We start from the raw sequence: 547,386 nt of genomic DNA, 5'->3' as shown, positions 1-547,386 counted from the left end.
TAAAAATGTAGGTTGTTTTGGCTAAAAATCAGATAAATAATATACATGTGCACGTGAGCGATCTATCCACTGATGCCTCAAGGTTTCCCGTGGTCTTTGATTAACTACTTTAAACAACTGTGGTGACCCAAGATGTCCCACTAGTATTTGGTTGGGTTTGAATTGGGCAGTTGTGAAGACCGTTCCCAAAGGAATACCTGTGGAACCCTGGTTGTGGTAGGAGGGGCAACAGTGTCTGCCAGGTTACACTAATGCTGGAAGGAGGACAGGTCAAGAACGTTTTCCATATATTGTTTAGCAGTGTGAATTCCTGTCCAACAGCTTGTTCCGATTAGAAATGGACATTCATTGCAATCCACTGATTTATGTCTCTGTCACCAAAATCTTTTTCAAAAGCACACTTCTGTGCAAAGACTCCCTCTAGAATTAATAGACAGAGCTGAAAATCAGCAAAACTGTTAAATACTAAATATCATTTAGTAAAACTCACTTTATCAGAAAAAAACAAGTTCATGTCTTTTCTGACAAAGGTTACCTCAATCTTTTACCCAACACTGTCATTCAGGGCTCCATTGATACTGAACATGATGTAGAAGGTGGAATAGCTGCCTTGTCACCTGGTAGGTCTGATCGTCTCAAGTATAGAATGAATTGATTGCAAATCCAAGTGATGGACTTGTTAAAGAGATGTTTCAGGAAGAGATCAAATTGTAATCTTTCACTTTGACTGTCTTGCATATAACTGTTTGCTTGCAGTGCACATCTTTGCATCCACCTTTTCTAGGACTGCATTTCAATCACTCCTGTGCCTCTCTTACCCTTATCATCTGCTCAAGCTTATTAGCCTTTCAACTTGGTGAACTGACCAGCATTCCCCTCCTTCAAGCCATCCACACCAACCAACCACTAACTAACATCAACCACTTTACAGAAAACAAAACTGGTTTCCTTTACCCGCCACAACATCTGCTCTTTGTCTTCCTCTTCCCACAATATCTCCTCTTCTCTCTCTTCCCACACCCTCTCTTTATCATATTCCCCTCTCTCTACACTCTCTCCCCCACTTTCTCAGCATTTCTGGTCGAATGTCCAACCTTCTGCACCTGCAGCCCCAGCCTGTCTTCACTGTATTGTTTCTCTCCCTCTTCCCCAGTCCTCTTTTTTGCTGTCTCGGAAGGAGCCTCTCCAGTCACTAAAGCTCACTCCATCCCAGGTCTGTGAACACATGGCCTCAGTTTGCACTTGGTAAGAGCTTCTTGTTCACAGGCCTCTCCCTACCCGGTGTCAGTGCCCCAGGAAGCCATGGCAATGGGATTCTTTCACCTTTACCCCACTTCCACTGGGGTCCAACTGGTGTGGTGTTGACCCTCACCCTCCAGAAGCTGTGACCTGCAGCCTGTAGCCTTCCTTCACTCACTAAAACATTCCTGAAGCATTTATTTTTCATTCAAATCGGTGAAAAAATTGAACTCAGGGTTTGTCAATTTCCCTTAAGAAAACATAATTGTACATTGTATCGAAATTGTTTTTATGGGGTATTTTTTTTAAATTGACAGCCTCAAAACATGCATTTCTGTAAAGGATTAATTTGGAATTTTTAATTAGCCCCTTGCAGTGTCTTATTTATACTTTTCCTTACTCATGACATGCTATAAAGAGGAAACTGTGGTAAATGTTTTGGAAAATGAACATTAATCTGTCTTTTTACAGTTTGAAAGGAAGGAACTATTTTGTGAAAAGTCTTGGGTAAGATATGATGAAAATGAGAAGATTATGAGCAAAGTATTTATTCCCAAAATGCTGTGATATGAAAAATTGGATATATTTTAGCCTTAGGCTTAGATTTATCTCCAACCCAAGCCATAGTCTTAACCTCACCAAGATTTATCACAGCAATAACTAATGTTGCAAGATATTCTCATTCAAATAATCACGTCATATGTTTTTTATATGTTCTGTTTTTATATCCTGACCATAATTAAATTTGTCAACACGTTATTTATTGCTATTTTACCTTTGTCTGTACAATCAGGAGTTTATCAATATATGTTTGTAATAAGGGATCATATTTGTCTTTTTTTCTACCTTATACTCTGCATTCTTATTATAGTGACTGTGTCCAAATGCTTATTATCACTTGAAACCACAGGGTTGTATTTTTTGTTCTGATATGATCAGATATAGTATGTGCTGGAGTTACCTCAAATAAAAAATAAATTTCATTGTATTTATTTATCATTTGTATTAATTTCATGATCTCACATACAAAAACGGTTGACTACAAAGCAAAAATAATAGTTTTGACTTTGCTGTTCTAATATGTTTGGGGAGCACTTTACATACTGAATCTCATTTACATTAAACCCCATTTCCTGGAATAGGCGGTCTTTTTGGCTTTTTTAAGAAGGTTTACTGAATATGACCAAATTCGTTTTTTTGGTCCTACCACAAGCTATAATCTTATCAATTTCTCCCTAGGTTTCTCCCTAGGTTTTTATTTATTTGTCATGGAAACAGTTTGCAACTTTATTTAGGTTTTCTGCTATCTAACTGATAAAGTTCATGGGTAAGTATTTTAATGCTTGTTATTTTATACTTTAACTGTATATTAAAATGAGTAGGGCTAATGTAGACTAACATATATTTTTTATATTTTGTAACTTTCTGGTTTAAAATCATTGTTCATGTCATGCTAATATGTTTGTTTCTGAATAGACATAAAATAAACACAATAATAAGAATATAGCATACGGCATGTTATTTCTTACAAAAGATGTTAAAAAACAACAGGTTTTGGTTCTAGAGAGTCCCCAAAATGGGAAAACTTACAATAAGAGACACCTTTTAATAACAATTGCTGATGGTTTATTGATTATTCTGATGCAGATGATAAAATCTTCCAAACTCCTCAGAGAGAAACACCTTTTAGCTCTAACCATTTTCAGCGTTGCTTTATCATTCTTTTTCACTTCTATTCACATTCGTATAACAAACCTGTGTCTAATATGAATTTCAAGGAAGTCGCATTACAGAGATAATATTTCCTGAGGTAATTGTATGATTTTATGACCACCATGTACACTGTAGCTTGATCATTCTGTACATTTTGTAATTTACACACCAATAGCATAACATACATTAATTCACATCAATTTTCATTTTGCATCTCTGTGTATGCAGACTTCTTTCTTGTTATATTTATTTTAAATGGTAGAAGTTGGGATCATCCTGTGTGGTTGTATATAAATCATAAAGGGTTGGGCAGCACTCCACAAATATTCATGCTTCCACAGAGCAAGAATGGCGCACCTTTGTTAATAAAAATAAAATGTAATTTTATGCATGTGTTTCACGTTGGGTGCTTTGCTTTCAATCCCAAGTCATTGAAACTTACATAAATTGTGAAGCCTGCTATAGACATGATAGAAGTTCACCATGTGTACATACTGGAATCATTACATTTATTTATTTCTTCTGACGCAGACTGTTGAAAAGTAATGGTCAAACTGGTAGTATATATACTGTAAAAGACTTTTAGATTGTCATTGGTAACATACAGTGATGGCCACATTGTTGAATTTGTGGTCAACTCGACATTCACAGATGTAGTCTCGGGTTTACCAACTTCATCACCAATCTTTCTGTAGCGTAGTACTGTAATCTAGTAATCAAAGCCCCTCCATCTGTATACTTACAGATTCATTGGAGCAATGTGGTGCAGTCTGTAATAGAAAAGCAATGCAACCTCTTGATTTCACTGGCCATCTCTGCATTCCTTTCTCATCCTTATAATCTTCATTCCTCTATAACCTGTTTGCAATTATTCTTAGCAGCTTTAAAATTTCAAAAGTCAAGTTCTGCAGCTGCAAGAGAGACGTCAGAAAGCACTGTGTCGAGGCCACTTGTTTTCAGAAAGTGCTGGCTCACATCTCAAATGTTGAAAGTGCCTACAAGACAATATCAGGTCCTTGAGACATATCTGTGGGAAACTGAACAGCAGACACTTGTTTGTGCCCATTCCAGAAGGTCATTTATTACACGTAAATGTGAGGTCATTATGCAACCGTGTGGCTTGTGACGCTATAAAAGGAATTGAGCGCTGAGCATGTTTCTATTCTTTCTTCAGCATGAAGGGGCTGCTGTTGCTCGCTGCTCTTTTTGTGGCTGTTTTCAGCCAGAAGCTGTTTGTGGGGTACGTTCCTAGACCTTTAGAGGCTTTGAAAAACAAATGTGCAGCTGACATCTAATGAAATACCTGAAGTTAGAAATTGAATTGTTTTACGGCATGTCTTCATGAAAAACTTTATCATTTACTTTACAAGACCTGATACTGATGGAATGAATGTGATGTGGAAGAAGAGCAAATCACAATGATTTGCGATGCTCATTTGTTATCTTTTATAACTAATCATTTGCAGATTGAATACAGATTCACACAAGAAAAAGTGTTTTAGAATGTCTGAAACATTTGGAGGCTCCTAGCTTTCAGAGACCTTGTGTGGAAGAAATGGATAGCTAGTGGGAAAGATTGCCCTATTTTGTCCGGAACAAGTACTAGAGCTGCCAGGAATGTTCTTAAATGTAATTTTTTTTAAATGTTGAATTCTAACACCTTTATGCTGTGGTTGCAGAGATCAGGTGCTGCGGGTAACAGCCAAAGATGAAGATCAGATCACCCTGTTACAGGAACTCTCGGACCTTGAAGACTTGCAGGTACAGCTGTGTGTAAAAAGTGGCAGAGGAGGAAGAAATAGTGTTGTATCTGAAAACAAATCTGCTCACCGCCATTGTTACTAAGCCATGAATAATAATAATAATAATAATACAACTGTTCTAAGTGTCAGAGGGTAAACTTTTAATATTATTATATTTTAATATTCACAACATCAGCACTGTTCAGATGTAGACATGTGAGTGACCTCTTCTGGTGAAAAAAAGAATGGGGCCTACTGTAAATGCATTTCCGTTCATTGCAAGGTCACAGAATGGACAATTTACAATAACCAACCAGATTTCAGCAGCATATCTTTGGGCAGTGGGAGGAAATCAGAGCACCTGGAGAAAAAGCCATGAGAACTCCCCAGCTGGGAATCGAACCCGGATCTCAAAAAACTGTGAGACAGAAACATTTACAGCCATGCCGCCCTAAATTAATACATATTATTTAAATGAATTACAAATGTATGGCTGCAAAAGATTAAAGAAGACAGACCAGAGATAAATAGTAACCATATTACAACACCAATGCAATCCTGTCTGTCAGGTTGATTACAATTTCTGTGAATTTGAACAATGTCCTTTCATATGCCTCTATCTGTATATGTATACATCTTCCTTTCTTTTAAGGTCAGTAACTAATTTATCTGGGTGGTGCTTTTATCCAACGTTACTTGCATTAGGACACATTTACACAGCTGGGTGTTTTTACTGGACCAAATGGGATGGGATTTGAATCCCTCAGACTTTTAGTAATAAATCTAGAAGGTTGACCACTCCTGCCCTCTCATCTAGTGTGCTAGACATTTAGATTACAAAAGAATGACTTCAGTATACATTGACAGTGAACAAAAGTTCCAATTTGCTCAATACAGATAGTTAAAGCTGTTTCGTTTTATTGTGAAAGAGTTTGATGTGCAGTGTGACACATAAAAAAAAGTCTTTTTTTTTTCCTAGTTGGAATTCTGGAAGGAGCCAAGACATCCCGATCTCCCTATTGATGTTCATGTTCCATTTGCCAGCCTCCAAGCCGTCAAAGTGTTCTTAGAGTCCAACAGCATCTCCTACACTGTCATGGTTAAAGACCTGCAGGTACTATCGACAGGACTTGTGTGTCTGGGAAAGTTACCAGATTCCAAGCTTTTTCCACACCTGTCTTCCAAAATATACCAATATTCATCCAGTGTTATTTCTTAATGCATATCGAGCAATTTTTAACCATAACAATTCGGTTCAAAATTCAGACTAAAAAAACAATACTCTCCATGATGTACAAAGACGTAGTTATTGCTGAAAAAATAACGCCAATTCATTATTACCAATTCATGATTAATGATTTAATTCTCTGTTTACTGCACCAGGCACTGCTGGATGAAGAGCAACATCAGATGAAGAGATTTCGTTCAATGCCGCAAGACCACAACACTGACAGCTTTGTCTATTCCACCTACCACACTCTGGATGAGGTCAGAGAACGCTAAATGATAAGTTTGCACAATCAGGAGTCCAAATTTCTAGTCAGCTAGTAATGAATGCATTAACTAGTATTGTTTGGAGGAGAGGCAAAGAGGTGTTTTTAACAAACATAAGGAAGGTTACCAACATGAAGAGGCCATTCGCCTCATCAGCTCATTTTGTAGCTACTGTAGTATCTTACTGTCCCAAGGATCTTGAAAGAAGCCAGAGAAAATGAATTCATCAAAATGGAAAAGTAGCTTGTTCCAAACTCCTACAACCCTGAGTAAAGATGCGTCTCTTGTTGCTGGTTTTAAATACACGTCCACGTAGACTTGTGTCCTCCAGTTCAGATTTTACTGTTCATTCTGAAGAAATTGGTTGACTTTGTCAGCGCCTTTATAAGAAATTATGATTTTACTTTCACCACTGATCTGTACTCTGTTTTCTGTTAACCAGTTCTCATTCCGATCACTCTTTCCCTGAATGCCTTTAGCCTGCAATTAGAGAATTAATCTTTTTACCACAAGTCTGCTGAAATTTACATACAGTAAAGGAACAAGTAAAAGTTTATTCCATGCTGAAAAGGGAAGAAAAGAAACACAATGTTTTGGCTGTGGAGACTTCTTCTATATCATACAGTATGCTCTGTGTCAATTCATTGCTACTGTTGGCTGTTCAAAGAACGGATAAGATGGTTAAACATGGCCTGCCTTTTCTAAATCCATTTTGACTATTACCTAGGTTATCATTTACTGTACATATAGATGATGCATTACCTTACATGTTATAGAAGTCAGACTTACTAGTCTTGTTTCAGCTTTCTTACACTTTTAAGGGACAGGCACCACATTAACAATTCACCAGTTCCTGGGTACTGGTTAAAGACTGCCCTGTTTTGAGGAATTGTTGGAAGAGTTGTGTGAATGGCTTCTGAATAACAAGTTGTATTCCTTGTTTTCTTTTAGTGCCATCTCGATACCTGATTTATACAGTACCACCCTATCCTGATTTATCCTGTCCAGTATAGAATTTTCCCCTTCAATTGGTTTCTTTTTAAACAAAACAGCTGGATGAGATTCTTGCATTAATTAGTTAGTAACTACCAAGTAAATAAATGGGCTACAATGGCTGAATTATCTTATTAGTGAACGTCGGAGTTAAATACGACAGCCATTTCTCTTGCATTTACTCACTTTTGAGATAATAGCTTTAAGCCGTATTTTCTGCTGATTTCATGTCTGTCCTTTTCTAAGAGTTTGCTTTTGTTTGTTCTTAGATTTATGGATGGATGGATATACTGGTTTCTGAGCACCCCAACCTGGTCAGCAAGATCCAAATTGGACAAAGTTTTGAGGGTCGTCCTTTATATGTGCTTCAGGTAAACAGTTAACCAAAGGTTTTGAAAACAATGTGATGGTCTCATTATTCAGTGACAAAATATGCATTTCTTCTAAAGCACTGAAGTTTGTGCTCAATTAATACACTATAAATATGATCTCTGGCATGTGTTGCCAATTGGTAATGATGATGAATCACTATGGAATCTGCAAAACATTTAACAAAAGCTCTGCACTCTAAGTTGTTTTTCAATTGCCCTGCAAATTCTCTTCTCCACAGTTCAGCACTGGTGGAGCTGATCGTCCTTCAATTTGGATTGACACAGGCATCCACTCCAGAGAATGGGTCACCCAGGCCAGTGGAGTGTGGTTTGCAAAGAAGGTGCCTTGTGTTACTTCTCTGTTTCCAGTATGGATAGACTACAAGATGTGTGGTGCCAGCACCCTCAAAAAAAAAAAAAGATTCTAGAAATTTACTAAAGGAAAAAAAATAGAATTCCTTCTAGGGATCTGTTATGGTTTTATACTGTCAGGTCACAATAAAAAATTAACATTCAGAACATCAGCATCAGGGATGATATAATTCACTACTTTCTGTCAACAGAAAGTTAAACTCATTTGGAATTATAAAGGTCTAATGTAGCCAAAATCCATGCTACGTTTTAGCATAATTCTTTCTTGCTGTGTACATTCAGGATTGTGTCACTGCTTTCATAACTACATTGTGTAATACATGTTTCAGATCGCAACAGACTACGGACGTGATGCTTCCCTTACCTCAATCCTCAACAAAATGGACATCTTCCTTGAGATTGTCACTAACCCAGATGGCTATTATTTTACACACACATCCGTAAGTGAGATCCAATTCATATGTTCACCTAGCGTACCTCAGTGTTTCAAAGCCAAGGATCTTCATGCAATCTTTCTTACTGTCCTTTTGTGGCACAGAACCGTATGTGGCGTAAAACTCGATCTACAAACCCAGGATCATCCTGTAGGGGAGTAGACCCAAACAGAAACTGGGATGCTGGCTTTGGAGGTACAGTAATTGTTATATCTTCTGGTATAGTTTACTAGGCTTGTAATACATGTTAACTGCTCCCCTTGCTGAGTTTTTGATGCTGAGATTGCTAAACATGACAATGCTGGTAAGAAGAAATACCAAGAAAGAGATTAGAAAAAACTCAAGAACATTTAATGGCTGGACTAAATGTTGCTCCCAGCAGCAAAATTCAATGTATAAATATGTATTGTATGTTGAAAATAATTTGTAAATTTATTCCATTAACATTTTGGTGCAGCATTAAAGTTAAAAATATTTGAGTTTAGATCTTAAATGTTCAGTTTAAACAGTCTTTATTATATTTAAAATCCTTTAATTTTCCTGTTACTGTACAGCTCCATGACACGTTTGTTACACTAAGATCTGAATGTCTATTGAAACCTTTTAGAGTCACTTTGTTTGAAGTTACATTAATGTCCTTGGTTTTTGGGAATAAAGGACTTAGGAAACCACCTTATCTTAAATCAGTATTGTTTTAGTTTGCACAAACCTGCTATTAATAGTTAAAGCAAAACACATCCTTCTGTCTCCTTCTGCACATTGACAGAGAACAGATACAGATTTACAAACCAAATACGATCTTTGAGTTCAAGATGGAGAGTCTCAAAATACAATTTCCAAAAACTGACCATATGAACTTAATATTTTTTCATTATTAAGTGGCCAAAGTTATGTTTATCCATAAACTATATTTGTGACCCTCCTGTTTATTTCTAGGCCGCTTTTATGGTACATTTAGTACAGTGAATACAATACATGTTTATATTCTTGGAGGAATTTATTTCTTCTAAAGGGATTTTTGTTTTGATTCTAAATTCCTCAGATCATAGCGTTATAAATGCCTTGGTTTTCTGCACCCTCTTCCACTTTAGTGATGCTTAATGGTAGGCTGCAGAGACTTTGAAACATTAGAAACAATAAAGTCTTCTGTCAGTCAGAAACATCAGTTCCTAAGTGTACATATTGTCAAGTGTCTATGATTCGGCCCTCTGGTTTCTCCAGTTGGACTTCTTTGATAACATCTTTTGACTCTTCTAACGGCAGGGGCTGGTGCCAGCAGTAACCCTTGCTCCGAGACCTACCGTGGGCCGTATGCTCATTCCGAGTCGGAAGTGAAATCCATCGTGGACTTTGTGCAGAGTCACGGCAACTTCAAGGCCTTCGTCTCCATTCACAGTTACTCCCAGATGCTTCTTTATCCTTATGGATACACTAGAACTCCTGCCCGAGATCAAGAGGAACTGGTAGGTCAAAACTTTTCCACAAAATTTCAAATCTGTAAAAAAAAGAAACGGAAAAAGTGCTGGACCCAGTCAAAACCCTGAAGCTGTTTTGGGGATGAACTTCTGCATCACAGTAGTTACCACCAAGTAGTGATTACAAACTAATTTTTTCAGTAACAATGATACTGTAGCAAACGTCTGTTGGCAGGACACTTACAGTAGATATGGATAATTACAGCACCATTACCACTTTCTACTGATCTGATCATGTCCCATAACCTTTGACTTACTACTGTAATTGATACTGATGGACCAGTCGATGGCCTTAAAAAAACAATGTCCCAGTATACTGATCAGGGACGCTGTGCTGCAGAAAGTGCTGTGATTTTGATGTCATTAAAACAAGGTCTTGGCCCTCACTGCTCTGTTGTCCTGGTCCTGGCACTGTAAGACTATAGATGTTAACCTCATCATACTAAATTGAGGTCTGGGCTTGGACAATCTAGCCTACCTAACGATTCAACAAAATTGAATTGGTGAGCCACATTTTCTCTTTGTCTGATCCATTGCTTTTTGATGTTGTTGGTGCATAATAGCTGCCTCTATGCCACCTAAATGGGTGCTACACTTCAGTGGGCAAAGCGGGTCTCTTCCTACATGGAAAACACTATGTTAAAAAGGGGAAATAGACTTTCCTTAGATAATTTTATTTTTTAATAAGCTGAAACTTAAAGTGACAACAGACAGGATCAAGGCATGTTTATTTCATGTATATCCTCTTTATTTACAGCATAACGTTGCAACAAAAGCTGTTACTGCTTTGTCCTCACTGTATCAAACCAACTACAGATATGGAAGTATTATCACTACCATCTGTAAGTAATACATGTTTACAACATTCTTGTTTTAAATACATGGCATGGGCAACTGAAAAGCATTTTTATGATCAATATATTTTTGTCTCTTTTATACCTGTGTGATTAAATTATTCATTTTGAGAAATCTTGCTAATATATTCATATTTCTTTTAAAACATTGGCACTTCATTAAATAATCTAGTTTTCTAGAAAATCAAGAATTAATGCTAGATAAATGTCTGAAAGCATATGGCTTAGTATTTGGAAAGTAAAGTTCTTGCATACAAGTGCAATGAAAAAACAGTTATTTGAAAGTCATGCCATTCTTTTTTTTTAACCAACTAGACCAGGCCAGTGGTGGCACTATTGACTGGACCTACAACCAAGGCATCAAATATTCCTTCACCTTTGAACTGAGGGACAGTGGTCGTTATGGCTTCCTGCTGCCAGCCAACCAAATCATTCCAACTGCACAGGAGACCTGGCTGGCTCTCATGGCCATCATGGAGCATGCCCGAGATAACCCTTACTAACTCCTACGTTTGTGCTGGTGTAAATGTTCATCTGTGTATTACAGCAACTGTGACCCCTCTCCAACTATGTATATCAACCAATTAACTTGGCAGAACAGGACTTTTTTGCTTACAAAAATACAAATAAAATTCCTTCTAGCAGAAACATACAAATGGTTAAGTCTAAATTATTTCACATACAGTTTAATCCTGTAATTCTTTTAATTTTATCACTTTACTTCTATACTCTTCATACGTTTTCTATAATACATTTACTTTGGCTTTTAAGTCAGAGAAAGCTTTACACTCAATTTCAAAATTATTTAAACATTTTATACTAATGAACACATTATTTGTCGTGTGGTTAAGGTCACAATGTAAAACAACCTAAGCCCAACCCAATCAAACACATTGAATTGCACAAATCAACACAGATGTTTTAAAAGAAAACAAAATCCACCACTAAGCACTTTATTAAACACTAAAAGATTTTAAAATATATGCAATAAAGACAAAGGTAAAAATACAAGAATATTACATTTTGAAGTCAAAGAGTAACAAAAGGAATATACAAAATTATGCCAAAATAAGACCATTTTCAGAAGCTGTGAATACGAACGTTCAGAAATCTGATTATTTCATGGCTAATAAATAAAATTATATTAGAATTACTGCATTTAAGTCAACTGTACCACAAATGTCACTGCTTTGTAGCCATGTTAAAATTTCAATTCTTCAATTAAAATTTTTTACACATCTTGCAGTTTATAAGTAGTGTACTTTCAGAATCATTCACACTTTCACTTGCACCAAACTTTTCAACTGTTTTTCATTTTCTTAAGAGAAATTCTTAAAAATGCTCATCACTGCATTTACTGTATTAGAATTTACACATGCATAACATCAAAATAAAAAGCATATCTCCTGCTAATATTAATTTTCAGGAATTTATCATATACTTTTTTCTAAAAGATCATGGAATTAAAATGTAGGTTTTACAGTACATGTAATGGATCTAATCTTGAACATAACACCTAGCTATACATATTGTATTGTAGTTGATCACCTTATACCATAAATATTCAAACCACATTGTCTGTAATTTAATAAAAAATACTTCCACCATACTGTTTTAAAAACTTGAATAACACACTTGATATTAATAATAGAATCATTTTTTGTTAACCAGTGTTACAGACATTTAACCTGTATGTCGATTGCTTTATTTCTCATATTGACTACTAGCATGATCATAGTATTAATAGGCACTGTTCATTTCTTCCTTGTTGCTAATATTATGAATGACATGGATTTCCATAACAGACTATTTCTATAAAAATAGATTTGTTTCTTAGTTCACTATTTTTTAGGTATGGCTTGCATTTAATAAAATAGAAAGAAACACTGCTTGAAGTTATTCAGAAACACATGCTCTTGATTAAATTAAACAGTCCTACAGTATGTTGTGCAGGTATATCCCATAGAACAAAAGGTGGTGTAACTTAATTCCTTAACAATTTGTCTTTGACTATACCCCTTGCAAGTACTGCGCTGACAGTCTGGTTAGTATTTCTGTGACCGATACTGAGTATGCATTTTGTAGCAAATTAATACTTTAAAAAGCAACACAACTGCTAACAAGGCAAATTAGCATGGTGGAAATTTAAGGTTCTGCGTTACTTCATTACAAAACATTACTACAGTGACCCAAAATTAAGACATTTACATCTTGAGTGTTTATACATTTTCCTCCATAGTTGCATAACGCAAATATTTTTGGCATTTCCATAAACCCACAATTTACAAAACTTAAGTAACAGCTTGTTATTAAATCATTTTAAGAAGTCGCTCAAGGAATAAAGCCTAACTTTAAATGTAAGATTAATCATTAACTCTAAAATACAAACACAGTCATTGCAATCATGTGAATATTGTTCAACATCACAGTTTAAACAAGAAAAAATGATTACATTCTACTCTCATGTTGCTCAGTTATAAACTGGATGCACCAATGCTGTGAATGCAGGATGTCTAGACCTCTAGACCTTTTATGATGTCATTCATAAAAGAAAATTAGGCTTCTTTGTTTCAAAATATGTCTCAATGTTTCTTTGGATTTTAATGAAAGGACGGTTTTGATAAAATTGGCTGATAATTATCATTGTTTACATGAACAGGTGCAATATGACATTGAATGAAATCATGTTTTGTGGATTCTATTGCAGTTATAAAGAAAATGCCAGAGAATCTTTATTAAATTTTAAAATATCAGGTACTATCACATGATTTCTTGTGAAAAAGATGCTCTAATTAAACACAAATTAATTGTCTCTACATAGCTCAATACAGAAAAGCACACCAGATGATTAGGATTATTTATGACGATTAATTCCTGACTATTTTTATTCACACCAGTGAAAATAATACCTTAAAAACACGTGGAAGAAAGATCTCCTGCAAACAATTTTGTGAAAAGACCTTCAATCTTCAATTCCTTTATAAGAATTCTTGCTTGACAGTAATGTGTTTAAATTGAATCAATTACAAATAAGACAAGCAGTAAGTATTAAAGGCAATATGGGCAGCTTAAAACTACAGCCATAAGACTAAAGCATACTGAAGGTAGATCACAAATGTACAAAAAAGATACACAAATGTATATCTTCACAGAACTATACTGTTAACCTCTAATCAGAATATTTTTATTAGCAATTTATTTCCATGGCCGGCTGCTTTGAGACCTGGCACTGCCTGACCCAGCTACTGAGGGAGTTTGGCGACTTCTAGCACTTGAGCAGAATGTCTTGGCAGAGGAACTTCCACTTGATAGGCGACTCAGACGGCCTGGAAAACACAAACATATTTCATTATTAAAAGGTAACAAAAAAACATGCATTTCCTACACTGTTACATTAATTAACTGTTAATTATGGTATAGTTTAAAGGGAATTAATCTGGACTATCATTCGACTCACTTTATGAATAGATGCATAAATTGAAAAAACAAACAAGGCAAAATTTCTTAACTTACATCTTAAATTTCACTTACAACTTAAAAAACTAAAATATAATAGGTAATATATATTTATATTTACAATAAGTTTTTATTTTAATTTTTAAGATATTCTCACTGTTTGTATCTGCAGGAATGAGCATCTCCTCCAAATAAAACTGCATTTTGTTCAGGTCTTCTGCAGTGAATCGCCATTTATCTTCTGCTGGATATGATGGCTGTCTTGGAGCTGAGCGCTTCCGTCCTGATGTGGGGGGACCGGACTGTAGACACTGTGCTGGAAAAGAACCAGTTGTCATTCCCTCTGGGAACTTCTGGGCGATCACCTTCAGCCCTGCAAGAGAGAACACAATCAATCTTATCAATAGATAAAACTGAAATAACAAAGAAATGTTTTCACAACTGTTCTGTGCTCAAAGAGTGGACTTACTTCAGGGATTCCAAATTGGTTTTTACTTCTATAATTAGAGCTCACCTCCTGAAAGCATGAACAGGTTCTCAAATCCTCTCTCACACATTGTGGTTGCTGCCTGACTGGCAATCCTCTCATCTTCATCATAAAGGATAATGATTTTACCTGAAGCATTTTTCTACATTGATTGGTTAAGATACATAGCATCCATTATACGTGCTAAAAAAGAAAACACTTATAAAAGTTCAATAGGCTATTTGGCCGAACTAGCTCATTTGGTGGTTAACTGATGAAAATACTTTCTTTATACTGTATGTACATATTCCTAGATTCTATGCAACTAAGTACAATTTGTTTTTATTCATGTACCCTGAATCATAAATCAACTTCAGGAGCTTACTGAATCAGATCAAGAATATTTTCTAGTATGGACTTTTATATGATATCAAAACCTGAATGCTCAAACTGGACACTTTGGATGAAACAAGTTAAATGTCACCAAAAACTCCAAAAAGGATCAAAAACTAAAATATGCTGGAGTGGATAAGTATTGACCCCTGATTCAATATCTGATGGAAGCCCTTTTGGCAATAATTAGATACGTACACTTTTGTATAAGTCTCTTCCACTTTGCACAGCAAGTGTAAAGTGCAATCTTTACGCATTCTAATTTTTGCAAACTTGCTCAAGATTTTTCCAGCTAGTTGGGGATCACTGATGGACAGTAATTTTGAAGTCTTGCCATAGATCTTCTATTGGATTAAAATCAGGAGATTGTACCTCTCAAGGACATTCATTTTCTCTTGTTGTTAGATTACTTCAAGCATGTCTTTGCTGTTGTGCTTTGGATCGTTATCCTTCTGACTTTTGTCAGTTCTGGGACAGTCCAAACTGATGAGAAGGTGTGCAGTAATGCAATGCTGCCACAACCATATTTGACAGTAAGAATATAAGTGACTGGGTGATGTGTTGTGTTGGGATTGCATCAGATAAAATGGGATACCTTTGGCTTATGGACATTTTCTCTAATCACTGCCACTGAACTCTGCTATTTGCCTCATGATGTCATCCCTTCCATGCTTAGTCACTTTAGAGGGAGACTGTAATTTACATAATTTTAGGTAAACTTACTGTGCTTCAGACCTACAATTGGGACAAAAACTCACCTTTCAGAAGGACAATAATCCAAAGTACAAGGTCAAAGCTACACATTTACTTTAAATATCTTAGTCCTCGGACATTCAGGTTTTGAATAAGTTTTTGCAAGGCACTATAATCAACTTATTTTAATTTTTCATTTTAACCTAAATTTGTAACCTATAATTGCTAAAGTTCAAAAAGTACATTCAGAAATGTGTAGTGCACTTTTGTCAGAAGTTATATGTATAAAGTTTTTCATGCTTTTTTACTGTACAGATAACATGGTAATAACATCATTTTTAATAAAATACATTCACAAAATATTACAGATTTTTTCACTATATGAAAGGAGATAATGATGTTAATATTGAAATATGAGACTTAGTTATTTTTATAGGATTGTTGACTGACAAGTGTAAGCCAAATGGCTCCATTAGTATCATAAAGGATACATATTCCAGCACTTCCTTGGTATATGGGTTCATTGTCCTGGACAGAGTTGCAATGGGGTAACTGTAAGCTGCAAAATAAAGTTCCACTACTTATTAGTCATGAAACATTTTATAATGGATAATGCTAACCTAACATTTGGTAGAATATGGATCTGTGCAGTTAATACTAAAATAAGGTTTCAATTATAATCCTAGATTACTATTATGTTTATACATAATATTATTAATCTATTGAAAAAAATCAAAGATGATCACAAGCAGTCATTAAATCTAATTCTTACCACCAATAACATGGCACCGATCGTAATCATCTCTGTCTCGTACGTCTAGCAATAAGTATGGACAGTCTGGGTATGGTTTGTCTGTCATCATTGGACTTGAAGGCTTCTGGTGTACATTCTTCTGTGCAGTCTTATCTAGGTCCATCTCTCCAACACCACTTATTACACTATAAAATGATAACATTAACAACACATTTTTGTTTGGTCCACAAAACAAATTATTTCATTTTTACCCCCTGTACTTTTTCAAAATCAACTATAATTACGTCCTAGTCCCTACAGTGTACAGACTTTCACCCTTTGTTTAGATCATTTACAGCTTAGTTGATGCCAATGCAATTCAATATCCAAATACGCTTATAAAGCAACAAAGGTACAAAAAAAAAAAGACAAAAGATCTGTGGAAAGATGGATCTGTTCAGAAGCTCCAGAATGTGTGCAGTAATGCTATAACTCATTTTGTCTCTTCTCAATTACTTTACCTTTGAAGTGTTGACCTTGGTGAAATCCCTGTATCACCCACTTCATTATTGTTGTCTATAAACTGAACTGGCGTTGTTTCTGGGGTTCCATTTGTCCGTTCTGACAGAAGCTCTGCATCGGTCTCGGACATCACTGAAATATTATCTAGATTGCAGAGAAAGCACTCAATACCACATTTACTGTAATTTAAGTAATGGACAGTTTATTACATAATAAATAGAAACATGTATTAATGTTTTTCTAGTAATTTTACTTACAACATTCCTACACATTCTGACAGCTGTGTAATCAAATCAGTGATCTATAAAAACACATTAAAAGCTGTCAAGCTGTTTGTACCCAGTAATTTTACATGTTACTGGAAGTTATTACTAAAAGCAGTGCAATCATCTCTGATTATACTTTCCTGGAGATGACACAGGAAAAATCAGCTAGTAAATGTAGAACATTTGAAATTAAACAAGAAAGCCTTACCATCTAGACTATGCACATCTTTGTCATTTTCATCATCGTGATCTGATACAGAAGCAACCTGAATGACCTTTTAAGGAAAGAACAAACTGTGTGAAGATCTGAATAGAAAAATCAGAAAATAATTTCTTCTAATCATAATTAATTAATAATCTCAATAATTACTCTGACATCTGCTACAAATAGAGAAAATTGGCAACCCTCCTTAGGCATACAAACAATTAATTGTGTTTTCCATTGATTTATAAGATTTTCATTTATTCTGCCTGAATTGAAACCAACAATTAAAACTTGAGCTGTAAATCTAACTGATCTATTTTAAAGTAAAATATTTTCTCAAGTGATATGGATGTGAGTAGTACTATTTTAAGTAAAAGAAAAAATAATTTTACTATTCAATACAACATCCACACTGTGCAAACTACCACACTGTAAAAGCATTTATAACATTATTCACATTAAAATTTAACTTACCAGCTGAGCAAATGTCGCCACTTTAAGCCTTTTGAAAAGTTCATCCTTTCGATATCTGTAATCTTAAAAAAATAGGCCTCATATAAATAATAATGTATGAAATACATATAAAAATATATTTCAAAGAAAGACAAAAAACCATAACTGTCAAAAGAGATGTATTTTAAATGTAAGCAACTCTTGGAATTAACAGAAACTGAATTAGAGCACATCGTACACTTCGCTTTCTTCGGCGTTATGCAGATTTTCATGGTACACAACTTACCTGGGTCATGACTGTCAGTGGTTTGAGATTCATCTTGATCTCCTAACATATTGGTGCAATTTGCTCTTAGAATATCCCTTTATATGTGCTTGAGAATTCTCACTTGGTCTTTGGTTATCACAGTTTGCCTACACACAGGTGTGCAAAGTTTCCAGGTTTTCTTTTTAAAATCCTGCTTGAGGTAGTTATAACCCAGCCTCTTGTATGTCATTCCAAAAATTATCACTGCCACAAAAAACCTTCATTTAACCCTCCTATTACAAGGCAGACAGAGAAATTATTGTAATGGACAAAATAATCCCATTCTTAGAGAAGGGATCACTGTTTCTTATCCATGAGAAATCAGAACAAACTTACAAAAAGCCTTTACAAACAATGTAGTTATTCTGCCAGATACCAAAGAGAACAGTCCATTAAATATCAGAGCAACAGGACAGCTTGTGTGTAAAAAGGCCATTTTATCTGAAAAATGAGAAGTTAAAATGCTTCTAAGCTAAACCCCTTTACCTGAGTAAAAACAGCATTACAATAAAAACAATAGTGAACGGTAATAGTCATGAAAATTCACACTATTGGTTGGACAACACCAAAGCTCTTCTTCTTACAGAACAATTCTCAAGAGAAACTTATATTTTAAATAATGCATGCCCCTTCTCTAAAAAGCCCATTAGGAATGTTACTCACTTTTTTTTATCTCTTCCAGTCTTTCCATGTACTTTGTCAAACTGCATCCTATTAAATAAAAGATAACGTGTTAAAGATCCCTGTGACATACAAGAAAGAGCTTTGTAAGTTATTGCTAAAAAGTAAGAAATGCTGTTAAAGTTAAATTAACAAGACTGAAATTTGCTTGCAAAGTGACAGGTAATTGAACTTGAGGATAGATTAAGATGGAACAACAACAAAACTTTTTGAAGGAAAAGGCAAGAAGCTTCACAAGAAGGTATCAATACTGTGGTTCTATTCCAATTACAGGCCAACGAAAACTAGCACTCCTGACTTGGCAGGAGTAAGGAAATCACAGTGAGAAGTTCACCATAAGGGATAATTGTGTTATCAAGGATTAAATACAAGAAAAAACACTTTTTCTTCTCTTTTCACTTTTTATGGATGATTCGTAATGAACAATGTTAAGATATTCTTGTTGTTAGACTGGCACAGGTGAGATTACTGGAAGATCCTTCACAGATAAATTCCACATTTTGCATACTTTGGTCTATTTCTAACTTTAAGTCTGATCAGAAAAAATGCAGGAAGTTCCTCCCAATTTCTTCATTAACCTTTTTTCCTGGAATGGAATGATGCTAAAAGGAGTTCTGTCAAATGGAAATTTGTCAGGCATTGATGGCATTCTTCAACAATTCTATCTGATATTTTTGCCCAGATTAAATGCTCTTTTGCCTGACATGACACATATGGACATGTATAGCGGGATTTTATATCTCTGCTGTTAGAACAAATATGTAAAAATCCCACACTTTATGCTAGCTATAGGCCCATCTCACCGATATTGCCAAGCTTTATGCTCAGGTGTCATCATCCCAGCTAGAGGTCTCTATGTTCTTTCATTAGATGCAGAGAATGTGTTTCACCACTTTGAGTGAGAATACCTCTGTTCAGTTCCTTGACTATATGGGATTGGGAACAGGTTTTATTAGTACAGTATGTCAAAATGTACAAAAGATGCTAACAATTCAGCAAGTATGAACAGAAAATACATGATCTTCACAGTTTGCTATTTCCAGAAGCACTTGTCCAGGATGCCCACGTTCTGGAGGAGGCCTGACTGACAATTTTTTTAGTTTAAACTGTACACTTCTCTGTTTAGCTGAACACTGGTACTCTTTTTTCCAGTGTCCAGTTGAAAAGAAATTTCGTTTCACCCCTTTGGATTACATTTAGCCCCATTATTAAGACTTGGTGTTCAACAGAAAGACTCAAAAGATTATCAAAATACATGACAGACATTCACACGGTCCTATTCTTTAACACTTTTAAACACCTTAAATGCAATTCTCATTTCTCTGTTTTACACTGTAGTGACAAGGAAATTCACATTCTTACAGATCTTTTTAATGAATTAATACAGGTTTCTAGACTTTTCTATAATGAGGTCTCCCTTTTGCAACTCTTGCCTATGATATCTCCAGGAGATGAGGTTGTCTGTACACTCGGGGTGTAATCTGCTTGATGCCAAAATAAACCACACTTGAAGGGCATCAGATTTGTTTCATTAAACAAAGGGAATAACGTATTCTGATGTCTTCTTATTACAGACTTCATATAAACCATTGGCAGTGGTTACGGTTTGGAATACAGACTTGAATTCTGACAAAGATGTAATGGGACAATATTTGGCATAATAAAACATCTGCCTCCACAAATCCTACTCACTGAATGAGCCACTTAACTTGCCTCACTAAATACTCACTAAATAAAGTTGCATCACACGGTACATCTGAACCCTTACAGATGAACATAGTACCTACCTCCTACTGATCTGGAAGTACTGTGGGAACATATTTACCTGCCTGCCCATTGTTCTTAACAGGAACATTGACTAATCTAGGCCTCTTACTGAGGCCAAAATGGATTTGGCAGGCTGGTCTGCCTGCAGCCAAAAAACTGGGATGTTGTAATTAACAGAGTACCACAGCAATCTGTACTAGAACCACTACTCTTCTTAAAGTATGTCAATGATGTAGATTCTATATAACTAGTAAACCAGTCTTGTTTGATCTCACCTTAACAGAGATATTAGTAAATACAGAAGCAGCAATTTAAATTAAAAAGGTCAAATAAAATACAGGACTGGGCATACACCTGCAAATATGCCGTTTAATGAAGACAATTGCAGGACTACGGTTGCACAGTGGCATTGTGGTTAGCATTGCTACTTTCCAGAGCTGGGGCCCTGGGTTCAATTCTGTATCTGGGGTACTATATGAGAGGAGTTTGTATGCTGTCTCTGCGTTCATGAGGGTTTTGCTGTGTGCTCCTGTTTCCTCCCATAGTCCAAAGACATACTAGTAGGTGAAGTGACTTCTGGAAAAACTGGTCCTGCTGTGAGTATATGCCCTGAGATAGACTGGCGCCCCATCCAGTATGTACCCAGCTTTGCACCCATTACTTACTGGGACAGGCTTCAGGTCCCCTGCAACAATGAATTGTATGAACAGTTAGAAAAACTATAGAAAATGGAAAACATAAATCTAGAAGAGGCCACATATTAAAAAGACTTAGGTGTTTGTGTTGACATTTACACCTACTGTAGATTTACATGTAGATAATTTGGGGAAGCAATAAAAAGGCAAACAGAATGTTAGGATATTTAGTCAAGAGTGTAGAATTCAAATCTAGGCATTTCATGTTAAAATTATATAATGTGCTAGTATGGCCTTATTTAGAATATGCCCAATTTTGGTCACCACGTTATAGAAAATACTGTATATTGTTGCTGTGGAACCAGTCCAGGGAAGAGCAACCAAAAACATTCCGGTGCTAAGAGAATATCTCACACTGACAGGCTGAAATGACGTAACCTTAGTCTTGAACAGAGAGGACTATGAGGGACCCTTAAACAAAAGTATTCAAATTCCTTAAAGGCACAGAATCAATCTAATAAATGTCTTCAAAATCAACAGTTAAACACAAACCAGAGGACACAAGACGAAAGTATGAGAGAGCGCATTTTTAAACTGACAATACAAGGGACCTCTTTAAGTAAAGCGTTTTGAGAGTCTGAAATAAGCTAATCAACCGTGTTTTTTAAGCTCATGCCCTGGCTTTCTTCGAGAAACACCTGATCCAAGGATCTCATTCAATTTGTCACCAGCTACTGAAAAGGCTATGCATGTCAAATGACCTCCTCTTGTCTGTAATGTTTGACATTGTATCCTGGATTAACTTTAAATTATTTAGAACTCTGGACTGCTACAATCTGTGTTCACAATGGAGAGAGTCAGCTTTAAAACCAGTCCAATTTTAATTAGACCCTTAAATGAATTATTCTGTTGACACAAAATCACATTGCTGTGCTCAAAATTTAATATACATTAGTTTGGGAGTATACTTTCAAGGAAAATAAGCATTTTAAACTGTATGCCATAGCAAAGTATAAAGACGACCAGTAGGATATATCCTACAGTGACTTATAAAAACAACAGAGTTTTCTGATGCCATGTTACCTGTATCCAGTCTCGACTTGACATGCTGGTATTTGGGATTCTGTGGTATTTTCTTTTGCAAGTACTGTAAGAAATTAAAGCATAATGAATATTTTACATCAAAGTTCTATTATTATTTGCAGTTTTGAAAGTCAGTTGAAAAGAATACTAAAAACAAAACGATTATAAGACTCCTTTCATATAAAGTTCCTACTGTTTTGTTTAAAGCTGTCACTTTGTATTTGTTAGCCTCTGTTGTCAAAGACAATATCATTAAAGAAAATTAAAGTTTTTTTTTCTCAATTAATCGAGCTAGAAGGGTTGACCAATTATTTTTAAACAATGACACCAAGGTAACATCGGGTCTATACACAGATTACCCTATGATTTCTCAGAGTTGTGTGCTAGTATTAATCATTGCTGCCTTTAACGCTTCACATACAGCAAACTGTTTCAACGTTATTAAACACAAGACACTAAGTAATATCCAGATTTTTTTTTTCAATTCACTCTCACTCCAAACTAGATATGTACATGTATATGGAAAACCAACAATGAGACAATTCGGTCTGACAAAGCAATCAAGAATTATTTAAAATGAAGCAAACCCCACGTTTCCCTTTAGATAATATTCAACGCTTTTATTGTAAACTCAGATTATATAACACAATTAGGTCTTACTTAACGGGAAACATGTTACATTTAACATATCATGTCTAGTTATAGTAACTCATCAGAATGTTGATGGTAAAGTGGCTCAAAAAAGCTTAAGGGATTTCGTAATTTATAACCCCTGACGCTCATTTTCAGCATCCCTTGATTAAGGAACATAGTTCCGATATATAATCTTACTGTAGTTCAGCAGGTTGCCGTTGTGTTTCAATCATGTAGTATGTACTTTCAGAGGTCTAGCAACTGCACTAAGTACTATTACTAAATGTCAGCCTGGGATACGTATTTTGAACTCGGACACTACAGTTAACCAGAGACAGAAATGGGATATCAATTTTTAGTGAAATTTTCAAAAACAGCATTGCTTTGCTGCAGTGTGAATACTTCCAGGTAAATACTGCATTGGATACGACACCGGCAATAAACACAAAGACAGCCTAACCCAGACAGTGTAACTAATGGACCAACTCAGTCACTACACACTTTCATTTCAGTTTGGGTTTACATAAAACTAAAGCAACCCCTTGAAGGTAGTCGAAAATACGTAAGAAATATGCTCTTTTTAATAAAAGAAACAGCATATTCAGCTCACCTCAGAATTGCCAAAGCCTCTCCGGGCAGACATGTTTTCAAATGTTAAAATCTCACCGTTAGACGTTCCTACAAGCCTCTCTTCGGTTGGCTGAAACTTTGACGAAAACCAATCATCGCCACCGACATTACCAGGTCGGCAATTCGCGTCTACCGTGCGCAGTTGCTAGGAAACGCCAGACGCGAACTCTCTCCTACCGCTGCTGTATCCCGCCGCCTCTTTCTGATTACCACACATTCCACATCAGCATGTGCGCATGTTACTCTTCATACATATATGTTTAGAAATACCTGAATATCGCATATTAGTATATTTTGGAAGTATTCGGGTCGGGTCTAAATTTACAGATTGTAATTCCCTGAAGGGATGGAGGTGTGGACTAGCGTTTGGACAGGAGCTAGTTCCTCAGCGTGAAACATCTTAGAAGTCAAAGTACCACACATAACACATATATGTATCGAACGCCCACCCTTACTTGGGTTATTCATTTTCCACATCCTCTGAAACCAGAGTGATATGTATGGCGTTCTGATTCTTGTGTTGGCATCAGCTGGTGCTCAACAGCGTGGATGTTGTGATCTGCTGTTAGTTCTCCTTTCCCACAGAGGGCACTTTCCTGCGATGAGCTGTTTCCTGATTACGGCAAGGTGTAATCCTTAATGCGCTCTTCGCATGCCCCACTCTTCCTATCGTCCCCGCACAAGTTGACACGGGCAACAGCGGTAACATCAGAGAATGGTTCTCCTGCTCAACGTAGGTATATCCGTCAAAAAATTAGCTCCTAGTCCCTCCGCGTTGAATAATCAATGGAGCAAAACGCTGTTTTGAATTGTGCATGAAAGTGAAAGAACGCAGTTCTCTGTAGTTTTTTTTTGTCGTGCACCACAGAGTGAAACTGATTACTAACGTGTACATTAGAGTACACAGTGACAGATTGAAGTCACCATGCGACACAGTTAAGCCTGATATTCAGCCGTTTTACGCAGGCAACGTTAGCAAGGTGTCAAAGTCAAAACGTAATGTCAGTGTATGTGTGTTTAGTTTAAACATTTGGAAAAAATAGCCGTTCCCAGTGAATCTAGTTGAACGTAGTAAGTTATTGATGGACTAACTTTGCTGAAAAGAATTTAATCTGTCTTGACCAGGCAGTGCATTTACACCGTAGATTTTAATGTGTGTTTCTTTTTTTCACTTATCTTGCTCGTAGATAAATAAGTTGCATGGTCAAATTTATATCATGGGCAACCTTAGTCTGGTATGTTAAGGTATCTTGACAAAACTTTCAGCCGGGACTTTAAGAAGGTGATACTGTAAGTGAGAGGAGGCCATTCTCGTTTTGTTGCTAGAAATTAACCAAGGTCTCGTCTTTAGGGCAGCATGGTGTCGCAGTGGTCAGCATTGTTCTGGACATGAGGGGCTATCTGTTCTCCCTGTGTTCGTGTGGATTTTCCCTGGGCGCTCATTTTCTTCCACAGTCCAAAAACATACTGGTAGGTTAATTGGCTTCTGGGGAAAATTGGCCCAAGCTGTGAATGCGTGCGTGTCTGCTCTGTGGTATACTGACATTTGGGTATATCCTGCCTTGTGCCCGCTGCTTGCCCGCAACTCTGAATTGGAATAAACAGAAAATGGATGGATGATCTGGTCTTTACTTTCTTGAAAGAAGCCATGGTATTAGCTTTGACACACCACAAACCAATGTGTAACAAATAAAACTACCTCCTCTTTTCAGTTTTGAATGTGGTGTCCCTGTGGTGTCCCCTGGTTGTTTCTCTGTTGAAACTGAAGACGTCTGTAGAGCTGACTTTGTTGATGTTTTTAGGATTTCAAATACTTGAATCAAGTCCCCTCAGTCTTCTCTGTTGGAGACTAAACGTATTGAGTGATTTTAGCCTGTCAGAGTAAGACATTACTTTGAGATTAGGGGTGTAACTGGTCCCTTTTTTCTTGACTGATTCTAAGACAAGAAGATATTTTTTTCCTGAAGTGGTGACCAACGTTGTACATTATATTATAAATGGGTTTTCTTAGCGAATTGCACAATTATAACACCCCTTTACCGGGCTCTACAGTATATGTAAGCATTCTGTTTGCCTTTCTATTGCTTCCCCACCTTGTAGAAGATAAAGTCTTAAGCAGCATTTATAATATGTTACTGGCATGTAGCACTATTGGGTTGTATATTTTGAATAACATCTGCTAGCTGTTTACTCAGTCACAGATTCCATCTCACTGACTTTGAATTTTCTTTGCAGCTTCTACGGTATGGGCTCTTCTATAGCCCAGAAAACTAGAATCATATTCTGACCTCTGCTATTGGCCGAGAAAGTAGACTTTCTTCAGAGCGCAGTTTCTAACGCTTTAGTAATATGCAACATTTTTTTTCTTGTTTTGTCCAGAAGTCCCTTCATTAGGATGAGGGAGTGGTGGATCCAGGTTGGGCTGCTGACTGTGCCCCTCATTGCGGTGTATCTCCATATACCCCTGCCTCACCTCTCCCCAGCCCTGCATGCCTGGAGGGAAGCAGGAACATTCTTCACGTTTAAGGAAAATAAAATTTTTTACAGGGGTAGGTTGAAAGATTCTTAAAATATACAGGCTTGTAGGTATAAAGCTCACCATGTTTAGCATCTGTAGCAGCCATTGATGTTCTTTGGTGAGCTGGATTCTGATCACTGAAAAGGGGAGTCTAAGCAGTCAGGAGAGTTGAATGATGCGACTTGCTGACAACCTGACAGCTTTTCAACAAATTTGAACATACTGTGGCTGTCCTAGTGCTGTTTATTCTCTTCTTTTTCTTTAGTTCTCCTGATTATCTTACTTAAATCTTATGTTACTTTTTGGAGCACTGGTACTATTTTTAAACCGAGGCAAAATCCCCAAAACATGGTATAAATACATTCCGCAGTGCACACCCACAATACTGGAAGGACAATCATTATAAAAGATGGTTTGTTGACTGTAATAAAAGTTATTAAAGGGGAACTGCAACGCTGTTTTTATATTTCGGGTCTAGAAAGAATCAGCATTGATGACTGCCTTTCGAACCACATTCATAATAAAAGTTCATTTAATAAAAGTTAAATGAACACAGTAAAACCTCCAATTTACATCACAAAATAGACTAAATTTCCAGGTATGTGCAATAGCATATTCTGTGATTCAGAACTAGGCAACGTAACTTCTGGTGATTTGAAATCTTGTTACATTATAAAGAAGCAGGCTTATGAATACATCTCTTTTAATTCAATAGAAGTATTTCTTTTGATTTTGAGATGCTTTTGCTGACACATACAGTACTACTTACTTGTTAACTCTGCGTGCAGATCACATTGGAAGATTTCCTCATTGAAATGTCTTCTACACAGCCTGTACTTATTTGCTTGTAGATCACATGACATTACTCATTACAATGACTGGTGAGCAGGAAGGGCCACTCCATGTCGCAATTCGTGGGAACTCTCGCTTGTTTTGTGGCGAGACCAGGGGTTTGCGACAACATGGTGACTTACAGTCCTTTCACAAAGTTCGCGATTGTGTGCTTTATCCCAAATTTGTCAAATTTCTCTATACCATGAATCAATTAATTATGTTACCAAGGTTTAATAAATGGTCTGAGAAATTGGGATTGCAGTTCCCCTTTAATATCCTTGTAAATCAAGTTATAGTAACATATATATTTTCTTTGAAAGATTCCAGCGGTGCTGTTGGAAGTTCTGATGTGCTCATACTTTTACATGGGTTTCCAACTTCAAGTTATGACTGGTACAAGGTGGGCTTGTTGCAGGCATTTTTATTCATTGTTTTCAGTCTCAGTATGTGTTTGCCAGTGTCTTTAGAAAGTTGTTCAGCAGCTGTTAGCTTGTTCTATGAAATCATTTATTTTATGATTAAATGAGACCATATAATAAGTACAAGTTAAATGTTTGGCTGTTTGATATTACTATTACTGTCTGTTGAATTATTTTGCTGTAAAAATAAATGTTACTGTATGTATAAATGCAGTTGAATATAGTCCAAACAGATCTAAAAAACTGCTACCTGACACAAAATATGGTTCAAATGTATGGAAACACAATGTCCCAAGAGCGTGGGCTGGAAAATAATGTTTTATTCTTCACTGTAATCCTTTAATCTTTACTGATATTCTTTTACTCTCTTCTACAATCTGCTTCTCATGCAAGGGTATTTGCAGCCCATTATGTGCTCTTTAGGACAGCTGAAGAGGGTTTGTGTTGCCTGATAAATCAACTTAGGATACTTGCGTGTTGTAGTCGTTTTTCTTTCTGTTATTATTATTGCCCGGATTTACAGAGAAACTGAGGAATTTCATTATCATCCCTGCAATACTGATATCTCTGTTGCCTTGAACAGAAAATTCCCCTCTTCAATCTATTACAATTTGACAAGGACGTTGCCTCATTGTATACAGAACTGCATGTACTGCAACCACTGCTGTCTTAGGTGTAGAGGCAGGTCAATATGCTCTTGTTACAATATGAAAGCTATACAACTGATAAGTGATTAAATGATGGTTACCTTCAGAACTAGATTATAATAGAGTAAGCAATAGAAGAGGGGGAATGTATCCTTTCAGGGAATGAATCAGTGAATTTGGGGATTACACCAAAGAAAAATTAACAATATTCTCTTCCCAGCTTCTCCATACTTGGTGTTTCCAATGTTTTGTGTGGTATGTGTTGTTCCATGATTTTCTAGATATGGGATGGGCTGAATCAGAGGTTCAACCGGGTGATTGCACTGGACTTCCTAGGGTTTGGTTTCAGTGACAAACCTGTAAGTGCATGGTTATTTTAGTAAGCTATTATATAGAAACAGCTAATATAGACACATCATGCCTTGCATGATAATTGTTTGGGGTGTTGTGTATTTCTGTAACTGTAAGTTTAACTTGGAAATCTAAAATAGAATTGTTTCAGATATTTGTAAGTATGAATTGAATAATATACACAGATCAAATGGTGTCTTGTAGATATAGAGAGATAGGTGTTTATATATGTGCTCTTTCTGGGCTCTATCAGGTATTTAATATTATTTCTTCTCTTAACACTGTATGTTGACTGTGGACAGTGTCAACATTCTGTATAATGCCAGTTGTACAGTAAGCAGTTAAATGTCAGTGTATTATTTTTAAGTCTATTTCCAAACTCTTGCTTTACTTGGGAGTAGACACAAAACGAATTGTGGGTTTTTTTTAAATTGGAGTAGAAAATTTAGCCACGCTAGTGTAATTACATTTCAATTCAATTTATTTTGATATAGCACCTTTCACAACATGGTTGCCCCAAGGTAATAAAGATGTACATATTTTAATTGACAGTATCATGGTATCACAGTATCATTAATTGAGTCTTTCATTTCAGAGGCCTTATCGGTACTCCATATTTGAACAGGCCAACATTGTGGAAGGACTGGTGGCTCATCTGGGTCTGAGAGGTCAGAAAATCAACATCCTTTCTCATGATTATGGAGATACTGTGGCTCTGGAGCTACTGTACAGGTAAAAACAGATCTTTCTGCAGACCATTGTTATAGAGTCTGGAAAATTGATTAGAGTCTAGTATGGTTAGTAAACTGGTCAAGTTTGCAGGGTAAGCAAACACTGTAGAGGCAGCCAATGAAACTCAAAAAGATATAGATAAAATTCAAGCCTGGGGAATGACATTTAATGGAGACAAGTGCATTGTTTTGCATGTGGGTACAACATGGGAAAAACCTAGTTAGAAGAGGTTACTTATGAAAAAGACTTTTATGTTGACATTTACATTGTTTATACATGGGGAAGCGATAAAAAAGCAACATTTTACTATAGAATGCATCAGTAATATTTCCAGTGGTCCACTTTATTTAGTGGCATGATTCATGTTTACTTTCTTTAGGAGTGAACATAACAGAACTGGGCATTTAACGATCAACAGTCTCTGTCTGTCCAATGGAGGTGAGTGTGATACCATGCACATTGTTTGCCTTAAAGATTCTGACATTAATTTGTTTCCTGTCTGAATGAGTTTTCTTAATTGAACAATTAGTTACCTATACATGCTTTTACAATTACAGGTATCTTTCCAGAAACCCACTATCCGAGATTTCTACAGAAGGTATGTTGTGCTATTACTCAAATGCTTGCTTATATTGTCCAGAATAATACAACAGGAAGACAACACAAAAACTCATCTCTTCATAATATGATTTTGGAGAACAAGATAAGTAAAATAACACAAAGTTATTTTGTTATTGTTAAAGGCAGTGTAACTTTACATCTTAAGGGTTTACTGTTTTTCTTTTTGGGTATATTTAAATGCTTTTTGTGCAAATTAACGATTAAGTCTACTTAAAAATGCTTCTTTACGATACTCAAACTTTTCTTCTGCTTTATTATGCAGCTGCTCAAGGATAGCGGATTCCTTTCTTCAATACTGACCCGACTCATGAACTTTATGTTCTTCTCAAAAGGGCAAGTTGAGTTGGTTTTGATCTGAAGTTTTCTTTAAAACACCTTAGCTTTTATGAGGCAGATTGGGGGCAGAAACTAGAACACCGTGAGTGTTATTAATAAAACCTACCATCTGTTTTACCATAATGGTAAAGACTGTTACTGTCTCCTAGTGTCTTTTTATTAACTCAGAAAAGGAATTTACTGACATGGTTGTGTTACCACGACAGAAGGCAATGCTGTCAAAGTGCATACTCTGAAATCGTAAAGTGCCAATCACTGTGTATTAAACTATAAACTTCAGAGTTCACTCTGTGGAAGAAGAGTGTGACAGTTTCAGAGGTATAATCATGGCCTGGCCATGCATGGCTGCTTCTGTAACTGGCCCACTGGAAGTGTGAGCAGACAAAGATAATAAGAACCTTGATATTAATACCTGTTCCACTCATGTTTTTCAGGTAATAGGAATTTTGCAAGCTGCTTCCACAGTTCACTTTCCTGTCAGCACAGCGGTCAGGCGCTCTTTTCATATGGACATCTGTTCTTTGCTTTTACACTTGCATCCAACTGTCCTTCCATTTTACCCGGATGTCGTTTTCAAGAGTGCAGTAAAAAAAGCTATCATATCTTAATGTGCTGATGTATAAACGTACCATGTACTGTATAAGTTTAATTTTTTGGTAATTATTGTTAAAAAAGTGTCACGTTTACCTAAGCTTAGCTAGAAGCCTAGGGGAAATGTCCCATTTCCCCCCCCCCATTTTCTAAGGGAAAGTATTACCATAATGTGATTTTATAGTTGATTTGAGTATTTATGCTTAATAATACAGATTAGTTTTTAGGCAACAAAATGATCTAAACAGGGGAACTTTTTTCATTCCCCTTCTTCAGTGGCTAAATACATTGCTTTTGAATTGAGATCTGGAGAAAACCACCCTGAACTGTAACTGTAATGCTGCTGAGAGATTTCTCCATGGTTTCAGTCTTCTTATTCCATTTTAAACACAATTTAATATGCAATAAGTCCTAATAAAGGCTTTTACAAAAGTTAGATACATATTCCAGAATTGGTGAAAATAGTGGAATTCTAACTACAACTATTATTTTTTAATATAAATCATGTAGAATAGGAGCTGTGTTTGGGCCATACACTCAGCCAACAGACAGTGAATACTGGGACATGTGGACTGGGATCCGGTATAATGATGGAAACCTGGTCATGGACAGGTAAAGTATCACCTTTTTTAAGTGAGGCTTTGTTATAAATTTGACCGCAAATAAATAGACCTGTATGTACTTAAAGAGTAAGACTCTGTCCATTCAATATGAAGTATTATTTAGAATTCAGTTATTCAGAAAGCAGCTATTCCACTAAATCTACAGCTTTTACTATAATGTTTAGTTTCCCATTGTGCTGGTCATATGACAGTGAACATTGTGTTGAGAAGCAACGATATGTCTATTACATTATACGAACATACAAAAGCAAACAGACATGGGCCGTGAACGTATTTAAGACATTGGATTTGGAATAAATTTGAGTAGGAATAAATCAGATAAAGAGGGCTTTGTATTACTTCATATTGACTTTTTCGTATTGTAATGCACTCTGATGTTTTTTAAAGAACGGAATAAATAATGCCAAAAAAAAACGTTTTCAGTATTTTGCAGTACATTAATCAGAGATTGAAGCATAGAGATCGCTGGGTTGGAGCTCTGACTACCACCACCATTCCTTGTAAGTATGAGCAGCAGTAGAACACTATTTCACAAGCCCTTTTCCACAGCACCTTTTTTATATGAGCTTGCTTAAAGGTCACATTCCTGTACAGCTCATACTGGATATTTCTGACTGTATGGTATAGATTTATGACCATACACAATTGAGACCAACATGAACGCTAAACAATAAAATACTAATTGTTAACCATTCTAGTAATTGTATCATGTGGCTCTATGCATTGTGTCTGCAGGTATGTGGACTGTGTAAATTTCCATTTGTTTTCTACCGCACAAGAGTAATAGAAAAGATTAATGAGAACTGTATTACAGTTTTGTAATATGGCTCCCGTAACAATCTACAGATTTCACAAAATATCAATAAATGGTCAAGTCCAAGTGCAAACTGTTAAAGCTGAAAAAAATAAATAAATGAAAGACCATTGAAATGTTATTTTTTTCCTGTACACCATAAACACAAAACTATTTTTCCTTTTACTAGTTGTTTGTGATATCTATACGTATCTAAGGTATTTCAGGAGATTAATACGTCTGGAGTTTAATGTAAATCTCATTGGTCATGTGTTTTTGATTATTAGGGAATATTTAATTCTGCATATTCTAAGAAATGTAAATAAAATGTGTGTACATAGAAAATAAATTGTGACTTTTATCAAGAGCAAAACAACAAGATAAGAAATCTGTATTTTTCCTATAAATCTTCCTAATGAATGACTGAAGGACATATATGGCAGTGTAACTTCTGCTAATCTTTTAAGTATGTTTATTCCTAAAGTAGCTTATTCCATCTGCAGGAATAATCCTTTTGGTTGGAGAAAAAAAAAGCAGTATGTACTTTTGCCAGTTGAGCACAAGCATGTTGTAAGTGATTTTAGAAACGAGCACTAATAATGAAGGTAATGTTTCTTGTCGTTCTGTAGCCCTGTTTAAAATGTTTTATGCTTCAAAGAAATCTGAATCATTAAAGCATCTGAGCATTGAGCCTACACAGTTCTTGACCATTAACGGAATCTCTGACTTGTGTTAGCTTGGCAGTAACTGTAACATGTGCTAATGTTATAGGAATCTTAAAACAAGAGTCTGCTTGCTTACGCATTAGCACTGCAAGACTAATATCAAAAACTTCTAACTGCTTAATGTTACTGTACAGTGTTACCAATAAGTAAATGTTTCAAAAGCCAAAACTAGCAAGACACTTTTTTTCAAAATCTAGGGATCAATATGCCTTAAGAATAAAGATCGGAACATTTCCTCTCTGTCTTGAGTCCAGAGGTATTTTAAATATCTCATTTTCATCCATTGAATGGAAGTGTTATGGGTGCATTCCAAAAATAAAAGGGAAACAAATGCATAAATTATGAATTTTGTAAACCTTATATATAATATAAAAGTTTTCATGTACTACTATTCAACTTTTAACATTTCAGTTTTGTATTACATTACATACCTGCTACTACATAACTGAGGGGTATTTTTATGGTAAAAACACTGACTTTGCAGTTCAGTGCTATCTATGACGTTACTGCAAAACCTTAATTTCTTATGTAAGTGAAATATGAGGGTGGGAAACAATCCTAGACGCACAATATTTTAACAATCCATTAATTGATATATTAATTAAACAATAGGTATTCATTTTCACAATTCATTCCAGACTCATGATTAGCTACATTTACTTGTAAACCCTGACTTTTAACATGCTGTGATATTTTTTAGTGCATATGATTTACGGTCCACTAGACCCAGTGAACCCTCATCCACAATTTATCAACTTATACAAGTAAGTGGGAAATTGTAATATTTTTTTCTGATTATAGTATGATTTTATCAAATAGAAATTTGAAATGATTTGCCCCTTTCCATTTTCAAGGCATCTGGTTAAGCGGTCCACAGTGTCGATTCTTGATGACCATATCAGCCACTATCCACAACTGGAAGACCCTACTGGCTTCCTGAATGCATATCTGAACTTCATCAACTCCTTCTGATGAAGGATGATGCTGCTGCCGCTGTGTTTACAATCAGTTTAGCTTCCTGGAATAAACCAGTCCTCTTCTCTCTACACAGTGTATCCAGCTTACATTTGCTAAGATCAGGGAAATAATATTTTTAACAAAGCCAGTATTCTTATGTTTTTGTTTTTAACACATATTAGGAAATATTAAATGTAATATTTAATATGACAAAATTAAATAAATAATCTGTATTGAGAGAATAGTATTTATTATAAACCCCAAACCCTGTCATCATGATTGACTATTAATTATAGGAAATGTTTCAATAGTGATCTGGAAAATTGGAAAATCCTGTTATTTGCAGTATTGTGGTGGGTAGTGTAATAAATTTAAGGGAATTAATGTACCATCAGACAGATTGTAAACAGCTCTTCAGTTCAATGTTTGACTTGGCTGAAGATGTCTGATAGCCGTTAGAGAAGTGTTTCTCTGGCCTTGTCCTGGAGAAACAGTGTCGTTCCAGCTGAGCACTAATCACCAGGTGTATTTAATAACCTATTAAATTGATCTACTTCCGTGTTCAGATGTTCAACTTGTTTTTTCAGTCAGTCCTGAGTGGCAAAAGAAACAACTACTTCCTGGATCCATTTCCAATAGCCTCAGCATGCAGAATTTCACACGCTTAATTAGAGGACTCTGATGTAATGGACTGTCCTGAAGTAACAAAACGTTTTTTGAAAGGCACACACACAATATGCCAGTATGTCTGAGTTCATGAACTCTGAGGTGTCTTTTGGCTCTGCAACAGCAGCTTTACCATTTTTCTGGTTGATCTTATCAAATCTTAGAAGCTACTGTATAACGAGAACGTGGTTGCTGATGTTTTTTTCTGGTTAGTGAACCAGTTTTAATAACTGCTTTGTCATTAAAAATCCCATGACATTGTTCACAAAAAAATGAATGTAAACTAAAACCCCTTCATTTGGTTTGTTAAGTAATTTATCTCTCCTTTACCTGCTCTGATGTGTGGCAGGAATTGCTGGTGACTGATGGCTGCTTTATGGCACCCAAGTGGATACAGTAAACTTTTGGATATGTTGGAATGAATAGCACTGTATAATTTCAATTATTAACCTTTGTTCTAAAGCCTTTGAAGAACTAAACCATTAAGCATATTACACTGCTGTGTTTAACCAGTACACTGTATCAAAAAGCGATATTGAATGTAATATTCTCCAAGTACATTGTCCAGACTGAAGTAATTGAATTTGCTTTGGAGAAGCTGCCTATGAAGTATATTTTACAATTTTACAATATTTTATATTTTACAGTCTTGTGAAATGAATAGTTAAGAAATGATAGAGTGCTTTCAGAAGGTGGAAGAAACCAAAATAGCAATCAACTAGAATAAACTCACAGCAAGAAGAAGCGTTTAGTATTGGACCAAAGAAACATGGACCTAAGCAAGTAAAATCATCAAACAGATTAAATTAAGAAATTGGTGGGTGCACTCTGCATTTCATCAATGAAAGATTGAAAAAAAATTAATAGATCACTTTGAGGCATAGAATATAACAACATTGATGACATGGCATTTTTTGTCAGTGTACAACAGTAGTTAATGTCCAGTTAATACATCTGTTATTCTTCACGTTTTTCTAGTCCATTTTAATTTGTGGCCAAGTGAGATTGTATTGCCGTTCCACCATTGGACTACCATTGAGAGATATCTACGTCTTCAGTAAACCATGGCACGTTTTCAGTGTGATTGAACAAAAATGAGAACCTTCCAAAAGCCTTGAGTGTCAATACATGTATCCTAGAACTTTAAAAATGTAATGTTGTCTAGATTTTTTATAGTCTATAATGTAGCCTTTTTATTTGGCTGACACATTTGTGTCCTGTAATGTTGTGTGCAGCAGGCTTACTCAGATTCCAGTTACTTTTTTCCTGCATTTTTGACAACTGCCAAAAAGCGGTCTTAAGGTTTTGGGACTGCAATCTTTGTGGATTTAAAATTGCTTAACTTGTTGTCCATACATAACAATGGTACCAATCTAAATATTAATGATCATAAACAGGAGTGTGTCATTCATTTGTTTGTTTTGGTTTGCTTAATGTCATCTGTAAAACAAACCCTACTCAATGTATCTGAATATAAACAAACTATAAAATACAATATAATCAGGGATAAACTTGTATCTAGATAATAGTTTCAACAGAAATAAACAAATATACGGTTCTAGCCACTCGATTTGATTAAACACCAGAGACAGATAGTCTCAATTGCTGAATGTTGTCAATGTCAAACTTGGTGAAAATGTAAGGTTCCAGTATTTGTGTACACTACTTCAAGCCAAATAATTTCAGTTTAATCTGAACTGTACTGTATTATTGACAAACAGAGCAACTGAACAAATGCTAAAAGAAGCATTATTTTCTGCAAATAAAATTATTTTAAAAAATTGTACTGTGATTTGTCTCAACTGGTTAACTGCATATATGAATAGGTTTACTCTTATATTATGTATACAAGTGGGAAATGAGTGTGGAGAAAAGGACTGTGCTGCAAGAAATTGGTTAAAGCATTTCATATAAAAGTCAAGTAAGTTAGATTTGTGCCATGTGTAACCATGTGCCAACATGGGCGCCTTTTCACGTGTTCAATGTTTGAATATCATTTAGACCAAAACTGATTACTTTTAGAAGAGCATTTTTTTAAATTACAGTGTCCATAGAAAGTCTACAAGCCTTTCAAAATGAACACATTTTGTGGCCTAAGAGCATGAAAATCAAGACATTAAATCATGATTTATTTTACCTTTATACATTGTAACACAACCTCCAAGTAAAAAAAAAGATGCTTAAACATTCTGAAAATGCTGCAAATGAAAAACAAGAAAAATGGGTTGGATAAGCACACACAACCCTTAGTAACAGCAATTTTAAATTGGCACTAATGTAACCAAATGCTTTCCAAATCACACAAGCTAATTAGCCCCCTCCTGTGTTCACTGTAGTGATTCGAATTATTTCAGAATAAATTCAGCTGTACCTACAGGTTTCCTCTGCTGGATAGTCAACTACTGGCAACAAGTCTTCTGGGATAAAGTTGTGGAAAGTCATAGAGCAGGAGATGGATATGGAAATATTTTAAAAGCGTCAAGTATTCCTTGGACCATGGTCAAGGCGATTATTAAGTAGTGGAAGGTGTAGTACACAACTACAGTCCTGCCTAAATCAGGATGCCCATTCAACCTGGATGACCAATCAAGAAGTAGACTAATCAAAGAGGCAAATGGCAAAAATCTCATCAGAGACTGAAACACTAGTCAGGATAGAAGGGAAAAATAGATCGAGCAAAGTATAGAAAGCCCTTGAGGAAAACCTGGTGCCTTCCGCAAGAAAACTGAACCTGGGACGGACTTTCACCTTCCACAATGAGCTGAAACACACCCAAAGCCACAGTGGAGTTGATGAACAACAAAAAGGTAAACTTTCTCGAGTGCTCAGAGCCCTGACATCAAACCAATTGAAAACCTGTGGAATTACTTGGAAGGTTGTACAGTAGTTCACCAGCGGCCGCCTTGCACTTTGACTTAGCTTGAACAGTTCTGTAAGGAGGAATGGGCAAACATTGACAGATCTAGGTGTGCTATGTTGAAACAGACCTAGCCAAACGGCATTGTGGCTATAATTCAAGCAAAAGCTGCATCCACCCAGTACTAATTCAGGGGTGTGTAGACTTATCCAACCCTTTTTTCTAGGTTTTCATTTGTAATTACAAAAGCATTTTTCCCCGCTTGGAGGTTGTGTAATACAATGTATAAATGTATAAAGGTAAAATCTGATTTAATGCATCTTGATTTCAGGCCATTAGACAAAATGTTACATGTATTTACATATTTTAAGACATTAAAAAAAAGATGAATAATCCACACATAACTTTATGGTGTTACCCATCCACTATCATGAGACATTACTGCAACAAAGACTTAAGTGGTCCCATATTACAATTTATTAAGAAAAGCAGAGTAAGGACAAATATTTTAGCAAGGAAATTAAAGATCGCCACAGCATTCAACAATTACAGTTTTCATATATAGACAGGAGAAGCTCTCAAGATGATTCTTGAATGCAAACACATTTGTGTAAATGTTCTATTACAGATAAAGATTACACTAATGATAAACATCTGGTCCTTAATAAAAGACCCATTTAAATCTGTAAATATTGTTTTTAGGAAGGTGGCTGGGATGTCAGATTGAGTAGATTTATTATTTGGACTGCTTGTACTTGTACAGATGATAGTTTGTGCTGATGATAGATAATGGTGTTTGTGTTAATCCAAAAAGGCCTCGGCATATTTTAAACATTTTCCTAATGTTCTATCAATTTTAAAGCAAAAGACTTCATATCAATTTGGCCCAAAAGAGTTATTTAATATGCTGTGCAGGTTAACATTCTAGTTGAAACTTGCATTGTAGTCTCTAAAAAACAATTCAGACAAAGGAAAACATGAAAGAAACCATGATTGTTTATTTTAGCATAAGGGCTTGCTTTTCCTTAATGTCTTGGTATTTCTTTTTATCTGAAACGTGCATACTACCCTGTGCCAAAGGGACTTAACCCACAGAAGCTAGAATAACATCAACCGGTGTCTCTTCTTTGCTACGTACTGTAACCTGCATAGTTACACCATCTGCCAGGGCAAGCCTTGAACGCACCAGCAAGTCGTGACCGCCTCTGAAAACGCCTGCAAGGCAAGACAGAGACGTTGTAGAAAGTCCTGTCAATAATACTGAGCTCTAAGTTGCATTCAGTCACTGCAACAATATGTAAAAAATGACAGTTAATACAAAAGCATACTGAAATGTGCAAAATGTTTTAAATCAATTCTGTACTCAACTGTTCAGGCTACAGAAAGCAAGATAGTTGTAGAACCTTTGAGGTAGTCAGAAGTTTTATTTATGGTAATAGTTCCCCTGGAAATCTTACAAACAGAACACTGCATTCAAAAGATTTTCAATGAAGCCACAGCTTAAGACCCTAAAATCATATCTCTTACCTGCCAGGAACAGAACATGTGAGTTTTTGTTCTCAGGAACCTTGTCTGACCTCTCACATGGCTGCATCCCCAGGAAGCTAATGATGTTATTGACAGCCTCTGAAATGCAAGACAGAAAAGTCAACAACGACAAATTTGGATTTGTCTGAACTCCAGTGAGTATTTATTCAGGTTGAATAAGTCACACCTTTTACAAGTCATCACATTTCAGCAGATGCACTGTATATTAAGAGACGGACATCCTTCAGCTTTTTTCAGATTAATCATATGTTTTATAGTTCCTGGGAATACAATGCACACAGGCTGTCACATGTTAAAATCTCCGTTTCTAAATAAAGTAGAAAAGTCAAGTGTGTTAAGGGTTACCTTCAAGGGTTCTGACAGAGGCAAGAGCAAATGTTTCTTCTTTTTCAAAATCATCTCCTACTTCTTCCCAGGCGGCTCCAAAGTTTGGTTTGAGGACTTTTTGAATGTGGTCAGCGACAGTCACTTCCAAGTCTTCCAGCTACCAGCAACAAAAAACATAATCACTTCAGTTCAATTCAATAAATCTGTATTTTGTATCTGGTTTCAAAAGGACAAACAACAGATCTTTCACTCAAGAGCTCTCTGTTTTCATATATTCCCCAACACGAAGTATACTACAAAAAATGAATTAAAATTCAGATGCTTTATGCGCAATAATTTATACTATTATTGTGTAGCACATATATGCTGCATAAGTATTATGCTGGAAAAACAGCAGATAGCAGCCGACACAAAAAGGAGAAATATTTATCTGAACAAAACTAACCCAGCACGGACTTGAGAAATGAGAAATATCACTTACCACATATTCATCGTCATAACCGTCATCATCTGGTTCCCCGGTGTTTGGATCACAGTCTCGTACCAAATACTTCATTGTGCAGCTGAATGTGCAAGAGACTAAAAGATGAAAGAGGACACAAGAAAAAGATTAGAGGAAGAATGTTTTCTCATTTGAATGAGAAAGTGTGAAGTTCAGAAGACTTAAAATTTACAGCATGTAAAAGCTTAAAGCACAATTAAAATATTACCAAAAAAGAAGGCTTATATATCACCGACAGGTTAATTTCTTGTATTAAAATGCACTTTACTGCTGTAGTAGTGTATAGAAGTAGTGCATACAGTAGCAGAAAGTAAGTAAGAAAAAGTAAGAAAAATGTACCCATATCCTTGATAAGAATATTAAGCTCGTACCTGCAGTAGGATCATCATCTGGAAGTCTGACGAGAGTGTAGCACGACCCAGGCTGGCTGTAAGGAAGATTAGGTGCTGGCACGTAATGCACTACTTCATAAGCTTCTGAAGGCTCCATCTGAACCACAACCTTCTGCAGGAGCTGGTCATTCAGAGTGTTTGTGCAATCAAACTTTAAGGAAAAAAACAGCACATGAAAAATTAGGATTCTGAAATATGAAAATTAAAGGCACTACAGACAAAATTTGTATTCAAATACTTTTGATAAATTTGAATACCATTTTTACTTCCCTGACAAACTTGAGTAATAGGGTGGTTAGAGCTAAAGGAAGGTATAATTCTCAGGCAGTGAGACGTTGTTACCATGCTAAATGCGTTAAAACAGATCTGCTTGTGCAAAGCAGCACAGTAAAGTAAGATGGCATCTTTCACTGGGAACGTCAAGCAGTCCAGCCTGTGTACAAGACGGTACTATGATTAACTGGTACTTCAAATAATATTCAAAAATCAGTTCATGCTATACTGTAAAATACTAAAATATATTTCAAATTTAAAACATGACAACAAATTGGAATTATTCAACATAATAATGTGTTGTTTACAGGTGGTGCAGTGGTTATCATTGCTGCCCTGTGTTCTATGCTAGACCTGGGGTGCTATCTGTGTGGAGTTTGTACGTTCTCCACATGTTTGCACGGTTTCCTCCACGTGCTTCAGCTTTCTCCCACACTCTAAAGACGTACTGTACTGGGAGGTTAATTGGCTTCTGGGAAAAAAAGCCCTGGTGTGAAAGTGTGCATGCCTTATGATGGACAGCTGTCTCATGCACGGTGTACAACGCCCTGCACCAGTTGCTTGCTGGTATAGGCTCCGGCTTCCCAACAACCCCGAATTGGATGAAGTGGTTAAAAAACAGATATACTGTTTATGAGCTCTGACTACAGCAGTAACAGTTCAACTGACTGCGAGCACATTTTTTCATATATCTATCTGTGGCCAATGTGCATATTGCTGTTCAACAGATCTGGAAATGACTGGATGAAAAACCATCGGTAGCACTGTACATTACTTAGCAGCATGACAAAGCAGGTTATGTTGAGGCTGCAATGCATGTTCCTTTGTGGTTACCAATATAGTTAATTTTTAAACAATTCATTCACAAGCAAAGAAAAAAAAAATTACATGCTACTTGGAGAACAATGCATCTCCATTCAGTTTGGGAGCGGTGTCTCTGAAGGCACCGGCAGACCCACCTGGAACACCATGTGATTTGTGAAGGTGTGCTTGATGCAGCGAACCACGTATTCCGTCTCGGCCTCCGTCAGCTGAACCGGCTCAGAGGACTTGAACAGAGGACCGAGGCCTTTAAACTCGGGAATAGCGGCCAGTTGTTCTGGGAAACGACAAACACGTAAAACACGATGGTTTCATCAACTAAAATGCCACAAAACATTTTGAGTCTTTGAATTTTAGAAATCTAGCAATGCTCATACCTTGGTATATATCTTGACGGGAAGGAGCCACCTTTTCTGGCAATTTACTGGTAACCACAGGAGCGATTTCTAAAGAAATAATTAAAAAAACAAATGTATGAAAACCAAGGCCTAAACATGAACACCAAGGCCTAAATGAAATTATTCATATTAAAAAGATGCAATAACATAATAGACGAAAATTAAAAGCAAAATACAATTAAGGATACAATGAAATCTAATAGTACCACACTCATAACTACTGACAAATATTATTAGTATGACATGATGTGTTTGTTTCTTCAACAAGAGGAATGTTTCATTTACCTGTTTTCTGTTCAGTGATTGGCGCTGTAGCCAGTGGAACAGTTTTCATGTCAAACGGTTTCTCCGTGGGCTCAAGGGTGTACTGATGAAGGGATTTCTCCAGCCCAGGGATAGATACAGACAAGCCTAGAAACAGATTTCAGACGTACATGTACTACAGAGAGCTGCTCATCCTTTTAATTAGTGAAGACTATGTGTCTTTAAGCCATCCATTCAATTAAACGCTAGAATATTCTCATGATAAAACTCCAAAGCAGTGTGTTTATGGGAAAGAAAAAAACACTGAGCTTAAAACAATACCTTGGATTGTTTTATTACTTGATTTCAGCAGGAACATCAAATGAGAGAATCCCAGGTTTCAACAATTTGCATGACAATTCAACTTAAATTATGTGGCTTTATGCATGTGGGGAAAAAAGTACATATAAAAGGTCAAGAAGCTTCAGAATGGTCTTCTACTTATAGCTTCATTTTAATAGACTGACACTGTACCGACCAGACACTATATATGACAGACATGAAAAAACATTAATGGCAATGAGCACTGTGCTGATGCACTGCAGCCTGGATGAATTTGTAGATGCTAACGCAAGAGTACAAAAAGCCCACTCCACTGCACATAAACACATACAGATAGAATCTGTGGCCAAGGAGAACTGCATTATTCAAGAGCATGTAAATGGCTTTAAACACTTTTTGAAAATGAAAGAATATCAATTTTTGAGTAACATCCATATGCTAAGCATCCTATTACAACACCGTAATAATTACAACAAATGTTTTGGATGTAAACAAAAAATACCTTACCATTGAATATGTACGCAGCATTCAGAGCTTTCTGCTTCTGCTGAAGCACATTCATGTAGAAGGTAGCTCTGTCCCTAACCTCGTCATCACTGTCCATCATACATCTGCAACAGCAAATATTCCATTTAAATACAAATACAAAACTCTGGATGATGAGGCAGACACACATGTTCCTAAAGGAACAAGTACTAGGTTTATTCTATGCTGAAAACAGAACAGAGAAAACACAACGTTTCGGCTGTGATAGGAACATACGATCCTATACTAGTGAGCTGTATCCTCACCTTTGTAATAACACAAGGACACTGGGGAGCAGGTCATCATTCTGAGCACCAAACTTGGCCAAAGCGCTCACGGCAGCTATAACAGGAAAAGGAAGACTGCAGATTAAAACTCAATACACAACTTTACAGAACACGCACAATTAGGTATTAAGAAATGAATGAATGAACTGAAATTAAGAAGATTAAGAAATGAATTGAAACTCAAAACTATTAATGTTTGTCGTGAAGATTCATAATTTAACCCCTATTTATTCTTTATTTGACAGCAGACGTTTTCCAGAACACTGCTTACCTGCGCGTACAGCTTCGCTTTCAAGAACAACTCTGTTAAAGATGAACCGGATGTATTTGGAGGGGGTAGGGGTCCTGGGTCCCTCTTTGCCCAGCAGATGGAGAATCTTGGTCGCCAGGACAGTATGCTCACAGTCCTCTATGAACTCGCACAGGTGAGCCAGACCAGTTTCTTTACTCTCTGGATTCTCCTCAATGATGCTGATGATACAGTCCACAATGGCACGCTTGTAATCAAATCCACCCTGTAAAAAACATACGCAGCACAAATGTTTCTTAAAAAAAGACTTACTGTAACCGGATTACAGAAAATATGGAAGTATCTGCTAATATAGGGCTAGATTAAAAAGAAACCTGAATTAAGTGTGACTTACATCATCTCTCAGCATGTTGGACAGAAAGTTCATCATCACACTGTGCTTCCGTGGATATTTCTGACAGAGCGCGCTAATAGCTTGCACCACTACAACCTAAAAAAAAAAAAACATCGACAGCGTTATTTAATGCCTTGTCAAGTTTCCCTCTGAAATAAAACTGTGAAACAAAATTAAATGAAATCACCTTAAACTCATCGGATATTTCTGACACAAAGGAGGAGATCTGCTTCATGAGCCTATCCACACTGCTCTCACTCCCCGTCTTTAGCAGCGTGGTAATGGCCAGGGTTGCAATGCTGCGGTTCGAGTCAGTGATCAGATTCTCCAAGTCTAAGTTACAGGCAGTGACTGCTGAAGGATGTTTCATTGCAACCTAAAGAAAAAAAAACATATCCATGGGTCACTTTTAAATGATATCTTCATCCCAGATGCCTGCTAAGAAATGTCCTGGGTCCTTCCTAATACCTCTTGGTACCTTCTATGACGGTCACTTATAAAATAGCATGCGCAATACAGTTAAAGCTTTACCACCTAACCTTTTGCTGACCAGCATGTTCTACTAACCGGTTATTCTCTTCATAAACTGTCCTTTATTATCTGTGAATATTTCTGGTTATATCCAGGTTGCATCTTCTGTTGCTGCTGTCTTTCTGTAGCCACAACGCAGATCTAGTGTATCATCTTTGCCTAGTTCTAATTTTAAAATAGTTACATCATTGGCCATGTGTGCATTTTCTGGAATAATTTCTGCTGTATGTTCGGAGTGTTATCCTTTTCGTCAGGTCAGAAAGCGTTCTAGTGATGCTAAAAACCTGTCATCGCTTTTCTTGAACTACAGTTGTATAGTAGAAGAATGTACTGTAGAATACACTGACATTTTAATAATATAATTGTATTATTACATTATTGTAATAATAATAATAATAATAATAATAATGAAGATATCAATTGTAAATGCAAATGTCAAAGTGTGGTATGTTTTGGAAATTTCATCTTGCATTTAGGTTGTGCAAAACAGGTTTACTGGTAATGTGATATGACTTGATGCACTTGATGGATATTGGACATTAAAGCTTTCACAGTAGCAGTGCTGGGGAAAATCATTTTTTAAAGTAATCAGTTACAATTCCAAGCTACTTGTTAATTTTAAAAAAGCAATCCCTTAAACAAGAAGTTGGGAACAAATTTTTAAATTTAAATTTTACACTGACCTATGTAGTATGTTTGTAGTTACTACATTATCTCTTTCAAGCATTTCCCCCCAACTTCTTAACTAAAAGAAATTCTTTAAACAAATGATGTAAGGACTTTTGAAGGTTTCCCCAACACTCTATAAACGCTTGTAAGAGTTGTGAAAATAATACAAGCTTTCAATCAAATAAATTTTCAATGTTAAGTTTCAGGATCATTTAAGATTGATTTAAATATCTATATTGCATAATGTTTTTTGAACAATCGAGAAATCTTTCAAGAACCTTCACATATACAAGCTGTAGAACTGTCAAAGTCAATATTTATGATAAAACTTCAATCATGCTATTCTACAAAGTTGTCTGTTCTCATACCTTATTAAGGGTTCTGACAGCTGCATAGCGCAGAGCAGCTTTGGGAGAACTGCAGAACAGCTGAAGCACTGTTTTAAAAAAATAAATTTAAAAGCATTAAAAGAGAGCCTGTTGAGAAAAATAATTTCTGAAAATCTGAGAAGGCAAGGATTTATTTTTCTATGGCAAATTCAGCACAGGTGACACGAGTTTTAAACCAACAACTCATGTTCAAAAATCTACAACTCTTCAGGCTAGCCCCCAATCTCTCTATCAAGATTTTAGAAAAGTGGATTGATTTTTGCTTTTCATATCCCAGTGAATTTACAACACTGATTTGCAAACTACAAACTCACTTAATCAGTGGCTTGACTGAATCTCATGAATAAAACTGCGGCAAACAGTACAGAAAGATTCAAAATGCAAACAATCTGTCTACCAGCAACGTATTTCTATGATGACAAATATTGTAATAAAACATCCAAGAAATAATGAAGACTAAGCATGCATCCTATAAGAAAAAGGGGTTCCAGCGGGATTTCTGTCTCTACTAAGGCTATAAACAGCTCCTCACCTCAGGTAAGCATTAAATTGATCTAATTAAGGATTAATTAGATCAATCTAGCCCTTTCCACAAGTTCAAGCAGATGTTTTATGGAGGGATCTGATATTTTAAGGGGAAGCAGTGGGGCCCAGCATGCTGGCTAATTACATACGATCATCTCAGAGCTCACCTGAGACGGCCGGAGCAAGCTCTCTGGCAGTGCAGTTGGGCAGGTGCACAATGGCTGAAGCTGCTTCATAAACCACCATTTCGTGCTTGTTCCTCAGGCAGCTCTCGATGAAGTCGAACAAAGGATTGTCGTGCCTTTGAAAGAGGAAATACAGCACGGTACTTTAGGTTGGGGTGAGAAGAAGAGGGCTTTTACAACAATAGAGGAAGATGCTTTAGAAAATATTCACACGAGGTTGGAATGAAAAGAACATAACCTTTTTAGAAATGTTGTTGACAGACTTCAGAGCATCCCCCAAAGGACAAGGCGATAAAATAAAAACCATTATTTGGCAGTTTATTTGTATAGTCTGTGTAAATAACTCTGAAAACATTCCATGATGACTAGTTATAAGGGGTGCTATATAAAAATAAAATTGAACTGGACACATTGACCCAGGTAAAGATAAACTGAAATGCTGCCAGCCCTTTTTAAACTTAAGAACTTTAGATTGACCCAGGCATATGAAAGACCTTGAAGACTGTGGCTACCCTCTTCTGTCCTTCCACTAACTTTCTCTTTTCCCTTCAGTTCTCTCTTTCACACCAGTTTTCCTTTTTTTCTACCCCTTTCTTTCCATTTTATATTACTGTTAGATTTATACAGTTTGTTTAGCTACCAAGTCTGTCATGCCATGATGATGGTTTACATTAGTTCATTCCTTTATTTTTACAAGGAACCATGTAGTATTGTTTGTTTTCCTGAAAAAACAATCAACAAATTGGACATAAATAAAAGCAACACAGAAGGAGCAACTGAACATACAAGAACACTCACCCTCCGTCTGCCTCCTCCAGGAGCCGGCTGGCTATACGGATCAGCATGCAGTAAGCAAATGGGGACTTCAGCCCAGACTTGGTGAATTTGTTCAGCATTTTGGATACAGCAAGACGGTCGTTTTTTCTCAGGTGGTACAAAAGACCTAATGCATGGTACTACATTGAAGAAAATAATTGATTAATCCCCGTTTTCGACTGACAGACATTATCAGCACAATACACGGCTGTCAGGAACCGGTCACAAATGAAAGCACATTCATGGCATACTTTTATTGATTTTAAAGATGTCTCAATGCTCCATATCAAAAAGAAACAACTATTTTAGAACAGTGTGGGACATATGTTTAAGCAAACATGGACATGTTGATGATTAGTATGAACAGGGGTAAAATGTGCCTGTGGGTTCTCCAAGCTGACTGAGATAATTGTGAATTGCATTACAGCCTTCTTCCCCCATAAAATAATCCAAATCAATAATTAATTAAAGAAAAATCTTAACCAAGATCAGCGAAAACAGGAAGCACTACTCTGCTCAGACAAAACCGATTTTAACTTCACCTTCAGCAAGTTGCTCAGAAATCATCTGACAATGAATTACTGATTGATACCTTGCACATTCCTGATTTAAACTCTTAACAGTGTCTTAGAAGCAGACAAACCTGCAATTGCAATAGGCGAATAATACAATAGCCCCCAAAATATGAACTTGTTGCTAAGCTGTCTTTTTCAACCTGCATCAGTCCCATCTGATCTTTGAGAAAAAGGGCTCTGAAATTCAAACTACTATTTACTGAAAAGATACAACATGGAAATGTCTGTATAGTCCCCGAAGTTCAGGTTTTAAAAGACCTCATACCATCCTTACACTTGCATCTTTTCATTCCTATAGCTTATTTTTGGAGTCAGTAGTATAATGCACAATTTAGTCTTATCTTATAAATTACATTACAAGAGTCGAAATTAAAGCAGTCTAAACTGCAGATTACCTGAACCATGATGTTGTCACTAGATGCAGCCTCCTGAGCCTCATTTACCCATCGCTTCACCACATCATAGCTCATCTTCACCATATGCTGCAGGAAAAAACCCCGAAACATTTCACTCAGGCACAAGAGCTGATTAATGCAATGTGTGATTCCAGTCACTACATGCATGAATCCAGTCAAGAAAAACAGTAAAAGTAGAAAATGGAAAAAATAGGAGTGACAGCACACTATAACCATAGGCAAAATCTAACTTTAACAGATAAACATCTCCAAATCGACACTATAAAGTTGTGAAGGCTTGTGCCAATAATTTTAAATACAACAAAGCATGACACATTAAATGTAGTGAAATGCTGAATCTCTTACCAATGAGGACACCAATGCAGAGCTGGAAACGCTGGGAACTTTGTCCACAATGGCCTGTTTCATGTACCTCTCAATTGCCTGTAACATGGTAGTCTGCAAAACACAGCACATGCATACCACTGAAAAACCAACCGCACATCTGCATTATACATATATCAATTTGATACAAAAGGAAAGTTCTGAAGAACCCATTGGAACTAAAGAGCAAAGCAATTACTAACAAAAATCAAGTACAAACCATAAAACAATGTTAACTGAGTGAATAAAAACTATCCTCTGTTCTAGCTTTTATTTGAAGATCAAACGGATCGGATTTAAAAATGGAACTAACGAGAAATTTACTCACATCAGTGATCCGGCACAGAGCCCGGATTGCTGGTCCCCTGTAGACATCTTCCTTTCCAGTCATGTCCTTGGTCAGGCTGGAAGGAAATACAGTTACAGCATCTATACATGTGTAAGAAAGCAGCACAAACACCTCCAAGGAAACCTGACTCAAGGTAATAGAGCCGACTTATCACAAAAACATACAGCTGAGAAGAGGCGATATGGCGCAAACTGCTAAGCCAGGTTTAGTAACAATGATCCTAAAACTCCAACAGAGCTACTCCTGATTTTCTTCAGATTACATAATATTCAATTAGCAGAAGATCTAGTCTGCCAAACATGAGTCAAAGTTACAGAAAAGAAAAAAAGAAATTATCTAAACCACACTGCACCAAAAATATTTTTTTTTGCAAATTTCTGCCCATATGTGTTAAAAATGAAATCAGAAATATAAATGATCGAGGCATGAAAAACATTGTAAAAATCAATTTAATATCACTGAAAAGAAACTTGCTGGTTTTCATGCACCAAAATGCCACATTGATATTCCTAGAATAGGAATAAGAAAATGAAAGTGTGTGCTAAGATCATTTTGGGGGAACAGTGTGAAAGTTTGCATTACGTCTGCTGAAGGTTCCTAGACAAACCTTTCTAAACCCAATATAGTATAATATGAGCAGTGTGGCTTAGTGAGCTAAAACTACAGTGACTATGGCTTGCAACCAAGCGCGATTATTGCTGAAGAAATAAAAACTCTGCCCAGACAAAAATTAAACAGACCTCAGAGGTCATCATTACCTGCTTGTTACAATAATCACATCCTCCGAGATGTTTGCCATCTCTTTAATAGTCAGGTAACACATCCTTCTTAGTGTTTGCTGCGGATGGAAAATGATGGGGATGAAAAAGATACAACAAGCACAGAAACTAAACAAAGAAATAACAGATCATTTTATAATGGTAGTAAAAATAAACTCTTATAAATGTTTCAAGTTACCATAAAAGTGTGCTTTTAATTTCATGTGCACTGACACCTTACACTCGCCATGCCAATTCTGAAACAAAATAATTCAACATAAAAATTTCACTGCATATCTTATTCTCAATTGTAAGATTTTTAACAATGCAGTATGCAATGTACTGTATGTAGTTTATTCATTTCTATACTGGTTGACTGAACAGTACTGTGCGCTATGCACTTTTATCACTACATGCCCCTGTAGATACTGATTGTAAAACAGATTTACATCATTGGACTGGAATAGCCTGGTCATCGCAAAGAAAGCTTCCGTGGCTTCGGTGGTTCCAAAATGTTCCCCCTTAGAAAACACAAAAGAAAATCTCAGATTCAAAGACACCTTTCAGTTGACACTTTTCACATCTTGAATAAAAAGGATAGCAAAGTGCTGTCTCACCTGGTTGAGAAGGTAAATGATCTTGGTGAGGATGTGGAGGCATCTTCTGGGGTTGATCGGGGTCTCGTTAAAAATACGAGCCTATAGACGAAACCACAAATCATACGTCAGAAAAGACTGTACATAGTGACCAAATTGTTTTTATTTTCAAGGGAAAGGGGGAAGAACAGATATCGGCAAAATTCTGTTTTGAGTTCTCTGAAAAGATGTTCACAGCATCAATTGATGTAAACTTACCAACAGCTAATGCATTTTCACTGTTTTAAGATCATTGATAATAAATATAGCACTCAACTGGTTTTCATACACTGAAATGCCCTAATGACATGTTGACATTCAAGCCAAAATAAAAGGCTATAGTCTTTACCATTGATTATACCGGTTAAGTCCCATTCACACATTCTCATGAACACTGACCAAAATCAAAGTATCCTGCTCAGGGGTACAAGAGCAGCACCCCACCTATATATTAAAGCATAACTTTATATATGAAATAAACATATATATACTGTATATATATCCACCCAGCATCTCCCACCCGTAGCCCCTACCACATAAGAAAGGAAAAATATTTATCAGCACCTCCTGTAACACAGCACTCTTCTCCAGATGCTGGAAAGGGTTTGAGCCACTTCCTGTATGAATTATAAGAGATTAAAAGAGTTTAGAATAGTTTAAGGTTAGTACAGCTACTGAGATTTTTTTCTGCTACTAAAAATGGGTTCTACCACTTAAGCGTCAGAAGAAACACGCAGTACTGTTCGCTGCAAAACATCAACTTAACCTCAGAAGAAGCACTCAGAGAAATATTTTCCAAATTAACCCGATTTCGTATTCGCTTTTATTGGAAAAAAAACTATTTTCCTACAACGATTAAATGCGTAGGGTCCTGTACAGTTAATTGAAGTAAAATGTGATTTCAAAATCGAGACTGCCATCAATTAATTAACCCACAATGTCCATCACTTAGTATGCATAAAAGCGTAGTGCTAAACTTCAAAACAATGTCAAAAGAAAACGGCATTTTTAACATGCCAGAGTCTTCACATCGTTATTCCTTACTTCTGCAATCCATTCAGACTTCGATAGCTGAAGAAAAACACCGATACAACAGAATGGAGCCACCATCATACTATTCCTATTTTCAATGTTTTCAAATACTGTCAACTACTTTTGCCCACTCTGGACGTTAAGGATCACAACCACTGCAACACAACAAACTCTGCACGTTAAGCGGAAGATCAATCACTCGCAGGTTACTTTATTTCGTATTTTGACTGACTGAGCAAGCGTTTAGGGTACTTATACTGTCCTGTTCTTATTGAGTATAAAACAGACGTCAGAAGCATAAGACGCGTACAACAAACACGATAGACATTGTACCGTTTGCATGTAACACGAAGTATATGCAGGAAAAACTGCCCACTCAATCTTAGACTTAAAGTCAAAGATTGGGAAAACATAAATAAGAAATCCTGATCGTTTGTCTTGCGGCCTGCTGTTCTCCACCTGAGACATCTTCCTGGAATGTGCTAGTCTTTGCAGCTGTGATAAATTTCCCACAAATCTCACGAGGTCTAAATGCATTCAGAAACAAAACTCACCGGACTCTTCGTCCTTCTTGTCGAATTTCTTTATCATCCCTGTTCTTTCTTTTGGCGATGTCGAAAAGACAACTGCAGTCAACAGCAGGAGTTGAGCTGCCGGAATACAGTTCCACGTCACTCTGCTGGCCAGCCACTCACCCACTCCACGTCGGCGGAAACTGCGTCACGACCACGGCGCGCAGCAGCGACAGAGGAGGGAGGGGGGAGCGACGTGCTGGGCAGCCGAGTGAAAACGGCAAATGCGCTTTTTATTTCAATCCTTATGGAGTGAGGCGTAGCGGATATGTTTAAGGCCTCCTAATTCATAAATTGTGGGTTCAAGTCACTGCTGCAGACGCTACCGTTTTTATCTTGAGCGAAGTACCTAATTGCTCCAGTCCACACTCATTTGAGTAATTTATAAATTTATAAAGAGTGAAGTTCTGTGAGCTTAAATTGTTGGAAAAGAGTACCCGGCTGGAAGTAGGGTATTCTGGAACCCCAGGATTGACTGTAAGATAAATAAAAGTCTAAACAAGCAAGAAGATAAATTAATTCTTCAAACATACTGTAGATTTATTGCGAGGCTGGAGTGAAAACTAGCAGGTAAATACATCGTTACTCCAAGACCAGGCTTAGGAAACACTGTTAAAGCGTTTTGAAGTGCCACGTAGATTTAGCGGTGGCGCCACCTGTTGGACAAAGGTAGATTGCAGCTAGCGACATTAATTTTTGTTAAGGGGTTTGAATGTTTTCAAAGTGGTCACCAACTACTGAACGTTGCTGCTTGGGTCTAAAAATTAAAATGCATGTTCAAATATTTTAGCTTTGTTTCACTAGTTCCCCGTGGATTTCGGAGTAAAATTCAAATTACTGCAGCTCACCTTTAAGGGCTTGCGTGGTTTGGCTCTTGGCCACCCCAGTGAACTGTCAGCTCCCTATACACCTGCACATTTCTGCTCTTTCAACTTCCTTTCAATTCCCAAAACAACACTCCGACAAGTTCTGTTTCTCCGAGGCTGTGGAATAATTTTCCAGCCCATATTGGTCCGCTCTTTCAAAATTTTGTCTTAAACCTCACGTGTAAATACAATAGCTTGTATTTTATTTTTCCAATATGTGAAATGGTATACAGCAATAATTTGTATAAGTATGTACTAGTATTATTACATCTTAAAATACATGTGATGGAATTTAAATTAGTTATATGCATGACCATTGATGCATCAAATCAAATTAAATGCATGAAATACAATTGAGATTGAAAATGTATGACGATATATTTTAAGCACATAAAAAAGTGTAATATTTGTAATAAATGTTTATAACGTGTTAACAGTATATGGTACCTAATGCAATGTGTACTTGGAAATAGTAAGTATTGAATACATAATATACATTGTACGGTAGGATTTAATAAAGTAGATCCTGATGTTCAGACAATTGTTTTTTTACAAGTTTAAAGTAATCTTGTGTATTTTGCTGCCATCTACTGGACATTTGTATGAAGGAGTTGTGGTCTCCCTCAATTTTAGTAAACCGGACGTGAATCGGGCTTTAGTTGTAATGGGTTTGACATTTTAAACCGCTTAGCAAGGGCATGCCCTTTTCTCGTAATGGACACGAGACGCTGTGTTAGTTCATCTGTAATGCATCACCACAACATCCACGAAGCTTTTAATTTTAGTTTGCATTTTCTAGATACCACCCTCAGCTACTGTATGTAAAGAAAACACCTTTCACTGCTTGTGAGATGATAACCTATACAGCACTACATGTGGTATGCTGTCATTTGAGCTCATGCAATGCAGACCTGCTGAAAAGCTACAAACACACCACTGTGTCTATTTAAGGTCAAGGCCAAAGGCAGAGGTGTCCTGCTCTGAGGAGGATAGCTCCAAAAGAATATGATCAGGTACTGGCTGGCACGATTCATGTACAGGGGCTTACAGTAAGCGTGGTGTTCAAGCTCCTTAAAAGCTGGAAATGATTATGATTGTATGAGATTACATAAACCAGTTTTCTCTAGAAATGATAAAAAGTTTAATGGTTTTAGCGTAGCACAAGCTCTTTCTTTTTTCGTGTGTGATTAGTATTTTAATCGAAGAAACAAGTAATAGGTTAATTCCATGCTGAAAAAAGAAGAAAGAAAACACAACGTTTCAGCATGGAATAAACCTATTACTTGTTCCTTTGCAGACTACGCATGCTGACGCAGCTACCCACCTGTACTTTTAATCGAAGAGTTGTTTTGTGGGAAGTATTTAAATCTGGATATTTTAAAAGAAATTCACTTTAACATCCAGTTGAAGTTGAGATTTTTGGTCAAAAACGTGATATGTATGGCATAAGGGAACTATGCCAGATTGAGTAACTCTTAGAATTTGATTAAATCATATTAAGAAGAAATATCCTCTTCATTATATATTTATATTGAATCATTCACATGTGCAGCATACTTATTGCTGTACTTGTTGCTAGATTTGGTAAACCGTGATTTTGTTCCTATGGAAAACAAAGCTGAGAATCTGAGACGGCAGTACATTGCGAATGCTAATACATGCACTGCACGTGGAAAGTTTTAATTGTCCTGTCCAACATTAAACCTCAAATGAATGAGTTGTAACATCTCCAATCACGTACTGTAGGAGAAAAAAGGAGGAAAGCCTAATACAAGACATTGACCTCTAGTTAAGACAATAAAATATTAAAAAATAAAAAAAATATTCAATGTTCTCTTTTATTAAAGGTTGAGCGATGCAAACCTTATAAAAACATTGCTGAAAAGTGTCTTTATTACAGTATGTTAAGTTCAGTTCCCAAAAAGAACTATTCAATTTTTGTATTCCAGGCTCATTCAAGGGTTTAAGGAATGCTGTGTAATGCACATTTTAAAAGTTATCGTCCTTAATGCCTTAACCTTGTTTTCAGTAATTCACAACATTTCATTATAATCCATTTTAAATTTAGTGTCAGTATTTATGGCATTTTAAAAATCTTTTTGCACCTCTCAAAATGTATCTGAGTATTCTGTTAATTTTGCACATACAATGTTTGTTTAGAAGCCATCCAATCATCTCCAGACGTCTGTGCAAGAGTATCCTCAACAGTAAGTTCCTCGTTCCAGTTTTTTCATAACAAATAAACCTTGAGTTGCTCTACCTGCACTGCAGTGACAGTTCTGATAATTTGGCAGGATTGCTTCCTATTCAGTTTGGCTCATGCCAGGTCTACCTAGGCTAAACATAATTGCTGTTTTTCTATGTGGTTAAATAACCTTGACTTCTCACTTATTTTATGTTATTGGACACTACTGAGAGCTTTCGCTCTTTCATTGTTTTTGTCACCACGTTATTTCAAAAGCGAGGGGACACTATCAATACCAGCGAAACAACACTCCAAGATGAGAAGAGCACCGCCGGATACAGTATTGCTCGTCAGAAGCAAATGTTTATTTTTGAAACCTAAGCTCTAACACAACCCAAAATGGCAGAGAGAAAACAATATATAGACTTAAAAAAAAACGTAACAGACTCCACAGAGCTGCTCCGAAATCCCTTCACTTCCTTCGCCCGATCTGAGCCATGAGGCGAGCGTTGGCTGCCGCCTTTGCTCGCAAGTTTTTTGCTTTTGCAATGTTGAAAAGGATGTTCATGATATTGGTGGGCACATCTAGGGACAAGGTGAATTTGGTCCGGCGGTCACTTTTGGCACTGTTCTGGTACATCTTCCCCTTCAGCTGAGTCTGGCGCAGGTATTTGTACTGCGAGGCGGGAAACGTCCTTTTTTCTCTTAATTCTGCAGACGAGAGGTCACCCCCAGGAAGGTAGAGGAACCTCCTTCTTTCAGGTAGGTAGTTGTCCTGGAGGTCGCTTTTCTTTGCCCCTGAAAGGATTTCATTGTTGCAGAGAAAGTTGGATTCACTTTGATAGAGTCTGTAACAGAAGCTGGTGGTTGGCGTGCACAATAGCGTAAACAGAAGCAGGGTTTTGATGTAAGACATCATGGTGTCCTGCTATAAAAATAAAGCAAATGATTCATTAGCCACACTTAAAATCCGAGTTGCACTTTTAAGGCTCAGAAAGAGGAGGCAGGAGTTGGAATACAATCACAGGTTGTGTCCCACGAGAAGTGTTGCCTGTACAACTTCATGCAAAATGATACTTAACTGCTAAATGGACAACTCCTCACATTGACGTGGCATGTAAAACACAATTGTACCCATTATGATTGTAACAGTTTTTTTATTGTTAATACAAAACATCTTGAAGCAGTTTCTTCTAAAAAATTAAAAAGTTAGAAAAGTGGGGGAAAATTATAAAAATAAATTAACGTGGTAAATAAGGACGCATTTGTAACAATATGCGTCTTTATTTACTTGCAGTAATATGTGATAATGCCTTATTTTGTCTAAAGATTTCACATGGCCTTAATGTTTTTATTACCGTCAATTCTTAATCAAAATAACGTTGTCTCTAATGGCATTGATTGAGCGTATAGGTTTAGAAATTTCGATGAATGAGTCACAAGAGATGTAAAATCTGACAAAAATTACAACACTAACCGGTTTTACTGCTTGATTTACTAAATGCAATAAGGAGACGCTACTGTAAAATGCATGAAGATAATAGCTCAGCATACTAAACTGCTTTGTACTGTATGTTTAAGAAAACTACTGAGGCGAAACTTTTTTAAAAAGTGCTTTTGAAATGAGTGCAATTAGTTTTTTTTAGTACATTTAGTTATATGAAGTTGCTCTCTGAATTCTCGTTCCAGATCATGTAATTTTTACAAATTGCAAAAAGAAAGAACCCAACCGAATAGTTCTGTGAATAAAGACGAAGTATACGAGCGAGACCGGACAGGTTTCGTCTGTGGATAATGTTTGGCGTATTTTAGAGTGGTCTATTTGCTATCTTCCCATTTTATTTAATGTCTTTATAATCGACACTTCTTACTTCATGACGACTTTAACCACTCCTCCTAATTTCAGTTGTTGTTTTGTGACCGTCTAGGTCAGCACTATTTTAACGTGAATATTTAACATTATTATGGTTAACAATCAATATAAATCGATATGTTGAATCAATCAGTACAATGTATTGCAAAGTATATGGATGGCAAAGTAGGGAATGTGTGTTGGGTATCAGATGACTGAGTTGTTCATAATTCAATCTAGATCCCTTTTAAACTTCCTTTTGTATAGCTTTTTCCAACGAAATACCTAGCTTTTAAAATATGCTCCTTCAAGTGAATACACATCTTGTTTTTTCGTCCCGTGAATCTTTCAGCTTTCTCTACAGTTTAATCCAATCTTTATTTTAGGCAGCGACAAATCCTATGTAATTAATTATACGTTTAAAATTAATAAGAAACTTCAAATTTACAGTAACATACAGTACATGGCTAGTCTCCTTAACACCTTCAAATGTTGAAGTCTACAGAAACAGATTTCAAAGGGAATAAAATAGCGAATAATTCCAATTTTCTTGCAATCTGCGTAGCCTAAAATAGTCGAAACGCTTAATATTTAAAATACAGAAGTAACACAGAACTGATTTGCTAGTGCAAATTCCCAAATACCAATTCAAACTGAAAAACTGTAACAATGTTTTCAATTTATCACTTCAATCAGATAAAGTACCTTTTCTGTTATGACTTCAAGCATTCACCTAATGACCAATAGCATTTATTTCAAATAAATTACAAGCATATTGATATAGAAAATATATTTTCTTGGATAAAGGTTAAAATCAATAAGAGACTTACCAAATTCCTTAAATTGATGCCAGGGATAAAAGTTTGCAGTTCAATCTGGCTTCGAAAATGATGGGGGTGGGGTTGAGAACAGTCCAAGTTTATAATCCTCTCTTCTTCACTTCGTCTCTGTTCCTCTCCTTCAGGGTCTGCCGCCCCCTACACGATATAAAAGTGCGAGATCACGAGATAGAATCGTAATTCTACGCGAAAGAGATTCATTTAGAATAATTTCATTACAATTCACTCATAAGCTACGGTAACGTCATAGTTCTGAAATGTTGTGTTTTTGCTTAGAGCTTGGAAAGGATGGGCTCTGAGCAAACTAGGAAAACCTGCGCTGCATTCTTCTTAAGTACAGTAGTCTGAAATGCAGCCCATCAGATGCTGCTGCGATTAAGTACCACACACATCACTCGAACTGTTATGTATCTGCCTGCCTGCTGTACAATTAATCTGCCACCAAATGAGTGTCCACGCCTTGTCCTAGCGTTACTTCAATTCTCGTCTAACCGTCCATAACTTTATATTTGTTAGATTATAAGTGCAATGTCCTCGTGTTGCCAACAGTGCTTGGCAAAAGTATTCACTCCCTTCACTCCCAGTGATTTTTCGACTTGTTTACTTACAAATGTTGCAAACACTCTTTGAAAGTGAATAAACTCAAAAACGTGAAGGAATTATATTCCTGCAGATAGAAATTCTGTATTCATAAAAAGTGAGAGCATGAACTTCAGAAACTTTATTATTAACATGGACATACAGTATACTGTACAACAGTTTATGTTTAGCTCATGTTTATACCAGAAAAACAGTTCCACAGTAACTGTACTCCAGTAATACTGCAGTCTATAATTGTTACAGATTAAAAATCTAAAATAAGTTTTTACACATAATAATGTAATCAAACCTATAAATTGTGATTATTTGCAGTGTCTTGCCTTTCCCATTGTCACCTATTTTGTCAAATTATAAAATGATGCATGTGCATTTTTTTTACCTTAAAAATCTTAATGTTCGAACTGAAGACTTCCAAGTCTTACGAAGTCTTACTTACAGTATATGTCAGCAAAATTTAAAAGAGAAGACTGAAATTTGTTGATTTGCTTGGTCGAAGCACCTATAGCAGCAATTGCATCTGCAAGTCTTTGTGGGTCTCTCATACTGTAGCAGGGCTCCGACTAGCTCTGTTGGTAGAGAATGAGATTCATAATCTCAGGGTAGTGGGTTTGTGTCCCACATCGGGCGCAAGGTTCTCTAATAACCCATACTGGGCAGCAGCAGTATGGGGCGGTGTTGGTGGCAGAGGACTATGTTTCCGTGACAACAGCACCAACACTAGCACTATCTTTTTGAAAGACAGGCCTGGCAGTCTACTTCCCTATCTTGACATGAAAACTCTATGGGTAGGTTGCATGGGAATCACTTATGAAAAGTAATTTTTAAGTCCTTTCACAGATTCTCAATCATTCCAGTCAGGAAATTGAATGGACACTACAAGTAGAGGACTTTCCTTTTCTTATTCTTAAACACCTCAACACTTTTGCCTTGTGCTTTACATCATCATCCCGCTGAAAATTGAATTGCTTTAAATCTGTATCAGATTTGCCAGTACTTTGCTCCATCTATGTTCCGATCAGTCTTGATAAGCTTCCTGATCCATTCTGCAGGCAGCTGTATCACCCTGCAACTTGCAACTGGCAACCCACTGAGTTCAGCAGCTGTGAGCCTGGTCAGTACCTCGATGGGAGACCTCCTGGGAAAAACTGAGGTTGCTGTTGGAAGAGGTGTTAGTGGGGCCAGTAGGGGGTGCTCACCCTGCAGTCTGTGTTGGTCCTAATACTCCAGTATAGTGATGGGGACACTATACTGTTAAAAGGCACCTCTCTCATCTCTTGAGATGTAAAACCAAGGTCCAAATTTCAGGGTATTTCTCAAAAAGAGGAAGGATGTTACCTTGGTGTTCTGGCCTTTATCAAGATTGGCCTCCTAATTATCCTCATCTACGAACGGGCTTCATCACTCTGTTCTCCTTCCCACTTATAGCTGGTGTGTGGTGAGTGTACTGGCACACTTTGGCTGCCGTCACATTATTCAGGTGGGGCTGCACATTGGTGCTGGTGGAGGGGAGTCCCCCTTACCTGTAAAACACTGTGCATGGAGTGTCCAGAAAAGTGCTATATAAATGTAAGGAATTGTTATTACGAATAGTCGACATCGATTGAATGCTTAAGAGTCTTCCAAATTATTTTAGAACCTTGTTCTCATCTGCCTTTATACAACTTTATCCCTGAATTGTTTAGAGAGCTCCTTGGTCTACGTGGTTGAATCTTTGTTTAACTACACTACCAGATTGAAGGACCTTACAAAGATAGTGGTATTTATTCTGCAATCATATGAAACAATCTTATTGCACATGGACATAGGCCACTCAACTACTTGTATGACTCATTAAGGTAATTGTATTAATTTAAACTACATTTAGGTGTGCAACTACAAAGGATAGAATACAATCATGATTATTCTATTTTTCTTTCATATTAATTATCACTTTACGTCTTTCTTTTTCATGTTTTGCTTTCAGTGTGTGGAGTAGGTTGTAAATAATAGATATTAATTACTACTTCAAGGCGTCATTACTGCAAGTTCAAAGCAAGGAAATGTTAAAACTGTACACAGTAAACACTTTTGAACTCTTTTACTGTTTTAGTATACAGTACTCTATAAACGGAAGAGTTGAGAATGGAGAGCTTGTTGTTATACTGCATATTTACAGCCTAAATACAGAGTAAATGTCAGAAGTTGTGGTTGCGCTGTAAAAATATGTAATATAATTGTATTATTATATGGAATTTCTTTATCAATTAAATTAAATTAATTGGGGGATTTGTCCTGATTATAGCATCGCAAGGTGGAATTTAGCCAACCCTTTGGGGTTAACTCCCCCATTAGTTCCCACTCTCATGAACAGTGCCATGGGGTTTATAACGACAATTAGTCAGGATCTTGATTTAATGTTTCTTCCTCAGGAGAGCACCTTCTATAGCACAGTCTCCCTGACCACACTAGGGCATTGGTTTACAAGTTGTAGTCTAGAGAGAAGAGTGCCTCCTACTGGCCAACCTACAGCAGCAGACTGGTTTTTATTGGACATGTATCACCCCATTACTGACCTGGCCCAACCGGGCTTTCAGTAATGCATTTAAACTGTACAATAACAGACGTACATGAGCTGCAAAACATTTTAAACATCTTTTGTAGAACCTGACACCTGCGTGGTAGAGGAAAATAGAAACAAATTTAAGTGTATTTCTGTTACATTGTAGCAGGAGAGCAGAGGGTGGACGAGAAGGCCACTATCAAGGTTACTTTCTTGGCTTATTCTGACTCTGAGTGCCATAAGAATCTTCAGTTCAAAATACAAAAAAAAACAACAACAAACAAACACTAGTTATAAAGAAAGGAGGAGAAATTGTTTTTTTTAATTGACACACTACAAGACATTTAATGTTACCAAGGATTTAGTCTTCAAAACCTAGCAACAAAGATGATCAATAATATTATTGATGGAAAACCCAATTAATACGATACTACAGATTTGATTTGTGGAACCAGAGGATGGTTTTCTTGACATTAAAAATAAATGTGAAGAAACTCAACATAAGACACTGCAAATCTTACAATTGAATTAGTATTGGTTGGACATTGAGTTTCTTAGGTGTGTGTTACAGTTTTGCTACAGGAAAAGCCTATTGATCACAAATAGGTTTGTTCTAAGATTGTGAAAGCAGTCTTATTCATTGTATTTTGAGTTATTTTCCTTAGGTAGAGTGCACAGCATAAAGGAAAAAACATTTTCTTTTAACATTTGAAATACAGTTCCAACATTTTTAAGGACTGGGTTCTGCTCAGCATGTGTGTCCTGTTCCTCATCCCAGAGGTGTCCTGTCCAGCTGAGCTCTCTGTTATACTGTACAGTAGTTGGATCTTTAAATGCGTTTTAAAAAACCTCCAACAGATCGGCTTTTTTAGCTACTAAAAAGTGGAACTTTTCCTCTTCTTTCTTCCGCAGTTTCCACAGTTTCTGAAATTAGAAAAAAAATCTAAATTAATTATTTCTCCAGCTGAAGTTTCTTTTAAAAGAGCTCTATTACAATGAAACCTAGCAGCTTCTGATATCCTGTGGGATATGCTTAGCAGGTCTCTTAAGGAGAAGGAATGTTTAAGAATAAGATCTATTGATGACTTCATAGAACAGCGATTTAAAATAGTTCTTTTAGCTGCTCTACAGTGTACTTGTCTAAAACATCTAAAAAACTCAAAGAGCAGAAAGTCTAGGCTGGATTATACTCTACAAAGCCCCCACAAATCTGTGGAGGACTGAGATAGAATTGAAGCTTCCAATATTAGGAGAAAAAAAGGGTCTACATAGTGTAGGTCAGGTTGTACAGTATGTATAAATGCATAATTCCTCATAAAATGGGAATATCTATAGTAAATGTTGTATTCTACTCACTCTATAAAATATTTTTTTCTTTTAGGTATTAAGGGTGCTCAGATCTGCATAGTTGGCTGTTATACTAATAAAATGTGAATGTCTGGCCTTTAGTTGTTCACTGGAGTGAGAATGCACATTGCAGTGTATTCAAAGTTATTTGGTATACATACGGTATGTGAGAAGTTAAGCACTGAAAATAAGATATTGCGTGAAAACATTCCTCCATTCAGGCTACAGTTCACGATTTCAAGGGGGGTTCTAACTTCATGTGGCCCCCCTGAGTAAGATTCAGTCGAAAACAAAGACCAGCAACTCACTTGATCAAATAAGTGCAAGAGACAGAAAGATATGCTCTGTGTATTAGTTTATATAAAAGGTGAAGTGCTCATGGATAGCAATTTTCAATTTGTTTAGTTTATTGACAGCTGAGATTGGAGATAATTACTTTTCTTAATTGGTGCAGGATACAAAGTCACAACACTGGTAGTCCTAGAAGTAGTGTCGGATCTGTTTTTATTGTTTGAGTCACATCCTTTCAAAATATCATTATAAGGCCATCCTGACATATGCATGGTAATTGTAATTAAATTGAGTAATACACAGTGCATAATTGAGATACTCTCTAACAATAAATCAATATATTAACATGCAAATGACAGTGAAAGAGAAAACTCGAGATGAAAGTGCATTAGTCTGAAATGCACTGAGTCTCAGAATCTTAGGATTCCTTCCCTAAAGAAACTACCATTACATAAAAAAGCTACACAGATCAATTGCAGAATGAATACTGAAATCTGTCAGAATACAGAATTAAGCAGGGATTTGTAAGTGAAAAAAGATTCCATATAATCAGATTTGAGAACAACATTAATGTATAAAAAATAATTAGCAAGGCGTCAGATGTGCAGTACAAGTGAGTGAACATACAACAAATTTCAGTGTATTTAGTGAGTTTCACCCATTTGAAGAAAGATGTGAAGACGGGGGTTTGTATTTAATCTTTTCTGTAGGGGGTTTAGACTTCCAAGTCACAAGCAGGGGTTTATGGCAGGAAAGGGGGTTAACTGATAAGGAGTGCAGATGCCAGCTAGGAACCCCCCTGGGTGTAATGTTAAACTGACCATTTGCCCAGAACATCATAAACTGGCCAAATACCATGAACCCCCCTCTTTACCATCAGACCGAGTGACGTCAGAAACGGAGAAGAAAACTGTATATAACCCAAAAGTTTGTAACAATACGGGGAACAATACTTCGGTTTTGTTGTTTCTTGCGGGAAACAAGACTTCGGCTTTATTGTTCCTTGCATGCAATAAACTCATCTGTTTCACTTCATCTCGGGATCAAGAACCTTATTTCTTCTGTTACAACAAATTTGGCGTAGTCGGCAGGATGCTCCAGAAGGCGCAGAACTTCCCATCGGCAGGAGAGACGGTCAGCGCGCACATAACTAAGAGGTAAGGACTCCTCTTTTATTTAAAAGTCCCGACTCTCTCTAACCGATTGGGAAATCTCTGCTCCCTGCGAGAATCGCCCGAGATGACGGAGTAAACGTGAGTTTCTGAATTCCTCTGGCCCGGGGAAGGCACCGGTGTATGTAATGGGTTGTTTGCTGTAAGCCCAGAATTTGGTCTGGCAGGGGTTCCGCGGTATTGTGTACAGGCGTTCGAAGCTGGTGTATGCCTTAATTGCGCGTGGAGTTTTGAACGGGTTTTGGACCCTTACCGTGAAGTCAGAACTGGTGTGGGTCTTAATTGCACCCGGAGTTCTGAAGCTCAGAACTGGTTTGGGTCTTAATTGCACCCGGAGTTCTGAGGCTCTGAATCGGTGTGGGCCTTAATTGCGCCCGGGGTTCTAGAGCAAGTGGTGCATTAAATGCACGTAGTTCAGGACTGGTGTGGGTCTTAGTTGCACCCGGAGTTCTGAAGGTCAGGACTGGTGTGGGTCTTAATTGCACCCGGAGTTCTGTGGCTCGGGATCGGTGTGGGCCTTAATTGCGCCCGGGGTTCTGGAGCTGAGTGGTGCATTAAATGCACGTATAATCCAGGATTGGTGTGGGCTTTAATTACGCCCGGGGTCCTGAGATTAGCTACGCCTTGATCGTGCACAGATTGGCGTGGCGTGGTTTTTTTTTTGTTTTAAAGGAAACAGGAGTAGAAGAGATATATGTATGTATGTTTTTGGTGTTTTCCTTGTTTGTGAAATACATATACACACGCACTACACTAACATAAACACACCTCATAATAAAAGAGCAAAGCATTAAGTAGCAGGATTTAAAGGACGTTGAGACCCGAGAATCGCCCTGATTGAGCTCAGTGCGTAAGTCCACCCCGGGGCAAAAGCAGCGATGCTGGCGTTCTGGGGATGGTGAATTACTGATCAAGAAAGGGGGTTTTCGAGGTCTCGTTTCTTACCTGTGAACAGTGCGGTGTAAATCCTCTCTAAAGTCTCTGAGAGGTATTTAGATCTGGAGGTAACAGACGCCCTTAGCTGAATGAGTGCAGTAATGCACAGGTTTTTCCAAGTGAAAACATCCCCCTACTGAATGAGCTGTTACCTCACACACGACAAAAGTAAATCTTAAAGAAACCAAACATGTGTGCTAATTGGGTGTTTGAGAAAGTGGTGGAAGTATCTGATTACATATCAGAAAAGTGTAAATTGACTGAAAGGGAAGAGAAATATAGGAAGAAGCTGAGTCTGTCAGAAGGAGTTTGGGGCGAAGATGCCTGTAAAAAAGCGTACGAACATTGGAACAAAAACAAAGATTTAGCTGCAGCCCTGGTGATCGGCCGACACCTGAGGTGGCAGATTAGCATGAAGGAGAAATCAGAATGGGATAGAAAAGAGAAGGAGTTCACAGAAAAAATAAAAGCGTTAAATGAGAGGAAAGATAATTTATTCGCGGCAAAAGAGGTACTAGAAAAAAAACTAAAAGAGGCAGTACAGGAGAATGAGAAATTAAAAAAGGAATTAACTCCTGGTCACGCTGCACTGGTTAATGTGCTACAGCCGGCGACTAAGTTATATCCTGCTCTCCCACAGGGGAACAAACAGGCAGGAAACGAAAATAATTGGGATCAATTCCCTCAGTGGCCATATGGAGAAGGGGGGTCTGATTGGGATAACAATTGGTATGAGTGTGATAAAGACGGATCAGGGTCTCCCCTGTTAGAGGGAGGGCGCCCGCAGGTCTGTACTCTCACTCGAAGTGGGAAAGGACTTGATGTAGCAGGGGCTGGTGCCGTTGATGACAGCGCCACTCTAACTCCGTCTCGCACCCCGCCGAGGGGGTCCGTTCTCGCACCTACCTTCCCTGAACCCCCAATACGATCAAATCCAAAACCGGAGGATATTGACCGGTGGGCTAGAGAAGTACCGCACCCAAAATTAGGGATGCAGCGAACCTGGAGTGCGCTTCAGGAATTAAAAGATACTTATGGTATCTCCCCCCTGACTGCCGCTATGATCCTCAGAAGGACAGGGGAAAAGCGTGTAGGAGAACTTAAACAATTGTGTGAGGATAACGGCAGGGGAGGGCGATGGGAATGGGTTTGGCGATGGCTTAAACAAAATTATCCACCAAAGACAGATTGGAAAAAGATATCTGCGTGTCAGCAAAAAGAAAGCGAGGATGTGGCTGACTTCACTGACCGCTTCGTCACACTCTGGCTGGAATGCTCAGGACTGAGTGACGAAGATGATGTGAATAGCGACGCCTCTGCTGTAATTAAACAAATTTATTTGGGCGGTCTTAAGCCTGATATAGCCAAAGCCCTTCAGTTAAAAGAGCCCGAAATAGGGCAAGATACGACTAAACAATTTGAGGAAATAGTTAAAATGGCACGGCAAATCGAGAGAAATATGTATGCTAAGGTGCGGGCAATACAAACAGGGTGGACACCCCCCATACTGAAGGGTGGAGCTGGCCCTGACACCCGACTAAATCCAAAAAGCGAAATTACAACTCGGTGCCATTATTGTAAAAATTTCGGACATTGGCAAAAGAATTGCAAAAAGCGATTAGCCAGTGAGGGCAGGTTTGGAAGATACCGAGATCCCCCTTTCAATCCCTCGAATCGAGAGGGGCAAAAAAACCTGTTGTCACAATTACAGGATCTGAGCGAAGCAGACAAACGCGCTATCAGGGAGCTTTTAAACTAGGACTCCCCCTAGTGGCCTCCCTACGCCTATCTCAGGAACTGAGTGAAAAAGAGCTCAAATTACAATGCACGATTAATGGGATTCAAATGTCACTTTTATGGGACACTGGGGCTCAATTATCGTGTTTATCTGAACAGTCAGCCAAACGGTGTGGTGTCATGTTCACAGGGAAGGAGCTGGAGGCCACTGGTGTAGGGGGTAATAGAATAACACTCAGAGAAACTCAAGAACTCAAGATTAGACTAGGAGATGGGGAGGTAACATTTAATGCTGTCATGTGGGTAGGATCTACCCCAGATCTGTTGGGATGGGATGCTCTGAAATACCTACAAGGGGTTACATTAACCGTACATGAGGAGAGGGTGGAGGTAAACATCTGGTCCCTCCAAAAAGACGAACTAAAAGGGCATCCAATTTGGACTATGGATAAGGACGAATGCGGGCTTCTGGATATGGAACCCGCCACATTTACTGGGAAATCCCCGCCATACACAAAGCCATATAAAATCAACAAAGAGGCGGAGGAAGGGGTTCGACCAGTAATACAAAAACTATTGACTCAAGGCATTGTACGAAAAACACATAGTACAAGCAACAGTCCAATATGGCCCGTAAAGAAAGCCAGCGGAGCATGGCGATTCACAGTTGATTACTCAAAAGCTAATCAACACATCAACCGTCTCACCCCCTTAGTAGCAGACCCCTCTGCTATTTTTCAACTACTGACCCCTGAGCACCAGGTGTTTTCAGTAATTGACATGGCTAATGGGTTCTGGTCTGTTCCTCTACACCCAGAGGTACAAGATTGGTTCGCCTTTGTTGTAGATGGAGAACAATATACTTGGACCAGGTTACCACAGGGGTTTCATAACAGCCCCACCGTGTATCACATGGCACTTCGGAGGCATCTCCGGGAGCTGCCTCAAGTGTCCTCCGTCGTTATCCAATATGTGGATGATATTTTAATCGCGTCTCCTGACGAGGAAACCCACAAGAAGGACCTCCAAATTATTCTCAACCATTTGGTTAAAAAAGGACACAAGGCTAGTTATAGCAAAGCACAGTTATGCCTAGACACCGTAATTTACTTGGGACAAAAGATTAGTCAGGGAAAAAGGGAATTGACAGAAGATCGGGCCCAGGCAATCCGAACACACCCTAGTCCCAATACGGTGAGAGAGCTCCGATCATTTCTGGGTCTATGCAATTTCAATAGAAATTGGGTTGATGCTTTTTCTGAAAGGGCCAAACCACTTACAGACCTATTAAAGGGGGGAGGGAGGTCCCTTGATCCTATTGCTTGGAGTCCTGAAGCTGAACATGCTTTTAATGATTTAAAACAAGCTCTGTTACAGGCTCCTGCATTGGGGTTTCCTCAGACAGATCAACCATTCTACCTCTACGTAAGTGAAAAGAATGGATTTTGGACAGCTGTACTAACACAGGAACATGGGGGTAGGTACCGCCCGGTAGGGTATTACTCTGGATCCTTGGACGAGGTAGCCAGGGGCTGGGGACCATGTCTACGAGCCGTTCAGGCCGTCTGTCTAGCAGTACAGGCAGTCAATAACATAGTGCTAGATCAACAACTGATTGTTCGATGCCCACATGCGGTACTCACCCTCATGTCCCTGAATCGGGTCAGTCAGGTTAATGCGATACGATGGAGCAAGTGGCAGGTCTTGTTAGAGGCTCCAAATATTACCATTGAACGTGAAGGAGCTCTTAATCCAGCCACATTGTTACCTGACCCATCAGAAGCCTACATGTTAGAACACAGCTGTGATGTTTGGGCAATGGGAGAAGATGAGGGCATCAAAATAGCCGAGCAACCACTAAGGAATGAAGACCTCATCCTTTTCACTGATGGAACTTCATTCATAAATTCTAGTGGGGAGAGGAAAGCGGGTTGGGCTGTGACTACAGAACATGATATCCAATGTGGGGGAAGATTTGAGGTACCCACGTCAGCACAGCGAGCTGAACTGAAAGCTTTGGTGGAAGCCTGTAAATTAGCAAAAGGCAAGACCACCACAATATACACAGACTCACGATACGCATTTGGAGTATGCCATGATTTTGGAAGGTTATGGAGTAATAGGGATTTTTTAACCTCTGCTGGCACTCCGGTAAAGAATGCAGATCTGGTGTCTGAGCTGCTTGCGGCTCTCCAACTCCCAAAGCAGGTAGCTGTAGTCAAATGTAAGGGCCACAGCAGAGAGGACACTCCCGAGGCCAGGGGCAATAAGCTAGCAGACTGGACAGCACGTCAAGCTGCCCTGGGGCAATGGGAGGAGTGGGCTATAGAAAAACCTCTTCAGATTATTTCAGTTTGCACAGTGAACATACAGGCACTCCGGACGGAACAGCTCAGCGAGCTCCAGGCCCAGGCTCCAAGGATTGAGAAATGGACCTGGATGGAACGCAATGTGGGGCTGCAGAAGGATGGGACCTGGAGGTGCCAGCGTACGGGCAGACCCGCCTGTCCCAAGCAACTAATGCCCTACCTGGCACAACAAATACACTCCACAGGGCACCCAGGCGTTAGCCAAATGACTCGACGCTTTGCTCAGAGCTGGGTTGGCACAGGCTTCACACCCTTCGCAGCTGATGTGGTACAACGCTGTGGAGAGTGCCAAAAAGCCTCTGGAGCACCGCCGGTTCGGGCTCCTAATCTTCGACGTCCTGCACCCGAGGGACCCTTTAGACACTGGCAAATAGACTATTGTTCACTGCCACCCTGTAAAGGGAAAACAGGCCTCCTAGTGATGGTGGACCAGTTTTCTAGATGGGTGGAGGCTGTCCCTGTCAAACGAGAGACTGCGCAGACAACTGCCAAATATCTCGTGACAGAAGTAATTCCCCGATGGGGACTCCCGTGTCGCATAGACTCAGACCAGGGCACACATTTTACTGGAAAAGTGTGTCAGGTGGTGGCAGACCTACTAGGGATCAAATGGGACCTGCATTGCCCTCATCACCCGCAGTCCTCCGGCATGGTGGAACGGGTGAACCGGACTTTGAAAGCTAAATTGACAAAGTACCACTTGGGAGGGATCCCCTGGGTGGATGCATTGCCCGCCGTACTGTGCAGCATCCGGGCTGGGACAAATCGAATAGTGGGGCTGAGCCCGTTTGAGGTGATCACGGGGCGTCCCATGAGACTGAGTGACTCTCCAGGACATGACAGAGTAGGCTTGAGTATACTAACTGATTCTCTGTTACAGTATTGCAAGTTGCTGACAGAGGCCACCCAAGGAGCCCGTGAGCAGGTCCTGGAGGCGTGGGGACCACCACCTGAAGGAGGGCACGACCTCATCCCAGGAGAGTGGGTGTGGATCAGGAAATTTCCTTCACAGGTTCTCCAGCCCAGGTGGGACGGACCCTACCAGATCCTGTTGACAACCGAGTCTGCGGTTCGAGTGGAAGGAAAAGATCGCTGGATCCACGCGTCACACTGCCGACGAGCCTCATCCCCGGACCCAGAATGAAAACATTTCTGTCAATAATGATAATTGTTGCTGTAGAACTATGTTCCGCAGGGATTAATGATCATCTCTCCCACAAAGGAGAACATGGAATTAATTCCTTTTTAGGCCTCTCCTATCTGACAGCTAAGAAAACCAACCAAAGTGCCTGCTGGGTGTGTGCCGCATTACCCAAATATGTACAGGGAGGACTTCCTATGGGGGCCATTCCTTGGCGTCTCGAGGAAGTCATAGGCATGATCATTTGGAGGGATAATTTAGGAGATTTTAATATGACAAACTATGGGGGTTGCCATAACACGACTTTAACCTGCACAACATTACAGTATCTACAGGAGCGAGGCTTAGAGCCCACGAGTTTCACAGGCTCTTACGCTCCTAAATATAACAGAAGCCATACACCACCATACCTGACTCTAAATAAGGAACGTGAGGGAAACATATGCTTTCAGCACACTAATGGTCTGCACTTGGTTGGATGGAGTCGTTGCAACCTTACCATCGCTGCAAATATATCCACCTCTACCTTCCAAATTCCAGGATGGGATCGGCACACCCCACAATTCGGTATAAGTTTCTTATTTTCAGAGGCATGGGGAGCGCCAAACGGAACATATTTCATTTGTGGAAAACGAGCCTACCCATGGTTGCCAGCCCAGTGGTCTGGCTCATGTTATTTAGGATATGTGGTTCCTCATATCCGTGTTCAAACCCACACCCCCTTCGGACCTAACCACAGACCACAAAGAAAATTGGCTGATTGGGAATATTATTTAGGTATAATATTTCCACAAGCCGGCATGAACTTTCTGAGTCGAGAGTTAATTCAAATGGCTTCGACTTTAGAAGAATTAGCAAATTCTACCTCATCTAGTCTGAAGGCTGTTAATGATGAGATGGTAGCCCTCAGAACAGTGGCCATGCAGAACCGACTAGCTTTAGATTATGTACTGGCGGCCCAAGGAGGAACTTGTGCAGTAATTGGCACTGAATGCTGCACATATATCCCTGATAATTCTGAGCACATCTCAGATCTGGCCCAACACATTTACAATGAGGGACAGAAATATCAGGACTATTATACTGAAAATTGGGGAATTGGATCTTGGGTAAAGTCTGTGTTTGGGGCCTGGGGCGGAACTTTTTTACAGTGTTTATTTGTAGGAATAGTATTGTTTATATGTGTAATTGTAATCATCACGTGCACAAAAACATGTATCACATCTTGCCATAACCGTGGAACGAACAATGTCATGGCAATACATACCTGTTCGCCAAGAAAGGAAAGATCTGCCCTGACATTGTATGTATAAAAATAGGCTACACTGACGTATGCCATATTTTATAAGGGGGGAATGAAGAAAGATGTGAAGACGGGGGTTTGTATTTAATCTTTTCTGTAGGGGGTTTAGACTTCCAAGTCACAAGCAGGGGTTTATGGCAGGAAAGGGGGTTAACTGATAAGGAGTGCAGATGCCAGCTAGGAACCCCCCTGGGTGTAATGTTAAACTGACCATTTGCCCAGAACATCATAAACTGGCCAAATACCATGAACCCCCCTCTTTACCATCAGACCGAGTGACGTCAGAAACGGAGAAGAAAACTGTATATAACCCAAAAGTTTGTAACAATACGGGGAACAATACTTCGGTTTTGTTGTTTCTTGCGGGAAACAAGACTTCGGCTTTATTGTTCCTTGCATGCAATAAACTCATCTGTTTCACTTCATCTCGGGATCAAGAACCTTATTTCTTCTGTTACAACACATTGAATGGACTACTTGATTATGACATCCTCCCGAATTACTAAAGCCCAAGTAATACATGATGTTACACTCAGACACAGTAGGTCTCCCTCTGTTAATGGACACGACAGAGAGAACAGAATGAAGAGAAATGCTTCTTCATAGAGCCAGCAGCTCTTTTTTTCTCACGAGTCCAGGATAAGTCAAAAAGTATTCCACAACAGCCATAGTTAATGCAACAGAGTCAACAATTCTCTTTTAACTATCACAATTTGATTGTACATCTCTAAAAATGTTTTAGTGTGTTTGATCATACATGTTTTGATTAATGATCTGTATTTCAGTAGTTCAGTTAGTTCCTAATAAATAGGACAAAATATGTATGAAGCAGCCTAGTTGTGAGGATAAGGCTACCCAGCCCTCCCTTCTCTATCATAAGGAATGAACTAGGGAGCTGCTTGAAGAGTGTAGACAGGGTGTAGACAGGGTGGTGGGAAGGATGCAAGAGTGAGGCATGAAGGGAAATCCTAGGGGCAATACTTAATGTATTTACTGTAGGTGAGCTGAAGTGTATGTGATTTGGATGTAATATTCCTCCCAAATGTCTTCTATAAAGTTAATTAATTATTCTCAGCCGATGGCTGTTTCGCCACTCACACGTCATGTATGGGATTAATAGCAGCTTAATCAGAGCTTAATTCCACTATGAAAAGCTAAAAGAAAGTAAAATACATCCTGTCCTTGGGGGCGATTTCAGGTATGTAAAGAAAAGAGGTGTCTTAGGGAAAGAAAAATAAAAGAAAAGTGAGATTGTTTGGAAGGTCAAGGGGAACAGTGAGAAGAAAACCAGGGACATAAATTCCAAGGGCAGTTATGAAGGCAGCAATCTATATATTTAAAAGTTTTCTAAACAGATCAGTCTATCTCTGGGTGCTGAAGGAATGTGTGAGCCCAGTGTAAGAATTATTTTGGCACCTGTGTATTATGTTAGGTCTATGTTTTATTATATTGATTGTAATTTTTCATATTTCATTTCGGCTCTCTGCACAAAGCACTCATAATTGCTTTTTCCTTGATACATGATAAACTAAGCATTACGAGTTTAAGAGCGTTATTTATAACCGTTATTAACAAATAACGAAATAAACCTTTCTCATTTGATACATCGGTAGTGCTTGTTTTAATTCTATTCCTATGAAAGGTTTGCTCTTTCACAGAAAGAAACATGTGCATGAAGCCTGGTACTGAATTCAAACCTCTATTAAATATCCCCTTTAACTTTTTTAATCTCTCCCTCCTTAACACTAAACCGTTAAGCTAATGCTTTACCGTTTTTGACAACTTCTACTCTTACGTCAGCTAACCTACAGTATACAGTATTTAGCACTTCTGTCTAAAAATGCAGAGAGATGCTAAGATGTATTACTATTTAGACAGATCATTAATGTTCAGTGTTATAATTCAAAGAAACATGCACCATTTCTTGTGACATGCCTAATATGTACATTATATGAGTAATCAGGCGTACCAAATTTCAATTAGTAACTATCACGCTAAGCCTCCTAGCCTTCAGTTAGTCATTATGTCGGTGGGGGCTTCAACAAGTGGTGGTAGTAGGGTAGAATTTATCATCAGTGGATTGCCTACTGGGGTAGATTGGGTTCCAGGTCTGAAGGAAGGCCCCAGGAAATAGATCAAGATCACCATTTCCAAAGTTTTGTTAGAATGTTCCTTATGTGGGAACCAAGACCACTCCATTATTCGGAATTGAAAACGGAGAACACAGTCACAAAGGCATAAATCGGAATGTTTCATTTACTGCAAACAGTAGGCTCTTCCATTATGGGCAAAGCTGCTTGTGCCGATGTCTGTTTCAATTCTTCTGAACTGTCAGCACTTGAAAGTAGCAGCTTCCAGTAACTAATAAAATAACATCTGAAGTTTCATGAAGTGAAGAACAATGGTGCAGGGAAGTGAGTAGTAAATTGAAATTTGTCATCTTTGTGACAGTATATTTCATGGCTTTACTTAATTGCCCCATTATATATCTGCAGGGATTAATTGCCAATAGGATCTCAGCACTAATTAAAAGAGACTTGTTTTCATTATACTGTCTATGAAGTCAGATCAGCTAACAATGTACTAGAAGCAGTTGAGTCCTAATTGTCCAATGTTCTAATTTGACACAGAATATGGGGATGTTTGCTTTTTTATTAGGCTTCATGCTGCATTAAAATTTACTGTACTGGAAATAATGTAGTGTGGCTCATGCCAGATGCTTCTGATTTCACATTTACAAAACATAATAGTACTAAAAAAAATTCTGTGTATCATGCAAAATTATAACAAAGACTTGTTTTATTGATTTTTTTATGAGGTGGTATAAATGAAGGGGGCAGCACGGAGGCACAACAGTTAGCATTGCTACATCACAGCGCTGGGGCCCTGAGTTCAGTTCCAGACCTGGGGTGCTATCCGCATGAAGTTTGTATGCCCTTCTTGTGTTTGCAGGGGTTTTTGCCTGGTTTCCTCCTACATCCCAAAGATATACTGTAGCAGGGTAATAAGGTTCTGGGAAATTTGGTCCTAGTGTGAGTGCGTGCGTGTCTGCATTTGTGTCTGCATGCGTCCTGCGATGGACAAGCATCCCATCCGGGTGTATCTTGCCTTGTGCCCTTCGCTTGTCAGAATAGGCTCCAGCCCCCCTGCAGCCCTGAAGAGGATGAAGCAGTTAAAAATGGATGGGTGTTATAAATGGAAGATGAGGCTAAGCTTCTAGAGTTTTATTTTTGAAATGCTGTATGATTAAATATGTTTGTGAGGCTCTAGTGTGCTGTAACAGAAGTGGTGAATATGCTGAATGTTCGTGAGTGTTCAGGTGTGCACCAGGGCATCTTCAGCTGATAACGTCATTTTCCCACTGCCAGTTTCTTTGCTTATCCAGCTTTCAAATTACAAAAACAATATAGTCGGAGATTTTCAAATGGAGAATTGAAACAATAACGATGTTGTGATTAAACCTAAAACAGTTGGCAGTTTTTAATAACTTCATTTTTAAAACTAGATACAGGAATATGCAATTTACACTGTAAGCAGGTTTAAACTGCAGGTTTAAAAGCATCTGTTTTAATGAGATACTTGGTCTATCAAGGAAAAATATGGATAGGCACTGGGAACCTAACAAGACTTTGCTCATTGCCTTTTTAAATTTTAACTGTAATTTTAACATTTATGGTTTATTTGATAATCTTAATAAATAATTTGAGACAATATTCTTGTTTCCTTCATTCCCCACCTCACCCTGCTCTGTTATCACGGCAAGAGACAAAATGAGTATGCTCGCTACACCAGATTTGAAATCTCTCAGATATAAAACTAAATTAATCCTTGAGCCAGTTTTTCAGACAATGCACTAAAATACCCCTTCCGACAAATGGTCTAAATTAGGGAAAACATTTCTTTTATTATTTTTTACCAATTCTGCAGTACCGCTTATTGATTTTTATCATTTAGTAGGCAATTGACCCAAGGACCTCATCCAGATGATTCTTGAAAGAAGTCAGTTATCAGCTTCAACGGCATGGCTGGGTAACTTGTTCCACACTCCCACAGCCCTCAGATGAAAAGCTAAGGGACAGAACCTCCTCTACATCCATTCTGGGCCGTAAGAGAGCCAGAGCCAGAGCCTGTTCTGGCAAGCAGAAGCAGGGTACATCCTGGACTGGACTCCAGTCCTTCACAGGGCACACACAGACACAAATACACACACGAGCAGACCAAGACAATTTTCCCAGAAGCCAATTTACCTACCAGTACATCTTTGGACTGTGGGCGGAAACCAGAGCACCAGGCGAAAACCCATACGAACACAAGGAGAAGATACAAACTCCACACAGACAGCACCCTAGGAATTGAACCCAGGGGCCTGCTTTATATGCAGAGGAATAATATTTTTTTAATTTTCACGTTTCAGGTCGAGAGCTTGCGAGAGTTTTCGCAGGACAGCTGCTTTAAGCACATCCTGAGTATGGAAAATCTGTGTAAAAAGGAAACTGAAATAATATTGTTTTTAACAGAAATTCCCTTGGATACATTTCTTATTTGTTACGACCACAGGGCAAAAGATAAAGATTACAATACTGTGCAAATAAAAAGTCTTATTAATTTATCAGGGTGCATAGACATTACTGTTATAACACTTTCAGCTGCAGATCAGGTTAAAGAGAACCAGGTTAAAGGGAATTTGTCCACAGTATATTTGAAATTATGTTTTGAATGACTCAGTTTATCTTTAGGTATTTAGTTTATGTGAATATGGTTTTAGTTAGTAAAGAGGAACAGAAGGCTGGGGTGGTGGTGCAGTGGTTAGCAGCGTTGGGGCCCTGAGTTAGATTCCTGGGGTGCTATCAGCACCACAGTTTCTGTGTTCTCACCATCTTGGAAATCTGGTGAGCGTGAGCATGTCTGTAATTGTGTCTGCGTGCGCCCCTGCAGTGGACTGGTGTCCTGTCCAGGATGTATACTTCCTTGTTCTCCTTGCTTGGATAGGCTCTGGCCCCCCATAATCCTGTATTAGATGAAAGTGGATGAGAAAATAAATGCATGGAAGAACAGTGCATAGCCGAAAGATTTCGTTCTAAACTGAGAAATGAATCTTTAGTCTATCCTCTGTTCCTGAAGCACAGACTGATGTAAAAATGTTCATCGCTATGAGAATTTAAGAACGAAACCTTCCTTAAGACTCATTAAAGGTCATTGCAATCTTGCACGTAAAACTTTAAATTAGTTAACATTAATTTATTTAAATTTGTTGTACAAAAGCCTAATTAGGATAAAATGCGAGGGAGGTTAAACACACGTTAGTATCCTTAGAGAAAAGAAACCTGGCCAGTGGAATGTAAATTATGTAGGAGGAATGGTACATGTGTAAACTCAGCTGAGTCCAATGAATCATATTGCAATTAAAAGCAATCATTCAGAGTCTGGTAATAGGCAAAACTGAAATAATGGCGGGTTTTAATGGGAACAAAGAAGAAAGTGTATTTATTTTCTTTTGATTTCTATTTTGAAATCATAATAATAAAAAATGAAATGTCATCTGATACAGTATGTTTTAATAACACTTTAGAAGAAGCGTCTCTTTGTTATTAATTTAAGTTGAATAGGGGAAAAATATTATTCAGTCTTACATATGACTCACAAACATGCATTTCCATCATGAGTACTCAATATCAACTTGTTGGCAAATTGTGTAAACTCATAGATTAACAATGAGATTTCAGGCACTTATTTCTCATTTTCTTAATATCATTGCCCAAAGAAATGATGTGTCTCAATGATTCTATTTAATTCAACAATCCCAGAAGTATCCTCATATCAATAAACACATCTCTGTGCATTCCTGTCAGATATTTAATTACAGTATATGTGTTTTTTGTTTTATTTTGAAAGAAGAATATGAAGCGATAATTATCAGCCAGATTGGCTTTCCATATTTTCACTAAATTTGATTTTCCATCATGTCAGCTTTCAAAATCCACACTTTGTTCTTTCTTCTCTTGTTGGATATTATTGAAATCCATTTGGGGTTAGGAAACAAAGCAGTTGTTATAGTGTTTTGAGGTTGCTGCAGAAGAATGCGAGAGAGACTTTCTTCATAACGAAGCAGTCAAATGGCACTGTGACTACTTTCCTGCTTAAACTACAAGAAAACCCAACCTCACGTAAACAGAATAAAAGAAAATAAAATTACTAAATGACTATAAAAACACACTGAAGGTCTAAAACTATAACATATCTCTTGTCGTTTCCTCCTGGAGGTTTATATCTTTGTGTCTGCACAATTTGTATTTCACAGCAGATAAGAAGCCGACAACCTTTGAAAGGAATACCCTGCTATAAATCATCTCACTTTGTCCTTTGAAATGTACCTGCAATCTCTTGCTGTTCCATCATCTGGACTAAGTCCTTCCCAGCTCTATGTCCTGCTGGTGACACATATGCATCAACAAGTTCCAGAATCAGTGTTTCACTACCAAGAGGAAAAAACTAAATATTCAGTTGCTGGGGCTAGGGTATGATATTCGCTATATGGGTAGTTACATCACTAAATTACACCTAATCCTCTAAAATTTGGAAAGGATTTTAAAAATGTCTCTTATTTAAAAAGAAACAAAATGAATATCAGTATAATATGGACAGAATACAACATGCACAAAAATCATACACACCTATGCAAATTATAAATGCTCAATAGACAAGTAACAATTGGCTGTAGGAGTTATACAGTAAATAGCTAGCCAGTTTTATTTTCTTCCATGCACTAAAGCACAGAATTATCAAAAACGCTATAAAACCACTGATCAAACATAAATGCAGTTAAAGTGCTTCCTGCAAAATCAAGTGGCCCACATTGCTCAAATGCTGCACTGCTAGGAAGGAACAGCAGGTCTGAGTCCCCTCCAGGAGGTGGAGTACAGACAGGACACAGCCAAGGAGAGCAGGTGTTCAGGAGAAAAGCTCAGACATGAAAAAAGCCTGGATTTCAGGGGAAGGATTTGCACAGTCTTGGCAAACCTTTACATACCTCCCCTGACATGAAAATCAACCATTTTACAAAATTACATACTCCAGAAACAGAATGCGAGTCATTTTTGTGAAAATTATTAATTCATAAGTAAGAATGTTTTCAGTAAGATTACATCGCCATTGGAGAACTGTGCATTAAGAAATTTTGTGCACTTCATTGATACCTGGCTTCCACAAAGTTAAACCTTACGTTTTATTAGAATTTACAAAGTAAACAGAATTAAAGTTTTATTTTAATGTCAATCTGTTCAACAGGACTCAGACATTGTTTAAGCTTTAGCATTCCTAACGGGTTCTTCCTTGACACTTCATTCACAGGAACTTCTGTCACTGTCATCAGCATGTTGTTGAAGATAATTTCAGGACTAATAGTGAAAGAAGATTCTGTGGGCATAAGTGAAAACCAAGATGTTGTGCATTTAGACTGGAAAACATTGTAGGGTCCATAAGATATTAGCAACCAAGACAGACCTAATACCCTCCTCTTTTTGTAATCTTACTTTGTGTTCTTAGCACAAAGAAGTTCAAAGGTCCACAAAAACACAGCTTAAATTAAACTAAATGTTAAATTTACTGTTTCTTATGCTTCTCGTCTGTCAGATTCTACAGACCTGTACTTGTGCACAGTATTGGAACATGTACTTTTTCTTTATCATTAAGAAGTAAGAAGGCTAACTTAAATGTATATATTGTACTACTTTTGGCCTTCCTTATTAGATTAATTAATCATGTATTTATAAATGATGTGGTGATAAAATCATATCTCAACAAATCTTTTGGCTCATTAAGCAAAATGGCAGAAAAAAGCCCAGAGGCAATTTACACATAGTATACAAGTGCAGTGACCTTCTACAGAACAGGGAACATCCTTTTTGTTTTATTTTAATGGCAGTGAAAAAGCCGTCAAGTGTACCCCAAGAACGAAATATTTGAAAACAAAAACGTTTCTTAATTTTGAATAAAGAGAATTAGGACTAGGATCTGCTATCCAAATCCAGAGATATTAAAATTTTTTTTGGATTGTCTTTTCATTCTTTTTAGAGAAAAAAGGTTAGTGTCTAGCTGTTTCCTGCTTCCAGGAGCATGATAATGGAAGCTGGAAAATTCTTCCAAAAGCCTACAAGACATGTGGCATATGGGCCAGTCCATTTTGGTAACTCCATCACAGCTGAGAAACTGTTGACAAAAGTCTCTGCACAGAGTGAGCATTATCATTGATGAAATTAGCACTCAGAAAAGCTGAGTGCCTTCTGCTATTGTATACCAGGCAAATGTACTGCATAGAACCTACAACAACATTTATTTATTATTACTTTTAAGTGTATGAAATCTTTAAGTCTAAGAAAGCTCCATTCAGATTTAATGCAGGCTGATTAGTTTTGTATTAAGTCTGAAGCTGATAATATTTTGGTTTTCTTAACTGTCTTGACCTGGGTAAGAGTAGTGAGGGGCCACTGAAAATGTTTAGACTTCTTTTCCTCTTTCACCTTACTGATACAAACATGATTCATTCATAGTCCCTTAACAGAATGGAAAGCTCTCAATAACATATACAAATACAGGCAGACTAGTGAGAGAAAAATATATATTTTTATTTTGGCCTTTTTATATCAAAACTAAAAATAAGTTTAGTTTTTTTGTACAAATAGTACAGTGCTAGAGAAATAACATTCTTTTCACTAAACCTCTTATGATATCTTGCACAATTTACTTGATTAATGACACGATTAACAGGAAACGTATTATTTTAGTTGCCTTTATACACTTTGCATGACAATAATTTGTAATGATGTCGTTTTTATGCTTTTGCTGCACTGATTAAATACAAAATTTAATTATAGCAGTAATGCTGTTGTTATGTGATATGTGATAATGCACCATTACTAAAAAAAAAGGGATACTTCCATTATTTCTTCTTCTTTTCTCTTTATGGTGTACAGGTGACATTTTTTCACCTGGCAGGCTCTGAAAAGAAACGCAAAATTTAAAATGCTGATGCAATCGTCGAACACAAACACTTCCCAATGACAAAATACAAACTTTTATTTGTACGTATTGGAGCCAGTGACACATCATGCAAACACTTTTACATCGAGGGATGGCCAAGTAGTCTTAGTCTGAAAGCACCTTGACCAAACAGAAACACTCCTAAAACTGTGTTCATGCAACATCTGATCTGGCCCTTATGTTTTTAAAATGCTGCTTCTCTGTATTAGTACCGGGGAATTTTGGAACCATTTCTTTGCAACTACTTAGGTTAAATACTGTCCAAATATGTCTAAGTGACACATACAGAGATTGGTGCACAAGTTTGATTTTTTATTTCTGCATTTTCAAGTTTTTTATTCAATTGAAACAAAAAATACAAAAATATAACTAACAATGCAAATGTTCATAAAAATTGTATGTATGGCAGCACCATTGACATTTCATGACTATCAGTGGTAAGTAAAGAGTGGTTAATAGTGGCATTCACATTATCTGACTGGCAACAACTCTTAGCATCTCTCAATTTCAATAATATTCTGTCAACCAAGAATATGATTCATTAAGCAGAGAATTACAAAGGTTATTGCACCATTCAGAGTCTTACCTCTTGTTTCCTTCTTACACCTCAGTTCACAGCTTTTCTTGGATGAGAACCTATTGCTGTTCCCTCCACAGCCACCATAAACAAAAGGCCTGCAGTCATTAGACTTTGGGTGGTAATACCAGAGCAGTGTATAATCAGAACATGACCCCTCAGTCATTGGGATGCTGCAGGGGTCAACCTGGTGCTCTGCAAAAAAGATAAAGAAGTCAATGAAAATCTAAAGGTAGCTAGTAATCGCATCACATAGTATGGCAAATTAAAAATCTAATCTTAAATGTTTACATTGTACATATTGTGCACCTGTTGTCATATAGCTTTCAAGGATTTTTGAGCAATAAGATTTTTGTCATTTACTGCAGTATTCAATACAGTAGTGTGCACAGTGCAGTACTAATATTTAATACAAAAAGCCATGAACACTGCAGACCTAATTCTTGGGAATCACAGAACACCCCTGGTTTAACAGTCTAATTGGGGGAAGGTGCATGTGATGAGATTTCGCATTTTCCCTTTAATGTGGGTGAAATTCTGATTTTATAGACAAAAATATAGCTGATTTATTTCCACTAAATCCAAAGTCCATTAAAGCCAAGTCTGTTGAACGTGCTTCAGGGTATATTATACATACAGTGCAGTATATTGATAAAATATTTAAAATGCAGAATGCAGAAAGCTACAAGCTTGTTGGGCAGCAAGAGTCACAAAAAGCCTGGAGTAGTTAAGAGAGTGCTATAGCCCTATAAAGAGTAGGAATACGAAAGATTCTCTGTTTCATGAGCAAAGATGCCTATTTTGTTTAAGAATGACCATGCACAATGACACAGTACTCTTACAGTTTAATATTCCTCCATATTAGGTACACTTATTGGCAAATTATGAGGAAGCCCAGCCACACACAGTATAGTGTTGGACCTCTGGGAGCAGACATTAACAGTACTTGGCAGGATTTCCACAAGGTTTACAAATATTCACAACACTATTTCAACCCATTTTTCTAGCACTTCCTGTACGATTGAGTAGATATTTGAATCTTCAAACAGGAGTCAGCTTCAGCTGTGGTTGTGATAATGGGTCTAATGGGATTTAATGGTATGTTTCATTGTTTTCACCTGTGTTCAAAGGCACTGGGATTTGGAGATCGTTCCAGGCAGGGGAGGTAAGGGTAAGACCCATGTTGTGTGGCACTGAATCTACTGATCAGTGTGCTGATATTAATATTGTGTCCAGTGAGCATAGTGAATGTTTGCTGTTATTTCCTGTAAGCCTTTGTGCTTTTAACTTTAACAGAGATAATTATTTGTCTATTGTTCTATCTTGTCTCCAGATAGATTATGTGATCACAGCTCTTCTCCTGTTCCAAATTGTCATAATACTAAAATATACGAGGTAAAATAATTATATCTTTTTACTAGGTCAGTATACCTGACCTTAATTGATTTGATGAAATTCTAAAATAAATATTTCAGTTAAATGAATGAGATTATCTTATAGGAAGAATAAAAAGGAAGTTTGGAACTATAATTGTTAAACTCAAATTTGCTAATGTACTGAGTAATACCAGTATGCCATAATGCCAGCAACTCACAACTGGCAACCCACTGAAGTTCAGCAGGTGTGAGCCTGGTCAGTACCTGGATGAAAGACCTCCTAAGAAAAACTAAAGTTGCTGCTGGAAGAGGTGTTAATGGGGCCAGCAGGGAGTGCTCACCCTGCGGTCCATGTGGGTCCTAATGCCCCAGTATAGTGATGGGGGACACTATACTATAAACATGAGCTGTCCTCTGGATGAGACGTAAAATGGAGGTCCTGACTCTTTGTGGTCATTAAAAATCCCAGGGTGTCTCTCGAAAAGAGTAGGGGTGTTACCCCGGCATCCTGGCCAAATTTCCCATTGGCCCTTACTAATCATGGCCTCCTAATATTCCCCATCTATGAATTGGCTTCATTACTCTGCTCTACTCCCCACTGATAACTGATGTGTGGTGAGCGTTCTGGCACACTATGGGTGCCGTCGCATCATGCAGGTGGATGCTGCACATTGGTGGTGATGGATGGGAGTCCCCATTATCTGTAAAGCGCTTTGAGTGGAGTGTCCAGAAAAGCACTATATAAGTGTAAGCAACTTTTAATTATTATTATTATTATTATTGTTAATAATAATAATAATAATAATAATAATAATAATAATAATAATAATAATAATAATAATAATAATAATAATAATAATAATAAAGCACTGAACTCAGTAATTTAGATGTGTTCTATAATGTTTTGCAGATTTTTGCATATCTAGTCTTGGATTTGAATATTCCAATAATAAAATAAGTTTATCATTGTGCCAAATGAAATATCTCCCTTATTTTGAATAAGATGTTTCGTAAATGATGGCTAATATATGGTACTGTACCTTGTAATGGGATCTGAGCAAGTCGTTTTCTCCTCTGAGATGATTCCATTATGCGGTCATTTTCTGAATCTACAGATAAATGGATTTATTAGTGTTCACAGTGAATCATTTTCAGATATGTCAACACTCTAAATGTTGTCCATTACAGACATATCATGATTCTGTCAACATAACTAGCACTTGATAAATGTCATGAAAATGTGTGCAATGTAGCACTTATGTTTCAGTAATTCTATTATTGTCTTCCGAGCTCCTCTCAAGTGAAGCCAGTTTTAATCTTCACTGTAGAATTGTGTTCACGCAATACATAAGCATCTGAAATGAGGATGTGTGTTGTCATTCTCTTCTCTCCTAAAGGACAGAAAATACTTTTAATGGAATGATTTTCATTTTGCCTCTGATACCACTTTAAATGATCACATTGTCAAATTTGCTACAATTAATAAACACAGATACAATATCTGAAATGAGTTGTAAAGCCCAAATCTATACTGAAAATATATGACAACATATATTTTGCAAGATTTCCTATACAATTGCATATTTGATTTCAATGGTGTAAAAAATTGCATTGTGTAACACAATATTTTATGCTATATTAAATAAAAAATGTCTGTAGCCATAGGCTTTTCCATATTCACAGGTGGAATTGGGCATCACCTTGCATACATATGAAATTATATTTCTTTGGAAACTCAAACAGCACACTACACATAACTCTCATTACATTATTCCACCACATGTTATTCCACAAAATGTTTTGTGCTACACTGATTATGTTCTGTAGGTTTAATAGATCATGGTTCTTTAATTTTATTAGTCTTTGTAAAAATATATATAATACAAACTAAAACTATTAATAGTAAACCATTCATTATGAAGAGCACCATAAGTTAATTATGATTCAGATATAAAATGTCTTTCAGTACAGTACCTTAGTTTCAGACTAACAATCAACATGGCGGATATCAGTTGGTTTTAAATGGTAAATGTTTTTGTTTACGTTAATCTGTTAATCAGTTAATCAGTTTAATGGAAATTGGGTTAAAGACGTGATTTTGTGTAGTGCCTTTGAAATACCTCTTTACATTATTTTTTGTTTTCAATTTGAATTGAACATTTTATGCCATTTTAATGAGTCAGGGGAAAATAAAGTCAATAATATGGAATGTGCTGATGTTGTTCGGTTTTAATCTATGGTTTCACTGCTTCAACAGGGTGCTGTTTGGAATGGAAATGTGTTTTTATTTTATTTTTTCCCTCATTAAACTACAAGATAGAGACTTTTCTTCATTTCATAAAATGTTTGCTTATGAAAGACACATTTTATTAAAACTAAAACAATGACATTGAATTCTACATCCATTCCTCAACAGCGTCTAAGAAATAGAATTTGGTGACAGATGCAAAGTGGTCTGGGATATTAAATGTATCTGTCTTTAAACATATTCTCAAGATGGCAGGCTTTGAAATCACCACATTAAAGCTTACTGTGCATTCCTTTGATCAGTGCAATTGAATCGTTTTTCAATGCAAACACAAATTTACTCAGCAGTTAGAAACTGTGAGTAAAAAGATGTTTTTCTTATGTGTTTATTTCATACCATGTCTTGGTAACGGACTTCATCTTTAGAACCTTGTTACTGTTCTGGGTTCTCAAAATGTATTATTAGTGCAGTCTGTGACAATAACAAGATCCGACTATTAATGGCAGCAATATGCTTTAGCTCTGGAAATGTCTTTCTTATAAAACAGCTATAGTAAAGTGCGTATTTCACAGGCTTTGTGGCCATATTTGTATTGGAAGCAAATCTATGTTAAAATGAAGAATGATTTGTAGAGTTATTTTCATTTACTTGTGAAATTGCTTTCTAGCATCTGCTGCTCCTGTTGCACGGTGCTTTCTTGTCCTTTGGGCCCACCCTCTTCATCGTTTTCATCAAGATCTTCTGAGAGCTCTTCAAGCCCAGCTAGGTCTCCCTCCGGACCCTCCCCAGTGATTATATTATTGTCTTTATCTGGGTCAGCTGAATTCACCACTAACAGAAAGTCTTTGCCTGGAATACACACACAAAAAACAGAAAACCAAAAACCTGAAAGCATACCACACACATGTAATACTCATAACAAACATGCACCTATCATTTTCTGTTATGCAGAAACATGACAGAATTTTCATCATTTTCTGTAATGCACTTTCTGTTTGCTGCAGTACTTCTATGCCTGTAGTGTACTTTAATTCACCTTAATACTGTCCTTGGAGAAGACAAACACTAGTACGAAAGTAATTCAAAAGATGTTGAAACTTGTTTGGCTTGTGATTCTGGAATAAAAAGAATTTTACAGAAAATATTTTCAATTCATTGTCAGGTTCTTAAAGCTAAATCTCAATGAAATTATTTTGATCCCTGAAGCACAAGAATAGTTAAAACAATAATGTATCATTTAATTTCTGCATGCCTTTTTGTTCTATGTCATTTCAAGGTTTAGTGATTGATCCTCTAAAGTACATAAATACATTTTGGAACATCCATCCATCCATCCATTTTCTGACCACTTTATCCAATACAGGGCTGGAGTCTATCACAGCAAGCAATGAGCAGAAGGTAGGCTACACTCCTGACAGGATGCCAGTCTATCACAGGGCACACACAGACACAAACACAAACACGCACGTTCAAACCAGGGCCAATTTTGCCTGAAGCCAATTAACCTTCCAGTAGGTTTTTGGACTGTAGGAGGAAACCAGACCACCCAGAGAACACAAGGAGAACATACAAGCTGATACTGTAGCACCACAGGTCTGGAATTGAACCCAGGGGCCACAGGGCTGAGAGCCTGCAATGCCTACCACAGTGCCACCATCCTTCCCCATTTTTAATCAACTTCAAATAATACTGTGGAATTGTGTGTCTGACCTTAATGTAAATTATATTACACTTTTTATAGGAAACTGTATAACACTAATGTGTATTTTTACAAGAAACAAGAAAAATATTTTTCAGATTCTAGATATGAGGTCAACCATTCTATGGAGCACATACTGTTTCAGATATCGGTACATTTTTAAATATATGTAAGAGATGAAGCTTTGTCTTTGTCACGGATGTCGGAAGGGACAAACCATGGAGAGGCAGGAGAGCAAAAAAGGCCCTGTGCGAGGCGGCGGAACGGGGAGTTAGCCCGGGCTCGTCAGTGCAAAGACTTCAGGAGTGCCGTATAGAAACCTATGCCCTCAGGTAGCAGACGTGGGGCGACCTGGTGCTAGGTGGGTCTCAGGACATCCGAACGTCAATGCCGAGTGAGGCAGAATAAGTGACCCGGAAATATATAGCCCAAGGAAAGAGGGAAACCGGAAGGACAGCAAAGCAGGAAACTAGGGACAGGACAGAGTAGGAGTGCCCTCATGCTGCAGAGGGCGTGACGGTCTTGCCTTTTTGCAGCAGCATATACCTATAGAAGAGGCAGAGGGGGATTTTCTGATTACCTCTTTGGAGATAACACTCAGCAATGACCTGATGGAGGTGGAGGAGGGACTCAAAGTTTAGTAAACATTAATTGCCTAGTGGTCTAGTGGTCACCAGATTGGCTTAATTTAGTAGAACTGTAGTTTATTTCCTGACATATCGATCCCATTTCTAGGAGAATAAACAAAAATAAAAGCTCATAAATTCATTTCCTTTCAGTAATGTCTGATTAAACCCCTGCAACTATACTAGAGAAACCAAATTCTAGTTGAAAGAGTCCAAGATGTCTCACAGCCCAAAAAATGTTAGCATTACATTTTTTGTCTTTGTCCTCTGCATAACTTTCTTAATTCAGTTACAGGTTAGTGAATATCAAAACATAAGCAATAGATTAGATTTGATTAATCACTGATTGTTCATCATTCTGTCACTCCTGCTTCTTAGTTGAATACAGTACGGTACTTTGTGATATAAAAGAACAGATGGCTGAACTAGTAGCTCTTCTTGCTGTCCATTTCAGCATGAATCAAAGCTGAGGACTACAGCAGAAAACATTGGATACACAATTTCAGCCAGCATCAATTAAACAACCAGCTGGAAGGCTCCACAGAAACCACTCTGACTGTGTGTCTAACTAAAAGTATTACAATTATGTAATATCTTCCTATTGTTCTCAACAAAATTATTAGGTTTCCCAAACTCAAAGATGCAATCGCTTCAATTAATAACTGAGCCAGATTTAATGTACTGCTATTAATACAATTTTAATAGTCTTATAAAGTATATAACCTCTTCCCTCATGCAAAGTTAGGCTCTTTTTAGAAAAGCTTGCTGATCTTGGTTATTAGTTAGCTAAGGGAAAAGACTGTGTTTTAAACACATGGGTTTCAGAAGAATATCTTCAAGACATTCATGATCACTACATGATCATCTACAGAAAGAAACTTTTAAAAAACTATTTTAATAAAGTGTTGCTCTGTACTGCATACGTAAATATGTAACATTTATGAAAAAATCTAAATGACTTTGTACATAACATTCTTAAATGCAGTCACACTCTCATTGATACTTTTCTTTACTGTATATGTACACTACAATAAAGTTACTACTTGTGCCCAAGATTGGTGCTGTTTAAGACCTACAATCACTCTATGAAGACTGTCTGAATGGACACATGAATCAAGTCTGCAGTTGCCTTCAGCAATGTTCCAAATACACAGCACATCAACAGCCTTGCCTCCTGTGACATCACCTCCAACCTGTTTTCTCCCAGTGGGTGAGGCTTATTCTGCTTCTACTTCACCGTCTTCAGGAATGATAGGACATACCACATTCTGGGCAGGTCCCACCCTGATGGACAGGAGGACAGATCTCTCTTATGTAACATGCCATCCATCCATTTTCTAACCACTTCATCCAATTTAAGGTCTCGGGGGAGCCGTGGCCTATCCTGGCATTCAACAGGCACAAGGCATGATGCATCTTGGATGGGAAGCCAGTCCATTGCAGAGCACACCAAGACACAAACACAGATATGCACACACTAGGACCAAGCCAGTTAACCTACCAGGATGTCTTTGGACTGCGGGAGGAAACCGGATTACTTGAAGGAAACCCGTGCAAACACAGGGAGAATAAACTCCATGCAGATAACACCCTAGGTTCAGAATAGAACCCAGAGCCCCAGTGCTGTGAGGCAGAAATACTAACCACTGCAGTACTGTGCTATACTATGGAATATTCCACTTCCTCATATTTTTAGGATAGTCTAATATGTGTGTGTACATTTGATAGTATTTATTTAATGAATACTTAGAAGTACATGCTACAAATGTGTTCTACAGAGTTGTAGAATTTTACAACTCAGTGAAACATTTAAATCTCTAACAGTACGCTTGTGCTTTGAGAATCCCTGAGATTTATATCCTTAAAACTATAATTACTGTAATCTTTAAAGCGTATAATCAAGACATATTTGAGGACTAATTCAAACACGTATGTATACAGTAGTAGATCTGTGCTTGGCATTCAATAGTGCCAATTTATTAACACTTTGTACTCTAGTCCTTACCTTACCTCTAGAACCACTTACCACATTTTTCACTCAGCTCTTTTATGATGACCTCTTTAACGTCTTCCACCTAGACCAAAATTGATTCAATATTGTTAGGGATTTTCATATTGTTAGCATCACTATGCATCTTGTTCTAATCATTAGTTTCACAGCATGGCTGTAGTTTTGAACTAAAAAAAACAGTGAATTTCAAAACCTCTTTTCATCTTTTTTTTGTGCTACCCAATAATGTATTCTGGAGATATGGTTGCACTGAGTGTTGCATTTGTGCCATTGGCATGCAGAGTAAAGACATGATGGGCATTATCTTGCTTGTCTTGAGGGACGAGAGTCTGGCCAAGTGGCTCCCCACTGTAAACCAAGTAGAGGAGTGCTTGAATAATGAAGTATCAGGTATATATTGATACAGTATACTGGTAACCAAATGATCACTATTGACTTGGACACAGTTACAGTGGTCTTTCTGCTGACCTTCTGTTATGAATGCAATTAAAAAAAAAATTAAAGTTCAGTACACTAACAGGAGCCATGTCACATTATTTTATAAGAATGGTCTTGCATAACCTCTCCAAAAAAGCAATGAAAAAAATAATAGTGTAAAGAAATGTGATTTAAATAGTTTTAATACTTACTGTTAGTATTAGTAAAATATTTTTTTACCACAGGTTATAAGTCTGTCTTTGTCAAGCGTGGATAAGTACTGTATCATAGAGTAATTTACAAATCTTCGTATAACAAATTAACCTTCACTTCTCTTGTGTTTAACTAAATGTGTTTTGTTATTTGATGTTAGCCTCCTCAGCTATTAATGTGTTGACAGAAAATAGGACTCTTAAAAATGGACAAAGTGAACAGCATGCATTTTTATTTTACACTAATCTTAAGAGACTTAATTGAAATCTCGAAGCCAATTATCCAAACTACTGAATATGATTTGAATGACTATCTCGTAGACTACAGAAAGAAAAGAAAGCCATAGAAAATGAGCAAATATTAAGCATTACTCTTGGAGTACAATATACTGTGGTTTTGTATGCAATCTTTCTTGGCTAATCAACATACACATTCACACATGAATGTGTATTACAACAAAGAATTGATGGTTTCAATCAAAAATGTTGCAGAAGTTATTTCAGTAATGAGGCAGTTTGATTTAGCCAATATATTCTGGTCAACTGGAGACTTCATAACTGCTTCACAAAAGTGTCATCTTAGAATAAGTGTTTGCACATTCTCATAAAATACAAGGACATTATTACATTTATTTCATCTGGTTGTAAAGAAATTCAGGTTGTGTACAAGGGCAGTGAACCTGCCACATGTCATCTAGAGCTGGTGGTTTGAGGGTGCACTTACTGTGAGTCCAGGATCCCCCTTTTCCCCTTTAGATCCCTCTGAGCCCACCTCACCCTGCAAGATATTCAATAAAGATAGCTAGTGGCACAGCAGCCATGAGTAAATACAAAATGTCCTTATCGTATAGTAATTTCTATTTTACACTCTAAGCACTTAACAACTATAGTATATTAGTCATACAAAACAGAAATTACCAGAGGTTTTTTGTTAATTATTCCCACAAACGTTCCCACAGAATCATTCATATTAAGAATAAATGACATAAGAAACCATGAGAATCTGCTAATTGGAACAAAGGTTAATGTGGCTAAAAGGGAATTTTGAGCTTTGTATTAACTTTTAGTCACTTTGTAACAGTGACACAAGTGCTAGCTGTACTTTATGGTCCATACAAGTAGAGGCCAAATCATCTTAGTTATTAGGAATTTAACACATAGTGTATATGTAACCCTACTAGTAAACTAAATATTAAGTGTACAGCTTTATTTTACTTTAGATGCTTTACTGTCCACTGCTGTGGAAATTTGTCTTTGGCTGCTCCCACAGAAGTAAAAAAAGCAAGCAAAACATAGGAGTCACATAAAATCACAACAGTATGTGATACATAAATAGTTGGGTAAATAAATAGGTAGGGGGAGAATACACTTACAAACCTTCATTGAGCAGTTTTTTTTGTCTATTTTCTATTGGTGTTTCCATGGTAAGATTTAAAAAGCTGGATTACATGTGGAATTCATTTTAGGTACACCTTGTTACGGGGAATTAATGCACTGAATTCTTAATAACTCTTCTTGGTCTTACATTTTCTCCATTTTTTCCGGGGGTACCAGGAGGTCCTCGTTGGCAAGGTTTACCTCTTCCTCTTCTGCCTCTCTCACCCTGTATTACACACAAAAGCAAAAGCCTTTTCCAGAAGCGCACATTGTTCCGTACACCGGGAACAATATGGGTGTTGAGTACCTCAAAGATGTTAAACAAGATGTCTTGTTCATTGGGTCAATTCCTACCTGTTGTTACTTTTCTGTTTCCTTAGTTGTGCCACTACTTTATGAGGAGTTAGATATATTGTTACGTATCTTTTTTATTTCTTCACTTTCACCACGTTTGACATTAGAGGTGCGGGTAAAACCGGTACACCGGTAAACTGCGGTTCTTTACTCACGCTGTACGTACCGTGGTACGTTTAAGACCATACCGGTAGGCTCGGCAATTTCCGTCAGCGGTTTTATTTTTTCGATTTTACCGCTGATTTTCTCCAGTTTACATTCATAAAATCAAATTTGACACAAAGAACAAAATTACTGCGATAAAAATGTCGTTAACTTTAAAAGGGTGGGTAAAAAAGGTCACTCTAAAGGTGTTTCCCGCATGTCATTGCCTAGTAAATTTAGAAATATGACGTGATTTCGAAAATCATGCTGAAATAATCTGAACTGGGGAGAATTTGATGATAACACCGGTAATATTTTTCTTATTTCTCCTGAATAACATAAGGTTATTCCTTAGAATTGTCTTGCTGAGGCAATTCTAATTTCTAAGAGCACCCATATTTTTTACGGAGAATCAGAGAAAATTATAATCAAATACTCCTTTACAAATCCATGGGGTAAGGTTGTTGTAATATTATTAAGGATTGTTTACCATTGACCATACTTTATAGTTATAGTTTATAGTTTAAACATACCATATAGTTTACCATACTTATTTTCAATGACCCACTGAACATGTGCTGTTTTTTCTATTTTTTTCTGATTCTACTGTAACTCTAGTCGGGAAGGAAGTCAAGTCTTGATCATGTTTTTAATTCCATTACTACCATTAGACATGCTTTGATTTTTTTCTTGTTTGCAAGTAAGATTGTCTTAAGCTGTTTAAGTCAATACAGAATGTCTTGTCTCAGCAATGTTTTAAACAAGTATTGAGGATTCTTTGAAGTTTTAGATGGAATAGCCAAGCCCAATCAAACATGCTAAACATGTTTCATAAGCTAGTGAATGTCACCTTTCCTCATTATAAAGCAAAAATGTTACAATTTACAAACACCTGTCATATTTTGAATTTGACATTATCTTGCTATGTTAAGCAAAATTAACCTTCATTATCTTGTGATAAAAGATTTAATCATTTAATGACTGACAAACATCTGCATGTTGTTAAACTGTTCTGTTACACTGTTCAGTGTTATTTCTAGTTCTTTGCTTCCAATAAAACAACAAAACAACATGATTTTCATTACTTTATTTTGTATACAACTCAATATGCTCTACTAATCATGAAATCAAACTATGAGAGAGTCTCCATATATAAACATGCAAAATAGTTTGCGGTATACTGCGGTACGTATACCCCAAACTACCCCTAACAGCACGTGTACTGTGGCATACTGCAATAAGTTTTCCATAAGCGGTACCCAAACCCTATTTGACATTCAACATATTAAGTAACTTCATTTCACCTGTTTCAATCACTAGTGAAGTTATTTAGTATTCATACAAGAGTCACCAAAATAATGCCAAAAACCTTTAATATCCAAAAACATACATTCATAAATAGTGTAACATTTCTTTTCATGCTCATTTCATTTGTACTGTATTTTATACACCTTTTATTATGTATTGTAGCGTTTGGCAGGTTCTTTTTCAGAACTAAAGAACAGTGGAGACGCGATTAACCAAGCACTGGCTTTATTTTACAACCACACTAAAACCAAACACAGGATCTACACACACATGAGGAGACTGACGAACACGTACACACATTTAGGGTGGTAATTACCTAACAACACACTCTACTTTTACAGGACTACACAGGGCACTAGAATTACTAGGACATTATTTACACAGGCAGGGTCAGCCGCTGGTCATCGTGCTGACCCTCAGACTCTTCCCGGCTACCACTCCCAGCATGCCCAGCGGTACTACGAGCGCCTAGGGGCGCTTCCTCCTCACCACCAGGCGAGGGCGTTACACTGCCCCCACCTGAAGCGTCTGGCGTCTCGCCGACGTCGAACACCCCCCTCAGGCTGTACTCGTATTCGGCCAACTGCTGCGGAACCCTGCGTGAGCGGCCGCTGCGCCGCGGTGACGGCTGGCGATCCACGGACGCCCCACTATCGGCCGGCTCCGGCCCCGGCTGCTCCTCTGGAGCCTCCCCACACGGCTCCTCCTCCCGGGCCCGGTAGGGGGCCAGGCGGTCTCGGTGCAGGACCACCACTCTCCCCCGTGTTCGCAACCGGACACGGTAGCAGACCTCGCCCACCACCCCGAGTACCTCAGCGGGCCCCTCCCACGACGGCGCCAGCTTAGGACTGAGGCCTTTGCGGCGCCGCGGGTTGTACACCCAAACCGAGTCCCCGGGCTGGAAGGCAGGCCCCCTGCAGCGCAGGTCGTAGTACCGCTTCTGCCGGACCCCCGCCTGTGTCAGGTGGGTCCGTGCAAAGCTGTGCACCCGCTGCATCCGCTGCCGCAGGTCCCACTCGTAGTCCGGACCAGCCGGCGGTGCCGACCCGTCTCCGGGCGGCGGGCCGAAGACCAGGTCCACCGGTGTTCGCATTTCCCGGCCCAGCATGAGCGAGGCCGGGGTGCACCCGGTGGATTCCTGGACCGCGGTCCTGTACGCCCAGAGCGCAAGGGGGAGGTGGCGGTCCCAGTCCCGTTGGTGCCGGGACACCAGGGTGGCCAGCTGGGTGGCGAGCGTCCGATTAAACCGCTCTACCAACCCGTCGCTCTGGGGATGCAGCGGGGTGGTCCGCGTCTTAGTAATCCCCAGGCGCTGGCACACCCTGGCGAAGACCTGGGACTCGAAGTTACGCCCCTGGTCACTGTGTAACTCCTCCGGCACCCCCAGCCTGGCAAACATCCCCTCCAGCAGTGCATCGGCCACCGTGGGGGCACTCTGGTCCGGGAGGGCGTAGGCCTCCGGCCACTTCGTAAAGTAATCCATGGCCACCAAGACGTAGCGGTTCCCGGCCTCGGTGCGCGGAAACGGGCCCAAAACGTCCACTCCCACCCGCTCCATAGGAGCCCCCACCTGGTGTTGTTGGAGGGGGGCCCGAGAGCGCTCGGGGGGACCCTTCTGCGCCACGCACACCGCACACGTTCGGCAGTACCGATCCACGTCCCGGTGGCAAAGACCCCAATAAAAATGGCCTCGGAGACGCTGCAGGGTTTTTTTACCGCCGAAGTGCCCCACACCCGGTTGGCCGTGCACCGCTCGGAGCACCGCCCCGCGGAGCGACCGAGGCACCACCAGCTGCCACCGTACCTCGCCACTGGAGGGTACCCGCCACCCCCGGCGCAGCACCCCGTCCTTTACCTCCAAGGCCTCCCACAGGGCGCAGAGGGCCTTGACGGACTTCGGGTGCGGGGCGAGCTCCTCTCGTGTAGGCCGCACTCCTGCTGCCCTCCAGCGGAGCACCGGGCCCACGTCAGGATCAGCTGCCTGACGCTGCGCCAGGTCTGGCAGGCCCACCCCCAGCGGCCCCTCCCGGGCCGTGGCCGCGGCGCTCACCCCCGCCACGGTGCGGACAGCCTCCTCACGCTGCTCCCGCCGGGCGCAGTGATGGCAGTCCGCGGCCTCGCAGGGGCGTCGCGCGAGAGCGTCGGCATTGAGATGGCGAGACCCCGCACGGTGCACGACAGTGAAGTCGTACTCCTGCAGGATCTCTATCCATCGCGCCATCTGTCCCTCTGGCTCCTTAAAGTGGAGCAGCCAGGTGAGGGACGCATGGTCGGTCCTCAACCGGAACCGGGTCCCGAACAGGTACGGCCTGAAATGGTGGACCGCCGCCATCACCGCCAGCAGCTCGCGACGGGTCACGCAGTAGTTCCGCTCAGGCCTAGTCAGAGCCCGACTGTAGTAAGCCACTACGCGCTCCCCATCCGGCCCCTCCTGCGCCAACACCGCCCCCACCCCCGAGTCACTCGCGTCGGTGTCGAGAATATACGGCAACCGCGGGTCGGGGTAGGCCAGCACGGGGGCCCCCACCAGAGCTTCGCGCAACCGGCCAAAGGCAGTCTCACAGCCCGAGTCCCAGTCAAAACGGCGGCCCTTGTCGGTGAGGCGGTGCAGCGGGGCGGCGATGCTGGCAAAGTCCCGGACGAACCTCCGATAGTACGAGGCCAACCCCAGAAAGCTGCGGAGCTCCGCGACGGTGCGTGGAGTCGGCCAGCCCCTCACTGCAGCGACCTTACCTGGGTCCGTAGCCACCCCTCGCGGTCCAACAACATGTCCCAGGAAGGTCACCTCCCGCCGCAGGAGCTCGCACTTGCGGGGGTTGAGCCTCAGGCCAGCACGGCGGATGCAGGCCAGCACCGCCTGGAGGTTCGTCAAGGCCTGGTCGAAACTCCGTGCATGAACCAGCAGATCGTCCAGATATAACACGCACTGGTTCCGCGGGACCGATGCCAGCACCCTCTCCATCAGCCTCTCGAACGTCGCCGGGGCATTGCACAGGCCAAAAGGCATGACAGTAAACTGCCAGAGGCCCTGGCCGATGGAAAAGGCCGTCTTCGGGCGAGCATCGGGGGCAAGCGGTACCTGCCAGTAGCCGCAGCGGAGGTCCAGGGAGCTGAACCAGGTCGACCCGGTGATGTAGTCCAGGGCGTCATCTATCCTCGGCAGGGGGTAGGAATCTTTCCGGGTGACCTCGTTCAGCTTGCGGTAGTTGACGCAGAACCTCCACGAGCCGTCTTTTTTTTTAACCAGTACGGCTGGCGCCGACCACGGGCTCGCGGAGGGCTCAATCACCCCCGCTGCGGCCATCTCCCGGATCTTTTCCTCGGCGGCGGTCCGCTTGGCGTGGACCATGCGTCCTGGTGGAATGCGGATGGGCCGAGCGTCGCCGGTGTTGATCTCGTGTTGGACCAGGGCAGTGCGGGTGCAGTCCTCATCCCTCGCCGCAAAGAGGTCTTCGTTCTGGGCGAGTAGCTCCCGGAGCCGCTGCCGCTGGTCCTGATCGAGGCCCTCGCAGCTCCGCTGGAAGAGGTCCTCAACGGCACGCTTCGCTTCCACGCAACGCTCGGCCCCCGCCGCCGCCTTGTCTGGCCCCCCGGCCGACTCAGGGGCAGGATCCGGCACGCTCGCTCCCCGGCTCGCAGGCCTGGTCTGCCCCGGCGACTGACGCCGCCGCCGCCGCCGCTGCCTCTTGTTCCCCCGGCTCTGGCAAGCCCGCGTCCCTCGGCCTTCGCCGGACCTGCCCTCCACCAGGTGCAGTCGCTCCCCCTGCCACACCAACTCCTGCCGGTCCAAGTCCAACCTGGCCCCCACTCGCTGCAGTAGGTCCAGCCCCAGAATGCAGTCCTCCTGGATGGGTGCAAGGTAGCAGGGGTGGCGCACCGTCGCTGCACCCAGACGGAAGGCAAGCACCCGTTTCCCCCGGACTGCAGCGAGCTGTCCCGTCACGGTCCTCAGCCGCAGGCTGGAGGCCTCCCATCCTGGGGGGTTGGTGCCCTCGGTGTCGGGGAGAACGCCCGGCCGAAGTAGGGTCACTGATGAACCGGTGTCGAGTAGGGCCAGGCAGGGTTGGTCCTCAATCCGGCAGTGGAGGTACAGGCCCCGGCTACAGCCGACTCGCCCCACGGTGGCGTGAGGGGCGCCGGTTTTTACAGCGCTCTCCGGAGCGGGGGTTGAGGTGTTCAAGGGCGGCCTTCCCCGCGCTGAGCCGCCCCGTTCCCCGACGCCGATCGAGCGAGGTTCGGGTGCCCGGCAGAACCGGGCTCGGTGTCCTCTTTTCCCGCAGCGGTCGCAAATCAGCGTGCGGGGCTGTTCCGCGGCGGTCGCTGCACGGGCTGGCTCCTCTTCCCCCTCGCTGGATTCCTCCGTCGCCGCCTCGGTCAGCCGGCAGGGCGCACTGCGTCTGCTGGCGCTGCCAGTCACCCCGAACACTACCTCAGCCCGTGTAGCAAGGGCCAAGGCCTGCTCCAGCGATGTTGGCGCGGCCAGCTGCACGTGGCGCCGCAGCTCCTCGGGTGAGAGGGCCTTGAGAAAGGCCTGGAGAGCCATCTCCCGCTGCGCCTCCCGGGGGAAAGTTGGGTATCCTCTGCGGGCGAGGAACATGACATCCGCGGCGACCGGGCCCAGTCGCTCTCCTGGTCGGCGCCGCCGCAGGGCCAGCCTCTCCCGCATCAAGTCCGGCGCCTCCTCTACACCGAAGCGCAGCTGGAGGGCTGCTGCCAGCGCCGTGTAGTCGCCTCTGTCCTCCTCCGGGACATCCAGGAGCACCTGGCAGGCCGCTCCTTCCAGCGCCGCCGCCAGGTGGCCGGCCATCTCTGCCCGGCTCCAGCCATTCGTCCGGGCCGCGAGCTGGAACTGCGCCTCATAGGTCTCCCAAGGCGCCTCACCATCGTAGCGACCTGGTCGCACCCGCGCCGATGGGTGTGGGAATCGCTGATCGGCTCCGGCAGGGAGGGCATCCTCTCTCCGGGGCGGCCGCCCCAATTCTACTGGCGGGACCACTACTGGGTAGCCCTGGTAAGGGCTGTGGCCACCTGTCGCACCCAGGAGTTGCTCAGGCTCCCTATGTGCGCCGCCGATGGGTTCTGCGTCTTCCAGCGTCAGCCGGCGCTTTATGGAATCGGGTAGTGTCTGCCACGAGTTGTTCATTCTGCCCGCTTCTGACACCAATGTAGCGTTTGGCAGGTTCTTTTTCAGAACTAAAGAACAGTGGAGACGCGATTAACCAAGCACTGGCTTTATTTTACAACCACACTAAAACCAAACACAGGATCTACACACACATGAGGAGACTGACGAACACGTACACACATTTAGGGTGGTAATTACCTAACAACACACTCTACTTTTACAGGACTACACAGGGCACTAGAATTACTAGGACATTATTTACACAGGCAGGGTCAGCCGCTGGTCATCGTGCTGACCCTCAGACTCTTCCCGGCTACCACTCCCAGCATGCCCAGCGGTACTACGAGCGCCTAGGGGCGCTTCCTCCTCACCACCAGGCGAGGGCGTTACAGTATGCTATCTTACATATTACTTTACATATGTTTAAGAAAAATTTTAATTGAATGTTTGACTCAATATACACTATTATAGCTGAGCAATGTACAGTACTATACACAGTAGACATAAGTCTTTACAAAAAAAGTCATAATATATAGTTTATTTTGATTGCCTCACACAGCTATTTAAACTTACTGTTTACTGTTACTGTTTACACTAGAAAATAAGACAACAATAGTTTGAAAATGCATGAAATGCATAAAAAGGTGGTCAGAAATAACTCCATATTTAGAATAATTCACATTTCATTGTTATTCAAAAAAGATTTAAAGCTCCAAGGCATTATCTGGTTGAATTTTTGATGTATAAAGAAAAGCACATAAATTAGAACTACTTTCTCATTAAAAAATCCATCCAGATTAACATCAAGCAAATTACTATCATGGTTAAAAAGAGAATTAGCACAAAGTCCCTTTTGAATCTGCATATTTCCATCAAATTAGAAATGGATTGCCTTCAGCACATTAACTATTACAGCTGCCTCCTACGCAGTTATATTTAGACCTCTTGTGCTAGGTTTATTATCACTTACCTAGCCTAGCGTAACATGTTTTTGATAAAAAGAGTGGGATCTCCTTAAATTCAAACTTTAATTCACGTTAACTTTTTGTCATAACCCCTTAGTGCAGAGTTGCATATGACAAATGTAAAACAAAAGACAAGCACTCCGAGTGGAAGTAACATACTGTAACACCTATCCTGGCCACAAAAAATAGCCTAGAGCCTAATCTCATCAGATCTTGTTTAAGCAAGGATGGGCTTGCTCGGTATTGGGATGGAAGACCTCTAAGGATATTCAAATTGCTACTGCAAGTGGATTTGGTGGACTGGTGCCATCCTACAGATGAGATGTTAAAACCAAGGTGCTGACTCTTTGGTCATTAAAGATCTCGTGACAGTTTTTAACAAGAGGGCTCTTAATTCTGGTATCCTCTGTGGGTTTACTTAATCTGGTGTATTTAAAGTTCCCCCTTAATTGACCTGACGAAGTAATTTCTCATTTCTCCATCTGGTCTGCTGTGTACTTTGGCTGCTGACACAGAAAGGAAGCCATCACTCAGGTACCCTTGTATTTGTAAAGCCTCTAGGAGACTTTTAAAGATGAAACGATATACTGAATACAAATGCAAGGAATTATTCATTACCTAAAAAGGCTATCCAATAACTCTTATTTAGTTTCATTTAGTACTTTAACTTTTATTCAGTTGAAATGTTCTGAGTGGCTTCTTATCTCGTATAACTACAGATTCAGTGATTGTATTTGAACAGTTTCAGGAAGTAGAAATTGAGATTTGGTAGATTTTATATTACTTCATTGACTTAATTTGTTATTAAAAAGACTAATTCAGATGTGTATTGTAGACTTTTTAATTGACCCTGCCTAGAAGGCAAGAGCTACGAAATGGAAGTAATTGTAAATTCAAAATAAACAGCAACCAGTAGTAAGTTATCACTTGCTGAAGTTTACAATTGGAAATCCCCCATGTTCTTCTTCTTAAAGAAGAAATAAAAATATCAGCAGCATTCTTTAATTGATAATGCTGAAGAAAAACATCGGTTTAGGCAATGACCATGAGGACAAGTAGGAATCTGGTGCACTTAAAAGGCTGCAGACAAAGACTGTAGGAGTGGAGAGGGAGGAGCTGAGGGCCAACACCGTACAGTTGGACATCAGCAGAGGGGGTAAAGGTGGTGAAAACGCATTGCCATGGCTGCCTGGGTTGTGCAAAGGGTTGGATGCTCTACTGGAAATGGAGAAAAGGAGGGGGAAGAGAGCAGAGTTAGTGGGGATTATGGAAAAGGAATGGGGCAGAAGAGGGTGGAATGGGAAACTAAACACCCACAGATGTCCTGGAGTTCTATAAAGGAGTGACAATGTCAGTAGAACTGGAAGACCAGACATTATGGTAAGTGCTGGAAAATGTTTGTTATCTGTGGAGAGGTTGATGCTGCCAAGTACTGTTAATGTCTGCTCCCAGAGGTCCAACACTATACTGTGTGTGGCTGGGCTTCCTCATAATTTGCCAATAAGTTACTTAATATGGAGGAATATTAAACTGTAAGAGTACTGTGTCATTGTGCATGGTCATTCTTAAACAAAATAGGCATCTTTGCTCATGAAACAGAGAATCTTTCATATTCCTACTCTTTATAGGGCTATAGCACTCTCTTAACTAGTCCAGGCTTTTTGTGACTCTTGCTGCCCAACACACTTGTAGCTTTCTGCATTCTGCATTTTAAATATTTTATCAATATACTGCACTGTATGTATAATATTCCCTGAAGCACGTTCAACAGACTTTGCTTTAATGGACTTTGGATTTAGTGGAAATAAATCAGCTATATTTTTGTCTATAAAATTTTACGTCTCATCCGAAGGACGGCGCCTGTTTACAGTATAGTGTCCCCGTCACTATACTGGATCATTAGGACCCACATGGATCGCAGGGTGAGCGCAATGGAGAGATCACCAAGTTTAAAGGCCAGAGATGAGGAAATGAGGAGATGTTGCAATATAATCCTCTTCTGCTTTCTCATCACAAGGTCAAATAAAAGGGTTATTTGATTATTTGCAATGCCTGTGTGGAATATTAAACAGTGGACATGATGTATCCAAGAGTTGCCAGCTCAGAGTGAGTGTTTATTTGTTTGTTTTATTGTCTTAGTGGGAGATATTACTGAACAAAGGAGAACATTTACAGTGGGTACTTGAATACCTTAATTTTGTGGGCTGAACTTTAATGTGGAACTGAGGATAAGTAATGCTTGAGTATTCCCATCACCTTTCCCATATGATACATAATGGACTGGTCAAGTGGAGAATTTTGTACTCTGAACTCATATTTAAACAGGGCTTTGCCACAGTGTTTGTAACAGCAACCTCCTATGTCCTTAAAAACACGTAGGTTTTTGGTTCATTTGTCCAGTTTGGAATAAAGTTAGTAGTTTTGTAAAATTAATTGATGTGCAATATATTGCTCAAGGAACTGGAAAATGCAAATAAACTTTTTTTTCAAACTCCTCTTGTGGGTAAAGTAGCTTTTGCGTTTGATGGAAATCATTTAGTTTCTATTACAGCAGGTAATGTGTAACAAAACCTGTGTACAGTATTGTCACACTGTAAGCTGCTGAAATGTTTACTTTGTCACAGCTGAAAATTTGAGCCCTTTAAATTTAATGTAAACTGTCTAAAAATCTGAAACTATATGACCAATAAATTCCAAATAACCAACAGTTTCTCTTTGTTCTATTTGGTCTTGCTGCTGCTCTACCCACCCAAATTAAACAAACCAAAGACACATTACTTCCTTTTAAATTTCCATCACTAGCATAGATGACCAAGGACACTAGAGGGAGCCATACTTTTGTGTGGTGTTTATTAATTTTTTTTTATTTAGGGGGATGCTGTAAAAACACCACACAATGTCCACTGCCATTTTATTTCAGAAATAATATTTTCACGAGAGTTTCAATGTGTAGTCAAGTTCACCATTTTACACTGGAATGTAAATACAAATACAACATTCTCTCATATATCGGCCCTTTTGTCATCCATTTGTGTACGCACATCCTGACCTACTGTAACTGCGTCATAGAGAAAGTGACATCATAAATATGAACATTATGGTTTTGGGTCCCTATCTGTAATTAAAGAAAAAAAACATTGTTAACTTGAGTGGGATAACTGTTCTTACCTTGGGGCCTGGTTCACCCTTTTCCCCTGGTGGCCCAGAGAGTCCTGTTGCTCCATCTTTTCCAGGCAGGCAAGCAGAGCCTTTGAAACCAGGGAATCCAGGAAACCCTGTGGACCCCTGCATAGAAAGCAAGACAATATCCCATCATTAAATATGCCTTATCTATAAAAGAAAAGAACAACGCATATGTTACCAGACAGGGGTTGAGCTGGCTGTCTTGAAGAGTTGCTGAAATCTGTAATGTACATTTTAACTTACCATAAAAATTTAATTAAATTACCATAATTTACTCAATATTTGCATGACTCCATTCATGCATGTTAGAAAATAATAGGCAAGAATATACTAGAATCAACCGAACACACTCTCTACATTCCAAAACATTTTATTCATTAAGGTTTGTCTATGTTTCGACAAACACAAACCTTAATGTCACCGCCTGTCCTAGAGATGTCGATCTTTTCAGTGCTCACGTGAAGAAAAGGGGAGATGGCATGTTTCACTTCAACAATATGAGCTGCTATTGGATAGTTAAATAAGAAGATTAAATACCCCAAATATCAGATTTTAAATATAATGTAATAATTGCTTTACTGAATTAGGGGGGGCTTTACAAAGGCCTCATTGTGCTGGCTGAGAGTAGCATTACCAAGGACACAGAGGTAATTATCTCTCATAGTGTCCTGGGATCTTTAGTGGCCAAATAGTCAGGACACCTCAGTTTAACATGTCATTCAAAGGACAGCACCTACTACAACAATGTCCCTTGTCACCAAACTGAGCCACTGTTTTTTGACAATTCGGCTTCAGAGAGAAGATTACCATCTCCTGGTCCAACAACAGCACATTAAGCAGAAACCTTTCTTTTGAGGTCACCTTTCCTTAGACGTCAAAAACCCCAGTGCCAACTAGACCCATTCTTTCCGAGCTTCTAAGATCTGACAATATCGTGCTTTAAGGGGGTAATGCTGCTTCCGTCTTATTTTTTAGTTTTTTGGAATTCCAAAATTGTGACTCTTGGAGAATAGTTGATATCTATTTTAGTACAGTTTTAACAGTAACTGTAAATTAATTTCTTAACAAGGGTGTTAAGAAATTGGACTGTTAATAAATAATAATAAAATAATAAAAGTATTTCAGGAAAAGAAAAACAAATAGAAACTAGGGCAGTACAATAAATTAATATAATACAATCAGATAACATAATGCAATACTATCTTCAATAAACCTGTTTTAGAGTTAGCATTTTAAGGACATCCATATGTTAATTCTAAACCAAACTTGATTCTGAAATCTCCAGACAAATATTTATTGATTGTATTGTGTTACTGATTGTGCATAACCTACTCAGAAATCACAGACATAATTACTCTGTCCCTTAACACCAAAAACAATTGGACTACAGTGACAGGAAAAATATTCAGACTTGTTTAGTTTTCACATTTTACCGCTTTAAAGCTTACAGTCATGACACTTTGCAGTTGTAGTCAGTAGTATATAGTATACAGTACAAAAAGAAAGAAAAATGGAAAAGTCATTATTGTAAGTTCTTTTAGGTTGATCCTTAATATCTTTTAAGCATGGTGAAGCCAATCATAAAACTGAAAAAAATATGTCAAATCCTGCATGGGAGTATCAATGAAGCACCTACATGATACTGCAAACATGAAGCTAAAGGCTTTGCAGTCTGGCATGACAAAACTGGAACCTGTTGGTCTAAATGCAAAGCATTACATCTGACGCAAACCTGACAGTTCGTCACCAATTCAACAATTCTCTGCTATCAAGTATGGTGGCAGCAATATTATGTTATAATTCTACTTCTCATCAATAGGGACTTTGAAACTTGCTATACAGAAAATACCCTAGTTCTGAAGAGGAAAACCTGCTGCAGTTTTGTCCTAAAACTGACACAAAAATTTAGTTTACAGCAGGACAAAACATAATGCCAAAGTCTGACTTGAATCAAAGTATGTCCTATTGACATACTGTGGAACTTATAAACTGCTGTTTAGCAAGAAACATGAGAATAAGTGAGCAGATCTGCCACAGTGAACAGGCCAAAATTGCACCAAGCAGGTATGCAAATTTGGTAGAGATTTATCATGAAAGACTTGTGGCTGTATTTGTTGCAAAAGGTGTTTCCGCCGAATATTGAATACGAGTTCATTGGGATACTGTAAATCTTAATGCACTCAACATACAGAATTTCAATTTATTTCTTTATCTTTTGCTCACATTTATTGTTACTAAACTAATAATAATCTTAGCAGTCTTCAGTTTGTACATTAAGGTTTTGAATAAAATAGTAAGCTTACCAATGTGTATGCATTTTTTTTCAATTTACTAAATGAAACACCTTACCATACTGTACCTAATAATGTAAAAAGTTTTTTTCTAAAGATTTTGGCTATTACTCTTCTGAAGGTAGAGAAATGTGTCTATTTAGAGACCTAGTCAAGTTTTCCAGTCTCTTAAATTTGGAAATGAGAAATGTATTCCAAAGCAGAAACCTGTATTTGCAAACCTTTTCCCCTTTCTGTCCTGGAAGTCCTGGGGAGGCATCCAAACCTGCATCTCCATTGCTGCCCTGAAAATCCAAGTTCAAACCGAAAAACTATTTTATTATGAATCGATAGATAAACAGACAATTAACACTCTCATAGAAACAGTTCACAGCAGAGCAGCCAAAATACTTATGGAACGAAATGAAATATCATACACAGATAAGTTAAAGGAACAAAATCTCTTTAGTATTGTTTTCAAGGGGGCATCATTTAATTTTTCACAAACAGGAAAGGTGTTTAGGAATTCTAGCCTAGTGGGCTGCTTTATATACATAAGTAAAAAAAATCATGTGGAACAAGTTTATTTATAAGGAAATCAAACAAAGATTCAGAACAGATCGACACTTTCTACGGAAAAGGTGGTGGGGGGTGAACAAGCTGGTAGACCAATGTTTTGGTCCTAGATCATAGTGACTATTCAACTTATAACTTGATAAGATCCTAAGATCAATGAGCTGCTGTAGCAACCAAACAAACATGATAGGTGGAATAGCCTATCCTAGGGTGTTTGCTTGGAACAGAACTATAGTCAGTTCTGACCACATCTGGATTGTAGCTAATTGTCTTCTATTTGTATGTAGTTAAGGTGGGCAGCTGCATCAGCATGCAAAGGCTGCAAAGGAACAAGTAATAGGTTTATTCCATGCTGAAAAGAGAAGAAAGAAAACACAAGCTTTTGTGAAACCTTGTGTTTTCTTTCTTCTCTTTTCAGCATGGAATAAACCTACTGTTTGTGTGTATATTCTTGTCATGAATTCTTCTGTTTATCTTCAAGGTTTAGATGTTGAAATATGATACAGTTAAGATAATTTTATTATTAACAATGATCTCTTAAACATTGTGGTAGAGAAATCACAACAATAAATGGAGGGAACCATCTGCAAGGTAAAGAAGAGAATGAAATGCTTTGATCATATCCTGCAAATATTGTATGACATAATCAAATCTAATTCAAATACAAAATCCTTTGTAAAACCTGTTAGCATCTCAAATGCAATATATGTACCCATGCAATACAGTCTTGCAGCTGTGCTCTAGGAAATGAAATTGTAATGGATTTTCTCCATAGGACTCAGCACAGAAGTTCCTGAAAGGTCACAGTCCTTCTTTATTACATTATTTTGAAATGTACTATGATTTTTTAAAACCAGCGAATAAAATTTACATTGCTTTAAAATGGATGTTACAGATTAATACAGATAACTACAGTAGGTTTGGCTTGAAGTGCAAGTGGTGACACATCTGTTAGTATTTGTACATATTATGAGAACAGACTAGAAAACTAGCTCTGATTCATGGTAAAAAATGAATCCAAGATGTCATCATTATATGAAGGCCACAGGCACACATTTTTTTGTTGTTGGATTTTACCCATACAAGACAGAGCTTGAAATTAAGGCACCAGATAAAAACAGTAAAATCTTCAACCGGGATATAATGTTTCTATCTATCAATCTGTAGTTACCGATTTAAAATTAATTTCTAAGTTAGAATTGTCTATATTGTAATAATTTGAAAAAGAAAACTAGCATTTTTTTTAAAGTAATAATTTAGCCTATGTACCATTAAAAGACTGAATCCATAATTGCTCATACTTGGTCTTAAACTGTCATCTAATAGTCATCATTTACTGCATCAGGGAAATATTAGACAAAAATGACTGTGTAAAATAAAATTTAAAAATAAAAAGAGATAAAATGCACAGTATATCATATATACGAAGGATGAAATGAAATAGATGGAGCATATATAAATTAATCATGCTGACAAGTTTATTCATCATCTCTAGGGTTGTTCTATGAAAGCCACATGCTAGTAGCATGTGTTACCATCACTCCAAGAAATAAAATCTACAGTATAACTCATGCTTCACAACAGGTTGCACACTGTGGCAGGCCAACAGTAGCTAGCATTTAGTTCCAGTGGACCTGCCTCTAGAAGTCATCAGGACCTCTACTCTTTGTACAGTATGTAGATTTATCTGTGGTGAAGGATAAGATTGGTAATTGGTAAAATTGTTAGATTACAAAGTACCTACAGCTGTTGTAGTTGTAATGAGTTTAATTTAGCCTATGTTTGGTATACGTGTTTGGTAACGAGTGACAAAATGTGGGGTGTGATTGACATGGATATAAAACCTCTCATCAGAGAAGCATTGGATGCTAAGCAACTACAGCTATAGAAACTTTGTAATCTAACAAGCAACAGCTGTGGGCAGTTTTATAATCCAACACTCTACTTCTCTAGAGCAGAAACAGTTAAGGAGTCAGTCTGAGCTAGAGTTAGAGCAGTATAATTGGGCAGGAGGCCGTATCTCCCGTGTTCCATGTAGTGTCTGAGTTATCCATCCAACACACAGGCAAGGAAGAAGACCTAGCCGAGCACAGAGAATGAGGTGAGGCATATGTGTCTGAGACTGAAGGTCTGGGAGAGAGCAGGTTTGTTGATATTTGTGTGAAGCAACAGCATTTGCGGTACTGCACCTGAATGAGTAGGCTCTGTGTGAGTATAGCAGCCTACTCTAACCCTCATGGCTGATCCTCTTTGGCCAGGGAAGCCTCTATTATAACAATTGCCTGTGTCAACTGGGTTTTCTATTTCCATTCTCTGTTCATTCTCCTTGTCTGAGACTGATCAGTTCTGCCTACAGTTACTCAACTGTAGACTCAGAGACTCCGAGACTACAGAGACTCAAAGTGTGCTACCTTGACTCCTCTTTCTGTGTCGTGGGGAGAGGATACACAGCTACCTTGCACTGTTTCTTCAGTGACCAGCACGTCCCATCAGACTTACTCTGGCAAGCCAACCCAGTTCCTTGGAGCACACATGACTGGATGTGGCAGACAAACTCTCTAATGCCGTTTTCCTGTCCAGAACCTGCGACTCCCCTCGGTATAGCTGAAAATGTATCTTCAAGTTTTCCTAGTTCACTGAGTGACGTAGGCCTAAAAACCCTACCAATCAAGCTCTTGCAGGCTGTAGTCAGTCTGAAAGTCTCTTACTTATGCCAGGGGTGTAACTATTTCCATGCAGAACCTATCCTAAGTGCTCCTTTCTCTCATGTGGAATACCACTCTCTCTGAGTACTATAAATTCTCAGAACCTGTGCCTCATTCTATAGCTTTTCCCAATTAACAGGCTCAAGGCCACAACATTGGCCCAGAGCTTACAGCCATAATGGTGTTTTTCTTACTACCTCATGCTTTCTTTCTGTGTTTTATTTGCTTATTTTCCACAGGTCAGATATTCAGCAGGTTAAATTATATCACCACATGCCCATATAACTCTTTCACAGATCGAGTAATTTAGTGATTATGGAACAGTTAAAGTCATTAGTGATTGGTTCATCAGAATGATGCCAAAAATATTTAAGCATTATCCAAAATCTAATGTTTTTTACACAAACATAAAATGGAGGAAAAAGGGAACAGAAGTTGTAAATTAATGAACTTTTACAATGGTTTCTATTTTGAATAACTTACATCACACGGAGATAACTACGTTATTACACCACAGTTTAATATTGCATGACATGGTTAATAAGAAAGCCTAGAAGATACTTCTTGCTGGACAATATGCCTATTCTTTTAAATGACAGCCAATACAAATAAAGAGCTCCAATGCCCTAGCACACTGCGAAGCTCAGTAATTTCGATTGTGCTCAAGCAACTGCATGACAGATGACTGAAAAGGAGAATTAGCAAAATGAACTATTGAAGAGTTTTTCCTCTATACCTTCGAACCTCTCCTAGCTGATTATCTGTCTCCAGTTAGAACAATGTTTAATGAGTTTACTAACCTTTAGCCCTGGAAGTCCATCAGATCCTGGCATTCCGGGGATTCCTGGGGACCCTTTGTCCCCCTACATAAGGAGACAAGCAATGGTTAAATAATGAGCTGTCACTACTGCAAGAGCAAGCCACAAAACATGTTGTTGCTGATGCTGGAAGCAAAGGTCCCTCAGATAGCCTTGTTTTGGAGAAGAAAACAGGGAAAAGTACACGCAAAAAAAGATTAAATATTTAGCTTGAGGTCTTTATCTGGATTTGTACTAGAATAAAAGGGGAGGGATGCTACCTATTGTAACAGCACCAAAAAAGCAAAACCACTGTACAGAATATCTCTTTAAGTTCAAAAGAATATTTTAATACAACAATAAATAAGTGATATATTCTTCTTTTCTTCTACAGAAGAAGTGGTAAAAAATGAATCAAAAGTGGTATATTTAATTCCATTCTGTTTTATATTGCGGGTTTTGTTTTTTTTGTGCTTTTTGTCATGTGGTCAGTGTCTAGACAGCAGGAAAGCAAATGAACAAAAAGGAAAATTAGATTTGATAGAACTGATTGATAGGATGAGCTCCTTACCTTCTCCCCATCGGTACCCGTAGTTCCCATACGGCCTGGGAGCCCTCTGAATCCCTGTAGAAAAAGGTACAGAAGTATCAATTGATCAATTGACCACTCCATCCATCCATCCACCAATAAATCAATCAGTCCGTCAGTCAATCAATCAATTCTAATATACCCCCTTCTAATACTCATAATTCTCAAGGTACTTTACATAAATTGTATAACAAACACAGTATAGCATACAGAATACAATTTAACAAACACGGATATAACTGAGAGAATTAAAAGAAAGAAACAGATTGAGAATTAAAAGCATTAAAGTTTGATGGTCAGACTTAAAAATAACCACAGACGCTACATTTTTAATAGAGTCAGGAAGTGTATTCCAAAGATAAGGCTACCAGTGAAAAGACAAATCCCCTAACATACAATGTAAAGTTACTAGAATGTTAAGGGACCGAGGACCAGCCAAATGCAGTGAGCGAAATGGGACATGTGAGGACAATAACTCCGAGATCTTAAAGCTATGTTGAGGTCACTGTATGTTACAGTCAGAAAATACAACTCAAACATTTTTTGAGATCCTTGCTTATGTCAGTGATTTGTAAAGTATCTAGCTTTACTTCCTCTAAGGACCATGTAGGGAGGTCATTCAAATTCAACCATGGGTTTTTAAGGACAGAATTCATTGCACAAAATTAAACAAACTCTTTGAGAACTCACATTAAGAGAAAATACAGACAAAAAAAAGAAATAAAGACATCGTGACTTTTTTGTTTTTCTCACTTTTTCTCCTTTCTCTCCTGTATCTCCAGGCAGGCCAGGATCTCCTTCGTCACCCTAGAAAAACACAGGATAGCAAATAAATTAATTTCTCCACATGAGAAGATTCTCAGATAAGCATTTAATAGATAATTATAATAATAATAATAATTGCTTACACTTATATAGCGCTTTTCTGGACACTCCACTCAAAGCGCTTTACATGTAATGGGGTCTCCCCTCCACCACCACCAATGATATTAGATATTAGATATTAGATATTAGCTCATTGACTGATAACTGAGAACATAATTTTCTCATATTAAAACATGGGTTACTTACTGATATTGACAAGTTTAATGGTATATATTATTATTAATAAATAATAAATAACTTTTATTTTTTAAAGGTTTTGTGCTGAGCTATAGCACAGACAATTTGCTCCTGTTTTACATTTCATTAGAACACTAGAACATAATTAACTTATGAACTGAGCCTTCAATAATCGCACTACTGTATAAACAAAGCGTTGTCAAACTAGGCATTCTGCCCACCTTGTCACCTTTTTGACCCTGAAGACCGCGATCTCCTTTTGCACCTTTAGCTCCATCCACACCATCTTCTCCATTCCTGCCCTGAAGGGAGAGTCATTTGCTGAAGAATTACCCCATTTCTAAACTTGAAGCTCCAGGAAACAGTACTGTGCTGGTGCATGGTGGCCTTCAAGGTGTCTGTTTGGCTTTACTGTGCAAGTCAATGTGTATTATTTATCCCTCCATAATCTAACTGCTTTAGCCACTACAAAGTCAAAGGAGAAACGAGAACCTACCCCACCAAACAACAAGCACAAGACAGAAAACAACCTGAACAGGACGAAAAGCCCTTGCAGGTCACACACAGACACAAACACACACACTGAATTTTGTAGAAGCCAAACAACCTACCAGGATGTATTTTAGACTGCGGGAGGAAACAGGAGAACCCAGTGAATACCCATATGAACTTGGTGAGATCATACATACTCCACACAGAGAGCTGGAATTAAACCCAGGGCCCCAGCTCTGTGAGGCAACAATGCTAACCACTGCAGCACTGTGCCACCCCTGCAGTATGTGTTATTTAACTAAGGTACTATGATTTTTACTTGCTATCCAATGCCCATCTAACAACACTGCTGTAAATGAATCTTGTTAACAAAATATTTAGTTTTACTTTGCTTCTTCCTCACAAAACACTACTAGATGTACAGTAACTGATGCAGGAAACTATTTCTGACAGGAAAACCTGTGTAAATAGGTGTGTTAGCCAATAGATTAATAGATTAAAGCAGGGGTTCTTGGTCCTGGTCGTGGAGGACTACACACCTGCTGTTTTTTGTTCCAGCTAAGCCATCATTAGCTAAGACAATAAGTATCCAGAATGCCTTTTAACCTAAACCTTTACTTGTAAGAAATGTTTCAAGATCATTCTTATAACCACAATCTTACAGACCAATGCAGGGTTGTCACGGAATTATTTGTCTTGGAAAAAAGAGAGAAAATCACAATTTTGTTACACAGTAATGTCAAATATGTAAACGTACCACTTCTCCATTGATGCCAGCTTCCCCTGGTTCACCCTGTAGAGAAGGATCAACACTAGCTTTCATATGAAAATTATAGAGCACTTACAGTAGTTTTTTTTAATAATATAAAAATATATGCACTTCCTGAGTTTTTGTAAAAGCAAAGATGTTTATTAGCTCAACCAGGATTTGTATTCTGCAAAGGAACAAGTAAAGGTTTATTCCATGCTAAAAAGAGAAGAAAGGAAACAACGTTTTGGCTATGTGTTCTTCAGGTGTGAAAAAGCTCCACAGCTGAAACGTTGTGTTTCCTTTCTTCTCTTGTCCACATGGAATGAACCTTTACTTATTCCTTTGCAGCCTACGCATGCTGATGCAGCTATCTACTTGAACTATGTACTTTGTACCCTGTGGTAATGCTATGGTATTTTTTGTTTAATAACTCAAGAATTATCTGACTAACAACAAACTGTCAATTAATGCTGCGTGGAAAATTAAAATGAACATGGATTTACATGTATTTGTTGTAGCTTGTAAGGAAAACCAAATATACTTTTGCTATTTGATCTCAAATTCCAAGAACTTATTATTCTCAGAGTTTATCCCATTCATGTTAATTTAATTCATTTAGAAATTTTACAGATTGATATTTGTTTCAAACAGAGATCAGAATAATCTCTTTTGGCTCTGCACATCTGCATTTGAGAAGCCACATTCTAAGATTAATTAATTGGTGCTCTCAAAAGATTTTTAGCCATTATGAGTCACTTGCAAATTAATGCTGGAGATCAAAGTCCCTGACATCAGTAGATCAGTGCTGCAAGTTCTTTCTTGTGAATCACTCAAAACTTAACTTCAGAAAGTGAAACGATACAGAGGAATATGGATTCTAGAATGGATATGAGCAAAAATATTTAAAGGTTTTCACACGGGTCACTTTAACACCTTTAAATAATAAATTATTTTCAGTTGTGCTTAAGGAAATGAGAAATGCTATTCATACAGTAGAACCTGAGAAAGAATATTTCAGCTCTTTCTAAGAAACTTAGAATGGGCGTAGTACCCGCAGATTGAAAAATCACAATTGTATTGTCAGTCTACACAAAGCAGGACAGAACTGAGCCAGGTAACTATGTACTATAGAGCCTCACTTCTGTTTCTGGTAAATTCATGTGAAAGTTAGAGCTAAATCAGAATACTTAAAAAAACAAGGACGTTTTAAGAGAGAGCCAACATAGGTTTAGAAGGTGAAGGCCTTGTGTAACTAACTTTCTGGAATTCTTCAAACAACCAACAAGGACAATGGGCAACACTTAAACGTAAGACATTATATATGTAGCTTTACAGAAAGCATATGATAAAGTGTCTTAAAAATGGTTTGTTTACAAATTAAAAGCAGTAGAAGGTACATGGTTCAAGAACCAGTTTAATTAACAGAAACGGCATGTTATTTTAAGAGGTATAACCTCTGTCTGGGCAGATACAGTATGTGTAATGGTGTGCAGCAATTCCAGCAGTGTGGAACGGGTTTTCAGTGTAGTCAGCAAATTAGTCAAATTTTCCTAAAATAGTGGATGTGGCAAACAGAAAGAGTGGAAAGGGAGTTACAGAATAATGGACTGGGCCGACATGTGGCCCTTTGAAATTCAACATTGGTAAGTGCACAGTGATGTATACTAGTATCAGGAACATGTCATACACCTTTCACATTGGTACTTCAGAGTTACAGGAAAAGTGTGGGCGGTGCAGTGGCTCTGTGGCCAAGGATCTGCGCCTGTGGCTGGAAGGTTGCCGGTTCATATCCTGCAGCCAGCAGAGGAAATGGCTGACCCTGTGCTCTGACTCCAAGCTTCTCTCCCTGTCTATGTGTCTCATGGAGAGATACAGTAGTTGGGGTATGTGAAAAGACAAATTCCTAATACAAGAAATTATACAGTATATGGCCAATAAAGTGTTTTTATCTTATGTACTGCAGATTCTTCTAGGTCTCCATCAAGACAATGTGACTAAGTGATAAAAATAGATATTCTAGAAATAGATTTCTAGATATAGAAAAAATGGGGGGAATTTAAATCCAGGAAAGCTATACTTAAGGTCTACAATGCACTTATTAGATTTCATCTAGAATACTGCGGTCAGCTTACTGTAAGTCACCATACCGCAGAGGTTAAAGAAGAAAATGATTCCTACAGTACACATTCCCATGAATCCAATGCAGACCTTCTGTCCGGCTGGTCCCCGGGCACCGAATGGGCCCATGGCTCCTTTGGTCCCTGGTTCCCCTTTGAGGCCCTTCAGCAATAACAGTAAGAGGAATGAGAGGAACACTTCAAACAGAGAAAAATACTTCTTGCTTGAATAACTGGCTGGTTTTAGAACTTGGGAAACACTTGTATACTTCAACAATTGCCGAGATTTGTGTGTGAGGGATTGCCAACCATCTGCCTATGAGAAACAGTTATAGTGTCGTGAACAATAATCACCAATGTATGATGATTGCTATACTGACCCAACATAGTCATCTTCAAAAAACAATGTGTGAGTGCCATTGTTATTAAAAGTAAGTCAGACTTACTTTTAAAGAAAAATGATCTGACTGCCTTAACCCAATTAAAATATCTCCCTAATGTTCCCATGTGTAGTCATAAGTCATCTATTTATTCATTATCCAGATCTATCTGAATTGCACTTGTATTTGGTGCACCAAATCTATTTAGCTAAAGTAAAAATTGTATCCTTAAACCCAGTTGTAAATTGTTGTCTGCTCCCAGCTTGAAGCCTCAAGATCTTGAAAGATACTTTGCAGTGGCATCTGATTTCTTCCACTGTATGAGTAAAAAAGAGAACTTTTTTGATGTCACAGAATACCTTTTCGCCTGAAGGCCCATCTTCTCCCTTTTCTCCTTTATCTCCATCAAAGCCAGGAGGGCCTCTCTCACCCTTACAAAGACAGAATTCATTAATCAAGGAAGTCTTGTGTTGTATTTTTGACAACAACTGACGTAAAGTCCTCATACATAATAAACATTGGCTTTCTTCTTCTTTGTCATGCTGTTTTTTTGTGGTGAAGTTTGTTGTTAATCAAAATGTTGACTACAGAGAAGTTCTCAAATTAGGATAGCTGCTCCATAATGGATTGAGATTGTGTATCCCGTTTGAGAATCCCTGAAAGTTCTGATTATTTTGCCAATTCTAAAAATACTAAACAGAATGTTTTCACTTAAGATTAGCCCGTTGGTCTCATTCCTTGATTTAAAGTACTTGTACATGCCTTGTTTTCTTTCTGACATGTACTGTACTTATTGTGAACATCTGGGTAACAGGGGTCACATACTCCATTTAAAAATTCATTATAACCTGTTGTAGATTAATTGAACAATAGAGTGTTAATAACTACGATTTAGCTGATCCCTGCTACCAGTTAATAAGGCCTATACATAAAACTCACATTATTCTCATACATTAATGCTTTATTAATTGACAATTTAATGTTCTTTTTATTCACCTAGAAAGTATCAGTCGCAATCCCCAAAAATACTCTTATCAGAAATTCTTTGAACTAGAAACCTCACTTTGAGGCTCATTCCCATTCTGAAAACCTTTCTCTTGTTTTTTTTTAAATACAGATTTTTTTTTTCTTTTGGAAGGTAAAAACATCTAATAGCAATTAATAATAAATACCAAAGAATATAAAGAAATTTCAAATTTGTCAGAAGAGACACGACTATAAAGCACTGTTGTGTTATAGCTGATAATAAAATAAAAGATATTGTGTTCTTACTGGATCTCCTTTGTTGCCCTTATACCCCTGAGGTCCCATCAAAGTTAGTGGGCTTCCCTTAAACAAAGCAGGATTAGAAAATCAACATAATAAAAAGCTGGTTTCTTCTATTAAAAGCAAGATGTTAAAATCACAGGCATTAAGAGTACTTCAAACAAAAACAGCAATCTGCATTCTTTAAGATGTGGGATATGTTTTTTTTGTCTTTACCCTTTCTCCTTTGTAGCCTGGAAAACCTCGATCACCCTGTAAAAAGGTATTTTAGAAACATATGAGTTTAACACTAAATGTACATGTTTTCTTTATCAAAGATTATTTATTTATTAAGAGGGCTTACAGACCGACTTTACAATCAGCACTGGGCAAGTGCTAGAAAAAAATACAAAATACTGGATTAATAGAAATTTCATTTGTCTCTTCTAAAAATGGATTGCATGCTCATTTGCCAAATATTTGTCCGCCGTTGGGAATATATTGTGATATACTGCATCTTATCAGAAACCAGATTGCCGATTAACATCATTTGAAAAGTTAAGAAAATAGGTATTGTAGTGATCTGCTCCCCCTGCTCCTCTCTCCCCTTTTATCTCAGTTCACCCTCTCCCTCTATAAAACCGGCGAGTAATACCTACTCCTTCACTTTTTTCTTCTTCTGAGTTGGGAGGAAGTCTGCTTTCTCTCTTCCTTCCTTAATTTACCTGCTCCATGACTAGCCTGCCTCTTGCTGAACAGCAGTTTGGTCAACAATAGGTAGCCTGTCTACTCTGATTTTGCCAGCCACAACATTAATGTGCAGGGGTTATATCCCACTTTAATAAGTGAAAAGACCAAAGGGAGAATTTAAAATAATTAAAATAAAGTCCTTTATGAAACTTTGCTACTGTTACTTGGTAAGAAAGGAAGAGTAATGGTAAAACATCCCAAATATATACTTTAAGATCCAGTAACCTGTCTACATGTACTTAAAATGTTATTACTGGGATTAAATAAGTAAAAGTATTAGTATAATTTCTATCCACAGTTCCTAATCCCTCCACTTTGCCTAACCCTTATCATTTTGTTTCTGCTGCCAAACCATTGTGATTTTACTTTGAAATAACAGACACAAAGTCATGAGAACATCCAGTTGAATACTTCTGGAATATTATCTGAATAACTTCTATATGTTTTCCAAGATCTGTTTTTCCTTATTTTCAATTCGACACTGTAAATGTAATTTCTTCAGACAGGAAGCACAGATCTTTTGCATGAACAGAGCTGTATTCGGGATGAAACAGTGCAAAGCTCAGTGCAACAAAACCAAAAAAGGGGGAGATTTTTATGTGTAGGACAGAGGAAGCAGACAAGTTTCAAGTTTGACCTCTTTCTTAACTTTTGTTTCATGACTCAATTTCCATTTTATTACAAAATCCACAAATGCATGCTGCAGTGTACTTGAAGAAAGACACACAATAAAAGGGTCTTCCAATTCCAAAACAACAAGAAAACAAAGTTTCCCGTTTACCATGTTCTATATCAAACAGTATACATTACAGGAAGTATATATTACAGGCATGTGCTATAAACTCTCAAGATTAATAAACCTCCAGGTCCTAATCCCAGATGGTAACCAGCCAATTGTCCTTTGTAAACATTTAGTAAAACTCTTCCAATAATTGCTTAGCACAGGGATAGTACTGTAGAATGGAGAATATTAGTGCATATCCATAAAAAGGGTGACAAAACATAACCTATTATAGACTGATGAAGTCTGACTTTTGTTAGTCTGTAAGGTTATGGAAAACAAACTTGGGTAATTAAACTAGAAGATTTCTTATATGGAAATGGGGTGTGATTAATTTGCAAAACTTGCTGCAACTCAATAATGAATGAGAGAGTGGATGTATGAGGAGCAACAGAGGTAGCGGAGCTCCTCACTGTAAAATGTGCATAACATGAATGAAATGCACTTTCATCGCATTTCCAATTTTAAAACATCATAATCACATGCTCTTAGGTTTAATCTATTTTTAAAACATTTCTACTCTGATGGACCTTTCTGTTGGGTCTACAGGGGTTCAGTACAGTCGACAGGCCCCTGAAACCTAGACGCTCTTTGGATCTGAGAAGTTCACTGGTGCCTACAGAGTGATGCTATGTTTACTCCAAGGCCACAAGTGATGACTGAATCCTAGCAGAGGCAGAGAAGAGCTACATGTGCTCCTTACTGTATGTACTGTAGCTCATGGGTAACCATACTGATCTTATAACTCCTTCTTAGGACAAAACTGTCACCCTTTAAAAACGATGATTGAGGCATCATAATTACTCACAACTACATCAGTGGCATAGATTACACCTGTTTGCTGCTCTGTCCTTCATTTCTAGTTTATTACAAGACTAGTTCAGATTGATTGGAAATAGTTCTGGTAGTTTTAGTGTGAGATTGTATATATTGTAGATTGGCATCTTGTACTGCATTTGGCCATTTTTTCCACAAACAGGGTTGTAAATCCAATTCAGTTAAAAAAAAGCTTAATCTAAACCATAGAGATTTTAAGGTGATTTTTATATGCATCTGACACCTGCCTGATGCTCTGTTTACAGAGTGTCGTCAGTTCTGAAATCTTCACTGGCAGCCTACTCTGTACAGCTCAGTCCATCAGCAGTACAGCAAAATGGAGAGCTCTGTGTTCTGTTCCATGTTTTACACTCCTATTTTTAAGATATTTTCAAATGTTAATTTTTAGATAGTTTTTCATAAACGATTTATTATTATGTTACAGGTGGCAAGCATTTAGGGAAATTGGGATGCTGTAATTATATCACATTTAACACATCACCGGTGGTACTGCGCTACAGTAGAGTACCACAGGAATCTGTACTGGGACCACTGCTCTTCCTATTTTATATCAATTATCTAGATTCTGGCATACCTGGTATGCTAGTCAATTTTACCGACAATAATGATACGAGAATTAGGAAAAACTAATATGAATTAGTTTAATTACACTACAAAAACTCTGCAACATAAATTAATTCTTAGTTATTATCCATCCATATTCCAGCTCCTTAATCCAATATAGTTTTCAGCAAGCCACAGGCACAAGGCAGGATAATCAGCCTGCAGGGGACACACAGACACAAACACGCACAACTCTCAGTCATTATTTTGTGTGGGCTCAGTAAATACCTTTGTAGGTATTCTGTACATATTTCTGTAGGTATAAAATGTATAATTTATAAATTTATATTTATAAAAAATACCTTTGTATAGAAAAGTCAATTGTAAAATGTGAAGCCAAAGAATGAATTAAGGACTTTAAAGGTTTTCCACAAGCTTGAGACTCCTTTGAGGAATTTGAACTAACTTTTTGAAGTACAGTATATACTGTACTGTATACTTTTTTTTTTACATAGCCAGAATAAAATAATCCAACTTCATCCTGGTTTGACAGCAAGAAACCTCTCAAGAGAAATCAGTTCACAGAAAGGGTCTGAGCAACAGCAATGAAGAGCATTTTAAAAATTCAATGCTACTGTAACTATGCTTCAGTAACATCAGCATCAAAAAGTATTGGAAAGTAAATAAAAATTTAAAATTGTTGCACTGTAAATTACAATAATAATAAAATATTAAAAATCCAGGGTGAAATGAATATACTATTAATAGTATAATATTACATGATATATATATATATTAATATAATATTAATACAATACTAAGAATTAATAACTATATAAAAAAACTGTGCAATTGTACTACATTGAAATGGTAGTCTGACCAAATGCTAGAAACAGTATTTTCTGTGTACGGTTATATTTGTACTTTGACAATGCTGTTTTTTGCCATAATACTGAATATGCAACACAAACACGCACCTTCTCTCCTCTGGCACCTGGTAGTCCTTTGGGACCCTGGTGAGAAATGGGGAAAAAAGCCAAAACCATTACAATAAGAAACACTTTCTGTGTTATAACATTTTAAAACCAGCATGTACAGTAGCTGCTTAAGGAAATGATTAGAACTAAATGGACAAAACAGAGCAGCATTAAACCCTTACAGTTGCTACACAAAAATGTTCAGAGCGCATCATGTGTAGATTTTGTTCCTAACAAAAGGCTGGTGAAAAGGCTAGAGTACAATTCATGAAGAACATTGGAAACAAATTTTTTTTTTATTTGGATTCTTCTTTTTCTACTTAGATTTTAGCAAAACATCCCCTTATACTTTTCTCATAGTTCTGCATTTACACAAGGGATGGCTAACTCTGGTTCTGGAAAGCCCAAATCAATCCATTGGGTCTTGCATGGTCCAGTTTTCATACATTTAAGTATTTAAGTTAATTGATTTAAGTTAGAAGTGTCCAACTATGATTCTTGGGAAGTAACTGAGGTTGTATTTGTATTTTAAATGAACTCGAAAGACTCACCTGCATCAGCAGTGAAGATATAAATCTTTGTGAGTGTTATATGATTGATGATTTAAAGGTAACCAATCAAGCTTGCTGAATTGTGGCTTTCCAGGACTACAGCTGGATCCTCTTGCTGTACAGGTATATAATGTATTTGTACAGTTATTGCTCTCCCCAAGGTTTTGCAGTATTTACTACAAAGACGTGCTACATATTCTTTAACAAGTAAACAGACATGAAAAAATCATTTCAGAGAATCAGTGTTCTTGAAACACTAGCTGTTCACTCACCAGAGGTCCTGCAGGCCCCCGAATGCCAGCAATGCCCTTTTCTCCCTAAATTGGGTTTGAAAACAATAAAGACCTAATCGATAAAATGTTATTGACATGCAATTTTATCACAATATGACTCCTAACTAATCAGATTTATTTTGCTTACTGCTCTTTCCATCTCTGACTAACCTTCACAATATTTTTTTAACAAATCTATGTTTACACACCATGGACATTAGAATTTGACAACTTTGAACTTTACCCATTTTCAGTCTTTAGCATACTCTGTAAAACAGGCTGCATTGTTAAGAGATCAAGAGTGTTTTCAAGTATTTACTTGAACCTAGGAACAGTTAATATGGAAAGGAACAAGTAAAGATGAATTCCGTGCTGAAAAATAGAAAGGATACACCATGCGACTACTGGCTATGGAGCCTTCTTCAGCCTTTGAAGAAGGCATTCTCTTTTACAAAAGACTTTTACTTGTTCTTTTGCAGCAAATGCAAACTATCACAACTGCCCACATAATTAATCTGTAATATTTTATGTTATAATAAAATTGAGTTTATATGTAGTTTTTATCAGATCTTACTTACTGACGCGGGGCTGTGTTTAGTGTGGGGGTGGAGCCCTGGATTAAGGGCGACGCATTGCCTTAGTAACCACACCAGCCTTTTTGCTAATTGGGGACGAGCAGCAGCTGTGGCGGCCCTTTAACACACACTGAGTACCTCCCAGAGGGCCGCGCAGACCGCCGCAAGGGGGAGAACCTTCTACAGAGGGGGCCGCGGTTTCCCTAGTTTTCTTTTTTCCCCCTCTTGTCCCGTCGTTTATCTCTCTCTCCGGGAAAGGTTGAGTTCTTTTTATTTTTGGCCTTGCGCTTTTTAGCCACCAGACTGGATCCCGTTAGATAGGGTAAGTCCAGTCTGGTTACCGCTGTCCCAAGCGGCTCTTTTTGCCCAGGCTGGACACTGTTAAAAAGAAACGGTCCTGCCTGGACGCCACTGTGCAAAGTGACACATTTTTTTCCCCTTGTTTTTCGCTAATCTCACACCGGTGCCTCCGCCCCCTCATACTGGGCGTCGACTTTAACCGGTGTTCTCCGCGGCTCCTCCCACTCCCACACTGTCACATTAGAAACTGACCGTAGAAATTATTGCCCATAGAAATGATAACTTTGTAAAAAATTAGAGTTTATTATGATCTAAATTACATTTAAAATGTCTTGTAAGATGCCTTTTACAAGATAATGCAGTAAAAGAATCATAGGTTTAATGTATAAGATGTAACAGAACTTCATTATATTATTTTAATTATTACATAGATTATAAGAATCCTGTATATATTATTCTTCATTTTCTAAGCTTAGCCTGTTACTAGTTAAAATCATAAAGGCTTTTTTTTCAGAGCTGCCATTTTAAGGATTCCATCTCTTGCTAGAGTTACTGCAAACCTGCAGGCTCTCTACACATCACAGGAGTTGGCATTCCTCTTCCGTTTCTCTGAAAGCTGATAAGATCCTGGCCAAGCAATACCCATTGTCCTTGACAGTGCCCTGCTAATTGTGTGCCATTCACGTTCAGCCAGTGGTATCACCAGGACTTGAATTAGTGGGCATCTTTATTCGCTTCACTTAAGGAAACCCTGTAGCCATCATTTCAGTTATTTATTCCCCAAAAACGTACTTTCTTCCCCTACAATGGCAAATTGTATAAAATAAAAATGGGAAAAATAACACCTTCAAAATGTGGAAAACTAAACCGAGCACACTACAAAGGTTATGCAGACAACAGAAGGAATGTATGTTATAGGACGCACAGCAGCAAAGCAGATCTAACGCTTCATATTAAAGTGAAAGTGTTGTATTTAAAATAGCTATGCATCTAGTTGAGATTTCCGTACTGTCATGGGTGGACTTGCTGCTTAACATTAGGCCAGTTAAGAAATGGCTTTTGATTGGTGGAGGCTGCTTGATTGGTATTTTATAGGACACTAGGAATAATAAAAAAAAACATACGAGTGCAAATTCAGGAAGATATGTACTGTTACTGCCCAGGCTGCCTTTAAGCAGGGAATTGCTGTGACAGTACAGCCATTGTCCGTGTCTAACTGCTGTTAAGGTGTGAAACTCACCCTACGTCCTGGGAGCCCCACAACTCCTCTTTCTCCTGGTTCACCAGGCACTGTGTCACCCTGTTAATTACATAGGTTCCTGGTCAGATCAAATGATGTAGACTGTGAATAATGAAGTTACACAGATTACTGTATGTGTCGACACAAAGGGCTCTGGTGTACACACAACAAATTTTGGGTCATACATGTTCAGAACACAATGGCCATGCAGGCAGTGACTGAGAGTAACTTCCATCCATTCATTTTCTAAACTGCTTTATCCAATACAGAGTCGCAGACAGACCTAACCAGGTAAGCAACAGGCTTGAGGCAGGATAGACCCTGGATGGGATGCCAGTCCATCGAACAGACACATTGTACAGTCACAAACACAGACTCACACCTCACAGCACTCACAAAAGCACTCGCCACAGGGCACATTTTTCCAGATACCAATTAACCTACTAGTATGTCATTGGACTTTGGGAAGAAACCCACATGAAGAGAGCCCATTGGGAGAACATTCAGTAAAAACTCATGCAGATAGCACCCTGGTAATTTACACTTTCAATATTGATTTTAAAGATCCCCAGAGCTGTTAGACAGGAATGCTAACCACGCTGTCACCACTGTGCTGCTTATTTTGGGTTTCAGTTGAATATTTCTTAGTAGCCAAGGCAATGTGTATAGGGACTTTATGAAATGGTTTTGGAATTTGCATGCTGTCCTTTACATGAGTTTGTAAAGTTTTTTATTCTATGTTTGTAAACAGCATTTGAACACTAACTATAGTATTTACATTACAAGATGCATAAATAACCTCAGCACTGTTACAGTACTTACCATTGTGTGTAATGTGCAGAAATACAAAATGATGACACGTCTGTAAGAAGGAACCGTTCTTATGATGGTTAGAAAATAAGAGGTTTCTCTTACCTTGTCACCTTTACTTCCAGGCAAACCTGACAATCCCTAAAATAAAATGACAACATTTTTATTAGTCTTTTATGATTATGTGAGTTTTTAAGACAGTAGAAATTCTGCTATTCAATGTAAACAACACTAAGACCCAGTTCTCATATTTATTCACAAAACAAATTTCACATTGAAAAATAACATTTGCAAAACAATAATATTGATTAACTTGAAGAAACCTACCCTGGAGATCTACAGTATGTGAAATGCTTCCTGCACGTTAGTTACTGTTTACACTTTGCATCAAAGTACACGTCTTTATACACTTTTCATACTGACTCTCACTCTGGCTTTGTTTATTTGCTTGATTTTCTCTAATTCAGCACATCTGTTTAATTACTTGACACCAGACAATTCATTTACTGGCAGGCAGACAAAGAGCTCGTTTAACGGTGGGTTTTTGAATATATTGAGTGATACAATGGCAAAGAGCAAATCATCAGTATGTGTCTGCCATAAAACGTATTATTATTGTTACTAAAATCTAACCACTGAACTTAAGTATATTCCAAAAAAACGGCATGTGAGCAACTGTATGAGAGCAACAGTCCAGCAAGGAAAGTTTTTATGCTGTTCATCCTAATACTGATGCATGCTGTGGATAACAAAATCATTCTAGATTACTGAGTAACAGTGAATATTATCATAAGCATCGCTAATAATATCATTCATTAGCTGTTCAAAGTGTATGCACCCACAGAATAATAAGTGCTGGCAAAGCCAATGCATGACAAAAAACATTGGATAGGAGAGTAGCTTTGACATCTGCTGGTGGCTGGAGAAGAAGTGAAATTCCCTTTCTTCACATCTCCTATCACTAAGGATACACCAACATTGAATTCTGGAGAGAGATAATTCATTAGCTGCTGGTATTTCTATTCTGATTTTCATCACAAAGGACTCCATACTGCTCCACACAGGAGGGGATCCACTTTATCCACTACTGAAGTGCAACATCCACCTGGGTGGTGTGTGGCAGGCATTACGCAACAGAAGACCCGCTACCCAGCAGATCAGGTGGAGAATTTCAAAAATGACTTCACCGATGGAATAAAAGGGAAGATTTGGGGGGGGCAAATGGCCACCTGGATTTAGGGTGGAACTTTAGCCAGGAAACCAGAGATTCTTCTGAACATTGGCTTGTGATCTTTAATGAGTTTGGAACTTGGTCCAATGTCTCATGAGAGGAAGGCACCTCTGAAAGTGTTGTATCCCCAGCTGCCATACTAGGGCACTGCTTTGGAAATTCTGGTCTAGACAGAAGAGTTCCACTTACTGGTCCATCTACACCACTTGGTTTTCATCCCATCGCACTACAGACTAGGCCCATCCTTGGTGAGCTTCTAAGATGTGATGAGATTGGGTTACGGGGTGTAGCGGAGCTAGTTTGGATACAGTGACGTCATCACCCTCCCTGCGGGTAGCAGGGACCTCAGCTGCCTGAGCTGCCTCCTCTAGCTCAATTTTGCATTACACCAGAGGCCACGCTCAGCTATACATCCATTTAACATGGAGAAGTGAAACTGCTCGAACAAGATTTGACACCAGAAAACACTGTAGGGTCATGCTGAAAATGATTCAGGGAAACATAGAATCACTTGCCTTATTCTAATAGAAGACAAGTTTAGGCATGTATATAAATTAATGTGAGGCTACCTAGTTTCATTGAATCCAATCATATCATAATTGGCTAATAATGTACTGTAGTTGGTTCTATTGTTTGTATTTTGTTCCTAATACTGAGAACCATTATTCACGTGAATTGATAAAACATTTTTCTGTATAAAAAAGTCAGATATAAACTGATTGGGGACGTTAACCTATTTTATTGGAGATGGGAACCCTCCAGCTGTTTATATATAATTACTCCCCCTGCCTACAATTAAACAGCTATGACCTTTAGCTCATGATAGCTTTCACAGACTCCTGCAGTGTCTCCTTCTCTAGCGTTTTGTTTTAATTGAATAAATCACATGCTAAATTGATTAAAAGCTTATAGCCTGTGAGTTTTCATAGAAGATTAATTTTACAGCCCACTCAGGTTGGCAGCTACAAGCCATTATAGACTGATTATTATCATTGACCTATAAAATCTGCTCCAGTTTTTGTGACATTTTGTGGTTCTATGCTGTGTTTACAGATTCAATTTGAAGCTTCGATTCTTCAGGACAGGGCAATCCGGGTGGACAGTGGCACTTGAATAGAATACAAGTAGAGTTTAAAGAGTTTACAGCTGAAGATTTTAACATACCTGCTTGCCTGGAGGACCATGGAGACCTGGGCTTCCGGACAAACCATTCTTCCCTCTTTTACCACGATCTCCCTAATTATGAAAAAACACAACATCTCATCTAAACTTTGAGGAAAAAAGAGTGCGACATGTTGACTTTGATAAGTAAAAAAAAATATTCACTCAACTCTTATTTTTAATTTTCTTTGGCATTCATGTACCAGAACAGTAGACAGTTAAGCAAGTTTCAAGGATAAAGTCAAGAGCACTTGTCACTTAGGAATCCTCTGCCATGCATATGAGAGCATTCTCAAACATTATTCACATTAACATGGAATCTTTTGAAAGCATCGCATTTATTTTTTGTCAGGTCTATATGTATTTGGCATTATTCATTAGGTTTTGATTTTGGAAGTTTATTTGCGTTCTTCTTTCCTTCAGTGATCAACGGGTTATCTTGTAAAAGTGTGGGAATGCAGAAATAAGATTATTGTTCGAATGGGGAACCCCATGTAAGGGCATAAAAAATAGATACTATTCAATTCCGAACTATAATCTTTGCCTTTGTTTTTACAGTGATGATGTGTGATTCATTTTTTATCCAATGAGTTTAGTCACATATAATTGCGTCTGATTGGGCCTGATTAACAGCAATTCATTTCTACATACAGTAATTTAGGATGTCGTCACATAATGACATCTGTACTTATGTGAAATTTCACTAATTACCAGGTATGGAGATAAATACATGAATAATTTAAACAGTTTTATAGCTGGTAGAGGAGTATGAAGAAGCAACCATAATTAAACTGGTCTTTGAATTGAATTTAATGCATCATGTGTAAACTGAGTTGCATACATTCGGATTCAATAGGAGCTCGTAAAATGTTGAACTTGAACCTTTAGAATGTGCATGTATCCTGTTATTATTGCAAGGATTGACACATGGATATAACAATTACACCAGTAACATGCTATCTGTTTAAATTCCTTTACTTGGGCATTACTTATACTTTATTTATGAATGTTTTATACTAATACATTGGTAACACTTCAGAGTAGAGCTTTTAAACATTTAATAAATTACATTTTATTTAAAAACTGATATAACTGTGATAACAATCAGCCTCCACTTTGGATTAACTGGATGTTAGTGACAGCACCCTAATCCTGACCCTGGTCAGAGCCGAAGCCATATCCCTTAGTGGTATATAATAATTTTCACTGCTGGTTATAACATCATTAACAACATGTTAATGGTTTGTTTATAGACATTTCAATGGGGACCTTAACTACCATGTGACCACTATATTCGCTGAAACACACCATGGCATTACCTTTTTTACTTCTTAATATTCCCTCTGATATAATAAAATAAATACTATAGAAATAGTAATTACATTGAAGATTCAATAGAATTTTGAAATAATAATTATGGCTGTTTTTTAACATTTTTAAGATCAGTAATGTAAGGGTGATCCTTACGGGTTGCCGTACTGATGATGCAGTACATGAATATGTAAATAGTATATATATAGAGTAGTAGATTGACAGGCATTTGGTTAGGCAGTTATTGAGTTAGTGTTGAATGAGTTAAAGAGCACTGTGTTAATAAAGTGCACGTTCATCACTACAAAGCTGTTAGTAAAGTGGTTAATAACCGCTGATAAGAACACAAATAGAGAATATAACAATTAATTCATTAACATTAGGTGTTTAAGTGATTGGTGTAAATTAAAGACACACACCAACCTAATTTCAATGGGCATTCAAAATGGTTAATGCAAACTGTGCAGGTACATAAACCACAATCCTAATTGGAATGTAAATGGTTATGGAGATAGGGATGTACTAGATTAAGAGATACCAAACTAAATTAAAAAATAAATATGCAGTCATGACACATCAAAGCTAAATAAACCAATGTTTAAAGGGGATTAAGCTGAACCTAGAAAAAAATATCCTCATGACAGACTGATTTACCTTGCATATTTCAATTAGCACCTTGCTCCCTTGCTCCCCAGCCACCACCCTTTTCCTGGGAACCTTTGCTGGTCAAGAAAGCTAAGCACTGAAGGGTTTCTTATTTGGCAAGAGTTTCCACGAGCCAACGAAGCAATATACAAATCGTGACATTTGATAAAACTATAAAAACATCGTATTACCACATGCTCTCCTGACTGAAGTGTAATATAGCCAAAATGGCAGCTGAGTTTTCTGAAACCTTTCTTTTTCCAGTGCTGTGTCCCACGTTACTGTTCTTAATAACAATAATTCCTTACACTTATGCAGTATAAGCGCTGATATAAGTGCTTTTTCTGGACACTCCACTCAACCACCACCAATGTGCAGCATCCACCAGGATGATGCGACGGCAGCCATAGTGCGCCAGAAACCTCACCGCACATCAGCTCTCAGTGTGGAGGAGAACAGAGTGATGAAGCCAATTCACAGAGTGAGATTATTAGGAGGCCATGATTGGTAAGGGCCAAGGGGAGATTTGCCCAGGACGCCGGGGTTCTTGTTTCACTTGCCTCTGGTCCTGGGGGCCCTGGTAGGCCTGGGGGGCCTCTCGGGCCCTGAGTTCCTGGAATTCCAGGATTACCACGGATACCTTGGATACCTTGAGCTCCTGGGGGACCAGGCGCCCCAGGCTCACCCTATTTCAGCAAACAGCAACAGTTAGACCAATTTGAGGAACACGCGGCTTTCACATTGGAGCATTCCGTTCGAAAAAGTGCTGACCTGCTGTAACATGACAGTGTTACTGTACATTTTTTCATCTGATCTGCCTCAGGTGCCACAGTTTGGTTGCATATCAAAACGCGAGTTTCAAAATTTAAAGGGTGACACATATTTCAGTAAAGGCAAATAAAATAAAGAAATGCAAATGGAAGACATTGTTTTTATTGTAATGTGTATGATGAATGGTTTATCTGGTAGTATGTAAGGCTTCTTTAGGAGGTTCTCTTTAGAAGTCCATAACTATGTTTATGTAAACAAAACGTGTAATTAATTTATAATCACATAGTAGCGTCTTCAGCTACATGCTCAGAACATAAGAACTATGCATACACTGACTGAGAGTACCTCCCATCTGTCCTTTTTCTAAATGCTTACAGGGACACAGGGGAGCTGGAGCCTATCCCAGCAAGCAATGGGTCTGAGACAGGATGCCAGTCCATCGCAGGGCAGACAGACACACACACGCATGCAGAAAGTCAGCACCCATAGTCTGGAACTGAACTCAGAGCTCCAGTGCTTCAAGCCAACAATGCTATCCATTGTACCACAGTGCTGCCCTGAAAGTTACCAATTAAGCAACTGAACAGTAAATAGATTTTTATATATTCATATGGCTTAGTCAATAACATGAATCGTACCGTATACACCAAACACTTTAGTTTTAAACTTTAAACAATTGACAGAATCATTTATACTGAAAATATAGGGTTGACAGATTTTCTAAAAATGAAAATAAAGATTTAAAATTGAGTACCTTTTGTCCTGGAGGCCCAGCCTGACCGACTGGGCCTCTGTATCCAATCCCTGGTTCACCCTAGAAAGACAATCAATGGACATTTTACTATTTAGTCTTACCAACTATGCCATGCATAGGAGGACAGGAATCAGCTTCTTAAAGCTATTTCCTTTTCCAGGGAGAATATTTATTAAAAGTTACATTTCAGACAAGTTTCATTTTCAGTCTCATTTATGAAACATCTTTAGGAACTTGAACTTGTTTTGATTTTGTGGAGAAAAGAGATTTTCTGTATGGTGTGTACATATTTACCTTTTGTCCACTTTCTCCGGGTTCCCCTTTGCTCCCCTTGAAATGGAACAAATAAGGACATATTAACTGGACAAAGTGATATTTCTATATCAGAATATTAATAATTGCAGAATCACACAAGAACTGGGAGTAGCCGAACAAGTGAAACTCTTTGAGGATTTCTGAAGCTACAGTATGCTGGTGACAATACAGGGAATTATTTATCTATAGATTGAGATCACCAGTCACTTATGGTGCAATAAAAATAGAAAGCTAAGACTTCAAAGGCAGATGTATGCAGGATCCAGAAAATGTGTCTCGAGTCATACTTTGACATAACAAATCTTAAAAATTCTGAAAGAACTCAAAATCACAAGTTGTTCATCCTCAGTGCCGCAAACCAGATTGAATTTACAGTACAAACAAATGTGTTTGTCTTGATGCATAGGCAAGATTAAAAAAAGCAAAGTGCAAAGATTTAGTTACATTTAATGCTAAGAAACCATCAATATATCAATAAAATAACATTGCTTTATGAAAGCTACACAGCAAGAAAAGTTTTGTTTGCATCAAAAAGCAAAAAGCATCACAGACTCATTTGTTGTCTAATAGTGAATAACTGTGGGTTTATTCTAAAATCATGAACATCATGTGAATCTCCTTATATTGTACACAAAAATGTGATTCTGGCCCTTATTTTTTACTTTACTTTAGCAACCAGATTAAAGAAGAAAAATCTGTATTGTGCAGATCTCTACAACCCTGATTCCATATAACAGTCTTCTTTAAAAAATAAGAAGAACAGTTAAAAATACAGCCAAGATATGTTTCTTAAAAAATATAAAATACATTTCGATATAAAACAATTCTATCAACCTTTTCTCCAGGGATTCCATTTTCACCTGGATCACCCTTTAAAAAAGAAAGAAAAACCACATTAATGCAATGTTACCTTTTTATGTTGTGAGTCGTAATCATTGACTTTAAAGAATAACGATATGATGAATTACATCAGTCAGACAATGAATGTCAGGCAAAGATTTAACTATAAAGAACTTTCAAAACAGCTATGGAACAAAGTTGTATAAGCGTACAAATTAGGAGGAGGGTATAAAAACATTTAACAAGTTCTTAATATATCTTTGAGCATGGTGAAGTCTATCATTAAGAAGTTGAAGACATTCAGATATCCAGATCAGGCTACCTCTCCAAGCTGAGCAGCCAGACAAGGAGGACAATAGTTTAGAAGTGTTGCTGTGATATATCCCAGTCACAACAAAAAAGGACTTGGATGGAACTGAAAATTAACATCTGATTCTGCATGAGATTTGCAGATTTGCAACAAAGCACCTACAGATGATAATGCAAAACAATGGCCAAAAGATTTCTGGTCAGGTAAAACAAAATTGGACACTTGTGGTCGAAAAGCAAAGTGTCACATCTGGCACAAACCCAACACAGTGCATCACTCAGTCATTACCATCCCCAGTGTCAAACATGGTGGTGGCAGCATTAAGTTGCAATCAACTTTTGAATGCTCACAAAACACACAATCAAATAATTGAATCATATAACAGTTCTAATCTAAATATATCATTCTATTGTCTTTAATGGAATCAGCTGTCCTTCTGGCTTGCTTGAAGAAGTCCAGTAACAAGATATGCCCTTTCTAAATTGGATGCCTCTTAAGGATGGCTGTTTTATAAAGGTACAGTAGCAATTTATTGAATCTCTCTCTCACTCTAGCCCCCATAGAACGTCTGTATCAGTTACACTAAAGTATCCAGTACTGGAGGAATCTGTTATGTTATGAAGAGAGGGTTGCAAACAAATCACACTTGTTAAATTAATATTAATGCTATGGACATTATTTAATAAATTTGCTATACAATTCATTAAAACATACATCCAAAAAGAGAAACAAAGTAGAAAATGAGATTTGCAAACCTTAACATTCTTACCTTCACACAGTTAAGTCCTGTCTGCTCCAGATCTCTGTTCTCCTGTTTCTTTTTCTATAAAACACAGAAAATCTTTAAAAACTTTATTTGCTTGATAAAGTACATTGTATAGGTAGTATTATACTGTATGTTTTGTAAAGGTTATAATTGAACCCAAAAACTTACATTTAATCTCTTTTTTCCTCTGGCTCCAGAGCGTGCCTTGAAAAATATATCATATTAATAAATCGTTTAGAACTCCATTCCCCGCATTTAAGTTTCTCATTATTCTCTAATGAATATAGATTTAAAAACTGTCATTAGAGAATGTGTAATTGCTGTATTGTTATTTATTAATAATTAATACATATTAATAAAGAAAAGGCAAACAAATTGTGGTCAGAATTAGCTACCTTTCAAAATATATGGCACATTCATTCATAACAGTCCCAATATTAATGGCAGTAATTTAAATAAATTGTGATTATAATGTATCAAACTAAGAGATGAAAACATTTTATTTTCTACAATGTTCTTGTAATGTAGCTACAGTATCTAATAATGAACAACTTATTAGGTCAGCAGCAGTGCATCTCTTGTTTGTTTGATACTCCTGTGACAGTACATCGGCTGTCAGAAAGAAGAGTCCTGCTGTGCCTCCTATCTCTGTATTCATTCTCTCATTCTTGCTCCTCAGCTCTCATTAATGTTTCAACATGACATTCAATAACGTCATATCCATCCTCTGCCTCATCGTTGCTTTCTGTTTTGTTTTACTTGCTTTCTGGGACTGGCAGTCTGTTTTTAATGTCTGATATCTACTCTATATGATACAGACATTCTTGCCATCTCCTAATTGTGTGTCCTCCCACCCTGTTTTGATTGAAAGCTAGGTAGGTTAGCTCCCCTTTTCAGGCCATGGGGGAACAGGGGGCAAGGGCCACTATTTTTCTCAACCATCCGACACTGGAGGTGGAGGTGATGTGGTCAGCATCACGCTCTTGCCGGCCTGTTACCCCCAGGAGGATTAACTCATTTGGAAAGCAGGCTGAATGGACCTATATGCCAGGTAAAAAAATTAACTTCTGTGCCAGAAAAATTGTTGTCTTTACTTTTTGTCCACCGTGGTAGCGCCTTCCTCCTGAGGTTCCTGGTAAGTATGCCTAAAGGAAAATTAATAAGAGTCTTCATCATATACGTTAATAAACACTGCTGCGCTTTTAAAGTAATTGTAATTTAAATATAGACATACTGTACCTGTTTCAGCAAAAATGTTTTTCTAAACATTAACTTATGCATGCAGTACATAAGCCATAATGTATAAAGACACATTCATTTAAAAAAAGTCGATATTTATTTAATAAATATTTAATAAAGGAAATTATGTTTACAATGACCATAGTTATTCAATGCAGATTACATGGGGCTAATGAAAAACATTTTCTCCTTTATAATTTTGCTTAGAAATATATAATTTAATAAGACTTGAGACTCTAGATGAAGTCTTTGATTTAAACTCTTTAGATCTTAAAATAATTTAAACTATCATTACATAAAGACTGTGAGACTTAATACAAGAGATCACTAGATAAGACTGAGTAGAAGTATCTTGATATTGCTTATCATTTGTAAAGAAATAATTTGAAGAAGAATGTCTGACCAGGGGCAGCGCAGTGCTGCAGTGGTTAGCATTGTTGCCTCACAAAGCTGGGGCCCTGGGTTTAATTCCTGGAGTGCTATCTGCATGGAGTTCATGTGTTCATTGTGTTTGCATGGGTTTACACCAAAACCCACCCAACCTGTAGGCGTTCCAGTTTCCTCCTGCAGTCCAAGGACATGCTGGTAGGTTAATTAGCTCAGAAACTGGCTCTGGTGCGAGTGTGTTTGTCTGTGGTCTGCCCTGCAGTGGACTGGCATCCCATCCAGAGTGTACCCCCCTTTGCCCCTTTTGCTTGTGGGGATATTCTCAAGCTCCCCTGCGACCCCGAATTGGATAAAGCTTTTAAAAAAAATGGATGGACGCATGGATGACATCTTTCAAAGCAGTTTCTAAACGTTTTTTAGAACATTTTATCATATCTGGTTTGTTCACCCTTGCAGGATTTTCTTTCAGAATTGCTTTGTACGTTATGTTAATTACATAAGCCAAGGCTCTGCTTCACTCACCATAGCCATCTCCCACGTGTCTCCTCTTTTCACCCTAATCAGTCCCTCTGCCTCCTCTATGTCAGCCATATTTTCGGATTCCTTTTGAAAGAAGTTTAAGGTAATTTAGATCATGCCTTCACAGCTAAAAAGCTCCATAATAATAATAAAAAAGTGTGGTATGTGCAGTGCCTCATTTCAGTTAACTCACAATGTCTCTCATTAGATCTCCTACAGTATGGAAAGAATTAGACACAGTGGATACTCACAAAAGCAGAGCCGTGTTCTTCATTGAATATCTATGGAGGAAAGTGAAGCAAACCTTTTTATTTTAGTATATCACAGCATCAAATGCATTGATTGGTCCATTTATATTAGGCAGAATCGGCAAGGGTGAGCTTTTAAACAGAAACATTTTTAATGCCAGTTTGAGAAGAAAAATGAGTGTTGAATATCAGTGAGCTGCTGACTTGTGGATCTTCCAGTGTTCTTGAAGTCTTCTATTATGATGCCTATTCCTAAAGATTTCAAAACCTTTGAAAACTGGGGCTAAAAGCACAGAATGTCATTTTAAAACATCCTTTGCTATCATTTGCTCTTGTAATACCCGGTTAATATATCAGGCAACACTAGAGGAAAGTCTTTACCTATAATTCTACAGACCACATATTCACATGATATTTGTTTGAATTCATATTAGTCAGTCAGAAAAATTAAATAATTGTTGCAATTTCCCTGTTATTCTCTTTCATTATGATCCATCTGTAACAATATAATCCCAGAACATGCTTGAAGCTAAGCTGATACACATCTATCTAATATGATCTGCTAAACAGAATGGCTAACTGGGTGGATGTCAGAGAATGATTATTTTAAAGCAGTAAATAATTAAATGTATTTGCATTGAGGGCAAGACATATCTTGAAAAGTACTAGCAGACTCTGAGTAACTGAAGAAAAACTGCATGCATCCTGAGAAAAATAACCTTCACTCTTAAGCATGCTTTTGTTCACTTGTCTGGTGTGTTTCCTTTTGTGAGTGTCAAGTGAAATATTCCTAGTAATATCTTTGTAAATTATAATGAGAACCTACAGGTATGAATTTACTGCATGACATGTTCTGTCTGAAACAGTCTTTGCAGGCCATGACTCAGCAGACAAAATCATTAAATAAGTTCAAGTAGATACAGGTAGCTGTGCAGCATGTGTAGGCTGTAAAGGAACAGGTAAAGGTTTATTCCATGGTGAAAAGAAAACAGACAATGTTTCGGCTGTGGAGCCTTCTTCAGGTGTAATCACCTGAACACTTGTGCACACCTGAAAAGAGCTCCACAACCGAAACATTGTGTCTCTTTTCTTTTCCTTTCAGCTTGGAATAAACCTTTACAATCTCTAAATATCTATGCGTAGGTTTTTTAGAACGCACAACCTTAAAATTCAATCTGTATTTTTACTTGGTATTGTTCAATGAGGAAAACATATCTAATATATGTGAACTGCTATTTGTTTTTGATTTGGTAAAATGCAAGTGAAGCAGAGTGATATTTTAAGTTTTTTTTATTAAACAGGCAAGAGGCAAATTCCTACAACCTCTTCGCTCTTTAAACCATGTGTCCATTCGTCATCTGACATCTTGGTAACTCCAGAGTGTCTTAGAGGAAGCTTAGCACTGATAGTGGGAGCAGCATGTTCCTCAATCAGATCACCACAAACCTGTAGGTTCCAAGGGAAATGTAGGAGACAAGAGAGACCTGTCGAGCTAATCTCAGCCCTAAACCTGGCAGTGCTGGCTGATTTTGGACCACCACTTTGGGAATCCTGGTCATAGTCAGCTAGTGACAACCTAGGCTCTAGCTTTTATGTATTTCAGTTTTTAATCAAATGTGTTGTGGTGTCATTCCATTAATTGATTATTCATGACTGACCTTGATGCTCATGAGACTTTGTTGTATAAGCACTACAGTAAATCAATCACTTCATTAGATACAGATTTGATGAGGCACTGATTACGAGGTTGTTCCACCAGCTGAACATGAAGCCTGGTGAAAATGAAGAAGGCAAAAAGCAGAAAGGAGCCAATGGGACCCATTTATCAAGAGAACACTTTTATGCCATCAGTAAAGTGGAACAACTCATCAAGTGGACTTGCAAGCAGTAAATATCCTCTTTAGTTATTAATTTGGGTTTTCTGTAGACCACCCTGATGAACATCAGTGAGTTCAGCTCAGTTGTACAGCATGATATGGTAGTTGCTATGCATAACAAGCCAATCAATGGGCAGGTACAAATGTATCTAGTTATGAATGATGACAGCCTGACGGTATGGTATTAATAAAATGTCAGTAAATTCTGTAAAACGTCAGGCACCAATGATAGTGAATTCAACCAGCTTCATCTACAGTATGTGGTTCTCATAAGTATCTCTTTGAAAAAATTAAATGAATCTTCAAAATTGGAAAAAAAACTTTTTGACACAGTAAGATTATGTCTTGATTAAGTACCATGCAGTAGAAAATTGACGTACTGTACATTGTATAGAAAAACAAAATAAACTGATAAATGTCCGTGAATCTGCTACAGAAAAAATGTCATTTTCCTAATAGCATTGTAAATTTACTGTAGTTGAAAGGAGCTCTATGGTTAAAGACATTTATTGCTGTCCGGATTTGTATTTTTCTCATCTAAACTATAATGTAGTTTTTTTTTCATTTTTTTATTCTATAGAAATGCCTTCCAACCCCAAACTAAATTTACCAAATGAACACACTGTAGCTATTCTGGCACTGTACAGTACATGGGTGAGTGTTTCTCTTTGACACTAGAAACATCCAGGAGGTGTTTCACTTTTCTTTCTTATCAGGATATTCCTCAGGGAGGAGAACAAGAAGTTCTGTGTACATAGAAGCTTTGGTTCACGTATTCACAGAGCATAAATGACTGGGGTAGGGAGGAGAAAACCTGCAGGATCTCATTCTTCATACGCAGTACTGAGGTTGTTGCTGAAGGATTTGAGAAACAATCAGCAAATCAAAAATAAAGGCAGATTCTAAATGTTTACAATTATATCTGCCACGAGAGGGCTTTAGAAAATACAGAAACCTTTATCATGCTGAAATCAGCAGAGAGTAACAGAATTAAGCACTATCTAAACAGATAATGTAGAAGTGGTTCTGTTAGTGTACAAGTGACAGAGCAGCCAACTTCGTTTTTAAAGGGTAAATTATTTGACCATGTACAACGAATACTAAAAGGGTCCGGGGCACTGTGGATGGGGTGTATTTGCTATAAATGACTTTATTACATTACCTTTTTTGTTCCTTTTTTTATTCAGTATGTGTGCATTGGCTGTTAATTTGTGCAGCAGCTGCCCTGTGAGTCGCTGTTTTTTGCTGGAATGGGGTGTTCCACCTCAATCTGATCTTTTTCTGCAGTTCATTAGATCAACACGTTGCTTCCTCTGAGAACAGTTACTTAGATTTTTAAGTCACCGGAAATCATTCTAGAGCAGCTTAAATCTCATTTTTAATTTACTGTACATCAAATGTATTTATTGTACTTGTTTGAATTAAAAGTAGTTTAGTTAAATTGACCTTTAAAAATGCTAAAGGGATTAAAATAACTTATACAGACTTTAAGTTTTGTAAATTATGTATTTTATTGATATGAAAATTCTACCAAGCCACAAGGTACTTGCCACTTAACAGGCTGTTTATTCTAACATTCATAAGATATTATTACTTATACAGTATGTTTTAATTTAATTATATTCATTTTTGTGATATTAAAAGACAAATTGATTTAGATAATTTTAAATGTCTTTTACAACGAATGGGGTAAAATAAAATGATTAGCCTTCATGTTCAAGGTAAGAATGAATAAAAACACTCAGACTTGTTTAAGAAAGAAATTGAAATATATTTACTCAAATTCCATGCAAATAGGGGTTAATTACAAACAAGTACTTTATGATATTTCACCAGTGAAAACAGGTAATAAAGTGTTAATATAATTAAAATGTAGAGTTTAATAACATTTTAGTTTTATAAAAACAATTTCATCACAAAAGGTGAATGAAACACAATATTTGTATGAGATTGTAATAAATAAAGAAATGTACAGAACTGACATACAGTATATATACCATATACTGCCATAATACAAAAGTGGAAAGTATTCATCTCAAAATAGCAACTGCTGAAAAATCAATATTTTAAATAAGGAAAGAAAAACAAAATATCAGAGCATACTTTTTACTCATGTTTTAATTGAAGTCATTATTTTAGATTGTACTGTACGTCATCATTTTTCATTTGATCATTTTGATACTTTGGAATATTTAACAACACTTGTGTGTAATTTTGCAGTGAAATTAAATCTGAATCACACTTTAGCTTAGAGGTTTTGACGTATCCCCATTTAAACAAGCAAAACCTAAATAGAATTCAGTCTTAAATACATTTTAAACTTAGTCTGTCCCTTGTAGTTGGGACACCTTCACTAAAACACCAAGCAAAAATAAATCTCTGCAATTATTTTCACAATTTTTTGGAGAATCAAAACAGCTTTTTTTCCGTAATTTGTTTTTCTTAAATTAAAACAAGAAACTCCTTTTGAGTAGCATGAACCATAGACAAATAAGAAAGTGCAATCAAAGATTGATCAGATGCAGAGAATAAATCAATGCGTCTTCTATAATATGACTGGATTATCAAAATGCAACTAAAATTAATTATTTCTTTATAATTTGTGAATGAATTAGAATATGGTGCTCAGATATTATCAGCCTGATAAGTTAATAATAGTCCAAAAACTACTATTTCGGCTTTTAAACACCACCATTTTAAATCATGGTCTAATAATAGTGTGTATGGTTCAAAGAAAATGCCAAACTTAAAACCCCAAGAATAAATGAATAAGAACCATCCTGAAAGGAGTCTCCTTAATTTTAAAGCATGGAAGTTATTTTTTTCCCATTCCATTTTGTTCCAGATGGTGTTTCCCAAGGTCTTGGCTAGAGTTTCCATTTTAAATCTGTAATGTTTTATTCAATGGTTTAATATTTAACATTGCTTCATAACATGAATAACATTGTTATTATTCAGTTTGGAAACTTTTATAAATGGTTTATTGCTCACTCATTCAAGGGTTTTTTGATGCATTGCTAATGACTGTGGAATGGTGTTTTAATCACCATTTGTCTTTCCTATTTTGTTGTAGAGGCTTTGATAAACCTCCAAATGGTCCATTTCATGGCAAACAGAAACAAGCTTGGTGTCTGACAGGATAACTGTGATGAAGGACAGCTCTCCATTGTTATACTGGGCAAGTTCCTAAGGTCAGAGATCTGGTGGGCTCCTCCATCCCACACGCTTTAACAACTTCACAGCTTATGTTCGCAGTTCTTTGGGAAGTTATAGCTTGACTTATCCTACATTTTCATTCTGACTGCTTTAAAAGAGCCCCTGTGTAAGTTAGAAAGAAAATGTGTTTAGTTAAATCTGTTTAGGAAAAAATGGGTTTATCATCAGAAGGTCAGAAATGATTTATATGGCATTTACAGTACGTTGAATTTAAAGCACTGTTCCGTGCAGTACATGCACAATAATTTGTTAAAGCGCGAAGCCAAAGTTGAAACGTATGCATGCGCATTCCCATATTTATATCTCTCATGACAAAGGTAGGCGAATGCTGTAGCAAATTACAGCCATACAGTGATTGCAGAAAATGTACTAATGGTCAGTTCAATAAGATAGCATAAAGTATATTACAATTTAATGTTAATCTTACAACTTCATGACACTAATTAAGGACCTGAATGACATGGGGGAGAAAATGACTAAATAATTGTTATTTTCAGATTTAATTTTTAATAATCATCCTAATAACAATAACAAAGATATTCTTTGGAATGATGGCCAGATTTGAAAATGGATAGTGTTTTCATGCCATCACCTGTTTCTAATGTGAAACAAAGTTAAGTTAGTTATTTGTCAATTTAACTTTGTTAGAGAGTTTGCATTGCTCAGTTTGAGGAATATGTAAATTCTGAATAAATCTGTTTTAGGTAGGAATTTAATTCAGTCTCTACATGTTTTTGAACTGTCAATTTGCATTATGCAGTCCTGTTTGCCTCTATACTACTCTTATGCCATCTTAAAGAAACTTTAAAAAGTCAAGTGACAGTAAGATCAGCTTGAGTGTGCTTTTATATAATAGGCAAATTACAGTATGCTGTATTTATTAAAAGGAACAATTTAGGCAAACACATTTACTAGTGCTGTAACATTTCTTGCTCTCTGTTACACAAATGCAATTTGAACAGCACCATTTCAAATTTAAAGTATTTTATTTATAAGTAAATATTTTTTCTTTTTTGTTGACATTGATATGATCAACATTCAACATGAGCTGTCTTCAGATTATTCTTTAGTTTTATTAAACTTGTTGTGTATAACATAGTAGCTACATTGTGTTTGCCTAGAAAACCAAATTTTACACCTGCTACACTTGAAGTAGTAAACAATTAGAAAAATATGTCCAAAGCTACTTGCAGTGGCCTTCAGATTTATTCTTAACTTTACAAAATATGAAAACATCATATACAAGAATAAGTTATGGATTGGATAATGTTTCTTCCTTAAAAAAAATCTAAAAATGTTACACTGTTATCATAATACAGTAATATTGCACAAAATAAAGTAATAATTAGTTAAATTCCAGAAAACACACGGGCCACATTTATTTACACCTCTAGGTATTGCTTTAAACAAAATGCAACAAACAAATCTACAAAAATGTTTTTTGGTAAATGCAATGGAAGCCTCCAGAAATAAGGAGCATTGAAAACATTCAGACCCTTGTTCACATTACAACTGTAACCCTCACATTGAAAGCAAAAAAGAAAAGAAGCAAATAGATAATTGATATTAAAGAAAAATCGAAAAGTCATTAGTTCATAATTCAAGCTCATAAGTATTAAACTTTTCTGTGACAAACCAAAATTAACTAGGTGCACAAAATTAGAAGACAAAATTAATTGAGTGGCCTCTTTCTCTTTGCAAGAATTGTGGATCATTTGAAATTTAGTGTTTGTCTCTGTACTCGCGATTTCAGAATAAAAGCTTTGTTCTCCTTGAGTCTCCTTGGTGAGGTACCAAATTTCAAGTGAAGACAAACATGAAGACAGTGTATTCAAAGAACCTCAGCCATGAAGTCATTGAAAAGCACAGGTTAGCAGTACAAAGTACTGAAGTCTCTAAATATCACTGTGAGCACAGTCTAACCAGTAACCTAGAATTTAAATATATTTGTACCACCCAGACACACTGTCTAGATCACTAGAGACTGGTGAGGAATACCCATATGAGATGCAGAGATCAACGGATGAGAGAAGAGAAACTTTCCAGGAGACAGCAAATATCTTAGTCACTTCTCAAAGCTAGCCTGTAACGCAGTATAGCAAACCCGTCTCAAATTCCATATGCAGTTTTCAACAAAGCATGTGATACCACAAACATGTGGCAGAAGGTTTTGTGGTCAAGACAAAATTGTACCTTTCTGGTGTACCTGCATAGCATTACATCTTACTCTAAATTAAGAACATCCAGTCAACATCATCCTGACATGAGTAAAACTGAGAACCCGAGGAAATACTTGGAAACTGCTCCCCAAACATGAGAGAGCTTGAACAAATCTGCCAAGAAGAATGGCCATGAAAGGCACAAACCCAATTTGAGGGTTATCCATAAAGACTAAAGGTGCAGCTTCCACCAAATATTGAGTTCCAGGGCCTGAATACTCCTGCTCTTAACGTAAGTCTGAATAATTTTGCGTGACAATGTTTTATAAAGACCTCCAAAGGTTCCCTGTTTCCCCAGAGCATCAATGGAAGTAGCACATGAAAGAATTCACTAGTAGAATTTGTCATCATGGTTAAAATTAGAGAGCTCTGTGAAGACTGCAAGCAAGTTTGTGGATGGCTATAAAAAAAATCTACAAAAATCTGAATCCACCACTTTCCACTGTAATGTCCTTTATTAAGAAATTTAAGGCTGGTTGGAATTTGGGTGGTAACTGTAAAATCTGTAAAGGGAGCACACCAACATAAATCTGCACACTCATGATTAAGCAATGTGAAAAAAACTACCCTGCCAGCGGCCTTCATGACCAGGTTACAAGAAAGAAGCCTCTTCTGAGAGCAAACCACAGAGAGGAAAATCAAATTTGCCATTCTACCTCTTTTACTACATATATTTGCCATACTAAATTGACAACTGGAACTGTGTATTACAGTCAGATAAAATGGAAAACTAAATTCATCAGAATTATGTTTGACATAAAAAGTTACAACTGATGTTGTGAAAACAGTGTGCCCACTGAGACATGTTTTTTTTTTTGGGGGGGTTGTTTTGTATCTGCAAGTCCTGGAGCCCCTATTCACTGTATACAGGGGAATCATATTTATGGTATATATTACTTCACTTTGTGCAATGCTGTTAAGATTACAGTATTACATTTTTATGTTATTCAGCAAGACATAAAAGTCAATCCATAAATATTTCTAAGATAATTGTATACCTATTTCATCATAATTAGGGATAAATCTAGAAGAGATTTATTGTTACTGTATGGTTCAGTTATGGTTGAAGATCAAAATTTCCACCATTGTTCTTATTATTTTTTATCAATTTTTCTGAAAATATTACTTTAAGTTCAGTTATAAGTGTATCAATGCCAAAGCTATAAATTATAATTTGTAGAATAACCCGTACAATAATTATCACCTGAACATGAAAAAAATGCTCCACATTTGTATAAAACTTTTGATATAATCTTAAATGTTTTATATATTAAACTTATAAGTTAAAATGTTTACTATATTTGACCACCACAACATAATGAGTCATTGAAAAGCAAATAACTGATTTTGGAGTAAATTGCTGCTGGGCAAAATCTGCTTTTGGTGAAAAATAATTTGACACTGTGTGTGATGTTTTAAATTCCATCACTTGAACGTTTATAAGTTATTTAACATTCTATGTTAATTTTCTATAAAAGCTCTAGATAAACAACTCACATTAGTACTTTCAATTAAATTATGGCCCCATCTGCACTGGTGAAATATACAAAGGGTTAGCAAAAGCACAAGCTCTGAAGCATTTAATATTGATTAGTATATTTAGCTTTAAACACAGAAATACATTCTTTCAAATATAAATAATAAAATTCATTTCAAGTACTGCACTACATTAAAAAAATCATTTTTCTAATTTCTAAAATATTTTTTTATTTATGAGATTATGCTCTAGAAATGCAAAAATGCCTTCTAGACAGTATATTAAGTATACTGTACCTGTATATACAGTCTATAAACAGTCTAGAAGGTATATACAGTATATGGAATATATATTGTAGCTTCTGTCTTGCTATACAGGCCTCCTGAGGGTGTGGCCTTACACAGAATCTCTTGGATTGCATTGCGCAAACTGAAAAAAATCATATGACTGTATGTTACTGTATATACTTCCATTGTTTTACATGTACAGAAATGTGAAAAATATGCTCAAAAGGTATGAACCTCTACACATTCATTCTGACACAGGTAAAGTAATGTTTTGTGCAATAAACGTGGAAAGAATTAGGTTATTTAAAGTAAGCAAAAAACTAGTTTTTCTCTATGGTTTGAGTCAGGAATGGGGCGATTTTCTTTCCAAGAAAGTGAAACAATTTTTTTTTCTTTATCTCACCAGTGTAATAATCATTTCTCTACAAACTAAGTCAGTGAATTGGTCAGATCCTAATAAATGCAATATAGACATGAAAAGTATTAGAGATTGTTTGGGTTAACTTGCCTAGCTGAGGGAACGCCTGCATCACCACAAGGATGAGGCTGCCCAAACCCCTAATTGAGCCCCAAAAGCTCCAAGACTGAATCAGTTTGGATATACAGATATGTGACCTAGAGTTTTTATGGTGGAGACTGGCATTTCACAATGGACTATGAAAGATGCTGTGCCAATCTTAGAAGAGTGTCTGAAAAAGTGATCAGTGCTGAAGCTAGCTTTAGTGAGAACACTGTATGAACTAGCTGATTAACCATGGGTAAGATAGCTGGTTTGAATGAACACAGATAGTAGCAGGAATAAAAAGACTCCTAAGAGCTGATAACAGAATCAGGCTTGAGATCATGAATGTGAACACCTTGACCTGGTTTTTTTAAGGTGGACATTCTCTGATTTTCAGTTTTGGATGGGGTTCAATACTGTAACTCAGTTTATATCTTAGTTCACATTCTATGTTAGTGCACTGACCCAGAAGGAGACAGATGGCACATACTTGCACCCACAGAGCAGAATGATTGTCAGGAATCATGGGGGTTGGTCAGGAGGGGTTCACTGATGGCAGGCAGAGTTCTGGTGTACTAGAAAAAACCTGAGTCTGGGAGCATGGATGACCAGGGCTGTAAGTGTAAGCTTTGAAAGGTGGTGGGGGATGATTTGAGGGCTGACACTGTACTGTTTGGACACCAGTATGAGGGGGGCAGGGCCCTGTATGTGTTGTGATGGGCTGTGAGATGGGCAAGGGAAACAGGGGAATTGAGGGTTCCCCAAGGAGACCCAGACCCAATTTAAACTGACACTGTGTGTTCACATCCTTGGGCAGAGTGAGCATCAGTTACCATGGGGCTCCTATGGGGACAACAGAAAGGAGGATTGGGGAAGGGAAAACAATAAAAATATATAGGAAAGCAGAAGTAAGCAAGATTAGGATCTGACCTTTGTCTTAAATTTCTGTTTAAAGTCCCATATCTGAGGACATACTATAGAGAAGAATACTGTCAAACTTTTTTAGACTCCAAACAAGTCTCCCAGTTGAATTTCATTTTGGGAAGTATCTAGAAGTAGAAGGACTTTTTCAAAACTAGACTTTGACAATTCGCTGTAAAAGAAAATCTAGGGGTGCATTGTACATGACCGTAGAACAGCTGTAGACAGAATTGTAGGCATGTATTAAATTCAACAAATGTCAATTTGAATTAAAATTATACACAATACAAAAGAGTATACTTTGGGATTGAAACAAAAAACCCAACTATAGGCTTAAAAGTCAACAAGGCACCTTTTCAAGCCATCCATGCAAAGATTAGCAGCTTCACATAAACAATTCCTTATAAATAGCATGGCTTTTCATTGGAATTACCGAGCATGCAGTGCAATAAGGAATCAATCTGAAGTTAGTTTAGAAAGCACATCAGCATTGACAGATGCCTTCAAACTTCAATATGCAGGGATATGCAGATCTCTTCAGAATTTATTCTGGTTTTTGCTTGTGATGCTTTACATTTTTCTCCAAAATTAATATAATCTTTAGAACAGACAGGCTTCTTATAATTATGTTCTCTGTACAGTAATTCAAATGTTGAAATATACACAAAAACTTAAATCTTTTAACCTGATTGGCTTTGTGTGACTGACAATGACAATTTTGCCTTCATTAACAAGGGTTCGTAACAGAATGCACTTATTTAAAAAATATTTGAAAAGCAAAAATGAACATCTGCACATCCCTGCTAGCTGACAATTACAGTGTAAACGTTTAGAAAAATATTATTTTCAGACCTGATCCTCTTGTGAGTGCAGAGGGGTCTCTATTCTGATGTTCTCCTAAAGAGATAAAAAAAATAATTAAAATGCCATAGTCCAGAATTGACTTTACCCGCTTTTTCCTGTTAGACCAGCTGATATAATTTCCTCCATGAATGAGTTAGAAGTCATAAACTCTTGGGATTCAAGAAGAGGGCATTCTTAAAAGGAGTATCAATATTTACAGGTAGTTTACAAAGACAGAGTCAATGTGCTTTCCAAAACATTATGTAGCCATTTAAAGTGATAACATAAACAAGATTCTCACATACATTTTCAGCTCTTAAAAACTATTACTATGGCCACCAACATTGCCTGTCAGTGGTGACGTTATAATTAGCAAATTGCAGACACAATACAATTTGTAGATAGAATATTAGCAAATTCGTAGATACAAAAGATTCCTCACTTTCTATATACAAATCCTCACTGTTTTACCTTTAAAAATAGCAACGAGATTAATAATACAGGTATTAATATGCAACTTCTTACAAGATTATATAAAATCCTTTATTTAATCTTCAGGTTTTTAGAATTGTGCAGCAGACTTACTGTATTTCAGATACAGTAGTTACTTACCTGAGATTTCTTAAGTTCCATATCCTCATGCAACACATCCTCCTCCTTAAAGAATTGAATGAATTTAAATTAAATGATAATTAGTTGTGAATTAATATCAAACTGTAAACTCGTATAACAAAAAGAAAATGTAACAGAACTGTAAAGTAAAACAAGCATTTTAGACATTTTATTTTTTGTATTTTACAGTTTAGATGAGAAAATAGCAACAAACTTGTAACTAATATTTCAAGGATGAAAAGCTGCAATTGGGTCTTGCAAATTATGAGCTGGTTTTGTTGACTATCAAAAGGTTGTTATGAATTTATTTAAATGTTTGTATATTTATGGAATATATTTTGCATTATGTTTATTAGCTAATTAGAAAATTATACAGTAAGTATTTAATATAAAATAAGAGTTTACAGTGGAAAGAGTTTAGGATTATTACAACATTATGTATTTTTAAATTAGAATGAATACAGTTATATTTAGGAATAGTTAACATTAATTTTTAATGATATTTTATGAATATTTGATTTCCATTGTGCATGAAAATATACTATTTAGTGTTTTCAGTTCATAATGCAATCACTGTACATCACAAGCTAAATACTGTATATGTAAACTAAACAAATTAAACAAATATACATATATACAACACATATATGTAAAACAAACCTTTTTTGTCTATGGCCAAACCAAACCATTGAAAAACTTTAGTCTAGTGAAATCTAAATAAACATTAATTGTGTTAAATCATATTTAGTTCATGCTTTAACATTTTAAAAGTAACATTTATAATTTGTTTTATTAACAAAAACCACTAAAAGCATAAAATTGCATTCCATTTTAAAAACACGATTTACCATAGTTGATTTGTCTCTTTTATTTCTTCTTGAGTTTCCCTTGCCCTGTTCAGGAATATTAAAGATTATTTAGAATCAAAAAGTTAAAACGATCTAATATATGAATAAACTCAATTTGAGAAACCACACTTAATACATAATAGCACGGAATGTAGGGCATTGTAAGACTATGATGTCCATTAAAATATTTTATGTGCTGGTACCAAGACAATACAGTAAATCAATCATATTCAGAAAAACTTTAATCATGTTATATTTCAGATCAGTAAAAAACAAAGTTCAAATGCCAAAAAATGAACCTGTTGCTTCATCAATGCCTTGCCCAATGCCATAATTTGTGGCTGGCAAATTATATGCTTGTTTTCCAGGTATCTGTTAATCTTTTAAGGAATATCTTTTAACTCAGACACTTGTTTTGTTCTGCTTTGAATTCTAAATTTGCACCTGCAATCAAAATGTAAGGTCTAAAAAGCATCATTTGTTAATGTTATGGTATTTATGAACTTTTTAAAAGTGGCAGTTTTATAACAGTCAAAGAGTATGTTATTTGCTTTACTTTTCAAACGGTGAAAAAGAATTGTAACCAACATTTTTGATTAGCGGAGACTGAAGAGAGAGATATGGTTCATGTTTAGGGTTTGGTAAGGTATACTGATGCACAATGAAATTGTAACATCTGGGGATATTTATAATGTTACGTATCTACAGTATATTTTAAATAGTGAGCGGATAAGTTTGTTGACTGTTGGAGTGATATCCTTGTGATAACAAAATCCTGATCACAAGTTATGAGATTTCATGTCTTTCAGTGATTTGTACTGGAGTTAAGTTAAAAATTGACAAAATGAGTTTATTGAGTCAAAGTTATAAAAAAAATAAAATGCTCCAGTCTACATTTAAACCATTTGGGAAGACCAGGGAATAAGGCTACCACTGCAACAGGTTGTTGCTACAGGTAGGTTGGGCTGGCCAACAAAACTTTTGGACATGGTGGCCTATGCAGCAGTTTGAAGAAAACATAGTGAATGCTGTTCTGAGGTGCATCACAGGTCCTGGACAAGGCAGGTTGCATGAGCACCCTGTTTGTCAGGCGCAACGGCAAAGTATGCTGCCAAGGAACAGGAACAACATTCTGGACAAGGGCTGATGGGAAGAGTTGGCACTTGGAGGAGTGATACACTGCTTAGCAGGGTAGCAGCATATCTTCTCAGCAGAGAAAGCAGAGTGCAGTCTAGACAACTGTCTCTTAACTGTGAAGGGGACAGAAAGCTGAGGAAACAGCAAGCCCACTGCTCAGGGAGATCAGGGGATAAAGAGAATGAGAGAAAGAGAACTGGGCACCACCGAGTAAGTTAAACTCTATGCCTAGTGATGACAATGAGATAGTGAAGAAAGTGAGAGCTACAAGGCAAAGAGTGAATCTTTGAAGAAAATTAGTTCTCCAATGCCAGGTAGTGTAAAATGAGAGAAAGAAAGAGCTGGGTGCATCAAGTTAGTTAGAAGACCAAATGAGTGAGAAAGTGTGGTGAGCTGTAAGAGCTGCGTGTGAGAGAAGAAACAGGAAGTCCACTAAGCCTTCCATAGAAAAAGACCAATGAGAGAGAGAGGTTCCCAGAGGGGTTCTATGAGGTCCCTTCAAGACAGCCTAAACTGTATTTTCTCAAGCACTCCCACAGGCCTGTAAGGCAGCTCAACCAGTTGCTATTGAGAACTCCCTCTGGAGTTACTCCCATACAGGAACCTAGACAGACTGAAGGCCTCGTGGCTTTGCTTCTACACCTTCTAATTAGTCTATTGTCAACTCCTCTATCCCTCTTCCTCATGTAGAATCTTACTCCCCCTGGTTGTCAGTTATTCAACGAGGCTAAGGGTATTTAATTTGACCATCTTTTTCTCCATAATAGGTGGTTTTCTTTCAAAGCTACCACTCCCTCCCTTACAGGGACCAGGAGTAGTAGTTAGAGAAGAATGGCCTCTAAATCATGTGACATGGTGTGACCGATCAGATTCCCTATAAGATGGTAGCTGAGCATAAGGAATCTGTGACATAAACCCCTGGATCATCACTGGAGCATCAGTCAGCATCAGTCAGCCTTTAACCTTATCATCCCTACGAGTGGTAGCAATGGAAACTATTCTGCTTCAATATGAGACTCCAAACACCCTAATTCCCTCTGGTATTGCTGCCGAAACTGGCCCCTCTTCAAGGGTCTTGAACTTTCACTCACTCAGGAGTCTCCCCATAAAAACTGTTTTCTCACGGTCACCCTGACAGTGAGGGTCTAACATAAACCTGAACCGACCACTGTCATAGAGAGCCCTTATTTAAGGGAAGATGTGCACCTAACTGATGATGCCAATTGCATAATAACCTTATGCACTTCATATCCCTGAATCTGAAGTGTCGTGATGTCACCCCATCATGACTTCCCTTAATCCTGACAGTCATGCTGTGGCTGCTCTGTAATGCATGGATAGGTGAGTAATGTACAGTTAGATAGGGCAGCAAGTGGGATAGTTTTGTCACGCTGATACTTTGGAATGTTTTATTTTTATTCAGTGAGTCACATTTCATACTCGAAGCCTATCACAATTCATTGACCTGTATTCTTGTTCGCATTTTTAGAAATTTTGAGATTCAAGACATTTGCTAATTTTCAGCGATGATAAAAACTATTTGAGTAGATCTAATAGACCTGATTCTTTTATTCTTTTGTGCATCAGCATAGTATTTTATTCCTTATTTATAAATCTTATTGATTTCTAATTAACAATAATCTGTCATACAATTCATAAATATTCAGATCAAATATTGTACTTTGTATTATATGACAGATACACTATTAATGTCAATGTGGCATCCATAACCTCTGAGTCTAACCTTTCCCTTTTCTTTGCTTTTCCTCCTCTCAGCAGATACTTTGTTTAAGGAATCTTCCTCTTGACCTTTTAGAGTTTCTCTCATTTCTTCCACAGCTGTTTGGGACCTCTTCTGGCAAAGAAAATAAAAGCATTTTTAAGTATTTTCCTTCTTACCTTACCTAAACAAAACTAAAACCAAACACAGTTAAAGTGTCAATATAACTGTGAGCATAGATTAGTCTCTTGCAATATCCATTTATCATTCCCCTGATTCAAAGGAATGAGTCACGCATGTAATCTTGATCTATTTTACCCAATAAAACTAGATTAGGAATTTGAGATTTATTCTACCTAGATTTTCTTACCAATTTATGGTTTTATACACAGTAATGGTATTAATCTCAGACATCGTCTTGCAGTACAGATGGACACATTTTTAACAATCCATCGATTCAATTTAAGGTCATGAGGGAGCCAGAGCCTATCCCTGCAAGCAATGGGCACAAGGCAGGGTACACCCTGGCTGGGATGCCAGTCCTTCACAGGGCCCATACACACACAAACATGCACACACTCACACCAGAGAAGCCAAATAACCTACAGTTCCATGTAAATGTTTGGGCAAAATTGCCCTGGTCAAATTGCAGGTTTCACTGAATCTCTAAGTGAAAATAACACAGCCTCTGCAGGGTACAAACTTAAACATGCCATATTTCTGGATATTTTAATCCACAATAATTATTTGCTGAATTTAACGGATAGAAAAAATAAAACAGTGAAAGTGGCACGTGCAAAAGTCAGTCGTTACTTAGGAACACCTCCTTTGGCAGACAACTTCTAAATGTTTCTTGTAGCCAGCTAAGACTCTTTCTATTCTTGCTTTAGGAATTTTTAATGGGAATTAATAGGTAAAGAGAATCATCTATCACATAAGCTTTTCAGGTTAAGTTTTATTATTTCATACTAATGAAAGATTTATTCTTACTAATGTAGTCATGTTATTTTGCACCATTCTGCACAACTGGATCACATAGTTTAATCGGGACAAACAGAGGAAAATTACATAGTGCAAAATCCAGTCAGACCAAGTAGTTTTACTGTGATTGCGTGTGGGAATGTGTTGCTACAATTCCATTGGAATTAATGCAATGGAAACACACTATCATCAATACTAAAATAGTTCAAATCATATCTAAGTGTCAGAAATGTGATGATGACAATTTCTGGGACAGGATAATGAATGTACTGTACATGTTTGGAATTTCCTCCCTTTATACATTTTGTTATATCTCTGCAGCAGAACAAAGGAGGAGGCTGGTTCAGGTCTTAAATTGAAGCTAACCCCCTTGGCTTTGTGTGTGAATAGTCAAATTTCCATTTCTTAATGTATCCACTCAGCAGACAAACATATGAAAAAAACAGCAGGCGGAAATTGTTTTGGTCTTCAGAGGTCAGAATGTTCAATTCTAGGCCTGCCAGGTAGCTGAAAATGCTTTGTAGGCCCTGGCCTAGGTGTCTACTAGTTTGGATAAAACTTTGGGACAAATTGATCAATTTGAAAAAATTCTACAGAATGTTTTGTGAAGACTGGATCTGGAATGAAATTTCTCACATCCCAAAATAAATCCATAAAAAATATTAACAGCAATAACAATAAAAACCATTGCAATTGCTATTAAAACCTTTAGACACCGCTAGAGAGCCCTTTTCTGCCATTAAGCTTTGAAAAAAAAACTCAGAGTTGCCTCCTGGTGTGAAAAAAGAACCACTGATAAGAAACTGATTGATAACCCCTTCTGAGCCAATGATTGACAGCTAGAAGGCAGGTGGAATGCAGCCTTAGGCTTCTAGAGGAAGTCTCACCCCCTAAAGGCTCTGAATGGCTGAAAATACAATGAATGACAGCGTTTTTTACCAAGCAGATCACCTTATTCCTGGCGGTCCAGTTTCAAATATCTATTCCAAAGCCAATAATGTTCAGTTTCCTCCAGGTCTGGAGGTGGGTTAGTCTAGCTGTTTGTGGATATATATCGTGCTTCAGAATAAGGTAAAAACATGGGATATTTTTTTTTTGCTGGTTTTTGCTTTTGGGGTCATGTTTTGCTGGCTTATTGATTACCTTATCGATGGAATTTCGAAGCCTCTGTGTTTTTTGGTTCTGAAAACGTTTTTTTAAAGATCTGGTTGTCCTTTTTTGATTGATAACAGGTTTTGTGGTTTTGTTGGTAAAAACGATTAAATATGATGCATGACTCAAAAGTAAATGTTGACTTACGCCATGGTTGCTTGTGACTACGTGGCCCACAAGCACAGTTTGATTAAATTACTGTCATTTATCGGTTCTAAAAACGATTTGTGGTTTTGGTGATGTAAAACGATGAAGTGAGATGCTCCTTTTTTTTCCATTTTTTCTTAGACCGTGGTCGCTTGCAACTACGCTAATAATTCCCCCTATTCATGATGTGCCCTGGAATGGACTGGTTCTACCGATTATCTGCTGTTTTAGGTTCTGGCTCACAAATATTGGTATATTGTGCATGGGTTTAGAATGACTCTGCTTTTGTAGTCTCACCTGCACATGTCTGTACTTACAGGATGTCCAGCAGCTAAAACAGGGGTCACACCTCTACATGCTGTACAGCTCTAAAATAGTTGATACACAAATTCATTTAAACAACAATAAAATGAAAAATGATCAGGGCAACATCAGCAATTTACAATATAATTCCATTTGTACTCACTTCAAACAGTACCTTATCTGCCAAAGACTGTGCTTCTAATGATTCAGGCGTTTGCAGGACATATTCCGGTGGAGAAGTGCCACCAAAGTGGCCTGTAGTCACAGTTTGATCATCTTCCTTCCCATTGTTTATATCTTCTATGAGTTCATTTCCTGCATTGCTATCAGTAAGCGAACCGCGAACGACTACTTTGCTGTCAAAAGCTGTTCCTTCCTTGGTTTCAAAATCAAATGTATCCTATAAAATAAATAATAAAGCCAACAAAGATCTTATATTTAGTTAATTGATAAATAAAAAAAACAGTAATGCAAACATAGTGACATTTGCTCAATATCGTGGATAAAACTAAAAAATGAAAACAAAATTCAATGTGACAACTTATGCCTGACAGTCTGCAGTTATCAGAGTAACTGTTTTGCAAACAGTATCTTCAGCATTTTTCTTTTAAAGCATGTTAACCTACAAATAGCTGCTTCCTACGTTATGTCAAACTGATCTTTTCAGTCTTACTGGTATGATGGGAGCTGGGAGTAATTCCTCTGTCACAGTGTCCACACCTTCCTCAGTCAAGTCCATTTCACTCAGTGGTTTACTGGAAAGATCATATTTTAAAGAACTCTGCAAAGAAGAGCAGTGCAAATTTACTGTACATGCTCATGTTTGTTCTAAGAAGAGACTTAAATTTCAGAATTGGTTTACTGTATATGAAAAAGAAATTGCAACAAATAAAGGCAAATATACTGTATATTTCTACATTAAATTATTCTACCATGACCGTTGGTGAGTCTCATAAATTGAGTCTTTTAAATTGAGCAATATGATACAGAGCCTTTCAGGTCATGACATACAGTATGTTTTTTTTGCATCTGTCTTGTTACATACTGTAGATTAAAAGGGCAAAACAAATGCTAAGAGATTCCCAAGGAGAGAAATATTAGAGAAATACTGCTAAGGTCTTTTGATTTCACAAAGATGTCAGGTGACTTAAAATAATTTCCATTATTTACTATATTCCCCTAATGTATCTGAAAGATACTTTTATATCAACAGGTACATTCTGTATTTGCTTAGCAATCAAAATGGGTTGGCTTCAATGACTGGTGCACATTTAAAGCTCATCCAAATCAAATTGAACAAAGTAGGTCATGCTTTATTTCCAATCTAGAGTTTCTTTAAAAAAATATATTTTCTGTAAATGTGTTTACTCAGGAAAATCAAAGAAAAAAATACTTCAGATTCACAATGGATACTTTATATTAGTTCTGCAATATTTAAGAAGAAAGTAGGGGTGTTAAACCCAGTGTCCTGGACATGCAGTATTTCCCCCTGGCCTTTATCTATCATGACCTCCTTAACATCCCCATCTATGACTTGGCTTCATCACTCTGTGCTCGTTTCTACTGATAGCTGATGTGTGGTGAGCTTACTGGTACACTTTGGCTGCTGTCTCACCTCACATGGGTGCTGCATATTGGTGGTGGTGAAAGGGAGTCCCCACTGTTTGTAAAGCACTTTGAATGGAGTGTCCAGAAAAGCACTATACAGTATATGTGTAAGGATTTTATTTTTTTAAATTATATAATGCCCTTTAGTGAGATGTTCAAACAAGGTTTCTACAACTTGGTCAAGCACTTTGTGCTTGCACATTCTGGCATCACAATACTTCACTCTGAATGTCACTTGTGAAGGCATTTCTTATGTCTCTAGATCTGTTGTGTAGTGAGGCAATTAGTGCATAATGGCTGTTGTGTATCACCCGGATGGATGCCGCACCCCAGTGGTCGATTATGTGGTACAATTATTTGCTATACAAATTCTAGATGTTATCCATTTCCCAATAGTTTTGAACCTGATTACAAATTAATTTTTTCTTAGTAGGCAAGAAACTAAATGATACGGGTAAAATAAAATTAACACCCTGAGCATTTGAATAACCCATCTGAAGTACTATATCTCAACTTGAAGAGAACCCTATTTTCTGGAGCAGGGCAATGAATTCGTAATATGTTTTATTATTTCATGTGCACAAGCCTTACTGACCTTACTTATCTTGAGAAGAACCTACAATGAGAATCCATATGCATACTTACTGTGTAGTCTGTAACGTGGTTGTAGTTAATTCTTTTCTTGTCACCCTTGCTTTTCTTTGAGCTTGTAAGCTGTGGCAGTACCTCGTCTATGCCCTCCTGCACCAGCTTGTCAACAAGAGCCTTCAGCAGGGGCAGCTGGGAAACAGACAAGCCTTTTAGAGCTGCTGGTCTTCACTTTGACAGGCGCAGGGTTTATTTATGAATAAGATCATGGCAAAGTAAGGGGAGAGGATTAACTTTACCTTAATCCCGTAGGATTCAAATAGTGCTTCTAATTCCTGTGTAATGAGAGAGAGGAAATCCTACAATGTTAAAGTGCCACTACTCTTCTAATTAATTTCATTTTTTTTTTAAATGGAGCTGCTTCAAGGTTGAGGATGGAGAGGACAGAGCCAAGCATCCAATGCAAAAGTACACTACAGAACTAGCCTGTGAAATTCTCATTACACTTCCACATCGATAGCAATATTAATCTGCATATTGAATTTACCAATGTCATACATGGTGAATAAAATGGCAGAGAACATTACATAAAAGATATATTATTTATCCTGATTATAACTTTGTGAATGTCTTGCACTTCTAAGTGATGTGTCTTTTGGTGCTTAATATACAGCTAGTGTATCAATAACATAACAGATACATACTGTATGTTCAAAGGGGTAACATGTATTCAACAGAACTATTCAGGCATAGTACTGATGCTGCTAGTGTCCAGTAAGGAATGGATTATGATAAATGAATTGGTTATGAGACAGGATTTACTTACCTTCATTTCAAATAGTTTTCCTGCAGGACCAGGATCACCCTAGAATTAAAAAAATAATATCCAGAAACACCACAGTAATATTGTCTTTAATATAATCCCATGTCTAAGAATACAGTACATTCACACCCTTACATTTTGAACTAAAGACACCACCTCAATTTGTTGGCATTGTCTTGTTGGAGATTGGTATTTATTTTACTTTCTAAAAGTATTCATAAATATTTTTTATACCCAAATTACTTTTTGACACAAATGCCAAAATTACCAGAATACAGTTATACATTTAGCACTAAACCTTTCATCTCATATTATATGGGATCATGTTACCAACAAAAAAGACATTAATGCATACTGGACTTTCTTACAGTAAGTGACAAACAAGTAGTGCCACAGGAAATCCATACTTAATTCTGAAGAAATCACTAACCTTGTCTCCTTTGCTACCTTTGTCTCCTTTCTCTCCCTACAAAAAGGTAGAATTATTCATTATGAGAATACCAAATGGGGTGAATAGGAATTCATCAATACTTTTTTGAAAACAGAATTTGTTCTCACCTTCATGCCTGGAGGACCCTGTTATACAGTACACGCAAAACATAAAAATAAGAATAGATACACTACAGGTATTGAATGTTATTAAATGCAATACTGTTTCTGAATTCTGATATTTCCAAATTTCCCAGTTTTCAAACCTAGCTTAAAAAGCAAATGAAACCATTCTTTGAGAACTAGAAGAGTACACATTTAACCTAATTGTAAATAAGTGAGTGAAATTTTAAAATTTTCATTTCTGTTCTACGTGATACCCACAAATATTCAGCCATTGTCAAAACCGGTTTTGAGACTAGATTAAACAAAATCTTATTTGTATGAGTTTTCAATTGCATAAAGACAAGAGCCTCATATAAACAAACATACAGTAAATACTGATGTATTAATTTGCATCTGTTCATAGTTGAATAGATGTTTTGATGTCATATGATTATAGGATTCATCTCAAACTCTTTTGTGTCTTCCAAACTTCAGTTCGTTTTTTTGTTTCAAGCACATCAAAGGTGTTTTGACACTTTCCCACAAAACTGTAGATTTTGTATCCGTCTTCAGGCTGACGCCTGGGATAATTAACACTAACAAGACTGAGTCCATGAGGAATGAGGGCAGGTGAAGACTGTGTGAAAGCAGAATCATGTATTGAGTTTGTAGAAACCTGGTTTAACCCGCTTGGCTGAGGCCAGCCTTGTGGTCATAGGACAGGGAGGCTAGGACCCATATGCCTGGTGAAAAGGCAATGAGGGGATAGCTGCATAGGTGGATATGGAGTGGAGGAGGGATAAAAAACAAGCAAAGAAGAGGAGCGCGTGACATGTGGTATATACTGTATGGGAATGTGAGAAATTATGTATGGATTAATTATGGGTTGTGGCAGCTGATCTTAGTCCGCCTGCCCTCATGCCTCCCGAACTTTCGTCAGAGCTCCATTACAGAAATGAGTTGCATTACATACAGTGAACAGTAAGCTTAAAATAAAAAAAAACACAAAAGCAATTAATAACATCCAAAGAAGCTTTTGTGCATTTTAAATGAGCAGTTGGACTTTGAAGCAAAATTTTCATTTAACATTGCTCCGCACAAGCAATGTGACAGAGAGGCAGCCAGATCTAGTGTGTTAAGGATTCTAAAGAAAAAAGGGGAAAATATATATATAATATGCGTTATTAACAATTAACATTTATATAAGGGGGTACCATAGGATATAATTTTCCATAAATCCCAAAATGGAACAACAGATCATGACTTACAGCAACTCCAGGAGGACCCATAGGTAGAGGAAACAATGGCTGTCTTGCATTTTCAATTGAGGCACCCTAAAAAATCAACAACAAATGGTCATTTCTGAGGTACCCGAGAAAATCTTTGCTGACACCTCACTTTTTTTTAGAGCTGAGAAAGGAGCAAAGACACAACCAATGGAGCATGATAGTGAAATTAATGAACAGAGACAAAAAAGGAAGCATTCTTAGAATGTGTTCCAGATATAACTGTTACAGCACTGTATATACGATGTTAACACACATGACAAAGTCGCTATGACAGAAAGTGGCCACCCTACCTCCTCTGGTGTGAGGTCTGTAGGGATGTTCAGCAACACAGGAGGACCGGGCAAACCTGGAGCCCCGGGCTCTCCTTTTGCCCCATCTTTCCCCTTCAGGAAAATAAGAGCATTCATTCTCTTATGCAGCAATACCATATGCTATGTCATATTATATCATATTATATTATGGGAAGTCTTTTCATCGCAAGGTTCACATCCGGTTAGATACAAATAGGAACACACTTTCACTAGGGCCAGTTTTCCCAGAAGCCAATCAACCTACCAGAATGTCTTTGGACTGTGGAAGGAAACTGAAGCACCCAGATTAAACCCACACAAGCTTCAAGCAGATACTGTAGCACCCCAGGAGTTAAAATCCAAGCCCCCCCATTACCTGTATGTCCGGTGAAGCAGCAATGCTAACCACTGCACCATCGCGCCACGCTGTACTATACGGTATTTATCACTATCTTGAAAATATGTTACATTCAAGGATAAAGAAAACTTTAACGGGACTATATTTCCTATGGTGAAACACTGGCACCACTGAGAGGGACACGGTCACTTGTTATCCTCCCTTCCCTGCTTGTGGTGGAAGGTGCCTCCTGCACACATCTGCACCATCTCTCTCCTGGTCCTGTAAAACAACGTGCTCCTTCTGCTGAATTGGGGTACCCAATTGCTCCCCATTACTTCTGTCCTGTGTTTTTCTCTTATTTTTACTATGTACTATATATTATCTATTATCTATGTTGTTTTTTATTCCATTTATTTTAATTTTAGTCCGTTTCTTGCCCCGTGAGAACTCCTGGATTTTTTTGTTTCGCTGGGTAACTTGCTACACTCTCTTTTATTTCTTTAATAACTTGCCACTTTGCTGTTTTATAGTGTACACCCCAAACCCTGCCTAGACACTTAGCTTTTCTAATAACAGTTAAGAAATAGGCACGATATGGACTATTGTTTATAAGGATAAAAACAGCTGGACACTGCTAATGTGTAGTGTAGAATATGGCATTATTCTGTTTTTCTTTATTACAGTAGTACTTCTGAAGTTTTCTTGTCTGGTTATTTGTATGGTGTCATCATCTAACTGATCAAAACAGTTTAAATTTTAAATTTGCATACTTTCTTACACTTCTTCTTTTCATAACAGAACATAGTATAACACACAACAAAACTTACAGCACTGCCTGGATCACCCCTTTCACCCTGTGAAAGAACAGATAAGAGATTTGTTTTGCATTAGTGTAAGACAGGCGACAGAGCTTCCTTCCTTCAGCTCTACAGCACCTCAGCTCATCAGTGATTTTCAACCATGAAAGATTACAGCAAGAGGGGTTTAACTTAATTTTAGTCCATAAAGGTATAGTATATATAAATGGACACATACAGTTACACATGTTATGAGTTATTAAACAATAAAGATTAAGTGTCTCTCAAAGTAGAAGAACAAAGAACAAAGAACAATTGTATAGAGCTCTCAAAGGGAAAAATCCTCAACAAATCATTCCTTACATCAGATACTATACTGTATGTCTCAGACCTTGCCTGTCTTATTTGATATTTTTAACTACACAAATGATTTTAATTCCTTCTATTTAGCCACGGTAAATTGAATGGTAATTCAATCATAAATGTTAATTAGCCCATTTCTTGGGAGACTAACAGTGAGTAGACTACTTACAAATATGCTGTAACTAGTCTACTAACAAAGTCCAGTTGATTAGCATAGAAATAAAGGTGCAATACCTTCACTGCATTACAATTACAAACTGGATGTAACCCTGATCAGAGAACAAAGCTGAGGATGTAATATTGAATTACCTCTTCATAATGCACATACTTTAGATCTGACAATGGAAATGTAATATGAAACCTCTGATAAATGTATTCATAGTATTATATATAGACTAAAAATATAATATTATTAACAGATAAAATGCCAAATGTACATTATCTGTTAAGGTTTATTATTGAACCTTATTTTAAAGTGTTACCAGCTAAACTGACATTTAGGGATGTACGGTATTGTTATTCCAGTACCTTTCCTCCCTTTTCTCCTGGAAGTCCAGGTTCTCCCTGAAGAAAATGACAGACTATTGAGCAATTGTTGCACAGTTCTTAATACAAAAAACATTTAATGAAAAGGTTGGAATAGTAACATTTGTATTATAAGCTATTATAATAATGCATGTTTTACTGTTACTCTTCTTGCTACAATCTGCAAGTAGCCTGACATTAAGAAAGTAAACAGCGATTTCAATATTTTATTAACACAGTAACACCAACTATGGTGCCTGCCATCACTGCATTGTTCCAAAGAGAAATTTAAAAAACATGTCGGAAACGGGTCGCAATCAGAAATTTCTCTCACGTCCTTTCCAGTGGCTCCTCGCTTTCCGTCAACACCAGGTTTCCCCTACAAATGTTCAACAGGGCCATGTGTTAGCAGAGCCCCTAATCCACACAGGATATTCTTGCTTAGAGCTGACAAAGGATAAACAGTACAGTACTTACAGGGGTCCCAGGAAGGCCTGGCATTCCAGTTATGCCCATGCGACCGGGCTCTCCTTTCTACAACAGAACGTATTATTATTCCCCCGGCCGTTACCCTCTTGAACAAATACTCCCCATGGCTTTCAAAAGCAGGTTTCATTTGGTATTTTTTGTACTTTTATTTTTTGTGCCATTTATATGTCTTTTTGTACTTTTTCCATGTATTGGGGTATTTGTATGTATGTTCAGAGTACGAAAGCGTTTACTGTGCTGTGCCTTGTTGCGCCTAGAGCAGCAGAAAAGGTTTTAGTGTAAATAAAAACATTCAAGCTTGCCTAACTAATTAGGGCTGTATAAAACTATATATACTTCAAAACAAGACTGGCAAGACTGCCACACAAATGTAAATAGAATAATATTAATATTATTAATATTAATAGTATTAATAAATAATGGCTATAGTGTACAAAGTGCTTATTGTAACCATAATATATACAGTAACAATACTAATGTTAATGGCCAGCAGTGATTCCTAACATGGAACTTTATGGAGCTTCTAACGATGTGTGCAAGCCTATAGTGAGGTATCATACTTATAGCTGTCTTTGTTTGTGCCCTCAAGTAATATAACTTGCATTCTGAGTTTTTGTTTGTAAATCACACGTTTTGATGGTCCTATTTTGTTTCTTAGTTATTTTTAAAAAAGATCTGTTTGATCTGGTTAACGAAATATGAGAAATATGCCAAATTCAATGCACAGTTATTTGCAAAAAAAAGATATATTAAACATATAACCATTCATGATTGCGTGAAAAACTCCTTTTGGAGGAAAGCTGCAGACTGGAATACTTACAGCACTGCCAGGATCTCCCTTCCTTCCTGGTTCACCCTGAATAAAGGAGGTGAAATTGAAGTCATTATGTATGAGAATAATATGAAACTCAAAGGAAAAAATGATACATATAATTGAAAATAACTTTTGTTAAAAAAACATTTGACTTTTGAACGAACTTTCATGTAGAACCTCTTTGAAATAATGCAGTTTTCTGGGATGATCTAGGCACATGCAGAGAGTGTACAGTGAGCCCTTTAAAACGCTGCCTTGAAACATTTTTAAAAGACAATCTGCAAATACCAGAGCCAGCTCACAAGGTGACACCTCACCCCTTTCTGTAAATTGCTTTTGTAGGGTTCACCAAGGCACAAGTCACCCAATTCCATTTTTCTCTAGTGAGGTTGATAATGTCGTCCTTACTGCCATCAATGATCAGTGTGGCACAGACAAAACTGACAGGAATTGTATTTACCTAAAAATATGATTATAGTTTGATGCAATGGGTTGAGGATGAGGATCAAAATACTTCATTCGTATCTCCACAAGTGTGGTTAACAACGGCATCTCTTACCACTGGAAATAAACTAACCTTGGGCCCTGGAGGTCCTGGTTCACCATCCTTGCCATCAACCCCATCCCTGCCTTGAACTGCTGGCCCTCCCTGCAAAACAGCATGTCTCATGCAAAAAACAGTCCATATTTGTCTTCACAGTTTGAGCACACCAGTCTGTAACATGTTCAGTGAGAATATGTGCCTAAGGTCCCTGGAAATGTACCCTATCACCTGTACAGGAATTAAGAATATCTTTCATGGCTCTGATACTTTTATCCCATGTGCTTTTCCTTTGAGATGCTTTCTCTCTTCCTCAATCAGACAGAACAGGTTCCATGCCTCTAAAGTGGTCCAAATTTAGCTTTCACAGATTTCAGTTGAATGAAAGTCCAGAGAGCAGGAAAGCTGCCCTCCTGTTCAAAAGCACAAACATATCAAAATGTTTCCAAAATATGGAATAGTGATATTTTTAGCTGCTACAATTTCTTAGTTACATGATTCCATATTAACATTCCTTCTATCAAGTGGTTTAAATCAGTAGAACAACTTTTGTTTTACAACAATAACAGCAAGGACAGTGTTCTCATGACATTCTTAGAAAAGGTTAAACATTATAGCTTTTTATGAAGTAAATGTAGAAAAAGCATGTCAAAACTTTTCCAAAACATGCACTGTAAGTTACTGAGTTAAAAAAATGTAATGCATAAAAATGTTTATGAAGAAGGTGAAATACTGCCGTGTACTTTGTTTTTTTATGTACATAAGATATACAGTATATTACATTGTACTTCGGTTGTTTTTATTTTCAGCTCCCAACATTTTCCTTTAGCTGTAAAAGTCTATATTAATATTCAATTTTAAGCAGATTTAAACATGCGAGTTGAACAGTAGAAGAAACGGATTAAATGAAGCAAATGTTTCACATCATCATCTAACACAAGTGTTACCTATTGATCATCTTTGGCCAGTGAATTACATAAAGCAACGCTCCACGTTAATGCATGTACCGCATATTCAGAGTGGCTACTTATACTAATACTTATACTTATACTTTACTTATACTTATCCAGTTCCTATTTTTTACACAAGACATGCCTGGAATATTATTATTATATGACTGGCTTTCCTCTGAAGAAAAAGAAGTGTGATTTTTTTTAATTGAGATTTATTATTTATTTTGAGGATTTTTTTTTATTACTCTAAATGGAGGTTCCGTAGAATGTTAATGCTAAAAGTTAATAAAGCACCCACAGATAAACTATAATAACTATAACAGTCTGTGCATGTGAATGTACCCTGAATTTAATGCTCACATAACCTCATTTCATCACTACTGAATATCTTTGGATTTTTGGAAATTCATTAGGTCTTCAATTTATTGTACAGTATATTGATGATGAATATATTATCTATGAAACTTTGGTTCATATAATCTGATATATTTAAATTAATACCATCAGTGTTCATTATGTTTAACAATTCAAGCCTCTAACAAATAAGAAGAGCAATAAATATTGTTCAATCAAAATGCTAGTGAATAGAAATGGAAATACAACATTCAGCATCAGGAACTAAACATAGTTCTATAGTATATAATATAATATACAGTATAATAACAAAAATACATACCAGTCCATTTCCTGGAGGCCCAGGACGCCCTTCTGGCCCCTAATGGAAAATAATTAATGTAGTGTCATTTTTGTGAGCTATGACTGGTGTACTGGGCAGGACAATTGCCCATGAGAGTGTATTTAGGCTATAAACTTACCCTTGGTCCGGGTAGTCCTGGGTCACCTGGCAATCCTGGCTCACCGCTGTCACCCTGGTGCACAGAGGCATGAATATAAGCACGTTCACCTCTTCAGTCACATTCATGAAGCCTCAGAAATTTTACAATTGACCTGATTTTATGATGACGTCTAACCGACACCTTTCTGCTTGGCACAAATTTACGTGGAATTTGGAAAAGCAAAATCATTCAATTCAAAACATGCATACTTCTATTGGTTTTACTCAGTTATTACAAGATGTTCTTTACCTTTTCACCTCTGGTGATGATGCTGTTCTCAGACAGCATAAACTGGAATACAAATGATAAAGACAAAGGAAGATTGTGAGAAAATAGTCTGAGAAAATAAGCTGTGTTTTGCCTTTTAATTTATCAGCTTTATTCTGCAACAAAAATGAATATTAATATGTGCACCTATATGTTTCCTACAAATAGTATTTTTGGTTGGAAAATATATACTTTGAAATCACATTTGAAAGGACACGTATAATTAAGACATGCCTTGGAATTATGCTTACACAGGACAATGATGTTAGCAATAGGAAATAACTGCAAAGTTTTTTGGATTTCTGTAATGTTTTTTAAGTGTTTTTGGAATAGGATTATTTATACAGCCATGTATTTTTATGACTGTATAAATCATATTTGAAAATTATTAGATCTTTTCAACATGAAAGTAAATACACTGCAAAAGAAGAAAAGAAAAGTGAAAAATATAAGTATTCACTTACAGAAGAAGGCCCAGGTGGTCCAGGCTTTCCCTTTGAGAATTGCGGGGAAAAGCATATTGTACAGAAATATTATATTTCTGCAACATACAGTAATACTACAAACTAGTACTGAAAAATAAAGGAGATCTATATATTATTTTAACCATTAAGCAATTATTCTAGCAATTGCAATTAAGACAGTCAAGTCAGAAAAAAATACTGTTTTTAAAGTAGTTTATATTTTAAGTGAAAATGCAAGATATTTGCAATCAGTAAAATCAATAACTGACTATTGCTTCTCTTTTTTAACTTAAATGTTTAAGGAAAGGAACTTGTAGTAATAGGTGAAGCATCAACAATTAAAACAAATGGACATACAGTGTCTCCTTTCTCTCCTTTAGGTCCCTGTACGCCCTGCAACACAAACAGAAACAAAGTCTGATACTGCTGGAAGCAGACAAAGTTCCAGAAACAGAGATGGCAAGACCCATTGTCAGTAGCTTTATTTACACTGATCATCTGACCAATAGTATTGCTACACTGTTGCACAGGAAAATAAAGCAGTTAAAGGAAGAAGAAATCTAACAGTATGTTGCAGCCTTAAAAAGTTTAATCATTCAATTGAAAACACCTTACAAAACAGCAGAGAGAACTGCAATAAATGCTGGAATCAGGATGGTGTTTTCATAACTACAGATCAGCAGCTTAACATACTGTAGATCAGTGAATCATTTCTCTAGTTCAATAAGGTCAACCAATCAAACAGTAATATCATAGAGGTGAGTGCGGCAGAGTTAGTGATCAATGTTATGACAGAGTGATATACAGTACTGTACAGTAAGACGTCATGTTCCAGAATAACTGGAAGCTTTGTAAGCCATTCTGGAAACAATATCATACAGTTAAAGATACTGTATGGAGTAAGGACATTTTACAAAGATTATACCTAAATGAATTTTTGTAAAACAAGATTTATTGTGCTAATGGAAATCTGAATGAACTTAATTTCATATAATTAATAATTTATAATAATTTGTATTGCAGTAATATGGATTTGTATCCTGTACTTATACAGTGCTTGCTAAATTATTCAAACCCCAACGTTCAACCTAAAGTCTTATAAGGGTAAGAAAAGGTGCAGTAAACATCAGCACAAACTAAAGAAAAAAAACTTTAATATTGCATACGTAAACAGACCTACAGTATGAATTCAATATCTGGTGGAAACACCTTTTTTCCAAAGCGCCAGGGGTTATTTCCACCTGGAATGGATGTGCCCTTAAAAATCTTGCATTATCTTGGAAAGTACAGATACAGGCCTTCTTGAGGTCTGGAATTCAAGGTATAACCAGATGACTTCTTGCACAAGTCTCTATAGACTTGGTGCAATTTGGGCTCATTCTTCCCGGCAGGTCGCTTTGGGATTGCTTTTGTCAAGTCTTTCCTGAGATTCTCAGCAGGATTCAACTCAGGATTTTGAGAGGAACTGAAATGACTGACAGACATTTTCTCAGGTGCTAAATGGCATTTGTAAAACAAGATTTATTGTGAGGAAGGAATTTGAATTTCCTTGATTTCAAACTAATTTATAAGTCAGTAACATGCGTTTTTTGTGGTGACATCAATAACTAGGTGCCCCCTTGCCCAGCTGCTCTGTTCAAAGGGACAGAAATATCTAGGCAGTGTCCACTTAATTTTAATTTGTAATATTGGATGAGATGGATGAGACGTAAAACTGAGGTCCTGACTCTCTGTTGTCATTAAAAATCCCAGGGCGTTTCTCGAAAAGAGTAGGGGTGAAACCCTGGCATCCTGGCCAAATTTCCCATTGGCCCTTACCAATCATGGCCTTCTAATAATCCCCATCTATGAATTGGCTGCATTACTCTGCTCTCCTCCCCACTGATAGCTGATGTGTGGTGAGCGTTCTGGTGCACTTTGGCTGCTGTCGCATCATCCAGGTGGATGCTGTACATTGGTGGTGGTGCAGTGGAGTCCCCATTACCTGTAAAGCGCTTTGAGTGGAGTGTCCAGAAAAGTGCTATAAGTGTAAGCAATTATTATTAGTAGTAATTCCCACTTCTTAATGAGCATCTTAGTCTTCACGGTTGAATTTTTGCTTTAAACTACCTGACTGAATAAATTTAACTGATCTTCAAAACACTGAAGGATTGTTTAAAAGGTTAGAAAATGAATAAGTTGTGGCTTTAAGCTGTGCTTACTGGTGCTCCTGCAATCCCAGGTTCTCCTTTTTCCCCAGGATCTCCAGGTCGTCCCAGAAGGCCAAGCGGGCCCTGGAAGAAAAATAACATTTGAAAAAGCCAGTGAAAATACAATAAATAAATGTAATTTCTGTAAATAAGCTGCACCAAAGAAACATTTCCATTTCAGATCATAAGCCATTGTAGTAGTTTTCTGGGGCTTTCAAGTGGTTTTCTGTGGAACACTGAACTACAAACATTCAAGCAAGCAAGGATCCCAATGGCTTCCTCATTTTTAAATTCCTTGTCTTTTTCTGCTCTTGAACTCAGTGAATGTCCTTAATTTGCTAGAGCACTGAACAATGGTTTCTGTTTCAACAAGCCAAACACACTTTCTTCCCCTGCATTCAATTTACTTCCCTTTGCTATACTGTATGCAAGAAAAATGTATGTGCTGATAAAACAGTTTTTGGTTTATTTCTCATCATGAATAACATCTAAATATGACATTATCAAAGAAGTCATCAACAAAGTAAACTGTCACATGTGAAATCTAGTTCTGGCACATTCAGTAACAAATGTTTATTATCTTAAATAGAAGACCCCACCCATCTGCTGTAATGAACGCATTTCTGATGAAAGGAAGGCAAGGGAGATAGCAGTGAGAAAGTCCTGATGAAGCAATGAAAAACAGAAACCTACCCTTACTCCTCTCTCCCCTGGCTCCCCTGCAGGCCCTGGATCACCCTTGAGAACAAATACAAGTACAGGTGGAAGAATGCAGTACACAAGATAGTAGAATATCTGCTATAAAATTCCAAAATAGACTATTCAAATAAGGAGATCTATTCAAATAATGTATGTTAAGGGTAGCTTATATGAAAGAAGGATTCTTCTTGAATTCACTGAGCTCAAAGTGATATGTTTTTCAATTGTCATGGAAAATTGTAATTTTTGGGAAAATTATCAATAACGCCTACGTCAATTGGGACATCAGATGATACCCATTTAGTGAGGATTGTAAGTACAAGCTTGATTATGACCTTCAGCAAAAACGATTTTTTAAAAGAAGAATTTTAAAACTTCAAGTGATTCCCTCTGATGAATGACCTACTGAATATTTCTGGTTCATCAGTTCATTCAGCTAATTCTGTTTGTGGCCAAACAGAACTTAATTTATTTACTTACCCTGGGTCCTGGGTCTGCCTTTGGTCCTGGTTCACCCTGAAAAGAGGTGCATTACCATCCTCCATTTACATAATACAGTACAGAGAGCAACTAATCACCAAAACACTACACAGATTACCACAGTCACCCGGTGTGACAGGAGGCAACATTTCCACAACTTCAAAACAGCAAAAATTCTCTGTTAAGATAAATGTATTTTTATTGTAAATATTGTAAATTATTTAGGCTTTAAAAAGTGTAAATGCTGAACAATAATGTTTTGAAAGCTTTAAAAATTCGTTGGTATTTTTTCACGTTTGAGCACAAGGCCACAAATGAAAAATCAATCTGCCTACGAAGACAGGTAAAAGTGCCACTACAGAAATTGCTACTCAGGATTTACTTACATCTTTACCTCTTAGTCCTGGTAGTCCAGCCTGTCCCGGCTGGCCTGGTTCTCCTTTATCTCCTTTCCCACCATCCTGGCCCTAAGTAGAAACAAATGAAAATTCAGATTCATAAAATAAAATAAATTAATACAAATGTAGAAATTGCACTGTTCTGAAACTGATTTGTTGTTCACAATAAAAGACAAATTATGCGACAGAAAAGTTAGCAATTTTGTGTTTGACATCACTTTTGAACACAATAGTATCACTATGCTTAACAATAGGAATACTACTGAGTGGCAAAGGGCACTGTTGGGATTGCACCCGATGCTTTGCATTTAGATGTGACCAACAAAACTAATTGCAGATGTTTCCATTATCACTTACAATGGGGACCTGAGGTGAGTCTGACTATCTTTGTGGTATGACTCATGAACATCTTCTCCCATGTCAGTCATTGAACTCTCTAAATCTTTCAAAGTCACCATAACCCCCAAAGTCACAAATCTCTTCTTGAGTTTCTGTTTTCTCTTTGCCTGTCTGCTCAGTAATTCTAAACTGATTAATCACATTAGACCTCTAAATTAATGCTCTCAACGTAAACACTTTAAATTTTGGTCCTACCTTTGGTCCAGGCTTTCCAGATAAACCAACATTTCCCTGTAGAGAAGGGAAGAAAACAAAATATTTCCATACTTACATGCAAAAACCTCACAAGAAAGGAAATGCAAATGCTTAGCATTGCTTAGCATTGACAATTTAACAAATGTAGAGTTATTTTCAATAACTGCCCACAAGATGAAGGAAGACACGAGAACTTTAAAATGAAATGGAGGACTAAAAAGTTTAAAAATAAAAATATAAATGAGTGAATAGAAACCTGATGACAAAGATCAATTAATAACCCTTACGCCCTTATAGCCCTTGTTATAGTGCAATTAAAATGATCTTCTGTCATGACAAACACCTACATGTTTGTAATAAAATTATATACGTATTTCGCAATCATCATGTAAATGCTTGCCAGTATTTGTATGAATAAAAACTGATTCTGAGCATGCATCACATTACGTGTATAATAAATCCTAATCAATATGCAATATGTCCACGTAATTAGATAAGAATTTATATTTAAACACATACACAGTAATAAAACAGCATTATAAGGTATTGGAAAAAAAACTCACCCTCTCTCCATTCTCCCCTTTTGGCCCTTGTTGACCGGGTATGCCAAACCCTGGACTGCCCTTCAAATAAAGCACAATTAGTTACTTTCATCATAACCCATGAGTTTTATCTTAATGGGTTTTATCTTAAACATTGCAATAATCTTTACTAACTACAGCAAAATAGACACTACACCAAAATAGGTTTGTAAGCATTCAGGCTGATATGGCTTTAAAAAAAAAGTTTCAACGTTAGTTTTACTATTGATTATATAAAACAGTGAGCTATTTGGAATCATTTAAAATAGAAATGTGCTTATTTTTTTAAATTTAAGGATGCAGACTAGCACTCTTTTAAAACCACATTTATTCTATCATCTGAGTACAGACAAACACCTGTGGTCATCTGGGTATAGTGTGCCAGGATGAGATGAGGGATTTTGAAATGTGTGCATACAGTATGAGTGGGGAAACAATCAAGATCTTTGATCAAATCTCTTGCCATTAAATGAGATTCAATAATGCCATGATACAACTTTTTATCCCACTGTCTCAATTTCAGGATGCCGTTACGTACTGAGCAGTGCACCTCCCCACCCAGGCCCCAGAGAGTTTCTGATAAAAAAAAACATTTTCAGATAGGACTACAAAACCACCCATCCTAAACCTGACTTGGGTCCCAAAATCCAGCGCTGAGCATAGAAATTGTATAAGTAGTGTGTGAATGCTAACCCTAACCCTACCTGGGGTGTTAACCCAAACCTAAAGGTATGAGTGGGAAACAATCAAGACCGTTGATCAAACCTCTTGCAATTAAATGAGATTCAATAATGCTATGTAACAACTTATGATCCCACCATCTCAGTTTCGAGAATTACTGCCTGGTGCACCGCTCCACCCAGGCTCTAGAAAGTTTCTGACATGTTCCCCAAACCAAAAGGTACTGTATGTTGTGTCGTTTCTTGCATGGAGTATGCGCTTTTAATCTGCCACAGTGTTCTATGTCCATATGTGTCTTCTATGTGATTCGCTATCCATGTGTGGAAAGAGAGTTGTGTAGCAGGTGGTGTCAGTACCCACAAGATGACAGAGTGTGTGTAGATTGTGATTATTATTTTCTATGACCTTTTTCCATGAAGCTTTTCTTTGAAGGCCTGTGTAGAGCACTCCCAATACATAAATCATGACTGGGTCATTAACAGAGCCCTAAAGAGTCTAAGGCTACATTACATACAAGTAATAGGTTTATTCCATGCTGAAAAAAATAAGAGAAAAAACGTTTCGGCCGCGGAGCCTTCTTCAGGTGTCAGTACATACAGTTATATACAGTACTGTATATCCTGGGATAAAGCTTAGCTCACTCTTTACTGACAGGGACGTTCTGTAAATTACCAGCAAATTCTATTACATTTAGTGCACTACTTTTCTGGTAATACTTTGAAAAATACAAGCTCTCAAATTAATTGTGATTGCTTTTACCTTTTCTCCCTTGTCTCCCTGATTTCCCTTTTCACCTTGTGGACCAGGTGGACCTAAAGGCCCAATATCACCCTGCAATCAGAAGAAATGTGTTCAGGTCAACCTGTTTTCTGGACTGCATGTCACTGGAGATGGGTACAATACTTGACAATGCTGTTTTCTTCAACTACAGCTAACGTACTATACCTGCAAAGTACAACTAACTTCTACCTTGTAATGGACTGCAAAATGTAAGACTTATTTTTTTCAGCAAACTTCTAAAAGTAAATAAGATTTACAGTTGGGAGTTTAGCATCTCTTCTTTAAGAACATACTGTATAGCAAAACATACTATTAAGTTAATCAATTGTCAGCCTAGTTAATGATTTGTTATCATCTCTTGCAGTTACTGTATGTACGGTGTCTAGCATAAGTAAGAAATGAGTATGCTAATATTTTTGAATAAACTGGAAAATAAATCCCATAATACCCACGAATTATAGAGCAAATTGATTCCAAAATATTTTAAGGGTTACGAGAAAGTAAATTGTAATTGGCCATTTACTTTTTTCCCATTTTTTAGAGCCGAATGGACCGCTGGGAATTTAACTTGGTACTAATGAGATGTGTGAGTGCAATTAACAACTTTTTATTTGTCAGGCTACAAGAAAGATTCTTTGTTTACAGTATGACTGATGTAACAGCTGCAGAAAAAAATATTCTCCAATAAAATGCAAAAATACTGTGGTTATAGTTTTTTTAATTCTATCACAATTTAAAGCACTGCCTCACATCAACAGGAAAATTAATTTAGTAGCAGGTTTCAATTTGGTCTTATACTGTATATAGTAGTACGTGTTGATAATGTTTAACTCAGGCATTAAGATGTGTCCTGATACCAGGCTTTTTGATACAGTTGACAAAGAGACTTATCAATCATATACTGTAATTCACTTAAAATTGAAGGTCAAACAGTAAAACATTGCACCAGTTTAAAAATCAAGCTTAATATTTATTAAACACAATGCAGATGTTTTCAGTTATTCTGAGATAAAAATGGGCTTCCTTCTATTCTGAATTACTCAGAAATAAGCTTACAGTTTGTTAGCACAGCAGCACTATAACTACAAAAGAAATAACTATCTTACCCTAGCACCTTTTTTCCCAGAAGGCCCGATTATCTGTCATGGAGAAAATATCAAAACATCATACTTTTTGTTTCAGTTATTGAGTTAATGTATCTTTTAAATTGGATTGCTTTTCTAAAAGGTACTACCTGTAAAAGCATTTTTTTTAAAAAAAAGGTAAGAAAGACAAAGCTGTAAGATATTATTCAGCTACAGCTTACAGGTTCATATTCATTCTGAGCCTCGCTGCACATGATCATTTTGCTCTAAATATTTTTGTCCACTGTCAAATACAGTAACAAAGTAACAAGTGGACCCATAATTGCTTATAAAAGGGGTAGGCCTTTCTCTTTCATCTCAAATGGTAAAGCCTTTAATTTTAGTGAGGAGTTGACATGCTGTTCTGTTAGCCTATTGGCCAATATTTCTGATAGAACTCCTTTAAATCTCACACTGCTGTTGATGGACCTTATCATTTCCAATTCACGGACCTCTCTGCCTTCCTAGAAAGCTCTTGTTCTTTTTTTGACACCAGACTCTAGTCTCTCAGTGGTCAGATAGATAGATGGATAAATGGATGGATACTTTATTGTCCACTACTGTCGAAATTTGTCTTTGGCTTCTCCCATAAAGGTACAAAACACAACAAGCAAAACATAAAATCACATGAGGTACGTAAAATCACAACAACAGTATGTAATGCATAAATAAATGGAGAAATAAATAGATTGTGGAGTGAGTACATTTACATAACTTCATTGAGCAGTTCTATTGCAGAGGGGGCAAAGGACTTCTCAGAAATGTTTTTATTTGAATTTGGTACCCTATACTGTCTCCCCAGTGGGAGTACGATGAACACAGAATGGAGAGGATGGATGGAATCAGTTGTGATGTTCCTTGCCATTCTGAGAACTATATTATGATATAAATCGCTGAGCTGGGGCTGCATTTTCCCAGTTATTTTTCCTGCTATTTTCACAATCCTGGACAGGTTGGTTTTGCTTTTAAACCCCACATTTCCATACCAAACTGTCATACTAAATGCCAGGATGCTCTCAACAAGGCTTTTATATGCTCTCTATCTCTCTCTTTTTACGTTTACAGGGTATCTCTTTATACATCTCTATCATTCTCTCATTCTTTAGTATTTGAATTAAAAACAGCCTCTGACTTGCTTTCTTAAAAATGTTTATATTCTCAGTGTAACTCAGCCAATATGTGTTCCCAGGTATTTAAAACTCTCCACAACCTCTATAGACTTCCCATTGAGTACTATTGTTAGCAAAGATTGCCCACTGTCAGTTTAAGCATTGAAAAGAAACTTGGTCACATTTATTTCCAATGTGCTGAATTGGCACCAGTTTTCAAGGATACTGATGTGTTCAAAGTGAGTTTGCTCAGTTAGAAGTTGGTCCTTCGAGCAGAGTCCCACAAGAACCATGTCATCTGCATATTTAAATAGACTGGCTGTGCTACTCTGAATCTGTAGCTCATTAGTATATAGAAAACCGAAGAGGTGACAATATACAACCCTGGGGAGCACCTGTATTTAAAAGCAGTTCATGTGAAAATACACTGTGATTGTGTTTTGGCTAATAATCCACATAGTTTAACCTTTGTGAAGGTAACTGTCCTGCATTCACATTTACTTTTGCAGCCTGCAATACATCAAATCTGGGTTGAAAACCTTCCGTTCTGTTGGTGACTTTGCCACCAGATTGACAGCTGGACTTTGTGAACGTCCAGCTGGTGTTGGGAAAGCATGAAAAGGCCTTTAAAGCAAACACATTGTTTGAACAAATAAAAAAAGTCAGTGGCTGAAAAATTCTACAGAGCATGATTAATCTTATTACATAACCTTTTTAATCAAACTAACAACTTGTGGATGAGGTTATTACCCCTTTTGCTGGATCTCCTGGAAGTCCTCGAATTCCCTGTAAAGAAGAAAAACACACAATTTCAGTGATCCTTTATCACAATATTTCCATTTGCAATTTGATCAGACTGAATGGCAAATCAATCACTTACTTCATTTCCTTTTGCTCCCATTGGACCAGGTAGCCCCTAAAGAGCAGAGAAGCGCACCAACTTACTGTAGGTTTCAACTGTTTCATCATTATGTAACAAACTGGCAACTGCTTCTTACAGTACTCATCATTAGTGCTTGTTTTATGTCCTCAGTACAGAAACAAATTTCCTATAAATTAATCTATTTTAGTCATTATCAACGACAGTTTAAATCGGACATTTAAACACATTCAATGAACATGTTTAGGCTTTATCATTTTTATAACAACTTATATACTCAAGACTAAAATTACACACAATGTTACACACATTAAATTGATGTAGCCCCCCCCCCCCCCCCCCGTATAAACACTATAATTAGAGGAAATTTAGTATCTTCCAAAATATTACTTTTATAATGTGAAACTAAAGAAACTAAATTAACATAGATAAAAAGTCTAAATATATGGAGAAGCATTTAAACTTAATAAACGAGTATTGGGACCAACAACAACCATTGATTTTTTACTGCCTCACAATATAAGTATATTTTAGATCTAAACCTCAGCAAGACAGATAAATCTCTGTGGTTTAGGCCAATGAAATAGTGTAGGGAAATTTTCATATTTTAATTTGGCAAAAAAAAACATTGAAAATATATTTTCATAAAAGAGCTTGGGCAGGCATTTACTCTTAAGAGACTAAATGGTTCAAAAATCAATGAAGGTAAACATCACTACACAAAGAAGAATCGCTGCACCAAGTGTTACTTTAAATCAACTTACAGTGTGAACTCTTTGATTTGTTTGACCTCTTATAAGATGTTTTAGTATCTTCGGAGGAGGTGTGCCTTCGGGACTGCTTTAATTCTTTTTATTGTATGTCAATATCAATTAATATTAATTTTCGAAGACATACTTTAAATATTCACGGGTATTCAATCTGGACCTGTAGCTAAATCCAATTACTAGATGGAAAAGAGAACATACAGTAGGCCGATTCAATTCCCCCTGCTCCAGGAAGTTTAATCAAAAGATACTGATTTCCCCAGGGCACCTTTGCAAGGGAGACGGCTCTTTCTTTTGAAACCAGAAAAATAACTTTTCTATTTAATAAGTTATACTATGTATTCTGGTTTTATGTTTAAAAAATCCATTTAGATGTTTTTCTCCTTACTGTAATTCCTTGCGGTCCCATTGGTCCCATTTCGCCACGATCTCCCTGGAAGAAAACCAGAGGAGTTGTAAAATTGGTGCACTATCAAAAGCCACATCAGAGCTCTGTGTGGAAGTGAAAATCATCGGTATAGGATCTGCCTACAGAACAGGAATGAAAAGCGATGCATTTCTAACGGGAGAATTCCAACCAGCAAACTATATTTTAAATAGGAAACTGATAATAACTTTGTCTGATAGAGTACTTCACTGACTTTAACAAAATATATGAAATACAGGAGTGGAAAGACAAATAAAGCAGAACAAAAATAGATACAGTATGTGAAATATACAATATTAATAGAAACCTGAAAATCTTCCAATAACAATTGGAATAGGACTAGACAGCCTTTGTAAAATACAGTATTCCTGTCACTTTTTAGGTAACCTAAACAGAAAGTCACCTTTTCTTTCTAGATTACCCTGTTGTTGTAAACAACTTTGAGATTTGAAATGTCTTTTTTATCACAAGCCTTGTGAGCTGTGTCTCTCTCCTTCCTTCCTTTCATTTCCTTCTGCTAATTAACTTTGTACCCGATCCAACATCTCCTGCTGGACATTTCTAATGCAGTCAAACATACTCAACCGTAATTAGCTCTCATACTGTATATCACATCAAATCACTTCAATTATTGATCAGACACTAATTAGAAGTTTAAAACTACCTTTTGTGCCAAATTAGTATGCATAGGAGATACTGACGTTAAGGCTTGGAATGTTATTATCGATTTTGAGGTAAAAGAGTCTGATACTTTGTGTTTCTTTTTGAAATAGTTCTTGACCTCTGCACCATGTTTCAAATACTCTGGTCTGCTATAGTTCTAATGAGCAGGAAATAGAGATAAGGTAAGGACTGGATTGGACCTACCTTATCCCCTCTGTCCCCTTTCAAGCCCTTTTTCCCCTATATGTTAAAAATAAAACAACATATCACATTTATGTCACTCTGACAAGTCATTAGTAATTATATTAATACTGATATGCAAATATGAGTTAACACATTATCTGAAATTTAGTTTGCCTGCTTATTCAGGACCCATGCTGAGTGACATGAAGTCACAGTGCAGAGCCAAACCACAGGATTCCTTCAACAAAACTGACATGTCATGGAGGAAATCAAACAGCCTACACTGCTGTGAAATCTTCCTCATGCTCTTGTTTCCTTAGGGAAAATGAAAATTCCCTTAAAACTTAGCATCCATTTATTTTTATTAAACCAAAATAGCAAAGCTTGGATTTCAGAATTCGCACTTTGCAGAGAACAGTAGCAATAAGCAACTATTAATTTCTATCTCTATTCCATTTCTAACTCTTGGTACATTTTATAAAATAACGCTCTTACATGCAGTACATATCCTAGGGTGGTCCTTAATCTGAAAAGAATCTAATGACTTTTTTATTTTTTTAACAAACTGAAAATTTCACAAAAAATATATTTTTGGAAAAAAAATTGTACTGCATTAAAAACAAATCCTACACATACTGTATGACCTCAAATTGAAAATGGTGCAAATACTGTATATCTACACTGATGTAACTGTGGAAAATACAAATGACTTAGTACTGAACAACACTGAATTATACGTGGTTCTTACCCTTGGTCCCATGGGTCCCTGAATTCCTTGAATTCCCATCTCACCCTTAAACATTAAAATGTAAACATGACACATCTACAGGTACATTGTTGACAACCTACAGAGGAATATCCTTCGCTAATGCCTGACAAAGTAAGTCACCTTACACATTCCTGAAAATATAAATATATAACATTATTTTATAGCAAAAGACATGAAACAGTTCCATAATCATATTTTAAAAGAAACCTTCCATAATTACATTACTTTCATGGAGGTCAGAATGTATGATCCATCCATCCATTTTCTCACTGCTTTATCCAGTGCAGGCTCAAGGGGGAGCCAGAGCCAGGGCTTATCCTGGCAAGATACCACTATGGCAGGACACCAGTCCACCTCAGGGCACAGACACTCACACACGAGTCAGTTTTCCCAAAAGCCACTTGACCTGGACCATGGGAGGAAACCCACGCAAACATGGGGAGAACATACAAACACAGATTGCACCCCAGGAATTGGGCTCAACTGCTGCACCACCATGCTGCCTGACTATATTATCAACAGGAAAAATAAAATGACTTGCCTTTGGACCAGTAGGACCAGGAGAACCCACATTTCCCTTTTGAAAACATTTAACAAAAACAAAGAGAATACATATTAACCCTCAAGATGAATAAAGAGTGCATAAGTGCACCCAAACGACATGTTCATGCAAATCTTTCAGACCACATTGCCGCAATTAATATATAGAATGACTCTTTATAGGTAAGAAAAGGAAGATTCCCTCTTATTTTTGCCCTGAAGTGCAGCAGCCACATGTGTGAGGTGTGGTGGTCATTCTGCACCGGCAGCCCCACTAAGTTGCTGACCAGAAGGAGAAATGAGAAATGACTTTACCAGTTGAAAGAAAGGGGAATTTATCCAGGACACCTGGATTTGTTTCTTAATTCCCAACAAATTATCTGAGAAATTGATGTAAGTCATATGGCTTTTTAACTGATTTATCTGCTTCTTTTAAACTCAATAAATAGGTAAAACATCATGTCAGACAGTGTGCTAACCAGGATATTTCATGCTTAATAATAATGCACTTTTAATAATCAAAAAATCTATTTTTAATCTAAGTATTTTGTCTGTTTTGTAGTTATTAAGCATTTAACACAGACATATTTTTTGTACTTTATAGCCACCGCCATGCTATTCCAGAAAAAAGTAAACAAAACATACCTTTTCACCTGCCTCCCCTTTTGGACCTTGAACTCCCGGAATTCCAATTCCTTCATTGCCCTGAAAATCCATTTGGAAACTTTCCAGTAAAAGTGGGCATTACAGATATTTTCTTTATCTTTGCTTCATCAGTTATCCAGATCAAAAATTAGTATGGAGAACCAAATTATCATGGCATGGCAAACTGAAATCTTCATTTAATGTGATTTGATGATGTCCAAGATAAATCTTGAAATGTATTTTAAGAATATTCAAATGAACAGGAAGGTGATTCAAGGCAAATGTATTTTAAAATGAACAGGATTCTCACATTACAGAAAGTAAAGTTAAAATGTGTCAAAATAAATGCGATAATGTGGAGACACACAAGAGGACTCTTATAATAATAATGAAATCGTTTACTGACTTTATTTTAAGTGTGATATTTGCTAAAATAAATTTGATTTATCCTAAACTACCTAGAAAATACTGTATTAAGCCTTCAAAAAGTCTGAAGTGTGATTTTGAATAAAAACTCTTTTTAATTTCTAAAAATGAAAAAGCAAGTAGTTTATTACTGAAAAAGTACATTTATTTCTACCCTCTAGGGTCAAATAAATACATTGATTTTCATTTATTTGGATGGAAAAGTATTGGACGATTGGTCAGTGTGTGTTTGTTGTTGGGTAATTAGGTACACTTAAAAGAGCGTTATCTCAACCTGTCTTGCTTTGGCTCCAGTGTTTGGAGGCTGTAGTTGAAACGACTCAAAATGAAAATCAAAGAACTTGCAGTTCAAGAAATGCAGGCAGTTTTGAAGATGTGATTTATGGACAGATAAGACCAAAATATTTTTTTCAAAAGCGAACTGCAGATGGCTGCCTCTTAAATGAGATGGTTCTCTCATGTTTATTGATAATTGAACCAACAAAGGCAGCGGCAGAATTAATTAGCGTAGGAGGAAATGCTTCCATACCTGTTGGGTGGCACTTTACCATGCAGCATGTCAATAACCCAAAACACAGGTCAATGTAACTAAAAGGTTCTTTAAGAGAGGTGGATAATCTTAGACTGGCCAAGTCAATTTCCAGTTTTAAATCCAAGCATCACAAATTATTCCCATTAAATGTAACACATTTCTAACTTTTACACAGTGAATTTTACTTACAGAGAATGTGCTCCACTTTTTATGATCATTTTAAAATATTGAATAAGTACAGAATATGCTGTTATGTAATAGACTATTTTATATATATTTGAAATATGTTAAAGAGAGTGTTGTCTTTAAAAGCATTTCATTAAGAGATGGATTTTCAAAATTATAAACAGGAAATTTTTCAAGTGAAAATTAATACAACATTGTAAAATAACAGGATGTTACTCTGAGATACTGAGGTGAAAATACTGAGGTGAAATTATTAAGATAACAATCGCATCTAAAATATTTGTATAAAACTGTATAATTAGCAAAATTTAGTTTATTGTTTCTTAGAGGAGTTTACATACCATAAAAATATGAACACATCTGTAAGTTAGTAATTGCAGTTACTTTCCGGATTTCTTTTTTCTTTGAATTAGGATTCAAGTCAATAGAACAGAATAGAAGTCACAGAACAAGTGGCCCAGTGGATATGCATTTGAAACTAATATATACAACCTTTATCCTTAGTTTTTATGGTAAGAATTACATTTTTATTTCTAGCAGCACGTTAACAAGGAATGTGAAAGGCAGCATTTTATAATAGATAAAATGTAAATATAGTTGAGGAGCTGACTGTACTTTATCATATACTTTATCCTTCCTGAAGTTTTCATGTAAGCCCTCATTTAGTACTAATGGGAATTATAGTTGGAAGGAAATTTAATTAGCGCATCTTCATCTCTTGGAAAATAATAATTTTGAAACAGCAGTGTACAGATATTACATTAATATAATGTTGTTTCAGTACAGGTAACATTCTTAATTGGATCAATATAAAAAACTGCAAAAGTCGTATTGGTAAATAAACATTTAATGCACTATTTATTATTTCAAATAATTTGACTTGCAAGCTTCTGGAGCAATAAACCCCTGTTTATTGATTTAACCTTTTTGAGTGCATTTAAATGTACAATGATGAACTCCAACAAAGAAAATTACCTTTTCACCTTTTTGCCCTGGAAATCCAGGAACCCCATCAAGCCCAATCGGCCCAGGGAGACCAACTTCACCCTTTAAAGAAGAAATCATAACTCTCAGGAACTTTACAGGAAGAGCTCAGTGATATAGTATACTGTACCTTAAAATCATCTTATAAAAGCACTCTGCCATTTCAAAGGTTCAAATAATATCAAATCACAAGGAACAAATATAAAGAGATCTAAAAAACCTGCAGAAACATAGGCCCTCCATGACTAGGGTTGGAGATCCCTAGTCCATGACTGTGATGGCTCTGAGTGGACCTGGAAAACCTCAAATTAATGTTTTTAGGTAAAGCTAATAACTCATTCCGTTAATATTCAAAAACTTACATTTTTCCCTGGATCACCTATATCTCCTTTTGATCCCTGCTTTCCACGCTGGCCCTGTTGATCCACAAAAATAATTAATATAAAAATTGGAAAAAATATAATACCAAATTGTACTTATTTACAAATTTAGTGCATTTTCCTTTTGTAATGTCTGATAATATCAGGATCTAAGCACCTGGCAAAATGAGTGTTTTGATTTTTTTATAGACCAAGTTCCTCATTTCTGTAAATATAGCACTTGTCCATGTTTTTATGTCAGAGATGCAATTAGACAGCGCAGGGGCAGCCACTTTAGTATGGACATACAGTACAGTAGATTTGAGTGTCATCAGCATAGAAATGACCATTTAGACCATGTAATCTTAATAGCTGACCAAGTGGTAGCATGTCAATCTTTTCTCTTTAAACTACTGTAGTTACTTTCTTCCAGGTATTACTAGTTAATTTCCTCTACGATAGATGACAACTATCAAAGAAGAACATCTTCAGAACATAGCAGGGAGCAAAGTAAAAATTTTCCAAGGGGATTCACAAAAAGGAAGTTCACAATGTGTCAAAAAGTAATACCAAGATGATTGATCTATTTATTGATACTCAGTAGTTTTTTACAACTTTTTCTACAGTAAGAAAAAAAAAACACTTACTTTATTACCTGCTTCTCCCGGCTCCCCCTGTAAAATAGAGAGTATTTGCTTATTTTTCACAACTCCACACTACTCTATGAATCAAAGTCATATTTCACTTTGTTATGCTTGTGTGTATCTTAGGCTTGGACCAAAGGAAGAGGCATACTGTAGTTAAATGTTCCACACACAATGTCTTTGTTTTTAAGTTGAATGTCTGTGTTTTATATTAATGTAATATATAATTTAAGGGAAATGGGCATTTAAGGACATCTAGAAACAAACTGTAAAATAAATATACTGTCCTTGCAAGTGAGGTCAGTATTGCAAACCTGAGGTGAAATCAAGCACAGTAATTCAATTTAAAAAAACATCTAATGTCCTGTGTAATACATAACAGTTTTGGAGATTTGTGAGATATATAGTTCATTTTGTTCAGGACATTTAGGTTAGTTTTCAAAGGTATTTGTATATTGTGTTTTGTGAAGGAATTGAACTGATTTATTTTCAGATTGGTAAGAAAGACAAAAATGTACACCAATTGGTAGTTTTCTATTCCTCTCTATTCCTTTTCAAACCCACAAATATCAGGCCAACAAATCATAAAAACAGAAATCATGAACCTCAATCAAGCTAGGATGCACTTAATCAACTGCAAACCACTATATATAAATTTCCAGTTACATTAAGCTAATTAGCCGGGATTTGTAGAGAAATAGAGTGGATCTGGAATATAGGGTTTAACTAGCATTCTTAATGAGGATGACCTGCAATATTTCCACAGTCTTCCCAAACAGTTTAATCACGTACTGTATAGCATTCCAAAAAGGAATATAGAATTTCTACTAATTCTGTTCTGACCTAAGAAAACAATTATACAGTAGGTTCCCCTTTCCTTTCAAAGAAAATACTTGTTTTTCTAATTTAATTTGAATACTATATTTTTTTCTGAACTTGGCTGAATTTTGTGAACTTCGAAGAGGAAATAGAATTTAAAAATGGTGTACAGTGTATGTGAATCATGATAAGAGATGAACCCAGTGAACAGTTGTCTACCTTGACAGATGTACCTGGGGGACCTTGTGGCCCAGGCTGTCCTGGAAGTCCTGGGGGCCCAGGTACCCCTGGTATTCCAGAATCTCCCTGAGAACCCTGATAGACACATGAATGTAAGACCTTACCAAAATCTCCACACTTCTGTAACTTCATGATCACTGTACTGATAGTTAATTCAGTACTTAGTTCTGTACTATACATATGAGTCTTATACAGGTATAAGTCATATACTGTAAATGGTATCTCAAATAATATAGCAACATTCTCTGTAGGGATAAAATAAGTACTTTTATTTTTTGTACTTTTTCTCCTTATAAAAGACATACATTTCAAAACGTCAATTCGAGTAACAAAAATAGATTTTCCCCAAAAGCTGTATGCTGAATGACCTTTTTCATGATGCACGTTAGATATACAGTAGAAATCATGTCCTGGCTGAATCTTCACTTACTGGTGAGCCTGGTTCTCCTTTCCTCCCTGGAATCACTTCAACGCCTCCTAGCACATAGCCAGGTTCACCCTTAAAAATAAATTGTTTCATTTAAATCATAGGCACATTGTGTCACCAAGGAAAACTCCCGGTCATGTCTCCTATAAGGCCTGTAAAAATGTACATTCCATTTGTTAGACTTTTTATGAATAAGCTCTATGCAGTTTCTGGATGCAATAAGGCTAATATATTTAGGGGAGATTCGAGTGTCTTTATATTTCTGAGTTTTTCTCAGATTTTCTGTTACATGTACTAAAATACAATACCAGTGAGAAGGCACGGTGGTGCACTGGTTATCATTGCTGCATCATTGTGCTGGGGCACTCGGTCAAATTCCTGGGGTGCTACAGTATGTGCATGGAGTTTGTTCAGTATGTTTTCCCCATGTTCACATCGGTATCCTCTCGATGCTCCAGTTTTCTCTCACAGTTCAAGGACAGACACCCAGGGTAATCGCCTTCTGGGAACAAAACTGGCCCTGGTGTAAGTGTGCATAGGTGCTTGAATTGTGTATCTGTTCTGTGATGGACTGTCATCCTGTCCAGGCTGTATCCTACCTCGCGCCTTGTTGCGTGTACAGAGTCCCCTTGGGATCACGTACTGGATAAGTGAATTTGAAAATGTATGGATTTAAAAAAAACTACTTCATGTAAAATTGTACTTAAATACTCTTCTGTTCAAGACTTACCCTTTCTCCTCTTTGACCTTTTAGTCCTGGATGTCCGGGTGGTCCCTTTGGGAAAAAGACTGAATATATTAATATTAGTATCTTACTACTAATCTACAGTTTAAATGTGTTTCTTTCTAGTCTTTCACATTTTCACCATTTATTTTACAGAGTCATACCTCCCTTGAAAATACAATTAGCAGCTTATTCATTATCCTCTTCTATAAAATAAAAGTTATCGTTACTCACAGTTATTTTAAATGTTTGTGTTTATTATCCTTTCTGTTTATTATTACTTTCTGTTGGTGAAAAGAATATTGTCAGGATGTCTCATTCTCAGTTAACTAGTTAAACACATGAAACCCACCACATCTATTTTAGATCCCATTCCCACCACTTTATTTCAGTCTTGTTTCTCTTCTCTCTGTCCCATTGTCCTAAATATTATAAATGAATCCTTGAGCACTTTCCTCAAAACTGCTGCCGTTACTCCTTTGCCAAAAAAGCCGAACATGGCTCTCGACAATCTTAACAATTTTTGCCCCATCTCCAACTTACCCTTTCTTGCAAAAATTCTTGAACGTGCTGTTACATTCCAGGTACAAAACCACCTCATGACAAATAAACTTTTCGAACCCATCCAATCTTGCTTCCGTCAATTTCACAGCACGGAAACTGCCCTGGTCAAAGTCATTAACAATCTTCAATAGCTTCTGATTCTGGTTCTCTTTTTGTATTCATCCTTCTTGATCTCAGTGTTGCTTTTGACACTGTTGACCATGATATCTTGCTTACTCGTCTTGAGACTGTGTTTGGAGTATCTGACACTGCTCTCTAATGGTTTAAGTCTTACGTCACTGATTGCTGTCACTTTGTCTCTCTTAATGGGTATAGGTCTGAAATTGGTCTTGTTAAGTCTGGTGTTCCTCAGGGCTCAAAATTTCCTTCATCTTAACTGTGACAGGACTGAAGTCATGCTTATTGGTACCCCCCATCAACTTCGTAAAGCCAATCCTTTAACCCTATCTGTAGATAGTTTTGTACTTGAGCTTTAGTCTAAATTGAAAAACCTTGGGGTGATATTCGACTCTGGCTTAACATTCGACCCACGTGTGCAGCATATTGTCAAAACATCTTTTTTTCACCTCAGACATATCACTAGACTAGGCCCTATGCTATCACTAACATAATATGATCAACATATTTGTGTTCTCTCGAATTGACTACTGTAATGTTCTACCCACTGGGGTATCTAAATCTACTTTGAACAAACTGCAGTATATCCAAAATTCAGCAGCCAGGATCCTGACCAGGTCTAGTGCAAGTGATCACATTACTCCTATCCTGGAGTCCTTGCACTGGCTTCCTGTCAAATTCCGGACTTTAAAATTCCCATGCTCACCTATAAGGCTCTGCATAGCTTGGTACCTCAGTACCTGTCTGAATTCAGCAGTACCTGTCTGAACCTTACTCCCCACCTCGCAACCTTCGCTCTTCTAATTCTATACCCCTAGCTGTCCCCCAAGCCTGTCTACTTTGTATGGGTGACAGGGCCTTCTCCTGTTATGCCCCGAAGTTCTGGAACTCTCTGCCCAAGGATATCAGAGAGCTACCTTCTCTAAACTCCTTCAAATCCAGACTCAAAAGCTTCTTCTTTAGAAGAGCCTTTACTTAACCGGTTCCATTCTTCACCCCTCTACACCACGGTCTCCTCTGTTTATTGTAATTGTGTTTTATCTTGTGTATTCTTTTTATTTATTGTTGTTCTCATTCTGTAAAGCGCTTTGAGAAGCCAACTTTAAAGGCGATATATATATAAAAATAAAGTTTATTATTATTATTATTATTATTATTATTATTATTATTATTATTATTATTAACAGCTAGTGATTTAAATGTACGGTAAAGCGCGACCCCCTTTGTTTCATGGGTAGCAACTTGGATTTGGAATTGGAATTGACCAAATATCCTTTTAAAGGGATGTACTGTAATATACCATAAAAATGAACACTAAAAACATAAAGGACTTTGAACAAAAATTAAGCAGAAGAACAATTACAGACAAAATTAACAAACTAAAATTGCTGAAGTAATAAAAAGCTGAAAGTATCAAAGATAAGCTACTTTTATATAGTTATAGATGTCTTCTTAGTGTATATACATCTACTGATGCTCTCCTTAGTCAAAAGTTGTATTGACTATTGCTGTTGGCCAGGAATTTATGTAATCACATGGAACCCAGGTTTCATCAGGTGTTTTGACACTTATCTCTAACACTCTGCTGCTGACAGTCCAGCAATGATAGCCATTCACAGCTCATCTCCTCCTGGCCTCCATCTTAACTCCACTCTCCTGTTCAAAGCCAGCATGAGGCTCTCTCTGCTGCCTCTGCCAACAAATGAACTGCTGTCCATCTGTCTCTCCCAGTCATCCCTACAGCTGTCAGCATTCTCCACACTGATTGCACAGGGAATCCACTGCATCCAGTCTCCACTGGGAACAACCACGTCTGCCACCCTTTTCTAGCAGATCTTCATATTTGGCACTTTCCCTCTCCAAGACCTCCTCGCATCCTTCCTCCCACAGCACAGTCAGCTCAATGAGGATGATCTTTCTCACTTCTGGGGACCACATCAACACCTCTGGGATTAGGGATGATAGTACTGCCCCTGGAAACTGCAGTCTTCCTCCAAGGTCCCCTCTCATGTCCCACGATGGAGCTTTATGCAGGATGGAATCATTGAATTTCCCTGACCTTGTCCACTTCTCACCCTGCATGACAAATGGAACTGTCGATCCTCCATGAGCTTGTTGTTTTGTCCATCACTTTTTCTCCAGGATGTCTGCGAGTGTCATCAAAACCTTGCCATGCCTCCCTTGGGAAAGTGTTACTCCGCACCCAGAGAGAATATGTGCCATGGCACCACTCTCTCAAACTGAGCCTGCACAGTGGATCTTCCCTCATACCCCACTTGTAGAGATTTGGTCTACAGTCCCATACAGCTGGTGACCGGAGAGTTTTATAGAATGTCCGCAACAAGTCAGAGATGCGAAAGAGCTCCAACCTCCACAGTTCTGTCCAAGTCAGTCTTCTTATGGGAAGGCTCCACTTTATCAATGCGCCCCATATTCCCAACTCTTCATCTGTATTCCTTCTGATTCCTCACTTCTTCCTGTACCATAGCTCTCCTAACCGTTAATCTGACTTTTTTCTACTGCTTGAAGTGTGTTGCTCCCAAGCATTGCCTGCCGGTACATGGGTTCCCAAGGATGTCCTGAAGTTTTAATGCACTCTTTGCTTGGGTCAAAAGAGTCTGCAGCTGGCCAAATACTTCCTGATCTGGTAATGATTCCTACCTCTCTGTACAGGCTGTCTCTAGACTTTCTGAAGGGCATCTCCACCCTCCATTTCGCCACCTTGAATCCTTCCACAAATGAAGACAGCGGAGTTGCAGCTGTCCTGATTTAATATTGCGCTCCACCAATGTGACACTCGGAGGGATTCCCAGCCACTTTCAGAGGTGCATGTTGATCTTTCCTCTTCTTCCGCCATTGTCATGGGTACCTCATAAACTGTTAGCATTCACAAGAGTCTAGGCAGCAGCCCATGTTGGAAAAGCTATGCCTTAAATAGTGAATAACCATTTACGTTTTTACTTCAAAATGTGTGCTATGCCATTTTACATCTCTATGTTGCATGCTGCATATACTTTATGTGGACCTAATTCAGGATAAAGGAGTTACTGCCAGAAGGACAAACAGATCATTTTTTATTATAACCTAAAATTTGTGGTGAGAAAGAAAGGAGTTAAAGGTTCTTTTATACTTACAGAATCACCTGGCACACCTGGAGGACCCTAAATTAACAAGAGTGGAAAAAAAACAAATGTGGGAGCCATTTTATTTTTACATTTGCTGTAATATTAAGTCAACAGCTTAGTACTGTAGGCTCTGAAAAGCTAGACATTAAAAATGATTCAAAATAAGATTTAACTATTCTTATATGTATTCTTGTTATCATTATGCCCTTTATTATACAGTACATATTGTTAGTATTATTTCACCCTAAGTCCAGCAGATCCCGGAGGCCCAGTGCGGCCTGGTCGCCCTGGCAACCCAGGAACACCATCTGTTCCAGGAAGGCCCTACACAAAATAAAATCATACACCTGTTAGAGGGTGTTATATTTAGAATTAAAAAATGTAAATAGACACCAGAGCTACTGTGAGCATATCACGTCCATGTTAAAATACAATATCATTGACTTTACCACGAAGCCTGATTTATCATCTTAAATATGAGCAACCTAACACAAAGGTTCCTTGAATCCCTGAAAAGGAATGGAGTCATTGCTTTCAGGGAGTACAGAGTTATGCTTTCCTGAAGTTATGTTTCAGTTCCTGAAGTTCAGCTGTGGCAAATAGCAAGCTGAGCTCCAACTGCTCTGCATAACCTTGGAGCAACCTCATGGGTGTCTAGATGGAGTGAGGCTTGATTGAGAGGTATGGAAGAAATGGATGCAGGCTAAATGTTAGATTGATGGAGGCCAGCATGGAGAAATGATGAAGAGATAAGCCGTTAACAAGGAGAGGAGTGAAGTGAGTAAGAGATTTCCTAGTAAGCAACTGTGGAGAAAAAAATGAAATAGCTGTCCATCTTGAGGCAGAGACTCCCATCAAAAATGACTGTCTCCCTGAAGGCAGTTAAAAGGGGCTGGCGAGTTAATGCAAAAACTCGATTTAATGCTACTGTGAGAAAAATGAAAGAAAAGGAGGAACGACTTCCCTTCAAGCAGAGAAAATAAAAGGCAGCCGGAAAAATATGTGCTCCTTCAGAGCTTTGGAAAAACAGGGCTTGAGCACACTTCACGGCCGTGCAGCTGAAACTGTAGCTCACACAATGTTGGAGCAAGGAGCTGAGCACAGAGAAAACCTTAAATAGTCCGCTCCTGGAGCAGATAATTGAATTATCGACCACTGTTTAATGGTTATAAAACAGAGCACATACTTTGTAAAGGCCGAAAGCTCAATTTGGGGTTATTTTTAGCAGGATCACAATAAAGAACACAGGGGTTTATATGCGTATTAGGACCACTACCCTTTTTAGATATCAATCATCTACATTCCAGTATCAGTATCAAACTAGTCACGTTCACAGACTATACCAATATAGGAGCATTATGCAAATGCAAATGCAGAAGCTGCTAAGAGAATTTCAAAGATAATGGAAAAAAATCTAGAGTGATCAAAGATGACATTTCATGCAAACAATTGCAGAGTGTCACATACAAGTATCAAATAAAAACAATAGACACAAAATGAGAAGCAGTGAGGGTGAAGAATCTGCATATGAAAAAGTCTTTGATGTTCATACTGTACAGTATGTTGACACGTTTGCAATTTCTATTTATTGTGGTTAAGCAAATAGGCAAACAAATGCTTATAAAGGTATGGGTTTAAATTCAATTGTTAAGGTAGTCCAATGCTTTAATAACATCTAATTTAGAACACTGAGTACAATTTTCATCACCACATTACAAAAAGAATGTTGCTACTCTGGAATCAACAAGAGCAAGTAGATACTGTACATTCCCAGGACAAAAGCAATGTCCTGTTCTGACAGGACACTTTTTAGTCTTTGGAAAGAGAATACTGTAAACGGACCCAGTTTAAGTATTCGAAGTTCTCAAAGGCATTGACACTGAAGTCAGCCCAATGGAACCAGTGGTATCTCGCTCTCACGCTCAATCTTCCATTATCTCAAGAATGCATGGAAGAGGAGCATTTTTAGCCATTGTGTCCAGTTTTACTGGGTGTGTCTCTGCGGGAGTACTTAAGGCTAATGGCAACACTCCGTCATTGCAAAGAGGTGCAGAAGAGCCTGAAATCTGTAATCTGCATATCCAGTAATTTATGTAGATTCCCAAAGTGAGGCCTTCTATGGTCCTACTAATGGCCTACCCAATGTTGTGTGTGAAATAGAGAAAATAAGTCAAAACCACCCCGATCTCTGGTCAAACCATGGTCCCATTGCAACACCAGCTGGGCATGATAGGCTTTTAGGATGCCATAGATGGGCTGATACAGTAGCTGCATTGCTTATGCAGGCAGACTGATCCCTAATTGTGGGAACAGAAAGCTTTTTGACCTGGATTTTGATATAGTTTTTGTCCTTTTCAGTATGAGTACATTTCTGAATATGAATGTTAATCAACTTATGTGTGGTGATAAGCTCAGCTGATGGCTTCTGGTGCACTATGGCTGCCGTCGCATCATCCAGGTGGATGCTGCACATTGGTGGTGGAGGGGAGTCCCCATTACCTGTAAAGCACTTTGAGTGGAGTGTCCAGAAAAGCGCTACATAAGTGTAAGCAATTATTATTATTATTATTATTATTATTATTATTATTATTATTATTATTATTATTATTATTATTATTAACTTACAGACATAAAGGTTATAAAGAACAGGAGGCCATTCTGCGTAAACTGGAGCTAATTGATCTGAGGACCTCATCGAGCCACTTTTTGAAACACATAAAAAATAACAGTGTACAACTGAGTAAAATAAACATAGAATGTGTTACATTCCAAAGGCTTTGAAATATAACTTCAAGAAATAAAAAATAATTTACACGACAGGGTATAAACAATATCCACTGCATATATTTTTGCCACTGCTTCCCCTGAAAAGGTGCAGACATACTGTAGGTTTCAGAGATAAAATTGATCCTTGCCCATTTACTAATGAAGAACAACTAGCTTTGGATCAGTTAGTAGGGGATAGGTCTGAAGTGGTCAGGTTGGTTGCCAGGGAAAGGCTGCTGGGATATAAAAGGGGTATATGATAAGGTACTCACCCGTTCTCCCTTTTCACCTTTGGTATTTAAATTGAAAAGATCGTAGCCATTGCCTGTTGGTAGCCTCTAAATCCAGAAAATAAAAAGAGATCAGAAAAGCCTGAAATTATTAGTTTTAATTTTGTTGCCTTTTTGTTTTTGTTTTTGTTTTTTTGCAGACAAAAATGTGGTCACATACCAGTCCGCCATGTGAGTTGCTTTCTCCCTGCAAAATAAACGTTTTGGTATGATACTCTACCTGTAAGGATATTTATTTAAAGCAGTATTTTCGATATTGTGGAAAAATAGCACTTACCTTTTCTCCTTTTTGGCCCTGAAAATATTAATGCAGAAAATTAGAGATTATTTACTATTTCAATAAAAGGTATACTGTATACTGTATGACTGAATACTGCATTACCTTCATGCACTGTGAAGGGCAAGGTCCTTGTGGTTTGGTCAGGACACCTAGTCCATTACTAGAATCTATAGGTGAAGGGCTGTCAGGTGATCCTTGGGGCATATCTGCATCTAACAGATCAGACTGTAGGAACAGGTTAGCAGGAACATATTAGATTCTTGTGTTGGATCTGGTGGTTTGTTTGCATTACAATAACTTACTGTATTATTACTGTACTGTATGTCACTACAGCACTTACTGTTCAGGGTCTGACTGGAATAAGATGATACTGAATAAAATACCTTTCTTAAAACTGATTGACTGCTGAATAATCTGAGTCTAAATCATCAAAAGCGTGCTGGTTATTCAAATATGGAAATTTGAGCAAAGGCTAAATAAACCAAGAACATAAGGAATCGAGACGTGACAGGCATAGACTTGTCACTGAGCCGTCTCAAGAGCCCAGAAAATGAGCTTTAGAAATACCGAACTGGATGGAATAATCCGTCCATCGCCTTTGTGAAAAAATGTCCTCCCTATTTTTAGTCCAGAAACTGATTTTGCTTTTAAGCCCTAATCTCATTAAGCCTCATACCTCTCTCTGTTGACTTGTTAGTAAGGCTTCACTGCAAAGATTTTCAATAAATTCCCTTTCGATGGAAGGGAAGTCATCGAAGGTCTGAGCAAAAAAAATGCTTTTGTAGCTTCCCGGCGAGACAATCTTCTTCAGTTCCTCGATGTCAGCGCTTGCGACTCCCACTGCCAGCACTTTAACACCTGAAATAAAAGTCATTCATTTCAGACACAGAACAAATAATAAATGTACATCCCATGTATAGGAAAGAAAATGGAGTAATGACTGACCAAGCACATGTGCAACTCTGGCCGTGGGACCAACGTCGTCTTGGGCTCTTCCATCGGTAACCAAGACAAGCACATGTGGCACATCGTGCCTCATTCCCACAGACTCCTGGAATATCTCCTTCAGTACAAAACCAATGCCACGACCTGTTAGAGGAGCAATCCTGTTATCCTGTGTTGCTTTTCCTGAAACCAAATCCATTTCCCTCCCCCGTGAGGCAGACCCTTTTTAGCGAAGGGGCTGGCCCTCTACCTGTTTTTGTGTTTCCTCCTCCATACCGCACTCCCCGCAATGCTCTCAGCAAAGAGTTCCGGTCCTTGAATTCATTCAGGCGAAACTCTATTCTGGGTTCGTCACTGTAGTGAACCACTGCGATCTGAAAGAAAAAAAATGCTGGATATCAATACAGAATTCCTAGTTGAGTGGTGTGAATAGAACGGAAGTGCGCTGCTGGGATTATATCGTGATTGATCACAAGCTCCCAGCATGCATTGCGCCACTCCCTGAATAGTGCATCATTCCACCAAGCCAAAAGACCAAGTCCTCCGTCTCAGCCGAGTTTTTCACTGTCTAGATTACAGAGGGGGGTGATATCACTCCCGTAACCGGTTCTTTGCGTGAACCTAGTTACAGAAGAAACATTACCACCTTCTAGCCAGATCTTGATAGCCCAACAAAAAGCCTGAGCCCAGTACTGGAATGGGAGACCACCGAGGAAAACCAGGGTACTGTTGCAAATAGTACTAGGGACCAGTAGGCGGTCCTACTGCTCCCTCAGGACAAGAATCTCCAAACCAATGACCCATTACTAGCTGTATATAAAGCTCCTATATGTAAAGTGTGTTGAGATCCTTTGGGATATAAAGTTCTATGTAAATGCAGGGAATTGTTATCATAATATCTTTATGACATGACATATCATAGTGTAAACTTCACACCTAAGGCTTTATTCATTATTTCCCAAAATGCTGTACCTAGTTTTATGAAGTTGTGCTACTCAACTGAGTTGCATAATATTAGCTGATAGACTTTCACTTGCCTGTGTTCCTTTTGGACCTATTATTGGGAAGTAGGTGGCGATTCTGAAGAGGAAATCTTTCAGTTTGACAAAATTATTAGCACCAATGCTCCAGGACTCATCAATAAGGAAGACAATGTCAGCCTTAACTTTTCCACAGACTGAAAAGAAAATCAAAAAACACATCAGATAATAAACTCTCCTCACAGATATGAAAAAAAAACGTCCTAATCACTAGCAGACAAAGTAATGATGACAATATTTCATTAGGTCCTGAGCTATGACACATAATAGAGCAGTGAGGTGTGTCAGCCTGTGAGCTACAAAAGACGAAAGGTGAATTCTGCGCTGAAAAGATATGGTAAACGCACAATGTTTCTGTTGTGGAGCTTTCGTCGGGTGTGTAAAGAAAAGAGGGTGAGGTGGGGAGGGAAGAAAAAGAGATTTTAAGTTGTTTGCTGAAATGTATGAAGAGTCATATTGAGACATTCTCTTTTTCGAAGCACCAGGACTTGTGTAATCACTGTTACTGTGAATACAAGAATATTGAACTATCAAACATAGTTCTTTGAGTACATTTGTGTGAGCTTCTTTCTAAGAAAACACAGAGCATATGATTGTTTTTTTATTTGAAATCTGTGAACCCTGAATAGCTTTCAGCATGGCGCTGTGTATGAAACCTTATTTGTGTTATAAAATGTATAACAGCTTGGGGATTAAAATAAACCAAATGCAACCGAATATATTTATTGTTATCTGGTTTGAATCATCAGTTTGCCGTCTAAAATATGTGCAGTAACACCATACTTGGCCCAGAGCGCAGAGTTGATGCTGTAGTGATGGTTGTGGTGGCTGGAGGTTCTATAGTTGCAGGGGCAGCAGTAGTTGTCATCGTGGTTGTTGTGGTGGGGGTAGCTGATGTTGTCAGAGTCGTTGTGGATTTAGTTGTCTTCACAGTAGGAGTTCGGGTATTCCTTCCTGCAGCCTGAGCCCTGGTGTTGGCCTGTTGAGGTGTCGGAATTAATGCTGGAGTGGAAGTTGCCTCTGTAGTTGACAAAGTCACAGCAGACGCACTCGTTTTGGCTTTTCCCACTGTAATTAACGAAAGAAACCAAACATTGTGCTTTCAAATAAGACAAAATCTTCTTCTGCAAGAAAAAAACAAATTGTGCCAATTGGTAATAATGTAAAAGAACAAGTAAAAGGTTTATTCCATGCTGAAAAGATAAGAAAGGAAACAACGTTTTGGCTGTGGAGCCTTCTTTCCAAAACGAGGTGTTTTCTTTATTCTCTTTTCAGCATGGAATAAACATTTTACTTGTTCCTTTGCAGCCCAAACAAGCTGACAGAGCTAGCTACTTGAGCTTGTTAATAACGTACAGTACAGTACATGTAAAGAATGTATATTCCAGGGTCTTTTGTTTTTTTTCCTGATAAACTATTTTACTCATGACATGACATGAGATGTGAACGTTAGACAATTTATAAACTCAAGGAATTCTAAGATTAATTACATAATAAATGGATGTTAAATATTTAAGGTAATATTAATCCCCTAAGAAGCTGTTTCTTACGAATTCTTTCATTTATTGATGTCACAGGTCCTTCAACTTCTCCATAGAGTGGTCGTATTGTAAAAATATATGTCCTGCCATACAACAGATTTGTGATTTTAAAGGAAGTAAAAACAGGTCCCAGGATTTCAGTTGTGGTTTTCAAATCTGTGAAAAAGAAAGAAAGGTACTGTAAATGTGTTTAGTATCACATGCTCTGAGCACTTCTTCCACAACTACAGGCACAGGAGCGCAATAACGTATTTCTAAAATATACAAAATATAATTAGGCAAAATTAATTTGTTAACCCAAATCATAAAATGAAAATACCAAATGTTTTTTTGTGTGTGTACAAATATTTTGTGTTTTGACTGATTAAGCTCAAGACTAATAGCACACTTCAAGAGGTATCTGTTCAATATAAATCCTACCAGAAGATTTACAAAATACTGACTAGGTGTGAAAAAAATGAGATATGTGTGTTTTCTGAACTTAATTATGACAACTTTGACTTTGCTCAATGCAATGCTCTTAAGATCGCTGTGTAATGATCTTAGAGTTTTTAACGAAAAAACATTATCCAATCCACCGTACATTCTGAGGAATTATTGGGGAATATTACAACATTCTGGGTAATGTCATAAAGTGACAGGCAGAAGGAAATTAAGATTTTAAATTTAAAACAACAGATTTTACAGGAGCCTGAAACAAGTATTCAAAATCCTCGAAGGTGTTAACAAAGTCAACTCAGCAGATTTCTTCAGAATTGACAGTGAACCAGAGTCAGAGGACACACGTACCAGACTATGTGAAAGTGCTTTAAAAACAAAAAAATCTGAACATGAGACTCTTCTTTACTCAAAGCATCGTGGGAGTATGGCACAAGCTACTCAGGTATGGTGTTCAAGAAATATCTGAATGACATCCTTGGATTAATTATGAACTAACTAGCAGACAGACTAAATGTTCCAAATGCCTTCATTTAGTTCGGAATCTTTCTCATGATCTTATGTTCAATCTGCAAACCTTTCTATTACTTGATGTTAATTGTTTTTGTTTCATCAGGGGTATGATTAAATTGGGATAGCACTGTACCTACGTGTCTTTGTATTTTAAACAGTATAAATGCTAGATTCAAATCCCTGGAAAACAAAGATTTACTGTATGAATATAAAATTTATTTCAGATCAGCTTGACTTTTGTTTTTGGGAATTATGAACACTACCCATAAAGATTATATCTTCTTAATTTTATTATTCATAAAATGTTATTAATAATGTTTACCTGTCTATAGAAATTATACAATTTCAGATTTAGACTCTATACTCTTCTAAAATATTTTTTTACAAATCCATTACAAGTGTTTTTCATTAATAAATCATGCTTAATTCCATTTTATCTACTTCTGAACTGAAGGTCAGCAAGATCAATAGAATTTGATTAATTCAGCATGAAAAGTGTATACTTTTGACATGTGCAGAATATAGAATTGTCTCAATTTCTAAGAAAGACTGCAATCTAATAGATCATTATGATCAGTGTCCCTGGTAAAAAGGCCCTTGAGTGTTTAGGTGATTCTTATTTTGCATGAGACAATTTTCAAACTGTGATAGCACAGGGAGTTGCTCAAAGAACACAAATCAAACGGCTGCCAAGTTTCCTCCTGGTGTGGCTAGCTTTTGCTCCTCTGGTCTGCTGGATACTTTCCCAGAGTCTTGGGTTAATTCTCAACCCACACTGCCAGAAGCTTAACTTCAGTTCAGCATGTGGCTTTTCACATGACATAGCCAGGTAAGGTGTTCCATGTCTTGGCACAAGATTTACTGGCATCTTTCTCTGTAAGCAGGCATTTTTTCCCTGCACAGTTCAATTTCTGAGGTAACGCGTAACTTGAATGGTATTTTCAGTGAGGGGCATCGACTTCTATATAGGCAACTGAGATTATGGCACAAACCATTTAATGTTTCTCAGAACTGAGAGGCTCTTTTTTTTTTCCTGGTCATTTGTGAGTTCATTGAATTAATGCTGTTTTTAGATCAAGGTGCAACATTTTTGTTTTGTTGTGGCACTTGGTGCCATGCTTACTTGCAAGGTACTGTATGTAACACGAGAGAGGTTTGATGCGGTAGTGAAATAAATCAAGGCTCTAGAAACTGAAGTCATAGTTGTGCTGACAAATACTGTATGTGAAGAAAATAAAATAAAAAACTGAGTGATTTTAAAGTTGCAAAATAATGATTCATCTGAGTTTTTGACAGAACCTGGTGTCCAATCACCTGAAATAGGCCTCCAAGTTATTATATACCCAGATACTCCAGCGACACTTGTCCAGTTCAACACAGTACTGTTGTCTGTGGTTTCAAGGGCTTTAAACTTTTTCACCTTAGGCAAGTCCACTAGAAATAAAAATAAACAAAACAATGAGAAAACAAAATAAATACATCCTAAAATTTTGAATCAGGGGGTAGAACAAGCATTTCCTCAGTATGTCTCAATTCAGAAAACTTAGTTCAAATGTCATTATAATTATTGATTACTGATAATTAAGGCTACTACTCTTAGATACAGTATACTGTAGCACAGACTGGTATCCAGTTACCAGTGAATACCTAGTCCAACTAATAGCTTGATTAATGGTAAAGGATTCATTTAGTTTGTGTATGGCAGGTCAGCTCAAAGGGGGCTGTGGTGGGGCTGCAGTTGGAGGTGACCTGCCAATAGAGGCCACTGTATGACCGATACCTGTAAATAGCCAAACTAGGGGTGATTTACTTAATTATTTGATAATTGGTAAAGGGTGAGAGATCCTTCCATGAGTACAATTGGGCTTTTGTTTGGTCTACTATATAAAGAATGTGTATGGGAGTGGTGGTAGTTGGAGTTTTTGAGGGCTGTTTTGTTGTGGTGTCTGAAAAGACAAGCATTATAAAGCATCCCTTTGTGGTTGCAGTGGGTTTTGGTTCTGTACATGCAAACCCTTGCAACTACCCTAAGGGTAAAGTCTGTCAAGCTAAAGTGCGTTACCAAGGTTTTGGGGGTACATACAAAGGCAGAAATGTTGGCAGGAAGCTACTGTTTAAAGAAGATTTTTATTTTCTGATTCATTCTTAAATCAGGCATCTGCCAGTAGATCTTCTTTGTGAGGTATTCATATAGAACCAATGTTCTGTGAGAAAATATATAAATCTTTGAGTGTAAACAATTGGTTTTGCATTAAAGACTGGTCTGAAAGAATTTGTCATGGTTAATTCACATTGAATTCCTTAAATGTTTTGTAAACTAGTGATTTGGTACACAGCTGGTAGGTTACTAAGCTATCTACCAATGTTATTCAAACTGATCATTAAAAAAAAGTTCCTATTTTCCTATCTCCAGTGCTACGATCAATCCTACATCCACTGGCTAGACTCACGTGTCCTGGCTGTGAGGAGAACAGGGCTTCCTTCCTGCTGTCCAACCACTGGAGAGACTTGAATCTTGTAGGCAGAACTTTCCTGCAGCCCCGCAATTGTAAAAAATGTTGCAGACATGGAAACAAGTTTGCTCTTTTCAGGACCACCTAATGAGAAACAGTGTGCATTTCTGTGATGGAATGCTTTGTACAACAAAATACTGTACACATTCAATCTTCCCATCTAGGGTTTTTAGTCTTCCAAATGAGTGTTAAAGTATACAGCATTTATATGCATCTCATACTTAAACTCGATAAGTCCATTATGCATTTAGATTTGCAATAGCTTCATCACTGAAACTCATGAGTCTGTTTCTCACAAGAGCAAATGAGATGTTTCTCACAAGAGAAAATACAACTTAACCCCATATTAACCCGAATAATTTTCTATTAGGTGTTGAAATGAAGCCATGTTGTGTGTAACCACATGGTCATGGTAGATAGAAATTGAAACCCAATAACATGCTATTTTTTACATGTACACGTTTTTCCAGCTCATTTAAGAATTTAAGATAAAGTAAAGTATATTGTCTTCTTAAACCTTGTTTTTTTCTATTTTTAATTTAGAAATATATAAAATATATAAAATTAATATATAAAAAATAAACAAATTCACCAATACCTATAAGGTACACATAAACCTGTAGATTGCGAAGAACCTGTAGCTATTAGCCAAAATGTAACCTCCGTTGTGATAAATGACAACTGCGACTGTATTAAATCCTTGAATATCACTTATAAAGTGCACAGAAGCCAAATTATCAAAAATTAAGAGACAATTCAGATAACAATAATACAACTTGAATTATAAACGTACCATTGAAGGGAACCCAGGAGATTTTGTAGCCAGACACTCCAGGAGTTCTTTTCCAGGACAGCTTGAAGCTCTTAACCCCAATATCCACCACTTTCACATCTTTCACAGATTGAATCAACTCAGAGTCTGTCATAGAGGCTGTGTGTAAAACATTTTTAAACAAAGTTATTTCCAATTAAACATTTGTTGAAAAAGCTGCTGCTTTAAGTACCGTATATAAAAAATAGAACATATTGACTGTTTGCCATACTATATGCTTGGTTCAACTTAGATTTATTGAAAATTATTTCAGGTAATAAATCTTTGAGGGAAAAAAAGGTATGAGTTAATATTTAATCAAAAAACTCCTTAGACTATTTCCTTGTCAGCCATACTGTATGTCAATGTGTTATATAAGTGCATAAGCACCAATAAAACTGAAGTTGCACTGCTCAAAACCGTGTTCCTTTGTGTGCTAATTATGTACTGTACTATACATTTTTAAGCTGATGTTGTGCTCATCGTTTCAAATCCCATACTTAAACCCAACTAAAGAACGGTGCTTTCAACAGTCGATAAATGATGATAATAGTAATACGGTAATAGTTTGTATCACTCATTGTGTGAAAGCTGTGGTTAAAAACGTTTGTACAGCTGCAGTGAATGTTAAAGAAGGAAGCACAAACTACTACACTGTCAATCAAGCACTAAAATCAGACATTTGCTAAAACAAAAGGGGTAACCTCTTCTGTTCTAGTTCCTTTGTTGAAATATTCTCCCACAGACTGATATAGACTTGTTTTTCTAATGAAGGGTAGAATGTGAAGAAAAAATACTATACTATACCATAGTCATTAACTTGGACCACAGTTACTAAAAAAGGACTTTCTCCATCACATTATTTACATATTATACTTATGAATGGGCCAGCAGCCATATCACCCTGCAGCTCCGAACTGGCTACCCACTGAAGCTAAGCAGGGTTGAGCCTGGTCAGTACCTGGATGGGAGACCTCCTGGGAAGCTATGTTTGCTGCTGGATGTGGTGATAGTGGGACCAGTGGGGGGTGCACACCCTGCGGTCTGTGTGGGTCTTAATGCCCCAGTATAGTGGCAGGGACACTATACTGTAGTGGGTGCTGTCTTTCGGATGAGACGTTAAACCGAGGTCCTGACTCTCAGTGATCATTAAAGATCCCTGGGCATTTCTTGATAACAGTAGGGAGTTATCCAAGTGTCTGGGCCAAATTTTCCCCCTTGGCCTTTACCGTGGCCTCCAAAATTGACCCCATGTATGATTGACTTGCGATGGACTGCCGCCTCGTCCAGGGTGAATCTTGCGCTCGTTGTTTGCCAGGTAGGCTCCGACTTCCCGCGACACCATATGGTATAAAGTGGTTTGGCAAATGACATGACATGAATGGTTCAGTCTACTTTATTCTACAAAGTTGAGAACCTACAGTATTGTGAGTGAAGACCTTCTGTTGAATAGATACTGACCTGTGTGCTGTGAAAGAGTTATTTCAGGTCCCTCTGTATTGCCATACACAGCATGGATACTGATAGTATAGATAGCCTCGGGAATCAGCCCATCAATACGGTAGTGCAGGACATTGCGCTCCAAGTACTGGCTCTGAGTGGTGCTGCTGTCTGTGCCCAGAGGTAGATTATCTTGTTAATTCCTTGTGTGTGGGCACGGAATGCAGCAATAGGGTGGTTTTACAAGATAGACCATAAAGATTCTTTTTACATAAAGAAATGTCTTTCAAAGTTGTTTTGATTGTCCTATTCTTTAAATTATTTACCTTTTTAGAAATAAATTATTTTAAGGATTTAAAATAGCACGAATGTTTCAAAATACTGTATAATTTCATAAACTATACTATAAATACAGTAGATAGTAGTTACTCTATCAGACCCCTGTCCTCATAATGTAATTTGCATGCATTTACATCATAGCTTTATGGATGCAAAGTTGAGTGCACTACAGAATGTAACATTTATAAAATAGAAAGCAAAAAACATTCAAATGAATTTTTAATGAAATTTCATTTTAAATTGTGAAATGGAATTATTAAATACTGTACATACTTTATATTGTATTGTATTGCTGTAACTACATGTAGTGAACACTTTTACTTCATAAACTCTCTTCACATTGCACTCTTTATTCTAAACACTTAGGTGTTTAAATCCCCATATTATATTGTATATTGCTGATATATAATTGAACTCTACCAGTTTTAGAACAATGGACTTTGACTAGGAAAGCTTCTATGATACAATTCAAGACCAAGCATACTCCTGGCAGTTGCCTTTTAATGAAGTTAAGTGCAGGGTGCTGCATTGTTGCATTGTATCCCAATCTTACTTATGAAAAAGACCTCAAGGTAACACATTGTCTACATCTTCCAGACAATGTGGAGAAGGAATAGAAAAAGCAAACAATTATGCATCACTCAAGGCCTGCTGGAGGTAATAACACATAAGGTTGATATCGTGGCTTTGGATATAGTGTGGAAAAACTGGATAACTGTGTTTTGGAGTGCAAGGGGATGATACTTTAATATGAACTGTGTGCGTAAATAAACATACTAAACTGAGGTTGCATTTACCTTTGCCAGCAGTCCATGTTACTTTATATTCTGTGGCTCCGACAATAGGACTCCACTCCACAGTAATAGAAGTGCTTGTGTAGGATATAACCTTAAAGTTGGAGACATAGCCCAGAGGTGCTGCAACAATAAGGTATAACATCATGAATGAGACAGCAATGTTTTTCCGAGTGACCTAAAATAAAAAGGAACTAGCTCTAGACATTTTGTTTTGTTAAAACGAAAAACTGTGTTGCACTCACATGTTCTGACGGTGGCTGTGATGCCCGGTCCCACAATGGACCCAAACAGCACGTAGAGTGAAAGGACATACTCAGTATCATGGACTAGATTCTTCAGCTGGTACACTGTGGTGGAACTGTTCAGCGCCAGCTGTCTTGGTCTGTCTTTGCCTAAGAACTCTGTCAGGACAATAACATTTATTTGCTGTCAATTACTGTCGAAGGATCCCTTAAACCGCCTCTGTTACGACCCCAAGGGTCTAGGGGCAAAGGGGTGTAACATTTAGGATGGTTTTGGATGCAGGTGGGTTTCTGGTGAGGGACTTGGGAAGCGTGACAACAAGTTTCAGTGCAAAAGTGATTTTAAAGTGAATGGTATGTTATTAGGACACAATAATACACAGGGAAAGGGAACTAGAGAGGAAAGAAAAGAAAATAAACAAAATGTAGCTGGCTAATGAAGTGAGGGAAAGCTAACCTAACTACCAAAACAAAACCCGAAACACTCAGTCTTCGGCATCTTCTAACGCCCTGGCTAACCTTCACTAACTACTCAAAAACCATAAGAGACAAAAGGCACTGACCACTCCTAACTAGCATCACTAATAAAAAGACCAACTATTTGTGCAGAATGTACCTGACAATCTAAACTAACCCTAGACACAAAGGTTCACACAAATACACAAGTGAACTACGAATACCAATAAGGGAAAACAAGAGTAGACAGAAGAAATAGGGTACAAAACAGCACAGAGATTGATATAATACGTCTGGACAAGGTAATGGCGAAATAAAGGATAAACACAAACAAACTAAAGTACAAGGAGACAAACACAAACCAACAAAAGCCGAAGCTATACAAAAACACACGCACACGAAGCGAAATTAACACAAATAGAGAAGCGAAGCCAAAACAAAACACAAGCAAAAGGAAACTGAGCTGAGCAGAACTGAAGTCAAGCAAAAGGCCCTTCATTCTGATAACCTCCAAGTCATATACTGAATAAGGTATATGCTGAATAAGCTGAGTTCTGATTGGTTGGGAGTTAATTGAAGATGACATAATACGGAAACAATGGTATAATGATGGTCCAATGGTGGAGGGAGAACAATCAAAGTCAGGAAGTGTGGAACATAGCAACAAAAACACACATGGACCACACACTGGGATGTAACAGCCTCTGTTTAATGTTAGTGTAATGTTTCAAATGCTCAATTTCTCTACCCAAATCAGGGCTGTTCTTCTAAACGTTACTGAGCAATTAAAGAGCAATGTTTTGGTTCAGCTATTATTTGGTCCGGCTTTGGGTTCATAAGAGGGCAAACAGGAACTAAGCTGAATTGCAATGGTTTTTTTTAAAATATCTATCCAGAAAGAAAGAGACAAAAGTTATCAAAAGATTATATTATCAAGTCATCAGTTTCTTTCAGATTGACTTAGCCACATCAATCAGAATTTGAACGAGCTAATATTTGAATCAAATCCTTTACACAGTTGACTGTTACGACTGCCTTCAAAGGACTTTTTTACCCTTGAAAGCTCTGGTGTGACATCAAAAGGAGAGGCAGTTCACTGCTGTCCTTGCAGCACTATTTTTGACTCAGTGAGTCATAGTTATTGTGGGCTGGCAGGAGGGAAAATCGTATCATACTGGTTATTTAGAGATGTGGATATCTCAGAAAATCCATCACATCTTTCAGTACTTCTTACTAGCAAAGGACGGAGATGTCCTCTCATTTCTTGTCTGTCAGACCAAGACGGTTGAAAATGTTCTTAACATCTTGGCACAATGGAAAGAAAACAGATCCCTAAACAGAAAACTGCCTGAAAACATCACTAAAGTGTAAAATTGCATTGTGTTAATCCTTTGCTTGAAAGCATCGATAATATATTACAGTATTACATACTGCATAAATTGTATTAAATTAGAAAACCGAGTAGAAGGTATACAAACCTTTAATTTCCTAGCATAATGATGACAGCTTTAGAAATGGAACACAACAAAACCAACAACAGAAAATGTCAAATGCATTTCTTATTTCAATTTATTAAACTTGAAGGGTTCATCTTTCACTATGCAAAAAAGCTGATTTTTGCTAAGTCAACAGAGAATGATACAGAAGTATTTCCTGGACAACATGGAGCAATGTAATCTCTTCTTATGTCACCTGCCTGTCAACACATGCCTCTGAAAAGGAAGTCACCGATGCTCAATGATAATAACAGTTGATATGAAGAAAGAAATCTATGACATCAATCACTGCTGGTTGTATGCTTTTCCTAAAAATAACTTTTTTCATGTGCTGTTTAGCTAACTTTATTCAGAATGGATGTGGACATTACCTGTAGTTGGGCCCCATGCCAGTCTGTAACCTGTTGCCCCCGGTACAGCATTCCAGGATATCAAGGCACTATTTGTACTGACTGCAGAAGCTTTTACATTCTGTACTGCACTGCTTTCCACTAAAACAATACAAACCAAAAAAGTTACATTACTAGTAAACAGTAACCTTTCTTGTGTACTAAACAAAATACATGATTCCTACAAGTCATGTTTTCTTTGTGATTAGGCTTTCAAACAAGATATAATGCATTGATTTTATAGTCTTTGTACACAAATGCTGAATCCTCAAAAGCCATTCTATACCACAAAGACCAGCTTTGGGTTCATACATTTGGGTTCATACAATTAAGTTTCACGTTTCATGCATTTTTAATTGGAAGAGTTTGGTGGCAATTTAATGAAAATTAAATTAAATCAGAGATTCTGTCCACACAATGGACGATAATGCAGCTGTGGTTCTCATCTGTTCTTTGCAAGCCCCAGTATTTCCTGTTTAAAATGTCTAAAGCTCAGTGAGAGCTGGTCATCTGTCACAGAACAATTTGTCTGTCACGTACTGTACTTTAGTCTGTGACAAATCATCCCTTTTCCCCCTGAGCTTGCAAAACAAATACATTTTGAATTAAATATTTTTTTATTGGATAATATTGTATGCAATTCACCACGCCACACAATAATATATTGAGAGGCATTCAAAACGCACCACATACAGTACAGTACTATTGGTTCCAATATGCATTTCTTGTGCTTCTAATGTCTCTCATATAAAGAACCAAACACTAATAAAATAAGTTTACAAAGAATAAAAGAAAACTTGAAGGAAACAATTGTTCTCCTCTTTGACTATAAAGAGTCTGTTCTTTCAGGATTTGAAACCAGGCTGGCAACAATTCTTTTTTACTTCAAATAAATACAGTTAAGCTTCTAAGCGCATCAACTTCACTTATTTCCAACTTTCAAGGGAATGTGACTCATTCCTTGGGCTGACTCACACTTCCACTCAGAATACATTCCCATGGTCTCATACCGTACCTGTAGCTAAAGCCATATGTTGTGGAATAAAAGCATTAGAAATAACCAATTACAAAAACCTCTCTGCTTTACATGTGAAGAAGCAAAGGGAAAAAAAAAAGTTGGAATGAATTAATCAAAGGAAGTCAATGCACTTGTACTGTAGTTAAACTGCACTCGTCGTTTTATAAAGTTTTTTTTATACTCTACACCCATAGGTTTATTGTACTGTATTAGCAGTATTATGATTCCCATGATGAAATACTTTGATTTCAATACATAAGCAATGCAGGCAACTGCCAAGGGCATGCAATTTCGTGGCATGATATCTTTATTATCCTGCTGAAGATGCTAACTCTGTGCATTTCTACAGTGCTTTTTATCCAGAAGGATCCTAAAGTGCTTCACAGATGAGTGAGCATCTACTTCACCCACCACTGATGAGTAGCACCTGCCAATGCACCAGCAGCCCCGCTACATAGTTGATTACAATAATAAATCAATAGCTTCAGACAGCAGTGCAATCACAATTAATTCATCTACAGTTCAATGTGCAGTACAACCTTGTATTTCTGAATTTTGTGGGAAAGCAAATCGGTGCAAAGCTGGCTTTGATTTTGATTGGATAAAGGAAAAAATAGGATAGAACCCCAGGAATCCCCACCAGATAGAATGATCCAAGAAGCTGCATGTTTAACGTACACTGTTCAGAGTTTTATGTTGGGTAAATGGAGTAAAGTATACTGTATGTTTTACATCTGGCTTCTCTTGTAATTTGCATGAGAGTTTATGCTACCACAAGCAGTCATTTTATTCACATACTGTAACACATGAGTGACAAACACCTTTTGGGGCATACAGTACTCTTCAAATGTATTCATACCTTTGAAAAAAAAGAGGAACATGATAAAACATTATACAGAAAAATGAGTTACAGATTGGATGATGTGTCTCATTTAAAAAAAAAGTGTAATTTTGTTATATTTCTGTAATAACAGCATTGCACAGAGTGAAATCATATGTGTCATAAATTAATGAATTCCAGAAAACAAGGCGGTCATATTTATTCACACTTCAAACTAGGTAAAATTCAACAAAAACATTTATACCTTAACATTCTGAGTGTTAAGTAGGTAGCTGCATCAGCATGCATAGGCTGCAAAGGAACAGGTAGAGGCTGTGTTCAGGTTCAGGTGTCTTGTGAAGAGGGCTCCACAGCTGAAACCTTTCAGCGTGGAATGAAACCTTTACCTGTTCCATTACAGTATACAGTATACTGTAACACTATATAACTCTGTAGGTTTTCTGTTTCTCTGGGGTATGAAAGAAGGTAGCACGTAGAAAACATTCAGCAAGTAACATGCATCATCATGGCCCTAACTATCACTTTCTGAAGTGTCCATTTAAGAACTTTAAGGCTACTGGTATAATGGCAACCATGCTAGGAATAGAACACATTGATATCTGTGAAACAAATTGTGTTGGGAAGCAACTGAACAGTAAATCCAAAGGCAAAAGATCTACAGTATATACAAAGCAGGAACCTCAGTATACTACATGTAGAAAAATTGTCAACATGAATGTGGCATTCATACCTGAATTGCAAGAAATACTGCAAACTAAAAAGGTCTGTTTGTTACACCTGACAAACAGCATATGAATGACAAATGAAACAACAACATTTGTGATTGTAACTCAAGATGGAATACACAAATGGTAACCAAAAGTGTCTGAAGGATTAAGAACAATTCTACATGAAGGATTTTGCATTAAGTTCCCATCTGAAGTGCCACAGACTCATAGCACACTAAAGTTAGTGTAATCCCTGTCAGAGGAGGATTTACAAAACACTAACTACGGGGATGTGAATAAATGTGACCCTTGAGTTTTTTGGACTTAAATTAATTACAGTATTTATGATAAATACAACTTTTTATTATTACTGTATGCAATGCCATAAAGTCTTACTGTACTGTAACATTTTTAGGATTTCATAAGCAAGAAACACTATTCAATCAGTAATCTTTCTGTTATTTGACGTTTATTGTTCCTGTTTCTATTGCTGGGTATGAATAGATTTGGAGGACACGGCAAGTAATTTTCACACACCTGGGAGATACAATTGACCTTAACAGGGAACATGTTAAGAAGGACAATTCTTAAGTTTCAGCATTGTTTTTTTTTTCTTGTGGAGTTTAGGATACCCCTGGTATTCGGTATTGTGGTAATAATCCCAGCTAACACTGGTACTTTACAGCAGATGGTATCTGATGTTCAGCAACAAGAGAAATAAAATCGAAACATCCAGAATGGAAACAGATCTCTAACCCCAAGCTAATAAAACCTATGAAAGGCACCAGAAATGAACAGAAATGCTGATTACCAAGAAATTCTTTAAATAGGAAGTGAATTACAGTACAATGTACTTTGTATTGAAAAAGAAAACCCCTGTTTTAAAAACACATTTGCATCAAAAATACAGTAAAGGTATATCATCTTACATTAACTGTCTAAGGAAATGGTTTTGACTTACATGTTTTAGCTTTTGCTGTGGTGACAGGTCCTTCAATGTCCACAAAGATGGGGTTGATTGTGACAGTGTACTCTGTCCCTGGTTGAAGCCCCTGGATCATGTAGAAGGTGTAGGTTTCACCCAGGTTAACATTCTCTATATATCCCTCTACAAGTTGAAAACATAACATTAAATAGTTAAATGATATTGCTGTACTTAACTAACATTGAATGGTTTGGGGGGGGGGGTTATTTCTAGAGAACAAAACAAAATGTATTACAGATGTGTGATGTTTGAGCCTGATTTTTCATGTGGGCAAGCCGTGGGCAAATGACTTGTCTATGTAAGTGTATTTCCACTGTAAATGTGAATGCTTCTTAGCCTATCCATGTATAAATGGCTTGTGCCATGAAAATAGTCCCTACCAAAACATACAATGATAAGTTTGATTGATCCAGTTAGCAAATCTCAAATATCAGTAGCAAATATGGAGAGTGGAAGAACATACAACATAGAAACATAGAAACCATATGGGAATAATGAGATGAAAAGGGGTGGACTGCGCCCAAACTGGGCAATGATTTGGACAGTCTCATTTCATCCTCTATATATCTCATTCATCAGCTTAATCATTTTAAATTAATACATAGAAAGTATGCCACACCATACAAACGGTTCATAACAGGACTAAGTACAGGCCCAATATGTACATGATGTTAAACCAACTCTGTAGGCACTCTGTTTCACATGTGTTGGGTCTGTCCCATTATCCACAACCTCTGGACTCACGTCTGTACTATGCTGGGCAAATAAATTGACATGTATTTCGAACCAGATCCTTGCCTGTGCTTGTTGAATAATGATAACTTGGTTACCTTTCCTTTAAATCAGAGAAGACTGCTTTTTGCTGGTTTCATAGCAGTGAGAAAAAACAATTCTACTGATCTGGATAAACCTAGACATTGTACCAGATAATTAATGGATACTCACATTTCAGCATAATGTGAATTCAAAATGTATAAGTTAGAATTAATAAAGTAAATCCTAAAACGATCAAATCTGGAGAAGGGATTTCCACAACTATTAGAAATATGCTTGTTTCTTAAAATAGTAAATACACATAAAGTGTATCCCATATTGAAGTGTACTTAACTAATGTTACATGAAGTAGTTCACGTAGGTAGCTGTGTCAGCTAATTCGGGTGCGAAGAAGGCTCCACAGCCAAAATGTTGTGTTTCCTTTCTTCTCTTTTCAGCATGGAATAAACATTTACTTGTTCTAATGTTACATTAGCTTTGGACAACAATTACTGTATATGACTGTATTGACACTGTAATGTTGATGTTTGGTTTCTGTTTCTTAATTTACTGTATGTTTGAAAATTCAAATGAACAAAAAATAACAAATGGATAATAAAAATATGCTTAAAAACACCTATAACATGAAAGAAAATCACATTGTGGGGAGCAGGTGACAGTTTCTATTTGCGATATACAGTATAAAGGTACCTGAGGAGGACCAGGTAAGTCGATATCCTGAAGCACCTTTGACTGGTGACCATCTGGCCTGTATAGTATCTGTGGTGGCGTTCTGCAGGGTTAGGCTCTTCACAGGAACTAACTTCACTTTTCCAAAAATGATACACAAAACAAAGATAGCCGATTAAACCTTCTGTAGGTGAAACAACTTTGTGAGCAAGATTTATTATTCAGGAGGACCCTATCCCAGGCAACCAAAAAATTCTTTATTGTATTCTGACACCCTGTGGACAAACCTGGGAACAGTTGACTCTCGATGTGCATTTAAGGAGGAAAATTTGAAAGCAAGAAGAAGCAAGAAGCTGTTGACTGTGATACAGTACACATCACCAGAGATAAAGGTTGTAATTGAAAACTTATTTAATCAATACCCATTAATAATACCCATTCATCTCTTATTAAACGTGTTCCTCCACCGACTTGGCTTGGTCTCACAACACTGTAGCCAGTCTGAAAAAGGCACAAGAGTACTTGCACTTTCTGCGGTGATTAAAGAAAAGCTGTATGAACAGCTATCCATGAACTTCTACTACAGCACCATGGAAAGTGTCCACACAAGTGGTTTCACAGTATACAGGAATACTATCATGCATGCCAAAGATGCACTACAAAGGGGTGTGGACTATAGGATGTGATTTACCATCAATCAGTGAGATTCATTCCATCCAGCATATTTATTATGCTGGTTGTTACTGTTATTACAGTATTTACTGTTTTGTAATGTACAGTCTACAATGTGTGGTGTTTTCTGTCGTACTGTGTTGCCTGCTGTACTGTCCAGGAGGCCAGGAGGCCTCCTGGCCAGGAGGCCAGTCCAATGTACTGTACACTATACACACACATGGGGACAATACCGAGACACCAATTAACCAAGACAGCATGTCTTTGAGGGGTGAGAGGTACTTGGAGATTGCCAATGTGGACACAGGGAGAATATTCAAACTCCACTCAGCAGGCTCTGTAGGCTGGATTCAATCCCAGGGAAGCATTTTAAACTCTAAAGTATTCACACCACTTAAATCAAGCCATTTTAAAACACAGACACTTGCTCACATAACCACTTACTGAAGTCAGCTGTTCCTGTCCCTGCTTATATAATGTCCGCATATTGTTTCTTATTCCATGTTTACATCTTTCTTAATTCTTTAAAAAATGCAAGCGGTACAGTGCAGCATATAAAAGGTTACTATGTCTAAAAGAAAAGATTAGATCAAGACCATCTATATTTTAATATTCAAGTGTCTGCTGACTGTCAGATTACCAGTAATATAAACAGCCAATACATTCATTCCACTGTAGCTGAGAGCTACACTAATTCCATCACCGGCTCTTGATTCAAGTAAGGAGACTTACATGTTCTGCCAGTCGCAGATACTGGATCACTTGTGCCCTCAGGGTAAATAGCATAAATACTGATAGTGTATTTCATGTCTTCCTCTAGACTGTCAATGACATGGGATGAAACATCTCCACTAAGCTCCTGCTCATATGTCAGTCCGGGCCGGTTGGCTGAAACGATTAAGACATCAACAAACACCAGAACAAACTCAGTTTTTATGCATTTTGTTTGCGGATTAAGTGTTCTAATACAGTATATACAGTAGAATACACAACACACAGTATCTGTTGAGCATAGTCCCTTAAGAAAAGCACACACAGATAAAGCTTGCATGAGAAAGTGGCTTTGTTCTAGCACAGGGTTCATAAATACTGTATGTACTGTATATGTCTGTATATATATTTATCTTAGAATATTTATAGATATCAGATAATGGTATAAGCGCACCTTAGTATCACCCAGAGGGTTTTTCCTTTTACTATGAGAGTGTATTTAGGCAGTATGTTAGTCCATCAATTTAACTGCTGAGCACAGTGGTGGCCAACGGACCCACATAATCTAGTAGAACTACTTTAGACTAATTTCTTCTTGATCAATAGTTCATGTCAATAAGGGTCCAAACATCTGAAACACAAGCAGGAAGGAAGCTGTATTTTGTGAACAATTTGTAAAAAACTGACATTCCTTGAACAGAACCATTGTTATTAAAATACACAAGAAACTCTTGCTTGCAATTGTAAGTAAACGATTAGCTGAACACTGGTTTCTGTGGTTTAAACAAAACCAGGCTAAGAATGTTTACTTAAAGCAAAATAGATTAGAAGTAATTTTCTTACCTCGAGGAATGAAGATTTTGTAGCCATTTAATCTTCCTAATGGTGGTGTCCATGCCAACCGCAGGCTAAAGAGCCCTTCTTCTATCACTCGGAAATTAGTTACCTGGGGCACTGGCGCTGAAACAAGTGAACAGATCACCATCAGCTTTACACAGGCCAGGAGAGATATTTGGTCCCCCTGTTATCACTGTGGCCATTTGAACCATATTGTACATACTTGTATTTGCTCTGACAATTGTCGAATCCCCTCTGCCACCTGCATAAACGGCGTGGACTGTGAATAAGTACTCTGTGGTGGGTTTGAGATCAGTCACAAGTGCAGTCCTCACATCACCCTTCAAATCAATCTACCAAAACGACAACAATCATGATTATCAGTCATCAGTTAATATAATAACATCACTTTATTAGCCCTATACCATTTCTCACATTAGGAATTCATCTTTTCACATACCCCAGCTTGCTTTCTATGAGACAGACACACAGAGAGGGAGAGAAGCTTGGGGTCAGAGCAGAGGGTTAGCCATTGTACAGCACCCCTGGAGCAGTTGGGGTTAAAGGCCTTGCTCAGGGGCCCAACGGAGTAGGATTTCTCTGCCAGCTGTGGGATTTGAACCGGCAACCTCCCAGCCACAGGCACAGATCCTTAGCCACAGAGCCACCGCTCCAACCATGCCATTACCATCTTAATTGGTACTTAATACTGATTGCTTTTAAAATTATTTACTTACATGCTTAAAGTCCAACTGCAATTTTAAGCCAATTGAATTTTAACACATACAGTAAGAGGTTTTTAAGCAAATGTGTTGTGGAGAGCACAAAACAAAGAAAGGCGCACATACTGTAACATACTGTACTTTTGTTTTCTTTCAAGAAATCATTGCATGATTGTTTTTTGTTCTACTCGATGGTGCTTGTGAATACACATGCGTGCATGTGAACACAAAACATCGTCTGTTTTGTATTTCTAAAAACAATAATAAACTGTTTACTTGAAAGGCGTACATTTGTCCTAAATTCCCAGACCCACGGTTTGAAATTGGAATCCCTTAGTGACTATAGTCAGTTTGCTGAAATGCTTCCAAGAGTAAATTTTCATTCTTAGCAACTGAACACTTAAATCTATTTAGCAACTTATTCACAGCCACTTTATACATTTATTGCTCTCAATTAAATTGTGCTTCAGAGGTAATTAACAAAAACTAATCTTAAAGCCTTCCTTAATTATGGTGGAAGGTGGCAGTACTTCTTTCTTGCTATGTTAATAAAGGCTCACACTACTTACACAAGAGGGTTAGCACCGCTGTAAACTCCACTTTAATTATTTTCCATTTTTTGAGAATTTTTGTGTTTCCCAATTTCTATTCATTGACAAGTTTTCACAATCAGAACAAAACAGCTCCCTCCCAATGCATTCTTGTACCAATGATCTAGGGTACCCCCTTAAACCCCTAGAATTAAGTCAAGACAGCTGTGATAGGTGCACCATGCAATAAAGAATTGACCACATCAGCACCAATAACCAGTAAGATTCCACGCCCAATAGACCCATTCCCACTCTCTCAAGAGGCCAAGATTAGAATGATTGTTTAGCGGGAGAATTAGGTAACAGCAAAGGGTATCCTTGTACAGAAAAGTGGACAAATAAGACAAAACCTTTTTCCAAAAACCTACCTGTGTCTGGAAACCCTTAAAACACATTTAAAAACGGCCGCTCATGAGCATGCCCAAGGAGCTAAGGAGACGTTTCAGATGGTACAGTAGCATCTATGAAGAGTTAAGTACACTCTGTGAACAAACTTTAAGTGAAAGAATGATCAGTGAATTCAATTATTAGGATTTTTGAATGCCATTTTTCTTCTCCCTAAAAATATGACCTATAAATATGGTGTTTCCACCTGTGACTCCCTATCCCAAAGAGTAACAGCTGCTAAAGGTTTGAATGAAGCATTTTAACAGAGTAATAGAAAGCAAAACTGCTATTGTTCTCTTTTGGCATGAATTAATCTTTTGGATATCAATGACAGGGATCCTTTTAAAGAAATGTATAACAAGAAGAGTAGCACTTGCACTTGTCTGAGTGTATGGTGTCACTGTATGTTAATTACAAGGTTGCATTCCCTGTCTGTTCCTTTATTTTCCTACTGGATGTTCTTTAACTGCCAGTCATTGGTGGTTAGGGAAAAAACAAGAACTCAAAAGCACTTTTTCATAGGTTAATTTATTTTGTTAATGGGATACATGTGCTAGGTTATCATTATTGCACATATACTACTGTGGCATTATCTGTTCAATATGTACCATAGCTATGGAGATTCATTTCATACAGTGACATCATATCAAATAAGTTCAGTTATCTCTCACATATGACTAAATAATACTACCCTTCCTGTGATACATAATGTATATGATTGCTGTTCTCAAAATACTTTTCACATTATCGGTGACTGGTACATTTAAAATCAAGGAAAAGGCTGGGGATCATGCTGTAATTAGTAGTTTATCAGCACATTCCTCCTTTTTTTTAGATTTATCTGACAGATTAAATCATAGTTGAAGGAGGGAAAGGAAGTCTGTGCTAACCTTATGAGAAGCCTCTGGTGTTGTGTTATGGGTTGATTTAAAACATGAACCAAGCAGTCAACCAGTGACTATTTCTCCAGTTTTGAGAAAACCCTGATACCCACTTGTTCCTCTTGCCCTGAAAGTGGCTGTCCACTGGCACTGAGAGCACTGATAGTCAGCTGATATCCGGTGACGTCTCCTGTAGCAGGGGTCCACGTCAGTCTCAGAGAGCTGTAACTCAGCTCATTGACAACCAGGTCTTTTGGCCCAATAACTTTGTCTTCCACTTCAGAAAAGAAAGAGTACACTTATCATCAAACAACCAAACAAGAAAAACATGTTGATGGGTACACAGCATGTTCTTCCAATGTATACCATTCATTGTTCACAAATCTGGTCTAAGTGTTTGAAAAAATTACACTTAATTGTCAGAGCATAATTGGTATCTTCTGTCATGCTGAGCTATTACTCTCCATTATCTTGACTACCCAGGCTACATCATAATTTCTGGTAAGACGTCGAATGTTGATGATTGTGAATACCCTGCTTGGTCTGCTTGATAGGTCGTGGAGGTTCTGAGGCTGTAAAGCAAACCCGCCGAGAGATTTTAGGCAAGAGACTGCTAAGACGATTGAAGTCCTCAGCAAACAGAAGATGCTCCTCAAAAGGTTCAGAGACTATTTTCTTCAGCTCTTTCTTGTCTGCCTCTTTAATTCCTGAAACAATAAAATAAACACACCCAAATGCCTCCTTAAATGATCCTAAAATAAGTCAGTCTGTCATTGCATATGAACATGGTGCTTTGCCCATTTTCTGAATAATAAAGTGGTTATGGAAAAGCAAGTAACAAAGAAAGGAATATGATTTTTTTGTATTTTCCACCACTACCACCGATCTGTTTATCACCCTCATAGGAAGCTCTTTGGTTTTGAATTCTGTGTCCAGGAAGGTACGTACTTAATGAATAGTTCAGGTGGGTAGCTGCATCAGCATGTGTAGGCTGCAAAGGAACAAGTGATAGGTTTATTCCATGCTGAAAAGAGAAGAAAGAAAGCACAATGTTTTGGCTGTGGAGCCTTCTTCAGGTGTAAGTTGTAAGTTTTCTTTCTTCTCTTTTTTAGCATGGAATAAACCTATTACTTGTTCCTAAGTGAATAGTGTTATTTTAAATGCTGTAAAGACATGCTTTAACACATTTTATGAAAATAAATATGTTGTAATATTTACAGCACCTTCTGGAAGCTGCCTTAAATAAAGGTGTCAGAAAAAACACAATTGTTAGGCAATTAATGAGTCAGCAATCATGCCCAAGTATGAAAGTATTTCAAATAGTTGATGAGAAATTATAACGATGAAGTGCTCTTTGTCTATTGTGTTGTACTTTTCCCCAACCAGAACTAGCATTAGAATCAGTTTAAGTTTTGAACCAGTTTAATAAACAAAATAGACATGCCAGTGTTATTCTGCTATGCTACATTTCCCCCACTTTTATTTAGCCCATTCAATAAAAACCAGGAGCTTTGGAAACAAACATACCCACTGCAAACACTGTAATTCCATTGTCTGGCAATGCCTTTGCTGGTTCCTCAATCAAATCTGTTGATTTATCATTGATTATTAAAATTACGATCTGCAAAAAAACAACAACGAAGGAAACATCATAATACAGATCTCAGCTATGCTACATTCACTTCTATTCACATCTAGAACATGCATTCTGCTATCACCAAACAATAGACTGAATATTCAGATTAATTGAAATTGGATTGACTATTATATATACAGTATTTCAAAGCAGGGTAACCCATTTTAAGTCTTAATGAACTGTACCAGGGGAATGCAACACGTTTTTAGAGTGTTGCATGTATTTTCAATTCAATCGGGTGGTAACAAAATGATACATTTAAAATTCTCTAAATTACTCAGATATCCCATTTAAACATACTGGACCATTTCAGAAGCTATTTATTGCATAGCGTGAGAATGTCCCAGTTAGATGCAGGGCACTGTACCTTTGGAGCATCATCTCTGATAATGGCAGAGCTGAACACTGAATCCACCAGGAACTCCAGAGCGGCTCCCGTTTTGGGGCTCCCACTTTCATATGGAAGATCACGCACCGCAGACAGCACTTCTTCGACAGTTGAGTAGTCAGTTAGGGCTATTCTCATTCTGGGAAAGAATTTCTTTAAGGATTAGTGAAATTCAATTTACTTCAGATGTTGAAATACGTAATCATTTAGTTATGCCAATGCTCCGCTCGGATGGGATTAACGTTTGTTTTATGCGGTTGTTTGTACTGCGTGGAATCCCATCCTTATCCGATCTCAGATCTTGATCTCAATTCCCGCAGCATTGTACTAATCAGATCGGGGTTGAACCTAAGCTCAGATCTGGTTCAAATTCTGATTTTATTTTCAGGCAGGATCATACCTTAAATATTACTTTTTTTTAGAGATGAGGAATTACGCTTGTCTTCTTGTCCTCACTACGCAGTTTGCGTCGTTAGTTGGGCATTTGTGTTCACTTACATACCTTGGGATGTCGCTGTAGACTGTGACACCAAAGCGGATGCCTTCTTCACCCAGTATGTTATCAGTGAAAGACTTGACGATTCCACTGATAAAATCCTTAATAAGCTGGAAATTGTCTGGTCCAACACCCCATGATTCATCCACCAGAAAAACGATGTCAGCTGTAACTGCCGTGCGGCAGGCTAGAAAAAGAAACATAAAAACCACATTATTTGGCATTCATTTGATATTGTATATGAACAATCAAAATTTTCCTTCCAAATTGCTTTAAATCATTATTAAACTATTGACTTCTGTGAGACATTGGACAAGTATATACTGTATCATGATAACTGACTAATGTTTCCATATTTTTACAATAGTTTCCCATGCTCAATCCATGTTATTTTGTACAAAAACAATTGCAAATAAGAACTCATTTAACCCATTTGGTAGTTATTACTATAGCTAATTGATTCAAGGATCTCATTCAGCCATTTCTAGAAAAAAGCCAGGGTTTCAACTTCAACAACATGAGTGGGTGTCTTGTTCATATCATTTCTACCCATGTCATCTGGTCCATGTTTTCACTGTTTATTATTAATAAATCTACTGGGCACACTTCACTTAAGACTTGGATAAGGACCTTTACAGTAATTTAGTCTTTTTTCCTTGGCATCCCACAGTAAATTGTCATGGAGCCTCCCAGCAGACGAAAGCAACGATTCCCACAATATACAGTACTACAGCAGCCCACTGCAGAAATCCTGTATACTATAAATACTGTATGTAGCCAAAATCTCATTAAGATATCCTGCAGAATATCTTATCCTGCAGAATATCTTCATGTACAGTAGTTCTTTACTTTTCTTGTGGTAGTCAAAACCTACTGCATGATCTTCACTGTGTGATTCCTAAGACAGTTTTGCAGAACTAAGCAAGGATTTTATCCTAAGGGACACTTGTGTAGAAATCCTGCAAGATTTGTGTGGCTGTATAAAGAAAACTAATTAAGCTCATAAATAATTAATAGACCTTCATATTCTGCGAGCCTTTACTACCACTAATGGTGATGTTCATGCATTATAGTCTCCTAACAAACTAACATTCTAAAACATATAGTCTATTTTTCATTGTTATAATCTCTTTAACATGTTTGTAGACATTCATTTTAAAGGACGACCACAAGAACGCAAATGCACAGGAAATGCTTCCAGCAAAAAAAAAAAATGCTTTAAATAGATTTAAATAACATCTAAATGGCTCTGGATTTTCCCACACTCCAAAGACATACATTGGCCCTGGTGCGAGTGTGTACAGTATGCATTTACTGTACTGTATGTCTGTGTGTGTCCGGCAGTGGACTGGCTTCCCATTCAGTGTGTGACTTGTACCCAATGCTTCCTGGGATAGGCTCTAAGCCACTGTGACCTTGAATTGGATAGGCAGTTATTGAAAGTTATGTGATGATGATGTGATAATACCTACAGTGAATGCTCTGATGATATTGGGCTCTGTTCATGAAACGTTTTTTCCACTATGCTTAGTTCCCAACACTTTTTTTCAAGCAGGAATGATTGAGATTGACAACAGGGAACCTTTAATTACTATCTTGACTTATCTGGCATTTAGTAGCTTCACAGCTCTGACTTCTTGGAAAGAAGTAAAAGTGTATACCAAAGATATATTATTCAGGTAGGGAGGTGACAAGTTTGGTCAAGAAATACTTTCCACTAGATGGCAGTATAACGCAAGATATTAGCCTTGGCCCTCTGGAATTTGTATGCGCAAGCGACTGAATTTGTATGCCCTTCCTTTTCTGTGTTCATGGGTGAACTGTTATGGGGTAGAGGTCAGTGTTCCTGGGAAATCATCTGTATTCTGGGCAGTATTCTGAATAGGGCACATGAAAGGAAAATTTAAACAAACCAACAAACAAATCAATTGAACAATCGATCGCATTCAGTGAAATCACCCTGCGCCAAAATGTAAAAGACAGAATAAGTAACTGCAAATTTAATTAAGGGCAGCAGGAAAGAAAACTGTATTGATTAAATTACCATACTGAAGTTAAAAGGCATTTAATGACTTATGACAGGATTAATTGCTGGAAGCGAAATTCCTTTCTTTATGCTCCTGTAACCTGGCTGCAATCCCAGCACTGTATACAGTATCTATTTTGTATGTGTGTGTCAATCAGGCCATCTTTGCATTGCCTCTGTGTTGCTTCCTTTCAGAATAAAAACCTTTAAAACACAAATCTGTCATTAAAATGGTTTGGACCTTTACTGGAAAGAGTTATAGTGAAAGATTTGTATTGTGCCAGAGAAACAGAAACCAAACCCTGTCTCCGGTAAACAAGTAGCATGTCTGTCACAAGGGCAACACGAATCTTATTTCTGCTTTGTGCTTTGTGTAAAAACAACAGCAGTTGCAAGTTATCCTTTCAGACAAAAAATAGCTTGTACCAGCATGGGTGTCATTTTTAATGTTTTTGTGTATCTGATGGACAAACAAACGTGCAGGGAAACTTGTTTCTGGAGGAACGGAGTTGAAATATTACAAACTTTAGTTAGTGGGGTTCATTATTTTTAAAAATGTTTAAATGTGTCTAGCATTTTCTTGCAAATCAGCTCATTTGGATATTATGAAAAAGCGTTTTATTTTGTGTATGTGTAATATTCATAAATGAATATTCATTGTCATGAAGTACTTAAGTTCATTAATTAATTTAAATCCTCTTTTTATTATTATATTTTATTATTATTAAGCTATCAATCTTTGTCAATATCTGGTAAATAAGTTTACTTCCTTAAGGCTGGTGTAGCGCAGCTAGTTCAGACCGGTGACGTCATCACCCTCCCTGTGCTTTAGCTCATGCGACTGGCTCCCTGCTGTGTTACATTAGAGAGCCGGGTTCGATGCTGCAGGACGAAATGGGCGGGGTGGAGCGGCTATACACTATATCTTCACTTTGTATATACTATATACTATACATTTACAGTACAAAACACCAAATTAACAAAAGATACAAAACACAATAAACTGTGATGACTTAATTTAAGACCACATTGCTTCTGTACTGTTATTAATATGGTTTTCCGAACTCATACATCAGAAAGACTAACGAAACCAAACTTATCCTGCAGCTAGGATCACACCTTCCCCCTTCTCTTAACGGCAGACTACTATTCTACTAAATTTTCTCCATTCATTGGAAGTTTCATTTCACACCTTTCTACACCTATCCTGACTTCACACCTCTTGATTGGCCTCTCTTTCTGTCCCCTGCTCCCGCCTCTCACCCCTCCTCCCTCCCAGCCTTTGTTCTCCCACTACATTACCTTTGCCTACTGCCTTGTCTCTCTCACACCTGAAGAAGGCTCCACGGCCGAAACGTTGTGTTTTTTCTCTCTTCTTTTTTTCAGCATGGAATAAACCTATTACTTGTTGCTTTGCAGCCTACGCATACTGACGCAGCTACCCACACTGAACTGTTATTAATATGTCTACTTCTGTTGTGACTGCTGTTACACCTATTGCTAATATTACCACAAGTACTGCTATATATGCTATTAGTGCCACCATTAATAATCTAATAACAGAAGTGTTTTGGTTCCTTTTGTGTGTTGTGTCAGACCCAACATTGAAATTGTGACATGCATGCACTGATATTCACTCCAAATACATTTCAAGTTTATTCATGTGACTGAGACAGGGAAAGTCAATAAGTACCTTCATTGGGGTACAGCAAGCTATTGTCTATACATAGAATCACCTCTGACATAATTTGTCAAACAAAGATTACCTTAAATTGTAAGTATCCCCACTTATCCCTAATGACTATCATTAATTAAATTATTTACTGTAAATATAATATTTTTCCAAATTCTTACTTCTGTCTTGCAGCAGGTAACTTTCTCCTGATCATTGCAAGGACTAGATCAACACACACACTTCCCCTTAATGAATCCATAAAAAACTAGCTAAAAAGTCGATTAACCATAATTTCTCATTTTCATTTCTCATTTCTCATTTTTCATACTTTCCTAATCTATTGTGTGTGAGGGGAAAATGAAATTCTCCAGGAGTACAACATCTCTTTTTGATATATGTGTTACATACTTCAATGTGCAATGAAGCACCTACTGTACATCTGTTGCTGTGTTGGGTGGTCTGTAGCATACTCAACTTCTTAATACTTTATCATTTTTCTTCACCAGTGTGCTGATCCATGTACGTTCTGAGGCATATGTATTCTTCTAGTTCAAGTAATGATTGGCAGAAATATAAAATATAAACTCAACAATTAAAGGTGTGTTGACACACCTGAGGAATGCTTCACTGCTGAAATGTTGTGTCTGTTTTCTTATCCTTTCAGCATGGAATAAACCTTTACCTGTTCCTTTGCAGCCTATGCATGCTGAGGCAGTTACTGTACCTGCTTGAGCTTCTTCAATAAATTAAAGTGTTTGCATATAAATCCAATGTTTGTGTGTTTTAGCCAGGATCAAAGTGATACCATAATCCTGGAGTCAAAGAGAAAAGTCATAATCCAGTCTCCCTAAAACTCTCAATATTCAAAACACAAAAATAATTTTATTTCCTTCATCTCTTTGTGTTATTTAGACCATTTGGAAATCGGATTACAAACTTAGCTTATTTTCTGGAACTTTTCAGCCCATTTTTACAAATCTTGGAAGAAAGACTGCCTTAGCCTTTTTTTTCCACAGACTGTCAACTTTTCCCATTAACCTCCCTAGGACTCAGCTCCTTTCTTGATAGGACTCTGAACAAGACTAGGTAGGCAAAAACAAAATTGGTAAAATGGCTCACAGTCTCATTTTGTTTCAGTGTTCACAAAGAGAGCAATTGCAGTAACACCAGCAACATATACCTCACTTTTCAACCTATCCTAAAAATGCAGAAACTGGGTTAAGCCCCCTTGTTTCTGAAGTATTCATAAAAAGTTTAGAATTAATGACGTTCCAAAATACAGAAAAGTTTGAACATGGTGTTGTGCAGATGGCCACAAGCTGATTTTAAATTCTCTATTTTCCATATTTTTGGTGCAAAACTGCCCTGAACCTCAACTTTCTACAGTGAGTCAGGTGGGATAAAAATATCAACTTGAAACTGCCTGTGACACTTTAAATTAAAAAAAAATACTTACAAACGCTGAAACGTTCGCTTAATATATACTGTATGTAATTATCTTCCAGGGGTACTGAGGATGATTATATGGATTAGTGTTTAGCCACCAAACAGTCTGTCCACCACCTAATTCACTGAAAAATGAATGGCCAATCCATTCAAATCAATAAATCAAACCAATATACAGTATTAGATGTTCTGCGATCATGACACTCTTCTTCCATCGCTGCAGTAAAACCAGTAGATCTGTAAGTGGTACCATCTTTTGTAAGACAGAAGTCCAACCTTATAACAGCCAAAGCAAAACTCTCTGTTGTATTTTGGTGCACTTACAGTATGTGGTGCAGGGAGAATGGTTTGGCATCAATTTAGACAGCAGTTTTGACCTTGATAGGAACTTATATTTTACAAGAATGGCTCTGCCTTCATTAAGATCCTTCCTTAAGTTTTTTTGTCTCATGTAGACACGGTTGGAATCTCCATGAGAGCTGGGTAGCTAAGCCACCCAGCAGCTACCCAGCAGTCAAGTCCCTGAAACTAATCTGTCTTCTTTCAAGAAGAGACTGGATGATCCTTGGATCAATCTAACTTGGTTACATATCCAAACAAACAAAGTGGGCAGGATGGCCTCCTCTCATCTGTAACCTTTCTTATATTCTTACATGATAGTTTATATTATTTACTCCTGGCCAAATTAATTTCTACAATGTTGTAGTAACTATAAGATTAGGTAGCAATTAAGTAGTGATCTTAGAATCATCTTTGAGGCTGTATTGATGTCAAAATAAAACAAACTACAGTTATGAACGTGTACAGGAAATTAGGTTTTATTGACCCTTGTGAGGGTAAGGAATAAAGTGAAATCCAAAAGATATACTGTATAATAATATGTCTCAGCTGGAGTGTACACCAAATCATTTCACTCCAAGTTTGTCCTACACCCCTAGGCATGAATCATATAATCCTTCAAAACAACATCCTTTAGAAATCCATTCAGCAGCCAGATCAGAAAGACATACGGCCCCTAATTTCAATCTGAAAAGAAACCAGAGAATATTTTATTAAATGATATACATCAAGAGCTCCAGAATCACTCACAGGTACCTTTAAATCATTAACTGAGAGGGCGTTAAATTGATACAGTGAGGTAATAAATTACTTCACTTAACAGAGCCACATAAGCAATGCAAATAAGGAGGCTCTCTAGACCTCACTGACTGGAGCTGTGTGTATAAGATATTGTGGAAGATCCCCACTTCAATCAGTCCCCACAGTTCAGAGAAATACTGGTAGGTCAACTGGCTTCGGGGAAATTGGCCCTAGTGTGAGTGTGTGCGTTTGTATCTGTCTGCCCTGCAATGTACTGCCGTTCCACCCTGGGTGTGCCCTGCCTTGCACTGTTGCCTGCTATAATAGGCTCTAGTTTCTCCATGACCCCATGTTGGATAAAGCAGTTTGGAAATGGATGAATGGATGGTCATCAGAACATTGACTTACAGGTGTTAGCTGTTGGATTTAGCATGGCATATTGGATGCAGCATAGTTTTTGGAAATCACTTTTATAGCAATCTCAATTAAAAGATGGTGAACAACTTTATTAAAATGGACTTACTGCAAGAAAATCACAAAAATAATGTTGGACTGTTAATATACCTCATGGTGATGATCCCTGAATATCAAAGATTTAAAATGCAATTTACACATTCAAGCCTTTAAGTTTTCAGGCTACTTTAAAAACCTAGGAATTATTTGGCCAAGTGGGAATTCTATTGGTGTTCATTAAAAAAAAGAAAGAGCTGTGTGAATCTCTCTCTCGGCAAGCTCTCCTTTTTATGCTGTTGCCTATCGTGAATTAAACTTTTACTCTAGCCTTTCCACAAAGAACCAGACTGCATTAATCTTGTGAATGGGTGTTTTGTAATTAGTTTTGATATTTACATTTAAAATGATTAAAATTCTTTGCATATGGATGTTGCTACTGGAGATGACAACCAGCTGCTAAATCTACCAGGGACCTGAAATGATTACAGCAGGAAAGATGCTCTGTTGCTTGAAATTGTAAAAGGTTAATGGAGAATGCATTCAAAAAGTGCCAGTGTACAGCTTCTTTTGGGCACATCTGATTTAGTACATGTCATGAAATTACACTATAACAAGAAGAATCTTGTCATACGGCAGCATTTTAACACAGATTAAGGATTTTGCAATTGTATGAAAATAATGAGCAAATTGGATTTATACAGAAAATCATATAATATTTTTTGCCTCATTACAATATCAAGTTTTTCACCACTGTTGTCTTAACTATTTTGAAATATCATCTACTGTATAAATAACATCGAGGTAAAAGGTCAAAATATGGAACAAGCCATGTTTTTGAAGCTGATACCTTCTTGTTTTAAAAAACAGCTGAATGAGATCTGTGGGATCAATTAGTTACTAACCAAAAAATGAGCTAGATGGGTTGAATACACACCTCTTGTCAGTTAAATGAACAAAGTACATTACACTGTATCCATGCATGTATTAATAATTTCTGTTATATCTAATTTATATTACAAAATAATATTGAAAATTTACAAAAGTGCTACTGTAAATCACATACTTATTTTTTTTTTTTGCCTTTCCTTTCTGTGTAATTTTATGTTGTTAAACTTCTGGGATTGTCTTGCCAAGGGAAACAAACAAAAATACTGAAACATTCTTAGAAAGCTAAACAAGATTAAACGATATGGGTACTTCAGTGTTAGTTGATCTGATTAGCATTACTGTGCTGTATTGTCAGCAAAGAGGAGTGTTTTCAGAAAATACTTTGGCTGGAAGAATTAGCTACAATAGTAAATAAGTATCATAACAGAGACAATAAAACATAATTATGCAGGAAACACATAATGTTGGAGGTTATGTGATTCAGAATACATTCAAATCTTGTAAAAATATTCATCCATCCAACTATCTATTTTTTAACCAATTCAGGGTCACAGGAGAGCTGGAACCTATCCCAGCAAGGTAGGAAACACCCTGGACAGGACAACAGTCTATTGCAGGGCAGACAGACACACAAACACACCTGTTTCAGGACCAGTTTTCCCAGAAGCCAATTAACCTACCACTATGTTATGGGATTGTGAGAGGAAATCCAAGGGCTCATGGGAGAAAATACAAACTCCACACAGACAGGACCTCAAGCCTGGAATGGTACACCTGGGTCTGGTACTGCAAGGCAGCAATGCTAATCATTACCCTCTATTAAAATACATATATTATAAAAGTACTTTTTCCAAATGTATCTGTAGTATTATGAGTGGCATGGCAAGTATTGCTACTGTCTCACAGCCCTTCAGTACCAAGTTCAGTTCGAGACTAGGATGCCCCCCTGTGTGGAGTTTGTCGGTGTCTCAATGTGTATTTTTAGCCAGCTGTTTCACATCCCTCCCAGCTCTCACACATACACAGGTGTGTGTGAGAGTCCTCAAAGTAACTAGCATCCAATGCAGTGCGCAGTACTGCCTTGCGCCCAGTGCTTTCAGACTAGGTCTGTGCTTGTTGAGGTTCGTCACTTGAACAAGTGGCTTTCTGATTGTGGGCAAATTAGTTTTGGTAGATTGCCTTGTGCAGTTAGAAGCCGAGGTACTGTATAATGACTATTAGGGGTCACATCAAAGACTCCTCCAGGAGAGGATTTAATTGTTAATACTTGCATGTTATGTCTCAATGTTCATACACTTTTATTATGACAACCTTATTACTTTCCTCCTACAATTAAGAGAGACATGTCTAGGTTAATTGGTATCTCTAAATAGTGTCCTCTGACATACTGGTGTTCTATCCAGTGTGTATCCTGTCTTACACCTGTTATCTGCCAGTTCAAACTCAAACTCCCTGCAACCCTTTACTGGACAAAAGGGTTATTGAGAAAGTATGATTGTATTTTATGATAGCATCTGCATATACAGTAAAGCTGTATTAGTAATATTAGTATTAATATTTAGTAATATTAATATTAGTAAAGCTGAGGTGTACCGTTCAATTTATGTATTTATGTCTGTTATTTTACAGGTCATTCTGGATGTCATGAAGCATGGAGTCACAATTTCGAAAAGCAGGCATCCAGAGAATCACCTAGTTTTATTTGGAAATCTGATCACTTTCCGAAAGTATATTCCTGAGCAATTCTCCATTATAAAGGGAAAGGCATCCATGCTTCTGAAGCTGATTCTGTGACCTCTATTTTTTCTTACAAAGACCAACAAAACACATTTTTCAACAGTTTTACCCAAATACAAGCCATCTGATGGGAAACTGGGCCATATACAGAGTTGTCTCATCCTGAGGTACAGCAGGCTGTGTACAGTAGGTGAAAACTTCCCATGACCACACATTTCAAAAACAGCACCAAATAAACAAAAACAGCACTTGGCATGTACAAAACTAATAAGCATAACTGTTCTTGGGTGAAAACTTTCACAATCCCTCATTATAATTTTTTTATAATTGGGTTCATTAGAAGTTGAAAATTTGCTGTGCAGTTTGTTTATTTTTCAGGCCCACAGACTATAGCTGTAGCTCTAGACTTGTACAATGGGAATTCGCTCCTGACAGCGATAGAATTTACACCCTGTAGCTGTGCTAATCCTCAAAAAGATAACTGCCGCCGTCTTCACGGAAATCTCAGAGGACGTTGAAGAGCAGAGATTTGCATTATATTAAAGAAAGGTAATAATTTTCAGCATTTCACAATTCTGGCTGAATACATTTGGAAGGATTAGATTTTTCCATTTAAGGCTGAGCTGTCAACTGCAGTGGGGAGCTAACTGCACAGGAGACCATCATCTGTGTGTGGATCGGGCCTTCCACTTTTACAGTACTGTATTTTTTGCACCTTACTCAGAAACACAAGCATGTTTGCTTTCCAAATTACCATAGTTTGCTCCATGTTTTTTTTTTGTAGATCTACAGTATGTAGTAAAAGCAAAACATGCTTTTTGGATATTTAACTATTGGCTAAACTTTTAAAATGAAGTATCATGAATTTAATGTTACTGCAAATGAATTGCATGATAATGAATAAATGTGCATATTAATATATTTTTTTATATTGGTCTTTATTATTTTCATTGTTGAACAGAGTTAGTGTTTTTTAAGACTGATCACTGAGCAGAGATTTCTGACAGTCATTACCTGAGCATTACTAGTTTTAAAGACCTGCACTGAGATTTTACTTAATTAATGTAATGTAATTTAAATTAAAAGTTAATAAAATGAGGACTGATGAAGCATACTGTATATCTAATCTAGGTATTACATCAAATATATGAAGCATCAAATCTACTGAGTATGCATGAACAGCAGAGATTTAAAATGAAAGACTCATACCTTCAGATTCTGCTAGGACTGCGCTCTGTCTAAAAGATAAGGACATCAGAAAAACCCACATGTGCCAGAATTCCATGTTGACGTTTTTTTCCAGTTAAGTGTTCCAATGTGCTGTTCAGTTCTAGTGATATATGTTCCCAAATTATCTGGAAAGAAAACAAACACATGAATAAAAGTATTGTGTGTGCTCTTTCTATATACATATAAATAATCATGGATAAAGTAAAAGTTAATTCCACACTGAAAATACAAAAAGAAATATGAAATTTTGCCTGTTAGGTTTTCTTCATGTGTGAAGAAGATCACACTTAAAAATGGCTCAAAAGGCACAACATGGTGTTTCTGTGCAGCCAGCACAGCCTACTGTACATGAACCACATATACCAAAATAATTCTTTAACATTTTTCTTTAAAAGATTGTAACACTGTACATGACAAAAACAACCAGGATTAAAGATCTAAACAAATTGTATCTAAAAAATGACTCAAGTTCTAAGTAACAACTTTTTATGCTTCTCAAACATTTTATTGAAAAGAGCACTAAGGTCACTAAAAACACTGCTGAATGAAAAGCAGACATTTACTGCTTTATGTCCTATATATTTTTCAACAGTGCATGTGAGGATTATTAAATAGCAAAGACGTGTTACTGAAACAGACATCACACATACTGTACCAACATATTTACAGTCAAATCAGAAGCACAGAAGGCAAAATATTATTTTGTGTTATTATTCTCTACGTTGACATTTGGGACAAAACACCAGAGTATTAGTAATCTTTACATTGAAATGCAACACATTTCACAACATTAACTTCTACATTTTGAATTCCTATGGGTTTCAATTTCGAATTGGCCATTATTCTAATGTAATAAAACAGCCCCAGGGTAAGGCCTCAACAATGCACACTAAACCAGCTGTAAACTCAGAACTACAGGGTTGGAAAGGTAAAATAGCCATTACATAACCTACTCTTCTTAATCCATTCAATACAAAATTATATTCTCCAGAAGTTAATATCATATTGTCCATCTCTTGGCCTTTCCGTCAGCAGCCATATCACCCTGCAACTCACAACTGGCAACCCACTGCTGCTAAGCAGGTGTGAGCCTGGTCAGTACATGGATGGAGACCTCCTGGGAAAAAACAAGGTTGCTGCTGGAAGAGATGTTTGTGGGGCCAGCAGGGAGTGCTCAACCTGAGTGGAGTGTCCAGAAAAGTGCTATATAAGTGTATGCAATTATTATTATTATTACCATTAATTGACTCTTTTATTAAAATGTATTCCTTTCTTTACCCGTACAACCCTATACAGATAGGCTTTTTACAAAACAATCAGACACCTTGTTCATGAAATGTACCATCCAGGTTTTGAACATACAACATTCATTTCAATAAATGCATTTTTTTTAATGTCATTTAAAATATACCACTCCTGCAACTTCTTTAGGTATTTTCTCTTAGCGTCTCCTAAACCAACTATTCTGTAGATATTGTTTGCATAATGACACGGTGTGTAAAAACACATTTCTTATTGATCTGTTAACTTGTTATATTGTTTATATAGTTATGAAGTTATCATTTTGATCAAACATAATCAGACCCCTTTCCCAGAAATTTAGAAATTTCAGATATAATTTAACTAGATTAAGTGATTTCATCTTTAAGTTCCTTTACTCACATTTACAACACTGAAACATACTATTACTGTTTGTGTCATTAATTATTACATATGGTTTCACAGAATAGTTCTTGAATTAGTAAATGGTCTTGCTTTAGGTACTAGGTGCCAATTATTTTGTCTACAACTAGAATAATAAAACAATCACATTAACATTTCATGATTCTTTTTAATAGCCAGTATTTAAGCTTAGATAATCAATATATTTGTCATATTAAAGGCATGAGACACAAAAAGCACTTTTCAACTATCTACAATACTTTTAAAAATACGAAGCATAAAATATCTGTATTGTGAATCTAAAGTAATATGACATTTACTGATACCTACAGTACAAATGTCACAAAAACATGGTTGAAACATATACTGTATACTGCATGAAATTGCAAAGCCTCAGGCACAGTTCAGTCTGTTTCTTGGATATGAAGACATTTAATGTAATAGTGTCTATGTTTCAAAATAAAACGACAACCATATTTTAATTATTAGCAGAATTTATAAGCAGTTTGCTCTTATAATCTCAATATGTACCCACAGAGGAAATATGCAAGTGCTTAAATTGTTGGACTTATGTGGCATAATTTGTCCATCCATCTATTTTATCCATTGTGGATAAATGTGTCAGGTGTGGGGGGCAGGAAGATGCGATGCCGTGGAAACCACACCTGACGTGATTAAGTGAATGAACGGCAGGTGTAGAAGTGGTTTAAAGGGGGAAAGATTCAGCAAGCCCTCAGCTTTGCTGTGACTGTACTGGTGAGAGAATAAATGCGGAGGCTCTGCTGTGAGAGAGCCGGGCAGAAGCATGACAGTAGCGAGTGTGTGACGTTACTAGTCGGTGCGATGTTATAAGGGCGTGCCGCCATGTACACTACTATGAGTGAGCAAAGACTTGATTAGTCGCTGTGGGAACCCCGTGAGGGGGGGTGGAGAAGAACGACAATTCCGGAGTGGATTGTGAGCGGAATAGCCTACGAGGAAAAGTGAAAACGTCAGTCTGTAGGGAGACTGACAGAACAAACTAAGTTTCATGAGATCATCGAAAGATTTAAAGAGACAGCATCCTGCTAGGGAGTGAGAGCAAAGCTGTCGTGTCCGCTGTATGAGTGAGTTGTGATTTGATCAGTAAGTTATTGTGTGTGGACCAGAGTGGGTTGTGTGGTAGAGGGACCCTCCCCCTGGCAATACATTGGTATTGGGGGAGCGAGTGGGGTCTATCTAGCTGCACCATCTGAGAGACAGTGCAGTGGTGGCTGGGCACAGTGAGGTGCGCTGGCAGCTGTGAGTTTACAACCTGAGAGTGTGTGTCTTAGAGAGGGACAGTGTCGGGTCTTGGCACAGTGCGTAGTGCCAAAGAGACTCGGTGATGTAGGTAGTGTGCGTTTTTGTAACCCAACCCGGTGGTGTTGGGGAAGAGGACATGGGGGCTTGAGGCGTACCTGGGAGTCTGAGGCACGAGTTGAGTGTGAAATAGTAACCTAATGAAGTAGGAGAAGGAGGCTCTGTGTTGGGGAGCAGGGGTTTCCTAGCAGTGAGGACAATGGGATGAATAAGGTGAACTTGAGACTCCGAAGGTAAAGGGCCCAGAAGTAACAGAATGTGGAGTCAAGTATCCTGTTACACCAATGATGGGGTCAGTGTGATCACCACTCTTGGAGGAGAGAGCGTGTAAGAAATAAAGGAACATAAAAGAGCTTATAAAGAGGCATGACGGGAGATTGAGAGCCTGTCCACGCCCAATGTGGTGTTAATTACCCCCATGGCACCACACCATCCATCCATTCATCCAATTCAGGGTCACAGGGGACCTGGAGCCCATCCCAGCAAATGGGTACAAAGCAGGGAGAACTCTGGACAAATGCCAGTCCATCACAGGGCATATACTCAAACACTCACACCAGGGCCAGTTTTCCCCACTATAAAATTAACCACCTGTATAGTATGTTTTTGGAAAGAGGGAAAACACTGAAGCTCCCAGAGGAAACGCACACAAACATGGGGAGAACTAAAAGGCAAGGGTGCCATCTAACTTGCTGATTTTCCTCTTTTTTTCCCCACTTCACCCTGCTCTTTAAGATCAGGTCAATTTAATCTGCTGCGTACTAAGGGTAACCATGCCTTCTCCATCTCTGCTCCTTGCTTGTGGATTAGCCTTCATGATCATCTTGTCACGAGCCACACGCCAGCACTTAGACGTCACTGCATACCCACGAGCACCCCTCGCCGTTGATGTTCATGCACATATTAATCGGTTATCATTCCACCCACTCTTCCCTAGTTATACCTTCTCACACCACTCCGTCTCTGCTCACTATGGAGGTTCCCTCTCCCGAGCTCAACCATCCAACCTTTTTGGAAAGACACTTTCATCTGATCGACTTTTTGGCTCTCGAATCTCTTGCACTATCCCTTGACTACGGCTGCGCTTAATGTTTTCGGACTTGGATACTTTTGGTACTAAACAGATCCTTTCCGGAAAAGATCTACAACCCCCTCACATAGGGTCCAAACCAGCCGCTTCACTATGATTCCTGACACACCTCACACAAGCAGTTTCATCTGAGACCTTCAAAAGAAACCACAAAGCCCTTCTCTACTAGCAAGCCTATCAACTGCCAGTACTATACATTGTTTGATTTCCCTTCTAAGTAATTTTTAAGTTTCTTGACTTCTCTTTTAGCCCTTTTTATGTGAAGCACATTGAGATTCCCAGTAATAAAATGTGCTGTATAAAGTAAGTGTAATTATTATAAACATTGAAACTCCACACACCTTGTACCCTGGGCCTAGAATTGAACCCAGGAGTCCTTAATTGAAAGGCAGCACTGCTAATCACTGTACCACCATGCCAGCCATCATTTTGTCACATTGTCTAAAACACATGTACACTATGGATGTTTAAGAATATCACACTTTTAATAAAAAGCTACCTCCTTCCATCTACAGGATTAAGTATCTGTTAGCTGTTTTGAGTGCTTTCAACCTGTTCAATAAACAAAATTCCTCTGCATTGGCACTTTACCACACTAATGTAGCATCTTAAGATATATCTTTCATCACAGCCGAGGAGTTCAGATGCTGGAGCCAAAATATAAACTGTGCAGCAGACCCTGCTGCATGGAACGCAGCATACATTTTGCAAAAGCGCACCACAAAATTGCTAGACCCTGACAACTGCACACCAATGTAATGTAATCTGAAAATTAATCAGGTAATGAGGATTTAAAAAGGCCCAATTCTATTAATCTGCCCTGATGCAAACTTTTAATAATTCATAAGTGTGTTACAGTACATGCTGTTTGTCAAGAATCATTTAGCACACCAGCCAAATGATGAAAAACCACAAGTGTTTTCAGATCCAGCCCACAAATACCTCAAGTGATATTTTGATTTCTTTCCTCCCTGAACTGTTAATCACACATTTCACTTCGTTTTGTTTCTTATTTCGACTAGTTATGACAATTATAAGGGCTCCAACATAGAAAGATATACTGCTGAGAAAGCTAAAATAAAGTATACTGTATTTATTTTTAGCACCACAATAGCAAAAGACAATAAATAAAATGATGCATGGTTTAATAGGAAAGTAGCTCCTACTGTTCAACCAGTTAAATCACTGCAATGTACTGTATATATCAGGGCTTGAATAACTCTAATTCTTTGAAAGACGTGGATGGAAGTGGCAGAAACCAACACAACCAAGAAAAAAATCAATATTAGTCAGAATGTTGCAATGTTTTAGAATGCATGATCACAGAGAGAGTGACCCTTTAATTAATGTAGAAATGATCACCAGGCTAAAAGAGAATGCCGTCGTTCTCCGAGTAATGCTATAATCTTTAATACATTTTAATGCATTATTTAGTCCTCAGGAGTCATTTTTAAACCGGGACTGTCGAAAACGCCTCCAAGCAAGACAAGTAGTTTCATGTTCATTTGTATAAACTCTGGCATGTGCTACAAGCCTCAGCATCAGTGCAGCTCTCTTTCCGTCTCTGTGAGACGCTACTGGTCACAGCAAGAATTTTTTCAAAACGGACACATGTAATGATCAGCCTTCCACTCTGTCACATTTTAAACCTGCCCAGGAGAACAAGGAAATTCTGAATCCTTCCATCCTCCTCCTTTTTAAAGGTAAATTAGATTCAGAATTGCATTGCCTATTATAAGATTGTCTTTATTTTCTGTTAATTTCTGCACTCAGTTTCTTGCTAAAATGACATACAGTACATTATACAATCCTGTATATGTATATTAGGCTGTACTATGGGGATGTATTCTGAAAACATCAAGTCCTACCCTTACTTCACATACAGTACAGTTTCTAAAAGATGGAGTTTAGAATTTCCATATTTTGTTCCAAAGCACAATTAGTTTTTTTATTAAAAAACTTCTCCAACTTAAGAAATCTTCTCAACCCTGGATTGTTGGAAGAATATACCTTTCCTGGACTTCTGAAAAAAATAAACTTCAACCCATCCCTGATGGTGTGTCTGCTTCCTACAGTATTCTCTGCCCTGGAAATGACATTTGTGGTTTCCTCTGCTCAATAAAAAATGTGTTAAAATTACCACCTCAACAGTCAAGACAATGACAGAAGACAAATCTTGTTTTTTTCTTATTTTCTCTTGGTTTTTTGCAGCATCAGTCCTGCAAATGAGGGAATTTCTGTCTGAATCAGTCTCTCCTGTCAGCATTCTGGTGTGGCAGAGAATGGATCCTTTAATTTGTGATGACACTACAATATTCTGAAGAAGAGATTTATAACCCATCGTTGAAAGAATATGATTTTGACCTGACCAGCTTTCAAGTAATACAGGCTAAGCTTAGCATTTCAAGTTGTCTGAAAAGCATGTTAAGTATAGCAGTGGAGTTCAGTAAAAGGAAAAGAGAAGCCCATTCCTTCTGCATCATTTAAAGAGTAAAATAACCCTGACTGCTAAGCAGTAAACACACAGACAATGGGCCAGTTTACATGATTGATTATTCTCACATGAAGAGACAAGGCATTGGCACATTTTGGAGAAAAGCTCTTGAAAAGCTTTTTATGGTTGAAACATCCAGCACTTGAGCAGAATGAGGCGAATTACGCATTTCTACATTAGTTTAAGGGGCAAGACCCGAAATCGATGCCCACTTTCACATGAAAAAAAATCAATATTGAATAACAATATTCACTCAGTTGTACTTTTATCACTCCAATAAATGAGAAACAATGGAATAATTCAATTTTGGTATTGCACCAGTGTGTCTTTTTGCCATGTGTTGTGTAGGCCCATACGGTAGGTACAGTATGTACTGTATTGATAACAAAGGCTTACAAGTTCAGTAACACTATCAATAACATTGTACTGTATTTACTGTTCCAACTCCATACAGCATGGGGACTGATGAGTCACAGATACAGGTATCTGTTCCTTTTGTAGTTGGTCATGCAAGGCTTGAATTCCATTTATGAGCCAATGGTGGTCCATTAGCCAACAAGTAACTGAACTCATCATACTGTGCCTGTGTACCCCAACTGACTAAAACTGGCCTTCACTTTTTGTAATTATCTGTTCCACCACTGAGCACTTCCGGTGTTCTTGTTAAAATCAAGTTTAAATCAATAACCAGTTTTCAACTGAATTCACTCAACTTCTATAATAAACAACAACTATGTCAGAAATCCTGGGGTTACTCAAAACCCAAATGTCACAATCTTGACCTGGAGTACGAAGACATCTTCTGGTTTCAATCTAAATGAGCTGTTAGTGACTTTTAAGTCAAATCAGTTGATTTTATCTGCTTTCTGCAATTAGGATTCACAAATAATCTCCTAAATGTCAAACACTCTGTAACACTCATAATACAGTAAGTCATAATAAGAGTCCAAACTCATAATACGTTTTCTCAGTAGTGCATGGGCACATTGATTAAATATAGTCAAGCTGTTGACATTTGGCATCTGGCAAAAGTTTCATGCTAATTTCATTCCTCTTTCTACAATTTAGAAACTTGTTTCCAAAATAAACATAACAGTAAACAGTTCGATTTAAGATCTTGAGGAGCCAAACTAATAAAGCTCAACTGAAATGAAAACCAGAAGACACAGGGGCTAGGAAACACTGCCCTAAATCATCTGGACAGGTTTAATTACTTTTTTATTTATTGGAAGGATAACTGTCAGCATAGGTGCCCTCCATCATTGACGTTCCACAGAAGCTGTAGTCAGTTCTTCAGCTCATGTCTGTTACAAAATTACTAGTGTAGTCAGAATGTTCTTTGACAGTTTTGAAAATATACTGTATGGGAAAAATAAACTGAATCCCATCAAACTCAGTTTTTATATTGACTGTGCTCTTCATTTGGTAGTACCTCCAGCAACGCACTTGATTAGAAACTCAAATGATCTACTATAAATTAAGACACTAAAACACCATGTCACCATGTTATTGGTTCAACAGAAATGCTCGTGTGAATAGAATACAAGGTAATTCTTACAACAGTATGAAGCTCACAATTTTCTTCTTCCTGTCTGTTTCAAAATATAATGAACAGAACTACAATGAATGGCAAGGGCTTTAGTTTTACTATTTTTACTATTTTACTATTCTAAAACTCCACAATCAGCCAATTGATCCAAGACATTTTAAAAGGGGTTATCACATTAGGCGTGTAATTGTGTACCTAAGGCTGCATGACCAGCCATTACAGATCTCAGTAAAACCAATTTTCTTCTATCCATGCAAGTTAAGCCATTACATCACAGGTGCATCATGTTTTACTTTACTATATCGATACACTTTAAAATAGAAGTGTACTTACATTTTAGGTGCATTTTAGAGTGCACCTTAAGGAAAGTAATAAATAAATCATTTTAATAGATCAATTAATATTGATGTATTAAATGTATTTATTTAATAATATTAATAATTAATGGTTTAATTAATAAAATAAATCAAGTTAAATATATGTGTGTCATTTCATAGGCTAAAACAATGGCTTGTGCTGCATGTTTAACCTCTATAAAATAGTACTTTAAGACTTATATCTCAATTTTATATTTTAGTCTTATTTATATGAAATGCATCAGAGTTTTCAAACGTTATGCCTGGTGACGAACTTTCAATAAAATATATATTTGTGTTTTAAACAATCCAGTCATGCAAGAGAAGTTCGTAGATTTACTGTATACGGTACGTTCTGCAAAATAATTGAAAGCAACAGCTGAATGTTTTCACAATAACAAACATGGCAATCTCTACATAATATTGAATTTAATTAATTATATTGATTAATGGCTTACTGTATTTACACTGTTGTACAATTTTCCAGTACGTGTATACTAGAACAATTTATCTGTCCACAGGTAATTCAATTGAATCAATATTGTCATCTTTGATATTTGTTTTTAAATCTTAAAAGATTTATTATAGTATACAGAAAAAGAAATACAAAATTGAAAAATTATTGCTTCATTTTATGCTACTTTCATTGAGTTAGTTTCTTTCTTTGGCCTTTTTTTATATCTCTGAAAAAATGGAGTAGAATATAACTAGAAAGTAGACATTGGAAGGATTTGTTCTAAAATTACTTTATCAAAAGACAAAACGTGTAAATTCCATTCTGTCTGATTACCTTTCATCATAATAAAAGTGCATAAAAAGAGCAATTGCAATTCTACACCACTCTAGAGCAGTGGCAGCAATAAAGCTAATGAGCTTCTTTTACTGAAAGTAAAGGGTATGACATTTTTCAACAAGGACATTGACAACAAATTGAACTTTGGTTTTTTAACTTTAGCTTCAAAATGTGTTTATCTACAATGTAACCCCAACTTACCTCTCCAAGAAAACTTTCCTAAACATCTTCCTCTTTTTTCCAGATAGTCCTTTATGCAACAAGGAAATACTGTATATAGTATATTTTAGAAAAGCTATTCTTCAGGGGGAAAAAATGTCTTGATTTACAAGATGCCCTTCAGTGTCTGGACAGAGGAGGGATTGGATCCAGAAGAGAGCGTTTGGTATCTGCACAGATTAGAAAAAGGGGAGGACGGTAGGTTTGTGTGAAAGTTACAAGACCTGTAAAAAGCAATAAAGTCTGGAAGGAGGAGCCCCAGCTGCCTCTCACACCAGGAAAGTTTTTATACATTTGCTGGATGACCTTGTCAATGATGTATCTCTGCCTCCTTCAAGACTATTTCACTTATTTTTCTTGCGTTTTTGAGCAGGAATGTGGATTTGCCTTACGGGCCTGATCTTAAAACAAGGGATTTGTCAGCGCAACAGACTGTTTAAAACCCATTTCCTGTACCATTGACACCTGGGAAAATGAGAGAGGTGGGCACCTTGCAATTTATAGAACATGAAAAAAAAGAAAGAAAGAAAAAATCACTGAAAAGCATTTTTGTGTGCAAGTTCTGAAGTACACAGAGAAAAAAAGCTATAAAATGCACACACAAGGAGAAAATAAACATTTGGTACATCCTATAAAACTGAATTAAAGTCAGGTCTGATTTTGCAAAAACTTAAATTAGATTTAAATTGACTTAACAATTCTGTGAAGGTTCAAAAGGTCAGAAGACTTACAGTACACTGTAATTTAAAAATACTCTGGAAATTACACTAATGTCAAATCTGCATATACTGTACTGGTTGCTCACACCCGAAGAAGTCTCCACAGCAGAAATGTAGTGTTTCCTTTCTTCTCTTTTCAGCATGGAATAAACCTTCTACTAGTTCCTATACTGGTAGGTATTTGTTTCTTCATTTTCCAACAGTAATAATTCCACTCATGTACAATTCCTATCCTGAATGTTTACAAAAATGCCTAGGTACCTGAGTTCTGGAACAACCTGGTTTCATATCCCTTAAAGATAAAAACCTGCTTCACTTACTAACACCCACATATTTTCTACTAAGATTACTTTTTCTCAGTGTGACACAATAAAATGTAATAGGGGTCATTTTAATTAATAGCCAGCAGCACATGATTGTTTTGCTAAAGGTATTCATCGCATTCTCACATGGAGGGAGGTAGGAGTTGCAAATTAAATCCAAGACACAAGGCAGTGTATGCCATGATTTGTATTATTGATACAATATCCAAGAAGGGAAGTAATTCAGCCATTTTGCACTACAGTGCAATTTTCAACATTTCAACAAATCAATACTTACCTACTACTTATAAAGATAAAGATAAAAAATAGTATTATATCAGGGCACTAATACCTGTAAGAGGAAGCAGAGACAGTTGAACTCTTCTCTGAACTCTTGGATGCTCTTTGACCTGCAAGTGTCTGGACCAGTGACAATGTGCTGTTTCCAGATGTTTCTTGAAAGGTCAACAGTAGTTACAAAGAGTTGTGTCGGACATAGATCTTACCAGAACAGCACGGGACAACATCGAAGAGTGGGGCTAGTGCAGGCGCGCATGGAATGCTTGACTGAGATGGGGCAGAGAAGATCATACCTGCTTTATATCATGAAATATAAGCATCTGGACGTGAGTCGACCAGAAAACCGAAATAAAAAGAAAAACCTGAACTGTCAATGCAATGCTGGCGGTACAAATGGAGGACACAGACAAGTTCTTTATTTGTATCTTTGATAAGGAATAAATAATGCAAATTTAATTAGTAACTGGATTTAAATTACAATTCATTTAACATGAACATCAGTATCGGGAGGTGCACAGGGAAAGGTTTGAAAAACTACAGGAAAGAAAAAACAGATTTGTTTTGTAAAATATTTCAAATTTCTGGGCATGGGACCTTTCACATATACGTTGAATCGTGACAACATCATGAGCATGGACAATTGCACAAGTGGTACGATATTTTGTTTGCTTTTCTAAAGCTGTCCGGACACGTTCAGAAAATGCTCTCAAGCCTGTGACAAATGGATTGAAATCAATGTTGTTAATATAGGTTAGTACTTCTTTAAAATCATTAATTATGTTAGTAATACTTGTGGAGCATTTCTAGCCTCATTGTTTTAGAAGCTAATTGCAATAAATATTCAATTACAAATATTTGATTAACAAAATCTGATAAACACCTAGAGGCCCTTTACTACAAAAAACTTTGTGAGGTATATTACAGGTATATATCTATTACTTCTTTTATGTTAGTCCAGATCATTTTTGTCACTTCAATGACAGATGTGTAATAAACTTTTACAACAACACATCTGAAATTATAGCCTTACAAAAATAATAAAGCCTCCTTGTGGTGAAAAGACAGCTTATCTATAAGCAAAGTGCATCATTTGTAAAGATACAGATTATAATCTTTACCATATTTATAAATCCTTTGTTAGATCTAAATGTGGATTTCTTGTGAGCTAGTTGATGCTCAGGAAAATATGTCTTTATGTCTTGGGAGATAATATTATTACATCTATCATCATTTGATAGAGGCCTTCTGCCTATTTTTTGTTCCTAAGCCTTTTTCTTTAGTGAGTTTCTGTGTTTACTCTATGTGCTGTATTACTCTGAAAACTGAATATAGCCGTTCTTAGAGTCTGAGTTGCATTAATACCATTAAGGCACTCCTAACAAGGACCCTTCTATAACCTCCTTTGCTGGAATTTACTGTAATTTTCTAATCCTTTAAACCAGATAAGGCAATTGATAAATTCTCATTTGCAGTGATGATCTGAAGAGTTCCCATCACAAGGCATTCATGAGAGTATCTTCAGTAATGTACTGTACTTTGTTCAAAGATGCATTAGGGCTGAATCTCTTTGGATCTGAAGCTGTAATGCTCAGCAGCCAAACTAGCCCTCCACAATGTTGTCCCTGGTGATACCCTGTACCACACACATTGGTTTCAGGTCAGGTTATCCATTGAGAACTTTCATCATTTTCTAATTCTAGTACCTTGGATCATTTGTGTGTTGAAATGCATAGCTACAGCCAACATGGCCATCCTGTCCTAACAAGATGTCATCGTCTTAACAAATGTTGCAAACTAGAGCGTGAACTAATTGTTACAGATCATTTTCTTATTCCATCTGTGTGGGTTTTTGCACTGGAGGGATCTAATAACCCATGTTCTCAGAAAAAATTCCTAAGCAACATTTGTTTTGGAAATCATATGCCTATCATTTATACCAAAATGATAATAATCTGTCATTTAAGTTATAAAAGCAGTCTTGTCTGTCTGTTACACTGTTTAACCTACTGCAGTTTAGGCTCCAGAAAACAACATGTTTTGATGGTTGTGGAGAGGGTGGTATGGCCAATAAGGTCAATTCTTTACCTTTTGATCAAACTAGATTTTTCCATGAACATTTACTGTACATCTGCCGTGTCCTTACCATCAGAGTCAACAGGGATACTTTGTTACTTTAAAGTCTGAGAAATGTGTACTCATCAAGACCATTTTGTGCCAAGCAATTTATGAACTTTGAGACTCAGTTCATACATGTAATAATACTCCTTAAATGTGTCTTTTCTACCTATAGTAAATACCATTTAGATTAAATACACCTATTAGAAGAAAATAGTAAAGAGATTTAAATTGTTTAGTGACAAAAGTAAAATAAAAATTAGAACACTATGCATAGTCATGCTCAAGATTCTTTCCTTACTTACAGTCCTGAAACATGACAAATAAATTGATAATGGTAGACTTTGTTTTGAAATATCATCAACATACATTCTTACATAAAAGCAGCAGGCTAAGAAGTAAAACAGATTGACAAGACCACTTCTATTACTTGAAAGACAGATTATTTTTGCCGCAGGGTATAAAGCATTTGACTTTGGAAAGTGTCAGAAAGAGTAAATAGGGTTAAGTTGATTGACAGGGCCCTAGTTTTCTGTACAAGTACAGATACCACTGCTGAAATCCAACAGTGGTAAAAAAACAACATTCAACAAAGAAAACACAAAATAAATAAATTCCTGCAACAAGCTAACTCAGATTATTTTTTTAATCGACTTTTATTATTTAGTCATTGTCCATTAGCCATTTGTGTCATAATCGGTATTTGACATATTTAAAAGAAAATGGTGCTATAATTAATTACAAAACTTCAGAAAGGAAAAGGATGACTATTATTAATGGGCTGTGTGAAGACATGTTCTCTTTAGAAGCTGAAACTCTGTGTGATCATTTAAACCTCCAGCTACAGTATCTATTCAAAAACATTTGAAATAATGTGTGGACAACCAACTGCAGTTCTAGTCTTGCATGGCCACTGTATCTTCAGGGTTTATTTCCAGTTCAGCTCTTAAAGAGTCAATTGAACTAAGGATTGGCCTAACTGGAAAAAATTAACACACTTCCCAATAGACTCTTGTCATCCTCTGAATTCTAAAAACGGAGATGAGCACCCCTATGTCTTTACTGTGCTTCAGGATTTTCAGCTGATATGTGGTACTATTTGCTGTTATTGCATTGTCGCCTTGTTTTACATTGCAATTATGAAAGTCACACAATCGAGTATTTGTCTATTGAGACTATGTGTTTCTTTTGGAATCCGACAGAAAGGCTGGTAGATTGGTAAGGAGAAAAACCCAAGCATAAGAGCAAAGACTCCGATGATAACTAATGTCGGTTGGGAGACAAGTTGCAGTTAAACAAGCAACATTTATTAGGATCTAAGGAGCAGAGCAGAGCTTGTTAGGATCTGTGAAAGGACAGTGTGAGTCAGCTGAAGTGCACTCTAGAGAAAAAGGGTTATTGGACATACACTCACCGTAAAAACCTTCAAAAAGGTTTACTTGAAGGTTTGCTGATTTCCAACATTTTCTGGGTGGCTGAAGCTGTTTTTCCACTCCCCTAATAGTGTTCAAAACAAAATGTACTTTCACTCCCACATATCATTGCAGTAAATGGGGTAAAAAGGTGAAAACAAAATAATATGAAATAATAAGATGACAAGACCAATATTTTAAGTTGTTATATTGATTTTTATTTATTTCTTTAAAATTCATGGCATAAATACTGTACATACAGTATAGTACTGCAAATTTATCACACATTTCAAACAAAAGATTCATACATGAGTGTTAATTGTGCTACAGAGCAAATCTAATTCTTAATTTGAATATAACGTCTGAGTTTGAGTTTGTTCTTATCCTCATTTGCTTAATCCCATTCTTAACCACAATTCAAATCTTTTATCAGAGTCCCAGAGGAACACAGACATTGAGGAACCAAACCCTCTTGCAAAGAAAACATTTTTACAGCAATCACTATAGTTTGAGGACTTCCTATATCACAAAAAGACCAATCAATTTTGGAAAGGCATATCTGGAAAAAGGGTATGTGTGAGTAATAGATAAACTAATGGTTACTAATGTAATCGGCTTCATTTAAATGAAGAATACTGAATAATTTTGATTTCTTTCTGGGATTTTGTAAATGGCTTACTATAGGATATCCATATACTCCCTTATTAAAGCATCACATACAAGCACAAATCTGGAATGTGTTAAGCAAAGCATGAGCGTCTGCTTTACAGCCCATCACACGGACACGGTCACATGTGTTTCCCTGCTGGTTTGAGCTGCCGTCAGTTTCTGCAGTCCGAAGTCGAAACTGAAGACTTTTCCAGCACTAATGCAGCCATTTGCAACACCTAGAAAAAGCGAGATTAAAAATTGATACCTGACTATCAGCATCACAATTAAGTATTTTGTAACCCATACCCCCTTATCATTCACAAATATTTTGCAAACATGGTAATAAGTGATCCTAGACCTACAGTGTGCTCACTAACCCCCCACCCCACTCCAAAACCAAACCACAGAACGAAATGATCTTATGAGCAGAGTTCAGTCTGGAAACCACTGAGGTGTCTGCCTACTGTACATAGACCCAATCTAATATCTCACATGAAGACATTTCTCTTTCAGAAACAGGATCTAAAACAAAGGATATAGCAAGGGGGGTTTAGTATCTTTATATTTAAAAACATATACCTGGAGAACGTTAATTCAAGTGTGAAAATACAGAGACACACAGAGTAATCATCTCTGTCCCTGCTATATATTAAATGAATTCAAAGATCCACTGCACTTACTGTATGGAAAGTAGTAGACCTTTATGTGGAAAAGCTGATATAGGACTTCCATCATCATTTCTTAACTCCCCGAAAAACAACAGCTTGGTACATACCACTCGTTTTTTAATAATTATCATAATGCATTTCTTTAATCCAGTCTCATATTGCCTTCTAATTAATAAAATGGCCTGTGAATCTCAATTCGCCAGAATATCTTAACATCACAAACAACCTGAAAAAGGCTCCACAGATGAAATGTGTATACGCTGGAGTTTGGGGAAAAAAAATAATTGAAGAATACCTTTGCAACCGTCATCTGTAATTCTGTAACTATCAATGCCTTCCCCCATTAATAACCACTTACACAGGATCCTATCTGGAGATATTGTTTTCAGAGGTGACCGCAATACTATAGTTTATAACCCCCCTACATACATGGAATGTTAAACATTAAAAGTTTAGCAAAAGTTAGCATAGTAAGAGCTCTGCTTATCTATTCAAATTTTCTCTAAAATAAGTAATTATTCCACACTTGCAGCTGTATTTTCTCATTTTCCTTTATAGTGTGGTATTAACCTCAAAGTGCTTATTTGCAGCTCCACACCCCAATATCTATAGAATGATGTTCTGGATTCAGCAATAAAGTTCAATTTAGAAATGGTTGTTCTGTCATTTTCCTGAAAAAGACTGATATTGCATAAATGTATAAAGGAGCATATTCTTTTTTTAATTTTTCAAATATGGGAACCCTAACTTTCATCCATCCATTTTCTAACTGTCTTATCCAATACAGGATTGCAGAAGAGCCAGAGCCTATCCGGGTAAGCAACGGGCACAAAGCAGGATAGAGCCCTGACAGGACACCAGTCAATCACAGGGCACACAGAGACAGACACGCACACACTCACACCAGGGCCAGTTTTTCCAGAAGCCAATTAACTAACCAGTATGTGTTCGGACTGTGGGAGGAAACCAGAGCACCTGGGGGAAGCCCACTCAAATATAGGGCCCCAGTGCTGTGAGGTACAGTAGCAATGCTAAACACTGTGCCAGCGTGCTGCCTGAGCCCCAGCATAAGGAACATTACAATGAAGAGATTGGGGCGGAGAGCTGCATTAATATGCACTGGCTGCAAAGGAACAAGTAAAGATTAATTCCACTCCTGAGAAATACAAAGAAAAAAACACAGCGTTTTGGCTTCTGAGCCTTCTGTAGGTGAGAACAAGGCTAACACCTGAACAACACCCAAAACATTGTGCTTTTTTCCTTCTACTTTTTGGCATGGAAAACATTATGTTACACATTTTGCTAATGAAACAGAGCAACGTTTAATTTCTTCATCGTGCTTCTGCTCCCTGAATTCAACACATTTTTGGGAAAGCAGTAAATCTAAGCTAATGTGTTTATGACTGGGTAAGGCCTGTCTCAGCGAGCGTAATTTCGTTCAGCCTGATTAGCAAGCCTTAAAAAACCTCATACTAAAGAATTATTTATGAGAGGTAAAAAAATGCCATGCACAGCAGTTTACTGTTCATCTGCATATCAGAAGAAAAAATGAGGACTGGAGGGGATATTTCTATACGAATTTCAGAAACAAAGCATTATCTGCTGTCTGACTGGAAATCTACAATACCACATTTGAGGAGGGGTAGACATTTTGTGAGGAATACTGTGCTCACCTGCCCCGGCTCTGGAAATTTGCCCTTACCTTGGCAGATTTACACTTCCATTAGCAGCAGCTAATAGATGCAGAGAAGAGATAGTCACATCCAATTTTCTAAGAAAAGAAGTCGAATAGCATTTACTGAATTAAATTGATTTGTTTATCACACTAAGCAGAGCTAATTAATAATCCCTGAAAAGTTTAGTTTAAAAAAGAAATCGTTCAGTGTATGGTACTGTCTTGCCTTTCATCTAATCTGTATTTATTTTAAAAACATACTTCTAGTGACTCTTTGCCTTACCTGACCTAGGTTTAGGACTAAATTAGATCTATAGAATATACCTGTATGTTCTATGGTTTTGATTTTGTTTATTATAATATATGTTTATTATTATATTATAATTATACATTATTTATATAATTATATATAATAATAATAATAAGAAGAAGAAGAAGAAAATTATTATTATTAATAATAACATCTGTTTTTACTTTTTTACTCTTTTATTTTATGAAGACGACTAACTTCAAGGTCAGTATCCGAAACAGTCAAAAGCTATGGTAACAATTAAAACAACTTTATGGCTTGCCCTTGTTTCAGACAGTGCAAAGTGAAAAAAGGCTTCCTTTATAGTACATTTCCATGAAATATGTGAAAAGCACCTGGAAGCTGTTTTTCAAAACTGAGAGCTAAGCCAAATATCTGAATTTTGATTGATGTGCTTAAGTTTCCTGCCTCTGCAATGACTGTTGAAAGCACCCTATTCATACCTAGATCGAGGCAATACCGGTTGTTTCATAAGCGACGTTGTGCAAAACCTCATTTGTACTGTACAACATCTGTCAAAAGGCTACATCTTTTCAAAAAGAAAAAAGTACATTGATAGACTTTTTATGTAGTAATATGTGCAATCATACCACTTGCTGGACTTGTGTGTAAAGGTGAATTACAGAATTCATTTGTAAAACTGAAATGGACAAATCCCAACTTCTACCAATCATTGTCTCAAAGGCATAAATATGGGACACCAGACTTTCCTTCTCAGAGTTTTTGGTTTTGCTTAAACCCCTACTCTAACCTAATTTCTCTCACTAATGCAAGAACCCTTTGGTTTCTGATAGGTTTGTCCGCAAGGCCAGGTTGTCACCTCTTAAGTCAAGCGTTAAAGCCAAAACATACAGTATTTAATCTTCATTCAAAGGGCACAAACACATTGCTTGTTTGGTGTAGCTGTTATCCCATTAAATTAAAAAAAGCAAAATAATGAAAGGGTTTTTGTGAAGAATATAAAACAACCTCAACATAATGCAGCTTCAGTAACCTACTGTATATACATTATATAAGGTGAGTGAATGTATCTCATATACAGTATATGATATCCGTACAATTTTGAGGCTGATTCAACACTGCATTTAGCTTTGAATTAGCTACAGTATGTGACATTGTCAATAATTTAAAAAATAAGAAGCATTTAATTTTAGCAGATATTAACTCATCTGATCTGGCCTTTTAAATGTAAACTTTTTTCAGGGGGAAAAATGTCTACGCAACACAAGCTACGGTGCCTTGCAAAAGTGTCTACCTCCTTCCAATGTTCTTCCATTTTTTTGAATTACTAATGAGGTCTACACATTTCTCAAGTGAATATCTTTAATCAAAACTCAAACTGAAAACTGATGGGTAATACAGTTGTGTGTTGGCAAGCACTGCCATAAAAAAATCACATTTTATGCACAACGAAACTATATTTTGGAATACGACAAAATAGGACATTATGGGAAGGGGGTGAGATTCTTCTGCTTGTGATAAAAGTGTGCAGTTCTTGGTTAACTCCAGCTGTTTCTAATTTTTTTCTTGCACTATTTTACAGCTTTTACACTTCGGTCCTGGTTCATACTTTTTTGAAATTAGAAGCCACATTAAACCTTAACAAGACACAGTATAAAACGCAGGTCCCAGAGGACTGAAATCTGTGAATGGACTGCTGTGCTAAACTGGAAAGGTAGTTACTGTACACCAGCACATTCCAGTAAATAATGTCTTCAAAGTGATTCAAAACCTTACTTTCATGCTTAGTTCACAATTTAACATACCAAGAAACGCTTCCAGGTGTGGGAATAATAATTATTTTTAACTAAAAATCTCTGTTGCTGAAGGAAATGGATTTTAGAAAAATATATTTTTTGAAAACTAGCATTTTCACCTCTGCAAAATTAAAGACCAAGAAACAAAAAAAAGTCAATTTATTTTTACTGAAACATGCTTTTGAAATCTGATCTACTGTACATACACTTCATGTTTAAAATTTAAATTTAAAAATGACAGCAGAAATAATGAGAGAAAATGATAAGAAAGAGATGAGACTTAAGAACTCATTGCAAAACATTTGACCGCTACAGTTTTTCCTCAACACAATTCCATCCTATATTTTAAGTATGACTATGAAAATATATTTCTTATTTTCTTATGTAATGTAACTCAAAAAGAACAAATGAGAATTTTGACTTAGTGCTACAGTATGTATTTTATTTTATAACAACACTAAAAAGCAATATACAGTACCATTTAGCCAGCACCTGAAGAAAATATCCGCCACAGCGCAATAACTTGTTTGCCTGTGGGCAGGCTAAGATTACTTGTTAGACTTCACATCTTTCTTTTAAAATGAAATAAAAAAAATGACACCAAACAAAGTTTTGCACCTCAGCTCCCTCGTGATTTAAAACTAAATCATGAAACACAAATCTGCAAACTCCTCTTTCACTGAATTTGCACTCTCGCCTGGGAGAAAGGCTGCTGAACAAGATGTATTAGCAAACAGAAAGGCTCTGTTCACTCAGGGTTCTCATTTAAAAAAATGGGCTTAGAAATGAAAATCAAGGTGGAATGTTCATGTACTTTGGGAAGTATTTAAAGGCAGAACATGGCTAGGTTTCAATATTGTGTACCTTCCTGTGTGAGGCCTGCAAAGCAATTGATTCCACAGGAATGTTTTTTCAAATATAGAACATAAACTATTCGGGTTTAACTGGACAGTTAAGTTCTTGGTTCATTCAAAATCATTCCTTCTGATAAAATGAGAGTATCAGATTACAATTTTTTGAAAAGAGGGGATTTGGAAATATTGCTGAATTAGATAGCACTGCAAACTTTACTGCAGAAAAAGACTTTGAACAGTAGTTCCCCTATTAGACAGAAAGTACAATGTTTTTTTCTGGGAGGGGGGTGGGGGTGGTGGAAAATGGACAGACTGGATTTATGACAGAAACAGAAGGTACAGAATGAGAACATGTGGAAAATTATAAGACACAGTAAGCTCAGGAGAAAGTGGCATGTGCAGAAAATGAATCCTGAATACCAGGTACAAAGGTTCAGGGGAAGAAATATGACATGAGAAGCAAAGGGTGGGTGGATGTGAAGCAAGGAAATGCAAAAGGTCAAGGGGCATTCAGCAGACAGGCTTATGGCACAAAAAACTCAGGAGAGGCCTAGAGCAGGAAACACTCCAAACACCCTGTTTTTGAAGAATATCAAGTGTCTGAATTTCAACAACTTTTTTAAAGTATAGAAAGGGAGAAAAAAAACAGGCCCATTTGCACCCCATTAAAAAGGTGACAATAGATTTCAGGTTAAAAAAAAACAAGTTACGACAGCAGGCAAGTTTCAAAACGGCACACAAGCACCCAATCAAATGAACATGTTTCCACTAGATTCTGCAGGGAGCGAGAATGCAACACGGCAGGTTTGCTGATCTCCAACTGCAGTACGTTCAACAAGAGACTTGCAAAGTTAGAAGGAAATCATCTACAAAAAAGTCAATACACAGAGCTGAATTTCTGTCAGATTTCACGAGTGCCTGGAAGTACAGTATCGACTGGATACAGGTTTTGGGTAGACCTAAAACAAACCTGTGGTGTTTCTGTATTGATGGCTGCAGAATGCAGTAATATGATTCACTACACACTGTGCATAGCTACTGTGAAAATAGACACAACAAGCTGCACCTGATATCATACAGTATTGACAGATAGCATCACCACACGTCCAAAGGTTTTGAATAACGATCATCATTTTCTTTAAGGAGGTGTTTTAAACAGTGAGTTTAAACACCCCTGAATGGGAAAGCTCGATATGCAGCACTCTTCATGTAAATAAATGTTTCCTGAACCATTCATGAATCTGCTTTCTGCTTTCTCTTACGACCCAGGGTCTTTGTTACACTGCTGAGTGTGAAACAGTCCTCATTGACCAAACCAGCATTAATTCTTTTTGCTCAGCCTTGAACTTTGAACTTTTTCTAAGGCTAAGGATATTTTTGTTATGATATTGAAAACTGAATACAATCTTCCAATTGACTAGTTACTAAAGTGCTGTAAAGGTTTAACACAATCTTCCTGGATATAAATTTTACTACTGTATATGCCCAAGCATTTGATTTGTTTTATTATTATATCTTCACATTATCTTAATGAGGACATAGAAGAATCTGCATGAACACCCAGATCTTCTCATGCGTAGGTTCCTGCAGCTCAGAATTCCCCACGGCCCTTGTGGGTCACCTTGCACGTGACAATATTAATGTAGTTTGCCAAGTGTCTGCTCAATCCATGATTTCATCAAATTCTTTTTGTCGTTCCTGTTTGCCAGTCCCCTTATTATCTGAAGAATTAACTTTAATCTTATCTGTATCAGAATCTGACTTGTTTACATACAGTAGATGAGAAAGAATGGCATTTAAAACAGATCCCCGTGACACAGCACAGGTTCCACCTGTCTAATTAACGTATGCTGTTGACTGTTGATTGACCAGTTCCTGATTCATGTCCATTCATTACCTTGGATAACTATGACATCCGTTGCTCATCAACCATTGTTCATTTCTCAGTCCATTCTCTTACCATCTCCACATGCACATTCTGCTTAATCAATATGCAAGTCTCTGGTTGTTATAGAATTAAGAAAATAATTCATTATGTTGCTTTTATAAGGACATTTTACTTGATCTCCCATTTCTGTGAGAATCGTGGTTCTAAAGTTCATTTTTCTTCTCAGTAATTGACCTTAATTTTTTCTATCAATATTAAACTAATAAAGCTTATATAAGTTAAGGACAATGCATTTGTGGTAAATTACGCAATATTCTTGATGCCTTTTTCCATACATGATATTGGTTTTTGCAGTGCAGTTTTGTTAAAATTCAATTTACAGTAAGAAAATGTTTTGACCTTTAATATACTGTATATGCCATATTTTACATAGTTTATGCAGAATGGCCATTTACTTTTGTCTATGACATTTAAAAAGATTGGAAAGTCAGCCACTAAACTTTGACCTTTAGGAAAAGTGGAAATTCAGACATTTAACTGAGCTGACGAAAAGATTGATGTTTATTTCCACAATATAATGCCTACAAATGATACAGAAGTTCAGAATCCCTTTGAGTCTGTACAGTTTGTACAAAAATAAACACTCCAGCATCCCACTGCAACAGTTGCTAAGCTCAAATAATGGAATTTCTAATAAAAACACATTTCACACTAACACAAGCCTGTTCTTGCTGTGAGAACTAATAAAAAACTAAGGTGATAATTTGGAGTCTATATTTAGTCATTTCTTACATATTTTGAAAGAAATATGTTAGTGTGGTCAACCAAATGAAATAAACCATGATATTATTTTATTAAGACATACAGTAAAGTGCTTTTTTAATTACTTCATAAAATGTGTAACTCCCATGTCATAGTGCTAACAAAATGACTATTAACTCTTTTGCATTTATGGCAATATTTTTAAATATGCATTTAATTATTATTGTTATTTATAATATTATTAACACGATCATTTTATACACTTAATAATTAATGATATTATACTTATTATATTCTGAATATATGCTCAAATTGGAAACATCAGTTTTACAAACTGACCTGTGACCCTCAGATTCACAACACATTTTTCTGTTAAAATGCCTTGTTACTTATACATACTGTAGTTCACATGACCAGTCTACTAAAGTTAAAAAAGAAGCAGCCATGTTTTTCTGCATACTGTACCATGATCTCGCACTACTTACAAGCTATCTTCAAAACTGAGGGATAGTAACATAATTATTAGCTGATAAGCACTCTATAACGAGCTATAAATAACTACTAACTATATTACTGTAGTATTAGAACATTTAAATTCTATATACTGTGTATAATAAAGGGATTATTATAATACCATTCAGTACTGACTAAATTAGCTGACAAATATGAGGGTAAAGCATATTTAAAGCTTTGGCATTAATTTTCCTGGTTGAGGAAACGACAGTACTGGTCAGAGATCAGCAGGGTCACATCTCTCCTCACTTATGAGGGGACAAGCCAGGGAGAAAGTGCTGTAAAGGAGATCCTGGGGTGGAAAGAGGGGCTGACAGAAAAGATGTGCACATTGCCACCTGCAGCCGGGGGCCTAAGCACCTCCTGTAAGCCATAGGCAACTTCTAATGATGAAACAAACGGACAAATATAAAGGGACAGCGTTGGTCGTCACATACCCCCAAAAGGAACCCCAAAGCACCAACACAGATTTCAAACACTGAGCCGAGAGCAGAAGCGAACCAGAACCAAGCAGAAAGAGAGACAACAGGAGGGAAAAGAGGGGACAAAATTGCCACAGTTGCTCAGAGTCCCTGCAAGGCTTGACAGCATCAGGAAAACTGAAAGGGAAGGCGTTTATTTCCGGTGGAGGTTTGAGGCTGAAGAGGCAAGGCGAGGAGATAAACAACATAACAATGATACACAGAGTGAGAAACATGTCTGTCTGTGAAGAAGCAATTCGTGGAGTGCTAGAAAAAATTGTTTACTCAAAAATGACTGGAGAACAATGAAAAATGATAATGTTTAATACCTTGAAAAAAACTCCACATACTGTATACCCTGTATACACCTTAGGACTACCATAAAGACTGCAGGAGCATTTATTGTTAATTCATCTGAAAAAGCAGTATGAAATAATAATAGATTTTTTTTAGTTTGTTTCAGACCAGAATGGATTTTTTGTAACAAAGTTGAGAGAAATAACAAAACAGGTTAGAACTTGGCCAAAATGCAAATTCTGCATTTAGAGATTTATTTAGTCATCATTTCACAACAATGTGCACTTGATTAGAAACAGACTTTAATGAAGTCAAATTATAATACATACATATACAGTATGTTCACAACAAAAGTACGTATGTATGTATCTATTTATTTATGAAAGGCTTTTTTACAGACAACTGCACCTCTTTTATGACCTAAAGAAAACAGTGGATAAACAATTTAGCACAAGCACTGTCTTGCAGTGAGCAACTGATTCCTGTTCTGAATTAAAAGTCTTTCAGACTAGAAATGAGCAATGTAGGAGAAATATGCCATTCATCACATATAATACAGAGTCAATTCCATAAATTTCCCGTCTTTCCTGACATACAGCTGTTCTGCATTATATTAAAAGTGGACACCTACTTTCTTGTTTAAATAAGGTGAATTTATTTGAGTGGATCCATTTAATGGTCTGATCACAGGCTTATATTTATTTCAGATTTTGTATTAATCATGCATGTTCATGAAAATGTACCTTTGCCTTATTGTATTAGAGATACTCTTACCTCTTCAGGCTTGGTTAAATCACTGAATGGGATTTTTTCTGGTCTTCTTTTGCCATAGTTCCATCTTTCCCAGAATTTAGTAAAAGAATGTTGTTCAATGGCTTCAGGAATCTTTCTGGGATCGATAGAGGAGAAATCCTCAGGGGGTATTGTATCTAAATACCTGGAATTACACAGTTCTTTCATCAGTAAAGTTCAGCTCACTTTTTTTTTGGTGGGGGGGTTACACATATTGCTTCACTTTTAAAAATGATAATCTGGATTTAAAGGGTTTAGTTTCCTCAGAATAAAGATATAGCAAAGATGCGTCAGCTGTAAAATGTGCTTCACAAATATGAATTGTATCGACAGAATACCTTATTGTGAAATTATCTCCAACGAAACAGATGGCAAATAGACCCAAATGAATTTAAAGGTAAAGGTATCTCGAGATATGGACGTGCCCTGCAGGGTTTTCATATTTATATCTGTACACTTATAAACTTTAAATCTATAAGGATGTTATGAGGAACCAAAACAGATCTTATCATTTGTTTTCCCTATGCCTTCTAATATAATGAGTATTTCCTGTTTTCATTACTTAGGATATAAACTAAAATGTTTAATATATTTCCTCAGTTTTTTTTTCAGTTGCGCAGCATAAACATGTTGCTGTTAAATTATCTGAGAAAGACAGAAGTCAATTTGTTAAGATCCCTCTGCGTTTGTGGGCTAACTGGAATGCACAAAGACAAATGAGTGCACTTTTAAATATTGTTATATATCTGAAAAAGGGAAAATCTATCTAAATCTAGATGATTTGAGCCTAGAAAACTGGTAGACAAATTTGTTTCAGGTCAGCATTTAAATGCATGAAGAAGGAAGGATGAAAAAGATGACTCCTAACCATAGTACATCAAATTGCCACAATATTTGCCATATTTCAGAACATAATAACATGTGGTGCTCATGAAACTTTGTACACCACCTTCCAGTTGCGGAATTAGGAGACATTCTAACTGGTTCTTCTCAGCCAGCAAGGTGCCAGCACTGTAGGTTCAGGAGATTATCCCTTCGATTTTAAGCTTTCTAATGATAAATAAAACATTTAGCACAACATTATAGTAGGGGTTATTGCCCTCTCAGAGCAATTTATCACCACAAGCTAAGCTTGTTGTGATAGAATACTGCTGTCTGCTGTAAAAATGGAGCAAAAACGTGTGCTGTTAGCACACACCATGTATCAAGGACTGACCTACAGAAAGTGCCTATAATTTTAAACTTAAGCTTAATTTTAAATTTAAACCCAACAAATCAGATGTGTTCTTTCGAAGGCGGAGTCTTGATTCTGGCCCATCTAGAGCATTTACAGTAGATCTCATCTACAAAGAAGGCAGATACCGCAATCAATCTCAAAATCTCACCATGCCATTTCATGAAAGAAACCAATGTGTCACGATCGTTACTCCTCCTCTTAAGGGCGCTCCAGCCCTTCCTCGTTCTGTCCCATTCCCCACACCTGTTTCTTATTCCACCCCCTCTTTAGTTCCTCCTTTAAAGCCAGACACAGGCGATTGCTCGGGGCTTCTTATTGAATCCCGTTTCGTAAGAGCCCGGGGTCCTGCTGCGTCTGGCTCCATTATGGTTTTAGTTTCCTATTCCTGATTCCCTATCCCGCCGGTCCCGACCCGGTTCTGGTTTTTAGTTACTTTGGATGGATACCCTGGTCTTGGACTTCGCCTCCTGTTTTGGTTTTCCCTTTTTGGATTTATGCTTGGATTGTTTGACCCAGACTCACTTCCCCTGGACACCTGCTCACCTTGGACACGCCCCCCTGTCTCCTGCATGATATTTTTCCCTTTTTATTTCTTCACCTTTCGGATCGTGTCGTCCGCATAGGGACCGGAAAGAACTGTTTCCTGACACAATGTTTCAGCTTCAACAGCTGACTGGGTAGCTTGTGGTCAGAATCCATAAAAAGCTCTCTGATATTTCAGTCTTTGGTATAATGAGATTCAAACATTAAATGTTAATGCAGGTATAATTACCTGATTAAATGTGTTTGAAAGCCATATCTATAGCTACTGTATATTTGGAACTATAGTATAATTTGAGTTTTTCCTCCTGAACTGACCATGAAAGTCATTCTCACAGGAAGAAACCTTCAACCTTTGACATCCAGCAAAGGGTAACCCAAAGCTGATTCTTTAGCAAAATCATATGAAACATTTTTAATTAATCTTCTACGTCTGGAAATATAAAACTTTAAAAACCTTATAATGTTTGCTTTCATAATAAAATGCACTATGAAGTTATTAAAATAATGCCTATTATTTTTTCAGCCAGATATCTTATAAGTATGATTTTTCTTATTTTATTTTCATTCTCTTGCTTCTCATAATTTCTATTTTTTTCTGTTATGAGTGAAGATAATAAAGCTCTTAGAGATTATGCCCATGTACAGTATGTACTGCATACACTACTGTTTCATCTTTTAACTCATGACTATAATAACATTTCATACTAAATTACCATTTTTATGAACATGGATATGTTGTGAGAATCCATCTCCCTTACAAATTGCTTCTTCTTGCCCCCTACTTCGTCATTATTAAATTCCTCCCAGGTGGCACAGGTACTGATTTTGTGTAGAAAGTCAGTGTTCTATTGTCACATATAAGTACAACTGATTTCTGGATGGACATCGTTGACAGTTTACAGTGGTAATATACATTACCTGCAATATCTATCTATTTCCAGTCTCAGACTTTCTTCATACTCCTTTAGCTCTTCATGAAGATTACTGTAATCACAAAATATCAATACAGGTGTGAAAGAAGCACTGTTTCAGTAAGAGTTTCTTCTCTATATCATAATGCTGAAAATGTACATTTCGGGGTAAGGAATAATCATCATTAATGAGTGCATTACAAACCACAATAAAGTAAAATGTAAGCAGTAACTTGTAAAACCTCCAATTTACATCTCAAAATGGACTAAATTTCCAGGTATGCGCAGTGCCATATTCTGCGATTCAGAACGAGGCAACAAAACATCAGGTGAGATGAAACAGTCCTTACATTGTAAACAAGCAGGCTTGGGAATACATCTCTTTTAATGCAACATAGCTCTTGATTTCAGGACAGTTTTGCTGACAAATACTGCTTATTTGTTAAGTCTGCCTGCAGATCCTGTTGGAACATTTCTGTGGTGAAACGTCTGCTGCACAGCCTGTACTTATTCACTTGAACATTACAGTACATTAGTCATTACAGTGACTAGTGAGCAGGAAGGGCTACATCACGTCACAATTCATGGGAACTCTCACTCTCACTCGTAGCGAGACCAGGGGTTTGTGACAACATAGCAACTTACTTTCACAAAGTTCACAATTTTATGCTTAATTTGAAATTGGGGCAGCAGTTTCCCTTTAAGGGTAACACTTTATTTGAATGTTTCCTCATAATGATTTTATAATCCCTTCATAACTGCTACATAACATGTTATAATCACATGTATGATGCTTTATAGGGACATGCGCAACTTATGTAACTTGTGCATAAGAGGTCATGACATTTGTTTTGGCATTATGTCATTTGTGCGTACCCTAGTTACAGTATATACGGATTATAAAGCCATTATGCAGCATTGAAATAAAGCACTACCAATTTAAGGAAACGAAGCCAGACAATGCTTTCAAAGTCTCTCTTGTACTCTACACTGTAATTTATTAAGTAACACAGTCGTAGAGCTCATTCAGAAAGGCAGTTAAGCTGCAATCAAGCAGAAACGTTCAAAGGAGGGCCGGACATTCAAAATAATTTGTTTGGAAAAGGTGGGATATCATTAGATAAGAAAGAATCAAAGTGTTGTTATCATATGAAAAAAGGTTGTAATGCAGCTGCAGAAGATGGAAAGATCAATTCATCAACAGTTTATCAGAAACAAGCTCTACTCACAGGGCCCTGCTATGCAGATAATGAATGGTGCTTTCTACCTCCTGCCTCATCCTCTGCAGTTTGTCACAACAGGCAGCCCTTGCAGCCTCTACAAGCTCTTCCTTAGTCTGTCCTTCTGTAGTATGCTGCAGTACCGTCCATGGCCTGTGCTGCTGAGCCTTCCGAAGATATATGTTGTCTAAGATCTGCACAGAAGTCCTTTCTTTTATCATGGAGGTATAGTGGTTGTCCTTTGCTATCGGATTACCCTTAAAAACAACAAGAATACTTTTTGTTAAGTATTCAGCAGGTTTGCAAGTAGACAGCCTACTAAGGTTTAAATTCTACACATATAGTATAACATGTAATAGATAAGTCTCTGGACTCAAGGCCTGCTGCAGGCACATACTGTAGTGCTGTTGTACCTTGAGTGAGGTACCCTGAGTGCTCCAGTCCACCCAGCTGTATGAATGGATACCAGTGATTACCAGGGTAGGATCTGCAATAGAATGGCTACTGTTCTTTATCTGGTATCACAGAACAGCTTCTCTTACCTTCATTTTCAATTGCTTGAGCCTGAACAGGCCACTCAGAATTTGTGTGGTCTCAGAAAGCAAGCAAATTGCATTTTTGGAGACATCTAGCAAGCACAGGTTGAGGGAACTGGAGAGAGGAAGGAGACTTCTGATCTGGTTATTCTGAACGTATAGTTCCTGTAGTTGAAGAAGGTTCTGAATGCCTTCTAAGGAGTCCAACTGGAAACATAAAAATAGAATTAGAAAACCCTGCATTATATGTTAACAATTAAATTGCAGCAGACTATCTCCTCTACCCTATTTATTCAGACTTCACTTTTGGGGATTAAATTACCTCCGGCTTCTCTAGAATGAGGCAATAAATAATGATTCCCTGCTGTTTAAACAGTTTACAGCTATTTAAATGTACTTATGAATCTTACAAGCTTTGCATATATTTATCTCATTCAAACATTCGGTACTGGGTTCCTGAGAAACCTAGGAACATACAGTATAATGAACTCTGAAGTCCATACAGTATATGGCCAGTTCATCAGGTGGCTGTGATTCCACAAGACCGAGCACCACTGGGATTGGGTGGACATGCGTCAGTCAGGGTTTAGTTTTAAACAACCATCTTTTACTTTTCTTGTCATGTCACAGCTTTCTACACAACAATATCCACTGCGAACTGACTACAACCTGTGCATTTACAGTACTGAGGTGAGAGCTTCGTTTCTTCTCTAAAGGATGAAATGCATGAATAGGATGCATTTTGCTTAAAGAGGTGAGGGGGTTTGAAATAATCAGGATTGTTGTGGAAGCTATCTTGGTTCAGAAAAAGGGTTGGATGAGATTCTTGTTTAGATCAGCTAATAGCAACATAACAAGCTTGTCATCTTTCATACTCTTTTTCATGGTGCTGGCTCCACTATAGGTGCTGCTGGACTTGCAGTGCTCAAAACTGTGAGATGCAAATGGCTCTGACAAGCGTGTATTTCACACTAAAGCAAGCTTTACACTCACACTACCCCACCCTCACCACAAACCAATAAAAGGGTCATGGGGAACCGTGGGGAGTTAATTAATTGAGTAGGAAAAAAAGTTAATTTATAATTAGTAATTAAAAAATTGGAAAGGCATAAAACAAAATACAATGGATGATTTTTTTTCTGAAAATCAAACAAGAAATCTGCAGTACACAAAATGCAGTAACATGTCCCCCATATACTGTAAGTTTTTAATTAAACATCATTTTGTATATTGAAACTTATAATAAAATGTGCATTGAACAATCAGTACCTTTATTATTCACATCACAAAATCAATATTCATTTACAGCCTTCATTCTGCTTTCCCCAATATAGTACAATGTTTGCAATATCAAATAGAAAAGAGTTGTCATTAAACTCAATATCATTTTATATAAAAAGTTAAACAGCACAAAAGAAACCCCAATCATCAGGCAATTTATTTTCCACTCAGGAAACAGAGACATACTGAGACATACAGTAAGTCAGTCTGTTTTTAATTGAGAAAACAAAAAAGGTATTTAGATTAATTGCTATGGTTACCAGTGCTACTTAGTTAATGGAAGAGTGATCTTGATTTCTCAAAGGTTTACATAATTCCAATTTAGCTACTTTTTTGACAGTTATCATTAACACAACTATAACCTCGTGAAAAACAGAGATTGCTCATGAAATCTCAGAATACATAATAAATAAATTGTATATTTAAAGCGCTCTTTCCTCCTCAGTGATTGAGGATTAAGTCAAAAGACTGTCAACACTGCAAATTCAAAATTATTTTTGTTTCAATTTTGAAAAACAAAAAACTGGATTAGAAACAACCAAATAAAACTACAGTAAGTTATTCATGCAGTACCTTGTTAGAATTGATGTGCACCTCCATCAGATTACTGAGCACAGGCATGGCTGTAAGAGTTCGTATCTGATTGTGTGAGACATTTAGAGTTGCTAGCTTCTTGCAGTACTGTAGGCCCCTCACATTGGTAAGGATATTATAACTGAGGTTTAGCACTACCAAGTGAGGTAGCACATTCACTCCAGGAATGCTACAAATTAATAAAAATGATGTAGTTCAGTATTGATCCTGGAAGCCACTACCAGAAAAACAATAAAAAACCTACCATTCATGAAAAATAATTCATCAATCCTTATTAATAATGACTTTTTACTTTTCTGTATTGTCTTCAATATCGTAGAGCAATACATACATAATTCAGCTGAAGTATTGATGGATTTGTCACTAAAGGCTTACATTGTCATACGTTTTTGTTAAAACTTTGGGGGAAACTGAAAATTACTTAAAAATTCCAAATCAATGTAGATATTGCAACTGCAATAAAAATACAACTGATCTTAAATTTCCTATGTGGCATTTTGCCAAAGATCTGTTTAATGTGATATTTTTTCATCACGAAAAGGAATGCACTGGAATCATCATAACATTTGTTCATATGTAAAATGTTTCCTCTCCAAAATCAAGCCCATGTCTACAGAAGGCTTCATAAATGTTACAACTCTGTAAGTATCTTTCTTAAAATTGACTATTTCTGCATTAACAAAACTTCCCCCCCAAAAAACTGTATACACATTATTCAAGGTAACAAAGACACACTTTAATCTTATACAGTATATAATCTTGTATTTTGCAACTCTAAATCATACCTAATAACTCAAAACCAAGTGAACAATTCTGAATACTTGAACATATTAACCATTTCAGAGCACTGACGAAAGATGGAATACTAGGATGATAAATGAGACACAAACAACTGCATTAGGAATGCAATTTCAACACTACATTTCAAATGACTAAGTTGAAGATGAAAGTGGAGAAAAAAGCCCACACAAGGCAATGACAATGTCATTGGAACAAACATCAAAGGGGAAAAATATTGTACAGCACAAAATAAAATGCTAACAATAGTTAAAGATAAAAAGGTCAAAAACATCTGAAATAAAACAAGCTTCGAAAATGTCTTAATGGCTCTACTGGTTATAAAGATGGCACAGTGTGTCTGTAAAATGGACCACTGAAAAAGCAAAAGGTCTGTATAAAAAAGTATGAAATTCAATACAAACGAGGTGCTAATTACCAGAAGGAATCCAAATAAAAGCCAAAGTCAATATGGGATATTGTGGAGCCCACAGAGGAACTAGGACTTTATTGATTCCCCTTATTCGTAAATATTTTGCAGTTAAACAAAAAACACTGTAACCAGTACTGTACCTACCTTTTTAAGGCATTAAGAGATGCATTCAGTTCACAAAGATTCATAAAAGGAAACAGAGCTTCATTCTGCAAATCATCCAATTCATTCAGGGAGACATCGAATTTAAGAATTCTGCCCAGCAATAGATGTAAAAAAACAAAACAAAAATCAATTCACGTCATTTCTAAATTTTGACTTATGTCTATCTGTGAATTCCCCAAAACAGAACTGGTCGTAAGTTCCAAAAGTACCAAAGCCACTCTGCTCAGGTCAGTAGGGTATGCGATGAGATGGGGAGTCCACTTGACTTGCTCATGGGGGAGGTCGTGGTATCCAATCAAACCTGACCGGCGCGTTTGGGAGGTGAAGGAGACCACAGAACCTGGCAACAACCACCAGGACCATGGGGAGAACATCAAAACTCCACACGTAGCTGTAGGGGCAATGGATTCGAACACAGGGGATTGTGAATGACTGCAATGCCACACCCCCGTATCACCCTCAACCCTGGTGGGTGATACTGTATGTAATGCATGTTAACCATAAGAAGCACGCTTTTATGAAAGGGAAACATATTGTTCCATAGTCCACTGGACATCAAAGCAACATGCAAGATGTCATCTGTATGTCATTCAGGTAATGAGATAATATATGATTCTGCTTATGAATGAAAACAAGAACTTAAATATTTCCCTTATGGAAAGAACAGACATTGCGAACGGGCTATCTAAACCTTTTTTATTGTATAGATTTTCAATGGTATGGCTGCCCAAATCATTCATCATCAAGGCATTTCTAAAACATATGTAAATATTGTAGGTATCAGTCACAACACGGCTACATTTAGGACAGATTTCCAACCCCCCCCCCCCCCAAAATATCCCCCCCTTCCTCACCGACAGGAACCTGGGTGATAAATAGTGTGGGTTTAGCATTGACAGGGTGGAGAGAATGGAAGAGCTCCTTAAGTTCCAGAGTTGCATGCAATTAAAGGCTGCTAAGATTCCTACATCCTGCATTTAGCTACCAAAAAGAAGAAGAAACTGCACCACCCGGACAGTTCTTCTTTTGGGCAATCACTGCATCAGAAAGAGAACTCCAGCATGCTGGTGTCCGTGACCAATCGCATCAAGGTCATGTCCTGCCAAGATCTGTATGAAAGCTCATGTACAGCCATAAAACATGTCACTCATGTCACTTTCAGGATCTTGATCATCCCCAGAACATTCTGGGGATAGGGATCAGGGTAGTGATGTCTGCAAGCTCCTAGACATGATCTTGGCATGGAGACAGTTGTTACTCAGTGGCCATCAGGTACTCAGTTTGAGGCAGAAGTGTATTTCAGCAGTGTAACCTCAACTGAGCAGCCTGTTTTTATTATCCACTCTGCTCGCCCCTTTAAGGAAGAGGCCCAGTACAGGTAAACTAAATATTGTATGTTCTGCCTCGTCAACCCTGGTGGGTTAGCAGTAGCAGGAGGGACCACCCTTAGTCAAAAAACACACAAAAAAACAGAATCCCAAAGAACCAACCAACCAAACTGCCATAAGGTTTAGGTTTAGGGTGCAGTAAGATGTCAACAGGCTGCCTTTCACTATAAACTAAATTGTAGAATGGATTCAATTTTCTATAAGTATTTTAGTGGGAGTCAAATCAAGAAACTTAGTTGAACTATATTCATTTTTATAATAGAGATGCTATTCATGTAATAGAGACCCTACCATGTGGTGTGAAATGTAAAAAATACCACCCAAAAAAGTTGTATTTTATTTGGAATTTTAAGCATTTTTTCTCTTTATAAATCAGTTGGAAGTGGGAAGAGATCTTAATGCCCAGATAATGCTGCAGGAAAGGCATAAGAGCTGATTTTGACCAATGTAATTTTAGACCAGAATTTAAGGCTAAAGCGTATATAAATTACACGTGTAGCACTCTGCATGGCCCAGTCCACTCACACTGTGAGTGGTCAATTCGAACAAGTCTTCAGATAGATATACAAGCCAGTTATGAAGTGTCTAGTCATATGAACTACAGTATGAATATCTGCCTACAGATATGAAAGGATGGCTCTGTAAAAGTGCCATAAACCCCATATAATATCTCATCTGTGGAAGCTGAAAATGATTTCATTACAAGGCTTCATCCCCAAGATTCCTGCAAAATTAAACTGCAGTACACCATGAAATTATTAAGTCCTTGGCTCCTTGGTTCATCCTCGTCTCACAGAGGGGCTTTAAAAAACAAGCATTACAATTAAAATGAAGATGTGCAATATTCGGAATTGTGGGGCTCATAGTGGAAACTTCACATTTTTCCTCATATCACTTGTCTACATCCCAGCTGAAAGTACCACCAATGTGCTGGTTTCTTGAAAGTATTCACACCACTTGTACTGGGGGCTTGGTCAAAGTCTGTGCTCAGGAAGAGAATACCCATTGGTAATTGCCAATGCTGTTTTTTTAAACACTAATTCATATAAAGTGCTATTTACCTTTCAGGGTTTCCTGTGACTGGCCACTGCTCTCTGTCAAAAAAAGAAGATTTAGCATATACCCATGTACAGTATGTGCCCAAAAGGAAAATGTCAAATTACTCCTGATTTTCTGCTGCTCTTCATGTCTGCTATGCAAGGGGATTGTGAATATTTTTATTTGTTGAGTGTATAACAATAGAAAAATACAAGGAATATAAAATGAGGAGAGACACGTGGGATTATGTAGTCAACAATACTGAAGATTTATTATCCCAGATTTTCCATTTTCATACTCTTTTAAGAATCCCTCGGAAGTAATGGAGTGGAAAGAGACTTCACAAGCCCTGGAACTGTTCAGACTCGTCTCTCAGATTGACTTCAGCGGGGATTTTAAGCACTGAATGCTCTGTTAATTTTTTTGTAAGCAAAAAGAAATGTGATGAACTTGTGAAATGTCAAAAAAGAAGCCAGGGTGACAGAAGTCATTCTGAATTGAAAGGTGTTGCAGACTCAGTAGGTCACATGTCTGGTTATTTGGTGCATATTTGGTTATTTGGTCTGGGTATTTTTTCAATTGTGCTGGTTTGAGGGAGATGTCTGAGAGATGGTATATAGAGCCCTGTCTGTCAATAAACCGCACATACTGTATGACATAAGTGTATATAATTTATAATAATTGCTTACACTTATATAGTAGCTTTTCTGGACACTCCACTCAAAGTGCTTTACAGGTAATGAGGATCCCCTCCACCACCACCAATGTGCAGCATCCACCTGGATGATGCAACGGCAGCCATAGTGCACCAGAACCCTCACCACACACCAGCTATCAGTGGGGAGGAGAGCAGAGTAATGAAGCCAATTCATAGATGGGGATTATTAGAAGGCCATGATTGGTAAGGGCCAATGGGAAATTGGTTACACCCCTACTCTTTTCGAGAAACTGGGATTTTTAATGACCACAGAGAGTCAGGACCTTGGTTCACATCTCATCCAAAGGACGGCGTCTTTTTACAGTATAGTGTCCCCGTCACTACACTGGGGCATTAGGACCCACGTGGACTGCAGGATGAGCGCCCCCTGCTGGCCCCACAAACACCTCTTCCAGCAGCAACCTCAGTTTTTCCAAGGTGGTCTCCCATCCAGGTACTGACCAGGCTCACACCTGCTGAGCTTCAGTGGGTTGCCAGTTGTGAATTGCAAGGTGATATGGCTGCTGGCATATGGCTATATGTCTCATCATTGTCTATTAGTATTTACCAGATGCAAAACTAAAACTTGAATTGGATGGATTACGTATTTGCAAAAACCATCAATGACATCATGAAAGGTCATATCTCATCTAAGAAATGCATGGTCCAATAGGGAATTTTTCAAGAAAATCTGAGAGTTGTATGGATCTTCCACCAGATTTGAAAAATCATCCTGCCCAAATCACAAGTTTAACGCTTCTCCTCAATCTCAAATTTTGAACTCACCAGTTCTGTCTGCCAAATGCCTCCTCCTTCTACCAGAGGGAAAGTTATCATCAAGCAATGAGTTTGTATTTTGACACTGTCATGAAAGTTGGTGTCAATTGGTACAATTTAAAAAGTTGGATTTATTGGAAGGATCAATATTACTTTTTTATCACATTTAACAATTGTATTATAATGTTCTTGCATTTATGATTTCTATATTTTTCATTAGGTTCACTATTCAGTACAAAGCATTTCTCATTGTAAATTACTTCAATATGTCAGCAGTTGAAACCACTGTACATTACCTTGGTTCCGAGCCGAAGGCAAAATCGAACCTTATTCTTTTGAGACGAGACATCTTCATATTAATATTGAAGTGTGGTCCTTCTGTTTTTATATTCCATGTGAAAGGCAGCATTTCAATGACTGTCCCACGATCCTCAACATACTGACGGGTGAGCCTCTTTTCCATTTCTACTATACTGTGCCTGTCAACATTCAACACACCTACTTAGAACAAACTCACTTAAAACTTGCAAACAATAGTACACAGATTTTTGTCTTGTTTTCCAAGCTTTTTAGATATTGTGTACACAGTGTAGTGTTAGGTAGTTCTGATTCACACTTGCTGTACTTTCTCAGCTAGTAGGTAACGTCTCACACAGCACTGATGGGAAACTGTAAAATGTATTATTTAAAATGGCAGTTTAAGTGAAAATGGCTGTAAGAATATTAGAAACCTTACAAACAAGAGGCATCTATTCAGTCTATATGGTTTTTGAGTATAAGTAGTTAATTTGTCCAAGGATCTTATCCATCAGTTTCTTCAATGGAACCAGAGTATTGGCCTCCACAACATGGCTGGATAGCTTGTTCTCCACAACCCTGTTCTCAGTTTAAAATGCACTTCCAAGTAGTTTCTATTTGTGACCACTGGTTCATATTTCTTTGTTCACTCTGAAGAAATCCACTGGATAGGCTTTTGTTAATGCCTTTGAGAATTTTGAATATTTGTCTTACAGTGAAGGCTCCATGAACCTAAACATAAACTCCAAAACCACACGTTAAATCACTATATTTCCTCTTGCTTTCCTGGTGCAGAAAAGATTGACTGAATGATTGTGGATCAACAATGGCTTGACTGCACTATACAGGTTAAGAATGACTTGATTTGGCTGTTCAGAGTTACCATGATCTAACGGTATACTGTAGATTAACAGTGATTGTGCAGAACAGCAATAGATTAATATGAGAAATAAAAAACACTATTCAGACAACTGACATTACTGATGATTTGTGTAAAAAATGTGCTAAACAATTAATGGAATTAATAACTCAATCAAAGTGTAACGGAAACATTTTGGAGTTATTTTAAGAGTTTCATTAGCTATTTATTCATTGACACACATATTTCAGTGATTAAAAACATATAGCACTGCTGGATTTCAAAAGAATCAACGTAATATCTTGTACTTTTAAAATTAAGTTGGGCTAGTACATTTCTGAAGGAAGACATAATTTGTAGACAATTTCCATTGTAGAAAACCTTAATGATGTTAGCCCAACATTGCTCTTTTGATAAATTTGCTCATTAAAATACTGTGATCATGTAAATATTGCTTTCTTGGGTTAACGTGCGCTGTAAAATAAAAAGGATAAATAACACATTAAGTGATACTGTACTGTACTGATCTCTGTTTATTCTGTGTTTTTCCCTTAGGGCAAATGCTTTTTGGCATTCATCGGATTTACAGTTGACAATATGAAGTTTCTAGTAATCCATAGTTTAGTCAAGGTCAACAGAAACCTACTGACAAAGAAGTAGGCGTCTTTTAATTTAAAACCATTTTACCTGTCTTGGAGATCATGAACGTAGCCCCAGGCTTATTTTTCTATGCTTGTTATCTAGAGAACCTAGTTGCTACAACAGAAATCTCTTTATTTCTCCACTCAGCCAATGAACAGCACTGCATATTTGCTACCCTGTGTAAAGTAATTTGCACGATGTTTGAAAAAGACTACACTTCCCTGAGTGCTCACTAGCAGGCGGAGTCATATTTCGAACAAAGAGGGTGCTTACTGACGTTGCTAGGATTTGTAGTTTATATTTTACGGGCATCGTTTCTGAAATGGTCCAAAAACATACAATCCCCAGTGCTCTTTGCGCTGACCCCGGAAGAGTGTGGTTTTTAGCCGGTGGACGTGTCTTGCACGAACAACGAATTGGTTATTCAGTGTTGTTCATTGTTGCTGTTTGGGTTTAACTAATATACTGTAAATGTATGAAAATAGTCGTAGCTTTTCGTTGATTTCCTTATATACTCTTTAAATTAGCATTTCCTGTTGTTTTCTACACGATGAATACGGTATTTGCTATTGCTTTAGTTTTTATCGGTTGTTGCAGCAATGTGGTGTTTTTGGAACTTTTAGTAAGGTTGGTACCTAATACTGATGCACTCAGTACAACTTCCATTCCTTTCTTGAATTCTCGTCTTGTCAGACTGTCCATATATAATCTATTTTTTTATCTGCAAAACGAAAGGTCTGTTCGTGCTTCATGTTGTTGTCCTTTTCACTTAAGTCATATTAGAACGTGGTTTTTGTGATCCATGCCCATACCTGAGTGTTATTAATAAAACAAAATAGTAAAACGAATACAAATGTAAGACTTGTTAAATGCTTTCGTGTCTTGATAACTGTGTGGTATCGTATTTCTTGGTTTCATGATTTTGGTAGTGTAGGGATTTCAAAATACACGACCCTACTAGAGTAACAGTTCGAATGAACAGTTCATTTTTATACCTCTGTATAACTTATATTAGTGCTTAGGGAAATAATAAAGAAAAGACAAGGACATAAAGAGTACAGTATGTCGTTTAGGAAGCATGAGCTGTTTCTAGTTGTTACTAATGAATAACCTTCCCACTGTCATTTACAGTCTGAATATAGAGCGTATTTATATTTGCTTTTGTGTAAACATTGATATTATATGCCATTTTCCTGAATATTCAGTTCTTTCATATGTTTCATTTTAGGGATTTTCCAGGATGTGGAAACATTGTGACATTTGCACAATTTGCATTCATTGCTTTAGAAGGTTTTATCTTCGAAAATAATTTTGGAAGGAAGAAACCAGCTATCCCAATTAGGTATGATAACTTGGTACTAAAAAAATCTAAAAACGAAATGTTTTAATTTGTATATATATAGACCCTCTTGACAACTGAGTGTTTATACTATAATTATGTGCTTTAGGAATGTTTCACAAATACAGTACAGAAACAGTTCACTATTCTGAATTACAAGAGTAACACAAAAATGTCTTTTTCCAGTGCAGCTTTCCTTGAAAGTACAATTTAAACAGTGTATTAATATTGGGATTGATGTAATATTGTTACATCAAAACATGCCTAATTCAACTGTATAAGAGATTAATTAATAACTGAAATAGATGTGTCTCTAAGACCGTTATCTGAATGATTGCAGCAGAAATACTGTATAAGTATTAAACTATGTGTCCTTCATTTTTCTAGAAACTATATAATAATGGTGACCATGTTCTTCACTGTAAGTGTGATCAATAACTATGCACTTAACTTCAACATCGCAATGCCACTGCACATGATATTCAGATCTGTAAGTACTGTCTTATGTTTTATTTTATTTTTGTTGTTTGCTCAAAATTCCAAGGATTAGAGAACACCAACAATGTGCACTTGATCCTCGTATTTCTTGAGACGAAGAAACATCAGTACATTTGGATATGGAAGCCTGGGTCATGCGAGATTTTTGTCAGTGCTAGTTCTGTCTTACTGTATACCTGAAAAGTAACAAGCTGGATTTCTCATTTTGTTCTGAAGGTATTAGTTACACAAACTATTTAACCAACTTTGTGAAGACTTCATCCTTACATATCAGACAGCTTCATTTGCTACAACATACAATGATGTATCACGGATTGGTGTCGACAGACTGTTTTAAACAGACTTACTGTTTTCATTTTTCAATATTTTAATTAATATTGATACTGTATGTACTTTTCACAGGGATCCCTAATCGCAAATATGATCCTAGGTATTATTATATTGAAGAAAAGGTATGCTTGCATTTTTTGCATTTTTCTAATTGAATTAAACATGGATTAGTTTAAGTTTAAACATTTTTGATCACTTAAATTGTTTTAAAAAGTGACACATTCTGTGTTTATATTTGCATTTATACCTCACTTTAACCAAGGAAGCAGGAGTTCAGTCATGTTGAGTAAATATATTTATGTTATTATTGTGTAGTGTGACATTGTTCAACTGTGATGATATACAAGATCCATTATATTTCGTAATATCTTAAATCTCCAGTTATGTATTGAAATAAATGTTTTATCTTTACAGGTACTCAGTTACTAAATACATCTCTATATCTCTTGTCTCACTGGGGATTTTTATTTGCACTCTCATGTCAGCCAAGCAAGTGGTAAGAAATAATTGAGAAAATCCCAGTTTTCTTAATATTACTGCACTGTCAAACCTTGCTTCTATCGAAAGCTACTGTAGATCCCTAGATCCAGTATCTATTATCAATCAAGCAAACTAGATGGGCTGAATAGCGTTCTCTTGTTTATAACAAGATAAGCTCTTATTTAGAATTTTCTTTTCTAAATGTTAAAAGACTATGTGTGAAAAGTCTGTTTTCAAATCCCTTAAAAAAATCACTGACCGCTTCAAATTTAGCTACCATTTTATTTTAATATTGAGTGATAATTATTTTCAGATATGTATAAATAAGATTTGCAGCACGAATAGTATCTGTTCTCAATTTGATTCTTTTTTTTCATTTTGTTCTGCAGGCTTCACACCCAAACTCCAGTGAAGAGGAGGGTTTCTATGCCTTTCTGCATTGGCTTTTCGGTATGGCGGAACACTTTGTCTCCATTTTGTAATTGTATGTAGAGTAAAAATTAAAATGCGGTTTGTAATCATCTCAAGGGCATGCAGTGCCCTGGCCCTTTAACCCTACACCGTTCCGCGTACCTAAAGGGGAAAAAAAAAGACTCATTTTAAATGCATGAAACTACTTGTGTATCTCTTTCTGTCATTCCGCAGGTATTGCGATGCTGACTTTTGCACTTCTCATGTCTGCTCGAATGGGCATCTTTCAGGAGACTCTTTATAAGCAGTATGGCAAGCACTCCAAAGAAGCGCTGTTTTACAATGTAAGCATTGGATAAACAGTTTAAGCTGTATTACATCACAAAATGTTTGCCATTAGCAAAAAGTATAAGCAAATAATTTGATTTCATGTATTATAGTTACACCTGACTCTTGAATCCTTTTAATTGCCTTTTCAGATTTTTTTTCATCTATTATTTTATGATTAAGCAATTAGAAGCTCACTGAATTGTACACAAAAAAAAATTGAGGTAGAAATTGAGGACTTTGGAGTCTTTGATTTTATGTGAAGTTTTAACTTAATTAGTGGAGGTAACGTAATTTTCTGTGGCAGCAGCAATGCCTTATTTCTGTATGGCAATTTGTTTTTTTACATTCACAGCACTGCCTTCCTCTGCCTGGTTTTCTCCTGCTGGGAGCTAATATCTACAACCATGCTGTGCTGTTCAGCCAAAGCGGTAGGTCAAATTGCAGCATCTAATACTGTTGCGGGAATTAAACAGGTTTATTCCTGGGGCTCGTCCGTCTAAATTCATCAGATGGGAAATTCTACAAATTGACTTGAATTGACAGATGTTTTTTTGTGTCAAGAAAATACCGCAAAGTTTTTCCCAAAAAATGTTTTTCATGCATGAATGAGTTCATGCATTCTGGTCCCTGGATGCAATGCTGATTTCAGGCATTAAATCGATATTAATAGTAAATTGGAGGACTTAATTATTTTTTGTGACCCTTTTTTTAAATTATGTATTTACAAAAAAATGTAAAAAATACAATCCCACCCCAGAACGAATAAGCACCATGTAACCCCTCTGTGGTCTGTGTCAGGGAAGGGAATGTAGGAAGCTTGAATTTATACTTTTCCAAATCCTGTCATAGGAAGGTTCTTCATCTGCAACATTTAAATCTCTTGCTCTAGTTGTAACAGCTGCTAAGGTTATGAAGACACTAACACAAAAGCAGATGAAGAGGAAGCTTCTCACTTTGTTTTGTACCCCAAATCTAGGAGATTGTGCGTATGGTGTGTAAACAGCCTTACCTCCTCGGGGGGGACCCAATAGGCAGCGTGTGTACCGTATTGGAGATATAAGTTTAAAAAAAAAAGAGGACCCTGGAAGTTTGAATTTAAATTGCAAGTCCTGGAATAAGGAAAGAACATTCTAGATACTGTATATGATTCATGATGTAGTCCTGCAACTGGCAACTGGCAACCCACTGTGCTCAGCAGGTGTGAGCCTGGTCAGTACCTGGATGAGATGACCTCCAGGGAAAAACTGAGGTTGCTGCTGGAGGAGGTGTTAGAGGGGCCAGCAGGGTGCTCCCCCTGCGGTCTGTGTGGGTCCTAATGCCCCAGTATAGTGTCTGGGACATTATACTGTAAAAAAGGTGCTATCCTTTGGATGAGACTGAGGTTCTGATTCTCAATGGTCATTAAAAATCCCAGGACATTTCTCTAAAAAAATAGGGTTATTACCCCATATTCTGGATAATGTCTCCTTTGGCCCTTTTCAGTCTTGGCCTCCTAATAATCCCCCATCTATAAATTGGCTTAATCACTCTGTTCACCTCCCCACTGATAGCTGGTGTGTGGTGAGCGTACTGGCACATCATCCAGGTGGGGCTGCACACTGGTGGTGGTGGAGGGGAGTCCCCATTACCTGTAAAGTGCTTTGAGTGGAGTGTCCAGAAAAGTGCTATATAAGTCTAAGGATAAGTGTTATTATTCTCATTAGAAATAGCTGCTTGAATTCCAAACTGAAGCAGAGAAAGGAGAATGAACTTCATGATGATTGATAAATAGGAGTCTGGTCTTCATCACGTAACAAAATAACCACATACTGTAGAATGAGGTCCAGGTGGACCCAGGTGGTTGATGTATATTTCATTTGGTGTTTTTACATTTTTCATTCTAAATTAATAGAAACCAGTTTTGTGTTCTTTTGTATTCTTTACACATTATTTCGACCATTATTTTAACTTTGTGCTTTGTGGTGTAAATTGTTCAAATTGTTTTCTTTCCTTTTTCCCAGCTCCCGTTGAAATCCCTGTGATTGGAATAGTAGCTCCTGTAATGTGGATATATCTTTTAATGAATGTGGTAACACAGTATCCTTTATACTTTTTGGTAACGTTAGGAATGAATTTTTCAAAGGTATTTACTTTATACAGTTTCATCATAGGAGTGATAAAGTTCCATTTTCCATTCTATATCTATAGCTTTTCAACCCGAAACATTACAAGTGCCCTTGTTTACCCAATGTGTAGTATATTCGGTAGCTGTTTGCCCAATCTTGAAACGCATCTAAATATTTTTAATTTCTTTTGCTGTTTCTATAGACTTGTGAATCAACCTATTTTGGTATTTGGTAGTACACATTTCACTACTATTAGTGAAATTAATTAACAGTGCCAGAATCTAGATCAGCGATATAAATTAGTAAGTGTAGTTGTTCTCATACATATCCCTGTGGTACACCGTTAACTACATTGCCCCAATGGGGACATTCATTCCTTATCAGTACTCTGTCTTTGATGAATCAATTTGAAACGGAATTCTACTCGAGAATTAACTTTTATGAGGAACTAAATGAAAATCCATCAGAAAATCTAAATATACCATATCTTTGTCACATAAGCTCTGTGTGCACCAAAAGCTGTTAATTCTTCAAACAATTTTAGCTTTACTATAGAATCCTATTTCGGTATACTCCACATACTCCATATTTCTAATTTTTTTATTTTACATTTTACACAGCTTAGACATTTGATTTGACCTCTTCTCCTGTCTCTTCATTTGTGCTGCAGAGAATAAAGAATGTGGTTCAGGAGATGTAAGGGAATAAAGGACCTGGCACTGATGGCATTTCTTTTGAATTGTTTTTTTTTTTTTACTTTTTGTCCAAAAGCAGTTTTTACTTAGAGTTTGTTTTGTAACTTCCATATTTCTACGTTTATTGAATAATTACTACACTTGAAAAAATGTAATAATATTTGATTCTTTGAATTGAACAATTATCCTACAAATTGTGAGTGCTGGCAATGTACAGTACAAGAAGGGCATCTGAATTTCCTTAACCATTCCCTTCCAGATATATCTGTATTCGAGGTGTATTTATTCTCACGACTGAGTGCACCTCTCTCACAGTCACACTGGTTGTTACCCTCCGTAAATTCATCAGTCTCATCATCTCGATAATATATTTCAGAAATCCATTCACAGCCTGGCACTGGATTGGAACTGTAGTAGTCTTCATTGGGACACTGATGTACACAGAAGTGTGGAACAGTGTCAGGACTCTTCTCCATGGTGAAAAGAAAGACGTGAAAAAGGAATAAGATATTGTGGAATTACTCCCAACTGTAGCATTTCTGTTGTTCTGTGTACTTAAAATACTTTTCTGCTAAGTAAATATACATTTTTAAGTTGAATTTAAGTTGACATGAAATTTTTGATGAAAAATGGAATCACAACCAATACCTTCCTTCCTAGATATGTTTACACTTACATAGTTAAAAGTAAAGTTTTTTCAAATAGGTGACGTTTTTAATTCTGATTTCTTCATTTGAGGATTGCAAGAGGAGCACTGTAATATTTGGTACAAAATAGAAAGGATTGTTTAGGTTGCCCCTCTCTTTATTCTACAGAAGCTAAAAGTAAATGATAAAGATGCCATTGATACCAGGTATGTCTGATAACTTGTTAAGCTTATATCTGGTATTAGGAGTGCTTCTGCACAGAGAATTCCTTTCAAGTTATTGATGACCAGCAAGGGTAAGGAATGGCACCACCAGGTGGACAAGACGGCAGTTCAGCCATTTCAAAGTGCTTGGCCTCTCACTCATTCCTGCTTCCCTCAGGAGCAATGGAGGCCAGTCTGGGGTCATATCTTGTTTTGCTTTCAGCTATAATCCGATCCTTCCCCTTCTCCTGTATTATGCTTGCAAAAGTAAAGCTTTCAGCGTGGAAGTGTGGATGTTGTTGGAATTTACTTTGGTGTTTTTAAACTCCCCCACCCCCCTTTTTTCTGTAGGGGATGGTAAGTGCAGTAATTTATTTCCTAGAGGCAATCTTTCCTTCAGAATCTTTTTTCCCTTTTTCATGTTTTTTTTTGTATTACCCTAAGCCCTCTTTTCGTCTCTGCTTTCCCACATTCTCCATGTTTTGTGTGTGGACTGCTGTTATGTTCTGCTGTCTTTTTTCCTGCTAGTTATAATATCATACCAGTGAGCGACAGTCGCAGTGGAGTTCTGAGGAATGTAGCTCTCACCCTGCAGCACTGGGCTTCCATCCCTTTCAGATGGTCTCCCTTTCTCAGTGCTCAGTTCACCCCGGGTGTCCAGGCGCATTCTAGCTCTATCAGCAAGGGATCACGATGTCCTCCATGTAAGTCAGTGGAGCTGAAAGTATTTTACCCCTCTTTTTTGTTCTGAAGAAGATTAAAGGTTTACTGTCTGTTGTGCAGGTATTAAGCTGCTAGATACAAACAGCCAGACAAGCTGCTTGTGCTGTATGTCAGGAAGTTCAGACCTGAAGCTAACCCTTTTCAAAACAGAGGCTGTTGCATTTGACTGGCCATGCAGTAGTCTGCATTCACATAATGGCTAGCCTCAACTAAATAAGGGAGGTCACTGTCCACTCTGTGGGAGGTCTGACGAAAGAGGGCCCATGATATTGGTTACACCTGTACATCTCTGCACTGTAGTCGATGTAAGGTACGACTGCATACTTTGACAAGGTCCCGCCTCCTGAATGTGTGAAGTTTATTAACTGCCTCTCTTGGTGTTAGTGTCCTCAAGGTTGTATAAGAATTTTATTCTGTTAACTAGCAAGGTTGTTCCTTAACTCTTCACTGTCAAGTATTATTTGCTTTCTTATGTCTTCTGTGGTCCTCTATGACTTTAAAGGAAATGCTAAGCTGTGTAAGTTACCCTGATTCCCTGAAAGATAAGACAACCATTGATGAACATGATGGTTGTGTAGAACAAGGAGACATGACACTGGACGGATACTAAAGAGGGAAGTGGTACAACACATTCTGCCCTGACTAAATTCCACAACATATTTGCACAGTGTAGCCCTGCCTAAATTGCACCCTTAATTCAGCTGTTGAGAACTAACTTCTCTGCCTAATCTACTGTGTGTAGTATGACCGTTGGGTTAAATTGGCAGGTTATGCAACACTAAGGTGGGTGCTGCATATCGGTAGGGGTTTAAGTGGTGCTTCTCCTACATGTGTAGTGTTTTGGGACCCAGAAGTGTCTGATGGGACATATTTAGTGCTCAGCAAATCTAGCCATCTAGTGCAGTACATCACTAAACTGTATGGTCATCTCCTCTTCTGGGTAACCAGGTTTCATGTTTTTAACTTAAATGTTTTACAACAGCTCATACAGATTTGTAATACATTAGAGTCATACATTTGCATTGTTTTCATGCAGATAGTGCCAGCATTTCAAGGAAGCAGTTTGTTCATTCTACTGCCACTTGAGTTATAACTTTTAATGACTTTTAATTTGGACAGTTAAATTACAAAGTGAAAAAGTCAAGCTGTTGTACTTGAAATTGCAGATACAGTATACTATAATCCCTTTTAGAGCTATTTATACTTTACACAGACATTTAGAAATTGACCCTTGATCATATTTCTTAGAACATTATTTTTTATAAGCAATAATTTACTTTTGTAAAGCACTGAAGGATTCTTAGGAGATGTATTGTAATCAAGACATCTTACCTTCCATTTAATTAACTATTGGTAAAATTGTAAAAACAAGAAAAAATGAACTACTACAGGATGTTTTTAAAGTAAGCCACATATTAACCAAGGACTCGAGTGGGGTGGTTTACATTTTTAAAACCTTTATAGAGACCTACACAGATTTTAATTAAAAATAGAAATGTGATTTTTTGTGTTTTTAGTAGAATTTCAGTTCTTATGATGTATTTTCTGATACATCTGTAATTGTCTACTTTTATGAGCCAAGCTTCCTAGACTGTTTTCATAAAACTAGCAATATTTAAGAAAACACTTCATCATAATTTTTTCATACATTATATTCTGCTGCTTTGTTTCTCAAAAATTCACATTTTAGGGGGAATTCTTTTATGTTGGGACTTACGGAATTACAAGGAATTGGTATATGTAGTAAAATGTTGGGCACTTGGGAAAAGAATGCACCATTTTGCCATTTCACTGTGTGGTCTAACTCATTTATGGCAAGATGTTTTTTTACATAATCTAGAGTTCTAAAGAACTTTGCATAGCAGAAAAACACTTCTTGATACTTGTTTTCATCACATTATATAAAATATAATTGCTGATATAAAAATATACTGTAGCTTGGTAGAAAAAATAAAATTGCCACAGCTGGGTTTGCTCTGTGCATTTTGTGAGACAGCAAAGGTGTCTCCCTGTGTGTTTCTGCCCATTTAGTCCATTTCTCGGGAGTATAACAATGCTCTGTTAGTATCTCCCACATAACGTTAGTGAGGTTAAGGGTGAAGGACTGGGGAGGTTTGTGCATGGGTTTTGAAAACCTCTATGTTCTATGGAGACATTCACTAGAATAGTTTTTGTTTTGAGGAATAAAAAAGGCACCAGGAATCATAAAAGATTCTAGAAACATTTCTAGTAAATGTTGAAATTACCCCTAAATAATTACCATCATATATTTTGGGAATTGTTTAATGTATGTTTGCAGAATTCTCATTCCTGCTTAGTGTTTTATATGTGAAGTCTACCTATTATAGATGATGAGAGTATTGGAAAACAGTTACATTATCCTAATACCTAGACCTTGCAACCCTCAAACATGAGATGAGCTAGAGTGTATTTTGGATGTATTTTATACTAGATATAAATACAATTGCTAATAGTTGTGCAGTTATCAAATATATAAGTACAATTATAGGTTTAGAATTGTAGACACTGCTTATCTTTGTGTCTTAGCATTATTTTGTAATTGTAACGCCTATAAATTAAAAACTTTACATAATATATACAGTATGTTATATTAATATAGTGAATTATGTGTTAATATAATTCCAAAGAGCATTTACATGGAATACATTTTACTGACAGTTTCAGTAATTGTGAATGATTATAAAAATTTTTTTTTTAAAAAGCTAATATTCCAAGCACCTACAGAACGATTTACCACAAGGTTGTCCATTCCTAGTTCTGGATTCTTTAGCCAGGAGAGCTGGTGGTTCTCCAGGATTTCATTCTGACCCAGCTCGTAATAACTTAGGTCAGGCCATTACTGCCTCAAGGGGACTAACTTAACAAACTCTTCCATCTCTGTTGGGTGCTGCTACTTTAAAGAGACACTACATATACATTGGTCCTCAGGACCAGGATTGGACAGCCCTGTCTAGAACTTGGTTAGTTCTGTATGCTAAGGTATTTTTTTTAATTCAAGTACACATTTCTGGCATTTGAACATAAATGATGTGATCATTGTTTCATAGGGCTTTTTAGTTATATTTTAGGGCTGATCTCTCAGGAAGCAGGCTGGTTCTGCTACTTGATTAAAGCTCACACTGTATCAAGGGGATACAAAGCTTGCATATGTTTGAGAAATGTGAATTGTCATATGGTCTCAAACTAAATGTGTAATTTATACAGTTTGGTATGTTTGTATTTGTGGTTTTCTTCTTGTTTTAAACTTAATGTACAAATGTATTCATGAAATAGAAGGAAAACCTCTAATTATTAGCTCAGAAATCACAGAATGTGTACAAGATTTAGTGACCTTTAAAAATAAATTTTTAATGCAAAAATAAGTCTAACTTCTCATCTTTCTCTTTAGAGATGCTGTAAGGAATCATTAATTATTATTAACAGAATAATTGAAATTTCTCAGGAAACATTCCCTAAATCACATTAAAATGACCAGCAATGATGTCTGTGGTACTCTTGTCTAAATGGTTAGTAGATTAATTAGTCATTCTTCAAAGTACGTTTCTCCTAGAGGTTGGTGCACCATCATCTAAAATCTTAAGTGAGTTAACCCAACTGCTTCGGTGCAATGCTGGGCCACAACTCCAAATACTTTGCATTATATGGTGATTAATAGTGCAAGAAAGTATTAATGCTTTGTTTTTTCTTTGTACTTTTGTGCTATTTGAACAACTCTACATAAACCAGTAAACCAGCTTGTCACAACCACAACCTTTTGACACCTCATGAAGGCTCCACAGCCGAAATGTCTCTTTTCTTTTGCTTTCAGCATGGAATAAACCTTTACCTGTTCCTTTGGTGCTACCTACAGTACTTAAACTTCATAAACCAGTAAAACTCATTATTTTGTGTTTCTGAAGTTAGTGTAACGGGGCTTATTCAGTACTGAGCCTGAGATGACCAGCTTTTGGATGCAGCTGACTTCTGTCCTGTAGGTGCCTGTGAGCCTGTGCCATCACCTGAATTCACACCAGGGTTGCTGAGAGGATAGAAGGAGTTGAGAGGAGGAGCATATGTTCTGGGGCAAATTGCTGACGAGTGTTTCTAATTACACTATTTTACCATCTTGTAAGTACGGTATTAATTACACTAGAAAATAAAATGCCATTTCTGGATTGGAAAGAAATTAAATTTAATGAAAGACTTAACCTGGCTTATTATTGATATTCTTCCTCAAGTCAGCTCTTTAAAAAAATTATCCTAATTTGCATTTACTCCAGCATTTGAGACAAGAAAATACTAAATTTAGCAAACTATCATTGATCATCTGTAAACCGTTTGAGAGGTACTGTATGTAATTGAAATTTAAAAGAGAAAGCACCTCAGCTGTACTGTGTTTTGGTACACACTTGAATGATTAAGGACAAACTACCTTCTACTCTGTAAACTCAGAACATGTTTAATGTTCAAAGGTTTAAATTAAAAATATGCAAATAGTTATTTAAAAATAGATTTTATTAATGCTGTTACATTTTGTCAGTTCAGATTTGCACATCTCTTGTGATATTAAGCTAGTGACATTTTCAGGACTTGTCAAGACTGTAAGACTAAAAGGAATAGTTATGGTTGTCTTTCACGTGACATCTCAGCTTTTTATTTGTACAGTATAATTAAGGGTTCATTTTTTTTTTTCAAAAACGGGGCTTTATTGCTAGCTACAATTATTTAAAGGTAAAAATAAATTAAATTTATATGATCAGAAAGAGAGAGCCTTGGTGTAGTGATCCTTCTGAAGCAGTTCTGTTAGAATACTAGTTTTTGGTAGAGAAGTGGGTATATATTTAATAAAGCAAAGAGAAAGAATGTTTTTTTTTTACTTTAAAGAAAATAGTAAATCTTATACCTTCAGTTCAGACCAAAAACACGCTAATAAAACAGCCGGAAAGGGAACTGAAAACCTTAAAGGGGCATTAACATAATCCTGAAAATATTTTGGCTGAATTTAACTTAATCATGAGAGGTTGAAAATGTGTTATCTCCAGTATCCTGACTAAATTTTAATCTCTGGACTGCATAATATAAATTTACCCTATAAATGTCCTAATTAATTGAACTGGTGAAGCAACTTACATCTTTCTTTACCTAATCTGTTGTTTAGAGGGGATACTGCCATATACTGTACTGTGCTGTGTGTCACCTGAATGGATACAGCACTGCAGCTGGGAGATGAATTGGGTCCCCTTTGCACAGCAGTTTAGATTGGGAAGGAAAATTCAGAACTGACAGTTTTTAACAATAATTAAAAACTACAGAATCATTGGAACATTAGGTCACAATATTTGAACATGACTAATTATTATCTGTTCTGAGCAGGCAAGAATATGATTTTATAATGATTCTTTTATCTCTGATTGCTGCTGCATAATATAAAAAGTTATGCATGTCAGCATTTTCCCATTATATTCTCCTATGGTAAACGTACTTTTTTGCAAAGCCAAAAGGAATAACTACTTGAAAAGTGGAAAAAAAATACAAAGTAATTATATTAGTAAAAAATAATTAAGCCAGTTTGTAAAATTATTTATATTTTCTCTCTACTTTTCATTGTTTCAAGCTATCAAACTTTTCTCCCCCCAATTCTGCAAAGTGTTCTATTTTTTTTCTAACAATGGGAAATTACTCATTTCCCTCCCACGTGTTCTAACTTTTCACCTAAGCTAGCCTGTAGGGGTCTGGGCCTCTGAGCTCCGGCGTCCTGATGGGATGGGAGGGAGCACAGGTTTGGTGTTGGATCCGGGGCGTGCGAGAAGGAAAGGCACCCCAGGAGAGGGTGACTTTGGATGGACAGATTGCACGTTTGTCAGCTCCCCGCTGGACCCTGGTCTTGGAGTGTCTGGAGTATAACCTGAATTAATTTGATCTGTGGGAACAGAATATGATAGAATTTGTCATTTTTTTGGCTTCTTTCTATATATTCCAGTAAACCCTCAGTTTAACAGACTAATAGAGGGAAGGGGTGTCTGTTAAACCATGATTTTTTCAGCCCACACTATTATATGAGAAATATATAATCCTTTCTGGATCTTTTGACTTTTTTTTATTTTAGCAATTGCTTGTGAATATATTGTATAGAACTGTGTTTGCTAAAACAGGAAATACAGACAACACCCATCATAAACAACTGGCTTACCTCTGTTGGGCACCATTGACAGTCCTGAATTTTAAAGGAATATTTGTACTATTGGTTTAATTATTGTATATTTAAACAAGCTTTTTTTACATATCATTGGCATTTTAGTGTATTTTATAAACTTGTTGCTAAAACATGCAGTATAACCAGCAATACCCATCATGAACAGCTTGGCTCACCCCATACTAGTTGCCCTATACTTTGCCACTTAATGCTGAGAAAGCCCAGTATTTTTGATTTCACAGACAAAATACTCCTCTAGCAGATTTTTGTCAATCAATCACTTTAAATCTATTTAAGTGAAGTCTGTCAAACCGAGGTTTTACTGGAATTAACTGGTCTGTTCATGCAGTACAACTCACATAAAAAAACATCATAGAACTGTGAAAAGTACTAAGAGTGCAAAAGTGCAGTGTTATAAACAAAACCTGTTAATATTAGAGCATGGAAAATTTCATAGGATATCCTATAGGAGATCCATCCTGTTCAAGGTAGTAGGAATAAACCAGCACAAGGTGACTCCCATAATTGCTGAGGACTGTAAAGCAGTAGCAGAAGAAGGCTCTCCAAGAACATAGTTACAAACAAGAGTTTATTATGCCCATTGAGCCCATTTCTTAATTTGTCATTTGATTCAACTGTCTAGCAGTCTTGAAAGAAATCAAAGAATCAGCTTCACCTGTATGGCTGGGTAGTTTCTTACACGTGCCCAAACTCCCTTTCCTTAGTATGCCTTTTTACAGAAAACACTCCTGACTTGGCAAGAGTCATGGTTATTGGTACTGCAAGAAAGAGGCCACAGTTGGTCAGTTTTCTGTGCATTCCATAATGCCTCGAATGACACCAGAAGCAATGGAGAGGACCATTGGCATGCTGCAAGTAGGCATATTATGTACCAGTGTTGCCAGACACTACGGAGTGAGCCGCTCAACTGTGTCCCGACTGCAGAGAAGGTTTCGGCAGACCAGCAGGACAGATTACTGTCCAAGATCCAGTCACACTTGGGTGACCACACCACAGCAGGACCAATTCATCAGACTGGTCAATCTGAGAGATCAGTAGACACGATGCCCACATCAGTGACAGGAGAATGAGGCTCCCTGCTGCTGGCCTTAGAGCAAAGCGACCTGTCAGAAGCCCTCTGCTCACACCTCCTAGACATCACACCCGACTGGCTTGGGCCAGACAGAGGCTGTGATGGACTCGTCAGCAGTGGCATCAGGTCCTCTTCACGGATGAGTCACTCTTCTGCCTGTTCTACGCAGATGGAAGGGCCAGTGTGGAGGAGGTGTTGCATTTCTTTCTTACCCATCAATATATATATCCCAAGTACACAATCTTGTTTGCAAACCTGAATAACTTGAATATTGTGAACAGATTACTCTTTAGATGTCCTTTACTCACAATGTTTACAAAGGCTAGTACTGTACTGTATATAAATACTAAAACTTTTTATTATTTTGTATATATTATTTTTTTTGTTTCTTCTCTAAAGATTGGTAATGAAAACAACTTTTCCAACAGTCCTTTCCAGGGTATACAAATGATTAAAAACCAGTTCTCCAAGTTGGAAAACTATTTGTAGGGAACCAAAGGTTTTGCTGCACTGTCTACCACCACAACTGCACTAGCCGAAAAAACAAACTGCAAATTCCAGGTAGCTTGTGTGGATCACAGTGATTCTGGGAACATGGGGAAGAAAGTATAAATGAGTGATAAGTATAGGTAAGAAATCCTACTATAAAAGTATCATTGCTTTTTTCTAGCTTTTTCAGTTGTTTATGATTTCTGTGCTTGTTCTCTTTCTCATTCTCTGTGTTTCACACAGGGCCAGTTTGCATCTGGGCATGACAGTCTAAGCTGGCGAAGCACACACTTTCAGCTGAGTATGTCATTAACCTTACATGGTAGCCTGTCGACCACTTGGTGGAGTGGAATTTTTTTCAACATTTTCAAATGTTGAGTTTGGTTCTTAGCAGCATTACCAGCCTCAGCAGACAGCAGGTGCTTATTACAGCTTTGAGCAAATAAGATCAAACCACTGAGAGTTTTGTTCTGGCACAGAGAATCGTGCATAGCAAGTGTCCTTATTGAGGTTGGGAATTTATGTTAAAGAGTACTTCTAAAATAATTTCCTTTTTTGAATTCAGATAAAAAAGCAAATCAGATTCTGTATCTGCAGTCCATAACAAAAAAGTAAGAGTCACTATTCAGTCATTGACCTTACATTTCATGCAGTTGCATTTATTATCACATCAAATGTCCAAATATTTTTTTATCTTGAATATCTGGAGACAGATAAGCCAAAAAATGCTACAGAATATTTGAAAACTTCATATACATTTGTACAAAACTAATCTATGAATAAAACTGATTTAACTAATTTACAAGTATTGTGTTTTTTTTAATTTGTAAGGTACCAACTTAATGTTTTTTTTTTACATTAAGAAAAATTATAGTAATTATGGGATTATGAATAGCTATTAGCCCTGGTCATTTTACAACACTAACCAGCAGAATCATTTAAACAGACTTTTAATTCTGTTTCACATATACGTTTTCAAAGTTAGCAGTCACAGAATGCTGTAAAGTGCTTATTAGTTACTGTATGTCAATGTGACATAACTACCCCCTTTTGAATCTATTTAACAAGCAAGAGGTTCCTTAATGCTTAAAATAAAGAAAAAATACTGTTCTGATAGGAAGACTTTCTTCAGAAGTGACTTCCTTGTTCCTTTGCAGTTGCCCACTCCAAACTCTTTCTCCTACTATACCTACAGTAGTATACTTAAGAACCTGAAACATTAATGGGTGAAAATGAACAACTAACAATTTCACTGGAGTGGACATCCAGAGGTTTCAAATAAAAGATCTCAGTAAGTCATTGACATTTGGCCATGAATCCTGCAGGGTGTTAATAATATGATACTGTAAACGGTTAAAGTAATAAGTGGCAGAAGAGAAAAAAAAATTGAATCATTTCAGTATTATTTTATAAATGTATATATATTTTAAATTAGATTTCAGTGCAGGCCTCAGATCAATAACAATAACCATTTCAGACAAAAATATTGAATAACCTTTATAGGAAACAATATTATTCATTTATTTCAATAAATGGTAGGTTATTAATTCACACTGATTGAACATGGATATCTTTTTGAAATGTATTGAACACTGATTCACCCAGAAATGAAATGGCAAAGATTCTAAATGAATTAACCAAGTTCAGGCAGTGGGTAGTTATCCTCATGCTTGCAATTTCTTAGATACGTGTGGAGCTGCAACGTGTAAAATAGCCATCTCACCGCAAGAAAAGTCAAAAGAAACCGTGCAGGGTCCTCATTTCCATTTTAACAGTAAAATGAAAGTAGCAGTGAGATTAGTTGATCAGTTGAAAGCTGGGAGATTATGAAAGTATTAATAATTTCTGGGAAGAATATTCACCTTTCAGGCATTCAAGGCCACTCCCCAGTCTTGATATATCTAGTGGTTCCACAAGAAGTTCTTTCTCCGCACTCAGGCCTTTGGAAGGAGCTAGAGTTTCTTCCAAAGAAAATGCACCAGCTGAAGACAACATGGACAAGCCAGAACTTGCACGGGATTCCTCTGAGCTGAAGCAAGAAAAGGGAAATGCTAACAGTTATATTTAATTATTATGATAAGAATGTACATCTGGCACCTCCCCTAACACTTGACAGTTTCTGAAACAATTCTCCAGTATTCTCTTGATTACTCCATCTTGAAAATATGTTCACCCAGCAAACATGCATAAAAAGCACCTTTTCCAGCATGGTATAAATAAACACTGGAGTGTGACAGTCATTTTGTGCAGTATGATTGTGAAACCCATGAAGCAAAGCTAAATAGTTTGCAATGTGCAAACAGACATCTCTTACACAATATGAGCCTATTTTCACAGGATGCATTATCCTATCACAAATCACAAAAAAGACTTTTACACCCAAATAGGCTTTCAATGAAAATATGTTTTCACTTTTCAGAAAAACAGTCAGCTCATGTGCATTAGTATAAATGGTTTTTGTGATTGCTCTCCTATGTCTGCAGTTTGGGATTGTTTTCTTCACAATTAAGTTATTTCATATTCAATGATAGCTAGATGTTAGTAAGAAGATAATTAATTTTTAACAGCTTAGCTACAGTATATGTACTAAGAAGCACGATATGACACATATCCAGAAGGTAACTTAGATTTTTCTAATGGTATTTTGATTCATTTCACACAGTATAATATAAATAAAAATGTTCTCCCTCAGGTAAGCCTCTTTATAAAGAAACTTTCTAAAAGTCAGTAAACATGCGCTTCTTAGCTGCAGTAATTTAGTTTCTGTCTTCAGGGTATCATGCTCATGAAAAACTGCTCTTTAACAAATTGGAATTTGTTTTGATTATTGCAGTTTCAGCTTTCAGAACACTAATCAAGACTGATGCAGCCTTACACTGACTTTAATTTTGTTAAGTCGTTTTATGTTCTGTGACATACTTTCCTCACAGCAATACCAACTCATAGACTGAAAAGCTGAGAGCCATACCATGAAAAAATATGCTTTTAAAGACGTCCCAGCTCTCTGACATACCAATTCATTTTATGCTATTAGAGAACACATCTCTGTACTGTAAATAAAAACATCATGTGCCATTCTCCATAGAAGGCTATGAATATTATAATTCTAAATAAATATAAAAAATAAATCTTAATCTGTTACAAGTACAAAGCTACACAACGGCATTAAGTCCAATAATAAACAGATTATATTAAAAACTTTACATACGTTCCAAAAAACTAAAATAACAAGCCCGTTCCAAGTAAAATAAACAATTTAAAAGGACACAGAAGAGGATATTATCAGGTTGTGATTAAAAACCTGGCAAATCCTTATACTTTTGCTGTTACACATAGCAAGACCTTAATGTGTAATGATACACCACAGGCCTTTATGGAGACTGACCTGCTGGCCAAACTGCCTGCAGAGAGACTGCGATTCTGTGTGATGTTGCTGGCACTGGGCACCATTGAGGAGCAGGAGGCTGGGTCTACAAGATGCTGTTGTGGTCCTAAAGATGCAGGCGCTGTAAGAGGACATCTAAAGGATGAAAAAATATAACGTATAAACAAAAAAAGTACTAATTTGAATAGAAGAAACACCAACATTGCCTTAACACCAAAATCGGGATGTAAGAACATTAAGAAAGGTTCCAAGTGAGATGAGGCCATTTATTTTCCCCAACCATCCTGCTTGGATTATAGTAGCAAACCTATCTCATCCAGCCATTTACTGAAAGAAGCAATGTCATTGTTTTCGACAATGTGGCCGTTTATAGAAGTGTTTCCTGCTGCACTTCAGTTTAGTTTTCATTGGTGTTGTCTGGTTTGCATTTCAATGTGAGTTAGGAAGATGTCTGTAGGGACAACTCTGTCAGAATCTTTTTGTATACTTGAATTGGGTCCCCTTGTAATCTTCTCTTATTTGTAATCTTTCTTATGGTAAACATGTAACCTTTGTTTTGAAATCTTTGTCATAGCTTCTTTTAAAATTTCATTTAGACTTCTAACTAGCCTTCAGTAGCAATTAAGAGAATTTCTTCTCCTTAGTTCTGGGTTGGAAAATTACATCCCTGTCCAAATTCTCCGGTCTTCTGACAGGTCTCTTTATTTCTACTCTCAACAAGACTACAAACTGTGGGTGACAGCCTTCTCCTAGTGTTCTCCACTTAGGCAGTGTAATACACTTCCCTATGAGATCAGAAATTGTGACTGTTTTCAAATCTCTCTTTGAAACTTAATTGCTGAAACGTGAAGTCCTATAGATTTTACTATACAGTCCGTTTTACATTGAAGTACTGTATTTAGTGCGATACCTTTCTTAGGATAGCTCTGTAGTTCATATTCCATGACACTTACACTGATGCCACTCACATCCCACAAAATATAACACAGCAGCTCTTAAACTCAGAGTTACATTCAGTGATAACTCCCTCATTGTCAGAAATCACAGAATACTGTAAAAGTCTAAGGACAAACTTGAAATGATTAATCAATTCTCATAATGATTTAGCAATTCCCATCAATTCCATCCATCCATCCGTATACCTGTATCTAATAAAGGTTTGCAGGGCAGCTGGAGCCTATGCCAACAACCAAGGTACATACTGTAAGGGACACCAGTCCATTGCAGGGGAGATAGAGACACAAACATGCAAACACTCACACCAATTTTACCAGAAGCCATTTAACCTATCAGTATGTCTTTAGACTGTGGAAGGAAATTAGAGCACCCACAGGGAACATACACGAATATGGACATAGGGAAAACATAAAAACTCTATACAGATAGCACCCCAAGTTTGGACTTGAACCCAGGGATGCTAACCACTGTGCCACTGTACAAATCTTCCTGTCATTGATTAATAATACACATTTATATGTTTATAAGGCCTTATTTTTTAACAAGCCTGAAAATGACCCCCTGCTGAGCACTGTAGGAGAATCCCTCTAATAAAATAGGTGCAAGTTAACCTTCTAATGTAAACATTCAATACATTAAATTTCTATTTAGAGAATGTGAAACAAAATATAGTTTTATTTTAAGAGGAATTTATTTTAGATACTAGGAAGCTGCATGTGTGATTCCAGCCCCTTAGCTAGAAAAACGGTTTCTAATATTATTTTAGGACAGCCTTCCCTGCCTCAGTGGTGAGCTGAGCTGTTTTCACCTGTCTATTGCTACTATATGTACTAGAAACTGATCACAGCTGTCCCCCAAGGCTGTGTTGCACACTTGTTCACATATAATGAATAGTGATGTTTTTTGTAAAAAATGCAACCCAAGGGGAAAAAAAACATAGACATTAAATATCTAGTATCTGACAGATTGCTCCTTTCATCACTTGATCATGGTCAGTACCTAAACACACTATTTATAGTCTATAACATAGTCTACTCTATGTTAGAGAAAATGCAGTTGAGCATACAAATTATAATATAATTGCACATTATAATAAATGCAGGATCAAAAGGATAAATCATGACGCAATCCATTGAGAAGCTACTGAAGTGACTCTGAAGAAAAAAGGCACCCTTTCATATACTGCTAAAACCCCAAACCAAAACTCAAAAACATATCAGGTTAAGTACAGTACCAACACAATGTGATAAGAAGCAAGTTTAAACATATCACAAATTGTAAAATTAATTACCATATGATTTATTTTGCCCCACAGTTTATTGTTATATCCATAGCCAGACAAAACATTTTAAGCATGCAGACATTTGAATCATGTATGGTTCTTAATGTTAACATGCTAAGCCCGAGTGAGCTTTCCTGATTAACACAGCCTCTATGGGAAAGTTTTTTAGAACAGTCATGATACATTCAATGATTTGCTCCCTTTCTTAAAACGTTAGATATGAATTCTGATATCTGGCAAATGTAGTTCACATGCAGGAATAAAGACAGAGAGAGGGGAAATTGTGACAATAGGCTCATGACATCATTGTTTAAACCATCATGATACAACATAGAAGATAAAGATCTGAGTACGTGAAAGAGTCATACTAAAAATCTATTAAACATTGTCAAAATGAGAGGTTTTTATTATGCTTAAGATATTTACATATAATTCCATCTCTTTTATGTAACTATTTTGTTCTCAGTGATTCACAGTAAGCCAAAGCCCACTCTGGCAGTATCTGCAGTATCCAGTGAATGTCTATACAGATGCAGGGTTCACATGGAAATACAATACAATGAAGGAGACAGGCTGTAATCAAACACAGGACCTAATTATAAAGAATGGGTGGGAGGGATTGTTAATTAGTGGGGCTGAAATATTTAAGTCAAAATTATAGTAAATCTTAACACCAGCTTGAATGCCTCATCTTATATCCAATCCTCTCCCATTAGACCTCTAACCTTGACACCCCAATGCACTCAGAAGCGAACATGTCTTCATAATGGTATATTAGACTTTATGAGGGTAGGAACATTTTACAGACTAAATAATCTTCAACAGATGACCCTGCCTTTTAAAATGATTGTAAAAGGACGACAACCTTTAGTTCCTAACAAATGCAACCAAATTAACAAGAGCGACAAACTGGTAGATTTAAAAAGGAAACTTAGTTCCACAAATGTGAAAATACAACTTCCTTCCCGAAACGCAGGTGAAGTCGCCGGAGTTCTGAATACCTGACTGGTATACCTGACTTCAGCATGCTCACTCCTGTCTTATAGATTCGAACTCATACAATTTTCTTGACATACTATATTTCTGTTTCTTGATATCTTTTGCATACTATATTGTGACATTGACTGCTGGTCATTTTCTTGAAAATTCAGTCCTGAAAATTGGTCCAGCCGTTAAGCCTTTACTCAGGTCGGGTTAGGATCTTACTACTGCTACAGTGCAAACATTGGCCCTCACTTTTCCCAGTCATATCAGACAAGTGAGAGAGAAGGAGTTTGTCCTTTTTAAGTTAAGGGATAATCAAATTACTCATTTATTAAGATCTCTTAATAACATTTAATAAAAATCCTTCTCCACACACAGATTACCTTGTGAAGAGCTGAGTGTAAGTACTAGGACTCTTTCTCTGTAGAGCCTCCCTGACCGCCTGCTGTCTTCTCCGAATAGAAGCCTCTTCCTGCATTGAAGTGGGAAAAAAAAACAGAATAATTTGTAAGATTTAAGTTTCACATAAAACCTGCTGGGTTTGTGTGGCGTCTGAAATATCAAATATATTTCAAAAGATTTTGAACTTGCTGTAAATTTCACAAGTTCAGTTAAACACAACACAATAAATAAGACAAGATTTTAAGCAGTGTGAGCCCTTCAACCTCCCTTTGGTAATATGAATCATAATAAATTGTTGCAGGTGTGTGTCAGAATACCAGACAGTCTCATAGCAATTGGTGTTTGGAATGCATTTTTATTCTTCAGATTGCTGCTTTTCCTGTGATAGAAATGATTATGGAATGTCACAATGAAGCTCCACCTAACACACATGTAACAGATGTTTCTTTTCCATACAAAAGCTGTAAAGAGTTTTATCTGTGATAGCATCAGTTTTGAATTTGAATGTCTTTATTTTCTTGGATTTATTTTGAGAAATACATAAACTATCAAGGATTTGTATACATTGTAATATTTCCGTTGCAAAAAAACAGGAAATATTTCAATCTTGTTATGGTGTAAAAAACATCATTTTAATGTTGGACTAACCTGACTGGATACTTACTGCTGGACTTTTCTGAGCTGAGAGCTTAGCCTGCACCTTGACAGAGTAATTCCTGCTGGCTGGGTCAACAAGTTCATTAGCTCCAGTTGAGTGAGCATAATTGCTGACAGTCACGCCACAGGGTGAGTCTCTCATGTTCTCTTGCACTGGAGATTCATGGGGCCAATCTTTCAAAAAACGTTAATATGCTCTTAACATCTACCATTATAGCACAGAGGGTCACATTTTAATGTTTAAGAGTTCTCTCAGAAGACACGTTTTATTTCCAATATGAAAACTATTTTATATTTCTCATGCCTTCAGATTAAGGGGCTTTCCTTCTTATATAAAAATGTGAAATTGCCACATGGGGTTTAGTGGTTGGTATAGGCATAGTATAGTAAAGAGCATAAATTATCAAAAAACAATTGTGTGAGATCAGTAGTAGTGCAGCTGGGTTTTTTCGCAAGCTGTTTTCAGGTGAATAAAAAAATAATTTTAATCTTCAGTCTTATTTACAGCCACTTGTTGACCATGAGGTCCTTTCACTCAATCTCAGTGGAATTACAGTACATTATGAATTGATGAATGGAGCTCTCAAAATACCTCAATGAAAAATGTTATACAGCTAAGTAAAGAACCTTAGAAAACAGTTACTTTCTTTCTGCAATCACATTTGATCCTTACAAAACATGTTTTATGTGGCAGACCAGAAAAGTACAAATATTTCTTAACATTACCATCAATAAAATTAGGATTTATCTGTCAGAAATCTGTACATTTCATGAGTTTTGTTTTTTTCAATTCTTTCTAAACAATTAAGATAACACAAATGAACTGTGGGGGATTTGATTTAAAGACACTGTCTTTTTCAAAATATGTTCACAAATCAGACCAGCTGTGTGAGATTAGACCTGCTGGGCATCAGTTTCACTCCATTTAAAAGAATGCTCACCACTGTAGGCATCCTCCACTGCAGCTTTGGCATTTTCAGTGGTCGTTTGATTTTCCAGACCCAGGTACTCTCTGACTGACTGGCTCAGACTTACGTATGCCTCCACATGATCATCTGAATGAAAATTAATAAAAACGATTGATTCATTTACATTTAAATGCAAAGGTATTTATAAGAACGTAAAGAGCTTACAAGCGAAAGAAGGTCATTCAGCTCATTTAGCCCCTTTGCTAGGTAGCATTAAAAAAGTAATAGGAGTAAGCTGTGGTCATTAAGCTTTATTTATGCTTTATTCTATATTTAAAATAATATAGAATCTATTTTACTTTTAATATAAAAAGACACCTAAATTACCTTAGGTATAGGAGTTTACTCACTTCATCCACCACTAAAGTGCAGCACCAACCTGAGTGACATATGGAAGCCATTATGCTCCAGCAAAATGCTTCACTATTAAATTAAGGGAGGAATTTAGACAGGCCAGATTGTGCAAAATCAGACTGGAATTTAGCCAGGACACCAGGGGTTAACACCTCTTGTTTTATGAAAAGTGTCATTGCATCTTTAGTAACCAAGTAGTCAATACCTTGGTATAAACCTTAAATCTTGTTACTGTATAACTCATTCGAAGGATAAATGCAGCATGCTGTCCCCAGTCACCATCCTGGGGTATTGACTGCTCCACAAACCCAATTTGCAGCAACAGGCTGCTTTTCATTAAAGATTTCCAATCCCACTAATAACCAGGCCCAGCCTTGCTTACCCCAGCTTCGGAAATTTGAAGGAATCAATGCTGCTTTGCATATTAGACATGAAAGTTCATTGTAGGAATTAGCTACACTGTAGATATTGGATTTATTATTTTTATTTATAAAAGTTTATGTGTGTACTTCTTTTATTGTTCACCAAAGTGAAATAAAGTACTCTTAGGGAACAGTCTTGAAAGATATTACTTCTCTACAGCTCATTTCTATGTCTTAAGCAAGCAAAAAAAATATCAAAATCAGGTCTGCAGATACCGTTCCAAAGAACTAATCTCCTATTTTCCTTACAATATTCAAGGGACAGAACATACAGTATGTTCTCAATTGTTGATCTTATATGTTCCATAAAATGTATTTATAATAACAGAAGTTCAGAAGGCAGGTCAGATCCTAATCCCAAACACGTCCTCTCACAGCCAGGACTTCCCTTCTAGGATCTCTCTCGCATTCCCTTTCTACACCCTTGCAGCAGCTCCCTAGCTCAATCCTCACAATGGTGAGGGCAGATTTGTGCAGCCTGTCCTCACAGCTAGGCTGCCATTCCCTTCTCTAGACAAGACATGCCAAATACACTCTATACATTTAGTACTGTAGGTTTATCATATTCATTAGGATCTAACCGAACTACTGAAAATATTAAGTGAAACAAATGCAAATATGCACTACCAAAAAAACTAACATAATTCTTAATTTGTACTTCTTACATCCTTACTACTACTGAAAATGAAAAACAAATTTTAAATAAATAGTAAACCTTACCACATGGAATAACAGTGTCAAAGTATCCAGGATAATCCCTGTTCATTTTGATATAGGTGTCAATTCTGGAAACTGCAATCTCAATCTGGGATCTGCTATACAGTCCTCTCATTCTAAGGCGTCTGGCATATTCCTTCTTATCCAAGGGGATCAGCAAGATGTAACGCGGCTCAAAATAAGTATTCTTTAAACTCCGCACACCCTGTGATAAAAATCAAAGAAAACTTCATTATTGTTACATTGCCAGTATGAATACTTACAAAGACAACTGGTTCACACTGAGTAGACATCATATGGAATGCTGCATCCCAAAAAAAAAGGCAGAAAGGAAATTTCTGTATTTATTTACATTTCATCAATAACAGTCAAGCTGTCAGGCTTACAGTACCTGCTCTTGGAAGTTGTGAATCAGAATTCATTAACTTCAAACCTTTCAGCCAGTAAGGCATCTCAGTGGGTAACAGGATAAACATGTGGCATTCAAAAAGCTCCTGCTGTTTCAGTCTATTTCAGTTAACTAAGAATGAGGACAGTGCACTGGCAGCCCTCTTCCCATGAGTGCTGCACTTTCCTGCTGTCAAACACAAGGATAAAGACACCAGAATGTTGCTGGTGATTGTCTCTTTAGAGACAGACGTATATATATATATTTTTAAAAACTGGATTTATCACCACTTTTATTATTTATGCCCAGCCGATATGGAATCTCCAATCTTGTCAAAAGATCGTTTTACAACTATGGCTTAACAGCCACTCCTTTTACATGTTGCAGGCTCAATAGTGCCTTACAGTTGAATTACTACCTCCCTGACATCGCTGCAAACTCACAGGTACCTGGCATGTCACAGGAGTCGCTGTTTTGCCAAAAGCTAAGGAGACTCTGGCAAGCTAAAGTCCACCCTACCCTAGCAGTACTCTGCCAATATTTCCTCGCTGCTTGAGGCACTCCAATTATAGTTGACTCAAATCCACAGACATCTTAGCTATAGGGCTCAACCTGTGCTCTCAGCAAGAGTTTCTTACTGGTTCCTTTGGGAACCAGTAATTTGGCAGCCCCCTGAAACATATTCTTTTTGTATGTGGATTCTACAATATGAGAACCTGGCGTGGGGTAAACACAAGGAAGAATAAACAATATCAATAATTATATTGATAAAAAACTATTCCATTCTTTACTCCCCTTCCTGTATTAATGTTTTCTGGGTACGTTTTTAAATATGTGATGAGCTTTTTGCCATAGAAGCATTTGTTTGTGCTTTTATAGATTGGCTTAGATTGGCTTAGATTACTGCAGCGGAGAGATTAGTTGAGACTTTACAAAGAGGCTGATGATCTGGGAGCTACTGTTCATCTAGACCAACCTTCTAAAGAGATTATTCTCATTATTTGTTTCTGTTCTGATTACATTCTTTGTCATTTAGATCAGTATTGATTCTTCAGCTATGATTGCCATTACTGCTAGTTGAGAAATTTTACAGGCATCGTCAGTACTACATGCATAGGTTTCTGTCCAACTTATTGGACTTTTTTCCATCCTCAGGGAAAATGTTCCATCAATACACCAGGGACCTGATACCTACAAATATATGTACAATATTACCATGGTCTTGAAAACTTCATCCATGTCGATCTAGAGAATCTAAAACTAACTTAGCAACCAATAGGGCTGTATCTAGAACAAGTGGCCTCATGGTCTCAGAAATGGGGAAATACAACTGCTTTTTAAACTACGCTACCATAGGGTCCAAAGGCACAGGGCAAGACCAGCAATGTGGTTTTTCACTAATGGCTTGCGAATGGCAAAGATTCTAATCTACAGTATCGCTGAATAAAATTCAAACTTTTGAACAGATAGTTCAAAGGTAGGTGGAAGTTCCCAAATGGGCAGCCTGATGAACTTAAAGAAGGTTTACACCATTCAGTGCTAGAGTACCTTCAGTATCTACCACAAAGGATTTCTTATGAAATGACTCAGTGAGTTGGCTCTGTTTGTTTCATCAAGCAGGGTCCTGAAAGAATCCTGAAAGAGAGAACTACTGCTGCAGCTGTTGGGTCCATGGGTGGGAAGCTGGACTAATAGCTTCTGCCCTCTGCAATGATGTAAAAAGCCAGAATTTTGCCTGGTCAAAATTACAAACTAGGCAAGGCAATGGTCGTCCCAGAAGAAGTCAGTGAAAGTGCTCCTGCAACCTACTCAAGCCCACCATGTCTTTCCCCATCAGCAAGGTGTGTTAAGTTTTTAAGTCTGCAACCACATCAATCCCTATCAATAAGTGCCTAGATGTTTGCAGGCATGGGATCAATATTCAGGACGGGGAGCTCAGAGCACCCCATCAGTCACCAGGCACGTCTGCTCACCAAAGAAGAGCATGTCTGTAGGAAAGACTTTGAATACCCAATGGGTGTTATTACTTGGAAAGTAATGAAAATCTTGATTCCTCTGCCTTAGACAAAAAGGCTAGCTTGAACACTGATAGATCATCTACACGTGCTCATATGCATATACAGTAAATATGATCAAACACATTTATATTACACATATTCTCGTTAAAGAGTCCTAGGTTATGCAAATAATTAATTATAAAAGTTAGAACAATTTCTAGGTTAGGATTTAGGATGTGAAGAGGGAGCATAAATGTGAAGAGTTTGACTACATACGAGTATAATTTATGTGATGACCATTATGTGGCTGACAACAATAAAATACTAACTTGGGAAGGTACAGCACATTTCTAGTGATTTTATTACCTCTAGCTCCATGTGGACGCAGCAGGCGAGGCCCTCCCTGGCTGCACTTTCAATGGCTTCCCTGGCCAGCCCATAGTAATGCCCACCATATTTCATAGTCTGAATAAATTTTCCCTGTGGGAACAGGAGCAGAAAGATTAATGGTCTTTTCCGACATTAACAGTTCCAGAATTATAAATAATATGATCACAAAATATACTTTGTTGCTACTGTAATATGTTTTTACAATGACATAGATACATAACACATTTTCACATCATCTGTACTTTAAATTTTCAGTTACAACTTTAATATAACGTTAATGTCTGATTTCCATTCAAAAGTTACACGATGTACTCCTTAACATGACAGGCCTTTATACAGAAATAATTTCCCCCAAATCCAATAAGCAAATATTTGTGCCCAGTCTGCCCTTGTTAGATGTACTGTATACTGGTAGCAATTACTTACACACACATTTGAAGTAATTCAAAGAAATACATGTAGATTGCGTGTTCATATTACTGTGATAAAACACTGCAACATCTTTTTTTTCTCATTTATAAATCACCATCAGGATAAATAACATAACATTTTGTTTATGGCATAAATACAGTAGATGTAAAAATTGTGTGCAAAACAAAACACAAGTCATCAGCATATTTTACAGTAATACAAAGGTATTACCTGTTCCTTATTGTTTCATTTTGTCATTTTGTGATATTGTTATATTTTTAGTTATATACAGTATGTTTTGTAAAAGTAAATATTTATGAAGATACAAATGGCATAAAGCAAATCTTGTATTATTGCTTCTACTTAATTGATTTGAGGATCTCAATCAAACATTTCTTTTAAAAGGCTTTCAGAGCCCTTAGCTTTCAGACACTTTTTGTTTAAAAAGTACGAAGCATTGCCAGAATAGAAGGTAAAGAAAAAATTAATATAGAGGAATTACAAATGGATGTTCTGTGTCAGGGCATGGTTATAGCTCTTCTACACCTATAATAAATTGTTTTATCTGTTGACATGCAGGTTTATATTAGGCATTGATCACATTCAAAGAAATTACAATATTTGCAGTGCCTTGCAAACATAAGCACGCTTTCCATGTTCCATTTTGTAGAATTGTTGAAAATGAAGTAAACACATTTTTAAGTGAGTATTGAATCCACAAACTGAATTACTTCTATGGGTGAAAGAAGTTAAATGCGAGTTAAAAGTGCAAAGAAAAACTCTAAATGAATATACACTAAAACCTTGGTATTCATGAGGATTAGATACCTTGTCTCCCCAAATGGGGATTTTGCGAATTAGGGCTTTTTTTGTGAATGAGGCCAAAACAAGCATTTCCGATGTAACATTTTTGTTATTGTGTTAGCATTTATTGGTAGTAAGTAATTTTGAAAATGAATGCTGAAAGCTTAGTCAAACTGGCAAACTGTTTCCCACCTATAGTTCAAGATATTGCATGTTCACAAAAATTAGATCTCTGTTATGATATTATGGCTTACCCTGTATTAGAATTCATTTTTTTTATTCTTAGTAGAATGCATTTTTTACTTTTTAGATCCTGTTTTTATTGCTATGGTAAATACAGCACTACTGTATGTGTAATTTGTGACAGAACACTAAAGTATTCTGCTGAAAAACTGAGTGGAGTGTTTCTGCATCTCTGTAGACACTGGCACTGTCCCAGCTTTTTGGAAGCACTCTACAGGTTTACCTACTCCTAATAAGAACAGACCTAAAGCTTTCATTGACTTAAGGCCAATAGCTCTGACTCCATCAGTGATGAAGACTCTTGACAAAATAATCAAGTCACAGACAGTGGCTGCAACAGAGTCAGATCCAGTTTGCCTACTGTCCTCGAAGGGGAAATAGTGATGCTACACTTTTTCTACTAGATGTTCTTCATAAACATATACAGCAGAAAAAAATATTAAGCTAGACTCATCAGCCTTTAACACAGTGCAGCCACAAATTTTGGCTGAAACACTTATCAGACATTTTAAATTAGAATATCAACTTATCATGTGGTTGATTAGTTTTCTGACCAAAATCTTCTTTTAAAAAAACTTTTTAATGAGTTGGCATCTGACTCTGTTTATACCTCTACTGGTTCATCACAAGACTATGTTCTTTCTCCCCTGCTTTTCACCTCACATACTGATGACTGTTGGAACAACTGTGAAAAATCGTTATACCATCAAGTTTGCTGATGGCTCTGTATTAGTCTCTTTTTTCTCAGAGCCTGGACAAACACAAAGACATATTCTGGACACATTTGTCAACTGGTGTGATACTTCTTACACCTAGATGAATGTGTCAAAAACAAAAGAAATTATTGTTTGTTAAAAAAAACAAAGCAATATAGTTCCCACAACAGACTGTGGTGGTATAGTTCACAGTTACAAATGCTTGGGCACTGTGCTTGACGATAAACTTAAGTTCACTGAGAAGACTGATGTAATTGTGAACAAAGCCCAGTACCGCTTATATGGTCTGAGAAATTTGAATTCCTTTGGAGTCCAAAAAATAATTCTATTTAATTTTATTTTATTGCTCTTTTATCAAAAGCATTTTAACCTTTTCTTTTATCTGTTGGTTCACTTCACTTGATCAGAAAGACAAATGCTGCCTTCAAAATGTTGTAAACCTCAGCTCTAAAATCATTGGTGAGCCTTTAAGATTCCTGGCACAGTTTTATGTCTGGCAGATCCTGAGGAAGGCCTAGCCATCATTGCAGACCGATCCCATATCAGTCTTTTGAACACTTGCCTTCAGGAAGATGGGTTCGCTCTCCACAGTGCAAGACAAATAAAAAGAAATGTAGCTTTGTTCCAGAGGCCATCAGGCTTGCAAACAATGAATGTAAAGACATTTTGTCACTATGATCTCTACTGGATAGAGCCCATCAACAAAAGTGCATGTACTTTAATATCTTCTTATATATTGCACACTGTTACTTTCATAATCATTTTTATGATCCCTTTGTTGTTGTTCATATATTTTTTCTTAGTAATGTTGTTTTATTTGGATTATTTGCATTGTGTGGTATGTTGCACTACTTGTTGCTTAAATTGCTCCCTTGGGGATCAACAAAGTGTTTTGAATTGAATTCTACTTGGTCTATGCTATTATCACAGCACAGTAATAACAGACAAGAAAGTAAATTAAACATACAGCACACAATACAAGTTGAAATACAGGGGCTTGCATACAGGGGCTGGACATAAAAGTGGGTTTGTTGGCTATTACGGAGAGGAGGTGGGGGTCGAGGATGGAGATTCAGCAGTGTCCACTTACTTCCCACTCAATCAACTCACTCTCCTGCTTCTGCAGTTTGTCTAATTCTTATTCTATTTGTTTTTGTAATCCTTTTCCACAAGAGACACACAACAACTGAGTCTGTGATAACTTAGGGTACCACAGAAGTTTATTTTGTTATTTAACATTTCTTTTAAGTCAACAGAACCTATATATACAGAGGGTTCTCAAGTTATGCAAGGGTTTCATTCCGCAAACCTGTGCATATTGTAAATGTAGCGTAATTTAAATTAATTCTTCCTATTTAAAATAATGGTAAATGCTATAGTTGTGTTCGGCACGCGTACGTTTGACGTTTGACGTTTGAATGATGGGACGTGCCATACACTAAATACAGTACCTTCAATACATCAACTTGTAACATGTATAAAATGAAAACACAGTTCACACAGACATGTATACATAAAAATGAATAAAATACAAAAAAATACCTAAAATACTAGTAAGCATCAGTTATGTTTACTGTAAAGGGAATTTGAGAGTGAGAGAAAATGCGAGAATAAAAAATTCTCAACATCAGCATCACTGTGTACCAGCATTCCTAACACGCCAACGCGACACTCGCGCCATGAGCATCGGGCGGCCAACGGCGTAACTATGCGGCGCGCGTTATTTTGACTCACGCTATGTAATTTAAACAAAAATATACTTAAGGGTATATGGCGTTATTTTAAAAACCCGTATTTCAAACTCGCGGAAATGCGAACCCACTGTAATGCTTTCCTGATGGAAAAACATGTTAACAAAAATATGGCTTTAATACAGAGACTGATGCAAGTTGGGTGAAGTAGATTCACAAGATGAAGATGTGCAAATTGGAGTCTACTTTTAGTCTCCTAATGCTCAACCTTTGAATAGGCAAATGGCCGTACATGTATGCAGAAAAAATCATTAATAATTTGCAAGAAAAGGCGAAATAGGAAATGTAGAACTTGCAGATATGGAGGTGACTGTATGTTAATTGCATAAGTATTCACTCCTTTGCTATGACAGATATAAATTAGTTCAGATGTGCAAAATCACTTTGAAAAGTACTGTGACAGTTTTCTGACTGGCCTCTGTCTAGGTCCAATAATAGTGATTCACATGATCTCAGAATAAATAAACCTGTCTCTGTGAGGTCTCTCAGCCTGGAAGCATATTTCATGTGAATTTCAAGATTTAATCATGAAAACCATCAGGCTTCCTTAACTAACAGGATATTTAAAAAAATCAAAAACACTGAATATCACTTTTAGCATGGTGAAGCAGATCATCAAGAAGTGAAACGGATATCACAACACCCAGACACTGCCTAGATGAGGGTGTCCCTCTAAAATGAGCAAGGAGGAAACTAGCGACTTTGAAGAAGCTACAAATTTAAATTTGATAACAATATGCTGGTGAGTCCACAAATTTGGCCTGCAGAGTGTAGGAATTTAATATTGGAATGAAGCCAACATACAGTAGCATTTAACTGCAAAGGAACAATTAAAGGTTTATTCCATGCAGAAAAAAAAAGAAGAGACAACTTTTCGGCTGTGGAGCCTTCTTCAGGTGTGACAACTGACACCTGACAAAGGCTCCACAGCCGAATCATTGTGTCTCTTTTCTTTTCAGCATGGAAGAAACTTTTACTTTTCGTTTGCAGCCTAAGCATGCTGATGCAACTACCTACTTGAGCTTCTTCATAGCATTTAACTTATATTGCAAACATGAGGCAAAAGGTTTTGTGGTCAGATAAGACAATATTGATCATTTTTGGCCTAAATATTATACATTACGAGTGGTGCGAGCACAATATAGCATATCACCCACTCAGCACCATACAGTATCTACTGTCAAGTATGGTGATGGCAGCATTATGATATGGGTCTGCGTCTCATCAGCTGGCACTGGGAAGCTTGTCAGGACTGAAAGGAAAACCGATGAAAGCATGAGTCAGTCTTCAAAAAACCTAAACCTGGAATGAAACATCGTCCTCCAACAAGACAATCACCCACAGCACAAGGTCAACGCTACACTGGCATGGTCTAAAAAGAAGAGAGTGAGTGTTCTTGATTGACACAATCAATTTCATTATTTGAATCTGGCGTAATTCAAATCTGTGGGAGGAGACTTGAAAATTACTGCATGCCAATAATCAAAAATCAACCCATCTGAAAGAGTTTGAATAAGTCTTTAAAAAAGAATGGTAGAAAATTGCACCATCAAGTGTAAAAATTTTACTGTACTTTTACTGTACATCTTTTGGTAAAGACTTACACAAAATAACTTGTACTGTAGATGTTTTTGTTACCAAAGCGATTTCACAAAATATTGATTCAGGGGTGTGAATCCTTATATAATCAACTTATTTTAGTTTTTTACTTTATTACCAACTTCTCCCACCCTTAAAAGTGTTGTGTTTGAATAGATCAAGATTAGATTAAAATATTCACATTACAAATACAGTGTGTGTACAACTAAGTGGATCAACACTGAAAGGAATTAATATTTTTGGAAGGCACTGTGTATTATCTTACTAAATAAAAATTGCTTCCATATTACAGTGCAATTGTTGGCTACCACGACAACATAGAAAATACATTAAATTAACATAAACAATTTTGATAAAATAATCATTCCAGATATAGAGACTTCGGAGCAAAACAGCATTAAACTTTGTTGACAAGTCTATACTGTTAACCACCCGTTGTTGAGTATGTGGTATTGTCCGTACTGGTAAATAGCAGTTTTGGAATCATTAGTTTTCTAAGGAATCATTTTCAGTATGTAAATGTGGGGAATTAGACGTTTAGATGATATTGCCTTCTGTTAAGGCAACACATCTACCATGTTAGTAAACCCAGTTTATGAATCAGAAATAAGCATTAGACCCAGCTACATTATTGAAATCAGAATCATAGCTTCTTTCAAAAGTAATCAAGCAATCTAGATGCTCAGAATGGTGTCATCCCATTTGTAACTGTTCTTGAACTCTAATGAGATGATAATAGCCTTTGCCACCTTGGTAAAAGATATAGTAGGTGTGATGAATAAATCCCTTTGAGTGATTACTTTTAGCAGACTCACACTGCATTACATAGAATACATAGCTTTCTCTTTCAACGTGGTTATTAGAAAATAATATATATAAACTTTTATGAACTCCTAAATGTATGCAATGTTGTGATTATGTAGGAGTGGCAGACATCTGCAAAGATGAAATATGACATTAATATAACCTTCTTTTCATACTTGGAAAATTCCATCTTGCATGATAGATATTACTTTGATGTGCTAGCTTCCTTTCTTAATTAACTAAAAGGTTATAATTTGAGATCAAAGCCATTAATCTTCTTTATTACTTAGAACATTCTACAAATAAATATCCAGTAGCATGAATACAATCTTTAAACAATAATATTGAGCAAAACTTTAGTATAACAACTGGTGTGCCAGACAATTACCTGTTGCTTCCAAAATATATTAAATACTTATTTTTGCCTAACAATTTCTTCGGTCATGACTATTTAGAAAAAGTATTTTTTTTTCAAAATCACTTATGAGTTATGAAATCTGTTTCCTAGATATCAGTATCATTAAAACTCTAAAACTAAGTTAAAATATTACCATATAATTCTGCAATGTACATTATCTGCATATCACTTAGAATCTTACATTTTCATCGAAAGACAGAAATGTGCAGCAATAAAACCTAATTTAGATCTTGGAAAATCTTTGGTAGACAGTAAAATGTGTATGCTTTATGGTTGAGTAGCCCAAAATGCTTTTTTTTCCCATAACAAAATAATTTAGAAATTCTCTACTACTGGCATTGCAAAATTACTGAACTGATTTGTAAAATCTGGATTTGACTGGCTCTTGAAGAAACATAATGATGAAAAAAATCCCAGTGGGAAAAATTCCCAGTGGGAACTCGTCCATTTTCAGAAGAAAGCTTAATGTGGTCTGTGTGACACCAAATATTATTTCTAAAATCATAATGTTATTTTATATGATCAAAAACCTGACAACAATACACTCTGTTCTACTTCTTCTACTTATTACCAGCTGTGAAAGTCAATAAAATATTCTGTAAAATATTTATTTTGATAAGATTCAGTTTAAAAAAAAATGACATACCATGCAGATCATGTTTTCAAAAATCTCGTCTGAGACAAAGTGATAATCGGCTCCATCTACTTCACCGAAATAAGGACTTCTCGTTGTGTGACAGGCACTAAAAAATATATTAAAAATCATCTAAGCATAAAAATCATATCATTGTATTCCAAATATGGATATGCACATTCCTGTAAATCATTTTTCATTTACTGCACACCAGTAAATTCATTATATTCCTGGTGAAAGATTCAGACAACTCTTTTGAGAATATACCAATACTTGATTCAAATCTGTGTTTAACTTATTGCATTATTTTTCATGCTTGTATGAATGGCATTTCAAATACATAAAAAATCTACATATTAGTACAACAAGCTATACTGTATACAGTACCTATATTATTTAGCAGCATACTCCAGTGTTGGCTTATATCTAAAAATTATTGGTTTTGTTTTTTTTGCAATGCTAAAACTGACATCTTGAAACAGGTGTATCGCATTTATATTGATTGTTATTTATTACTACCTAAAATGTAAAATATTTATGCATTACTCTTTTTAACAGGCAGTGCCAAAGACTGCCTACTAAAATCTGCTACAGATTTCAGATAAGGTAATATATAGTGTTATAGGCAAAAGAATTCTGAGTATGTGAGTTATGGCTAAAGTTCTTCTTCATGGATTCATATTATATCTTTTCTTAAGGTGAAGTAAAACTATTAATTGCTTAACAATCAGTGTGGAACAATATATAATTGTTCTCTGCCAATTACATTTTTGCTATCGTGGTGAATGTTTTAATAAATGTCAAAACATAAAAAAAGCTTTCAATATTTTTGTACTTCTGGGTGGTATAAACATTGTGTACAGTGAATTAAAATGAGGAAAAAAAAACAAAATATAATAATAGCTTATGTAGAGAAGAAGAATAAGAGAAAAATATTTTTGTGTAGGCTTCAAATGGGTTTACAGAAAAATTCAATGTCCTCAAAGGCGTGTACAGGGTCAAAGAATAGCTATCTTTTATTTGACAAAAAAGAGAAAGGGTTTCGCAATGTTACAGTGAAAGAATGGCCCCTCCAGCACCTGGTGGAAATGTGTGCTTTAAAGAAGAGAGGCCCTGACCTGCTTCTGCATATGCTCTGGATTAATGAGATTTAAAGCTGCCTAAAGCCATTTTTTTGCCAGATACTCAAACATTCACATCATTAAAATACTGTCAAATTATTGCTTTAGTACAGCATAGAAATTGGGGTCACTGGGTAATGGGAGATAATTATTATTCTACTATTAAAAACTGATATTCAAACTAATTGCTTTGTATGATACTTGCACTGCAGAAACTCAAAAATGTAAATCACACTAAGAAAAAGTACCAAATATTTTTTTAAAATATGGACATTAAGTTTAGGAGAAACTTTTAACGGAATGTACTACTTTGTAATAAACATTACAGGACACCTTGTCAGCAGTGTAAATTGTAGCCAGATCTTGTCTGAAGCTAAGCATGTCTGGGGCTGGATTGCACTTAATTCGGCCATTGTCTAATGACACTGTTCTAAAGGATGGGGTCTTGGCACTTGTTCTAAAGGAAGGCTAAATTCCACTTTGACCTTAAACAGTAAATCAGACCATAAGAAAGGTAATAAATGAGAGGAGGACCCCTAGCCCATTTGATAGTAGTTAATTGAATGAAGAATCTTATTGAGACATTTCTTGAAAAAGTAGAGGTTGTACTATGCCTTTGCAATTGTGTTTATTAAGTATGTTTTATCTTGGAGACTTCCAAAATGCTTTGCATCCACTAATTAAATATAACTCTCAGCTGGGTGATGTGTGGCAGCTATCATGAACCACAAGGTTTACAGAACTGTTGACAGCATGTTTTAGAGAGTGAAACAACATAATTCATCATCAAAAGGGTGGAAAAAATGCTTTTGCTTTCACTCAGTGGTATTTGCTATTGCATTTAGAAGCCAGTACTTTCACCAGTAACTACCAGAGTATGTGTCTGCAAGTCAACAAATACTGAGTTCTTCATTGACATAGAAATGGATGACAAAAAACTAAAACAGAAAAGAACCAATAGATATCTTTCAAATAGTAAGCTGACAGTGACTTTCAAAGTGATTACCTGGTCTTTAACAGTTAAAATCAAGTCCAGCCTGAGGTATCCAGTATTTTCAGTGAAATAAAAAGGATATACAGTATGATGCAACTACTGTACTATCCTTAGAATGTAACATTAAAGACAACAGAAGTGACAAGAGGTCTGATACAGACATAATGGGTCTACATCTGATTTCAAATTTCTGCCACAAAGCACTTTCTAAACCATTTATCACAGCCTTCAATATTAAGAATTAATTAAGACACCTAATTGGCTTCTGCATAAATTAACTTAACAACAAAAAATATTCTTAAACTTTTTATATCTACTTTTTACATATTATACTTAGAAAATGTCCATGCCTAACTTTCTTTTTTTATTTTCAGTTCCATCTCTAATTTTCTTATGACAGGAATTGCTCTGCATTGTAAGAACACTTTCCATGCTTCTAAACTGACAAATTTAATGAAAACCAAAAACATGGCCATATGGTTTTCAGAACAGTATTAATAGGGGACATGGACTTTTAATGTACTGTAGGAGTAAAAAAGCAGCCCATGTTTTACTGGCTCAAATTTTGAAATAGTTGTAAATTTTCATTAAGATCAAAGTCATACACTTAGACATATCTTTCCCTCCAGATTTATTCATATCCTCAATGAAATAGGACCAAAAATGTGATATAAGAGAATGACTTACAGATTGAAGACTGCCCTTCTTAAAAAATAAAAAACGTACTGTAATCTTAACAGTATTGCACAAAGAAAAGTAAGATTTCTCATAAATTATTAAAGTGCAGAAGCCACAAAGTGTCACATTTACTCACGCCCCATAGCTAATATTTTGTAAATCCATCTCCGATATGGAATGCACTGACAAAACACCTTCTGTATTTTACTTTGAGGTTCTAGCACTTCTGAAAGGGAATACTGTAGGCAGAATTGTTCTAGGTCCTTTAATCTTTTAGTCTCTTTTTTGAATCATCTTGAGTTTGATTCAATCCAAGTCTGGAGGTTGAGATGGCCAACAATTCAAATAATTCTCAAAGTGTCATTATGTTAAACTGTAATACCTTTACATAAAGCAAAGTTATATTTGTCATCCATTATTATCTGAATTCCAGGAAAAAACAAATGTCACATTTGTTCACTCACTTCAAAGTAATCCTTCAAATAAAGTCCAACAGAAATGCAAAGACATTCTGCTCTTTGAAGTGCAATGGAAGCCTGCAGAACTACTGTATGTACTTTAGGAGCCTCTGAAGTTTTCCATTTTCCCTAGGGTAAAAAAGGTGATAACACATTGAAGACATTCAGTAGTAGCATGCACCATGATGGTTAAGGTCAAGGAGCTCTCCGAATACTGCAGGCAAATGGTCTTTGACTTCCACACATAGCTGAGTCTACAACTTTTAATTTTTTTAACTTAAAAATAGTTTAAGGCTACCGAGACAGTGGTCAGGGAGAAGACACAAATGTGACTTGCTACTGTAGGCTGCTGTCATCAGCTTGACCACATTTGCCCACTGTGAAGTAACGCATAAGGTCTATTTTGTATTCTAGGCTTGTTTTATATCTATGAGTCTCACCAACATTCACCATTTTGGTTCCCTCTGCCAAGAAGCTTAAGCTTGGTCAGAAATTGATATTCCAGTATGACAAGGATTTTATTACTAGCATTTCAGATTAAATAAAATAGTTAACTTTGAACTAAATAAATGTTCACTACTGGCCATTTCAATCTCCACACATTAACATAATGGAACAAAGGTCGGAAAGAATCTAGAACAATTTTGGCTAAATAAATGGTCACAAATCCTACCTGAGAATTGTCAGAACAATATGGGTGCTCTCTTGTTCATGAAATGCATGTCTTAGAATTTACAATTACTGACTACAGGGGTGTGAATAAATGTGACACTTTACTGTTTTTTGGAGTTTATGACTATTACTTTGTTCAATGCAATTCTGTTAAGATTGCAGAATGATTTGTTTTCAGCAGGACACAGTATCCAATCATTCTGTTACATGTGTTTTTTTCTCATGTCTTCGGGGTATGAGTAAATCTGGAGGGCACTGTAGTTTTTCAAACAGTACATAACAAAGTCAATTACAAAACAGACATGCTTCACGTATATCCCAGGTGAATCCACTGCTGTTGAACAGATGGCAAAGTCAGACAAAAAGTGTGCAGATTGATGTTGAAGGCACATCACTTTTGCAAGATTGGTTTGTGAGAATTGCAGTGAACAAAATATAGTTTCTATGTTTTATTACAGAATACTATAACTATTATTTTCCCATATATAAGCAGACAAAGAATGAAACACTAGAATGTGCATATTCTTAAATCTCAAAGTTCCTAAAGACTCGGCTTGTGTTTGCACTGTCATTGTGGTTTTCTTGTTCTAAGCTGTATAATTTGATCTATGAGACAGATCACAGTTGGATGCACGTTTTTCAAGGATGCTATCTGTGTGAATTTAGCATCTGTTCTTTCAGCTAATTTAGTACATCATTCTATGCATCTTTATGCAGGGACCAAGCATTGCCAGATGCTCTGACTTACCCATATGCAAAAAAGTCACTGAATTCCCGACACAGTTTATGAGCAAGTTCTCTCTTCCCGCAAGCCTGGGGGCCTGTCAGGACCAACATCGGATAGGGAGCATCTAAGCTGGGCAGGGTGCTAAAAAAATATAACCCTTTACCTTTAATTGCATATTCTTTCAGTAATGTTAAAGCTGCAGTGATTATACAGTTGTAGACTTACTGTAACTAATGTCTCCTTCTATTTAAATTATAAAGACTGTCGAGGATTAATTTAGAAGAAGCATTACTGATAAGGAAGAACAGTTTCATAAGAAATATTTATTATACTAAATTAAATTAATAAATAATCTTAATATAATATACATATACAGTACATACCAATACTGATACACTGTAGGCAGATACAGATGTGGACACATAAGATACTTTGCCTTTCCACTCAATGATTTAGCTAGGCAAATTTTTGTTATGTTTACAACATTAGACATCTAAGGGTATTTTCAACCAGAGCTGTCCTGTAGCCAACATACTTTGGAAATAAACCTTTTAACTCCTGTAAGCTAACAAGTTCTGAATTTTTGACATTTTTTCCCAGGTTACTATACATACAGTAATCAATGGATTAGCAGCTTTGCTTTATTAATACGTATTAAAGGTTGTCTTGAACTGATGGCAATTATGGTAAACTTGTTGGAATAGTCAATGCCTGGCTGCCCCCTACAGTTAAAAACTAACAGATACTGTACTTCTTACCTGTCGTAGATTAACTGTGGCTGCATTATCTGATATACCACATGTGTCATATGATCTCGGGCAGCAATTACTTCAGGAGGTGGGTCATATTTATTGACAGCTGCAACCTGAAATGACATAGACAACTGTCTATAAGGAAACATAACTATAGAACTCTGTTTTCTCTAAATCAGTGTTCATCTTTATTTTATGCAAAGGAACAAGTAATAGGTTTATTCCATGCTGAAAAAAAGAAGAAGAAAGAGAACACAACGTTTCGGCCGTGGAGCCTTCTTCAGGTGTCACCTGAAGAAGGCTCCACGGCCGAAACGTTGTGTTCTCTTTCTTCTTCTTTTTTTCAGCATGGAATAAACCTATTACTTGTTCCTTTGCAGCCTACGCATGCTGACGCAGCTACCCACCTGAACTACAATCTTTATTTTATGTTCACTTGAAATTTTAAAGCCTTTATTATGTGACATTGGAATATGTTTCCACCTGGAAGGTAGGAAGTTACAGGATCATTTTTTATTGTGTAGTGTAGTCTAGCATATACAGTACAATAAAATTAATATATAAGAGCCTTAAATCAAAAGTATTATATACAAAATGTATTCTCTAAAAGAAATACTTGAAATGGCACAGTAACATATATAAAAAAATACTGTGAGAAAATACATTATGTGTATGCAGATTACCTTTTCTTCAGCTTTCACTCTCTCTTGATCCAAGTGGGTCAGTCTTTGTAGTAGAAAGAGCACAGAGAGTCGGTAATCAGGTTGCTCCTAAGAATGACATTATATTGTTAGCTTTTTAACATTAAATGATGTTATTAAAAAAATCAAATGAAAATAAAGCACTTTTTTAACACAAATCTTAAGCTGCTTTTCTTAACAAAAAATGGATATTTAAGATATACAATACTATTTTTTGTTTTTGGTTCCAATTTAAAGAACACACAGAACAGCTGAAATGCATCATCTGTCTAGTTGAAAAATGTTGTGTGCAGAGAAACAACACAACCTTCATAATGAAATTAAAATGGAAATTTAGACAGGTTATACAAGCCCAAAAGCTACCAGTGTTAATCTTATAAACAGCTGTGATGGGAATTTTAATGATTACGTATGTCAGGACTTTAGTTTAATGCCTTCACCAGAGAATTGCACCTCATACAGCATGTCACCATTGGAGCATTGGTTTGGAAATTCAGGTCCAGAGGAAATAATGTCACCTACACATACTCCAGCAGCAACCTGATTTTCCTTAGAAGTCTCCCATCCTAATACTTAATTAGACCTAGCTTTGCTTCTGAGATTGGACAAAAATATTGGGCTTCTAGTTGGTAACACTGCTATTAAATGTTATAAGGTAAAAAGAAGCTTTGATTGATTGTTCTGTTTTCAAGTCCTTCCTTATCCTAAATTGTTACCAGGTATTACACTTGCAATTTTTGTGATTTTAACATTTTCTGCAATGCTGCCTGTCAACTTCATTATAGTTACTAACCTGAATGGGGTTTCTCAGTAGATTAAGGTCCCGAAGTAGAGGAAGATCATGAATGTGTCTGACTTCATCTATTTCACTTATCTGCTTTGTTTTGAAAAAGTTCTGATGAATACCTTGAGACTTGCAAACATTCATTTAAACATATTGCTTAAACCATCAATACATTTCATACTACAAACACAAGGTCAGGTGAAGACTAGGTGAAGGTCAAACATGTCAATTATGTAAACAATAAACTTTTAAGGGGATGTACTTTTTACACTAGCGTTATGTGTGTCTAAATGGAAAATAAAAGGAAATAACATATCATTTGTAATATAAATACATAGGTATCAAGAGAATCTAGCTTCCAACATCAATATGTTCCAGATTTGTTGGTTTCATAAGTATATTTTAATGTATATACAGCATAATATTTAATTTTGTTAGGGAGCTTACATGGTCTTTGGAATTGATAGTCTAAAACTTCCATAGATTCAACAATCTCCTACATATACTGTATAAATCTTATAAATACAAATTTACAAAAAAAAAACAGAAGCATACAACCTGGTTGCTCTCAAGATTGATGGTTTCAAGGAGATCATGATTCTGAAGCCCGCACAGACTCTGGATCTTATTAAAGGACAAGTCCAAAGCTTGCAGATTTTGAAGGTTCTCCAGATTTTCAATTTTCTGTATTTGATTACCCCTCTGTGATTTAACAAACAAAACATGCACTTGATGAAATCAGCAACTGTGCACTGATGAGGCCTTTAAAGTCTGACCGAGTGCCAACTTTAATTCCCAGGTAATCTGATGGATGACAGTTAGGAGCTGGAGTTGTGCCAGTGTGACTTCTCAACATGTTGGTTTACTTGTATTTTGACCCTCTCTGTCACAGGGCTATGAATTTTAATCCCAGCCCCTGTCAGTCAGGCTGTCATTTAAACTCAAGTTCTAGCCAAAGAACTCGCATAATTCTTGACGACGAACAGCAGGGGGCTGGTGACCATCCAGCCCTCAAAACTCTGGAGTTATTTCCTCACTGACGGCCCAAGACTGGACACTGACAGGGGCTGGCTGTGAGAAAGCTTGAATGAACTCCAGGTTTACTTTCCCCAGTAGCAGGTACCAAGGGTGATCGTTAATGAAGCGCTTCCAATATCTGATTTAGAAGAATTATTCCGATAAAGGGCAACCAAAATGTAATTAGAATTGCGAGGTGCTGGATACATGCTGACATGCCATATGGTTGCATTTATCACAGACCCTTGTTTAAAAAAAGAGTTTAGCACTGTGTAAAGTATGCAAAACTTCAAGAAGATGTCATCTTATTTCAACTTACAAATAAACGTGTTTTTTATCTTCAAAAATACAATTCAATACAGTTTTGCATATCAAATATACTGTAGACTCTGTTACTTAGAGTATGATCGACCATGTCTAAAAGAAAATATACAGTACATACAGTTAATATTTCTAATATGTTAATGTAGTGTTAAAATGTAAAGGATTTCTATCTTTCTGGGTGCAGGGACACTGGGGTGGGTTAATGCAAGAATATTTACTGTATTTGGAATAAAAAGAATGTACTAGCTTTTAAAATCTATCAAGTAAAAATGTATCAAGGGCATACTAAAGGAAATGATTAAAGCTTAAGGAAATCTTTGTCAAGCTGTACAAAAAGTAGGAAAACTAGTGATTTCAAGACATAAAGATAATACAATAATCAATATTGTAACCTATTAATATCTGGGATATTAAATCTTCATCTGCGATTAGATTTAAAACATAAGACAATTAATTCTACTGACAAGAGGATGACAACCAGGATTGCATTTACTTATTGTTTAATGCAACCATTTCTCTTATTTAATCAATAACATTATTTTAATTAAAATTTTTAATTAAAATGTCCCATGAAATCTACAAAAATACAGAATCAAATACCTTACCATGAAGAAGAATTGCTGAGGCTTTAGAAATTAGACGACTATCTAAAGAACATATTTAGCTCAGAGTGTAAAGGAAAGTACTTCAGGACTTACCAGCCAGAGTTCTTTAATAGGCAGATTGTCTAATCCATCTATATGTGAAATCCTATTACTTCCCAGACTGAGATGAGTTAGGCTGCTACACTTTTCCAAGCCTTTAATTTCGACAAACTCATTGTCTGTCAGATTTTGAGAAGTGTTAAGAAAAAGATTACAAGTTCCAGGTATGTCAGTGATATTTATTATAAGTCTTGCAAGCGTCTTAAAGTGACTCAGTCTGTCAGCCACTTATTACTGAGAACCATACTGATAATTTCATTGCTTAGAAAGAGTAAAAAATTGACAGTGGTGGAATCCAGTTTACATTTCTAAATAACTGGAACATCAGCCTGTATTTTTATTAATATTACAAGTAAGGAAATACATAAAATTCTAGTTATTAGATAAAAGAGTTAGATAAAAGAAGAATCATTACCATCACACCAAAAATGACAGTACATTTACCAAATATTTGCAAGGTTTCCTTTTGTACTTTATAGAAAAACAAAAATAGATATATGTGCTGTAGCATCTTTTCTTCTAATAAAGGATACAATCCAGAATAAGCTTACTCAGAGATGAGTAAACAGATAAATCCTTCATTTCAGACATCCGGTTGTATGAAAAATCTACTTCCTGTAACAAAAAAATATTAATTAACTCAGTTTTCTTTGGAAACTGCATTGAAAAGGTTATCTATGATCGATGAAAGCATAAAGTCATCCTTTCCTTGCCCTTTTCCTCCAATTAATTAAAAGCAACCATCAAGAACAAAGCAGATACACATAGACTTCTTGAATCAGATCAGTGGTTTCTTGTTGGTAGCTATGGCAACGAAGATACAAGCAAGGGACATTCAAAAACAATGTTCAAAATAAATAGAATATTTTATGAAGACCCAAACTACAAGAGGATTGGATAAAAAGCTAACTGCTTGCTTTCTAAATTCATTTAGATATGCACGACAAAATAAGTGATTAAAAATGACTGCAGATCAAAGACAAACTTTCTCATTTATGAACTGAAAGATGTGAACAAATATACTACCTATGCTGAAGCAGGAGTAAGCTAATGTTTCTGTAACAATATTTACTGATCTACCAGTAGGAGTGCACAGATATTTCTATAAATAAAGATTTTTGCATGTTGCAATACATTGCAAATATTTAAAGTTTATCCTGAGTGTCTTTTTATGAGGTTAATTCCTTGTATAAAGAACTTACCGTGAGATTTTTTGGTGGCTCAAATCCAAAATATTCTTCAAGTTCATTATGAGAAGCATCAAGTTTGATTAGATATGGCATATAGCTAACACAGGATAAATCTAAAAAAAAATCAATATATAGTATATTAGTTATGAGCATTTTACATATTTTATTCTTCAATTCTTTTAGCATTTCTTTACAGATATTACAATATCAGAAATATGAAAGATTGATTTAAGAGTAATCATTGTATTTTTTTAATTTCCCATGTTGAAAACTAAGGATAATTTAAAATTAGAATGTTTTAAACCATACCTTGAATCTTATTGTGTGAAAGTTCAAGCTTTTGTAGATGGACATAATTGCACAAAATAGATATGTCTCGTAGATTTCGCCCCTACAGAAACAAGTAAGAGTTAATTCAAACACATTTACATATGGTTAAAGCATGTTGAAAACACATGCACTATTAATGCACACAGATTTGTGAAGACAAATAAATATTTATTTAATAAAAAAATTATTTCAGTTCTCTCCTCTTGAAGTTTTCTCATAATTTCACAGGAATGAGATTTTCAAATATATTATTTACTATTAATCAGTGTCAGAAGGAGACATTTTAGGAGGTAGTTAATATGTGTGGAGAAAGATATATTTAAATAAAAAATAACAGGCCTCGCTTAAAAGCATTTCTAATAGTTGCAAATGATACCTATGTTAAACATGGTGAAGTAGTCAGTAGGTTAGTGGAAATACAGATTTCTGTCACTTCTGTAAGTGTGTGAAGTCTTTGCCTCTACAATCCTCTAATCCTCCACATGCAGAATGTTTATTTGTTAGCAGTTTGAGACACATACAGGAATTTCTTCAAATTGGTTTTCAGCATTTAAAGCACTCACAAAGGGCCTTAAAGCAGGATACACATTCTATAATTTTGCTCTAAGTTATGAAATACCCATCCACTGTCCGAAAGCTGTTTAGCTGCCCCTGGTAAGGGTCACTGGAAGTACAGGACACAAGGCAGGACTACATCCTGGAAGTGATAAAGGTCACTTGCAAGGCACACACACATTTCAGAGATACCCACTGTCTCTGGAAGGTGAGAGGAAAGTGGAGCACCTTGTGAAAACCCATGTGAACACTGGAGAATGTGCAAACTACACAGAAGGCTACCCAATCTGGAACTGAACACCGGACCCAAGAGCTGTGGGACAGCATTCTACCACCACAGTGATGTAAAAACATCTACTCCTCAGATTGAAGTAATTATTTATGTTTAATTTTGGATGCTTAATATAGGTTTTTATACACAAGACCCTACCATAAAGTAGTAAAGTTTACCCGAGCCACAGTTTTAAACTATAATAAAAAGAAAATCATTAAAATCTTTACACTTTTTAAATTGTACTCATATTGTACTTTGTTAATAACATACTGACTTTCAATGTTTCTTGGAGCTTGATATAATTTGTGTGCATGTTATTGTTACTGTTCAATCTACAGTAAATGAGCTACTGTATTATCACATTCACTTCACTGTACACAACACATACAGTACAAAAGCATCCCCATGCAACACTGACTATCATAAGCATCTGCATTTCCTTCTAAGTACATTCAATTGTGGTTTATTGGTTAAAAACAGATTAATAACTTTCATCAATGGCATGAAACTACACAAATGTATACTTCACTACTCAGTTATAATTATAAGAAAGATGTCTGAGACTCCTCTGCCTCTGCTTTTGAAGCCCTATAAATATCTGCAGTTCTTGTCCTTTCACGTTTACTAAAGCAGCTAGCGTACCTGGCTGTTTGATAACTTAGAAGCTACCATCCTTTGAAAAAAAGCAAATTACAAATAAAAATCTTCTTTTAGGCAGTTTCAATGAAGGAACATAAAATGTTTTCTAAATCTCTAAACCGAACCGTGCTACAGTACAAATCATTTAGGGATCATTCTCTTAAAAGTAATTTATAACTGTAGTAAGCAGAAACATCCCACTTTTTACTTCTGCTTACATAGGCTATATTTTCATGATTACAAGGCATGTAATCAATAAAGAGAAGGGAAGAATGAAGAGAGAGAGAAAGGGTGGAAGAAGATCTACAACTCAGATAATTATGCTCATGCATTAAAATAAAACTTTTTTTTTTTTGCTTTTTGTATTAATGTATTTTCTGTCTTCCCTGTGTATCCCCAATATACAAAATCCTTTACTACTTTTACCTGTGATGCACTCTTAAGGTCACCGATTGAAATTTTGGGTTCAATTGAAAATTAGGTCACTCTTCCGAAAGATACATTCAATCCTAGTGCTCATGCTGGAATACAGACCTAAACATGATTCTAAAAACAAAATAAAGAGCACTGCAAAACCTCAGCTCTAGAGCAAAGTGGAGTGCCAGAAGTCAAATTAGAGCCCTCTGTGTTAGAAATACTATTCCATGAAGACATTAATACCATTTACATGCGAAAGTGTACAGTGTCCTGAAGAGAGTACACCAGGAGTTCCAGGTCAGTTGTTTGTGCAGAATTCGTTAGGCTTTTTACTTTTTACCTATAAAAGCATCCTACTTGCCTTAAACGGAGGCATCAAGGAAGCTTGCAAGTATCTAAGGCTTCTTCCAAAAGTGGCATTTATAGACACTTTTGGTCATCAGAGACAGCCCTGGAAGAAACCTTTAACACATGGGTTTCCAGTCTTTGTCCCAGAGAACCAGTGTGTCTGCAGGTTTTCTAGATCTCTTTAAAGCAACAGCCCCTGTAGGGTTGGGAAAAGCTGCTAAATTGGTCAAATTCAGGCAGTAACCACTAGGGTTAGCTCATTAAGAGCTGAGCTGGAATGAAACCCTGCAGACACACTGGAGCTCCAGGAACAGGTGTAAAACTTTTCATCTGAGATATTCTAAACTCAAACTTTAACTGTTAAACTGTTAAACTGGTAAACCGGTAAAATCAGATTTTGCTTTTATCAACAGCAATATCATATACTGTATACTGCACTTACAGTACATACTGTTTTGCATTGTGATGCAGTATATGTAACCAAAACTTTGTTGTTAACAAAAGCATTTTATTTTATATCTCAGCATAATTGCTGTACTACAATTTATCTTTCATGTCTCTTGCAGTTCATTCCCTACAGAAAGACCATTAGCTTTTCTCTTCTACCATACTAAGGTCCCCTATGACAAAAACTTGATTGTTTCAGCTTATTATCCCAGTCTTTTTTGGCAGAGGACCAAAGCCCCAATACCTTTTGGGGCATATAAAATATAAAAAGAAGACTTTTGTAAAGGAAGTACTGTATGATTGATCACTGTGTCAAAAGACCAGAATATTAAGAAGCAGCCATTATAGAAGCAGCAAAAACTTTAACACGATTTTAGCAGAATTATGTTAGTTTACATTTTACACAACAAGGAGGGCCACGTAAGTCAGTACAGTCCTACAGTAGGAACACATTATAATTGTTAGGCTATGCTACAGTATATGATGAACTGACTCACTGGTAATGAAAGGTGCAGATAGACATGTTCCAGTCCAGATGCAGAATTCCCCAAGCTTGATAACCCGCTAGAAACATCTTCTTCAGTTAATTGAGCAACCTCCTTAAAAACATGTTAAAAAACAGTGATGGGTGAAGCAAGCAAGCAAGCCACTGCTCTAAACAGTTCCTTATGCAGCCGTTTCTTAACCTCATCCTACCCAGGTGTACAGCAGGGGCGATACCTGTGCTTGATAACAGGGTGTGTCTAAACAGGAAGGTATTTTTGGTTATAAATGCTAAATAACTCATAAATACTTATAAAACTACTGAGCACCATAAGCTGCATTCGTGATTACCTATATATACGCAAAGCGTTTATGCGTTATGCATGTTGCCTTATACCAGTTTGGATTTTTACAAAAAAAAACGGACAAACTGAGTTTATAGAATATTTTTTGTTCGTTTCATAGGCATTTGTTGATCTTATATATTACCTCCTTCATGGCTGGCTCTTCTTCCCCAGAGCTGGAGTATTCTGGAGGCTCTCTGAGACTGCGGGGACTCTCGAGTACCTCAGGCGTGTCTGAACGGAGCACAGTGTCTACTTTCTCCTGCATCACCAGAGGCCCCATGGCAATAGCAGTGCCACTAGGAGAAACAGGAGAAAGGCAGGGGCTCCCAAGCCCCACTATGGAATTAGCCGCCGAAACTTGCATTCTAGACGTGTATTTTCAGAATTAATTCTGCTGGCATTATGTTGACGCGGCTCACCCGAGCCAAAAAAGAAACTCTCAAACCGAGTCCCACTGTGTACTATACTGTTGCCAAGCAACAACACAACGATGGGGCTGAGGAAGGCGAACTGAATGCCGGGACTTGTAGTTTCTGGGAATTAAAACAGAGGCGGAAAGCTTGGAAAGGAGTTAGTTTAACGTTGTGACAAGTCCCGTGTAAACATCATGTTGGACGTTTTTCTTTAAGGTGATGTTGTTGTTTTTTCCCACTATGGGGATTACTAAATCACTAAACACTGTAGAACGTTTTATCAATGAATAATAGATTGTATTGTCAAGAGACGTATTTAGTGGTTTATTAGACTTATGCACATTATCTTTAGAAGGAAATATTCGACTTAGAAAAAAAGATTTTATGACGGTACTTTGAAGCATACTGTATACTCGTGGTTAACTAAAGAAAAGTGTTTCTGTGGATACCATTATATGGCAATAAACCAGTAAACAATATTCATTATACAACATATTCATTTTACTTACATTATAAAACCAAATTTAGAGGTGGATCGAAATGTGTTTCAGATACTAGTGTGCTGGCGTGCTTTCCTTGCCTTTAGACCCTTTGTGCTCGCACCAAATTAACAAATGAGACGTACAGTAACACGGCAGGCACGTCCGAAATGAACAGGTGGAACCTGAACCGTTGCCTTGAGAGACGAGCCTAAAATGATTCGTTGAATATCTGTTTTTATCATAATAATAATAATAATAATAATGTAACATAACGGGGGCTCAGGCGGGCGCCCTTGCCGCATCTGGTCGGCCCCATCCCGACTGGAGGCTCGAACCCGGGACTTCCGCGTCTCTCTGCAGCGACCTAGCCCCGTGAGCTAAATAGAGATTTTTCTACAGCTCAGTAGCTGTGGTCCTGCTATCACAGGGAAGGGCGGTGACGTCACCCGGTGACTCTGGTATGCCGGCTCTTACATACAGTGCTTGTCGGCCGTAGGCGTTACACTCTCCCCCGCTTAAAGGGCTATCCCACCCCGCTTCTGACACCAATGTAACGCAACGGGGGCTCAGGCGGGCGCCCTTGCCGCATCTAGTCGGCACCATCCCGACTGGAGGCTCGAACCCGGGACTTCCGCGTCTCTCTGCAGCGACCTAGCCCCGTGAGCTAAAGAGAGCGCCCGCCTGAGCCCCCGTTGCGTTATAATAAGAATAAGAATAAGAATTTCTTACAATTTCTTGACACTCCACTCAAAGCGTTTTACAGGTAATGGGGACTCCCCTCCACCACCAATGTACAGCCCCACCAATGGCAGCCAGTACTCTCACCGTGGGGAGGAAAACAGAGTGAATTTATAGATTTTAAGGAGGCCATGATTGGTAAAGGCCAATGGGAAAAAGGGGTTACACCCCTACTCTTGTCGAGTAATACCCTGGGATTTTTAATGACCACAGAGAGTCAGGACCTTGATTTTACACCTCATCCGAAGGACAGCATCTTTTTACAGTATAGTGTCCCTGTCACTATACAGGGGCATTAGGACCCAAATGGACCGCAGGGTGAGCACCCCCTGCTGGCCCCACTAACACCTCTTCCAGCAGCAACTTTAGTTTTTCCCCAAGAGGTCTCCCATCCAGGTACTGGCCAGGCTCAAATCAGCAGAGCTTCAGTGAGTAGCCAGCTGTGAGTTGCAGGGTGATATGGCTGCTGGCCATGTTTATGGATTTAGAGTACTGCTACAGACGTGCAATATATTTTATTTTTATTCGTTATTCGTTAACGTTGTTCGTTTTATGTTTAATAAAAGTCTTCATCCTGAACGCAACTGCGGGGAAGCAAAAGGTAAAAGTAATCCAGTGAATATTAAGTGTTGGCAGCATTGTGTGTTTGTACGGGGCCTCAGAATGCAGTAATATTAACCCCAGTTAAATCCATGAGAATTCTGGCGTTCTTTGACAGTAAGGTTTATTCAATGAAACGGCGAAGCTAATTTTATTCCCTACGGAAATAACAACTACAGAAATATTAGGTTTCGTCGATGAAAAGACGTGTCTTATACGAACATATATATATATATCACTTAATATGCAAAATCATGTAGCGCATTAAAAATATGATCTATTTAAATAAACAATGCCCTATATGCTAATTAAATCGCGCAAGGTGATTACGTTGCGATCTCAAGCAGAAAAGTTATTATATACACATTATAATGTATAATAATAATGTTTCTTTATTAGCCCTATACAATTTCTTGCATTAGGAATTCGTCTTTTCGCATACCCCAGCTTTTTTCTCCAAGGAGACACAGACAGGGAGAGAAGCTTGGGGTCAGAGCGCAAGGGATTTGCCATTGTACGGCGCCCCTGGAGCAGTTGGGGTTAAGGGACTTGCTCAGGGGCCCAACGGAGTAGGATTCCTCAGCCAGCCATGGGATACAAACCAGCAACCTTCCAGTCACAGGCGCAGATCCTTAGCCAAAGAGCCACCACTCCACCCATATACGTATGTGTAAGGAATAGCAATAATAATAGTTGTTATTATTAATAATAATTATTATTACTGTATATCTTGTACTATTTTAATAAGAATATACTACTTTTGTACAGTAAGGGCATATTGGGCTATACCGTCAAGGGTGGTACAGCAGTTAGCATTGTTGCCTTTTTTCACTGACCTCCCTGGTCCTCAGTTACACCTGGGCAGGCAGCTGTCAGCATCCCCGTTTGGCCCCTAAGGACCAACCCATTCGCACGGGGACTCACCGCATCCAAAACTGCCAGGTGAGCTCCTTACTTTAGATCAGATAAGGTGCAGGCACAGTAAATGGATTAAACAAGGACGATCACCTTTTAAGAACTTTTTTTTTATAAATTAGTAGAGATTTTATGTTTTGTTAGAGTATACACTCATCGTAAGATTAATGTGTATTGTCCAATAAAGTTTATTTTCAATAAAAAAACATACGATAAGATAAGCGATAACAGAGCGGTAGAGTGTCTGAGTGCAGATCAAGAGGCCCCTGGCACAAATGCAGGTGCACCCTCAGTCCTTATCAATCAATTCCTGTTTAGTGCTCCGATTGTTGAGCTAACGCTTGAATTGAAGCGCTACTGTCTTGCTTCATTGCCGCTAGGGCACTGACTAGGCAGGGGATTGTTTTTTTCCTCCTCTTTAATTCACATTGAGCCGGACTTTCTCTCCTCATCAGCACACCCGTCTCAGAAACAAAGGTAAACCTGGCCTTCCCAGAATTCCGGTACCAGCTCCTACAGCTCGGCTCGCCATTCATGCAGCTCAGTCTCTATCCGGCAGGGACCGGATCAGAACAAGAATGTGCTGAATTGCATTTGAAACATGTTTTGTACTTCACAATATAAGGAAAAAAAATATTTCTGCATGTTTTTTAAACTATTTTCAGTGCTTCATTAGAAGTTAGCTTTACTATTAGGTGCAAACCTTAGGACTGTATTAACTGTAAATGAAACGGGGTTAGACTACCATCTGTTCCAGTGTGCAATCGAATCGGAAAAATAGGTGTAAACATCATGTGTACATACTGTATATTTTTGTGTGTTGCTTATTTTTAGTTTGCCTATTGGTTATTCATTATGTACTGTATATATTATGATGTAGATTATGATTAACATCTTTAACAGAAGAAATTCAATGTTCACAGTGCCAACACACATAGTACTAAGGCAAAAAAGGGTTGTCACCAATCAGGTTGACCAAAAAGACATCTTTCAAGACAGCTTCTCTCCATCTGAAAAACATTATATTCAAAAAAGGTAGGAAATGGAGGTTTTGTCTACGATAGCTTTTAATCTATCATGAATGGCGGTGAGACACAATTTTGCCTCATAGCTCTTAGGCCCTGAGTTTTATTCCTACAGGGAATGTTCTGTATGGAGTTTGCATGCCCCCCTCAGTGGTATTTATGTTATGGTCACATCAGTTTAGTGTCTGTCTGTCAGGGCATTGCCAGTACACCAGAATGTTAGCAGCCTGTGTTGTCTATAGGCGTTGGTTTTGCTGGTGGGGTTTATGTTTTCTTTACCACTTTGGTTGCTAACCTTAGTAAAGCCACTGTTCTTGGCCCTTTCAACTGACGTCCAAGTATCAAAGTGTTTTCATGTGCAAAGGGCAACAGTTGGCCAACCTGAAAAGGCGATTTTCCACACGCTTCATGCTGGTATTAGTACACAGCATTTCGAGAGCCACGTACATTTTCTGAAATGTGAGTGAATAACAAAAGAGGCAGTCAACTAAAACCTTTGTGGCAATACTACTTTAAGTCACACAACACTGTATAAAGTATTCTATCGCTATTTAGCAAATTAAAAAAGAATGATAGATTTGAACAAAGAAGCAGTAAAAAACATGAACTTTAAAGATTGCCCTATGAAAGTAAATCTTGAATATTATGGAACGCAAGTTATTCTTCAGAATGCATGGACTTCTGTCTTACCCACTATAATACTGAGCAGCAGTATTAGTAGTTACTGATGTCCATGTGGTATTCAGTGTTTTACCAGCTGAGAGAATTTACCCTATAGAATGAAGAAAAGGAAACAACTTCACATTCCACTACACAATCTGTCTGACGTTTTACACTGAAAAACTTTTTACATATTGTACTGTAACTTGCAAACATTGTATTTTGCTGTGCTTTGGGTATCTGGGTGAACTGTGTGAGTATGGAACAAGCCAGCCATGCTGCTGAAGCCGATTCTTAGAAGAACCAGCTAGATAAGATCCTTGGATAAATGAACTACAAACCCCCAAACAGGCAAGTTGGGCCAAAGAGTTGTCTCATTTGTAACCTGAAATCTGTTTTTACGAATGAATAGAAATAACTTCCAAACACAAGTTCCCATGTTCAGTGTGACTTATTCCTTTCACAGGAATAATGGCTAGAAGTATAAAGCAAAATTATAAATGTGTATGAAACTTGTTTGTATGCCCTTTAGCAAAGCTAAACCTAGTGAATAGTCTTTACTGGGTATCATCATTCAGATTTCATTTTAAATCAGTCTTTTTTCTTCTTCTAGTAAAATAAGACTTTATTGATCCCAAAGGGAATTTCAAGGGAAAGGTTATGAATCATAAAAGTTTGACTGTTAGTAACTTTACGTGAATACGTAAATGGCAGACAATGTGATCTAAAGGTATGTCTTTCATCAGTTTAACACACAAACTAAAATAAATACACACTACGATAAAAATATTGTATAATATAGATATAATTTATTAGATTTTCCTTCATGTTTTAAAAGTGACCCACTTAATGTAATTCTGGGGCAGTGAAAATATTTTTTAATTTAATCTGACCACAGCCCCTGATGCATGTGTGACATTTTAAACAGCTGGACATTACAAGACAGCATCTAGCATTCTAGCATCCAGATATATCCATTGCATGTAGTTTTCAATGATGTTTTTCAGTGCTCTCCAAATATACAGTATCCTCATATGAAATTCTGTTCTGTATATGGTAAGAACAGAAGGTTGTGCACAGTTTAATGTACTGTATAGAAACGGGTACCCAACGCTGAAGGGTTTTAACTCAATCATATCTGCTTGGCTCTCCGGGGGCTGTCATAAACATATTTCCAATTTATGCAGAACTATGCTTGAATGTGATTTCTTGAATCTCTATGATACAAACACACCCATTATACACCTCTGTCCAAGACAGCCTCTTCATGTTCAATCTTTTGTCTCTACAAGCCCCATTAGCAAAACAGCACTGGTCAGCAAACTCAAGCAAGTCTCAGGGGAACACACTTCTGGATTGACAGAAAAAAAATATTACCTAGAATTATTGACTAAATTGTCACTGTGTTTTTAAACTATCATCTGCTGCACGTATTGCAAAAATAAAAGACCAGGACACGCCAATTCCAATACCAGCAACACAGCTTTATTGATTTCAAACTGCACGTAAAACGATACACCTGAATGTATGCTTTTTAAGAACTGCATGGCAAAGTGACACTGCCAGTCTCTATTTCATAAAGAAAGGAATTTATTTCAAACACTATTACTCTAAACATTTTTAAGGAACTATATATGTGGGAACAGAGAACAAGTTTTGAAAAGAAAAGATAGAGAGACATTTTAGAACTATTTTTTGAAAACACACTTATTTACACTTTCAGGTGCACGGTTCATTATTTTACCAGACAAAAGAAATTCCTTTTTTATCCATCTGGCTTTCCATCCCTCATAATAATGTTAGTCATTTATAGTACTAGGATTCATCGTTTACCTTTTTTTGTGATAAAGCAGGACATGATGTAGATTTGCCAAAATGTGTGAAATTAAACTGCCTACTTCAAGATCAGGCACAACCATGATAAACAGTAAAAGAAAAAAAATATATATAAACAAGTTTCCAGTGCTTTTATGTTAAACTCCAGGAGAAAATGCCTTTTAAGTAGGTATAATAGGAATGATGTTTTTATTTTCCAATGATTATCTACATTAAATGATCTTTCATTTTTTATTTTGGGCATAAGTCACTCTTTAGAAGAACTACTGGACACAATATTAAAAGTGATTTTAATTATTTTAAAGTGTGGGCTGGGATTATATTAAAATGAATGAAATATCCTAAAACCATGTACAGTGTTTCCTGAAGATGAGTTGAGCTAAATAACCTTGAGCATCTTGTTTCACACAGATATGTTTTTATACAGGTGCCCGTAAATGTTTAAGAAAAGACAGACTTAAGAGGAACACATTATTCTCCTGGACTCTTACATATTGCAACACCTAGATCTTAGCTATTTGCATGAACAGTTATAAGTACTGTCATTTTCCTTAGTGGTTAATGCAATGATATGTACTGAAAGACAACAGCTGCTGGAGAGAAAGGAATTACACTGTGGTTATTTTCTTGTCCTTGGTAGCCTGTTTAATGGCGGCCTGCTCACAGATGATCTCCTTCAGGCGCTGTAGCCTCATATTCTGCACAGTCTGGTCTCCCACACCCGTCTGGCTGCGATGGAGGAGGCTCAATGCATTGATGTACTCCAGCTCGGTGTATTTTACCCCTTGGTCCACCACCAGGTTCAGCAGTTCATCAGCTGTGTTGTACAGCATCTCGTAGTACTGCCTGCAGGAATACCAACAGTAACGCATTTAGCGGTGTATCGGTACAGAACTGGCAGTACAGTTGTCAGTCCGGTGCTATACTATCAAGAAAAAACTTCACAGAAACAAAACACGGAATAGTATAAAACCTGAAATGTGGTCTAACCGTTTCAAAGTTCTTAGTTTTCTTTTCTATATTTCAATTGTATACTCAACAGCACCATGTGTCCCAGAAAGACAAAAATTGCAGAGCTGAAACTTAATGCTTCTGATTTCCTTTTGCCAACCAAGGTTATTACACCTTTTATTATACTTACTGGAAGAGGGTTCAATTTCCCTCATTTCAAATACTCTTCTGATTGAAGGCAACTGAATTCTTTTTACTTTATCTGCTCAGAAAGGATTATGTCTCCGTCATCAAAACGCTTTGCTATGAAATCTTTACAATCCTGATAGGTACTCTTAACATCTGCTTTATTTCAGTTCCTTCGGCAGTGGGAAAGGTAAAAGAAAAATCTTATGTGCTCTATTTCATAAAAACTGGCATCTTAATCCAAGTATCTTAACTGTTAAGGTTTGTACGCCATCGTGTTGATTTGATCAAAGGAACCTGACTTTTTCTTTCGGACATAAGGATCCATTTTTGGAAAGATAAATAAAAGCTGTTACTGGCATCTAGTATTTGGAAATGCTCATGCACATGGGACTTATCCCTGAAAATACAGACATAGACTAAATAGCTTACATTTTAGAAGTGCTTGCCGAACCATTTTCTAAGACATATACAATAGCAATGAATACAGAATAAGCTTATAAGTCCATTCACCTGAATAATACATTCACCTGAATGTTGGGGTATTATCTGCTCTGCCTTAATTGCTATCCAATTCTTCTTTATTGGTGTTTTATATTGCAGCAGCAAAGGAAACTAAAAGTAATTGCATGAGATATGGAAAGCAATTTAATAAGTTTCCAAAAACACCACAATCACCATCAACACATCTCACTTGGTGATGTTTATGATGGAAATGTTACAATTTGAGAAATGTATCTTATCAAGTTATCCATCTTTAACCATAAGAATTCTGCACTTACATCAGTTGTCTTAGAGTACTCCAAACCCCTAATTGGACGGCATTTTTCCCCAAACATAGTTTGTCATTACAGCTCAGTGATCTTTTAATCTGATTTTCATGGATAAATACACTAGTATTACAGTGTCAATTAATAATAACAGTACATCATTATTTAATACTGGTTGGTAAACACTGTTTTGGATCCACCTGGGAACTTAAGTAAAAAGTATAAATAATTCTAACTTTTTAACAATTCAGCATCTCTAGGGGTCTATTTAGTGTCCACTAAATTGGACACAATTGAAAAGATTCAATTGAGTAAAAGAAAGCGACATTCAATCAAAGCATATACTCAATAACATCTTCTACTATTGAAAAAAAAATGTTTTGCTGAAAACTAAATATAACAATGACTTCCGTTCTAATACAAATTCTCAAATTTGTGAGATTCTATTTGAAAAATATTTTTTGGGTTCCACTATAGTTGGAAGGACAACCTGTACTGCAAAACACAGGTCATGTAAAGTTTTTTTCTTCAGACAGACATTCCTGCGTGTGTATGTGTTTAATTTGTACTTTTTTTGACAAGCATTGCCCTTGGTTATGGCCAATTTGCATACACACAGTATGTCTCTCTGCAGGGTCTGTTAATTTTTAATTCTTCACTTTCAAGGGGTCTATTAATATTGATGAGGGGTCACTAGTGCTTGTACATGCCACAGGGAAATGTGCTGAAATTCTGATGTGCCATTCGTGTGATGTTATCATATAATGAAATATGAAAACTGAATACTTATAGATCTCCCCTATTTTGTTCAACCTGCCTGCTATAATAAATAGTTTTCTTCTAAATGTCCTTTGTATTTGAGAAATCCCACATCCCTTAAGTAAAAAAAAATTAAAACAAAGTTGTGGTATTCTAAATTTATGCACACAATTGGAACAATTCCTTGGGGAAATAATGGAATCTTCCAACTTGTATACCAATTATGAATTTCTATGATTTTAAAATACTCCCTTTTCTGTAGGGGTTTTTGTTGTGTCTGACTTACTGTACCGAAAGATAACTTAAGGAAAAGGACATTCATTTGAGGAAAGTGTTTTTGATACTACTCTCCCTTCATAACAACAGTTGCAGATGATAAGTTCTTCTAACTGAACTTCTAGCTGAAATCTATTTTTATCCATTTTTAAATTATTACTGTTTACTAATTTAGCTGGCGTCTTTATCATATGCAACTTATATTTAAAACACAATACAAAAGAGTATAAAGTGGACACCCATTGCAAGCTTTGTATATTTTATAATCACATACTGTTGCTAAACATACATATTTAGCATAATGATAAATTAACGTATATACTGTAGCATTCAGAAATTCAAGGTACAACAAATATACCAATAATGTAAACGATTACAATACAAAAGACAATTCGAATTTTACTATGATACACACAGGAGAACTAAAAGGCGCACTTGTTAATCAGACTTGTTCAGTAACTATCTAAGTACACTTGCAGCTTGAGTGTATGCAAGATTTTAAAATTAATTTTGTGCACACAGAAAGTCTTAAAGAAATAAAGAAATAAGTACTGTCATAAAAAAAGCAAATTGCAGCACTAAAGGGAGAGTTTCTAGGCACAGTGCACATCTTCAAAATTAAGAAGTAGATGGCTCAAACAAGTTTTAAGTAAATGTATGGTTATGAATACGGCAAACAAAAAGAAAAGGAAACAAAGAAAAATATCAGACAATGTATTTCTCAGTCACGTTATACACTCAGCCATGAATGACATATTTGTTCCAAAGTCCCATTTTATCATTGCAAACCAGAGTACAGAGCTCAAGGAAACAGAAACAATGAAATCAGGCCAGCTGCTGAGACTATTTTACTTTTAAGACACTACACTAACATCTTTATTATGACAGGCTTTTAAAATATTTCAGAACAGTAGAGATGTTAATAAGATTAAAACGTGTACTTATAAACTCTTCAATCTCTCTGATCTTTATTAAAGGAAGATAATGAAAAGCAAGGCTCCACACATCAACAAAAGCACTAGAACTCAATTGATAGATCCTGTGAACACCTGCAAATATTCGCTGTATACCATTAAATTCTAATTAGCCTGTGCACTGCAAGTCTGTATACAAAGAATATTAAGCAAATTTATGAGGCTTACCAAAGAGAAAAGGAAATGAATGTAGCAATAAAGTACAACATTGACAATTCACATACCCTAATTTTGAACTTGTCCAATGTAAAATCCATTTTGACTTTGCCTCTGTCGCAAATGTCATCTTTTCAAATGAAAAATGTCAAAGTAGTTAAGTGATAACAGAACCAAAACAACTTAGATTGTTTGTGCCTGAAATCTGAACAGCTGCAATTGCCTTACAGAGGAAACCCCATTAAGAAATAATTTTGAGAAGATAGTTACTACTTACTGTACCTTGAAAACATTTTATTTGCATACATTGTACTACAACTAAAAATTATTAAAATGTTGTAGTAAGAAGACCTCTCCAATACAGCAAAAACAATTGTTCTCTTTCTTAAACACCTAAAATGTACAAAAATTAACAGCTGGCAATTAATTGTTTTTTTTTTTTTGCATGTTTGTTAATTTGCTTTTACTGTAGCTCTTAAAAGGTCAAATGGGATTTGAAATTGGTGTTAACCCTGTACCAGTTTCTGAGCTGTCTGCATTCAGGTGTGCTGCCTGAAATGTAATCAATGGACAAACAAAAAATGCTCACCGTGCCCATTCATCATATCTTTGTCAACTAATAAGAGCTGTTGGATCAGAAATAACTACAAGTAAGATAAGGAGAGGAGGTTTCAAAATCTATATACTGAAAGTGTTGGAAGCAGTATCCTTGATGTTTCGTATTACCGTATATGACTCTCAGGACTGATCAAAGAATATCGTAAAATAAATGTCTAACAAAACAAGAAGCTGCATTAAGCCATCAATTAGTAGTAGAGATCTAGGGCTCAGCTGGAAAGAAAATCAGCGGGCAGTACTCCAGGGCCAGGGCTGGGGGTCATGGCACTGGGCTCTAGTTTAAATCAGGTGCAACAAGTGGTGACATTTTTTATTGTCTGTTTCTATAGCATTTCAAAATGGTATCTGTATTTCAGAAGCTCCCACCTGAAGTTCGCGCTACATTAATACTCACCACTTTGCTGGTCCTAATGTGACTTACAGTAGTAGACAGAGTTTCAGATCACACACACTGAAATCAGCCTGACTTACAGTACATTCCCTGACATTAGCTGTGCGGCTCTATCAGATGAGTGGCTTCTGGCCCAGATGTTCAACAATACGCTTTAATGAAACACGGATCTCAGAAGCCGAACCCGTTTCTTCATTTGATATTTCATACCGCTATCAAAACATTGCTTTACTCTCGGCTCTAGGAGAATGAGAAGGCAGATTCATATCATGATGAAGAGAGGGAAAAAAGGCATTACAGGATTTACTTCACTTCTACCATTCTTATCTTCTCTGTGCCATACTTTATTTTGATGTACTGTACACTGGTTTCTATGTCAAAACAGTCATTGAATGGAAAGGCGAAAGTCAAACTTCATTAGCATTTCCAACCAAAGTGATTTGCATAAGTGAATTACAGATCCCTGCTGCAGATCGATAACTTTTCTTTTTGCTCTCTTTTTGAAATCTCAATGCGGCTTTTTATTGCTTTCTCTCCCTTTCCTCAGACACTTGCCTGCTCTGTTTAATAGCAATATTCCTGGGGCTGAGGTTATGATAAAGCCATTGATAGGTACACCCTGGGGGCTCAAATGATCTTAGTGACAATGACTCCAGAGCACAACATGAATATTCAATCTCTGCAGTAATGCAATGAGCACTCTTATCTTCTCTCTCCATAGTTCCCCCTCGTTCATCAATTGTCAGCTTTCGCCATCGATTTACCAGCAGAACCCTTTCTTGCAGATTTAATGTGCAAAGACACACTGGATATTAAGGCATTAGTTGCAGTCTGAAAATATTAAAATATGGGAGTAATCTGTTTCATCAGGTACTTAACCTCGTAACTAACTGATTAGGGAGAGAAAAGAAAGAACTCGGATATCCTGTTTGAACCATATTTTGCAATACAGTTCTGATCAAAATGGATTTATTTTTTTCCTTTACTAGGGGTCAAGAACGCCAGAAGAAAAAAAAATAAAAGAAAAGAAAAAAAAAACAATACCCCATTGAAGGAGCATAACGTACAGCTAAAGTATGAAATAACGAACGAAAAGGAAAAGGGAATGTCGGATTATCCTTGGGATCGGAACTGGAATCCAAGGATTTCACACCACTGGATCAATTAGCTATTAACAACCAAATGTGTCAGATGGGCCGAATGGGCTCCTCTCATATCTTTCTTATTTTATGAGGGAAGGCAAGTTGCATTGTCCTTTGGACCGTAGTTGCACTAATAATTTGGTGTGAGGGTGAAATGTAATTAGTTTAGCTTTTTTTGTGATATTATACGCCAATACCTGTATGATGCTCCAGCGTCTTGCAAATAAAATCACACTCCCAATGAAATAGGAACAAAAACATAATATTGTAAATTATGTGGGAGGTGTAGCATCTATTAGGTATTGGGGTTGATTTGTATATGCCAATCCTGGAAGAGGAATCATGAACTGCAACACGTGGACAGTTTGGCCAAAATCCCAATTCCCTCTCCCAAGGAGCTGATTCTCAGCCAAAAATAGACATTTGATCATAACCACGATCAATAATCAGGACTGATCAAAAATCCTCAATGGGAAGTACTAGATCCTTGTGTATGTCAGTGTTATCCCTGCCAGAGGAGGATTTACAAAACACTAACTGTAGGGGTGTGAATAAATGTGACTCTCATGTTTACTGGAATTAAATTATTGACGACAAATGATTCTAGCAGTCACCTGAAGACGGCTCAATAGCCATAACCTAATGTTTCTTTCTGCTTCTCAGAATGGAATTAAGCTCTGCTCGCACCTTTGTGGCCTGCACACTGATGCAGTTCCCTGCTCAAACCCCTTCAAGCATGACTTTGCCTTGTGTACTGCTATTAAGATGACAGGATGACAGTTCTGGCCTTATTCAGCAGGGCAAATGATCTCATCAGTAAATCTATGTTAAATGATGTTTTTGTTCCTATTTCAGTGGAGTTATGAAAGAAAGCCTGGAGGGCAGAGTGTGTTGGCAGTATTTCAGTTTGAGGGGCAAAACACATCCCAAAGTGCTGCTGGAAGCTTTTCCGAAGTGACAGGATCTGTTACTAGATTCAGCCGTTGAGTTAGGGATACATTTTGCAATTCAATAGAATCCTTTTTCTTTCCAGGGAGAGAGAGAAGGAGTAGTTGAGGGCATGGAATCGGGAATCAACAAATGCAATTAAGCCGAGGCCTGGAGATACGAGTATAGTGCAGCCCAAGATAAGAGATACTGTAGTTTACTTGTACACTTTCTCAAAATTCATATTCTGGAGGACAGTGTCAAAACGCATGGATATACCTGCTTAACAGCTTGATGTGCAATGCTGACAGATTCCCGCATCAGTCAGGCTCTTTATGAGCAGTCATTCTATGTACTGTATAATACATTTAGAATTTCGTATCACATTAACTGGGCTGCATCTAGCTGAATTAAAGATGATAGTGCACATTTATTTACAGGAGGTACACTTAAGGTTATTTCAAAACACTGAAAACGACATACATAGTGGAAGCTATGTGGAACTGTTTTTATAATTGAGAACAGGAAGCCCTTCTTTATCAGAGATTGGTGGGAGTGTGGAACAAGCTACCCAGCCTTCTTATAAAAGCTGAGACCTTGGCTTCTTTCAAGAAACAGCTGGATGAGATCTTCGGATCAATTAACTACTAACAAATGGGCTTGGCTGGCCAAATAAGGAATAGTTAAAGGTTCATTCCCCTCTGAAATGTAAGAAACTCTCAGAAGAAGTCTCCACAACCCAAACATAGTGTTTCTTTTACAGTTTATCGTGGAATGAACCTTTTACCTGTTCCTACGCATGCTGACACAGCTACCTAATAGATGGGCCAAATGTCTTCCTCTCATTTGTAACCTTCCTCATGCTTTTGGATTTTGGTAGGTACTCCTATTTTTGGTGAGTATACAGTATAAAATATACAATACATAAATGTCGCATGCTTTTGGTTTTCATCACCTCTCAGCTAGACACATAGTCTAGCACAAAATTGTTTTTGTTTTCTTTGCAGTTTTTGCAGGCATTTAACTTGTTTCCCCCATTAAAAGTGTTCAGGCTGTCATGAAAAACAAACTACTGTATGTACACACCATTTAGGAATTCCACAACATGGAACATCACTGGAAGGGCAGAGGGGGGGAATTTTTGCAAGGCACTGTAAAAGATTATATTTCTCTTGAAATAAAAAAATATATATATGTTTTGTCAAAAAAGAGTCCTAATTGCTTGATGCCTTATTCTTTGCAGTACCCAAATATAAATGGTTTCATTTCTGTAACAACAGCAAGATTATTACACATTGGAGATACAGTCCAGACCATTATTTTATATTGCACTTCATTTGGTTTACACCAGGGCATTAAAGTTTCAGCTACGGTATGTACTTTAATACTACATTTAAGTGATTTTATCTATATGTAAATAGGGTATGTATCCTACATGCTCCGATTGAATCCATCTCAGTTAAGTACCAGAGCTTCTTAACCTCCTTTAGATTTTGGTTTGCATTTTGACATTTACAGTTCTTAGAAACTCTGCTACAATTAATTTAAAACTAAACAAAAAGTCTACACATTCACTGCAAGTACTCTTGCATCAAGATCCAGCATGAGAACACTAATTTTCCACGCCCCTGGAATTGGAAATACAAATTTCCTTTGGTTTCCAGGACCCTCTGAACAGTCTCTGGGGAACCACAGGGGTCCACTGATAAAAATCCCTAATCTGGAGCATTTAAGAGCAACAGCACAGAAGTGACACAGACCATAAGATGTCATACTATAGAAGTAAAGGTTAAATTAATCTGACTAACTGAAACTCAATTACAATAGTAATTGCTTAAATGTCTATGGTGCTCTTCATCCCAAAGCATCTCATAATACTTCAAATATACAGTATGAAGAGACTCCCTTCATGCACTACTGAAGTGCAGTACTAACAGTGATGTCTGGCAGACATTATGCCCCAGCAGACCAGGTGGAGAATTGAGAAACTGTTTCGCCAGTGGAATTAGGAGAGAAATTTATGGAGGGCAGATAGTTCAAAACCATAATGGAATTTAGCCAGGACACCACTGCTCATACCCCTCCTATCATGAACAAGTGGGATCAGTTGATAGCAGTGTGTCGTGTCACTACTGCACTGTATACTGAGGCACAGGTGTAAAACGTCTGGTCCAGAGGGCAGAGTCCCAACTACTCTGTTGCATTTTAAGTTTTAACAGATGTGATTCAAACAACAGTGAGCTCTCAAACTGGAAAGCTCATTAATAAATCTGAAAAAAATCAAAATTTTCCAGCAGCGTAGAGCATAGAGTTGAGAACAAGTCTGCCCGTTTCCGACACATTCCAATTTACAATTCTAGCATTATGTGCACAGCCTTTATGGTGCTGACTGACTTTGGATTTATAGTTTAGTTTTTAATGACTTAAGGACACACATTTATTCTTCGTTTCATCTACAACAACAAATAACATTATGACAAGCAGACATAGTGACATTTGGTCACAGGCAGTCTTCCATTATAGCTTATTAATGTGTTTTCAAATGCCCTTACCATTTCACTCACACAAGTGAGTGCCTGAAGCTATAAAACAATTTATGGCCTGCACAAAATATTCAAAAATATACTATTACAATGGCATTGTGATATTCAGAAACTTATGAGAATAGATCAGCAAAGCACTGCAAGTTTGATAGGTCAATAGCCAGTAGTCTACATTGTTGCATTTCTGTGGAATATTCTATGGTGTTGGTAGCTGTCAATACCAATCCACTGCTACTGGACTCGTAAACAGATCTCTTATAGTTGTATGAAATGCACTGTTGAAGGAGTAAGATCACTCCTTATAAGATACTTTGCCGCATACATTTGGAAGTCCATGAGATTGATTTCTGAAACATTGCACAAGGTAAAAAATCAATGTGAACACTGTTGCTTTGATTAAAAAATGCTCTAGAAGAACACAACAGTTTGTAAAAGGGAATATGAATCTTCACTGGTTTACTCATGCATTAGAAAAGAAAGTCGTCTTCCATTAGATGTTTGTTTAAGTGGGACACTGTAGTGAATGGCTAATATATACTTTTTTAGGAAAAGTGAAACTATCTGCCATTTCTGTTATCCTTTTAGTTAGCTTCACAATATGAAAAAATAACAGGAATATAAAAAGACTTTTAAAAACTATTCCATTGTGAAACCAGTTTTGAAAAGATTTCTATTCAAACATGTCATTAGTTCTAATAAATAGGGCTTTTTCAGGGGCCATGATTGAAGCATTGTGTGGTACTACTACTATAAACCCCAAAGAAAAGAAAAGCCAGGATTTCTCAAACTAACTGGAGAAACTCTTGATACTACTAGATGCTTTGGGAAGAAGGCATATAATACCCATTAAAAGAATACTGCTCCAAAGAAAGAATTCAAGCTGCTTCACAAGTGGACAGCTAAAGTCATAATTTGAAACGCTAGATATGCAACATAAGGTGCCTCGTATCATCCTTTTTCAGGTATTATGTGAAGGGTGCATGGTATTTAATTCTAGAAAATGTTCTTGAGAAACAACTCCTTTTATTAGCAATAACATTCCTTCTATTATTCTGAGAAGCGAAGCAGGAAGATTTTGTTTAGTATTTTATAGACTTTAATAACAAAAAGCATTATTAGCATAAAAGTATGAATTCTACAAAGAAAACAGGGTATATATTTAAAACGTACTGTATAGCTCTTGGTTAAAAATCCACAAATCTTTGAAATTTATAATTTTGTGCCACTGGGTGGCAGCCTTTTGATGTTTTTTTTTCCACATTTAAATTTTTCTGTTCATATTCACAGATGTGGTAATTTCTCCCAGACACATGAGTCAAGCAAAACTAAAATCAATTCTTGATTATTATATTAAAATATTATTTTTCCCTTGTAGGGGTTCTGTGGTGGAATTATTTTATATGTGACACTTTCTGTCCATCTCGCACAAAGGCTTTTCCTTTGCTATATATATACTGTAGTATAAGATTTGATTTTGAAAACGTAGAATACAGAAGTCTTTGGGTACACATGTAAGACAGCAGTGTAACTTACATCAACTTTTTTTAGAACTCTACAGTATGAATGGTTCTATTCTTTCCTAGACAAAAAAAATGATGTTACAGAACTATGAATGAAAATAAAAATGCAATCAAGTGTAGTGTACAATGTATCATTACTAAAACTGGATGGAGGGTTTTCAATAAGATTTCAGTTTCTCAATAGCTATCTGCATGCCTGCAGTTTAATCTTCCAATGATAAGAGGTAATTTTATTTTCCACAGTAGATCATTTAAAACATCTCATACAACAAAGTATGTTACCAAATTAATGAAAAAAGATTAACCCATACAGAACCAATTAATTGACAGTTAAGTTTTTTTAATTAACTTTAACAATACAAAAATATTGTTAAATTTACCTTCCACTTGTAAATTTAATGTTCTTGTTTAATGTTACCTTTATATTTACGGTACTACTGTATACAGTGCTTTGCAAAAGTATTCAGACCCTTGACCAATTTAAAAAAGGTGGGGTATTAATCATTAATTTATTCAGTTCTAATTTATTTTATTCAGCATCTAAGATGTGTGACACTAGTGCAATTGATCGGCATTTACTAACATTGCGCAACTTTTGTCTTCCTAAGTAATGTCTTTCAGACCATTGTGTGCTCCATGCTTTCAGGCAGATTTAAATTGATTGCACCAACTCGTAAAGAAAACAAAGAAAATGCATTCTGAGCATTACAAGTGGAACAAACAGCTTTTGGTGACAAACTGTGGATCTTTTTAACACAACTCTCATACCCAGGACATAAGCCTGTCAATATTACTAAAATCCATACTACTATAAAATAATTTAAAAAAATGTTCTGCTTATGTGATCTGAAGACACTGCCCCACCTCCATACTAGTATTAAGAAATCACGAAGCTTTGAAAACAGCCTTTTCAGTTGGATATTTTTCGAGAGTCAAATCAATCAGTTAAATAACTCCAGACTGGAGTTTATTTAAGACTGGTATTTATAAGATTTATCATGTGATTATACTGCAAAGCTTCAGCCTTTTTGTTATTGTTTTGTGACACTTACTCTATGTCAGTATATCAAATTAATAAAACAGAGTTAAACTTATTATATAATTAGCTCACAGATGAGGAGTTGATTTCAAAGAATAACAAACATCTAAAATAATAAAATATTTTAATAACTATTTTACCCTTTGATTAAGTAAAATCCTGAGGAATAGTAAAAGAAAAAGATACTGGTCACAGATTTTTTACTTAAGAACTCGACTACTCCGAGCTCAACAGCTCGGGAAAATGCATGTAGCCATTCCTCGTTCCATGATTTATAGTCATTTTAACTCACGAGGCTCAACTTGAACTTAAAATAAAAAGGACTCCTAATCTGGCACACGCAGCACATTCTATGTGAAGGCTATCTGGACAAAAACAAGGAAAATCTTGTTTCCTGGCATTCTTATAATGCACAAATATTAGGTAAAGAATGGAAGACTGAAGACCTGGGAGCTGATTCAACTGAGCTATTTGGCCTGTAGGTCCTGGGACGGATTAGGCAATTTGTTGTCTTGCTGCTGTAAAACTGGTTTAAGGCCACAGGGTATTATCATGGCACACTGAGGAATATTTATGCATAGCTTCTTACTCTAAACCTTGCAGCTAGACTAGCCGTGAAATCAACATCCATTTAAACACGGTCCCACAGGCAGACACAAAGGCAGCAAATAATAGAGTTGTTCAGTGATCACATCTACGTTCTCTGAGTGATTGGCGACCATTGATTGCTGAACCCGGGAAAACTGAAATTACTGCTTAATATAAAGTGTAGCTATCAAGTCCCTAGGGCGCTGAAGCCCTGTTATTATTTTTCACCATCCTCAAAAAATAAAATAAAAAATAATGACCTGAATGCCAGTACTCCCAACATAAATGTGCGCAACCAAAAATGCAGACAAAATGCATGAGATGCCTGGATGGCCTGATTATATTTACACAAAGGATACTGGTTCATGCATATTTTAGCATGTCTGGTAATCACAAAAACAATGTGTGACAATCTGTGGCAATTTCAATCAGCCCTGTCCCACTCTCCCACATAATTAACCCATAGGCCAGAAAAGAGAGTAATCGGCAGTTTATTATGATTCTTTTCTAAATACACTCAAAATAAAATAAAGTATCACAATAAAACTGTTCAATGAGATTGATTCGTAGGCTCATATCATGACACTTATATAAATATAAATAAAGAAGTTAGTCAAAATGTCTTTTAGAGACTGAATTGCTGGAGAAAGCTTATTATCAGAGATTTTAGTTGATAGCAGACAGACCACAGTATGCAATCTCTCATGATTCCTGATGTGGAAGGTAATTAACTGGTACATTTCAAGGAAGAGAAGCACAATGTCTCATTTCTAATGTTTTAGCTTTTTTACGTTGTACCCACATACCCAGAATACTGGCTAATCTGAAAATCCTCTACACAGGGCTATGTAATTTTCTTGCTTTTTAAAAACTAAAATTCTGAAGATTTTGAATGTCCCTCTGGTCTGGAGCTGTCCTGACTCGCACTTTGAACTACTAAATCTATCTCCTCCAAATCAATTGGACATACTGTACAGTATATCACCTATAACCAAAGAAGGTGACAGAAAAGCACTCTATTTTTTTTACACATGCAGCATACTCAGACCAAGGTCTCATACTCGGCACACACCCAGCTTGTCAAGGCTAATCACATTTACCAATCCTTAAGGCTAACAGGTGCCCTAGAATGTGACAGGGATGGTCTTCATGACCTTCCTATAATATGAAAGATCACCGCTAGAACACATGGATTGGAAGTCACATTATCGGGATAGTGTAAACTCTGTGAAGAAAACCAGTGGCTGATGCAAAAGCTCAGTATCCATCTCGAAAGACTGTAAAGCACTGTGTCCATATTACTGGCATTTTCTTCCTTTGTTAAAGCTTTGTGCTACTAAGACACCCTGAGTAAGAACCTGACAACCCGACAAATGAGATATGTGCATAACTGAATAAGCTGTCTAGCTAGGCAGACAAGTTGTTGTAAACAGGGACCCTCGGTGAAGGCAGGAATGGTAACATAACTGCAGTACGAAAGAATGTAGAAATATTGATTATGCATATTTAACTTTTAATAAGTACAGGTATTCTGGGAGGGAAACTGCAGGAGAACCCAAAATGCTAGCATCACACATAAAGGGGTTGCTTTATAAATTGTAGAAGCATAAAATACAAATCCAGTTAAAACTAAAATTCTCTGAATCAGAAAGCAGAACAGCAAGTGCCCTGCAGGCCTCCACTGGACCCGAACATTACTGAGATGTTGCAGGACAAGTCTGTCAGAGAAAAAAGAAGCAGCAGTATACATATTCTCTGTAAGAAAGTGAGAACTGGGCAGACAAAACAGACAGTAATATACTGGTATAGCTGTGTGACTGACTGTCTAGACAATGTGCAACTGTGATTGCTAACAAGGAGGGCTTTCTGATGTGAAAAGCATGCTGTAGTTGCAGCCAAAACATACATTATACTCTGGGCCATCTGCTTTAGCATCACATGGCTTAGTAGGGTATGAAGACCTTTGCTTTTCCAGATGAATTTTGACTTAAGGTTTTCACTATCATACAACAGCATTAAAAATTGATAATATTTGAAAAGATGTGCACTAATATTCCACGTTTTTGGAGGTCCCCTATTAGTGGCCAATGCTTTAGCTCTTTCTTGAGATGATCAAAATAACGAATTTGAATCTTTAACTTTTTAACACCAAATGGGTATTTTTAACCAGTCTGGCAGTATGCCTTACGTCTGGCATAAAGGCAAGCACATGATGTCCCAGCCCTTAGAAGCCTTATTAAGCACAGTTTGGAATGAAGGCAAAATAAAGAGAAGTCACATTGCAATGCATCTTTCTGAACAATTCAGATTAATAAGATATCCTCTTAATGTTATTGATTTAAGTACAAAATGTCCACTGATTTCAAATAAAAAACAAGATGACAATCTTGAAAAATAAAGCAATCATTACACGGTTAACATCAATTATTGAGCAGCTCAGAAAATGAATGACAGCATCTGTAATGAAAACATTGATTACAGAAAATTAGGCTGCTCTGTAACCCTTTTTTTGTTTTTAAGTTTGGCTGTAAAACCTGCGAGCTAAATTCCACAACATTGATCTTTGGAAAACTGTCAGGTACAGATAGCACACATCCTATAGGTTTTAAATTGATGACTAAGAGCCAATTATACATGTTTGTCTCAGTACAGCTCAATTTTTACTCAAGCCACGCTCTTTGACTGCTGAATATGGGCATGAAGAACTGACAGTCCTGATTTAAATTCCAAACCATGGCAACCAGCTCTCAGGCAGCAACTTTGTGAAGCTTCTAACACAATATCATTCAATAAGGCAAACTCCCCTCTTGACACAAACACAAAATTAAAGAAAACCACCTATTATTCTAATGGGAATTTTAACATACAAATATTTTTTTTCCCGCTTAGTGTAATTGTTCTACTACAAATTGATACACAAACAGACCCCATTTATTCCTTATAAAGGAGCCCAAAACATATCCATAGTAATACTTTCTTCAAAGATCCATTTTATTCTTTTGACACCTGCTCAATAAGTAACAACCCAATGATGCCTACTTACTGGCAGGAGTTGTTAACGTTAGTTGTTTATTTGATGCAGGAGCCTACAGTGATAATGCAGCTATAGTGGAAGAATATCTGTATTATACATCAGTAAATGTCTGTATTCCTACACATTATAATAAGAACGTTTTTAATGTATGAGTACTTTATAAGAATTTCACAGAAGTGTTCAATAGCATACATAACAAAAAATGAAAATAAAAGTACGGCTAAATATCCACACTAAAAGCTGTAGTAGAAACATCGGTCTGTTGTCCATTCTTTGTAACGTGCTTTTCTGCTGTGTGAGATGTTCAAAATCAGCAGATCTAAGCAAAAAAACTAGACTGTACTCATGTAGTAAATCCTTAATATCATATAGAACTATGCAATTCAGTGTTTTTTACATGAGCAAGAAAATCTTAAAGCTAACTCTAAACTTCACAAAAGCAATTTATAGAGGATGAGAGTTATGTACTGATGCACAGTACTTTTAAGTACAGCATGAATCATTGAATTATGCACAAACTGAAGCCTATTCAGTACCTGAGAATATGACCCAGAAAGTAAGGTATTATAGTAGTAAAAAAAGAGGCATATATCAATATTTCAGAGTAAGACAGGCAGAGTAAATGTACTGAGTACAGAAGTTACCTTTGTGTATGGAAGTAAGATTAGGATACAGGAGACAGTTTGGAAGTTTTCATTAACTGTAGTTATCAACTCAGTTACTTAAAATAAGGAAAAAAGAAGAGATTGTACATCAACATGAGGGAGTTCATACTGCCCAAGTTACCCTACTACTAATACAACTTTGTATTACTATTTAAAAAAATAATCCTTTGAAAACTGCAAGGCATTTTAAGGACTTCCAAGCAACATTCCATCCACTTTCTTTAATAGTATGAGTGAACTGCAAGTAAACAAAGGAGAAACTAGAAAGAAACCTGCCAAGTTTGGAATTCACTGGCCAAACAGGAGCAGTATAATAACATCACTTTATTGACCGTACACAATTTCTTGCATTAGGAATTATCTTTTCGCATACCCCAGCTTGCTTTTCATGAGACACACGGATAGGGAGAGAGTCTGGGGTCAGAGCGCAGGGTCTGCCATTGTACGGCACCCCTGGAGCAGTTGGGGCCTTGCTCAGGAGCCCAACGGAGTAGGATTCCTCTGCCGGCTGCAGGATTTGAACCGGCAACCTTCTAGCAACAGGCGCAGATCCTTAGCCACAGAGCCACCGCTCCACCCCTGTATGTGGAACAGGATGGGAACTGACAAAAGAGCAGAATACCAGCCGGGAGGCCAGCCTGGGACACGGATTGTCTGCGGGAGTCTTGACCAAGCTGTTCAGAATGAATTTGAGTAAATAGAGTGCAAATAGAATGACAGCTATCACATTTGGAGTTAACAGAACAAGGAGCTTGATTATAGGGTGCATTTCATGATCTTCTGTGCACTTAATGATTTTCTGTGGACATATAAACTAATTCTGCAAACTGTGGGGAGCAATTTGGAAGCATGTGTGGATGTGATTCAATCTGCCAAGGTTTCCAGGTGCAGCAGTTTACAACATAAAGGTAGTTGATGTTTTTCAAACGAAATGGCAGTCTGGCCAGTGTAGGTTATACCAGAGGTCCACTTCATCATTTCTTAACTGTATTGCCACTAAAATAATACCAACCATGTTTGGAGTCGTTAGTCAAGTTGACTGTTTATTCATGAGGCAGTTGATGACACATTGTGGATGCAAATCAGAAACAGGTTTCCTTCATGAGCAAACCTGCAAAATCTCAATTCAGTGCTGTGCTTTCAGCTGGGAGAACAGCGTGGAGGTCACATGCAGGTTTGACAATGTCTCAGATGTTAATGATGTGCTCAGTAGAATAATACTGTACTCTGGAGTTAATTGGTCATTTTTTTAAATAGCCAGAGTTAGTGTTACAGGCTTTCTGTTGACAATTAAGAAAGCGAAATGGGAGCCAGGTGGCCATATCAGTATATGCAGGAACCCTATTTTCAAATATTTTCATCCTGTTGGTACTGGAATTATACAGTATCTATAATGTCTGGAGTTAATTAGCCAAGCAGGGATTGTGCACAAGTGGTTTGCTGGATGTACCACGTTTCTCAAGAAGGTTTATGACCTGTTACAAGTGTGAAAATCAAGAGGAATCTTTCAGGTGATTTTTTGAAAGGGTTTTTGAATATATTTCTCAGACTTTAGAACAGCCACACAGGATCCCAGTTTTTACAAGAATATTTATGGCTTATCTGTTCCAACCTACAGTATCTGCCTAGTATGAAGTGTCTAGGCTGACCCATACTGAAATGACAGATGTCATAGGCTTCCAGGACTTGGAATAAAAAATATAACACTAATGTCCCTATGTACTCTTGCCCCTGTGAAGTAGAAAAGTATTTAATTTACCTGGCGAAGTCAAGGTCAGCTTCACGGGACATAGTGATGTTAGTCAGATTCTGCTGTAGGACAAAAATATTTCTGCACATCTTCTTAATCCCAGATTCACTAATCCTCTTGAAATACTGGGCTCCATTGATCAGGATGCAGGAGATCAAATGGCCCAGACCTGAACAGTGAGAGAGTAAACACTTTTACACTCAAACACATAATACATTTCTCATCCAGGCCTCAGCCACAGAAAGCATTTTTCAATTTCTCCTGACAGCAGCGGCTACAACAAATGACTCTGGATGTTTCCTCATCATAATCATGTGGTAGAAAAATAAGACTTTATGGAGCCTATCATTTGTTATTTTGTTTTCTCATATATTACTGAAGTATCTCGCAGTCAGTTTTTGAAGAAAATGAATGTCTGGGCACCTGAACAAGAAGCAGTTTGCTCAGGATGATGTAATTCTAGTTCACGCACTGCGCTGCCTGTCAAGCTATTACCTCATAGTGACCGAAGAATGGCGGCAAGCAATAAGAATTAAAAAATAGACTCAATTGTTTAAATGTTACATTCTAAAATACTGGCGAGATGTAAAGTCATTCTGTAATTTCATGAAAGAATAACTTGTGATACTGTAATGTAAACTACCTATCTTTGCTAGAGATTGACCGTTTAAACAAACATCCTAAGAAAAAACTACACGTGACAAGATACATTTTACAGCCATGTCATTACAGCTGAGATTTTTAAAAAAATACCATACCTTCGAATATATACTGAAACTTGTGTTGCTGAAGACTGGCACTCATGACTTCTTCTATTGCACTGATGTCTTTATTGAGTTTCACCACTAGGGGGTCGTAGTCCATACTTTCCACATTGGCAACTATGGCATAATTCCCCTGCTTTGTGAGAGGGATGAGGTAATGGAAGCAATGAACCCTGTAAAAATTTCAAGTCCAAGGTAAGTCATAGCATAATAAATGCAAGGCTTTAAAAGACATGGTCCTGGTCTAGCCTATAAACTGCATTCATAATTCACAAAGTATTTACTGTTCCTTAATAAATGAAGAATGAATTATAACACTTATATTCTACCTTATTTTGCTTTTTGGAATTCAGAAGTGCATTTTTAATGATTTATAAATATCTTAATGCGCATAAGTGAACAGCTGCACTACAAAATTGCATCATAGCACTAATCTGCAATCTTTACCAGCCTTGATCTCCAGCACTGACTTTTAATTGAGTTATATTTTCGAACTGAACCACTTCTTCCATCAACACCAATAATAAGTGTCTACATTTAATTTGCACATTTTTAAATAAGTTATGTACCTTCATGGGCTGTGCTCTTAATTATAGCTATACTGGATAAATTATGTTTATGCACACAGAAAAAAGACTACTGAAAGAAGAAAAAAACTTCAGTTGATCTAATTATATTAGCTATATACTGTTCTGTTATTGTTAGTTGCTTTCTTTTTTGAAAATGCATATATTTTTATAGGGCATTGCTTCTGAAAAATAAACTGCTTGGGCCTCGGTACTGGACATAAAGGTCAGTGATGTAAGCAGATTTGTGGTAGTGTAGAGAATCATTTGCATATTTATAAGTAATCAAAAACTGTTTTTTTTTATAAAAGCGTTGTGGGATTTTAAAACACATTTGAGACTTAGATACATAAGTTAAAGATTAAGTGGTTGATTTTCAGGTGAGCGTTTGCCTTTTGATTGCATTCACTGTACTTTAAAGGACAGCTGCTTGCTTTAGAAATGAAGTCACTCAGTGCAGAACAATGAGCTGTGAATTAATTTAGCATTTTGATACTTCAAGCACAGAATACAAAATGCAAACCTCTCATTATCAAGAATATTGATACGTGGGCCATACCTGACTTCTAGGTGAAGCACCAGTAAGCAACGATCAGCCATCTCTTGAAATGACCTTGCAAGGTCATTGAGGGTCTGCATGATCTGCTCGCGGGTTCGTGTGTGTTCTGTATTGACCTGGGAATCCGAGCCTGGAGACATGGCTGAAAACAGTACATGTTGCATGTTAACGTACAGGACCTAAAAACACAGTGTCTGACAGTGCTAACTGAATATGTGGATTACAGTTTCTCTGATAAAACAGTAATGAGTAGTCAAAATGTTATCCCTCCACTGAAAAGGAAATCCAATTTTCAGCTTTTGAAAATGCAATATTTGCTTCAAAGCTATACTACCAAATTACCCATGTAACAAAGTGAACACAGGATTTTCACCAAAGAATTGGAACAAACCAATCTAAGCATTGTGAAAGTCTGGAAATAACTGCCCAGCTGTGTTGTCAAAGCAGATACTTAAATAGGTGAATGTGAGCACAGAAGTCTTATCTAATACACGACAAAACTGCAAAAATTGGTATTTTGCTTTTAAAAATAACCTTTTAGAGAACACTCATCAAAGCCGCAATCAAAAGGCTTGCATTTTCTCTCAAATAAATGCCCGTCTTTTTCCTGATCAAAACCACTTTCAACTTTTTTCCATTGCTTGCAGTGACAGTGCAAACTTCCTTTGTGTGTTTCCAAAGCTGTATATACAGTATGATAAGACTGAATCTCTTAAATGTATAGCCCTCATGAATAATGAATGTTTAAATGCAAACTATAAGCTTCATTCATAAGTATTCTCCATCACCTACTAAATTATTAGTAGAATAATAATATCTAAAATGTCTACTGTTTCTGTCTCGCCTATAAGGAAATCCTCACCAGTCCACCCCAGCCTTTGAATTACAGCACATCATTATTCTTCCCACTGTTGCTTAAGTACTCTTTTGTGAACCTCTGTGCTTTGCAATCCATAACAAGTCAGTGTCTTTAGAAAGATTGCTTCGTGTAAATCAATGACAATAAATTAGAAAACATTAAGGAGGAGAAATAAAATAATGTAATACTGTTCAATGTATATAAATCTATATAGCAAACACAGCACTGCAAATACTGTGAAGCTCACTTCACCCTAGACAAAGAAAGGAATGGATTTTAAGAGAAATCCAGTTTACTTGCATGCAGCATCAGACACTTTTATGAACTTTTCTTTCCTTAAACTTCTTGATTATAATTTTTCTAACGGAAACCAACATTATAGTATACATTTATTTAATTTAGAGTGTATGCCTGGTGAGTGTAAGTCACAGGTTTCCTCTCTAATATGGAATGTCTGATTCACTGTCACAGCTCTGTGGTGTCTTGTATGTCCGTGTGGGGGGTTATGACTTCCAATATCCATCTCTTCTCAGATCCTCTTTTCCTTCAACACGTTTCATTATCTACAGTATATTCTGCTACTGAGAAAGTTTGCTTAAAAATGTCTTTTGAATATCCGAACCAGAATAACATAAATTTGTATTTAGGACAAGTCCTAGTTCATAAAAACACCTTTTGGTACAAGAATACTGTAAAATCTGTATTTAAAAAGCTAGTATCACCCAGACATATTTTAAAGTAAATACTTAATAGAATGCATTCTTTAGTTACTTGATAACAGCAATCCAACAGCAATTATGATTACTGTAAGCTCAAGAGGCTATTTCGATTAAAAAATATCTCTGATTCCAACATTCTGTCAAGGAATAAACATAAACATCCGTCCTTCTGATGAGACGTAAAACCGAGGTCCTGAGTCTCTGTGGTCATTAAAAATCCCAGGGCGCTTTTCGAAAAGAGTAGGGGTGTAACCCCGGTGTCTTGGCCAAATTTCCCATTGGAATTTACCAATCATGGCCTCCTAATAATCCCCATCTATGAATTGGCTTCATTACTCTGCTCTCCTCCCCACTGATAGCTGATGTGTGGTGAGCGTTCTGGCGCACTATGGCTGCCTTCGCATTATCCAGGTGGATGCTGCACATTGGTGGTGGAGGGGAGTCCCCATTACCTGTAAAGCGCTTTGAGTGGAGTGTCCAGAAAAGCGCTATATAAGTGTAAGCAATTATTATTATTATTATTATTATTATTGTTATTATTATTATTATTATTATAAGATGTATTCAAGACAGGAGACAGATATGTCCCAAGCCTGATCCAGGAGGAACACTGTCCCTTATCTTTTATGCACCAGCTGAACTTTTAATCACAGGCAAACTGATTTAAGTTTACAATGTGGAGCATATTTGTAAATTTGTTTCAGAATGGCATTCATTTAGGTGTCCTGCCTGGAATCTAACCGATTAAACCTCTGCAGAAGGAAGAAATGCTTATTACGGTGGGAATGACCCTGTACCATAATGAGCATTTCTTTCTTCCCATCTGTGTCTGTTCAGCATCAACTGATCAACTAGTAAGAGCTGTTTAGTCAGAAATAATGGCAAGCAAATGAAGGGGAGGCTGTGAAAAGTTCTGTATGCTGATTTGGTTGGCAACAGTAACCTTGAAGAAACAAGTTGAATTAACGTTAAAACAAGCAGGCACACCAGTTAAGGCATTAATTAGCACTAGGGATATATAAATAATTTGGAATAAAAACAAATATATACAAAGTTACTCCAAAACTAGGACTGGGGACCACTGTCCAAAACCTCTAGCTTTATATTCCTCTGATGTAATTCCTAAGAACTACAGTATATGCACAATCATCAATAAAAGAATCATCACCCATTGCTCATACATACAGTACATGAGAGAGTCTTTATTATCCCCGAGGGGGCAATGTATTTTATAGCAGCAGTGTTGGTGTTCAGACGGACAGAAAACTAAAGCACAACAAGAACAATATACATTCATATTTGCATAGAAAATCAAGTCTTAAGTAATGATATGGCTACAGGTATGAATGAGAACTTAAATCTATTGGTTTTGGACTTGGGGATGATAAGATGGTGGAGGGGCAGGAAGATCAGCACCAATGACCTTCTGACATAGGGGTGTAACCCCGGTGTCCTGGCCAAATTTCCCATTGGCCCTTACCCATCGTGGCCTCCTAATAATCCCCATCTATGAATTGGCTTCATTACTCTACTCTTCTCCCCACTGACAGTGTGTGGTGAGCGTTCTGGCGCACTATGGCTGCCGTCGCATCATCCAGGTGGTTGCTGCACATTGGTGGTGGAGGGGAGTCCCCATTACCTGTAAAGCGCTTTAAGTGGAGTGTCCAGAAAAGCGCTATATAAGTGTAAGCAATTATTATTATTATATTTTCAAAAGACTGCCCAGTTTGTTTTTGCCTCTCTGATTCAGGTGGCCAAACCAGCAGATCAGGGTAAAAGTTAGAACAGATTCAAGGAAGATCAAGTTAAAGGTTAGAACAGATTCAGTGATACTATGGCCTTCCTTTTGGTGACTGGAGGGAATAGGTTGTTCATGGGCATTGTGCTGACGGTTATGGATACAGAAGTAGGCTGGAGGAGGCTTCCAACATACTTGAGTGACAGAATCACCCAAGTGCGGCCTGTTCACAGATTCGTGTTCTTACTCGAGCTGCCATGGGGAGGTTGTACATGAATGTTTATGAATCATATACGTAGGGTGGGCTGTACAACAGTAACTAGATCACACAGCAACAAAGGAATATTTTTAAAAGGGTAACACCAATGTTCTCACATTTATGGAAACCTGTTTCCGCCAGGGAGTAAAAAAGAAAAGCACTATGGTATCTCAGAATTGCGACTTAGCAACTCAGAATTCCGACTTAGCAACTCAGAATTCCGACTTAGCAACTCAGAATTCCGACTTAGTAATTCCGGATGGAATAGTGCACGATGGGCTTTTAAAAAAAGTTTTTATTGAAACACCAGAAATACAAAAACGGAGACAGAATATAAAAATTAGATACAGAAATGGACAGTTCAAATCCAGAGGAATTTAGAATTATAAAAGCTGAAACTTATACTTTTTACACATTTCCATTGTATGTCCTTTTTTACTTAAAAAAGGTCTGCTTTAGCTCAGCTGGCAAGACCTGGGTTCGAGCCCATGCAGTGAGGCACGAAGTAGGGTGAGAGTGGCGAGGGCACAAGCCCTAGAACCCGAATCCGTTGCAATAACAAAAGGACAGACAATGAAATGTGGGCTATTTTGAAAGTCGCAAATGTGAGATAATAAGTCGGAATTCTGAGATACTAAGTCGCAATTCTGAGATACCATAGACATTGATGCTGCATATTGGCAATCAAGCAAAACTGGTATGATCAGTTTGGATGTTTGGAAATTTTACCCAGTCTTTGGGCAGACTGAAAAAATACAGTAAACCCTTCTCCAATGTGTATTTAATTATGGACGGAAAAATCAGACTACCTCAGGTCAAATGCATGTTTTTTGTTTAAAAGTGTTAAGTTACTGCTTTTATATGCCCCCAATATCTCCAAAACTCATGCGCCGTCACACACCATTCTCTCACTCTTGCGTATGCTGTTACCGCGAGAACTGTGGGGGAGTCTTTATGGTGTTTGCCTTTTAAAGGTCATCTTTGGACTCTTTTGGATTTTTTGTTCTGGTTAATACCCTTACAAAGCAGTATGGCATATCGCAAAGCACCTGAAACTGGTAGTGTAGACTGAAAAAAAACTCACAAGGTGACAATATTATCTGAAAAAATAAAGATTCTGGGTAAGTTCTGAAAAGGTATGAGTGTCCTCAGCTTTAAAACTCAAAGTTGAAAGCATTAATTACTTTTTACTTAACATATGTAAATGTTATAAATGTTTTTGCTTTCTTTGTACTACATATATTTTCATTTCACGTAAAGTTCGGTAACATACTGATAGATCAACTGGCTTCTGGGGAAAACTGCCTAGGTGTGTGTGTGTGCCTTGCAATGGGCTGGTGTCCCATCAGGGTGTATCTTACGCCAGTTGCTTGTCCAGTTAGATACCAGCTCTCCTGTGACAAGGCAGTTTGAAACTGATTGGATGGACATTGCACTATAGGTAGGGAACATTAACTGTGTGTAATCATATCCATATATAGGTGACTTTAACCAGCCACATTCATGGATCCCTATTTATGATATAAAGTGTTCAGTTTCTCCAAAGAGGATCTGCCTAACAATCTGCTTTGGAGGAATGTAACCTCTGCATTTAACCAAGGGTCAACTGTATTTGAATGACATAACTTTCGAGTAAATCTGTAAAGACACGAGGCTGGATGCAGATGTAAAAAATAACCCGAAATACAGTAAGCACTATGCAGTAAAACAAAATGGGCGGAGGAACTCAATTATTTACTTTAGAACTCTTACATATTCAGAGAACATTCCCTGACAAACCATCATGTCTTCACTGAGACAAATATCATCAAATCTCATTAGAGTTAGGTTTTTTGATAAGCAGGCAGGGCAGTGAGTCCCATCACTTCAGTAAACAGTAATAATGAAGGGAGAGTCGACTGTCAGTGGTGATGAAGAGATATCTAAACACTCTATTAGTTTTTCATTTTCAGAATTAATGTTTTTTATGGTGTATGTACACTCACTGGTTAATGAACTGTCTCGTTAAGTAAATGGCCAGCAGCACAGCCTGAGGAAAGAAGCATAATTTCAGCAGAACTGGCAGGTAATTTAACCCTATGATTTCAGGTGAAACAGTACTAGGACTGACAGAAGATATTGACAGAGGAAGGCTGGGGATTTAATGAAAAACATACTGTATTTACTGAGGGTTATTTTGTACTCGGTTTTCCATTTATGTCACAAGGCAATGCTTTATATCAAGTTAAGAGATCCTTTTAATTTTTATACAAGCTCTCATACAAGCTCAATTATGTACTGTATATATTTCAACTATTGCAGACATAAACATTAATTAAACCACAAAATCATCATATGTGTTCTTGCATGGGTATTCCAATTGTTACTTTGTATTACTGTAATTGAGGTAACAAATAGAACAGTGACTAAACATCATACAACAGTCCTTTGCCAAAACTTTTCATCTATGATATGAAGTCATGCGAAAAATAAAGTACACCCACTTTCAATTCCATGGTTTTTTATATCAGGACATTAAAAAAAATCATCTAGACCATACCAGGTCCTACAGTTAGGTAAATCTAACCTAAGGTGATACACAACACAGAACAGATTCCACTATGTCATTTTTTATTTAACAATAAATAAGCCAACATTTAGAAGCCGTGTGTGAAAAACTAAGAACACCAGATGATTCAGTAGCTTGTAGAACCGCCTTTAACAGCAATGACTTGAAGTAATCGTTTTCTGTATGAGTTTATCAGTCTCTCACAATGTTTTGGAGGAATTTTGGCCCACTCTTCTTTACAACATTGCTTCAGTTCATTGATGTTTGAGGACATTCGTCTATGCACAGCTCTCTTAAGCCTTAACCTTAAGTTAAGGTCCCGCCACAGCATCTCAATGGGGTTGAAGTCTGGACTTTAACTTGGCCATTCCAAAACATAGATTTTTTTATTTTTCAGCCATTCAGTTGTAGATTTGCTGGTGTGCTTGGGATCACTGTCCTGTTCCATGACCCAATTTCGGCCAAGCTTCAACTGTTGGACAGATGGCCTCACATTTGTCTCTAGAATACTTTGGTCTAAAGAGGACTTTGGTCGACTCGATGACTGCAGGGTGCCCAGATCCTGTGGCTGGGAAACAAGCCCAAATCATCACCCCTCCACTACTGTGCTTGATGGTTGGTACAGTATGAGGTGTTTATTTTGTTACGCTGTGTTTTGTTTTTCAGCAAACATGGTGTTGTGCATAATGACCAAACATCTCCACTTTGGTCTTGTCTGTCAAAAGCACACTGTTCCAGAAATCTTCTTGTTTGTTCAGATGCAACTTTGCAAACCTAAGCCGTGCTGCCATGTTCTTTTTGGAGGGAAGGGGCTTTCCCCTGGCTATCCTTCCATGAAAGCCATACTTGTTCAGTCTTTTTCTGATCGTATTGTCATGAACTTTAACATTTAACATGTTAACCGGGTCTATAGATCCCTAGATGTAACTCTTGGTTTCTTTACAATTTCTCTGAGCATTATATGGTCTGACCTTGGGTTAAATTTGCTGGGATGCCGACTCCTGGGAAGATTGGCAACTGTCTTGAATGTTCTCCATTTGATGAGCAGCAACAATTGGTTCTCTGTACTTAATTTTTCCCACATGGTTTCTGCATTTAAGCTTACTTTTTGTTGAACAAACAACGACATAGTGAAATCTGTTATGTGTTGCCTGTTATCTGAGGATAGATTTGTCTAATTATAGAAGTTGGTGAGGACCAGACAGTTGTTATTAATGCCCTGATATGTAAAACCACTGAATTAAAAGAGAGTGTAGTTTCTTTTTCACATGACTGTATTCTATACCATAACTCACAATACTTTTCAGAGACTGGGGTAAAAAATTACACCTGTAATAACTAAACAGATGATAAAAGATTCCCACCAAATCATAGTTTGACTTGTTTAGAGTCTTATAGCTGGCAGGGTCTTGTTCAAATGGAACTGAAATAGCAGAAAAGCAATGTAGTTAATGGGAGTTTAAAATATAAACAAATATAACAAATTCAGCTCTTCTGTCAGCTTTGACATATTTTTTATAGGAATTAAATTCTGTGGAACTACTGTACAACACACTACCAAACAGTGACCACACTGGCCAAGTAGCCTCCTCTCATTTATAACCTTTATTATGTCCTTGTGGACATAATAAAAGCTCTCATAGTTATTCATTGTTCCACTGGAAGGGGAAAAAAGGAAGAGCTGGATTTTTACCTTTACTGAAAAAAGTCACAGGTACAGTATGTTATTTAAACAACTGTAGAACGGTTCAGAAAAATTGAATCTTTTTTTGAACATGTGCTCTTTGTATGTTGTTTACATGCAAAAGGCATCATTTGTCCCCAATTCAGTTCACATGAAATTATCCTTTACTTCAACAGAAAAAGCACAAACTAGAAAAAAATTGCAGTACAATTTTTTTGCCTACTATAAAAACAGAACATAGTCTAATGAAAATCCAATTTAAAAACTCATTCAGAATTACAGTGCCTTGCGAAAGTATTCGGCCCCCTTGAACTTTTCAACCTTTTGCCACATTTCAGGCTTCAAACATAAAGATATAATTTTTTTATTTTATGTGAAGAATCACCAACAAGTGGGACACAATTGTGAAGTGGAACGAAATCTATTGGATTTTTGAAACTTTTTTAACTAATAAAAAAATGAAAAGTGGGGCGTGCAAAATTATTCGGCCCCTTTACTTTCAGTGCAGCAAACTCACTCCAGAAGTTCAGCGAGGATCTCTGAATGATCCAATGTTGTCCTAAATGACTGATGGTGATAAATAGAATCCACCTGTGTGTAATCAAGTCACTGTATAAATGCACCTGCTCTGTGATAGTCTCAAGGTTCTGTTGAAAGCGCAGAGAGCATCATGAAGACCAAGGAACACACCAGGCAGGTCCGTAATACTGTTGTGGAGAAGTTTAAAGCCGGATTTGGATACAAAAAGATTTCCCAAGCTTCAAACATCCCAAGGAGCACTGTGCAAGCGATCATCTTGAAATGGAAGGAGTATCAGACCACTGCAAATCTACCAAGACCTGGCCGTCCCTCTAAACTTTCAGCTCAGACAAGGAGAAGACTGATCAGAGATGCAGCCAAGAGGCCCATGATCACTCTGGATGAACTGCAGAGAACTACAGCTGAGGTGGGAGAGTCTGTCCATAGGACAACAATCAGTCTTACACTGCACAAATCTGGCCTTTATGGAAGAGTGGCAAGAAGAAAGCCATTTCTCAAAGATATCCATAAAAAGTCTCGTCTAAAGTTTGCCACAAGCCACCTGGGAGACACCCCAAACATGTGGAAGAAGGTGCTCTGGTCAGATGAAACCAAAATCGAACTTTTTGGCCACAATGCAAAACGATATGTTTGGCGTAAAAGCAACACAGCTCATCACCCTCAACACACCATCCCCACTGTCAAACATGGTGGTGGCAGCATCATGGTTTGGGCCTGCTTTTCTTCAGCAGGGACAGGGAAGATGGTTAAAATTGAGGGGAAGATGGATGCAGCCAAATACAGGACCATTCTGGATGAAAACCTGTTGGAGTCTGCAAAAGACCTGAAACTGGGACGGAGATTTATCTTCCAACAAGACAATGATCCCAAACATACAGCAAAATCTACAAAGGAATGGTTCACAAATAAACGTATCCAGGTGTTTGAATGGCCAAGTCAAAGTCCAGACCTGAATCCAATCGAGAATCTGTGGAAAGAGCTGAAAACTGCTGTTCACAAACGCTCTCCATCCAACCTCACTGAGCTCGAGCTGTTTTGCAAGGAAGAATGGGCAAGAATTTCAGTCTCTCGATGTGCAAAACTGATAGAGACATACCCCAAGCGACTTGCAGCTGTAATCACAGCAAAAGGTGGCTCTACAAAGTATTAACGCAAGGGGGCCGAATAATTTTGCACGCCCCACTTTTCATTTTTTTATTAGTTAAAAACGTTTCAAAAATCCAATAGATTTCGTTCCACTTCACAATTGTGTCCCACTTGTTGGTGATTCTTCACATAAAATAAAAAATTTATATCTTTATGTTTGAAGCCTGAAATGTGGCAAAAGGTTGAAAAGTTCAAGGGGGCCGAATACTTTCGCATGGCACTGTATAATTTAGGAGAAAAGTATGTTTTATTAAATTTCTGACACACCCTAAATTCATTATGCGCAACTGAAGAGCTTTGAAAACAAGTAATTTTTAAATAGGCTCTTCTTCTCTATTATTAGATTTATCAGACTGGTTTATTATTGGGTTTTTTTTTGGAAGGTGTACTGACACTCCTGCCTCCTCCACATTTTTGCTAATGAACTGGTATATTGTCAAGTCAAAAAATAAATATTACCAAGACTTTTCAGTAGTATTAATTAAAAAATGAACATAATTGTTTTGTGACCAATTAACCTCTATTTAAGGCAACTTCCTTTATAAAAACAGCTAAAATCTTTAAGAGCAAGAGTTTAACCAACCTCTGTACACTGGGCGTCTTGGCTGATATCTGAGGGCAGAAGGGTCTGTTAACTGTTTATTCTATGTCTTGCTTTGGAGGATCACCAACTTTGATGAAGCGATCAAGATGTTCAAGGCTCTGTGGCTACCAATTTAGATTGCTGAACAGACTGTCTGCGTTGGTATGTAGACTACTTGTGCTGACATCTTTTTTCTTTCACGTTTTTGTGGAGCTTATCCAATTATTTTCTAATCTTATCTCTACAAACCTTCTGTTCATTTCCATCTGTAGAGGGTGAGGGTTGCAAATATAACTAGCAAAAAAAGAAGAAAAGATGAAGTATCACTGGCAGCAAAAAAAGTTGAATCTTTTTCTTCTTCATGTTAAAAAGTTAACTCTATTTCGAACTAACACCAAAAAGTACATTTAAAAGCCAGAAATGCAGACCTATTTCCTTGTGGAATCAAAGTACATTAATAATGCATACTATTGCTAAAACCTTTAATTATTCTGTATATGTAAAGTGAATGACATCTGCACAGGGAGTCTATTGTTGCGGTCTGTTATAACCTTTGACTGCACTTGACAGAAAATGTCTCTTCGGCATTTCCTTTGCTTATAGCCCCAAAGGCAGAATTCAAGGTGGATTTCATAAAGATTATGTAAATTAAGCACTACACTGCTTGAGGTAGTGTACCTACACTGGGGTCAAGGTAAGACTTCAAGTGAAACTTTCATTCCTTTGAATTGGGAATTACAGGGTATGGTATTGTAGTTTTGAGCTACTGTATATGGGAAAAAAATACAATTAAACACAAACTAATTGAGAGAACACCATTCTGTTGCTTATTATTTTACTGTGCACTGTCACAAGGAATTGAGGTTTGCAGTTCAACACCCAGATGGGTGACAATACAAACCGTTTGCCATGCTCTTTATAATGGATATTTTATTTCCAATACGAGACAACTGTGGAAAGGAATTGTGCTGAGATAACTTTCAATCATGCAGTTGTCAAATCAGGTTACTGAAATTGTGACAAAAATGCATTTCACTATTTGAAGAACTAAAACGAAAGATAAGTGTGGCCTCCGATTTACTCATACCCTTGATTGGAACAAAAACAGGAAGATTAGTGTCCTACTGAAAATAAATATTACACTGCAATTTGAACAGCATGGCACAGAGCAAAGACTCGTACTGTATGTCATGAAAGTTGAGTAAATACACGGGTCACATTTATTCACTACCCTTTAGTTAGTATTTTATCATTCATTATGTGGCACAGATACCTTGTGTGATGTGGTTTGAGAACTTCTGTCACTTTTGTAAAGGGATTTATGACAATTGCATATTCAATTGGATTGCAGTCTGGAGATCTAAGACCTAAAGGCAAGAACATTTATTTTGAGTACAGTTAGAAAATTTTGCCAATTTCAATGCATCATTTGGATCACATCATGGTCAAGATTTTGGTTTTTGGTGGAGGGAATTCATGAGGAGTTCATGATTTCCCCTATCTTAACAAAGGCTCCTGAAATATAGTAGACCCTTTAACTTATTTCACAGTGTTTTCTCAACAACACTAAACATATATATATTTCCTTTCACTAAACATAATGCTGATAAGCATTTCCAAAAAGTTGAAGTTTCATTTCATCTGACCTTAAGACAGGCTCTAATTGTCATTCAGATGCAGACTGATAAATTGAAGCTGCCATCTTCTTGTGTTTTGCCCTCAGTAGAGGCTTCTTCCTTGTAATCCAGCCATAAAAAGCCATATTCATGCAGTCAACGTCAAACAGGAAATTCTCCCACTTCATATTCTTAGGATGTCAATTCACATTGGAGATCTCTGACTTGCTTTCGTTTTTTTTTGTCTGCCTTCCAAACTGCCTCTCACAGCCCATGAGAACAAAATCTACTTCCACTCTCTTTCTGGCAGGGTGCCATGATACCAGTTGCCTTAATTTAAAAAAAAAACAGACAGTACAGTAGGATTTTTCTATTGTTATCCTGAAGCTTGTGGACGTCAATTGCAAGCATTCTTCAAAGAGCTCTCTAACGTCAACCATAATGATGTTACTGTACTTCCTTTTCTACCACAGGGAAACAACAAACTCCAGAGACTTCTGGAAGAGCAAAGAACAGAATATTATTGTACATTTGTTGGACTTTATATTATATATTTAATATTTAGAGGTTTGAATAATTGCTACAGTTGTATTTCCTGAAATTCATTTATTTATGATAAAAGTCTTTCTTCTGTGTAATGCTTTTACAATTAGACTTTTTATAAACATTTCATAGTTATTTTAAGCAAGGGTATAATCAAATCTGAATCTGTAACTTCTATAACGGTGTCTGTTATGAGGTGATGCTGTTTTGGGAGTATGAACATAGCTGTAGGGTCTTTAATTTCTCCTTATACAGAAGTTAAAAAATCAACTCTGCCATTAAGCTGCTCTAAGAACATTGTAAGGTATGCGCTACAGAAAGTTTAAATTGTTTTTATCTGTTTAGCTATTACCTGATGTATCAGCTTCTACATTTTGAATTTTGCACATGTTGGATTCTGGGTTAAAATGCAAATGCTTATATTATTGCAACAGAGCTCGCTGTATCACTTGCAAGTACACATCTAACACCACACTCATTCAAGGCCCCTCAGGACAATTCCGGATCACCCAGATGGCATCTTGTACCTCCAGCAACCTTATTTACTGTATCTCTTGCAGTAAATGCCCAGCCACGTACATTGGAGAAACAGGAAGGAGACTCAGAGACCGATACAGAGAACATGATAGGGCTGTGAAGATTAAAGATCTCTCCAAGCCCATTGTTTCTCATTTCACCTCTGACGGCCATGACCACTCTAATCTCTCCGTCTGTGTTCTCAAAGATGGTTTTCCAAACTCATACATCAGAAAGACCACCGAAACCAAAATTATCCTGCAGCTAGGATCACACCTTCCCCCTTCTCTTAGGACAGACTACTTTTCTACTACATTTTCTCCATTCATTGGAGGTTTCATTTCACACTTCTCTTCACCTATCCTGACTTCACACCTCTTGATTGGCCTCTCTTTCTGTCCCCTGCTCCCACCCCTCGCTCCTCCTCTCTCACAGCTTTTGTTCTCCTGCTACATTAACTTTGCTTACTGCCAGTCTTTCTCACACCTGAAGAAGGCTCCATGGCCGAAACGTTGTGTTTTCTTCTCTTTTCAGCATGGAATAAACCTATTACTATATCCTTATATTATGCATGCAAGAGCAAATGTGATGCCACATATTTTACTGAGGTCTCTCAGAGGTGATGAGAATTGAATGTGCTTTTTTTTGCAGCCAGAACACCTTTAAAACATAATCCACTTTAATCTTACAAACAAAACTTTTGAATTAAATCAAACAGAAAAATTAAGACTTGCTTCTGAACTGTAATCCCATAGATTTCTAAAGACCTTGCAAAACACTAAACAGTCACAGCAGTATGAGTTTTTCTTCACAGGAACTTCAAGTGAGTAATGTAGCTGCTATAGTAATACTGTAGCTTGACAGTTAGTCTTTAGTTTTTGTGTCATCATGTATGCAAACCTTTTCCCATGCTGACACTCATTATAGCTGGGGAACACAGAGGCGGTACTCAGTCTCGCTGAATCTCAAGAGTTTTTCTTAATTCAATTAAGATTTTAATTTTAAAAACATTTGGAAAAGAAAGCATTTCCAAAGACATTTTTTTTTCTTTGAAACCAGCCTGGCACTGTGCTCGGCAGGGCAATATTAACATTCTAAAAGGGAAAGAGACCAATCTGAAAAAAATGCACTAACGCAGTCTACTGATTTCAGGATGCGTGTTTAATTTGTAAGGTGATGCAATTTTAATTTTGGGGTTAATTCAACTCTGATAGTGAAAAATCAACATTACCTCATCAGGACGTTTTCCATGAGAATGTTAGTGGGATTTCTAACATTATCATATGGGGTTTCTATTATTTGCATCCCCTTGTAACACAGCATTTAACAGACAGCTTTGGCTAACCAAGACAAATTTCCTTGCCAGTCCTTGTAAGTGGCTCTAAATGTCTCTTTCTTTGCTAAAATACCCACAAAATGAATAACGAGCTCTCATTTTTACCACCAACAGGAAAGGGGTGGAATATTTTATGGCCGTTCCCCAGGCCCTATTTCTTGAGGCGTGTTAGGTTACCCCTCTTAATTGTAAATTAATTATGGTGAAAAACAGAACTGACCTGGGTAACATTTTAATGAAGTGGAAAGGACAACTTGCCATATGAGCAGTAAAATGTCACAAATTGAATTGCAAAATTACATGTTACGTGGAGAAGGGAAATCAGATTTGAACATGATATGAAAAAAACAACTCATATCTCTGCATACATACCCAGAGGGATATAAAACATTCATGCATACCTGGCAGAAAAAATGAATTTTGTCGCCGAGCAGAAACAAATGCCTGTATATTCTAGGTACACTAATGTATTACAATACAGAGATAATTGTATACTTATATTACCTTCAGTCCAATTCCATAGAGCTGACTGAAGGATGCCCTAAGCTTTTACAGTTAATATACAGTACAATTACAGAGACCCTTCTGGGTGAAGTTTGCACGTTTCTCCCACACGTTGCTGTTCTTTCTGGGTGCTCCAGTTTGTACCCCACCTTAAAACAACATGTGGGTTCGACGGATTCGCTTCTCTTTTATGTGAGTGCGCAATAATGGAATGGCATCCTGTTCACTGTGAGTTTCCGCCTTGTGCCCTGTGCTTCTGGAATAGGCTCCAGGGAAAATGTGCCAATTACTAGGAATAAGTAGATTTCAGATAATGGATAAACTCCAACAGCTAATTCCAAGATAGGGGGTTTCATATTTGTTCCAAGTGTTGCTGTCTTGCTGACAATGTAAATGCAAAAACAAAGTTTTAGAAGGAAAAGAAATAGGAGTAAGAAAATAATAGAAAAACATTGAATGGTATCCTACACCAATTAACACTGAGTTTCTAACCAAGACTCAAACCTTAGAGTATCTGTTGTACTGTTAAATTACATATAGTTGAGACCATATGTGTTACAAGCAATGAAGCAGTACACAAAAAAGCCAGTTTTGTATGCCATCTGCGCTGTATTCACAGACCACATGCCGAGAACCACTGGTGAAATATAGGCCTATCAGGAAAAACATTTTGTCCCAAAATACCTCACTAGTGCATGCAAACACAACAATCTTAGCAGAATGAGAAACATTTTAACATTAACTCTCCTGCATATCCGCAAAGAAAGCCATTATCTCCTCCTACACTCCATGCACACAACATTTATCTCTCAAATATGCTGGAAAACATTATATACTGAGGCCTTTCAGGGATTTTATTTTTGCATGTTAAAACGGCTGCTTCAAGGTCGGTTTTAAAAACTTTTTGCAGCGCTGCACTACAAAGATCAGCTACTGGAATAAGCACCCTTAATCTCTGAATATTACACTAGAAGAAATGTGTATTAGTTTGAAAGACAAGAAAGAAGAAAATGACTTGTTCATACCTGACTGCTTCTGTAATATAAAATCCAATTTGGAAAAAGTAAAGATAAGGGGCCGGCTGCAGAAGTCCCATCAGCTTAGCAAACACTAAATAATGAACAATACTGAAGCTGTCCTATGTGATAAAACACTCCATTAATGGCACTGGTTAAATTAATGATAATTATGCCACGTTTTCAGTTCAGAGTTATTGAATTTTTATCTGGTTTAAGAGCAGTCTTGTACAGACATTTGAAAAAATAATAATAAAAGGTCATTTATAGCATAAGCAAACTTTGGAATGTTTCCTGTGAAAGTTCCATAGATAAAGACTTTGAGGTCTCCAGCATGGATGACAAAGAAGCTCTTTTCAAATGACAGTCCAAACAGTTGTCTCACTACAATGCCTTTCTAACAAATGTGTTTCCATTATGCCTTCCAATAAGGCAGAGGCCTACGCATGTCGTTTTTCATTTTGTTTCCTGTTATAAAATTACATTACAAAAAGCATGAACAAAGTAGCTAATGTGGCAGGAGAAAGGAATCCAATTAAAAACTCTAGCAAAGATTTGTGTTGATGATTTTCTCTATTAGCAAAACGGATAAAGAGAAAACTGAGCAGCCACAGTAGATCTACTGTACATCTTTAGTGAGCTTTAACAGTAGACCAATACATTTTAATAATTCTATTCCCTTTCTCTTTCTACAGCCTGGGTACCATTTAACCTAATTGGAAGAACTTGGCGAACAGTGCAGGGCAAAAATGTCTTGCTGAAAAGAAGCTACATCTCAGTCAGATACGAAAGTAAGAATATTTTGGAGGAAATAGTGGCAGATTTTCTTTGGTGAAAAGTGGATAGCAATTCAGATAACTCATCAGCAGGTAAGACAGATAAATCATATCCATGAGAAGTATCATTTGTCATGTCCAGAGAAGAAATCATATCCATGAGAGGTATCACTTCACACTGACATTTCTACAACTGTGAAAATGGTGTTTCTTAAGGGTTTTAATTTAATAGGAATTTCTAATTTTTTTAAAAGTTAGAGTACTTACTCTGTGTTGTTGGTAGGCTGGAGAAAAAGCCCTTAAGCCTCCCTGCTAGCCACTCAAGACTCTCATGGAGGTTTGCCAGGGCTTTCAGATCACTGACATCACGTAGAATTTCATTCTGAGGGATCAGCTTGTCTCCTAGGTTACCAGTGAGCACCTCTGACTCTTTAGCAAAGGCAGCCCTGGAAGGATACAATAAAATCACAAAGGTTTATATTCCGTATTTGGACTTACAAAGCAATAGCACCTGCCTTGAAAAGACCTAGGCACTTGAACACAAAAAATGGCTAACATTAGCAGCCTGTCTTTGATTTCTGCTTCTGTGAGGAGTGGTAAAGTACACACACATCAACAACAAATTTCCATTCAAGAGTTGTGAACTGATAAGTGCCAGTTTTGTAAAAGCTCCAGACACAAACAAAATGACTTCAGTTCTTTACGCTGGTATTGAATCGTAAGAAGGGGACAAATGCTTGAGAAGCTTGAGAAACATCCCAATATCCCCCAAACCAAAATGCATTTGGTCCCTCTGTTTCTACAGCAGTTCATCAACTCTGGGAAAAGAAAAACAAAGCACGTATCGGTAAGGAGACCACCTCCTGCAATGTGAGAGCGTGGAAAGAACAACAAAGGGCCCCAGGTGATGAAATTCAGGATTTCTGTGGATGAAGACATTTTGGCACCCGCATGTTTAAATAAAGGTTGAAAAGCGGCCAAGTGTCCGCATCAATACCAACCGGCATCTCAATGAGGCCTCCCGCATGCCCTTGACACAGGCTTCACATTCATTTCATGCCACTCTCTCCGTTACCTCTGGGAAAATTAGTTCCAATTATCCTGTAAGCAAACTATGAATATGAAAAGGGCTGCAGGGGAGAGAGCCAGGGCAGCGGGGCAGGACAGAGAGCCTGTCAACACAGAGAGCCTGTCCCCCCTGGGGAGTCGGTGACCATTTCCAGTCAGGTGCTCTGGGCATACTGAGAAGAAGACTTCATTTCTCCACACCGCCGGGCACTGCTGGGAGCAGAGTGGTACAACGGGCTCTCAAGCCACTCGTCTTGTTTTCACTGCCAGTGAGTCGTGCAGAAAAATAAATTAAACTGAGGTCTTCGTGTCAGCGCTTAGCTCTACCCCCCCTTCTTATCACGGTACATTGTACTGCAAAAGTACAAATATGGCTAAAAAAATAACAAGCACCCGGTTCTAACAACCAATGGTGCTGATATTACGGCTCACAATGCGAGTTGCTGCACATCAACACCACCTGTATTTTTAATCTGTACGTTGGTTCAACGGTAAACAGTGACTAATGTGATGTGGCCCGTGGTAGACAACCCTATTTTAATATTTCCCTTTTGTAAAAACAAACAGCTGTCAAACTGCAATTCCTTCCATTGTGCCAGCTACTCATTCAGTATACAGCTTCTCCAAAGAATTGTATATTAAAAGAAGCCTGTTCAGTAGAGTATGGATCCACAACACAATGAAAATCTGTATGAGACTTTATTAAGTTTCCTGCAGTTCCTTACACAAAATACTCATCCTTTCAGAGATTAATTCCGGACCAGCCAAAATTAATCAATTATGGACTGAACTCAGTACTAAACAGGCTAGACTGTAACCATTCTCATGTTCTTATCATTACATGTTTCCTTGGAGTCAAGGTAGCTAAGTTACCATTCTCTCTTCCTCTCACTTTTTTGATGCTGTCTGCTTACAGAGATTCTAGAGAGTCAGCTACTCACGCTTCTCTTAAGACAGACAGCAGTCCTCTGAAAGAATTGAAAACCTTCCTACAAAAGATTTCCCAATATCTTGGAAGATGAAATGCCAGTGGAATGTGGATTTTTACTGGAAACAGTTTATAAACCAAGTGAAACATCCTTTTAAACACAAGGATGAAAAAAATGTGTTCCAAAATAAAATAAAAGCTACTTACACAACCATGTACTGTATAGTACTTTTTCTGCAGAAGCAGCAGTTGTACGAACTGTACTGTCGCTGGTCCCCTACTGTACTTCCTTTGCCTTCCTGCAAATTGTTCTCATCAGCTTCCATAACGACTGCATTACTATGGTAGAAGAAGGCTCCACAGCCGAAACGTTGCGTTTTCTTTCTTCTTTTTTTCAGCATGGAATAAACCTATTACTTGTTCCTTTGCAGTCTACGCATTCTGACGCAGCTACCCACTTGAATTACTATGGTAGATGCTTACTGTCCCTCTAGCAGCTTCTAATGATTGTAAAGTGGTGTGCACCTGAGCAATCCACATACTTTTGTGGTTCATTAAAAAAAAAGATTTGTTACTGTTCCACTCATGTGAACTCCTGATTATAATTTCTATAAGACAAGGGTTTATTGCTAGCTTACCTTTTGTAGGAGTGTATAAGATTTACTGGTGTATGCATGATTTCAACTTCCATATGTATCGTAAGTAAAAACATAATGAGAGGAGCTCAAATGCTCCATCTAGCTTATTGGGTTGCTAGTAGCTAAGTTAAGCAGTCTGGGGATTTCCTCCAAGCTTTTCTTTAAGATCCCAGAGTATCAGCTTTGACAACAAGGCTGGGTAGCTTGCTCTAGACTACCACCTGCATCTTGTTCTCATTTTTAAAATGCACTTCCCTGTAGCTTCTGAATAAATCCAATTGTTTGTGTAAAATATTAGATGACAACCCATCAATCCATCCTACTTGGTGTTGGTTTTAGTACCGGTTAATATACAGTATGCGTTTATGACATTAAGCAATGCAGGCTCTCTTTACATTCAATTGTTACCACACAAAATTAAAGCTCTCTCTGTAGCAGCAAAAGGACTTTGTATTACTAACATGATCTGATCTGTTTTCAGCTACACAATGAAAAAGTTCAGTTTGAGGCAATAATACTATTCAGAACAATTCATTTTAGCAGAGCGCTAACTGTTTTCCCTCACTTTGAACAAAAGCAATTTTTTATTGCCTTTTTATGAACTGAGTCTCTAACTCGTACATCATGAATATTGGATTCTCAGCAGTTATTTTCAGTCAGTGCTTCTACTCTTAAGAAATACTGAAAGACCAATCTATTTGCCTTACACAACGTGAATACTGTTCAATACTAGGAATACCAGGAATAAAGTGCTTCATTTTTCATTTCAGCTCTATCTTTCTCACTCAGAATCAGTTCACAGAAACTGGCACTCTAAAATGTCTCTCTCAAAGAGATGAATTTGAATGGCCTCCACTGTTTAAAATATATTGATCTTAAAATTGATTTTCAGAAGTTTTGCCAAAAGCTAAAGCTTTCTACCACTGGCTATTTTATTCAAAACGAGTGCTATCATGAACAATCTTCCTTCTTAACTGTACAAAGACATAACTAGATAGCCAATTTCCTGCTTGAAGCCTTCTTACTCAAAAGAACATTATTTTACTCAGAGGTGAGTATTACTCTTAAGCTGCTCTAAATATTATTTGAAATGGCATCAGCAATGCAGTCCAATGAATTGTCTGTAATTATTCTCCTTAAAATACCTGGCACTTTGTATTGGAAAATATATTACATTAATACTGTCATGTGATCCATCTTGTCTTCATCTTAACCCCTTAAGGCTTCTGAATAACAGTAAATAACAGCGTAATTCTCCTTCTGATCTAAAGGGGACAGCTTTAGCCATCAGTATCTGTCTAGATTTAGCCCAGAACTTCTCCATTAATGGACTTCATTAGGAAAACAGTTCATTTAGAGCCCTATAAAAATGCCCCCGTAAATGGTTATAATTCTTACAGCACACATCAGCTCTCTGCTGCTGAAGAATCTAATTAGCACTGAAGTTCAAGACTGGGTGTGCACAGCAATCAGATCTATGGAAGACTGTTAAATGAAGCGCAGATTTAAAAAGAACAAGCATTCTCTTCTGTGGAAAAGTGTAAAGAGTAAAACAAAAATTGGAATTTTCATTCAAAGAAGATTGATAAAAAAGAGGAGATTGTAAAAAAATAACACAATAAAATCCGTTTTAATTGAACTCTTTTTATTCTTTTATTAGAAAATGTCAAAAAAAAATTTTTGGTTCCACAGTTTGGTGTTTAGATAACTGAATTATGAGGTAACTGTTGAGTTTGTTTTCAGTCAGGAGGTGTTTCATTTATAGAACCCACAAAGAAACAGAAGTTCAAAGATGGTCACTATCATTCTGAATTAATGGCTAAGGTTTACAGATACTGCATTACTTTTTAGCAGCTGCTATTGGAAGTTTCATGCCGTAATGAATTAGTAAATTAGATGAGCATTATCCCCACAAGAAAAATAAGGCCTTGTATCTATATTCAAAGGTAGTGTCTGTAGAATATAGCCTGTTATCAACCTGTGAAGGTCATACACCATATTGTAGGTTACAGGAAAGAAAAGGCAGTGAGTGTTAGAAAGCAAACATGCAGACATTAGTCTCCAAATGAAACCCAATTAGCAAAGATATAGTAAGGAAGCTGCAAGTTTTTATACCAAAAAAGATCTGGGGATTTTTGGATGCCTCCATCTATTGAGTACGATTCCCTATTTTGCTTGCAATCTCAGGTATACAGTATACTGTAGAGGCTGATTTTACATCTCCTTAATAAGATTAAATTAACCATACAGGAAGATGTCTTTTTAAATATTACTTTTTTGGTATTGATTTATTTTCATAACTTAGCCCGGTGAAGTGAATCCATTTTTAACAATAAACCCGACTTACAGGAATTGATCCGTTTTTTAAATCCACATTGACCGATGTACCGTTTTTTGACATTAGTTGATTCTGTTCCCCTCCCTTAAGATTCAATGACAGAATAGGTTGGAAGCCCCTTAATCTTATTTTTAACAAGAAATGCTTCATGACAAAGAAGCACTGATAAAAGGATTTAGGTAGTGACACCACTTCATTTAACCTGCAACCTCTTCGAGAACAGTGCAATGTGACCCACAGCAAGACGTCAAATTAATCATATTTAGCTTTGTTTGTACGGGTACAGCCAAAAGGAATTTCCATTTAGCCGGCTGATGTACAGAGGAATTGAAAAGTCATTCTGAAGGAGATATGTAAGTCATGGGCATTCACATATTTTAAATAAATCATAGTGCTGAAACCTCTTGACAAGCACAGGGGGATTCTTTTCAGATTCATATTTATGCTTAAATAGTTATTATATCCTGTATTCTCCCTTTTATCTGGGAGTGTTTTTAAAGTGATACATAACCTTCAGTAGTTTTATGCTTTACAGGCTATCAAATGTCCAATCAATTTTTATGTTTCTTAATTGAAAGAGATCACCTGTGAGGCCTTTGGATATCAGGGTTTGATTGCCTGAGCTGACACAACCTAGACAAATGGGTGCACTGGGGATGTCTCATAAAAAGCTGCCTGAAATCTAGCCTGAGAGTCACAGAGGACCCAGAGAAAGGAGTTTTATTTTGAAAACTCTTGCTGGACGAAGGCCCTCACAGCTTGAAGGCTCCAGGCAGTAGGATGGAATAAGGGGAAGCTAACCTGCAGTATGATTTCACAGTCCAGGGAAAATGCCAGTGGTCAAGCCTCCAGATAAGTGCCATTTAACATAATCAGGAAGCACAGTCTGAAATCAATCTCTGCTTTAATGATTAATACACATTGGATTATTTTACCAAATCGCACAGTGATGGAATCTCCTGGACTTTTGCCATCATGAGCAGAGAGAGAATGAAGAAATCCCTTGTTGCAAAAAAACTCCCTTTTCAATTAACTCCCGCAACAGCCCATGGGTTTTCTGTTTACTCCTCTCAGTAAGATAAGATCACTTTATTGGCCATACACAATCTATTGTATTAGGAATTTGTCTTTTCACATACACCAACTTACTCTCCATGAGACACACAGACAGGGAGGGAAGCTTGGGGTCAGAGCGCAGGGCCAGCCATTTATACGTGCCCCTGGAGAAGTTGGGGTTAAGGGCCTTGCTCAGGGGCCCAATGGAGTAGGATTCCTCTGCCAGCCATGGAATACGAACCGACAACCTTCCAGCCACAGGCGCAGATCCTCAGCCACAGAGCCACCACACCGCACAAGTACACTCACCTTGTGAAGTCCTCCTCATCCTCCCTCTTCTGTCTCAGCTGTCTAGGCTGTGCCATGCTGGCCCAGTTGGGGAGGGACTGGAGCAGCCTGCTGATGTCCTCATCCTTGGCCCACGACGCACTGATTGTCAGCTTCTCCTCAGACTGAACTATACCCCTGCTTACAAAACAACAAGCAGGAAACCTTATGTCACTGCAATGGAGAGAGGCAGTACAATTCATTTTTCACAGAAGGCGATCACTAGAATACCACTGTTGTTTTAGAAGCTGTGTTAGAATGTTTTGACTGGTGTGCTTATTGTAGATATTGTCTACTAATGGTTGTGAATTACAAGGCATAACACTTCAATTTAACAGATTAGGACTTTGGATAACTGATTAGGACACTACACATTTTATTACATTTTTCTAAACCCATTTTGAAAAAAAGGGAGTTGCCGATGAATCGGCAATGAAGAGTACATTTCAAACCACAATAAAACTACCAAGTACACAATAAGGTGCTCAAGCTCCAAGTTACATCACTAAAGAGGCAAAGTTTCAAAGTATCCATATTGCCACGTCGTTTGTGATTCAGAACGAGATAACAAAACTTCCACTGATACACAGTGGCTCTAATACATTGTAAACACGCTTTTGATCAAGTGAATTTTGCTACTATATTAATAGTAATTATTTTCATGAAAACGACACATACTGTACATGTTTTAAGACATTTTTTCTAAGTATTGTGGAAAAAAAGAGCAAACTGCCAACCAACTAAAATACTCTCATAATAATTGACATTGTTCCGAGACCATGTTTCTCATTCTTTTACAGCAGCTAGTGAGCAGGAAGGGCTGCTTTCATGCCACAAATCACACAAATTCTCACTCTCGTCCGTGGCGAGACCAGTGATTTCTCACCTGTCTGTGACAACATGGCAATCGTAATGTACTTTCACAAAATTCACGATTTTACACTTAATTCCAAATTTGTCAAATTTTGCAATACCGTCAATCAATTTAATTTGTTACTGAGATTTAATAACAGGTCTGAGAAATTAGGACTGCAGTTCCCCTTTAAGTCATTAAAAGCCTCACATCTGCTCACGCCAGTCACTAGATACAGTATGCATGCTTAAAATGTGTGATCTATGCATGACTACTCCCTGTAACACCGCCAGAACAAACTTCATCTCCCGAGACTCACAGACACATGTTCTGCACCAGGAATAAGCTAGAATGATGAGCTAAGTTTTGCTGATTCTAGATTTATTACCACCCTTCATCATAAAAGTGCAATTATATATGTGCATATACTAGTAACATCATCACAAAATTCTTTACTTTTTTGGATTGAAACCGTGATTTAACTCTTTCAATTTCCATCATTAGACATCTCAGCATCCATTTTGGAAACTCATCTGCCCAAAGCAGTTGGCACTCAGCATTCAGTGTCAGCCAGCTGCAACTGGCAACATTAACTGGCATTGTGGCAACAGGCTTTATTGTACCCCGGCCTGATGTTCATACAGTGAACACACAATTATGAATGAAAAACAAATCTCCTTAAAACTTCACTGATGATGTAATCACGTACTGTAGGTTTTGCAAACTTGAAAACTGGCCACGGAGATGCATGTGAATAGGATTCTGATGCTCGAAATACAACATTAATTTTCTAATTTCCTGTCTGCCAACACACAACAAATATCCTTGTTTGTTCGTTGCACTGTTCACAAAGGGGGCATCTGTGAGGCTATTTGCTGAAGGTCTCCTGGGAAGCTGTACATGGGGAGAACACCTGGTCAGGTGACTGTGCACTGGTATGATAAACCCCCTGGCAACAGAAGAGCAGAGGTTCTCCATCTGCACCACCTGCTTTGGAGTAAACAAATGACTTCTTCCTCTCTGTTTTTTTTTGTGGTTCAGTCCTACGGAACAAATGCTGAACCTTTCAAGAAATGAATACCTGCCCCCCTTTCAAGAAATCATTCGCACTTTTCGGCGCAATGCTTACAAATACAAAAGCAAAATCCAAAACAAATTCACAAAAATATTTATAGGCCTCCTCAATCAATCCTTAATGACACTCGGTGGGAAAAATATTGTTTACTAAGACTATAACAAAAGACGCTAGCTGGTAAATTATTTAACATTCCTAGCTCAAAAGCAAGTATTTAGGGTAATTTCAAAGGCAATTAATTCCTGTGGTTACAATTAACTATAGTATAATTTTCAATTTTGTAAATGCAATGGCAACACTGGAAGCAAGAGGAAAAACTAATAGCTTTATACTGTATGTACTTGCAGTGCTCTTTGACTACACAAAATGGGTCAATAAGAGCACCGGTATTAAACATATGATCAAGGAACAAATTGTGTACTTTCAGTACAAAATTTAAACACTGATTATTAGGTTGATGCCTTTATTTCAAGCGACTATCATCTGTACACATGTATACAGCAGGGCTTTTACTGAAGCAATCTAAGTGAAGTCACTTGCTCAAGGGGACAAGATCAGCATCCTAGCTGGGATCTGAACCCAATATCTCCCAGCTGCAAGTGCAGAATCCTGACCACTACTCCATACTGCAGCACTATATAAACTACAGTAAATTTCAGCAATGAGAATTGTGAATTTCTTTCTCTGCAAAAAATAAGGCCCACTGTAATATTTTTTCTCACACTGCCTTAACATTAATTAACAAAGACTAAGAATGAGCATATCAGTCAGGGGGTGTGTATGAGGTGGGAAATGATTATTCTTATGCCCAAAGTGTGCCTAAAGAAATACCATTTTTTTCACAAATCTAAATGAATAGGAAGGCTAAGCATACTGCCGCAAAACATTTACATCTTAATTCTGCCAGGACAAAAGGTACTGTATGCTTACAGGCTCTCCTTATCAACTCAACAAATGTTGATAGTTGATAGTCCAGGAAGTACTCACATTAGTCAGGTTTGCAGTGCTAGGAATGTTTTGCTTCGTCCTAACATTCCTTGTATCCACTCACTTCTTTCCTGATCTGATGGTATAAGGCTAATGCAAGCTTTTGACATGTGCAGGACTGATTATTGTAATGCAGTGCAGTGTGGATTTTCCAAACATTCTTAACAAGCTGCAGCAGGTTCAGAACGCAGCTGCTCAGATGTTAACTAAATTAAACTAAAATGCATGAGCATACTGTATATCGCATGTCTCAGCTTCCTGGCACCTGCTCCCTGTGGATCTATAAAGAAAATCAGAATACTGCAGCTCACCTTTAAGGGCTTGTATGGTTTGGTTCCTGACTACCTGAGTGAACTGTTAACTCCCTACACACCTGCACACTGTTTGTGATCTTCACACTACAATTTCCTTTCAATTCTCAAAACAAGACTCCGACACAGTTTTACTTCTCCGAGGCTGTGGAATGATCTCCCAGGTCTTCTAAGTTGACTGACTCTTTCAAATTCCATCTTATAATACTTTTATACTGCAATTTTCAAATCTGTGAAATGTATATAAACCTAAACCCTTTTGTTCTATTTTAAAGGGCCTTCACATGAAATATCTGTCTAAAATATTACGTAATAAAAAGGGGAAAAATCAGTTTGTCGAGCCTATACGGTAATAAAAACATATAACAGATAATTAAGATATTTAAGGCTTGTGAGGAAAAACAGAGCAAGTGGAGCAGTGTCCGTAAATTCAAGTCATTTATTAAAAAATGGCAATGTGGCATTTTGCATATTACTCTGGCTCAGATGCCGATTTCTACATCTTCTTTAATCAGGTGCAGGTTTACAATGATCATTTCATTTCAAGCAAAGTTAATATTAATCAAAAAAGATCTACTAGACAGCATAACCAGAAGACATTGCTTTACACTCAATTTACACAAGAGTTTGCTCTTCCCTGAATTATGACCACACAGCTCCCAGTATGACACTTAGATACACCCATATTTTGCCCTTAAGGCAAATTTATTAAGGCATGGAGAAATTCTAAAAGCAAATCTTCATCATACATTATATTTGGAGAAGCTGATGTCTAATTTTTGATCAGTTAAATACAGAAGAGTAACTTTAATTAAACATGAGCAAGATTTACCTCAGACTTGGCAAAAGACAATATTTGCATAAGGATGTTAAACTGGCTTTTTTTTATTTCTCGCTTGATCGTTAGTATACAAGTGTAGCCAAATGGAACATTTGCCACAAAAGGAGTCCCTCAAATTAATCTTAAGGCGCAGCTAAGCAAAAGGGTGAAATGAGTGGCGCTGGTTCAAAGAAGACACAGCGCGAGTTCAGATAATGGGAGGTGATGTGGCAGCCATTGTAAGTGGAAAATGGACAGTCCAGAGACTGGCAAAAAAAAGTATCAAGCCAGCGAGGCATTAAAATGAGCCAAAGCATCCATCACAAACCACTATCTTCTGATATTTTATACATTTTTTGTTAGTGGACAGTAAATGTCTCCTGCTACTACTGTCCATAACCTTATGTGGGATTACAGAACTATAACAAAACTCAAGTAAATCTAAGTATCTCGAAATATCTTGCACTGACTTCGAAGTTCCATCCATCCATCCCTTTTCTAACCACTTTATCCAATACAGGGTCACAGAGGAGCCCGAGACTATCCCAGAGAAATTGAGAAATTTCTTGCAGTAAGAACACATAATGGTGTCTTATGCTTATCTACAGCGAGATCAAAAGTATAAGAAAATTCTCTTTTTATTTTTTAGAATTCAAAATATCTTAAAAGCCTGATGAAACTAGTATAATATGCTTTGGGATATCATTTCTGATGACAGCCAAGCAACTGCAGTTCAGTAATATTACCTGTATGCAGTGTTGCAGATCTCCTTGTACTCCTTCAGCTTGTCACACACCATCTCGAGAAACTGGTTGGAGTAAGCACTCAAGTCATGCATCAGATTCATTAAATCCTGGATAGATTTCTCCACTACCACTGTGCTCTGCAAAAAAAGGAAGAACAAAGAAAAACACATGGCATGGAATTAAAAAAAGAACTGTTGAAATCAAAACACATCACAAATAAGCAAGGAGTTCCAGTCCTACAGGTTAACTGCAGGTGGAAGGTACATTTCGAGACACTGAAGTAGTAGATGGATAAATGTAATATCTGTCTTCTTCAAACAATAAGGAACTGATTTGTATTGCATACCGAGGGTCAGCTAAAATCAGAACTCTGGGATTCAAAACATCCATGTCTGTTTTTTTAAGGAAAATATACACTACAGTAGTCATTAAAAAAGCAGCGGGTATCTCAACCAGAGAGGTTATTCCATGCAGAAAAAAGAAAGGTATCATGTGTATCATGTGGACCAGTCTTAAATAATCCACAAAACAATGAGAGAATCTAACCTACGTGCCCTAAACCTTCAACCAGTACACTTAGAGAAGCACTTCTCAGCAAATTACAGTTGTGAGAAAAAGTTTGTGAACTTAATTTATCTGGTTTTCTGCATAAATGGCTCCTAAAATGTGATCTGATCTTCATCTAAGTCATAATAATAAATATAGTCCCATTTAACAAACAACACACACAACATTTTACATTGTCATATCGATATTGAACAAATGGTTTAAACAATCAAGGTAATTGATGGAAAACGTATGTGAACCTCTAGGATATTGACATTTTGAAAAGAGGGTAATTGGAGTCACGTACTCCAATCAATGAGTCAGGTGTTCCAATCAATTCAGGTGTGGGTTTGATCTGCCCTGCCATATAAAAAAAATCACACTATTTTGGTTACCTGCTCTTCACAACAGAATTCTGTTGAAGTGAAATATGGCCCGATCAAAAGAGATTTCAGAGGACCTCAGAAGAAGAGTTGTTAAAGCTCATAAGACTGGAAAGGGTTAAAAAAGGATTTCTAAAGACTTGGGCCTCCATCAGTCCACAGTCAGGCAGATAGTTTACAAATGGAAGAAATTCAGCACTGTTGCTACTCTCCCTAAGAGTGTGCGTCCTACAAAGATCAGTGCAAGGGCAATCCATACAATCCTCATCACAGGTGACAAAGAACCCTAGGGTGACAGCTAAGGATCTGCAGGCATCTCTTGCACTTGATAACGTCTGTGTTCATGAGTCTACCCTAAGAAAAAAACTGAACAAGACTGGTGTTCTTGGGAGGTTACCACAGATGAAACCACTGCTCTCCACAAAGACTTTGCTGCCCATCTCAAGTTTGCTAAAGACAACTTGGATGTTCCACAGCACTACTGGAACAATGTTCTATGGACAGATTAAACAAAAGTTGAACTTTTTGGTTAATGTACACTGCGTTATGTTTGGAGAAAACAAAACACTGCATACTAACACCAAAACCTCATCCCATGGTGGAGGGAATATAATGGTGTGGGGCTGCTTTGCCGCCTCAGGGCCTGGACGGCTTGCAATCCTTGAGGGACCAATGAATTCCAAGTTGTATCAGAAAATTCTACAGCAGAATGTCAGGGTGTCCGTCTCTGATCTAAAACTCAAAAGAAGTTGGGTCATGCAACATGACAATGATCTAAAACAGTGGTTCTCAAACTTTTTGGACCAAGTACCACCCCTAATCCAACCAAAGCATCCAAGTACCACCTACAAGTCATCATCTCATAGGAACCCCAGAAATTCTCAATGACCAACATGAGCGCACGTGCACACACACTCACACATACATATAATAAATATTATAATAATACACTTTTTTTGATATAATGCCTTTAAAGGTGGCTTCTCAAAGTGTTTTACAGAAAAAAAACATTAACAACAACTCATAAAAAAGCACCATTTCAGTGAGAGGGGTGAGCCTGTTTAGTTGAGCAAAGCAGATGTGAATTAATTTTTCGAGCCTTGATACAATTCACAACAGAGTCTAACAGATATTAAATCGTCAGGCATTTTCTTGACGGCAAAGGTCTCGCGGTGGATGTTGTAATGCGTACATTAATTTCTGGAGCAACCTCTCTAATTCGTGCAACTACACCGCTGTGTCGGCTTGTCATTGCTCTAGCACCGTCTGTACAAACTCCGACGCATTTTATCCAGTCGAGGCCATTTTCTTCGATAAATTCATTCAGAAGCTGAAATATGTGCTCTCCTGTAGTTCCTGTTGGTAGAGGTTTGCAGAACAGAAAGTCTTCATGGGACATGCCCTCAAACTCGTATCTAACGTAAACGAGCAAATTGGCCAAATCGACTACAGACTCATCTAATTGCAGTGAAAAACATCTGCTCATCTTAACGCGCTCTATCAGTGTACTTTTGATATAATCCTTCATTTCAATAATTCTATGAATGACTGTGTCTTTCAGGGGGAGGGGGGCAGCAGGTCGAGCTGTTTAGCAGCTTTTTCTCTACACATAATACGTGTCAGCTCTTTTGCCAACGGTAAATAAGGTTCTTCAAAAATAGTGTAGCTTACCTGCTTTAGCAATACGCAAGCTTGCATTTTTCCGCATTTCCGTTTTTTTTTCTGCGCATGGGAGCGAAACACAGAAACGCTCGGTGTATTTTTCTCAAATTAGAACAGTTCTTAAATATTTTTCTGTTATCACACTTTCGTGTCCTCACAAGATTACCTGCATTCGTAGCACGTATTTCTATGCATTCCTGTGTTTAGAACGTTGGCATAGTTCCAAAATCATGCACATTCTCCTTTCTCCCTATTTGCTGGAGATACAGTAGCTTTTTTTAAATACAACTGGTCACTTGCATCCGTAGCACGCATTCCTATAGAGTGGTATAGAATTACAGAGTATCTCTTGTGTCCACTGAACTATTAGCGCGCACTGTATCGTAGTACGTAGGCTGCGTTTTCGACACGTATTAAAATACAAAATATGAAACCCCGTCCCGATTTTTCAGCGCACACGACACAGTTCCAGGGTCATTTGGCGTACCACTTGGCGGCAATCCACGTACCACTGCCGGTACGCGTACCACAGTTTGAGAACCACTGATATAAAACACGGGAGTAAATCAACAACAGAGTGGCTCAAACAGAAGAAATTACATATCTTAGCCAAGTCAGAGTCCTGACCTCAATCCTATTGAAATGCTGTGGCGTGATCTAAAGCAGGCCATTCAACCAAGACATCCAAAAAACATACATGAACTGAAACAGTTTTGTATAGAGGAATGGGCCAAAATACCTCCTATCCGCTGTGCAGGTCTGATCAGCAGCTAAAGAAAGCGTTTGGTTGAGGGGTTCCACTAGTTATTAAATATGGCAATATAGGGGTTCCACTAGTTATTAAATATAAGGGTTCACATACTTTTTCCCCATCAATGACCTTGATTGTTTAAACCATTTGTTCAATAAAGATACTGCAGTGTAAAATGTTGTGTATGTTGTTTGTTAAATAAGACTGCTTTATTACTATGACTTAGATGAAGATCAGATCACATTTTAGGAGAAATTCATGCAGGATAATTCCTAACAGCTCACAAATGTTTTCTCACAGCAGTATATGTGAAACTAAGCTTCCATTTTTTGCTTCCAATGGTGTATTCACATTACATCTTTCTTATGGCAAACAATAAAAGCAAAACATCCTTTTTTAAGGAAGTATGAACCAAAAGGCTGAGCAATTTTGCATTCCCTTCTGGAATTAAAAGAAAAATTGCTGCAAGGAAAAAAAGTGAGAATGCATTAACAACAAACGCTGTTAAAGTTATGTTATTGAGACTAAACCATTTCCATGTGGGATTAGGAAATTGAGTGTAACCCCGTAATGATGACAAATCAAGATCTAGGTTGGCTTGGAACACCTTCTGTGAACAATATATCTTCTCACAACCCACTGTGTCATGTGCAATACTTGCATGAGAAAATAGCTTTTCAGATGATAGCCTTTATATTTTTTATTACTCAACAGAGATGCTGATGTCTGTTATTGAGCTGCTCAGACATGATCCACCTACATTCAATTTTAAGTCTACTTATCACTGGGTTCTTAACATCTATCACCAGTATAGAAGACATGCTACAATGGGTGACCCATAGTTTTAACTCTAAATCAGAGCTCTGTTCCCTTATCACTGAAACTAATTAAAATGATATTTTGAAAAGAATATGCTATATTTAGGTGGGATGAAACATTCCCTGAGGATATGCTGCCCCTAATGCAAACAATTTCTTTACTTATTTCTATATAGGCTGCATAAAGACAGTAATTCAGCTGATACTTTCACATTTCAAAACAAAAGATGAAAATAATGTCTCATTGATGATTGGTGGAAAATAAGTCAGTGAAGCAACTTAACTTCATGTAGTGCTTAAATCTTATTACAAATTCAAATGGAACCTGAATGCTACATTAACACTAATGGGGTTTCCACCAAACGTCTTCAAAAGGAGTTAAGAGACGTATTTTTCAGGAGCTTTTTTTCCCTGTATGTTTGCTTGCAAATAATGATCTAAATGGAAGCAAACAGTCCCGATATCAGAAATAGGATATACAGTATATCAAAAAGACATGCCATACTATGAAAATGCAAACTGTAAGGACATTTGAGTGATAAAAGTTCAGTCCAAAACATTTAAAAGGAAATCACAAAAAATGAATGTGCTACATGAATATCAGTCTTAAAAATACAAAAAAGGACCCCACCATAAAGAAAGGCACAAAGTGAAAGGCAGAAATAAGACTTTTCACAGAATTGTTAATTGTGTCAACTGAACTTGATTGTTTCTTTCTACCTCATCAGACAAGCAAGAAATATGATTGTTAGGAGGATATATGAATATGAAAGGGATTTTTATTTACATCCGTAAGGCAGTTCTCTGTCCTAGCCAAGAGCCGTTAAATCCTTAGTGAAAACAGCCTTTGAAACATCACTCATTCTGGCTTGCCGCAATGACAGGGTGTATTCAGCAGAGGGCTCCAATGACCCATGATGGGGCGCCATTCATTAGAGAGAAGTCGCAAATATATAAATCAGCGTCACAGGCGGAACTGCTGGACTGCACTGCTGTCTCCTGTGAGGGGTAGCAAACTCTACACAAACCTCTCCTGCTCTGTGCTCTGCGTAATAATCAATTATGGTGCCAACTCTTCATGTGATCCACCCCAGCTCCTAGTAAGAAGGCTGGGGTTTCACGCACACTAGGCTTGTGACAGCTTAAACTGCTGTGGAGCCACGAGAGTCTGAAAGGGCAGCCAAATTCTTAGACACAGCAAGAGAGATGTATGTGGAGTCATATAGACAGAATCCTAACTAGGGATGTTCCATAAATCTTGACTTGCCGTACAGTACGGTTGGAATCTTCTTACGATTTGGCAGAACCCAGGATTCAGGGATTTCCCTGACACATGCTTTACCGTGTTGCATTAGTTCTCTTTTCAAAATGAAATATGTGCTTAGCTTTTAACTTCTGAAGTCAAACATGAGTGAAGGTCAGAGGTGAAAAGCATTACACGGAAACACCTTTGGGGAAAAGCTACTCCACGGAATGGAAAAAAAACAACAATCTTTCAACAACCAAAATAACGAATGGGAAGAGTCAGATAATCTTCTAAAATCAAACCTGCGGGACTCTGAAATAATCTTAAGGAGTAGCAACTTGTGTACATCTCATTACTGTACTTTCACATGTATGTGTATATATGCAGATTTTTAAGGATATGCAGCAGAAAATATAATATACATATAGGGATTTTTTGGGATTAACTACAGTATATTTCTTTATAGATTAACACAATAATGTAGCCATCGGCCAAGCTTTGTACTTTCAACCGTGACATTTTAGAAAACACAAAGCTCCAAAAAATCATAAAATGTTAATCAGCAGGTAATACGTTTCTAAAGAGAACTGGGAATAAAGTGAAGTAATACATAGATTTATGGACAAGAACATTCTATTGCTTTGTTCCTCTGTATCTTCAGCTGCAGCAGGTGGAATAGCTAAAGCTGACACCTGTCTTAACTACTCTGAAAAGAAGTGTACCTCTGTGATAGCAACCTAAGAAAACCGTGTTCCTGCCAAGCACAATCAAGAGCTTGAAACCTGCTGAGTGACAGTCCCTGTATCGCAAGCAGGCCTGCGTCCGCTGCATCCTTCAATAACAGACCTTCTCAGAGTTAAGGAGGACTTCTGTCCAAAAAATCCTGAAAATATTCGTTTCCTTTTCAAAACATTGTCTTTGTCATCAATCCTGGTTTCGCTTAAGAGCCGATTTGTTTACTGAACTACCAATTGCTTTATTTTCCTGACACACAGAACTGAGAAAAGCTTCAGTTGATGACACAATTATGAGTGATAAAGAGTAAGACATTTTTCTTTCATTAAAACATCTGTTTTGTTTTAAATGGATGAAAGGACACAGCTGGTATGATGAACATATACAGGCTACGTCCAATCATATGTATTTATTGTATACTCTTAAACTGTACATCCAAATATATTCATATTAGAAAATGTCTTTTTGCTTTCTATTTTTTAAAACATCTTAACTAATACTAAAATGGCAAAACGCCAAAAGTTTGGTATGAAGACGTGTCACTGTAGCTTTCCTGTGCAGCTGCTTGCTACAACAGAGAATAGAGACCAGCTACATGACGTACAGTAGTCCTACGTTTTTGTTTACCCCAAACCATTGTTTGATATTTCAGCCAGATATCCGAAAGGAAATGTATATTTCTATACCCATCAAATTGAAATTTCACACGTAACATAAGGGACAGATGAGAATTTGTTTTGTACTTCAAAGTGACAGAGAAAAACACAGAATTTAGCAATGAACCAAATCTGCTACTTGTGTCATGTGAGAACGACAATAGAAATAACACAACTAATCTTTGCCCTTAAAAACAACTGAAAGGTAGCATTTGTGGTTCTTTACAGCTACAGATAAAAAGTCAACTTCCAATCACACACATTAGGCTTGGGGCACCCGAGGGCATCACTGTTGCGCCCAGACAGCCTTCCTGATCAATTCTCTCTCCTGTCCAACTGCTTTGCCCTTTTAAAACAGACCCCCTCTTGACTTTGACCCCCAACCCTGACTCAGTGCACAGCCTAAATGTCAGTTCCCACCATTGTACCTACACTGACAATTCCAATAGCAAATGAAAAATCAAACCATAAAATACAGAGGGCAACCTCGCATGCAATCTCTTCAATTATTCACCTTTCACCAGAGCTTCACTTCCACATCAGACAGACACAGGCAGCGGTCTACAGAGACCAGTCACACTTCAACAGTTCTGCCTCTACTTGACATTATAATATAAACCAAGAGCCCACTGTGCTATAGTCCTTTGTACAAAAATAATTACTTTTAATTGATTACAGATTACAGTGGTCAGCTGGACATTGTAGTGCAGTTGCTTTGTCAGCCTGGCACGTGAGTGTTCTTCTTTCGGGAACTCTTTAATAAACAGGCAGAGACATCAAAATATTCCAAATGTAAAAAAGGCTCTTTCTATGACACATGTCAAGAAAAATATGAAAATTTCTGGGTAAAATGTACATATCTGACACCAATTGTCAAGATCTATCACCTAATTGTGATATTTCTAAGGTCAGGAATGAACTGCAGGCACTGTCGGCTCAACTCCATTTTATTGAAAGGTCTCTGTTTTTGATGAGAAAGACAATGGCAGATGCTGGAATGCAACAAATCATGTTCTCAGGCTAGAGCTCTTCAGTGAGATTAATACAGCTCTGCACACTAACTTCTGAGTCAAGGATAAAGTAAAAGTCTCACCAATGAGATTAATGCAACAGTGTACTATAACTTCTGATTCAAGAATAAAGTACAAGTCTCACCAATGAGATTAATGCGACTGTGCACTATACTTTCCGATTAAAGAAGAAAGCACAGGTTTCACAAATGTGATTAATGCTACTGTGTGTTATCAGTATCAGTGTGTTATAACTTCTAATTCAAGGATAAAGCACAAGTTTCACCAATGTGATTGATGCTACTGTGAGTTATTCTGTAACTTCTGATTCAAGGATAAAGTACAAGTCTCACCAATGAGATTAATGCAACTGTGTACTATAATGTCTGATTCAAGGATAAAGTACAAGTCTCACCAATGGGATTCATGCAACAGTGTACAATACCTTTCGTTTAAAAGATAAAGCACAAGTTTCACAAATGTGATTAATGCTACTGTGTGTGTTATAACTTCTGATTCAAGGATAAAGCACAAGTTTCACCAATGCGATTAATGCAACTGTGTACTATAATGTCTGATTCAAGGATAAAGTACAAGTCTCACCAATGGGATTCATGCGACAGTGCACAATACTTTCCGATTAAAAGATAAAGCACAAGTTTCACCAATTCTGATTCTGATTTCATTTAACAGGCTGAAAACCCCCGTTGTCCACTTTTATATTCTTGGATAACCTGAGCTCAGTATCTTTAGAAACAAGTGACAATGTAAACAATGTATCTCAAGTATATTATCCTCATGACAAATGCTCTGGAACAGTACATTCTTGTCTAATTTTGGACATTTAACATACCCATTTGTCTTTCCTGAGAAATCATTAAAATGTAATCAAGCCAAGAACTGAGAGAAAAACACAGCTGAAAGCCATTTATACTCTAAAAAGCACCTTCTCTTCCTTCTGCCTTATTTATTGTAAATGACAAAAGCGACCACATTCACACCAACTTAACTGTCCATTCTTTATTAAGAAAGATCTTGCTGGGTTAAAGTGGTCTGCTAATCAAGACTAACATCTTAAAATAGCTTACAGTAAATTCAAACTTTACCACAGCAATTTTTATATAAAAGCTCTTCACTGTATTGTGATAAAACCAATAATATGTTGTCATTATATACAGCAGGCCTATATTTAGAAACTAGGAACATGACTGCAAGTTTTTATCCTTTCATGTACTATAGATATATATATAGATCACATCCATGTTGCTCTTTGAACAAGCAGAAAGCAATATGGGATTATCCATGTTTGTCTCCTTGACCCCTAGAGGGATGATATCAAAGCATGGTTTTGAGGAACTGTTGTATCTATACAAAATGCTTTTTTCTGTTGCTGCTGAGTGGTGGTAGAGCTACAAAGTCTCACTCATGTTTGGCCATGTCTGCACTGGAAAAAAGGCATCTGAATTATAACCTCAACTGTTCAAATCAGCTAACCAATACACTTAAAAAAATACAGTACATTATGTCAAAAAAGAATGGTGAGTGTACATTAATGTGAAAAATGTGCATGCTTTTCCTGTTAATTTAAATAGGTTTGTGGAAGAGACAGTGGTGAACAGGAGCTTTACTGTTCTTATCAGCTTCCTCACATTAATGCACCTAACCATACAGTATAAAAAAGACATTTAAGCTTTAATGTCTAATCTGGTCTCTTGCTGCATAAGGCACGAATACTCCAATTGAGTTACAAATAAAATGAATGGAGTTTGTATTAGTTTTGAATGCAAAGGCACTGACTTAATTCAAGAAATCATCAAAGACAAATCACAAACCTACCTACAGTATAGCTGATTGCTTTTATTTTGCATACCCTGTGCCTCGTTTTGCAAAGCATGTAGACTTCCAACATAGAACAAAGCCAGACTACAAACCTTGTACTAATGGAAGCCTCATGGGTGCTGTCCAAAATACTCAACTTTAAGCAGCCTACAACATTTAGGTAATATTAACTTATTAGTGTTAACTTTTATTATGAATTTTAATGGTGTGAATTGTCATCAAGAGCATGATTTGCATGATCATGTGTTACGGTTTTGAGATTTTTAGTCCAACAAAAACTCCAATTACCATGCATGGTACCTTGTCTTCCTTTTCAGATATGATGAGTTTCAGTTTACCTGATGCTTGGGCTAATAAATGAATAGATATATGTCAATAAATACATTTTCTGTTAGGCAGAATCTGAGAGATTTACGAATTTACTCTAAATAGACAATCTTGTGTTTTCACCTAACTGTCCCTCACTTCAATACCTGTGGAACTCTTTATTAATTTTGCCCTGAAGAGCTTAATAAGATGTCTGAGAATCTGTGCTGATTTTGTAGTTTTTACCCCAGCAATTCAAAGGCTGCAAACAGCACAAAAGAAAAATACGGCCAACTACATGTTATGATCAACATGACAGACAACTCAGAAGAATGCTGGTGGAGTCCCAATTTTTAAAAGGTAAACAAAACACAAGCCCTCTAGACCCTCCTTATTCTGCACTGCATAATCATTGCTATTAGATTAGACTGCTGTCATATTAGTACTTTGCAGGCATAACCTTAAATGGCAAGAGTCTAGCCCCATACAAGCATGCAATTATTTAGAGAAAGTACTTGATTCATTGCACTGTAAAAGTTATTTTTAGCATTTTGATTAAGAAAAATGTTGACCTACTGCAGGAGATCCGACATACCTACTAAAAACGAAGATGAGCATGTTGCAATCCAAAAAGACTAATTGAAATAGCTCTCAATATGTAAACATATTAAATATTTAATTACTTTCTTTCACAACAGTCCATTTGAAACTATAGAAAGTACCTGTGGTATTTAAAAAATAAAGCAGTTCTCCAAATAACAATGTATGGAAAAATAATTTGCCTTTATTATCATGTTTTGCATATATCACATAGTGTACATGCCCAAGAGATGGAACAGAGAGCATCTCTTTACTGAAGTGTAGTGGGAGAATAGAACAAGCTGCCCAGCCATGTTCCTGAAGATATACACTGGATTCTTTAAAGAAAACGATGAAAAAGCATAGAAGAGCCAAATGACCTCTTCTCATTTATAAGCATTCTTATGGGGGGAAAAAACAAAAACAGCAACACTTACTTTAACTTTACAAGTTTACAGAAAACAGAAAAAATGTTTTAATGGCATTTTAGATCTAACAGTGAAGAGCAGACACTGCATCTTTGTATGAGACTCCAGAAAGGAATATGTAAAGGTACGATCAAAGCGCACTTTTTAGCATTATAGGTGCCATAAAAATGAATACCCAAATAAAGGAGAGCACAGATACATTTGTACTGATTCCTCCCAGGATCCCAGAAGAACACAACCCTCTTCACCTCCTCAAATCGAAAGATTGATGCCTTGATTGCAAGCTCTGCAGTGGATAGTATGTGGTTACTGCGGTTCAGACCCACCAATGAAATGGGTCATATGCTTCCTCATTAATTTTCATCGAGTCCATCACAGCTGGGTGAGGACACTTAACCTCTGCGATATGCTGGCTGTTACGCCACATCACTTTAAGCATGATGCAGGGCGTTTTGGCTAGTGACAGCCAGTGCTCAATCTTAACGAACATTACATGTGGCCATCGGTTTTACTTGCTCATTTTAACCAATTTCTTCATCAATCAAGCATAAAGTACAACTAAGCACTAGCAAGATGGACCGTACTAGGAGCTAGCTTCTAATTAATCAAAGTCAGTGCCACAGTATGTGCCTAAATGCATAGCACTGAGATGCACCGAGGGCACATACGTTTTAAAAACCCAAAACCTAATACTTTAATGAAGGTACTGGAGGTCAGAATTCCTAACTCTTTCAACAGGATTAGCATAGGTTCCTATTTCTGATCTGATACGATCTGCTGCCTTTCATTTTTTGGTTAAACTTTTCGAAACTTCTATATTCCTGCAGAATGTTAGTTTCTAGGAATGTACAACACAGAAGCTTGGACTCTTAGACTCATAGAAGCTTTAACCAAAAAAACCTTTAAAAATATTTTAAATTTTATACAGTGCAAAAACCTAAGCACATAATCTAAGCATTTCCTGATGACATAATTGTGCTAACATTGATCTACACAAACAATACACAAACTAGTGGCAACTGTATCTTAGATATGATACATTTACAGTATCATGTACACACAGAATGGATGAATAAAGTACCTAATACACAGCAATATATTAACTAAATATTGTGTGAGTTAAGATTATTTCATTATTTTTTATTTAATTACTCAACACATAATATACAAAGCTTTAGCTTCATTAATATAGAAACGATTATTTAGTTAAGCTGCAACTGAATGAAAAATGCACAGAAACTAGTTTCTGTCTGAAAGAACAATATGTTTTCAATCTGCCTCGCATACAGAACTGAGCTGTAATGCTGAAACAAACAACCTTTCATTTATGTGTATAACACACCTTTATCTTTTGTAACTGTATTTCCTGACCTATGACTTTCGAGCAAGTAACTGTCACAGAAGCAAAATGAATCACAAAAAATAAATGAGGAAACAGATTAAACAGTTCAATCATCCGTGCTTATGTTAAAATTCAAAATCTAAGCAAGGGACAAAAATGTACAACTATGTCTGAAAAGCTACTTATTTACCCTGTGAAAAACATGTTACTGTACATCCATATTGTGCATCAAAACCAAAGAAAATTTTTCATGTAATAAAATATAGTGTAGCACTATATATTGTATACTGTATATGCAGGTGCTTTAGAAATTTGACAGTGATACCTGGTTAGCAATGGCTAAGAATACTTTATTAGTATATTACAGAAAAGCCAGATAGCAAAGGACTTTTTTATTTTGCCACTCTTCTTCTAACAGATGGACAAAAACAACTGAGATGGAATCGTGTAAACACTGCCCTGACATTAATTTCCAGAATCGCTTCAGTATTATTCAACATAATGTGCAATGTTACACCTCTTAATTGTTCACAGTTCCCCTGGGAACTCATCTCCATACTTTGTTTCATTAGGATCTAGCTAACAGGAGGCTGAAAGTTATGACTGATGCACTGACATTTTTGCTATTTCTGAAATGCTGCCTAAAGGTATTGCTTAACTGATTTATCAGATTATGTATGAGGATGAGGAGACATTTATTTTGAGTGAGTAACCCCCCCCCCCCTCCCCAGGACCTCCCAAACACACACACTAGTACAGAAAAAATGAATCCATATGGATGTAATGGACCAAAGCATTGAACAAAAAATCTCTGTGCACTGGGCTATGAGATACACATCCATTAGCACGACTGTAATGTTTCCTAGCTCACAATAACCCAGTTGTACCCTGCAGAGTAGTAGAAGATGAGGATTTATCATTCTGTACATTGTTTCTAAGCTTTCTTAATCAACTTTAAAATATTATATTATAAATGTAAATATAATATTATATATATATATTCATTTTTCATGTTTGCTACCAAATCTTCGCATTGTATCTGTATTAATTGTTACTGCTAGAAAGAAAGGTTTCAGTCATATTAAAATGATATATTCTTCAATCAGTGGTGATGGAAGAAAGGAGTAACACAAGTTTGTGGTAAGGCAACTATGTTCACATTCCTGTCCACATCGAATTAAACATAAAATTAGAAAAACATAAATATACATGCCCCATTACTGTACAGAAATAAGTAATGTTACACGGCTGCAACAGAAACAGTACAGAAACAGAAATACATCCTTCTAAGACGCACATTTAATTAATAACTTTGCCACAAATAAAAATCAAACAATATCTGTGTGGGTACGAATAAGCTTTCATATTTAGAATACCTTCAAACCTACCCCCTGTGTAACAGATTTATACATTATGTGCCTATGGCTGTTCCAATATTGTTGCTGTGTTATGAGCATATCTTTCTGTGTGGAAAAACATCTGAATTTGTCACTTATCCTTTCAAAAAGCTGTTCCCCAGTGCTACGCAATCGAATGAAAGTAATTCCTATCAATATTTCCTCGGGTTTTCAGCCTGCTTGGTTGTGGTTGGGAAAGAGAAAGGCTAATTTAACAGCTTTTCCTGGATGCCTGTGGTAAGGCAGAGCCACACGGGAGCTGACAAGGGGAGAATGGAAAACACATCATGCCCTCTCAGTGTTATCTCATCTGCCAATTATACTCCCAGTCTATTTTAAAAACTGGCAGCGCTAAGGTGGAAGTACGTGGGGCACAATTTAACACCGCTGATGTTAAGCCACAAACACTAGATAATTTCCACATAAAACATCTTGGCAGTATAGGCCTCTGCAAGATTGTCATATTAATCCACATCCTACTCGTGCCATTTAACAGCCTTCTTTTGGTATTGATTTGATGAATTGATCATTGCCGCCGCAAGTCAAGGCGTACCTCTATAAATCCATAATCTTTTACCCCATCGTCTTTAATGCAAAATTAAATTTCGACCTACAGCAGAACACCGCATGAAAACATTCAGATATTAGCAGAACCGTACAAATCCTGCAGTGTACGTCTGCATGGAATGAAAATGACACACTGAACAGCTGGACACAACAGATTTCATACATGAATACTACTGTACGTGGAGATGTGGATATTCTCCTTCGAGACCAAAATTAGAAGAACATTAATTACATTTAAAGGTAAAAAAAAGCATAATTATCACTTGTGTCCGTCTATCCATTTTTTATCCAACACAGGGTTGCAGGGCAGCCAGAGCCTATCCTGGCAAAGGATAAGGCAGGGAGCAAGACAGAGTACATGGATGGCACACACTGACAATCAAACCAGGGCCAGCTTCTCAGAAAGCCAATTCACCCTACCGGTAGGTTTTTGGTCTGTGGGGGAAATCGGAGAACCTGGAGAGAAACCAAGTGAAAACAGGCAGATCACACAAACTCCACGGAGACAGCATCCCAGGTTCAGAATTAAATCCAGGACCCTCGCACTACAAGGCACCAACACTAACCACTGTGCCACCCGCTTGGTTTTCAATGTGAAAATAAGTGACAAGCCTTATTACTTTCACTATGGTTTCTGCATTTTCTCAAGACATTCAACAGAGGCTATGGTGTGAAAGGTATTTAAATCCCACTAGCCCTTTATTCATTCAGTCTTATACACAAGAACATTGGGACTTATTTCTTTTTTCCTTTAATATACAGTATCTAAGGATCAGTACAAAAGGAAAGAACGGCTGAGGTTGAAATCAGATATCCCTCTTAGTCCTCTGATCCACCTGAATCAGCGCTTTTGGGTTAAAAAACGCAATTACTGTCTGCTCTACCCCTGGCTATACCCCAGGTGAATTCCAGCTGCTTACAAGCTACCAGAGAAAGAGGAGGATTGATTCAATCCGCAAATTTTGATTTCTTTTTAATTGCCCAATACAATTAAAAAGAATGAGAATGCAGCCGAAATGATTGGTTAATGCACATACTGGACATGCAATTACTTTGCAGGCTGAAAGTTAATGCTTATATTTTTTCAAAGAGATACAACAGTCACCAACAATAGACTGCCAAGATTCTCATTTCTTTCAGCTCCAAAAATGTAAGGAATTTAAAAAACAAATAGCCATTATATCTGTAATTCCTAAAAAGACATAAGTAATTCTCTACTAATGCTAAAATACAAGCAACATAATAAAAAGGTAGGTAATGCATATATTTTAAGTGTTTCCAATTCTAAAGTTTCACAAAAAAATACAAAATGGAATTTGAACCCCAATAATTTGCTTTCAGCTTTTTAAAAATAAATTAAATGCAGACTATACAGTACCATGATGCAGTTGAGCCTCAGACCAAAGAAGATAGGTTAAAAGCCTTAAAGACAGCTATAGTATACTGTATGTCAAAGCAGAAACTGCAGACTATGCAACTGTTCAGGGGCACAAGTCAATCAAAAATGTTCTGTGGGGAAGTTGTTCCACAAAATTTGCAGGTGAATGGCAGTTACACTCATTTTCTTTTGAAAAATTCATCCCCCCAAGGAAAATACTGATTGGCCTATGTCTTCAGTGTCCATTAAGCTAAGAAGCCATGATATATTAAAAATGCTCAAAGCAGAGAAAAAGGCAGAAGTGTGTTTACACAAATAGTGAGACCAAGTTCTTTAAAAAAAAGAGAGTCTACTGCTATCGCAGGCTGGAAAATTCCCAGCTAAAAAAATTAACAACAATATACATCGACTTCAAATGAATGCTATTTTTTGGAATAGGGTTCCACAACCATGAAAGGTTTAAAACTCCTTAAGGAGCACTGTATTTTTCTAACTTCGTAGATATGATCTTGTAACAACCATAGGCCTCCAGGATCAGGAGATGGGACTGCTGCCTGGGCTCCAGCAGACTTATAGTGAACCGAATTACCAAATCCTCATTTTATTGTGTCCTTGATTCATTCCTTAATACTACTCATATCATGTTATAGGTCTGTTTTGACTGTATTGTTTGGAAGCCTGTAATAAAAACCCCTGCAGTTCAGCGTGTATCTGGGATAAGTCCTTTACCCTTGTCATGCCAGAAATGATCTAGATTCTGGTATAGTTAATAAACCAAATTTGCAGCAAGACAGCAAAATGGGAAGATTAGCAAACACTGTGAAGACAGCAAATAAAACTTAAAAGATTTGACTTACAATCTGATATTGTGTAAATTATCGAACTGTGACAGGCTACGAGAGCTAAACCTTTTTAGTCTTGATCAAAGAAGTTAACAGGGGTAAGAGATATTGAAATCTTAAACGCACTAACAAGTTATAGGGATGCAAGAAGTCAGTCACAGCTCAGCCCAGTGAAATTTTAAAATAAGTTTATTAACAGATGGGTCCTTCTGGATTGAATGGCAATATTATAAATACCACCATTTAGGTTCAAAAGTCTAGATAGGATCCTCAATGCTACTAACTACCAAAAGGGTTAGATGAGCTAAATGACCTCTCCTTGTCTGTAAATATTTTTTATCTTCTTATGCCTGTGGAGCCTTAGGAGAAGGAAGGAAACTGGGGACACTGCGGAGTAGCCTCAGGTGGACTTTGGAAAAGAAGGTGCTCTCCCTATATGCCTAGTACTGATGCACAGTGGAACTGGGATCTGACAGTGGCCAAGCTAATTAAAGCCCAAAGTTCATTCAAGGGCAAAGATTCTGCCTTTTCAAATTTCTGAACCCATGAGAGGACTTTTAAGCATTGCAATAATAAATCAGCAACAGCAGCAGCAGCAACTGAGCAGGAGGAAACATGGAATATGTTAGACAGCACAAGCTCCTCGAAAAAAAAAAAACCTCTTATGCTTCAATCGTACTAATGATCCTGGAAGCAATAAAAAAACATTGCCATGTTATAATCACAACCTTGCCAACTTCAAAAATGGTTGTCAACAGGATTTTAGAATATTTGGGGGGAAAAATGTGATTAGATATTAACAACTTACCAACTGCAGGGAACTGCCAAAATAAAGGGAACACTGAATAAATAAGGGAAACACAGTATATTGAAAGCAGGAGCTTGCACGCAGGTGTGGTTTCTGAGTTAATTAAGGATCCCATCATGCTTAGGGTCATGTATAAAAATGCTGAGCAGGTCCAGATGCCTTTCTTTTGGCTACCATGGCTTGAAGAAGAGATCTCAGTGACTCTGAGATAGGGGTAATTGGTGGCAGGAGCTTCAGTGACTAAGGCTGCTTAACTTCCTGATGTTTCCCAATAATCGAGAAGCAAGGCAAAACAGATGCATCTCCGAGCATCTCCGAATCAGAAAACCACCAATGTCAAATGAAGGCATGAGCAGGCAGCTTCATCGAGTACAGTCCGTGGAGAACTTCAACATAAAGTCCATAAACCCTTCATTACACCTAAAAATGCTCTTTTCCTAGTCAAGTGTTTCAAAGAACAGAGGCAGTGGATCAGACACTTTATGTTGGCGTTTCCTTCATTTTGTCAGTCACCTGTATTATAGCAACTAGATGAAAGGGAAAACAGAACAATTGTCAATCCCTGTTTTAAGTACAATTCACTTAATCACCAGAATCTTTATCAGGACTTACTCAGATAAATTCATGTTCACACTACAAGAAACTACAAGAAGAGTGGCAAACCTTTTCTTTTCTGTGGCTGTACATAAGTCAGCATTCAATGAATATGCTTCATTTTCTGTTAAACATAAAATGTACATTCATCAGAGTATAAGGCACATTAAATACTCTATGAAGCTGCTATTTTAAGTGGTAATAGTGAGACAGTAGATGCTTCCAGTTGAATTTTCCACACCAGTGATTAAATATGGCGACAGCACTGTAGGAGGTGACATTGGCATACTGAGAACCTGACTATCTAGTCATTAAAGATTCCCCAGTACAAGAATAAGGGTGTTATCCCGGGGGTCCCAGCTAAATTCCACTCCCACTCATGCTCAATCTAGCCTTCCACAACTTCATTAAATTCTATTTCTGAAGTAATTTCTCACTGCTGTACCTGCAATGCAGTGGAACTACTAGTTATTAGTTATTAGTTTGTATAATTAAATGGCGGTGACTTAAAGCTGCTTGATTACTTTTATAAACTAAACCACCAGTGTAATTTTTTGTTACGTACGGTAGGGTCTCAACATTCGTAACTTAATTGCAGAGAACTGTCGCAAATAGCCATAACCAAGACCACACACATGCCCTGGCGTAATACACTACATTATATAGTATGTACTGTTAAAATACATAAGTAACTCTTCCTTACATGACAATTCAAGTACATACAAATTGGCTTTAAATTAATTAAAATAACAGATAAAATAGTGGGTAATCAGAAACTTTTAGTAATGAGCTCAAATAAACAACATGAATCCCTCCTCTGTGTTCAATGGATGCCTGCAGGTTCTATCCCTGGCCCATGATTAGTTATGTGTATGGAGCATGGAACAGGGAGAGGCTCACTAGCTACAGTAGCTAGATTTGTCTCACAATCCTAGTCTGTTAGACATCTTATTTGAAGGTAGCACTTAACTTTCAGCTTGGTGTCATCATGCTTACCTCTTCTTCCATCCAAGACCAGACCAACTCGCAAATAAACACATTTGCAAATGTTAATTTTGCAGATGTTGAGACCCTACTGTACATAGTTAAGCTTTTTCTGACAGATGTAGTTTGAAATCAGCTCCCTAATCTGAATTCAGAATGTCAATGATGATTTGTACGTTACACGACGTTATTCCAGAATAGTCAACCCAAACTCCCCAGCAGATTTGTTTTTTAAGAAACACATTTTCATAGACTGACAGCTTTGAAATCTGCTGCAAATGAGCTGTCCGTCACAGCTCCATCAGCTGAGAGAGAAGGTGCTCTTCAGAGAACAAGCCAGATCAACTACTGAGAAAACAACAGACCAAAGATGATAATCAAACTATTACATAGGTAAATCAAATTTCATTTTTACAGCATACAAAACTCTTTCAGATGAGGTTTATGTTGTATTTGATAACTTCTCTATGTTATGCAGCTAATGTTAGAATGTTAAAATGTTCAATTTATTCATTTTAAATTGTCAGAAATGTATGTCTTTAACCTAAACACGTTTAAGAAGTTTATAGTTACTCGAAACAAAATGATGTGTCGTTAGAAATTTATTTCAATGTGTGTTGTAATGTCCTTGAGTGCTCTTCCAAAACACTGTGCCCTGCCTGAGGCACATTTCTGAATAATTTAGCGAAGTACAACTCTATCCATCTTGCGAACTATGATCCTAAGCCTTGCTATTATAAGTCATGACCAAAGATTTAAGCATCTCTTCTGTTCTGGTTTGCATAGCCTGAGTGCAGAAGTGACACAACATAATTTACTACATATCTTAGAATCTAGACATTGGCAATTGCCAATGATTTAAAATGGCAAGAACATTAAAAAAAGGCTACAGAATTGAGGAGGCCACTCAGTGGCTATAGGCCATTAGGTAGTTAGTAGCCAATAAAGACCAAGGATCTCACACAGTTGTTTCTTGAAAAGGTATCCAGCTACCCAGGCATGATCTTCCACAGCATGGCTGAGTAGCTGGTTCCACACTCCCCCAACTCTTTGCACAAAGAACAGCTTCCTATTATTGGTTTTCCACTGGTGACCTCCAGCTGATGGTTAACTATTCAAATGTATTGTATCTCAGTACATAACTGTAAAAAACGAACAGAAGCTAACATATTGACAGCAATATTTTTTTACACACAGCAGCTAGCTTTATTCTTCTAATTTAAAATTACTTTAAAATTACAATACTTCTGATATATATTATATGGACATAAAAATATATACATAATTGGTTTTTGCCAGTTCTTGCTTTTACTGTGCTTTATTTGGAACTGTGCACAAAACAAGGTTTAATCTAACAGGTAAAAAAGACTCTCATTCTTTCTTCATTCATTCTTCATTACCCTAATTTTGAGGGGTGTGCACATTACCCTGAGCTAGACTGTGTGTGTTTAACATCATTTTAAATATTTATATGCAACTGAAAATTCATGGTATTGGTTGATTTGGCCTGTTTACCAAAATCCTAAAAATCCATAATTGGTAAATTAAAAAACGAGTTGTGTTTTGGTCCATAATTTCTGTTGCCTAAAATCTGTGCTTTTGACGATTGCTCAAAAGGACTCTTAAGGAGCCTTTCTGACAATAATCACAATGCACTAACCATTTAACAGCCAACTGTTCTATAATTGCTTGTTGCTTTCTCCAGGATTATGAAAGACTCTTTTAATGATGGCCCTTGCTGTGATGGACTACCTAACTACCTTATTGTTGATTGTACAAAATCCAGATCTGGCTGAACCTGCACAAACAGACCACAGCCACATGGAAATTAATATGAATTTAATTTAATCCATTAAAGAGATACAAGGAAGGCATTACAAATGTCAAACAAAATTATTTTTTTTTTCTTTTACTGTGAGAAATCATGATCTAGGAAAATTAAAACCTAGATGTTTAGAAATAAAGCCTGAATATTAACACCACTTACCTGCAATCAAATGTAGAGGACCCCAGCTTTACTATTTTTAAGGTGATGCATACTTGCTGTGATTAGAGCATACCTTGCTCAATGTCTTTACAATGCATTGCCTTCCTAGAAGAGCAAGAAATCGCAGGAACAAAACCAAACGACCCCACTACGGACATAGGGATGACAGCATATGTCACAAACAGGGCAGATTCGGTGATGGGGACAAAATGAAGATTTATGGACACAATCTCCACAAGGCTTAGCCTAGATGTGTTTCTAATTAAATTAATCAATCAGTAACCAGGCAGGGGCTTGGCATCTGAAATATCCTAGCTGCTCTAAGTCAACAGATAGCATCACAATAAAGCTCCAGCCGGAAGAGTTATGGGAAGTTTCAGGGCTTGCCCTGCTCTGGTGCTCAATGAATCGCAGGGCAAAGAAAATCTGGAGCTTCTTGGGCAACAAGTTAAAGATGTTGTAGGTAGCATGAACATTGCATTCCATCTATCTGTCTTTAAATGCCCATTTTTTCACACAGACTTTAAAATTCTAACACGGTTTATGTGCTTTCAGCCTACATAATCTGAAAGAAATGGAAATGGTTGTTTCAAGGTTGTTCACAGCAGCTACAAATGACAACCTCATCAGCAGCAATGGTACAGTCAACACCACTGATTTTCACTAGATTTTCTGAGCACTTCACAGCTTTTTTCTCTCACGACAAATCAACTACAGAAGGGCAAGGTGATGAGAGAAATCAACCTAAATAAATACAGCAAGTTTCATTATTAAAAGCTGTCCAAAACATGTTCTGTCAATACCAGACACCTCTGCTATTAAGAGCTATCCAAAATGTACTCCATCAATACTGAACTGAAGTGTAATTAATGGGATAATATTTTGTTTAAGAGCTCTCTAAAAAAGTTATTAAAAGATGTTCCTCTTTTGGGTGACAGAAACAAAATATGAATTTCATTATGATCCTGACGTTTTTAAAAGTGATGACATAATACTGCTTTCATATTCCAATATCCAATCAAGTGTTTAAAAATTGAATTGGACAGATGGAGGGCCATAGATAAAATATTATAAACTGTACACTGTGCAGTATCTATAACAACTTTGTAAAATCTCAGCCACTTCAATTGCATTTTGTGTATTGAAAAAAAAACACATTATCGTAATTAGCCTCTCATTATCACAGATTCAATATTTCTTTTGAGCACGGCCTTTTCATCCTTCAGTCCTGTATTACATATATTAATACTTCTTCACATGCTTAACAACACAGTTCAGTTAAATGTTTTGATTTGTGCATGCTAATGCTCCTTCCAACAGTTACTGGATTGTATGTGAAGAACAGCATATGCATTAATGTAGTGTAACGGATGCGATTGTGTACAATCAGCTCATTGCTCACACAGCTGGAGATCCTTTCAGCTTCCGCAGTGCAGAGTGGTAGTAAAACTAACTCTAAAGGGAGCAAACTGAGCAGCAAGGAACGAAAGCATAATACAGAGGGTACTTATGCATCATTATAATATTTTGGGTTGATTCAGAAGCAAAACATTTCTGAAAGGACATGCTGGGGGGTGTTCTGAGGATAAAAACAGATTTGGGGCCAAATCCATACAGTTGTGTTTGATTTGTACTGTCTGGATTCATAACAAGCTTGTGACTAACAAAGGCCCGCAGCTTTCCCTAATGAGAAAGCTGTTTATTCTATTTTTGTTTTGTGGCAACCCTGACCCAATCCCATAAGCACAGGGCACAAAGCCAGTCTGTATCCTGGATAGCACACCAGTCACCGGCAGAGTAAATGCAGGCAATTTAGAGACACCGACTGGAAAAGCAGACATGCCTGTAGAATGTGGGAGGAAACCAGCGTATACAGAGAAAACCAGTGTACACTCAGGGAGAATATGATAATAATCTAATCTCCACCCAATCCACATTTGAACCCAGAACCCAAAAACTATGAGGCAGCAGTGAAACACGCCATGCCACTGTGCCACTCGCATATTTATTTATATTTAAATGTAGCTGTTATGCCAGTGTGGATAATGAAATACCCATGTTATCATTTAGAAGCATATCACAAATATAGGCTACTAAACACTAAGAGCTTAGTGGCTCCACTACGTATGAAGAGCTAAAGTATGGGGTTTATAGAGCACCAGGTCTGAATAAGGGGTTGTTTAGTGTGTTTTCTGCAATTATCCACCAGTAAGGGGAAAGTACAAATGAGTGGAGATTTCTGGGTAAGAGTGCCAAATAAGGCATTACTGACTTTCAGAAAATTATAGTGTTAATTATATAGGAGTAGGTTTAGGGTTAGAGAACTAGTGAAACTAGACCTTTGTCAGTTATATGGATGTGTCTGAGTTTCTTTGACATTTTTATTTCTGAAGTACACTAAACTACACCAAAAGTTTAACAGACTTCCTTTCAATGGACTTTGGATCTAAAGGACAGCATCTGCTAAAGGAGAATTTTCTATGTAAAATCAGAAATACAGGACTCTCCCCACAATAACGGACAAACTACAGCACATTTTGCACAGGGTAGGAGAATTGCTTACAATGAGTGTTTTTTGTGTTTCATTCTTAGGCAAATAAAAAAAACGTATTTTAATCAATACACTAAAATGCTAACAACATGTAGAAAAACTAATTAAAATGAACAAATAACAAAACAAAGTTAAAATAACTACTACATAGGTTTAAAATTCAGAAATATTAATGGAGCCCTTCAGCTGTAGGTTAATTGCCTGCGATGGGTGTTGTTTGTGTTTGGGATCCCTTAGAGCATATTAAACAATATATTTACACGAACGACACATGTAACAAGTAAAGAGCTTGTATATTGATGATAAATAAGACACTTGACTGTTTATCACAGCTGTTAAAAAAAGTCGAGATCCAGAAAGCACATACAGTATGCACAGTATGTATGGTATATATCATAAACTGTAGCAATCCCGTTATTTGATGGGACCGACGGCAGAACAGGAGTCAGAAGGTGAGCCCACTTGCTGGGCGAAAGGCAGATTAGACAGTGGCTGCAGTGCAGGGAAGAGTGCCGAGCCGCAGGTGGGATGGTGGCACAGCAGGCAGGAACTCGAAGCAGAGATCTCCAGCCGGCTGGAACGCGGCCGCGCAGCCAGGCAGTCAAGGAGCCTCTGAGCGGTTGCAGAGCTGCAGGCACACCGCCGAGGTGAAAACGAGCGAAAACGCCGGGGAACAACCCAAAAGGGTGAATCCAAAAATGAGAGCTGACAGCCCTGAAGAAGTTAAAGCTGGGTCAAGAGATCCGGGTCGTTAGCGAAGCAAGAAAGAGGATCCAGAAATCATGGGGAAAAAGCTCGAGTCAAGTCAAGAGCAGATACCGAGCAGCCCTTAAATATCCCTGAATCACCTGAATTGGGCGAGACACTAATTGCCTCCAGGTGATCCAGGACTCATGACATCTGGTGTCCATGGCAACTGGCACTGAGGGACAGGGGGTGGAGCAGAATCTGGCTGCCAGGCCGATGTACTCGCTAATGACAGACACCCATTCCCCCTTATTAGCATATTAAACCAAGGGTTTACCATATTCAGAATAGACATTAGGCATTAGACTATGCACTACTGAACACAACATATAACCAGAAGTTTCCACTTGTGCCCATTCCACAATTGAAACATTGGCAACCTTGTTTTAATACAAACTTTGGTAGCATTTTTTAACCCTAACCCCAGGGAGTCTAACTCCTAAAACTATTAATGCATCATTGCATTAACAATGTTTTTGACTTTGGGACAAATGAAGTGGAAAATCACTAAAAAGTATTCAAAAACTTAACTAAATGTAGACAAAAATTAACATTTTTCTGAGTTGGTGCTCAAACCTATAAAAAGAAATAATGCATAACTGAAGCACCAACCATTTCTCAGCATTTTAACCTAATGGATGAGATGGAGAATTTAGAGATCCAGTGAATCTACATCTTTACAGATGTGGTGGATGTGTTTTATGCCCTAGTAATAGTAATAGTAAATTACTATGAAATAGTTAATACAAAAAGTAAATTTCTTTGACGTTTTTATTTTTGAAGAAATCAGTATTAGTGACAATTTTTCTGTCTGCAATTGAAAAACACTGCATTTGGCTCATTTAAATAAAATGTAAAACTTGTTTTAATTCAAACTTTGATAGAATTTTTAACCTTGTCTCTAAATAGAGACTTTTTCTAATATTGTTCTCATGTTATGGACAATTATTTTGACTTCAGGACAATTATAATATCAAATCAACATTTTTTTCAGTCAACCTTTTCAAAGGTACAGTACATATAAATTAAACTTGGTTTTACACTGAGCTGGTGCTTAAACACATATTTAATGGGACCTTTCAGTTTCTTTGATTTTGTTTTATTTTTGAAGTAATTGACTTAATAATGATTTAATTAGTGTCATTAAGCATTTGACAATGCACTACTAAATGGACTTAATGTCTTCTCAAAGAAGACCACTTTAGTTCAGCAGGAGCAGGCTAGAACTAATCTTCAGTCTCCTATTCTCTTATCCTCCAGAGTATAAGAAACAAAACAGTGCGTGAGTTCAATACAAAACAGCAGCAGTTCAGTGCAGAAACTAAGGACTGAAACATAAGTGTTATTTCTCAGCAAGGGAGAGACGAGAGTAAATTTAAGTATTTATATTTGAATGAAAATCTCTTTTCCTTTTAGCACCCGCCAGGCAGAGCTCGTATCTCCAAAATGCACCACTTAATTTAAATAGTTATCACAATTTGGCAGTTTTGGAGAGCAGTTCATTCTTTGCTGTATAGCAGCTTGTATTACCTCCCTAAACTGTTTCCTACAGTGTGTTTCCTTAGTTTCCAGTAAGGTTAATCTATCTTTGAGGGGACATGTAAGATTAGCTTTCGACAGTAGAAAGCCTGGATTCAGGGACTCATAGGCATTGAAAATAATAAGTTAATAACAAGTTTTCTATTTATGTGTTAATTGATGTACTGTAAATATCCTGTATATGTGTCATTTAGTTTTTTTTCTCCTCCCTATTACTCCTCCATAACATTAGGAGGCGTGTTATATTTTGTATTTTAAATTGACAACTTTATAGTTTATGTTCATACAGTACCTTGAAATTATTATATATTCTCCAAGGTATCACATTAATAAAAATATAAAAGGTACCAATGGTACCTTCTGAAAATCAAAGCTTGACTCTGGAACACAAACAATACTCTTGAACAGTATACAACTTCATCCACAAAAAATTCAATAAACAATTTTGTAGCGTTAAAAATTACACATGCACATATCTACTGCATTTTCCTTGAAAATGCTCTGTGGCTAAGGATCTGCACCTGTGGCTGGAAGGTTGCCGGTTCGTCTCCCGCGTCTGGCAGAGGAATCCTACTCAATTGGGCCCCTGAGCAAGGCCCTTAACTCCAACTGCTCCAGGGGCGCCGTATAAATGCCTGACCCTGTGCTCTGACCCCAAGCTTCTCTCTCTGTCTGTGTGTCTCATGTAGAGCAAGTTGGGGTATACGAAAAGTCAAATTCCTAATACAAGAAATTGTATATGGCCAATAAAGTGATCTTATCTTACACAAATATCAATAATAAGATACAAATATAAGTCCTATTTAATTTTCTTTAACATTTATAGAGATATATGCTCACAATATAGGAGAAATTTACAACTGTAATATGTACTGCAGTGCGACTATGTACTATACAGAACTGTTGCATGGGTTTGCATTTGCAGTTTCCCCCCACAGTCCGGAACATACTAATAAGCCAATTGACATCTGGGAAAATTGGCCCCAGTGGTGAGAGTGTGTGTGTCTGTGAAGTCTGGCCTGCGACGGACTGTCCAGGGTGTACCCCAGGGTGTACCCCTGACCCCCCCACAACCATGAACTGGAAGAAGAGGTTAGAAAATGAATGGATTTTATTATGCCAAGGATAATAAAGAAGCAATGGAATTTTCTGACAAAGTTGTGCAGCTCTTTGGGCTATAAATATTTATTGCAAGTCAAAATTAGATTTATACTGAAAGTGTAAGCGTTGGGTTAAAGTCAGTAATACATGATTTGCTTTAATAAGAAATAAATAACAATATTTAATATATTTTAAGACTTTTATCTGTTTCTATTGTGGGGCTTAAACACAGTTAAGCTTAAACACAGTCAGAGACACAGTTACCATGGTATAAACAAATGCATTTTCTAGTCATATTTTTTCAGGAGTTCTGAACATACAGTATACCTCTATTCTTTCCTCTTATAACAATTCCTCAGAAAAACAAGAATAAGAAAAATCTTGATGGTGTCTCCTATATCCTGTGAGACATTTCATCCCGATTGTATTTACCAAGCTCTCGATTTTGATCATGAAAGATTATGTTCTTGGGTTTACATTACATAGGCAGGATAGGCGAAACTAATCTTTGTTAAAATTACTGTTGTGTAAATTTTCTAAAATTTGTGGATATAGTTCAGTGTTTTGAAGTCCCAGTTTGTAATAAATCTGTGCATAATTCAACTTAATGGTCGTGCATTGTTTAAAATTTATACTGTATAAGTTTAGGGACCTCACTGAATATTCTAAAAAATGATTTTATAAATTAAGTATTTCATATCTGATTAGACTTTTCATTTGTTCTTTTAAAGAAAAAACACCTTATACATTCAGACTTCTTGTATTACGAAGCTTTAGTAAAAAAAACACGGACAACTACAGTAAGTCAAACAGGAATCTCTGGAGTTTTTACCACTTTTCTAAATTACATTCTGAGACAGAAAAATTCCCCTAAGAGTCCAAGGTTGATATCTAAAGTAGCTTTTTGAAAGAGAAAGTAATGATGGCAAATACCTTTAATGAAGATCCTTCAGAACAAAACGACACTTGGGGACAACAGCTTGCATTTTGCTTTTAGTTTCAAAGGCCAACTGTCATCTCAAAGCCTGCTTTTATGAGCACTTAATGCTGCAAAATAGAAGTTGAGTCTTTACAAAATAAAGCCAGTACATCACATTCCTTTGCTAAAGTACTATTTCTTTTCTCTCTTTCCTGCTTCTGTATCATGACTTAAAAATAATCTCCAGGCAGGTACTTATTATTAATTTGAAGTGTGACAAGTGTTTTTTTTTTTTTAAGATTGAGGATGACATTTTTAACATATATTTCATAATTAAGAAAAGATAAGTTATAAGATCAGGCTGCAGGACAGATATGGATCATGGCACCCCCCATCTTGGAAAAGAAAACTCTCTGCACTGTAACCAAGGTGATTTTGTTTAAAGTAGGTGTAATCATGTAGAGCCAAATAACCCAGACAGGCAGAATGACCTCTTTTTGTTCGTAACCTGATGCTCTTATGCGTGATTGAAGCTGTAGTTGATAAATGTTTCTGCGTGTTCCAACTCTGAAAAACACTGAGCTAATTGAGTTCAGTCTTCACAATGTGGGGAGCCTTGGTAAAGAGCTTTTACCAGAAAACACTTTTTCTTAAATTAATTTTGAACTGCCAGTTATTTTCTCATTTTAAACCCACCCGACCTGGAATCACCACACTAGGGTACATGGCCTAAAATGCTTATAGGGAGAACGAGGACTTGCAGAGCTTCTATCAGTCACACATGTCAGAGCCATTCATCATTTGAAATGCTGCAAATTGCTATATTACCAACAGGAGAAGTGGTGCATCCCTTACCAATGTCACTGAAACCTTACAGACACCTGCTACATGAGCTGCCACCGTTCCTATAGCCAAAGAGATCCCTAATCAACTAAAGGCCATACAAAGCCATCCTCTCTCAGACATCCACCTCAGAAATCTCGGCATGGCCTGGGCTTGTGCCAGCAACATCTTAACAATGTGGTTCAACCTACTGTCTTCTCAATGTGCCTTTAATGTCTGATTGACGCTGGAATCCACAAAGAGGAATTGTAAAAGAATAGGAGATGCAGGTTTGAAAGGTGAGCTGTGTCAGTGGGCTGCATGGGCACGAACAGAGGTTAATTCAACACGTACAGTATAACAAAGGAGAAACTTTCAGCTGTTTTTTTTCTCATGTCTTTATTTCAGTGTGTAATTAATTCCATTTGTTCCATTTTAGTATTTCAACAGACTCGCGTTGTTTGACAACAACTGAGGCCTTTTTTCAGATTTGGGAAAATATTGTGTTATTTTGTTTTTTTAATTTGATTTCTTTTTACAATTTAAACTGCCATGTTAAGAACATAAAATGCACCACACTTCTGATCCAATGCCCAAATTAACAGGCTCAATTTGGAGTGCAAAGAGAGTCTTCCAAAAAATCAGACTAGAGTCTTTTTTTTTCTGTTATGAATGAGAGGTTTCCAGGCAGTGAGAAGATAATTGATTGCCTATAAACCTGCCTTATAGGATAAAGCTGTGAAAATGTCATTATAGCAAATTTTATAATACACAGATATGTCTCGGAGGAAAAAAATAAAGCAAAAGGCTGAAAGTAACTACTTCATCACATCCCAGACCTGCAAGGAAAACTATCCATTCAAGCCATTAACTGACAGGAATGTTCTTTTGGAAAGCAATGCAACGTAGTGCATGCAACACATTTCATCATCTTAGCCTGCCACAGAATTCACGGCTGTCTAGATCAGAACACAGTGCTAACCTCACATAGCCGGCATTTCGAATCTCGCAAAATTGTACACTGATGACCATTTTTATAGGGGATCAAATGAAACAGGTGTCCCTCTTCAAAGATTTCTCAACCAGTGACATATAGAAGTAACTAATTCAAGACTTGATAGATTCTCCAGTAGAGCAAGGGACAGCGGTACTGATCTTTACCGCTCTGATTCACATGAGTTGTTTCAGAAAGCAACGACATTCTTTGTCAAAGATTTCAAACAGCTCTGCAGGTACACGGAATCTTAGCTACTTAGGAGATAAATTCTATGTAAATTTTTAATACCACTGTGGTCAAAGTGCTCATTAAATGAATAAGAAAAATCGAAGGTTTTTTGCGCTCTCAACATTTTCACTTTTCCAATGTTTGAAACAATGTTTTGTGTAGTTGTTATGCAGATATGGTCACTTAAAATGAGTCATTTGGAAAGAAGGACAGAAAGCATATACAGGTTGTGCATAAAAACACTGGCTTAACGGGGGACACCAAGTACAACAAGTACAGTATTCGCCATTTGGTCGATTCACACAGTATATTTAGCGACCACTTTTTCCTCTTTTGTGAACCAAATTGCCTATTTGAGGGCTGTGCTGCAGGAGAGTACATGTGGTCACCCACTTCCACAGCATTTTCATCTCTTGGATATACTTCCCCTGACCTAGCTGTGGTAAAGGCATAGCTTGGTTAACAAAAAGTTAACGCTTATGTAGAAACGCATCATAGGTTATGCTTTAGTTATTCAGTTTCCTTCAGGAAAGCGTTAGCCGTGCGATGTGAGAAGACATGTTCTCACAGTAATTTCTGTATGTGACAAAATAAAAATTGTTAAATATATAAGTTATCAACAGTCTCTGTTCATGCAGAAAACGATACGGAAAGAAATTAGAAGAGAGAGAAGTAGACAAATGGCAGGGGCCTGAGAGAGAGTTAGGTGAGTGGGAAGATGGTGAGGCCACAATTTACTTTCTTGTCTGTTATTACTGTGCTGTAATAAACTTTATTACTGCACAGTAGTGCTACATTTATAACAGTAATAAAAACACGACAGAAAAAGAAAGTACACACCAGTAAGAATGAAAAAACTAACTCTAATACAGGGTAAGCTAAAATATCATAACAGTGATCTAATTTGTTGGCACATGCAATAACTTGAATTATACAGGGAAAGTGAAGCTTTATTTTACGTTTACAGTATTCCATTGAATTAGAAATACTTAATACTAATAAATACTAACACTATTTCTGAAAAATAGAACTATGGAAATTCTAGTTTTACGAGCCACGGAACCATACCCTATTTTCTCCATAAGGTACTATGTTCCTTATTCGTTTATTCATCATTCACAGAGGCTACAAGGTACCCAATTCTCACAGATCCTGAGGTTTAACACTAAATCAGAAGCAAAGACTTTCACATAGGTCTGGTTCCTGCTTGTATGTGTATAAATAAACAAATAACATCCCAGTGTGCTTATGGTCACATGCTATACAAAAAATGGTGGACAAGGCCTGCAATTATGGCTACCATGGTAGCAAAAAGGAGACTTCAGTGAAATAGTGGTGACTGTTGGCAGGAGCTTTAGTGATCAAGACAGCTCAACCTGCTGATGTTTCACAAACAACTGTGTCTAAGGTGATGTCAGCATCAACATCTTCAGCAACGGGCAGAAGGGCAAACCCTGGGATCATGATACGCGTGCATTAATTCGAGCGCTAAAAAAATAAAACACATCCACACACCATCCAAATCCCATATTAAGAACCTTTCAAGAACCTATTAAGAACACCTTACTTGTATGACATTTGTAGACAAGTTCAAAACATATAACCGCTAGTCCTTTGTTTAGAGTCTGTTGGCCCTCCAAGGGGGTGGCATGACAGAGTGGCCTGTACAGATACTGTATGCAATTCTTCCCATTCTCATACCATTCAAACTTTCAAATATCCCCACACAGGCAGCCACTACATGCAGTACATTCAGTAGGTAAGCGCAGCTGCCTGCAAGGGGTTCATGTGTGTATAGAACATATTGACCACATGCAGAGATGTGTTGCCTTAATATACTGCCATCAGTCAAGTTCAGGCTCTAGTTTTTTGGACAGCTGATATTTTGTTTCAGAGGGAAGAGATGCTAGGCACTGACTGGATTGCGAATCCCCATTTCTAACTAGACTCCATACAGAAAGAGACAGATGATGTAGCCTTATTTCTGGCTTTAAGTGGGGCGTTCTCTGCCCAAGAGGAAGGCATGTCTCTTCCAGATTTAATCAAATTAACAGATGCGCTTACACCGGCCGTCCAGTAGTCAGTCTGCTCTCTTATGGTTGAAGTTTTAAATAGGCAATCTGGGGATTCTGCGTTGAGATTTGCAAAGTATTTCAAGAAAGAAAACAATGAAATTCATCACAAAACTGGAATAGTAAGAGACAGTTATTGTTTTCCTTCTTGTTGATGTAAGTATAGTATGGAGGTTAACACACTTCTGAAGATGCACTTTGCCAAGCTAGATTGCACTGTATAAAATCTGCAAGTTATCACTACCTATAAATGGAAAATGGTAAAGTACAGTAGGATACCGCACTGATGTCTTAAAATATAGGCTACAAGTTAATATGGCAAAGACTGTGGTATACTGTATATCAGTTTTATCAATTAATAGTTAATATTTCTGTTTCTTAAGCCATAATTTATATATTTGGTTTAAAATCATAAATCAATGATAGCATATATACAGTACTGTATATTCAATTTAAATCTTGGCCAAACTTTTCATATAAGGTTTGCGGTGCTGTGTTTTGTTCTATATGACATTGTTCTATATGATTATGAAATCTTGAGTACGGCAGTACCTCATTAATTTGTCACATTATCAGAAAACAGTTTCACTGCTGGGAGAACAAAGTTAATGGTTGTATTTAGAGGATCCTGGAGATCATTTTCATTTATGATACATTGTGAAACAATTAAAAAAGGTTGTTTTTAGTCATGAAAAGTGTAGTGTTTACTGCAAATATACATCTAGAGTCACATATTATACTAATAGCTGAAATAAGGTTAAGAATCCTCAACCATTCCATAAAAGACAGATAGGCAGAAGCAGAAAGAGGGACACACACAAAAAGAGGACAAGGAGGAGAAAGACGAGAAGAAAGTGAAGTCAAAGAGTGCCAGGCAAGAGGATTTTGTTCAAATCAACCTGTTGGAACCTTGTTTAAGACATCTTGCTTTCCAGTTATTTTAGGAAACTCTGATTTCCCTTATAAAGAATCCCCAGGTTAAAAATGTTCTCTCTGTGCTAGTGACGCAGTTTTAGAATCTTTGGACCATTCAAATTGATAGGAGCAATTTAGCTCTGGTTTGTATTCTGTTTTATTTAGGATGCAGGTTTACTTTTTTGTTGGCCTCTGAGAAGCTGTGCTTGTAAATAGAGGAACTGTACAGTTCTGTACTGGCTCATGTTTTATGTTGTATGTTCTCTTGTGTGACACTTAAGATTGTGTTATTGTCGTTGTTAATGAATATTTGTTTTGCCCAGTTTGCCACAGATTTATTACTCTTTTGCCAGAGCCGTGACAGGGAACAAAAACCCAGGTGAGAACAAAAACCCAGGTTCTTTTAACTATACCAGCCAGGTACATTCTAATATATAGACATTTTACAATTGGGGGTTATGATTATTTATTTTAGTTAATGATTCATAATCTGATTTCCAAAACATATAAAAACCGTCTTTGTCTTAGCTCAAGGCTGAAACATTGACTATTCATACTGTACTTGTGCTCCACCCCTGACCTTGACAGATGTCACCAGCCTCCACTGGTATATATAGTATGTGTGTGCATACAGTATGTGCTTATATTTTGTTTAAAGGACAACTGTAATCTTACATCATACCAAATTCACTAAATGAGAAAAGAGAAGATATCATTGCAATCACAAAAAAATATGCAACATGGTTCTTTTATTTCAGATAATTAAGAATGGCTAAGCTTAACAAAAGAGCTCTTTTTTGAATTCACACTTTATAAAAGATATTAAGTCTTTCAATGTTAAGCCACTCTTTATCCCCATTGAGCAATTAGGAAGTTGCTGTCATCTTAATATGTGGTTGCTGTAATCAGAAAAAAATGGAAACAGAAACAGAAAGCTGTTCTCTTTTTAACATAATTAACTGCCATTGGAGATTAAAGGACCCTTTAGCTGAGAGTTTGTGCAGATTAATAATATTGAAGGTACAAATTCTCTAATCCATTCCAAAACTGAAAAGCAATTTTTTACTACTGTAAGCAGAATCCATTTACGTAAAGAGATTTCTTTATACTACAGCTGTTTTAAGCCATAGTCAATAAAAAATGTCTTTTAGATTTGAAAAGGTTCTGTTGGTGTTGGTGATCTGAATAATTAGGCCATGCAAAAGAAATTGTTTATTTGTGTGTTTTAAGAATATTAAATTTAGAGCTGGGGCACCACAGAGTTTAGCATTGTTGGCTCGCAGCACTGGGGCCCTAAGTTCAATTTTGGATGAGCGTTCTTTTAACATGAAATTTTTAAAGCTCTCCCCATGTCATAAATATTGAGATGACTGTTTCACAACTAACACAAATTTAAAAAAAGAATCAGATGTTGGTAAATAAAACTTCACATAATACAAATACAAGCAAGAAGCAGAGATGCAGTAGCTCAACTGAAGATGCTCATTAACACAGAAGCCCTTCTTCATTCAACCTTTATGCTTAACACCCACGGTGCGCTGGCTCTGTGGCTAAGGATCTGCGCCTGTGGCTGGAAGGTTGCCGGTTCAAATCCCGCAGCCGGCAGAGGAATCTGAGCAAGGCCCTTAACCCCAGCTGCTCCAGGGGTGCTGTACAATAGCTGACCCTGTGCTTTGAATCCAAGCTTCTCTCTCTCATGGAGATCAAGTTGGGGTATGTGAAAGACAAAGTCCTAATGCAAGAAATTGTATATGGCTAATAAAGCAATCTCTTATACCTTCAAAATACTGAAATGCAAACAGCACACAGTAGCTAAATAAAAGCTACCTAAACAAACACCAATTACATTTCTTAAATAATTCATCTAAACTGTAATTTACTACCACTGTTAAGTCGATATGGTTCTAAAACTACATAACTACATAAAGAACTACATAAATAGGTTATTTTGTCCAAATTTTGTTTTGTCTGACCTTGATCTTCAAATACTGCAAGATGATATACCATTATTGTACACATCAGATGATCAGACTTTTTTTTCCATGTGCAAAACACATATTTCGGGTAGCAGGTAAAGGATGTGATTTCAGACTGAAACTTCAATATTTTGAAAAGGTTACGCATATGATCAATTGTACTTCTTTGTCAACCTCTTCTGTATGTGAACACAACATGATAGGGGCTGATGTGCTAAGCACCCCTGGAATTAAACATCAAGTGAGTCAAGACCGTCAGAAAGTTGAAAATCTTTTCCTAGAAATTTCAACCAGCATTTTCTGTGGACAATACTCACAGCAAATGGGCAATGCACAAAGACAAAGCTGATTTACTGAATCGCAAGGCTTAGATTTCAACAACGTTTTAACATTCCTACCGTCTAAATCTTCTACTACTATTACTACTCATTCTTCAGTCTTTAAGACAAGCAAATAATAAGGTATTATGACAAACATGAGTGCCTGTTGCTTTGAGATTATTAAAATTTTTATAGCTAATTTACTTAAGGGTGCAGTGAAATTCTAATGACATCATATCATGGCCATTGGTGATTTTCCTAACTTAACATGAAATACTTTAAAATAGACAACAGTGAAGTCACGCACAAGCAACTTTCTTAAGAACTTACGAACTGTTACAAACGAGAGAGGAGAGGACCATGTGACCCATCAGCCCATTCAGAATTTGGCAGCTTATTGACCTGTGGGTCTCATCCAGTTGCTTTGTTGAAATGAGCCAGAGTAAGGATTTCAACAACATGGCTGGGTGGCTTGTTCCGTAACCTTCTGAGTAAAGAAGTGCCTCCTGTTCTCGACTGAAAATTAATTAGTTTCCATTTGCGTTTTCTGGATCGTGATTTGGAGCAAGCAGCACAAAGTCACACGAATCTATGAATCAATAAATCTCTTAGTTTTACCTGCAGTAAGGGCCGCTGCACTCCAAGTATCTTCATTGTATCTGCACTGGCCAGGATCTTCAGGGGGTCAGACACCTTGGTCACTGTCTCAATTTCTTTGTTGATCTCAGTGCGGACTTGGTTCAGGAAGTAATCATTGATGTAATAAGTGAGAAAAGTCCTCAGCTGGCATTGCTTGGCTTGCCCGGGTCCCATGCTGTGCTCTATCTCCTGGATAAACCTGTAAAACAACAGCCAAGCTTTTCTTTGAAAAGAGCATGAAAAAAGGTGTACCGAAGTCTTCCACAATGGTAATGGTAAGTTAAATAAAATACAAATTTTCATAAACTGTCCCTGCCTATTGCAGTTCATGATTTTGGATTTATGGAGGATGAAATATCAGAGTGATGCCTAATGCATTTGAGAACTCTCCAAAACCCGTTGTCCTAAAAGTAAAACTACAAAGACCACAGCACACAAACAAGTGTTTCTGTGATGTCAACATGTAACAGATTCTACCCTACTGCAGTACGCATCCTAACAGCGAAGTGCAATGCCTCAGACTCAATGCATGTCTGCACTTTTTACCATGTTTACTACATTTGTTTTCCACTACTACATATTTATTGTTCTCTACAACACAATAATTGTTCTGGTTGTTATTGTTTATTATGTTTATAATGTGCTGTCTACAGTACATCGTGTGGTGTTGTCTGCTGTACTGTTTATGTCCTGAAAGATCAGTGTGAACAAAAATTCCAATGTACAGTGCAGTAATTAACTCCTCTACCCTCTACTCTTCTTAAAGGATTGTGTTCTGTTTTGAAAGCCCCATGCCCCCTCCACACATGTCCACAGTCACACCTGGAAACATTCATCACCGGCTTTTCCAAATACTCATCTATTTAACCAGATGAATCATCTCAGCACAAATTCTCACCTACAACGATGACCTAGAGAGGACCAGTTTATTTGGTCGGGCAATCACTGGAACAATACAAGTGACGTATGATTACTAAGACTACAAAAGCAGCATCCAAATTTGAATTTGAACCCACATCTTTTCTGTCCAGAGTCCAGGTCAGGTTTGAAATATAGAAAGTCAAATCAGTACTCTTTACACTTTTCACAATTTTAACACACTTGACAAAAATACATGAAAACTTAAAATCAATTGTAACTACATGTCTTTGTGTTGTTTGTAGAAAGATTTCTTAGCATTAAATTCATTATACGCAAAGAACTAGAACTGATTTCATTGCAATGCTTCATATTTGATATTGCTTATGTAGCGGTGAGGCTTATTAATAAGACAGAATTAAGTGTTGCTGTGCTTTCCCAAATGAGGCCCCATCTCTCTCTTCACCTTTGTGGTGCAGCCACAGAGAAGCTATTCATGCAGGCTGATTTAAAGATGTTTTCTTTTGATAAGGGACAGCTCCCAAATGGGGATGCACTTAGCTAAGCCTGGCTAACATGATCAATGGTCATCCATTGGCCCCTATCTGTTTAGGGAGTGCCAGATGGACATCTGGACTGCATTCCTAAGTGTCAGGAGTAAGTGACTCATATCTCACTTTGATCAACCAATCAGGGACTGGTAGGGCCGAGTAACCCACGTGGGACTCTGATGCCCATGGAACTTTCAGCCAATGAACGAGCTGAAGTTCCTCCAGGTAAAAACAGGCAACACAGAGCTCAGGAACTATTCTGTGGACTTTTCTGAAAAGGAGAATCTCTAAGGAGAATTCCAGTGGTGCGAGACAATTCCAGGGCAGGACGGCCCAGGAGCAGAAAGGCTCCCAAGGGCAGGACATTCTCGCAGAGTGCCTCCTGACCATCCTGAGACTCAGCCCGGACAACCACGGAATGGCCAGTGTGTCCGAGTGCCAGAACTTTTCTCTGTTCTACGAGTCTAGAGCGGAGGTTGCCACGAGTAACCAGTGGATCCACCCGAGATTAGCATCAGCAGCAAGCCTCATGAACAGGTCAGAACTGTGGACAACTGAATCAGTATTCAGAACTAGCGCTTCATCAGGAACGAACCGGTCCTCTTCTTGACTTGCTGGGACCCACAGTTATCTTTTCTCCTGTGCACAAACTTTGCTAGTTAAAGCCAACACTAACTAGCCGGTCTTCAGTGAGCATCAGCAGCGTACCGTCGCAAGCCACACAGCACAGCCTGGCACTGAGCCAGAGAGCGCGGATTGGACAGCAGCAGCCTGCAACTTTTTCTTTGAGTCCGCAGTTGATCTGAATCCCCAGAGATTGGATGAGTATTCAACTTCAATGCATTACAGCTCAAGAATTCAATTGTTATCCCAACCAGTTGATATCAATTTAATTCCTAAGAGTTATGTACTTGTTTTGAGTATCAAATGTAGAAGTTATAACCAAGTACATTTATGAAATGGTCTAAATGAATGATATACCGAACGTATGTCCTCTTGATATGTGTAACACTTCGTAACTGACTGAATATATACCTTTTGTATTCTGATAACCCTATTGATAAGATCTGTTAGGTTTACATGCATATTCTATGTATTAATAAATGTATCCTTGTGTATTAGTACCTGTGTGTGTGCGTTGTTTGAGTTATATCGCGTGGTTGGATTCTAAAGCCATTAAAAGAATCATTTTGTGATTTACTGCTACAATTAATAATTGTCCCAGTAAATGCCCGAACCCTACAGAATTGGTGCCTTCAGAGAGCACACTACACTTATATGAGGTAAAAGTTTCTAAAAATATTTACATATAAAGATGCTTCAGAGAGCCTGTTTACCTAGATTTATAAATACCGGAGTAGCTGGGGTAATTTATTCTCGTATGGACAGTACCAGAAATTTACAGACAAATCTTTTGGGAATGGTGTGTCTTCGGATATTCTCTTTCTCATTTATGGAATGCATAAACAATTATCCTTTCTAGGGAAGAACTCTATGTTTCTTTAAAAAAAGGTATTTAAATTTTCATGCTTTACTAAACATGATGTCTTAATGAGTGTGAAATATTTTTATAAAAAAAGAGAGGTGTAGATTTTAAGGTTATGATATATCCTGTGATGACAATAATACAATGTTTGCTGTACACTGCTGTGCAAAGGTTTTAGACATTTTGCATTGTCTTATTTTTCTTTCCATCTCTGGATTTAGAATGTAGAATAATTCTGTAAAGATCACCTGCTGCAATTCTGTCCAAGTCCTTTTAAACTAACAGTTTACCCTGATTAGATAATCCCTTATTTTGTAGAACATGATGCAACCTTTAGATTTATGGATCTGTATAGAGGAACAAATTATGTTAATGACAAGGAACACTTGACATTATGTCAATTGGATCTGATTGGTAAATGTGATGGATTAGCTACAACATTTCATTTTAGCTAATCATGGATAGTTTACCTTGAATTATTGTGATCAACCTTTTTAAAGATTTTGATCATTAATGTGAATTAAAGATACCTAAATGGCAAGATTGATACCTTCTCACCTTAAAGTAAACTACAACAATCAAAGTAACAACAATCAAAGCAGTTTTCTTACTAGAAAAAACAAGTAGGAGCTTTGAGTTATGTGATGATGCACATCATGTACAGACATAACATAAGAAATTTTGATTGTGTCTAAGTCTAAGACTTTTGCACGAAAGTGCATATAAAGAGCAGTTCTTTAAATAAATCTATTTGATCCTCTCAATAAACAGGAACTCTGAGAACCTGTAAAAGGCAGTTAGGGCTTCAACAACACATACACTAGTTGATTTAGCTAATTTATTGAAAGCACAACCGAACCGGACAGGCATAAGTGTTCATTCTATATCTGAAGCAATTCTATTCTATGTTGGTCTGCTATCTCCACTTTATCTAGCTGTGCAAAAGGAGTGGAATACCCAACCAGGCAACACATGGTCTCAAAAGACTGGTGTGTGTTTGTGGAGGGGACAGGCATTGCTATCAGTATTGGGATACTACTGAAAAAGATTATATATACAGTATATAAGCCAGATGAAATCTCTTTTTTAAGTATCAAGTCAATTTTCACCTCAATTTGAGCTTAATTTGAGTGGAATGTGGAACGTTAAATAAAAACAGAATGATAATCAGTAGGAAGTCACCCCCAAATTTAGGAATACAAATGTGTGTGCTTTGTCACCAGAGGTAAGTGAAGCTCAATGGACAATGTTTCTATAACTCATTGTTCAAAAGACAGAAAACAAACTGAAAGATTTTTCATTTTAAATAAAACCATTTCTGAACACATCACTCCGACAAGCCCTAAATCTTTACACTTCATTGCCAGAGGAGTCTACTACTAACAGCCAACTAATAGTGAAGAAAAAAATGGTTGCCACAGTTTCCATCTCATGTTTCTGAAAAATGTTAACCTAAAACCTACTGGACAAGTTCAGTGCGATTGCAGTTTATATTATGTTCAGCTGAGGTGGGAAATTTTATTTTGGAATACTGTTATATTAAATATCGGAAACACAAACTTTCATACTAAGTAAAAACAATGACTGTTAAAAGTATTTAAATTTGCATTTTACCATCTCTGAATTGGTGTACAGTAATTATATATTGTTTTATTTCTTATGCACTACATAGTTCTCTAAATGTATTATAAATACTTGCAGACTTGCACAAGAGCTAATGAATTTGAAGAAAAGGTTTTTTGAACCATATTAATAAATATTTGGCTAAAAAAAATCCCTTTCCTGTGGAGGGAACATCAGTGTACAATACCCGATTCATTAAAAAGCAAATATCTTCAGATAAGTCCAGAGTGATTTATTACACTGCATTTAGTCCTCCACTTCTATCATTGCTATAAATGCTTCTCTCAGCACTGTTATAATCCAATTAGTCAACAAAACTGACAAGAGTTGAATTATCTTTGCTTTTTTATGCATGGAAGCAGCCGGATCATGCCCAAACATTTTCCATGGATGTATTCTAATGGTGCCGTACAGACATGGTTGCATTCCCATATGGATTGGAAACCCATAAATTAAAGTCAACTAATTTACAGAATAGATTAATCTGTTTCACTGATGGCAAAATTCTAAAATTAAATAAAGATAATTCCAATAAAGGTGTGTGCAGCCAGCTGATTATCACATTATTATAACACAAAAAGATATAAAAATACACTGAGCAAATATAAAAAATATAGAAATATGAGTTTTTACACGGAAATGCAACAGTGAACAGACTAAGGTGCATTTAATATTCATAATATATATCTAAGGAACACCACAAAAAAAGGATTTCTTCATTTTCCTTCAGCTTAAAAATGATCCTTTTTGTGACAGTGGAAAAAGAAGATGAATATAACAAATCTGCCTAAAAATAGACAGAATAGTTTCTGTATTACTAAAAATAACACAGTGTTCTTATTTCCTGACCATAAATCTCCTAAATGAGTTTCATTATGAAATAAATATGCAATGACAGCAGTATAAATGGCCATCAGCTGCAAGCTAACTAAGTTTTATGAGGGAACATTAAACATGAATTGTGGAAGCCTCCTGATGATGGAGACGACGCAGGGAAATACCGAGGCCAAGTAAAGCCTGTCCAGGTTCGCACGTAGTATTTTCAGAGCGATTCCTTTTTTTTTTTTATTCCAAAATAAATGTGATTTCAATTATTCATAAAGGTATGCACAATACGCACGGAAGGCCACAGCAGCAGCCATGGCAACTCAATGCGCCGATTTGTTTTATCATAATTAGCCCAACAGTGGTGTCAGACTTGGCATTCACCTGAAAAATGAAATGGATCAATGGGAGAACAATATGTAATTTGCAAGGCATTGTTTGGCTAATATTCTTCAGGTTATTTTAAATACGAGCAAAGATTTTTAATGTATTATCGTAAATGCACATTGATTCGTCAGAAAGGGGAATCGAAATTTAGTCGGCAAAAGCTCTCTGTTGATGCTGGCGGTCCCTGCTGTTGGGCAGGGTGGTGTGGATCGCTGAATTAAGCATACAGATATGGAGTCCAAATGTTATCAGTCATCCAATCCCGATCATTCGGGTGTTTGTTTCAGCTTTATCGCGATTGTTCTGTAATGGGGCTGACCGCGAGAAGTTTGAAATGTAATGAGTCACACTAGACTGAAACTGAGGATTTCCAGCTGCATCAATGATTATTAAACCTAAGTGGGCTCCCGAGTGGATCAACAGATCGTGTCCATATCTGACTGCGATCGGTACCCCAAGCAGCAGTGCATAAGTGGTTGAGTGCCGCCAGTTGGATTGATCGGCCAGAATTTTCTGAGCTCTCAATGTCCCCTCTGGCCTTCTGGGCTGTCTGTGAGGGGCACGTCTCCACACCAGTCTGAACCTGAACCTCTGAGGCTGTGCGGCCTGTGGTGCTTAAAGACATTGCAGGCCGCAACAACAGAAGGAGTACAAGAGGCAAGCCAGAGGAGTCTGTCTACACATCCTCATTCCTCTCTTCTTGTGCAGTGAAGCTGCAAACCAAACAATAAAACAAAATTGGTTCGTTCCAAATCTGGTGCAAATTTTAAACTGAGATTAAAAACACTGAATGCGTGGTTCAGGGTAAAAAACTAAATAAAACTAAAACAGCAATCCAACAAAGTGGCCAGGAAACCATACTAAAAGTAAAAAAAAACAACATAAAATGGATTACAATGGAGTCATCTTAAGGTTGGTATTCTATTTCAACCCGTGCTTCACACATACTTGCTTTGGATTCTGCCCAAGGTGACTCTTATACATATAATACGCATCAATATTCCAAGTCAGACAAAGGTGTAAAACATAATCAAAATGGATCAGAAGATAAAATAACACGCACCACACTTGAAAGGCAAAAAAACAGCTTTGTGTACACAAACTTGAAAAACAGCTTTGTATACACACTGAGCACTGAAGTGGTGAAAACAAGCCTTACATATTGTTAAGATAAAATCCAATAATAATTAAAACCCAGATTCAAGAATGAGGTTTAATATGGAAATGACAGAAGAGTGGAAAATCCCATGGTTTCCGTTGTATACAAAATATAAAATTGTAGAAGTGAGATGATGCCCTTATTGAAATATCAAAGGCAGAAATTTAAAGCAGAACAAGCAGCTTTCCATCAGCTCCATTCAGTGAACCGTGCTGTCCTTTCGAGAGGAAAGAAGGAGGGGTAAATAAATAGAATTTGTTTGATAGCCTCATCCTATTTCTTTTCCATCACAATGCACCAAATCTTCTAAAGCTCTCACACATTAATTGATATCAGAGGAAACTTTAGAAGGGCCCTGTTTTACAAAGCCCAGCAGGAGACCGAGCCCCTGTCACTGTCTTCCAGTGTGTCCTGTCTGTGAAATTGTAATTAATACTGTGACAATCTGCTTACAAAACCTCTGCAACAGGCACAGGCAGAACCAGAATCTGCCAGCGTTAACAATCCAGTAAAACCAGAGATAGGGCAGGAAACATTACTCACATTTAATAAGGGGATTACAGGAGATAATTGGAGCTAAATTCCATTCGTTTCTTACAGGAGAAATAGAATTATCGTAACAAGCTATAGCGCAATCAGGTCTAAATGGCTCCCTTAATTGTTCGTCACGAAGCAATCTTCATTTTTTGACTAGCTAATGTGATTGTCGTACGGGACCGAATATTTAGTTATCTGTGTCTAAAGAGGCTCAGTTTCCTTACCAAAATGAAGAATAATGAGGACAAGGGACATTTAATAAATAAGCCCAGCGTGACCTGATATGCTCCCACAGAAAATCATTACGGCCGGAAAAAAAGAATACAACATTTAGAAAAATAGCAAATGGCATGAAAACGTAAAAATGGAAAATGATCTGAGCTGAGCTGATCTGAGTAGCAGGAAGTTTTCCCTGAAGATAAGCTTTTGGCTCAAAACACTCCTTATACCACAGCAAATGGGTGTTAACTGAACTGTGTTACATTAGCAACTTGGTTATGCCTCAGTCTACAGACAGTGGGGGGCATTAATACAAAGACTGCATGGGGGCATTGGTATGGAAGATTCTAGCTGCTCCGTCCTCCTGGTAGGGAACAGAACATTAGCATCATGGCCTAGCTCAGGGTGTTTTTGCACATGTGTCAGAATATTTCTGTCAAGAGCTGTTGTTTTTCCTGGTGGGGTATTTCAAAACAAACAGCATCCCTTTAAGTCACAGACAATTGAATTTTATTAAGAATGACTGCTGATGATTATATTGGAGACAGTGTCTAATTATTTGTCATTAGAAAACAGATGCTGAAGCCCGAGGCCTACTGTCTAATTGCCTCCAAAAGTTTTCCCTATATATCAATAAAATACTCATAAAATACATTCATGTGTGTTGGAAATGAATATAATTAAATTCTAAAGACTGTACAATAATTTAAAATTTATCATGATTTTAAGCCCTTGATTATATTAAAAGACTTAAATATGTTCCTGAAAATGGCATATGGTTACTATTTTAAATAAGAAGCAGGGCAGAATCCTCTGAATTACAAATGTGGAAAACACTGGGCCTGCTGTAGGCTTTGTAGAATATAAGGTCACACGTACAGGACTGGCAGAGAACAAAACACCAATCCAGGGAGGAACTTAAATTTCTAGAATTGCTTGAAGGGATTTCTGCCTCTCAACGATTTGGTAATGAAACCAAGCTAAACCATCACACAAATCATAGGACTCCAATGGAAAATTGCAGCATGATACTTGAAGGTTTTTTCCTCTAACAGCTTGCATGGACATCTAACAAACCAAGCCCAGGAATCAATTAAATTGGAGGACAGTAACCAGGAGATTACAAGGGCATCCTGCAGTTGCTCCTTAACTCCCGCAGTGTGCTGCGAGGCAGAAGGCATGCAGGGTTCTGTGTGCTATGACTCATTGAGGTCCAATGCCTCTGTAAGCCTCAGCCAACACAGATATATTGTTCTCTATAGTATTTGAGATACATCAGCCTTTAATTGCACTACGTGAGAAAAAAAATATCTTGAAATAAACTATTTTCGATGCATTGCTCTGCAGACATACCGACATAAAAGAAATGTGAATGATGCTCTTTCAAATGCATTCAAATGGGACAATTTACCAGCAATAGCGCAGACCCACTTTTACTGCAGAAGCTATTTAACATCATGATCTTAATGGTCCTAGTTACCATTAAGGTTAATATAATTAGTTAATCATAACCAGTTGAGCTGGTAATTAAAAGTAGCCATTTTCTGAATTAAAACATTTTTTATCACAGCTAATAGGAAAGTGTACTCCAGCCTCCATTATGTATAACCAGCTTTTAATTGTTTGTTTTTTTGCATAGGGCTAAAAAACAAATACATTTTTGATATAGCACAACATAGTATATCCATTCATAACAGACTTCCTAACCTTCACTGCCTTATCCATTTACTCAGAACTACTAAATATACTTCTTGGTTAGGAAATTGGATCATAATGAACAGACTATTTTAGACTAAATTCTTCATTTACAATTGCTATTATATCGCTGAACTTAAAAAGAATTTACTTTCATATTTGCTAACACAAAAAATCTCTTAAGAATACAAATATCAAGATATAATAATACATTTCAGATATAAATCTACAGAACCATTATCCCATATTGGAGTAGGGACGTAGAACCAAATTAAATTATAATAGAAAGACAGGTCCTAATAAAGAAGAAGAATAGTCATATTTTAAGAAATAGAATGGCCTTATTTTAAAAATTGGCAATAAATTGCAAAAAACAATTACTAAAAGTAAATTCAGTCCAAAGACCTGTAATAAGCATTTTTATACATGCCAAGAAAAGAAAATAAAGATTCTACGGTAGGAAGCAAGCTTAAAATGAAATACAAAATCTGAATTGTAGCCCTAGGTACATAATTTTTCTACTATGGGTTTCAATAATCCTTCATTTCAAATTCTCACCTGGAATTCAATTAATCTCTCACCTCCTATCCCACAGAGACATATATATTCCCAGCGTTAGACTTCATAAACCTTGAAATTCTTTATAAAATATACAGATTTCTATTAACACACTATGCATTTTAGTACCCATGAGATGTCAGTGCTTAAGGCTATTGATATTAGAAAAGTATTCTAAGGACTCATGTTCCAGACTTCATTGTTGAAAGGATGGTATCTGAAGACTGCTGTTTGGTTCTGTCTGCTTTACAAAATCAGATTTATTACTTGATTTTCATACTCTATTACACAGCTTTCTTTTACAAGCTCACTCAATAAAACAATAAGGGAACTGGTATTGTATGAATTCACTTTCAAGGTAATTACATATAATTGTACACTTCTTTTTGAGTAAATGGTTTTATTTCTCACACCTATTCAACTTTTACAATGAGCAGGCAAAGAAGAGCAGCAGGTGTGAAGAGAAAAATGAAACGGGTATTTTTTTTTAATTAACCTGATAACCCTATAAAATCATTGCAGTTCTTCATTGGAGATCACTGGCTCTACAACACAAGAAGTAATTAGACACAACTCGATAAACCTCTGAAAGTATCCCCAAGCGAAGTGAGACTCCTTGCCTCAAAATAAAGAAGTGACTTTATCTTCTGTCACAGTTGCAGCTCTTTTAGGCTGCGAAGCTGCAGGACACACATGGCATATCACAGTCAGCGAGAAAGAAGCACTTACTTTTTTCCTGGATGAGTACGATATTGACTTACTTTCCCAAATGCGAGCGCCATTTCCCTCTTTTTCTAATGATTCCTTTTAAGATTGTGAAGCCTAACATTTTTTTAATGCCTCTATTTTTGCCGTTTTGAAAGTGGCAAAACTGTTTATGAGCAACATATTTAATGACAGTTAAAAGTCTGCATAACCGCAATGAAGAGAGCAGATTTTCATCAATACTAATTTTAATCAATATTCATTCATTATACAAATGCGCTTTTTCAGGAATTAACCTCGTTACACAGAATATTAAATACTTCTAGATGATGTTTACTTAATCATCTTCTTTACATTAAGCACCAATAAAACCCTTTTTTAAAGTAGGCTGCAGATGCTGTCTTGTGGAATTCTGCCCCTGTACTCTCATACAACCTGGATGAGTTGATGTGTCAATGCACTGATCTCTGAACCCTAGATGCCACATGCTATCCCAACTCAAATGGACAGTGGTTCTGGTGAGTAGGGCATGAAAGAAAACCATTCTTACACGAGCAACACCAGTATCTGTGTTTTTTACACAAGTAATGCAAGGCCCTGCATTGTCCTGCAGGAATGGTGTCACATCAAGATAAGCCTGCAAGAAGGGCAGCAAGTGAGGTCCCAAGACTTGCAATCAGGTTTCCATCAATCACTTCAAGAGGAGTTCTGCAGTGATTTGATACTCCTGCCCAGACAATAACACTTGATCCTCCCCATTGATTATAATGTTGCACACCACAGTGTATAATTTTGCCCATCTTCACCTCACACGCTGTCATTCTTCAAGGTGGTCTACAAAAAAGCTCATCGGTAAAGAGGGCTTTCTTCCACTGCTAGCGAGTCCACCTGTGAAACGCTGCCCCAACAATTCTGTTTTTCTTTCATGGCTTTCATCATACCTGACATACTGTACCAAAGTGTACATCTCCTGGCACCATCCTGCCCTTTATCTCACGTTCTGACCTCAGCTACTGTAGGCCCCGATCTGCTTGAGATAAGACCATAAGGCCATAATGGCAAAAGGCCATTCAGAAAGCTTGATTTTGGAAGCGTATTAATACTGATGTGAAATCCCTTTTATTGAAAAAAGACAGTTCCCACAGTGTGTGAGAGATGTTGTCCCAACTGTTTAACTGTCTCTGCCACCACGGCTAAGGTGCTGTCATCAGCAAATTTAAATGCCATGATCAGGCAGGATTCATTAAAAGGTAGCTTGCATCTAACAGCATTTTCTGCATTCTCCACAGGACGCAGGCAGCTTTAGACATTGCCTTGCCCTGTGCCATTCAGTCCCTGGGTGCCAAGGGAATGGCTCCTAACCTTTCACCACTAGTGCCCTTCCATAAAAAGGGTGGAAAAACTGAACCAACTAATTACAGACAATTCTGTCTGACCTATAATACAGCAGAAATGTAACGTTATGAAACAACAATTAGAATTAAACCAAAGGATCGCATGTATGCATGAAAAATATTAGGGGACAGTTGAAATGGATTAAAAATGTAGGTGTTGCTTAACTTATTAGAGTTTATTGAGAAAGCAACAACAGTTATGGCACACACAGAGCATATGACATGGTGCATAACTTTTGATAAATCATAAAAGTAATCAACGGACTACAGGTGTGAGACATTTGGGGAAAAAAGTGTGGTTTTGGATTGAGAACTGGTTGAAACAGAACTGGAACTGTGGATAAGGGTCAAATGCTAATAACTGAACTTTAATTTGTAGGGTACAACACAGACCTGTTCTACGACCACTGTGCTTTGTAATTTACATCAAGTACCATTTCGATTCTGGTACAGTTAATAAACTAGTCAAGTTTGCAGACAATGCCAATGTAGGACGATTAGCAAACACTGTAGAAGCAGAATATGAAACTCAAAAAGAGTAAAATAAAATTCAACACTGCTTAAACACCTGGCAGCTGAATGTATAAATATAAAGACCGTTACATAACAGTAGCAAAGGCAAAAAAAAAAAGGGTACAAAACGGAAATTTTAAGTTTATCTTGACACATCATTTAGATATTTTAGACAATGCAGGGAAACAATAAAAAGGGAAAACAAAATTATATTGACCTATAGCTAAAAGTGACAAGTAAAAGGTTTATTCCATGCTGAAACTTGCAGCCATTTTGGCCTAAATGTGTCTTCTTTCTTCTCTTTTTAGTATGGAATAAACCTATTACTTGTTCCTTTGCAGCCTACGCATGCTGACACACCTGAACTACTTATAGCTAAAAGTGTTCAACGAAGGTACATTAAAATTATACAGTGCACTGGCAACACATCTCTTAGAATGTTGTGTATAATTTTACTAAACACATTGTACAGAAGATACTGCTACTCACAACTGAATCCAGAGAAAAGTAACCAGATATATTCATAGTATCAAAACAATGCCCTACACTGACAGGATAAAAGAAATTAAACTTCATAGTCATAAACAGAGAGGACCGCGAGAGAGCCTGATTCCACTATTCAGAATCCTCAAAGACGTTGACAACATGGAGTCCTTCAAACTTAGTAGTGAAACACAAATAAGAGGATGGCAGTGGAAATTACATGAAAGTGCAATTAAAATGAGAAAAGGAGGTAAGCACTAATGCAAAGAGTTGTGAGTACTGAACAAGCTACACGGCAATGCTATTGAAATATACTGTATACCCTGGCATCTTTAAAGTAGCATCTGGATGAGATCCTCTGAACAAATAGCTGCTAATAAGCCAATAGTCATAGATGGGCAGAAAGGCCTCCCTTCCATTTTGTTTCTTATCTTTTTAAAACCACTGGCACCTGGAGATCTTTGAAGAGTAAAAACATGTATTTGTGAGGGTTAGGTACCTTAAAGTCTCCATGAATGGTGAATTTTCAAATGTGAGACTTACTGTACCTTATGGGGAAAACAGGGTATCATTCCATGGCTTGCAAAACAAGCATTTCTCTAATCTATTTTTTGTTATAACTGTGAACTACTTATGAAATAGAGTTAGTATTTACTAGTAGTAAGCACTTGTAATGAAAATGAATACTGCAACCATAAAGCACCGGTTTTCGCCTATAATTTAAGTTATTGCATTGCAAACAAACAAATTAAGATATTACAGTTTAATCTATTACAGTACTGTAATGGTGCGTTTATAATAGTAATAAAAACAAAATGTAAAAAGTCAAGAAAATGCACTCTTGTAAGTATGAAAAAAATGCATTCTAATACATCTTTTATTAATAATAGGAAAGAAAGTAAATTAAGTGCATTCACTCCCTTCTCACCCCACCACCTCACTCTCCTGCTCCTGGGGTTTGTCTAATTCTCTTTTTTCTAATATCTTTTGTTATCCTTTTCTGAGATTGTGATAGCCTAGGGGACCAAAGAGGTTTTTTTTTGTTATTTAATAATTCTTTTATTTCACTGCATAACACAAGTATCACTCTCAAAACAGGTTACACACTACATACATCTAACTCTTTCCACGTCTACATAAACATGTACTTTTTGCTAACCAAACTATGCCTTTATTACAGACAGGAATACAGGGCCCCATATGCAGAAGAGTGCATATTGTCAGTTTCTTCCCGGCAAATATCTGAGTTAAATATTTATTGAATACTGCAGCAAAATCCCCTTTATAGTCTATGTTCCTCCTTTTTTTCTTTGAGACACCATAGTGCTCTTTTCGTCTTGTGATACTTAAAAAGTATGTATTATCTTAGATAAGTATGTTGCAATGGAAACGATCTCCCTCTTGGCCTTTCAAGCATTCATTTTCACTGCTTGGAATTTACAGCACTCCACTTATTTTACTCTATCTTGTTCTTTTATTACCATTTGTATTGATTGATTACCATAAAGTGCTTTCTTTCTCTTTTTAATTTCCATAATATGATGCTAATGAAAGTTAAGAACTGCATCGTTATCTCACTAGCTGAAAGAAGGATAATATTTTAGACTCTACAATCCCTCCATTTTCCTTCACTAGTAGTACCTGGTTGTTGTATTTTGGCAATATAGATACGTTATGGCTGCTCTAAAACACTTGTGCTTCTGCTCAAAGATACACAGGCTGTAGTGCTATAATATACAGGACAGTATACACTATATTCTTAATACCATGCTTCCCTCAATTTGCCTGCTACTAAATATGTAAAAATGCTTACAATACTCATTTAAGTTAGTTTTTCACAGTTCTTCTGAACTGCCATCTTCTTTTAACTCGTTGGAAAAACCCATTAACTTTGCATGTCATGCTGGGGAAATACAAGCTATGTTCTTATTTGCTCTGCTACTGTTCATCTTAGAACTTAGTCTTCAATGCAAATGTTTATGATAATCTTCAGACTTCGATGTCCTGCACAGTATTTGAGCCATATTTCATTTTGGTAACAATTGAAACATTCTGACTTCCTACGGTGCAAAATTAAGTCAAATCAGAATAATTAACCATGCTGAAAATCACGTCGAAAATCACTCTCAAATAGTGTAGGAGTGAAAGGAACACATGGCTATCACACTTTTAACACCAGATTATCAAGGAATAATTATAAGAGGAAAATAATTATATGAATAATTATAATAATTATTGGACTTTCTTTCTCACACCCAAAGAAGGCTCCACAGCCAAAACATTGTTTCTTTTCTTCTCTTTTCAGCCTGGAATAAACCTGTACTTGTTCCTTTGCAGCCTACGCATGCTGACGCAGCTACCTACTTGAAGCACTTAATAGTTATTATTGCGGTAATTCTTAAGACGTTACAGTATCAGTCAGGAGTCACAGACATGGAAAGAAGGTTTTAGCACTATGTGACCACAGAAAGGAAAAAACAGCCCTGCAGTACACAATTCTTCTCAATTTTCCTCTCTCTCTGCCTCACCATCCCCCAAACAAAGAATGTGAACACTAGATGGCAGCATGTTAACTGTCTTCTTCCACCACACAGACTCGCTCTGCTATGTCTTCAATCAGCTTATTCAACCACCTCCAAAAAAAAGGTCAAAGTCAATTTAAATTCCATTTTACTTCCAAAGGATTCAGAGACAATTTGTTGTGCGATGCATTTAGCATTTGCAATATACAAAAATGATTATTTTAAATAAATATGCCATGCCCACATGCCCACACTGCACGCCTACTACTACAGTACCAGAGGAGAAACTAACTCCCTGCTGACTGAACCTTTTCTAACCTGAAAAGAGCATAAAAAGTTGAAATACTGAATGCAACAAAAGCTGCCATATGGGTGAGCTGAAATAGGTTCCTAATTAAAAACAAAGAAGGGGGGTGTGGGTCTGCTTTTTGGTTATTCTCGATAGGATTTTTTTTGCTTTTGTTTAAGGAAAGTAGAATATTAGATGCTTTCTGATACAAAATACTGTACTTGACTGCTCAGATCCTTAAAATAGTATAAATACATTCCGTATAAATAAAGTGCAAATCCCGAACAAAGGGCAGAAGATTTCAATTCCTGATGCTCAATGGAGACACAGAGCTTACAGATAATTTATGAGACAATAAGAGTTCAGTGATGTTTTGTAAAATATGGAAATTGCTGAAGATATAACAGAAGAAGTTTACTTGAGAGAAGTTTTAGAGTGGAATATAACTTAATCTTACTATTCATGACTCATCACTTAGACATCAGTTTCAGCTAATGCTATTCATAAGCCCCCAAGATCATTATTCTAATTATCTGCATACTGAACTGCTTGAAGACAGACAGGACTTCTTACCAGTTAAAACAGGTGAGATCTCTTGGGTTGCATGAAAGGTTTCTTTTTCTTAAACTTTTACACACTTCATAGTTCAAAAATTTTCCTGGAGTCTATGGGAAACTCAAGATCAATTAACCTACAGAGAAAATGTGTGCTACTCCTCAGACCAACAGAATGAGAATAAAAGAAATTGAATACTCAGTCTGGCAGCCGTGGGAATACAACAATGTGACAGGGAAGATAGACTGGGTGTCCCAGGTGACACAGAAGCTCACTGAGGTGTTCTGAGGCCTAGGAACATTGTGCTTTCTGCTTTTCTGATGCATTACAGGAGCTGAATCTCTTAATCCCAGATCAAAAAGGAATCATTGGAGATTGAAGTGAGGTATTCCAAAGTTGAATAACACTGACTAAGTCAACACACACCACTTTGTCAAACACGGTGGATCAGGACAAGGATTACAAAATGCAAATTTTGTGGGAAAACGGAAGATTCAGACTTGAGAGGAGGGGGTATTTGTTTTCTTCACAGCACTGTGGACACATAGGACAAGAAAACCATGTCACCGATTCACACACATTTTAAGATATGACTGATTCATATTCTTGAATTCATATTAACTACTAGAAATCACAAAAGCAATTTAGAACTTTATAGTCTTAGTTTCCAACCTGTCAAAAAGACTGACCTCAGCTTAGACACTGTTACAAACTGCAACTTTCCAGATGAAACCAAATCAGTACACTGTAGATGCAGTTTTTGTTGTCAATGAAATACTGCCACAGAATTTTGTGATGCAAGATCGCCCACTACTAATAAGGGGTGACTTGGCTGAAAACATTTAAAGAGAGTTTTCTTATTATCCTATTCTTGGGCACACTTCCTATGGCCCAATCACATTTACATTACTATCTAGACAGGTGCACCACTGAACGCAACGTTAAAATGTACTTATTTTGAATAATGCTTTTCACTTCAGCATCTCTCTAATGAGGATAGCATATTTCCAACATATGTACTAGCTGGTAATTTACTGCAGCTGCTTAGTAACCAGAGAGTGAAATGATTTAATTATATCACTTAGGCTTTAGGAAGAGCAATGCAATTACAGAAATAATAACCACAGAGATTTTAATAAATGTCATTTAGCAAGGAAAAAGGAGGGAAGGGAGCTCATTGTGACATGTAAGTGGAACCACCACCAAAATCCAAACATACCATCAAAACATTTGGAGGTTTTTAACTGCTATGGAGGCAGAGCCCAAAAGGACCCTACCTCAACTGCCTGTTCTGACCACTTTCAATGCAACCCCCAAGTCTCCAAACGCTCATTCCTTTTTGTCTTGTCGAACCAAATGGAAATATTTGTCTCTGTATGTAGACTATCAAAAGGAATATTAGTTCTTCCTTTATAAATAAAATGAGTACACAGAAGAGGCTTACTTCAAAAAACACAAGGCACTTCATTCCAAGTATATTAATTGTCATGCTTAGTATGGCGACGGCATTCTCAGAAGTTTACAGACTGTGAATAAAACTCTTAAGATTTCACTACTGTTGACAAACACAGTACGTTCAAATTAAAAAAAAACTCTTCTCCTTCAAGCACTTCTGAGCAACCTTGTACACACTGAATCAGTTTTTATCAGCCCAAATTCCTTAGCAAAAAGAGCAAAATGTGTTGTTTTCTCTATGCCAAGGATTTTGCATCTGTACTTTAGACTATTACAGCCCATTTGATTCAAATACAGGAGCTGTGAATGGGCATCGATACAAAGCATTGATCCACAGAAAGTGTTCCAGTAACCTAGGAAGTAAAACAAAGGTACCTCTGTTAGCTGGCACCATCTAAATAGAGCTATTAATTTTCTTGCCAGTTTGAGAAATGCCCTTTTCTGTGAAGCCTTTCTCTACAAATAATCCTATTTAATTCTGAGCCTGCTTAGTGAATTTTTGATGGGTCCTCAGTCTTAGGCAACTCCATTCTCTCAGCTCAGCCTTGCTTCAATTAAATTTTTTAGAGATGAGGTGCAGAAAAATGGGAGAGTTAAAGGCATTTACTTCAGACTAGACGGAGGGACGTTACGGCGATCAATAACCAACAAATGCACGTGTTTCTTTCAGAATACTGAAATGGATTCTCTTTGTGCATCATTAAGTCTTCTGATAAACAGTACCATTACAAAAGGAGTCCAGACTACTGAGCTATGAAGAAAGCAACTGTCATCAGTTTAATGATGATATCCAACTCAAAGACAACCACCATAACAGTTCCTGACACGATATGACTTGGTTTCTTAAGGAGCAGGCACTGTTATGCACAGGACACACAGCATACGTGCAGACAGACAGACACACAGAATGACAGTGGGTAGTAAGAGTAAGCACTGCATACAAAATACTGCATACGGTTACTTAAGTGCTTTAGGCACTGAACTATTTATCATTGTTTAGGATTGGATGGTATACACAGCACTTCCAAAACCAATACCGAATAACCAGCTTCAACCTCAACTGCAAAATCGGGCTGTGCTCCTCTGCTACTGAACTTTACCAAGTGTAACTAGCCTGCTGCTTGGCGAGAGAATAATTCCCTGCATTAGCTGTCATGTACGAATTAGGGAGGTGAAGAGTTTTCTATTCTAGCTCATGGTACAGTACATACTTTTTTACCTTCATATCAGGCTTAAGGTTGACTTGTTATACTACACTCACTTAAATTCTTATTCCAGACCAATCAGCTAGAGACAATTATGGATACCTTACTGATTGAACTCTCTTGCTAGGGATTCAGAGTCTTAATTCTGATAAAACCTTGTCAAACAAAATGATCAAAAGGTTATATCACTATGATTGTAGAAAGCAAGGCCTGATTTTAAACCTATTAAATTTCTGCCAAACATGTCTACGTTAAAGGGCTGTCTAAACGAAGAAAATAAAGGAGCACTGTCATGCACAATCTTATTCTGAAAATATTCTACAAATGAAAGAACAAAAGAATCATGGTTATGTACTGTACATAAATGAAATAATGATATAAGAATACACATGTACAATAAATACAGAGTCTGCACAACCCTACACAGATAAATAGATTTAAACATATAGTTTAAATATGTTTGACTAAATGTATTTTCTTTTCAAAGTTACTGAATTCTAAGGCAATTTTACGTCTGCTTTGCTAAAATGCCATTCACTAGTGCTAGTAAAGGAATTCTAATATAGCATAACATGACCTATGAGGTCTTCAAAATACGCACTGAGCGGATGAGCAAAAGTATCAGATTGACCAAATCAATTCCAATCGGCAGAGAAAAAAAACAGAATAGTGTATTCAGATGGGAAAGCTGTCTCTCCACATTCAAACAAATACTCCGTGTACAACTTTAAAAGGTCAAAAATGCCAATATTGCAGCAAGTGACTTTGTAATGCCTACTTTGCTGATTGTTTATTTAAAAAATGACAACAACCTTTTCTCTTTTCTTATTGGCAAAAAAAACAATGCTTTAAGCAACAAACATCAAAACTGTGCTATCAAACGAATAACAGAGCTATATGATATATGATAAAGGCAATATGTCATTGTGCCTAGAAAATTTGTGAAAAAGTAATAATTACATTCCTAAGAAAGGAAGCAAAATTTACATTTTAACAGCCATGCTTTGCTTGTAATAATAATTCCTTGAATGTACAGTATATTGTTTAGAGCAGTGGCTCATAACCATAGGAACGCTGTCTATGCTGGTTTTCATACCAGCTTAGCTCTAAACCTCCAGTGCTAATTGATGATTTAATTGATCTGCTTGCTGTTTAGACTTTTATAGTTATTGACCAAAGAAACATTTCTTTGGTCAGTCCTGTCATAAAATCCTACTTCAAGGATACTGTTTTCAACAATTTCAATATTCACAAACTAGCATAGCCTCTCCTCAATTTACTTACCATTATTTATTTAAGACTAAACAGCTCTTAATAGTTGCAAACTCCAACCTTCCTCTAGCATTTTCAATTGCTGTAAGCTATTTAATAAGCCAAGAATAGCTCAATCTCCATAACAATAATAGCAAGACTATATAATAACACCTAGAATATATCTAGACTTCTCAAAACAACTGTTATGAAGAAAAAACATCTATAACATTTATGGTAAATATACACAACCATTAACATTTACAGTGTGTTTACAAAAAAAATATTTTATATGTCATCTACAATTAATAAAGTTGGACTGACAACACATTCACCTAATGTGCTAAACAAGCGATTACTTTCCTGTATACGGTTCATTAATTTTCAGCGCTGCAATGTATTTTGCTGGATTGCTGATCGCTGTATGAATTAATTTGTCACTGCATCAAGGTCTTCCTCCAAGGAAAGGTCTTTGTGAATGTGCAACTATCCTGCACAATTCAGTCTCACGTTTGCCATTGTAAGGTGACGCCACATTCTATGTTAACATTTGCATTTGTCAATCAGCATGTCATGATGAAGCTGAAGTTGATCAGTATCAGTTAAGCTCTGCAATGTATTTGTTGTCACATCTACTAAGTTTTCAATGAAAATGATACAGTATTTGTTCCCAGAAGGTTGAACTCAACCTGTTGCACAGTGCAGTCGTGACAGTGTATACTGCTGCGGTAATTGTGCAGATAGAGTTCTTTGGGAGACTTAATATCCAGAGATATCTAATATTATCTAGAGATAATATCTTCAAATCGCTGGGGGACCCTTCCTGAAGGGTTGAGTTATCCATAAGTAATAGTTCTGTCTCTTAAACAGTTTCCTCACAAGACTGATTAAAGTCCTTGCAGATGATTTATATAATCTTACAATAAATCAATAGTTAATTTTGGCTGATGAAACAACTTGTACAAGTAACTGGAAAGTGAAGAAAATGCAAAATGTTTGCAGGTGTTCAGCAAATCCACTTGCATTTCCTCACTTATGTCACTTATGTCATTAACTGATGGATCTTCAGGAAACAAATTTACTGCAACTGTAGACTCCTGACTGCAGAGAAGACAGCTTAGAGTACCAAGTTTTGGACAGAACGTGTGCAGACTCAAATTGCCACACTGTTATGTAGAATCAGAATTTCCATTGCAAGGAAATTATCAAGATTAATAGTTTCACCCCCTGAGATGACCAAGTGTTACACAGTACATTATTCTATTTTCTGGCACAGCTTGATAATAATGACCAGCCAGGCCAGGCAGCAAACTAAGACAGGACAAACTTATAACAATAAATAACACAACAGTACAACACCCAGATCTTCTCAACAATGGTTACACTAAATAGGCATTTACAGGTCTATAAGTTTGGAAAATTGGAAACAAAAAACAGAATTCTTCACTTGAGTTCATGGGCTAAGACAGGTCTGCAGCCTTAGACCAACAGCTACTTGAATCCTACATCAATAAGCTAGCAGAGCTGCTGGAGCATGTTATAGCCCCTGGCCTCACACTTCCTGATCTATGTGGATAACCTGGCCCTGCTCTTGTCCACAGAACAGCCATCTACACATACAGTACCTCGGACTGACATTCATTTCATCTGGGAGTTTTGGTATGGCAGCGAGGGGGTTGAAATAGAAGGTGTGCAGGGCTTTCTACACCATAAAAAGGAGGCTACAATATCAATTCTACAATATCAACCTCCCCATAAAAATCTGTCTGTTAATATTTGAAAGAGCAATGCAACTCCTTGCCATACAGTACAGTGAATACACAGACTGGGACTAGAGTAAATGGGACAAATATTCCATAGAGGTCCTGCACACTGTGATCTGTATAAACATTCACTGTGTGCAGAGAAAAAAAAACACCATACAGTACAATGTATGTGGTGCGAAACAAGGCCAATACCCACTGCTCACAAACATACAGAAGAGAGCATTAAAATATTGCTGACACAGTATAAAGCAGCGACCAGATCTCCTACCACCAGAAAGAACTGCTGAGCCAAGGATGGGGCATAGAAAAGAGCTCAACCAAATTACAGAATAAGACAAAGAACACAAACTTGTTCCCAATCAATGGGTCACACACAAACACAAACTGGAATTTTAAAGGACCCTTTAAAGACAACACACAACAACACAGTATCTGACCAGAATAAGAGACTGCAAACAGAAACAGACGGAGACAAAGCACAGGCTCAGTGACCAAAGCCTTGGCAGAGACACTGTGCAACAAAGGCAGACCTGAACTCCCAGGAAGGACAAGCTGTTCTGCCACTGTCAGCAGGAAGGAGCAGAGACAGAGATGCACTTTATGCTGCACAGCGAGAAAAAGATTAGACAAAACATTCTTCCATAAAATAAATTTAATTCCGGAATATCCACACCTGCCAGAAACAGCACAACTTCCAATTGTACTGGGGGAGGGGAAGAACTCAATAGAGCTGCAGCCCAGCATGTGATCTCCAAACTCTTCAAAGGAATATTGTAGGAATGTCTTGTTCAACAAATGAAAACTAAATGCACCACCGTATACAAATGTATCACCTGGTAAAGTCCAATGGCTGAAATGTTCAACAAACAATAAAAGGAATGTCACTCTACTACAAGTGCATCCATCTACGTATCTATGTAAACTTTCTAGGCTTTGCAGATGTACATCTTACAATATGTACCTGAACAAAAGCTTGCTAGTATTCTGTAGGTATCCACAATCAGTGTACTGCAAAACTTCAGTTCTCCAAACAAAGCATGGGCTTTAATGCCATAAAATTAAATACCTACGTGTTACCGTTGTGTTAATGCCACAGGGCAAACAGAATACGCCATATCCATTTTTTGCTTTCCCACCCTGAGGTAATTCTGTGGTGTAACTGTGGTGACACCAGGGGCTACAACTTACATTGATGGGAACAAGTGTGACTGCCAGTAGTTCCAATCACTCTCGTTCTCAACACGAAGAAATACAGAAAGCCCAACTTTTCCAGCATGGAATTTGTGTTAAACTTCCTTACAGATGCAGGTTTTGTTGTAGGGATTCAGCGGCGAGAAATGTTCTATGGTCCAAAAAATGTGGAAAGAACAATTGCTGTTTCTGCATCTGTAAACGGGTAGGGAGGTCCCTTCTCGGGCCATAATGGCTCATGGGGAATGGGGGGCAAGGGCCATCATTTTTCTCAACCATCTGACACTGGAGGTCAGAATGCCCCGGAAGGATTAACCCCCGGTACTCACTTGGAAAGCAGGCTGAGTGGACCTGGGAGCCGTTTGGAAGAAATCAGAGCAAGCTACCTTGCTTGCCCCTACCCGGGATTGAACCCAGGACCTTGCTGTCTGATCTACCACGGCTCCCTATAAACAGGAGTGTAGTAGTAAATGTGCTTACAGGACAATTCCACAAGACAATTAGCACTAATCGACAATAATGCTATCCATTTCAGACATGGCATCTGTACCAGGCAGTAAGGAGGACTGTGTTACCTGGGTGTATTTTACAGCGAAGCATCAAATACCGTATAACTCATACATGCTCAGAGGAGTTAATGTAGGATGGACGGCAATGCAGTAGTGAAGTTAGTGATTGCCCTAGTTCTCTCTCTGCCATCACATCAATGCCAAAGTTAGGCCAAAGTTCCTCATGAAACATCTTGGTGTTTCAGGCAGAGGTTACAGTTTTGTTTGCAGGGTGCAAACCAACACTATCTTGTATCTTGTGCGACACACACTACAGAGTGAGAACATTGCTGCCTTGCACAAACAAAACGGAAGCATCGATGATTGTTTCTCTCTCTCATATTTTGCCATAGATATGGTTCTATAACATACTGGTTATAATTGCAGTATAGGGCAATATTATTATTTCAACTTCAGCTTGTTGAGAAACACACTCTTCATATTCAGTCATGCCATATTAGGATTACAGAAGAAACTTGAAAAAAAGGTTTATTTCTCAAATTCTTCCTCGGGATCCACTGCAAGTAGCAGTTAATACTTTTAAGATCCCTGTACAAGTCCCTCTGATGACACTCTGTTGGGCTGCTCCAGAATTTAATTTCATACTCTGTCCCTTTGTTTCTTATTTATTTAAAATATATTAATGCACATCGTGAACATCACAAGACATCTATTTGTGCCTTGTTTTATTGTAAGCGTTCCAATTCACTCCCCCAGGTAGTAAATTGAAATGTTTAGTGGTCCATTGCCGGCTGATTGAATCTGAAAAGAAAACTACAATAAAATACGCCAAGGCATTGATATAATACACTAATCCAAGAAGCTCCGCCAGAGACAATGTGGGGAGAATGACTGAGCATTTGTTAAACTGGTACTGTTTGAAAGCAACCTATTATTTTTCCTAGTTCTGCTGCATAAACGCCTCAATCACTTCTAGAACAATATAGAAAAACAATATATGTTATATATGTTGTTGTATTGCTGTAATTTAGTCCAGCTTCATCTAGGGCCCCTGTTATATTTATACCCTACATCTTATAAAGCTGTATTTTCAATTTTTCAGAATGGTGAAAGAATTGCTGTAACTTATTTATATACATCCAACCTATCAACACAGACTTAACCTCTACATCTTCTTACCAAATGTGTATATGTATAATTATACTTTTTTTATTTCAATGTCCGGGTATATTTGAAATTGAAATTGATATTTTGTCTGGGTCTCTTACCCAGACAAAATATGACTTGCTTGCAAATTATAAAACAAAACTTGTACAGTGCCTTGCGAAAGTATTCGGCCCCCTTGAACTTTTCAACCTTTTGCCACATTTCAGGCTTCAAACATAAAGATATAAATTTTTTATTTTATGTGAAGAATCACCAACAAGTGGGACACAATTGTGAAGTGGAACGAAATCTATTGGATTTTTGAAACTTTTTTAACTAATAAAAAAATGAAAAGTGGGGCGTGCAAAATTATTCGGCCCCCTTGCGTTAATACTTTGTAGAGCCACCTTTTGCTGCGATTACAGCTGCAAGTCGCTTGGGGTATGTCTCTATCAGTTTTGCACATCGAGAGACTGAAAATCTTGCCCATTCTTCCTTGCAAAACAGCTCGAGCTCAGTGAGGTTGGATGGAGAGCGTTTGTGAACAGCAGTTTTCAGCTCTTTCCACAGATTCTCGATTGGATTCAGGTCTGGACTTTGACTTGGCCATTCAAACACCTGGATACGTTTATTTGTGAACCATTCCTTTGTAGATTTTGCTGTATGTTTGGGATCATTGTCTTGTTGGAAGATAAATCTCCGTCCCAGTTTCAGGTCTTTTGCAGACTCCAACAGGTTTTCATCCAGAATGGTCCTGTATTTGGCTGCATCCATCTTCCCCTCAATTTTAACCATCTTCCCTGTCCCTGCTGAAGAAAAGCAGGCCCAAACCATGTCACCACCATGTTTGACAGTGGGGATGGTGTGTTGAGGGTGATGAGCTGTGTTGCTTTTACGCCAAACATATCGTTTTGCATTGTGGCCAAAAAGTTCGATTTTGGTTTCATCTGACCAGAGCACCTTCTTCCACATGTTTGGGGTGTCTCCCAGGTGGCTTGTGGCAAACTTTAGACGAGACTTTTTATGGATATCTTTGAGAAATGGCTTTCTTCTTGCCACTCTTCCATAAAGGCCAGATTTGTGCAGTGTAAGACTGATTGTTGTCCTATGGACAGACTCTCCCACCTCAGCTGTAGTTCTCTGCAGTTCATCCAGAGTGATCATGGGCCTCTTGGCTGCATCTCTGATCAGTCTTCTCCTTGTCTGAGCTGAAAGTTTAGAGGGACGGCCAGGTCTTGGTAGATTTGCAGTGGTCTGATACTCCTTCCATTTCAAGATGATCGCTTGCACAGTGCTCCTTGGGATGTTTGAAGCTTGGGAAATCTTTTTGTATCCAAATCCGGCTTTAAACTTCTCCACAACAGTACTACGGACCTGCCTGGTGTGTTCCTTGGTCTTCATGATGCTCTCTGCGCTTTCAACAGAACCTTGAGACTATCACAGAGCAGGTGCATTTATACAGAGACTTGATTACACACAGGTGGATTCTATTTATCACCATCAGTCATTTAGGACAACATTGGATCATTCAGAGATCCTCTCTGAACTTCTGGAGTGAGTTTGCTGCACTGAAAGTAAAGGGGCCGAATAATTTTGCACGCCCCACTTTTCATTTTTTTATTAGTTAAAAAAGTTTCAAAAATCCAATAGATTTCGTTCCACTTCACAATTGTGTCCCACTTGTTGGTGATTCTTCACATAAAATAAAAAATTTATATCTTTATGTTTGAAGCCTGAAATGTGGCAAAAGGTTGAAAAGTTCAAGGGGGCCGAATACTTTCGCAAGGCACTGTAATTAAAAGATCGAACTACATATTTCTATTTTATTAGAAAATGTTCAGACATTTGAGAGCTTGCTGAACTTTTTTAAACCTTTCAATTGAATCTTAGAAACTCAACAAAACCAAACACTGATTTAAAAACATGGAACAGCAGAAACAACTTGTACAACTAAATTTAGGCAAGCTTAAAGCAACAAGAGTAGAAAAAATAAACTAATAGAATCGGAAGGCAAACAGTAAGGGACGTCTTTGATGGACATGGAAAATGGAAAACAGCATGGCTTCATCTGCATTTAATTCCTATTGCCAATACGGCTATTCTAAACAGTGCACAATTTAAACAAAAATATTCTGGGTTATCTTATTATTAAATTGTATTTTGTGTGACGAAGTGATATTCTAGCTCACAAGAGACACCTTTTTGCCATGTCTATCAAAAGTGAACAGTCCTCTGGTGTACAGATACTGCATCCTCCACCTCATACACCTAACTACCAAGGTCACAGACAATGCAGTTTTTAATGAAAACAGCTACATCCAATAGAGTTAATGTTTGCATAAAGAGGAGGCTGATATTTGATATTTCAGCTCTGAATGTTTCAGAAAACATCTTCCAAATCTAATTTGCACATGCAATCTCTCTACATTTGCATAGGCTAGTGCTTCGGTGATTTACCCTCTTTATATTTTATAAGTAGCACGGTTAAATTTTACATGCTAATTATGAAAATGTAGTGCTACCGAATCTACCTTCAAGTTGATTTACTGCTATGTTTACATGCCCAAAATTGCCTAATCAAGAACTTGCTCTTTAATCAGGATATTTTTAAACGGTGCATTTTTATATCGCCGTCATTTTGTATGTCAATGTATTTGTTTGGGTAAAAGCATTGCCAAAAAAAGAGCAACCAGAAGTATAACTCTTCTATACTCTCTGTATCAAAAGAAAGGAAATGACAGGGGACCATTTGGCTCATCTAGCCCACTTGGTAGTTAGTTAGCTATTTGGTCCAAGCATCTTATCCAGTCCTCTCTTGAAGAAGCCTGGTTATGGATTTCAACAATACAGCTGAGCAGCTTGTTTCATACTCCCACAGCCCACTGGTAACATAGTGCCTCCTGTTCTCGGTTTTAAATGCACTTCCATCTTGTTTCCACTTGTGTCCTCTGGTTCTTGTTTCACTGTCAATTCTGAAAAAATCAGTGGAATTGACATGGAGATCCTTGAGCCTGCCACTGCTCAGACCCATAATGCATCTGGTTGATTTTTTCATGGCTGATTCCAGAGCAGCAACCAACAGAGAGTAGAAACCTTTAGAAATGTTTATGGTGTTCATAGAAAGAGGACAACATTAAGGACAAATCCATGCTAAATCTTTCAGAAATGCCAAACTCTTTTTCGATATAGTGGCATTACGTGGGGGGAATGTGGAGGCGGAGCCCTAGATAAAGAGCGAGGCGTTGCCTTCGTAACCACATCTGTCCTGGCTAATTATTGACAAGCCACAGCTGTGGGAACCCTTTAAGAGCACACGGAACACCTCCAGTCGGACGAGCAGAAGGGGAGGACCACTCCAGCGACAGTCCTGGAGGGGACTGAGACTGAGCGTAAGGCCGTCGTTTTTTCCTTAATTTTCTTTTCTTTTTCTTTCTGCCTGTCCCACTGTGCATCTCTGCTGGGCAGGCTGACCAGGTTGAGTTTTATTTTTGTGTTTTGGCTTTGCGCTCCTTGCTCTTCTGACGGGGGTCCAGTCTGGTCACTGCTGTGCCAAGCAGGTTCTTTTTCCCAGGCTGGACCCCGTTAGATAGGGTAAGTCCAGCCTGGTTGCCGCGGTGCACAGCAGCACATTTTTCTATTGTTCTTTTTGTTTTGTTTTTCCTCCTTTTTTTTTTTTCTCCTTTTTGTCATATTTTCGGTTTTCGCTAACCTCACACTGGTAACTCCGCCCCCTCGGGTGGCATGCCTTTAAAGGTGGCTTCTCAAAGCTCTTAACAGAACGATAACAATAGAAAAAAATACAACATATACACAACGAGAGGAGATAGTAGATGGGGGTACTGACCAGTTACGTAAAGGCTCTTCTAAAGAAGAAGGTTTTGAGTCTGGATTTGAAGGAGTTTATAGAAGGTGAGTCTCTGATATCCTTGGGGAGAGAGTTCATGAGCTCTGGGGCATAGCAGAAAAAGGCCCTGTCACCCATAAAATGTAGACGGGTTTGGGGGACAGATAGGAGACCAGAATTAGAAGAGCGAAGGTTGCAGGATGAGGAGTAGGGTGATAATAGATCAGACAGGTACTGAGGTGCCAAGCCATGCGGAGCCTTGTAGGTGAGCATGAGGATTTTGAAGTCAACACGAAACATGACAGTAAGGCAGAGCAAAGACTTCAGGACAGGATTAATGTGATCACTTGCATTAGACCTGGTCAGGATTCTGGCTCCAGAATTTTGGAGATTGTTAATGGTGAATTTAGAAACCCCAGCAAGCAGCGTGCTACAATAGTCAATTCAGGAGGAGACAAATGTGTTGATCAGCTTTTCAGCCACAGTGATAACACACAGCGTAGGATGTAGTCTAGTGATATTTTTGAGGTAAAAGACGGATGTTTTGACAATATGTTGCACATGTAGGCCAAATGTCAAGCATGAATCAAATATCACCCTTAAGTTTTTCAATTTAGATTGAAGTTCAAGTACAGTACCATCTACAGATGTTACAGTCCAAAGTTGATGGGTGGTGCCAATAAGCATGACTTCAGTCTTGTCACAGTTTACATTAAGGAAATTTTGAGTCATCCATGTTTTGATGTTGGAGATGCAATTAGAATAGAGACAGCCACATCAGTGTCAGGTTTGGTATGAATGTAGATTTAAGTATCATCAACATAGAAATGATAGTTGAGGCCACGTGATTTTAAAAGCTGACCAAGTGGAAACATGTAAATGCTGAAAAGTAGGGGATCCAGTATCAAGCCCTGAGAAACACCAGACTTAATGAGTCCAATTAATCCGCCAACAGAGACAATGTGACAGCGATCGGTGAGGTAAGACTTAAACCATTTGAGAGCAGTATCAGAAACTCCAAGACACTCTCGGGACGAGAAAGTAAGATATCATGATTAACAGTGTCCAAAGCAGCACTGAGATCAAGAAGAATGAGGATAGAAAGAGCACCAGAATCAGATGCTATCAAAATATCATTAGTGACTTTGACCAGAGCAGGTCCTATGCTGTGAAGTTGTCGGAAACCAGATTGGAGGGGTTCAATTTGCAATGAGGTGGTTATTTAACTGAATTACAAAGTGCATTCAAGAATTTTTACAAGGGTAAGTTGGAGATAGGGCAAAAATTGTTTCGATTGTCCAGAGCCATGTTTGGGTTTTTTGGCACAGAGGTAATGGCACCAGTTTTGAGGACTGTTGGTACTGTACAACACCTGTGACAAAAACAGCATTTGGTGAGTTTTTAATACCTTTATATACGCCATGAAACTAGCGTATTTTATCTTTACTTCTGCATTCTATTTTATTCTGAAAATGATTACCTTCATATAAGCCGTCACATAGAATTGCACAAACTAGAAAGCAATAGATGGCATGAGAAAGATACAAAACCTGGATTTAAACTTCACAGCCAATGGACATTTGAAGCAGTTTTTCATCAAGGCTGCATATCAAAAACCTGCTGATGCACAGATACAAGTCAGATTTACAATTCCTGTAATACCTATGAGTGAGATACTGTATAATTCTGCTATACGTTGTTTTTGAAAATGAACAGTTGAGCTTTTCTTCAAACTTATGCAACTGGAACTATTTAAGGACATGGCATTACAATACCATATATCTTCTATAGAAGCATAAATTAAGCATGCATGCTAGACAGTTCAACATCAACTTTTTATATACAGTTTCTCTTTCAGAACCTAACAAAGAAGCAAGCCAAATGATGTGTTGTATTTAGCAAATTACATTTCACACCAAAGGAAATAAACAGAAGAGCTCAAACTGTTTTAATGTGTTTAAACCCATTAGAATCTAATATTCACACACCAGAATTGTGTTACAGGCTACATAATATAATTTTTCTGGCTATGTTACTGCAAGGCAGCAGTAACATCAAACATAATGGATTCTTTATGTTTTTTTCATATTCAGTTCAGGAAAAAATTCTATTACATAATTGTGTTATGCGCAAAAACATTTTTTGAACAGGTAAAATTTCAATGGAAGTGTCAATAATTTATACATAATCCGTACAAACATATGCTGTGTATATAAAACATACACAGATTGGGATGTACTGTCTTGAAAAGGGTAAATTCAGACCTAATAAAAACAGCCTGTGCTGTTAAAATCTTGAAATGTGATCTTACTAATATTAGAAGAAATCCCAAATCCTAATGATATCCAAACAAATAGAAACATCAGAAATACCAGGGGTGAATCTTTGAAATTGGCATCCATTAAGGTCCATGTAAGGTTTTACTGCCCTAATGTTTTTTTTAATTACTAGGTGTAAAACAGAGCAAACCTCGCAAGACAATAAATATTTTCTGAAAACTGCTCTCAATATTTAAGTAAACAAATGCATCCTACCCCAGTTTTGATCCCTACTTATACATCACTTTTTTACATCTCAGAATGCCATAGTATTCACGCAGCACAATAAATGTCTACCAAAAAGCAACTCACGGGGTTGCATGTACAGAAGCTAATATGAGGTGATTCTCAATAGGACTTATTAATGATGTAATCTTAAATCGTTGGAGATAAATCCAGTAGAGTCACAACTCAGCCCCAAGCTGCAAAAGCAGATGATCCATCATCCTACAGGCACACTGCTTATAATAGTATCCCTGCTAAAGAAAGTGAATGCAATAAGGCTTACAAACAAAAATAGTTATGGGTGAATTTCATCTATAAGGTTAATGAGGTAATATTTTTGCAGTCTTTAGCTGTCTCTCCATTATAATGTTCTGTTGCTGCTGCTACTACTGCACAGGCACTATAAAGAAAATGACTGTACTTGTACAATGATTTCCTTATGTTTTATCTGAAATCATATGCCAGATGGGAAGTTATTGATTCCACCAAGCACAGATTAGAGCTGATGAAGTAAAATAATGATTTCTACCCAGGTACTCGGATTACTGAAGGTTTTTGTAATAAAGAACATTGTTTGATCACATACCACCTGCACATTTACAAATACATTGTCTTGAACCTGTCCAGTCATACCTTCTCAGTTGCACCTTGTACCTTGTGCTTTCAGGTTTCCACACCCGTCAACACGATAAGTAACACTCCGACTAGGGATGGACGGATTTCTCTTCAATGTTTTGTAAGTCAAATCTACATTCAGGGGAACCTGTGAATGTGCAAGCTTGAATCAGTAAAGCATTAGGCAGAAATGGCAAGGCACCTGAAGATGCAGGAGAGGAAATAAAGGGCAGCTCCTGCCATAATCCCCTGAAATAAGCCAGAGGCAAGAACATGCAGGATGGATAATAGTTTCACCATGGTGGCAATGGCATGACTATTCATGATGAGAAGCTCCAGGTCATGTCTGTGATCGTCCAGGACCTATTCCTAATTTGGTCTTTTCATATTTGAAAAGGGTGGTGCAGATATGAAACATGACTTCTCAACCTGCAATTCACTTCACGTGGCCTAAAACCATGTTTTAAAGGATTGACGGTTATGCTAGATTGAAACGTGCTTTCAAGGCGCTTTAAAAATGGACCAATTTTAAGTGTCACCACTGCAGGTGGTCTTAGTACTGTACATCTCATTTTAGAAACTCCACCTGTACAAACTCCATTTCATACAGAAGTGACCCTTTTTTCCAAAACACATGCCTACAAATGCCTAATAATGTGACATTTTGATTATATCTTTTTACGTAAATTGTAAAAAAAGAAAAGGCAAACACAGTAATAAGTACCATATCTTTAAATCCCACTGTACCTCATCACTGATTTTAAAAGAAAATATGAATCACAGCCTTTTCGCAGTTGCCTATTTTGGAACGTGAAGGTCATGCTAAACATAATACAGCCCACAGACTGAATCCCAAATGCAAACAAATCTTTTATTGCTTCATATGCCACACCTAAAGCATATTAACAAGTTCACAGCAGTCACATCGTATGGATTTTTACTGAACCACTTGTTAGTCCAGAATTTGTTGGTTGCCAACAGACATACTGTACCTGCTTTCTTTATATAAAAATATATCTTTATATTTTTTTATTTAACCCATCGACATGAATCTTTGCACAACACTGTAACATGACATATGGATCTTTGCCAAACATGAAGTTGTTTCACAACGTGGCTGCTACTGAGCTAATGTTCAATAGTAGTCTGTCTTAAAGCTCTACACTTAAAAAAGCGCCAAGGTCCTGAGCATCATACTATGAAAAAAGTACAAACATCGACAGAAATAAAAGCACACATAATTTACCTTAGCTATTTGCACTGCGACAAAACAATCTGACAGCTTTTATCACACTGAGTTTAAAATTGATGGACAGAAAGTTTAAAAAGCACAGGGAAGAAAAACATACTGAAGTATTCACATACGGTAGATGTGGAAATCTACTTCTGTCCTTGATAGTTTCTCTTGACAGGTTGATGGAATCATTTTATATAGTGTATAGCAATGGGAAGCAACACACTGCATCACTTCAACATGTAATTCTCATGACAAATTTATCTTTCTGTAAAGCAGAAGGCCCTTTAAATCAATGTAGAAAGGAAGTTTTCTTTTCAAAATACCTCAAAAACCTAAAGAAATGCACAGAAGTAAAAATGAAAACATTCTAGATTACAATTTAATTAAACAAAACGCATGTGGTGTCTCAGAATAGTGGATTTTGGGAATCAGACACTTTCGGCAATTTGTTTTCCCACAAAGAATAGCTGTGGCATCACCTGCCACAACAGCAATCACTTAGATAATGTCATCTGGACTTATGATTTTCTTATCCCCTGCGTATCTTATCATTATGAAAAAAACACTTATAGTACCCGTCTTCTACAATAGAAAATTATTTTCATATCAAAACAAAACAATTTTGTTCTGCGTATTTTACCTTTGTTTTCCATGCAACAAAGAACAGTGTAGCCCCAAGTACAGTAATTACTATGGATGACATATTAAATTCATGCCACTTGACTTCAGTTTTTTCACCCAGTTCCATTTACACCATGTCAATAGACATTGTCCTGTTGTTTAAGGTATTGGAGAACCAGTTGTGATACATATTACCTCTAGGTAATTTCTGAATTACAAGCATATTAAACCTTCACTCCCGGAAGACGGAAAAATAAAACATTGGCAGAAAATCCCATAGATTGACATCACTTTGCCTTTCAGAAAAAACAAGTGGACAGCTGGTAAGTATAACGTGTGGAAAGGCAAGAATCCAAACACGTTGAGGCCTGATGATCACACTGCTGCTGGTTCCCATATGGCCACATTCATTTTTTGCTTTTAATTAGAAGACTTAATAGTCCAATGAAGATTCTGGTTTTTGGCTCTGTTCTCCCGGCATCTAGGCCCTTCTGCCAGCCACAATATTTTAAATTTGCACAGCTGATATTTTGGGGATTTCAATCATGCTGATGATTCACTTTATTAGATATCTTTTAATATAAGTGGCATTATGTTTATGTGATCACTTTTCAAATTATTACTTTCTTAAAGCCACAGGACATGCTTTTAAAGGATACATTCGTATCAACAATATTTAACCAAACTGTTCGGCAGTTTCAGCTGTATATTACAATGGAGGAAAGAAAGGTTTTCTCACTTATCCACAATTTGCAGCAATTTTAATTTGTCTAGTTCTTTCTCCCTGTCTAGGGTTCTGTAATCCATATTCCTTAAGATAATAAAGAAATCTAATGGAATGCTATTACCTTCCCAGCTGGTCCCTGTGGAACAGCAATCATCCAGGCAGAGTCACTGCTAATGGAAAATGTTTCTATTAACTCACTCAAATATAGGGAAAAACTAAAATCCCTGTGTCGGCTGAAGCTCCTTGCATCTTCTTTGAATTATAAGAAACCTTTGATGTTTGAACAAGGAAATGGGGCAAAAAAAAAGTAATAAATAACTATGAACGTACATTGTGTCATAACAAAAGGCGATTTAAAAAAGCTTTCTATTTTGATTACCTTTTGTGCTTTTTTTAAGTCCATACAACATCACCTTAATGTTTTAATCAGATGTTATCCTAAAATCGAAAAACAAATTTGGCCCTTTGAGACGTGAAGCATTTTTTGTTCATGTTTTCCTTAAGGTGCTTTTAATAACTGAAAAAACCATCAACAATTTGGAGTCTGGTTATGCTGTTTCCTGTCCACTAATAATGTGTTGTTACAGGCTGATCAAAGTGTTCAGAGCGTGCAGTGAATAATGGGGACTGGAGAAAATATAATTACTGGAAATCACTCTGGAACATCGCAACAGATGCTGCACTTTAAACCCCGTGGATCGATACGGGCTTCTTTTTGTGCATAATGAAATAGATCTCAGCATGAAAACCGACTTCCTGACCCAGACTTCTACAAATATTTACAGAGAACCAAAGCAGAACGTGCACAAGGGCGATGCGGTTTTATAATCAGAAGTACAAAGGGAAACCAAACAAAAACAATGTTAACATTGTGTGGCTATCGAATGTCTAATGTGGGAGCAAAAAGTGTGAATCTGCTCTTTTTTATAATTTTCAAATGCATAATGGCTATTTTTGTAAATGAGTTTTTGTCTCGCCTGTAAGTCATTTCTGATTTAGTGCTTAGCTTGTTTATTTTGTGATTCAACAGAAATACGTATTGTAATAAATGATTATCTAGAAGTTCCATTTTTAAACCACGCTTTGGGGAAACTTTCCTGGGTATAAAGCCCCATCAATGACTGATTGAACTGTGTCTGCTGGGAGAATTATGATCACAACAGCAGAACGATAAAAGACCCCTCAGAACATTGTAGTCAGCAGTCTTCCATCATGAGGTTTATAGGTATAAAATCAAGATTTTGTTTTTGGAACCCTCCTTCTGCGAGTGAGAAACCTCATTAGAAGAAAGTAAGAAACAATAGCTGAAGCTTAACAATTTGTATAATGTGGTCTATTATGTTGGAAATTATTTATTTTCTCTACAGTACATCATTCTATCATTCTTTCAGTCCCATTATTTGGCAATTATACACTTTGATTTTTATTTAGCTGTAATTTGTAGCCTTAAATGAACAAGTTCCCACTTCATTGGAATTGGATTAAGGTGAGCTAAAGGATCTATTTCATGATCTTAATTAATTACTACCTTCTACAAAGATGGATTATCTTATAAGGATGAACAATTAGCTTATAATTACATGCAGGTTCTTGGGCAGTTGTTGAAGATCATTTTAATATATTATATTGGAATCATATGAAACATTAAGAAATAATAAAACATACTACTGCCCTTGACAAAAATATTTTTACAAAACCCCTGAGTAAATACACTCGGAATGCACTTGGTTTTCCTACCTTTTTTGGAAAAATTATTTTTTCCCCCCCATCTTTTTTTTTAAAGAAATAAACACCTAGTAACTGTGAAAATGGTACAGAAATATTCCCAGTTAAATCAACACTGTGCAGCATCTTGTATCTAAAAAGTGACCTGAGCAGCACTGGATCAATCAATTACATCTCACTTCAAAAATCAAACAACGTTATTATCAAAAAATAAACTCAGTGACCTGGAAGGGGAAGAATGAAAGGCTCCTGAAAATCAAGTGCCTGTACTCTCTCACATAAAACTAACAAAGAGTGTCAGCCAGAGGAACACAATAATCCAAAGGCAACAAGGAAATGAAGGCGAAACAGCCAATAAATAAAGATGTGCAGAAAAGACCTCAGAAAGAAAATTAAGTACTATATGTTTTTCAAACACACCAGACGATATTCTGTACTATAAGATATAAGCTGTTAAAAGTATGAGCTTTCGTATAATTAACAAGTTTTCAACCCAGCTGTCTTAATAGAATACACACTAAGATCATCCTAAATCACTAGGGACTGGATTGAAAACAAATGTATGTGAAGTCTAACACATTATAGATTTAGTTCATGGTAAAGTGAACTTGCAGTTGCAGCTACATATCATATATGCTGTATGTCTATCTGAATACTGCTATTTATAATTACAGTACTGACACAAAGGACTGCCATTTGCAGGACGATATCTGACAATATAGTGCTTTGTTTAGAAATGCTAGGACTTTTCTCAGATGTTTACAAGACTAGTGTGTTGCACCAGAAATGGCAGCAGCAGCAGCAAACGAATCAAGCCATGGTCTTGATTTACAGTGTGCTTCATTCACAAACCATTGATAAAAACTGAAACAACTGTTCTACCGTTCAAACATTTTATCGTTTTTTTCTTCCAAAATCAACTGATGTTACAAGCTTTCAAAATCTTCAAAGGGACTGACAAAGTCAGCTCAACAGATTTCTTCAGAATTGAGTGTGATACACAAACCAGAGGACACAAGTGAAAACTATGTGAAAGTGTATTGAAAATGAGAACTGAGGCAGTTCAATACACACAGGGTTGTGGGAGTGTGGGTACTGTTGAAGCTGATAACCAGGCTGCTTTCAAGAAACACTTGGATGAGAATCTTGGGTGAATTAACTACCTTGTACCAAACGGGCAACACAAGATGAATTTCCTCCTCTTGTTTGCCACCTTTATTATGTTCCTAAGATGCCATCAATTTTTTGGGGGAGGAGGCACAATAACAGTTAACACTCAATTTTATTCCAGACACTAAAAAAATGTGTGAAAACATTCTCAGTGTCATTATGCTGTTTATACAGCATTAAAAGAGGCATTAAAAACACATCAAATGAGAGACATCAATGGAACCAATATCATTTGCAGTGTCTTAATGCCTCTTGGCATATTAGGCTTAAAAAGATAAGGAGCCAAAACAAAATCTTAAAATATGACCTTGAAAGTACACAGATTTTAATACTGTGAGGTCATAAAACTTATAACATGTTTAAAAAACCTGTTACACAACTAAAAGCATATTTTTCATGTATTGAAACAACCTTATTTCTACAACGTATTTAATTCCACATTCATGATAATTATACAAAATATGACCTCTTTTGTGCTTTTTTAAGGTACGAATCTTAATACCATATGAAGAAAAAGCTCCAGGTGAGGTGATCCTTAAAAAATGTTACAATGGCAGATGAAGTAAACCGACTAGCTGTCACCATATGTTTTTAGTTCAACTTTTGGGAGAAAGTTCCGTATCTCAAACAGTCCCTGATGAAAACTACTGTGGTTTCAGGTACCACAACCTTTTCAAACTCAAAAGAATATATCACCTTAAAATAAAATAGACTTCAAAGGCTGGACCAGAAGGTCAAAGGTGTGCATCCAAAGAGATATCACACGTGCAGATTACTTCCTTCTGCCATTTCAGTGCGTCTCTTACTTGCGTAACTCAGCTTTGGGGCGATACTGATGTCCTATCATCATCTGTGATGGGAATTGTGCTTACTGACACTGAAACTTGAGAGAGTATCCAATCTCCAAGGACGTGAAATACAGGATACTGGGAAGAATAATGGAATCATTAAAATTACTTCACAAAAAATGGGTAGCTATTGAACAGTAGAATGATTGCATTTCCAAATTCTGCTCCACAGCAGCACACATATGTGACCACCAAGATTCACCACATAGCTCTAAAATTCAAACCGTGAGAGGCACATAACAGATTTTTCTGGCTTGCAAAACCTGCCAAGTCTCTTCATGTTGACCACAACATTAAGACCTTCATTATCTGGTTGAAAACCTACTTTAAAACATTACACGAATTCTGAAATACCTCAAGTAAAGGTTTAATCGAACCTGTCCAACAGATTCAAAAAACAAAAAGACTAAAAATATCAGTCACTGAGCTGAAAAAAAAATCAGTTTCAGATATGAATATGATGATTTTAAGTGAAGGACTTTTAGTACTTATTCAAAGCATCCCTGCAGATACCATGAGAAACCAAGGTAGAGCATTCTCAATAGTACTGTTTATAATTTATTATTAGAAGCAGTGGTATTATTGATACCATCCATAACAGAGGAAAAAGGAGGATTCTTGTTATTTCAACAAACTTTGCTACAAGGAGCAAACAATGTAAGCTGACAACTTGTCTTAATGCGCAACCCTGTGATCAGCTTTTGTTACAGGCAGTGAAGAAAATAAAAGGTCAGGACTTTCTCCAGGCTTTAACACATAGACCTTGCAGCTGTATTCCCTGTTCCTTGCCCCTGGCCTTTTATTCTTCCTCAATTAAAAAGTAAGGAAAAGGCACCATGATCTCAGCGTTTGCTGACAAATTTTAGACATTTATGGTGTGTTTTTTTTTAATTTAAGACTGTATGTGAGAGCATAAAGCCATCTATTTTAGTTTTAATCTAGTTTATTGTATGCAATAGACTAGGCATTTTACGTTTTAGTGGAAGAGATTACAAGAAAGTCAATTTCTTTTTCACTTGCAGTTCAACGTTATTTTTACTCTGTTCTGCCAGTATACAATGTGTGCATAATATGGAATATGGCTTCCTGTTACACATCTAATTACAGTTATTAAACTATTAAAACAGAATAATTATTAAGGTATAAACAAAAAAGTTGGCAGCTCCACAAAAGTTGCCTGCCCTTGTCAACTCTGCATATAAATATGTTAGAAAATAAAAGGAGCCTACAATTTATCAACATTTTTCCTTCTTTTCAAAATTTTTGTGTTAAATAACCTCAACCACATTCAAAAGGTTACAAAACAAGAAAGCTGTTTGGCACATTTAGCCCCTTAAAGAGCTAATTATCTGAAAACTGAACAAACAAGGAAAAGGCAAAGGAATTTTCCAGTTGTACCCTTTTAAAATATTTTGTCCTTATTATCCCTAAACCTGCACATTTAAAACATTTAGACCTGACCGGGAACCTATGTTAGGATGCTGTTTATTGATTATAGCTCGGCCTTCAACACAATTATTCCGGCCAAACTGGTCCAAAAACTCAGAAATCTGGGTTTATGTCTCTATCTGCAACTGGACACTGGATTTCCTGATGGGCAGACCTCAGGTGGTGAAAACTGGGCAACAATATCTCCTCTACAGCGAACCTAAACACTGGAGCCCCACAAGGCTGCTGTCTCAGTCCTAGGCTATACTCCTTGTTCACCTACGACTCTACAGCCACCTATAGCAGCAACCACATCATTATGGCACAGCAGTGGAAACCGTCAGCTGCGTCAGGCTCCTCGGCCTGCAGATCTCCACTGACCTGGCTTGGACTCTCAACAGTGTAGCAAATCTGAAAAAGGCACAACAGCGCTTGCACTTTCTGTGGTGCTTTAAGAAATGCAGTCTGGGGAAGCAGTTCAAATTTTTACCGCAGCACCATAGAAAGTGTCCTCACTAGTGGCATCACTGTGTGGTACAGCAGTACTACCATGCATGACAGAGATGCACTACAAAGGGTTGTGGCAACGGCCCAGAGGATCATAGGTTACAATTTACCATCAAATCGGTGAGATCCACACCATCCACTGTCACAATAAAGCCCAATCCATTATTCAGGATCCCAACCATCCAGGCCACAAACTGTTCTCACCCCTGAGCTCTGGCAAGCGGTACCGCACTGTTAAAGCAAGGACCGATCGACTCAAGAACAGCTTCTATCCCACTGCAGTACGCATCCTCAACAGCTAACTGCAGGGCCTCAGGCTCAATATACATCTGCATGTATACATTTATTGTTCCTATAGTCTACATTGTGTAGTGTTGTTTGTTGTACTGTGTATTTCCCAAGAGATCAGTGCAATTAAGAATTCCAATGAAGATGTACATATGACAATAAACTATTCTACTAGAATACTGGTTTGTGTAGGACCACCCACCCAGAAACAATGGGCGAATACCTGTTACCAAGAGAGATTTCTTTGTACCATCAGGCTTTAAGCCCATGTATTGTGACTCTAGGAATAGTGCACATTACTTGGGAACAATGCCGTGAAGACTTACTGCTGATCGATGACAGAAAGTATCAAATTAATTGTTTTAAATTTCAATGGGAGGTTTCTGAGAACTGGTGAAAATGAAAAACAGTCTGTCTCTCACTAAAACAAGATGTGTTTTTTGCAAAATACTTCAGAAATGCACAGAAAAGCCACTGTAATCCTGTAATAGTGTTTGGTAACCGTATAACAGAAGTAATGTTAACTGGGACGCTTCTCTACTTCTTGTACAGTACATTTTCTAACAGAAATTTAGGAAGTCCTGTTCACATGCGAGGGACTCTTACTGGTAGGTATGGAGGTATGTATGCATGTAAGAATGGACGGACTGATTGATATAGCTGTAATTCAAGCGTTTTATCACTTTCAGATCATTGAGCATCCTTGATAATTTGTAAAACAGCAGCGCTTTTCCCTCTCTTTCAAAAACGTCAAATCCACATTCTGCACAAGATGGAACTGCTGTCAAGGGGGCAGGGAAAAAAAGAGTAAAGATATAAATCCAACTATACACCAGTCATGTACATTTCTTTTTTTACTTCTAGTACAATGAAATACTGTCTATTAACCTCCATTATGCCATTAATGATCTTTTAACCATGAGGGAGCAGAGTCAGCTCAGTGTTCGACTAGAGAAACCTTTAATACAAAATAAGTGAAGTGGAAACAATTCCAACAGAACAGCACGCACATCTCTTCAGGCCATAAATCTGTTACACCACAGTGAAGGGCTGACACCCCTGGAACTGCCTGCAGCCAAGTCTATCCGAGTGTCTGACCTTGCATGTTCAGGGCAGCGCCGAGCGGAGCCCCGAGGATCTCCAGGGCTGCCCAGGAGTGCCAAGTGACGGCTATACAACCCGAAATGCTATAGGCTGTCCCAAACAAAGTGACTTTGATTCCAGTGCGGGAATCTAACCAACATAACAAAGCCCGAAAGACAACACAAGGAAAGCTTTACCCATCTATCATTTGAGCTTCTAGAGGAAGATAAATGTCACCTGCTGAAGACATTTAAAAACGCAAGACTGCCACAAGGAGAATGGCAAGGAAAGACTGCCCACAGCAAGGATAATACCCGTGCAGCTGGGCATTAGGTGCTCTTATTAGAATTATTCAATTATGAATACCAGTCTCCTCATGGAATAAAACTCATACAGAACCTGACCATTCTGTAGCAAAGGCCTTTGGCTTCTAACTGCCTGGTTATTTAATGAGTTATACAATTGAAAGATGCATTGATATTAAGGGGACTTCAAATATTTCAGGCCCCAGCATACAGTATAGCATTTACAGTGTTTTCTCTTCTCACTCTTGAGGAAATGGGCATAGCTGCTGTCTGGACCCTCCTGCTGTGTGCCTGTAGTAGCGTAGTTGTGCGTGCACAATTCCTAATGGAAGCTATCATTGTATGCAACAATAAAATTATGGGAAAGTTGTTTGTATATTTTCAGCAGGAGCTGGTAGAGTGAAAATGTTGCACGTAGAGCACGGAACGGTAAATGATACATAACATTACGGAAAAAACAAAGTAGATTTCATTACAGCAATTGTCTTGTTTAAAGATTTAAAAGTGTTATCCAATACAATGTTATTCTGTTTATGTTATTTCTGATGCTTTCCTTGTTTCATAAAACACACTTTTTTTCCTCCATGAGTCACCTTCTGTGAGTGCACACAAATCCAGAATTCAGAACTGTCATCTACAGGAAGGCTTTTACCTAACCTAATTGGTGCCTATGTCTGCTCCTGGCATCTTCTACTGCATTTCTTATCCATTGTGTTTCTTTCTGCTAATTGTATCTCCTTGGTTATTGAACTGTTTTTTTACTTGACCTGTTAAGTGTCCTGTAAAATAAAGTGTATTACATTAATAGTGCTACAGCATGTGAAATTAAGCGTATTATTATGGAACTAGAAAGAGAATTCATATTTGGCACTTTTACTTTTATTTAACTTTTCCTTTCATATGGTTTTGTGGTTAGAAATATGGTTCCCGTTACTCATCTGCTGATGATGATGTTAAGAGGTGCACACCCATGACTGTGCTGCTGGTAGTGACCAACTCTGTTTCTAGACAGCCACAGTACTCTGTTCAATCTCTGAACAGCAAGGAAACATGGACATTTTAACCACTGAGGCTAAAGACTATGTCAATTAAATTATTAAGGGCTTCCACAAAGCAAAATCCCTGTTGATATCCCAGATGACATAGGACCTTCTTGAACTACAGCATAACCCCATTGTTATGTCTATAATCGTCTCTTACTGTCTCTATTTCACTTAAACCCTGGTCAAAAGTTTTGGATTCGCTATGTATTCCCACTAGAAAAAAGAGATAAGGACTTATCTGAAACTTTTTTAGAAGTATTCCTTCCTTTTATGACTGGACTAAAACTCAATAAATCCGCTTTTGATACAGATCCCAATAAGGCTATATCTATATCTGTATACCGTATCTAAAGAAGTTATTATTAATAAATTCCAGTTCCACAATGAATCACACAGAGACAGCCACAATCCATGATGCACTAGTGTTCTTGAAGCTGATACTCCGTTTATTCACAATGCCTCAGTGAGCCTGAAAAACTATTTTCACCCAAGAATAACCAATTCAAACACAGAAAAAACACCCTTAAATCTTACATATTTTTTAGATCTATACTTCACTATATTTGCGCTATAAAGTGTAATTCTAAAGAAATGCTGGGCTGCTCTGCATACATACAGTATATCTTTAAAAACAACTTTTCATAACAGACTTATGAGCGAAGCAATCTAAGGTAATGAGAACTATCTTTAAGATGCTTATGATTCAATCATGTACTGTATGCCAAAAACTGCATGCTGCAACTTTCACACTGTACAGATCATCGTGGTCAACAAATGTATTCAATATGACTCAGTTGTCACTAGAAAGACTTCTGCCTTTGTAATTTCATTGTTTGTCATCAGAAGTGAAATGTCTTTCCTGAAGCTCTTTAAAACCTGTCATTTCTAATCAAGGGTAGATCCAACCACTGTCATAACATGTAAAATATTTGAGGATGATTATCAACACTTTTCCTTCACTGTTGCAGTGACCTATTTAAAAATTAATAAAATAAAGAAAAAACTGGCCTTGAAAGCAAGTCAATTTCTAATATAATAGTAGGAGCACTTAAGCGGATGCAAGATCAATAGGTTGCACGGTATGGGTCAACTAGTTTCTTCATTTAAAATAATCACTTTGAAGGCCACAGTTCAGAATATTAACACAATCATTTAAGATCAGCAAAGCATCATCCTTCAAAGCAATTAAGGATAAAGTCTTTACCAAAAGCAAAAAATTAAGAGACCTCTCTCAGATTCAAAGTTTATCATCTTCTACCATGTTTTCTGCTTGAATTTTTTGTGCTTGCATTCTGATATCATGCACTTTCATATTAGACAGGGGGTAAAGATAATGATGTCATCCAGTAGAGTTCCTGCACAGTCAGCCTCACACTGTTATTTCAAATAAAAACGCCTATCAATACTACAACATTAGTACTAATGCATTCCGCCTACTTACAAAAAGATCGTTTTTTTTTCTGAGATTATTGTTAAATTATAAGTGTTTCTAAAAAGCAACTGAATGAGGGCTGAGTAGGATTAGAGTGGAAAAAACCCCAATATGTCACTGTTTAAACTGGTCAAGAGAACACCATCAAGATCAGCTCTCAGTCAGTCTACTAGCTGAATAGATGTTCCCTCGGGGAGTCCTAATTTGTTTGGGGGTTTAAAATTGAAACGTAACATCCTCGGGGGACATTCACAGAGGTCCTTTTTGATAGAAAACAGCAAATTTTAATTAAGAACAAATTGTTGTATTTAAGATGGGGTTTTAAATGAATGCTTTTTTTAAAATGCATTCCTGTATTTAAAATCTTAAAAAGTCTTCTGTTCATAACAGTTCGTTCACAGTAGATGTTAAATATAACATGAAGTTCTCTCATATTTTACTTATAACAGCACACTTTTGGCAATGGACAAAAACAAGTAACTTACTTTTAAGAAAGCGAAATCCTTTTGGGTAACACTTCAGATTGAGTTCAAGTTTTACATCTCTTTTAATTTGAGGTTTTCCGTCTGAACAGCAATGTTGACTACATGTTATTTTGCGAGGTATTTCTTAGGTTTCCTCACTAGAGGTGGTGTCCTCTCTTCAGGGTGAAGGAAGTTCTAGCTTTTTTTTATTACTATCTGCTGGTAGAGACAAGTTCCCCTCTGTTCACAGGGTAGATGTGCACATCTGATCTCATTAACCAACACCTTCTTTCAAACAAATCGGCCTTGTCACAGCACTACAGATGTGCATTTCATTTTTTTTTTTGCTGCAGGCTGAAACTTTTAATTGTGCACTGATTTAATGAAGCATGGCTGATATTTATACAACAAAGATCCTAGAGGGCTTGACACCCAGTAACCAAACAGTGTTCAAATCTATCAAGATCACTGGCATTTCCACCTACATTTAAACCACTCTCTTCACAAACCCTCCAGGGAGCTCCAGCATATGCTCACAAACAGCCTTGTAATAAATACACTCTACTTTAAACTGCTCTCTAATCAACTAAGGAAATGCACAAAAAAATATATTATCCTGTTGTAGCAGCAACATCCCTTTCAAAATGCCAAATGGTTTAGGGCATAATGGGTTTGAATACCACTCAAATGTCAGTGAGGGCCACAAGTCAAACAAAATTACCACCTACCTGTGCAGATAGTCTTTGCTGCTCAAAGTACGAACAAACATGCTGATAGGTCAACAAAGAGAACAAGGAGCTACATATCGTCTTAAACAATTGTCTGCCTCAGAACCTTAACCCTTTTAAACCATTAGCATGCAGCTTTTAGAAAATGTTTTTTTTCTAAAGAACTTCCTGTATGGCAGGATGGCATAGTTTAGCCAGTAAGTCATGGGCTTAGGTTCCTGTGTTTTTCCCAGTTGCTCCACTTCGCTATATAAATGGAGACCAGAAATGCTGGGGGATGGGGAGGGTGGTCCAGCAGCCTGTCCAGGGGGGAGTCACGTGCTCTGTAGCCCATTTAATACCACAGAAACCAGGATAATCACTGGCCAACCCAGCCAAAGTCACCCAGATATGGAAATTACGTGCTACAGTGTGATGAAAAAGCAGGTACAGTACACCTCCTAAAGATTGCATGGCTTAACATATTTAGACATATCTGACCTTCACCTACTGAAGACCTTTTTAAATAAATAATGACAGAGTAGTGTGTTATTTGTCAAATAAGGTTAATTTATCTACTATTAGGACTTGTTGAGGACTAGGTGAAAGTAAAATATGTCTAAATATGTTAAACCACAAACCTTAAGGGGGTGTACTTTTTTACTACACTGTATAAGGTGAGACCCCACTGGGGGTGTATATTTTTTACTTTTCTGTGTGGCTAATAAAATAATTGAGTGGCACTGCTTCAAAAATCTCTAAATGGATTTCTATATGACTTCAGGAATTCATGAATTTTCATACATCTGTCAGAAAAACTTCAGTTACATTAATCTGTTCCTAGTCATAAGAAGCATATGCCTATGGGAAGTATTGATTAAAGCTTCGGCTGCAGACAGGACTCCAAATCACCTCTTAGACAAAGCCCTTGGCTTTGGTTATAAGTTAAAGCCAAAAACAAAATAAAGGTTATTAAACTAGTAAGACAGGTGAAATATACATAGCAAAATGCTTTTTCTTCTTCCAAGTTAACGGTGCCAATTTGTGATTGTATTTGAAAGTGTAAGTCACAAGGTGCCAAACAAACTCTTACACAGCTAACAACAAGAATTATAAACACCTGAGCCCTACTTTATGTCACCCTAGGCAATAAGGAAATAATTGTGCAGCTCTGAAAACAAAGAGGACTGTTTTCATTCCAAATTACAGGATTAAAAAAAACTGTGATTTGAAATACTAAATATAAGGCAGACTAATATTAATGGAAGCATAAATATAATAATAATTAATATAATTAATATAATAATTAGTCCCTAACCAGAGTTTGGTGGCTGCTGAAGATTAATTTTAGAGGCACCTGCAACCACTAAACCACATCTTTCAATAACACTTACTGTATTGGACTGATATTATTATATAATATCAGTATAGATATATAATGTATAATACTAATTGTACTGGGGTACAATGGGATGGGTATCTATGAGGATTTTCTGTATGCACACACTCAGACAACTGTTTTACTAGTTAAATCGTTTGAATAGCACTTTTCCTGCACATCCAGTTTGCACTAATTTCATTGTCATTTTATTAATTTATTTTAACTTACTTTACTTGCATGATAAATCCTTTATATTTACAATTAAAGTAAAGTTTCTGTTTTGGATGTTCGCTGGCTAAGTAGGTCTGCTAAGCAAATAATAAGCAAAGATAAAGAAGAGCTATCTTTAGAAGTGCACGCCTTTAACAATGAGTACTGGACTACAAAGTAACAGTAACAAACTGATTTAACAATTGGAAGGTGTTTGCTTTTTTGCAGAAACAAAAAGAGTCTTACAAAAGACAATCACTTCATAGCACAAACGGTGTTTAAATTAACGATTTGTTAGCTGCATTCTTCTCATAGACTTTCCAAAGTAATTATCTGGCAATACAGAAGTTACTCGTTTAACAAAGTAAAATTGTTTAATAAAGTAAACTTTAACTTGTTTAATAAAGTAAAAGGAATTAGTAAAAATCCTAAAACTTTCTACAGATTACAAACAAATTCATGTTTTGGTAAGAGATCCTGAAAACTAAAACCAGGTATTGACTGTTATCCAGCACACATATACAGAAACTTTCCTAGAGAGAAAGTCAATACTATATAAAGGTCTTCATGATCTCCAGATATGGAAAAACAATTTAATAGCTTTTATAGTAAAAAAAATACATTGCATTTCCAACACTGTTATTAAAAGATACTAAACACAGTCAAATATGCTCTCAAAAATAAGTGTCAATTCAACACTAAAATGAAAAATCAATTTAAAAAAGATCTGAAGAATAAAAAAAAAAATCAGATTACAGTTGATTTTATAATATCCAGCACCAGTTTAGATCACATTTTCATACCCCTGGCCACTATTCTTTATAATATTGAAAAAGTAGCATTGTCTCAATCGATAAAATGAATTGAAGAGACAAAAGAAAATTGTAGATGATAGCATGACACTATAGTGGAGGCTAGCCTTCACCGAGATTCTATGAAATTGCACACTGCCATCAGTACTTCAAAAGGTTTCTTAAACAGTTTGGTCTCTATTAGGTTTTTATCAATACCGTTTTTCAATTCTATCATATTCAAAACTTCCTATATTTGTCATTCATATTTATTCTCATCTAAGAACCTATGTGATCTAAAAAAGTTTTTACTTTCTGGTAATTTAAGTAATGAGGGCAATCTAGGGGTGATTGCAGAGGCATCTGTCTTTCCTTTAAAATGCAGTAATTTAACAGCAAAAGAGAAGCTGCATTTTTGAAAGCAGAACAGGGCTATGCCATCACCCAGTACTCAGTAGAAGCCTTCAAGGATGACTACATAAATTATGTCAAATCGGTATAATATGAATGCACTTCCTAATTCACTTTTAGTACAAAACATTTTCTCACGCATTGGAACATTCTCTTGTCAGAAAGAAACCTAGCAGAAAAAAACTTCAAGGTAACAAATCATTTTTTAAAGAAACACTTAGTTTAAAGTGATGGTTTAAGGAGCTTCCCAGATGTACAGTACTTTGTTAATGTTCTTTAAAAAAACATTCTTGACTGTTACAAAGAACACAGAAAATGTTTTACCTCAGCAACGGGTGGAAAATGACCGTAATGTTTCTTGCTCCTGGTTTGCAAACAAACTTTGTCTCTCCTCCTTCAATTAAGTTGTCATCAGCCCCTCCTAAAAACAGTTAAAAGGTACAGCTTAGAACATCGATATATACAACTCAAGAAAAAAACTGAATTAATAAAAAAATCTCCAGCATTCTATTGTATGAATATAACTTCTAAGCATTTCTTTTCCACATACATTAATTTTAAATATGCATCCTTTAAATACATTTCAAAAGCATAAAACCCTTAAATCTACAGTAAAGCACAAACATTCAATAAACATTTAGGAATACTCCCTCTTCGACCAGGTTTTCAATAATGAAATAAATATAGTTCCTTGAATTACCCCAGAAATTAAAGACACTGAGTATTAAATTTAAGATTCCGGAGATACAGATTTATTACATGTTAGAATAGCAGAAATGAGTTTTAGAAAATGACAATTAACTTTATTTTGGTTTGAATTCTTCCTTTGCTATTCACTTTATACAAGAAATAATATTCTAAATTCCCATCGAAGAACTTAAAAAATCTCTTAATCGAACCATAAGAACATGACACATAATTTATAAGTTTTCCAACAAATTGTTTTGTTTTCTAAGTAGAAATATTGTCTCCAAAAAAAAGAGGACATTACAAAGTTTGATTTAGAAGTGTTTGGGTATCATAACTTAAAAACTGTCCAGGCTTTCCCTGAATTAAAATGTGAACATTTTTTTTTTTGGCCCACCATTGCCACTCAGCTTGTAAGAAGTCATTTCCAGACGCTGTTGACAATGTTAATGACCTCAGCTGATGAACAAACCTGGCCAGTCGAAATCATTACAAAGACAGTCCTGCCCCTATAGTTTGTGCAAGTGAACCTGACACAAACTGGGTTAATAAGGAAATCATTGGCGTATAAATCACTGAGGCATAAAGTAGAAAATCAACTGTCGGACGTCTGTTTTCCTTATTACCTCAAGTCATCCTGAACTAATCAATATAATTGACAGAGAATGAATTCCACACTGTCAATAAAGGTTCCCAAAATGGCAAACTATGCACGCCTTGGTGCACCAATGAATATAAATAAAGATACTAGCACTCTGGCATTTCTACCATCTCAGTAGCAATGTTAATTTACTTTATATTATATTTTTGAAAAACTAACCATGTTATGTCTCAATGAATGAGCCTCTGTTACATTAAACAACAGTATCATACCTTTTGTTTAAATGCTACTTAGTAAAGTGTACTAAAAGACAGAATTCCATGGACTGGCTGAACTACAGAACATGGAATTCAGAACACAATGAAGTAAAATGTGTTTAAAACAAACACATAAATCTACCAAAGAAAAGTGAAACCTGTAAAATATCCAAGGTTCTGACTTTTTCATAACTCCAAGTTTAAGATTTTTTAAATAAAATATTAGGCACCCAAACTGGATAAAGTGGGATAAACACTTCAGCAGTGCCAACTGCATATCCTCAAACTAATAATGGGATATCACAGCCATTTTCTCATTAAAGTTGTTGTCAAAGGCAGTTTTAAGAGCAACATGTTTATAACCTTTTTCAACAAACAGGTCAGTAGTATTTTCAACATTGTGGTAGGATACAATATTTTGAGGCGTTCATTGAAAATTTTGTTATTGATACTAAGTGCAGATTACTCATAATGTAAAGGTACTTCATGAATTCTGCATTTAGGCCTCACACTATGGTTTGAAACAGTTGTTTTACTTCAGTCTTTTGGCTTGATAGTAAATCCACTGTCTTCTTCTCAGTAATACAGCTCATCCTGCAGCGCTAATAGGATTCCATATATTAACCTGGTCTTTTCATTCCCATCCTTTGGAGACATGTTCTAATAATTGTACAAAGATTTAATTTCCATGCAATCTCCTCCCTTGGTAATGCTAAGGGAAAATAATACAGGAAATTCTTAAAATAACTATGTCTGGAGGCAGCAGAGATTGCCACAAAATATCTACCTACCTAATTAGTACATCAAACAGAAGCCAGTTTGATTTCAATCTGTGTAAAGCTTGTAATTCTTATGAATTATTGTTGTTTCTCACCAGTGATTAGTGTGATGTGTCCAACCATTACAACTAGGAAAGAACTACGAAAGGGACGTAGTCTCCACATAAAAATGTTTTTCTTTTCTTGACAACAAAATAAACACATACAGTACATGATTAGACATACTGTACAGTATCATTGCATCAGTTTCAAAACCTGTTGTCATTTCTTCTGATTTAACTAAGGGAAGGTTTGGTTTGACTGTGTCGAGTTATATTGTATCATGGTGAAAAGCAAGAGCTCCACTGAGAACCTGTCTGCCTTGTGATTTTTTTTCTTTTACAGTTTCCTCTAACACAGAATAGATGACGCAGAATAAAATCAGCGACAAGGTGATTCTTCTTAATCAACTCTTGCTGTAGGCCTGGACTTTCTAATGATCATTATGTCACTTTTGCATCATAATTGTTGAGTTTGGTGAACACTCCATCATGTAACACACTGACATATTACTGAGTACTTCAAAGAACAGCCTTCTTGGCAAAAGAAAATTATGAATCCATAGTATGAAACCATAGAACGAGGTTATATACGAAACCTTGGTACATGGTTTACTGTACTCTTCTTTCTGTGCCTTTTTTAGCCCTCACGTTTAAAAGAACTGGGCAATCAGCATGTTCTCACATGGTCGTCATGTCTTATCATTCAGAAAGCTGTCTGAAGGATGCTAGCAAAGAGGGAATTGTAGACTCCATTACAGCAGGCAGTAGATGCAAAGAAGCAAAAAGGGTTAAATGCTCGTAAACCAAAACCACTCACATTTTAAAAAGCAAGTTACAGATTTACACTCTTACAAGATTTACAAGTCAAAAAGGTTGATTTTCAATGGAAGATTTATATGATGCTGACATTCAGCATTTATTTTTTATACTCAACTCCCTGTAATAAATGCATGAAATAAGAAAAGTACAGAGGGGTACAGGCACAATCAGTTTCCACAACCTTTTTGTTTCAACAAGCAATGCAATAAATATTTTGTACATATAAGTACAAAAACTGTTAATATGTTTGGGCAAGTATTCCTAAACAAAGTCAATATCGGTGCATATCCTCCGTTGACTTCTATTCTAACGTGCAAATGATTCTGAAGCACTGGATGAGCTGTCAGCAACTATCGTGTGTGAAGATATATATAACACCTTTAAACTGGAAAGAAAACTTTTTTTTTCTCAATCTCATCTCTAACCTTTTTTTCACATTGGAAAAAAAAGTTGTATTGGGGGAAAAAAAAGTGGCTTCTATAAAACCATTTTTATTTTGTGGATGAAATTCACTTTTGTGGAAACTGATTTCTGGCTGCTGAGTGGAAACAGAGCCTACACATCCAATTTTCTCATCTTGTTCCTGCCGTTCCTCTCTGCCAATTCAATTAAGACTCAATTACGACTTAAAAACAATACAGTGTGCTCACTGGCTATGTTCAAATTAGAAACTCTAGCTCCCTGCACTAATTCTGCAGGCACTCAAAGTACCTTAAACTTTAATACAAAGCACCTCTTCTCCTGAGAACACAGCTGACATTTAAGATGAAGTGTATCTATGGAGCAATGAAGTTCAAACGGTGATAACAAGCATGGTAATTGAAAACTCAGAGGATATTGGTCTAATCAAGAAAACAGTCAAAGCTTTAATCACATGCCTCCACTATGAACGGGGATTTGAAAATCCTGTTATTCAACAAGATGACCCTAATATTGGGATTAATCAAAGTCCCAAACAGCAGGAGAAGAGAACCTGTTTTTAATTAAAAAGAAGGAATAAAAATGCTTTTTCACTGAAACAGGTTTCACAAAGAAAAAACTTAAAATGATTTTCCAAGTTCCACAGGTATATAAGCCATGGGAAAGCCAAATATTAAAAATTAAGCATTTGTAAACAATACATGTTTAGAATTCGACTACCCTGTTAGTCTGAGACTCAGTCTCATTTATTGGCTCAAAATACAGATAGTAATTCTCTTACAGTTTAAGGTAATAGCACACAATAGCTTCATTTTCTTAATTTTGATTTTGAAGAAGTCAACATGTCTAAAATAATTACAATATGCATAAAGAAAACATGAGTGTTTTAGTATATGTATTAGAACATAAACCAAAATTATTTTTATTGAAATTCACTTAAAGACTTTGTTTAAAACTCTTGTCACAATGACACAAAAATGAAGTCACACTGAACATGAAAGGAAACACAGTAGCCTCTATATACGCATTTACACATACACATGACAATAACCATTTAGGGATACACAACAAAAAATCACCATTTTACTTCAATACCTTCCTGAGTGCATAATTGTATTTACATAGTGACCATAGAGGTTATAGAACAGGAACATGTAAGTCATTTGATTTTGTAATAATGCCAGATGCTCTGTTTTTTTGGTATTTCTGTTTAGTTAAAATTGCCAAAATAAGCTGAAAATCTGTATGAATAAATATTTAAAAATGTGATTTTATCAATTAAATAACACTAAAAGATACATCTTGACCTGCCTGAGTAATTAAGAGTAGTTGGAGGACTGGCTGAAAGAATGAAATCGCCATTTTCTCTGGGCCAAAGATTAGCTGAGGTAGGAGCAGAGAAAGTGATGGAGTTTTTTTAGTCACCAATAAATGACATTTTGGCCTTGAAAGAAATTACAGCACAAAACTGTTGGGAAACTCTTCAGCAGGCATTCTACTTATTGCTGTAATGTGCAAGCTGACCAATGGGTCAGTGCACGTGTAAAGATGAGAAAAAAAAATATCCTTCCGCACAAGAGCACAGTTGGTGCAGATTCAGGGTAAACTTAATGATCAGCTGCTTCTCGTGACCTGAATCTGACAGAACAACGTGCCAGTACTTTAAACAGGGGACAACTATGACTTCTTGGCTCTAGCAGTATAGAACATCCCCCCAGCAGTCCATCCAAAGGCTGATTAGATCTGAAAGACAATGGTACTGAATTTGTGCAATTAATGTGCAAGGAGGACAGACCCTACATTAAAAATATGCTTTCATTACATTAGAAACTTATCACAACTTATCCAAATATTTGATTAATTAGACCTGGGTACTGCCTCACTTTTGTATATCAGTATACTGTATGTAAGAACACTATACAGTATCAGGGCATATAAAACAATAGGTGTTTCTTGTCTTTGCTGTAAAAGGTACAAGACTCAAAATGAACTAACTCAGGAAAATATATTTAAGGGTGTCATTCCATTTACCAAAAATCCATTCTGTGCATTAAGTTTTAAATAATATATGTTTGGGAAAACTGTTTGCTTTTTTCTGTTTTAATATATTTCACAATATATACACCAATATCCAAAGTTAAAATAATCTGAAAAATGTTCCTTAAAATAATATCCTAGTCCACTAGGAATATGAATGCAGTCAAACCTCAGTATTCATGAGGATTAGATACCTGGAATAGCGATTTCACAGATGCAGGACATAATACCTTATGGGGAAAAGAGTGTAGGTTCTGTGGCTGATGAAAAAAGCATTTCCTTAGTCATATTTTTGTTATAACTATTTCAGAAATGATGTTAGCATTTACTGGTGGGGGTTTTTAATGAAAATTAATACTGAATATATAAAGTAGTATTTTCCCCCCTTTAGTTAATGCTACATGTGCAAACGTATGAATTAGATCATGGTTATGGCATTATAGCTTACCTTATATTAGAGATGTTTTTTTTTTAGCAGAGTGCATTTTCTTTACTTTTCACATTCTGTTCTTATTACTTTTAGAAAAAGCAACACCACCCTGCTGTAATAAAGAATATTAAGCATAGAAATTACAGACAAGAAAGTAAATTAAGTGTACTCTCTTCCTCTCCCACTCAACAAGCTCACCCTCCTACTCCTATGGTTTAGCTAATTCTCTTTCTTCTAATTTATTTTTTATTATTTTTCCACAAAACATGCAAGAACTAAGAGTGTGCTAACTAAGGGAACCATGGATGTCGTTTGTTTGTTATTTAACGTTTCTTTCATTTCTCAGCACAACACACGCATACAGACATTACTAAACACACCTAATGCATAACCCATGATGCACTTCTATAGTACAGTACATAAACTTGCCGACTCTTTGTTAAACCTAAGCTGTGCCTTTACTACAGAAACCAATACAGGTTAGGCAAAGTAGATCCTCAAGATGAAGCTCCACAACAAGGGTGCCCTCATTTCACCCTACTGCGCAACACAAGATTGACCACAGAAAACGTGCAGAACTCAGTATTAAGGTTTTACTACATAAAGTAACTCAGATGATAGCCAATATTGAAATTAACCCTGCTAATATTTATTCCTTTTCGAAATATTTTAAGAATTTTCAATGTAGCAAATTAAGGTCACATCAACTATCTGTTTTTTTCTCCCCAAATAATCAAATCAGAACATATACATGAAAAATATTTAATTCCCAAGGATATTCCTGCTTTTTAAATTCCCAAAGTGAATGGTAGAAGCACATTTTAAACAAAAGGAATCCGCTAAAATTTGTTTACTAATACCAGCCACTGTTTCTTTTACAAAGCATTTACTATCGTGGTCTTCAGACAGCTACTGCAGAGTGACTTCATCATTATTCATTACCATAAAGCACAATCGTCTATCCATTTAAAGCTCATAAAGAGTCAACACTACACAGTAACCTATTGAAACGTTCTGACATGAAATCCAGAACGAAACAGTCAATGTCACTGGAGCTGCACTGTACAGAGAAAGCAAGCCGTCCACTGATTTGCAAAAATCAGCAGGCACTTCATGTGGACAATCTACAGCCAGCCTAAATAAGAGTGAACACCACAGCAAATGAAATGGGTTGAGTACAGTTTGCAATAAAGCAAGGGTTTTTGCTGTCCCATGGTGTGAGAGTAGAAGAAAATCGTCTCTGTAGCAGTGGATAATCCCAGATTATCTTGACTCATGCATTATTTTTACATGGATACCACACTGGGAAATGATCAGCCCGTAAATAGGTTCCACCTATTATACAGGCAAATCCTCAACAAATAATTTAGCTAGGGTGTGATTTTGTGAAATTGCATTAAGCACACTTTTTTTTTTTAATTTGGTGTGCGGGTTTGTAATACATTCAGTTTCAGACACTTGTATTTGATATGTGACCTGGCATAGCAATGATGCAAGGATTACCAATGTAATACAGGGATACAGGCATGCACCCTGGAATGCAGAAGAAATTACTTGATCAATAATAATAAAGATGATGATGAGAGAAGAATAAGGAATCATAAAAAATCTGGGTAGATATACAGTACAGTGTATCAATGTTTTTAAGGATTGCTAGGAAACAATTTTTATTGTTTTCAGTTCACTTGTGTGCTTCTCTTCCATGAGGTCAAGAAGAACTCCCCAGAAAATTCTGTTTGTTTATCCTTAGAAAAAAGTAGAGTCATTTCAAGAGTTAACCAGTCAGTATGCCTGTTCCAGAGTATTTTCTTCTGAAAAACATGAAGGTCGACAGGTTAGTGAAATTGTCATAATGAGAAAGGGGGAACAAAACAAAGCTGCTGGAAGCCCAGGGAGAGAGCTGATGAACGACAGCTTCCAACACTAATAAGATCAGGTACATTTAATAATTCATGAATTCGGGCCTGTTAGAACTCCTGCACACTGTCTGCTCATCTGATTGGCTCATAATGAGCTCCTCATGTTATTAAAATGAATTAGGACTATATCCATTTTGGTCAGGGGAAGTGAACTGAGAAAAAAGTGATGACTCAGGTAACCCATACTTGAAAATGAAGATATTCATTTCCAGATGCATTAATAATTTAAGTGCTATGTGTTACACCAGGAATCCATAGTAGCTCCAAGTACACTCAAAGTCTTACATTCCTGAAACCTTCAGTCAGTGAGTTTAAAATGTCTTGCTTTACTCCATCATATGAAGGAAAATCTCGGCAACTACTCTTAACTGCAAGAAATGGTTTTGCTTTAGAACTATCAATCAAAAAAGACTAAAAACACAACCCATGGCATTTCATCCATTATTTCAACGGTTGTGTTTTAGATCTCTATCTAAAGATGTCACTTAAGAACCCAAGAAAGGTTCTTAATTTTAAACAGACTGCCTCAAAAAACATCAATCTGACGTGTTAATGGTTCTAAACTGTCTGTATCAGAAGAAAGGAGGCCATCTGGCCCATGTAGCCTGATTGACAGTAAGTTGCCAACTAATCCAAGGATCTCATTCACCCATTTCTTGAAAGAAGGTTGGTATCAGTTTCAACGACATGGCTGTGCAGGATGTTCCATACTTCTACAATCCTTTGGGTAAAGAAGTGCCTCCTGCTTTCAGTTTAAAAATCATGGTTCGTGTTCATTCAGAAGAAATCCTCTGGGTCAACTTTGTCATTGCCCTTGTGTACTTCGAGCAGGTCACCTTTTGATCTTTCCTGCTCAAGAGCAAAAAGGAGGAGATCCTTTAGTCTGTCAGTATAGAACGTTCCCTTAACCAAAAAGTTAAGCGCTGTGTGATCTCTGAACAATCACTATTTCCATAATTTTCCACTCCTGCCTGAAACTCAAACAGAAAACTTCTTTCAAAACAGAAGCCAGGACCAGAAGAATTTTCCTACAGCGGACCCAAAGGTCTTGGAACCATTGAAGCTGATATTGATGGAGTAAGACTGGAATACATATCTGGGAGTTTGTTGCTATCAAGATCATGAACTTCTGCATCAACCCCATTCAGGAAATCTGAATCAATCCTTTTGAGAAGAGTCTCCTTCACAATCACACTCCTACAGGGGTCACAAATAGACCGAGATCAGCCTGTGCCAACAAGACTGTCTTTCAAGACAACCCAGTCCCTAACTAAACCAAAGCATGAAAACAAAGTCTGGTAAATTGATCTACAATTTGGGCAGAATCAAAATTCATATAATTTACAGACAACCTCATAGTGCAGATGGCTTTCTTAGGCCTGCTACATGAGGCGGGGTTGTCTGAGAAGACATACTTTTCAACACTTTCTAAAGAGTGCGAAATGTTTGCTTTTCACGAGCTTTAGACAACCCGGTCCTCAGGCAGGTGTGCATAACTGTGATATATGACGGAAAAATTAACCTGCTGAAAACGTCCTGTATATACAAGTACACAGATTTGTAGCATTGGATGTGGTAATGACGACAATCAGGACATGCACAGGACATGTATACAGGAGCCACAAATAATAAGCTTTTCTAGCTACAGGATTTATGTAATTCAAACACATTATTCCAAAAACAAAATACTTGTATGTTCTAGAGTGACAACCTTCAGTCAACCTCAGGCAAATTTACATTAATGTGTCATATGAGGTAAAAATGAACCTGCTGGAATGATGCTATATATATGTAATTGGTATGAGAAACCTTTGCTTTTTATAGAAAACAATTCCATGTTTTCATGCCTCTAGACTGGTCATCAAGGATAACTGTTCAAAATACCCTATGGTAGTTACCCTATCCTGCAGTTCATTAGTAATATGTCTACCTGAAAGCTGTGAATCATGTAAAAAAAAACATACCCAGAGGTACTTATATGTACTTTTAGATAACTTGGGTTTTGTGCTTCACCCACTTTGATGTCCCCACATCTGCATTTAACCATGCTTACGGAGTATGGCCTTCAGCTTCAACCTGTCACACATTCTTGAGTCTTCACTCATTACGGCTTGCTCGTGTGGCACTTTCTGATTGGCTGCTCGAAAATTGGAGTGTACTATGTAAGTGCTCAATAGCACATTTCACTTTTTTATATGAGAGAAGTGATTCTTTCACAAGGCTTTTATTTGCCTTTGATTTAATCATATAAAACATTCATCATTTTCTTACAGCTTTAACCACTAAAGGGCCGTGGGTGAGTTAGACCTTTATATCAGTAAGCAACGGGTGCAAAGCAGGATACACCCCAGACAGGACGAAAGTCTGTTGTAAGGCACTCATAGACACAGATACAAACACACACTCCGCCAGGGCTGTTATTTCCAGAAGTCAATTAATCTCACTTCCGTTCATACCAACAGCACCCTCCATATAGCACCAATATTTACCAGAATAAAGAAATAAACACTCACGTACAGACAAATGAAATCTAAATCCAAAAGACTCTGACTGATTTAACATTCTAGAAAAATCCCCTGGACACCCAGCTATACAGACAACAAGTGGGCAAGGTGGGCTCCATTTGATTTTCTTTCTCTATACTCTGGGTACCTAGAGAATAGCTTGGTACTCTTATTAGCTGAATAAAACAAGGGAAGCTAATATTCCTCTTCTCACCTGTTCACGACAACTTGGCACAGCTACGGAGTGATATGGCATCGTTTCAGATACTGTACATAGCTGCCATAACATTTCAAACAAGCTACCCGTTGACAAAGACAGTTGACTAGAAATTATGTTAATTATTTTACAATCAGAGATGTATATATGCTCCCAGTGAAGAACATTATAAAATGCCCAACAAACCTCAACGGAATATTCAATAAAGGAAAGATCCAAATCTTAAACAGCTAACATTCTGTGTTGGTAAATATTACCAAACACAGTCTATTTTTTATTAGAAATCTTTCTGCTATTGAATGTGTTACATTTAGAATATCTTATTGCATTACTGCCAAACCAAAAAAAAGATGCCACAAATCGGAACCCTCCTTTTACCTCTACGCTACATCCATTCATTTGTGGTGCTCAGTGAATCTCCTTTTCAAGAGCAGACTTTGCAAGGCCTATCAAAAAGAAGACATACAATTCAACCCAGCTCCTTTTGAGAGAGTAGGAAATTTACAAAAAGTACTCAAAACTTTTCTCTTAATTAGTCAGATTCAGGATAAGGAATGAATCTTCTAAAGAATTAGAGCACTCTGGTGTCTTTGTCATATGATAGCTGTTCTTTAAAAGTCTTGGGTAGGTGACAAGTCACAAAGTCTTACTTTTCAAAATCTTAATAAAACATAGACCATAAAGAAAACATTCAAGTCCAATCAAACTTACACAGGAAAACTGGCCCAGAACAATCTGTTCACCGACAGCATCACTGACTAAATCAACATGCTGATGTTATATAATGCATAAAGCTCATCTTTCATCTTTTAAAAACTGGGAAAAAGAAAATGGTGATTAGAATACAAGATGAGCCCAATAAACTACCAATATGATAACATCATATGAATTGCTGTAATTGTTTTTTTTATTATTATTTTATTTTAGGGGCCCTTACATTACTTGTATGGTACAAGCATATCTGAGTTAGGGTTAGGAAGTCAGAGATAATTACAGTATGCTTGTTTGTAATTTGTAAAAACAAATTGTTTTAGAATTGCAGTTTTCATTGTTTTGGGTTTTTAAAACCATCTGCATTACATCTGATGATATCCTGAAAAGGACTGCGTGTCTGACATCAAACCATCTCCTTTCTGGAAATTAAATAGTTTGATCGCCATATGTTTCACAAAGAACAAAAACAACTATGGCACAGGTGGATTAGCAGGGGTTAATATATTGTGATTAGACCCCATGTGGAGCTGTCCTGTCCCATCAAAAGCCAACTGATGAGCTGTGATCCTGCCAAGCTAAGAGCTGTGATTTTCATCCACTTTACTAATCAGAGAGAGCAGATTAAAGGTAAATATGGCATTGACAAGAGAGATGACAGCTCTTAGCTGATTGAAATTAGTAAAGGTTGTACAATATTCACTTTCCAAGTTCCAAGACAGCAATTAAGAGTCTGGAATTTAAGCCATCCTTGAGCAATCATTATAACAATGTTTAGAGAGAGACAATTATACTGACCTCATAAAAAAATCCAAGCATTTTTTTTAAAATACACAGTTGTTAACCATTTGTACAGTGGCTATCAAAACCATTCACTCCCCTTGGACTTTGTCACATTTACAACGCAATAATATGAAATCATAAGGTATCTGAGTGGGATTTTTTGCCATTGATCGACACAAAACACTGTCTAATGTCAAAGTGAAAACAACTTCTACAGATCCTCCTAAATTAATTATGTACAGCAGTGCACTGCTATACTTGGGTACTTTCAGCAGATAAAAACATGCAGTCTCAGTGGCTTACATAACAGTCATTTGCCAATAAAACACTGTTTAGAATGTGTGCCCTACACTGGGGTCCCATCCTGGGTGTACCCTTCTTGTGCCCACTGCTTGCCAGGTTAAGTTCCGACTTCCCCGTGACTCTGAACTGGAAGACGTGATAAGAAAATGGATGGGTGTTACATACAGTATCATTCAGACTGCAATTGTCTGCACAACATGAAGGATATAAGGTATATTTTGATTTTATTTAAATCACGTATTCTGACAAGACAGTTCAGAAAACAAATTACCTTCGCTACCAACACAAAAATGTTAAAGAATCTTAAGTACAAATTCATCAATACGTACTAGTACATTTTAGAAAAGCAAAGGTTTTCATAATTACTAATTATGGGAATCTAACTGATCATGAGTTTGACTTTATCATGACAGATTCAGATACAGTTTGCAGTAAATGATAGAATTAATGTCTTCTTTTTATCATTTTTATCAAAGAATGACAAAGCATTTGTGGAGAAATGCATGATTAAGAGTCTGTGTGTGTACAAGGGCGGCCTCTGGATAGATGTAAAGATCACAGGTTAACTGGTTTTAATCGTAATGCAACCACAACAATGCCACAGCTTAATGAAAGAGAGATGGAAAGCACTCTGGGAATGACACAGACAGAAACGCAGCAGTGAGAGGTCAATGGGGCACCTGGGTTTCGTCCGCTTACCATCTCTTGACTTCAGCAACCGCTTGAAACGAATAGGCAGAGAACGTTACCAACTCAGACATGATCCGATTCATGTAACAACCCAGTGATAAGATCATCAAATTTGAGGGACTGCTTAAACCATTTAGAAAAGTTCGGCATCATGAGAAAGATCCATAAGCCCAGTAACAATCATCACAACATCATGTACAGTACATAGGGCTTGAATGCCCTGCATAACCGATAAACATGTTATTTCAAAATGTTTTATCACAAATGTGTTTTGAATGTTGAAATGATGAGACAGTAGGAAAAAAAAACATCACTGTAGGTTAATATGTTCAGTCAAAGTGGAGTTGGTTTTCAGTATACACTAATATTCCTTGATGTTACAAAACAAGCAGTCCTAACATGAAGGTTATATGCATTATGCAACACTGCAGGAAAAACAAATAACAGTTCAGAATACAATAACATAGCGTGGCCTTGTGCATCAAGCAGAAGGCAAACAGACACATTCAAATAGTGCACAAGTGCTATTAATACGAGACAGTTTCACTGCACTGGGATGTTGTGATTAAACTGCCTAAGGCAGGAGGTTCAGGGGTGATCAAACAAGTAATGAAAAAATATATCAAACTTACAAAAAGTGTCTGTCTAATTAGTGCTCTCGTGCAAGGACAAAAATCATGTTACAACTATTGTAAATGACTATTGCCTTCAATTGTAAATGACTATAGACTATTGACTACTGAAGAATCCAGATACAATGGGTAACACTTGGCTATTGTCAACATTTCCTCCTCTCGGGAGCTTCAAAGCAAGGAGATGTTTCCTGAGATGAAGGGGTCAAAGGTAATCAAAGCAACTGTTAAGTTTACCATGGTTTACCTTAATTAAGTTCTAGGTAAACGATTAAATATCAACCAACTGTCCAGGAAAACAGCATAAAAAGAAAGAAAAGAGAGAAAGAGAAGACAGAAGAACACTGACAGAGACAAAGGAAGACAGAAGGACACAGCTCCTTGCCTAGATTTTCCGGAGAGTCCAGACAGGAGATAAGTATTTGACACTTGTTAAGAAAGCTTGCTATTCTGATGTTTTTAGGAAACTCTGATTTCCTGTATAGCGAATCCTTCTGTTAAAAACAGCCTCTCTTAGTTTGTGGGTGTATTTTTAGAATACAGAGATTCCCGTTCACATGTAGCATCCAAGTTTACAAAGAGAAAATTTTAACCGGTTGTATTCTGTTTGTTTTAGAATGTAGCTTCCTCCCATTTCAGCCTTTGTAAGTATCATATAAGAGTTGGGTAGGTTGACAAGATATAGGTCTCTAAAATGGCTTGTAAATTTGTAAAAGGTCTTACATGTATATTGTACATTTATACTGTAAAGGAACAAGTAATAGGTCTATTCCATGCTAGAAAAAAGGAGAAAGAAAACACGTTTCGGCCGTGGAGCCTTCTTCAGGTGTGAGAAAGACAGGGCAGTAAGCAAAGGCTTACTGTACACCATGAGTGCTGGGTTAATTACGCTAGATTTCTTCCCTGGCTCCTTTTGATGGACAGGTAAATCTTCATTCAAACAACAGGTGAGTCAAGGTCTGTTATCCAACAAACAGGTAGGACTAATACAACAAAAAACAATATTCAATACAGATAAAACAAAAGACTTAAAGCCCTTACTTTTCATATTTTCTAAAATGACAAAGATGAAACGCTTAATTAAAAATAAATCTGAGGGACTAAAAGATCTCATCAGAGGTCATGCAAAGATATTAAAATGAGCATCTATGATGAGGGGCTGTTGAATATGTCAGAAAATTTTATTTCATGAACAGTAACAAGTAGTACTATTAAGTGTAGCTATACTAAATATGTGTTTGCGAGCTTGTTCATTATGCCCAACAAATATGAATCAGAGAAACAACCATCCCATCCACCAGATATGAAGAAAAAAGGTCAAATACTGATGAACTGTCAATTACTGTACTGAAAAAATCTCACTGAAATATAAAATAAACTTCTGTACTTCTGTACAGATACTTCTGTAAAGTATCCTACTTTAAGACTTAATCACTTGCTTCAACATAAATATGGTATCATTCAGATTTGTCATTCATTTACATTTCTGATAAATACAAAATCTGTTATAATTTCGTTCAACAAAAAAAAGTCATAATCTAATATCTAGAATAACATAATTATTCTGTTACCACACAGGGGAACTTAAAATCACATAAGAACACTTATCAATCTGTAAGGATAAAAATGTTTAAGAGTCAAAGAATACTGCACTTTCAGAATTATTCTATTTCCTTTCTTGTGCAATGGGATATTTGGCAGCAAACAAAACCCCACAAACCACAGAGGTAGCACTGTTGATTTTTAATAAATATTAAATTAATCTCTCTCCCAACAATTCTCTTCAACACATGACATTCTATACACCGAGATATGCCTGACTCATTTGTAGGCTGAATAAAACAGCAGTTAAAATGAACTTAACTGAAGTTTCTTCCGAGAATAAACGGCCTTACAAATTCACACCCCGGAGAGTTAGTGGCATCCCACTTATTTAATTTACTCAAAATGAGTTGTTTGGGGACTAAAAAAAAATAAAACAGTGAGAATAAGCATTAACAGGCAACATGAGTTCAAGTTTATTGTCATTATACTCATATACATGTGTATGGTATAACGAAATGCTATTTAGCTAGCTCTCAGATGATAAATAGTACAAAAAAACAACAATACAATTGTATAATAAAAGAAAGACAGAGACAACAGGCAGTGTGCAAAACGACAAAAAGCAACAGGTTATGTGTAAAACAACATCAGATGTGCAAAAACATGCATCAACAGAATGAAATAAAGGATAGAAAATTATGGGGAGTGAGTTTTTTGTCATGTAAGGTAGAGGTAGATTTCAATGTGTGTTTGAGTTTTTGGTAAGAAAGAAGGCACTGTGAGGTTTAGATCATAGGTGAGAGAGGCTGGGAGTTTAATAGTTTGATAGTGCGGTGGTAAAAACTGTCTCTGAGTCTGGTAGTCCGGGCCCGAATGCTCTGGTACCATTATCCAGATGGTAGAGGGTCATACAGTCTGTAGCTGGGGTGTGTGGGGTCTTTGATGATGCTTAGAGCTTTCCTCAAGCACCGTCTGTCATAAATGTCCTGGAGGGCAACCCCAGTGATGGACTGGGCAGTTTTCACCACCCGCTGTAGGGCTTTGCGGTCAGCAGTACTGCAGTTGTCATACCACACTGTGATGCAACCTGTCAGTGTGCTTTCTGTAGTGCATCTGTAAAAGTTAGTGAGGATCCGGGGACATATCTTAGCCTTCTTCAACATGAATGAAGAAGACTGTCATTCCTTAATTAAAAGCGTTCGTAACTATATAATCCTAAGTCACAAAACAATGAATTGCCTATTTTTGTAATATTCAAGGATCTCAATATAATATTTTATTCTGAATAATACTGGAATTCATATTTTGCTTTCCTCAGAGGAACCTAGATACTTTAACTTGACATTACATACACACAGATTGACTGTTTTTTTAGGCTGAATAGAACTTTGCAAAAGCTCTGTACACTACTAATGTTCCCTTATATTAACAGTGCACAAAGCTTGGGTATGGTATTAGATGATTACGCAAAACAAAACCCGAAGTGTAAGCACAGATTAGAAGCTTCAATGATCAATTCTACGGTGTGTTTTCTTTTGAAAAGTCACTCATGCAATGTGCCCACCTGTATTCTGATTAGTCTTCTATAAATAATCTGAACAATCTTAGTTTTATTTGACAAAAACAAATTATGAATATATTAAAACTGCGACAAAACAATTTTAACTACAATGGCTCTTAAAGCATTTGCCAGCCATGCTGATATTCATAAACACCGTGTGAGATCCTATATTGGAAATATTTCTCATGTCAATCTTTCTTACATACCTCAATGACAGACACTTTGGCAGCTTTTATGAGAACAACACTTCCTCTCAATCAATGACAGACAATTGTTTTGTTTTTTTTTTACATCGTACGTTTCTCTCCCCCCTTTCCCCACCACCTGCCCAGTCAATCTTCTATACCTAGCACATCCTTTTGAATCTACCTAGAAAAGAATTCCACACACACCCACAACACAATCAAGAGCAGACAGATGCCATAACACTGAGTTCTTCCAATGTTTTTTAAAGGCTACAGGATTCCTGCACACGATCAAAAGAATGGTACTTGATTGGTGTCAGTCTTAAAGGTCGAATGAAATCAGAATTGCACCTTCCCCTGCATGTCCTTCATACATGACAACCTTTAAAAGTCAATTTTACTCTGACTGGGCACATTCATGTTGCCTCCATAGACATTATTCATACCCCCGATGAAACAGAAACAAGAGCATCATATAACAGAGTTAGACTGGAATATGTATCTTGCTTAGAACAATTCTTAAACGTGTTGCAATGCTGTACTGAATGTACTGTATTCTGAATAGTGTAATAGCACTGCACAGAGCAAAGTCATTTTTAAAAATAATACTTACCTACACTTGAATTCCAGTAACATTAGGATCACATTTATTCATACTGTACCACTAAGCTTTACTTATACCATACACAACAAAATCAAATCATACAAAAACATTTTGGTTTTTAAGAGGTGTAATGGAGTCATCCATAGACGACACTGAGAATTTCCTGTTTTTCTCGGGTGCAAAAGGAGGTGTCAAACAGAAGACGTGCAGGGGACGCATGCACCGTGGTTATGTCATTGACGTTCACAAGATGAAGGCTGTCTAGTAAAGAATCCACAAAAAGCTGCATCATTAAGAAATTTAAGGGTACGGGAATAGAGGTTATCATGCTAGGAGAAGGACAAAAGTATATCTTGCCATTATGGGTTGTGAGACAAATGATTTGAGAGGTAGGAGTAAATTCCAAAGGCAACAGCCGGAGATCTCCAACACCATGTGACATCTTCACGATACAGTATAAAGTGTTGAAAACTATCATTCACTGTCGTCTGCAAGAATGGGCCATTCATAGCCAGGGTGCAAGGAAGAAGCCCGCTTTAAGGGCAAACTACAAAAAGAAGCGACTGCAATTTGCCAGACTACCTCTCACTGACAATTGGGACCATGTCTAATGATGAAACTATAACCAACATTTTTACACATATTCATCAGCATTATTATTGTTGTGGTTGTTGGTGAAGTAAAAAAGGTGAAGCTCACATTGAGAAAATGCTTATGCTCAATATGAAATAGAGTGAGTGAGAATTTGATGTTTTGGTGTTGTATCTATAGATCCTGGAGGCCCAATTAAGACATGATGAATCATGAACACCAGCAAGTACCAGGACATTCTGGCCAAACATCTGGTTCTCTCTGTGAAGAAGCTTAAGCTTGTCCACAAATGGACATTCCAGAATGACAATGAATAAATAAATGAATAAATGCATAAAACAATAAAATAAAATAAAAGTTTATGACTGGTTATCTCAATCTCCACCTCTCAATACAATCAAACATTTGTGGTTCTGAATCAAAGACCATTCAGAATCAGAAACCAAAGGCTGTGAAGGACCTGAATGTGGAGGAATGTTCAAAAATTCCCCTCAGAAGTTCTGGAAACTCACAGCACACAACCCAAGGTATGTTGTTGGTAATACCTGCCCAACAAGTATGTACAAAATATTTTAGCTGCGGGGTATGAATACATCTTTCTGGACTTAAATTATTAATGAGAAAAACAAAATTGTTCTGCATAATGCTATAAGAATAGATTATAACTATTTTTTTCAGCAGGACACTTTTTAATTGTCAGTGAACAGCACAGAAACACACCATATAAGATCACATTAAGAGCACAGAGGGAACAACAAGAAGAGGAGAGAAGAGAGAGTAGCCTGGAGGAATTGAAACTTGAAGTTGTGCCAGGCGAGAGCTCCTACTTCACAATCATCCTAACCAAACCTAACTGGAGCTAAGTATCTAAAGAGAGTGATATTTTGTGTTTTTTGGGAACTTGGGTTTCCTGGGTAAAAGATACCTCAGTTAGAAACATCTTTTCTGCATAGGGTGCATTTTTATGGATAGGTATACAGGCTCCCATTTATTTTGAGCCATCCGGTGTGCAGAGAGAAAGATTGAGCTACATTGCAGTGCATTGCATTTATTCAGAAGGCAACTTATCTCTTAAGGCCTCTGTAGGCATTGTTTTTTTAAGAAGTTCAAGTAGGTAGCTGCGTCAGCATGCGTAGGCTGCAAAGGAACAGCTACCGTGAGCACACCTGAAGAAGGCTCCACAGCTGAAATGTTATGTTTCCTTTCTTTTCTTTACAGCATGGAATAAACTTGTTACCTGTTCCATTGTTTTTAAGAGTTTAATGCTTAGTAGCAGTCTGGGATTTTCTGGGTGATTAGAATATAAGGCCTCTGAAACCCCTTGTTTGTCCATGGTGTAGACACATTAACATGTGTCTTCACATGCCTCTAAGTATACCAATCGCTCAGGTATGTTCTGGAGAAATCACTCACAAGTTGGGGTTTATGTATAATTACTTCACTTATTGACTAAAACACTCAGTCAATTCCTGATTTTCAGCATTGTCGTAACATCCCATTTGTAACAATATTTTTGCCTGCGACATGTCATTTCAGAACTTTGACCTATAACTCCCATTTAGCCCAAGCTGAATTTACTGGGTGTAAATTCAGCAATGAAGAAAAGTGGCTTAGCTTCAAATGTGCACCTGGTTCAATATTTCAAATAACTTAATATTATGATATAATGGTATAATATTATACCTCTTTATGTACCATCACATAAACAATTTTAATATATTTTAAAACAGGCAGGTGTAGACTAGACCAGATGGTTATTTTTTTTTAATTCTCTTTAGACTTGTGTTTGCATACTAAAAATAAATGTGTGTCCTCACTTTCATTTTTTCAGTTCTATGATTCTTCTTTCTCCTCCTTTAGGGGACTGAGATAAATGGCATTTTAAATCCATATGGAAAAGGAAGCATCTGTGTATTGAATTATCCATTCTACAGCACATAAGACAAGTGGAAGTCTTAGATCTTGAGATACCAAACTTAACTTTTTTTTCTACTTCTGTGATTTGTGAGCACTGTCTGGTTCAGTCCTAATACCTCCATATCATAGCATTACTGCACTTAAACATATACATGACCAATTTATTTTAGCTTTCCCTTGAGAGATTGTGCATTGTGCTTTGCCCCCATACTGAACAATTAATTACAATATGGAATTTGGTGGAAAGACATGATATTCCACTCTCCTAATCTGCATAATCATAAAATCACTTGCGATTTTCCCTTTTTCACTTTGGAATAATAAATGGATTCACATTCTAGCAGATATCTTGAAGCATGTAGCTAATCTTTGTAGCTAAAAGTGTTGTATAAATGCCATTATCAATTGTTATATTAGAGTCTGCTGCATCTGAAACTGCCAAATGTTCATTGCACACAATCAAATTCCAGAATAGCATGCAAAAAGGTTATGTGTATCATGCACAAGAGGTAGTACAGACAGTATAGATTTTTTTTTTAATCTGAATATTTTGCCATATCTATATATTAGCATACACCTCTTTTTATATCTTCATGAAAATCCATTATGGCAAAATGGGGAGATCTAGTATAGCTGATAAGAATCTGTTGTGTTTCTTTAGCAGATAAACAATTGGCTGTGCAAAGTGACCTATTTTTTAACTTTGGGCTTCAGAAAAGGCTCTTGAATAAAAAAAAAGCTTCAACAAGTACGGTATAAGCTATATATGACATATAAAAAGTACATACATCCTGCTACTGTATGGATAGGAAAAAGATTCCATTCAGTAATGAATTCCCAGTACACTAGGATAAAATATCAGTTCCCTACATGTCTGAATCACAGGAATGCTGTCACAAGCACCCCTCACAATAATGCAGTACCAATGTAACATGTTTTATTGGATTTGGACATAATCTACAAGCAGAACTCTAATGGAGAAAGGCACAGCTTTCGCTGCGTTAGCAGTCAACTGAAAGGGAGAAACATGAGCTTTCCTAAGTGTTATCTAAGGTCACGTTTTGTTATTAATCAAAACATTCAATGGTTTAGAAATATTCTTAGGATAAAATATTTTTATCAGAAACACCTCACTGTCTAAAAAAAGAGCACCACATGTTCAAAATACATTTAGATTACACGTGCCCATGTTAACAAGCCGTTCACAGATTCATTTGGCATAACTGAAAGCAATCAGTCTTAATGACGATAATAAAACCATAAAGAATTATTGTGCACTACATCACACAGCACCGTTACAGATGGCGTTAGTCCAAATCCTTACATTTCACCACAATGAAGACATATTTCATATATATACCAGAAAATCTCAAGAAATGGGAGATACCTGGGGCATTAAGTCAATGCTAATACTTTGAAGTATTCCCTATTTCTTCTGTTGGAATTACAACATACTATTATACTTACTATAGCAAGATGCTGGATAGAATTTCCATTATAAAAATGTCAGGCCTGCTTTCCATCATCTGAAAACAATACTTGTCTTCATGTGCAGAACTGTGATTAATTCAAACAGAACAAGGCACCTTCATGTTACGTTATTTTCTGCAGCCCACAAAGTAGGATGTGCTCAGATTTTTAATTTGCACTTTTCTCTCCCCAACGTGAAGTCAAAATAAAATTGACAGTAACAACAACGGTACTTTTATAGACCACTCTGTCACATAGGACACTCTTCTAGCTGTCCAGAATAAACTCATACAGCATGCAGAATTTAAATTGTTGTATAATCTGAAAGCACTTATGATATAAGAAGGTTTCTTTAAAATCTGAAGATAAATAAACAATGTATATCTACATTTTATATTAGTATTATCTACAATATAATAAGAAAAGTCCAATTCCTTAGGAGGCACACAACAGGAAAACTGAAATTAAGCTTAAAAGATAACAATTAGGTCAGAAACCCAATCCATTCCTCAATTCAGAAATTCATCTCACTCTATGGACAAGATCTGTTTATTGAGTTAAAAATTGGCTACTTCAGCAGAGCTGCACATTGGAGCTAGTAGATTGTTTTAACAGCGACTAATAGCATAATTTTCCAAATTATTTTCTCAAATTCTGGATATCATTCTATGAAGGATTTTATTTCTCAAATTATCCATTCAGCCATTTTCTGCCTCATCTAATTCGGGGTTGTGAAGGAGCCGACGCCTGTCCCAGCAAGCTACACCACCTGGATAGGACGCCAGACCATCGCAGGCCACACACAGACACAAAAATAGACATGTTCACATTCACACCAGGGCCACTGTTTTCACAAGCCAGTTAACATACCAGTATGCCTTTGGACTTTGGGAGGAAACTGGAGCACCCAGAGGAGACTCCCACAAATCTGGGGAAAACATACAAACTACACACAGATACCATCACAGGAATCCCAGAACCCCAGTGTTGAGAGGCAGCAATGCTAAACACTGCACCAGTAACTTACTGTTACATTTACAAAAGAAATGCAACCATGAATGTTTCATCCTCATGGGATTCTAGTATTTTGAAGGGCTATTTTGAATATGCAACAATAAATGAACAACAATTATGAACAATAAAGGTACACTGCCAAAGCAGCTTTTGTTTTCTATTGGTTGCTTGTGTTCTGCTGGAATTAGAAAATAATTTGTATTCACTTTTCCATTACCACAGTCATTTGACAGGTTTGAAAATTGACCACGTAAATTAAACTTGAACACAGACACGAGCAAAGAATCACTGTTATGTTCACTATTGCCTACTAATGCTTTCAGATGGGAAGACATATGGAACCATAATTACATTTGCACATTAACTTTATCTATTTAATTTCAAACAAAAAGAAATCAGTTCATTTGTGAGAGACCTCCTTTAGCAGAGAAGGTAATGAGTACCTCTTCAAATAGTGAATGTTTCTTATGATTTACACTGAATGCAGCAGTAGAACATTCTACTCATTACTCCAAAAGAATGAAAATAATACAGTACAAAACGTGTTTTGACTCCTAAAGACATAAAAGAACATTGCGATTGGACTTTAATCGCCTGTATACTTGAGCTTCCTTCCCTGTCGGATCAGGAAAAACATTTTAATTACTTCCAAAGCAGGCAGACTTTTGAACTTTTCAAAGGCAGTCAGTTTTATCTGTTTTCAGAAGATCATCACATAGCATTTACAAATACAACAAAAGCTCAGTGAATGAACTACACTGCAGAGAGTGTTTCTGTCAATGGCCTTTATCCTCAGCTGAAACAATACAACACACAGGTAAAGTAGGACGAGAGGCTCAGGGGACTGAAAGGGCCATCTTGATTAAGCAGTTGGACGCAATTCAGCCATACAGCTTAGAATCTGCTGCTTTAGCCAAACACAGCAGCTGGTTTCTGTATTATGCACAAAGAAAGTTTTTAATCTACATATCAGCATGAAACCAATAATACTCTGTTCCATGCCTTCAAAACATCTTAAGAGTTACATTCTCAGGCAGACTAATATTTATCACATGTCTCATTAAGAAACGTTGTGTAACAATCAAGGGCTCTCATCCTACACTGTAATATATATTCAAAACTTAATTAACCTCTTAAGGTTTGGCAACAACTCAAAAATGAAAAATATCTCTGGAGATATTGTTTGCTTCTGATTGACAGGTTCTTAATTTTGATTTGTAGCTTCACTACAAATGTAAAGGGTGCTGATTAAGCCAAGCCAAGTTTGATCTTTTCAATTATTTTTTTCAGAGTGGGCCGAACACAGCTTTTGTTACCATGGAATGTGAAATGTTCAGTGGAACAAAGATCTTTGTATATATAACAAAAAAAGCTTGGATTTCTGAAATGGAGGAGGCTTCTTAACTTATATTTAAAAATACGAGGGATTCTTAATTAAAAAAAACTATTTCAGAAAAAACACAAATAATCTTCATAGTTATGACAATTATTTATGCGAAATTGAACTTTATTGCCATATGTAACCGGTACATGTACTGATGCAATGGAAGTCTTACTTACAGAAAGTCTCTCGATTGTTAAAACAAAGTGCAGACAGTGCATCAAGACAATATACAAAGAAACAGTAGACAATCAACAAGTAAACAAGTAAACAGTTTGAATGTAAACAATGCAGACATGTAAACAATGACTGGAGATGTGCAATAGATAAGAAATCATAATGAGGTAGATGGTGTGTGTGTGGTCCGAAGGGCATGGCTAAATGTGTTCGCCAATCGCACTGCTTGTGGGTAGAAGCTATTGAAGAATCTAGTGGTCAGTGTCCGTATGCTCTTGTATCTCTTGCCTGAGGGCAGTGGGGTGAAGAGCTCATGCCCGGGGTGGTGACTGTCCTCTGTGATGGTCAGAATACTACCACGCCAGCAGTCCTCATGGAGCTGTTTAATCTCGGTGAGACCACAGCCGATGATCTTCTGGACCATACTGACCAGTGCCTTCCTTTCTCGCGAAGAGGTGTTGCCGTACCACACGGTGATCCTTGATCCTCATCGTTTGAGGCATCTCAAGAAATAAAGGCGCTGCTGAACCTTCTTCAAGATAGAGTCCGTGTTCACAGTCCAGGTTAGATCTTTAGAGATGTAAATTCCCAAAAACCAAAAGCTGGTGACTGTTTCCACTTCCATTCCAACAATACTGAGTGGGCTGTGAGTGTCTCCGAAAGTCCACTATCAGTTCTTTCGTTTTATTTACGTTCAAGTCCAGGTTATTGCTATGACACCACCTAAGCAGCTGTACGACTTCATCCCTGTAAGTGGACTCGTCATCATCGCTGATCAGGCCTATTATAGTGGTGTCATCCGCAAACTTAATGATGCGGTTGTTGCTGTGAGAACACATTACAGGGGCAGGGTCCTCAAAGGGCTCTACTTTCCCAATGAAGTACGCATTTTTTAGACATTTCTGCCTCTAAGAAGACGGCTGACCAGAGCTGCCACCCACAAAACGGAGATTGCAAACAATCAGTAGAACGGAGAGCGGTTGCATGCCCTACCTGAGACTATATAAGCAGACAGCCGAACAGGCAAAGGAGAAGAAACTGGCCAGATGACTAAAAGGAGGAGATTCTCTGTGTGAAACTGAGACCAGGAAACAATTCTCTGTGTAAGACTGCAACCGGGAGGAGAAGACTCGTGTGAGTAACCACCTACTATGTATAACCTGTATAGCGTGAGAGATGCTGTAAAAGAGCCTGTGTGGCTGAACAACAGTAAGTTTTCATTAATACCAGTAAGCAGCTTATTTGTCCGGTAGGTAGACAGGGAGTATACACCAGCTTAGGCAGTAGCTCAACAAAGACCTAGGTGTTTTAGTTTGTTGTTGCGTTTTGTGACTGGTATGTTTTTCACTTTGAAAATAAAGGAGCACTACTTGGAACGTGTTGGGTTAGACCCAGGTATTCTGAGAGCCTGGTCATGACCCTTGTGTCATCACACTGCTCTCAAGTGGTGCTGCTAAAACTAAACCTAAATTTGGATTTAGAGAATCCTTTCCCAAAACTCTGCCTCAAACACTACTTCTCTAAAGCACTCAGTGACAAACTGTACAATATATATGTATATTGTACTCATCATCCTCACATTATATCATTAGAATAAACTCACCATCAGAAACAGGTAAGAAAGATCACTTTAATATAATGTAAAAATAAGTTTTGACTTTGCTCTCCAAACACTTTTGGAGGGCACCGTATCATGGAATATAAGGAATGTTTCACTCTGACCGAGGACCCATTCAATACCAAGTGCCTTATCCACATCCGCAAGTGTCACTGGTCCAGACAGAGATATGGGATAGAAGTGAATCAGCTTAACTTCAGTCGGATCACATTTTTAAAAGGAAGCCAAACAAGACGACGCACACTTTTATGGAGCATTCCTTTGGGTTTTTTCCAATGCAGATCTGACAAAATGCACTAAGAAAGCACTGCCTCAACAAATGCTGAGAAAAAGAATCGGAGAAACAAACTGACAAATTAACATTTGGGTAGTGTTAATTACCACTCATGACTGAACACAAATAGCATCCTGCCATCACAGATACTTTCCCTATATCTTGCAACTGACCATAGTAATTAGCCACAACCACTACCATATTGCTCATCTAAAACAACACACTCCAGAATAATCCAACAGGAAAGTTACATTCAGTCTATTGGAAATAGGTTAAGGAACACACACTAGCTATTTTTTCACCTCATGGCCTTTAAAATCAGATGAAAATGCCCTTCGCTGTGCACAGTAATGAAGGTACTGTATGTCTGAATCAAGGCATTACATTTCAACATTACATCTCATGACCTAATCAAATTATAATCTTTTTTCAACAAAGTCAGCCTATTTACCCTTTATAATTATTTCTGTTCAGTGCGGAAATAAAATCTTTTGAAACCTTTTCAATGTTTCATGAGCTATTTTAAAATTACAACCACCACTTTTGAAGCCACTCTGCATCTTTCATGTCACTTCCTCGAATCTTGATTCTACCATAAATTTTGAAAAATGTACATTTTTTATTAGGATAATCAAAAGATCTAAAGGGTCCAAGACAGAAATATGCCAACCTCCACTGCTCAAAATGCACAGATTAGATAAGGGTTGTTTCATGACCACTCTAACCAGGCTTTGATCTGTGTAGATCTCTATCCTCTGCAAGGTTCCATTACCAATTTCCATTGATTTTTATATTTTATGAGGTATATAGGCAATAATCTGAGCTTAAGATCTATCCACATCTAAACGTACAAAGAAGAAAATGACGTTTTAATTGCATCATTTTTGATTATCCTGATATTAAAATCCACCAGGTTACTATAGTTTACAAAGTTATCCTATTTACCCAATTTGTAGTTCACCCATTGTACCAAAAATACTGTTCAAGAGAATTAAGTCAAGGCTTTTGAATAATTTGACTTACTGTAAAACAGATACTCAAGAAGTAGCACACCCAAGTGACAGAATCCCGTGTCTGAACACAATCTATTTGGATTGCTCTATTTTCTAGTGTCAAATGAGCTAGAAAAAGTCACTTTCAAGTACAGTTAAAAATCCCAGGGTGTTTCTTGAAAGAGGTAGGGTGTTACCTCAGCATCCTGGCCAAATTTCCCATTGGCCTTTACCAGTCATGGCCTCCTAATAATCCTCATCTATGAATTGGCTTCATCACTCCCTTCTCTTCCCCACTGATAGCTGATGTGTGGTGAGCGTTCTGGCGCACTATGACTGCCATTGCCATCAGTCAGGTGGAGCTACACATTGGTGGTGGTGGGGAGTAGTCCCCATTACCTGTAAAGCGCTTTGAGTGGAGTGTCCAGAAAAGCACTATATAAGTTTAAGGAATGTATTATTATTTTTATTATTAAATGAATGTCTTGCACTCAGGCTAAGAGAACTAGATATTTTCAGTCTTGAACAGAGAACATAAGTGTAAACAATGTGGTTTATAATGCCATGAACAAGAGGCATGTCTTGACCCAAGATGTTGTACAAGTATAGAAAAAGCAACTCAGCCATATTGTTGAAGCCAGGAACCTGTCTGGATATGTTTTCCATTAGCTTCTTGATACCAAACTAGCAAGAAGGGTTGAGTTGTTGCATTTGTTAATACTTGCAACATGAACAATTATTTACAATTTTGTTTTGTCATTCTAATTAACACTGGATCAGAGAATCTCATTCCAGAGCAGTTATCCCTCTTGTCTCTTTAAAACTAAAGTATCTAGTACAAATCAAACTAATGAAACTATGTTTAACTGCACTCAAAAAACAGTTGATTGTTTTACTAACATTTTGCAGTTTACATCACATACAGGTACTTTTGTTAATGTTTATGTATGTAGAGTGCGTGCTTTGCAATTTTCTATTTATGTATCCTACTTTAACATGTTACAGCACAAAAACAAAATATTATCTGAATAACTCAGGACTATCCCTCCATAGGTATAACTCGAGCAAGGGGAAAGTGGAGCTGTAAGGGATTTTCAGATAAAGAGCTATGAATCATCTTCCACAATCAGGCAATCAGGATGTCTGATCAAAACAATATACAGAGCCTGCCTGTGCAAAGTGGAGTATTAAAAACAAACAAACACCGCTGATTGAAATTGCAAGGTTATGTAAAAAAAACAGTAACAACTTCCGAAGCCTGCAGTCCAAACAATGAACTCTACTACTCCTGCAGCTATTATTTCCTGCAGCCCAGTCTGGGGCACATTTTTCACTTGATTAAATTTGCAAGAGTCATCCTGTACTCTTTGTCTTCAGATGATGTACCTACCTTGCAGTTCTCCACTTTTGCTGTACAGCTCTCTCCTCTGCTCACGCAGATAGGCGCTCATGCTTATAGCGTGGGATGAAGATTCGAACCTGAAACACAGAGTTTTCCAAAAAATGTCAAGATGCGGTTGATTAGTGGTTTCTCTTACTGATATCTCCCAAACATTCAGAATGCAGCCATCAACATTAAAGCATAATCTCTACCAGTCATGTACATCCTTACTATGAAATGACAACTGAAGATTCAACACAAACTAATGCATTTTCTACAGGAATACTGAATGAAAGAATGGAAAAGCATAAATTTCATAGCTGACAACTATGTTTGTGTTAATGCTGTTATACCTTACCTCTTCATAAAAATGCATACATAACTATCACTTTCTCAAAGCATGGCACATATTTATGATCTATATTCATTAATAATTCAAGAATCTGGTTCCTTTTGTCCCCTGTAAAATTACAATTATTCACCCACGATCATTTGCAAATTTTAGATGGTAAGGTTTAGACGGGGAACTCTCTATTAAATTGCTGATCTTTTTATATCAACTAAATTTCTCATTTTATTTTTTCTGTCTTATTCAATTCATTCATCTTCAAAAACTTTCCTTAATGTACTACTGACCTGGACCTATAGGTGTTCGGATTTTTTTTAACGTGACGAGCCCTGAGACTTCTTGAATGAAGAGTTCTATACTAAAACAATGTACTTTGTATCTAATCACAAGGTTTAATGTAAGTGACTAGAAATTTATATATTATTTATATAAATATTTGAGTTTAAATTAAATCCTAGCAGACTAAACTCCTAAGAATTCATTAAAAATGTTATTTACAGTTGTTTTACAGTCTGTGTTCTATTAATCAAATTGTATTTTAAGTAGAAGTATTTGGATTATCAGGCTCCTAAATGATGTGTAATGACTACTGCTGAGCAGAATCAAGTTTTCCCAGAATTAACATTTCTTACTTGAAAAGGGACTGCTTGGGCCTCTGGGGTTTCTTTTTGCCAAAGAAGGTAGCAAAGTCACTGCCAGAACTGGCGTAGGTGAGCTGAGCTGTGGGCTCAGAAGCACTGCGAGTGTTCTTCACATCTAGATAATCCATCAGCAACACCTACACAAGGGGAATGCAAGACAGATGATAAACCCCAGACCTCTTTATCACCCATATTTACATATTTATTTTATTTCCATGTTCCGGTGCACCAACTAAAATACAAGTTCTTTTGAAAACAAACCACTGTGCACGTGTCTCGAACTCATTCAGGAGCCACATTAGTCAAAGCTTTCTCTGGTGTCGTAACTGCTTAATGACAGGCTTGACTTCTTCTCATTGATCACAATCAAAGCAATCTTTAATTGCCATTAATCAGAATCCGCACACACCTGTGATCTCAATAGTAAAAGGCAACATTCTGTTTGATGAAATACAGAAATCAATTAATTTTTAACTTAAAATTACAACAATTTCATAAAACTGTTACTGAATTTTGTTATTAGATTAAGAAGAAACATCATTTAGCAAAATGGACACTATCACTCAATTGTCAAGGTCAGGTATCCAAAGATTAATCAACAAGTACAGGGAATTATTATATGCATCTTACAGACCAAGGGCTGGAAGAACTAAAAGCTGTTTAAACAGGAATGAGCAATGCTTGAAGTTAATATCCTTACAATCAATAGCATTACCATCTTGTAGTGTCATATCATCATCAGATAAGCAAAATTGGGCCTGGTCAGTATTGTGATGGAAGACATTTAAAAAAAACAGGATGCTTGTCACTGGTTGACCAGTAGGTGGCAGTCTTTCCTATGGAACCAAACTTCCAATTCTCAGTATGGTGACAGGGGACATTGTACCATAGAAGGTGACATCTTTGGAACTTCTAATCCAAGGTCTCGACTACTTGGTCATTAAAGATCCTATGGCATGGGTTTAAAGCGTGTTATAAACCATGGTATCCTGACTAAATTACACTTCAGGTTTGATCAATCTGCCCTACCTACCCTAAAGGTAGATTTTTACCCTTAACTCAAGTGGAGAAGTAATTCTGCACTCCTCCAGTTTTATAATGGGTATAGAAAGTCACAAACCCATTTCAAAATTTGTACCTTTTGTTGTATGAAGCTCTGAAAATAAAAAACAAAATTAAATTAGGCTTTTTTATTTACACACAGTGACCCACATTAGCCAAGTGAAAACTATATAAAACATTCTGAAAATTAATTAATATTACAACAGTAAAATAACATATTTGGATAAGTGAACACCCCCCTTACAATTGCATTTTTAAACTTGCTCAGGTATAATCACCTTACAGATCACACAACAAACTAATTGGCTCCCACCTGTGATCAACTGTGGTGATTTTGATTAGTTCAGAATAAAAGCAGCTTTTCCTAGAGGATCCCACGGCTTGGAAGTGCATTTCAAAGCAAAGAATCCACTATGGGCAGAAAGGTGCTTTCAAAAGAACTTTGAGATGAAATTGTGGAAAGGCACAAGTCAGGAGATGGGTATAAAAACATTTCCAAGGTTTTAAGTATCCCATGGAGCACAGTCAAGACCATCATTAAGAAGCTGAAGGCGTACGGCACCATCCAGACCTTGTCTAGATCAGGCTGTCTCTCCAAACTGGATGACCAAGCTAAAGGAGACTGATCAGAGGGGATACCAAGAGGCCGATGGCAACTTTGAAGGAGCTACAGGCCTTTATGGCAAAGACTGGTCATTGTGTGCATGTGACAACATCACAAGCGCTCCACAAATCTGGCCTGTATGGGAGGGTGGCAAGAAAAAAAGGCACATCAAGTATTGTTTATGTTTTGCTAAAAAGCACCTTAAAGATTCTGTGGCCAAGTGGACCAAAATCAAACTTTTTGACCAGAATGTAAAACAGTAAGTCTGCCGAAAACCCAATACATTTTACCACCCAAAGAATACCATTCCTACAGTAAAGCACGATGGTGGCAGCATCCTGTTGTGGGATTGTTTTATCCTCAGCTGGGACTGGGTAACTTGTCAGGATAGAAGGGAAGATGGATGGTACAAACTACAGGCAAATTATTGAAGAAAACCTGCAGCCCTCAGCCAGGAAGTTGAAAGTGGGAAGAAGGTTCACCTTTCAACATGACAATGACTCAAAGCACACCACCAAAGCAACTGTACAGTGGCTGAAGGACAGGAAGGTGAATGTCCTGGAGTGGCATAGTCAGAGCCCTGACCTAAATCCCATTGAAAATCTTTGGAATGACTTGAAGAGGGCAGTTCATCAACGGTCACCACGCAGTTTGACTGAGCTCGAACAATTCTGTAAGGAGGAATGGGCAAATATTCTTCCCTCTAGGTGTGCAAAGTTGGTAGAGATGTATCCAAACAGACTCAAGGCTGTAATTCAAGCAAACCACCACATATTAATTCAGGGAGTGTTCTCTTATCCAACCCAGGTACATGTATTCTACTTATTTTTTCACTTGGATGTTGCAAGGTACAATTTGTAAATAAAACTGGAAAATTTATTTGTCTTCTTTTTGGGCTTTAAGGCAACAAAAGGTGAGCATATTGAACGGGGGTGATGACTTTCTATACCCACTGTCGTGTGGTGTAGGTGGTGCTCTATTACTACTTGGCACAGAATGGCTGCCATGTGTCACCATGTGATATCTGCATTCAATAGTGGAAAAACCTAGGTGTGAATCTCTAAGGAAACCTGATGTGTTATACCATTCTTCCTTAAACTTTATCACAAGCACCCCCATCAACTCATTACTGAAACCTTTATTCTTTGTCTGATTGACCCTACTTTAAATTAATTTACAGACCTTAAACTGGGAAATCTTATCTTAAGAATGTATTGGCAGTTCTCTGTACTATCCTACAATTTAAGACACTACCTTTAACACACTGAATCTCCCAAAAGCATTTACTACCTTGGATGCCAGTCAAACTGAAACTGGCAGAGGCTAGCTTGTCATTGTAAATTAAATGCTCTCACTTTGAAAAAATACAGGAGGATCTCGACATCCAAGAGCTTATCATTTGAGAATTCGGTTATCTGTGATTTGGTCTCAGCAACTGGGTCTTGGAGGAAAAAAAGAGCAGAGCGGGACAAAACTGAGCTGAACTGTTAATGGCAATCTTCAAATTATCAGAGCAACAGACTTGGATTATGAGAAGAATCTAGCTAGTGAGTGATCATCTCCCTGCCACCTTCCCAAGTATTCACTACCCTGCATTCACATCCCAGTCTTGTTTTTATACTGCAACAAACACTCTTGGTTCTGCTTCAAAAGCATGGGAAAGGACAGGCTGGAGATGACTTCACAGACTCACTGACAGTTTTACTGACTGTTTACTGCAGTGGGGCATGCTAATCACAGAGAGAGATTACGAGAAAAAGTGCAGGCATTCCCTGGAGGTACAGGAGGGATTCATGCTGTTGTTCCCGAAGTAAATTTCTATTCTTCCTAGGAAAATGTGAATTTTATATATTTTGACCTTAGATTTAAAGCAGTTTATAACCTCTTGGCCTCTTGTTATTTTTTAAGTTCTTTAAAAAGGGTTTAATATGAATCCAGAATACTCAGCTAAAATAATTAAAATTTAATGTCAAAAGAAAAAGGTATTTGAAAACCCTTAAAAACCCTCAAACCCTCTGTCAGTTCTTAAAAAAGACATAATACAGAATTCCACAAGCTTTTATACAGCATATTCTGAGAAGACTTTCAGTGGTTTGGAAGATCAAAAGGGGGACATACTGAATTAGATTGTATATTAAGGTGAGTATTATATATACATTTATTTATCTGAATAATATTTATTAATATTTATTTGTTGTTTTAATTTTGAAAACAGTTTTAGTTTATGTATGCATTATAGAAAACATAATAAGAATATAAGAAAAACACAAATATGCCTAAGTCTTCTGCACAGCAGTGTACTGTAAATGTTATCTACACCACAGATGTGAAGGGTAATTCTGATATGAGACTTACAAACTGCAGCACTTTGGATTTTTATATAGGTGTCCAACTCACATAGGCAGAAAACAGTGTGCAGTATTCTCATGCAAGTGCAGAGAGGCTGAATATTTTAAGAGTTATGTGTCTGACAAGTGGTGCGATTGCTTCCCCTGGCTTCATAAACAGCACATGCATTTAAAAATCCCAATATCTTCTGCTCTCACTTTGAAAAATACATAAATTGCACTTGAAGTACTTAAAAACATCTGTCATTTCTGTTCACAAACTGTGAATGCGATATATATTGACTTGAGATTTGAGGCTGTTCATAACCTTTGATATTATTTAGGCACCATTGCAAATGTCACACAACCCATAAGAGAAAACAATTACAGCATATAAATATATCTTAATTTTTACGACATAATTAAACTGCAAAATAAACTAACAGTAGAAAATTTAATCTATGGCATTCATTGAGCATTAGAAAGCAAGTGACGTTATAATTCTGTCTCTGTATTAATTGCTAATGACGAACTGATGTACTGATGGAAGTAGCAGAGTATGTAACCTTGGACTTAATTAAACGCCAGCTTTTACTGATGGAGAGTCCAGCCTGCTTAAATTGCATTAACATGAACTACTGAACTTTTGAAGCAATTAACCACAAAGGCGCACAAAGTATGTTTCATGACAGATTAAGTATAGGTCTTCAGAATAAAGCAGTGCTTCAAAAATTACACAGACATCAACATTTTGTTTTAAAAAAGCACGGCGGGGTTTACTCAACAAGTTTGAGGTCTGTGACTGACCTTTGTGGGATATAAATCTGTTTAACAGCTAATCCGCAAATAAAATGTTAATGGCCTGATAATATTCCTTGCCTGTATCCTGTAACTGCTAATAGATAATAAGATCACAAATTTGTTTCCATTTAAGTGCTGGGAAAATCTTAAGCTTAGTTTCAGACTAATAAAAGATGGTTTTCCTCCAGGAGACAAGAGATGATTAATTTTTTTGTGAAAGCTGTAAATTACCCTCCACCCTCATTATACCAATAACCGTTATATATGCATCTCGCCCAGAAGGTAACTATTCTTCTGCTGTCAACAATATTAAATCTTATTAAAATCACCTTTATTGCAGCAGGCATCTCATTAAACTGTGCAACTTTCTTGGCTACGAAGGACACGGTTATAATGTGCAAGTAGGATAGGATAACTCAATTGTGCTGTTCACAGATGAACTGAACTTTGTCAAAACACCTAATTGAAGAACAACACTTTATTGCTTCCAAACAACTGTTTAAAAGGAACTGTTACAACCTGTATTCATAAGCACATCTTTAAATGTCTATGTTGTTTGAAGCATACAGCAGTAAATTAAAAAATATAAGAGCAATTAGTACCGAGTGGCAAAAAAAGAGAAAATGATCCAATTTAGTTTTGAATATGCTGGGCACGTTTTCTACGAGCACCGTGAAAACATCTGTACGCACTGCACGGTTTCTCTTAATAAGAGCAAACAGTAATGAGTTAGTGTCATGAAGATGTTTACCGGAACAGGATATTCCTAACATACACACTTTAATAGAGGCAGAACAAACTAAGATATTTGTTTATAAGCAGATGACATTGGGATCATGCTTTAATTAAACATTCATTATAAATTCCTTAAAGATCAGAAGGTAGGCAAAATAAAGGATTTTCACCAGATAATATTCTTTAATTGGAATCAGAGGACTCAAAGATCACTTGTTATGTTGTGTTTTTTTTTTTCCCCAGACAAAGTTATGGTTTGATTTGCATTTCTCTAAACATAATGCGATAATCCCTGAAATGCTGTCATGATTTAGGTTTACCAGTATATTTTAAAAACAGTTTTGTTGCTACTGATTACATACGTAACCAAATCCCACAATTTTCAGCTCTGCGGAGATTATCTGTAAGACCCCTTCTGTTCGGCTATAGTGGAAAAGGCTGTAACCATACCACTGTGGCCAATTTAAATATACTAACAAAATGTCCCTTTTTCCTTATTTACATACACTAAAAACACAAAAGGGTACATTTATAGAAATTTCTATGATAAATATCGGAAAATGCCATATATTCAACAATAACATACAGTAGGCTCATTGATGGGAAAGTTTTCATGATTTAGTCCATTTTCGTATTATTTGTGTAGCGGTGCCCGACATGATAGTTTTTACTTAATTTAATGTAGGTGTTATGTCCACAAAGAACTGCCGTGAAATCTGTGAGAAAGCTTTTAATTACTGACATGGATGCAACTGGATCGTTCAACTCTTAATTCTGCTCGTTCATACCTAAGGTACAAAATCGTTATCCGTATCTGATCATGACACAAGAACAAGGCATTAGCTCAAAATACAAAACTTTACATCTTTGTTAGAAGCTCAACACAGAAAAACACAAAGCCCTATACTTCTTTGTTACTAGGTCTTCACAGTAATGTGTGGGTTTACAGGGATGCCTCTATTGTTAACGTTTAGATATGATTCAACATTTGTGTTGCTTTCAGTAATAGTATTTGCCACTGCCTCCTATTCCTGTGCTATTGATCTGGTTATTAGTAACATTTGCCATTTTCCACATTATTGATCAGTTAGTAATAGTGTTTAATGTAACTGGAACTTAATAATACATTGAGATTTTCAAACAGTTTATTATGTACTCTGTTTGTTTCCTAGTGGAAACTATCTTACTTTTCAGTGTTCAGCTCACCAACAGATGTGTTTCTAATAAAGCCTACCTGTAACTGGACAGCCATATGTTTGGAGAGCTACCTGTTCATGTTTTCTATTTTATTTCTAGAAGGAAGTGAAAAGTAAAAAGTGAAAAAAAATCCACTTGGTCCTGTTCTGACAATTATTTCTTTTTTTTTATTCAATGGGTTGTGGGAGTCTGAAACAAGCTACCTAGCTAACCATGTGATTGAAGCTGATGCAGGACGAGATCAATTATCTGCTAGCAACCAAATTAAGTACATGGGTCTTCTCTTCTTTGTGAGATTTCTTATGAAATTCTTAATTTCTAATTGAAATATTAATTTTTGGGAGAATATTCCTCATGAATTTAACAAGATAAATCTGAGACTGTAGATAAAATATTCATATAAAATATTTTAAAATAATCCTTCAATGAAACAATACGGACATGCCATCTATTTTGATGATGCATTAGTTATATGAACTAATGAGCATGTAAGATCGGGACACATTCTACATAATTAACGGCACGAATATTAATGAACTTCACTTTTCCTTATTGTATTTACATCAGATCCCTTGGCAGTTTTAAGATACTGTGGTCTTCTGCAATTTTGCTTTGTGTAGCTTGTTTAGAACAGTGTATTAATATAAAAGTGTCTGTCTCTGAGCTGCTGGTGCCTCGTGACTGAATCTAGTGTCAAGCCCTCCAGCTGCAGGGAACTGAAAAAGGAATTAGAAGAGACTTGGGAACACAATCAATGATGAAGTGATCATGCTGAAAGCCGTTCTACAGTGGCTCCTTCCAGTGAAAGACAAACGCAGTTACTAAAGGTCTTTATTAAAGAGAATTTCTTAAATTGTCAGAATTCCTGGCCTCTCATGAACATTGCAATTTAGCACCACTGTTGATTTAGAACTATGCAATTGTTATGGTGGCACTTACTCTTTTCCAAAGTAGTGTTTACGCTACAACCTTTTAAAGACAATATAACAAAATTTCACGTCTGTTTCGGTCAGTGATTTCAAATTCAAACTCTGGTTTGTGGTTCTCAAACTCTGCAAACCAACAAGTAATGTGCATTGCATGTACAGGCCAAAATAAGATGCGAAAAGGGCACATTCTCTCCAAGCTCCAAGACTTCTAAACGATGAACATGAGAATTAACAGATGCAACAACCTGACTGAAACAACACAATTTCATTAGACACGCTTATTAATGTAAACCCTGACACGAGAGGAGCTCTGACAGTGTCGCTGAAGACACAGTTGGTGTTTGCAGACAGCCAGGCTTCTGAGATGGGTTTGTCAGTTTTTTTAGCACATATACACTGTCTTGTGTTCTCCCAGTCATTTAATTCACTAATGAAATGCAGGATTTAAAAACAACTCAATCTAACAGTCAGGATTACTAATGAGGTTGACATTTATCAATGAAGTAGTTCAAGTAGCTATCTGTGTAGGCTGCAAAGGAACAAGTAAAGGTTTATTCCACACTGAAAAGAGAAGAAAGGACACACAACTTTTTAAGCTGTGGAGCCTTCTTCGAGTGTGAGTTCGGGGTCACACCCAAAGAAGGCTCCACAGCCGAAACATTGTGTTTCTTTACTTCTCTTTTCAGCATGGAATAAACATTTTGCTTTGTCCATTTATCAGTGAAGTTAACAGAACTTTACAGATTCATTTTTAACAAAGTGTTATTCACATGCCAGCTTTTACTGTACAATAAGAGGAGACAAAGAAAGGAAAATTTGATTTCAACACTTTAAAACGAATCTATGTTACTGCACAGCAGGACATATTTGTTAACAATATGTAACATTTGGAAACTCACACTATTACCTAAACACAGCCATAACTGAAGCCTCGATAGCCCACAATTATTGCATAATACTGTATTATGCAGATTATACTTTTCATATGTAATTGAAAAAAGGAACAGAAGAACAAACAGTGCTGTGCAGTACACCTTACACAAGTTCAGATAGTTTTAATGCAAAGTACAATACATTTAGCACAGCACCTATTTAATGAAAAATAAAATATTGCTTGCAAATATTGTGATAAACTTTAAAGTGTAAGGTAAAAGTCTGTAAACACAATTAATGCTGAACTTAGGTTGGCTTGTGAATAACAACTAAAAAGCTAAAAATGAATCTGTAAAGCTCAGCATAATAGAACAGTTTAATACTCACGCACTTAAAAAATACTTGGCTTAATATTCCTCTGAAATATTGTTCTATGATAAAAGTTATACAGTAGATCATTAATTATTTGGTAACCGATAATCTAGTTTCCAATATTTTCTGGCAGTTAGAGCATATATATTCGGTGTTCGCATGAAAATCGCTCTAAAGTCGGCCCTCAGTCTGGTGATGGAGCAATATGCTGCTTTTTTACTATCGGTGCATTTCCTTCAATATATGCATTTCCAATGAATATATACTATATATATACATTGTAACTCATTACACTTTTATTTCTTCTATTTATTGTTATTTTTAAGAACAAACTGAGCCTATTGCCAGGGCTAGCTACCACGTTAATTAACATTGTCTATTATTGAGGGGAAAGTCCAATATTTTACAGACCAAATTCATTCTTAAGCAGATTTTGTCAGTTAAATCCAAGTGAATTAAAGTGAAGCCCACTAAACCGAAGATTTACTGTACACAACACCCAAAAATACTATGATATAAAACTGTGAAAAAAAACTTTGACGTAAGTATTCAGCATTCTTGAAAATCTGGCGACCGTTTATCCCTTAGACACTGTATAATCGATCAACTGTACTATAATAATAATAACTTACACATATATATCGCTTTTCTGTACACTTGACTCAAAAGAGCTTTACAGGTAATGGGGACTCACCTCCACCATCACCAATGTGCAGCCCCACCTGGATGATGTGACGACAGCCATAATGCGCACAGCATGTTCACATCACACATCAGCTCTCAGTGGGGAGGAGAATAGAGTGATGAAGCCCATTCAGAGATGGGGATTAATAGGAGGCCAAGATTGAGAAAGGCCAAAGAAGAAATTTTGCAAGAACACCAGGGTAACACCTACTCCTTTAGAGAAATGCCCTGGGATTTTTAATGACAATCGAGAATCAGGACCTCAGTTTAACATCTCATCCAAAAGATAGAGCTTTTTTTACAGTATAGTGGCCCTGTCATCATACTGGGGCATTAGGGCCCACACAGACTGCAGGGAGAGTGCCCCCTGCTGGCCCCATTAACACCTCTTCCAGCAGCAACCTTAGTTTTTCCCAGGAGGTCTCTCATCCAGGTACTGGCCAGGCTCACACCTGCTTAGCTTCAGTGGGTTGTCAGTTGTGAACTGCATGGTGATATGTCTGCTGACAACTACACAATAGCTCCAGCAAAAAAATGGTTTTAGTCCTTTTTGAAGAAATACAGAAAGTACTGAAAAATAAATCAGTATATTGTAAGGGGACCCGGGGAAGGGTCATTTATAACGGTATTTCCGGAACAAAACACTGAAAATACTCTATATAGACCTGGGCAAGATGGCCACCCAGGATAACCAGCTGACCCGCTATTGGGAAAAGCCTACGCAGCGAAACAAGGAGACACAGCTGAACTACATCAGGAAACAGGATATAAATGACCCTTCTCCGGGTCCTCCTACAATATTTTAACATACCAATGAGAAATTGGTATTCTTTTGAAACACACCATTTGTGTAGAACAAGTTGACTATCTTCAGCTAATATAAATGAGGAATTTAAATAAAGCTTTCTCCTTTTAAAATAAAACCACAATATGACAGATTAAAGCCATCTGAAACAAATATTAAGTAACAGAATGAAAGAAACATGAGAGAGTACCCTCACGTCAACTCAAATGACAGCAGATTTCCAAGAAAGCAAAACAATAACATCTCCATATTTCCTTAAGCCACCAAGATTGCAAAAACAGACAAGTATATTATTGCTTTTTCACTATCAGTGCATTTCCTTCAATATATACAAAAATGTTATTAATATGACACTGCTGAAAATGACAAACTGATTAAATTGTTCAAATAAAAAAAAAAACTGCATATCATGTTAAATGAAAACAGATCACTGTCTATGGATTCTCGTCAGCGAATTCCTGAGTTAGTTTTCATATGGATGACAAGCCATCGGGAAACCACAAATATATATTAATTGTCTTTATTAATCTCCAGGGAATTTATGATTTATTCATTAAGAGATGTGCCAGGAGCTTATAGCAACATTTGGCTAGATTTTTTCAAATTAAAACTGGAATCCCTCTTTTCCAATCTATATGAAACATTTGACAAATCTTTAAACAAACATAGGACTCCCATTCAAACGCCATACATACCATCTGTCTTCAGTTTTACCCTGATGTGAAACAGAAAGTGTATTTAATTATTTTAGGCACTTACAATGAATGAAAAAGCTGAATTGATACCAAGAAATGGGGTAATTTTGGGAGGTCTCTTAAGAGTTCTTTGAACAGGCAAGCTCAGTAACGGACACACATTACACAGTATAAAATGTGCTATATTTAGAATTTCAGACGGATTTAGACAAAATTCCTCATAAAAGACTAATATCTAAATCACGCTTGGGAGAAATTAACAATATAACTTCCCAGAGATTCAGATTCCTATTTGTCCTTATGAGGTCTAGAATTATGCAGAAACTATATTATCAGCAGCCTCTATTATTAAGTAGTAGAATTAAATCATATAGGTAACCAATAATTTTGACAATTAGAATTAAAAACTGATTTGACTGCTCTAAAAAAATCCACAGCCAAAATAACAGATTTTAAACCTCTGTCAAACAACAAACTTGGTTATCAATTGTCAAGTGTATTAACATCACAAATTGTCACAGTTGTTTTAACTTTCAAAGCTGTTTATATGCCTTCACATCAAGATATACTGTAAATCTTTTTTTTAATAATGATACTGAAATCCCATTTATGAATTGATTTTTATAGGTTCTTGCACATTCCACAGAAGAGCTCACTGAATACCTTTCAGAACCAGTCACTTTTTCACTATTTAATATCAACTCTGGGATTACAGTGCCTCAGAACTGAAAACTATGCACTCCACATGCAGATATAGTTTTACAAATAGCTAAACCAGATCTTGAGAGGATTCTTATTACATACAGGACATACTGTATATTCCCTGTTTTGTTGTTTAGGTAAATATTTTACACTTGGATTGTATTAATTTCAATAATTCAATAAGTCATTCTAAAAAGGGATATCTTCTAGCAAACAAGAATAAAAACAAATAAGACTGCCAGTATCAGCTATACTAATCAACAAAAGACTCAGTGATAAAGAAGGTGAGCAGTGAGAATGCCTATTAACTACTTTCAATCGAAATTCTCTGTTAATCATTACTTCAAAAACTACCAGTCAAAAGGACATTTAAATGCAAGCAACGATTCTGTTAGCACTTCCTACGAGGATCAAGTTGGGAAAGCAGACAAGAGAATAACACAATTAAGATCCTAATTAACTGAGCATAACATTTCTTATTTGTCTAAAATGGTAAATTGTTCAGTTATATGCTTGTGGATAAACAGCATTAATTAGCCATTGGAAACATGATGCAAATGATCTTTGCTGGAAAATATTTTAAGAACAAACCACTGATTTGTTTACCCCTAACAAATTCAGTGTGTCATCTGAATAAAGGATTTCAGGAATGTTTTGTAGAGCTTTGTGAGCAGAACCGATTCATTATAATTGATTTCTTTTACATTCCAAGGCTTTTCCTAAAGAAACAACAATTTTGTAGGATTATTTTATAAATCTGTATGTGTTTTTTTTTCATATCTGATAAACAATCAAGAATACTTTTAGTCATACAACTCTGATAAACAGTTAGACACTGAAGGGTTGAGTGTATTATACTAGTGAACAGAAACTGCAGAGAACAAAGATATTAAAAATTTACAAAGCCTTCATAAGATACTGAACAACTGCAAATAACTGTGTTAGAACCAGAATTTTTAATGCACATAAATACGTTTTTCCTTGATTCACACAACAAAATATTTTAAGTGTAAAAAATGTGGAAAATGAAAAACAGAAACATCTTGTTTGCTGAAGAATGCATGCCCCGAGTCAATACATTGTAGGGATTACAGATTTGAGTCTTCTTGGGTATGTCTCTTTTAAGCTTTGCACATCTGCATTTGGGGATTTTTGCATTCATTCACCTTCTCATAAGTTCTAAGTTTTATTTTATTGACTGAAGCAAGTTCTCCTCAAGCATTTGCCTATATTTGGCTTCACTGACTTTTCCTTCTATCCTAATAAATGCCACAATGCCAGTTGCTGAAAAACAACCCAGTAAGATGTTGCTGCCATCATCATGCTTCATGGTAGGGATTGTATGACACTCAGTTTGTGCTACACTCAGGTACACTCAGTTTGTGCTAGGCAAAGCACTTTGCATCCAGATCACAAATTACAAGTTTTTCAGCAGACCAGGAAAACTTTTACCACATGATCTCAGGGTCTGCCATGAGCCTTCGTGCATCTTACATAGAGGATAAACCTGTATAGTGCAGCAGTTGTTGCTGGCCTTGGACAGGATCTCTGATTCCAACCACGGAACTCTGTCAGGGTTGCCAAAGGGTCCTGACCAAAGTCCTACTTTCCCGGTTGCTCATTTTGGAAGAATGGCGTGCTTTAGGAAGATTTTGGGTGGTTCCATATTTTTTTCCAGTTCTTAATGATGGACCTGACTGTGCTCCAGGGAACTTTCTGCACCCTAGATATGTTTTATACCCCTTCCTAAATCTATACCTCCTCACTATTCTTTCAGTGTTTCACAAACAGCTTCTGAGTCTATATGGTAGTTTCTGTCCTAAAGCGCAATGTCAACTGAGGGACCTTTTCTAATCTCTTCTTCCAATTCAGAATTGCAGGGGAGCTGGAGATTATCATGGCAAGCAATAGGCACAAGGCAGGGTCTTCTGAAATCATGTCAGCCAATTCAACTGAGAAAGAAATTCATAGCAAAAGGGGTGAACATTTGTGCCATTTTGACCTGATAGAGCCGGGGATGGCAAACTTTTCAGAATGGGTGTGCCAAAAGTCAACTCATGCACATGTTATTAAAGATTTCCATGCCATGCATAATTTGTAATGTCAATAATAGCCCAACCTACAGTATGTTTATGAATAAAAAACTAATAAAGTACAATATCTAAAATCAGGAAATGAATATGCACATTTTACCATGTAGTGTGATCCTTACTGAAAAACACGTCACTCATATTGAAGATGGTTTAATCCAATCTAATAAAATATTTGACCAAAACATTACAAATCATGAGAGCTGACAGAAATATCTACTGCCAGTTCTCGCAGGTACTGTACACACCAAACTCAGCAACACAGGTTATGCGATGCTTTGAAAGTTCTTTAAGATGTTACAGTAGGTGCGGAAAGTTGAGGCGTCAATGTCCAGAGAAAAAATGGTAAGTCTTGCAATCTTTGATCTGCACCCTGCATTTGATCATTCATATGAGTGGTGAAGTTGGCTAGACTCAAGAGTTCTGCAACCCATTTTTTAGCGTTCAGTTAAAGATACAACATAGACCACAAACAGACCAAAAGGGCTGAAATGAACAGCTTCTAACTTTGCTTTTTAGCAAACTGCCATTTTGGCCAAAATGCTTGGCTTTATAATTAAATGCAAAAAATGTTGTCAGCGGCACAGATTTCCAACATTCCTGTGAAAACAAAAATAATTCCGTAAACTAAATTAATTGTATTTTGTACCACAAAGAGCTTTCATTGGGTAGTATGGCGTAGAGAATTACAGAACACTTAAGCCAAGTCATAGTTTTTATGGTGTGTTAACTTTTTTTCGGGGCTTATTAAACATTCAGCGCATGTGTTGCTATAAATCCCTTACACATCCAATACTTTATTGCCATAACAACAAATCACATGGAATTTGGTATTAATTATTTGCATGCCAATAATAGCATACATGCCGTAGGTTGCTGACCCCAGTGAGAGAGTAATTTGTGTGGATCAGTATAATAAAAGAATCACATATTAATATGTTTCTATTGGAAATGAATAGGTTCTGAAGGTAATGTGTTTACTGTACTTCTTGACAGTCATGTGTTCTCAGTGCTCCGACACTACTGCATCACTAAAATGAACCAAAATTCTGTGAATGTCATGGAAAATTGCCATCATCAAGCCATTTAAAATTCTAATAGCAGGTGCTGAACAAAGCTGTTTCAATGCTGTAATATTTTTGGCCACTTACCAACATCTTCTGCGAGCTGTGCTCATCACCAAGTGTAATTTAAATAAACTGAGTAAACTAAATATCCAACTTTACATAAAAAGAGTCAATATATGTATGGAAATATTTTCTAAAAACATAAGAACCAAACCTCCACAACACAATGTTATGAAATTGTATTTTCATACAGTCTGTTAGCTCCTTTACTATCAAGAAGGCTGTGAACTATGCTTTTCTAAGTCCAAAAAATGACTGTACAGCAAAACAGTTTTCAAACACATTGCACAATTCTGCAGCTTCATAGTCAATTGTTTCTTTTGTCTAAATTTCTTTTTAGCATGTAATCACTAATCCTCTTTTTTTTCCTTTTAGGTACAAATGAAACTACCAGTTGGTCACATGCTGTAAAGTAAATTGACAAGGAAAAGCACCTCAGATCAAAGAAGGGACAATTTATTTTTTTATTACCTTTAAATTACTGAGATTACTGAGAGTTTTCCACTATCACCATCACATTAACGGCTCACTTTCTGCTTTAATGTATTGGAGAAAAATCGGATCATTAGCATCCTGCCACTTGCATGTGACAGCAGTTTAATGAGAAGGATGCGATGCCTTGAAGAGTGTTCTCCATGAGACTGACCTATTCCACTCCCAATTTTCTTTGAGCAGCCATCAGCAGAGGATGTGAACGAATGCTCTAAAGACACGTTACCTTATTATCTGAATTAACAACGGCTAACAGGGAAAAACAGGCATTCTCACTTATTAACATTGCTTTTACTCAAATCAGTACAGTTATTTTAATTTTCGTTGTAGTGGTAAAAGACAATGACAAGGGGTTTTCTAGTTTCTCCAAAAAATGTATAATTTTTTTCTGCTCATAATAATCAATGTCCAACCACGAGTGTATTTATTACATTTACTTATTACATAAATTGTATTTAATACAATATCTTTACTAGCAGCATTAAGTTTTTCCAAAAAACTTTATTCGGTGGCATTAACATATTAAAATCTGGACTACACCGACACCGATACCCCCCTGGTTTTGCCACACTTAGCACTAGCTTTGCTCTTTCAATTAAGAATGACGTGCTGCAGCAAAGCATCTAAACAAAAAAAACCCACTAACATTACATTACCCAAGTAACAGGAGCAATGTTATTTTAAATAGTAAATTATATGTTGCTGTATGGTTTTTTTCTGTCCTCACTGCTAGCATCTTTACAATCTTTTTTCAGAACTTAAAAGCACGCAACACAGTAAACAATGTCCCCATGTTTTTTTAGCAGTCCAGCAAATAAACATGTGTACTACGATGACATAATAGGTATAATTCTTGTAGCATGCCTGTAAATAGTTTTATTAAACCTTTTCTTAAATCCTAGAAGAAACAAGTGTTGTCACTTTGTTTAAAATATCACAAGTACTTCAATGAAGTTGCAAACTGAGTTTACACTAGTAGCTTAGAGCAGGCGGATTTCTATGCTGACTCTTTTCATCTTTTATTTTCTTTTTTCTCATTATTAAATTGCCTTCATTTTCCTACAAATTATCAATATGTAGTGTTTATAAACATTTATATTTGAACCAACAGTAGTCTTTGTCTTTAAAAGATGCTCTGGATGAGTGACAGTACAGTATGTCTGAGACTTAATTGAACCATAAACTAAAAGGAAGAGAAAGAACCAAAATTTCCACAGATGCCAGCTTCTCTGTGTAAAAACTTTCATTACAAGCTCCCCTAAGAACATGATATGCTTGATTATCAACCGTAACATGTACTGCCATCTGAGATTTGTCATTCAAGCTCAAACACTTTCAAAAGATACAATCAACTAGGAAATAATAACATGAATGACTGAATAACAAAACCCATTTCACATAATGAGCATTCTAATCAAGAGAGATTACATTATCTACCATCTCAGCTGTGGAAATTACAGAGCCCCTAGCACCTTGGTTGGCATAACACTATAAATGATGCTTAGCCTGGAAACTGACATGATGTGTAACATCTCTCAGGACTTCTAAAATAAAGTTCAATTACAGGGGTTTCATGACAGAAGTATATCCCTGTTGTATTGACCATTAGCACTCCTTTAGCTTTCAGATTCGTCAAATTTACATTAGATGCTCGATCTAACATCAGTGAAGTTCTTGCCCAATCTCTGCACACGAGGTTTCATAATGAGAATGAACAGCATTGAAAGGGCACATTTAAACTACTGACAATTAGTAGGCATACCATTAAAACAGGCTAGCTAATTTTTTTGCATATCTTCTGCAATCCACGATCCCCACACCTTTTCATTGCAAAGCTATCTATAATCACAATTCAGGGAAAAGAAGAAAATCAACAAACATCAGATTTTCCACAAAGCAAAGATCAGAAGTGAAAACTAATTAGAAGTACGAGGCACGTGTATACCCAGAGGCTTGTGGTTGTGGAACAAGCCGATACCCTGGTATGTTTCAAGAAATGGCTGATTGAGATCCTTAGATCAATAAACTATTAACTACCAAACGGGCTAGATGGGCTGAATGGCCTCCTCTTGTTTGTAAACTATCTTATGTTCTAACAAATTCCAAGAAGCTTTATAAAACTCCATAACTATATGACATGCGTTTTACACCAGTGGGCTGGAGAATGAGGATGGCAGGTCATCACCCAAAGCTTTCTGGGGAATGTAGTTCAGACAAGGGCTGTCAGCTTGTCTGAACCTACCTCTTTCTCACACCTTTGTGTTCAAACTGCAAACCACGGCTAATAACTCAAAACCTGAACCCGTGATCCCGTTGACCACACCAAACTGGAGCCTTATGTTGGCATTTGAAATACTCGACAAGGCATAGTTCTTTAGCTTCATGACTACTTTCAGAAAACGTGCCCCACGCCTTAACCACAATGCACTAAATGAACAGCTTCCATAAGAGGGTTTACTTTCTCGTGATCCAGTAATGACAAGCCACAAATTAACCAAAAGCCCTTACTCACTGCCCCTCTCCCACAAACACCTGCCAACTGAACAGAATTATCAACATTAACTAACTGGGCCGGTAGGAGAACAGAGGAAAAAAAAGACAGAAAAGGCTGTCCGATAAATTCTTAAACTGATGGAGCAGCCACAAGCGGCAAGTGTGAAAATCACCTAGGAACAGCTGAGGGCATGTGGATCAGATGATGAAGCAAAGCTCCATCTTCTTTATTTATATTAGCCCCTACATCGGGGGTGGTTTTACACTTCACTGTAATAAAAGACATGTAAGCCCTGTCAATCTCAAAGCTTTCCAAATGATTATTTTCCATCACATTTTATTACCTTCGAAATGCTTTGCAAATTGTGAAGACAGAGTTTCTTGTAAATTAAAGCAACCTTACAAGGTAATGAGACTCGGCAGTGATGAAATCCTCTGCATATTAATTATTTTAAGACAAATTGAAAGAGGGTCATCAAAAAGACCATGTTAAACTGCTCAAGCTTTCTTAAAGTGAAGTTCAATGTATCCACATTTTTTTCTTTCAAAAACATCAAAGTACTGTACCTCTCGTTGTTAGGAGAAACACTCTTCATATTTTTAGAAATTCTACTATGTACAAGTACAATTAAGAGAGAGAAGACTCCAATGTATTAAGTGGTTAAATAAAATGCACAATGTGAATTATTAGTTCAGAATTATTAGAAGAATTTTCAATATATCTGCATTGTTTTCTATTCTGGTTAATTGGAGAGCTGCCTGCATTCTTATTTATCACAATGCATTTAATTATTCTTCCACAGCAACTTCAGTGGACGGTAAATGTTTGGAACACATTTTGAGTTTTAACTATCCAATCAGGAGCTACAAAGACTGCTTCCTATTCATAAAAAACTAAATTCTTTAGAAGTCCCAACATTTAAAGAATTGCAATGTCACATCAGATTAAACATGACACAAATACGCTCGCAATTGGCTGTCACACAAGATCCACCAGATCCAGAGTTTTTCTGATGCAGTCCGAAAGACACCAAGATAACAGTAATATTGTCAATGTTAAGCTGCAGTGGGCCAACACACTGGACAGGAGAGAAAGTGTACAGCTTTGTTGTCTTCTAGAATGTCAGCTTGACTTCTATCTTGATTGGGTTGCAAAAGATTGCAACAGAGGGTCCATAAAATATAATAATATGACAAAGCAACAGGACAACAATCAATTCTTTTTACTGATGAAACCCATGAGTAGAGCCATTTAAGGTGACGTCCTGGTGGTACTTCCATAAAACTTTGACTTCTATACTGCATTTTTTTTTCAATTTTAGATTACAAGCATGGATTCAAAATTTGAACATTACAGTAGGATACATTGTTTTTGCCCTGAATGTACCTTGTTCATTTTTTAATTCTTCATTATGATAATGATAAAACTGGAGCAACAAAGCATATCATAACTCTAAACTGTGTGCCACCGTGCTACCCCTGTTATAATGGCATGTTTTAGAATTAACTGACAATACAAACTTAATCCTCTCATTGCTGATTTGGCTGCTAAGGGAACCCTGGTCACAGTCAACTGGTGACATGACTTAGATTCGAACCTGTGATGCCTTAATCACAGAGTAAGCACCTTTACCAGGTGAGCCATTGGGGTGTTGTGACAGTACATGCTCAAAAACATCTAAGAAAGGTAAACAGAAAAGAAGCTTTTCTTTACAATGATATTGTATTTGCTTTGAAGAACTGTTGGATATTGGCTGACATCGAGAATGCTATTCGAGTCAAATCGCTTAGACGGGCCACATGAAAAACAAAGATTTTGTTGCCAACTACTACAAAAAATACATAAACCACACCTGGCAAAACCAAAAAAATCGCCAGTTGAAGAGACAGATGAATGGCTGGGTTTGCTTGAGGGCTGCCACCTTTTCCACAGAAAACGCCAGAAAACTACTGCGCTGGCTTTGATGGAAGCCTCCAACTTTGCAATCCTGCACTGTTTTCATATTTTAACTCATCTGCTGAGATAAGGATCCCCTCTCACCAGACTCTCCACGATAAAAATCCCTAACCCTAACACCCATCCTCAACCTCTAACGAACTTAATCCTGCTGGTAGAAAAAGTCTACAAACTCTGGATCTGGGCTTCAAAGAGGAAGAAGGGAAGAATCTCCATGAAAAGTGACTGACTGCAGAATCGAGGACACTGACAAGAGTCCATCTCCCAGACCCAGATGTAAATAGTGTTCCACAATATACAGTATGAGAAGTATTTGTACTTAAGCAAAAAGAATAATTAAGAAAACAAAGGATTAACTTCACTGCCCTCTTACCACTTCTAAACTGATACTTACAGTGCCTTGCGAAAGTATTCGGCCCCCTTGAACTTTTCAACCTTTTGCCACATTTCAGGCTTCAAACATAAAGATATAAATTTTTTATTTTATGTGAAGAATCACCAACAAGTGGGACACAATTGTGAAGTGGAACGAAATCTATTGGATTTTTGAAACTTTTTTAACTAATAAAAAAATGAAAAGTGGGGCGTGCAAAATTATTCGGCCCCCTTGCGTTAATACTTTGTAGAGCCACCTTTTGCTGCGATTACAGCTGCAAGTCGCTTGGGGTATGTCTCTATCAGTTTTGCACATCGAGAGACTGAAATTCTTGCCCATTCTTCCTTGCAAAACAGCTCGAGCTCAGTGAGGTTGGATGGAGAGCGTTTGTGAACAGCAGTTTTCAGCTCTTTCCACAGATTCTCGATTGGATTCAGGTCTGGACTTTGACTTGGCCATTCAAACACCTGGATACGTTTATTTGTGAACCATTCCTTTGTAGATTTTGCTGTATGTTTGGGATCATTGTCTTGTTGGAAGATAAATCTCCGTCCCAGTTTCAGGTCTTTTGCAGACTCCAACAGGTTTTCATCCAGAATCAAGTTTGTAATCAAAGCATGTGAACTTTTGTCAAGAAATTATAATTAGGGTTGCCTGTTTTTAGTTCATATTACGACAAAACCAATTTACTTAAAATAATTCTTGTGCATAGTCTTTAGAAACAAAGTCAAAACAGATCAGGCTGGGTTTGATGAGCCTCCATTTTTACTCTGCAGCATCAAAAAGATGTACAAAAAAAGCAGTATACTGGCTGCAAAGGAAATAGCATTGTTATTGTAAGAGAAGAAAACTCACTATTATTATTAGTTTAACAAGCAGGGGATATGAATTACAGAAACCATGTGTAATGTGTTGAGAATATCTTTAAAGTAAACTTGTTTAACAAGCACACAATTATGTATACAGTATATATCGGGAAGTATGTAGAGGTCTGCTTGTTTGGTCATACTAAAATATGTATGATTTCTCCTGGCTCCAGACATGGTTTTTTAATGCTACTTACAGTTTTAAAGGTAATTGCAGGTATTTCTATAATAATTTAGTATGAGATCATGTGATTATAACACAATTTTTATTTCTGAGTAAAGTGCTTTACAAGACGCTCGAAACTCTGGAACAGTAGGATGGAATAAGAGGACTGGTATTACCGAGACGCATGTCCAAGGTTACAATTAATTACCTGTCACCTTGTTGGTTGTTTTTAGTTACCCATTTCCATTTTTATTTATTGCTGTTCACCTTATTCCACCCTGCCCGAATGAGCTTTGGAAATCCCGGTCACGCTTGGCTAGTGCCATGACCCCAGACTCAAACCCATGATCACAAAGCTCAGCTTGTGCTGAGGTGAGCACTCTCCCAGACTCAGGAGAACCCCAGACATTTGTTTAGGCCCTAAGAAAGTCTGCAGACAAGAGGTTATCCAGCCCATTGAGCCCGTCTTGATACTAGTAACAACCTGATCCTGAAATCTAATCCAGCTGTTTTTCGAAAGAAGCAAGGATATCAGTTCCACAATGTGGCTGGCTAACTTATTCCATACTACCACAACACATTTTCAAAAAAAGCCTCATTTGTCCTCAGCTATAAATGTACTTCTTCCTTGATGTCTTTTATGCCTAGTGCTTGTTGCACTGTTCACTGCCCCTGAGAATTCTGAATACCTGAAGCAGGTCCCTTCTCAGTCTTCTGTATTCCAGACTACAAAGAGTTAGTTCTTTTAGTCTGTCAGGCTAGTGGATCCTGCTGTGGGGGTCAGGCTTTACTACACTGCACCTGGGTGTGACTTCTCTTCTGGAGCTCAGCACAATAGGCCTACTAGAAACCAATTGTTAAAAGCAATAAAAAAAATGTTTGCACGAGTTCCAGGTCATTTCCCCAGGAGGATATTTTGTAAAAATGTTCAGTGTAACTCTCTCATTATTTAATTTGGTATGCGGCATCCCAAAACGTAGCTAGAAAACACAATGATTTTATTTTAGAGACCTGTGCCGCTTTCTCCCATTACACCTGGGAATAGCAATGCCACACTTCCACAGGCAGAATGCATAATAAAATTCCAAGTCTTTTATGTGATCTGTCTAAGAAAGCTGTCAGAGACACTGTGATAAACAGTTCTCCTTTTCTTTATACCCAAACAGTGGGTAGCCTTCTTGGCCAATGAAACAAGTGTAAAGAGGATGAATGTGCTATTGCTGTGATAACACGAAGAGGGGAAAAAAAAGCTGTTAAACTCCTGAATCTGCTGCCTGCCTGCCTCCTGGCTGTCTGCCTGCTGTCATTTTAGCAGATTGATACAAATGAGTTACTGAGCTAACTGCATGATAGCTTTTCTCCATATTAAGCGCAGGCCTTTGAGAAGATAAGAGTGAAAAAAGCTGAAAAACAGTTAATGGTTACATATGAAACTCTTCATTCCATAGAAAACAAAATGAAAGTACGTATCAAGGACAGTGAAGGAAACAAGAAGCTGCAGAGCTTTATGCTAAACATTATGTACGTTCGCAATACAAGAATGAGTAATGGCAGAGCTGAACGGGATTTCTCAGGAGGAAAACCATTCAAGCAGACTGGAAAATATCAATATTCCCTTGCTTCACAAAGATGGATTAAACAGAAAATAAATAAGAAAGCATTAAGATTTAGATTAATTAAAAATAACACTTAAGCAGCTAAATGTGAAGGTTTGTAGCACCTGCCACAGAAAACTATGAAAAACACACAATTCACCAACATGTTACTCCTACAGTGGGCTTCAGGCAGGAATTAGAATGGAAAGAAAACTGACATTTTTAAAAGGAGCTAAAAAACTGAGCAGACTGGTTGTTACTGGTGGCCACACATCTAGCAGGCCTTTTGTCAGAGTGCATCAATGTAAACTGTTTTACCTTTGAATGAGGTTGATATGCAACCGTTGTTCAGTTCTTGCATTAAAACGTTGTCTTCTCTCATTCTTTGAGTGTATTACTGCACCTCAGAAGAGGAACATGAAATATTAAGCCCTATTTATCTGTCATATAACTGTAGTGTAGGGTTCAGCCTAATGAGCTTCTACTGGAGCTAACATAACAGGATTTAGCTCTGTCTTGGAGGTAAAATCCCATTACAGAACATGAGGCACAACGTATTAAGTCTGCATATCCATGCCCAGCCCATCATAAGAGTGCCGTGAATGGTGAATTAAGAGCTCCTAAGAGGGTGATTTTCAGATGTGGACTAAAATAATTGTGGGTTAACTCGACTCACCAGAACCAGGACTTCTTTTACTATTCCAATTCCGGTCTGTTCTCCAGTGGTCAAACTGTTGCAAACTAAACCACTGCATCACTGTCCACTTCATTCTTATTTATACTTACACTGAGCCCACAAAGTCCATGGCACTGCTGACACCCAAGTGTAACACTTAAGGATTATCTTCCCTCTTCTAAAATACCCAGTTAAACAAGCTTATAATGGGTAATTGTATTTTGGAAAAGAACAGATTACCTCAATATTTGCTCACCTGGAGAACTGTTTGTATCTTGGCAAACACATCGGCCATGTCATACAGCTTGACGAGTCCCTCTTGGGCACCATTAGGGGATCTGACGATCTGCTGCAGGTGCCCCAGGACGATGCTGTGAGCAGCAGCCACAGCATTGAACTTGTCAAACAGCAGCTCCAGCAGCTCCAGAAGCAACCTTCAAACGGCCCAAAGAAGAGAATACACTTACACACTTACAATTGCACAAAGCTGAAGAATAAGAACTACACAAACACCTGTCAAGAACTGTCAGCCTACTAAAATGTTACTTTGCAGTTTTTGCACTTTTCAAACTTTTCAAGTTTAAGATCACACAAAATATTAGAAAATGTCTTATACAGTATATTCCTTCTGTAAGAAGATATAAATCTGATGAATGGAAATAAAATTGCTTAGAAATGCACTATGATGCATTTTAATTTGGAGATTAGAATAAATTATCCTACACTTATGAGTTGTGTTCACAAAGAGTGGATTTTTTGTCACTTTCTTTAACAACAACCTATATGCAACAAAACCTTCAGCTAAAGTTCAGTCCAGCCTAACTTTGAAACTAACTGTGTAAGCCTAAGATACAAAGATAGCAATCCACACAAAAAAAGGAAAACTAAATCAGCTGAGAGCTAATATCTTGGTTTTCTGTTAAAACACGTTCCGTTTTTTCCAAATGTTTTGCTTTCATGTGAATTTTAAATGTCTACAAACAGAAGTTTTATCATATACGCCATTTAAAATAACTGTTAGAACATAAAATGGTTGACAAAACATGATAAAGGGGGCTCATATTTTTGCTTTCTAGAAATACAGTCGACAAATGTGATTTTTGAAAGTCGACCTAAACCTTTCTCGTCTGTACAATGAACTGTGCTATGATCCTTTCATGTCTCTGTGACAGCTCCTCCCCAATGCCTGAGCAATTTTCAAATTGATTTTTAAAAGGAGGTAAGACAGCTTAGTATAACAGTATCTCCATTATTTCTTTCCCGGATACGGACATAGTGCTGTTACAACGTACGGCATTAAGTAACCACCCTAATTCTTAATTATTCACTGGAACAATTAGTCAATTGGACAAATGACACTGTCTTTAGATTTTTCTAAAAACCATGGCCCTCCAGAGTCAGGGTCACCTACTCCTGCTCTCCACAGATTGATGCCAGTCTGCTGTGCTTGGAAATGTAGGAGTCAAAAAAAAAAACACCCTGTGAAATGCCAAAACATAAATCACTTTTCTCATTTCGCCATACAGGCCATTCACAGAGAATAAGTGCGCAAACTGTTAAAACTTCTGAAGATGATTTGGGAAACTGCTGTTTCATAAGATAAACATTTCCATCCATCCATCCACAGTAAGCCACTTATCCTGGCAAGCAGGCTGCCGGCTATCCCCAGAGGCATAAAGCACAAGGTGGAACTAAGATTCCAGGGCTGCCGTTTCCCCTTGGATGGGATGCCATTGCATTGGCAGATAAAACTTTTAGATGCTTTACCTATTTTGATTAATTTGAATATACTGAACAAAAAAAAGGGCGTGCCACAGTGGCACAATGGTTAGCACTGCTGCCTCGCAGCGCCGGGGCCCTGGGTTCAATTCCAGACCTGGGGTGCCCTCTGTGAGGAATTCGGAGGCTTTCCCCGTGTTTGCGTGATATTTTGTCAGGTGTCTCCGGTTTCCTTGTTATTGCTATTGTGTTACTGTCTATTGTCTTATCTTCTGTCCTATTTATATACTGCACCTGAGTGACTAATGAGAAACACTTTTCATTATACTATGCACCTGTGTAAGTTTAATGACAATAAAGTTGAATTGTTGAATTGTTGTTGATGAACTGGCATCCCTGGCTTGCCAAGGTAAGCGCTGACTCCCTTGTGAGCCTGTACTGGATAAAGTGGCTATAAAATGTATATATGTACAAAAAGAAATTAAATACAATTACTTAACAACAGTTCTGGCAATAAAAGTCCTTAAAAGTGACATCTGGATGATTTTTATTAAGGTGAGATGGACAAGCTGTGGGGGGGTACGACCAGGAGTAACACAAACTTCAGTCCCAGGAACAACAATCTTAAATACCTGTCCTGTCAACTACATTAATGATGCATATTGGATTTAAAAAGCTCAATAACAAGAATAGCACTGCAGTACCCTGGGTTCAAACCACAGCCTTTTAATGAATTCCAGTGGGAGCCCTGATGCAACTGAAAAACCTATAACATGATAAAATTAGCTGAGGTGAAAAAATGCTCCTAATGTCATGAGAAAAGCTCTCACATAGAGGCAAGACATTTGTCTTTTTTTTGTTACTGTAGCTATTTTGTCAATCTGGGTAAAACTGGTCTGTAAAAAGTCAAGATAATATATCACATTATATTTTTACAAGTACTGCACCATGCAAGACCGTCTCAACCACACACACACGTTTCAGGAAATGAAATGAATGTAATTAAATAAATAGTATTCCAAAATAGTTTTCCATCTACATATTGGAAGCCTCTGGGTTGTGACATAGTGTATCTTCTTAAGGTATAAAGCGCATACACAGAATATAGACACCTGCGCGTCAAATAAGCTCTCCAGATGATTTTTGTGGGAACGATAGTGTCATGACAATCAGGGTTCAGGTTCTTTTGCAAATATATTTCATGAAAATGTGATGCTGTTCTGTTACTTGTGTTAAAGTTAATGGAACGTAGCAGTAAATTAATGTGTATTTCCCTTCCAATCAAAAGACACTCTTACTGGCTGCACCTCACGCCACTGCTGCGAAAATAAAGCAGCAATTTGGGTTTCACCACATCCATCAGTGTGGGTGTAAAGTTCAATATTATTTTATGACATTTGATGTAGGGAAAACTTAATTTAGCTGTTACACCCCTTATCAGTCACTGGATTTAAAGATGCTGATGATATGCAGAACAATTTCTTGTGTGTACAAATCATAAATCAATTGTCTGTTTGTTAAGAATTTGAGAAGCTCAATTATTTATAAACGCATCTCAAATGGACTCTTTCAGGTCAGAAGATACGCTTAGTTAATCAACTAAGCGTAGCTCTTTCAGGCTGAGTATACTGGTGCATATTACCCCAAGTGGATTTTCCTGGTAATTCTCCCAGGGAAAGAGGCCTACAAATCCTTAGATGTTATTCTTCGTAACTTCCCAACTTGGGACTATTCTTCGTAACTTCCCAACTTGGGGCTGCTCTTCGAGAGATCTTGGCAGGAAAACTAGCACTGAGTAGAGTAACTGCAGTCTTAAATATTTTCAATTTGCAGACTATCTGTCTGACAGTAGATGGCTGAAGCCCCAAATGTTTAGAACTGGTTATGTATCCCCCTCCAGGCTGATGAACATCAACTACTCTTTCAGAGGATATCACTGTGACTCTCTTGTGATCACGCATTATGAGTTTACAGTAACTTGAATGGCGTTGACAAAGCTCTCAAAGTTTCTGACAATTGTATAGAACAGGGCTGACAAAAATCTTTATTCACTCATTACCAAAACTGAGTTTCAGTTTGTTTTTTTTCTATTTCATAGGTCGTGTCTCAGAAAACACCGATAGATTAATATAAACCCATCTGGTAATTTAAGAAAAGACATTGGATTAAACAAGGGTTTCATGCTATGAAATTGTAATTGACATAATTCTACTGGGGGTTTACAGACCGAGCCCTGTATTTGCTAGGGCTATTATTATTCGCTTTTATTGGTAGCTTATTAGCTGCTATGAGAGCAGAGTTACCACCATGTAGGCAGACCTCATCAGATCTCAGAAGCTAAGCAAGGTTGGGCCTGTCTGTAATTACTGTAATTGGAGACCCCTAAAAAATCAGGTTTCAAATCCTGCTGCTGGACCGTATTTGTATCATATTCTGGAAAATGTATTAGAAATTAGGCTTTATATAAGTTGCATAATTCCTTCTTAGAGGTTACATAAGGCGTGAAAGCAACATGACCATCCCTTTATGACCCACTTCTAAAAGATATAACATGCACAAAACTTTTCTTAACCTGAATCCTAAAGTTAACCCTAACGTTATCTCTAACTCCAATCCCAACGTTCGCATTAATTTTTAATATACTAGACCTGAAACATTTCACGCACCTGAAGAAGGCTCCACGGTTTCCTTCCTTTTTTTTCAGCATGGAATAAACCTATTACTTGTTCCTTTAAAGCCTATGCATGCTGATGCAGCTCCCCACCTGAACTACTGAACCGTTTTATGACATGCATGACAAATGTTACTTGTGTATCTTTCGGAACAACAATTATAAAGTAGCATGAATGTTGTTACAGCATATTACAACACCTCTATAAAGGTACAATTACAGTAGTCTGTTCACCCATTTTCCGACTGCTTCTTCCAATTCGGGGTCACAGGGGAACCAGAGCCTATCTGAGCAAGCAATGGGCACAAGCCAGGATACACCCCGGACAGGACTCCAGTTTTTCACAAGGCAGACACATAGTCACCAGTATGTTTTTGGATTGTGGGAGGAAACTGGAGCACCTGGAGTAAACACAGGGAGACTAGACAAAGTCCACGCAGAAAACGATAACACCCCAGATCTGGAACTGAAATCCAGACTGCCAGTGATTCAAAGCAGTAATGATAAGCACTGCACCACCATGCCACCTTAATCATAATAGAGTGCAAGCTATATAAAGCTTAACTCAAAGGCACAGTTATAGAAAATGTGTTTATCTAATTAAAAAAAAAAGTTTCCAGCAGTAAGACACTAAAAAAGGACCCTGCAGAAACTCACTACTTGCCTCAGTGTTAATGGATGCTGACACATACAAATTCCAATTAGAAACTGTGATACTATAGATAAAGGCATCAAGAAATCTGTAAAAGCTTATTCTCAAAGAAGACACATTTTGCCCTAAAAGCAACATAATTGCTGCTCTAATTTTACAGATTTTATTATACACCACATAACTGCTGCTGCAAAGCCATTAGCCTCCATTACCTTTAAAACAACCATGGAACAGAAAGTTAAAAACAAGGAAAACATTTCATTAAGTGTAATCTTTGGGGTGGTGGCAGTACTCCACAGCAAAAAGGGAAGTCTGCAACAAAGAAGCAAAGACTGAATAACATCAGCATTTTAACATGTCAAGTTCTGAATTATTTCAGGCACAACGGTTAGGACATGCTGCAGGATTGTGCTGCTCTGATCCAAAATGGGCATAAACTGCTGATCTTCAATAAATCAGAACTTATGAATTCCCTGGCACAGCAGGTGAATCTCGGTAGCATACATAACTGAAGTTTCCCCCATGCCTCTTTTACTGCCAAAGGCTAAACTGCAAATGAAGCAGGAATAATCCTTTGAAACTTCATAAAATCAATGCTTAAAGTCTACTTATTTGTCAAATATCTTTTAAACCAAAGATGTTACAGGGTAATGGCCAGAGTAAAAGTGTTTTAGATAACCACTACTTTTACACCAAAACAGAAAAGAGAATGCCATTGACAAATTAAACACATAGTCAAAAATATCTGAAAGAAATATAGGAAATAAGACCTTTAAATCACATTGTCGATTAAATATAAAATGCCAACCTATCAATTTGTATTGCGTTATGAGAAAATATGATATTACTTTAAACAATGTCAAAAGCCACTGTATATTTACACATCCTCACTGCTAAGAATGAAATGAAAATAAAATGTGACACCATATGCATGGCAGGTAATGTGTTCTTAAGAATTTCTAAATGCCAATGTGACGTGCACACATGAAACAGAAAGGGCTCATTACACACTGATAAATGGAAAAGGAATACTAATGTTTCTGCAGTTGAGCCCCTTTCAAATGTGGTCTCCTGAACACGCGAGGATGACTCCACATGCTAAATGCTGTTTCTATCTTCTTTTGTTTTACTTTTCAGAATGGAAGCTACTCCACTCATTTCTTTCCAGCTCACATGATGAGCCAGCTCTCTACCATAACATAAAACAAACACGTTTTATGTTATGGCACTGGCAGAGATCAGTGAAACAGGGAAAATGCATCTGATACGCATCAACACTGAGGAAAACCCCATTGATATTGGTAAAATACTGCACAGAGAGAAAACAAAGTATGCTGAGGTGCAGGAATGAGGTTTAGGTGGCGACAGTGCAATGACAAGTGAGGCCATTAATGCCAACTTCAGAAAACATCCTGTTATTACACAGGAGGTCAATATCTTGAAAGCTGTATGGCATAATAGTTGCATAAACACTAACATCAACATAATACTTTAATCTCCCAACACAAAAAAGCTCATTCCCTCATGCTAAAGGTCACTCCAAATGTTCAGCCTGCTATAGTAGCAGATCTTGACCCAATTAAGTACCTGTAGGATATGTTGGTAGACCCATTCATCGATATCAATCACCGGCACATAAAATCGCATTTAGGATTAAATGAAAAGGTATCTACCAGTCTCTGCCATGCGATATGCATGCATACAACATACTGTAACACTCATGCAGAGATGTCGGACTTGAATGCATCATGAGACTCAAAACATATTTCACTTTTAAACTTTGTCAGGTGCTTTTTATACAAATGATCTGATGACATAAGAGCTGAAACCTAGAGAGTCCTGAATTTGTGTTTCAAGTGTCAGAGAGCTTTCATGTAACCACAGATAACTAGTGTCTTGCACCTCAATTTTGCATACTTCATATGCCATACTTTTTTATGAGTATGATGCCAGACTGGATTACTGTTTCTGCAGTGGTTTCCGTAGTAACAGTCTCCCACCTTCAGATGAGCAAGCAAATGCACTTTCATTAAACCCACCTTTATCTGGAGCTATTTCACACTGAGCCAACTTGTAGCCATATATACCAAGAGCAAACTGAAGTGCAGAAAGACAGCCTTTCTCCTGCCTTCACAGCTCATTCTTTAAAAAAGCCTAGTCTACTCAATGCTAAATGTGGATCATGGGGAACAGCAGTCTGATTTTTTCCTTGAAGTCCAAAGATACTACAAAGGAACAGCTGGACACCCAAATAATCTATATCTGCAGATCACCATTATTTTTGTGTTCTAGTTTTGTATTCATTTGTTTTCTCAGCATTCAAGCCTCACATAAAATGCTGAAGAGTATGAATTTTAATACTCACTTTGTGAATTTATATATTCATTGCCACTGAGAGATTGTAACATACTCAATACAGGGGGGATTATAAATGCAATGCACAAAAATAGAAAATAATTGTCTTGCTTTTGTCCTACTAGTAACTACACTCTGTATGTGATGTGACTATCATTCTTTATTTAAATATTTTGTTTTACTTAAAAACCTAAATGGATGATATGTGTTAAAATGATCATTTATAAGATGTTTTAAAATGCATCTCATTTAAGTGGAATTTGAAGCCAAGCTGTGTACATAAATGCTCATTTCACAAAGTAAGGCACGATCACATAAGATCCAATTCCTAAAAAATGCTCAATTCATTTTGATGAAAGAAAGGCTTCACAAATGTATCCTTTTCTTAGAAGATAGCTGTTATGAACCTGTTTTGCTTATCGTTTTCTCTGATTTTTCTTTAAATGTTCTCACCTGAGTGAGAAGAGGCATGGTCTTGATGTTGTCTCTGAATGGGAGGATCTGGCATTTCCCTACATTTCCCTGGGCGGAGCGGCGGCTCTGTGGCTAAGGATCTGCGCCTGTGGCTGGAAGGTTGCTGGTTCGCATCGGGAATCCTACTCCGCTTGGCCCTTGAGAAAGGCCCTTAACCCCAACTGCTCCAGGGACGCCTTATAAATGGCTGACCCTGCGCTCTAACCCCAAGCTTCTCTCCCTATCTGTTTTTATGTGTGTCTCATGGAGTATGTAAAAAAGACAAATTCCTAATACAAGAAATTGTATATAGCCAATAAAGCGATCTTACATAAGATCTGTCAAACCATCCTGAAGTCGCCTCACACTCGCTCACACAGGTTTTTGTCCTGTGGTTTGACTGCTCATGAAGGGACTAAACTCTGATGTTTTCTTGACATGTTCACAGAGCCTTTTTTGTTTGATTTTCTCCTTCTATCTTTTGTATTGAATTTGTTATTTTTATTTCACATAAATTGGGCAGTGTGATAGTAGTAAGATAGTGTGCGGAAGACTTTTTTGGGGAGGAAGTTTGGTTTATTTTGGGGGACTGAGTCAAGTTAGTGAGGTGGAGTATGTTTGGATAAAAACACATATATATTTATAATACTGTAACAGAGCCGGGGTTTAGACAGCAATAGTAGCATAACAGCTTTTGCTACTATTTTACAGCTTTGACGGAAGCCATCGAGCTTTTGCATTTTCCCGAGACTGACCTGGGCTGATTCTCCTGTGAGAGACTCTCTCCTCTCTGGTAGGCATGGTCTCCTATCTGAGTGGTGGACCTCTTGACAATCTGCTTCAGCTCTGGCTCCAGGCGGTCTGTGATCGCCTTTATGGTCTCAGGAATCTTCTTCAGCTTGGCCAGACCCTTGATGAGGACTCCCATGAACACGCCACTGTTCTCCTCTGGGTCCACATCCAGGTCCTCCTTCACCTCCTGGAGATTTAGCTCTCGAACTACAAAAACAGGCAGTTCCACCATCTCATCCACAGAAACTTCTCTGACAGTAAAGACCATAGTGATGTTAAGCCTCAAAGTTTAAATTCTAATCGGCAATACAGTGCTCCTGATCATTCCTTATATTCTACTGTATATACAGCTTTTCACCTCAAAGTGTTTCACACATAGGAGAGGTCCCACTTCATCCATGTCTGAAGTGCGGCACCCAGCTGGGTGAGGTGTGGTAGCCATTACGGGCCAACAGCTTCACAACACAACCCATCAGGAGGGGAAGTGAAAAACTGCTTGACCAATTCAAATCAGGGGGAGCTTTAGGTAGGCCAGATTGTGCAAGCCCACAGTGCCATTCAGTCAGGATACTGTGGATAACTCATCTGAAAAGCGCCAATCCATCTCAAATGACCAAATCGGGACCTCAATCCAATGTTTCCCCTGAGGGATTGCCCCTACAGTTAGCACAGTTTCCATGGTCATCAGAGTGGGGCTTTACTTTGGATGTCCTGAGTCACAAGATTCTTCTAAATACAAAATATATCAGGTTCTAAGAATATGAGTATTTGGGGGTTCTTTCAGACACAGATGATGTTATCACTGAAATTAAAGTCTCACAGGGCATATATGAGAACGTCTTCCATTCTGGTCCAGCAGGAAGAGTCCCACCTGTTACCACAGCAACCTAGGTTTCCTGGGAGGTCACCCATCCTGCTACTGAGGCCCTGCCCTTATTATATGGACAATGGTCAGTACAATCAACACTACACTGAATTAATCGGACAGAATGGGAATATTTCAACTTCCCCACCTGCATTTTCTGTCAGAGCCTAGCAGACTGAAACAATGACCGTTTTTCAAAACGATTCAGAAAACTGCAATAACAGGATACAAAAGGTGGCTAATTAACATGACAGTTTAGCCTGGAGGTTAAATGGTTTGCAGTCAGCGTTTCACTGTTTTATTTTCAGTTTATAAATGATGCTATCTCCGCGTTCATCATGTATTTCATCCTGAGTGATGGACAAAAAAGGGCTAATTTCATATTCCCCTGGAACAACATTATTCATAATTTTATTAAATTCTGTATTTGATCTGGATTTTAATTTCCTGAGACAGCAAAACCATAGAAGAGCTAATGTTTATAATAAGTTAATGGACTTTAGTATTTCAACTGTAGTTTGCAAAATAATTACTACAATTACCAACAACAACAAATTAGGCATGTGCAGGCCATTAAACCTATCTGCATTTACAAAGAAGGAAGCTTGCCAATAAAAAAATGTATTGTTATTGCAATACATTTAGACCAAGCAAATACTAATTGCCATTTTTTAGGTAATGGTGGCAAAACAGCTATTAGCAAGGTAATTACTTTAGCACTCAGTGTAAATGAAAGCAGTTTTCACCTGTTTTAGTAAATTCCTCATAAAAAGAAAATTAGGGGGAATCTAACCACTTAAAGGGAAAATCTGAGAGGATTTCAAAATGGGGATCAGAAGGTGACAGGTCATCCTAAGTGATGATTTTTATGTAACACTTTAAGAAAAAAATATCTTATTTATTTCTTAAATATTCAGTGGGGCTGGTTTGTTATGAAATTTTGCTACACTTTGGCAAAATCTAAAGTGTGGTACATTTGCAGATTTCATTTCAGCAGACTGGTGATACTTCCTTTGAATTGATGGCAGTTTGGGTTGGCCTGCAATTATATTTAAAGACTTGCCATTACGTCTGCTGTCAGCAAGAGAAAAGAAGGAGCAGGAGAACAGATTCTAATAAAATCTACAGTGTATATATATTCCTATTTGCATTTTTAACACCATTATCTGCACTGAAAGGCAAAACACGGCATTAGGCACCAGTTATGTTGTGACCTCACACTGATCTTAATAACATGTTAATGCCAGTAATGATTTCTGCAAAACCTACACTCATGATTTCATTACTACAGCTCCCATCAGAATACAAAAGAGGTGCCCATTATAAAAATGACTCAAAATATTTATTTTCACTGTTCATTTGAAAACAAAATGCATTAAATGTATTTCTACCACAGGTATGGTCAGAAATGGGTGGGTTCCTGAGATAAGTCAAGAACCTATTGTGCACCCCAATTTGAGCAATCAGTTACAAGTTGCTCTCTTTAGATGGGTATATTATCTATTTAATCATGTGCAAGATTGAATTATATACAAGGCCAAACCTAAGGTATGAAGAAAAAATAACCTTCCAGTTACAGACTATCCAAATGTGAAGCACACGAGGTTGGGAAGAAAACAGATTGTCTACATCGTGGGTCTTCTGACACTGCACTGACATTTTTGCCTCGTACTCCCCAAGTCAAAGAAGAAACAGCTCATTTGGAGATGCCGATTACTTACTACTAGAACTCCCAGGAGTGGCGTACTGAGAGGGCTCCATGAACTTCCGTGGAGTAGACAAGTTGCTGACTTCAATCAAGGGGACTGGAGAGGTTTCCTTTGCAGACGAACTTTATTTGAAACAAAAATAAAAAGGATTAGGACCATACAATTCTTCTTAATCCAAAAGATATTAGTTTATGAGAATTGGAGTATTTGGGGGTTATTTCAGACAGAGATGATGTTACCAATGACATTATACTCTTACAGCGAATATATCAGAACAACCAGCATTTCATTCCAGAACACCACACGATACGTTAGATGGAAAAGTAGATTTCCTTAAAAATAAACCCTGGGTGTATGCACGTAACTTAAATATTGTGACACTGATTTAAAGGAAGGGGGAATGGCTATTTTCTTCTGAATGAAAGAAAAGGTACGAGCTGTTGAAATTTTCTAGTAAATCAATTAAAGATGTTTATCCAAAAGGAAAGAAAATAATTTGATTGATGCATACTTCAAAAACCAATGTACTTCAACAATGAAAACAAATGTAAAGAAATTGCATCACAATAAAACTGAGTATTGGATGCAATAGGTCTGCATACATGGTATTAGGTTTAAATTTATGTTTCTACACAGCATTGCATTAATCAAGCACTATCTGCCTTGTCACACTGCTTAGATGATGCTGAAAAATGGATGCAACAAAATGTTTTACATGTGAACCCTGACAAGACCAAAGCTATGGTGAGTGGTGCTCCTTATCAACTCTACAACTGTGTCAGGTCTAGCTGACTATTGATGGTGCTGGAATCAGTCTACGAAGAAATCCTGCATTTGACGTACACGTTCACAATGCTGTGAAGTTGTCTTTTTCCATCGTCACAACAGTGCTTGAACCAGTTGATGTCTGTCCTGATGTCATGTTAGCCAGCATTTTTAAATCCTGTCTTAAAGCTTATTTTTTACACTCCATGTTTGAATGATCTTTTATTGCGTTAACGTTTATTCATGTGTATCATGTGTTTATGTTTTTACTATTGCTTTGTTTTGCTGAATAGTATAACATGGCATTATGAAAGTAAAGTGTGTCGATCCATACAAAAAAACCAAATGCACCTACAAACCAAATGAGCTAAACAGACTGAGTGGCCCCCTCTCATTTTTAAGCTTTATCAGGTCCTTTACAAGCTCTGTCATGGTAAAACATCTTATATAACTAAATGTGAATTCTGAAGCAATCAAAACGATTGAAATCCATAATTAATTATGGATATGACAAACCACAAGACGTTAATCCAATAAATGACAGGGAACAACAGAACTGCACTCAATAGAAGCTGTAAATAGACATCGCTGCCTTCAATAATTTGTGAAAAGTCATTTTGGCATCCCCTGCCCGAATTCAGTCAATTTACCTATGAATCTTTACTATGACCTGCTTAGGATGAGTTATTGTACAATAAATAATAAAAGTTTAAGAAACACAATGTACGCAGCTTAAAAAAATATTCATCTTTACTGTAGCAGGAAATCATTTTAGATACTCATCCAAAAAACAAATTAAAACATATAAAATACATCTGGTATCTACAGCTAAGATACTTGCTCTATGAAGAGTCCAGTTGAGAAAATGCATAAAGGAAACATAAATTGGCTTAAAACATCAATAAAAACACTTCAGTCACTCGTCTATAACAGCCACAACTACAGAGACCTTTATCTCTACAGCTACTGCACCCTGGATAAAGCTTTGCAAAACTGCTCCTTCTGTGATCAGTTCTGCCTCAGTCCCACCCTGCATTATGCAATGACCTGTACATGTTTGTTGGAGAAAGGGCAAAGAGAGCTCAGAAAGTGGCCCAGTGGAAAGCTGATCTCTACAGACGAATACCAGTTTAAAAATAAATATGACTTTAAACACCCAGCAAGCATACAAACTATCAGTCACTACCTGTGGCAAGGTCAACTTATGAATGACCTCGATGTGAACACATGCCTAAGACTTTACTAACAGGAGAAGCATATAAATTCATGTACAGTACCTTTGATTGCACACTAATATTTAAAAGAGTAAGACAGCCTGTGGGAAAAGGGGTGTATTCCTTGCACAGAGGTTAAAAGATCTACTTTAAACCAAGGCATTCTCAAACACATTAACTGGTACAGATATATAATTTTACAGGGGGAATATAACTAAACTTTCACTCTGTAAAGAATAGCTCTTTAAAGAAAAAACAGTAGCTAGACTACAAACTGATAATCCTGGATTAAGGGGTGAAGATGTGTAGAGTTTGGTCAACATGACTGAAGGGGATTATTTCTTGGTTTAGAGCAGCAATCAGGGTTTTGCTTTTTGTAGCCTGTAGAAACAAAGAACAGGTTATAAACCCTAGTGAAAGGGACAAAGCTTGATTTCACACAGCCTTTCCAAGGAAAATCAAAGGCCAAACCAAATTAAAACACTGTCTGAGAAAAGATCTGTGCAAAATCTAAAGTTAAAATTAATACCAAGGCAAGGGTTAATACTAATAATAATTCCTTAGGCTTATATGGCATTTCTTTCTGGACACTCCACTCACAGTGCTTTTCAGGTTATGAGGACTCCCCTCCATCACCACCAATGTGAAGCCGCCACCTCAGTGATGCAACAGCAGCCAAAGTGCACCAGTCCACTCACCTCACATAGCTATTAGTGCGAAAACAGAGTGATGAAGCCAATTCATAGATGGGAATTATTAAGTTGCCATGATTGAAATGGCCAATGGGAAATTGGGCCAGGACACTGGGGTAACACCTTTACTCTTTTCAAGAAACTCCCTGGGATTTTTAACGATTTTGAGAGTCAGGTCTTCAGTTTTACGTCTCATCCAAAGGATGGCACCTTTTTTACACTACAGTGTCCCCATCACTATACTGAAGTGTTAGGACCCACACAGACTGCAGGGTGAGCGCCCCTTACTGGTCCCACTAAAACCCCTCCCAGCAGCCAGCATCATTTTTCCCAGGGGGTCTCCCATCCAGATACGGTTAGAATTGAGCTAAGATTAGGTAGACAGAAAAGAAGGGACCAAGAGCTTCAATTACAGTAGGTCTTTGACTTAGAGTTTGGACAGCACAGGCGGTTTAATTTAAAGATGGAGACAGCTAAAATTAGAGATGGTATAAAATGCATTTGTGTTAAAAAAATGAGGTTATTACAAAGCAAAGAATGTCTAAGCACAGTATTAGGAGGATCTAGGTTGAAGTATTTAGCTCCATTTTCATTTTTTTATTCATCGTTTGTTTTATGTATCCTTACATTTACATTTATTATAAGTATAGACCTTATAATACAACACTATCTATTTTAAAGACTTTTGTCATAAGAATTAAAAAAAAACTACAAAGTGAACACAACAGAAAGCTAGTCAAAGTAATATAGTGCTTATTTTTTGTAAAAGAAACCCTTGTTCTAACCTTTTGAACATAGCAAGCATCATTTATCTAAAACTAGTTCTGTACTTATTATTCTGTAAGAATAATTATGAGAATAATACAAACAAGATACATCAACAAGATACTGTAGGTCACTGACTTACATAAACATAAATGTGAAAAAATAACAATCTGACTGATTTTAAAACAGCAGGTCACGCATTATTCCTTTAGAAGCTTATACTTCCTAAACTGTGAGCTTGTTGTCATATGAAGCTCAATAAACCATCCATTATTTCTTTGTTTTTCCTGATTGAAGTATCTTTCTTCTGTAATATGGGGTAAAGGGCACGAGTCATCACTTCTAAATGGCTGAAAGTAAAGCATTCTTCAGTTCTCTAATTGCATGTCATTTGGGTTTAAACACTGCAGGTAATAGAATCCAGATGCCTTATTTAAAATGCCAAACCACAGAAGTTATTAGCCCTATTTTTTATGCAACAAGCACATTATTAATGGCAATGCTAAACACATCAGAAGACACATTAAAATGGAAATAGTCTTGCTATCCATAACATAGAAAGTGGAGTAAGTTTAACAGAACTGCAAAGCAAAATTTTAACAACTGAAAAACGTTCAGGCTAAAGTGCATTAAAGTTCTACAGTATAGCATGCGAGCCTATTTCCATTTGAATGAACCTATGCCATTTACATAGTTAGTTGGATGGGTTTATAGAGTCACAGCTATCTGGAACAATCATCACAGAAAATCTCTCTCTCTCCAACTAACTCTCTTTCTATTGAAAAAAAAGTTAATGGAATTCTTATCTAAGGATAAGAATAAGAACATAGAAAGATTAAAAATGAGAGAGGTCATTTGGACCGTCTAGCTTGATTGGTTGCTAGTAACTAAATGATCTAAGGAGCTCAGCTGTTTCTCGTAAGAACCCAGAGCATCAGCTTCAACAACAATGCTACGTAGTTGGTTCCAGACCTGCACAATTCTTTGCGGAAAGAAGTTCCTCCTGTTTTCAGTTTGAAATGCACTTCCTCTTAGCTTCCATTTGTGTGCCCTGGTAACAGTTCTCTATTCCAATACCGGAGGCACTTCTGCACACAAAGTGTTGTGGGAGTTGCTGCATCAAAGCTTTGTTGTCAGAGTTGATATCCAGGCTTTTCTTGAAAGATGTGATAAGTTGTATGAAATGACTTGTGGAAGAGATATCCAGAGGCAATTACCTAAATTAATAACACCTTGTTTTCTTAAGCACACGCGGTAGATTGCCATCAGGTACAAAAACATCCTATTTTTAAGTGTTCCCAATGCCTGTTTACATTTCTATCTCTTTAACGCGATATTATTTACAGACCAAATTACAGAACTTTGTCATTGTTCAGCCTGAGGCATGTTAATTTGTTTTATACTCAACACCTGGTTGAAATACCCATTTAATGTATTGACCATTTCTCTGTCACCCTCCAAAACATTTCCTTTATTATCTCTGTGACACTATGCTTCATCATTTACTGTTCCTGTGCTGTTGCAATACTGCAATACATTATTCACTATGCATATGTAATACATTTATTTTAGACCCAATAGCAATATTCATTTATACTGCTCTCTTAGTTTCATTTCCTTGTTATGTATGTTTTTAATTATTTTCATTAACTTGATTTTTTCTAAATCATTTTGTAAAGTGTTTTTTTTCTCCTTATATTTGATTTATTACACCATTTGGACCACCACTTTCTTGACTTTGATCTGTGAGCCAGATGAATCTGTTCTTCAAGCAGATTCTCTTTAAAATAACTGAGAATAATTTTGTAAGCAGAAATGAAGCAGCAGCTGTTATTTCAACAGGATTTTATTGCTGTTTCTTGTTTAAATCTGAAAGCTATGGAAACAATGCAAACCTGAAATGGAAGTAAGGATCAAAAAGTCTTGGGTAATGGGTAATTCCCAATGAGATCAGGAAGTGGAATGCAGAGAGAGTGCATTTTCCATTCTGTCCTGGATCAAATAAAACATAACTAGTAGCTATGTCATCCTGCAGCTCACAAGTGGCAACCCACTGAAGCTCAGCAGGTGTGAGGCTGATCAGTACCTGGATGGGAGACCTCCTGGGAAAAACTAAGTTTACTGCCGGAAGAAGTGTTAGTGGGGCCAGCAGGGGGCGCTCACCCTGCAGTCTGTGTGGATCCTAATGCCCCAGTATAGAGACGGGGACACTATACTGTAAAAAGGCGCCGTCCTTTGGATGAGACGTAAACCCCAGGTCCTGACTCTCTGTGGTCATTAAAAATCCCAGGGTGTTTCTCAAAAAGAGTGGGGGTGTGACCCCGGCATCCTGGCCAAATTTCCCCCTGGCCCTTATCAATCATGGCCTCCTAATCATCCTCATCTATGAATTGGCTTCATTACTCTGTTCTCCTCACACTGTGACCGTACTGCTGCACTATGGCTGCCGTCACATCATGCAGGTGGGGCAGCACACTGGTCATGCTGGAGGGAAGTCTCCATTACCTGTAAAGCGCTTTGAGTGGACTGTCCAGAATAGCACTATACACGGGTAAGCAATCATTAGTAGTAGTATTCTAATGCAGAGCAAGCTCCTTACCTTCCTGATCTTCCCTTGTCCTTGTCTTTGTCCTTGTTCTTGCCGCCCACCCGGCTGGTGGACTTGATGTACAGGTGCCTGTGCAGCTCGTCGATGAGAACCAGGTGCATGTTGAGCTTCTTGCTGTGCAGCTCCAGACGCAGGTCGCTGAGGCCTTCCACCTGCAGGAGAGGTCCCTCCAAGGACTCCACGGCAGAGACCTGTCATGACACGCCAGGGGCAAGGATCAAGAACACTGCAAGACAGCCGAGCGTCAGGCGCTTATACTAGGAAAACACACACCTTGTTGCACTTTAAACTGGGAGATATATTCCAGTGCTATCATGTAACATGACACTAGACTCACATTGGAAAAGTATTAGAGGTTAAGGCTGTAAATTGTGGGGCAGGACGGGGGCACAATGGTTAGTACTGCTGCCCAGGGCCCCGGGTTCAATCACTGGGATGCCATCTGTGTATAGTTTGTATGTTCTCCCCATCTTTGCAGGGGTTTCCTCCCACTGTCCAAAGACTTCCTTTAGATTAATTCATGTCTGGTGAAAGTAGAGAGGGTCTCCTGCCCTTTGCTTTCGAAGGAGTGGGTCTGAGCCGATGAGTGAGGGCAGAGCATGAACAGAGCCTTTCTATTGTGGCAGCATGTTCAGACAACTCTTAGTAAAACAAGATATTTCTAAATCCATGCTGCCTGTCCCCTAGAATCCTACTGCCATACAGATGATCCTGTAGATTAGTTCTAATTATCTTTCCCATAGCCTTAGGTGCCATAGAAGTAAAACTCACTGGGCTGTAATTACTTATTACTACTTACAGTTATGTCTTTTTTTTGTGTATGAGCCCTTCATTAGCAAATTTCCAATCAATTGGTATCACCCTAGTCTTGAGTGACCATTCAAAGAGTTTTGCAAACGGTCTAATGAATTAGGAGGGAAGGGAGCAACTCTGCGATATAATATTAATTCCTTGGTCACCTTCTTCTGCATACATTTTTGCTAATATATATTACAACCCTGTCATTTTGATTAGGGCCTCGCAATAGAAATAACTTTGTTTTGCTATAGACTACTGGTAACTACTTTAAAAAATGACCAAAGTTTACAATACTAGTTAGGTTACCCAAATCATGAGCGGATGATTCAGGTAAACTTCAGTATAATGCAAGTGACTCTTGTTAGATACAAAGAACTGTTTTACCACCATGCAACCCAATCTCATCAGATCTTGGAAGCTAAGCAAGGCTGGGCATAACCCATACTGGGAAGGGAGACCCCTAAGGAAAACCCGGCAGCTGCTGTGAAGTGGTGTTGGTGGACCAGCAGGCAGTGCTCTTTCTTCTGGACCAGAATTTCCCAGTATGGTGACCGGGACACTCTACTGTAGGACTTGCTGTCCTTTGGATGAGACGTTAAAGCCAAGGCACTGACTACTTGATTATTAATGAATTTGTTGCTATGGTCCTTACCAATGCTCCCTTTCATTTTTAATGGCCTGTGTGCGCAACAATTGTGCAAGCAATTTTTTTTCCCCAGGGACAAAAACTTGTGCGCACAAAATCGAGTCTATGTAAATTGTAAACCTGAAATTATTTTTTTGGCAATATACTCCTTCTCATAGAAGCATAGAGATCCAAAAGACTGGGACAGCGATTCAACGAGCCCGGTTATAGAGACTGAGTGCCGAGTGAGCATGAGCAGTGAGTACGAGACTACGAGAGCGTAGATGTCGATGATCGAGTAGCAATTATAATGCACACAGCCAAGTTGGGCCTCACGCAGCCAGCCTCGTGTGGTCAATTTAGCCATTTTTCAATTGACGACCGGGTTTAATTTTTTGTGCGCAGTTTAATTTCCTGTGTGTGCTGATTTCATAACCTGTGTGTGCTCACACTCGCACAGCTTAGAAGGAACATTGGTCCTTACCAGAAATAGGCAGTTTCCTAATAATAGATGGGTTGACGGATATTTTGACAGCCTTACATAAATATATACTATACAAAGAAATACATATAAAATAATATTCAAGCAAAAATTCAAAAACTCAGTAAAAACTCTGTAAGAATTAGACTACTTCTAATTAACCAAGCAATCTCATCACTACATATTCCAGAACGCAACAGTAAAAAATAATAATAAAGCCTGACAACCAGTACAAGCTTGGTAATGAGTTTTAGATAGCGATATAATGCTAACTAGCAAACACATTCTTAATTTCTTTCATTTACCATCTAAATCTCAGTGCTGCATGAGTTCTCATGTTACAAGGTACACGCTGTAAAGGATTTGATTTATAAAGGATTTCATTTTTAATTATCACATATAACATGATAATTAACAACTGAGATCTGGATTTTTGTAAGTGGATTATATTTACAAGTCACCGATTCCTAATCCAAAATAGCTAACAGGGATTTGAGACTCTACATTCTGATTGGCTGTTAGAGTGCACGGTCCAGCACCCACATCCTTAACACATTATTAATATGAATAACTCTGAAAGCAAAAGAAAAGATGACAAACACCGAATAAACATCCCTTGAATCATAAACATTTCTGTGTCCTAGCAATATAACCAATTAATGCTACTGAAACTAAAGTTTAAAGATAGCTCTTTGACAAAATGTTAACATCTGCAATTGTATTTATAAAATACAAATACATTTTTTCAGATTTCAAGATTCATCCTAACATCCAGACATACAGTATAATATATATAAAATGAATGTAAAATACAAAACTTGAAAATGATCTAAATGTCTTAACAATGACAGTGGAGGTAGCTGCTAAGAAGAAATACGTTTTTGTCCCAACTATGTGATTTGGTTGCTAGTAACTACAGTATGTGAACTCAGGATCATCATTAGCAGCTGTTTCTTGAGAGAAACCAGAGAACCCCCCATCAGTAACACAAGAGGCTGCAGACTCCCACCACTCTCAGTGTTGAAACGTGCCTCCTGTACTCAGATTTTACTGCACGTACCCGTTAACGTCCACTTGGCTTGTGTTTCACTGCTGACAAATTCTAATACTAGTAAATTCATTAAAAGGTTAAGTTATGCTGAAGCATGTTTCCTGTTGTGCATATCATAAATGTCATTTACGGGGTGCATGACATCACATCATCATTAATCTCCTAATAAGATTGCAAATTCAATAACTACAGTATGTGCAAATAATATATACCACACAATGCAGAAGCTGTGCTTACAAAATAGCCTCAGGCTTCTAGACGTCTGTCCATGGCATGCAAAACATTCAGTGGTACATGTAAGAAAAAAAGTCATTTACATGCCTGGGTCAGGCATATAGCATTTTAATGCCCTGAAGAAACCAGTCATTCAATTAGTTATTAGCAACAGTATTAAAGCTTTAACTTCCATCATCTTCTGGGTCCCAAAATTGCTCAGCCATAAAAAAATCATTTTTCATAATACTACAGTTTCTGGAGAAACAGCCATCAGAAGAAAAGCTGTCAATCAAACTAAAATTTAGATTTCTGGCGCTGGATTTTACAACACCTTAAGAAGAAAAAAAACTCAGCCACTCAGGCCCCCAAGATTACTTTCACATACAGTCATCAGTTCGGCGATTCTTGGTCTTGGTCTTCCTTTAAAAAGGCAACATGGAACACAGACGGTTCATGGGTTTTGCACCTCTGGGTGCCGATGACATGAATGACATTTCTGTGTAAAGCTGATAATATGTTCCTAATGTCAGCCTGCAACAAAACAGAACTGCACTTTATGGGTGAGTGCATAAACCAGAAATGAAACAGCTAATGACTTTCTTTGACTTAGGGAAAGATCAACAGGTGAACTTTGTAGATGACCACACTATGTATAGGTCAGTACATTTTACTGAGACCTAGGATACACACAAGTTAAACTTCCTATCACCACCTTCAGAATAGCATGATGAAACTATTAATTTAATAGCAATTTCAATCTGCCAGTGTTCACACATTTGTGTGCAAATATTTGTTTTCATTGACTAAAATATCTCAATTACAGAGAAAATCCACAAAATTACAGTTAATATTACAGTGTAAGTAAGCTAACTGCATAAACCAGAAGACGACAGTTAAAATGAATTCTTTCTTGCTTGTCTGCCACAAGCCAATTTGTTTTCTTTTATCTGGGTGTGAATTGCTATGTAGATGAAAAATCTTAACATTTCTGAACATTTACAGAAACAAACTATGATTCCTTGTCACAAACTGTATGCATTCTTCATGAATGCCTTCAGAACACGAACTCGAAAAGAAACGCACAACTTATAGACAGGTGGAAAATAGTCTTTTACATTTCAATTTTAAGGGAGCTTAGTCTTTATTCCTACAATAAATTAATTTTAATTTAATTAATAGATTAACACCTGGTTCTTTGGACATTATATGCTTTCATTACAATGGTATAAAAGCTCTGTTAATTAATTTCCTGCCAAAAATAAACGGAATCACATCTGAGTTAGTTCTCAGGAAAACCGACAGGTTAATTAAATTATTACATTGTTCACACCTGCATTTTCTGCATTTACATTTGTATGCAATGACTTCCAGAAAACTGCTCTTTTCACAGTTTTTGCTCATTTTTCTGTAATACAATAATTATAACATCCTTGCAAGTTCAGGTTTACAACTACGGTCTTCATGAGCTGAGTGACGTATGGTTAACGTTCCATGGGCTCTTGATTATTTAATGAACCCTTAATTGAGTTAGTCATTAATAAGGGCCTTTTTTAAATTTTTAAATGCTAAAAATTCAGAAAGGGAAAGTTATGTGCCATCTGAAATAAGTAACTTGAAGTCTGCAACTTTTGAGGAGCAGAAATCAATTAAACAGTCAAATTAAGCAAATTGCTAAGTTAATGAAGCTTTCAATTAAGTTACAGTGGGCTCAGTGAGATTGAAAACCTGAAGACACTGGGGGGCCAGGACAAGGAACGGCTGCTGTAAGATATCTGCAGCGCTGTATCTCATGTCACAGTAATGTCAATTTCCAGATTTGAAGCAGCAAAAGAAGAAAAGCCTTAATTCAGGGTCTTGTATAATGATCAGCTTTAAAAAGTCATATAAGGCACCTAGGAAACTATTATGCTTAAAAGAGAAGCAATACCACACGAGTAAGGGAATTAATTTTAAATAAAAACTAAAAAACTACACCTATATGTTTAATTTGACTGTTTAATTGCTTTCTGCTCCTCAAAAGGTGCAGACTTCACAGAGTGAAGCGGTGGCTCTGTGGCTGAGGACCTGCGCCTGTGGCTGGAAGGTTGCCGGTTCAAATCCTGCGGCCGGCAGAGGAATCCTACTCCGTCGGGCCCCTGAGCGAGGCCCTTAACCTCAACTGCTCCAGGGGTGCCATATAAATGGCTGACCCTGCGCTCTGAGCCCAAGCTTCTCTCCCTGTCTGTGTGTCTCATGGAGAGCAAGTTGGGGTATGTGAAAAAAGACAAATTCCTATTACAAGAAATTGTATATGGCCAATAAAGTGATCTTATCTTATTCAGCTGATTCAGAATGGATTTAGATCAATGTCACACAAGGATACCGGTTTATTCCACATCTCCTCAGGACAGACTGCAGAGGTGTGAAGCAATTAAAGGAGAGACTGCCAAGTCGAGAGCAATGTCTCCCCGTTTCGGATTGTATGAGGACCCAACCCTGCATGCCCTTTACATCTCACATAACACCGACAATGAGAAACCTCTACAAGTGCCCTTCTCATCTGCATTTAAGCAATAAAATAACAAGACACACACCACTGCGCTCCCCCAACTCCTATCATTAAACACGACACACTCTACTTTCATTACCACCTCAGCTATTACTTGTTTATATTTAATAAATCTTCATCAAACTAAATGAATGGTTTTTATTAGTTAAGCTAATGGCCAAATGATAATGCTCTGGAGAGAGATCAGTGCTTGTTGGTGCATTAAGAGAGAGTGCTGAGGTCCTAGGTCAAGTATATGTCAATGCAAATGAGGCAGCATTAGCAGTAACAGACTAATGCGATATATCACCCCTGAGCTAATAGAATAAAATAAATTAGATAAGTTTATTGGAATAACCGTTAGAAGAAAATGTTCCCTGCATATAAAACAGAAAAGGTATTACTCTAAACAGGATAAGGGACAATTGCCTGGTTAGCATGGTAGCAAACTACAGCAGTCAAACAAATCAGCAATATGAAGTCTTTTCTTGCATCAGCCACATGTGGGTACCATTTAACTCTTAAAAACAGTAAAAAGGAAACAAAAACTGAGTGATGAGCACAGGAATCAGGAAAAAAAAAGTGTTTTCGAGTGGGCCACTCTGTCATTATATTTTGTAGAGAGTTAGTTTCCCAGTAAATCTCTCCTTTCATTACGGACTCCCTCTTAGCAACTATTCCAAACAGCGTCCTGATGAACATCAGCACTTAAGAATGTGTTTTAAGTGACAGCTGTGCAATGCAATTACAGTTATTCTGAGCAAGACATAAAAACATAAGGGAATAATCAAGAACAGGAGTGACGATACCAGGAGGAAATAACTCTATGATGCAGAGCAAGCAAGCAATAGAAAAAAATTCCTCAGAGGAGGCTCACAGAAATTGAAACAGCACCATATATATAATAATTAATATTCAACCTGATAAGCCTTAAGCAGAAAAACATCTATATTTACACAAAATGACTCTGCGATTAAAACAAAAATATCTCAAGGGCAAAATTAAGTTTCTGAAAATCCTGTACTAAATCAGAGCTAAAGGGGATTCTGTATATGTCCTCTGTATAGTATCAGAGGACTTAAAGAAAACGAACAAGCAAAACATCAGGAACACTTGACCCACACGATTTATCTTCGTTATCAGTCTAGAGATAAAAAAGCAGGATATTCTCAGATACCCTTTGCCTTTATATGACTGGGGATATCAGCTTTCAGAACAGCATCAACACACCAAGCAAACATCTTCTCTTCTGGCATCGAATCTTAGTATACAGCAAAAAGACTGGGGTGAATCACAAACAAAGCTTCTGTGGTGAAATTCACAATTAAAAGTTAAACAATTAAAATCAAACAGCTTAAGAAAATGAATCCTTAACACCTTAGTAGCAGTTTTCTGAGGAGTACAACAGGTACACGTTAGTCCATAATGTGTGTCCACACAGAAAGCAACAGCAATGCTGAATAACAATTTAACAAAGGATAGAAAAAGAAGACAAATCATACTTATTGTTCCTTTTTTCTATTTAGGAATCAATCATTATTTTTCCTTTATCTACCCCAATTTAAGAGCTGCACATCAATAAAGCTCACTACTACAAGTGCTAAAGACATACATGTGCCTTAATGCAAACCTGAAGCACATACAGCAGCACTGATGCGTCAAGCAGAGAAAGTGTGCATTCAGATAACACAGGTGCTGAGCTGGGCACACCACAGCTCACTTTAAACTGTACACAATTTGGACAATTACAGGTGTCACTCCTTGGAAGGCCTGCATCGCTCTCACCTAATGGCACAGACGAGATTCAAACCAGGCAAAGGGCTTTAAAAAAGACAAATCGTTTACGTGTCTCCACACACATTACATACTAACAAAAGGGTGCAATTTTACTAGAAACTGCCTTCTAAGTACACCTCTGACTGCCTTTTCTTCTTCAATACCTCAATTTACTGCTGTTTTTAAAATTAAAACAGACAAGCCCAATGTTAATAACACTTACTTGAGAACTTCTTTCAAAAGTCATTCTAGCACTAGTTATGTAAAACACACAAAAGGAACCTTACAGAATATATCGATTCCCAGTTGTGCCCCAGCTTATAGTCAACATGGCCAGGATATCACAGGAAGTTCAAACTGAGGACGTTACCTTTCAAGAAATTAGGAAGCGCGACAAAACAAAAAATAGGTTAGGTCTCTTTGTGTCTCAATGAGCCCTAGTGCCGAGAACCAGAGAGCAAAATCCCATCAATTACTTCTGGCTTTAAATATTCACAGTACAATGGGGCAAGAGGAATATTATTTCAAGGGAAGCAAGAGTGTGGCTACAGACCAGACGTGTCTCAATTGTCCTGTCCTCTCAAGAGGATCCTCTCAAGAGGATGACAATAAGGTCGAATTTGATTCACGCTCTTCCATTTGGTGATGGAAAGCACAAGACTTCTATGCATAAAAACGATACTACATACCTAAAATATCCATAACGTACACACAGATACCTTTGTTGTTGAGGTACTTACCTTACATTCAAGTAACCTGCTTTTCAGCCCTAAGATTCTCAAAGGCCCTGGGGCCCCAGGATGAACTTCTCAAACCAACACAGGGTTCACAACGACAACTGCTGTTTACACTAACATGGCAGTAATGGGTACGGAAACATCTCACTACGGTAACAACAGGGGAGGAATACGAGATGTTATAACCAAAGCTGATATTAAAAATTTAAAATCCAATAATCTTCAGCAGATCAGAATAATCTTTCATCCCACTTCTTTAATTCCACTGAAACTTCACATCATTCCTAAACAGATCATCTGCCAGTGTTGCATTAATAATTCTATCCAGAATTAATCTTTATGCATTAGAAAGAGCAGCTGGAGTGTTGTGAGTGATAATGAAACCTGTAACAAGCCATCTTTTGCCATCGCATCAAGACAATGGGGGAATTATAATTTCAATTTAAATGCAGAAATCTGAAGTATGCATCACTGGCAAAATTACTTCAATTAATCTGAACAGAATACAAAGATAATATTAAAAGGGGGTGATCCAGTTAGTTGGAATGTGTTTTAATGTGTCTGCATTAATCAGGGTGAGGAGAAATGCTATAAATCAATGTTTTTATTGATGAACAAAGAAAGACAGGGACATTACCACACAAACAAAGCGCAGCAAAACAGTCATTTCATTTTCACTTGGTTTTCTGGCCATTCAAAGGCTACACCAAGCTTCTTTACACTGCAAGCAACACTAATCAACTTTTTTTCTCTAAAAAACAATCAAACTCCTATTTTAAAAAAGGAGACCCCACAATGAAACACTGTTACCTCTGCATTCATGATCAATACTTTTTGCTGACTGGATGGAAATAGCCTGTTGTGAGAATACTGTGCCTTGCAAACTCTGTCCTACTGTATTCATGCAAGAAGGTATTTTACCGTAACCAAACCACAAATGAGATGTAGTAATAACCAAACTACTGAGTCTTAGCATAGCTCATATACCACATAAAACACCTTTGTTGGAAAGAGAAGTGACATATAAAATACAATAGTAAACCACTGGAACATTGTTTCTGAATTTGAGACTTTATATATATGCTGTAGACTACTTAATGATAAATAGGAAACTTCTATGAGAGAGAAATCTTATACAATGCTCAAACTCTAAAGTACAATGTCAGGGTACTTCACACTGCGTCAGTGTCCTAACATAGGTCCTGCAGTCATGCAAACAAGCACACTAAGGGTGTAAAATACGATTTGCAACACAGTTCCTGCTTCACTTCTGGCACCAAGAAAAGGAAGCTGTCTACACCAGGATTGGAATTAAGACAGTAATGGAACATGCTTTCAAACTGGAGGGAAAAAAAACATGGAGACTTCATCAAATGAAGACAAAACTACTCCATTAAGCCTCTAAGCCTTTTTTTGTAAGGAAACAAGATGCACCTTAATTTCAGCAACTTCATATTTGACACTGTGGCAGAGACCACTGCACTGATGTGAAGCTACCAACAGAGGCCACCATGCACAGAGTCTCAAAGACAATAAATACAGCACACCAGGCAGGTATAGCACAGCTGAGAACATTTATTATATTACTACATTATTTATTAAATTACTTTCATAGGAATGTTGGTTGTATAAAATGGGGTGTCTCTGTGGGAAGGGAGTAGCATCAGGTAGACCAGGGTCATTGAATCTCAAGGGAAGTTGTAGTAAAGAGCACAAATGGCGGAAGCCATCATGTGAAAGTTCTGTCTAGTCTCTTATGTGTGAAGTTTGATTCATTCGCTAAAGTAGAGCGAAGACCCTCCAGAATCTTTCTTTATACCTAGGGATGGGTAAGGTCCCTAAGCTATGTTATCAAAGTCAGGGATCGTCCACAGAAAAGGCAGCAGGATACAATACAGCTACAAGACTTCAAGACAAACTCATACCAGCATGTCTGTGGCGTGCAGGTAGTGCTTGCTGGACATGCAGGACTCCAGTTTCTGCGGCACTTGCTTAATGTTCTCGATTTCATCCAGCAGATTGAGGACGTGCTTGTGCTCCATCCCCTCGATCCACAGCTTGCGCAGCTCGTCCCGTTTGCAGTGCAGGAGCATCTTGCAGGACAGCAGGTTCTCCTTCACCTGCGAACACACAGCGCGGCCTTGAGGGGGGATTCTGGAGCAGGATGGCGCATTTTGTTAAGGCAGCCTTGAGCGGAGTGATAATCACGTGCACGTGGGGCACTGGACGTTTCCTTCCCAACCCTTGCTTGTCAGGTACGGAACATGGCTAGGAAAAACTGGGCGATGAGAGTTAGAAGCAGCTGCTCCTTGAATGGGGTTTAAACGAGGCATACTTTTGTTTTACCACCTATACATGACATAAAAAGAAATTCCACGTGGCAAAATGGATGGCAATCTTTCATACTTGAATCGTTTCACTTAATAATAATTATAATAATTGCTTACACTTATATAGCGCTTTTCTGGACACTCCACTCAAAGCGCTTTACAGGTAATGGGAACTCCACTCCACCACCACCAATGTGCAGCATCCACCTGGACTTCCCTCAGGACACCCCTAACATATCATTTTAATACGTAAGTACTGCGACTCAATAAAATAAACAAACTGGGCTTATGTATATGTAAAAATCAGAAACTTTAAAGAAATGGCAATCAAATAAAGCCAAAAAAAATGGTGGGCTAAAACACAACATGACTCTTTTGCAGGGGCCAGAAATATTTAACAACTCCTTCAGCTGCCATCAGTTTCTGTATCCCATTGCAAAAACGGGGCACAGGGGTAAGGACATCGATTACATTTTGAAACACAATTTGTGTGCCAATTAAACAAAAGGCAATGGTTTACAACAAAAACAGACGTAAGGGATCGCAGAAAACTCCCCGAGATTCCGGCAAGGCACTTCTGGGACAAATTAAAGAAAAAAATTCAAAGCATTGTGCTTGTAACAGGTCACAGGATGATATTTGTTCATCAAGAACATTCTCGATAATATAAAAAATAGCCAACCTAACACTCTGCAGGTTTCCCCATCTGTTTTATATTACAATAGTAACTCACTGCCATGGGTTCAAAAATGTGTCTCCGTCATATATCAAATACATTCCTATGGGCTTATTCAATTTGAAGAACGATACATATACTAGATACAGTATTGTGTATCTAAATCTGTAGAGTTTAGATGAAAGTCAAGATGTCACAAAGTGATAGACAGCTCAGGAACAAATCTAGATACAGTGCCTTTCACAAAAACAGGTACAGTATTTAGTCACGCTGCAGGTACACAAGGCAAGTAAGGTTCAGGGCCAAACTACATCAACACTGTAAAAAAGTGACACCTGAAAAGACCTGGAGACCTCCGCACCCACCTGCTTGATTTTGTTCCGCGAGTTGGTGATGCGCTCCGTGATGCTCTGGTACGTGCGAATGGCAGTGGTCAGCTCAGTATAATGCTGTACAATCTGATCGTCCAGATCCCGGTCACATTTCTCATAGGCCTCCTCCAGGCGGCCCTTTTCAGTCTCTCGGTCCTGAACATCGTCGCTTCTGGACAGTGTCCTGCAGAAAGCAAAGGCCGGGAACAGTCACAGTTTAAAACTGTGTCCACAAAATAAGCTTACATAGCCGGCTTCCCATTAGATCTCATTACAAATCTCTGTGCCCTCCATGTTTGAAAAGCTCTGCGGCTTGAAGTTAACTTTAAAGATAGCCAAATGAGCACAAATGCCCATATTCCCTGAAGAAATACAGAACTTTGAAGATAAGAGCTAAAGATATAATTTATAATAATAATTGCTTACACTTATATAGTGCTTTTCTGGACACTCCACTCAAAGTGCTTTAAGGTAATGGGGATGATGGGACTGCAGCCATAGTGTGCCAGAACGCTCCCCACACACCAGCTCTCAGTGGGGAGGATAGCAGAGTGATGAAGCCAGTTCACAGATGGGGATTATTAGGAGGTCATTATTGGTAAAGGCCAGGGGGAAATTTGGCCAGGACGCCGGGGTAACACTCCTACTCTTTTTGAGAAATGCCCTGGGATTTTTAATGACCACAGAGAGTCAGGACCTTGATTTTACATCTCATCTGAAAGACGGCACCTTTTTACAGTATAGTGTCCCCGTCGCTAGGGTGAGCGCCCCCTGCTGGCCCCACCTAACACCTCTTCCAGCAGCAACCTTAGTTTTTCCCAGGAAGTCTCCCATCCAGGTACTGACCAGGCTCACACCTGCTTAGCTGCAGTGGGCTGCCAGTTGTTAGTTGTAGAGTGATATGGATGCTGGCTATAAATATTATGAGAATGCACACAGTTTTCAGGGGCAACTGCAGGCCCGGTGACAACAGCAGTGTAACATTTGCTTTACAAATCGGAGAAGCACCAGTGCAGTAATGAGCAATACAGAATGCAAAAATGGGCAATTGGTCTGAAAACAAAATAAATTAATAATGACCACATAAATTAAGGAGAGCACTATATTTACTGCTGTCAATCATTTATTGTCATGTTCATATTCACATTCATTTTCAATCACCCTTATCTTACACATTCACTGTCAACTCTGTAAAGTTGTTACAACACTGCAGACATCTGCCAACACAAGCACACTCATATTTGTTTTTCATCACCCTTGGATGCAACTTAATGGCTAGAAAGCTCCACCAAAATGAAAGAGAAACCTTTCAAGAAAAAAAAAATTAAAATATGCTCCTGAACTGCAACACAGAAACTTGGACGCACCTACAGCTCATTAAAGAAAACTTTCCAGTTCTTATGTTACAGTACATGCCTTACTTTGAACAGTTCAACCCATTAAGAATGAGGCACAAACCAGAAAATGCCCCCTTTGCAGATCAATTTCTACTTCAAGGCTTTCAAGAGGCAGAATCCAACCTTTACGTGAGGATGTCAGTTTTTATCGCTTCATTAAAACATGTGACAAAGTCACCTCTCCTATGGGCACACATCCCTCCATCCATTTTCCAACTGCTTTTTCCAATTCAGGGTCACAAGACAGCCAAAGCCTATCCCAGCAAGCAATGGACAGAAGCCACGGTCCACTCTGGACAGACAGGACGCCAGTCCATCGCAGGGCACACACAGACAGAGACTTACACACTCACACCAGGACCAATTTTCTGAGAAGCCAATAAACCCGTTAGTAAAACCCATATGAACAAATTATTTTATTTTTGTATTTAATATTATTACATATACACTTTAACAATAAGAGAACATGTGTCAAATCACCACCCTGCATTGCAGTAGTTCTGACTTCAAAACATTGCAATAAAGGTAAGCATTAAGAGTTTTGGGAAATGAAAAAGAAACAAAATCATTTTCCAGCCCAAGCTTACACTAAACCACAAACAATTGCATATGTACTCAGTAAAAATAACTAAGTCCCTGAAAACAAAGCAACTTAATTAATGGAAAAGTAAATTTCATGGCATTTAAAGACCAAAACCTAATATAATAATAAACAATGCTGATACTGAATGTGTTGTGTGCTCCAGTTGCTTCTGAGACACCAAATCTCAGAATCTGTTTCATTTTTAGAGTCACGTTTTAGTGCATTTCACAGTCTTTGTAGTTACAAACAAACAAAACAAGTGACAGAACTGCCACACAATATATGAAAAAATAAATTAAGTTCAATGAAATGAGCATGCAATTAAAAAAACTAATTTCACATTGAACTAATGAATTTCACATTGTGCATCTCTATTTTATGTTTTACAATACAAGCTATTTTTGTAAATACAAGCTATTTTGTATTGTGACTATTTTGTAATACACTCTTGGTTTTCTACAATGAAAATGTATTCTAAAGTTCAGTTTATTTGACCAGGTAAATGGGTTCACTGAAGCTCCACAGGAGACATCAAAAGCACAAAAGAGAAAATCAATATAAATATCATTAGTTTCTTACTCTATGATGTTAAATGCTGGATAGAGTGAATTCATTTTATACAAAACAGTGAACACACCTCTGTACTACATCCCTGCCGGAACACTGTTGTTTTTAGATGTTGACCCCAGATCAAAACTAACGCTTAAAACAGGCGACAACAAAAACTTTCCTTCTTCGACACATCTTATAAATACATAGCAACAAGAATACATTTAAGAAAACCTGAGCATTATTGAAAAAACGCCATTTTTTTTTTCTTAATGATACATACACTTTTCACCATGGAACAAACAAACTGTCAGCTGTTATACTGACAGATCTAACAACAAATATGAATTTAAGGGGCACAGTCGCATTAAAAAAAGATCAGTGAAAACGAACCTGATAGCAACATTAATCACAGGTGTTGGAAAAGCAGAATCTATCAGCTAAGGCATTGTTGGAATAGCAGTACATATATCTCTCCCTTGTGGCAGGTGAAGAAAGACATTCTTCTTACTTAACCACCAGTTATTACCACTAGTTTCTTACAGCTAGATTTCAGTAGGCCACTATGGTCATGATGACCACATTGTCAGCTGATCATTGGCCTCATCTTAACTGAGGTAGCCACTGCTCTCCAGAGCCCCTTCTTTTTTGTTTCTGGTACCTCAATATGCTATGTCTATTTTGGCAATAAGCTGCCCTGAGTTTGTGTTTTCTGAAACAGTTCACAAGACATCCAAATAAATATGGTCACAACAGGGGACAATGGTGAATGCAGATGAGCCTTGTCTTCCTTCAAGAAACAGCTGGATGAATTTCTTCATTCAATAAGCTTCAAGCTACCAAATGGGCCAGATGGTCCAAAGTCTCCCCTTCTCTTTAACTTTTCTTATGACACAAGGCAGAAGATCCAACTGATACTTGTCAGTTACAGGTAACCACAAAATCTAAGAGGCATTTGATACTATCCATGCTGCAGAATTATGAAACAGCTAAGATAACTGTGATTCTTATATTGCTGTAAACACAACTCTTTCAATCTGCAAAACTTCCCCCAGTAAGGGTGACAAATCATTAGGAATTGTTACTGAGACAGAAAAGACATCTTCTATTACTTTTTATTAGTGGACTTCTTTTATTGACTTTTTATTGTATAAAAGTAACTGATATTTCTTTCTTAACAATTATAGAGGTTTATTTCAGTTGAATATGTGTTAAGCAAATGATGTGAAATGTAAGGGAAAGGCGCTCCTTAGACAGAGTAGAAACAAAACACGAAAACAGGAAGACAACTGAGTTAGTGAACAAACTAATGAAAAACCCAGCCAATGGAAATGTAAGACTTAGGATTGTCTTTCATATTGAAATGCAGTTGTGTGAATGTTGACAAAATGACACAACGGAACTATAAATATCAGGAAAGGACGTATGCCCTTTCAAGCAGGAGGAAATCAGCACCATAATTACAGTGGAATACATATTTAAGTCCAAGACACTGTGTTCGAACTTCGTTAATACTCTTCTGGCAAAGGTGTATATACTGTACAAACAGCATGAATCTTCATGTACAACTCCTGTATGTAGAACCAGGATGAGGATGTGCTTGCAGGCCAGCAAGAGACGATCAGTCTTATTTTTATTTCCAGCGACACAAGACGCCGCATTTCTTGCGTTTGATAAAGATAAATCTTCCCTACCTGATCACAGAGATGAGTAACCCCGAAGGGTCTTTGCTTTTGCTCATTGCACTTCTGTACTTTCCTGCATCTGCTGCCATCTTTGAAGCTGCTGCACCCAAACACAGGAAAGCAACCAACCTTGCTGGTAGAGAACCAATGAGGAAAAACCTTTACCCAATCAAGTGTGCTCTTGAAGGTGAAGGCGGGCTCTTCACCGATATGTCTAGTTTAGGTGTTTCTTTGCAAGTTATGGTGGGAAATGTAGTTTTTTCGCAGGAAAATTTTTTGCAAGGAGGGAGATTTATTTGTGTAAAATAGAAAATACTTGTCTTGTCTCAGACCATATTCTGGGACACACATATATAGACACCAATTACTCATTTATTTGTCTGACTCTTATATACAAAACAATTTACATTCGTGTTCCCATTGGGTATGTCCAGAATACAACAGGAGAGCCTACAACCATACTTAGCTTCCTTTATTGTCCTAGATGGGAAATTTAGTTTGCTGGCAGGAAGGGAGAAGACTACACACACCACATAATACACAACAATGAATCCATTAACAAATAAAAAAAGCATTCATACATAACATTAATAAACAAATCAGGATCTTTAAATAACCCTCACAAATCTAGAAATATGACGTGCATCCACAATATTTCAATTATTTGTTTAAATCCCTGACCACCCCTAATAATAAATAAATGAAAGATATAAACTAAATCTATAATTGCATTTCTCCATAGTTTTAATTCAATTTACAACATTCATATCCTTCTATGTTTTGATCATTGTTGACTTTATAAGTTGACTAGCCGTAAGCATGAATATGTTCAACAATGAATAGCATTTCTAAACAATGGTTTTGAAAAAATTAAGTATTGCAAAAATTTTAAGTATTACTAACACTTTACAGAGCAATGCTTTTCTTACAAACACTGATTTTAGGTACTAGTAATATAGTTTAATAGTTTCAGTAGTTATTTACTTGCAACTAGTACCTTCCAGTTCAGAATGTTAAAAAAAACACCAACAGAAAAAAGGTGTTTTAAAGAAACAGTATATTTTCTAGTGGCTATCATTAGGTTAGCTAGTATTGGCTAGCTGGTGGCAAATTTATATCACCATATAGTAGTAACTATATGTGGGTACCTTTGCTAGGTGGCTGACTATGCCTATATGACTATATATATATACTACATATACTATATATATACTACATATACTATATACTATATATATGACTAAATATGCATGTGCTAGTAACTATATATGCATATGCTAGTAACTATAGTAGTTCAGGTGGGTAGCTGCGTCAGCATGCGTAGGCTGCAAAGGAACAAGTAATAGGTTTATTCCATGCTGAAAAAAGAAGAAAGAGAACACAACGTTTCAGCCGTGGAGCCTTCTTCAGGTGTGGACAATGCACACCTGAAGAAGGCTCCACGGCCGAAACGTTGTGTTCTCTTTCTTCTTTTTTTCAGTATGGATTAAACCTATTACTTGTTCCTTTGCTAGTAACTATATGCTAGGTACCTTGCTAGGTGGCTGACTATGCCATCTTGCAATTTTAAAGCAACAAGGAACCTGCTGCCTGAACAGACTGTTGCAATCCCCCAGAGCCACCAACACTCCTGCAGGCCTGGACGAGCCCAGGCTGTATTCTCTAATGACTGTTTCTCAACAGTCACAGGCCAAGGGAAGCAGAAAGCGCACCATTTACCCTTGACCATGTATACTAAATGTAATACTAAACAATACTTAAAGAAGTGTTAGAAATGAAATCCAAGGATCTCTTCTAGCTACTGTACACCAAAGAGTGGGGGAAAAGCACTGCTGTAACCAATTGCAGGTGCAGAGAAAACACCAGATTTCTGCAAAATGAGGAAAATAAATAATTCCCCGGCAAGAGATATGACACAAACGTAGAGAAAAGATGGTCAAGATATTCACGAGTGAGCAGCTACAGTACCTTAACAAATGAATGTCTAGAGACCTCGTTTCAGTGGTCTGAGTGGAGTTTGTCTCTTGATCTTTGACTTTTTGACTCGTGGCTTTCGACTCTTTTGCATCTTCAGCTCTTGTGAAGGTGTTCTAATGCCTAGAAGTAAAAATGGTAGAGGTTATGAGATGGTATGGTGGAGGTTTTGTGATGGCATGGGCCATTCATACTTCCTTAGGCTCTCAGAGCCCTTGTATTGTAGAAGGTTCAGTGAACGGTGCAAAAAAATCCAGAACTTTTAGAAGGAAGAAAGTTTGTATTCAAGCAGTCTAAAGACCCTAAGCACTCTGCCCAGTTAGCTAAAAGAATTTCTGCCAAAATACAGTAATGCTGGCCTTCTTAATTCCCAGACTTGAATCCTATCAAAGGGCAGAATGATTGGCCTAAAGGCTATTGCAAAGAGAAAACCAAGACTTACTGCAGGAGGTGCATGTGTTGAAGAACTGGCAAACTAATCTTTGGGGAGATGCTGGGAACTGGTTTCAGAAAACAAAAAGAAAGACTCCAAGCTGTAAAAGATGTTTGCATACAAACAGAACATTCAAATGTAAAGGTGCCCAAATAAGAAAAAGTAAACTCTTTTTGGATTGTTATTTTCATTTTATGTGTACTGCATAATCTTCCCCTTTTGTTATGAAGTTGAATTTCCTGTTCATCTTTCAATAGTAAATTTAAAATGAAAGAAATTACATTCTATACACTTGATCTGCCTTTCTAATGCCCACCATGTGGGCTATATAATTATGTTTTACCACGGTATATCTATCCATTCACCCATCTGTGTATAATAATAAAAACAGGAGTAATAACAACAGAGAAATATATATTATAAAGCCTGGTCAGTACCTGGATGGCAGACCTCCTGGGAAAAACTAAGGTTGCTGCTGGAAGATGTGTTAGTGAGGCCAGCAGGGGGCACTCACCCTGTGGTCCATGTGGGTCCTAATGCCCCAGTATAGTGACGGGGACATTATACTGTAAACAGGCGCCATCCTTAGGATGAGATGTAAAACCGAGGTCCTAACTCTCTGTGGTCAATAAAAATCCCAGGGCGTTTCTTGAAAAGAAAAGGGACGTAACAACAGCGTCGTGGCCACATTTCATTTTGGCCCTTACCAATCATGGCCTCCTAATAATCCCCATCTATGAATTGGCTTCATTGCTCTGCTCTTCTCCCCACTGATAGCTGATGTGTGGGGAGTGTTCTGGCGCACAATGGCTGCCTGTCGCATCATCCAGGTGGACATTGCTGCACATTGGTGGTGGTGGGGGGGAGTCAACATTACCTGTGAAGCGCTTTGAGTGGAGTGTCCAGAAAAGTGCTATATAAGTGTAAGCAATTATTATTAATTATTATTATAAAACAAGAGGCAGTTAACCTTTCAGATTTATAAATATTATTGTGTTCTGTCTCAGACTTTGTTTCAGATATTTCAAATGTACAGTATAAAAAACCTTACTATAGTATTTCTTACATGTAGTGTGTTTTAGGTACTGTATATGAAGCATTAAATGTCTCACTCTTGAAGAGATTTTGAATCTTTGAATGAAGAGATTTAGATAAATATGTCTAGTTGGCAGAAAGAACAAAAAATGAGCATTTATTTATTTTCCATGTCCGTGACCAAAAGCAAAACTTGTATAATTGGTTAGAAAAGGAAGTCCTCTGGTAATGGATGTATCTTTCTGGATAATTATGGCTGTGTACTGCAGATATAATAATCTAAAGTCAATTTATTCATCCCTGAATATTGTCAACTGAATGCACAATTTTTTTGGAAGCTTTCTTGATCCATCACGAGCTTCAGGTGCTGAGAAGCAGACCTCCCAGTGATTTGTTACACACCATTAATCTGTCTCCTCATGGTCCTTTCCTCCTTCGATTTCTCACCACCGTTCTAACCACAATAATTTTCTGTTCACATTTCAAAACCTGAAGTGATTAAAGAATATAAGTTTGTGTCTGCTGTTTTCCAGCCAGTGGGTCTGCTTTCTAAGACAAAAATATATTTTTGCCATCAAAGAGGTGTGGAGTCTTCAGCAGTATCATATTTCAAAGGTATCAATGTTCTCCTTAGCAATATTAATTTCCTATGAAACTATGCGGGAAAAAAAAAAGGTTGCCCATTCTTGCAGTGGTACTTTTGCGCATTTTGAGATGCAGCAGTTTTTCCAGACATTCATGGGAGATATTATGCCAGTACACCTTTGCAATAAACCGAGGAGAAGTTTAATGGTGATCTTTCTGTGCAATGAGTTTGGCAGCTTGTTTTTATTTTAAACTTAGATTAAGTGGGTTATTCCATTTTAACTTTAACAATACCCATTAGTGAAAGACATTGTGAACTAATTCAAAGTGTACAATTATCTAGCTGGTGCATAAATGAACAAAAATAGAATTTCCTCGAAATAAAAGCATCAGCCAAATAAATTCCCCAATAAAATGACATTTTAATATCATGGCTTATTTGAAGTCTAAAAGTTCCAGTAGATAATTGTTTCAGGTCTACATTTAGCCAGTGAGAAATTTAATTTGACTGAACGAATGTCATTGTCACGCCCCCTACAGCTAGAGGGCGCTCCTACTCTGTCCTGTTCCTTGTTTCCCTGTGCTTTGCTTGTCCTTCTGGTTTATCTTTGCGTGGGGCTATATATTTCCGGTTCACCCTTTCCTCCTGGCTCAACATTGATGGTTCTGATGTCTTGAGACCCCCCTAGCACCAGGTCGTCTCTTCCGCGGCCTGAGGGCATAGGTTTCTGCCCGACATCGTCTGACCTGCTGAGCCCGGGCTAACCCCGTTTTGCTGCTACGCATATGGTCTTTTGCTCTCCTGCCTTTCCACAGCATGCCTTACCGACATCTGTGACATAATGCTGAGCCGTACTTTGACCCCACGAGCAGCGGTTTTTGTTTTCCCACATCGCTTTGAGCCTTTTTTTTTCAGTTCTCCTAGTCTAATCACGAGATGTCACTCCCGACATCCGTACCTGTGAGCAGGTCATTCAGTGGTATGCCTTCCCAACATCCGCGTACGAATACCTGCCTTTCCTCGGGTTGTCATTCCCGGCATCCGTGATTGAATGTTGAACTGGCTCTTCTATTCTTGTTGAGGGATGCCACCTCCGACATCCGTGCCTGTGAGTAGGTCATTCAGCGGTATGCCTTTCCAACATCCGCGTACGAATACTTGGCTTTTCTTGGGAAGTCACCCCTGGCACGATGACAGAATGTTGAACGTGTTTTTGCCCTGTATGCGGTGTTTGTCGATTTTCTGTTCCCGGGTTTTTTGTTGTTACTTTGTTTTAGCCTGCCGGCCTGCATCCCTGGCTACTCAAGAGGGCTGCCCTCCAGACCTGTGCACTCCCCCTTTTTCACGGAGCTCAGCAGTAGGTTCTGTCCCAAAGCCGAGGCTCCCCGATTCCAATCGAGGAGTTGAGTTGGGCCCTTCGAACACGGACTGGCGCTGTGCCATGCCAGCCTTTCCCTTTTTTCGCCAGGGATGCAGTGAGCTGGTCTCCGCTCAGACTGTTGCACCTTACCTCTTCCGTTCCCTTGCTGATCAGATGGGACAATTCTTGCTCTGCCAGCCAGATATTTATTATTTGTTTTTTCCCTTTATTTTTTTCTGCTTTAGTCTGCCTGTCCGTCTGCATGCGCCACAGACTAATTAAAAGGGCAATCCCCCAGACAGAAGCCGAGGCTCCCTGATTCTGAGTGTTTGGCTGAATTGGGCAATGACTGTCTTTTATCCTTTTTCCTCCTGGGTTGCTGATAGCCGGGTTCTCTTCGGACTGTCACGTTTGCTGAATTCTCTTTCATTACTGACCAGCCTGGGCTGATTAAGCGCCAGTGTCCAGTGATCTATTATTCTATTATTACTTCACTTTACCCCCTTACTGGAGTACCAGAGCCCCAACCAGGGAGGTCTTTTTGGGAGTTTCTGCCACTCTCTGGACTCTTGCTCTTGGGTTCTGACCAATCACCACTGACGCGGCTGTATCCAACCGTGTTGTAACAAAAAATTAGATCCATACACATACAAATATTTTTATTTCCTGTAGACTGCCTAAAACCCTGATTTAACTGCAATAGATTTTGTGGCTAAATTACTGTGGATGGACCAAATGAATGCCTGAAGCTTATAAGTAAAAATGGTAAGGTTTCCATTAAAAATTATGAATGCTGTTGTGCCTGTTTTTTTATCATGCGTATATGATTTAAAGTCCACTCTTAGGGAAAAAAAGGTTGTTTTACAGCAGGCAGCACAAGAGAGAACTGATCTAGTGAAATTACCACAGTAGGATGTCACTCTGTGCCGGGTTGAATTACAGCAGAATAGAAAAGGCTGTCATTACTGGTGCCTTGAATAAGATTTTTGTGGCTTTCTAAACCCAACTGTCAAATAATGGATACATGACAGATTACACAAGTTACTGGAGCTGTAAGGGTAAGCACTTGAGAGATGCTTTCTTAAGATAAAATAAATCAGAATGTTAGCCCCTCGCTGTTAAAGTGGTAGAAAAAAACGTGTTTTTGCACCTATAAATGTTCAGAAGTAATGTATCCCTGCTCCACTGCACAGAAAAAAATATATACTACACTAGTAGTTTTTGGGTTTGTCCATTGTATTTCTGTCATCTTGTATAGTGTATTAAAGCTAAATGCATCATTATGTATTTATTTTTCCTAAAACATATTTTTAAACAATTTTATTTAAAAACATGTATTATAGGTTTTTGCAGTTATATTAAAACAGTTTAACTCGCTTTTTGGATAGTTTACTCTGTCTCACCCTTAATATAAATCTAATTATCCTGGCTTAAATTTTCAGGTTAAGTATGTGGCCGACACATACATTTCTAAAAAATACACTCCATGTAAAAAACTGCTCATGCTTCTTTAAGACCATTTGATGTCATGATCGACTGAGCTTAACTTAATGACTGAGACTTCAACTCCATGCAAATGCTTCAGTGATGATGTGCAAGCTAATTAAAAGATTATCACTGTCAGAAGAACCCCAGAAAAACGTCAGACTTCTGAATGTGCTGTGTACTTGAGAAATTAAATTTGTGAGTCTGTGCTACAACTCAGCGTGCATTGGATTCTTGAGGCGATACCAGGTTCCTTTGCTCCAGAGGCGGTTTTCTACAGGAATCTGCTCCTTTCACATTCTAGTTTCCTATTTATTCAACACAGCAGGAGGAATACATTTCAGCTGGGAAGGCAACAGAGACCTCCCGGGAAAAACTAAGGTTGCTGCTGGAAGAGGTAATAATAATAATAATTGCTTACATTTATATAGCGCTTTTTCTGGACACTCCACTCAAAGCGCTTTACAGGTAATGGGGACTCCTCTCCACCACCACCAATGTGCAGCATCCACCTGGTTGATGCGACGGCAGCCATAGTGCACCAGAACGCTCACCACACACCAGCTATCAGTGGGGAGGAGAGCAGAGTGATGAAGCCAATTCACAGAGGGGGATTGTTAGGCCGATGGGGACATTTGGCCAGGATGCCGGGGTTGCACCCCTACTCTTTTCGAGAAATACCCTGGGATTTTTAATGACCACAGAGAGTCAGGACCTTGGTTTTACGTCTCTACACTGGGGCATTAGGACCCACAAGAGCTGCAGGGTGAGCGCCCTGCTGGCCCCACTAACACCTCTTCCAGCAAAAACCTTAGTTTTTCCCAGGAGGTCTCCCATCCAGGTACTGACCAGGCTCACACTTGCTTAGCTTCAGTGGGTTGCCAGTTGTGAGTTACAGGGTGAATATATATATATAGGTGTTAGTGGGGCAAGTAGGAGGTGCTCACTCTTCGGTCTCTGTTGTTCCTAATGCCCCAGTGTAGTGACGGGGAATCTATACTGTAAAAGAATAACACATACTGTAAAATTGAGGTCATTAAACATCCCAGGGTGTTTTCTCTGCTTCCTGGCCAGATTTACCATTGGCTTTTACCACTCGTGGCCTCCTAATAATCCCTGTCTATGAATCACTCTGTTCTCTACCCCACTGATAGCTGGTGTGTGGTGAGTGTACTGGCGCACTATGGCTGCCGTCGCATCATCCAGGTGGTGCTACACATTGGTGGTGGAGGGGAGTCCCCATTACCTGTGTAGCGCTTTGAGTGCAGTGTCCAGAAAAGTGTTATATACTGTAAGTGTAAGGAGTTACTATTATAATATATCAGTGTGCAAAATCTGTGTCTTGGCACCAATGTGAGGAGTATAGTACCACTCTGCCCGTGCTGGAATTCAGTCATGAGGGCTGGCAGCTTCAGAGTTTGCTACACCAAAAGACCAGGTCTCCTACTGCAGAGGAATTCTACACCATCTCAGATTGAAGGGTGTGATGTCACCTTTTGTGAAAGGCTTTTATGCGGCCAGCTCTTGTGCACATGTGGATGATATCATGTTGGCAGCTGTGATAAATCCAGATGGTTTCAACTCATGACCAGGCACCAGAGTGGCCACTACCTCTGTAAAAGATTACTGTACCTAACCAATTCATCTCCCAGATCAACATCTCTTTGCGTCCTGAACTGTGGCAGAGACAGTTAGGTGTCAACATGCCCAGGACAGCCTTCTTACAATGAAATGGCAGTTCCAGGATGAAGAAACCAAGGACCACTTGTACACATTCTTCCACTTCACTCGAATCTACGTCCATACTAAACCTGACCTTGAAGTGGTTGTCCCAGATCTGTCTCATTGCATCTCTGACATAAAAACATGGATGACTAAAAACACTTCTTCATTTAAACTGTGACAAGACAGAAGCCATGCTTCTCAGCATGCCTCATCAACTATGTAAAGCCCATGCAGTTACCCTATCTGTGGATGGTACTCTACGTGAATTTCAGTCTAAATCGAAGAACTTGGGGTTGATAGTTGACACAGGCTTGACGTTTGACCTACATGTGCAATATATTGTCAAAACACCACTCTTCCACCTCAGAGATATTGCCAGATTACGTCCTATGTTGTTGCTACCTGTTGCTATAAAGCTGGTCAACACTTACGTCTTCTCCCAGATTGATTACTGTAATGTTCTACTTGCTGGGGTATCTAAATACATATTGAACAAAGTGCAGTACGTCTAGGCATCGAGACATACATTCGGCAGTCAGAATCCTGTCCATGTCTAGTGCAAATGATCACACGCCTATCCTAGAATCCTTGCACTGACTTCCTCTCAGGTTTCACGTGGACTTCAAAATCCTCTTGCTTACCTATAGGGCTCAGTATGTCTTGACACTTCAGTACCTCTCTGAATTACTATCGTCCTATTCCCCATCTCGCAACCTGTTTTAATTTAATTAATCTGGTCTCCCATCCATCCCCCAAGCCTGTCTACACTCAACGGTTGACAGGGCTTTCTACTGTTGCGCTCCAATGATCTGGAATTTTATCCTTAAGGATATCAGCGTGTCACCTTCCCTGAGCACTTTCAAATCAAGACTCAAAATCTTCTTCAGAAGGGCCTTGATTTAACTGGTTCTGTGTCTGCCCCTTTGCTTTCCTCCTGTATTCCAAACCCTAACTGTAATTGTGTAATTCTGCTGTCTCCTCTCATTGTGTATTTCTTTTTCAGTAAAGTTCTCTCAGTAAAGTGGCTTTGAGAAGCCATTTTTAAAGGCACTACATAAAATAGAGTTTATCACTGACTAACCCCTTCATCCAATACAGGGGTGAGGGGCACCCAGAGTGTATCCTAGAAAGTAACAGGCACAAGGCAGGATACACCCTGGACAGAACCCCTGTCCATTGCAGGGCACACACAGACACACTAGAGCAGGTTTTCTCAGAAGCCAATTAACCTACCATTATGTCTTTGGATTGTGGGAGGAAACCCACACGAACACAGGGACATCACACAAACTCCACTCAAATAGCAGCCCAGGAATTTAACCCAGGGCCCCAGTGCTGTAAGGCAGTAATGCTAACCACAGCGCCATCGTGCCATCATGAAACATCAAGCCCCTACCTTGGAATGAAGACATTCCATCAGAAACTGCTACAGTGTAATTTTCGGTGATGAGTCATGGCTCAATCTGTTCAGGCACAACAGTAGGCAGAAGGGAAGGAAAGATACCATCCATGTGTTGTTCAAATAAACCAGTTTGGAGGTGGAGGTGTTATGGTGTGGACTATAATTGAGCATAGATGGAGATCCAGCATTTTTTTATGGCTTCTCAACTATGCAACAAAATAAAAACTTTTTGTTCCCATAATTCAGTTTACTTTGCACTCACATTTACTTTGTTTTAGTTCAACAAGAGCAATGAATGACATAGAATAATATTGGTGAAATGTGAGAAGCTTTCGGAATTCACTGAATATCACTATGTTTATCTCTCAAATAAATTTATCTCTGTTTTATTCTGCAGTCTCATCACACAGGATTTTGGAATGAGACATTATAAATACGTATACAGTATTTACAAATTAGAAAAGTCTGAAGTCATTCTGAATTTGGGATAAACAGGATTATATTTGGGATCCTTTACCATTATCTGAGCTAATCTACGATCCTTCAGAAATTTCCCATGAGAAATTTCTAAATATAGAGTGACTGGTTCCAAGGAAGGAAAAAATAATATTGTGGGTAATCTTTGTAATAATTGAAACAGACACAATCAGGCAATCTTGTAATTCATAGATCATGTATTTTTTATGTGTAGCACTTTGTCTATCTTAAATTTAGAAGTTCTTATCACATTCCTTTGCATATACTGCCACTCCTCCTAATCTGCTGCCCTTTGTCAGT

General features: G+C 37.3%; 10 protein-coding genes across 17 annotated transcripts; 3 read left to right on the top strand and 7 right to left on the bottom strand.

Moving 5' to 3' along the window:
* The first annotated feature begins 4,089 nt into the window (after window positions 1-4,089).
* Window positions 4,090-11,335, top strand: LOC102685663 (carboxypeptidase A1-like). Its single transcript, XM_006633274.3, has 11 exons — window positions 4,090-4,192; window positions 4,632-4,713; window positions 5,674-5,808; window positions 6,078-6,182; window positions 7,451-7,552; window positions 7,792-7,893; window positions 8,254-8,364; window positions 8,463-8,553; window positions 9,622-9,821; window positions 10,591-10,675; window positions 11,003-11,335. The coding sequence occupies exons 1-11, from the start codon at window positions 4,128-4,130 to the stop codon at window positions 11,188-11,190; spliced, it is 1,266 nt and encodes a 421-aa protein (XP_006633337.2). The 5' UTR covers window positions 4,090-4,127; the 3' UTR covers window positions 11,191-11,335.
* A 289-nt stretch (window positions 11,336-11,624) lies between these two features.
* Window positions 11,625-24,113, bottom strand: cep41 (centrosomal protein 41). Of its 3 annotated transcripts, none has more exons than XM_069192547.1 (11): window positions 24,066-24,113; window positions 22,348-22,411; window positions 18,845-18,892; window positions 17,896-17,950; window positions 17,425-17,491; window positions 16,950-17,094; window positions 16,468-16,634; window positions 16,187-16,254; window positions 14,658-14,772; window positions 14,301-14,516; window positions 11,625-14,013 (listed from the first exon to the last, which is right to left on the bottom strand). In XM_069192547.1, the coding sequence occupies exons 1-11, from the start codon at window positions 24,085-24,087 to the stop codon at window positions 13,883-13,885; spliced, it is 1,098 nt and encodes a 365-aa protein (XP_069048648.1). In that variant the 5' UTR covers window positions 24,088-24,113; the 3' UTR covers window positions 11,625-13,882. The 3 variants fall into 3 exon arrangements, with proteins under 3 accessions (XP_069048648.1, XP_006633338.1, XP_015207753.1); XM_006633275.3 differs by lacking the exon at window positions 24,066-24,113 and adding an exon at window positions 23,591-23,730 and having other exon boundaries at window positions 17,896-17,957; XM_015352267.2 differs by lacking the exon at window positions 24,066-24,113 and adding an exon at window positions 23,591-23,616.
* mest (mesoderm specific transcript) lies at window positions 23,770-36,209 on the top strand. Of its 4 annotated transcripts, XM_015352353.2 has the most exons (13): window positions 23,770-24,343; window positions 24,962-25,080; window positions 25,990-26,159; window positions 27,283-27,362; window positions 28,310-28,387; window positions 28,975-29,111; window positions 29,491-29,549; window positions 29,669-29,709; window positions 29,995-30,065; window positions 31,170-31,271; window positions 31,706-31,782; window positions 33,501-33,564; window positions 33,655-36,209. In XM_015352353.2, exons 3-13 carry the CDS (start codon window positions 26,006-26,008, stop codon window positions 33,770-33,772), a joined length of 981 nt encoding a protein of 326 aa, XP_015207839.1. In that variant the 5' UTR covers window positions 23,770-24,343; window positions 24,962-25,080; window positions 25,990-26,005; the 3' UTR covers window positions 33,773-36,209. The 4 variants fall into 4 exon arrangements, with proteins under 4 accessions (XP_015207839.1, XP_006633339.1, XP_015207841.1 ...); XM_006633276.3 differs by lacking the exon at window positions 24,962-25,080; XM_015352355.2 differs by lacking the exons at window positions 33,501-33,564; window positions 33,655-36,209 and adding an exon at window positions 32,579-33,494.
* Window positions 36,210-37,734: 1,525 nt separating this feature from the next.
* On the bottom strand, window positions 37,735-51,529 carry copg2 (COPI coat complex subunit gamma 2). The gene is made up of 24 exons (XM_006633278.3): window positions 51,381-51,529; window positions 50,359-50,411; window positions 49,777-49,857; window positions 49,609-49,680; window positions 49,160-49,239; window positions 48,381-48,456; window positions 48,035-48,127; window positions 47,669-47,755; window positions 46,681-46,838; window positions 45,865-45,998; window positions 45,152-45,219; window positions 43,771-43,959; window positions 43,584-43,679; window positions 43,211-43,454; window positions 42,919-42,994; window positions 42,635-42,738; window positions 41,828-41,953; window positions 41,522-41,590; window positions 41,282-41,421; window positions 40,029-40,200; window positions 39,637-39,734; window positions 39,174-39,312; window positions 38,808-38,906; window positions 37,735-38,495 (listed from the first exon to the last, which is right to left on the bottom strand). The coding sequence occupies exons 1-24, from the start codon at window positions 51,415-51,417 to the stop codon at window positions 38,365-38,367; spliced, it is 2,622 nt and encodes an 873-aa protein (XP_006633341.1). The 5' UTR covers window positions 51,418-51,529; the 3' UTR covers window positions 37,735-38,364.
* A 2,554-nt stretch (window positions 51,530-54,083) lies between these two features.
* ucn3l (urocortin 3, like) lies at window positions 54,084-57,544 on the bottom strand. Its single transcript, XM_015352273.2, has 2 exons — window positions 57,132-57,544; window positions 54,084-55,377 (listed from the first exon to the last, which is right to left on the bottom strand). The coding sequence occupies exon 2, from the start codon at window positions 55,366-55,368 to the stop codon at window positions 54,922-54,924; it is 447 nt and encodes a 148-aa protein (XP_015207759.2). The 5' UTR covers window positions 55,369-55,377; window positions 57,132-57,544; the 3' UTR covers window positions 54,084-54,921.
* A 21,653-nt stretch (window positions 57,545-79,197) lies between these two features.
* Window positions 79,198-233,573, bottom strand: col7a1l (collagen type VII alpha 1-like). The gene is made up of 107 exons (XM_069192546.1): window positions 233,401-233,573; window positions 223,894-224,039; window positions 213,386-213,566; window positions 212,863-213,022; window positions 212,387-212,480; window positions 211,393-211,566; window positions 210,973-211,136; window positions 208,503-208,632; window positions 208,286-208,402; window positions 207,464-207,619; window positions 206,081-206,197; window positions 204,593-204,739; window positions 201,048-201,167; window positions 198,725-198,883; window positions 198,483-198,602; window positions 197,368-197,517; window positions 195,889-196,026; window positions 195,033-195,179; window positions 193,897-194,016; window positions 191,641-191,787; window positions 190,874-191,158; window positions 190,088-190,227; window positions 189,301-189,424; window positions 189,051-189,194; window positions 188,782-188,963; window positions 188,208-188,330; window positions 188,103-188,120; window positions 187,986-188,012; window positions 187,808-187,873; window positions 185,013-185,093; window positions 184,779-184,805; window positions 180,970-181,014; window positions 180,243-180,311; window positions 179,792-179,887; window positions 178,757-178,783; window positions 178,113-178,166; window positions 177,742-177,813; window positions 175,623-175,682; window positions 174,979-175,014; window positions 174,417-174,461; window positions 173,690-173,725; window positions 172,784-172,828; window positions 171,629-171,664; window positions 171,499-171,534; window positions 169,622-169,654; window positions 168,495-168,566; window positions 167,037-167,096; window positions 166,474-166,509; window positions 165,868-165,948; window positions 165,482-165,517; window positions 164,996-165,040; window positions 164,315-164,386; window positions 162,471-162,506; window positions 162,114-162,143; window positions 161,632-161,673; window positions 161,362-161,415; window positions 161,223-161,261; window positions 159,630-159,701; window positions 159,059-159,094; window positions 158,227-158,283; window positions 158,084-158,128; window positions 157,753-157,788; window positions 156,892-156,918; window positions 155,725-155,817; window positions 155,414-155,479; window positions 154,042-154,077; window positions 153,615-153,653; window positions 153,088-153,123; window positions 152,846-152,980; window positions 151,266-151,373; window positions 150,756-150,992; window positions 148,034-148,144; window positions 145,153-145,197; window positions 144,305-144,349; window positions 143,702-143,746; window positions 132,354-132,383; window positions 132,106-132,186; window positions 131,052-131,102; window positions 130,126-130,161; window positions 129,961-130,014; window positions 128,876-128,911; window positions 128,021-128,056; window positions 127,727-127,786; window positions 126,762-126,887; window positions 124,249-124,320; window positions 121,959-121,994; window positions 121,044-121,103; window positions 118,929-118,973; window positions 118,106-118,141; window positions 114,455-114,490; window positions 114,245-114,301; window positions 113,332-113,403; window positions 112,684-112,755; window positions 110,482-110,517; window positions 109,454-109,534; window positions 108,924-108,977; window positions 108,153-108,206; window positions 107,585-107,647; window positions 103,746-103,808; window positions 101,219-101,335; window positions 90,303-90,380; window positions 89,502-89,555; window positions 88,164-88,212; window positions 84,461-84,661; window positions 82,605-82,673; window positions 80,198-80,383; window positions 79,198-79,569 (listed from the first exon to the last, which is right to left on the bottom strand). Exons 2-107 carry the CDS (start codon window positions 223,967-223,969, stop codon window positions 79,556-79,558), a joined length of 8,511 nt encoding a protein of 2,836 aa, XP_069048647.1. The 5' UTR covers window positions 223,970-224,039; window positions 233,401-233,573; the 3' UTR covers window positions 79,198-79,555.
* A 4,943-nt stretch (window positions 233,574-238,516) lies between these two features.
* LOC102696649 (uncharacterized) lies at window positions 238,517-260,954 on the bottom strand. The gene is made up of 9 exons (XM_069192923.1): window positions 260,788-260,954; window positions 256,893-256,982; window positions 256,571-256,681; window positions 255,196-255,385; window positions 253,348-253,548; window positions 252,815-253,062; window positions 251,593-251,658; window positions 248,877-249,039; window positions 238,517-239,153 (listed from the first exon to the last, which is right to left on the bottom strand). The coding sequence occupies exons 1-9, from the start codon at window positions 260,952-260,954 to the stop codon at window positions 239,088-239,090; spliced, it is 1,302 nt and encodes a 433-aa protein (XP_069049024.1). The 3' UTR covers window positions 238,517-239,087.
* Window positions 260,955-262,661: 1,707 nt separating this feature from the next.
* slc35b4 (solute carrier family 35 member B4) lies at window positions 262,662-269,619 on the top strand. Its single transcript, XM_006633280.3, has 10 exons — window positions 262,662-262,916; window positions 263,518-263,631; window positions 264,016-264,118; window positions 264,529-264,578; window positions 264,871-264,952; window positions 265,326-265,386; window positions 265,582-265,691; window positions 266,030-266,105; window positions 267,678-267,753; window positions 268,737-269,619. Exons 1-10 carry the CDS (start codon window positions 262,840-262,842, stop codon window positions 268,981-268,983), a joined length of 996 nt encoding a protein of 331 aa, XP_006633343.1. The 5' UTR covers window positions 262,662-262,839; the 3' UTR covers window positions 268,984-269,619.
* Window positions 269,620-274,555: 4,936 nt separating this feature from the next.
* lrguk (leucine-rich repeats and guanylate kinase domain containing) lies at window positions 274,556-313,142 on the bottom strand. 2 transcript variants are annotated; one of them, XM_006633334.3, is made up of 20 exons: window positions 312,213-313,142; window positions 311,738-311,839; window positions 308,540-308,621; window positions 308,243-308,343; window positions 307,574-307,655; window positions 307,035-307,159; window positions 305,554-305,697; window positions 305,005-305,085; window positions 304,194-304,280; window positions 303,517-303,623; window positions 302,780-302,899; window positions 298,121-298,217; window positions 290,705-290,818; window positions 287,957-288,158; window positions 286,434-286,547; window positions 285,500-285,666; window positions 284,817-284,905; window positions 281,211-281,345; window positions 279,688-279,854; window positions 274,556-275,970 (listed from the first exon to the last, which is right to left on the bottom strand). In XM_006633334.3, the coding sequence occupies exons 1-20, from the start codon at window positions 312,432-312,434 to the stop codon at window positions 275,768-275,770; spliced, it is 2,541 nt and encodes an 846-aa protein (XP_006633397.2). In that variant the 5' UTR covers window positions 312,435-313,142; the 3' UTR covers window positions 274,556-275,767. The 2 variants fall into 2 exon arrangements, with proteins under 2 accessions (XP_006633397.2, XP_015207900.2); XM_015352414.2 differs by lacking the exons at window positions 308,540-308,621; window positions 312,213-313,142 and having other exon boundaries at window positions 311,738-311,821.
* Window positions 313,143-318,366: 5,224 nt separating this feature from the next.
* Window positions 318,367-536,725, bottom strand: exoc4 (exocyst complex component 4). Of its 2 annotated transcripts, none has more exons than XM_015352427.2 (18): window positions 536,619-536,725; window positions 532,390-532,579; window positions 530,944-531,138; window positions 520,799-520,998; window positions 514,776-514,885; window positions 512,153-512,396; window positions 503,804-503,981; window positions 479,915-480,060; window positions 478,943-479,031; window positions 450,718-450,814; window positions 402,111-402,330; window positions 366,448-366,584; window positions 361,638-361,796; window positions 355,568-355,746; window positions 338,918-339,059; window positions 337,787-337,965; window positions 337,038-337,197; window positions 318,367-319,585 (listed from the first exon to the last, which is right to left on the bottom strand). In XM_015352427.2, exons 1-18 carry the CDS (start codon window positions 536,696-536,698, stop codon window positions 319,348-319,350), a joined length of 2,943 nt encoding a protein of 980 aa, XP_015207913.1. In that variant the 5' UTR covers window positions 536,699-536,725; the 3' UTR covers window positions 318,367-319,347. The 2 variants fall into 2 exon arrangements, with proteins under 2 accessions (XP_015207913.1, XP_006633344.1); XM_006633281.3 differs by having other exon boundaries at window positions 361,638-361,793.
* Window positions 536,726-547,386: the final 10,661 nt, after the last annotated feature.

This window comes from Lepisosteus oculatus, chromosome 7 (assembly GCF_040954835.1).
Source record: "Lepisosteus oculatus isolate fLepOcu1 chromosome 7, fLepOcu1.hap2, whole genome shotgun sequence".
NCBI classification, from domain to species: domain Eukaryota; kingdom Metazoa; phylum Chordata; class Actinopteri; order Semionotiformes; family Lepisosteidae; genus Lepisosteus; species Lepisosteus oculatus.
This window is presented reverse-complemented; position numbering and strand designations above follow the sequence as displayed.

Bases quoted from the DNA above. Each gene is read 5' to 3' on its own strand.
- LOC102685663 (XM_006633274.3), top strand. From the start codon at position 4,128: ATGAAGGGGCTGCTGTTGCTCGCTGCTCTTTTTGTGGCTGTTTTCAGC. The intron at 4,193-4,631 runs GTACGTTCCTAG...CTGTGGTTGCAG, and splicing joins AGCCAGAAGCTGTTTGTGGG to AGATCAGGTGCTGCGGGTAA. The intron at 7,894-8,253 runs GTGCCTTGTGTT...TACATGTTTCAG, and splicing joins GAGTGTGGTTTGCAAAGAAG to ATCGCAACAGACTACGGACG.
- cep41 (XM_006633275.3), bottom strand. From the start codon at position 23,623: ATGTCTGCCCGGAGAGGCTTTGGCAATTCTGAG. The intron at 22,412-23,590 runs GTGAGCTGAATA...AATTTCTTACAG, and splicing joins GAGGCTTTGGCAATTCTGAG to TACTTGCAAAAGAAAATACC. The intron at 14,014-14,300 runs GTGAGAATATCT...TGTGTTTTCCAG, and splicing joins CATTCCTGCAGATACAAACA to GCCGTCTGAGTCGCCTATCA.
- mest (XM_006633276.3), top strand. From the start codon at position 26,006: ATGAGGGAGTGGTGGATCCAGGTTGGGCTGCTGACTGTGCCCCTCATT. The intron at 26,160-27,282 runs GTAGGTTGAAAG...TTTCTTTGAAAG, and splicing joins AAATAAAATTTTTTACAGGG to ATTCCAGCGGTGCTGTTGGA. The intron at 28,388-28,974 runs GTAAGTGCATGG...CTTTCATTTCAG, and splicing joins TTGGTTTCAGTGACAAACCT to AGGCCTTATCGGTACTCCAT.
- copg2 (XM_006633278.3), bottom strand. From the start codon at position 51,417: ATGATAAAGAAATTCGACAAGAAGGACGAAGAGTCCG. The intron at 49,240-49,608 runs GTAAATCTGTTT...TTCCATCCGCAG, and splicing joins GGCTATTCCAGTCCAATGAT to CAAACACTAAGAAGGATGTG. The intron at 43,455-43,583 runs GTAAGTCACACT...TGTTTTTTACAG, and splicing joins CCAACATGCTGAGAGATGAT to GGTGGATTTGATTACAAGCG.
- ucn3l (XM_015352273.2), bottom strand. From the start codon at position 55,368: ATGATGTCTTACATCAAAACCCTGCTTCTGTTTACGCTATTGTGCACG.
- col7a1l (XM_069192546.1), bottom strand. From the start codon at position 223,969: ATGGAATTCTGGCACATGTGGGTTTTTCTGATGTCCTTATCTTTTAGA. The intron at 173,726-174,416 runs GTAAGAACCACG...TTTAACATATAG, and splicing joins AGGGACCCATGGGACCAAGG to GGGAAAAAGGGCTTGAAAGG. The intron at 150,993-151,265 runs GTAAGACTGAAA...TTTATTTTATAG, and splicing joins TCCCAGCTCCCATCATACCA to GATACATTTGATTTTGAAAC.
- LOC102696649 (XM_069192923.1), bottom strand. From the start codon at position 260,954: ATGGAAAAGAGGCTCACCCGTCAGTATGTTGAGGATCGTGGGACAGTC. The intron at 255,386-256,570 runs GTAGGTACAGTA...ATTAATTTGTAG, and splicing joins TCTCTTAATGCCTTAAAAAG to CATTCCTGGAGTGAATGTGC. The intron at 249,040-251,592 runs GTAATGTATATT...GTGTAATTCCAG, and splicing joins GAAATAGATAGATATTGCAG to GTATTTAGATACAATACCCC.
- slc35b4 (XM_006633280.3), top strand. From the start codon at position 262,840: ATGAATACGGTATTTGCTATTGCTTTAGTTTTTATCGGTTGTTGCAGC. The intron at 264,119-264,528 runs GTAAGTACTGTC...TACTTTTCACAG, and splicing joins TGCACATGATATTCAGATCT to GGATCCCTAATCGCAAATAT. The intron at 267,754-268,736 runs GTATCCTTTATA...ATTCCCTTCCAG, and splicing joins TTAATGAATGTGGTAACACA to ATATATCTGTATTCGAGGTG.
- lrguk (XM_006633334.3), bottom strand. From the start codon at position 312,434: ATGCAAGTTTCGGCGGCTAATTCCATAGTGGGGCTTGGGAGCCCCTGC. The intron at 311,840-312,212 runs GTAATATATAAG...CATGTTTTTAAG, and splicing joins AAGAGCCAGCCATGAAGGAG to GAGGTTGCTCAATTAACTGA. The intron at 298,218-302,779 runs GTAAGTCAGAGC...TATATTTTTTAG, and splicing joins AGTGACTTTTTTGCATATGG to TGCCTGTCACACAACGAGAA.
- exoc4 (XM_015352427.2), bottom strand. From the start codon at position 536,698: ATGGCAGCAGATGCAGGAAAGTACAGAAGTGCAATGAGCAAAAGCAAA. The intron at 480,061-503,803 runs GTGAGCAAATAT...CCCCTTGTGTAG, and splicing joins AGATACAAACAGTTCTCCAG to GTGTTGCTGATGGATTATCT. The intron at 337,966-338,917 runs GTATGGCCCACG...AAATTTTTACAG, and splicing joins GTGCTTCACCTAGAAGTCAG to GGTTCATTGCTTCCATTACC.